General features: G+C 42.1%; 4 protein-coding genes, 2 long non-coding RNA genes and 1 pseudogene across 17 annotated transcripts; 3 read left to right on the top strand and 4 right to left on the bottom strand.

Moving 5' to 3' along the window:
* The first annotated feature begins 51,705 nt into the window (after positions 1-51,705).
* On the top strand, positions 51,706-243,760 carry ARHGAP28 (Rho GTPase activating protein 28). 9 transcript variants are annotated; one of them, XM_067699665.1, is made up of 20 exons: positions 51,706-51,995; positions 132,335-132,537; positions 136,746-136,963; positions 142,371-142,463; positions 147,545-147,637; positions 154,516-154,605; positions 162,464-162,548; positions 164,578-164,720; positions 166,991-167,156; positions 167,284-167,375; positions 169,672-169,749; positions 174,598-174,760; positions 179,519-179,601; positions 182,348-182,545; positions 182,869-182,982; positions 190,145-190,201; positions 192,598-192,722; positions 195,717-195,781; positions 228,045-228,079; positions 240,608-243,760. In XM_067699665.1, exons 1-20 carry the CDS (start codon positions 51,820-51,822, stop codon positions 240,656-240,658), a joined length of 2,328 nt encoding a protein of 775 aa, XP_067555766.1. In that variant the 5' UTR covers positions 51,706-51,819; the 3' UTR covers positions 240,659-243,760. The 9 variants fall into 9 exon arrangements, 8 of the variants coding, with proteins under 8 accessions (XP_067555766.1, XP_067555767.1, XP_067555768.1 ...); XM_067699666.1 differs by lacking the exon at positions 240,608-243,760 and adding an exon at positions 228,185-230,787; XR_010933132.1 differs by lacking the exons at positions 228,045-228,079; positions 240,608-243,760 and adding exons at positions 197,861-198,011; positions 198,990-201,737 and having other exon boundaries at positions 51,708-51,995.
* On the bottom strand, positions 237,677-398,906 carry LAMA1 (laminin subunit alpha 1). 2 transcript variants are annotated; one of them, XM_067699663.1, is made up of 64 exons: positions 398,724-398,906; positions 375,263-375,433; positions 374,959-375,071; positions 344,865-345,107; positions 343,694-343,873; positions 340,762-340,851; positions 331,666-331,783; positions 330,593-330,771; positions 329,827-329,932; positions 327,516-327,676; positions 326,433-326,573; positions 325,242-325,415; positions 323,491-323,592; positions 322,496-322,707; positions 321,632-321,743; positions 319,117-319,227; positions 314,856-314,983; positions 313,287-313,373; positions 312,407-312,618; positions 307,462-307,568; positions 306,966-307,146; positions 306,196-306,332; positions 305,260-305,496; positions 304,117-304,260; positions 303,437-303,616; positions 302,337-302,522; positions 301,664-301,791; positions 300,892-301,012; positions 299,367-299,504; positions 297,176-297,297; positions 294,606-294,692; positions 294,109-294,302; positions 293,050-293,192; positions 291,044-291,133; positions 289,395-289,506; positions 287,563-287,725; positions 282,906-283,116; positions 282,391-282,507; positions 282,111-282,274; positions 280,035-280,170; positions 279,437-279,530; positions 277,506-277,622; positions 275,834-276,016; positions 275,374-275,528; positions 273,886-274,029; positions 272,767-272,900; positions 271,797-271,947; positions 270,916-271,040; positions 267,662-267,812; positions 266,873-267,017; positions 266,245-266,386; positions 263,769-263,883; positions 263,403-263,573; positions 260,315-260,466; positions 259,433-259,618; positions 251,259-251,394; positions 249,858-249,970; positions 246,439-246,628; positions 244,423-244,581; positions 243,750-243,903; positions 242,345-242,478; positions 239,726-239,948; positions 238,392-239,100; positions 237,677-238,111 (listed from the first exon to the last, which is right to left on the bottom strand). In XM_067699663.1, exons 1-63 carry the CDS (start codon positions 398,794-398,796, stop codon positions 238,940-238,942), a joined length of 9,246 nt encoding a protein of 3,081 aa, XP_067555764.1. In that variant the 5' UTR covers positions 398,797-398,906; the 3' UTR covers positions 237,677-238,111; positions 238,392-238,939. The 2 variants fall into 2 exon arrangements, with proteins under 2 accessions (XP_067555764.1, XP_067555763.1); XM_067699662.1 differs by lacking the exons at positions 375,263-375,433; positions 398,724-398,906 and having other exon boundaries at positions 237,679-238,111; positions 374,959-375,067.
* On the bottom strand, positions 362,173-363,100 carry LOC137204139 (syntaxin-17 pseudogene; annotated as a pseudogene).
* A 5,781-nt stretch (positions 398,907-404,687) lies between the features above and the next one.
* On the bottom strand, positions 404,688-406,963 carry LOC137204140 (uncharacterized). The gene is made up of 2 exons (XR_010933436.1): positions 405,459-406,963; positions 404,688-405,250 (listed from the first exon to the last, which is right to left on the bottom strand). It is a non-coding gene; the product is annotated as an uncharacterized lncRNA (long non-coding RNA).
* A 5,962-nt stretch (positions 406,964-412,925) lies between these two features.
* On the bottom strand, positions 412,926-421,264 carry LOC137204141 (uncharacterized). Of its 3 annotated transcripts, none has more exons than XR_010933437.1 (7): positions 420,153-421,264; positions 419,741-419,790; positions 418,645-418,773; positions 414,072-414,248; positions 413,762-413,889; positions 413,468-413,589; positions 412,926-413,161 (listed from the first exon to the last, which is right to left on the bottom strand). It is a non-coding gene; the product is annotated as an uncharacterized lncRNA (long non-coding RNA). The 3 variants fall into 3 exon arrangements; XR_010933438.1 differs by having other exon boundaries at positions 413,464-413,589; XR_010933439.1 differs by having other exon boundaries at positions 414,072-414,267.
* Positions 421,265-452,079: 30,815 nt separating this feature from the next.
* LRRC30 (leucine rich repeat containing 30) lies at positions 452,080-453,963 on the top strand. Its single transcript, XM_067701423.1, has one exon. The coding sequence runs from the start codon at positions 452,391-452,393 to the stop codon at positions 453,294-453,296; it is 906 nt and encodes a 301-aa protein (XP_067557524.1). The 5' UTR covers positions 452,080-452,390; the 3' UTR covers positions 453,297-453,963.
* Positions 453,964-475,361: 21,398 nt separating this feature from the next.
* Positions 475,362-476,579, top strand: LOC137203468 (tetraspanin-13). Its single transcript, XM_067699673.1, has one exon. It carries the CDS (start codon positions 475,542-475,544, stop codon positions 476,154-476,156), a length of 615 nt encoding a protein of 204 aa, XP_067555774.1. The 5' UTR covers positions 475,362-475,541; the 3' UTR covers positions 476,157-476,579.
* The last annotated feature ends 100,137 nt before the right edge of the window (positions 476,580-576,716 follow it).

The following is a 576,716-nucleotide window of genomic DNA, read 5'->3' on the forward strand; positions in this document are numbered from 1 at the left end:
ATAGATGCTAATTATTGGATCTGGAATTAGCTTTTGCATCAAGAACTTTAGAAGTACTTTTGATAACCTTTGATTGATATTCAGCACCATTAATATCTGTGTAACAGAATGCACAGAAAGGTCAACTGTCTCACTCTTTGCCTGTTGCCTACTAGTCTTTTTTTGTCCTTCCCTGTCTGTCCTCTCTGGTCCCCCATAGAATTCCCCAGTGACAATATTCACATCAGGTCTAAGTGCCTGCTACAAACCTCTGTGTCCTCTCAGTGTGCTCATAGCCCCAGTGGTCCCCGGCTGGGGAGAGAAGACAGCCTAAATGACGGAAAGAAAGAGGGAAGCAGGTATGTTCAGGGAACACGTGGCCACCTACCTTCTATCTAGCATGCTCTGAGGATGTAAGACTTTCTCAGCACTCCCGCCTGCCTGCTCTGTATGAGGGAGGATGCTCTTTGTCTCATCAATATCTTACCTTCTATAAGAACGTCTCAGTGTCCAAAATGTAGTACTTTCACTCCAAAACAAAATTAATAATATAATATGATTTCAATCAAGGCTATTATGAGGTGCAGCCTAATCCTAGATACAAAAACCCAGGCACGTGAAACCCATGTTTCTTCACCTCTTAGCAAGAGAGGGCATTGCACTTAATCACTTAATCCAGGGTTATGCAATCCATACAAAAGCAAAGTGAGAAAGATTGCTTTCATTAGCCCTTGCTATAAATTCCCAACTACTTTAAGAAGAAAAATGCAGCATCCCCTCCCCTGCAGCAGAAGAAAAGCAAGTGCTAAACGTTTCCATTATAAAATTTCAACCCCACAAAATGAATTTTTAACTAAAATTTTTTTTTGGTTAAAAAAAAAAATTGTGTTTTTTAAAAAAAAGTCTCTCAAGAAAAGACTGTCCCTTGTGAATGCTGCCTAACTTTTTATAAGCATTACTTTGCCAGCTCGAAGTTACCCCTGTTTCATTTTCTGTGGCTAATGCAGTGAGGGCTGAGGTGTAGAGTCACATCCCCCTGTCTGTGGGGTTTAAGGTGTGGCGCTGGTTATAATAGTCTTTATCTCTACTTTTCTGTGATTGCAAAGAAAAAACCCTTGTTTGCCAAGTCCAGACAGGATCCCTGATTCTTTTTGTTGATCTTTCTATGCTTTTGCTCATTAGAAAACAAACTCATCCAAATCATCTTTCTTTTAGTGGAACCTAATAGCACACTTGCAAAATCACCGTATAATTTTGTGAGCTATATTTAAAAGCTGATTACATCCTACTTGAGCAATTTTTTTCCACAAGAAACCTAGAAATGTCTCCCAGTATAAATACGAAAATGCTCCAGGCCAAAATATATCATTGTTTTAGCCATATTTTCACTTGTAAGGCACTGTGCACTGAAATTGTGTTCTTTATTTCCATCCTATTAACTCATATAAATACAAGCAATGAGAATAAAACCGGGATAACCGAGGAGGGTAGATAAATGGATGAACCTTCTCTCCTCTGAATACCTAGAATTGCTGCCCATACACTTCACAAGTGGCAACTCACAGCCAATCCACAAAAGCACTGAGAGCCGTAGGTGGCCCCAATACACAAAGCACAGCTGGAAGATGTGGATTTGGGGAGCAAATAATAAATGTCATTAAGACATCCATTACTGTACTTTGCCATCAGCGCTACTCCCCTTAGAAAGTACACTGATCCAATGGGAATTGGCCCCAGACTTCAGTTTTCTGATCATGCTTGCTTTATAGCTTTGCTGTTTCCTCTTGGGCTATCATAATGTCAACAATCGCTACTTCATATTTCTTTCAGTTGGAGTTTTAAAGGTCTTTCTGAATTTGAGGTTCTTAATCTTTTGTAGAGCTCTAAGTGAGGACCATTTCTATTTTAATGCTCAGGAGCATTTTTCTTTTTCGCCTTCGATTCTCATTGGTGATTTGGACAGTTGAGGTTTTTGGATACATGATGGATCTGCTGTATGAGGCTACAGTGTTTGAAACGAAAACTCTGTGCCTAAGAGTAAGCAATTCTGAATGTGAAAATATGTTTACTATTAAGGTAATCTGGTTGTCCATATCTTAGTCATACCAAGGCTAAAATTAATTCTAATTCTTCTTTGACATGAGTTTGACCAAAATCAAATGTTCTTCCTATGAAAACATATCCCGTTATAGTTTTCTTTTCACTTGATGCCAAGCGATTATTAACTTATTTCTAAGATCTTTTACAGAGCTCATGTTACAAGAATATGGCTATGGAAATACACAGCTTTTATTTCTCAGCACATGAACCTGATTTTAGCTAAAAACAAAGCACATATTTCAAACAAATGAACAAAACATTGAAGCATGTGAACAAAAGAACACAAATTATCATGGTTATTCCATCCGTTTGTGATTAGGGCAAAACATTTCTAGTATAAAACATGTGTTGAACACATGCGTGGCAGTCTTCCAAAATATTTTCATAGAAAAATCAAGAAGGCAAAAACTCAAAGTGCTTTTCACATTTTTAATACTCAGTTTCTGCTAAAGGCTACAACAGAGAAATATTATAGAAATACCAAGTAATAATTAGCTATTTCATTATCATTTGATTTTTACATGTAGGGTAAATTTGAAAATGCCCCAGATTAAAATCTGCTATAAAATATTCCTGGGAAAACTGGAGTATAGGAATATCTCTGAGATATTGTACGTAGTCCACACTGAAGGTGATTCTTTCACTAAATCTCTATGCCTCATTTTCTAGCCAATTGCTACTTTTGAAACAGAATGAAGAACTAAATCAATTAGCCAGATAATTCTTTTCCAAAATAAAGGTAATTTCACTTTTCTTCTGATTTTAATTATAATATATACTCCTGGCTTTTTATTTTGGTGAAATCCATGTCACGGAAAAATCAGGTAATTTTAACCTTGAGCAAGTTCAAAACACTCTGAAGAAAGTAAACATTACTCCTAATCACACCACTCAGAGTTAGGCATTCTAAACCTTTAGGGGACCGTCTCTCTATACACGTACATACATATACATGAGTATGCAATTTCAAATAAAGTGAATTATATGTATTGTTTCATAATCTGCTTTTAAATCAAGGTGTCATATAGATCTTTCCCTGTCTATGAATGTAGATATACATCATCTGTCAAAGGGTTACATAGTATTCTAATATATAGCCAGACCACAGTTTATTTAACCAATTCTGTATTAATGAAGTTTTAGATTGCTTCCAGGATTTATTATTTTAAAAATGAAATGTTGTGGTGAACATCCTTGTACCCTTGTAAATCTGGCTACTTATCTTATGGGAAACACTCAGAAAATTCCTTGTATGGGCTGGAAACCCTTGGTTATACCTGAGCAGTGATTTTTCTTTTTTCATGGAAAGTGGAACTGACATTGATCATCGTCTATCACCTTAAGCAACTACTGCAAAGATCCATGTGGCCCTTTCCAGAGTAGAGAATACATATTTACAGTGAGAAACAGAGCATCTAATGTTTCAAGTTTCCCTCTGAAAAGCCCTTTTTTTGTGTACATGGATATAATTTTCCTTTTGTATGTGGTATTATATTGACCTTGGAGAGAAGTAAAAAGATGCATTTCATCTGACACAGTTCAGCTGAATAATGATGGCTTTGAGTGTGCTTGTCTCCTAAGAAAGAGTCTTATATTTTAAGGAATTATGTTTGAAGAGTAATGTTGTGGTCAGATAGACTTTTACCTCTCAGGAAGAAAGGGTTTTCTTTTCTCTGGGTCTTCTTGTCAATAAAAATAAATCAAATATTTGGATTGCTTGCTTTTACTTGCTTTAAAAATAAAGAGTGAACAAAAATGTGAAGAAAACTTTTCTGAGACCATTGAGTGGTTTTAAATACTAGAATGAAGGCTTTATACTAAAGGGGTAAGTAGACACAATTATGCTGATTTGTTTTAAGAAGCTCCAAAGGGAAAAGAAAGTGATTACTCTGAGACTGATGTAGAGAAGCCAAGAATCATTTAGAGCTTCCAGAAAACTGGGACAAAATCAATAGGAAAAGGGGTCTTTGTTTATAAGGGAATTTGAAATTTAAAAGTAAAAGTCACTAAAGTCTCTGGAGCTCCCCAAAGAATTGCTAAGTGAGTGAGTGGGTGAGATCTGGTGAGGCAAAGGAGAGGAGATGAGAGGGAAGGAGATGCAATAAATATTGCGCAGTTTCAGTGAAAGAGGAAGCCACCAGTAATTCCTTTACGTGACTAGACTTTATCATGGGAGATACTCATGAGTGTTATATAAGAATTTTTCTAGTTTTTTTCCATTCCTTCAGGTCAGCTGAGTTTTGCCTAATGCCCAGTGGAGGTCCTTGACCTCCAACTTACAGTAGCCCCCTGCTATGACATTAGAGACCTATACAGGACATGCTGACCTCATGTTGACCTCTACTTTTGAGCTGATTATTGAAAGGTAAGATGAAAAGAAGTCTCTAAAAGTCACCCAGACCTTCCGTTTCTGCAAACGGCCAGCTAGATTATTTCAATCAACCCTCTTGCTGGAAACAATGAAAATGAGGCTAGTAGTTTTGGCTTCTGGGGTTCTGACAATGTTGTCTTTCTTGATCTGAGGTTTCCTTGGTAGTAATTACATCTCTTGACCTGGGTGGTGATTACTTGTTTTTGCATTGTTCTGTATGTAAGTTATATGTCACAGTTAAAAAAAAAAAATGTAATTACCTAATTTGGCCTTCAACCTTCAGGCAGGTAGGTTTTGCCCACTCAAGATATATTTTCACTCTCCATGAATAGAAGTATTATCTTTCTTTAGAATCCAGAAAACCCTTTGTCAAATCCCACCTCCTAGTGGCATTAGTCATCTTATATATCAAATTGAAAGCTGCAGGTCCCAAACTGAAAATAGTGAAAAGACTTCCCTGAAAATTTTTGTCTAGAACATTAAAATTTATGAGGTTGCCAGTTAGAATCATTTATAGTGGGAATAGTCTTCAATGTTTCTACTACAACAATTTTGTTTTAGCAAAGAGTTCTTATTCCTCTCATTCAATTTCTTTAAATCCTGCATTAGGAAGTTCTGGTCTCTGAACATTTCTCACAAATCAAAAAGTAATGATGTGGCTTTTAATAATTGCATCAAAAGTTTGATTCTCTGCATCTAGCCAAAAATATTTGGAGTAGGAACTCTTTTTTTTTTTAACATCTTTATTGGAGTATAATTGCTTTACAATGGTGTGTTACTTTCTGCTTTATAAGTGTGTTAGTTTCTGCTTTATAACAAAGTGAATCAGCTATACATATACATATATCCCCAAATCCCCTCCCTATCCCACCCCTCTAGGTGGTCACAAAGCGCTGAGCTGATCTCCCTGTGCGATGCGGCTGCTTCCCACTAGCTATCTATTTTACATTTGGTAGTGTATATATGTCCATGCCACTCTCTTACTTCATCCCAGCTTACCCTTCCCCCTCCCTGTGCCCTCAAGTCCATTCTCTACATCTGCGTCTTTATTCCTGTCCTGCCCATAGGTTCTTCAGAACCTTTTTTTTTTTTTGATTCCATATATATGTGTTAGCATACAGTATTTCTTTTTCTCCTTCTGACTTACTTCACTCTGTATGACAGACTCTAGGTCCATCCACCTCACTACAAATAACTCAGTTTCGTTTGTTTTTATGGCTGAGTAATATTCCATTGTATATATGTGCCACATCTTCTTTATCCACTCATCTGTCGATGGACACTTAAGCTGCTTCCATGTCCTGGCTATTGTACATAAAGCTGCAATGAACACTGTGGTACATGACTCTTTTTGAATTATGCTTTTCTCAGGGTATATGCCCAGTAGTGGGATTGCTGGGTCATATGGTAGTTCTATTTTTAGTTTTTTAAGGAACTGGAGTAGGAACTCTTAAGCTCATTATGGACAATCATTGTCATCAGAATAATTTCATCAACCGCAGCTAAACTTTATTGAACACTGACTATGTACAGACATTCTGCTAAGTATATACAAGCATTATTTCATTTAGCACACACACAAATCCTGTGAGACAGGGAGTGGAATTAGTCAGTTCCAATTTTTAGACTGGAAACCTGAGAACCATAAAATTTAAGTATCTTTCCCAATATAAGACAGCTACTAAGTAGTAAAGCTGAGATTCAAATTCAGGTCTGTCTGACCCCAAAGTCATAGCTCATAATCATTGTTCTATGTCCTACGGAAGTCATAAGCAAATTGATGTAGAATCATTGGTGATTGTATTATATCCTTAATAAGGATTTTTTCCCCAAAAGATAAAATTGAAAGTAAGAAAAAAAAATGATTAAAGTCTGATGGGCCATTTTCTCTTCTCTGTATTTCTTATACCCCTGCATTTTTTAAGTCCACATTTTTCTTGAATATTCCATTACTCCTACTATTTTCCTTTCCATAATTATGATATTATCTGGTTAGTCAGTCTTTCCTAGGATATAAATGAATATTTCATTTCCAAGTTAAATTGGAAATAACTACTTTGAAGAAATGAGAAATATCTTTTGTTTAAGTATGAAAGTGGAGTAGATTACAGTAAAGTTATCTAACTCTTATTTTCCTAGGTGATATGATGGTATCATGTCAAATTTGATTCCATTGAGACTAAGTTATTCAGTTTCCGTCTAGTCTTAAATTCAGTGGTACATCAACCAGAATTTAGTTAACAATAATTTATGTAGAGAATATGTGATAGTGATTGGCATATAAAAATTAACCAATATTTAGAGGAGGTAAAGTCAACGTTGGATAAACCGAAGTGTTGCACCATTTTATAGGTGTAACCTCAAAACAAAGCAGCTACCAAGAGGGTGAATGCGGCTGAGCCTGGAGGGAATGATCTTGGGCACCCCACCCTCAGGGACCTTATCATCCCCCGCTCAAGCTCAACACACAGGATAAACTATGCATGAATGAGAAGCAATTCCTTTCAGACTGTGATCAATGCTGTGTGTCACACCATGCACACCAGTTTGCTGAAATACACAGAGAAAATTATTGGCTCAGACTGAGAGAGAACATTGCAGTGGGAAACGATAAGCCAAGACATACAAAAGGTCCCAACTTCTCTCTGGAAGTTCCTGGATAGTCATATCAAATTCATTTCATCCTCTGTGTGCTGAAACATTTCATGTTTGAGAAAACGAGTCAAATTGCATGCAAATAAAAGCTGAGAAAGAAAAACTACCGTTTCCTTATTTGGAATAAAAATCCAAACAACTCTGAGAAGTGACTTAGAAATATCTGAGATTGGCTTTAAATTCTCTCTCCGTAGTAAGATAAAAAGCTACATAAAAGTATTTTCACTAATGAAGGGGAAAAGTAAGATAATTTTTTTAAACCCGTGAAATAAAATACTCAGTAACCAATCTCTATGGAGTACTGTATCCTATAAATAAATGTATGTGTGTTTGGGTAATTTTCCTTTAATAAGCGGTTGCAAAAAATTATATAAAGTAGGTGCTTTCTAGCTTAGGCAAACTTCTCTCCCTGCAGAATCAGCAACACTAAACTTTAGCATTAGACCACATTATCAATTATAATAATGGACATGATAGGTCTTGTGAAAAATGGCTTTTCTTTGAGGATAGTGACGGACACACCAAATCATTGCAGTTTCTCTCGGCACAGCTAAATTGAGAGACTATTATTAATCACGTGGAATTTGTTGAAATGCTTTTTGTGTCAAGTAGGTACAGCACTGGCCTATTATAGTTACTGTCACGCTCTTCATTTTTTTTTTTAATAAACCAGATGTTCTCAGAAGAAAGCAGAATAGAATTTGATGTGAAAGGAATGAGTTTATCATGCTAGTTGTGATAAATGAACCACATAGAAAGATAATACACATTGGTAGAGATTGAAGCTTAAAATATCTCCAGAAGGAAGACCAAGAATTACAAATAATGAGCACCCAAAAGAAGGAACATTATTCATGTTAATATCCTATAGAGGAATATTATTCAGCCTTAAAAAGGAAGGAAATTCTAACAGGCTACGACATGAATGAAACTCGAGGACATTATGCTAAGTGAAATAAACCAGTCATGAAAAGACAAATATTGTATGATTCCACTTATAAGTACTTAGAGTAGTCAGTTCATAAAGACAGAAAGTATTGGTTTGGCCAAAAAATTCATTTGTGTTTAAACTTTTTGGCCAACCTGATAGAATGGTGGTTGCCAGGAACTGGGTGGGGAGTTGTTATTTAAGGGGTATAGAGCCTCGATTTTGCAAGGTGAAAAAGTTCTAGAAATTGGTTGTACCGTAGTGTGAATGTACATAACACTACAACTGTATATATACATTTAGAAATGGTGAAGATGGTGAATTTTATGTTATGTGTATTTTACCACAATTGAAAATTTAAAATGTCTTATTGATCCCAATTACAAACATTGTATTTTTCAGAGGAAATCGTAAACTCTTCATTCAAGTGTGTTTGATTCTCAAAATAATGCTGTTGGGAATTTATTATCTGTGTTCTTCATCTGGAGAAAACAAAAGAGAAGAAGGGTTAACTAACTTGTTTAAAGTTACAGAGCTAGTTAGTGTCAGAACTGGGACTGAATCCCAGGTCACCTGTTTGTAAATACAGAGCTCAGGTTGCATATTTATGTACATTCTATTCATATATGTGTATGTTATGCATAGCCATCAATTGTGACCACAGTGAACCATTCAGTTCAATTCAAAGAATATATATTTTTTAATTTTATAAAAATTTTATTGAGGTATAGTTGATTTACAACATTGTGTTAATTTCTTCTGTACAGCAAAGTGACTCAGTTATACGTATACATATTCTTTTTCATATTCTTTTCCATTATGGTTTATCACAAGATATTGAATATAGTTCCCTGTGCTATACAGGAGGACCTTGCTGTTTATCCATCCTATATATAATAGTTTGCCTCTGCTAATCCTAAATTCCCAATCCATCCCTCCCCTATCCTCCCCTTCCCCTTGGCAACCGCAAGTCTGTTCTTCATGTCTATGAGTCTGTTTCTGTTTCGTAGATATGTTGATTTGTGTTATAGATTAGATTCCACAAATAAGAGATATCATATGGTATTTGTCTTTCTCCTTTTTTTCTTTTTTGCTGTGTTGGGTCTTCGTTGCAGTGAGCGGAGCTACTCTTTGTTGCGGTGCATGGGCTTCTCACTGCAGTGGCTTCTCCTGTTGCAGAGCACGGGCTCTAGGCACACGGCCTTCAGTAGTTGTGGCACGTGGGCTCAGTAGCTGTGGCTCGTGGGCTCTAGAGCACAGGCTCAGTAGTTGTGGCGCACGGGCTTAGTTGCTCCGCAACATGTGGGATCTTCCCGGACGAGGGATCGAACCTGTGTCCCCTACATTGGCAGGCAGATTCTCAACCAGGGAAGCCCTGTCTTTCTTCTGACTTACTTCACTTAGTATGATAATCTCTAGGTCCATCCATGTTGCTGCAAATGGCATTATTTCATTCTTTTTGATGGCTGAGTAACATTCCATTGCATATATGTACCACATCTTCTTTATCCACAAAGAAAATTTAATGATCTCATACTAAACTTTAGAATTATAGCCCCTTTCCTATATCTTAAATTTGTTTTTTCCCCTGAAAATGCTTGCAAATCATTCTCTCTATATTCTTAACAAAACGTGTTAGGCAAGCAGTCAAAAATCTATTACCTTCACATATTGGCTGAGAAGCAGAGAGGGTCAACGCAGTGCTTAAAATCAAATGAGCTAAAGACCTGGGGAGCTGAGAAGAGTTTAGGGCTCCTGACTCGGTGCCAGGTTCTGTGCACTATGCCCTGGGAAATCTGTGTGGTGAAGACTGTAATAATCATGTAAAGTCAGCATTCTTTCCCTCGTGGAGTCCAAATAACCTATGACAACTTGAACTGTGTTTGGGTCTGTGTTCGAGTGAATCTTCCAGAAGTCTCTCATGCTCACCTGCCGGTGGTCACGTCGCTTCTGCTTCATTACAACCACAGTCTGTGTTGCAACAGTGTCCCTTTCATGTCTGGCCCATCACAGGGCTGAGATGAGAGCATAGTTCAATACTTGTCGACGGGCTTAGCCTAGAGCTTCACTCCTGCTGGCCTTCTCCTGCCACTCCATGCCAAAGACCCTCTTGACCATGCATCTCCTTATTTTAATTCTTTTTTTAAAATTGAAGTACAGCTGATTTACAAAGTTGTGTTAATTTCTGCTGTACAGCAAAGTGATTCAGTTATACATATATATACATTCTTTTTTATATTCTTTTCCACTATGGTTTATCATAGGATATTGAATATAGTTCCTTGTGCTATACAGTAGGACCTTGTTGTTTACCCATTCTATATATTCCTTAATTCTTTATGATACCATCATTATCATCCCCATTAAATAGGTTTGAAATTCACTTGCCCAATTTGTAAAGTTGTGACTTGACAAAGCCAGGATTCAAACCCAGTACTCCCGAGCCCTGATACTTAACCATCATGTTACTTGCCTTAAGTTTCTACCTGGGAGCCATGTGATTGTCACTTCTGTCAATCTCTACATAATAAGAATGCTTCTTTTTCTTCTGGTGCACACACTTCTCACCTTTCTCCCTCTCAATTCAGTTCTCTCCTTCTGCATCAATCATTACTGGATAATGTTTAACCTAAGAGGCAGAACCCAGTGACAGTTCTCATTTTCTAAGAAGACTCATGGACTTGGTACAATATTTCCCTTGTGTAAACTGGTATTTGATCTCAGGCTCCTCAAGGCTCACTGCCAGCCCCTGTGCTTTGCTGACTCTGCAAAGCAGCAAGTGATAAATTGCTTGCTTCTTTGGCTTCTGTGCTTTAGAACACAGTCATCCGTCCACGTCCTACAATTTCTGTGTCCTTGTCAATGATACATGATAATGTTTGTAATCTGGTAAGGTGAACGAGTCTCCCAGATGTCAAAATATATATTGTGACACAGCTTTCTACATCCCTTATTACATTCTCAAATACAACAGCGCAGAAAATGTTGAACAGAACTGAACATAATACACAGTCTGACTTCACTCAATTGTTGTTGGACATTGAGTATTGGTCAACTTTTCAGGCTTGCCAAGCTTCTGAAGAGTAGTTGCCAGGATGCAGTTCTTCTAATGGTTGCCAAATCCTTTGTAGTTTTAGGAATGCATTTCAGAGATTCTTATGCTATTTTCTTCACATTTCCCGTGCATTAAAACTATGTGTATTGTAATTTGCCTTGATCTTAAACACATACATAAAGCTTTACATTAGCTGGCTCAGGGGTTTCTAACTAGGGTTTGCATTTTCAGTGTGAAGGTCATTGTTTGAAATGGGTAACGTTTTTCAATGTAAAATATCCAGCAATGATTAGCACTACAAGTGACCACGAACATTTGGTACATGAAAATTTGAATTTCTACCAAGGCACCTGCTTCTAAATCTGTAGCTCTGTTACCTATCCAATGATAGACAGATAGACAGACAGACAGATAGACAGATAGACAGACAGACAGACAGATAGACAGACAGATAGATAGACAGATAGATAGATAGATAGATAGATAGATAGATAGATAGATAGATGGATCTCACTCTGGGGAGCCAGAAATTGAATGTATTTTAAGGTATATACATCTATCAAATAGTCCTGTTTACACAAAAATCATTAGATTTAGCAATAGAAGGATCAGACCTGTAATTTGTTAATCTGCTTATTGTTCTTCTGAATTTAGTCAGCATGGTTTGTTGAGCTTACCCTACTTTGGCATCACAAATTATGTAAAAAAATTATAATGGTTAGACAGTCTAGACTGGATATTGGAAAGCTAAGTTGCAAGAAGAAAGACTTCTTTTTTAATTGGAAGACTCAGATATACATAGAAAATACCTAGTAGTCAGTGTCAAGAGTGGAGATAGAGAGGCTATTATAGCCTAGTGTTTGGAGTTTGTGAGACAGAGCACCTTTTGCTCTGAGAGTTAGTGAAGGTTTCCACTCCCTTTTAAGCTCAAGTTCTCAGAACCTGCTACTCAGCCCGACCCTGACTAGCTCCTTTGAACTTAAAAGTCATTCCTTGGCCTGTGATCAAGTCCTCTTGGTCATGACCTTCTGGATTCAAACCCCCTCCCCCCCCCACCAAGAAGGAGGGGGTTTTACCACTATTGGACTTGGGGATGGAGAGGGGTGTAAATCTTGAGCTGGTCCTTTAACTCTCAACCATGTCCAGGTGGTCAGGACTTTCCCTTTCACACCACCACTGCCACTGGGGTGTTCAGTGTTCCACCCATGGTGGTCCAAGGATGGAGAAAAGTCTCTAAGTACAGACAGGAATCTTTCCTGCTGGGCCACACACTGCTCTGTGGTATCTCAGGACAGGAGAAGGTGGGTGCTCACTCAGATGTTGACAGACAGTGGGCACCAGAATGGCCTCTGACAATTGTCAGGGTTTGCTGGCAGAGGCTGAGCTAAGTACAGTTGTGCCTCGGTACACGGATGGGGGGTTGGTTCCAGGACCCCCTCAGATACCAAACTCCCCAGATGCTCAAGTCCCTTATGTTACATGGCATAGTATGTGCACATAACCTACATAACCTATGCATGTCCTTCCTCCCATATATTTAAAATCTCTCTAGATTACTTATAATACTAATACAATGTAAATGTTATGCAAATAGTTGTAAGTACTATGTAAGTAGTTACCGGTGCTCCACAAATTCAAATTTTGCTTTTTGGAACTTTCTGGAATTTTTTTCCCAAATATTTTAAATCAAAGGTTGGTTGACTCCTCGAATGCAAAACTGGTCAATATGATCTTAATTTCTCTCTGCATCAGTGCTCCCTCTGCACAGTCCTCCTTAGGTGGGGTAGGCTGGCTCTACTCTTTCAAACTATTATTTATATATACTCCTTAGAGTGTTTTTAATTCTTAAAACACATTTCCACCCTCTATAAACAGAAGCAAAAGAAAAATATACTCCCAGTTCTTATCAACCAAAGCTTACCAATGCTAGGCAAAACCTAACCTGCTGACCCCGCCTTCTTTCGAGGCTGCCCCGCCCCCCGAAGACGCCCCGCCCCTGCTCCCAGACGCAAGAACGGGCGTGTGTTGGAGGGAGTTCGCTTGGCCTCTACTGCGCAGACTCGAGAGTCTGAGGCCCTGAGGGGCAACGCTAACAGCGCCTCGGGGTGTCGCGTACTCCTCACCACGTTGACCCAGACGACGACGAAGACGACGACGATGACGACGGACGAGGATGTGAAGGACTTTGCCCCGAGTTTCCCGGTCTAAGGAGAGGAAAGGGCCCCAGAGAACCATGAAACTGCCCAAGCCGGTGGGGCCGAATATTCCATCAGGAGTCCAAGGCGGGCGAGCGCCGGGCCTCTGACGAAGAACGGCGGCTCCTGGGACTCCCGAGACCCGAGGCCGGGAGCGGCCCGTCCGAGGGGGCGGCCCGGCCGCGGAGGCGGCCCAGGCCCCGGCCACTCCGGCCCGGTCCCCGCGCGGCCTCCGGCCGGTCCCCCACGTATTTCCTCCTCCCTGTTATTTGCACCGTCCCTTCCGCGGGTAAATGACACCCACGGCCCCGTGACAGTGACCGGGAGGCGTGCACGCGCTGGACCCGGGCTGGGCCGGGGCTCGAGGCGGCGAGGCTTCCAGGTGAGACCCGGGGTCAGGGAGCCAAACCCGTGGCTTTGGGAGAGAGCGTCCTGAAGTTCCCGCACAGATGAGGCTTTGCGGGTCAGAGGGAGGGGATGGGGAGCCTGCTGTCCTTTGTCCCTGTTTTCAGAACCATTCTGGTGGCCTTTTAGGACAGTGCCTCTCAAACTTTGGTTCAGGATTTCTTCACACAGCTAACATTTACTGAGGACCCCGAAGAGGTTCTGTTCATCTGGGTTTTTATCTGTTAATATTTACTGTCAGAAATTAAAATGGGGAAGTTTTTAAATTTCAATTTATTTAAAACACAGTAATGAAACCCTTACACGTTAACATGTTCGTGTAAAGTAACTGTCTACAAAACAAAGAAAGCATGGCATTGTGTTACATTTTTGTGAATCTCTTTAATGTATTCTGTCTCTTTCAACATTCAGTCTCTTGTGATATCACATGTCATCTAGTCTGTAAATAACATCTTGGTATTATTGTGAAAATAGTTTTGGCTTTGCAGCCTGCCTGAAGGGGTCTTGGGAACCCCGGGGTCCCCACTTTGAGAACCTCTGGATTACAGAATTGGGAGGTGCCATCTGACCTCCACGGTGAAATGGATCAGGGTGCTTGAGTTTGGCTGCCGCCTGTAACACACACCCGGAGAGACAGATCCTTTGACAAATCACCCTTTTGATAATATTGTTATAGGAAAACTAGTTGCATCTGGCATTGTGTGTCCCTGAGACACATACTCCCTAAATTTCCATCCAGTGTGAGAATTTAGGTAAGATGGGAGGCTTTGGTTTCATAATGCTCTGCTAAGGAAGGAGTCGTTTATCCCACGCAAATCACTGTTTTCCTCTGTTCTTTTAACTTGGGGTATCATTATAGATCGTATGAAATGAAGTTCTCCAGGTTTCCCTCAATCTCCTTAACTGCCCTTTGTCAGTCTCCTTTGCCTGCTCCTTCTTTACCTAAATCTGCAACGAGGAGTGGAAAAGAGGGAATCCCACCCATGGTAGTTTGAATGGACTGAGTGAATTTTCAAAGTACAAACAGGCATCTTCCCAGCCTGACTGTGGTCAGCTTTCTGGTTGCAATGAGGAACACTGGTAAGGCTTCTCAGAACAGGAGAACTTGCAGTGCTCTGAATGCTCTTTCTTTATGCTTTCTCCCTAGATTATTATTTCATCCAGTCCCATGGCTTTGACTGTTTCTAGCTTCAAAACACATTGCTTCTAATCTGAATTCCTGGCTCAACATTTAGCTGTACATATGATGTCACCACTTTAATGCCTTGAGGACAACTCAAATATAACACAGACGAAACTGAGCTTCCAATCTTCTCCCCCACAGTATACACACTCAGGCCTGATCCTTCTTCAGTTTTCCCATCTTAGAAATTGGCACTGTAGTCTTCTAAGTTGCTTAGAATATAAATCTGAAAGTCATTCTTGAGCTCTATTCATTTGGACTCCTTATGTCCCAATCTGTCACCTAGTCTTGTTCATTTAAATTCCAAATTATATCTCTAATACATTCTAATACATTAGCTTTTTCACTGCTACTACCCTAGTCCAAGTTTACCATCATTTTTCGCCTAGTCTACCCAATAGCATTCTTCATATCTCTTCTCCTTACATTCACATAAACCATTGCTCTCATTCCAGTCTGTCACCAAATAATCTTTTAAAATCAGAAATATAAATACATTACTCCCCTGCCTACAGTTTTTCCATGGCTTCTTAGTGTTCTTAAGGTAAAGCTCAGCGTTCTTAACAAGGACTCTGAGATACCATGTGATCTGCCTCTGTCCACTTCTCCAGCCTTTTCTCACACCCTTCTCTCCAGTACCCTTTATTCTTCACCTGTAGTGGGTATCATTTATTCAGTGGTTAACATTTATGACTAAGCATGTACCTTGTGCCAGATACTGCTCAGGGACCAAGGATACAGTGGTGAACAAGGGCAGGGGTCCTCTGCTCACAAAAAATATAGTCTACAGTAGGGAATTAGGCTACAATAACTTTCAGAGATAATTTCAGATGGTAAAAATGCTACAAAGAAAATGAAACATAATGTGATAGAAAGAAAGTGATGACTAGCTACTTAGAAGTGGTCAAGGAAGACCACTCTGTGAAGTTGAGTTCAAAATGACAAGAAGGAGCCAGGTCAGCCGTGTTAATATGGGGGGACATAGCATTCCACGTAGTGATGACCATAAAAATAAAAGCTCTGAGGCAGAAACAAGTTTGTTCATGGAATAGGCTAGTATGTCTGGTTCATTGTGAGGTAGTATATTAGTTTTCTATTACTGTGTAAAAATTACCACAAATTTAGCGGCTTAAAACAAAACAAATTTACATTCTTCACAGTCCTGGAAGTCAGAAGTGTGAAATGGGTCTCTTTGGGCTAAAATGAAGGTATCAACAGGACTGTAGTCCTTTCTAGAGGCTCTAGGGGAGAATACATTTCTTTGCATTTTCCAGCCTCTAGAAGCTGCCCACACCCCTTGGCCCATGACCCTCTGCCTCCATCTTCAAAGCAACGTGGATTGAGTCTTTCCCATGCTGCATCATGTTGATGACCTTGCTGCTGTAGTCATATCTTATTCTCTGACTCTGAGTCTTCTGCCTCCCTATTCTACTTTTAAGAACCCTTCTGATTACATTGGACCTCCCAGATAATCAAGGATAATCCTCCCATTTCAAGGTCAGTTGATTAGCAACCTTAATTTCATCTGCAGTCGCAGTTCCCTTTAGCCATTTAAGGTAACATATTCACAGGTTCCAGGGGTTAGGATGTGGATATCTTGGGGAGGGAGGCATTATTCTGCCTACCACAGTGTGGAAGAAAGATAAAAAGTGTGGAAGGAGATGAGGTTAAAGAGGTGGGCTTGGGCCAGATTATGAAAGGCTTGTAGGCTAGCTTAAGGAGTTTGGATTTTATTCCAAGTGAAAGGGAGAGCCCCTGGAGGATTTCAAGAAAGGCAGTGAAGTGATCTGAATTGCATTTTAAAAGGAACGTTCTGTTTGCCATGGTGGACTTGGATTTAAAGAGGGAAGGAGTGGCTGTAGGGAGACTAGTTAGGGAATATGTGAACTTGTCTGGGCTTGGTTAGTCAGATTAGGGTGATGGTAATAAAGGTGGAGAGAAGTGAATGATTATAGGATGTATTTTGGAGATAGAGACTTGTTAATATATTTACATGGGGGTAGAGTAAGGGGAAGAGAAAAATGAGGGGTGAACCACTCATTTACTAAGATGGAGAAGACTAGAAGATGAGCAGGTTGGAGGGAATGGGAATCCGCTTTTTTTCCGTAAGTTTGAGAGGCCGATTTGGTATACAAGTGGAGACATAAGGCAATTACATATGAATCTGAATCTCAGTAGAAAGGCCAGGTCTAGAGGTATGTATTTGAGATTGACAACATAGTGGGATTAAGGCCATGGGACTGGGTGACAATGTCTTAAAGATGTAGATAGAGAAAAGGAAGGTGCTTAGGATCCAACCCTATGGCTCCAATATTGAAAAGTCAAGCAGAAGAAGAAAAGCCAGCAAAGAAGACTGAGACGGTGAACCCAGAGATTGTTACCAGCTTTTTAAAGAGGGAGGGGGTATGATTAGCAATTTGAATGCTAGTGAGAGATTGAATGAGATGACAGAGAAGTGCCTGTTGGATTTATAATATGGTGATCTTTGCTGACCTTAAGAATAGTGTGAGTGGAGTGGTGGAGATGGGAACCTGGCTGAAGAGTGTTAAAGAGAGAAACAGGTGAGAAAGTAGAGGTGGCTATTATAGACAATTCTTCCATATTCTAAGATGTGCTATGCTCTATCCCAGTTCGAGTCCATTGCTGCACACTCTCTTTCTTCTGCTTGCTATCTCTTTGCTCTTTACTATACCCTCCTCCACCACACCATTTGTCCTTCTTAACTCATCTGCATACTTTGAATCTCAGCTCATACATCACTTCCTCAGAAAGGGCTTTCCTGATTATTCCAGTCTATCTGCTTAAAAGAGATCTTTCTGCCACAATTTTCTTTCGTAGTACACTTCACATTTTATAATTGTGTAGTTATGTGTACTTCCCCCCCCTACACACACACACGCACATTAGACACATGACAAACAGTAAGCTCCACGAAGGTGGGAGGATTTCACTTTGGCTCATATTGTAGCCCAATGTATAGCACATAGTAGTTGCTCAACATTCAACTCGTTTGTTGAATCAATGAATAAATTAAATTATCTTTTAATACCTTGGACGAATGATACGGTCTTGTGTTTATGTTTTCTGTAGCTCATTGTTCGCATGTGATGTTTGGCAGCCATTAATGAAATAATACATAGCTCTATCAGGAACACTCTGATTAACAGCTAATGAACATTTTGGCCTGAAACAGCTAATAAACATTTGGCCTGAACATCTTTTGCAGCAGATTCTTGGTGAAGAGCTTCATAAGTCAATTCAGTTTTGACGTTGAGAAGCTGCATGCTGTTCCCAAAGGGTAGTGTTCCCAAAAGCTAACAAAAAGCTGTTCTGAAGGTTTGGAAACATTCTTTGTGTTTCTTATTATTTATTAGCTGGGTCACAATGGGAGACCCCTTAAACTCTCTCAATGTCTTTATCTGTAAAATGGAGGTCATGCCCTTATTTTGCCCACCAAACAGGGTTGTTGTAGTCAAATGAAATAGAATGAAATAGAATATGTGAGAACACTTTGAAAATTCTAAAGCACTATGAAAATCTAAAGTATTATTACCAGTATGACTCCTTTTCAATACAACTCCTGTTACCAAAATGGAAAGATGAAAATACCCTCTCTTGCTTTCCTCCTTTTTAAACTGAGTATCCTCTTAACGGAACTTACAGTAAGAGTAGATGGCATTAAACCTTTTATCGCTTGTTCAAGAGCCAAGCTCTCTAATATTTTTATTTGGATCCTGTTTTTACTGTAATGCATTATCTGTTCCTTTTGTTCATTTACCTCTCATGGGAAGAAAACAAGTCATTTGTGACTTGAAATCTGTAGGCATAAAATGTGCCTTTCTTGTCTGTTCAGATACAGAGAATCTAAAAACATGAAACTTGAGATGTTTCTTCAAGGTGCTGTGAGATTTGAGGTGAAGAATTTACAAAAGACCAATATTCCACCAAACAAAAATCTGTAAATATGAAAATACCTTTGTGCTACAAGAAATCTTTCTAATTTATCCACACAGTATGCATAGTAAATATAGAGTGATTTTCACAAACAATACAGAAGAATCCATTTCATTACGTTATAGCTGTCCATTTCTAAATGTGTATATATATTAATACCATACTTAGTGCAGTGACTGGTGTCTTTATAAAAAGGGGAAATTTGAAGAATGACAAATACACAGAGAAAAATAAAACATGTGAAGATGAAGGTAGAGATCAGGGTAGTGATTCTGTAAGCCAAAGAATGACAAGTTGGCTACCAAACCACCAGAACCTAGGCAAGAGGCATGAACAGATTCTCCCTCACAGCCCTCAGGGGGAACCAACACTGCTAAGAACCTTGACCTAGGACTTCTGGCCTCCAGAACCTTGAGACAATAAATTTCTGTTGTTTAAGTCACTCGGTTTGTCATACTTTGTTTCAGCAGCCTTATCAAAGTAATACATTTCCCCACTGGAAAATGAGTGAGAGCAGCCAGATAGAGTCTAGGAGGCAACAGCATAGGCAGGCACACCAAGGACATTCTCGTGTCCTTTCTCTCACTGCCCACTACTGAAAACCTACTTACCCTTCCAGGCTAGTCTAAAAGCCGTTTTCACCACAAAGACTTTCCCAGTCTTCGGGTCAGAAACAATTGCTTGCCTTTTGTGCTCACAACCGAGAGAGGCAAGCATATTTCCCTAGTTCATCCTTTCCCTCCAAAATTCATTATGCTGATGAAGCTAGATTATCTCACTTAAGAATCACCCTTATTATCCTAGATATGTTTTCACCCCTGTCCCTTACGCATTCAATTCTAAGGATTTTGAGAACAAAGGAGGTCTTATTCATTGGGGTATGTCACTTCCATCCCCTACCAGCTAATGAAGAATGCAATGCTAGCCTGGCACATACAGTGGATGCTCAGTAAATATTTGAGAACTCGAGCTGATTTTCCCATCACTATTTCTTCATCTTAACGGCACTGTGAGAGAACCTTTCAGAGGGAGGAACTAAACTTAGTCGGAGGACCAAAAGTAAATACCTAAAGGTAAGTACCTAAAATACGTTTTTTTTTGTTGAGGTTTGTGGAAAGGGACCTTGTGGCCAAAAAGCTGCCAGAGGATATTAGGGAGTTCAAGGCACAGAGGCAAGCAAACTAATTTTGTTCATTTGAGGTGGAGGTTGGGATTGGATTGATAGCCTGGAGAGCAGTTCAGGGCTGGAAGTCTGAAGGCTGGTCAGGGTGGGAATCCTGGCTATCACAGCGAGAAGGAAGGTAAGGTTATGGAGCCCAAACAGATTGGAGCTGGGGGTTGTCTGAGTGTGGTGGTGGTTGAGAGGAAAATGATAGGGGAGCCAAAGGGTGTCCAGCTACTGGTCGATGGGGAGAGGAACTGGGACCACAGCAGGAGTGAACCTGAGGACTGGGTACGAGTAGGCTTGATGACGACATTTTTCAAACCAAGAGTCAGAACATGCGTTAAATACGAATGAATGTATCCGAACAATAGTTCAGAATATTTGAAACTGGAATGATTCAAGAAAATTACCACATATGGTTGCTATCATAATAGAAATGATAATTAGAGTAAGTCTGAGGTGTTGATCTTTTCTTGCTCCTAGGTTTTGTCATCTTTTCCCCTTGTCTAGCCTGAATACTGAACTGAAGTACGTTTTTATTATGTTTTTGTCTTAAGAGCAGGAGAATTGATTTTCTACTTCTCTTTCTTAAAATGTTGATTAAATTGTTGGTTGTCTATAGCCCTCAATGGATTTTTTTCCCTCCACTGCTTAAAATTTCCCCTCTTGCTCTAAGGTCTCCTTATAAGAAAATTTAAATTCCCTTTTTTCATTTCCCAAGATCAAGAGAATTTCTCCTTCGCTTTGGGATACTCTATATCTGTCTTAATGGCTTATGGAATTTTGTTCACCTCTTCCATTATTCTTATAACATCTACATGAATAGGACTTGCAAAGACATTTTTTCATTGGATACTTCCATCCAGCACAAGAATACTCATATCACTAATGCCTTAAGTTTAAATTAACTTTAATATATTTTTATTTTTAGGCAGTGCTAGTTATCAAGGGTAGGGAGTGCAGTTGATAGAACAAGTATAGTTCAGCTACAAAGTACAAGATATTGTCCCTGTCATTGGGCCATTTTCTCAAAATAATTGTAAAATAGGCTAACCACAGGAATAAATTATATAGCAATATAACTTTGTCTCTCACATTATGTCTTCAAGTGTGTAGACCATAGGTTACATTTTACAAAATTTCTGCTATGGCGTGTTCCCTGGCTTTCACGTGTCTCCTATGGGCATCTACTGGAAGTGGGCTTATGTTTCCATCTGTGTACCTCCAAAATTCTGTCCACAAGCAGTGCTCCTATAATCTTCCAGGAGCCAGCTTGTGTGCTATATTGTGAATAGGTAAGCTTCCAGCACATAAAATGAGATGAACTTACCTTATTGAAAGAAAAAAGCCAATAAACTTGCAACATTTTTTTTTAGTTGATGAATCTTTGCCATTATAATATGTAGCAGATTGAGAAAATTTTCTTTTACCCCCTGTATTTTTTCAGTAAATGAACAGTTAAGGGTCCATCCATGAACCATTAGGAATTGTATATTTAGTTCAGTTTACTTATTCTTAACTTTCTCTTGACCCTTACTCTGAAGACTGTCTTTTATGTAGATTTTAAGAACATGTTCAAAGATACTTTTTAAACTGACATAAGCTTAAGTTGATTGATATGTTTAAAATATGGCATTTAGCTATATAGAGAAAGGGAGTTTATATTGTGAGCTGTAGCATAGCTGAAGCATCAGAGGTGTTTAATAGAGAGGTGGCAGAGTATAATAGTTAAGCAGCCCCAACCTGGGTTCAAATCCCACCTCTGCTACGTACTAGCTGTGTGACCTAGGATAAACTATTTACTATCTCTGTACCTTAGTTTCTTTTTTAATAAAACTGTGGTGTTTCATTACGTGGTAGCCTATAGTAGCTACTTTATAGGTTTATGATGTTAAATTAGTATTTATAAAATAATGAGAAGAGTGCCTAGCTTATAGTAGGTTAAAATAAGTGTTAAGTAAGATTCTTCTCATAATTTAACAATAAAAGTATTTTTGGTGGCATTTCAGCGGTACATTTCTTTGGATAAGTATTAAATAACTACATTCATGTGAGTCCTTTTGAAGAACTCTGAATCTTGTTTTGGGGTCTGGTCAGTGAGAGATTATGAAAATACCTAAGCCCATTTATTCTGAAGAGCTCTTTACATTCCCTAGATCAGGTCTCAGACAAGGGCCAAATGCTACTGACCCTTGTTGCTTGAGGTTTCTGAATATTGCTTGGAATGAGGGGGAAACTCTGAATGAGAGGCAGTAGTAGGAGAACATTTCATTTCTGCTTTTGTGACTCAAAGTGAATTGAGGCATCAAGCAGTACTTCCCCTGAAGTCCTGTGATGTTATTGGTATGTGTGGATATGTGGTAGGAAGGTGGATGTGAGAAAAACAACTATTCCTGAAAAATAGCTGACAGCACAATACAGTACTACAGTATTATAAGGAAAATCAATCAGCAAGTTAGAGAAGTATGGTAGGTTAAACAAAGGATTAATATTAGTTTTGACATTAAATTGGTGGTTCTAATCTGGTATAATATTAGCAAAATCCCTCACTCTGCTGAATTTAATGGGGTAATAGGGCTGACTGGGAATATGCAGCTCCAGAATCCATGATGATCAAGAAGGATGAAGATTGCATCAGCTACCCATGACAGTAAGATAGACCTGATTCCTTAGGTTGGGTTTCAAATGCCTGTGTTAATTCACTTCAGTTTATTTCCCTTAGCAAAACTCAGTTTAATATACTCATTCTAGAACATATTCTTGTAACAGTGGAGCACCTCATAAGAACACAATAATACTTACTAGACTCAGCTTTGATATTTTGCCTCACTTGTAACTGCAACCTGATCAGTGCTTTCTTTTCTACAATATTGTAAGAAAATAAGGCTTATTTTGGAAATAGCAAGATTAATGACTGGCTTTTAAAAAAGTTGTTTGGTATCTTTCTAAGTTTTTAATGTTTCTATTTTCAAGTTAAAAATCTAATTTCATTCTACATGTCATCTTAGTTTCATAAACAATTGTGATCTGTCATTTAAATATTATTCTTCAAATACCTGAATCTGAAAGTCTGATTTGCTACTTATGACTACTATTTAAAGAATAGTAGTCTATTCTTATGACTACTACTATTTAAAGAATTTATTCTATAAATACCAGGTATAAGATGGCTTCCAAAAAGCATTTAAAAATCATTCAGTTATCTTCTTCGTATTTAACTGTTAGTCTACTATATTATGATAGCAAGTATCTTTTAGCTTTTTTTTTTATTATGGGAAGTCTCAAAGATGCACTAAATAGAATAGTATAATGAAGAATTTCATCTACCTTTCAACAATTATCAATCCGTAACTAATTTTGCTTCCTCTACAACTTACCTATATCCCTTTCACCTCCATATTATTTTGATGCAAATCCCAGACACCATATAAATTGGTCTATAAATATTTCTTCATGTATCTCTAAAACAAACACTATTTCTTAAGTGTTATCACAATACCATACCCCTTCAAATCAATGGTAATTCCTTATATTATCATTTCCCCACTATTTCCTTTTTTTAAAATTTCTTACTTATTAAAGAAATCAGGTTTGTCCCATAGAATTTCCCTTGGTCAGTGTATCATTGATTGCATCTCCATGGTGTCATTTAACATATTCTTCTATCCATTGCATTGATAGTTAGGTCTAGATTGATCAGGTATAGGTTAGTTTTTTGTTTGTTTGTTTTTATTTTTGGCAAGAATATTTCATAGGTGGTATTGTTTACCTTTACCTAAAAATATAATGTCTAGTTTTTCTCTTTGTTGGATGTTAGTAGCCACTGATGATCAATGTCTTAGATTCATTATATCACTATATGTCATAAAGAGGTGGAATTTTAATTATATTATTTCCTCCTTAATTATTAGTTGGAGTACTCCTATAAGAAAAGATTCCCTTATTGACTTTTTTTATTTCCCTCAGGTAGAGTTCCTATAATAAAAGGCAGAATAAATATTAATTTTTTAAAATATACTATAAACACTTGTGAAATTTTTGCAATTCATTGATTTAAAGATATTTGATGTGTTTCAGTGCTCTGCAGTTTTTATCCTTATTGATAACAAAATAATATTGATATTGTTTCATCTTTGGCAAGTGAGGGGTTATCAGGTTGACTCCTGAGTCCATTTTTGGTAAGGCTCAGTAGTTACAGATAGCTTCTAGTGTGATAACACTGCCATCAACAATATGATTACTAAAAATAAATTTTTTTTTTGTCCTGCTAGCATATCCCACTAGGAGTGTATAGTCAAATCACTGTGTTATAGGGTCACATGGAATAGTTCCCCAAAGAGAATTATGCTTTTGAGTGAATGCAGATTAGGTTAGCTTGTTTTATTGTACATTAAATTTTTAGGGATTGCTTGTATAATTTTCTTTTGTAATTATGTGAAATAGGTATATATACCAAATAAGGTATATGCAATGAATCTAGCTTCCATCTCTGTACCTTCTGTTTCCTCTTTCTTCCTATATATAACTACATTTTAAAATAATTTTTCTTTCTTTTAAAAATAGCTTTCATGGTAAACAAAATTAGCTAATTTTATTTTTATCACTTGATGCCTTCCAAAGAATGTAACACCGCTACACACTGAATCACATGTAAACACCAGTATGCACAAGATATAGACTATTTTCCTTCACCTCAAAAAGTTTCTTTGTTCCTCTTTGCAGTTATTCCCTTTTTCCTCCCTCTGGTCCGTGACAACCATTGATGTGCTTTCTGTCACTATAATTTGTCTTTTCTAGAATTTTATATAAATGGAATCCTATGAAACAAACAACACAATTTAAAAATGGGTAGAAGAGCTGAATAGACACTTTTCCAAAGAGGAAATGCAGATGGCCAACAGGCATATGAAAATATGCTCAACATTGCTAATCATCAGGGAAATGCAAATCAAAACCACAATGAGATATCACCTCATACCTGTCAGAATGGCTATCATCAAAAAGAACACAAATAACAAATGTTGGCGAGAATGTGGAGAAAAGGGAACCCTTTTACACGGTTGGGAATGTAAATTGGTGCAGCCACTGTGGAAAACAGTATGGAGGTTTCTCAAAAAACTAAAAATAGAACTACCATATGACCCAGCAATTCTATTCGTGGTTATATATCTGAAAAAAACCAAACACACTAATTCTAAAAGATACATGCACCCCAATGTTCATAGCAGCATTATTTACAATTGCCAAGATATGGAAACAACCTAAGTATCCAACAACAGATGAATCGATAAAGAAGATGTGGTATATATATATACAATGGAATACCACTCAGGATAGAAAAAAATGAAGTTTTGCTATTTGCAGCAACATGGATGGAGTTGGAGGGTGTTATGCTAAGTGAAATAAGTCAGAGAGAAAGATAAATACTGTATGATATCACTTATATGTGGAATCTAAAAATATGACAAACTAGTGAATATAACAGAAAAAAGTAGACTCACATATAGAGAACAAACTAGTGGTTAACAGTGTAGGTGGGGGGCAATATACAGGTTGGGGAGTGGGAGTTACAAACTGTTGGGTGTAAGGTAGGCTCAAGGATGTATTGTACAACATAGGGAATATAGCCAATATTTTGTAATAACTGTAAATGGAAAGTAACCTTTAAAAATTGTATAAAAAATTAAAATTTAAAAATGGAATCATACAATATATAGTCTTTCATGTCTGGCTTCTTTCACTCACCATAAGCAGGTTGCATAAGTCCTTCAACTTCATTATTTTTTAGAAATGTTTGACTATTCTAGGCCTTACCTTTGCCATATAAATTGTAAAATCAGCATGTCTATTCTGCAAAAGCTTACTTGACTTGTGATTGGAATTGCATTGACTCTATAAGTCATTTTGGGGAGAATTGACATTTACCAATACTGAGTCTTCATGAATATAGTATATTTCTACATTTATATATGTATTTTAAAATTTCTCTCAGCAGTAATTTTAAGTTTTCAGTTTACATGCCTAACACATATTTTGTTAAATTTATCCCTAAATAAATAATATTTTTGATGCTATTATAAAAGATAATTCTTTTTAAAACTCTTTTTCCAAATGTTACTTATATATAAACACAGTAGATACTATATATTGACCTTGTATCCTGCAACCTTGCTATAGTCGCTTATTAATTCTAGTAACTTTTTTTGCTAGATTCATTAGAATTTTCTATTTGACAGTCATGTTGTCTATAAATAAAGATACTTTTATTTCTTCCTTTCCAGTCTATGCCTTTAATTTCTTTTTCTTCTCTTATTCCACTGTCTAGGAACTCTAATATAATGTTGAATAGAAGTTGTGAGAGCAGGCATCCCTGTCTCATTTCTGATTTTAGGGGTAAAGCAATTAGTCTTTCACCATTAATTAATGAAGGTACCTGTAGGTTTTTCATAAATGCCCTTTATAGGGTTGAGGGGTTTTCCCTCTGTTTCTATTTTACTGAGAATCTTTGTCATGAATGGGAGTTGAATATTGTCAACTACTTTATATGTGTCTACTGAGACGATCATATGATTTTTCTTTTTCAGTATATTGAGTTACACTGAATTTTTTTTTTTTTTTTTTTGCGGTACGCGGGCCTCTCACTGCTGTGGCCTCTCCCGTTGTGGAGCACAGGCTCCGGACGCACAGGCTCAGTGGCCATGGCTCACGGGCCCAGCCGCTCTGCAGCATGTGGGATCCTCCCGGACCGGGGCATGAACCCATGTCCCCTGCACCAGCAGGCGGACTCTCAACCACTGCGCCACCAGGGAAGCCCTACACTGAATTATTTTTAAATGTTAAGCCAACTTTACATTCCTGGAATGAACTTCATGTAGTAGGGATGTGTTATCCTTTTTATAAATTGCTGGATTTAATTTGTTAAGGATTTTTATTTCTATGTTCATGAGGGAAATCAGTATATAATTGTCTTGTAATGTCTTTTTCTGGTTTTGCTTTTATGGGAAAGCAGACCTCATAAAAAAATACTGAGAAGTTTTTCCTCTTCTTTCATTTTATGAATAAGTTTGTTTTAAGTTAGCAGTATTTTTCCTTAAATGTTTGGTAGAACTTATTTATGAAAATATCTGGGTCTGAGGTTTTCTATGTAAAGGAGTTTTTAACTATGAATTTAATATCTTTAATTGATATATGGTTAATTAGGTTATCTACTGCTTCTTGAATGAGCTTTCATAGTTTTTTATCTTACAAGGAATGTGTCCATTTTGTTATAAATTATCAAGTTTATTTACATGAAATCATTCCTGATATTCTTTTATTATCATTTCCATACTTGTAGGATCTGTAATGGTATTCCATTCCCTCATTTGTTCCTTATATGGGTATTTTTATTTGCTCTTTTTTATTCTGGTGAATCTGGCTACAAGGTCAACTTTGTTGACCTTTTCCAAAAGAACCAGCTTTTGTTTTCATTTATTTGTCACTATTTTTTGCCTCGTTTTTATTTTTATTTATTTCTACTCTTTTATTATTTTCTGTCTTCTGCTTATTTTGTATTTAATTTTCTTTTTCTAATTTTATGAGGTGAAAGTTTAGATCATTGATTCAAGATTTTTTTTTCTTTTCATTATAAGCATTTAATGCTCTAAATTTCCCTATAATTACAACTTTATATGTATACCACAAATTTGATATGTTGTGTTTTTCATTTCATTCAGTTTAAAATGTTTTCCAGTAAATTTTAAGGCTTTTGATGTATTTAATATATTGGTTTATTGTATTCATATGTAAGGATATGTAAATATACACATACTTGTTTTCAGAAATGTATTATCAATTTATACTCCCACTAGTAGCATATGAGGATGCTAGTTCCTCTAGTTTTGATAATATCAGTATTATAAATTTTGTAATATTACTTGCTAATTCAATAGATGAAAATGGTAAAAAAAAATGTTTTCCATTTTCCCTTGTGATTTCTTCTTAGCCCTTTGGGTTATTTGAAAGTGTTTAATTTATAAACATCTGGTGATTTGACAGATACCTTTCTGTTACTGAGTCAATTTAATTCAGTGTGGTCAGAGGACATGTTTTGTATGAGTTTAGTCCTTTCACATACATTGTTACTTGTTTTATAGGTCAGCATATGTTTTGTGTTGGTGACTGTTCCATGTACACTTTCAGAAAAATGTGTTTCCTCCTGTTGTTGAGGGCAGTATTCTACAAATGTCAGGTTGGTTGGCAATGTTATTAAAGTGTTTTCCCTCCTTATTGATTTCTGTATTCTTGTTCTATCAGTTACTGAGAGAAAAGTGATTCATTCCCCAACTATAATTGTGGACTTGTCTATTTCTCCTTTCAGTTCTTTAAGTTTGGCTTTGTGTATTTTGAAACTCTTATTGGGTGCATACACATTTAAAATTATGTGCTGTTGATGAATTCATCTTTATATCGTTGTGAACTATTCCTTTTTATTCCTAGGAAATATTCCTTGCCCTACAGCATACTCTGTCTGACAGCCACTCTAGTTTTCTTTTGATTTGTGCTTGAACATTATGCTCTTTCCATCTTGTAAGCTTTAAACTATCTGTGTCTTTATATTTAAAATGTGGCAACATATGTTTGCCAATCTGATAATCTCTACCTTTTAATTGTCTGTTTAGTTCATTTACATTTAATGTAATTATCTGTACGGATAGGGTTAAGTCTACTATCATACTACTTAATCACTATTTGTCTCTTCTGCTCTGTTATTTTTTTTCTCCTTTCTTGCCTTCCTTTGTATTAACTAAGTTTTCTTTTTCTTAATGATTTCAATTTGTTTCTGTTATTGATTTATTAACCATGCCTCTTTTAATTTTATTTTTTAGAGATTTTACTGAGGTTCACAATAAATCATTTTTAACTTATAGTCTATCTTCAAGCAGTATTATAACTACTGAAATAGAAGAATTATACTACTATTTCATCTTTCAATACGTTATTATTTTTTTGCTTTAAAGAGTCAGTTATTTATTAAAGAGTTTAAAAATGAGAAAAATACATTTTATGACTTCCTGCATATTTTGGTACTCTTCATTTTGTTGTTGTTGATTTAATTTTTTTATCTGTTGTCATTTTTCTCTTCTGCCTGAGAAAATTTATTAACATTTCATGGTATAGGTCTATTAGAGATAAATATTTTAAACTTTTATTTTTCTGGAAAAGAACTTGTTATCCTTCCATTTTTATAGATATTTTGGTAAAGAAATCTAGGTTGACAAGTTTTCTTTTTTCTTTAAATACTGTAGAGATGTCTAACTATGGTCTCATTGCTTGAATAGTGTCTCATGAAAAGTATACCATTATTATTATACTTGTTCCTCATGATGTAATGTGCCCTTTTTCTCTGGCTGATTTTGAGATTTTTCTCCTTATTACTGGTTTTCAGAAGCTTGATTAAGATGGGTGTGGATGTGGCTTTCTTTGTGTTTCTTTTGCCTTTGAGTTTCCTTGAACATATTGGATCTATAGATTCATAGTTTTCAGTAAATGTGGAATATTTTTTTCTGTCCTCCAGGCCCCTTTTCTTGAACACCAATTGCACATAATATTACTCCCAAGGTCACTGATGCTGTATTAATTTTCAGTATTTTTTCTGAGTTTCATTTTGGATGAATCCTATAATTAATCACTGGTCTTTTCTTCCGCAGTGTCTAATCTGCTTTTATTCTCATTCAATGTATTTTAAATTTCAGCCTTTGTAATTTTCATCTTCAGAAGTTTTATTTGGGTCATTTTTATATCTTCAAATTTCTCTTCTTTGTTGTCATGTTATCCACTATCTTCTTGAACATCGGGAATATATTTATAATGGTTGTTTTAATGGATTCATCTACTGATTCCATTATCTCTGTCGTCTCTGGCTCTGTTTGCATTGATTTACTTTTATCCTGGTTATTTTTCGTATTTTGCTGCTGTTTTTTTGTGTTTCATAATTATTGATTATATGCCAGAAATTGTGTATTTTATGCTGTTGGTTGCTGGATTTTGTTATATTCCTTTCAAGATGTTTATATTTTGCTCTGATGATTAGCTAATTTACTTAGAACCAATTAGTCCTCTTTCGTATTTACTATTTTTTTTTTTTTTGTGGTCCGCGGGCCTCTCACTGTTGTGGCTTCTCCTGTTGCGGACCACAGGCTCTGGATGCACAGGCTCAGTGGCCATGGCTCACAGGCCTAGCTGCTCCGCGGCATGTGGGATCTTCACGGACCAGGGCACGAACCCATGTCCCCTGCATCGGCAGGCGGACTCTCAACCACTGTGCCACCAGGGAAGCCCTCGTATTTACTTTTAAGGTTTTTTTTAGGGTAGGTGTAAACAACCCTTAGTTTAGGACTAATTTTGTCCCTCTAATAAAGCAATACCCTCTGTAGATTCTACCTGATTCTCAACATACTGTAAGGTTTTCCAGTTTGGCTAGTGTAAACATGAACTTTTCCTGGTCCTCTGTGAACTGCTAGGGACATTTCCTTGTTCCTTTCCAGTAATTTTTTTTTTTTTGCGGGGGCACTTTGGGTAAATTCTTCTTATGTATTTGCACATCAATACTCAGCCAAGGATAGGGGTGAACCCCTCTGAAAGTCTTTGGGCTGCTTCTCTATGAAGCTACTTCTCTGGTATTCTGGCTCACAAATTCTAGCTGCCTTTGCCTCTCTAAACTCCAATCTCTATTTCTTCAATTCATAAAAATCACCAGGCTATGTTTGGATTCCCTTTCCCTGAACTGTGACCTGGAAGCTGCCTCCAGTGTTTGCCTTGTTTCCTTTCTCTTAGGGATAAAACTCCTGAGCTGCCAGTTCTCCAGTGTCTGAAAAGTATCACTTCATATTGACATATTTGCTCAGTTTTCTAGATATGAGATTAAATTTGGTCTCCCTTACTCTGTCTTCACTAAAAATGGCTATCTGCCTTTTAAAAAAAAGTATACGCAAATGTATATATTCATACCCTGTCCACATTTCTTAAAGAATGCTATACACACATGCCATATGTACTTTTCTCTACTTTGCTGTTTTCAGTTAACAGTATATCATGGAAATCTCTCCATAGTAGTATATACAGGTATCCCTCCTTCCTTATTAAAACTGTGTAGTTCTCCATTGTGGTCTCAATCAGTCTGCTATTGATGAACATTCAGGTTGCTCCTGTCTTTTCTGTTACAAACAGTGGCATAAACAATAGACTTCTACATATGTCTTTCAGTATTTTTGCCAGTGTTTCTTTGGTTAGATCTTTATACATGAAACTGGTGAGTTAGAAAATAAATGCCTGTGTAGTGTTGCTGGGAATTGCCAAATTCTCCTCCATAAGGGTTGTACCATTTTCAGTTCCTACCAGCAATATCCGAATCCCTTTTCCCCAAGGTTTTATGAACGTATTTCAGATTTTGTATTGTTGTCAATTTATTAGGTGAGAAATATCTGACTCTAGCTTAATTTGCATTTTCTCTTATGAATGAGGTTGAGCATTTTTTATATAAGAATTATTTGCATTTTTTGTAATTTGTTAATATCTTTAGCTCATTTTTCAATAGGGCGTTGGATTATTTCTTCTCTATGTTTAGAAAATCTTTTTATATTCATAATACCCCTTTTCCTGTGATAGAAATTGCAAATATTTCTCTCTCAGTTTTTCATTTTGGTTTACTTATGGTACCTTTCCTATCTATAAAGTCTTTAATTTTAAGATTTTATGTAATCACGTTTACCAATGTTTTCTCTTATTCCTTCTAAATTTTGAGTTATAGTTATGGAGTTTTTTATCACTAGCAAATTATAAAGGAATTCACCCAATTTTTTAAGTACTTGTGTAATTTCATTTTTTACATTTGATCTCTGATCCTTTTAGAATTTATCTTACACTGTAAGCCAGGCACTGTGCTTTGGGCCAGCTGGGAAGTGGTGGGATGTCTTGGATTGGGGATTTGGAGGCAATTAAATGCAAAGTTTAATGAGAGACTCTCTCTGCATCAAAGTGCTATTACTAGAAGAAGAATCAAAACAACTCTTAAGAAGAATTGAATAAATGGATACTATGAATGTGTATGGTAAGATAATATGGTAAAGAAATCGGTTCTCTCCAAATGAATTTATTGATTTACTTGTGGACACAAAAGTATTCTTAAAAGATAAGGTCTGACAAATGCATTTACAGAATAAGATGATACAAAATAGTTTATTTCATGGGATAGTCAAGAAAAGAATTGCAAGTGAAGTGACACCAGAGATGGGGTTTTTAAGGATAAGCAGGAACACAACAAAGTTAAGGTGAAGAAGGAAGGTATTCCTAGAAAACAGAACATTTGCATGACATGAAAGTACATGCCATGTTTATGAAAAAGTGGAATAGTTCCCTTGACTTGTTCATCCACATATGTGTTGTGAGGAAAAAGGTATGAGAGGACTGACTCAGTGATCCTGCCGGAACAAAGGTCAAGAAATGTTTTCTTAAAGGGCCAGATTGTAATACTTTAGGCTTGCCGAGACCGTATGATCTGTGTCACAATTACTCAGTTCTCCTGTTTTAGCAAGAGAGCAGCCATAGACAATATGGAAACAAATGAGCATGGCTGTGTTCCAAAGAATTTTATCCACAAAAACAGGTGGCGATCTGGATTTGGCCCATGTGCCATGGTTTGCCTTTCCCTGAATTAAGATTGGGATTGGAGAGCAGATGGGGAGATGGGATGTTAGAAACACAGAAGAGTTTAGGAAGTATAGGAAAAAATTCAAAGCAACACAGTCTCTTTATTTTAGCATCCTCAAAGAGCTGAGACTTCTAGTGTGGCAATCACCACTATGTAATTTTACAAAAATAGTTTGTAAATTTTAGATCAGAATCCTTTTGACCTTTTATATTGAAAAACATGAATTGTAAAAATCAGAAAAGAATGCTGATCTCATTTTGCCTTGCCCAAGTGGGAGCAGGACAAGCAAAGTCTTCCAGAAACTTGGGTAATCTTAATCCAGTTACAAGCGAGCACCACCCTGTGCTGGAATTCTCTGAAAGTGGGGAATTTTGACATTGGAAATCAGCCTCTTAGTGTGGTAATTAGTCAGCCTTGTCATTTTGGTAGTTGAACTTACAGAAAGCTTAAAGGCTTCTCAAGCATTATATAAAAGTCTGATGGGGCTTCCCTGGTGGCACAGTGGTTGAGAGTCCGCCTGCCGATGGCAGGGGATGCGGGTTTGTGCCCCGGTCCGGGAAGATCCCACATGCCTCTCCGCAATGGGAGAGGCCACAACAGTGAGAGGCCTGTGTACCGCAAAAAAAAAAAAAAAAAAAACAAGTCTGAAGAATTAGATCTGAGAGCAAAAGGGAAAACCTCTTGATGATTGGGATTCCTAAATTGGGTCTGAAGGTGGATTAGACAGATTCTAAATATTCTTCAGACTTGCAGATTCTATACAAATAAAGGCAACTTCACAACAGAACCTATCAGAATGTTTGTTTTTGACCAACTGCTAAATAATAAATAATAGAGAAGTTCAATTGTGTGGATGCATCTTCATTTTGGTAACAGTACAAATAAATATTAATTATGTATTTCAAATAATCCAACAGTCTGAATACAAATATATATATATATATATATATATTTTTGCGGTACGCGGGCCTCTCACTGTTGCGGCCTCTCCCATTGCGGAGCACAGGCTCTGGATGCGCAGGCCCAGCGGCCATGGCCCACGGGCCCAGCCGCTCCGCAGCACGCGGGATCCTCCCGGACCAGGGCACGAACCCGTGTCCCCTGCATCGGCAGGCGGATTCTCAACCGCTGCGCCACCAGGGAAGCCCTGAATACAGATATTTTTAAGTCACAAGGGTAATGACTATAAAAAAATTCTTATAATCTTAAAAAAAGTGACTCTACATCTCCAAAGAAAAAAGTCTAAGAATTATTAAAGTAAAGATGGTAACTTTCATCATGGAGCCAATGATGTTTCCATAATTATTGGTTTACATAAGTGTTTAAGTCATTTATATAATTACTTTTTAATTTTTAGAATTCACTAGACAGAACGAAGATAGTTATTGAGCAGGATACTTATTGAGAATGTTAGCCTGAAGCAAATCACCTATCAACAAGATGAAAGTTTCAGGTTAATGCTAACTGAGATTCTCTAAGGTAGCTCCATACATTATGGTATATGCTTTTTGAAATATAGAGATAAATAACTTGGTCCTTCACATTATTTCTTTTTTCTTGTTTGTTTAATTTTTCAGTAAAGAAGCAGGCATGAAACATGTTTTCCCTTTTTTCCCAATTATTTCTCACTTTGCTTGCTGGGCTCTTTTTTTTCTCTCTTCACTATCCTCAACAAATAAGGTTGTTCTATGTGATAACATACGTTTAAGTTCCTCAGTAATTAGTGGTTTTGTGACCTGGAAAGTGATCCTTGCTTAAACTATGTATATTTTTGGAAGCTTGTATTTCACCTCCTGGGCTTTTACCTAATGACTTAATGATGATTCGGGGGGAGGTATGCTTGGTAGATGTGAGATTTGAGCAAAGGGATAGAAAGTGCTTATGAATACTATGTCCCAGTCACTATATTAAACTCTTTTCATACATGATTTCATTTAAGGAGGTCACAGTCCTGAGGAAATGGGAGGAATTATCATTAAGATGTGTCTGATAAAACCGTATAGATTGCTCTCCCCTCTTGTTTTAACGCATTGACCAGGACATCCAGTTAGATGTTGAATCTGTGTTTTATATTTCATTCAAAAAATTAATGTTTATAAATATAAGTGATCATTTCATACCATTGCCCAGATCTTCCTCTCCCTTCTCCTCTACTCCCCACACACCCACCACAACCCAATACCTAACAAAATGTACATACTTAAGAATTTCTTCATATCAATTCTAATATAGCATGTAAAAGGAGATGAGACAGGTAAGCAGTGTCCAGGCCACGGGGCAGAGGGCAGGGGGTGATGGTGGTGGTGGATGTGCCATTAGTGAACACGATAATAGGGACCAATAGAAGGACCATGCTCAGGAGAGTGGCGTGATCTGACAATGTAGGAGGTGGGCTTTGGGGAGCCAAGACTGGTGGTCAGGGAGAGTGGTGTGAAGACTATTGCAATGTCCATATAAGGAATAGTGAGGACTGCACTGGTAGAAGGAATGGTGACATTGGCATAGATTTGAGAATGATTCAACCATTACTATGTATGGGGTAGAGGAAGAGGGAAGAATCAACAATACTCCTTAGATTTCTGGCTTGGATGACTGGGTGGATAATAATGTGCTGAACTAAGGTAGAGAACACTTCCTGGTTTATTAAACAAAGCAATATTTTCAGCTTTCAAGTTCAGACATGAAGAGTAATCTTATATAGGACTGTCCAATATAAATCTAATACAAGCCACACTTGAGAGACATATATATAATTTTAAGTTTTCTAGAAGCCACATTAAGTAAAACGAAACAGGTGAAATTATTTTTAATAATATACTTTATTTTTCCCAATGTATTCAAATATTGTAATTTAAACTTTTAACCCGTGTAAAAATTATTAATGATCATTTTACATTTTATTTTCATATGAAGTCTTCAAAATCCGGTGTGTGCTTTATACTTACAGCACTTCTCAAACACCCTAGTCACAAATCAAATGCTTAGTGATCACATGTGGCTACCATATTGGACAGTGCAGCTGTAAAGCATCCTAATACACTTAGATAAAAGCATTCTTTTTCATAAAGAACCATATAGCTCTTCAAAATTGACTAGTTAGGGCTTCCCTGGTGGCGCAATGGTTGAGAGTCCACCTGCCGTTGCAGGGGACACGGGTTCATGCCCCAGTCCGGGAATATCCCACATGCCGCGGAGCAGCTGGGCCTGTGAGCCATGGCCGCTGAGCCTGCACATCCAGAGCCTGTGCTCCACAACGGGAGAGGCCACAGCAGTGAGAGACCCGCGTACCGCAAAAAAAAAAAAAAAAAAAAAAAAAATTGACTAGTTAACGAGTTAAGATAAATCCTCAAGTATAGCTCGTAAAGAAACCATTTAGCTTAACAAGAGAACAGATTATCAGGAGATGTGGCACCTGCTTTGGGTTCTAACACTAAAAGTTGTGTGATCATTGGTAAGTCAATTTTTCTGCACCAGAGTGAATCTAAGATCAGGTACTCTTTGTACAGTTTACTTTAGTATCTGTAAGTCAATGATTTGACTACTTTGTGTTGCAGCCACAATTGTAGTAATAGTAGTGGTAATGAAAATGGCAAACCTTCTACTGTGTGCCAGGCACTGTGAAGTGCTTTACACATATCAATTCATCTAATTATCACAACAACCCTATGCAGTAGATTCTGTTCTAATGTTTATTGAATAGATGGGGAAACTAAAGTACAGAGAGGCTATCTAAACAGATAGCAGAGTTGGCAGTTTGCAAATTTGGGTTTAAAATGCATGTATTCTGATTCTCAGGTCCATGCCTTTAACCACTGCACATACCATTTTCTTAAAAAGTAATAACTAAATAAGCTGTTATTTTCTTTCAAACACCACAAACTTAAATCCTTTTCAAACTCATAAAAATAATTTCAAAGCCACACTAATACTTTTTGGACTACGTTTGAATAGCACAGATAATGTGGTGTGTACATATTCATCCTTAAACTGTAATAAAATTTTAATTGTAAAGAAAATAGAAAGGTAATTATTGCCTTCTCTTTCCTTGTAGTAGCCCTTAAGCCAAGCTCCTTGTGACACTGTAGAAAACAACAAAGGGCCAAAAGGTAGAGATATAAAATTGGACATTTCTCACTAAAGAGAGATAACTGTCCTCTCTAAGAGTAAAAACAAAACTAACAAAAAAAAAAAAATTGAACGAATCGCTCACTTTTCCTAGATGAGAGAGAGGCACATGTAATGGTATGCTGATAAGTGACAATTGTCTCTCTGGAAAAGAATGTACTGATTCTTATAAAATGCTTTTATTGTTTTTTTTTTTTTTTTTTTGCTTAACCCATGTATCTCTTGGTAACCTTTGGTAACAACTGATGAATGAGTGTAGTTTGGACATGAATGTTGACTGATATTTGCATTTATGTTAACCAACAAGACAACAGAGAAACAATCAAGACATAGGTTGGAATGTCACTCTTTTGTAGATGACATGAGTCATTTTGCTGAATCAGAAAATAGTTTTTGAATACTGGAAGGATATTTCTTCATTTATTTGTGTTATTTACAATGGAATGGCTATGGATACTGCATAATTTTAGGATTAATCTATATCATAAACACTTCCACCTTCATTTTTTTACATTCTAGGCAATCAACAAACAATCAAGCCCTCATTTATAGTAGTTTGCTAATTCCCTTGGTGTAAATACCCCTCACCAAGGCCACTTTCACACAGCAGACATAATGTCACTGAAAGGAGAACTGGGAAGAGATTCTCAGTATCTCAAATACAAATGGTGTATCAAATACACCATTATATTTTATTTCCACTATACAGGAACAGTACATGTAAGTAGCCTCAAAGGCATAAAAAATAGTAAAGTGTAATAAAATAATTAGAAAGTATTTCTTACCTTTGTTTTAAATATGATTTATTTAACTGTAAGTTTATGTAATAACAGCTGTGTCTAAAAACTGGCTCACAGAATTCCTAAAATCTTAATAATCATCTTTTATGAGCCAGTACAAATCAACTGCAGCACATCACTGACACAAGTATGGGGACTTTATATGCTGACTTAGAAAGGAGTGCATGGAGAGAATCACATCTCCCAGCTGAGATACGCAAGAGATTCAAAACCACCACGAGATTGTACAGCTTGGAAAGATCTTAGAGCATAGGAGCTGTAAAAGCATAAGTAAGCATAGCCCATTTAGCATGCTCATCAAAAAAATAAAAGTCCTTGCCACTCCTTACCAGAATCTTGACTTTAATAACCAGTCAGGATCCATGCAGACGGGCATATTTAACTTAGATTTTTATGGAAACATCAAAAGCATTTGTTGAGAATGACTATACCCATACTCTGTAATAAGACCTCTTACAATTTAGAACATGTAAAAGTAACTATAAAGGAAGCGGAATGTGTTTTTATACAAGTGTCTGTTTCTTCCTTGCCAAGAAATTGATGACAGTGCTTTATCTATTGTGATTAAATGGCCTTGCTGGCTCCAGCCACCTCTTCTGCTACATGCCCCCAGTTGTTGCCATAATTCAAAATCCGTTCTGTCATAAGATGTCTGCTGCTTCCTTCAAAATCTTGGGTACAAAGTAAAGCCATTTTTTTACCTTTTTGACAAACCCTACCCTAAATTGTAAGATTTCTCTTGTCTGACCTAGGAGTGCAGGCAAGGCTGCAGCTCTTTGAGCCTTTCCCAAGCCTCCTCCATGTGGACGGTGTCTCTGTGCCTGGGATTTCACTGGGGAATAAGCATTCTTCTACATCGCATCTGGGTTTTCTCAGTGTCTAATTTTAAGGTGCTTTGGAGGAAAATCCCTTCTTGACTGGGGTCTGTTCTGAAAACAGATCCTCCATAGCTGGGACATTTCCTGGGCAACACCAGTAAACATACTGTATGAACTTTGCCCACCTCCCTAGCACATAAAATACAAAGTACCTGGAATCTTGTCACTTCTGATATCATGTGGGGTTTATTGGGTCAAGAAAATTGCCAGTATAAATCAGACCTTCCTTGGAGCTATCTACCTCATTTTTAAAATTTTTTTTGGAGTGAGATTGAATAATGGTTTATGATGATTTCAATATTTTTTAAAAAACTGATAGACTTCATTTCTGTTCCTTCTCAGCGTTTGCATTTCCTGACTAGTTTATCATATTAATATTTCTTTCCATAGAGCATCTTCCTCAACCTAGTGATCACTTAGATTGTCCTTTAGCGGGCTTTCATCCAATTGTTTTTCTCAATTGGCATCATATTTCTGCAGTAGAACGTTAGCTCTTCTGGCCCTATAGCCTTTTTCTATTCTCACTTTAGCCACCCCCCCAGGCCCAATTTATAAGCATGAAATGTATTTATTCATAAAATGTCAACATCAATCATATGCAAAATTAAGGCATGAAATGTATTTATTCATAAAATGTCAACATCAATCATATGCAAAATTATAGGGCAGAAAACTCCTGGGTTCAATACCTCACCTTATAACACACCCCTAGATTATAAAGTTCTTGAGGCAGGAATTTTATCTCATTCATCTTCATACAGTGGGTTTTACATTTCAAATACAGTCACGAGTCAGAGGTACAAAAAGTCTACCTTTACTCAACTTAGTTCTATTCTGTCACTTCAAAGACATTCAGTATCTTCCGACTGAAAGAAGTCTTTATTAGGAAATTACTAAATTCAGAATTTAAGCTCAGTCAATTCACGCCACAGCTTCCCATCACGGTTCTTCTCTGTGGTGATGGAACCCTGGTTCTCCTTCTCCTTCTGCTTGATCCTGAGATTGTGTCTGGGTACAGGAGGCTTTATGTAACATTGTAGGGGTTTTGTGCTGTCCTCTAGACTTTGATCATCTGCTTTACTCTTCGGTTAAGGGGCTGGCGTGGCTGTCCATATTGCCCCCACTGCTGGAGGAACTCCTTATTCACTCTGTCCACAAAGGCAATGCTTGTCGGGAGCTCTGACATTTCCCCCATGCTCCTTAGGACCCCACCTTAGATCTCGCTGGCCCTGCAGACCTCCTGTGGCCTGGCTAGACCTACTCTTTGTTCCCCAGATTGGGCCGTCAACCCTGAGGCCCTCTGCCATAAGGTCTTTTCATCTCAGCTATAATGATTCCTCTGAGAGCTTGCTAGTCAATACTTACTGGGGAACATGGGAGATTACTGATCTCCCCCATGCCCTCCGTGATAGCTTCTGGGAGGCGTGGGTCATCTCAGGTTCTCTGCAGGACTGCCTCATCCCAGACTTTCAGGTGGGGATGGCACGTAATCTTCTCCATCCTCTAGTACTCAAGCCTATCTCTCATGATACCCTGCATCCCAGAGATTTAACCCAGGAAAGGGCAGACTGGATAGTTCCTCTTGAGTATAATTCTCTTCTCTCTTTGACATCTCTCCCAAGCCATGGAGTTTTCAAGTCCCCTCTGTGTGGAAGCAGTGCTGCCCTTCTCTTGACATCACAGTCTGTAGCTTTAAAAATCTCCACATTCAGTCTCCCAAACTTTGGTTTTTCAGATTAATGGGGAGTTTTTAGAATTTAGGAAACTCAAGTGCCAAGCTCTAGTCATGGAAGCCTAGTTCTCTTGACTAATACATCTAGAACATCCTTCAAGAGCCAGTCTTGAAAGTCAAAGTAAAGCGTTAGCCATTTCTCTCTTCCAGCTATAACAACCTCTATCAGTCTCTACATCTGCAAATGTAAAATGGAATTACAGGACTGTTATTTCACTGTGACTTCTTCTAAAAAATAGGAGAACTCAAAAGCATAGGAGAGCAGTGCCATTGGGCCTCAAAAGTAGAGAATAAGATGCTGTGTAACTCATACCCCTAGAGTTGTGTGATGCAGCCCAGTTACAATAGCTTTGAAGACAGGAGCGTAAGGCTAAATTAAACAATAGTTGTAGTAATAAAACTTGTGTTGAAGGGAGAGGACAATTCTGACCTCTGTGTGTCATCCACTCGCCTTGAGACCATGTCGCACTTTTGTCTATTCCAGATTCACCTGTGGAGAATCCACACTAAAGCATTTGAAACCTCTGGCTGTATAGGAAGAACATCATATTAGGAAATACAAAAAAGAAAACATATGAATAAATTTCATAGTGTTATTTTACTATATTTGTATCCTCAGAACCCAGAATGGTGTCTGGCATATAGCAGAAAGGTATATATTTATAAACATGTTTAATTTATATTTAGTGAGATAAATCGGGGTGATTTTTCCCTTCAAAACCCACAGCCAAGTGACAGTACCCAGAAATGAGCACAGTTCTCTTCTCCAGGGGGACCTGGGGGAGCAAACCAGCCAAGAAGAGGGAAGTGGCTAGTTTGTCCTTTGTCTGCAGAAAACAGATTCAAATAAGAATGGGGAAGCTGCAGGGAGGGAAAATCATAAAAGAAGCAGACTCTAAATGACTGCAGTTACCTGAAGGTAAATTGCTACTAATCAAATTACCTTTAGAATTATATTTCATTTGGATCAGATTTGTGATCTGTAGATAACAGGACTTCATCTACTTTAGGAAATATACCCCTTTCCACCATTAGCACGTTGAAATGAATTCAGAACAAAGGGATTCTAAACCTTTGAAGCACTGTGGTTAAGTGTATAATAATTCTTTCTCAAGTATCTCATCATCTTCAGCCTCTTTTCAGTCACTTTGAGAGGATTTTTAAAAAATAGCCAGGCCTCAAGTGACCATTTATTCCTACATGTGATGGCAACAGGGACAGATACAATCAAGTCATCAGGTCCAAACTGATGGTCCATTCTTTCGCTGTGGAAATGAACAAAACTGTTACTTGCTTTTAGGGAACAGACTATCATGATTCTTAGAACCCAACTTTTCCCCCAAATCCTCAAAGCTGTTTTGTAATAAACTCGTTTATTCCCACCCACCAAGCACCACTCAGAATGAAGGAAATGGAATGAAGTAGTGAATAATTGCAAGCACTACAATCACTACTATTTACTGAGAGCCCACTCTGATAAAATGTTGTTTATTTGCTCCTTATGTTGGAGGCTTAGAGATGGTGAATTCCTTGCCCAAGTTCACAATATTTGTTTGGGCAGTTAAGAGGCAGCATGGTGATGTTGCTAAGTTTCTAGACCCTGGTGCCAGATTACCTGGGTTGAATCCCAACTGTATCTCTTTCTAGATCTGTGACCTTGGATGAGTTAACCTCTCTGGGCTCCCATTTCCCCTCTCAAAATGGAGAGGATGATAATAATAGTGCTACCACATGAAACTGAGAGTCAAGTGCCTAACGTAACACGTGGCATTTACTAAATGCCACGTGAATGCTGGCTGTTCTTATTCTGTGGTTGCAAGTGATAAGAACCCAACTCACACTAGCTTAAGCTGCACAAGAAAAGGCAGTAGTATTTGCTTCAGACGTGCCTAGGAAAGAGGTTCAAAATCACCCCAGCATCTCTGCTTCTCCTTGGCTTCAAGATATATCAGAGAAGCTTTGTGGTAGTAAGATGGCTATTTGCAACTGCAGGGCTGCACTATCCTTACAGAGAATGAAAAAATTCTTGTTATGAAGATCTGGCAGAGGTCCCAGGGGAGTGAGGAAGGAGGGCTAGGTATGCTCAATCCAAACCACAAGGCCTGAGGAGAGTTCCTTGTATGAAGGCACTTAGGGTGATTCCTGAAAGGAAGGGCTCAGGAAGAAATATGAATAAGTATTGTGTATGCATATCATCTCATGGCTGGCAGGTGACAGAGCAGAGATCAGAACTGTCCTCTCCCTTCAACACAAGTTTTATTACTACAACTATTATTTAATTTAGCCTGACCCGCCTGTCTTAAAGCCATTCTAACAGGGCTGCATCCCACAACTGCAGGGGATAAGTTACACAGCATCCCATTCTCTACTTTTGTGGTCCATTGCACTGCTGTCCTAAGACTTTCGAGTCCTCCCACTCTTTTGAGAAAGGCACAGTAAGGTAGCAGTCCTGTAATTTCACCTTATATTTGCAGATGTAGAGAGCAAGGATTGAGTAGACCAGGGCTTCTTATTCATTAAGTAGTTATATAAGCCTACTTTGTACCAGATGCTATACTAAGTCTGCTAGCAGCCTTCTGAGAGCCCAACCAGAAATGACTGATCTGGAATGCCAGTGCTGTGAGTCAAGACTTCCTCTTCAGAGGCCATGCCAGTATTCTGGCCTAGTGATGCCAAGGCAGTCAGGCTTTCTGTGAATTTTTTGAACTGGATGATAATAATAACTAGGTACATCACTGAATAATGTTTCAACTGATAAACAAACATCAAGTTCTCACTATCTGCCTATGCCTGCTCAGTTTCAAAGGATGGCTCTGTTACAGTCATGACCCTTTCTGAAGAAATATTTATAGTCTTTGGAGTATATTGAAATGTCTTTGCCATAAGACTAGCAATGGTGGCTAGAGTTTATTGAATTCCCTTGGAAGCTCAAATAGGTACTGCTAACAAAGTAGAAGGAAAAATAACAGTGTCTTGGAAGCATAGCATAATAAAAGGAACCTATGTTTATTGAACATTATGTATGCAGTGATCCTACAAGTTATCCTTTCTAAATTCTGGCCAACAATGCTGTATGTTAAATGCTATCTCATTTTACAGATGAGAAAAATCAGATACCAAAGAGATTAAATAAAGGCTTATAGTCTTATGGCACTAAATGGAAGAAATAGGGTGTACTGGCATGTCTATCCTGCTTCAAACACTGCCTTCTTTCTACCATCCTTTAACCATCCATGATTAACTTACTTTAAAATTATACTTTCAATTATTCTTCTATGGATTCAGGTGACTCAGTTCAGGTCATGTAAATCTTAATGAATGATGTAATTTGGGACCTATTTGAGGACTGACTTGTCAATATGGATTTGAACCTTGCTATTCTCATCACAAAATCACAGGTCCATTTGATTGTAAACTTCAGGAAATAAGACCCCCCTCCCAACCTTTGCCACATCTAGACAAAACTGCACAGTGGGCAGGTGTGTTCTTTCTTTATCTCACTCTGTGAAACCCCTTCCTTTCTCAGCTATTGGATATTTTTACCACCCATGACCCTTACAGAAGGCAACGGGGTCCCTGAAGGCCATGTCACCAGACCATTACTTTTAACACCCAAGGACTGCCAAGTGGAAGGTAAGCATGCAGCTGAAGCACAGACAATCTGATGCAATGTTCTGGAAGTCTGTATCCTGAGAAGAATGAAGCAAGGATAGGAGAAAAGTTAAAATTGGTTAATTTTATAAGAAGCACCGAGGCAAGACTGTATTCTGGCAAGATTATGTTCTCATTCCTGCCCCAAGTCTTGTTTTCAGCTTGACCTTCACAATCCTGTGATATTCCCATGACCCTTCTAAAACATTCTTCCTTGTTTCAGAATCAGAAATGTTTTTGTGGTTTGCAACCAAAGAACTCTCATAATAAATCTTCCCTCCCTGTTGGTAGCCCTACATGCCACATCTCTCCCTAAGCATCTCACTGTTGTGTTCTTTCTTCGCCAACTCAGTGGAAACCTAGTATCCTTATTCCATCACTTTCCAGGTCAGGTGATCTGTACTGCCCAGGGTGACTGAATGAATCAGGTAGCTTATCTCTAAGATTGAGCTAGTAACATAGAGAGGGGGTTGATAGATCCCTTTCCTCAGCTTCCCCTCTGAGGCACTTACATAATTTATTAAAGTTCTTCTCAACAACTGTTTGAAATCCATCTGGACTTTGTCTTAGGATTCTATCTGGAGCTTAGCATCTGGACATTTATAATTGGCTTTCTTCTTTCCCAGGCTTCAGTGTATACTCTTCTCTAAAGGAGGCTGGGAAGCACAGGAGATGTAACTCAGAAGAGTTAAGACCACACTGCGCAGAACCCAGGAAGGACCATCTACAAGCACAAGTAGACCTTGGTTCTGTGCTGTTGGGAACCTACAGTGGATTTCCCATTTGAACTTCTCACTCAGCATTCAGATCCCCCCAGTGCCTGGCCTCTGTAATTTAGCTTCATCTCTAGCCTTCTCTCCTTTACACTTTATTCTCCAGCAAAGCTAAACTAAAGTTGCTTTCCTGTATGTGCCAAATTGTTTCTTTTCTTTGGGCCTCTTATTCAGTCTATTATCTCTCTGGAATTGCTCTTTTTCTCATCCCCTGCAACTGCACTCACCTACTCCTGAGCTGGCCGATTGTTATTTATCTTTTAAGACCTATCTCTAGCATTACCTCCTCTGGGTTCTGTGATGACCTACTCTCCATCCCCCGCCTCTACCCCTTGCAGGGACTGTGCTTTCAAACTCTTAATCATTTTTATATTCTTAGTGCTTAGCATTATAGGTGCTAATGATGATTGTAGGTTCTTAGGGTGGATGGATGGATGGATGGATATAGCCTTTGTATAACTGCAAAGCATGGCACTATAGAAAGTATTCCATAATGCAGATCTTTTTGGACAGTAACTTCATGTCTGTTCCCTTCCACCAGTCTGCCTGGCTCTATTAGTAGTGATTCATTTCCAATCAATAATGATTCCGTTTATTTGTAAAAGTCACCTAAGTCACTCAGTTATGTCACTTAGTGGCTCAGTTATGTCCATCACATAAAAAACACAAGTCTTGACCTGGCTGACAGGCTCTCATGGTGACATAGTCTGCTTAACCTGATTACCAAACTGATCATAGAACTCAGAACAATTACTGAAGGAAAATAGGCCCTAAAATCTTTTTAAAGATCTTTTAATCTTTATGCTAAGAGAACAATAGGAAAATCAGAGTAGTCTAAAAATTCTGTGTCCTCTTGAGAGCACTCAGAAAATAAATTTGTATAATTTAATTAGTGCCAGTAAGTTTTAAAAACTATTTCAGGGTAGAAATTCAAGATTTATCAGCTGACTCAATGATGAAGAATTTACTCATTACTTTCTAAATACTTTTAAAATAGTTGTTTCATTAAAGTATTTTCTCTTTACATAAATGAAATTTTGCATTAATTCCCCCTAATTTTACCCAGTCTTTCTAGAGCATTTGGGGGAAGTGGTGAATGTATGTAAGGTGGAGTTTGACAGAATGCACATGTTTCTCTAGGTAGGTAAGAACTGTGCCTTCATTTCCTGCAAGATAGGGCCGGTAACTATGAAACTTCAAACCCTCTTGCTGAGAGGATGGCAGGCAGCGGCTACAAAGACTCCTGCAGCTACAGCTGTTTTCCTTTTCTGGTCCTAAACCATTATCCTAGCAGATAAGCAGCCAAAGCCACAAGAGACACTTTTCTTTTGTCCATGTTAAGCTTTTGCATAAATGCCCTGTTTTCTTGCCTTTCCTGGTGGGGTTGAATATGCTGGAATATCTACATACTACATAATACTTACTGCCGTGTCACTTACACTTGGGTCCCAGAGTTTGTTAGGCTTTCTCAGGTAAACTTCATTATGTGAATTAAGTCTGACTCATCCCTCAGTATAGGTTCTGAAACACCTTTGGAATTCTGAAGATCAGGTTGTTTAGTCTTGAAGGTAGAACTCAAATGATGCTTCTGTAAAGGCTGAGGTAGAGGACAGGGGACAGGGGATAGTGAACAAGAGAGAAGGGAACCCACATGTGCTGAGCATCTATGATATGTTTAGCACCATGACTGGTGTTCTCAAGATGCTATTCAACTCTTGGAGGAGATACCCCACTTTTCAAATTAAGAAATTAAAACAGGGAAAAATTAACACAGAGTAGGTAGCAAATTCAGAATTCAAACTCAAACTCAACTCTGTCTGACCCTCTTTGGTCTACCACTCTGCCTCCTCTGTTTATTTGGAAAGTGCAGAGTCTTTGTGCACCTGTAGATCACGTATGTCACTACCCTTTAATACCTTATATATGTGATTCCACTGACAAATTTACAAGGCAGAATGAAATACTGAATTAACCTTCAACACATTCTTAGAGCAGTTAGTGAACTGCATATACCTATATGTGTGTATATATATATATATATATATATATATATATATATATACACACACACATATATATATAAAAATAAAACATAAACTTTGAACTCCTTATTATTGTGCATTGAAAATACTTGTAATTCCTTCTTCATTTATTACATTTTCATTGTCATTATTATATGCTAGTGATATCTATCCTCCAATGTTTTAAACAGGTTTATGGAAAGTTGCCACAAAGAAGCATAAATCCTACCCATCTCATTATATTATAAAGGAGGAATGGGCTTTGAATCTCAACAAACGTTTTATGAAAGAGAACTATAATACTTACGAGACTGGATTCAGGGAGCCAGACTCCTTGGGTTTGAACCCTAGCTTTGGTATGTCCTAGCCTGGGTGACCTTGGGCAAGTTACTAAAGCCAGTTTCTTCAACTGTAAAATGAAGATGCTAACAATATTTATCTCAGTAGGCTGCTGTGAGTGTTTCATGATTGGTGTTCTGATGCCTAGAACAGAACCAGGCACATGGTAAGTACTCAGTAAATGTGGGCTGTTTTGTTTCTCTTACATGTGAGGAAACAGGTCTGCAGTTCAAGCTTGCTCAGGTCCGGGTGTTCTGTTGTGGCAGAGTTGGGGCTGACACCCAGGTCTCCTGTTCTCAGTCCACTGCTGGGCACTGCAGTGACCACCAGAGCGGTGCAGTGCAGCAAACGAGAATTTTCCCTCTACTGTTGCCCCTAGTCTAAGTAAACTGAAAATGCTATTTCTGTGCACTGAATGTCTACTGTCTACCATAAGGGCAATCTATCAGCCCAGTTCCCAGATGGAGAATCTTTCCCAGGGTCCCTGTTCACCGCCGAGTCAGCGGTCACAGTCTTGGGCTGTCATCCCCCAGCCCAGTGGTTCCCAGCAAGCCACAAAATGTAAGCAAATGCTACCAGGTCCACAATCCCATATCTGTAATTCCGAAATCCAAAAAGCTCTCAAATCTGGAAGCTTTTTCTTTTTTTTTTACATCTTTATCGGAGTATAATTGCCTTACAATGGTGTGTTAGTTTCTGCTTCACAACAAAGCGAGCCAGTTATACATATACATATGTTCCATATCTCTTCCCTTTTGTGTCTCCCTCCCTCCCACCCTCCCCATCCCACCCCTCCAGGCGGTCACAAAGCACCGAGCTGATCTCCCTGTGCTATGTGGCTGTGGAAGCCTTTTCTTAACTCATTTGACTGTAAAACTCTTTCAGACCTGAACTTATTTGGCGACACAGCACCTGAACTGACATGAGTTTATTTATCGTGTGTACCTATCCCTCATAGTGTGAGTCCTCGCACAGTTGACTGCAGATGTGCTAATGCTTTTGCTCACAGGGTACTGCCCAGATCTCAAGGGGCTACCTATCAGCCAGGGTCTTGGCAGGAAGGGATGGGGTACTCAGCCCAGGTGAATGAGCAGAGTTTATTAAAAGGACTGTCTGTAAAGGTGTGGGTGGGGTGAAGGAACAACAGGGATGTTGCAGGAGGGCAGAAGGAGGGATTACGTGATGAAGCAGAAGCTGTTACCACCCCTAGGCATGAAGGGCCAGATGGAGGTAGAGTTACGGGAATCCAGAGAGAGCAGCATGGGAGAAGGCTGCAGTTAGGAGCTCTGGCCTTGGGTAGAAGGAACCAGCTGGCAGCAAAATAGAGAAGAAGCCTGGGAAATAAATACCCAACCTGGTTTTTCCGTCTCCCTCTAGATCTTCTGCTGGAGCCTCTCTTTGATCGCACCCTATCTGAAGCCAGAGGCAAGAGAGCTCACAGATGCAGACCATAAAGTGAGCCACTGGCACCAAGCCGGGGCATGAGGGTGGCAAGTGGATCTGAAGGGCAGAAGGTGAATATCTTGTACAGTGTATTCTATAAAATCTAATACATGCTCTCTACCACATTTATGAAACTTGAAAACTCACGAATGCTTAAAGAGTTGTCGTTTATTAAGTCAACAGCGTATATCCACACTCAAAAAATATTAATACATACATGTGAAACTTTTTATTAGTTTGCAGTGCCATAGAGAATTATTATAAATGAATCATTTATAATAATTCCTTGGCTACCCTGAAAATTGCAACTATCGCACTCAAGAGGGCTATCTCATTCACTGTTTCATTCATTGACTCATATATTCACTCAACAAGATTCCTTACTGAGTGCCAACTCTGCAAAACATGGGCTCTGGGATGTAAAGATAAAAATGTGACACTAGCACTTTCAATAGCTTACAACTTAGGAAAAGACACTAATGTTTTGGAAAATAGTAATACAATCCTAGCATAGTTTCATCTCAAATCTACCTTGCTGCTGTGGGCTCCATTCTGAGATTTTGTGGCCACATCTGGGCTTGGTGGGAAACACCACTCTGCCCTGTTAGCCCCGTGTGATGAGTGCACAGGAGCCAGGCGTGAGCTCAGCGCACACAGGGCTCTGGCTGACTGTGCTTTCACTGTAGGGCAGAGTGGGGTGGTCCCCACTGCAGGAGAAAGAGCAGTTTCCTCAGGAGGGCAGAAGGAGGGGTTCCTTTGGTTTGGAACACCTGAGAAGGCTTCGTGGGGGTAGGTAGGGGGTTTTGAGGATTTCCAGACAGGAAAGGACAGAGAAGAGCAAAGGCAAAGGTAAGAATGCAAGACAGGCTGGTGTAAGTGGGCCATGGAGACTTGGGAGTAAAAAAGTAGTAGGTGACCAAAACAGATTAATGAGAACCTATTCTAAGGAACTTGGACTTAATTTTGTAGCAAGTGGGTTACAACTGAGGGTTTTTGAAAAGGGGAGGTCCTATGTTTTAGGAAAATCACTTTCCCAGCACTTTGAATGTCGGGGAGGGTTGAAGAGGAAGGTGATTGAAGGTAACCTGTGTCCAGGGAAGCTCACTGTCACCCAGGAAAGAGACGGTGACGCTAGAACAAGGACAGTGGTGGTGGGAATAGAATTGAAAGAATGAGAAAAAAATGACAGATGTGATCACTGTTTGGAGCGAGGACCCCAAGGGACTCCAGGGTGTCTAAAATATGAACACTCAAGAGAAAGCGGAGAGCCGCTGCAGCTGGCATGAGGGAGAGCTCTGCAACATCGCACATGAGTTATGGAAAAAATATTTTCAAGGAAGTACCCTGCAGGTGTTTAAAATTGTGAGTCTGTAGTTCAGAAACAAACAAACAGAAAATGCCAAGGAGAAATTCCATGCCCAGAAAAGGTTCCACTACTATAATTCCTTATGGTGATTCCAAAATTCAAAAAGCTGTAAAATTACACGTTTTTAAAAGTTTAGTGTCAAAACTTGTGTGGTGACAAACCTGACCTTCATAAATGTAAGGGTATTAACAGACTTTATTTATCCCACTTAGGGTCCATTTATTTGCTGAAGGAATAATATATTTGAATACAGGGTTCTGTCCCAAATCGCACTGGACAGGAGGTGTTCTATGTTAAATGGTGCATGCACCAAATTACCTTTTAAAAGTAAAAAATATTTATAAATTCTAAAACATATCCCATTCCAAGGCTTTAGATGAGGCATTCTGGACGTGTATCAATACTTATACTATTTCTTTATTTCATATTTTAAGAAAGTATTCTCTTAGTTTCAATGTATTTGGCATTGAACACAGTCGGTAAACAGATGCCTCTTTGTAGCTGCAATTTTTGGAGAATGAAGCATTCTTTGTGCCCAATCCATACACTGATGCTTCCCAAGTTTGTTTATTCAGAAAATTGAGATAATAATACTACCTACCTTACAGAGTTGTTTAAAGAGCTAATGTATAGGATCCAACACACAGCGAGTAAGTATTTTAGTAAATGTTATTATTATCCCACCCTTTTAGTCAACAAAACATTTTCTAAAAAGCATTTTGGATGAATTTTTTTTTTTTTTTTTTTTGTTGCTTTCCCAATCTCTGGAAGTGCAGTGAAAACAAATGTCTCCTTTCTTGATGAATGTGAAGGAAGCAGCAGAGGGAATCAACATTTCTTGAGAGCTAGCATGTACTTGATGCTTTTGACCCCACGAGAAGAATATTATTCTCCCCGTTTCACAGATACAAAAACAGATTCTGAGATGTTAATAGCAGGATCCAGGTCACTCCTCAGCGAGGGGTGAACTCAGTTCTCCTTCCAGTCCGCCTGCTCCCAGCTGAGCGTAAGAGGCAGAAGGTAGAATGCCTTGTCGGGGTGGGCCTCTATGTAGCATTCTACTGCTTCTCTTTTTCATTGGCTAAAAGAATGTTCTTTCCATATGTGCTGTTAGTCTGATGGAGGTAAAGACGTACTTCAGACCCCAGATGTCTGACTATGCCCCCTTTTATCCACCTCCCTGCCAGACCCCAGATCCTCCCTCAATAAAGCCCTCTGGGAATAACAGGCTCTCTTCCCAGAGCGATCAAGTCTAATTTGCAGGCCAGCTGAAAGCAGGATGTGAATTTGAGCGGCATGGGGAGGACGAAAGGGATGTGGGAGTGAGGTAAGACCCTGATGGTTGGGGCACCGAGGGTGAGGGAGGGAAGTGTCCTGCTTGTCGTAAGAGGGCATTACCTGCCCGCCAGGAAATCACGTTGACTGGAACTGGACTAAGTAAACAGCAACGTGACCCGGTTCTTCAGTTTTTGATGTGGAGGCTTTCAATGAGACGGCGTCGCCTCTTCTTCCTTTCCTCGCCAGCCCGCGCACGTTGGAGCCGGCCCCTCTGCTTCTCAGCCGGGGCTCCCCAGGCGCCCTTTCTTTCTCTGACTTCGGGCTGCCCAGCAGGAAATGTTCCTAGCCATGGGACAAGCCTCCCGTTTGAAGGGGTGGGGCTGGGGGTTGAGAAAAGGAACAGGAAAAGAAACAAAGCAAGCAAAACTTTACTAGAGCAGCCAGCCCGAGCCCCTAAGCATCGCGGCGGGTTTCCAGTTTTCTAGACGCAGGGATCCCACACCCCACTTCCCCCGTCCTCGGCCGCCTGCACCCCGACGCCCCGCCTCGCCCTCCCCGCCCCACCCCACCCCAGGGGGCCTGGTGGGCGTGTATTTGAATCCGGGCTAATCGGCGGCCGGCGGGCGGGGCGGCCTGCCCGCGCCCCTGACAGCCCAGCGGCGGGAGGAGCCCCTCTGCCCTGGGAGCCGGACGGGCCGCGCCTCCCCGCCGGTGACCGGTCCGGTGCGCTGGCCCATGCTGGTCCCCGCCTTTGTTCTCGGGCCGGAGCGGAGACATGCGCGGCTGACGATGGAAGTAGAGGACTCGGGCGGCGTGGTGCTGACCGCCTACCACTCGTACGCGCGCCCCCAGCCGCCCAGCTCCGAGCCGCGCTGCGCGCCCCGGGCCGCCGCCAGCCACCCAGGCAGCAGGTAACCCACCGCGCCGAAGGGGCAGAGGTCTCCTGGGCTGGGGTGGGGGTGGGGGGTTCATATGCAGCTGGGTTTTCCGACGGAGCGTAGGACCACCGTCGCTTGATTGTTGTTTCAAGTTTTGGAGGACTGGATGAGTGAGCCTCCCGTTCTTTGTATTTGTCCTTGATGGGAAGTCTCAGCCGGCAATGGCTAAAGACGATGGCTAGGAGAGGTCAGCAGCGGAGTTGCATTCTTGGTACAACTTGCTGATAATAGGCATATGCCTGATGTCTGCCAAATTCACCTACTGAGCTATTGGAGAATTAAAAAAAAATTTTAAAATGAAACAGAAGGGGAAAATTAAAAAAAAGTAAAATATATTATCTTAATTCTCAGACACTATCGAGAATGTATTTAGTAACTGCATTTCACAGGAGCTAAAGCGCAGCTGGAGAGTCTCCAAAAAGGAAATCTCAGTAGACTTTTAAAAACAATTTTATTTCTAGATTTAAAAAAACCTTCCAATTGTATACATTGGTGTCACTATTATTGCTAATGTTGACTCTGTCTATAAATGCAATTATAATTTTCCTTTGGATCAAAAGAGGTTTGAAGGCTTCTCACTATGTGCATTTTAGATTTAATATCTATGTTAATTAATTAATGTTAGTCAATCTATCAGTGTTCATCTATTTGATGCAAGATCAAGGCCAATGAGACTTCTATTAACTAAACGAAAATGTTAGACCGTTAGGAAGTTTCCTTCTGTGGACAAAAATATTCCACTAAGTGAGATGATTTGATATCTGACACATATTTAGGAGAAGTATTATTTGTTTAAATGTGACTATCTGCAATGGATCCATTGACAAATGGTTTTCTTTACGAGTGGGGAGATTTGAGTAGTGTGCTTTTTGCATGTTTATTTTCAGTCATTTTTTCCTCATACTTTTATCTTTAGTTATGTGATAAAGATTACTTGTTTCCTAATTTAATTGACTTGCAAGGCTTTCAACAGATTGTGACTTTATTTCAAGAAATATCCTCTTGGCTAGCATCCATGCGAAGAGCAAACTGCATTGGCATGAGATCTGTGTTGGGCTTGGCTAACAAAGAAAATATTGTTTCTTCCTAAAAGAGCAGCATGAGTGATAATCTAATTTTTATATACAGACAATGAGAAAATAGCATTTTTCTTCCAGTTTTAAGAGCTGTGCACATTATTTTAAAGGCTACTTGAAGGTACAAACTTGCATTTGTCTTTGGAGTGTTTTCTTTTCTAAACATGATCCTTGACTATAGTTACTCCTATTATGAGTAACTAAATAGATATACGTGATTTGGTGAGAAGTGGGGGCCAGGTTTGTGCATTTTTAGATGGTCCTGGTGTAGCTGTCCTGTCTGTAGCTCCCTGCAGCTGTCTGGGAGCAAGAGCCAGATTGTGCCATTTGGGCAATCCGAAATTATATCCCTTTCCATAGCAAACTGGAGAAGTTCCATTAACTCAGCATGTGGTCTCGTGGAATAATAATATACGAGAGCAAAAGAGTTGCGTATCATAGTGTTTTACCATACATTACCAATTAGATTTATGTTGCTCCAAGTTTGCATTTTTGGTGACTGCCCTGTACCCTCTGTATGGGAGCCTTCGTGCTACTCACCCTCTGATGCAGGAGATAGACGACCCCCGCCCCCTACAACTAAATTGTGAGAGAAGAGCTTAATTCCTTGGTTCTCAGTAACAGCGATCAAAAAGAGGTTCCTGTATTTACAGGGAGCCTGAGGACACTATCAATCATGCGTCTGGTAACAGAAGTAATCAGGCCTGAGTTATTAACCTTTGACTCACTAACTACTGATCAATACTCCCTTTCAAGCCAAGGAGCAAGATTGTATTGTTCCACTTATGAAGAGAGCACTCTCTCTTTCAAGAATACCCTTTCCTTTAAATTGCTTACGTATGTGTAATGTATTTGTGGAGTAGTGACCAGTATGGCACTAGGAAGCATGGGCTGTTGTATCTGACTTTCTAAGTATCATCTTTCTTTAGCTCTGAGTAGCATAGTTTCATTTCAAAGCAAGCCATCTCCTTATTTTCCAAGCCCACATACTTCATCTAACTTTATGTGCTTTTGATTTTTTTTTTTTGGCCTATTTTTTCCACTAAAATATAGTCTCTCTCTCTCTCTCTTTACTATTCTCTTTTCTTCACTATTGTATCCCAAGTGCCCAGAGTAGTGTCTGCCCACTGTAGTAGCTCAATAAATTAATGAATTCCTACCAAATGGCCAAGATAAAATGGAAGGATTTTTAACAGTATGTCAACGTATTTGTACCTACTATGTGCCAGAAACGCAATAGGCATTAGTGATACAAAGAGAAATGAGATGAAGAGCCTGCCTTGAGAATGTAGCCCTTGACCTTTCAGACCAATAGGATTTTTAGAAAAAAGCTTGAAATAAGTGGCAACATTTCAAAATCAAGAAGCTTCAGATATAAATCTGGACGTCAGCTTCCCATTAAAAACAAACAAACAAACAAACAAAACCCCCAAAGGATCCAGCAACTGAGGCTTCCATGGGCTCCATTACACACCTGTCCCTGTTACTCTTCAACACTGAAGCTGGGTGTCCATTGTAATTTCTTTTGGGGCCTGCCCATTTTATTTTATTAAAGTGAGTAGCCAGTATAAAGTGTACTTGCCAGTTACTCAGGCTTGGGGTCAGACTGCCAGACGCTGTTCATCACTTACACCGTTTCCTACCATGTGACCTTGGGCAGCCTGCTTCAGCTGCTTAGACTAGCATCCAACACCAAGGAAGCACCTGATAATTGTTAGCTGCATTATTACTGTTACCGCTTTTAATCACAGCTGTTGACGTAAAGAGGAATAGAACATTTTTGGTACCTATCCCCCAAACTTACTCATTCAGGGAAGAGACTCAGGAGTACTAAGCATTTGTTGCGAGGAGGGAAAGCAATTCCTTATTTCACAAACATTCTATATTTGCATTCTGTTGTAAGGATAAAAGAGAACGAAGGATTACAAATTCTCAGTTCTGTTGAAACAAATGGTTGGAATTATCTTTAGAATCATGTGATTTTTAGAGAAGCTAAGCTCCTAGACCCTTATTCAGAATCGAGAGTGAAATGTTAACATATGTTCAAAATGATTTCACTTACAAAATGAAAGGTAGCTGAAGATGAAGCTAGAAATCTTGTTTTTCAAAGATTTCCTAAGTTATATACAAGTAACATATACAACATTTTTTAGTGAAGGTATAGTATAAAATGGCTATGAGTATTTCTGATGTTTATCTCAATATACCATAAACTTCCTGAAAGAGGACAAAAATAGAGGAGGAAAAGAGCCAACTGTTCCTGAAAAACAAATATAGAAGCTCCCGAGGTTATCCTAGGAATTCTAATTCTATAGCAATGTTAAAACTTTTGTCAAGGGCATATTGTTTCCTAATAGCATAACTGTTCATTATAATGGGAATGATTTGATTAAAATGGAATTAGTGATGAATAGAAAGTAAATATTTTGTTTGTGGAAAAGACTAGAGTTGGCAACTTCCCCCCTCCTTTAAAAAATGTTTGGAACCGTGGTCTCTATATTCTGCAGCCAGCAGAGGTGGGACCGAGCCATACCTGCCCTTGAACTCCAACCCTGTATGGCCTTCCCTCTCCAGTAAGTGGGTTTCTTTTTTTTAACCTTGGCAGTGTGCAGAGAAAGAGAGGTAACACCCCCTATTCCTCTGCACCAGAGCTCAGTATTTCTACCATGTAAGCAGGGATCTTGCTGGGGCTGGGGGAGCCAGAAATGGCAATAAAAGTTTGTTGACCTGGGCTAAAAAAAAAAAAATCCAGGAATGTACCACATATTTAGTGGTACATTCCTAGATTGAAATTAATTAATTAGAAAGACGTTTATTTCAAGGTGCCAACTCTTGTTCAGTTAAGCATTAATGTAGGTCTGTGTGAGCTTACAAACATATACACAGGTACACCAAATTCTGGGACATAGTAGGTATACTTTTCTAGAGGATTCAAAAAGAGTAATGGAAATAGGATTCTTAGGAGAGAATGAGGTATTTATAGGTCGTTCTTTATGTGATAGCTGAAACCAGAGTTGGTGGCTCTGGTTTCTTTTTACAGTGGGGTCCCTGCTGATTGTAGGTGCCTCCATATGTAGAGCTGTTGGAAAACATCTGGCACATTTCCTTTGATCATGTCATTTGGCTTAACATTTGGCCAGTTGCTCTGTCCATTTTTAACCTGCTCATTTCCCCCTGATCATTAATCCTTAATGTATCCGAAAAAATTCAGGGAACTTAGAGTGTTGTAGAATCATTTTCATGTGGTTGAAAATGATAACTTGCCCTTAACTTTTTATTTTGATGTAATTTTAGGCTTCCGAAAATTTGCAGAAGTGGTGCAGTAAGTTCCCATGTAACCTTCTCCAGCTTCCCTAACCTTCCCTAAGATTAATATCTTGCAGAACTGTGTTCTATTATCAAAACCAAAAAATTAACACTGCTACAGTGCTATTAACTAAACTATAGACTTTATTCTGATTTCACCAGTTTTTCCATTAGAATTGGAATTTTTCTGTTGTAGAATTGAATCCGGGATCCCACATTTGATTTAGTCATGACTCCCAAACCTCCTACAATCCATGACAGTCTGTTGTCTTTTGTGACTTGGCACTTTTGGAGTACCAGTTGGTTGTTTTGTAGGAAACCCCTCAGTTTGGATGGGTCTTGTGTCTTCTCATGACTGGATTGAAGTTATGTGTTTTGGGTGAGAATTCCACAGAATGATGTCAGGCCTTTCAGTGCATCATTTGGGGGGTTCACGAAGTCGCTGTCTCGTTAATATTGATGTTAGCTCTGAACACCTGGTTAAGGTGTTGTCTGCCAGGTTTCCCTATGTAATTAATAAACATCTTGGGAGAGATACGTTTTGACTGTGCTAACATCCTGTTTCTCCTCAAACTTTCCTCCTCTGATTTTCACATCCATCTACAGATCTTGCCAGTAATATTTATTACAGTGATGTTCTTAATAGTGATTTTCAGTTTTTCTCAGTCCTCCTACATTTGACTTATTTTACATACTATAAAATCCACATTCAGTATTCTCTCTAATTTTATTATTTGTGGCTTTTTCTGCCTTTAAAAAGTCAACCAAATGTAATCTAACCTACTGGTTTTTTCACAGTTTTGCCACAAAATACAATAAAATGGCTTAGTTTTATCTGGTCTGAGTTCATGAAACCTATAAAGATAAATTCCCTAATTTTAAAAATCTATGATTTTTTGAAAGCAAAATTTTATTACAGGCTTAATAGAAAAAATAATCAGAAAGTTGCTAAATTAAATGCTGTGTTCAGAGAGGGTGGTTATTAGGTCCCACTTTGCCTGGCACTTGTTACTGAGGCTGTCCTTCTGTTTTCTTGGTACTATGCTTGCATCTGATGGGAAACATTTTCCCCTTACCAGTGTTCCAGAGATGTTACTTAAACATTTACAAATGTATCATAACTAAAGCAAACATTCTAATTTGCATATAATCAAAATTTCTTCTTACTGCATCCTAAAACCAAACTATTTCACTTTTGAAGTCATATCCGTTCTCTGTTTTCTCAATCTGTGGTCTCTAGATATCAGTTCTAGCAAAGATTAGAAGTAGAATGTTATATACAAAAGCACATGAAGGGAGTAAAATGTTCCTCAGAAGAAAATTTTGGAAATAAAGTTTATCCACTTAAACAGTAGACTTCATTTTGTTTTTAAGTCTCTTTGGATGAATATATGAAGTCAAATCTATCTTTAGTGCAGAAAAGAACCTTTTCTAAACGACTATCATCAAGTCAGTAAGAATTACAGTGCGGTGTAGTACAGGCACTGATTGAGATGTGGATGTTTTGCTTTACTAGTAAATAGCCTGAGAGTGGCATGGACATATATACACTACCAAATGTAAAATAGCTAGCTAGTGGGAAGCCACCGCACAGCACAGGGAGATCAGCTCCGTGCTTTGTGACCACCTAGGGGGGTGAGATAGGGAGGGTGGGAGGGAGGGAGACGCAAGAGGGAGGGGATATGGGGATATATGTATACTCGTATAGCTGATTCACTTTGTTATACAGCAGAAACTAACACACCACTGTAAAGCAATTATACTCCAATAAAGATGTTAAAAAAAAAGTAAATAACCTATATTGGTGTATTGTTTTATTGATTATATAATTTAAATATTATTTATTATCATTGTTGTTGTTTTCCTTCTTTTCAGGCAGACCTTAAAGCCTTTAGCAGTACTTTTGTTCTTTCTAATATTGCTATTTTTAACATGCTTTGTAATTTACTTTTTTTTTTTTTTTTTTTTTTTTGCGGTACGTGGGCCTCTAAATGTTGTGGCCTCTCCCGTTGCGGAGCACAGGCTCCGGACGCGCAGGCTCAGCGGCCATGGCTCACGGGCCCAGCCGCTCCGCGGCATGTGGGATCTTCCCAGACCGGGGCACGAACCCATGTCCCCTGCATCGGCAGGCGGACTCTCAACCACTGTGCCACCAGGGAAGCCCCTGTAATTTACTTTTGATTAGATAATCAAGCTTGTTGGAACTGTTGTAAAGAAAATGCTGCTCAAAGAACTAAAATGTATAATCTAACAAAAGGTTTTGATAGCATTTATTTCAGTTTCCTTGAGAATTTTTTGGTTTGCTTGTTTGCTTTCAGTTTCTTGCTATGTTCTGGTTACTTGAGTTAATGAGTTTTGTATAATGTGTTGTTCTTTGTAATGGGGAATTTCACGTATCCATTGCTTTGTGATTATTAGAGGATGTGCATCAAAATATTAATATTGTGTCCAAAAGTGCCTAAAGTGGGAACTAAAGAAAATAGTAGATTGTTTTACTATATATCATCTTCCTAAATATCTGTGGTTTATGACACATTCTTTGAGTATCAAATGTGTTATATCAGTCTTCAATAAATGAATATTATAGGTAAAACTATCCATTTGACAGGCATTAAGTGCCAAGTAATTCCAAGTGTGGGAGGACATATGCTAATATCAAGTTGAGAACCAGCTGTGGTGTCTCATGTTACTCTTAAAAACTAATTAAACCTATGCATTCCATTTCTGATCCCTTCGATGAATAGATGATGACTGCACACAAACACACAATACCAAAGACAGGAAGGAGAAGGAGAAACTGGAAACCAAAGACAGAGTAGTATGTAGTAGTTTTAAATTGTGAAACACTTGAGATACCTTTGTACTATTTTAATAATTCTAAGTTGTGGTGCTGATTATCTTTTACGTATAAGAGATAAATCTTTATTCCTATGTTAAATTTTGTGGTCAGACACAAAATTTGCTTTTGTACATCTGTAATGTATAGGGACAAGAATTCCTTTGAAGTTTCCTGTTCAGTATTCATTTATGAAAATCAGTTTAGAAAACACTGGACAGTGCCTTTGGCTTTATACAAAGGCCCATCAATGGATTTATATTTTTATAGAGCTGTAGAGAAACCTGACAGGTGTTTAGAAAAAATGTTAAACATACTAAAATGACATTATAACTGATAATATGATATTTGATCTCTTTCCTCCCCACTTTTCCCTGCCTTCATTACCATACTGAAAAATTCACATAGTAGCCAAAGTTAACAGGTCAGTGGTTGGGACTAAACCCATATTTAAGTGGCTGCGCTGTAAAGGGAAAACACAAGAGGATAAATGTAGCTAAAGAAGTAAGGACTAGACCTCCTTTCTGAAGACTTCCTTCACAATAGTAGCCAGAAGGGTTTTTACCTACCATAACAATAATGATCCGTTGGTAATTCATCACGCACAGTCCTGTGGTGTCAATTCTTTAAAAAAAAAAGGTGCCAGGTTTTATTGATAGCTTACTGAGCCTGACATGCACTATCTCATTTAATCCTCACCACAATCCAGTGACATGGGAGGAATCTGAGGCACAGAGAAATAACCCAAGATCACACAGCAGGGTAATGACAGCCCTTCTAAAACTGGTGCTTTTAACCCGTTATTTAAATCTTGAAACATTATTTAGTATATCGTGGATTTAGTCTTTTTCTGCCGCAATTTGGTTATAAGTTTATTGAGAGCAGGGACAGTATTATCATATCCCTGCCTAGCAACCAGCAATACTAACTTTCACATAGTAGATATTATACTCAGTTTTGATTTAGTCTTTCCTTTTGCAGTCATGTCTATTCTGTGTTAATGGAATGAGCATGGAGCGAGTTAAATATGAATGGATATAAATAGTTTGAGAAATTTTGTTGTCACTTGAAGTAAAATAATAGGATTTTTTAAAATTTAAAAGCTATATACTTGACCATCTTGCAGTCTTATTTAGGTAACTATATTTTAAAATAGACAGGGCTTCCCTGGTGGCACAGTGGTTGAGAGTCCGCCTGCCGATGCAGGAGATGCGGGTTCGTGCCCCGGTCCGGGAAGATCCCACATGCCGCGGAGCGGCTGGGCCCGTGAGCCATGGCCGCTGAGCCTGCGTGTCCAGAGCCTGTGCTCTGCAACGGGAGAGACCACAGCAGTGAGAGGCCCGCGTACCGCAAAAAAAAAAAAAAAAAAAGACAAAATGTGCTACAGAAGTCATTCAACTTGACCAGAAAAGTGAGATCCAAGCAATAAGTTATAGGAAATCTTCCTTAGGGCTCTTTTTTAGGCAGAAGGAAGGGAGGGCAATTTTTAATCCTCTAACCCTTAGGTTCATGTTCTTAGAATTTTTCATGTTAGTTTTATTAATCATTTTCTTTAACTACTAAGATAGATTTCTATGGTTAAAAACATTTTTCACTTTGTTCCTTCCATGTGATTTATAACATAACAGTTCTTAATGCAGGTTGAGAAGCAATGCTCCATGAGAATTAATGGAGTTTTCCTCTCCTGTCTCCTAATATTCAATCATTTTCACCTTATCTTGATTTTGAAGCCAACCAAGGGACAAGCAGGTCCTGGACCATGCCTTTGTGAGGAACAGTTCTGTTCAAAATGTTACTCAGAAACTTAGGATAAGTTAAGATAGGTTGTGCAATCCAGTCCGGACCCCGAGCCATCCCTGGTCTCCCATCAGCCTGAGCACAGTCCCTATCCCTCAGTGACCTTGGAGCCATGGATAATGCTGAACCTAAATTGGGCTTCAAGGATTTCTGTTTAGGAAACAAACTCAGGGCCCATTGTAGTCTGGACTTGAATCTTCCGGAGAGGTCAGAATCAGAGTGGCCTCCAGGCACTTGTGTTCATTTTCCGAGGTATTCATTTTGATAGCTTTGTTTTTTAGAACACTAACTACAGAGGCTGGACAGTTATTTTAGTTATACCTAAACAGTGTGGTCTGGACTTCTCTGCCAACTGCCATGTCATTAGAAGTCTTCTCTAACTATTTTTAACTAGCCAACTTGTTCAGAGTGTATTACTAATAGGAACTAAACATCATGAAAGACCAGTAATGAGTGAGGACTAATCTCTGTCGTACAGCTGGGAAGCAAAGTATGGAAAAGTGTCTTGTCGAAAACCTCACAAGGAATAACCAACTTGTTGAGCCAGGCTCTGAATTTGTTCTGCTGACCCCTCATCACCTGCTTGCATTACCACGGCACCTACTGAGGCCCACAGCATGGACCAATGTGTTCTGGGAGTAGTCAGGCCACCAGCAAGGAAAACATGGAGGAGGGGAAAACTGGCTTGCAGATGGGAGAACATTAAAGGTCTAGGACTGGAGAAAAGGTGGTGACTGTTAATGAGAACGACATTTCCTTAGCTTCCTTTCAAACACTATTACAACTCCCCTTGCACGTTATCTCACCAAACGTAACTTGGAGAGTCTCGAAAACACACTTGCTGTGACTTTTCATTGGCATCTTAAAGAAAAACATTTGCTGACCTCAATAGAGTAAGCAATTAAATGGGAAAAGAGCTGACTGTAAGTTTCCGTAGATTCTGTTTTGAAAAAACAGAGGATGCCTGGCCCCTGTGATTTTTAACATACCACAACTTAACTTCTCTCCTCCTCATTTACAAAGCTCAGTGATTACAAGGTCGACTTGGCAACTGTTTTTGTAAAGTCAAAATTGTGCTTAGTTGCAGAAGGCTCCACTCCAGAGGACTCCCACCTCTTCAGTTGCTGGAAGCATGTAATTGGAAAAAGCAGGCCCTGCTCTGCTTGTTTAGAGCTGTGTCATCCTTTGTGGGGCAGTGAGTCAACACCAGCTAAAACAACATGAGTCATTGCTTAGAAGAAGCCCAAGTGAAGCTGATTTCAATTATACTTATCCTAAACAAACATGATACTTCTCTTATCCAGACTCTTAAAAAAGTTCTTATTGTGGGAGTTAAAAAAATTAGCACCAGTTCTCTTTAGTATTCATGGAAGTACTTTGCACTCAGAGGGCTTTTTAATGGGTCTTAAGGAGGAACTCTCTTCAGTTAATCAAATTTTACACTGATTTATTCTCTCTTCTGTCTCTTCCACTCTCCAACCCCACCCTGCTCATACCCGATTTAGATCATTACTATTTTAATCTGGTTTCAGAGCTATTGGATTAAAGTCCACAAAATCAAAATTGTGATCTTGTAACTGTTTGCTCCTTCTGTTCCAGGATCCCCCAGTGTCTTTTTTTCTCTGGAGTAAAACAGGTGGCTTTAAGGCGCATCGTGACTATCTGGAAGGCTAATGCCCTTGTCCAAGTAAAGATGATGAGAGCCTAGACTAGGGTCGTTCGAATATGGATGGAAGGAAGTAATGGAGTCTTTGGGACAACAAGCAATGGAGTTAGTATGATTTGGTAATTAAATGCATACCGGGGACCAGGAAAAAAATCTTGAGTTTTTGTTTTAGTGTTATTAACTGAAATTGAGAATTCTGGTGGATGAGCAGATTGTGGATGGGAGAAGTTTAGCCTGTGAAATTTTGAGCTCAGTGTATATACCCAGCTGATAGCTGGCTATACAAGTTGGAAGCTTGGGAAGGAGATCAAGGCCAAGACTTCTAAGCTATTTATTCGTGGGAATCTTCAGCATTTGAGAGGTAGTGAAAACTGGGACTGGATGAGATCTGGCAGGAGAGAATAGAGAATAGAGTCTCTATAGAGACAGCAGTGGAGCACAGATGGAAACCCGAGGAGCAGTGCCAGTTAGGGAAAAGCAGAGCTTTGGGAGCCTCTGATGAAGACCCAGAACGGGGCATTCTGGAAGCCAAGGCATTAGGTTCAGAATGAGTGGACAACCATATCAAGATAGCTAAGTGACCAATAAGGTCAAGACTAAAAATTGTCCCCCGGATTTGTAGTGTGGATAACAATGAAGATCTTTGTGAGCATGGGTTTAATGGAAGTGAGAGGTGGAAGCCTGTTTGCTGCAGGTTGAAGAGTGAGTGTAAGGTAAGGAAATAGAGGCAGCAAGTGGAACCTGTTGTAGAAGCTTAGCTTATGGGAAGGTGAAGAGACCAAAGGGGGGAGCTTTTAAAACTTAGCACAAAGAGCTGAAAATTAGCTAAACGTCAAGAAGGAAACCTAGCATTTCTAAAATGCAAGATTTAAACACATTTAGTCTCCTATTTATAATCCTTTGATAACATTTTTGCATTTAGGATGAATCTTTATCACTAGCCCCACAGTAGTGCTTAAGCACTTCTGGAACAGGAGCATTGTCTGTCTTCTTCATTGCTGAATCCTTCACTACCTTCCCCCCCCCCGCCCCCCCCATTAAAGGGCCTGGCACTCAGCAGAGTCTTAACAAACTGTTGCTGAGTAAACACAGTGGGGGCTGATTTGTGGAAATGTGGCCTCTTCTTGGGTTGAGAAGCATCACTTCCTTTGTGAGGTCTTCCCTGACTGCTTCCTCCTCAAGCCGTGTTGGTCACTTCCACCTTTGTGCCTCCTCTACCTCTACATTCTTCTAGTATTGCACTTACCCACTACTTATGGTAGTACTTACATAGCTGACCTGGAGTTTGTTGATGCCCTGGACCATGTCTCATTCATCTCCGTGTCCCTGGCCTAATTCAGTGACAGGTACATATATGCTTTTTGAGTAAATTAACAATTTATTCATTAAATAATGGTGAAGGTAATATTCCTTTTAAATATATGATGATAGTTTCATAATTGCTATTATTTTTGACCCTGGAAGTATTAGAAATCTTGGATTGGTGTTGTGTTGGAGAATATACTGTTCTGACCTTGCATACTACCTGCTTTCCCAGAATCTGATAAATTAAACTTTAGTCATAGGATAACATAAATTCTTGGTAATATGCTTTGAAGTAAAGAATGATTAATAAAAATCAAAACTGGCAACAATTGTAAATGAACATGCCATGACACATAAAACTGAGAGCAGTATGGATAATTAATAGAAGGTAAATATACCCTCCATTGTTTTAAAGATTAAATTTTGCTCGAGGGTAATTTTATTCATTAAAAGAAGAAGAACTTGAACTCCTGATTTTTACAATAAAAGTGAAATTGAACAGCCATCTATTGAGCCTCTGTATGCCATACACTCTGTCAGGTTCTGGGGCTGCAAAAATGGTTTAATAGTCCTTCAGTGAGAATGGATGGACTGTTAACAGGCGTTTCAGCTGCATCTGAAGTGCAGCTCCTTGAGGGTACAAAGGAAGTGTCTCTCTCTCTCTCTCTCTGTCTCCCCAGCGTTAGCCCACTGGCCCAGAGCAGGCACTCAGTATTTGAATGGTTGAAAGAATGATTGAGGAAAAATGCATGAGGTGCTCTGGGAAAACAGAGAAGGTATAACTAACACTCGGGGCTCAAATTGATGTGGGCGAGAAAGGGGTCAAGGGAAGCATCTGGGAGGAGTCATAACTAGATTAAGCCTTAAAGAATGAGCATGACTTAGTAGGAAGAATAAGAGTGGGAAGAGTTTTTGGCAGAAGAACCAGTCTGAGGAAAAGGGACAGAGATTGTAGCCACAGTTGCTGGTGTCCTGAGGCCACGTAATATGAGACCAGCCAGCGAGGGGAGAGACCACTTACTGTGCATTTTGGGTAAAACGATGAAGGTCAGACTGAACTCAGTTACATGCCCAGTTTCTTCATTAGAATAATGAAGGGCTTCCATTAGCTGACCTCTAGATCCCTTCTAACACGTAAATTCTCTTTTTCTCAATTGTTAAGTTGGAAATGAAGGTAATTAGATAATTCTAGATTTTTTAACCAAAACATGGGTTCAGACCTGTACTAATTTTGTAATAACACTTTTTCCCTTCTCATTTAACTCTGCCAATTTAAATGATCTCTTGGGTACTTATGCTGTCTGTGCAGTAAGCATGTATTGTTGCCTAATTTAGTACTTTGATTACTCTTAAGTAGAGTTTGGTACATTTCAAACAAGCTACCAAAGTCAGATTAATATATCAGTAAGGTATTTATTTGTCTTTCAGCTTTTCTTTGAAAAATATAGCCTGTCCAATAAGCAGAACTGATTTTTATTTCTCAGATGATTGTAGACTGTGGTAGCCCAGTTAATAGGAATGCTAGATACTGTTGAAGAATGCCATGGCACTTCCTTGTTTTTTGTTCAGATTTAAAAGAGCATTTATTAATAACAATGTTTTGAAAGATACATTTTTATTTATTTACATATTCATTTATTTACATATCTATTTATTATATGCAGTATTTACATATTCATTATATGTAAATATTTACATTTTTATTCATATTCAATATCATATGTGCTAGATTTAATACTTCTATTTGGCACAATATTATAATAAATTTAATGCAAATTAAGTAAAGCAGAGACTTCCAAGAAACATGTGAGTGTGTTGTTGTATATTTTCTCTGTGTTTTTTAATAGTCCAACAACACATACATACAATTTAAGGAGACAAATCTGTTTCAACTATTTCCTCATTTTCTGCTTTTGAGTTTCTGTGAAAGACTAGGTTCCCAAACTGAGATATCCGATGACATATTGCAAGAATGTGCCTGTGAGGGAAATGGGCACAGAGGCCAAGAACCACCTTCCCTTCCGCTCACCCTCTTCACCATTCCTATGGGGGGAAATTTATATAATGACAATGATCCTAAAGATCTTCAAGATTTCTGAAGACATATCCCCAAACAAAAAAAGCCTTTATTTAGTGACAATAGTCACTTAATACATTTTAAAGTTGAGATATACTTATTATAGAGTAAAATGCACAGTTAAGGATTCAGCTAGTTGATTTTTAACCCGTGTAACTGCCATCCAAAATAAGATGCAGAACATTTCCTTCACTCTGAAAATGTCCTTCATGCCCCTTTTACTTCCTGCCAGTTTCTGACTTCTATCACCATACCTTAGTATTGCCTATTCTTGGAAGTCATATGAACAGAACATTACAGTATATATTGTTTTGTGTCTGCCTTCATTTCCTCAGAGTAATGGCTTTTGAGATTCAAACACATCATTTCCTCAGAGCCTGAAAGTGGGAAAAATGTATGTAGACCCTTTGGTGGTTTTATTTTATTGTCGTACCTGATTGTCATCCAGCTGTCCCATAGGCATTTGCTGTTACATAAAAGAGGGGCTAGGTGAGGGAGCAGGTTTAGATGAAAACCCATCACAGTATCAAAATCTAGAGACTCATCTCTCCATGGTGGACCCAGGCAAAATTGGGAAGTAAGCAAATTTGTCTTTGGTGCCTGCTCAATTTGCTTTGGCTTGCCTGGGCCCTTCCATTTTCCTTTGCTGTCTCAGATAGGGATCATTTGATTACTACTAGGGGACTATCTGCTTAACACTTGAGGCATTTTGCCTTTCCAAAGCATATATACGTTTTGTAACTTCTAATGGTGAAATTCCAGGTCTTATTCAAGGAAGAGAGGCAAGATCTTTTGGTAGGAAGTCACAATCCTCAATGCACATCTTGTAGAACTGAGATTGGCTATGTTTTCCTACAAAAGACCAGTATTTTGGGCTTTGCTGGCCATACAGTCTCTGTTGTAACTCCACCATCATTAGCATGAAAGCAGCAATTGAGAAACCGATAGACATGACTGTACTATAATAAAACTTTATTTACAAAAATGGGCAGTGGGCTGGATGTGGCCTGTGGGCCCTAGAACTCAGTCCCCTAATGTAGACAGCTTCCTGATCTGCCTACTCATGAAACTTGTAAGCCTATAATAGCAAGATACAGAGAATTTATTCTCTAGAATACATAAAGCTGAAAGGAACTGGGGGTTGTATTAGTAACAACCTCTCACCTTTCAGCTAGGACATTGAGTCTCAGAGTGGTGACTTTTCAAGGTCACAAGGAGTCAGTGGAAGAAGATCCCAGACTATTCAGAACCCCAGGTCTTTAGCTAGTGTTCTCTGCCCTGTTCAGTTTGTAATGGATATGAGTCACATTACCTCAAATATACTATCAGACTGACATTTGGGGAAACTGTCTTAGCTCACATATTTTAAAGGAATGAAAGACTGAGAGAGAGAGAGAAAAAAAAAATTAGGAATTCAGTGGTAGTATTCCGGAAACCAAACCAAGGGTTGGCTAAGAAAGAATGAGGGTTATACATTTAGCAAACAGGTTAACTGATTTAAAAAACCAGTATATTGAATGCTTTGTCCAAATAATAGTTCTAACATTGTAAGTTTGTGAAAAAAATAAAAATTTAACTGAGAAAATAGAGACCTCTAGATTCTCTGTCATTCAGTTCATTCATCCATTTATTCTTTCTTTGAATTTCTTTCTTAGCACATATCTTTTGAGTATCTTCCCTGAGGGCACTGTGAATGATCACAGCTAAACAGGATGGAGTTTCCGTGGTTGAGGGGCTGTTAAGGGAGCCTGAGACCATTGGGAACCATGTCTTATTTAGCTTCATGCCTCTGGAGAGAACACAGACTTTGCTTCCTAGAGGAGTGGTGTTTTAGTTGGGCACGTGGACATACTGGGTGATGTGGGTATCCTGGTGTATGGGTAGGGTGTGCAGCAAAGAGAGGGTATACAAGGGGGCTCAATTCAGCTTGGATGTACTGAGAAATGTGTGAGGGAAGTAGTGGTAACGTCTATACAAATATTTGCAAGATTTTATTTGTGGGATGGGATTGGCTCAATGAGTGAATTGTCAAAGAGATATTAACTGTCACAGCCAAACCAATGAAAATAAATTAATGAGAGTACCTCACCTTGGGAGGATGTCTTAAACTCTTTGTACATTTCTTTAAAAATTAATGAGAATTTGTTTTGAAAGAATCAGACTGAAGCATAAAAGTAATTCTTTTAGAACTTTATTACCCACCCCCCTACTCTACTCCCCCAGTCAAATAACCAATACAAAGTAGCTTATATCTTGGGAGTAAGTGGCTTAATGATAATCGCAAACATATGCTGGAATCCTAGTGGTTCAGCCAAAGTCCCATCTTCAGACTTCACATTTAGCATAGCTTTTATTCCCATTAACTTGGCTTGCAGTGGGGTGACACAGCTGGGTATTGTGGATGACAGAATTTTCCTAGTGTTGTGCCCCAGAGGGATACAGGGCAGATGGGGGAGAAGACTAATTCAACACTAATGAAACCCTGACCCCCACATGCATTTTGGTAATTCCATGAAGGCAGGAATGTTACTAATAACAGAGCAGATTTTGTAGGTCATCTCAAACTTGGTCAGCTGCAGTTAAGCCTGTGGCTGCTGGTGTTTGGAATGCACCCCTATTTGTTTTTGGAAAGTGGTGAAGGAGATTCAGTTACAGGTTTTCCATCTTCCTGGAATTATGCTACTCCTAGAATAGAATTCTCCACATACCCAAGTGTGATTGGACCTCAAATTTAGCAAGTATTCAATTAAACGAACCATTTACTGTATCAATACCTACTTTGGGGAACTATTTTACATCCAGAATATCTTTTTTTTCTGGTGTTAGGGTGAATTTTTTTAAAGCCAAATTACAAAATGTATTGTCAAAATTATTTGATGAACTATTGAAGCAAGGTAACTTTTCACAGACAGCATGTGTAGCAAATACTATCTTTTAATTTGGTATTCATTGCTCAAAGATATACAAATGAAGGCAAAAAGTGATATATTTTATGTTTCCTTGATACTTCTAGCTTGTGCACCTGAGTTGTATTTTTACATACTGAAATGGGAAGAGTTACTTACTTTTTATCATGTAGTTCTTAGCTTTTTCAAGTCATAGAATGCTTCGAGAATCTACTAAAAGCCTTAGACCTTTATGAAAAGTACACATATGTATGCTGTACAAGTTTGCATGCATTTTCAGGTGATTCGTGGACCGCAGGTTGAGAAGATATTGGTCAAGAGATATTTCCTCTCTTTTTTTTCTATCCAGGGTATCTTTACATTTACAGTTATCAGGACCATTTCATTTACCTGGAGAGTATACTTAATAGTATTCAGAGTGTTTCCCTAGGAGTTGAGTTGAGCTTTGAATGACTGCTGGACAAATTCAATATAAAAACGGATAGAATGCCTGCTGTTCTGTGTGTCTCCCCACAATTAGGACACTTCTGGGTGGCATTGCTGTGATGGCCAGCGTCTGGGCTTGGGCATTTCTGGCTGATGTGAGAAAGCCAATAGGGCAGAAGCAGGGGTGCCTTGGGCTTATGCGATAATACCTGTATGAATAGGATGTTTCTGTTCTCAGAAGTGAAAAATGTTGGCAGTCAACATTTAACGAGATCAGGGCACAAGAAGGTACTGAGTTTTAACCATTCTCGAAGAAGGTGTAGAGGAAACAAAAGCCTTTCAGTATTTCACACATGAGGGGTGGGAAATTGTATAATTGTTTTCTAATAGGAAGACAAGGTAAATTAATCCACCCCGCTTTTTTTTTTACCCTCATACCCACAGTCCAAGTTCAGTGTCCTGAATGGGAGTTTGCTTGGTGTTTCTAGTGCTTTCCTTGGATCCCTGTGCAGGTGTGTGATCTGCACATGAGACCACCAGTCCCTAGTCTTGTGTGCCAAGACAGAGAGGAAAGTGTTTGCTTTTGTAAGTGAAGCATTTCTGCGATTGGAGTTAAAGCTTCTGGTACATCTCTGACCAATATAATCGTAACACGAGGAAAAAAATGTTTGAGCTGAAAGTTAATCAGAGCAAACAACTGATCTGGTCTGTTTGCACATTATCTATTCAGTAGCCGTACCACACTGAAAATAGATTCAAGAAAGGTGAGCTGAAGTCATGAGTTGCAAATTTGTAGCATATCTTCATAGGAAAGTTAAAAAGGTAGCAGCCAAACAAATACTGCTGTTGCCTACAAACATTCCCTGCCTGGCAGCATTGTCCAACAGATTTCTGGACTGGACAGATATTTCTCCTTATACAGCGTTTTATATCCTGCCTTGATTACATATATAGCCTGTTCATCAGGCAGTTTATAGCATATTTGAGGTCCCAAGAGCCCTTTCTGCACATCCTCCTTCCTTTGCTGGGAGAGCCTTCTCCCCAGTCCTCACCTGGTTAAGTCCTGTCATCCCTGGGGATTGGACCACAGCTTCTGTTGTCTAGAAAACCTGCCCTAATACCTTTTCCTCTTCTCTTCCAGTCTATGTCCAGTTTCTCTCCTTTGTGCTCCCAGTGAACCCTGGGCCTACTGCTGCCCTCAAGTTATTATTCTTGATGATAATGCTGATGTGACTTCTCTGTAGCTGCCCCCTGTACTCCACTGCTCGCAGCCCCTAAGAGCTGGAGCCACGGCGTGTCTTTATGATCTCAGTGTCCAGCAACATGCTCCATAAATGTCTGTGAAATGGAGGGAAGGGGGCCATGTATGATTTTTTTTTCCAAAACTAGAAAACAAACTAATCAACTCTGGTTAAAATTTATTGTAGAAGACAGTTTCTTACAATAAGAAAGAGAAAATGAAACACTGAAGAAACACAGGGAAATGCTAATCAGGGTCAGGTTCCACATGGTCAGTTGCTTATGCTTTCACTTTGTCAGATTTTCTCTCTTGTAAAGAAAAAAATCCCTGGCAGGTAACAGAAAAGGGAAATGCTTTTGTTTTTCAGACTGTAAAACTAGAGTGTCCATGACCTCATTTGAGACAGTCGTTCTCAGAGATAATGTGTCTCCTGTTAAAATGCAGCATCTAATTTAGGACTCAGTAGCCAGGGATGATTCAGAGGATATTAGAGGATATAATTTTAAAGACTGGAAAATAATGGCCATGAGGAATATACATAGAAATTGAGATTGTTGGGACTGGGGCATAGAAAGGCAAAATGAGCCGTGCCAACTGGGTCAACAAGAAGCCTCAAACCGGTGGGCACACACATACTTTACTGGGGTGTCTGAAGTATCTACTGGTTCTCTACTGGGGTGTCAAATCTGGAGGTGGCACTGCCAGGCCCAGTAAGAGCAGCGGCAGCAGCTTCATAGATCACAGAATACAGCAGTGCTGTCTCTGTGATGGTGTAAACTATGGTATTTGCTATGTAATTTTCCTTTCTGATTTTAGTTTGATTTCCTTTCCTTGAAATTCTCTAGGGTTATGAAGTTAATTGACAATTGCTAAGACAAGAAACCAATTTTTCTATTATAAGAAGTAGCAAAGTCCCTCTCGTTTTGAAGACATGCCTACAAATCTTTTTAAAAAATTCCAGGTGTCTGGGAAGTCCAACTTCATAAAGTAGTGTTTAATTAGAAAGGAAGGAGAGCTATGTTTGTAGAACAGACCAATTTGATTATACTTTAACTATTAAATAGATTAATTTTCAGGGTGGCCATTCTCATTACATGCATTTAATTGACGTTAAATTGTATTAAGAATTTAATTTTAGCTCCCTTTACGAATCCGCCAATGCCCATTCACCCTTGGTAGACTAATAAGATTTCTACTCAGACATGCTTTTATTAATCCTCATGTCTACTCTGGGAGGAAAGCATGAGTGGAGCCAAATGGAATTCTTTCCCCTACTGAATTTAACAACCACAGTTTCTGGAACTGTTGCAAAAGAATGTGAACATTATCATAACTTATTGGGTCCTGAGACCCAAATTCAAACAATGAAGCAAAACAGACCTCCTTATCTATTCTGATTGTATCACTGGCATCACAAGTAAACCAAGGACTTAGAGCTTAACTTTCAAATTCGAGCTTTTGTTTGATCTTGTCTCTAACTCCGTCTCTCACAGTCTTTTCTGTCTACATCTGAGACCATTTGTGTCTTCAGTTAACACAGACCTCGTGCGGCGTAGCATAGGTTCCAGGCTCGACAAAACCAGTTGCTGAATTCACTCCAGCCTCTGTACAACGAGAACCATGTCTAAACAGAAGGGACTCTGTGAGCTGGGCTCGGGATGCTTCTCATCTGGTGCAAGGTCAGTTCTTAGCTGGAATTGCTGTGTGGTAATTGCCGTGTGATACACAGGCTCTGCCTCCTCAGCTAAAGAGCACGGACAGGTGACAATGAGGTCACTTGTTCCTCTCCACACTTCGTTATCATCTTGGTCACAATTCAGGAATGCAGAGAGTAGTCTTCTAAGAAATGCCTCAGTATCATCCCACCAAGGTATGCGTTTATTTTTCCCACTTTATATGCTCATAATCATTCTATGTGATTTAGTCTTTGACTCACTGATTGAGGATGATTTTTTTCTATTGTTGCTATAAACACTATACATAGGAGTGTGATGAAGTAAAAATAGAGCCTCAAGCGTCTCAATAAATCAGTAGCTTTTGTGTCTTACAGAAGTATCACTTAGTCAAGTGATTGTGAGTCTAGGCTATAATTTGGGAGGGCACAGTGAAATAAGAGCCTTGGGATACCTAGGTGCCAGTGTGAAATGGTACCTGAGGGCTGATTTTGTAGTGTTTTTAAAATTTTTTTTAAGGAAAGTGTCCTTGAAAGAGACTATTAAATATTTCTTCTTACTTTCAGTACAATATTGCAATTGTAAAAGGTTAAAGTAAAAAAAATAATTCGACATGAGAGCCACTGCTTGTATCTAATTAAAAACAAATCTTCAAATTAGCCTTTCAAAAAATTTTTTAGACATTCCTATTCTCTCTAATGTAAAGGGACAGTAAGAACAAGTATCGTGTTTTCAGTGAGACCAAACTGAAATCAACTATATTTTTTTCCTCTCTGTCCCCTATCTGTATTTGTGATTCATGGGGATAATGCAATCATATGATTTAGTCTGTATCACACAGTAAAGTTCCAGCTCATTCAATAAGTGCAGTCCATAGTTGGAAGGAATAATATATAAAACCTCACACAGTATGAGGTTTAGTTAGAGACTGACCTTTAAAAATTATTCTTAGTAATATGGGTATTGTTAAGATAATTGAAAGGATGACATTTAGAGAAATGGAATTGAATGCTTTGAGGTGTCTTCTTTTTGCTGTTGTTTTAAAGTTTGAATTCTGATGGTCTTCCCAGAGCTGTGGCTTCTGCGTGTGTCTGACTCTAGTTGAGTTTCATCTTGAAACATTTCACCCCAAGCATACCGATTTTTGTCTTAGTAAATATTGTCCCTGTCCATAAAAGACAAAGAGATTACCGAAATTCCTATAGGAGTGTAATTGTAAAGCTGACATACAGAGACATGCTCGTTTTTCATGATTAAGATTTGGTCAAATTTTGGTCTATGTGTTGGCGAACATGTGCTTAAGTGTCACCTCATCGCTCTAAAATATGTGATACAATTGATTCTCTGTTTGCAATGACTCCACCTTTGTTCACGATATCTACTTATCGCAAATAAGACCACTTTCATGAAGGAACAAGGTAACAGGTAACTAGGAAGTAATGTCTATTTAAAACATTATTATAGAATGGAATGTATAATTTGCCTTTGGCCATGTGACTCTGAAGCTGTAATTACTTTCCTTACATCTTTAATGAAATTCACTTCTTTCTATTAAATGTGATTTTCAAACCTTATAGCAGTTTCTCCCCAAAAGGTACCACACATCCAAAGCAACTCTTATAGAGAACCCTTTAATGATATGTCATTATCATAGTGAGATTAAACCTCTTTGGATAGCTGAGGCCATTTAGTGGAAATTAAAGATGAATACAGTTCTATGTTGGGTATCAAAATCAAGATAAGTTTAAATACTAAGATCTGCAGAACATGGTCAAAACTTTGAAGTCACTAAGCAGGACATTGTAGGCTATTGTCTCCCTCATGCCGATTTACACTGGCGTGGAGCACTTTCCAGAACTAGTGGTCAACTATACCCTCGAACATCTGTAGTTATGTGGACCAAGATAAGAGTAAAACAATGCAGTCCAGTGCTTCAGGGCACGTTAACTGATCTCCTGTGGATGGAGGGCAGGAATTTCCTCCCTTCTCTCTGTAGGTCAGTTTTCCAAGGATCTTCATAAGCAATAAGGTGAATGAAGCCTAGGAGCTGGGAAGCTTTATTAGTCAGCTGAGTTTCCCAAGTAGACTGTACGTCTGAGTGGATAATTTGATCCAAGGGTAGGGTGGTCAGGGGTTTTGTGTAAGGAGACCAAGAGTAAATAATTTTCCAGAAGAATTATAAAGCGCTATGGAGAGAGCATAGGCCTACTAAGGCAATTGCTGAGTTGGGGGCATTACTGGAAGTGTAATGTGAGAGAGTGAATAATGAACAGTGGCTTGTTTCCAAAAAGTGACAATGGAATCCTTAAGGACAGAAGTGTCACTAGAGTGGTTATTATAGAAAAGAAAGTATTGGAGGAGGAAAGGGAGTAATTTGGCAAAAGGACTAGAGGGAAATGAAGTCTTTGAAGGTAGGAAGAGGCAGAAAAAAGGGAAATGGGGAAAAGCACCACTGAGCTCATTATGGTAAAAACAACTGATTTTAGGATGAGGAAATTAAAGAATCAGAATTATTAAAGCCAAATGCAGCACTTACCAGTTTTTATGCAGATGTTGATTCTCAGAAGATGAATAAGAGATCATTTGAAATTCACATGGTGATGTACAAAATCCTGTAAAGTGTTTGAGAAGAAAAAGATCAATAGAACTCTCCCTTTTATGAGCATATATGATTTTAAACTAACATTTATTGAGATAACTTTATGTGGCTTTAGTTGCACAGAAAGTTTTTAAATTATATATGTCTTGAAGTAGGGAAGGAGGGTGTTTGTTTTGTATTGATTTTGCCTTTTAGAAGTTTTAGAGTTAATCAGTAATCCTAATTAATTTTACAGGTAGAAAAAACTGAGTGAAAGATTCTTGTTGAATAGAAAGCTTGGGGATGGGACCATGAAACAAGAAAAAATGTGCATAAAGATAACGGAATCAATGCTGACAATGAACAGCCATTGGTTGTTGTTGGCATAGACCAATAGCTTCTGGAGCTGCTAAAAGGAATGACCTGAAAATAATACAGTAAAGAGATTGGATGTGAATTTTGTGCAATTTGACTTGTGCCAATTACACTGGTTGTGCATAAGTAAGATGACTGTATACTTTCTTGTCCGAAATGGGACACTTTTAAAAGTGAAAGTAGGTGCTATACAATCATGCCTGGACAGCAGGTATAAACTGAGATTTTCCTAAACCAGCACATGTGGTCACCCTGTGCCTGAGCCCAAATACTTTAAAATGTATTCAGCGTTTTCTAAAATGAATATCATTCCGGGACAACATTTAAGCAATTTTTCTGTATTATCAATAAGCACCAAAAAAATCAGTTTAAGTTAGTGTATGTCTCAACTATTAGGGTTCATATATTGGTCACAAAGAAACTGGACCATTTTGGTCATAAGTCAGTTTCACTTTCACCCTCTCCAGTATTGAAATAATCAACTCTGTTACCTTTTTTTTTTCCTTTTAGTGGGCTTGTTTTGTTTTATTTTATTTCATTTTATTTATTTTTGGCCCCACCGTGTGGCTTGCGGGATCTTAGTTCCCCGACCAGGGGTCAAACCCAGGGCCCTGGCAGTGAGAGTGCAGAGTCCTAACCACTGGACCGCCAGGGAGGAACTCCCCTCTGTTAGCTTTAAAAGAAGCAAATCTATGTTGAAGAGCAAGATTTCTGGCTCTTCTGCTGACTTGGGCAAGTTATTTAGCCCTTCAGCCCCTCATTTTCCTCACTGGGGATAATAACAGAATTAATCTCCTAGACTTATTGTGAGGATTAAAGACATCAATATAAGTAAAGACCTTAGAACAATGAGTGCCACATAGTAAGATCTGTGTAAGAATTAACTTGTTATTCTTAATCTTACTCTTATTCATATTCTTATGTCCCCACGAAGCACCGTTCTTTTTTTGCACAGTCCTTTGAATCATCATTTCCTGCCCTCCTTCCCTTCCCCCTCTCCCTGTTCCACCTCTACCACCGTAATGTATTGAAAACCTAAACACAGGAGCACCTAGCATAAAACATCCTTTCTGACCCTTTGCAGAGAATATGACCTGTTTGATAGTCATCACTTATGGGAAATAGCACTTTGGGGAACATGAAACTGATTAGTAGAGTAAGCCACTCTTCTTTAACGTGGTGAAGTTTGGGAAACAGGAGAAAGCTCTGTTGTGTACTTTGTGGAGATAGAGAGGGGAGAATGGGGAGTGGAGCAGGATGGAAGGACGGGAAGAGAAACAAATGGAGCAAAACCTAAGAAGTAAAATGGGTCTAGAGAGATGGGTCAGAGTCAGAGATAAACGAGAAGACAAACCTGGCCAGCATTGCATATCAGGAGGAGTGTATCTGAATTAGGCATTATAGGGACATACTGATGATTAATGCAAAGTTTGGATTGACAACTATCATGATGTTACTACCCTCGGGAAATAAAATTCATACAGATTTGGTAAAGGAACAATTTAAGTAGTGTTTGATGTTCTACCTACCTATCCTATTGGATTAAGAATTAAGCCATGACAGGGTACATATAATTTTCCAAAATTGCGTGATCTCTCACTCTTTATGTCCTTCTCTCCATCATTCCAGTTAATGGGACCTGTGACATCAGAGATACAGGACCAGACTGAATAGCCAATGTTTTTAGCAACTTTGGTAAATTCTTTAGAAACTGATGTCAAGGGAGTTTCCAGAGTTCAGTAGAATAAAGCATTAAACACAGAGTTGTTCACCCCACACAAGCAGGACTGGATATCAGGCTTTCACACTGCACTGCCCCAGAAGAAAATTAATGAGTTCTGCTCCTTGGATTACCTGTCAGGAGGCTTTGAGGATGGTTTCCCCAGGGGTAGACCTCAGAAGTTCCATGCCAGAGCTATATAATTTTGACTCCGAGGGCCATTTTCCAAGTGCTGTGAAGTCCATTCGTTGTGCTATGTTAAATAGCTATTTCTCAAGTTTATTTAGGAAACTGAAGCTTGAGGAATGATTATTTTTACATGTCACTGTATGGGATTGTAGGTCTGCTATGAATATTATTTAGAAGATTCAAAATAAGAAATTTCTGTGGCAAACATACTATAATTGTATCAGATGAGAAGTGGGGATGGGGGAGGTGTTAAAATCCCTAGAGCATATATAAGATGCTGTATAATAGAGCATATATAAGATACTCTATTTTTCTTTGGTTTAGGGCATAGAATTTGCTTTAGAGTCTGTTGCTTGCTTATCCTTTAATATTGCTCCAGGAAGCAGGAAAGGATAGAAAGGGAAATGTAAATTATCCGATTTTCCTTCTGGATGGTTGGGCTAGTTAAAGATTTGTAGGTAGACAGACCTGAAAGTGAGGTATTAATGGTATTTGTGGCTTTTTCGCTCTATTATCTGTCCTTTTATCATCTTAGATAAATGAGAGTTGTGGTTTTTAATCAGAGAAGATGAAAGGCAAGACAGGAAATGATGATTTATTGTGAGCAAGAGTCAGGTAAGGACATAGGACTGCTTTAGATTTGTTTTAAAATAATATGGATCTTGTTGCTTTATTAAATGGGTTTTTATTGAGACTTTTTAATACTCATTTTACATGTAACATTGTAAATGTAAGTTTTAATAAAATGCTGGCTAAAATCAATGAAAATTTAATACTTAGCAAGCATGGAGTGGGCTTTTCCTTTTAAATGCTTACTGTTTTCTCCTAATCTTTATTTCACCACAGATACCTTATGTATAATTTGAAAGGAGGCAAATTCAGATATCCTGGCAGATGGGGATTTAGTTCTTACTCTAATCCTTTTAGACACAATTTCTAAAGTTTCAGAAAGTTTCATTAAAGAGTTGGTAGGCAAATTTGGAACAAATCAGATTTTTCAAAAAGAAAAGCTTAGAAATGAATAAGGAAATTCTAGTTCTCATTTAGAATATCTTATTGGTGATCAATAAAATCCCCACTTTGGGTATACTCTTTTTTGTTTTATACCTTTGCAATGACTTGTCTTCATTCCTGTGATTGCCTAATTTATTATTAAAATGTTACTAATTTTCACCCAGTTATCCCTGCATGGTTGGTTAGTTAAAATACATATACATGTATATTTAGAGCTTGTGCTCTGCACCTAACAAGTTTAAGTAATTTAAATAAGCCAGAGATGCTTATGGGACATCAGACTTAAATGAGTGAAGGAACTGAAATCTACAACTCATCTATGACAGGAAATGAATATGGAAAATTATAAGAGCAGAAACGAAAAGTAAAAAGTAACTAAAGTTTGAATACTTTCACAGATCCTTATCTATCTGACCTTGAGAAAATTAAAGATATGACAGAGAAACTAGGCTTTCACACCCAGCTGCAGAGTTTCTCAGCTAAAAACAACTTGACTCACAATTCACCTGGAAGTTGCTGCTTCCCACCGAGTTTAAAGGCAGAGTATCCTGCAGTCAAAATATTGGTCATAGGCGGTTGATTCTTTTCTCAAAAGGAGGTTCATTAAGATTGTAATCAGAACCTTGTTTGGCTCAACAAGAAGGTTAGGCTAAATGTTGACTCTTTTGTAGGAGAGGGACATCCAGATATAATCGGGAATTTCAGGGAGTTAAGAAAAACGTGATCAAAAGATGTGCAGTGGGAGTTCAAAGAATTCACTATGCTAAAAAATGATGGGACTCTTCTCTGAAATGGGCTTATATCCTAACTGTGCACACCTATGTAGGTACAAACAAACAAACAAACAGACCTGTTGTGGAGAACAGTTAGGTGAACAGATAAGTTTTTTCTCCCTTTACAAACATTGGGTAACTTTAAAAGTTTGATGGCAGTAAATTTGCAAATATGATTGTTTTCACCTTCCAAGTCAAATTTTTTTTTACAGTTTTTTTAATACTGTGATTGAAAGCAAAAGTAGTATAATTCATAAGAGAACTATCAAAGCCAAGATCCTCTTACCTTAAAAATAAGACTGTAGGGCTTCCCTGGTGGCACAGTGCTTGAGAATCTGCCTGCCAATGCAGGGGACATGGGTTCGAGCCCTGGTCCGGGTAGATCCCACGTGCTGTGGAGCAACTAAGCCTGTGCGCCACAACTACTGAGTCTGCATTCTAGAGCCCGCGAGCCACAACTACTGAGCCCGCGTGCTGCAACTACTGAAGCCTGCACGCCTAGAGCCCGTGCTCCGCAACAAGAGAAGCCACCGCAATGAGAAGCCCGTGCACCGCAACAAAGAGTAGCCCCCACTTGCCGCAACTAGATAAAGACTGCATGCAGCAACAAAGACTCAACGCAGCCAAAAATAAAATAAATAAATTTATTAAAAAAAAAAAAAGACTGTAGTCCCTGCCCCACCAAGAAATTCCTAGGTCCAGGGGAGAAACAAACTCAGAATTCAGCAAGTACAATGTAGTGTTATATAGTATAATGAGCAGAGAGTAAAATATTAAGTTAAATGTACAGCTTCTATGAAATTGTTTTAGAAAAGAATTTTTAAAACTAATGAAAAAGTTAATTGTCATTTCTGTTGTTTTTAAAACACATTCAAAATACTATCTAAAGTCACTTTCAATTCCTTAGCAGTATGAAAGATTCCTAACTAGAAAAAGGGATTACTTTGATAAAGCAACAACTGGAGTTGATTTCACATTTATTATCATCTAAATTTACTTTAAGCTATTACAATAGAACTTTCCCTTTAAAACCTCTCTTACCATTACTATTACTTTACATCCTAATCTTTAATTCATCTGAAGGGATTTGTTACAGTTAGTCTGGGTCTGCGGCTCAATCTCTTCTAAAGGATGCAACACTGCAATGGGCCTTGTCCTTCTCTGGATTCATTTCACATTACTGATCTTACCTGGGAATATGAATGTTGTAGGTACTATGTATCCATCCATGCGGGAGTCCTTAGAAGATAAGAAAATGAGTTCATAAGATTATACTTATGTCTCCATCTGTAACAACCTCTTTTTTTTCCTCAAGTTAAATTGCAGACTTTAAAAATGCATGTGGACAGATACAAAAGAGTGCATACACTGTACAATTGCCTTCATATGCTGTACAGAAGTGGCCAGAACTAATCTGTGGCATCAGAGGTTAAGATAGTGGTGCCCCAGGGGTGGTGAGGGTGTGGGAAGGATGTGGCATCATGGCCAAGTTACGCATCTCACTAAGGCCCAGCTTCCTTGTCTGTATTCTAGAAAGGTGCGTGATAATCTACATAATTTCTTGGCACACTCTGTGGTGTATAGTCAGAGTTTAGTAAGCATAGATATTATCAACAGCCAGTGGTGTAATGGCAGTCCCATAGGTTTCTCAAATTCAAAAGGTCCATTTCAACTTTGTCATCTTCCTTCACCATTATCTGCCCATTTGCTGGTTACGTGGAAATTGTTCTCCTTTCCCCTCCTGCCCCATCAATCACAGAGTCCATTGATTAGCTCTCTGGAGTTTATCAGCTTCTTGTACCCCATGGCCTGACTCAAGGCATCAGCCTTTCTCACTTGTCTTATTTCACACACCTTGCCTCAAACTCACTCTGCCTCCAAAAACCTTCTTATAATGCAGGCAGAGTGATTTTTCTCTCTCAGATGGAGTTCAACTGTGCCACATATACGTCCTGCTTGAAATTCTACAATGGTTTCCCATTCCCTTAGGGTAAACTCCAACTGCTTTATATTTAAACTCTCTTAGAGGCCTTACATGGCCTGATTTGTCTCCACCTTCTAGCTTCAACTCTTGCTATTCCTCTTTTGCAGTCTATACTACAAAAGGGTTTAATTTCATTCAGTTTCTCGTCAACATGCTACACTATCCTGTTTCAGTTCACACATTATTAGAAATAGTGACATTCCTAATATTAATATTTAATATTTATTGAATAGTGATATTTCTGTTAGAAATAGTCCTCTTCTCTGTGCTGCTTCCTGTGTCTCCCATTGTTATGGGCTGAATTGCAACCCCCCAATTCATATGTTGAAACCCTGACCCCCAGTACCCCTGAATATGACTGTTTGGAGACAGGGCCTTTAAAAAAGAGGTAATTAAGTTAAAATGGGGTTATTAGGGTGGGCCCTAATCCAACCTGATCTTATAAGAAGAGGCAATTAGGACACACACTGGCACAGGAGGAAGAACATGTGAAGACACAAGGAGAAGATGGCCATCTCCAAGCCAAGGAGAGAAGCCTCAGCATGAAACCAACCTTGCTGACACATTGATCTTGGCCTTCAAGATTCCAGAACTGGGAGAAAAATTCCTTTGTTTAAAGCACCCAACCTGTAGTACATTGTTATGGCAGCTCTAGCAAACTGATACATCCACAATGAATTCCCTCCCATTCTTCAGACTGAGCTTAGAAGTCACTTCAATTAGGACACGCTGGGTTAGACCAGGTGCCCTTCTATGTGACATAACCACAGCAAAGATGCACTGTCCATTCATTGTGGGCCCGGCCCTGTTCACAGCATTTTGCCTTGTGTCATTCCATTTACTTGTCACTCACTTTATGAGGGAGGTACTTTTAAATCCTAAATTTACTGATCAGAAAATGGGGGAAAAAGCGTTGCCAGACATGCAGTCATGTACAAAAGACCCAGTCTCTTTTCCTCAGTTCTTATTTGTCAAGGTAGAATATTCTTAGAGTTTGAAAAGTATTAGAGTTTGACACCGAACGATCTGTATTTACCTTATCATGACATCCATCCAATGTTATTGCAAATACTTGTTCAGTTTTCTTCTCTGCTAGTCTCTAAACTCCAGGAGCACAGAGTCTATCTGGATTTCCCTACCACTCCCTGATTCTGTTGGCTGGTGTCCAGCGCAGTGTGTGCCCCACAGATATTTGGTGGGTGCTCCCAGCAGCTCTGGTGCTGAGGCAGGTGAGTGGCCAGAAGCTGTCCTGCCTGGCCTGCAGCTGCGGAGGGAGACCAGCACCGGTGCCCTGAGTAGAGCACATAAGAGCAGGGGTGCACCTGAGGGCACTCAGTGAGCATGGCACCCTCCCGGCTTCTCCCTCTTCTTTCCCCACAGTGTTCGCAGTTCTGTTGATTGGGGTCAGAGAGGGAAAGCACTAAAGCAGACAAGTAATTATCAAGAACTATTATATATCGAATCAGTATCCCTACATCTGGTTGGCCCTCTCTTGGCTGTTTTGTTCTATTGAAATTCTTTGAATAAAGACAGTTTCCTTCAGAAATTTGGGATATGGATGATAAAATCTAATTCTACACAATTAAATTTGTCCATGGAAAAAGTCCTCATAGACGTAAAAGAATAAGACTGAATAATTCTAGTGAAATGAAGGGCAAAAAGCTCTATTGTCGAATTGTTTGATGTTAGAAAAAAAAAATAATGCAAGTTGGCATGTTTTCTAGAATTTCACAGGCACTTTCTACAATGCAGGGTCCATTAACATTGGCACACAGGCTCATGTCCAGATTCCAGGACCCCAATAAGAGCTGGCTAGGCTTGTTCAGAATTAAAAGAAGCTTTTAATTCATTTAATTTTTTTGTGAATTTTTATTCAGTACTTCATGTGTACCAGATATCAGCAATATGAAGATAGTAAGACAGTCTCTGCCCTCAAAAGGTTTTCTGTCCAGTGGAAGAGGCAGATATGAGAGTAAATAAATGTAACGAAGGAGGCGGGGCTGGGGTAGGAATGTTACTCCCTGGGGAGACAGGAGAGCTGTCCAGGGACAGTGGCCTTTGGGCTGAGTTCTGAGAAACCCTTGAAACAAATAGAGCTCCAGTTAGAAATAAAAACAGTGATTTCAGACAATTCTTTTGGCATGTTGCATATAACTTTTCTAAGGGGATCATCATCAAAAGTGACTTTCACACAAATTCTCTCCCTTTTGCTTCTCTTAGGACAGATGAAGATGCTTGCAAATTATCCCATCACCTTCAAATATTTTCCAAGTCACTTCAAAACAAAGTGACTTTCAAAAAATTGATACAGCCGTCATCCAAGTACACGGACTCTCTAACTCTAGTGTTCATTTTTTTTTAATACTCAGTTGTGACTTTGTTTTATTGACTACATTTATCTTGAATCTATATCCAGTAATTCAGTTCAACATTTATTGAATACTTACTTTGTGCCAGGTATTGTTCTAGGCTCCGGCATACACGGATAAATGTCTTGACCTCCGGTTTACGGTCTTGTAGGGAGACACATATGCTAATAAGTAATTTAGTATATAGGTGTTAACAGCACCCAAAAATAGGTATTTAAATCTGAGTAGTGAGGGAAACTGGTTAAGATTTCTTGGAGGTGGTAACATCTGGGTAGGGTTTTGAAAGCTAAATGAGATTTGTAATTTTAAAAGAAGCTGAAGGACTTCCCTGGCGGTCCAGTGGTTAAGACTGCGCTCCCAGTGCAGGGGACCTGGGTTCTATCCCTGCTGGGGGAGCTAGATCCCGCATGCTGCATCCTGTAGGTGGCAACAAGATCCTGCATGCCACAACTAAGACCCTGTGCAGACAAATAAATAAATAAATATTATTTATTTATTTATCTATTTTTTAGAAACAAAAAATTAAAACTGAGCATTAACTTTTAAATGCAGTGTTTATGGAGGATTCTCTATATATCATATTGAATGTAATAATTAATAAGTGCATGGACTGACCTGCTGTACTTATGTGTACTGTAACACATGTGACAGAGGACATGCATGTTTAGGGCTACCTGTATTTATAAGGAATCTTCAAAAAAGCGTAGTTTATGAATATTATTTGTATCATCTTAATTTTTAAATATCCTGATTAATAAAATAATCTAAGAAAGAGAAGTAAGATTTTTAAAATTTCCTGAGAGAGTGGGAGTGGGTGACATCTCTGCTCAAAGCATTTTTGTGTCCTCATTGCTACACTGAATGTTGGTAAGACCTGGTTAAGGAAAGGAAAGTTTTCTTCCCATTTGGAATTTAGGATTAGAAAGCCAATCATTGGCTTTTGCTGATTAAAAAAAAAAAAAAAAGACTTTTAGGTTAAATGAAGAGTCAACCCCTAAGTTTCAGGCAAAGAGAAAGCTAGAAAGACCAGGTATCTTTTCATTTCCCAATAAACAGAGATAACTTCCTCTGCTTTCCATGAATATAGATGCAATACAGGAACTGAAATTCCAGTTTGACATACAAAATTAGTAAACTTCTAGAAAAGGGGCATTCGTGTTTTACTGGTATCTCATCCTCATCATCACCCATATGTCGACCCTTTTATTTTATTCCTAGCATGTATCACCATGTATTTCTATGCTCAGACTCATACAAAAATGAAATACTGATCTTTACTAAATTAATGGCTTATACTTGTCCACCACTCAACAAATATTTATTGAACCTAGTGAGTTTCAGGCCCTCATCTCAGTACTGAGGATACAGAATTGTACAGAACAAAATAGATAATAATTTCTGCCCTCATGAAGCTTACATTCTAGGGGGTAGAAAAGTGAAATAAATAAATTGAATTTTTGGTTAATATATAGTGTATTGTGATAAATGCTATGGGGAAATATACAGGAGGGCTTATATATATTAAGTCCTTTAATAATCACTGCATCACTATGATATAGGTACTGTCACCCATGGCTGGAAAATTGAGGCACAGCAAGGTCAGGTAACTTGTCAATGGTTAGTCATCAGCATAACTGGGCTTCAGACCCAGGAGTCTTACCCTAGAGCTCAACCTTTGACATGATACAGTCTAGCCCCCCAGAAGAAGTAGAACACCTCTTACAAAGATGCCCCTCTGGGGTGGGCAGGCACAGGGGTCAGTGTGTGGTATGGGTGTGGTGTGAGCTTCGGAATCTGACAGATCAGAGGCGGACTTCTGACCTCCCCGCATATTTACTTGGGCACTTTACATAATCTCTTTTGTCCTCAGTTTTTCTAGACCTTAGAAATGGGAATAATACCTTATAGGTACATTGTCAAGATTTAATCAGATGAAGTGGAAACAACATAACACAGTTTTTGGCCCAAGCTGGGGACTCAATAAATGTTTAGTTTTTCCCCTTTCCCTTTCCACAAGTCATGTAAACATCACCCAGTGATTGCATTTTCCTTCCAGGTCTTCTGCACAAAGAAGATACTAGAGCAAGTATGATTTTTCTTGTCTTGCAGAACGGGTTTCCAAGACAAGGTTCTATAAATCAATGTCACATCCTTTTCTCATTTCAAGATGTGGAAGTTCGTTAAGTTTTGATTTTAGGACTGAATTGATTTCTTTTTCCTCTGGGTCAGCTGTGCTGGTCTCCGTTCTACCTTGCTTACCTTTCAACATAACACCTTCTCACAGGCTGTTACTATGCTGTTTGCAAATGTGCTTGTAGTCTTGGAGTGTGCTACTGGATTATTGAAAAGGTTCTTCATCCCAGCAAGTTGACCTGCTGCTGGGAAGCTCACAGAACCAAATTAATGTTTCCTCACACTGTATTTTTCCTGATTCAGCTTATTAAAACCATAGAGACAAAAAGTGTCATTTCCAGAAGTAAAAAAACTTGTAAAAATGTTAATTCCTGCAATGTGAAAGCAGAGGTAGTAACTGGTGCACTGGGGAATTACTCTTCAGTTTTTACAGCATCAGAGCCTAGCTGTGCAATCCTGGGCAAATTCCTTAACCTCTCTGTGCCCCATACAGCATCAGAAGCCAATCTGTGGAATCCCGGGCAAATTACTTAACCTTTCTGTGCCTCCATTTCTTGATCTGTAAAATGATGGAAGTAATAGTACAATCTCATTGGGTGGTATGGAGGATGAGATTGGTTAGTATATGTAAAGCACTTAAAATACTAACCAGAACCTAGTAAATGCCTAAAGTGTTTTATTACTATCATTAAGCCTGGCATGACATCTTGATTGTGCACATCTCCCTATGAAAGTCTAGACTGTTGTTTGGCTTCTTAATATAAGAAACATAAACACTTGAGAAAAATAAAAATTGTTTCATTTACTAATGACCACTAATGATTAGAATTAAAGACATAACTTCTTAGGTAAGGCACATAACTTGATAGACTTGTAAATGGAGAATCGTGTTATTTTGTTATTTGTTCTTACTTGTTGTATACATATATGATTAAATTTTACTCACCGGCTGCATCCTTTGCAGAAGAATTACCAAAAGGCTGTTGTTTACAACCCAAGCCCAAGAGCTGTTGAAAATGGACAATAAAATCAAGTTTTAGTAGAAGTACAGCATAAAAGCAACAGTCTTCCTGTGACTTAATGCCCTCACTATGCAGTTGAGTTACTAATCATTGGCACATAACTGCTAATAGTCAAAGCTGGCTGTTCACAGCTTATTGTAAAACAAGAACTGTTTGCTATCCTGGATTCAAAGCACACTTCCTCCTGACAATCATCTTGCTTCTTTTGTTCCTAGGAATCATTCTGGGACCGTTTGTGTTGTCAAGGAAGCTATAGTTTCACTTCCAGACTTTTTAATTCCAAAAAAGAGATGGGTTGAGATCCAGACTCATATTAAAACCTCCTTGTAATTAAGGGTATTAGCTAATAATAATTTTGCCCTAATTATGCAAGTACTGTTGTAACCGAAAGTGGGGTCCAGCTGCTTGCCGCTCAAAAGCCAGTAAAGAGGCAAGGTTGGTGGAAAGGAAAGTTTGCTTTAGTTTGGATGCCGGCAACGGGGGGCGGGGAGGCGACTCCCCCTCCCTCCCCACTGTCAACCAGTGGGCAAGAGCTTTTATAGACAGAGGGAGGGGGCTACATGCAGAAACAGCACAGTCAGCTCTGACCGTCATCTTGAAATTGGTCATCGGTGGTCTGACCAGCGTCGTCTTGATTGTTTTAAGTACAGTTAGTCTTCAGTTCCAGGGTCGGTTTGTTCCCACTTCCTTGAGGCCAGTTCTCGGAATTGTGGCAGCTTATGCCATGGCTACAATCTGGTCATCATGTAGTTAACTTCCAGGAGATGGCTCGGAATATATCTATCTATAGCCCTTGAGAAGGAACTGAAGGTCCTTGACTGTGCTTAATGACTAAACTATTATTATTTTGTCTTGTTGGACTGTTTTCCTTTGTTTCTGCATTTTCTCACTTCTCTGATTAAACCTATTCTTTGGCTAAAGTTTTTCCACAGACAACAGGCAGGTGGAAGACATGCTGGGGGGGAAGGACCACAGCGTCCTGCTCCATTTCACTATTACTTTAGTTATATTCATTCACCCTTTATTTCCCCTTCCTGCTTTATCTGTTACTGTGAGGTATCTTTCAGGATTTTAATTTTTACTGGCGTAAGGACTTTTGAAGCTAAAGTTATCACACTGGTGAGGCTGGTTTTCTTTTGTCCATGAATAAATTACTGCTACATGGAAAGTATAAAATCATCAGTCAATATTCAAAATAAATATAGGTAGGTTCCATTTCTTCTGCTGTCAGTTTTAGTAGTTTATATCTTTCAAGGAGGTTGTCCATTGCATGTAAGTTGTTTAATTTCTTGGAGTATAGTTTTTTATTTTATGCCATTACTATCCATTAGCTATCTTCAGGATTTTTAGGGGCAATCCTCTTTGTCCTTCCTGATACTGGTAATTTTTGTCTTCTCTTTTCTTGATAAAAGAGCTACAAATTTATCAATTTTATTCCTCTTTTCCAAAACCTAACTTTTAAATAATTTTTCTCTGTTCACCTGTTTACTCTTTCTTTCATTGATTTTTGTTCACTCTTACCTTAATTATTTCTTTGCTTTGATTTATTTCGGCCTTAATTTGTTCTTCTTTTACTAGCTTCCTAAGGTAGAAGCTTAGATCATTGATTATGGACCTCTATTCTATTTCAATAAGCATTTAATGCTATAAAATTCCCTCTAAGGATTGCTTCAGCAGTATCCTACAAATAGTGATATGTTGTAGTTTTCTTATTATTCAGTTAAAAATATTTTCTACTTTCCCTTGGAAGATTTCTTCTTATCTGTGGGTTTTTTAAAAGTGTGTCCTTTAACTTTCAATATTTAGGGATTTTCTAGATATCTTTCTTTTCTGATTTCTAAATGAATTCCTTTGTGGTCAAAGAACATACTTTGTATGAGTTAAATCCTTTAAAATTTATCAAGATTTGTTTTATGACCTGGCATATGATTTATCTTGGTGATATTTCCTGTGAACTTACAAAGAATATATATTCTGCTCTTTTGGGTGGGAGTATTCTAAAAATATCCATTAAGTTAATTTGGTTGATGCTATTGTTTAAGTTTTCCGTATTTTTCTTGATTTTCTGTCTACTTATTCAATGTATTGCTGAGAGAGGAGTGCTGAAATATTCAACTGTAACTGGGCTTTGTCTGTTTATCCTTTCAGTTCTAAGAGGTTTTTTTTTTTTTTTTTGCAGTACGCGGGCCTCTCACCGCTGCGGCCTCTCCCGTCGCGGAGCACAGGCTCCGGACGTGCAGGCTCAGTGGCCATGGCTCACGGGCCCAGCCGCTCCGCGGCATGTGGGATCTTCCCGGACCGGGGCATGAACCCTGCATTGGCAGGCGGACTCTCAACCACTGCGCCACCAGGGAAGCCCCAGTTCTAAGAGTTTTTACTTCAAATATTTTGAAGCCTTGTGTTTCAGTGTATGTGCATGTAGGATTGTTAGGGTCTCTTTATGAATTTTGCTTCTTATCATTAAGAAATATCCCTCCTTGTCCTTGGTCATACCCCTGGTTCTAAAGGTGTGGAAGCCATCGAGCTGTGCTCTTCAGACCTCCTTTCCCCAAAGTAGTACACTTAGCCCACAGCCTCAGCTTCAACAGTTTGGGGATCTGCCACATATCCCCACTGTGGTTATGTTCTCCCCATGGTGCTGCCAGCTCATGACTGACCCCAACTGTTTCTGCCCAAAGCCAGCTCTTCCGATGGGCAGTCTCAGCTGGGGACTCCCCATCAGCCTGGCTAAGACTTTCACAGAGCCTGCAGTCTCAGGCTCCTCTGACCCAAACCTTCTTTCTCCTTTTCTCCTTTCACAGGTGTCAGATCTGCATTCAAGTCTGAAGACCTTACCCTGCTCAATCCTATTCCCTCTTACCTTTATCTTTCACAAGTGTTTCCCCCAATAAATCTCTTGAACTTCTGATTCAGTCTTGACATCTTCTTTCCCAGGACGCAAATTTACACAGAAGTCTACTTTGTCTGAATTAACATGGCCATCCAAACTTTCTTTTAATTATTGTTTGCATGGCATATCTTAGTCCATCCTTTTGCTTTTACTCTGTGTCTTTATAATTAAAGTGTGTTTCTTGTATGGCTGTGCTTAGTCTACTGTCTTGCGGTATGTTTTCTATTTTTTTAAATTAATTTTTATTGGATTATTGTTGCTTTACAATGTTGTGTTAGCCTCTGTTGCACAACAAAATGGATCAGCCATACACATACAGATAACCCCTCCCTTTTGGACTTCCCTCCCATTTAGTTTACCACTGTGTATTAGGTAGAGTTCCCTGTGCTATGCAGTATGTTCCCATCAGTTGTCTCATCTGTTCTCCTTCCCTTTTCTCTTTTTTTTCTTGCCTTTTTTGGGATGACTTAAGTATTTTTTTAGTATTCCATTTTATCTCCTCTCTTTCTTATAGTTCTTTGATCATTATTTTTGGTCATTACTCTAGAGTTTACAGTATGCCACTCTATCTTATCATATCCCACCTTCAAATAATATTGCTTCATGTGTCATGTAAGAGCTTCATGACTTTATGCTTTCATTTTCTCCTTCCTTTCCTTTGTGATATTGTTGTCATACATTATATTTATTACGTATGTCAAAAACCTAACAATACATTATCTTGTTTTAAATGGTCAATTTCATTTTAAAGAAATAAAAAAATAAGGAAATAGTTTATTTTGTATGTACCCACATATTTACAAATTCCCACACTTTTTGTGTAAGTCCAAGTTTCCACCTGGTGTTTTCTTTCTTCTTGAAAAACTTGCTCAAACATTTCTTGTAGTGCAAATCTGTTGGCCATGAATTCTCTGTGCTTTTGTTTGTGTAATGTAGTATTTATTTAGTCTTCCTTTTTTGAAGGATATTTTCACTGGATATAGAATTCTAGGTTGACCTTTCTTTTTCTTTTTCCAGTCAGGTCTTTAAAGATGTCATTCTACTGATTTTTGCTTGTGTGGTTTCTAATGAGAAGTTTGCAGTTGTTCTTCTTGTTGATCTTTCGTACATAATGTCTTTTTTTCCCACTCTGCTGCCTTTGATATTTTCTCTTTATCTCTGGTTTTCAGCAATTGCCTCATGATATGCTTGGTTCTGGTTTTCTTTGTATGTCTTTGTTGGGGTTCATTCAGTTCCATGGATTTCTGGTCTGTAGTTTTCATCAAATTTGGAAAAATTTTATCCATCATTTGTTTTTATCATTTTTATTCCCACCTGCATCCCAGGACTGTGACAACACATGTGTTAGACCACTTTGTTGTCTCACAAGTCACTGAGGCTCTGTTCATTTTTTCAGGCTTTTCTTCCTCTTTCTATTTACATTTGGGTATTCTCTACATTGTTTTGTCTTTGAATTTACTAGTTTCTTCTGCAGTTCATTAATGTCCTGATAATCCCATCTGGTATATTGTTTATTTCAAATATTTCTTTCACTTCCATAACATCTCATTGTCTTTTAATCTTCCTTTTATCTCTTCATATCTTTCTTTTAAATCCTTAAGTATATTGAGCATATTTATAATTGTACTTGTGTGCTAATTCCTCAGCTCTGTCATTTCCAAGTCAATGTCCCATTTTCCTTCTTTGCATGTGCAGTAAATTTTTTACTGAATGCTAGATTTGGTGGGGGGGTGGTTGGTGTTTTGTTTTTAGTTTTTTGTTTTTGTTTTTGTATTATTTTGATTCAGTGCCAAGTTTTGTTGTCTTTCTCTTAAAAGGTTTGTTAGGGCAGGTCTGTAGTAACCTTTACTCTAGGCTTCATTTAACCATACTACTAAACAAATACTTTAAAGAACCTCCTGGGGTTGTGACCTAAAGCCCCAGTTGCTCAGCAAAGACTGTCTATTCTGGCTGGTAAAAACTCACATGGCTCCCAGCCCTTTGCCAGATCTGGGGATCTTTTATCTTGTAGATCCTCATTTGTTTTTGCCCAGTGTTATGAAGTTGACCCGGCCCGCGTGCAACTTAATATTCAGCAACAAACTCAAGGATACCCCGTGTGGATTTCTTGAGCTCTTTGTCAGTATAGATGCTTCCTGTCTAGTACTTTTCCTATAAAATTCCATCTGCCTTTGCCTCTGTGAACTCTGTTCTGTGTCCCCTTTACTTAGTGAGACCCAGGTTCTTGGGTTTCCTCTCACTGCTCTGCAAGCTGGGTTAACCATCAGACTCACCTAAGTTGTTCCCTTTCTCTCAGGGATCACATCTTGGGCTTCTTTTTGTCTAGTATCTGTAAATAGTTTTCCCTGTATTTTATCCAGTTTCCAGCTGTTTAGGCACGAAGGCTGATCCAGTCCCAGTTAATGCATCATGGCCAGAAACAGAAGTTTCGGTTTTTATGAATATTCTAGATGTCTTCTCCTAGACATTAAGGTAGTCTTTGAGAGTATCTGTTGTTGAGAGAGAAGCAATTTTGGGGGGAGAGAGAAGAGGCTCCAAGACCATTTACTGTGCCCTGGATGGCACAGGCTGAGACTGCACACAGGACCATGGGTAGGCATTCCAGAAAAGAGGGCGGCATGGCATCTGGGAGATAAGGGGGCTGTGGCCCCTTTTCTTTCCAGGTACTTTTCCTCAATCATCTTTCACACTGAAGGGATATAAGTCAAGGACAGCCTGTACATTCAACCTATTCCTAGAGCAGTTTCTCAGCTGCAAAATCCTCTGTCTCTTATTTTATTTATGGATGGAATTTTCTTTCTCCTTTGAATGTCCAGGGTAATTTAAGTATTTCTTCTAATTTTTTTCTTCTGCATCAGTGCTATTTATTGATAACTTCCAAAATCCAGTCATTCTGTTAAGGGCATTCATAAATTCATTTAATTTTCATCAGGACCCTAGGAGGCAGTACTAGTATGATCTCTATCTTATCCATGAGAAAAGCAGGGCTTAGAGGGATTAACAAGTTTCTCGAAGATCAGACAGCTTGGAAGTGGCAAAGCCATTGAACTTGTGTCCTCGCTTCATGCCCTGCACTCTTTTCTTTCTTTTTTTTTTTAAATTTATTTATTTTTGGCTGCATTGGGTCTTCGTTGCTGCGTATGGGCTTTCTGTAGTTGCGGTGAGCGGGGGCTGCCCTTCGTTGCGGTGCATGGGCTTCTCATCGCTGTGACTTCTCTTGTTGCGGAGCACAGGCTCTAGGCGTGCAGGCTTCAGTAGTTGTGGCTCGCAGCCTCAGTAGTTGTGGCTCTCGGGCTCTAGAGTGCAGGCTCAGTAGTTGTGGTGCAAGTGCTTAGTTGCTCCGCGGCATCTTCCCGGACCAGGGCTTGAACTGGTGTGCCCTGCATTGGCAGGCGGATTCTTAACCACTGCGCGACCAGGGAAGTCCCCATGCCCTGCACTCTTGACCTGAGTGATCTGAGGTTTTCCTTTCTCTTTTACTACACACTACCTTGTACTAGATATTTCTGTACCTCTCTTACCAGTTCATGAATTGATTGAGGATGGGAACCCTGTGCTTACGCATTGTATGTTCTTAAAGCATTTAGCAGAGCCCTTGCCCACATCCAGTTGAGAGGGAGGAAAGGAGGAAAAGATATTATCTTCTTTGTTTCTCATTTTGGAAAAGAAATAGCCCTAACCTCTTAGAACTAGCTTGCCATCAAAATACATCCTTATCAATAAGATTAATCTTTCGATGTGACTTTGTTTTACTTATTTGAGTCAGCTGACAGGAAATCTGCTGTCCTATAAAACAACAGATGGCAGAAAGGAAATATTCATTATTGTTCTGTCTTCCGGTGTACATACCTCGTAATGATAGACTCTGGGATAGTGTATTCTATGATATTTGCTCCTTTTACTCATGCCTATAAATTATTGTCCCTTACAAGATTGATTTTTATGTTTTCTGTAGCATTAGATAAATGTTTATTAAAATAAGATATGTGATCTCAAATAATGATAGAAATAACATAACAGGACCCTGTAATCAGTAATTTGAACTTATCTTTTTATTTGTTAACCAAATACACAGTGATATCTTGACTAAGTCTGTTAGTTACTAGGGCAATAAAACTATTTTATAGCAAATAGCTAGTGGGGTGCACCAGCAGCCCCAGGGGAGGATGTCAGAGCTTCTTGAAGAACTCTTCTTAAAGAAGTTCTTTATTGGATGAAGAAGCAGCTTGACTACAGGATGGTGGTTTCCACAATTCAGCCCCTCCCCCAGTGTCAGCTGTACCTGTTCCGGAGGCATTTAAGCGCATCTGATAACCCTCATGGTTGAACTCACAAGCCCCAGGCAGACTGGTATTTGTCAGGCTGGAGGCTACCGGCAAGGTGAGAAAGGCTTGCTGCTGGAAGCTATCAAAAATCGGTTTCGAACCTTCTTTAAAATCTTAAATTGCTCAGTTAAAAATGCCTCTAGCGCTGGGGGAGCTGTGTGAGAGAAGGAGGAGGAGGGATGTAGCGAACAATATCGTCAGTGTCTGAAATTCTGAACTTAGAAAAACAGAATAGATACTTGTTAAAGGTAATAAATTCTGATTTTATTTGATCATCACTCTGTTCTTCAGAGATGCTTTTTCGTTGGCCAAAAGCTGTAGAACTTTCAGGTTCAATGTTTATGAGATGCTTCCTCATATTTTGGAACTAAAATGACTTCATTCAGAGCGAGCAACTTAAAATCTTTATATGGCACTTTTAACGCTTGTGAAAAGATCTGTATGTAGTGGAATAGCTCTTGTCCTATCTATAAAGCAGGAGCCGAGAGAGGGCAGAGAGGAAAGGAGAAGAGACGCGGAAGGAGGGTCCTATTTCTCAAGCAAAGCAAGAGAAATCCTTAGAAGAGGGAATTATGTTTCACATGATCTTTTAAGATTCAGGATCTTTCCTCTCTTCGTAATTTTATAAAGTGAACAAATATCCACTATAGTTGCTTTCTTCTTTACACATAATAGATATTAATGAGCAGCCGTCAGAGGATTGATTTTTAGTCTCTAGTGGCCTGAACTGGATTCAGGCAATGATGTGAAGGCTCAAAACTAAATCTGTTGTTTCAGATCCCTGAGACTCTCCTGTCTCCCAGCATGTTGTTATGTTATATTAAACATTGGTAGTTGGATCATAAGAGCCACAAGGAACCACACATCTTTATCCTTCTTGTCTGGGTAATGCTCGTAAAAAAAAAATAAATGAATCCTTATCAATCCCATTGCCACCAAGCTAGGACTTAAAGGGCAACAGCGAAAAGAGAGTTTCCACTTTGAACAAAGACAGGCCTGAGGAAGGATTTTAGGTACAAACTAAGGTAAACTTTTTCAGCGAATTAATTCATATTGGATAGCGTACCTAATATCCATGAGATGAGAAGTTTGTACATTAACCATCTTAATAATATATTTGAACAAGGTGATCTAACAAAACATACAGTCATATTTATCTCAAATGTTTTTCAGGGTTCCAATGTGTCTTAAAATTCTGTCACGTTGCATTTTTACTGGGATGTTTTTCTATTAAAAAAAAGTGGTGGTACATTCACTAATAAGTATTTGTTACAGGCTTACTGTTTGTAGAGCATTGTGCTTGATTTTGCCTCAAATTATGCATTTATCTATTCATTTTCTTCACAAATATTTATTGCATGTTAATAAATGTGAAGACTTGTTCTTGGTACTGGGGATATTGTTAAATCAGCATTACCAATGAGGTCTTTGGCCCTCTGGCAACCTGCGTGCCAGTGGGGAAGTCAGCTAATACACAAGCAAACAAATACATATGTAGTATAATTTTGGAGAGAAGTGAGGAGATGTATTAGCTCTTCGTTTGCCAGCTACCAATTTCTCATATTATGTAATGGCCACAGGGAAATTGGATACCTTGATGTAATGACAGCGTGCTCTGACCTTCTGGGGCAAAGTATGGGGTCTCTTCCAGTCATCTTATGCAGTTCTCACAAATAGACATGTAAAGCACACATTATTAGTCTCATTTATTCGGACAAAGAAACTGAGGCCCAGAGGGATTGAGTGCATTTCTTTATTTAAAGCTAGTAAATGGTAAAGGTTTTTTCGACTCAGACCCTTGCTTTCTGACCAAAAGTTGCATGGTTTTCCTCTGCATTATTAATTACTTGATACATATTGGATTAATCAGCGACAAATTTTTTCCTTTCTACATTTCAGGTGAAAAATCTTTCAGGAGTAGAAATACTTTTACCAGATCACAACATATACAGCTTTTGCTTTTGACTTTAAAAGTACTTTTAATAAAGCCTCATATCTACTTAGTGGAGGAAAGAAGGAAAGGGGAAAAGTGTTTCTAAAAATTGCCCTTGCACCCCGCATGGGTTTTCATAAACCTCAGCCTTCTCAGCGCTGATTACTCTTTGCAGTCTTCCTTAGGAAATGGATGAAAATTTGAGCTGGGACACAAACAGGAAGGCTCTGAGGCAGCCTTTGTCCTGCAGACACCACCTCTTTAAATGGCTGCCATGCGGTGGGAATTGTTCTCCACTCAGATGAGAAGCTCCCCTGCCCTTTGTTTCTCTGGCCCTGCAGGGCTGGAGGCAGCTGGTGAGGTCCTGCTCCGAGGTGGAGGTGGAGCTCTGCAGGTGTGAGGGTGCAAGTGGACTGGAGGGTGGCATCCCCACCTCTGGGCCATGAGGACACCGGGCCACAGAGAGGTCTTGTGCTTCTCCCTTAAGAATATCATCCATGAGACTTTCAACCTGCTGAAAGGTAAGTTTCCTAAACCAATAATTTGGGCCACAGACTTCTTTCTGCAGACTGGTTCTTCCTTTTACTTAAAAGAGGAAAGGAGAAAGCAAAGCTTGCCGGTAGCATTTTTTTGTTTGTTTTAAATCCATTTTTAGGTGAATGCATGGGTGGGGCTCACAGTTTTATTAGTAGGTTATTGGTACATAACGTTAAGTGCCAGTAAACTGTTACTTTTTAACCTTTCAAAAGTTTTGTTGTGGTATGAATGTAAGTTTCTAAAGCTCAAATATAGAAGGCAAGTAGATAAGCCTTGTTACTAATTTGGGAAGGCTAGTTAAAATGGGATCTTAATAGATGCATAAAAAGGAATGGCTTAGAGATGTTTTGATTCCAGTTCCTGTTTTTGAGCAGGAGCCTTTCAACTATCTCATCTAATCTTTCCAGATGATTATCTAATTTTAGAAACATCAACTGAGGTAGACTCCATTACTCAAGCAAGCTCTTCCACTCTTTAATGGCATTAAAATATTTCTTTGGTGGGGCTACCAGCCTTTCCTCTTGTGTTCAGTGCTGGGACAAAGGGCACCAACCAGAAATGGCTGTGTTCCTTGCCCTGGTCCGAGAGAAGACATGTGGGTAGGAAGGCGTTCTCATCATGTGCCTGCCCTCATTTGGCCTGGGGATTTGTGTGATCTGCCGCCGTCCATTTCTTCTGATCTTTTCCTGGCCTCTGCCTGCTCCTCTCTTATGCACCTTCTTCGAGACATTGGTGCCTGAGTTATAGAGTGTACACTCGAAGCCAAAAATTCCTCTGATTAATCGCAAGCAGAGGGTCTACTTCAGTAAACACAAGTGCATGCTCTTCCCAGAAAGACTTCCATAATATCTGTTCACCTTGTTTCATGTTTAATTGTTAGATCATTGTTATCCGTACAGCCACTTTGTCAAGGGTCCTTGCTGGTCTTTTATTTTCTTTTTATTCCTTTTCTTGTCCTTTGTATTGTCTTTTAGAGGGAAGTGCAAGTATCAGGAAGGATAGTTTTGTTGCTTATTTGAAATTCATTTCCTTTAAATTGGATTAGAATCATTTGCTTTACTGTGTTCTTTTTTTTTTAGTTAAGTAGCATCATTTTTATATTTTGCAAGTGTGTTTATAGTTTCTTTGTTGTTTTTAAATTGTTTTACTAGTGTATTTTGTAATCAAAGGTAAAGTCTACTTTGGCCTCAGTGAGCCTTCTTTTTAGATGAGAGTGTAGTAAGAAAGCCTACCGAAATGCAACATTGTTTTTTTGGGTATAGTGTGGGGAAATTTTTTTTTTTTTAATCACAGATTTCAGGGGGTGGTAAGAAAAACCAAGGTTCATGATAGGGGATAAATGTCTGGCACGATGTCTAGGATTGTGGCAATAGCTTGATGTACTCATTTGTTTGTGAAAATAATTTCACACTTACTGCTAAATAAGAAGTCTTTAACTTTAAATCTTGCAAGTAATAAGGAATTTGCATATTTAGAAATTGTTTTCAGTTTCACATTCTACAGTTTCATTGTGATAGCCCCTGTAGTTCTGCAAATAATCACAAACCCCCTGCCCTGACCCCTCTGTACACGTCCCATCTTTTACAAGTTTTGTAAGGCCCTTGTTAAACTCTAAGCCCAGGGATTAATTGCAGAGCAGCTGTGCTAATCAAAGGCAAATTTAACAAGATATGACTCTGAAGGACTTCATTTTATGATCCTAAAGTTAAAAAAAAAACAAAACAGATGGAAAACAGAACAACAACACTTAGCTTACCCAAACAGGCAGAATCTCTACAGATAAGGAATTCTGAAGACAGTGGGCATAATAATGCAAGGCTCTAATAGCCAAGGTTCTGGCAGAAATTTTATGAAAAATAACAAAATAGCTTATAAGATGAGCTAAAAGGAAATCAGTGCCCCTCTGCAATAAGTAGAATGATAAAGTGAAATAACAGATTTACTGGAAGGCCTCCTACTGACCCCAGATGAGTGTAGGACTGTGTTTCAAAGCCTGTTTAAAACCCCAGAGATGTTGTTTTGAATCAGTCTTGCTGACGTAAACACAGACCCTGCCTGGAAATTTTCCAGAAGCAGAGATTGAAGGCAGCTTAGTCAAGATGTGCAGTATTGTTACATGAAAGACAGGGGCGAAGGCAATTTACCGCCTTCTTGCCAGAGTGCAAAAGCCTTTCAGCTCTCTCTGAAGGCCTCGTGGGACGTGGCAGTAAGACCACTGACAGAGAGAAGATTGCACCAACAATTGCCCCCAAGTGCTTGTCTAAACAGAAGGAAGGAGGCTTTGAGAAAAAGGGAATTGTTTCATAGTGATAGAGAAGCCTGTGGATTATTTAAGGGGAAAAAACTATTGAGAGGAGTATTTGACCAATGTGAGCACTGATGAGATGGACATTCATTGCTAGGAGTCTTGAGTGATGAATAAATGATAGGCTTACAGAGCTCAGGTCCCAAACAAACTCAGGGTTTGTAAGTGAGCAGAGTAAACAGGTCTTGTCTCTGTTAGCTTTGAAGGTCTGTGTTACTTTCTGTTTGTTAGATGTAGTTAAGCAAATGAACATGAAGACTTCAACTTTTTTCTTTCTCTTATGAAAATACGTAGTAAAATTGGGGCCAGATATGTAAAGGATATCTCCTGCTAAAAATGCAGATCTCTGTTTTAGACTTTCCAAGAATCCAGCTTGGTACGTCACAAAAATCACTAGTTGGGACGTGAAACGTCCATTATTTTGCTTAAAAAGACAGAAGGCACAGTACTTCAGTTATTTGTGTACTGAAGTGGTGTTTGACTATCTGAAACTCCTGGAATAAGTAGGTGATAATATAGATGTTTTCACCCTGTTTTTCTTCCTGTTCCATGAGTTGTGGTGCTAATTCCAAACAGTGCTTCCATAAACTTCAAAAGGAGTCCTGGAGATAAGGAGACAGGAACCACATGTCAGTGCCGCCTGCTGAGGCAGTTTCGGGAGCCTGGTGGTTGACCAGGCACCTTCAGCGCTGGTGTTGGGCATCCACAGGCGCAGTAGGACTAGTCCAGACAGAGTGCTTTGTATTATAGCAATATAATTATCATGGAGGCCAGCAGAGCCTACATGTACTTCAAAAGATTCTTTTATATAATAGCATAGTATGCATCAGTCGTCTTTCATTCTTTTGACAGCCTCAAATTATTCAGTAGCTATGAATGTTCAGTATCGTTCAGTTAAAATATTACAGGATTTACCACTTGATCCATCTCTGGTTTCTGCTGCTGTTGCTTCTGCTTCTGCTCTTCCTCCTTCTCCTTCTGACAAAACAAAAACCCTAAAGCATAGTCTCCTTTTGAATTAGGCAAGTCTGTGGAGATCCCTTACCAGTAAGAAGTTACAGTCCCTTCAAAAACTGCTTTCAGGGCTTCCCTGGTGGCGCAGTGGTTGAGAGTCCGCCTGCCGATGCAGGGGACACGGGTTCGTGCCCCGGTCCGGGAAGATCCCACATGCCGCGGAGCGGCTGGGCCCGTGAGCCTTGGCCGCTGAGCTTGCGTGTCCGGAGCCTGTGCTCTGCAATGGGAGAGGCCACAACAGTGAGAGGCCCACGTACCGCAAAAAACAAAAAAAAAAAACAAAAAAAACTGCTTTCTAATCTGTGAAACAGAAGAAATCAGACATCAACATGAGACAAACCCATCTCAAACTTTTTCAAGAAGTAGTGTAATTTCCAAAGCATCGAAGTGCCTGAACTATCAAAACATCTACCGCTACAATTCCGTAGGTTTTGGTGACCATGGTAGGAGTGGAATTAGAGTGTGTGCAGGCATTTTACAAATGCGGCTTCATTCATCTTCACGAAGACTCCATGCAGAGGTGGTTATCCTCAGTTTACAGATATGGAAACTGAGGCACGAGGAGGCCAGGCGTCTTCCCCACGTTTGTACAGCTGGTACGTGGCAGGGTGGGAATGTGAACCAAACGTTGTTTGCCTGAGAGGCCTGGGAACTCCCTCCCACACAGTGCTGAGTGAGCGGCACAATTTGTTACCTGTCTGTGTTTTTCAGTCTGGAGGTCGTAGAAGAACTCTGAGGTTTTGCTGGAAGTAGCTGCAGGACTTTGAACAATGCAGGCAGGCCACTTCTCCTCGGGGCTCCCAGGCTACTCTGACCATTTTTACGTCCTTTCTGACTGACTCTCTTGAAGGAAGAGATAGTATCTATCCCTCTTCCCCAGTAATATGTAAATTTTGTTGCTTGCATGGGTGCGAACTTGTTGTGTGTGTGTGTGTGTGTGTGTGTGTGTTTAGGGGCGCTGTTGTGAGAGAAGAAGGGAAACATCATCTTCCTCCTTATCAGGAAAGATGTTTAGTTAATGATGAAAATCCATTTGTCAAGACTCGAGCAGGCCTCGGACATTTCTTTATTGCTTCACAGTTACTCTGGCCAATGTGTGTCTTTCTAACAACCCTCTGGCAGAAATGCAACCATCCCACTACAAAAGTAAATAGAAGAGAACCCAAAATGTCACTGTCAGGGAACTCCAGAGCCCCTAGCTTACGTAAAAGAGATCCTTAGGAACTGGGATAGTTTGGGAAACTGCAGGGGGAATACAAGGCTGCAGTAAGACGTTGGGAAGGAGAGGCAAGCAGAAGAGTCAGACCCTGCCTGTGATCAGGGGAGCTGGCAGCCACGTGACGTGTGTTAGCGGGACTTGGCTGTGCATGTCACCCCTCAGGCAGGACCAGGTACCTGGAGAGACAGGTGCTTCCAGGCAGGGCTGCCACTTACAGAGCATGGACTGGACCTATGAGACCATCCCAGCTCTAAATCAGAGTTAATCTCAGGTGAGATTAAGATGAAGGCCAGATGGCCAACAAGAATCTGCTTCTCCATTGTTGGCCCAAGTGAGACCATGGGGGTGCTTTTTCTGGATAGAATTTGACCTTGACTGAATATTCACATACAACATTTAAGCAGTGAGGCTGAGAAAAATCAGTCACTTGTAATGCACATCAATTTCACAGTCACAGAATATAATTTTCTTTATTTTGGCAACAAAATTTGTATTCTAACTCGAATCCCCTATTTTTGACAGATAGCAGGAAAAATTAATCTAGTCACAGCCACAGCCAGTCAGCCACATCCAATTTTGGAGTAACTTGCTTCCGGTTAAGATTCAGGAATATTCAGGATCTTTCCCCTCCATCCTCCTCGTTCCCCTCCCTACTGGTGCTATAAGGAGTGCCTCTATAGAGGCCGTCAGGGACTTGGGTTCTGGACTCAGCCTCCCCTCCCCTGACTTCTTGGAGCCCAGAGCTGACCCCTTGACCCTAGTGGAGTTGGGGGCAGTGCTTCTGGGATGCAGACATGGATCCGTGGGCACAGGCGTGGCTCCCACCTGGCTATCTGCTAGGCAGCCCCTGCTATCAGGACTCTTACCTCAAGCCAGGAGTGTCTGTTAGACATAGAATCAATCAATCTCCTTCTCTTTCTGTCTCTCAGCTAAAATCAGTACCCATAGGCAAGGCAGGGAACTCCTGACCCCATGTGACTTAGCCCACCAGGATCCTCTATCCCAATTCTTCTTGCCCTTGTCCCAGGGGATGTCTCTGCCGCTGCCTTTAATGGTAGGAAGCATGTGTCCTCCCAGAGCCTCCCCAAATTTGGAGAGAAAACTGTGATGACCCCAACTCCCACCTGGTACATCGGGGCTTTATTCTGGGGATGGGATACTGAATGCACAGCGGCTAATTGCTTATCATGCTCTTTTTCCTCTCTAAATTTTCCCTTCTTCCCAGTTTGGAGTGGGGTGGTTTAAAAAATAAAGAAAAAACAAAAGAACAACAACAAACAAAAAACTTCTCCTGCCAGTTCATATCTCTTTTCAAAATTATTTTTGTCTCTCATTTGAACTAGAGCCAAGAACTTGGAATCTTTGTTCATTGCGTTTTCTTTTCTTTCTTTTTCCTCCTGACAATTCCCTCTGGGGCAAGTGGTGAATGAGCCCTGCCCCAGCCAAATCTCTTGGAATATGGGTTTAGGGAAGGGGGCGGAGGTGGTGAAGAGGGAACACATCAGTCAAAAGTATATCATATCATCAGGCTTCCCTGGTGGCGCAGTGGTTAAGAATCCACCTGCCAATGCAGGGGACACGGGTTTGAGCCCTGGTCTGGGAGGATCCCACATGCTGCGGAGCAACTAAGTCCGTGTGCCACAACTACTGAGCCTGTGCGCTAGAGCCTGCGAGCCACAACTACTGAAGCCTGCGTGCCTAGAGCCCGTGCTCCGCAACCAGAGAAGCCACTGCAGTGAGAAGCCTGTGCACCACAATGAAGAGTAGCCCCTGCTCACCGCAACTGGAGAAAGCCTGCGTGCAGTGATGAAGACCCAACGCAGCCAAAAAATAATAAATAAATTAAAAAAAAAAAGTGTATCATATCATCCTGGCAAAAGGCAACCAAATCTCCCTCAGTCAAGGTCCAGACTGTGTTCTCACTTCATTGGGAGTGCAGCCATTTCTGAATGCCCTGCAGACTTGGGAAGGACTGCTCTGCTTAGCACTGACCAGGAGCATGGCACATCCCTCAGGGGTGATGAGGTGACACTATCTTTTAGGGTGAAAGATGCTGGCTTTTAGCATGTTGAAAGTCTAAATATGAGGATGTTGATTTTCCCACTTTTTTTTAGTGTTTTCCTAAGAGCCTTGATTAAAGCTCTAATGAGGAAGCCTGTGTGTGTCTCTCTGTGTGTGAGAATACATGTATATATACATACACATACAATTTTAATCATATGTCTCTAACAGACTTCTGGTTGGAATTTTTTAGGAGCTAGCATTTATGATGCTTACTCTTTCCAGCTTTCCTTGGGTCTGCTTTCTTCTCCAAATCTTGGAATTCAACCAATGATATTGCATCTACATTTTAAAAAGGAGTTGGAAATTTTTAGGCAAAGTGCCTCTGAGAGCTAAGCGAAGGCTCTCTGCTTTCCTGCCCCCAGCGCCAACCTGCTGGTCCTGTTTCTCTAAGAGATCCTGGGGCCACTCTATTCTTCACTTCCTGGGCTGGTCTTTTAATGGCTTCCCAGCACTTCCTTTCTGCCCTTGCCTCAGGCAGTCAGCTTGTTTTTCTTTTATCTCTAAAGCTGCCCCTACTTAACAAGCCCCTTGAGAGTCTTCTCCTCCTAAAGATTGCCTACGGAATCAACACAGACTGGTGCAGTCTTTTTTCATGTAGCTCCCTTAGACAAGTCCAGACTCTTTGTGTTTTAAGAGTATTTACTTTTAACCACAGGAAATAGTAAATTGCTAAATTGGTTGGAGTTCCTATGCTGGCTAGCTCCCTGTGCTGTCCAGTCCACTCTCCTTTCTGTGCTCTGGGTTGCTCTAGGGGGCTTATCAACAAGGCCTCCTTGTCCCCTAGGTCCCAATTGCATCTGGCCAATGGGAGGCATGGGAGGGGATCAGAAGCTGCGAAGGGAGGGAGACAGATATTTATTCTCCCTCTTCCGCCCTAGGAAATGCCTTTGCTCCTCTACCCAAGATACCCAAGAACACAGCTCTTTTCATGACCCTGTCCTACAGTTCCTGTTCCAGCTTCAAAGTTCTTTGATTCTGGTAACCTCTCCCTCCCTTTGCACCTTTTGGTTTGGGGCTAGTGATGGCTCATCCTCCCAGTTGCAAGTCTTAAGGTCCTTAATTTTCTCTTGCTGGTGTCCCCTAATGCTACTCACATCTTAGTCAAGGCTCCTCAATTAAGCTGTTTGCGTTTCCTGTCTACTTCTTCCCAGGACCCCAACTGAACCCGTGAGTTACAGACACTTAGAGCGCAGGTCCTGAGGCTGCCTTGTTACTTGAGGTGTGTCTAAACTGAACCAGCAGCATTTGGAACCCTTGGGAGCCTTGTTAGAAAATCAGACTGTAGGGTTCTGACTCAGACTTCCTGAGTCAGAAGCTTCATTTTAACAAGATTCCTAGGTGATTTATCTGCACCTTAAGGATTGGGAAGCCTTGCTATAAAGGTAAGCTTCCTTCTCAGGAAGTAAGTGGCCGGGAGCCCTGTTGGGTTGAAGCTTGCTACTCTGAATGTCATCTCCTTCGTTTCCTGGGATGGCCTGCAATTCCTCTGGCTTCTCCTGCCCTGCTTCCGCCGTCCCCACTACCCCCCATCCTAGAGCAAAGCTCACATCCCTCTTACCCTCTTCTTATTTGCTTATGTACTGGGTATTGGACACATTCTCAACTCCAGGTACCGTCTAGGTTTTAGGAATACAAAGAAGAATAAGGTGACAGACACATCCTTGCTCTGAACTGGATTTAGTGAAAGAGTGAAGACTTGTTCATAGTCAGTGTGAAGACAACAAGAGTACATGCTATAACAGAGACAGGAACAAAAGGTGGTGGAAACAAAGGCCAAAGTATCAAAATTCAAGTTACTTTACTTGATGAATGTGAGGAAGTCCCTCTGTAAAATCCTATGAAAGGCCTTGTGTTTTCTAATTGTAGTCACATTTGAAAGTCTTGAGTAAAGATACCTGATTGTAATCCCCTGTCCTCAAACTTCACCCTAATGTCACACTTGACGAATAGCAGCATCTCTCCCAGGACCAGCCAGCAATCTGCGGAGTCAGAGTTGTTTGTATCGAGGCAGCTGCTGTGCAGCAAATGCCGATGGGCACCCAGAGCTCTAAAGGCATTAAGGAGCTGATTTTTTTCTGAAAGGAAATTCAGGGAGGAAAAACCAACTGATTACCTCATAAGTTGTCTTTGGAATTAATTTCAGTGCTTGTTAACGAATCTAAGTCTCCCTTTCGTAAGGTTCTCATAGGAGTTCCTAATTAGGCCCCCAAGTTTGTCACCTGTAAGCAGCTCTTCCATTCAAGACTCTGCATAATTCATGTACACAAAATAACACAGATTCCAAATGATCCAAGCAAAATGGGGGGGGGCAATTTTTATACCAGTATGAATTTTTAAAAAAGAAATACTGGCTTAGGGCTATGAATATTGATTTAACCGTTCATTCATTTGTTCATTCAAGAGAACCAGGTGTGTCACTCAAAACATACACATTACCTGCCGTTTTGCTACCTCTTCCTGGCGCTAGAAGTGAGCGATAGAGGAAAGGTATCTTCTTCGTTCCGGATTCTTGAGCCTCAACTCCCCCTCCTCTGGCCCCAGACCAGCAGGTACTGCTCCCTTCTCTCTGCTTCCCCGGCTTGTAAGCAGCTGGAACTTGGATTAACTTCTGTCAGTACTTACGGGAGTTGATGCGGTGACTGTGACTCTGTTATTCTCACACACCTCCCACCCCCGGTATGTCATAGTCCTTACTGTATCAGAGCCAACCAGCAGGTTCTAAGAATTCTCCCAAAGTGGGCGGAGTTGAGAAACTGGGAAAGGAGCATTATTGTGTCTGATGTGGAAACAAGCTTCTGTGTCTGTACGAGCACTATTTAAATAGACTGCGCTGGGACTCTGCAGGCTTTGCTTAGCTTTCCAGCCGCTCGCACCACCCAGTAGAGGGTTATGAAGCCAGTTTGGTAGGTCACTATCAGCATGTGAAAGAATGGAATAGAAAATACATCAGAGCATGTCACGCATAATGAGACTTTCATGAAATTTGTTTTTGTTGCATATATGATTTATGTGTGTGTTGGGTGGAGATATAAATTGTATTTCTTGATATGAGTGGAAGTTAAAAAATTTTTGAAAAACACTCCACTAAGAGATAGTATAGTGTTTGAAATAAGGACAAGTTTTAAGAGGGGGGCAGAATTGAGAATAAGGTGCTTGTCTTTAAATGGAGAGAAAAGTCAGTTAAATAAAAGAGTGTTTTGAGATCAAGTGAACAAGATAACGATTTCTAGCATTGTTAATTTATGCCAGTTAAACTGCATTATGAAGTCACTATTGGTCACATACTTATGCATTACAAATTTCCTGTTTTTGTTTTTTTCTTTAATCATTTCATTTTCTTTCCCCCTCCTTTCTTCAGTTTTTAGTAAATAAATTTTGAAAAACTATCCTGTCATAGATTCTTAAAGAAAAATTTCAGGGAATTTTTCTAACCATGCCAGAGTCTAATAAGGGGTAAGTATACCCAAGTCAGGATGAATTGGTGACAACGAGGGTAAAGATATGGGAACCCAAAGGAGGAAAGCAGCCCTCAGGAAGGAGAGTTGGAATCAGCTTACCTCTCCAGTCTCCTTTCCCAACTCCGGGTCCCAGCTGCTGTCCCACTGCGACCCTCCCTCCAAAGCTGGCAGAGCTTCCGTGTCCATACGAGCTCAGTTTCTTACCATAAAATTTTTTGTTCCCCAGTTTTTCTTCCTTTGGCCTTTCTTCCTTTGATATTTGATAAAAATATCAAAATATGGTATTGGAGTATGGTATTCCAATATGATCATTTATGCAGATTTGAATTTTATATTGAAAATGTATTTTGAGAATAGAAAAAAAATCAACTAAAGTAAAAATCGGCACCCCTTGAGTGAAGAAGTTTATTTAAGCTAATTGTTGTTATTTACCTTTCTTTGATACTGAGTGTATCATTTGCTGTCACTTTTTAGGAACAAAGTTAACAATGAAAATAATCATGAAGTATTAATTTCCTTCTGGGGAGATGATCTGCTGTTGGGGAAAACTGTTTTCATGTAAATGAGTGATTCTCAACAGTGGGAGCTTTTAAAAAATACTGACATCTGGGCCCCGGCCCTTAGATTCTGATTCAGTTGATCTGGAATGTGGCCCAGGCTTTAAGATTTTAAAAGTTAGGATGTGCAGACAAAGTGATGGTACCTTGAGTATTAATCTGGTGTCTCGGCTTCCCGTAGGTGTTCCCATGGTGGCTTTATTTTACTACTCAAAAACACAGTTTTAACCAAAGTGTTAAAGACTTCTCTATTATAAATACATAGGCACAAGGTATTGTTTTAATGTAAAAGCTTAATTCATCTTTTCTAACAGTCTCCACCATTATCAATTACTGATTAATCCAGCTGCCATTTCCTCCTAACTAACTTGACTTAACTTAGTGTTCTTCTTTTGGCACATTCTGGTTCCTTCTGCCTTTTGTCTTGTCAGAAACTCGGCTTCAGCTCCTCCAAGCCATCTGAGTATGTGAGGTGCTTGAAGATTTTCTTCCTGCAGCTTTTGGCTACATACATTAATTTGATCATCGATCAAATGCTTTCTGAGTGCAGACCTTGTATCAGGGCTCAGAATACAAAGGTGACTAAGACACAGTATTTTCCCAGGAAGAGGAACTCCTGTGGCCATTCCTCTCTTATACCAAGAGATAAATGCTAACAGAAGAGTATCCACAACAATATTTGGGAGGAGCGTGTGAGAGGCTCTATCTCTGTCAGCAAAAGCTTCAGGCTGTAATGGCATTTGAATAGAGTCTTAAAGGATGAATGTGTTATTTGACCTGGCAGCAAAAGAGAAAAAGGACATTTTTGTCGAAGAAAACAGACTTGCAAAAAATGTCACAGTCCATGGCTTGTTCAAGCAAAGGTGGAAGGTCTGTTTGTTGGTGAGGAATTGCAGAGGAAGAGGCTGAAAAAAGAGACTTGGGAGACAGGTTCTCCCATCTTTTTATGACATGTGTATGTGTTTGCTCCTCGACCTTTGCACAGGTGGGGAGCCAGCAGAAAGGGAACTCCAGGGACAAATCTACATTTTGAAAACATTCATCTCAAAGCAGTGTGAAAGATGGACAGAAGGGAAAAGATACAGGAAGCAAGGAAAGTGTATGCAAAGGCTGTTATAAGTGATGAAACTATGGTCCAGGCACTATTGACAAGACTTGAAAAGGACTTAAAATAATTACTTATAGGAAAAACACGCATGGTGGAAAATCACAAAGATAGCAGAAGAAAACATTAAGGGGAAAATACAGATCATCTATAATCCTTTCACCAGGGATAAATCACCATTAGTGATTCATTCCAGTCATTTTTCCCTGCATAATTTATATGGTTGAGATAATTTTAGATCCTTATTTTTCATAGAACACTATGAAAAACATTTCTTATTATAATAAAGACATTCCATTAGCATAATTTTAATGGGTACAAAATCACTTTTGTATGGATGTATAATAAAAATACCAAACCATTCCTTTAGCTGTTTTTTTCCAAATTTTCATAAATAACCTTATATTTAACATCTTTGTGCATAAAGTTGTGTAAAATTATATTTTTAAAGGCTATATAACTTAAGTAAAAATGAGTTAAACCATACGTAATGTTAAGGCTGTAATGCTACTTATTGTATTTCAGAAAAAGTGCAAAAACTTGTGCTCCAGATTTTAGAAATATTCAAGATATAAAATAGTTTGTTTGGATTTGGTGAGCAATTACTTTCGGGAAGTGTAAAAATGATGTATTATTCTAAAATGATTCCAGTTTTCTATAATTTGGCAGACTTGGTAAATTATATCATCCTTAACCAAGAAAAACAGGAATACAGGAGGTGCAGACTTTGCACGGGAAGATAATGCGTTCTGTTTTGGACTTGCTGCATTTGAGATACTGCACTGGTAGAAAATACAAGTGGTACACAGTGGGCAAGTGAAAATATGGTGTGAAATTCAGCAAAAGAAGTGGGAAACTCAGGGTCTAGCCATTTGGCAAGTAAGTGTTACTCAAAGCTGTCAAAGTAAGCAAGAGAGATAAATCAGTAAAAATAGAGGGATGGGAATGAAACTCAGGAACACTGCAGCTTTTATGAGTTGGGTATAATAGGAGCCAGTAAAGTAGACTAAGGAAGGAGGGGTTCAGGAAAACCAGGAGATAGCATTGTCCCAGAAGCCGGGAATGAGAGATTTTCCAGAAAAGAAAGAATGGCTAGGGCCGTGACTTTCAACCATATCAGATACATTGTTCCATTTATCAATCCCAAGATGAAATTTACAGATAATATACTCCCCTTGTGCACGTAATTTTAAAAATCAACATAATGCCCCAACTGTAATATATAAAAAAAAGGAAAGTGCATTTTATATAATAAGTGTTTCAATATGTAAACATTGGGACACAGCTCAGGCAGAGAACACTGTGAAGGAGTCAGATGGTCGCTCTGACGCGCAGAATTGGCATGGATGGGGGCCCTGCACGTGGAAACTGGGCCGGATGAGCTTGTTCTGTGTTGCTGCACAGGACCTGAACTTCCAGGAGGGTGAATATTCGAACAAAACAAAGTACAGTTTTCCCTCAACTTACACAATAATTGTGTTCCTGGAAAATTCCGTACATAAAAAATACTTTGTCTTAAGTCTAAAACTGAATCGGGCTCTAGGTTGCAGTGATTACAAACAAGCCTTTCACCTGTGGTCAGTGTCCAGAACGGTATTTGAAAGTCACGTATGACACAGGACGATTCTTTCTCCGTGCAGGACTGTTCACTGCATCGTAGGACTCCTAGCATTCTGGCCCTGCCGATTAAATACCAGAAGGCCCCTAGTTGTTTCGACAGTTTAAAAGCTCTCCCACAGCATTCCAGAGCACTCCCTATGGAGTGGCGCAGTCCAAGAGAGAAGCATGGGTTCACAGTGTCAAATGCCCCTCCTTAGTCTTTAGATTTCTTTAGTTTTTAGAGTTCTGGCTAAGCAAGAAATGGAGGGGAAGTAACGTGATGGTGCAGCAATTGTGACCTCTGTAGAATTCTGTGGTTCTCCCTCCGTAAACCAATTATAGAGTTTTTCCATTGTTTCTATGTAAATTTTTCCAATCCCTTCCTTCCTCTCTCAGCTATAGGTTCTTAGGTTAATTCATTAGTTATACAAATATTGCAGTTCCCCTTAGCAATGGCTCTGATCGAGCAGTTTCCAGCCCACTTACAAACTAAATTTGTTCCTTAAATCTGCTTCCAGACCAATGCTTATAATTACCTGGTTCAAATTTGTATTTTAAACACTAAGCAGAACTTAATGAGGATCCTGAAAGAAACACCTCAGTTATTCTAGGTGATTTGTGTGGCCTTTATACTGATCATTTGGGTGTAAAAGCTTTCCTCATTTCTTCCCAAAAGACTATTCTGCTTTGTCCTGTGACCTTGGGCAAGTCACTTAACATCTGCATGTTCCGTTTCTTTGTAATTAGAATACTTATGAGACATGATAAATGTGAAACTCTAAAATGCTATAAAGTATAAGGTCCATAATTGGTATGGACCATGGCTGACTATAGAAGCCTTTGGCGTGTGAGAGTAGGTAAGGTCTTCTTATGCTTAAAATAAGGACAAATGAAGAAACTTGCTCCTTCAATATTTCTTTGAAGTATTATTTTAAATATTCAGACCATGAATGTTCCTCTTACATATACCTCTATTTCATTTCATGTTCAGTTTTTCCTCTTCTTTCTATCTTTTCATGCCCAAAGGGGACTGGCAAATTTGGGGTGGGTAGAAACAGTATGGAAGAAAAAAATTGAATTTAGGGCTCTGGTGGTTATGTTCTGAGTGGCAGAGAATAAAGAATTACAGTCTATTTTTAGGGAACTGTTTAAACATCTTCCCCTACTCTCCTTCCTTGTCCCACCTCAATTGCACATGAAGCCATGCTGTGAATTGTGAAACACTGCAGTGTGTTTCTGGGCAGTGACATTGAAAAGATGGTAAGTTACCCTCTGTTTGCTTTCATCAGGAGAGGTTCTAAACTGGCTTCCAGTTTGTCCAGGGAGATCCATGAAGGTTATGAGTAATCAGGAAGGGCATCAGAAAATATAATTCACAATACAAATACAAAATTTGACACCCAAATGCATTCGTCAATATGAGATTATCCTGGATTACTTGCCCAAGTCTCTATTAGATCATTCCTACAATGGGTATAAAGGGGAGAGAGGGGTTATACATTGTAAATTCTGTACAATGATGAAATTAATTATATTAATTCTTTATTCATTTTCAGTTAAAAATAAAAATATTAAATAACGAACACTGATCAGCTGTTTTCTTACTTCAATTCAACAATATTTCTCTTTAAGAGAATGTGTATACTGTGCAATCCTAGGCTTAAGGTGCTGCAAAATAGATACACAGAAAATTGATCTTGCTTCTGATAGCTGCCTGGTTGGTCCTGTATTTTCTATGGTATATCTCACTGCACATGATGAATACTCCTCTCCCAGCCCCTTGGAACCTCCCCACAAACTAACTTTCATAATAGACTAGCAAGTTTTGTTAGAAGCCACCTTTTTTCCTTCATAACGTGGTAAGTAAACTGCAGTGGTTTTTGCTTGATGTTTTTGCCTGACTTCAAACACTAGAAAAATTGTCACTTTTAAAAACTGGCTCATTGGCCTTCGGCATGTAATAGGAAAATGAGGCCATGGTCCTGTGAATTGCAGAAGGGTCTTGGAACCAACCAGTCCTTCCAGGAGGAGCTTGACCCTCCACTGGTCAGTGACATTGTGTTGCTGTTCTATCTGTCAAAGGTCATACCTTCGCGCCAATAATTTTGTTCTGGAGTCATTGTCTAACTTGTGATATTAAAAATTCATGGTTTTCAGTTTTCTTATACATTCTTTAGATTCACTTTAAGGGCCTGAAGTCTTTATTTCCAGATCTTGCTGTTTGTTCATTCAACAGAATAATTCAAGCCTCTGAATTCTAATATCACATGACCGATTGAATTTTTCAGTTATGGTTCTTCCTAGATGTACCAAGGAAGATTAAACAGGTTTAAACAGGCTTTCTGGAGAAATCAACTGAAGCATTGAAATTTTATTTTCTCAGATTGCCATTAGAGTATTTTTCTGCACATTTGGATTATTAAAAACTAACTTTCTAAATCCAAGAGTGGAATTTAGAGCACTTTTCTCTCTAGATAAGCGGACCTTTATACAAAGATTCCGACTCAGAGTATGAAAAGAGCACAAGCGAGTTTTAGTTGAGCCTCCCATTCTTCCTGAAGTCCAGGGAGGAGAGTCATGTGTTAAGAGTTTGTCAGTGTGCCCGGAGGACACAGCCTGTGCTCCTGGGGAAGAAGTGGGGCAGTATGCTAAGCGCCATGGCTCCTCAGCATACAGTCTGCTCTCTTAATCTGGAGGAGGGGACGGATGTCTCTAGACCTGTCTGAGGTGGCACACAGCGGCAGCCTGCACCAGCAAAAGCACATTTTCTTTTGCTCTGAGCCAGGAGTCAGCACACTTCCTATAAAAAGTCAGATATAAATATTTTCAGCTTTGTGGTCCTTAGCACCTCTATGGCAACTGTTCAACTCTGCCACTGCAGCACGAATGCAACCAAGGGCTACTTCGACAGTGGGAGAGGCTGGATGTCAATAAAGCTATCTTTTGTCCACGTGTGGTTTACTGAGCCTTCTTTTCATTGGGTGACCTGGGTGTAGTCCGACCTTTAAGGTGAGAGGAGACATTTAGGTGTCTGGTTCCCATCCACATAAAGGGTGACCAGACATTTAGAGGTTGGGCCTCCCAAAGCACTTGTGGTATCCAGGCCACTGCTTGGAGCATCCCAAGGAAATTTTTAAACAATAGCCAAGTAACATTTACACCCTTACATTTTCATGTGTAACACTGGAGTCTGAATTCAAACTATAACGTGCGGCACAAGGCAGACTGTCATATCTAAGGCCTGCAGACTTTTCCTGTGTTTGGGGATAGTATGGTAAGTGGATGGATAGAAGTGCTTAACAAAATGTATGGAATATGTGAGGGTGAGATTCCAAGTACTAACTCTCAAGCCCAGGTACCAAGAGCAGCATGCCCTAGTGGTAGCCAGCAAGGATCTACTGGCAAGAACTAACTGGAAGGAAGTTCTCAATAAATAGAAACAGTCTGAACACGTGCATGTGCACACACCCATGCACATATCTACGTACACATAGAGATACACACACATACTTTATCCATTACAGCTCTTCATCTCCCTTCCCTCTATACCTGATGGAGAAAAATAGGATTTTGCTAAGCTTGAACCCTGCCTTCCTGCCTCCTTGGCAGCCTTGCTCAGTCCCCTCGGGCCCCTCCCTTACAGATCAATCTCTCCTTTTCTTTCTTTGTTTCTTTTTTTTCTTTAATTGAAGTATAGTTGGTTTACAATGTGTTAGTTTCTGGTGTACAGCAAAGTGATTCAGTTATATATGTATATACATATTCTTTTCCATTATGGTTTATTGCAGGATATTGAATATAGTTCCCTGTGCTATACAGTAGGACCATGTTATTTATCTATTTTATATTTAGTAGTTTGTATCTGCTAATCTCAAACTCCCAATTTATCCCCTCCTCATCCCTTTTCCCCTTCAGTAACCATGTTTGTTTTCCATGTTGGTGAGTCTGTTTTCTAGGTTCATTTGTGTCATATTTTAGATTCCACATATAAGTGATATCATACGATATTTGTCTTTCTTTGTCTTACTTCACTTAGTATGATAGTCTCTAGATCCATCCATGTTGCTGAAAATGACATTATTTCATTCTTTTTTTATGGCTAAATCTCTCCTTTTCTAAAAGCTTCCTGTTCCTGCCTTTAAAGATGCTCAGATCGTTTTCATTCTAAATCAATAACCACTTATTTGAATACAACATTTTCTATCCGACATGTTAGTCATTTTCTTCAGAAAAGTTAGGTGGTCACACAGGCTCTAAGAAATTCAGTAGCAACCAATTCACTGCCCTCTTTTTAATCTCTCTCTCTTTTTCCCCTCTGAATTCTATGAAATTCAGCTTTGTTGTCATTTTTCAAAAACACCTAATTATAACATCCTATAGGTCTTATAAATGAGACTGGCGAAGTAACCTATTTAACGAAGTCCCATCAGACCTTTGGGGAATTAAAGGAGCAAAATCCCGGGTTAGTCTAAAACTGCCAATTTGCGCTTCTCCTTTTCATATATATATACACACACACACACACACACACACACACACACACTTCTGTGATTTTATGTTTCATTCAAAATTAATTTAAAAGTTAAATTTAACAAATAACAAATGGAAAATGAGAAACAAACATGAGCCAGGGTGGCTGGTTGGTACAGAGCTCTGGAAACTGATGGTGGCAATAAAATAAGGTTTATCTAGGCAGGCTTCAGAGCTTACCAGAAGGGGGACAAGTTTGTATGTCTATGTCTGATAAATATTTATTGAAAGTAAATAGACTCGGGGGGCCTACTTGGTCCCCGCCTGTTTGTTTCTGTTCAGGCATTATGTGAGGCTGGCTTTCTGTGGTTAGCTGTATACACTTTCAAAATCTGTCCTGCTCTGTGGCAGATGGCCTTTATTTTATCTTTGACATCAGTGTGCCCCACCTGAAGCGAGACTTTAGAAATGGAAAAACCTAGATCACTTTGATGCCTTTTGGAGTTTGTCTCTGTGAGACTGGGAGAGAAAAGATGGCTGTCAACTCACAGATCCCTGCTCTCCCGGAGCTCTCATAGCTGAGGCATCTGCCTTTCTTCAGAATGTCATTTGAGGCCAGAAGCATCCTGGCAGTTGTCTCTGGGACAATACCTGCAACTTAAGGACACTGGATTTCCATGAAAGTTTGTGTGGTATTTCTTCCCCTCCCTCTCCCCAGTCTTCTGTTTCCTCTTTGCTTCCATAATAGCATAGCTTTGTTATCTTTTAGGAGCTGGCACTGCCTGGAACCGATTTCTACAACTTGGAGGTCTGTGAGAGAAAGGAAATTAGAGAATAGTGATTAACTTCAGATAATGGTTTTTAAAAACAAGTTGGTTTTTTTTTTTTCTTAATGCAACCTTGAGTTTAAAGGAAAAGCCTTAAATTTGGAAGGAGGAAGAAAATAGGTACTTATTTTCCTTAATGAAATTCAAAATTTTCTAGAACACATAAAAAAGAAATTATAAAATTATTAAACTTATAAAATAATTTTCTGCAACGTGTTTCTTCAATAAAACAGTCACTTACAAAAGGATTTCCATATATACCTACAATTCATCTATCTTTATGCACTTAACACTTGCATCAATGAAGCAGGCATCATGCCAGGACCTGTGATAGACGGAGAGATGTCAAAATCAATCTGATACAATTTCTAATTTCAAGTTTAAAATCTAATAGTTGAGGTGAGTCCTATCTTCAAGTCAGTGTAATACAAGATTGTAAGTGGCATATGCTGGCAGATAATTTTCCTCTGGTAAGATCAGGGATAATATCAGAGACAGTGGTACTTCAATTCTTAGTCTGTAAAACATCTCATTTTTCTCTCAATGATGTGTACAATTTTCTTCTTTGGTAAAGTGTTCAAATCTTCTTTTTGTGACCTATCTATGAAATCTTCACCTAACCCAAAGTCACAAGGATTTTCTCTTTATGTTTTCTACTAGAAACGTAAAGGTTTCTAAAGGTTTTAAAAGGTTTTAGGTTTTACATTTTAGCTCTATGACCCATTTTAAGTCAATTTTTGTATATAGAATAGAGGTAAAGATGGAAGTTGTTTCTGTTTTTGTTTTGATTATGGTTCTTTATTTTTTCCAGCACAACTTATTGAAAAGATTATTCTTTCCCCGCTGAATCCCTTTGCACCTTTGTTGAAAATCAATTGATAACATGTTTGTGGGTATATTTTTGGACTCTGTTCTGTTTCATTGATCTGTGTATCTATTTGATGGCACTACTATATTGCTTCCTACTGTAGCTTTGTAAGTCTTGAATTTAGGTAACATGAGTATTCTGATTTCCTTTTCCCACAGTTGTTTTGGCTATTCTAGGTTTTCTATATTTCCATATGAACTTTAGAAAGCTTGTCAATTTCTACAAAGAAATCCGACTGGAATTTTGATTGAGATTGCATTTACTCTATAGATCAATTTGGGGAGAATGACATCTTAAAGTATTTAATCTTCAAATCCATTTACAAGTCACGTCTCTCCCTTTATTAAGGACTTTAATTTCTCTCAGCAGTATTTGTAGTTTTCAGTGTACAGGGCTTGCCCATTGTTTCTCAGATTTATTCTCCTAAGTAGTTCATATTTTTAATGCAATTATAAAAGATATTGTTTTAAAATATTGATTTTTAATTGCTCACTGTTAGTACATAGAAATACAACTGCTTTTTGTGTATTGATATTGATTTTTACCTTGTGACCTTGCTAAACTTACTTGTTAGTTTTAGTAGCTTTTTTTTCTGTATTCTATAGGATTTTCTACATAGACAATTATATCTGTATTTAAATATAGTCTACTTCTTTCTGCACTGGTTGAATCTCCAGTACAATCTTGAATAAAAGTGGTGAGAGCAGTCATCCAGATCTTCTTGATCTCAGAGGGAAAGCATTCAGTCTTTCATCGTTAAATATGCTATTAGCTGTTTTTCCTATCTCTGGATATATGCCTGGGAGTGGGATTGCTGGATCACATGGTAGCTCTATTTTCAGTTTTTAAGGAACCTCCATACTGTTCTCCATAGTGGCTGTACCAATTTACATTCCCACCAACAGTGCAGGAGGGTTCCCTTTTCTCCACACCCTCTTCAGCATTTATTGTTTGTAGATTTTGTGATGATGACCGTTCTGACCAGTGTGAGGTGATACCTCATTGTAGTTTTGATTTATATTTCTCTAATAATTAGTGATGTTGAGCATCTTTTCATGTGCTTTTTAGCCATCTGTATGTCTTCTTTGGAGAAATGTCTTTTACATCTTCCCCCATTGTTTTGATTAGGTTGTTTGTTTTTTTGATATTGAGCTGCATGAGCTGTTTGTATATTTTTGAGTCTTACTTCTTCTTGATTGACTTTTCTGATATTAGAAAATGATTCCATTAACTTCTAGTGGTATTTTTTGCTCTGTAATCAAATTTTCCGATGTTAATATAGCCACTCAGCTCTCATTTGATTTTTTTTTCAGCATGGTGTTTTTTCTGTCTGTTTGCTTTTAACCTATTTGTGTCTTTGCATATAAAGTGGACTCCTTGGCAACACTGGGTTTTGTGTGTGTGTGTGTGTGTGTGTGTGTGTGTGTGTGTGTCTTATTAATCTAATCTGACAATCTGCATTTAATTGGGAGGTTTAAACCATGTACACTTTAATGTGATATGATTGGGTGTAAATCTACTATTCTTATATATTTTTTGTGCTTTTGTTTTTTATCCTTTTTTTCCTTTTTGGGGGGCTTTTGGGTAAATCAAGTATTTTTTACTTAATTCTTCGTGTATTTTGGCAATTGCTTTAACTACATATTTTAATCTTTAACTTATCATAATCTACCTTCAATTAATGTATATTATCATTTGATTATATATTATATTATATATTAATATTATTAACCTGAAATGTTATTTTTGTTTCAAACAATCAATTAACCTTTAAGGAGATTTAAGTAATAAGTTAAAAAGTTTTGTGTTTATCCCTATAGGTACCATTTCTTATGCTCCTTATTCCTTTGCATAGATCCATATTTCCATCTGGTATTATTTTCCTTCTGCTTAAAGGATTTTCATTAACATTTCTTGCAGGAAAGTTCTACTGCTAATGAATCTTTATGTCTGAAATAAAAACTTAGTTTCCCTTGAATTTTTGAAGATATTTTCACTGAGTATGTAATTCTAGATTGATAGTTTTTTCTTCAAGTATTTTAAAGCTACTGCTCTGCTGTCTTTTGGATTGTATTGTTTTTAACATGAAATTTGCTGATATCCTTTTCTTTGTTCCTCTTTACACTGATTTTTTTCAGTGTCTAATCTGTCATTTATTCCACACAGTGAATGTTTTATTTCACATATTATATGATTTATGTATAGAAATTTCATCTTTTATATTTTCTACTTCTTTCTGCATTATGTTCATCTTTTATTTTAGGTCCTTAAGTATTTTGAGTATTTTTATTATAGCTGTTTTAACATTTTTTTCTGCTAATTATATTATTTCTGTCTTCCTACTGACTGATTTTCTTCCGGTTATGAGTCACTTTTTCTTCCTTCTTCATATATCTTAATTTTCCTTAGATACTTGAACTTGTTAATTTTAGGTTGTATATTGGTATATTTTGTTCTATTTCTTTAAAGAGTGTACAGTTTTATTTTGGCAGACAGTTATTTGTTGATTTTGCAGAGGGGTGGTGAGTGCATTCTAGAGTAGCCTCTAGCTAGGGCAAACTTTACTATTACGACATGAGACTTCTAAGGTTTCTACTGTATGTCCTGCGGATTCTATCATATCCCTACTCTGCCTGGTGTGAAGTCTGAAACTTTGTCATGGTTGAAAGCAGAAGTTCACTTGATAAATTTTGATACAGTATCAAAGTGATAAAGTGATAAAGTATACACACCAATGTACATACACACATTCCTGGCTTTGTTTGAACTCTGGAAATTTTTTGGGTTATAGCTCCCTGGTTCTTTCCTCAGGAGTCAATTTTTACCAGTTCTTGCAAAGTTTTAACTTATGCAGCCCTGATAGGTGTTTAACCAGAGTCAAGGCAACCTCTATGCCAATTCCTGGAGCATTTTCACTTTGTAGATCCTGCCATTCTGGATTTGCTGTCAGAGGTCAGATACTGAACTAGTAAAGCCATTCATCTCCAGTGCGGGGAGATCTTCAGAGCCCCACCACATGAAGTGTCAGCCAGTGTGAAACTAGTTATTTGATTCTCTTTTGGTGAAACTTACAGCTCATTTCTTTGTCATGCTGTGAGAAGGACTTTGAGGACCCTAGTCCCGAAAGTTGTTTTTATGGCATTTAGAGAGTGTGAAGTGCTCTGACTGCTGGCTCTTTGATTTGCTCAAGGGATTTATCTGGTGATGAACAGTGTTTTGAGTAAATTGGAGAGGGTGAGGTAGAGTACTAATTTAAAATGACTTCAATTGGATGATGGTGATGATGATGATTACCAATAGCAACAGTAACAAAAATGTGAATTTAGGGCTATGACACCTGGGAATTGTCTCTATATGCCACAAGGAAAGCTGAGTAAAATGGGAGTCTTAGCTTCTACTACCTTGAATGGTTTTAAAATAGAATGAATTATTGACACTATTTCAATAAATTTTAATATATTCTAATATACCAAGCAATGGATAAATTAAAAATGTGATTTATGTTTAATAGTGCTAATATATTACTTTTATATTGGATATATAGCAGTTGTTTTTTTTTTTTGCGGTACGCGGGCCTCTCACTGCTGTGGCCTCTCCTGTTGCAGAGCACAGGCTCCAGACGCGCAGGCTCAGTGGCCATGGCTCACGGGCCCAGCCGCTCCGCAGCATGTGGGATCTTCCCGGACCGGGGCACGAACCCGCGTCCCCTGCATCAGCAGGCGGACTCTCAACCACTGCGCCACCAGGGAAGTCCAGCAGTTGTTTTTTTAATGTGTGTTTTCTGTCTATATTTTATATACAGCTTAGATAATTGGTGTATTTGGTCTGCTATACTTGCCGATCTTATTAGTTCACTTTCAGATTTTCAGAGAACTTTGCTTTTTAAAAAATCTTTATTTTGTGGGACACTTTTGCATGTAGCGCTCTTGTTCTTTAATGAAAACTGACTGGGGACATAATTTCCAACATATTTTACGATAAAAATATCATCCACTTGATTTTTTTTATCATGTGCTCTTTAAGAAATACATTAAGGGGACAAAGAGGATAATTTCTAATGTGAAAACGTGAATCTTTATTTATTTATTTATTTTGGTGAGTGGGTGAAGAATAAAGCATAAATGAATTAGGAGACTGGTGGTCAGGGGAGAAAGAGCATGGAATAAGGCATCAGGAGGCCAAGTTTGCAGTTCTAGTGCTCAGTAATTAGCTGTGTGATTTTGGGTGAATTGCTTGACCTCTCTGAGCTTCAGTTTTCTTATCTTTAATAACGTGGTGTTTTATTTGGCATTTCTCAGATTCCCTCTTAGCTCTCCAATTCTAGGATCCTCTGTTTCATTGGAAATCCTAGTTATGGCTCTCCAATTCAAAGCTGTTTGTAGGGAAGTTAGGAAACAGCTGTCTTAAAGTTAGACAGTGAAAACAAATGGAATACAATATGGTTATTGCTCAAATGGACCCTGTGGAATTAAAGCCATCATGGAGTGAGTCTCAGTGTGGAAAAGTATATTGTGAAAGAAGAGAAATCAATTTGGATAATTATTCATCCAAATGGCCAGCTCCTGTCAGAATATGATAAATTGGATTTATATTCTACTTTGGATTCTATACCAAATAGTTTAAAGCTGAGCTGATTCCAGTGCCCCGTGAGGAAGAAGGTCAGTCCCACTTCAGGGAAAGCCTTGTCGGGATGGACCGCAGAGCTCTTTAAGGCCACATGAAAGGTTCAGTCCACATGAGAATGACCATGTGGGACTGCCTGAGACTCCCAGAGATCCTATTTGTGCTTCTGTCCTGCTATTATTGAATTTTTGGAGCTGGAGAGAGGCAACAGACAAAGGCAATTGAAAAACAGTACAAGGATGCAGTAGAAGAACATTTTCACATTGCGTGGCTGAGCATTAATGGCTGGGTGATAATGATAATAAATACAGACCAGAGATGTGAAGGAAACAGAGGTTGAGTGGTTGCATTCCAGCAAATCATCACAGCACCAGAGAGGCACACAGGTAGCTGGAAAACAAAGGCAGACCCTCAGTAGACATCAGAATGGGGGACTCATCTGTTTAATTACTTTGAAAGTCAGACATAGCAATACCAGCCACAGCAGACTCCTCAAAACTACGTAATAAAAATATATACTGGGGCTTCCCTGGTGGCGCAGTGGTTGAGGGTCCGCCGGCCGATGCGGGGGACGCGGGTTCGTGCCCCAGTCCAGGAGGATCCCACATGCTGCGGAGCGGCTGGGCCCATGAGCCATGGCCGTTGAGCCTGTGCTCCGCAACGGGAGAGGCCACAGCAGTGAGAGGCCCACGTACCGCAAAAAAAAAAAAAAAAAAAAAAAAAAAAAAAAAAATATATATATATATATATATATATATATACTGCTATTTGGTACTGAAAAATAGAGGGAATATGTAGCTTACATTTGATATTAAAAGACATCCTTTAAAAATTACTTATCCAGGTTACGTGGAGAAGAGTAATCTCAGAAGCACAAAACATAGATCACCAAGACTCTTATAGTGACATGTATCGCTGAATGGATAAAGGATAGAATTCTATTAAAGAGTAAGGGAAAGCTGCTTTTTGCTCGTATTCTGTTTTATAGATTCTTTCCTGGGCATCTCCTAATTTAAATAAAAATATGAGCCTCTGAGCAATAATTAGGTGTCACCAAACTAGTCTTCCACTCATAATTTTAACTTATCCTTAAGGATAATGTGACAAGAGTCACTTGTGGGATTGACTGAGCTTCACCAAAATCAATATATACTTCAAGCTCATAAACTGCATACTAGTTTTAAAACAGAACATAAAACATTCACACTCGGTGATTTCCTTTGCCTACATAGCAGGCATTTCATCCTGTCTCTTGTTTAGATGATTATTATTTGAGCAGATAGGACCATTTCCCATCTGTGATTGTTATTCTTTGCTCAAAGCAGCCAGTAGCTTTTCATAGAAGTATCTTTCCTTTCTTTCTAACCCCCTGGGTATTTTTGCAAATTTGATTCTTTTTTGCATTTTCCTAAGTTTGCCTTTACTTTGAAATTCCAAAGTACTTTTCTTTGAAAAAAAAAAAAAAAAGACTTTATCTTTTTAAAGAAGTTTTGGGTTCACAGCAAAATTGAGGGGAAGGACCAGAGATTTCCCATATGCCCCCAGCCCCACACATGCACAGCCTCTTCCATTAACAACACCCCTCTACCAGAGTGGTACATTTGTTACAATTGATAAACCTATATTGACACATCATAATCACCCAAAGTCCATAGTTTACATTCTGGGGGTTTGGACAAACGTGTGGTATCATACAGAAAAGTTTCACTGCCCTAAAAATCCTCTATGTTCCACGTGTTCATCCTTCCTTTCCCCCTCCCACTTACCCTGCTGCCCCCAAGCCCTGGTAACCACTGATCTTTTTACTGTCTTCATAGTTTTGCCTTTTCCAGAATGTCATGTAGCTGGAATCATACAGTATGTATGTAGTCTTCACAGATTATCTTCTTTCACTTAGTAATATGCATTTAAGATTCTCTCATGTCTTTACATGGCTTGACAGCTCATTTCTTTTTAGCATTGAATAATATTCCATTATCTGGATATACCACTGTTTATCCATTTGCTTACTAAAGGACATCTTGGTGGCTTCCACATTTTGTCAGTTATGAACATAGAACTCCTATGAATATCCATGTGCAGCTTTTTGTGTAAACATAAGTTTTCAACTCCTTTGGGTAAATACTGAGGAGAGAGCGATTGCTGGATTTACAGTAAGAGTGTGCTTAGTTTTAAGAAACCACCAAGCTGTCTTCCAAAGTGGCTGCACCGTTTTGCATTCCCACCCGCAGTGAATGAGAATTCTTCCTGCTCCACATCCTCGCCAGGGTTTTGTATTGTCAGTTTCAAAGCACTTGTAATTATCAAAATTAAAAAAAAGAAAGGTGGGGCTTCCCTGGTGGCGCAGTGGTTGAGAGTCTGCCTGCTGATGCAGGGGACACGCATTTGTGCCCCGGTCTGGGAAGATCCCACATGCCGCGGAGCGGCTGGGCCCGTGAGCCATGGCCGCTGAGCCTGCGCGTCCAGAGCCTGTGCTCCACAACGGGAGAGGCCACAGCACTGAGAGGCCTGCGTACCACAAAAAAAAATAAAATAAAATAAAAAAAAAAGAAAGGTGATCTTTTTCTCATACAATTAAAAAATTGAGATATAATTTATATAACATAAAATTCACCCTTCTAAAGTGTACAGTTCAGTGGTTTTTAGTATATTCACAAGTTGTGATACCATCACCACTAATTCCAGAACATGTTCATCATTCCAAAAAGAAACCCCACACGCATTAGCAATCACTCTCTACTCCTCCCTCCCCTCAGCCAAAGTAGGGGAAATTTGAGAACCATTCTCTTTTGGTTTTGTCATGTGTATGTTTGCATGTATCCATATAAGTGATGTATTATACTTAAGTGGTAACTGTTACAAGCATTGATTTTAGTTAGTGGCTTTTCTTGGTAGAGCAGTAGACAGAACATAACAGGTTACTTTCCTTCAAAGTCAAGCATGTGGAGTTGCTTTGCAGGAGAAGTAGAAGTACAGAAAAACCTGCTGTCCTCCTCCCACCTCCAGGAAGAGGTTCTGTCATTCTCTCTTACAGAAGAGCTTGTGGCCCCATTTGAGCCCCCTCCTTTGTAAATACTGGAGTTCAGTGTATAATAGTTGGAAGTTATTATTTCCTCATTCTCACTTTTCCCATTTCTAGCCCAGTGCCTGTACTCAGAGGTGATACACGGCTGCATAAGGATTTAATTGCTGCTGTGAACCTCAATTGGTTAAAAAGAATTCTAGCTTTCAAAACCATTTCAGATATTCCCTGCTGAGTGACTGAGGTTTGTTTGCTGTTTTAAGCCTCCCCTTAATCTACAAACACATTTTTCTGTATCTTTTTCTGCCAACAGAGAGGTTCAGGCAGACCTGTTTACCTTTTGAAGGAAAAGCTTCATCAGCTTTCTCCTCATTCCCCTAGGAGGGCTGAGGAAGGCCAGGAACAGAAGAGAAAACTGGGCTGGCAGGATGCGAAGGAGAGGATGCCAGAATGATAGTGAAAGACTGAGTCAGGGAGCCTGAGAAAGAGCGGGAACCTCCTCTGTGTTCTTGCGTCTATTAATCTGAAACCATAGCTTCTTTTTTTTATCACCATTGCCTTTCAAGTGCTTTTTCCAAGACATCCAAGTTGAGCTTGTTTATAAGCATGTTAGAATCCAAAGATATTGAGAAGCCAGAGCCTGAAAACAAGGGATTTGTCCTCTTTCTTTCTCATGCTGAATGGCCTCCCCAGGAAGCGAAGAGGGCAGACAGCAGCATTACTGGGACTGTACCCAGCGTCTGTCCCAGAGAGCCGGAGGTTTCTCTTGCAAGAACCCTGCTGCACAGGCCCACTGCGGTCAGGGTCCAAGATGATTTCTCTAGATGGTCATGCTGTGCCTCATTCAGTGATAATGACAGTGGGGAATGCAGTCTTATTCTTTCAGAAAGAGAAGGGGAAATCTTTGATTTTGATATATTCTTCCTAAAATGTTTGGAATATGTTTGATTTGAGAGCAGTGTGAATATATTCCCTGCATATTCAGGCAGGGAGATCTTTAGCAGGAATGAAGTTTAACTCCATAGTGTACTGATCAAGACCATACCAAGACTGGGGTTAGGCGAATAATTTGGTCACCTTTAAAATGGAAAATCATTACATTAGATCCCACCTTCCTTTAAGAGGCAGGTTACTGACTGTCTAATCTTACTTGAATAGTCTCCTTAGTGGGGTGGAGATGGTGTCTCATCTTACCCCACCCCAAATGACTTATTAAAGTATTTCTTCTAGGTATATCACTTAGGAATCGTTTAGACTGCAAGTAGCAATAACAACAGCAACAGAGATTACTGTAGTTTTTAAAAATAGGAGTTTATTTTTCTCACGTTTCTGGAAGTCCAGAGAATAGGCAGCATCTGATGTTATTTCTGAGACTCCATAATATCAAGGCTGATCACTACAATTTTCATGGCTTTTTTCTCATAGTTGCAAGATGACTGCTGAGGCACCAGTCATCTTGTCTACATTCCAGTAAGGGAGAGGTAGGAAGAGAAAGGGGTAGCACCTATATGAGGAAAATAAAAGATTACACTGAAACTATGGAGAGGGGTTTTTCTTATGTGACTTGGCCAGAATTGTGTCAGATGGTCACTTCTGGCCTAAGGGAGTTGGAGAAACAAGGCTTGGGAATGGGGTTGGATCAGAGATGAGTTCTGATAAATGCAGTTTTATTTATCTCATTATATTCCTAGTAAATTTTAGTGCTGCTGTGATATTTTACCACCCGTTTTAGTCTGACCCTAAACCTAGCCATAGGCATGCCAACAAATTAGTTAAATTATAGTAATAACAGATGGGATTACTATGTGCCATGCATTTTACATATATTTACTCAGTTAATCCTCATAATAACCCAGGGCATGTATGTGATTAATGTTCCCATTTTACAGATTAGGAAATGGAGGCCCAAGGGTTCAATTCCTTTCTCAAGGTTGTAGATCTAGGAAGTGGCAGAGCCCACATTCAAATCTGGACCAGCTGTCTTCAGAGTTTTTCTCTAAATCACGATACTATATTCCTGGTATAAAAATATATAGAGCTATACACAGATACGCAAATACCTGAGGAGACATTTGAAATTAAGAAGAATTACTGTAGGGAAAGCATTTGGAAAGAATTGAAAACGTGTAAATTCATATCCTGGCTTCACTGTCCCTAGTCATTCTTTCAGCAAATATTTCTGAGTTCCTGCTATTGGCCAGATACTGTGTAAATAAGACAGACACGGTTCCTCTATATTCTAGTGGGGAAAATAGTTCCCCAAAATGAAGTAGGTGAATAGATAAAGTTATGTTGTTGATGAGTGAGAAGAAGGAAATGCAGAAAGCTGAGATGGTGGGTAATTGGAGGAATGCTATGTTAGGGTGGCAGGGAAAAGATCCCCTGAGGAGGCGACATTTACATTAGGAGCTGAATGATGAGAAGCATCTTGCCATGGAAATAGACAGAATGTTCCAGGCAGAAAAAAACGGTAAGAGAAAGGGAAGGAAGAGCTTGACTTTTTAGATAAACTGAGAAAAGATTAGCAGGCCTGGTGCTAGTGCTAGGGGAGAGTGATATAAGGTGAGACTGGATAAGACGTTTGAGGACAGAACATGCTGGGCTATGAGGTCATAGAAAAGAATATGCATTTTATTGTAATTGTGGTGGGAAGTTAATGTGTCTTCACTTTACTTTCTGTAACTGTTTCCCTTACTGTATACTGAGATGTATAATACTTGCTTTGACTACTTCAGGAGGTTAAGGTAAGAATCAAATGATGGAATGTGTATGATAGTAAATTGTTTCATGTGAAATTCTTTATAAAATAAGAAATAATAAAGGCCACAGAATATTTCATAGCAAGAAGTATGTTTTTTTGAAATATTCTGTGGAATATACTCAGAACAATTGAACTTGTGGTTAGACAGAGCAAGCAGTTCATTAGTAGATGCAGCATTTTAAAAATATCTGATGTGTATACAGTGTTCTGTGGGAGTTCCATTTCCAGTTAGAACACAGACTAGGTTGCAGCCGATTATCTTTCTCACTGTTGCAACTAGAGAAGAGACGATGCATGTAAAATCATATGTTTTAAAGCTGTTTATAATGGAGAGCTGTGGACACAAAGAAGTCTAAAGGAACTCAGTTCCAGGGAGGGAAGAGCTCTTTCTAGGTGGCCAGAGCCCAGCAGTCACTTCAGTGTGTGTCTCTCCCTGAGTCTGTGTACTGCTGGGCAGAAGATCACACCTCCCTTGGCAGAAGGACTGTATGGGGAGAGGAGACACCCATGGGGCTGCCTGCACTGGCACAAAAGGTTGGAATCTGTCGAAGCCCCAAATGCAGAGCTAGTTCTCCAAGTCTGACAACTCTACCCCTTGGGATTTTGCTGAGAGCCCAACAACACAGGAGGCTCGCAGCTAGGCTCTAAAGTAGAGAGCAATTTCTGTAGTCCTGTGGTGTTTATCCGAAAGCCCTGTTGAGGGAGGGACCTATAATACACACAGGACAGATCAACCCCCTCAAAACATTTGGAATCAGAGGTAACCTAAAACTGATCAAAGTTGCAACTCAGCCCAGACCCACCTCAGCTCCTTAAATGGGTTGAAGTGATCTGTACCTCATTTCAACTACCAGACAGAAAGCTTACCCTTCTTGGGGAAATTACTATTTACTCCAGTTTTCTAGAGTTCTTTTAAAAACAAAGTCAACAAAAAATTGTGAGATTTGTAAAAGAAAAGGAAAATATGATCCATAGACAATTGGCTGTTTTTTTTAATCAATATTAGCAGATGCACTGACAGCACAGATGTTGGCACTGAGACAAGAACTTTTAAATAACAATAATAAGTATGTTAAAAAGACAGAGAAAAGGGATAAAAGATGAGTAATGTCAACAGAGAGATAGAATCTTTAAAAAGAACTAATAGGACATTCTTGATTTGAAAAAACATGGTATCAGAATTGAAGCATTCATTGGATGGTCTTAACTAGCACTGGGCACATAGAAGAAAAGAAAAGTGAACCTGAAGACAGGGTAGTAGAAATTCCCTAAACTGAAGTACAAGGGGTGAGGGTTGGAGGGGAAACAAACATATCGTGAAGGACATTTGGGACAATATTGGTTGTGTTATTGGAGTTCCAGAAGAAGAGGAGAGAGAGAGTTGGACAGAAGAAATACTTGAAGAGAAAATGAATGACTACCCTAAAGGTGATGAAATACATCTACCTACAGATTCAAGAAGCTCAGTAAACCTTAAGTAGAATAAATACAAATAAAACAATCTAGGCATTTTATAATTAAGCTTCTAAAATCAAAAGATAAGGGGAAAAAATCTATTAAAAGCAGTTAGAGAGGAAGAACATTATATTTAGAAGCATGTCAGTAAGAGTTATAATTGAGTTTTCATCAGAATCAAGAATACAAAAGACAATGGAATGCTGTCTTTAAAAGGATTATAAAAACAACAATAAATCTGCCAGCCTAGAGTCCTATGCCCAGGAAATATATTCATCAAAGATGAAGGTGAATTAAAGACATATTCAGAAAGAAATATGAGGGGATTTGTTGCCAGCACATCCATAGTACAAGAAATGCTAAAGAAAAAGAGAGGAAATACCAAAGGAGGTTCTCAAAACCGATTAGAATGATCTGTTATGGATACATGGACATGCAGGAAGGATGAAGAGCACCAGAAAGGATAAACATAAAAGACTACTTATTTAATTTTTAAAAAGATTATTGACTTTTTAAAAGAAACAAAAATAATAACCATTGTGGGGTGTAAACATGTGAAGAAGCAACATGTATGACAATAGTAATATAATAAGGGGTGGAGGGAGCATTAAACTCTTATACGTTATTTGCATTGTTCTGAAGTTGTAGCATCTCCAGTAATCATTAAAATATAAGGTATTTCTAAAAACGTTATGGAGGGGAAAATGGAATAGTAAAATCTTTTTAAAAAATTTTTGTATTAATGCCACTTTGAATTTATGGTAATTATCATCCACTTAAATCTAATTTTAAACCTAATGGTGTTTTGGAACTTCCCTGGAGGTCCAGTGGTTAAGACTCCGTGCCTCCACTGCAGGGGACCCGGGTTCAATCCCTGGTCTCGGGAACTAAGATCCTGCATGCCGCATGGTGTGGCTAAAAAAACCCCACAAACCTAATGGTGTTTTCCCAACAAAAGTTGCTATATAATGCTGTGTAACAGTTGCATTCTGTTTTTCATGTAGTGTTTTCCTGGTATTGTTTTGGAATAAAAAATAACAAACAGCTGATGAAGCTGAAGCTCTGTTTATCCTAATATGGTGAGGTTTGAAGCTGTGAGGCTCATCAAAGTGGTGGATGAGCCCAAGCATCACAATTATGTAATACTTTAAGACTGGAAGGTCACGGTCCCTACTCTACCCTGGGGTGAAGGGGGAAATATTTGGATCCCTAACTAAAGAAGTGAGAACTCTTCCAAATGCGCTTATCCCAAAAATGCTGTTTGACTTACTTGCCAAAAAAAATAGTTGACCATTGCAATTAAAGGATTCTTTGGGTGGATTGTCTCAGATGAAACCAGTGTGTTACGCAGATGTTCATGACCTGTATTTCACCTCCAATCCTCCCGTTTCCAGCAGAAGTTTATGAAGATCTCTTCTCTGAGATTCTACCAGTATTCCCTTTGCATGAGTAAGAAACCGTGCTGTAACTAAAAGGATCATTATTAGCCCTAAATATATATGCCCCTCATCTTCTAAGATTCACTTACTATTTCCCAAATTTCTCACTTTTTCAAACATTTTCAGTGCTTAGGTATATCTGCATGTTTTCTTAATTTCTAAGAGAAATGGTGCTTTTCCATGCAGCCATTGAGGTGTTATCTCTGTATTGGCATGGAAGAGATACCTATGACATGTTTTTGTTTTTGTTTTTGTTTTTTGCGGTATGCGGGCCTCTCACTGTTGTGGCCTCTCCCGTTGCAGAGCAGAGCACAGGCTCCGGACGCACAAGCTCAGCGGCCATGGCTCATGGGCCCAGCCGCTCCGCGGCATGTGGGATCTTCCCGGACTGGGGCACGAACCCGTGTCCCCTGCATCGTTAGGCGGACTCTCAACCACTGTGCTACCAGGGAAGCCCTATGACATGTTTTTGAGTGGGGAAAGCAAAGCAGCTTATCGAACAATATGATATGATACAGATAGGAAGAAACCTTCAGCTTCTGCTTTATAAATTGTGTATTACTTAAACTTTTATGCTTATAATATACCGCCTTATAATTTTTAAAAACTTAGTCCATGTCTTCTGTTAAGACTGTTAATTTTTTATAAGTTACATTCATTTTCAAAGAATAAACCTAAAAAAAAAACCCCAAACTGGAACTAGAGAAAGTTTTGGGCATCTATATACTTTTTCCTGAATATGGTACACGGAGGGCAGTAGGCTGTGTGAGCAGTGGTAATTGATTACAGTTTCACAGAAGTAGATGTTTATATACTATAATTCTATGAATTCATTAGTGGTTTTCGAAAGAGAAAAGACTGAAGAGCCTAAAAATAGTAAAGTGAGCAGTAACTGCCTTCATGACCTGTGTTGATTTCCTATGTATTTCAACCACTAGAATGTGTCTGTCTTGTCAAACTGTAAAGAATTCAGTGAAGAACTCTCATCACCCAATTATCAAAGCGTCATAAAATTATTTTTATCAGCAAAGAATAAAAAAAATAAAAGTGGATATCTAATATTTTCCTGAAATGCTCTGAGTTTTAAAAATAAGTTGGCTAACTCACTGCAAAACTAGAACTACTTACAGTCTGGTACAGTCTCAGGATCAGTGATCAAATTCTAGAAATTTATACTAAAGATGATTGAGAAATCTAGGATTCCTAGAGGTATAGACCATATGAGCACATGGAACTTTTTTCTTATTCCCCTTTCTTTTTGTACTGTTATACATATCAGTGTGCTTTACATATGCTCTAGGACACGGCTAAGTTTGGTAGTAATCCACTGCTGCTCTGAATGTCAAAATTGAATTGTCCTAAGCGAGTCAGAATGCCACGGTTGGACATTACTATGTCCTTGCTCTTTCTATCTGGATTTCTTGTTTTGGATAAAACAGCTCTGACCACACATTGGTTAAGTAGTCTCAACTTTTTGGTTCAATTCCACCTGGACCCAAGGAGAAGAAAGCAAGTGTGGAGGAGTTCTTTGACAGGAGTTGCATATACACTCCAACTGGAAAATTAAAAAGAAAAAAAAATCATGTAAGAATAAGAACAGAAGATCATACTGCATAGAGTAATTCAGTCATTCTTCCTGGTTGAGGACTGAAGTGTTGTATGTAATCAAACATTCTGTTCCGAAGAAGTGTAATATTTGTCAATCATATATCATAGAGTCAAACATTAAAAAATTTTTCCAGCTTTATTGAGATAGAATTGACATATAACATGGGGTAAATTTCAGGAGTACGACCTGAAGATTTGATATATGTATATATTGCTAAATGATTACCACAATAAGGTTAGTTAATGCATCCACCACCTCACATAAAATATTTTATTTTTATGTAAATCTCCAAACTCTCTCAGAATTCCAGCATTTTGGCATCTGTCTCCCCTACTGTGTCTCTTGTTTTTTAGACTAACATCTGTTGGATGTTTTATGTCCTAAATGCTTTACGTGTGCTAACTCACTTAGTCCTCGCAGCAATCCCACGAGGAAAGCACCCCATGGAGCTGCTCTGTGCCTTGTTCAGCTGTTGTCTGCTAGGCTAGCAGTGGTCCTGCTGGGTGGCGATACCTGGAGCTTCGCTGCCCCCCTAAGCATTTGGGCCTTTCCCTTGGTGGTGATCTGGTTCTCCCTGAACTGAGTCAGTGCCCCACTTCCCCATCCTAATACAGAGTTTTTCCGTTTAATGTCATGGATTATTTCCTCTCATTAGCTCATTTTCTCAACAGCCAACTTTTAAAAAATGTATCTTTAAATTTAAAAATATTTGTTTTTAAATTCTGGTGCAATGTGCGACATAAAATTGACCATATTAACCCCTTTAAGCCTACAGCTCAGTGGCATGAAGCACATTCACACTGTTGTGCAACCGACTCCACCTTCCAGCTCCAGAACTCGTTCATCTTGTAAAACTGAAACTCTCTACCTGTTAAACAATAACTCGCCATGCCTCCTTCCCCGCAGACCCTTACAACCACCATTCTACTTTCTGTCTCTAGGCGTTTGACTCCTTTAGGTCCCTCACATAAGTGGAATCATACAGCATTTGTTTTTCTGTGACTGGCTTATTTCACTTAGCCTGATGTCCTCAAGGCTCATCCATGTTGTAGCATGTGTCAGAATTTCCTTTCTTTTTAAGGTTCAATAATATTTCGTTGTATGAATAGACCACATTTTGCTTATCCATTGGTCTGTCAGTGGATGTTTAAGTTGCTTCTGCCTTGTGGCTATCGTGAATCACTGTTATGAACGTGGATGTACATGTACCTCTTCAAGACTCTGCTTTCAGTTCTTTTGTACGTAGAGTCAGTGGAATTGCTGGATATCACAGTAGTTCTGTTAGAGTTTTTGAGGGATTGCCATGCTGTTTTCCACAGAGGCTGTACCATTTTACATTTCCACCAACAATGAACAAGGGTTCCAGTTTCTCTGCATCCTCGCCAATGCTTATTTTGTTTGCTTAATAGTACCCACCCCACTGGATGTGAGCAGCCAGCTTTTTTCACTCTTCTCTGACATCACCTTAGATACTTTACAGGGGCTAACTTTTACTATATATGTTTTGACTAACATGAACAGCTTCCCACTTTATGAGTGTGTGAAAGGTATAAAAAGTATTTTTGTGGTAATTTCCGCATGGCCACAAAGTCATTATGAATTATAGAGAATGAAAAGGACGGGGCCACCGCAGACTGGAGGTTATTCCCTCAAACCCCTCTCTTTCACACTAACTCCATCTCTCCATTGATATCACACCTAAATTTAATTTTGTGATTTGTAACATGAGACACTGATTTTCGTTAACAGATACTATTCTTTTCTCAGAAAATCCATTTCTCGCTGCCGAAGAATTAGCAGGATGCTCTCCAATGAATCCTTACAATCCCCGGCATTCAGCCGCTCCAACTCTCAAGCCTCCATAGACAGCGCCTCCATGGAGGATTTCTGGCGGGAAATAGAAAGTATCAAAGAGAACAGCCTGGGAGTTCAGGAAGAGCAGACGCCAGCTGAGGCCAAGTCCCTGGATGGTGAGGTGCTAGATTGGTCTTCCCCTGTGCTGTCTTTCTTTGTATGCTCTCTTATTCTGTTGGCAGGTAGAAATCATTCCACTAGTAGTTTAACAAGTGAACCAGTAGAATTTGGCAAATCAGCTGCCTGCTCCCACCAATTTATATCTGCTGGTCTGGCTCAGGGTGGCTTCTGTGTAAGGTGACATGACCTGAAGGAGGGCTGTCAACACAATGCAAATTGATCCTTTACGTATCACCACTTAGGGATGCTGTACCCGTCTGTTGACTTGATTCATAATCATCTAGCAGATTGAGTATTCTCATTTTGATGGCTTTTATATTTGTATACTTGACCATTAATTACCAAAAGAGAGAGACAGACAGAAAAAAAATTTACCAACATAACTCTGGATTAAAAATATTTAGCTATGAAGCATGTACTAGCATTAATGTATTTAGAGAACGGATAATCTAGTACTTCACCAAATAAGAGCCGTGTCAGATATGTCAATTATACTAGTTTCCAGTGAAATTAGACAAGAAGGTTGAGGACCCAAAAAGTATAATTGTCTGTAATTGTCAAAAAGTACAAAATTACTCACCTGAGATTAAAAGCATAGGTTATCTTCTCCAGGTACTACCTATGGACAAGTAAATGCATAAGAAAGACTGAAGGTAGTTTAGCAAGTATCTAAGAATGTTTTCATTAGCCAGTGATTAACCTCAAGACAACTATCAAGATAAACTGAAACTTTAAAAAACTTTTTTTTCTTTATTCCCTTTCTACAAGCCTATCCTTCTTAGATCTGAAAAACAATAGTTCAGATGTACCACAATTAGTATATTTCACTTAGCATTAGAAATAAAAAGTCCCACCACAGATTTAATGAAAATCCATTCAAGGGAACTGTCCTCCATCAGAGAAGGATATTTTTATTCCTTTTCCTTACATACTTACATTTTGCCTTTTCAGATCCAGAAAGACACATAAAGGAAAATACCTCTTATTCTCCACTTCTTTTTTCTTACTAGGTAGCTAGCTATCTATATTAAAAATCATAAGTTCGTACTGATAACCTCCAATTCCAATCCAACACCACAAAGTTTGTTGTCTTCCATTTTTCTGTATTTATAACCCCCTTCTCCAATAATGACAAACCTGTTCCTCAATGTACTTTTTCATTTGCTCAAGCCTAGAGTATACAGAAAACATTCTCAGGCGTGCTAACATAAACTTCTACAAAAAGCATACCTACTAACTGGAGTTCAAAATTTATTTGACTGATATTATTTTCCTTGAAGCATATGCCTAGATCTTAAGTGTGCAATTCAGTGACGTTTGACAAATACTAACCCTGTAACCTCACACAAATCAACATAACATTTCAGTCAACTCAGAATTTCCTCATGGTTTTTCCCAATCTCATCATCCCCGTGACTTGCTGTCCCTAGCCAGAGACAACCAAGGTTCTGATGTTTTTGCAGCATATAGTTTTGGGTTTGGCTTCTTTCACTGAACATAATATTTTTGAGATTCATTTGGTGTATTACTATTTCATTGCTTTTTATTATGGGATAGTTTGTATTAGTTTCCTAGCGGTGCTGTAACAAAGTACCACAGAACTAGGTGGCTTAAAACAACAGAAATCTGTTCTCTTGTGGTTCTGGAGACTAGAAGTCCAAAATCAAGGGGTCAGCAGGGCCCTCCTCTCTCTGAAGATGGTAGGGAAGAATCTGTTCCATGTCTTTCTCTTAGCTTCTGGTGTTGCCAGCAATCCTAGCTGTTCCTTGGCTTGTAGACAACACTTGCCATTCTCTACCTCTGTAGTCACGTAGCCTACTCCCTGTGTTGTTGTCTGTGTCTCACCTCCTCTTCTTATAAGGACACTAGCTATATCGGATCAAGGGCCCTCTCTACTCCAGTATGACCTCACCTCAACTTAAATCCTAATTATACCTGCCAAGACCCTGTTTCCAAATAAGGTTACGTTCACCTGTATTGGTGGTTAGAACTTCAGTGTATCTTTTTGGGGACCCAATTCAACCCATGACAGCAGTATTCTGTTGTATGAATATGCCATAATTTGTCTATACATTTAACTGTTAATGGTTGTTTGCAGTTTTGGCCATTATGAATAAGGCTGCTGTGAACAATCTTGTAGAAGTCTTTCGGTGGAGATATATTTTTATTTCTCTTGGATATATGTATTTTTCATAGAATATGTGTAATTACATAAGAAACTGCCAGCATTTTTCCAAAGTAGTTGTACCACTTCACACTCCTCCCAGCGGTATCTGACAGACAAGTCTAGCTGCTTCACATCCTTGCAACATTTGATGTTTTAAGACTTATTAACATGAATGATTCTAGGGATGTGTGGAGGTATCTCATTGTGGTTGTAATTATACTTCACCGATGACTAATGATGTCAAACGCTTTTTCCTGTGCTTATTGTCCATTCATATATCTTGCTTTGTGAAATCTTTTGACTATTTCTTTTAATTGGGTGTCTCTCTCTTGTTCTCTCACCTCTCTCATTTTTTAATTGTTTGCAACTGGTGTGCAGTACAATTGATTTTTGTACTTGACCTTATATTTCATTACCTTTCTAAACTGACTTACCAGGAGTTGTCTACTACTAGATTTCTTAGAATTTTCTACATAAACAAAGAGATCATTTGTGAATAGAGACAGTTTTACTTTTTCCTTTGTGACTTCACTCCGTCCCACAAATTTTGATATTTCATATTTTCATTATTATTCAGTTTAAAAAGTTTTCTCATTTTCTTGTAAAGCGTGTGGGAAGGCTTTTGTTCATGTACCAGTGATAGAATAACATAAGCAGAGTCCAACGCCTCTGGACTGATGATTTGATAGTGTACTTGCAAACCAGTCAATTCTGCTCTTTGAAAGAAACCTTATTCAGGTAATGCCTGTTTAGCATAGTTCCCAGAATGTTATAGTGTGTACAGTGGATTTTCTGTTACATGATGTTGTTATTCTGAATTCTTTAGTATTTCTGCACATCTAATTTATAATAGTGATTGATCTTCATCATGATGAATTTTAAGTTTTTTAGCTGCCTTCTGAGAAAAGGAAAGATTACCTAATGTTCAAAATAAGGAGAAAAGTAAGAGAACGAATATCTATTGAACACATACTCTGTTCTAGATTTTTTCCATCTGTCACAAATTCATTGATAAAATAATCCTCATAGCCACCTAATACTTTGGTGATTATTACCTCCGTTTTGCCAAGAGGACACGAGATCTAGAGATACTTAAAACTCTCCAAAGTCATTCAGTTAGTAAATGGTGGTTGGGATTTGAACCTGAATTTGTGTGATTAAAAAATTCTTTTGTGTGCCATTAAACCACATTTTTTCTGTCATGGTTTTAGTTTAGATATTAATATTTTATCATTTTTTGAAATTGGCTGTTCAGATATGGCTTATATTTAACTCTCTGGTAAGGAAAATTACCTTCCCAAATCTGCCAAATAACCTTACTCTACTAGAAGATACTTTAAAAATTTGACTTACTTAAAAAAATACAATACAGACCTTTTATTCATTCCTATAGGCCGTTCCCACAATTACTATGGGAAAAAGAATGGTCTTTTAAAGTTTTTTGAGGTTTAATTTACATACAATATTATATTAGTTTCAGGTATAAACATAATGATTAGATATTTGAATACATTGTGAAACAGTCACCAAAATAAGTGTAGTTAATGCCCATCGTCACACATAGTTACAAAATGTTTTTTCTTGTGGTAAGAACTTTGAAGATCCTACTCTCTTAACAATTTTCAAATATGCAATAGAGCATTATCAACTATAGTTACCATGCTGTACATGACATCCCCATGACTTATTTATTTTATTTTATAACTGGAAGTTTGTACCTTTTGACCACCTTTACCCATTTCGCGCACCCTCCACCCCTGGCCTCTGGTAAGCACCAATCCGTTCCCTATATTTATGAACTTGGACATTTTGCTTTGTTTTGTTTTTAAACTCCACATATAATGAGATCATATGGTGTTTGGTGTTTTTCTTTCTGTCTGACTTATTTCATTTGGCATAATGTCCTCAACGTCCAGGATGGTCTTAATATATTGTCTAGTGATTATTTATTACTTGCTGATGTGTACAGACTTACAGATATGCATGGCTTCCAATCTCAGAGTATTCTAACCTTCTCTTGGTAACTTCATCTTACAGAAGGAGAACTTGAAGCAGAGTGGTTGCAAGATGTAGGTTTATCAACCCTGATCTCGGGTGATGAAGAGGAGGGTGGCAAAGCCTTGCTCTCGACTTTGACTCGAACCCAAGCAGCTGCAGTGAAGAAGAGATATAATACTTACACTCAAACCATGAGAAAAAAGAACAAGCAATCCATCAGGGATGTCAGAGACATCTTTGGAGTCAGCGAATCTCCTGTAAGTAGTGAACAGGGCTCAAAAGGTTTGGTTTGCTTGAGGGGAGGGAAGGGGAATGTGGAAAAATTATCAGAAAAGGTCAATCATCTTCTAGCTTTAAGAGAAAAGTAAAGCAGACAGCAAACTGCAAAATTTTGCAAATTTGAAACTTAAGTGATTATTTCTTATTCCCCATACAGCAGTCTCCCCGCACACAAAATTTATTCCCTTCTTTTGAAGTTGATCACTTCTTTGGTAATGGAGCAAGTCTTTGTGGATGAGATACACGGAGCCTTTACTTAAACCTCAGCACTGAATGGAAACTCTGTGGACAGGCAAAGGAGTCCCAGAGAAGTGGGCCCAAGTATTATGTGCAAGTCTGTGTAGTTTGTTTTAATTGGGGGTGGGGATGGGAGAGTGGTTAGGGTACCCTTTATGTTCAAAGAAATTAAAATGATGAAAAGTGAAAGATGCAGCATTAATCAAATGGGCCAGAGAATGATTCAAAAAACCATGAGGGAAGCATCACATGTTTTCTGAGAAATGGCTGGTTGAAATGCCAGCGTACCCTTGGCTATTCCACGGCCACAGTTTTACTTCTGAGGCTGAGTCACGTCCTCCTATTTCTGTGGTTGTTTTACTGGTAGCTCTGCTTTACAGTTCACTCATTCATCCATTTATTGCATCATTGCAGTGTTGCATTGAAATAATTGCGTCATTGATGCAACAGATAATTACTGGATACATTCTCTGTGCAATTCTTATATCAGGTTCTATGCGGATAGGATTCTTGGAACTTTGGGGTAATTCATATATAGGAAAAGGGGAACTTGATATTCTGCTGCAGTCACAGGTAAAGTTGCCTGGGGCAAGTTGGTTAATCACTTTGATTTAGGTTTCTCATCTGTTTAATTGTAATATCAATAGTGACATAAATTAAAACTTCAAGGATCTTGGGTAGCTGGCATAACTGAAGACAGTCTCTAATTTGAGTTAGTTTAGGTTGTCTGTAAGTCAAATCTTCTCTTAGATACATTAATCACAGCGGGGTGTTGCCAGGGCAGCTCACATATACAAAGTTAAGCTTTGTATTTGTGTTTACAATGTCCTAGAAGAGCGCTGTCCTTTAGAACTTTCTATGGCGATGGAAATGATCTATGTCTGTGCTGTCCAATATGGAAGCCCCCATCACATGTGGCATTAGCACTTGAAACGTAGCTAGTGTAAGTAAGGAACTAAAATTTTAATTGTATTTAATTGTAATTGATTAGAATCTAAAATGTCACATGTGGCTTGTAGCCAGTATAATGAACACAGTTGTAGAATCCTCTGCTGTATATAATGATATATACTCAAGGTAAGCCATTTTGAGTTCTACGCTGTTTGAACTTTCAGCCTAGTTGAAACCTGGGTCTTCTTGGAAGGTGAGATTGTCTCAAGCTGTAACTGAGTAAAGGTGATGCCCACAGCTTGAGGCTAGGGCTCCAGCCACATGAGTCCTGGACAAGATGCCTATCAAAGAAAAGGTTTACCCTGCAGGTTTAAATTCCCTGGGTCATTTTCCAGTTATCTCCCAGATCATCTTGAGAGAATCCTGAGAACTTGGCCTACATGCGTCCTTTCCCCATTTCTGTTTCCAGCTACTTCAGACTAATATTTTTCCTCTTCCCTAGCAAACTGCAAAATATGGGTCTATAGCTTCTCCTGAATCCTCCAGTTACTCAAGAAAATGCATAACTAGCCTCTCTAGGTTTCCCAAAACATTGCGCTATAGTCACATAGAAGCAGTGCTTCTCCCATTTCTTTCACTTGGACCCCGAAGGGAATTGTAAGGTGGGCACTTAACACATTAGGGCTTAAGTATAAAATGAAATGAAGAGTCTTACTTTTCCGTAACATGTAAGTGCAATAAACTGTTTGGTGTTTAACTCCAGCAAAGGCAGAGAGAGGGCCGCATTCTTGGTGGGGAAGGGGAGTAGCCCCGGGGGCTCTTCCTCCAGTCTGCCTTCCTCTTCTCCCACATACCCCCCCAGTCTTGCTGCGGAAGCCCCAGTTCTAGAGAGAATGGGGAATGAGGCAGGGGAAGTGGTCACAGGTAAAAGAATGACCATATATTCCAGGGAGTAGAGGTCTTGTGCTGTCCTGAGAAGTGGGGCACCTGGAAGTCAGGGAAAGCCTGGCATTGTATTATGCTGCTGAAAAATTCACATTGTTCTTTGTCAAAAATGTAAAAAGCTATATAAAGGCAGCCTTTTAAAAATATGATATATTTACAATGTGTAAGTCCTAATAAACATTCCCACAAGATTAATTTTTCCTAAAAACTTCAGCATCTGCTTCTGCAGGTAAATAGACTTGGAGGTTCTTAGAAATGTACCTAAACTTTTAAGTTAAGTTAAACTTTTAAGTTTCCGATTTGAATTTGACGTCATGAATACCAGTTCCTCCCTCCTCCTCCTTCTTCTTTTCCCCACTCTCCCTTCCTTATTCTCTTCTATTCTTTATTTCTGTCTTTGTCATCATTTACCTACATTAATAGAACAATTACATAAAGTTTCCATTCCATTTTCTTGAAGTTTTAACATTACAAGTTGCATTAGGTAATTTTGCATTAATCTTAGAATTATGAATCTGACCCACTATACTCACCAAATGAAGATATAAATAATTTTAAAAATAAATGTTTTTTTCTTAATTTTTTGCATATAGAATCCCAGGTTCAAAATCATTTTTCTTCAGAATTTTGAAAATATTTGTCCGTTATCTTCTCTCACGCACCATTGCTGTGGGGAAGCACAATATCTACGTCAACTTCATTCCTTTATATACAAATGTGGAAGCTTTGTGAATTTCACTTTTTATTGTTGGAACCTTGAAATTTTAGCAGTTTTCCTTTTTAAAAAAATTCATCCTGGTCACTACCAAGTGAGCTCTTTCATTCTTCATCTTGTTCATTCTGCATATTTTCTTCTAATGTTTAAAACAAGTATTTATTCCCTTCATTTTCTCACTGTCTCCTTCTGGATATTAGATGATTGTTGTTAGATGATTGTTTCATTGTTTGGATTGAATCTCAATATCTCTTAAATGTCCTATTTTCCAAGCTTTGTTTTTGTGTATGTTTGCTCTACATTCTTGGCTGTCCCTTCAACTTCATCTTTTATATCATTAATTTGGCCTTGGTTGTATTAACACTTTTACCTTTCATTAATTTTTAAAACTTTAATAGTCCTCTTATGAACTTACTGAAGCCCCTCCTTTCCCCTAATGTTTCCTTTATTTTGTGATCTGTTCCTGTTTCTCAGCCGCAGTAGCCTCTCAGCACTCTGAAGGTACTAAATTAACCCTTAAATTCCAAGGTTCTCTTTTTTCCTTGAATTATCTCTTTCCTTCAGGGTCATCTGTTTATTTTTGGCATCATTACATTGCTATTGTTCATTTAACTTTAATCTTTGGATATTGATTTATATTCATTAATGGAGAACTAGATTGACTGATTGATTAGTATAGGTAGTGATCATATATTTCTTATGCAGTTATGTAGACCCATTTTCTCCCAAAAACTCTCCCCCAGAACAGGAGTCTGGGCCTGTGTGAGTGGTGAAGTGTGGCAACGTCAACTGTCACACTTCACTTTAAGAAATAAATATGGTATCAATGCCAAAGTAACAAGATCCTGCAGAATCATAATTGGTTTCCTTTTCAGGCAAACCCAACTTTCCTTTTTATACTCCTGTCTATATCCTTTTAGAAGGCCCCAATAAAGTGCAATTCAACATTCTTTCTATCCGGGACCACCGCACCCATACTAGGACAGCCACTACCACTCCCAAGGCAGGTGGTCACTCTGTCACCAAGGGGACACTTGGGTTTTATCCTGGAATTACATTTAGCTGCTGCCTGCTGTTCTTCTAAACAGCTGTTGCCTTCTGAATTGGGTGATGCCTTCCTGCTGTTTTTATTTTCACTCTGGATATGTGCTTTTTCTGGATCAGCATTTACCGTCCACACATTTTTCTCTTATACCTTTTTTCAGGCCGAAGTTTTTCTCTACCCTTATCAAACCACTCTTGCTTGCTTTTTATCTTCCAGAAGCATCCAACAATTTCTGTTCTGCTAATGGAAATGTTTAGTGGTTTCTAGATCTACTCTTTGAGAAAGGTATCTCTTTGACATTTTGAGTGATTTGCAGGGGGAGGAGAATGTGGTATGTGCATTGTGATATCTTGATCCAATTTTCCTACGTTGATTTTTCAGTAGTATTGGTTCCTTTCAAAAAATGTGTTTTTTTCCTTATTATAAAAGTAATACAGCGTCTTTAATGGAAATTTAGAAAATATGGACAAGCGAGGTAAAAAATGAGTATTTCTGTGGGCCCAAATAAAATTTTATGATTTAATTAAATATCCAATGAATGTAATTTTCAGTGAAATTCTAACCATAAAAGAATAGAATATTTAACCCTTGTTTTGGTAGAGCTCTTATACACTAAATCACAGATATTAAATCACCCTTTGGATACATAATGCAAGGTCTACAATCCATTTCATCATGAGCAGAAGTTCAGTGCTCAAACAGATTTTTTCTAATATTCAGAAGATGTGAATCAATTATTACCTTCAGTAACACATTTAATTGAGCAAAATAGTCAGTCTAATTTCATAATTGATAAACAGTTAAAGGTGGGACTAACTCATAATTAACTGTATAAATATAGGCATACAGTCCTTAAAAAAAATGTTATATCACACATATACATTTGACTGCATGGCCCAGAAAACCCAAGAAATCATGAGTTTATACAAATATGAATTTGTTTTTTCTCTCTTTCAGAGGAAACTGATCTTTGCTTTAGCGTAGATCCAGCTTCCTTCCATCTTTCTATTTTATCTTTCACATGTGGCCTCCATTCTTTTGCTTGCCAAGGGGGCTGGGCCACTCCTGCCAGCATGCCCGTGTTCCTGGTGGTTCCTGGAGCTTGTACCAACTGACTCTATCTCTCTGACTTCAGTTTCCCAGAAATCTTACTTGGTAGAATTCCAGTTACCTCTCATTGCCTAGAAATGTTATACAATCATCCTTAGCTGCAAGAGAGCCTGGGAAGTTGATATTTTTTCATTGTACACAGAAGTTCCTGAAAAAAAAAATCAGGATCCTGTTAAGGAAGACAGGTGACTGGGTTTGGGGCAGGCGGTTGACAGGATCTTCCACACGTACCAGTGTCTGTCACTGGGCCTGGTGTGTGGTGAGCTCCCAGGACTGGCTGCTAAGTGGCCAAATGCAGTGATCAGTGCATAGGCAGTCATATCTGTGGGTGTCTCAACATGTCTGTATGAATGTGCACATCGTATGCGTAACACGTGATTAAATGCAGTTACCCTTGGGAGAACATGCCTGAATAAAAATGCACTTTCATTTTTCTCAATAGCCAGATGATTTTTGTTGTATCCCAGCTCCTCTTTTGGATGTGAACCCAGATGAAGAAGGGATGCCAGCAGTTCCCTGCAGAAATGGTCAACTGGTAAGACAGAGCAAGGGGATCAGGAGAAGTGGTTAATTCAAGGCAGCCTGGAAAGTTTTAAAAAAAAGCCTACTTACCTTGTAACAATGAAGAAAAAAGGGGACTCAGACTCAGGAATGAATAATTAAATAGTTAAATCCACAAATTCTATGGGGCCTGCTTGTACGTACAATAACAAAAACAATCACAGCTGCAGCTGCAGCCACAGCCAGAAGTCAGTACATGTGGGAGGTCATCAGCTAAACTATTGTTCTCTTTGCTGAGTGCATAGTGGAAAATTTTATGCTACCTTCTATAAATCTTTCAAAATTAATTTAATTGTCACTGTAAGAAATATTTTGACATTTAAGTTACTTTCTAAATGTAAATATATTATGGGACGCAGCACTATAGCATCTTGAACCTGTAACAATAAGTGGAAAAAGTGCACAATCTTGCACAGGAGGTAAACACGTTTTATTTAGAGCCCACCTCACCCAGTTTAGTGCAAATTTCAAAGAGTGATGATCTGAGTTCCAAACTGTCAGTGAAGCTATTTCAGTGAAAGAGATGAATCTCATGCTGTGATCTATATATACCTCCTGGCATGAGGCCTGGGTCCTCTTACTGAAGTGGTGACCCTTCACCCTGAGAAGGACATGGGTTCCTGACATCTTCCTCCACCTGGACTCATGGCAGCAGAAAATTTAAGAGACCTTCCTCTATCATGCTTCTATGTGTTTCCTTCTCTTTAGCTCTTTATTTTCTTTCCTAGCAGAGGAAGAGGGATTCTTTGTTGTTCTAAGAGTAACCCCTGTACCATTCTTGATCTGATTGATGATGATGATGATGATGATGATGTTTAGATTCTCTACAGTTTACTTTCATCTTGCATATATTTTATGTGGGGCACTCTGTCCACATCTTGCAATTGTCTCGATACAGGCTAGCCCCTGGTCCCTTCCAAAATTCTGCTCAAGGGTTTGGATGTGGCCAGTTTGTGTTCTGGCTGCTCTTCTGTTGCCTGAGGGTAGGTCAAGGTCTGGAGGTGGAGGGTGGTCAGCTGGGGCTGTGAGCAATCCTGTATTCAGATATTTGTCTCAATTTTTTTCTAATTTCATTGCATTTCTCATAAGAGTGTGAACTCTGTCTAGTCAGAGGTCTTTACATTTTCTGTTGAGTTGGAAGATTTTTCCCTCGGTTCAGGGAGTCTTCTATACCATCCTTCCAGCCAGGACACTTGATCCAGGCATTTGTTCCTCTCTGCCCGCCTGCTCCCCTTCACAGCAGCCACTACCTCTTCTCTCAGCTAGAGGAGGGGCAAGTCAGAGTAGACACGGGGTGTTTTCAAAGAACGATTTCTATGAGCTTTTCACCCCACCTACCTCTACCTACTGTTTTGATTGCCTCCTCTTCACCCTGGGGTTATAGGGATGGCTCAGCACATGACCCCTGACACTGGAAAGATGAGACAACAGCAATTTATTACATGTTCTCACAGCCCAGGGAGGGAGGACCCCGCACACCATACAGAGCCACATGTGGGGTGCACTTGGGAACAGAGTGAACAAGCTTTGTAGTATCAAGAGGGGGAGTGCCCCCTTGGTTCTCACAGAGGATGGATTGGCTTGTTTGAATAATTCCATGGGTGGACAGGAAACTGAAACCCACTACTCAGGGATAAGCAAGAACTGTGTCTGGCCCCCTGGGTAAGAAGTGTTGTCTTACTAGGGGACCTTATCTGAGGGAGCAAAGTGGGAGGGGAACTTGGGCTTAGACCACTTAGGGCCCTCCCACTTTTACCGGATGTCAAGGCAACGTGTAAGAGTGAGTCTTATTTTAGATCTTGTTGCCTCATTGACACTCCACATCCAGCCGTGGACTCTCATGATGAGTCTGTGCTTATTTTGTTTCTTTTCTCTTTTAGCACTATCCCTTTTATTTCAATTCTTTGGTGGTCTTGTCATCTTTTAAAGGTTAAAGGCAAGTGTGGTGACGAAACACATGAAGAAATCTCCCACTGAGGTGAACAAGAATGATTAAGTTTTATTCCAGACACACCCCTGAACTACTCACTAGTTTATAGAATGAGAAAGCAGTACTGCTCTTATCCCTGGAGGAGGATGAGGGCTAGCCCGCCAGAATGACCACAGAGAAGAGTAGAAATACTAATTTCCATAATCACATATATTACAAACTGTTACATCTTCTTAGCAGATTGCATCTTTTATCCTTTGAGCAAATCTGGCAAGAAATATCTCTGAATACTAAATTTTAATAACTAAAAGGCTTAAATCCTAAACTGGTTAGTATCAGTGTGCTAGGCTGTTGATCATTTTCTTTCAGAAATTTGTAAATATTAATCTATTTGCTTTTCATATAGTGTTAATGTTGAGAAGCCTGATGCCTCTCTAAATCATTCCTTTATTTGCATCCTACTCTCATTTTTATATTTCTGGAAGCTTTTAGGTTTATCTTTGTTGTGAGAGGCCTGAACTGCCATCAGGATATGAAATCTTTTTTTTTTTTTTTTATCATGATCCAGCACTCAGCTTTTTGTTTCTGAAACATGTTTCCTTTCAGTTCTGAACATTCTTTTCCCATTATTTCTTTTACTTCATTATCTCCATTTTCTCTCTTCTTCTTTTCATTTCTTACATTAAACTCACACAGCTCTTAAGTTGTCTCTTATATTTCCAATGTCTTTGTTTTCCGTTTGTTCTGTATGCTAGCAGGTTTTGTCTACATCATTTTGTGGGAACCTAATTCTCATTTTTGTCATGAGTGGTTATAATTGGGTCCCTGTTGATTTTTAAATTCAGCAATCATACTGTTAATTCATAAGAACTCCTCCTTTTTTCACTGATTTACCCTTTATTGTTATAGTTAGTCCTGATTTATGATTGCAATAGTCTCTCAGATCTCTCTGAAATTATTAAATCATTATAAGCCTTTTTCTCTTCCCTCACTTATCTCTTTCTCCCAGAATGTATACCAATATACTTTTTTTTCAGAATGTTGATTTTCTCCACAGCTGACTTCTTTATAGTGTTGATTTTTCTCCAGTGGCTGATGATCCTTAGTGATGGTCTGGATTGACTAGTTAACAACTTTTAGGATATGTCATTGCTGTATGATTTCTTTGCCATTATATAGATATTTTCCCAAAGGGCTCTTTATTGAATAAGAGGGCTGACTTTGGGTCCTGTGTAAGCAGTAAGGTATGTGAGCAGTCTGTGAATGGACGTTATTTTAACAGCACACATGGGTGAGTCCGTGCATGTGTGCATATGTAGACACACGTACATACACACGTACACACACAAATACACGCATGCACATACCTTCAATGCCAAAGGGAGAGTGGCAAATGACATCATTCCCAGACAAAACTCATGTTCTCCTTTTATTCTGCCATCCATGTCTTTCATGAAGGTCCAGAGTGACCTGATATTGAGGTCTGTTTTGGTCCCAACCCTGGGCATCTTCCCAAGGCAGGTAGTTCACTTCATTCAGAGTGCTTTCCTTGGGTCCATACGTGGCTGCCGTCTGCTGTTCAATGTAAAGGGAACTGTTGGGAGTTCGGTCGGGCCCTTCCATTAAGGAAACACTTTACAATAAATTATCCTAGCCATTGCCCTGGGACCCCTTCTTGTCCTGTGTGGTTTTCACTCTAAGCTTGGTTGTTTGTCTGTTTGCTTTTTTGTGGATTTGCCCTTTCTTTGTCTTATGCTATCCTTAGGCTGAGAATTTCTTTACAATTATGAAATAAATTACTTATTTTTTATTTTCCAGGAATTTCTAACAATTTTTAATCTGTTATTAGAACACTTTGTTGGTTTTCAGTGCCCTTGGAGCTATACTTAAAAATACGCCCTTTCTCTAATTCTGAGTGATTGAGAGTGGTACACTCTCTGACCTCCATCCTGACCTAAGTTTTCTTGTACTGCCTTTTCAGCATTGTTTCCCCTTCCAAAGAGATGTGTGTTCTTCATAGCAATATAATACATACACATTGGGGGAAAGTTAGAAAATATGGAAAAGTCAAATGAAAAATGTTTCTAAGTTCTCGTGTAAAAGTTTATTTCATTAATATCCAGTATGCTTAATTTTGCAAAAAGTTGCTTTAATCATGGAGTAGAATATTTACATCTTATTTTGGGAAATGCCATTATATGACAAATGCTGCTAAAAATCTTAGAGCATATGCACAAGGCCTACCGTGCAGCACATCGCAATTAGAATAGTCTCAAATCCATTTGCTGCATAGTGAAAATCAGAGCTTTTCCAATACTCAGTGATGGGAATGAAATATTTGGTTCAGTCATATGTGTTTGTGAGATAATCAGTCTAATGTTTTTCCAGTTTCAAAATGAAAAAAAAACCTGAATACTCTTGCTTTTGATTTGTAAATCACTCCAAAATACAGTCATAAAGTCTGATTTTTAAGTAGCATAGTTTAATCAGTAAGCTTCCTGACTTAGACAATTAGAGGTTTATTTTCCTTACAAAATAAGAAGTCTGCGGCTGGTTTGACTAATATCCCTCTCATGGACCTACCAAATTTTTATCTTTCCATTCTGTTCCACTCAGCATACAGGCTAGTATTTAATGCTTACAGGATGTCTGGGCATCACAGGTACCATGCCCATGTTCTGGGAGAAGCATCAGCCAGCTGATTCCATGCACTTCAACAAGAAAACATTAGCCTTCCTGGGTGCTCTACCAAGTAGGGTTTCACTCGAATCTCTTTGGACGGAGCCATCACATGATCACACTTAGTCCTTTTAGATAGACACGCAGCATCTTAGAGCAAGATCATGATATTCATATGTTAAAGAAGAAAAGAAAAGTGGGTTTTGGCAGGCAGGCAGCAGTGTCTGCTTTTGAGACTCATTTCTATTGCAGTGCATGACGTTTAGGAGGCTCAACATCCTTTTGGAGGAATTGGTGAATGCTACCAATTGCACTGTAGTCATTAACTCTGTGTATGTCCACATGGCTGTGCATTTATACAGATTCTAGTGTGATGTATAATTGAATAAACAATCACATAGTGAAAGATATGCCTGGATAAAAATGACTTTCGTTTCTTTCATTAGCCAGGCGATACCTGTGACAACCATCCTAGTCAGTTGGACGACACCCAGGAGGAAAAAGAGCTGCCGGGAGTTATCAAAACAAGTGGTTCCTTGGTAAGTGATAGCAGGAGAACTGGGGTTAGGGATGAAAAAAGAAGCCGTTCCTTCAAGACAATCATGCAAAACTTCAAAACAACGCAACATAATTCAGGTGGCTGGACAACTCCAGCTGTCAACATGCCTATCTACTTTTATTTGATTTGTAGGAAGCCATTCAGCAGTAAATGAACCCGAGTTTAATAGTTAAAGCCACAAACAACTACATGCTCTATTAAAACAGATACAAACCCAGAAAACCAACGATGGTAGGCATTTCTTTATGACAGATTTAGTTCCTTTCCATTTTTCGTTTATTTTGAAAAATTCTCCTAAGAGTGTTGGTTCCATTGAGTCACAGCTCCACCAGCTATGGACGTCAGGTCACAGGACAGCAGTAGGTGTCCTCAGGTTGTCCACTGCTTCCCTGGTGCAGGGCGAACACCAGGCATCTTAGTTCTGACCACACTCTTCACCCTAGGTGTCTAGTGCCCTCCCCTTCCCCATCCCCCTGCTTTTCCCCAGAGCCACTTCCACTCCCCACTTACCCAGAGGAGGGCAAAGTCAGGCAAACGTTGGGAGAAAGATCCAGCTTCTGTCAGTTTACAAACGGGAAAGATTGCTTTATTTATGGTTTAGCCAGAGCCTGTTCTCACGTCTGTTTTTACTTGCACTTCTATCCTAAGCTATCTTTTCTCTCCCTTGGTGGAGCTTATGTACTCTACCTTTCCTTTAATTTTTCCATCTTCATATTCCCTCACCTAACTTCCTCCCAGGTAGAAAAGAGCAAAATGGTGAATCCAATAGGTTCCCTCCTCCCTACTGAGATGGTGTTGCGGAGAGACTGAGTTTCAAGGGCTCTGCTCATGTTGACCCCAGATGTGGTTACTCACACCTTCAGTTGTTTTCCCTCATGATTTGGAGGAGATAGTAGTTGTCTATTTCAAAAGTGTCTCCGTTTGATTAGGAGGGAGGTGGATTTTGGAAAAGAATTTACATTATTCCTGGAATATTTCTCTCTGACCACCACTCGTGTGAATGTTGCTGGGATTCTTTTTTCTTTTTTTCATTATGTTTTGTTGACTCTACTAGGTTTTAGGAGAGAAAGCCTTGGTCATTGACTTAACTCTCCCATTTTATTCCAGAATATAATCCCTATTGTTTACAGAAATAATACATAACTCTTTTTTTAAAATTAATTTATTTTATTTATTTATTTTTGTCTGTGTTGGGTCTTTGTTACTGCGCGCAGGCTTTCTCTAGTTGTGGCGAGCGGGGGCTACTCTTCATTGCGTTGCGCGGGTTTCTCATTGCAGTGGCTCCTCTTGTTGTGGAGCACAGGATCTAGGCACGCAGGCTTCAGTAGTTGTGGCTCATGGGCTCAGTAGTTGTGGCTCACAGGCTCAGTAGTTGTGGCTCGTGGGCTCTAGAGCGCAGGCTTAGTAGTTGTGGCGCACGGGCTTAGTTGCTCCCTGGCATGTGGGATCTTCCCAGACCACGGCTCGAACCCATGTTCCCTGCATTGGCAGGTGGATTCCTAACCACTACGCCACCAGGGAAGCCCCAACTCTTTCTTTTTATATTAAAATTATCCACAGTTTTTTCTCTCCTGGTATTTCCAAGCTTTAGTTCCCTCGCCTTTTTTTTTTTAATAACATTTATTTATTTGTTTGTATATTTATTTATTTGGCTGTGCCGGGTCTTACTTGTGGCACGTGGGATCTTCTTTGCGGCATGCAGGATCTTTTAGTTGCAGCATGCGAACTCTTAGTTGCGGCATGTATGTGGGATCCAGTTCCCTGAACAGGGATTGAACCCAGGCCCCCTGCATTGGGAGTGCAGAGTCTTAGCCACTGGGCCACCAGGGAAGTCCTAGTTCCTTCGACTTTATCACACAAATCCTCTACTTTTGAAAACAAATCAACTTTCTGTTTCAGGAACATAGTTGGAGCTTTCCAGTGATAAAATTTTGTTTGGTCTTTTCTCATCTTTTCAAATGGGCAAAAGATTTGAATAGACACCTCTCCAAGAAAGAGATTTGGATGGTGAATCATCTTATGAAAAATGCTCAGTATCATTAGTGATTATGGAAATGCACATAAAGCCATGATGAGATAGCTCTACATACCCTGTAGAATGGCTGAAATTTAAAAAGCTGACCGTATCGACTGGTGCTAAGGATGCAGAGCAACTGGAACTCTCATACATTACTGGTAGGAATGTAAAATGGTCCATCCACTTTGGAAAATAATTTGGTAGTTTCTTAAAATATTAAGCACATGCCTTCCATATAGACCCAGCCGTTCTACTCATAGGTAATATATATTCATACGAAGACTTATCCACAGAAGTTTATAGCTTAATAGCCCCAAACTGGAAAGAACCCAGTTTTACCTGCAGCTAAATACATGAACAAATTGTGATATATCCATACAATAGAATATTTCTCAGCAATAAAAAGCAATGAACATTTGATATACAAAGCATGGATGGATCTTAAAATAATTATGCCATGTGAAAGAAGCCAGACAAAAAAGATTCAATTTATATGAAATTACAGAAAATGTAAATAACCTATAGTGAGGGAAAGAAGATCAGTGATTGCCTAGGGGTTGGTGAGGAGGAGAGGGAAGGAGGGATGACAAAGGGGCGTGAGGACATTTGGGGAGTGCTGGTTTTGTTCATTGTCTTGACTGTGGTGATGGTTTCATAGGTCTATATATTTGTCAGAACTCATCAAATTGTATACTTAATAATCTATCTCAAGAAACCTTTACAAAAGAGTCCATATAATATTTTATGATTTCTTTAATATCCAACACATTTATTTTGCAATAAGCTACTTACAATAAAGGAATTGTCTATTATAATACAGATGATTGTCTATTGTCTATATATTATACATGGTTGAATCTTGACTCTGGATCACAAATGCCACTAAATCTGGGCATTTACAAAAGATTTACAGAAGATTTACAACCTGTACAGAAGGCTTACAACCCAGTCTACAGTCCTTACAAACTAGTCTACAAATCACTTGTATAGATAAAAGAAACATTTTCCTTATGTGTAGTCAACATAAATGAATTAGTCATTAGAGGTGTTAGTTAACTCAAAGGCGAAGTAGTCGATCTAGTTTTTTTCCATCTAGTTTATTTGCAATGTCTTAAGTCAAACTCAAATAGCTACATTTGCTATTGATTTATAATTCACTGCAAAATACAATCATACCTTCTGTTAAAAATGATCAATTGCATCTGTGTTTGCTTTGTAGTAAAGAAAATCTAAGGAACCTTGGTTTAAACAAGTAGGAGTTTGTTTTAATCACAAAATGAGCAAGTAATGGTGGATAAACCAAGGCTAGTACAACTGCAGTGCAATGCACTGCCAACCTTAGCCCGAAACTTCTAACTTTTTCCTTTCATGCTGCCACCATAACATGTGGATTTAATCCTTAAACTTACAAGATGGTTAGCAAACTCTGGATCCCATTAGGAACATGTGCCAACTGAGTGTTCATTGTTAACAGAAAACCTTAGCTCTCCTGGAGAACCCGCACAGTGACATTTCTCATATTGCTCATTGACCTACTCTTGCACTCTTACATGACAATCTGGGTTTCTTTTCTCTTCTTTGGTTGCCTGAACCTTATTCCTTTATAAATAAGCTTTTTGTGTTTGCCCTCTCTACAACTTTTTTGAATTTTGAATTTATTGCTGGAATTCTGAACTTTCACAAGAATCAGCCCCTTATTTCATTCATCTTGGTGACTGCTCAGTGAGTTCTTTCTGAGAACTGATTTCTTTCTTCAGTTTCTGGACATTGTCTTCTATTATGTCTTAAGTTATTTTTTTCTCTGCATTTTCTATGTTCCCCCCTTCTAGAACACATATTAGATGGTTCCTGCTTTGCTTGAATTGAATTTCAGTATCTCCTAAATTTTCTCTCCTGTTAGTCTGTTTGCTCTGATTTCTTCATCTTTATCTTCCAGATTAGTAATTTTTTTCTTGGTCATGATTCTGTTTTTTTTTTTTTAAGCTTGTCTTACTCCTTGTACATTTCAGCAAACATATTCTTATTTCCCAAGAACAACTTTTTTCTTTCTGATTTACCCATTATGGTAGCTGTAGGTTCTTGATTCATAGCAGCAATAGCCCCTTGAAGATAAGAATTATATTATTTGTAAGGAATGAGATTATTTCTGTCTTTTTTATTGATATATGTATATTTTTTAAAGTGCATGCATTTTAGGTATATAATTCAGTTTGAAGAAGTGTTTTCACTCATATAACTACAGTCAGTCAAAATAGAAAACATTTCCATCACCAAAGAAATTTCTCTCAGGCCTTTTCCAGTCAGTTGTCCTCCTTTTCCTGCAGCGGCAAACCCTATTGAGATTAATATGCACTCTTGTGTCTGGCTTCTTTCACTCAGAATAATTTTTAGATTTATCCATTTGTTGCGTGTATTAGAAATTTAGTCCTTTTATTACTAACAATAATCCATTGTGTAAATATACTATTATTGGTGTAGCTATTCACCTGATGATGGACATGTGGACTGTTTCCAGTTTTGCGCTATTATGAATAATGCCGCCAATACATTCATTTAGTATAAAGGATGTATATTCTCATTTCTCTTCCGTAAAGATGCAACATAATTCAGATTGTTGGCAAACAAGCCACCCTCAGCCCCATCACCCATAACCCTTAAACTCAGCTAGGAATAATTCAATAAATCAAAAATAACTAAATTCTATCCTTTAAAGAAAGCATCTACAGGCAGAAACAACAACAACAGAAACTAATTTTTTAAACTTATATCCTAAGTGGAGGATGTTGTCAACTAAAGCTTGGTCCTTGTGGGTGAGCTCATATGGAAAAATAACAGATTACCATGTAAATTGTTTTTCATTATTTTCAGTATCAACTAAGAAACAAAAATTTAGTTTTTCCCAGTTATTTTCCAAACGTAAACATCTTGTGTGGAGAACATGCTAGCTTTTGGAATGCATAGCAGTAAGTGATACAAGCAGTGGAGTCCTGCCCATGTGCAAGCACCATCTGATTAGGGAAGTGCACATCTCCTGTCGGGTGACAGCAAGTGTCCCCAAGCTTACAGTGCAGGGAGAGCTTCTCACCAAGACTATGGATCCTGAATGTTTTTTCAAGTCCAGCTCCGCAGTCCCTCCACTGTACCCCTGTCTATCAGAATCCTGTCACAGCAAGAGGGTGGGATGACCCACCAAAGCCTCCATCAGGGCTGAAAGTGTTCAACAAGGCAGAAGACACCAGCACATTTTCAGGTGGAACTACCATCCCTGGGCCCCTAAAGTCTGCAATCATAATGCAAGTCTTTATTAATTTTGATTGATTACTGGATTTCCTACTCTTTGTACATTCTGTTATTTTTCTCTTCCCTCTCTAAAAAATTTTCTTTTATGCTGTTTTCAAGTAGAGGTTTTTATTTTACCAAATCAATTCTATTAGCTTTTCTTCTAGAAATTTCTATCAGCTATGGAATTCTTTGCTGGTTTCCATTGCTGTTAACAATCTGTTTCTTTAAAATATATATATATATATATATATATATATATATATATATATGTTTTCTGCCATTTTTAGTGATTTGGGGTGAGGGGAGTTAGGTGATTGTCAGCTTGCCATCTTGACTTAAATTTCTTGAGCTAGATCTTTTGTTCTATTTGTTCCTTTAAAGAAAAAAGAGTCCTATGGTTTTTTTTGCGGTACGCGGGCCTCTCACTGTTGTGGCCTCTCCCGTTGCGGAGCACAGGCTCCAGACGCGCAGGCTCAGCGGCCATGGTTCACGGGCCCAGCCGCTCTGCGGCATGTGGGATCTTCCTGGACTGGGGCATGAACCCGTGTCCCCTGCATCGGCAGGCGGACTCTCAACCATTGCGCCACCAGGGAAGCCCAAGAGTCCTATGTTTATTTTATAAAGTAACACATACCATCTATAGAAAATTTAGAAAATGTGGTCAAGAAAGATGAGTGACAGTTTTTTAAAAAACAAAATATCGTATGTTTTTATAAGTATCGAATATATTCGATTTTGCCATAAGTTTCCTTCAGTAAAGAAAAGAATATTCATTTCTTAAATTTCAGTAATGCCCTTGTACACTAAAGCAAAAATCTACTTCAATCTTTATAAATGAAAAAACAATTTGGTACTATTGCTATTGAATTCTAATCACTGTGAAAGATAGTCCTAGGGTCTGTTTAAAATAAATAAGATTAGACAAGTTTGTGTTTGGCTGCATGTAATAGGAAAGTCGGAGTTGCTTTGCTCCACGTGGAGATGCTTAAGAGGGGATGGTCCAAGTGTGACAGGGCAGCCATGTGATGCCCCTTAGCACAGACCCAGCCATCTCTGCCATCCATCATCCTCATTGGAGCAAGATGCCTGGCAACTCCAGGCTGTCACCTAGAGTGCTGTCATGAGCATGTAGCAGCTGACCCTACTCTTTTTGGTCAGGAAAGCCTTAACTTTTCTGGAGGCACTCTTCTTAATATTACACTTACACCTCATTGACCACACTTGTCACATGATCACTTTTAGCTGCAAAGAAGCCTGGAAATCAAGTTCTCTGGTTTCACACCTCACTCCCTGGAACAAAACCAAGATATTGTTAAGGAAAATGGAATTTGTGGCAGACAAGAGCAGTGTCTGCCACAGGGCCAGGGTCTGTCAGAGGGCCAGGCATTTAGCTGGTTCGCAGTGATGAGCCCTGAAGGGCTGGTGCAATTGCCCATGCCCTGGCAGTCATAACTCTGTGTATTGCCACACATATCTAAATACGTACGCATAGTGGAATACACAAACATGTTAGAAAGTATTTGCCTGAATAAGAATGGTGCTTTCATTTCTCCATTTAGCCAGATGATGCGTCTTTCAACATTACTACCCTGTCAGATGGGTCCCAAGATGAAGAAGGGAGTTTTGCAGTTCCCAGGAGTGGCTCCATGGTAAGTCATCACATGCTCAGATGATTGCATGTCAGGGCAAAATTGCAAATTCAAGGCAAGAAGAAGAATTTTTTTCAAACAGATGAGAAAAACTTGAACTAACACTGTGAGGAAACCACAGCTGCCAATAGACCCATCAACCTTATAACAATTAGGAAGAAAGAGACTCAAAACTGAGGAATGAATAGATCAGTTTGAAAGAGGACTCCATAAATTAATACTGATGCAGTGTTCTTTAGGAGCATCAAGCATGGAGCGATTTGTTAACTTTTGTCCCCTTGTCTGAGTTCATACAGATGATCTGTCCTAACTCTGCCATCTTAACTCAGAAGTCCTTTTACCTGCAGGATAAATTAAAATTTCCTCCTCCTGATATTGAAGGCTCCCCACTGTTGCCTTTGTATCCAGCGTTGGATCTCAGGACTCATCCAAACAAACTTACGACAGATTCACTCACGTGGCCTTGAGTAGTAGAACTTCTACTTTTCTTTGTCTCAAACTCTCGTCATTCCTCCCCCCGCCCCACCTCCACTGGGAACCCCCAGTTGGTGTTTCTGTGCAGGAGCCCTGGCAGGATGTGGCATAATGGACCAGAAGTGAGAGACCCTGTTAGATAGGGTAGTGGTTCTCCACTGGCAAGTTGATGGAAGGCAAAAGAGCATGACAAGATGGGCAGATGGAGGGGGCACATTCAGCGTCCTCCTGGGCAGTAGTTTCTTGTCTGTCGTCGAGTTTGATATACCGGGTAGTTGATATGCACAACGCACTCCCAGGGCACCCCCATTGTTCAGGGAGATAATGCTGTTAGCCCCATGTGAATGAGTTTTTCTGTTGTGTTTTTAGATTTTTGGTTATGAGGTTGTTTTGTTTTGTTTCATAGTGATCATTTAAGAAGCATAAAGTAACGTGAGTGATTTTTATCAGTAGCACTCACTACAGGTTATAGCACCGATAGGCTAAGGGTTACCCACAGTTTCTGACCTACTGGCTTTAAATTCAGCTGTTACTTTCCCATTTAAGACCATGCATTGGAATGCAAATAAGTGAGAATATCTCTACTTCAGAGATAATCTCCAGTTCACCCCACTTAGCGATGAAAACAAAGTAAGTCATTTGCAAACTGGTAACTCCTAGAAATGAGGAGTTTCCTACAGTAGACCTTACATGGTGTGCTGTCCACCCCCACCCCACCCCGTGACCGAGGATTCCTCTTCTAAGTAAGGCCTTGCCCAGGATATTTCATTTTCAGTCTCAGCTGGAGATACCCATGTGCCCAAGACTCAGCCCCAAGTCTTAGCCTCACCTCTACTTGTCTTCTCTGACACCTGTTGATTTTATCTTGTACACAGTTCTAGAATATGTCTACTCCCCTCTTTTCCTACAACTACTTCCTTAGTACAGAAACTCATCATCTTTCTGTGTTACTGAAGCAGCCGCCTAAGTGATCTCCCGGACTTTAGCTTATACCCTCCATCTCATCCTCGCCGTGGCTGCAAGTCATCGGTCTAAAATGCAAGTCTTGCTCCATGCCTGCAGCAGTTCTCCCCACTTTCTAGTTAGTGTTAGTGTTAGGTAGTTAGAAAGCTTCTGTCTCTGACCTCTCGTCTGTCCGCTAGCTGACTTCACCTGTTCTATAAGCCAACAAGAAAGTACTGTGTGTAGTTCTGTGCACACACCAAGCAGAACTTGAAGCATGGTGTTTGCACCGTTGAGTTGCTAAAGAAGAGGAGGTTGGGTAGGCCTGTTTTCTAGGCTTTTCCATGGCAGCTCTGTGACCACAATGCTTGTGACGTTTTTCTATTTCTTCATTCTTTGCTGATTCATTGATTTATTCATTCACCAAATCTTTATTGAACACGTGTTGTCTACAGATAGGATCCTTGAAAGTTTGACAGTGTAAGAGAAAGAAAATGATCTTGCATGGCAGTTATAGATAGAGCTTCCTGGGGTAAGTTAGTCACTCAGATTTCGTTTTTGTTTTCATTTTGTTTTTCTGAAAACTGATTGAATGTCAATAATGACATAAGTAAAAGTTTCAGCAGTAATGACACTCAAAAAAATTTCATTGGAACCTGTCTCTAGTGTGACTTACTTTGGATTGTTTGTTACTCATAATATCTTTACTTTGAAATGTTAAACAAATTGGTTAGTTGCTAAAGTAGCCCACAGATGCCAACTTCACTCTTTCTGCATCTGTACTGAAAATCATTCTAGAACTTCTCACCGTGACATAAACACATTTTTGACTTCCCTGCTTCTTGATTATAAGGAGCCATGGGCACCCCGGTTTGGTTCCCCAGTTTCTTCTACATGGTGGGATTTCCAGTGATTCAGTGCAGTGGAGGCAAGGGCTTCAGGGGTCCTGGCCATGATGCCTATAAGGCCTGTCAGGGAAAATCTCACTGACTGTTTACTGTTATCTCCAAGACTCCAGAGGCTCTTGACAACTTTCACTATTGGCATTTATGTTGTGGAATGGGATAAAGTAGGTAACCTAACTTTATCTTTTCCAAGGGGATAACCTTGGCTTGACCAACATCTTGTTTTTTCATTCTTTCATCTTTTTTACTTGTTTGATTTGCACCTTTATGATAAGTGAATTCTCTGCGTATACAGGATCTATCCTAATTACTGTGACTCTATGTTTTGTTTATTTAAATTTGTTACAAGTTTGCCATCATTGTTTAGAATCAAAATTTTCTTTCCTCTTCTCAGAAGTTTTTTTCTTTCAGATGAACTTACATTGAGGCTATCACTACCCATTAAATAAAAATCTTGTTAGTACTCCACTAAGAATTTCATTGAATTTAAAGATTGTTGGAGAGAATTCACATCTTAAAATATTGAATCTTCCCACTGAGAAAAAATTGTGTCTTTCCATTCATTTGTATCTTCTATCCTTCAGTAAAATTTCATGATTTCCTCTCATATTTTTTCCTACACATTTTTTCATTTGTTAGTTACTAGGAACTTAATGGCTTTCATTGGTATTTTAAATGATAGGGGTTTTTCATGGTATCTTCTTGTCTGTTTTTGTGGATATACAAGGAAAGTATTTTTGTTACTCACAAAAGTCTCTCTTATAGTTTCCTTTCTGAAAATTCTTTTTTATTTCTTAGAATTTTTCATTTGATTTTATAATTTGTGCAGACATCGTCTGAAATACTGAAAGTTTTATTTGCCCAATCTTTAAAATACAGTTAGCCCTCTTTATTTTTAGGTTCTGCATTCTAGGATTCAACCAACTGCAGGTTGAAAATATTCAGAAAAAAAAAAATCCCAGAAAGTTCCAAAAAGCAAAACTTGAATTTGCTGTGCACCAGCACCTATTTACATAGCATTTACATTGTATTAGGTGTTATAAGTAATCTAGAAATGATTTAAAGTATATGGAAGGATATGCATAGGTTATATGCAAACGCCACAACGTTTTGTATAAGGGACTTGAGCATTTGAGGATTTTGGTGTCCTTGGGGGTCCTGGAACCAATCCCCCATAAATACCAAGGGACGATTGTAGTTATTCATCTTATTTACTTTTCTTATCTTATTGAACCAACCTCAAGCACTTATAACATTGAATAATAATTATGGAGATCTTTTGATACATTTTTGATTTTCTCATGAATTCTTCTAAGTTTCACTATTAAGAAGAATATTTGTTCTGGGTTTCTGAGCCTTGTAGTTACTTTTATCAGGAGTAGAGATTGAGTTATATCAAATGATTGTATCATCTATTAAAATGAATGTATTGTTTTTCTTCTTTAAAAGGCAATTACTTTAGGAAATTACATTGATAGGTTTTTCTAATGTTGAACTATAATTTCATTGCTTAGTTAAACCCTACTTGTGTTATATTATTCTTTTCTTATGCTACTGAATATGATTTGCTACCATTTTAGCATTTTTAACCACTATTCTAGTAAGTGGGGTTAGCCTATGATATATCATTTCTTTTTGTTATTACCAGAGTTATGCTAATCTTGGTACAAACATGTTGAGAACTTTGAATCTTTTTGAGTATTTTGGAGCTATTTATTAAACTTTGGTGTAAACACATATAATCTGTAAAAACTATTATATACAGTTTTATGCCAAGGTCTGGCATCACTGTAGACCTAATGCTTTGATTAATTTTTCAATGGATATGGTTTAGGGATTATATTCCTTTCAATCCCAACTTGTATGAATTTGGTAATGTGTATTTGTTCTAGCAAAACATCAAGTTCATTTAAAATTTCAATATATGTTGGGGGGTGTGTGTGTGTAAACACATATGTACACAAATATATATATGTACATACACACATTTGTTTAGGTGCATAATTTTAAAATTTTCTGTGAAGGTAGCTGTTACTCCTTTTTTCTTCCTAAAATTTATGTCTGTCAGAATGTAAATACTTGCCTGTGTTGGCAGTATTTTTTTTTAAAGTCACTACCTTTAATTAATTAAGCCTACTTTTTCTATCATATTAATTTATTTAATCCTTATTAATTTTTTTCATTCATTCTTGGGTATACTTGGATAATTTTTCCTAGTCTCTTGGATTATAAACATTTTTCTTCTTTTTTTTGAAATATATACTCATTTTAATGTCAGATACAAAAATTTCAGAATATCCCTTTTTAGAAGAATTTGCTCGGAACTTATCCATTACATCAGCAACTTTTTTTTTTTCCTGAATTTTATTTTATTTATTTTTTTATACAGCAGGTTCTTATTAGTCATCAATTTTATACACATCAGTGTATACATGTCAATCCCAATCACCCAGTTCATCACACCACCACCCCCAGCCTCCTGCCGCTTTCCCCCCTTGGTGTCCATTTATTTTTAAACTTTATTATTTGTGTTTAAGGTTAAGAAGTAATCTGAATAATACTTCGGCTATTCACATGGATTTTTGGAATTTATTACTCTCATTGTCTTTAATATTTAATTTATAATTTCAGATGTCATAGATGGCATCGGAATGCCTTTAAATTCACATTTGGATAGATTTTGTAATTTTTATTTTATTTTTTATTTCAAAATTGGTTACGTATTTGTCAGTGAATGTGGCTTATTTACGTTCATCTCTGGGGAATTTGGCACAGTGGATTCAAGAGGTGGATTTATCAGTTCTGATCTCAGATGCAGAAGAGGAATATGGGGAGCCTTATTGTCTGTAATGACTGAAGCACAGGCAGATTTAGTGTATAGAGTTATAGCACATAGATTGAAACCATGAGAAAAAACCAAGCAACCAGTCAGGAAGGTCAGAAACATCTTTTGAGTCGGTGAGTTTCTCCTGTAAGTAATGAACACGGAAAATATTTGGTATGGTGTTTCTTTAATGTGAAGGAAATATCAGATAGTCGAAGTCTAGTTTTAAGAGAACTCAAGCAGATAGTGCTAACCTTCTAAATGTTGGAATTTAAAATAATAATCCTTCAACCCTTACTCTCCAATCCCAGTGCAGTAGGATTTGGGCAGCAGAGCAAGCGTTGGTAGCTAGGAAGCTTTGCCTCTCCTAAAGCAGCTGAGGCCCCAGTGGGGAACTCTAGTGGTTGGGCATGTAGGGAAATGGTAGGATCCATTATGGACAAGCTAGGGAAGTTTGTTTTAAAGGGGAGTGTCATTTATGTTTGAAATACATTAAAATCACTAGTGAAAATATTTTAAAGATTCTAATATTAATATGTTTAATGAGTAAGTGGATGTTTTAAAATTATGAATACCAAGCACTGAGCCTTTTCATTCAACCTGTTTCAAAACTCATGGTCCCTTTATTGGCAGAGCGATCTTCCTTTTCATTTTCACCAAGTCATCCCCCTGCTTTAACACATGAATGTTCTTTTGTTTGTTCTGTTGTGTTTTAACCGTTATGAGTCTAAGTCTGAGAACCTCTACCTGGCTTTCAAAACCTTCTTGACTAACATATTTCTCATATTTTTCTAATACCTTGTCTCAACTCCTGACAAATCAGGCTCTCCTTGATCCTCTCATGAAGCCAAAATGCTTCAGATTTCCATACCTGAAATTTATGATTCCACGTCTGGCCTGAATGCTTTGCCCTCCTCCCTGCCTTTGTAAGTCCTTTTCATCATTCCTTGAGTTTCAGTGCAAGGTCAGCCGCCTCTTCAGTGAAACCTTTTGGGTGGCACCTCCTTCCTCTCCTTTACTCTCCAGTAAACACTAGTAGTGTAGAAATTAGCTCTTAAGAGTGGATTGTCTTTTAATAATGTTCCATAAATGTTACTCTCTTCTCCTCATTATAAATAACTAAAGAGCAAGGGTAACGATTTAAATTTCTGCTTCCCCCAGGAAAGTCCCAGAATAATTTATATTACAAAAAGTGGGACCTCATTCAATACTATAGACTGGCTGGAGGCCAGTTAAACCAGACAGCAGATGGCACTTCTCCACTTTACGGATTACGAAATTGACATTTAGTCCATTCAAGGATCCCAAGCCATCAGCTTCAAGCCTTACATGAGTGTTTCTCAATTTTCAGGAGTGTTCTCTTCTATAGATGAGTTATTACAAAGTTTAATAAAACATTTCTTTCTAGAAAAACTTAAGGAAACCACTGAAAAGTGTTCCACATCTTTTTAAGGATTTCAGTGTATAGGTAATCTTTAATCTGTAGTGTTAGTTTTTAGAGCCACCAATTACATAATTGAGCATCTGTGTTTTAATAGTTGGCAATATATTCACATTCTGTTTACACAATAAGATATGTTATCTCCTTTGGAGTAAAATAGGAAAGAGAGAACGCAAAGCTCAGCATTCGAGATTCCCTTGTGCAATTTGTAGTACATAATAAAGGATCTTTCATGAAGCAGGTGTTCAGTTCATATTGCTAAATAAATATGAGCGACATCAGGCTCTGGGGGAAAAAGAACAGATTTATGTGTGAAGAGCATAAAAAAGGTTCTTGATGGAATAGCAGATTTTCACCCTCACACATACAGCTGATAACTTCCACGTTAAAATTTATATTGGTAGAAATGGTAGAATTTGTGTGTAAGTTTTTACTAGTACCCATCCAACCTGAGTTAGAGTTCTACAAAGCTCTACAGAGCTCTACAGAGTTAATTACTCAACTTCTGATAACATTGCAGGGGAGTGCAGTGCTTTGGCAGGATTGCAGTGAAGAAAGTAGGAAATTAATTAAGAGAGGACACTGAACTAGAAAACGTACTTAAATTGTTGGTAGTTATTATCACTCTGTATTTCCTAGCAAAGAAGTTAATGTATGAGTATATTAATAGTAGCTAGCCCTCGTGCAGTACTCACTATGTGCCAGATATTGTTCCATGTGATTTATAGTCATTTAAAATTCATAATAACTTGTTGAAATATGTTCTATTATCATCTTCATTTTACAGATCAGGAGATTAAGCAATAGAGAGTCCTGTAACTTGCTTGAAGTCACACGAAGTGGAAGAACCAGGATTAGAATCCAAGCAATCTGGCTCCAGCATCCCTGTTACTAACCATCTAGCTATGTCATGACTTAGAGTTTACGACCAAAATGTGTGACCAGCTGCATCAAGAATAACAAATATAATAATCATCAAACTATGTGACATCAAGCATTGTAATTTTTACGTTAGGAACTGTATGACAACAAACATTTAAGAAGATGTGGTTATTTTGACCTTGACTTAGTTCTCTTTTGAGAAAACTGTGTGAGCTGTACAGGTCTGAACTGAGTGAGAAAAAGGAAATCAGATGCAAGCCCTTCATGGAATCAAGAATTGCTTTTTGTGAAAAGAATTCAAATATACAGCAGAACATAAATCAGGTTGAAACGTAGGGTAGACTGTATTTATGATAAGCTGTTTTGTGTTCGTCTTCCCTTGTTTCACAGTCTATCCTGGAGACTATTCCAGATGTGCCAGCTCATTCCAATGGCTCAGCAGACCCTGGACAGTCGGTGCAGAACGCAGTGAGTGGTGAGTGACACAAACTCCTACTTAACTCAAGCTGTGTCTTTTTGCTTTTGTGCTGGCACTCAATTCAGTGAGAAGTGAATTTCTGAAAGCAAAATGTAAGTGTGTTTTCTCCCCTTTTTGATTCTGTCACCCGGGCCTCTCCTCCCATCACCTCCAAACAGCCCATCTATTATACCAGACGAAACTAATTGAACCACATGGGAAGCAGAATCTTTTCCACCTTTACTCCCATGGCATCATTTAGAAACTACTCACTTAGGCAGTGTCTTTGATTTGGGGCCTCTCTCACAGGTAATCTGGATCTGCTTAACAGTATCAAGCAGACCAGGAAGCAGACCACTTCCAAGAACCTCTAATTATGCTCAAGTAAATGCAGCAGCAGAGCAGCTTGTGATGTACAGAGTAGCAGGGTTAGCTTTTAAATGGGCCTCTTCCACTTGAGCATTGGATACTCTGCATGGACTCAGTATGGAATCTCAAATCCTCCTTGTTAGAAATAGGCCCCTTTAGGCCACACTTTAGTGATTCCTCAAAATTTTCCCTAAGTAATGCACCGTCTTCTCAGATACAGCAGAACCCTATACTTGCAGCATTAGCTTCAAAACTCAAATAAGTTGGGGTGATGAAAATGTTCTAAAATTGATCGATGGTTGTACAACTCTGCAAATATCCTAAAAACCGTTGACTATACACTTCAAATAAGTGAATTCTAGGCATGTGGATTACATTTTAATACAGCTGTTTCCAAAAAAAAAAAGAAAAATCGAAGAGAATGGATTTGCTGTAAATTATTCCACATCATTCTATTTGCTGCCATATTGTTATTCAGTTCAACTCATACCACTAAAAGATAAAAGTCTACCTGGAGTAGTCTGGTGATTTGGAGTATCGGCCTGTATAATCAACACTGTCCAAAGAATCTGTCCATAGGTCCTTAAGAAATTAGCATTTTATTTAACAATCTTACTCTGATTTGCATGCAAGCCTCTGTATGATGAGTGAAAATCTTAACTGTGCCCTCATTATTTTCTAAGTTTTTACTGTATCCATTTATTGTGTTTTAATTCAGTATAACTGTTTAGAATTTTAAATTTGTTGATTTACAAATTTCTCTGTTAAACTTTTAATTGAGATTAACTAGGTCTTCTGTCATTTCTATCTTTTGTTCCTTTTGTTCTGTTTGGTTTTCATTTAGTCACTGTCTATAGAAGAGGGTAAAAGAGATGAGCTCTTTTTTTTGTAATCAAATAATTCTTTTCATGACATATGAACAGTTTTGCCAGGCAATGAAACAAGATGGCAAGCCAAACTCTTAGTCAAAAATCAGATTTAGATTTACTCAAATGATTTCACTTGTTTTTGGTAAGGAATCTATTGTCTTAATTTCAGACTTGAGAGAAACATGGATACGGGACAGTACTTGTCACCCATTTAGCTTTGTAATGTGCATCATACGAGGTCAGGTAACGATACAAAATCACAAGAATTAGAATTAATTCACCTGAACAAATCTAGTAGTGAAGGGCAAACTGAATTTGAACAAATCTTAAGAGGCACAGTTCCACAGTTTGGGAAAAACCCAAGAGGAATGAAAGTAGGCAGGAATTTCCTGTGGGGCCTCCACCCTTTCTCCCTCTGCTTTAAGCTTTTGCTTCCCCAATAGCAGCAACGTTGGGTCTGGATGGACTTAATTTTAATATCATGAGAATATATAGAAATATTTCATTTTTGTCTTTCTAATTAATCTTCAATGCTTTTCATGAGACATAAACATCTAAAATTAAAAACATCAGATTAAATAGAAAGTTTGCTTGGATAATGATTATAGAAGTTTGTTCATGTGGAAATCTGATGACACTACATTAATTGCTTAACTGAAATCATTCTGGGTGAGTCTAATGCTTTTCCTGGATGTAAACATTCTAATGTGATTATGGATTAACTTGTAAACATTTTGTGCTTACTTTACAGTAAATGGTATTGATTGATTAAATGGCATATTAAATATTCCACATCCTCTGTTCTTTAGATGATGAATATCTGGAAAAGGACATTCCACTACAAGCTGAAGAGCTGTCCTTTGAAGAATCTTATTCAGAAATGGTTACAGAGGCTCCAAAAAGAAATAAATTGAAGAAGTCAGATTTTAAGAAAGAAGACTATGTTTTACCTGTAAGTAAAAACCTTTCATGATTATTCCACTAGCTTCCTGTGACTTCTCTGTGGGACAGACTAGGATTTTTAAAAAAATTTCTTTGTGTGTGCACAAGGGCATGGGGAGAGGCCAGGCATCAGTGTTGCATCACACCAGGGACATTATTTGTTGTGCAGTACACAGCCTGCCTGGCTGTACCTGGCAGCCCTGGGTTGAGGAAGAGTTGCTAGGGTATATGCTTGAGTACTGCTTTATAGATGAAATAGGTTTTCCACTTGGCTTGTGTGCTTTCATGCACTTTCTATCCTTACTTTACTTATAGGTTGATGCCAGTTCTAACTGTAACTGTATACCTACTTGTGCATTAGAAGCCACATGTCAGAAAGTCACAGTCATTAACAATAAGAAGTGAGAGCTTATAGGGCAGACACTAAAAACTCATCAAAAATAACTTCAAGAATTTGTAATATTATTATGGGATGGGAAAGTAGAGCGACATACTTCATTAGCCTGAAAGCCTCATTATATATATCCAGGATAATTATATTCTGAAAGCCCAATACAGGAAATATGCTACGCTGATCTATTTGCTACTCATTCAATGCATTTGTGAAGAGTTCAAGATGTGGAGTCCTGAATATTCTGTGCTGATCAGGGCTGGCGGCATGATGAGCAGGGCTCAGGCAGTTTCAGGGCTAGAGGAATGAGTCATCTAGAATCAGGCAGAGGCTTTGCCCCAGGTGGCCTGGACCATTCCTGTGAAGGAGGGGAAGAGGACAGGGCAAGGACTGTAAGACCCACCAGGCGCCTTCTATAGGCCAGACACTGCAGTAGGTATTCTAGTTCTCATCATCCTAGTGATTGCTCCCATTTTACAGTTGAGGAAACTGAGGCCCAAACAAGCTAAGTAACATATCCAAATCTTCACAGCTAATAGGAGGCAGAAACAGAATTTAAACCTACACGTGTCCATCTTCAGAACCCCTCCTGGACCCTATGCAGCCTCTATGTCGGAGGGCACAGTGGCATTCTGGGACAAAAGAGGGAACCCAGCTCTGGGACTCTGGTTGCAGGGGAAGTCCCTCTGAATCTTTGGAGAGAATTGTCCAAGAGAGGATGCTGACCCCCAGTCTCCTCATCATGTCTGTCTCCTCCTGAGTTTGGGCTCACCTGGGGTGCAGGGCAGCCTCCCATGAAGAGCTCTGCATAGGGTATAGCACGTAGTGTCAATAATTGCTCAGTAATGATGGCAGTTCTTGTTGTGTTGCTGTTCTTGTTATGTATTGTTGTCATGTGGGGCCTTGGTCTCAGAAAGAAGGTAAAATAACCAAGTGTTTAATAGCACAAGGTATACCTCAGACCACACCCTATGTTTTGTTGTTTAGCTTTTAAATACTTGGAATTTCAAAGAACAGTTGTTGAATGAATGAATGAATGAATGAATGAATGAATGAATGAATTGGAAGATGCTTTAAAAATCCCAAGGAAGCTCTAGTTTAGGGAACTCCTATGGAGAATGTATACTTACAACTTTGTAATTTAAATAACTATTGTATATTTCTACTTTAGCCATTTTCTTTCAATACCAGGTTTTCTGAGAGCAAAGTATTTGTTATAGATTTTATATATATACTTAAATATAAAATTTATATTTTACTTATTATGTAATTATATATTAACTTGTATAATACTTATATTTTATTATTATTACTTATATGTAATATTTCTGTTATTTATTACAAGAACAATCTCTTGTTTTTTTAAAGGTCTTACTTCTTACAGTCTTCACAATATTTCTGGACTGTTGAAGAGTTTTTTATTGTTCTTTTAGTGTATTTTGTTTCCTAGTGTGGAAATGGAGAATATAACAATATAATTGGCTTCAAAATGATAGTAGAATTATTTGGCAATTTCTGTGCATTTTTCCTTTTTAAGAATATTCTGAATTACCTAAATTTGATTTTTAAGGTAGAATAACTATTGTCTCAGCAAGCAGGCGCAATCAGTTTCAGTTGAGAAATTACCTACATTCTTTACATCACAGTTGTGATGATGACGTTATGGTATACTTCAGATCACTGTTTTGTTTCAATTTAGTGTAGTAGTGATCTGCAGATGTTCTAAAAATCATATTCATAATCTTTCTGTGATGCAGCATGCTCCTCAGATTTTTTTTATGAATAGCATGTCTTGCTGTACAGATTTAGAATGTCCAGGTGGCATTTGAATGAAGGTATAATAATTTTCCTTTGCCATAAAAAATAAATATCCTCAATATGTATTTTAGAAATTTATTGTTCAGAAAACCAGATTTGGCCTAACTGAAGCAGGAGATCTGTCTGCTGACGACATGAAGAAAATCCGCCATCTCTCTCTGATTGAATTGACGGCCTTTTTTGACGCCTTTCGTATTCAACTAAAAAGAAACAAAACGGAGAAAGTAAAAGGACGAGGTATTAAGACTTATTCTGAAAACAAAACAAAACAAAAAGACTTTTTCTGGCTTTAACACTTTGATACATGGGAATAAGACGGTGCTTTTCTGATTCTTTTTTCTTTCTCGCCTATTTTATAATGAAGACAGTGGGATTTTTGGAGTTCCTCTTACAGTCCTGCTGGAAAATGACCGAAGGAAAGATGCTGGAGTGAAAGTTCCCCTTGTGTTACAAAAAGTGAGTTCAATATAAATAAAGGGGGAGTTAATAGAGCCCTGTGCTTGCAATGTGCTATTTGTAAACCCACTAATGAATTTTCCTCTAGATTTAAAGACACTAAAGCCCTATTAGGACTTGGGCCTTGGTGATTTCCAGGTTTCCTCCATACATCCACATGACATCCACAAACACTTGGGCATGTCTGCCTTGCTGAGAACTTCTGGAGCCTGTTTCATTGTCTGATCATAAAGCATCAGGTGATGAGTACAGATGCTCTGTCACATGGCTTCCTTCAGTTATATTTCTTTGAATATTTAAAAAATGTTATTTGTGTGTATGTTTGTGTTTGTGTGTGTGTGTGTATTTGATTATTCTGTCCTGTATAAGAGATGACTAGCAGTCCATTTACTAATCATACAAGTATTTGCTGAGGTATATCACAGGTCGGGTGTTTTTAAATGTGTATGTATAATTGTTTAGAATTTTCCAGACAAAGCTAAATAAAGTCTAAAAATCAGCTTATTCTGGTGGTGTTTGAGGCATGACTGAGAAGATATGATCCATTTAGACAAAGAAGAATTTTGGTTTGGGAGGTTTTGAAACTGATATTACCTGAACTATCATATGTGGTTGTCTCTGTGACCATCACTGGTTAATGGCTCATTTGCTTTTGTGTCACGTTTTTTTATAGCCAACAATTTACACTGGTTTAATTATGCATTTATTCAACAGTGACATCCGGTGGCACAAGTAAAATTCCAAGCCCTAAACACAAATCTTGTTGAATTTTCAATTCAGTTTTTAAATGATATGTGAAAATACTGAGTGAGGAAACATACTTACTTTATTCACAATAACAATTCTATGTCTCTTTACTATCTTCCTTAATTTTGCTACCAATACCTCAAATTGAGCTGCTCCTCAAATCAGGTGATTGATTGGCTGCCAATAGGAGCAGGGAGTATGGCAACCAGGGGGCCACAGGATGCGGGCGACACCCAGTGTGCTTGTCTGTAGGGCACCTCCCCTGCACCCGGCCGTCTGTACTTGTCATGTCTGGACAGCACCGAGCAGCCCCAGGAGGTCGGTGTTATCATCTCCCTTCTACTGGTGAGGCAACGGAGGCATCGTAGGGTGAGGTAACTTGCCCAAGAACACATAAGAGGTAGATGCAAAAAGGAACACAGTATGTATATCCAAGGCCAAGTCCATGGTGACTCTAAGATTTCCTTTCGTTCCTTGAATTAGAACCAGAATAATGCCCTTTGTCCTCTAGTGAAAGGACAGAGTCTGAAGAAAATGCATAAAAATCTAAGACTGAGAAGATTCAACACAAGAATTTATATTGTTAAGTAGGTGCAAAATCCTAGCACATGGAAGGTGCACAGTAAATGCTAGTTAAAACTAAATCTGGGTTTATCTCGCATTAGCATCTCAGCAGGTGCTAGCTCTAGTTAGCTCCTCATTTAAGACAGCTTGAGGCATTGCTCTTCTCCTCCTGTGGGAGAGTCTTTTCTTATGAACGTGTTTCTTCTTCCTAAATATCTACTTCTCTTCATACCTACAGGAGCTACCTTAGCTCCAGGCACCATCATTTCAAGAAGGGAAAATGGCAGAGACTCTGGATCCTGCTCTTGCTGTGTGAACGTGGGCAGATCCTTTCTCCTTTCCATGCCTCAGTCTCCTCAGCAGTAGAATGGGGATTCCACTAGTACCCGCCTCATAGGATTATTGTGAGGGTTAAGTAAGTTAATGTACGTAAAGTGCTGAGAATATTATCTGACACACAGTAAGTGCACAATCAGTGTTAGTGTTTATTATTATTTAATAATAAACCATCATCATTACCATGAGAGCTCATGAGACCTATAAGCCTTTACAGTATGTAATCCCTTGGTCAGATTTCGAGAATCCCTATAGTTTCTTAGCCAGAATAGTGCAACTAATGATAGTAAATTTAGGATCTTTTCTTATTGGTCAATCTGCAGAAAGAGATACAGTAATCAGATCTTAAAATAGTTAAGTGGCAGTGTAGTTTCTTGGTTAAGAGCACAAGCTTGAGAGAGTTGGTGCCATTACTTTTGAGGTTGACCCTGGGGAAAGTGGAAAACAGCTCTAAGTCTCCATTTCCTCATTTGCAAATTGGAGGCTAATGTTGACCTCCTGGGAGAGTGTGAACATTTAACTAGGCATTCAAGTACCAGGCATGTATATATGCTTGGTAATGTATCGATTGTTTTCATCATCATTATTATTTCAAATGTTTGTAATCATATGGAGGTATTTATTTTTGTAATGTATCATTGCTTTCCAGTTCTTTCAGAAAGTTGAAGAATCGGGTCTGGAATCTGAAGGGATTTTTCGACTTTCAGGATGTACTGCCAAAGTCAAGGTACCAAACATTTTCTCTCTTCCTCGTTAGAGATCTCAGCTAGCTAGACCCAAGTTCACACAGGCATCAGGTGTGTCTAGTTGTTTGTTGTTTTTTTGATACTACCACTTGGCCCTATAGAGCTTTCCTCAATACCTGTGTTCCATGATCCTGAGTTGTGTATTCCTTCAGACTAAAACAACAACAATAAAAAGCCAACAACAGTGAAAGAACACATCAATTCACTATCAAAAACTGCTGCTTGTCTTTAATTTGGTAAAGTTGAAATGTCCCATCATTGTTTTTTGTGTTAAACACTTTAGCTTTTTTGTGTTCCTCTCAGTCATGGAATTCATTAAGCCAGTATTAGATGATCCCTGATTTCCATTGTCAATTGCTTCAAACTTAGAAACATTCTTTGGCTTTCCTTTTAATGGAAGTCCTTATAAGAATTTGTAGGAATGGCTGTAACCACTAGAACACTCACTCAGCAGTTCTAAAACCCAATTCCATTTAAGGTAATGTTAGTTTCTACATATAAAACCACCCATGCAATGTGAATTCCTTTACATTCCTACTTCTGTATGGTGGGAAACTCTTCAAGTACAGCAAAAAAAAAAAAAAAAGAATTGTTAGAAAAGAAAAGCTTTTCTCATAAATTTCCAGTAAGATATCCCACTTTGTGTGCCGGTGCGCATCCACAATGAAGCGTCCCTCCCTGCCTTGTACATTCCCCTGGTGGGTGGGCGTGGAAACATGAGCAGTTCTCAATAATGAATCCTTGAGAAAAAAAATCTCAGGGAGAGGGAAAAGTGAACTTGGTTCTGTTTGAACTAGTAAAAGGAATTGTGTAGGGGCAGGAAAGCATCTCTTTACTAATTCATTTGGGCACATGTTTTGGGAAATTCTAGTTGTATCAGAAGTCTCAGAGTTTTTATATAGACATATGACGAGATATTTTTCAAAGGGGAAACTGAGAGTAAATAGGCTGTGTCTATTGGAAGCTCCAGAAAGCAGGTGCTGGGACAGAGTTAGGAGTAGAAGACGGTTATCGGGGGACCGTGCTTCTCAAGGATCAAGGGGGAGGAGGTGGGCTTGGGCGGGCTGAGCGTCAGACCGGGTGCAGTTGGGACTCTCTCCCTGTGCCCTGTCAGCCCCACGCTGCACTGTCACTGCTGGGGCTGCCTGCAGGGAAGGGCCTGAGGCCAGTCAGAAGGTGCCAGCACCTGGGGAGTCAGCTACCTGCATTTTTGCCGATGAACAGCCAGTTCTTTTTTGAAGGGAGACCTGAGCAGTGCTCTGCACTTTGCCAGTGACAGAGGGATCAGCACATTTGGGGGGGCTGTGACTTCCCTGGGAGTAGAAATTACTAAATACTGGCACAAGTTCGTTTGGAAGGCAGGAAAATTCCTAGTGGATCCTTAAGGTTTGTCCTCTCTGAATGGGATCTACTTTTTGTTTCAGGTTCTCACAGGTATGGTTTTTATATATACTTCTAAATAAATGTATCCTAAATCTGAGGACAAAAGCTGTTACTAGTTTTGGTTAAGTCTTTGTGGTTATATCTGTAGAGTCAGAGAACCAAAATGAAGTCAGGAAAATGAATTTCCTAAACAGAATTAGACTCCATCCCTCTAAACCTCCCTCTATAATAGGAAAGTTGTATTCGCACATATTCTTACTGACTCTGTGTGTGTGTGTGTGTGTGTGTGTGTGTGTGTGTGTGTGTGTGTGTGTGTAGGGGGAACATAATGGATATGACTTAAAATTCTATTTTTGAAAATAATCAAAAGGAGACAACATTACACAACATTTCTTGTGTGTATGAATTTTAACATCATAGCACAAGTTGCTTTTCTTTAGCTAATCTTTGACTGAAAAATACTTATCAAAGGCCAATAATTCATTTAACGTGTTCTAATAGGCACATGCATTCCTGAACCACATTTAGGTAAAAGTCCCTTTTGGCCCTTAATAGGTTTTATGTAGTTTTAGCCTATTTATTCCATCTCTTATTAGTCCGAAAAATGTAATCCAGATGTTTTCGTGGTTTGAGCTCCAAGAAAGCCAATGTGAAAGAACTCCGGGCCAGTGAACAGAAACGGGGGTATTGCCGTTAGAAAGGCATTGTAACGTGATATAGTAAAGGGGCCTTTATTTCTCTTCTTTGTTCAAACTTTAAACTTTAAAAAAATTTTTCGTCTATGAATGTGCTTGGGGAAAGAAAGTTAAAAAAAAAAAACACATTGTAATTATCCTCAAATTGTGCCAAGTGGATGACGCTAACACTAAGGTATCATTATGAAGAAGCCAGCCTGGGTTGTGCTTTCAAGTCCCGGTTAGACTCACAGGGGAGTAGCCCTGGGGGACGCTGCTGGTTTTAGCTGCACGGGGCACATAACTGCCCAGCCCATTCCTGGATGTGAGGCCTCAGATCATTTGGAACCAATTTAATGCTTTGGTGTTTGCAGTGATTTTCTTTTCCAAAAATGACAGAAATTTGAGCCAAACACCGGGGAATATATTTCATGGAAGAAGGCAGACTGGTTTGACATGCACGGTTTTCTTTTTTGACTCGTGTCAGTTATTCGGAGGCTGCTCTAAATGTTTTATAGTGATGTTACCTGGTCTGCTGGTTTCCCTTCCTGAACTGGTTTTTGAAGCTGAAAGCAGGTTATTTGCATTTTTATAAAGTTACCTCAAAATTGGAAGCAGGTTATATATTTGCTCAGAGGAGATTGAAGGACATGGCTCCTGACCCTTGCCTGGTGTTCTCATTAACAGTGGACAGAAAGCATGACTTTTTTTTAACATGTACACGTCTCTGGCAAGGAAGACTCAGCCCCTGGTTCATAGGGCTTCATGTTTAGGACCACTGTGAACATGTCAGCTCTGCTCCTACTTCCACTGTGCTCTGGTCCAAACTTCTCCGTTTGTCTCATGCTGGCCGTCTAGACAAGACGAGGTGCTGTTATTACCAGAATATCCACACCACATACACATGGGTTTCCTGTAGTAATAATACTAGAGGTTGTAGCAGACCCAGACGAGGGGAGGGTAAGTGCAGCCAGCATTTCCTGAGCGCTCTCTGCATGCAGGCCCTGCCCCCTGAGCTCTACATTGTAGTATCCAATTTAATCTCTATGAGGTTGTTCTAATATCCATCTTTTTAAAAAAATATGATTGCTCTTGACTTTATTTTATTTATTTATTTTTTAAAATTTTGGCTGCACCACACGACATGTGGGATCTTAGGTCCCCGACCAGGGATCGAACCCACGCCCCCTGCATTGGAAGCTTGGAGTCTTAACCACTGGATCGCTGGGGAAATCCCTAATATCCCTCTTATGGAGCGAGAAACCTCACAGGCGTACAACTAGGCAGTTGTGGAATTAGGATAAACACCTAAAGAATGTGGTTATAGAGCCTGCCCTTGACCCTGGTGCCATGTTGCCTCTTAGGTGGCAGGGAAGTAGTGAGAGGTTAGAATCACCTTAGTGTTTCAGGTAGCTTCCTGTGGCACAGGTCTGTGGGCAGTGGATTTGAATTATTCTGCTCTTGCCAATACTTCCTGCCCACTTGCAAAACAGTTTCCCCTTTGCCTTATGGCAGTGGTACCAGGCAGTGGACGGAAAACATTTACTCCTCCCCCTCTATTTCCTGTTAACAACACCTCCATCTGCCCATTACTCCAGCTAGCGATCTGAGAGTCATCCTGGACTGTTATTTCTCCCTCTGAGTCTCATGTTCAATCCATTACTGATTCTTGAGAATTTTCCCTCCTAGGCGTTTCTTAAATGCCACCTCTTCTTTCTATCCTACAACTGCTTATCCAGGTTAAGTCCTCGATGATCCATCACCAGAAATGGTGCCCTAGCCCGATAACTGCTTTCTGCATCTCTGGCCTGCTTCCCAGCCAGTGCCGATCTCTGAGCTCCCCCAAATCACTTTTCCGCCTACCTGTCAGGAAAGATAGATCTCACCTTGTCGTTCTCTAGCTTCTCTTACATGTTCAAGGCTGGAAGACTTAGGTGTCTCATGAGAATAAAGCAAAGGCCTTAAGGATTTTCAGAGTTTTCCCTTTTTTTTTAAGAATCCTTTTTGAAGCAGTTATTGTCAGTTGGGAAACTGACTATAACTGCCTGGTATTACTGGTAAACTCTAATTCAAGGGAGCAGTAGAATGGGGGGCACTGGTCATCAAATGAATTAATAATGTAAAATGTATAACTCAAGTAAAACTTAAGGACGATTAGTGATTGTTTTAAAAAGTATTTACACAGTGTTCCCAACCTTACGAAAGATTGGGCAAACATGCAGACATGTGGAAGACGTGTACGTCTTGGCATAAAACTTTGCTGTAACTGCTCCAGGAAGATATCATTGGTGTGCATGTTGCAGTGAGGTCAAAGTTCCTTTGCTGGGATATTTCTCATTCTGTATGTGAACTAGCCAAGAGGCATACATTCTTGATCTAATTTAGAAGCAGAAGACGGGGTGGCAGAAGTAAGGCATCATTGAAGAAAAGGGGGAAGTGGAGGCTTTGTCAAAATGTAGCAGTGCATTTATGATGTGGGCATAGGCAGTGTTCTGCCAAAACCATATAAATGAAACTATGATCTGAGTAAAGAACTTCTGTATTTGTATAGATGGCAAATTATTTTAAGATTAACATTATTCTAAAAGGATTTTAGAAAACTTTAAAAAGATATATTCAGAAATAGCCATTTCAGTTCTTTAATCATGTTGAAAAAAGATAAGCTTAGTAGATATTAGCTTTTCAATCTAATTACAAAAATAGTTTATGTAATGACAGTTTTTAAAGGGGGAGGATCAGGTGGTAAAACTCACTATTTTCCTTGATTTTCAGCAATACCGTGAAGAACTGGATGCCAAGTTTAATGCTGATAAGTTTAAATGGGAGAAAATGTGCCACAGAGAAGCTGCAGTAATGTTGAAAGCATTTTTCAGAGAACTACCCACCTCTCTCTTCCCTGTGGAATATATACCTGCTTTCATCACTCTAATGGAAAGTAGGTGGAAGAAGTTAAGTGTGAATGGACTAAGTTACAAGGTCAATAAAGTGGCACAGAGCAGAAGAAATATGCATAATCAGATGTGATCATAAATGTATAGATTTGCTATTTCCTGGTACTGCTTGATGAGCTATTGAGTTTGATGGTAAACTGTCATCTCTTCACATGTTTATATTTCTGAGTCTGGTTGATATGATTTAGAGGGTTTTATAATCATTAAAAGGCAGCGAGGGTTACAGAAAGACCTGGCTCTTGAGATTTGAATTCTTGCTCAACCATCTGTTAACTATGCAGTCAACCTTTCTAAGCTTCACTGCTGCACCTGTAAATTACAGATAATAATTACTTGTCAGGGTTGTTGTGGGTATTGAATGAAGACATCTAGGATAGTGCCTGGTGTATAATAGTCCTTCAAAAAATATAAGATCTCTCCCTTCTTTAAATCCGAGGTCCTGGGTCTGACGATGTAGCATGCAGTAAGAAGGTGTTTTATCTCTGAAAATTACAGTATCACAGTGTTTCTGAAACTTAAAAAGTCACATAGATGAGACCTTAACTGAGGTACTTGGATAAAAAGTATAGAAACTAGACTGTGTGTTGTATTTGGCAGTCAGAAAGTAATTTCATCCTAAAGGTTGAATATTGAAGAAGGTGTGATGAGAGAAATTTAGAAAAGTAGGATGAGGCTACATAGTGTGGGCTTTGACTACCAACCTGAAGAATTCAGGAGTCACAAGTCTAAATATGTATAAGCATGCCAAGTAAGTGATTCTATATGGACAGAAAGGGACTGTGGCCAGATTGAGAGGACATATCCCATATAGAGAGGTTGGCCACTGCTCAGCTCTGGATGATGGTTACCATGCAGGAGTGAAAGCCAAAATCCAGGCTTTAATGACGAAACTCTTCATTTGAAAATGTCAGCCACAAATTCAAATTTTAAAACACTACATGAGCGTAGCAAGTATTACCCGTATCTGCCAGTTTACAACCTTCTGCAGGTTGACCAGAAGTATAAAATCCTTAAAATCACAATCAGAGAAAATAATAGTCACATCCTAAGTTGTATGACAAAATTTGTCCTAAAAATTAGTTGGTTCTAAATCTTTAAAATTTTTAACTAAACCAGATTCATAAAATAATCCACTGTGTCTTCAGAGAAAAGAATATAAGACAAGGCAGTCCTTTTCTAAGCTTTAATTGACATGCTGTGACCAGTATCTCTTTTCTTTGTATGATGTAGTATTTTTGTTTTATGAAAGAAAGAACTAGTTCTCTTCATTCTTTATTTTATTTAATTTATTTATTTATTTATTTTTTTTAAAGAAGATGTTGGGGGTAGGAGTTTATTTATTTATTTATTTATTTTTGCTGTGTTGGGTCTTCGTTTCTGTGCAAGGGCTTTCTCTAGTTGTGGCAAGCAGGGGCCACTCTTCATCGCAGTGTGCGGGCCTCTCACTATCACGGCCTCTCTTGTTGTGGAGCACAAGCTCCAGACGTGCAGGCTCAGTAGTTGTGGCTCATGGGCCCAGTTGCTCTGTGGCATGTGGGATCTTCCCAGACCAGGACTCGAATCTTCATTCTTTTTTATTTCAGATATTGTATATTTTCAGTTCTAGAATCTCCAGTTGCTACTTTAAAACTATTTTCTATTTATCTGCTGACATTCCCTATCTTTTCATTCATTGTAAGCATATTTACCTTCATATCATTGAGCATAGTTATGATAGCTGCTTCATAACTAGTTCCAACATCTGGGTCATCTGAGGGTTGGTCTCTGTTGACTATCTCTTCCCTTGAAAATGGGTCACTGTTTATGTCAAGTAAGTTTAAACTGTATCCAGAACCTTGTGAATATTTTTTTGGAAACTCTGTGTTCTGTAATATTTCTCCAAGGAGTGGGGTTTTTTTGGTTAGTTTTGTGTTTTGTTTGTATTTAAGCAGACAATTTGCTATTTAATACTTACCTGTGCTACTCCACATATGCATGGTTTATGGGGTGAGCCATCATTTGGGTGGATTTTACACCAGAATTAGGGCCTTCTATATCTTGACCTTGCCTTTCTGGGATTCCCCATAACTTCCCAGTGTCTGTGGTCCTCCTGAACCCTGCCCTCTCTTTGTTCAGGCCAGAAAGATTGGGATTTTCTTTTGGAATTTCAGCCACCTCATGCCATTACTGTCTATGGCCTGACCTCAAACTAAAAGCCAGGAAATTGGACACTCTCCCTGTGCCATTCCCTAATGCCAAGTGTCCAATGCCCTCCTAAATCTGCCTGCTTTTGCTCATTCTCCACTGCCTCAGGTAGTTGTTTTTTGTACATTGTCCAGAGTGTACAGTTGTCTTAAGGAGGGTTGATTGGGTAGGAGCTTACTCAGCCATACCAGAAACAGAACTCCCTCCCTCTGTTTCTAAGTCAGAGAAACACAGGATCTTCTGTAAAGTTTGCTGTCCTGGAAAACAGGCTGCAGAAGTCTTAACTTCACTTTGATCTGCAGTTTATATACTGAACAATTCATCAAAACAAATGGTGCCACAGGGGATTTTTTTGTTTTAGTTTTTCTTTTTTTGGTCTTATGGAATTATACAAGGAAGAGTCAATCACCATGTAAAACCTGTTTGGAGAATCATATTTAAGAAGGAAATCATATTAATTAAATCATATTAAGTTTTTCTTAATATCATTATTCAGATGTTGAAGCCAGTACACTTCAATGAAGGGAGAGAATCTGGAAAATATCCTGAAAAGTTTCACAGGACGATCCGCATTTATTTGTATGACTTTGAAAGTGAAAAATAGTATATTGTCGTGATTGATTTGATAACTAGCCAACCCCACAGGAAGCCCAGCGTTCTGGGCTGCTGCCATCGGGAAGAATGGCCTTTTTGCCACCTGGAGTAAGCTCTCGTTGTAATGAGATTTTCTGAAGGGAAGAACTGTGGACATCTGTGTGTTTAAGCTGCCCCTGTATTTACTCTAAAACGGAGGTCAGAGAATGTAGTCTTTTCCACTAGTGTAATTACTTTCTCTTTTCTCTTTTCAAACTTGGTCCAAAAATTGCCCATAAAATTAAAAGACTAATAGTTCATCAATCAAACCTTAGATACTTTCATGAAAAGTTGAATAACTTTCTGAGAAAATAATGACCTCAGGAGTGAAAAAAATGACTCTTAACCAGGGCGCAATAAATGAATTAACTACAAAACTATTAACCACAAAACAGTGTAGGGCTGGGTTTTCTAAGCAAAATGAAAATGGATTATTTGCCAGTTTAGATTTTTAATCTTAAAGGGAACTTTGTAATTTATCTGGAATTAATGGAAATAGAGAGCCTGCATCTGCATCTATTGTTTCCCCCCAGAGGTTTTTTTGGGTTGCATTGGAAAATTATAGACAGCCCTTAGCCTGCAATTTATGCACTAAAATAATGTCTTATCTGTCCCCAAATGCTTTGTACTGAGATATACTCCTGCTAGTGCCTGTTATTCAGGCAAACTCACATCAGTGTGCATTAGCCATTTTCAAAAACAACCTGGACCTGTGTCATTTTTGTTTACAAATTTGACATAAATTTTTAAAAATCCACATGGGGATTGTGCTGAGACAATATGATATGAGCCTATAAATACTCCTCCCAACTGTTCCTTCATTACGTGGTTACACACAATAATCATGTACTCCTAACTCGGATGCACACGACCTCCTGTGACCTAGTAGTTTGTCACGAGAGTGTTTCCACTACTGTAAAGCTAAGTAACTCTATAGGCAGCTGACTGCCTTTATCCACTGAGTCATAAATGGATAGATTTTCCTTCAACTTGAGAGCTCCCCGGGGGTTACAGAACGTCATGCTTCCCTGCAGGACCTCCCTACCAAGAGACCATTTTGGGGAGAATACAGAAAGAACAGGCAAAGCCTGGATGCTCTGGAATACCCTACGTTTTCAGCACAGCTGGCTGTGAATTATCCAGTTGTGGATAGATTTCCTAAAATCCTTTCCCTAAAATGGGAAAAGAGCCAATATTGAGAACACACAGTAGTAGAATGCCAACTCTCTGGTGCCATCTTCTGGATCTCCAAAGATCCAACTGTGGTTACCTTCCCTTTCATGTCCATTTAAGAGCTAAAATAAACGTCACTGATCATAACAAGAGCAAACACCTATGGAGGTAGCTATGTACAGGTACTGGTGTAAACACTCTGTACATTAGCTCATTTAACCTTCATAATGGCCCAGTGAGGTAGGTATGATGACGATTCCCATTTTATGGATGATAAAATAGAAGCAACAGGGGTTAGATAGCCTGCCCAAGGTCACTCAGTGACTAAATAGTACGTGCAGAATTTGAATCTGGTTCTAGAATCTCTGCTCCTAATTATTATGCTTGGCTGCCTCATTGTACGGAAATAAAATTTATTTTCTCTTGAATTGAACTTCAAGCCAACTGTTTATAGCATAAAAGTAAAGATCTATGAAAGTACTTTGAAAAGAGAAATGTTATACAGATCCAGAATAATTTTGAGGATCTCGTTGGCCACCTGCCCCTACAGTGGCATCCTAGGATGCTAAAAAGGAGTTGATAGACTGAGGCTCCTGTCCAAGTGAACAGACTTACATTGTCAGTCACAAAACCTGAGTCTTTACCACTGAAAGCTGTCAGGGTCCTCGTATGCCACCAGATGTTAGCAAGAAATGCTGTCAGAATGCATGAGCGTTGTTCAAAATGTGTGGTTATTTCTGTTTTCTTGTTAGGAGGGCCTCACATCAAAGTACAGTTTCAAGCCTTACACCTCATGATCATGGCACTGCCTGAGGCCAACAGGGACACAGCCCAGGTATGTTGTATCGACCTCATGGTCTGTCATTGACTCTTATTGGTCAGAGGAAATGGCTCAGGTGGAAAAATGAAAACTGAGAGGACAACTTACCAACCAGCTGAGCCTGCAGCAAACCCGCTGCCTTTCCTTGTTCCCACCGCTGTTCTCCTGAGGAAGCCAGGAAAGAATGTGAATCCTGGAATCTTCTTTGAACATTTGTTTCGTTCATTCAACCTGTTAAGAGATGTTGAGCATCTACAGTGTGCCAGGCACTGGGTGAGGGTTAGGAGTAGGAAGAAGAAGCAAAGATGGAAGACTTAAATGGAATAATGTCAGAAGTGAATGAAACCCCTGCTTTAAATAAAATTTCTAGAATGTTCATGTCTTACCATAATCCAATTTAAAGAATTATAGAATCCCAGAAGTTTACAGATCACCTGATAGGACCTTGCCATTTTCCAGATTAAGAAAATTAAGCTCAGAAAAGTGATTTCTCCATTAATATAAAATAGAACATTTGATAGAATTGTATTCCATAGTTCTCCATCCCAAATATCCCTCCTTTTATTTCAAATTCATTTCTCTGCTTTATGTTTGTAAAAATCAAAGTTTCTGTTGCTGTTTTGATAATGATTCTGTATACAATAGGAAATCTGTTATAAGTACAACAAGTGCTTGGAATCTTTTTTTTTTTTTTTTTTTTGCGGTATGCGGGCCTCTCACTGTTGCGGCCTCTCCCGTTGCGGAGCACAGGCTCCGGACGCGCAGGCTCAGCAGCCCCAGATCACGGGCCCAGCCGCTCCGCGGCATGTGGGATCTTCCCGGACCGGGGCATGAACCCACATCCCCTGCATCGGCAGGCGGACTCTCAGCCACCGCGCCACCAGGGAAGCCCCAGGTGCTTGGAATCTTTAAAATGAAATTGAGGTGAGGATGAGTTGGAAAGAGTTATAATTTTGAGGCCAGTAAACATGATGCTGAAAACAAAGATGAGTCTTCGTGCTACCTCTTGTCAGACATTTCAGTTTGGTGAGGACCTTTCCTCCTACCAAGTGAAACCATCTATGTCAATTATATTATATCCTCCACCCAAGAATGGGGACTGGCAAAGGCATAAGAATGTCTGTTTTAATACAATTTGGTATTTTTCAAAAGCTGGAAATTTACTAGCTTTTTTTTGTTTGTTTGTTTGGCTTTGTCTGAACAATGCTTTTTTTTTTTTTTATCCAAAGGAATGAATCTAGTATCAGATATCTGAGTCAAAGTGTCATTTCCCCTTTCATATAACTAAGAATGTAGCAATTATCAAAGAATTTAGTACATTCCTAACAGAAGATCCTCTCTGTCTCTCTCTCTCTCCCTCCCTCTTCCATTCTGAATTGTGACTGGAATGAAGATTGAAGCTAGTGTGTTGTAGAGATCAAGATGTCTGGCTCAAGAATTAGGCTTCCTTGGATCAGATCCTGGCTCTGCCACTTAATTAAGTGACGCTGGGCACAGCTACTTAATCCCTCCCCATCTTAGTTTCCTCTCTGTAAAACAATAATAGTACCTACCTCACAGGGTTTGGAATGATGATAAAATGAGTAGAAGTATATAAAGTACTAAGAATAATGCCTGGCTCACAGTAAACCCTCAAATAAATGTTAGCTGTTATCACTAGTATGTGCTGTCCATTTTCTCATTACACATACTATAGCAGAATTCAAACTTGGAAAACCAAAGAGCATCTCCTTTTAGGATTTCAGCCCTCTTGGTGAATTTTAGAAAGTTCTGATAGGCATTTATACTTTGGTGGCTCAGCCAAACTTTTATTAAGCTTTCTCAATTTTTTTTAATGCTGAGCACAGGTGCATGTAATCATTTCCCTTTGGTCTGCTGAAGATTCCAAAATTGAAAAGCAGTACAAAAATGACACCCAAAAAGTGAAAGTTTTCAGCTTTTTGACTGAGATATTTTTGAAGTGAGGAATGAGATACTTATTTTGTTGTTTTTATTCTTTAATTTTTTTCTTTACTTTATTTTTAAATTTTTTATTGAGGTGTCATTGACATATAACATATTAATTTCAAGTAAGCAACATAATGTTCTGATATTTGTATACGCTGCAACATGATCACCATAGGAAATCTTGTTATCCTCCATCACCATTACAAAAATTTTTTTCTTGAGAGAACTTTTAAGATTTACTCTTTGTAACTTTCAAATATGCAATACCGTAGTATTGACTATAGTCACCATGCTGTATGTTATATCCCCGTGACATTTATTTCATAACTTATTTATTTTAAAACTCATTTTTTCAATGGACTTTCCATTCCCAAGGAAACAAAATAATTTTTAACAGTAATGCCTTAAATTAAGAGTGAATTACTTTTCTACCTTCACGACAAAACTGCATTTCATGTTTATTTGAGCTGTAGTGCTTTCTCTCCCTTGTTTACTGTTTAATTTTAATATTTGTCAAGCTTGTTTAAGATAAAAGAAAATAAGAAAATGCAAACTATTATTTATAGAGATCCCAACATAACAAATTCCATAAAAATGGAGCTACTTTTATGAAGCAGAGAAATGAAAAAACTCTTCACATTTCTCATTAATACTTTTAAGCAGTTAGAGGGGACACATGACACATTCAGCCATTCTGTAGCTCCGACAATTTTCCAGAGGCCCAGTGAACGGGTATGGAAATGAGTGATAGTAATCAGTGATGCCTCTTCCTAATTTACAATGACTAGAGTGACACTGTGCTGTTTCCTATCAGGCCCTCATGACATTCTTCAATAAAGTCATTGCCAACGAATCAAAAAACCGGATGAGTATATGGAACATTTCTACTATAATGGCACCAAATCTTTTCTTCAGTAGAAGCAAACATTCTGACTGTGAAGAATTACTCTTAGCAAACACCGCTGCCCACATCATCCGCTTGATGCTAAAGTACCAGGAGATGTTGTGGAAGGTGAGTGACAATGTGACGACTAGGATGTTCTCATGTCTGCTAGCGCCCAGGAGATGTAAAGACTCATGAGCAAGCACTGCCCTCAGGCACAGGGAGAGGTGGGAGACAGTAATCCCAGGTTGCTGGTGGCATCTTTATCATTCCTTAAGGCTGCTCCCGAACACATTTTCCTTTAAACAGGAATCCTCATAGATTTTCCTAATCTTTATGAGGACAGAACCACAGTTCCTGGTTCCTGGATACTGAGTGGCCAGAAGACAGACTCTACCAGGGAGGTTTAACTCAAGTGTTTTCCTTCTAGTCAAGCTCTGTTTCTTCTCCAGGTTCCATCTTTCTTAATCGCTCAAGTCAGAAGAATGAATGAAGCCACGATGTTGTTAAAGAAACAGCTTCCAAGTGTCAAAAAGCTGCTAAGGAGGAAGACCATAGAACGAGGGGTAATAACTAAATAAATGCACAAATATCATGGCCACCCAGGCTCTTATTTCTCACAGTGATGCACAAAGTAGCTTGTAATTTAGAACCAAAATTGTTATATTCTCATAAAGTGTCAGTCTTATAACTATAAACACTGTGGAAATTGTGTTCATGACAGAGTACTGTGGTCTTTACATTTTGTTGAATTATGTGATTTGCAGTTGAAGTTTTTGAATTATCTCTGTCATGAAGATTACTTAAGGGCAAAATGATTCTTACAAATGCTGAAAGTCAACATTTCAGTCCCTGTGAACTGGATTTAAGGGCAATCCAGTAGTCAATATATCTAATAAGTAGAGATAGAGATTTCTGTAGTGATTGGATACTAAAAGAATATGTAATCCTCAAGTTGTTTTGTGTAAATTCATTACATTTCAAAGAATGTTTGCCTTAGCGCAGTTGTCTGTGTGGAGATGGATAATGGAAACAGGCTTTAGAATTATCTTTATTGCTTTAATTTGAGGATGATCGTGAGGCATAGCATTTGGCCTTGAGGAGGATGTAGAGATACAGGAAACTCACTTTGTCCTTAAAGGAACGTATATCTAGTAGAGAAATATCTGGTAGAGAAATGTACACAAGAGCCATGAATATGCATTCAGTGTGAAACGTGTCGTACAGACAGTGTGCTGGGAATCATGCAGAGGAGAAAGAAATGTGCTCCAACGTGGAAAGTGTGCAGACTTCACGGAGGAAGTGGCATTTGAGCTGCATCTTCAAGGATGGGTAGTAGCATTTGGAAGGGAGAAAGGAGGGGAAAGTTCATTCAGGGAAAGGAGTAGTAAATCCCAAGGCAGTAAGGTAGGAGTATTGCTAATTGATTTATCACAAACAGGCTGAATGGCTGTGTTCCCTCATTGATTATAGGCAAAGTGACTTCAGATCAACTAGAACCAGCACATTAAATTTGGGAAAAAAATTTTGTTTTGAGAAAAAATTCACATAATATAAAAGTTACCATTTTAACTATTTCAAAATGTATAAAATTTAGTATATACTTTTAGTATATTCACAAAGTTGTGCAACCATCACCACTATCTAATTCCAGACTATCTTTACCACCCCCCAAGAGAAACCCCATACCAATTAAGCATTCACTCCCCATTACCCCCTCCCCACAATCCCTGACACATTCTTATCTACTTTCTAGCTCTATGAATTTACCTATCTGGACATTTCATATAAATGGAAGCATGTAGTATGTGGCCTGTTATGTCTGACATCTTTCACTTAGCATAATGTTTTCAAGGTTCATCCATGTTGTAGCATGTATCAGTATTTCACTTCTTATTTTTCATTTGTGTTGCATTTCTCTTGGGCATATGTTGGGTCATATGGCAACTCTATGTTGACTTTCTAGTGTTTTGTTGAGAATTTTTGCATCAACTTTTATAAGGGACACTGGTCTGTAGTTTTTCATTTCTTGCTATGTCTTTGTCTGGCTTTGGTATCAGGGTAATACTGGCCTTATAGAATGAGTTGGGAAGTGCTCCTTCCTCTTCAATTTTTTGGAAGAGTTTAAGAAAGATTAGTGTTACTTCTTCTTTAAATGTGTGGTAAAATTCACCAGTGAAACCATCTGGTCCTGGACTTTTCTCTGTAGGAATTTTTTTTTTTTTTTTGGGATTACTGACTTAAGTTCTTTACTTGTTATAGCTCTATTCAGATTTTCTATTTCTTCTTGAGTTAGTATTGACAGTTTGTGTGTTTCTAGGATTTTATCTGTTTTAGCTAATTATCTAATTTGTTGAAATACAAATTGTTCATAGTATTCTCTTATAATCCTTTTTATTTGTATAAGGTTTGTAGTAATGTCCCCAGTTATACTCTTGATGAATAATTTGAATCCTCTCTCTTTTCTTGGTCAGTCTAACCAAGGGTTTGTCCATTTCATTGGTCTTTTTGAAGAGCCAACTTTTGTTTCATTATTTTCTCTAGTTTTTTGTTATTCTTTAGTCCTTATTAAAACTCAGATCTGTATTGTTTCCTTCCTTATGCTTGTTTTGAGTTTAGCTGGCTTTTTTAGTTTCTTAAGGCGGAAGGTTAGGCTATTAATTTGAGATCTTTCTTTTTAACATAGGCATTTACATCTATAAATTTTCCTCTGAGGACTACTTTTCCTCCATCCAGTAAGTTTTGGTGTGTTGTGTTTCATTTTTGTTCATTTCAAGGTCTTTTCTAATTTCCCTTAGGTCCATTGGTTATTTAGGTATGTGTTGTTTGATTTCCATATTTGTAAATTTTCTAAATTTCCTTTTGTTACTGATTTCTAATTTTATTCCATTGTGGTTATGTAACATACTTTGTATTATTTTGATATTTTAAACTTCACTGAGACTTGTTTTGTGGTCCAACATATGTCTATCCTGGACAGTGTTTTATGTGTACTTCAGAATGGATTCTGCTGTCATTGTCCTATATATGTCTGTTAGATCTAGTTGGTTGATAGTGTTGTCTAAGTCTTCTGTTTTCTTTCTGATCTTCTACCTACTTCTTCTATCCATTATTGAAAGTGAAGTATTGAAGTCTCCGACTATTGTAGAACTTTCTATTTTTCCCTTCAGTTATTTAATTTTGGACTATATGTCTTACATGTTTTAATCCTCAGTTTCTCCATTACTGCCTTCATTTGTGTAAAATAGATATTTTCTTGTGTACCACTTTAATTCTTTTGTTGTTGTTTTTTACTATATATTTTTGAATCATCTTTTTAGTGGTTGCCCTGGGGATTATAAGTAACATCTTAATTTATAACAATCTAGTTCATATTAATATACCTTAAGTATATAAAAACTTTCTACCTATATTCTTCTGTCCCCCCACATTATGCTGTTATTGCTGCATATTACAGCTTTATAAATTGTGTGCCCATCGACATAAATTTATAATTGTCATGTACTTGTCTTTTACATTAGATAAGGGAAAAGTGAGGTTATAAACAAAAAATACATTATATTGCCTTTTATATTCTCCTAAGTAATTTCCTTTACTGATATTCTTTATTTCTTCATGTGGATTCGAGTTACTGTCTAGTGTCCTTTCATTTCAGTTTGAAGGACTCTCTTTAGCATTTCTCTTAAGGTAGGTCTGCTAGCAGTGAACTCTCTCAGCTTTTGCTTATCAAGGGAGTGTCTAAATATTATAGTTTGCATCTACCAACCCCAAACTCCCAGTCTTCATTTTTTAAGGACTGTTTTGCCAGATGGAATTTTGCTTGTCAATATTTTTTTTTTTTTTCACAATTTTAATATGTCACCCCAGTGTCTTCTGGCTTCCATGGTTTCTGCTGGGAGATCAGCTATTATTATTGAGGAGCTCTTGTACTTGAATTGATTTTTCTCTTAATGCTTTCAAGGCATTGACATAATGCTCTCTTTATGTCTGTCTTTTGACAGTGTGATCATGATGTTTCTTGGTGTGGATCTCTTTGATTTTATCCTATTTGGAGTTTGTTGAGCTATTTGGATACATAGATCATTGTCTTTCAGCAAATTTGGGGAGTTTTCAGCCATTGTTCCTTCAAACGTTCTTTCTGTTCCTTTCTCTCTACTCCTTCTGGAACTCTAACTGTGTGTACGTTGGTGTGCTGGTGTTGTTCCACAGTGCCTCTAGGTTCTGTTCATTTTTCTTCATTTTTTTTTCTTCCTGTTTCAAGACTGGATAACCTCAAATGACCTATCTTCAGATTTGCTGATTTTTTCCTTCTGCTTTTTTTTTGACCACATCGTGCAGCTTGTGGGATCTTAGTTCCTGACCAGGGATTGAACCCAGATCCTCAACAGTGAAAGCGCAGAGTCCTAACCACTGGACCACCAGGGAATTCCCTCTTCTGCTTTCTTAAATCTGCTGTTGAACCTCTGTAGTAGGCTTTTCATTTCAATTGGACTTTTTTTAGCTCCATAATTTCTTTTTGGTTTCTTTTTATGATGTATTCTCTTTATTTGATATTCTCTATTTGGTGAGATATCAGTCTCATGGTTTTCTTTAGTTCTTTAGACACAGTTTCCATTAGTTCTTTTAAAGTATTTAAAATAGCTTTTTCAAGTACGTCCAATGTCTAGGCTTCCTTAAGGAGTTTCTTTTGAAACTATTGACACTAACTTTTTTTTTCCTGTGTATGGGCTATATTTTCTTTTTTTTAAAATTAATTTATTTAATTTATTTATTTTTGGCTGCGTTGGGTCTTCGTTGCTGCACGAGGGCTTTCTCTAGTTGCGGCGAGCGGGGGCTACTCTTTGTCGCACTGTGCGGGCTTCTCATTGCAGTGGCTTCTCTTGTTGCGGAGCACAGGCTCTAGGCTTCAGTAGTTGTGGCATGCAGGCTCAGTAGTTGTGGCGCACGGGCTTAGTTGCTCTGTGACATGTGGGATCATCCTGGACCAGGGCTCAAACCTGTGTCCCCTGCATTGGCGGGCGGATTCTGAACCACTGTACCACCAGGGAAGTCCGGGCCATATTTTCTTGCCATTTTTTTTGCCTGTCTCATAATTTTTATTGAAGAATGGATATTTTGAATGTTAAAATGTGGCAGCTTTGGATTCTTCCCCCTCCCCCTGGTTGCTGCTTGTTATAGCTGTTATTTATTTGTTCATGACTTTTCTGCTGAACTAATTTTGTTATGTCTATATTCTTTGTTTAGTGTGGCTACTGAAGTCTCTGTTCCATTAGCCTAGTGGTTAGCTGATGTTTACACAGAGATTGTCTTAAATATCTGAAACCAAAAAAATCTCCCAGTCTTTGCAGACGAGCTCTGTGTGTTTGTGTGCTTGACACACCTTCAGTATTCAGCCAGGCAGTTTACAACTTGACCTGAACCTTCAGTTCCTGTTTGGACAGAGCTTAAAGGTCAGCCAGAGGTGAGAGCTTAAGTTCTTTTCAGGTCTTTCCTGAATATGTGTACAGCCCTGGGCATGCCCATGTCCTTCTAGATTCTCAGGTATATGTTGGAGCTGTTCAAAGACCTTATTCCCCAAAGCATCTCATTCTCTAGGCTTGCCTCCCAAGATTTTTAGTTAGTTATTTTTTCCCCCAACTCTTACCCACTACATCAGGCAGCAGTGATTAAAACATTTGCCTGTAAATGTTTTCAACATTACACCGCTTTAGCACTGGTCAAGTTCCAAGTTAGGCAAGTTAAAGGCAAGCCAGTCTTCCAGGGAACAAATAATTAGAATTTTTTGTGAATGAGGTCCATTCTGCTCCCTTCAGTACCTATACCAGGAATGCAGGCTGTTATTTTATTTTATTTTATTTTATTTTTGCGGTATGCGGGCCTCTCACCATTGTGGCCTCTCCCGTTGCGGAGCACAGGCTCCGGACGCGCAGGCTCAGTGGCCATGGCTCACGGGCCCAGCCGCTCCGCGGCATGTGGGATCTTTCCGGACCGGGGCACGAGCCCGTGTCCCCTGCATCGGCAGGCGGACTCTCAACCACTGCGCCACCAGGGAAGCCACAGGCTGTTATTTTTAAGGCTGTCACTGAACTGTGGAGCTGAGATGGGAAAGTGCAAGTTAAAATGCCGCAAAGTTCACTCTTATCAAGATTCAGCTGTTTTTCTTAAGTAAGCACTCCCCAGGCTGCAACTTTTGGGTTAGTTTCCAGAGCTCTGAAGAAGTTGACAATGACAGTTTTTGGCAGTTTGTTCATTACTTTTATGGAGGGACAGACTTTTGGAGTCCTTACTCTGCCATTTTCATTCTGGAAAGCTTCAACGGCCTAAGTATGATGTGTGTGGAGCTGAAGCTGGGGTCAGGTCAGTCTTTGTGAGCCAGGGCAAATTAAAGTCTTTTTCAGAGCCTCAATATTCTGTCATGCAGAGTGAAGTAAGTCAGAAAGAGAGAAACAAATATCGTATATTTACGCATATATGTGGAATATGAAAAAATTGGTATAGAAGATCTTATTTACAAAACAGAAGTAGAGACACAGATGCAGAGAACAAACGTATGGATACCAAGGGGGATGGGGGGTTGTGATGAATTGGAAGATTGGGATTGACATATATACACTATTGATACTATGTGTAAAATAGATAACTAGTGAGAACCTACTGTATAGCACAGGGAAGCTCAATGCTCTGTGGTGACCTAAATGGGGAAGAAATAAAAAAAAAGGGGATATGGGTATACATATAGCTGATTCACTTTGCTGTACAGTAGAAACTAACACAACATTGTAAAGTAACTATACTCCAACAAAATTTTTAAAAAACATTTTCAATTTGGGGAAAAAAGTAATGATATCTATTTCACAGAGTTGTCATTAGCATCAACTCACATAATGTGGGTGTAAAGCACTGGGTCAACTGTATAATGCTATATGAATGTCAGTTGCTTTAATGTTTTAATTATAAATAGAACTAAGTAAAATTTTAAAAGGCTATAAGTACCATGAAAGCAAGCGCTTACAGATGAAGAAATAGTCTTTCTTCAGTTCTGTTGTACTATACTATGTTTTTACTTCCTGACTTTGATTGGAATAGACAATTCATTGACAGTTTACAAAATTCAAAATATTGGAAGGGGAAAAACTCTAGAATAAAAGTTGACCATCTCTGACTTCCCCTCCTGAAGACAAATAATGTCGACAACCAATGACAGCATGTGTGTGCACAGGAACACACAGGTACATATATGTCCAGAGAGGCACTATGACATACAAGCAAATATGAATATATGGTCTTCCCCCTTTTTTTTACATGAATGATAACATACTTGAAACACTGTCCTGCATCTTCTTTAATGACTTATGAAATCATGATGATTATTCCACATCAGTCCACAGCCTTCTTCTTTGCTTCTTTTGCATGGTATTCCATAGACACACTGAAACTTATTTAAGTATTCCCGTATCATTGAACAGCTAGATTGTGTCCAATATTTTGCTATTAAAGTTTATGCATTGGTGAATAAACATGTTCATATGTCATTTCTCACAAATGAAGTCTATTTGAAGGATAAAGTTATAGATGTGGAATTGTTGGGTCAGAGTGCATATGCATTTTATAATTTGATAAATATTGCCAAAATGTTATCCATAAAGATTGTACCAGTTTATACTTCCAACAGCAGCATATGCTTGTTTTCTCAACGTTAATCCTAAAGACTAAATGTTTTTTATTTAGGTTATAAGCCCCAAGACTTCAAAGGTACTACAAAAATCACCCTCTACAAGAAGAATGGTAAGAAAACAAATCATTTCCTTTCCTCCCTAATTATTAACTCCTTACACAGTATTCTTTGGCTATATCCACCTTATCTGTGTATAATTTTGCTCATGATACACCTTCAAACTTGACATTTTCAGTGTAGCACATGAAGGAATGTATAAGGACTCAACTAACTGATGACTCAGAATTTGTGGTTAGACATTCTGTTCACAAGAGTGAATAATCTAGAAAGTTAGAGGGAAAATGTGATCATTATAACTGGCTCAATGATATCAGGAGTGTGAAATTTATCTTAAGAGGCTTCTGTGGAGCTGGCAGGGGAGGGACGTGAGATGCTCACAGGAGTGTTTTGGGAGGGTGCTTTTGACTGCAGTGAACCAGGGGCTCCCTGCCCCCTCCCAGCTCTAAACCACTCACTGCCATTCCCTGGCATGCCCTCCTGCTTCTCGCAGGTAATAGTAGAAAAGTACTGTTAGAACTGACCCTTAAAAAGTAGTTTCCTAGTGCTGCAGTAACAATACCAGGGTGGATTAAAACAATAGAAATTTACTCTCTCACAGTTCTGGAGGCTAAAACTCCAAAATCAAGGTGTTGATTCAGTTGGTTCCTTCTGAAGGTCGTGAAAGGAGGACGTGTTTCTGATATCATTCTTAACTTTGGGTGATGCCAGGAGTCCTTGGCCTTCCTTAGCCTACAGATGATGTATCACTCCAATCTCTGCCTCCATCTTTGTATGGCATTCACCCTGTTTTTGTATGTGTGTGTGTCCTGTTATATGGACACCAATCACATTGGATTAAGGGCCCGCCGTGCTCCAATTTGAACCTTGTCTTAGCTAATTACATTTGCAATGACCCTATTTCCAAAAAAGGTTATATTCTGAGGTCCTGGGCTTAGGACTTCAACATATTTGGTGGGGGGCGGGAGGGAGGACACAATTCAATCCATAACACATTTTTTCTAGGGGATATACTGAGTCAATTCACATAAAACAACACCAACAGTATTGTCCCTTGAGAACACAGATTTAAAACAATTACCTGAAGAGTAGCCAGATCCTCAAATAGAAATTTATTTGTGCTTATCTTCAAATAGAGAATTAATTTTTAAAACATTCAAGATTTTGAAACAAAAGGAATTTTCCATTCAATTCTAACAAAAGAGACTTTATTGTTAATTAGACAGCACCATTCTTTGAATATTTCATTTAGAGGAGAGCTCTGAGGTCCCCAAGCCAATCAGAGCACCTGAAAGCAGGGACACTCTTCCCCAACAGCTGCCCACACTCCATTCTTCACAGTGTTAATAGGACACTTTGAAGGATCAAGTTTGGTGCCCATCTGGAATTCAATTTGGAGTGACCATTCATTGCTACTGACTAAAGAAAAAGGATATTTGAAAAGCCACATTTTTCAATTAGATCCTTAAATTTTTCAGAAGGTTGATCTTCTTAAAATAAATTGAAATACAGAATTCTGCTTCAAGTAGGCTTATTTAGGACATTGTTCAAGAAAATGCACTGATAAAAACATTAGATTTTTGTTGCGACCCAGATTTTTTTTTTAACATCTTTATTGGAGTATAATTTTTTTTACAATGGTGTGTTAGTTTCTGCTGTGTAACAAAATGAATCAGCTGTATGCATACATATATCCCCATACCCCCTCCCTCTTGCGTCTCCCTCCCACCCTCCCTATCCCACCCCTCTAGGTGGTCACAAAGTACTGAGCTGATCTCCCTATGCTATGCAGCTGCTTCCCACTAGCTATCTATTTTACATTTGGTAGTGTATATATGTCCATGCCACTCTCTCACTTCGTCCCAGCTTACCCTTCCCTATCCCCATGTCAAGTCCATTCTCTACGTCTGTGACTTTATTCCTGTCCTGCCCCTAGGTTCATCAGAACCATTTTTTTTTTTTAGATTCCATATATTTGTGTTAGCATACGGTATTTGTTTTTCTCCTTCTGACTTACTTCACCCTGTATGACAGACTCTAGGTCCATCCACCTCACTACAAATAACTCAATTTCGTTTCTTTTTATGGCTGAATAATATTCCATTGTATATATGTGCCACATCTTGTTTATCCATTCATCTGTCGATGGACACTTAGGTTGTTTCCATGTCCTGGCTATTGTAAATAGTGCTGCAATGAACACAACCCAGTTTTCTTCCCTCATGATTTTAAGGCATTATAGTGAGACCTAAGCCTGTAACAAAAGTAAAATCACAGATTAAGTTTAGTCATTAGTAAATCTCCTGTTAGGAAGAAAGCAATGTTTCATTCTGGTTAAATCCTGGTCATGTTTACATGTTTCCCTAATTTGGAATGCCACTGATTTTCATGTCTCTTAAGTGTAATCATTGAGTTTAACAGAATGTACCGCATGTTTCCTCCTTGGCAGTCTGACGTGCCGGAGGGAGTCATAAGGATCCACGCGCCCCTTCTCTCCAAGGTGTCCATGGCCATTCAACTCAACAGTCAAACCAAAGCCAAAGACATATTGGCGAAATTTCAATATGAGAACAGGTGAGTAGAAGTGAATATGAGTCTCTGTACAGGAAGATGAACTTTTATCTGATGAGAAACTCCAGGCATTTGAAAATTTGACCTTTTTGAAAACTTAGAACCTGTTACTTTAAGGACTTCACCAGTAAATGAAGAATCAGAAGTAGAGAAAGAAGTAGACCATAGAATTATCAGTAACAAAAGTTTTTTTTCAAGGAATTTCTACAATTGGGATTCTAAAATAGGTATCTTCTGTCCCGGTGTCTTCATTTACTCAATTGGTTTTACTTTTTATTTGAATAAAAAAATTAGCAAGTTAGTTTTGTAGATATCTTGATAGATTTCTAGGAATATCATTATTCCAGGCTCCACTGGGCTTTAACATGACTATATCAAGTAGAGTTTATGTAGTTGAGTGAACATCATAGCTGTTGGTCTCCCTAAAACCTACTACCAATAAACCTTAGGATCAGAGTGATGTTGACAAAATATTTTTTGCATATCTGCCTTAAGTCACGTTAAAGAGCATAAATCATGATAATTTTTGTACAGGCATACTTATTCAGGGATAAACATTTGCCCTCAGGTTTTTTTAAAAGACGAGAAGCACTAGTTTAAATCTAACCATGATAAAGCAGGTACAGTTTGATGGTCTCTAGTACAACTGATGGATATCCTTTAAAAGCAACTTTCCAATCATATTGAAAAGGAGTAGCCATGTTGAGCAAAAAAAGGTTACATATTGCAAGACTTCATTTATATAACATTTTTGAAATGACAAAATTTTAGAAATGCAGGGTAGGTGAGTGATTGCCAGAGGTTGAGGAGAGTGATCATGGAAACTGGTATTGCCCCGATACCAAAACCAGACCAAAATAATACAAAACAAACACTACAGACTAATATCTGTCATGAACTTAGATACAAAAGCCCTCAACAAATCTAATCCAAAGTATATTAAAAGAATTATACCTAGAACAAGTGGGATTTAGTTCAGGTATGCAAGATTAGTTTAACATTCAAAAATCAATTACTGTAATCCATCATATCAATTGGAGAAAAATCATGTGATCATGTTAAATGATACAGAAAAAGCATTTGACAAAATCCATCACCAATTCATGATAAAAACTCAGCAAATTTAGGAAGAGGAGATCTTCTGCAACTGGATAAAACTTTTAGAAAATAACATAGGAGAAAACCTTTGTGGTAGAGGACTAGTGAAGAATTTCTTAAACTTGACATTGTATGACTCATATGAAACAAAAATTGGTAAATTGGACTTCATCAAGATTGAAAACTTGTACACTGAAAGACCCTGTTTAAAAGATGAAAAGACAAGCTAAAGACTTGGAGAAAATATTTATAAAGTACATATCAAATGAAGGACTAGTATCTAGAATGTATAAAGGACACTCAAATCTCAACAGTGCAGAAACAAACAATCCAATTTGAAAATGGGCAAAAGACATGAACAGAAGAAGATATACAAATGACAAATATGCACATGGAAAGATGTTCAGTATTTTTAACCATTAGGGAAATACAAAACCACAATGACATATTAAACACCTATGAAAATGGCTAAAAAGTAATAATAATGACAACACCAAGTACAGGTGAAGATACAAAAAAACTGAATTACTCATACATCGGTGGTGGGAATGTAAAATGGTCTAGTCACTCTGTAGAACAGTTTGACAGTTTCTTATAAAATTGAATATGCAACTGTCGTGTGATGTGGCATTCACACTCCTGGGCATTTATCCCAAAGAAATGAAGATTATGTTTACACAGAAACCTGTACACAAATTCTTATAGCAGCTTTATTTATAATAGTCAAAAACTGGAAAAGAAAAAACCCATGTCCTTCAACAGGTAAATGACTAAACAGGCCGTGGTCCATCCATATCACATGTGCTACGCAGCAGTAAAAATGCAGCAGCCTGGGTGAATCTCCCGGGATCTATGCTGACTGAAAAAAAAAAAAGCCACTACAAAAATGTTCCATACTATGTGTTTCCATTTATATAACGTTTCTATAAATGACAAGTTTATAGAAATGTAGAATCCAGGGATAAGGGGTGGAGGATGGGGACAGGGGGAGGGAGGTGGGTGTGGCTATAAGGAGAACAAGAAGAGTCTTGTGGGGAAGGAAATGTTCTGTACCTTGACAGAATCCATGTGGCGCTTCTGGTTGTGACATCACACTAGGGTATTGGAAGATTTTACTATTGGGGAAACTAGGTAAAGAGTACACAAGGATGTGTCTGTATATTTTCTTATAACCACATGCAAATCTACAGCTATCTCAAATAAAATGTTTAATTAAACAAAGAGGGTGCACGTCCTTCTCCCTCACAGCAGAGAGCCAAAGACCATCTTTTTGAGTAACCAAGCTGACAGTTCTAGTGGGCAGGACAGGAGCTCAGCGATGGTCTTTCCAGACTCTTCTGCCCCGGCAGCCTAGTCTGGGATGGAAGATTAAAATTGGACAATTATTTTCTCTGACTTGCAGAGACATGCAACAAAGGGCAGAGACATGCAACAAAGTCAACGTTAGTTTACAAAGCACTGGGCAAGCTTAGAAATGTGCCATGGGCTGAGGAAAGAATCTCATTCAATTTTTGGCAAATACAGAAATGGAACCTGATGGCTTTTGAACTGACAGTAATGTGGCCCATGACAAGGCAATATTAAACATCCAGCTGCTCCTTGGCCAGCCTTGATGTGTCAGTAAGGTGTCCTCTCTTAAGAGGAGCTGACAGTGGTGGATGGAAGGGCTGGGGTGGCCGTGAAGCCTGGCGGCGTCCAGCTTCCTCTCTGCCTCAGATGCTTGTCTGTGTCAAGCAAAAAAAAAAAAAGATTTTATCATCACTTCAGTCATAATAATGATTTGTATGGTGTATTTCACCCAAGGCAGAATGATTGTTTGTTGCCATGATTATTTAATCCACAGGTTTACCCCAGATCACAGAGGAGGGTTTAAATTATATTGCTTTCTTCTTTTCTCAGTCATGGTTCATCGGAAGGCATTAAGATCCAGAACCAAAGATTATATGAAATTGGAGGTAATATAGGTAAGCATTCTTTAATGTTTTTACTCCTACATTCTCTGATGACTCTAAAAGAAATATGCTGCTCTTATTGTAAAAGTGTACTTTACAAATTTCTTTAGATAGAAAATCAAAATCACTGTGTCAGATTTTTTAAATCTCACATAAGAACAGTATGACTTTCCGAAAATATTTTCAGAATTTAAATGTAAATAGTTTAGTCGATGTGGAGTAGATTTTTGCGTCTTTTAAATGTGACTCTGAAAGTTGGAGAGTCTGGAGATTCATGCAAACGAAAGGAGAAATTGTGGCACTTTCATCATCTCGACATCCTTTGTGTTGAACTTCCTGCTCAACTCTCAGTCCAGATTCATTCTTCCTATTCCCCTGAAGGGGGACAGAAAGGAGTAAAAAGAAAATTCCGTCCACGTGCCTCTGTGTCCTTACCTTCCTCTTGCCCCCCTTCACAGTTGGGACGAAATACCCGTGCTCCTGTTTAGGGCGGCGCCTCCCTCCTGTGGACGAGGGCTTGGTCAGTCTCCCATCCTCTCCTCTGTCATCAGCTTTTCCCTCCCAACCACACCATTTCTCTCTGCATAAACAGTTTTGTAATTTTTCTCATCTCCACAAAACTCTCTCTTGACCCCCTTCAAGCCTACTCCCATTTCTCTGCTCCACTTATAGCAAAAACTCCTTGGATCATTTGTGTATATACTCCAGTTTCTTCCTCTCCTTCTCTCTTGAAGGCACTCCAGTCAAGCTTTACCCCTCAACACTTCAGAATTGCTCTTTGGTCGAGGTCACCGGAGGACTCTTCTGTTGTGAAATCCAGTGCTTCATTTTGTCTTTACAACTGCCTGGGTTGATCTTTCCCTTCTTTAAGAAAACACTCTCTTCACCTGGTTTCAAGGACCCCCTAAGCTCCTGGCTTTCCCCCCACTTCACAGGCTGCTCCTTCTGAGTCTCTTCGGCCTGTTACTTCTCACCCTCTCAACCTCGGAGCACTGGAAGTTCTGTCTGCACTTACCTGCCATGGTGAACTTAGTGCACCTCATTGCTCTGAAGGCACCTGGATGCTGCCATCTCTCAACATCATGTGCAGACTCCCCTGGACACCAGCTTTCATATCCAGTCCCCAGCACATCTTGCCCTGGGCCTTCACATCCGCTTTGACTTTTGCCCTGGATGCTTTCCATTGGATGGTTCCCTCCTCACTCCCTTACCTCTGTCAGGTGTTGGCCGCTGTATCAGCTTCTCAGTGAGACCTTCCTGGATTGGACCCTCTTTCTGCGCCTTCTCCAATTTCTTGTTCTCTCATGTTCTTATCACCATCAGACTTACTTTCTATCATACTTGCTTATTTGCTAGTTGCCTTTTACCACTTTTAGAACGTAAGCACCCCGAGGGCAAGTATTTTTGACTGTCTGATGCATTGCTGTAGCCTCAGCCCGTACAATAGTGCCTGGCACGTAATAACTCAAGAAATATTTGAGAAATGAATGAATGAATCAGGCAAGCAATTAAATATTGCTACTTTTGTTTGAGACTTTAGTATACATTTCGAACACACTGTACATAAGAATTTTCAAATGTATTTGCCCCCATGGAATGATCTTTTTGTTGTTATCAATTCCAGATCTCCTGCCCACAGGAAAAATGAAATGACCTTCCCTAAAATGAACTTGATATTAGTGTCTAGTCCTGGTCAAGTTTCTATCAATAAAACCGTTAGAGGATATGTATTGTCATCTAAATGATCATTAGTGCTCATTATCATATAAATGAATTGATACCTGAAACAGGTTCTTGTCATATTTTTCTAATTGATGTAGTGAGTCTAGGGAACAATTTGCTTGTGATTAGCGTGTCTGTTTGCTCCCCAGTGTCACATGGGATTTATTTGAAGTACTTCATAGTCAGAAGCAAAGAAAAGAGGGGAGGAAGGCTGGCTTTGCAAGGAAACTTTAAAATGTATTCATTTTTGGCTGAGGGAACTATACTGGCCTTATTTGAGCCTTGCAAACACACATACATGCACACATGCACACACACGCACGGAAGTGTGCACTTTTGAAAACATACTTTGATTTTTCTTTCTTTTAGGACAGCACTGCTTGGATCCAGAGGCTTATATATTGGATGTATATCATGTAAATCCCCAGGCAGAATGGGTGATTAAACCCCAATCAAGTGTTTGAAATACCCCCCAAGATGGCAGCTATCGTGCATTACCTGCCAAGAAGTCCTACATTTGGTAGGGAAAAAACAAGACTGCTTTTGACATGTTTGTTCCTAGAACCCTCTTGGTGTTTCTCAGCCCAACTGGTGTCTCCCACTGGTGTCAACACGAATTGTGGAAGAGGAACTGGTTGACCATTTGAGCTGAAGCTTTCTCATGATGGTTCTTTGATAAGAGTGAAGTAAAGAGGATGTGATCCTTCCAGAAGAAAGGCCAATATAGAATATGGAACTCTAATCGTTTCTAATACTTTGACTTCACAGCAGAAATGAATTTGGTCCTCTACCTGGGGATAAGAAGCACTTCTTGATGTAGCAAATGCTACCAAACACAAGAGGTGGAAAAGACTTTTTTTTATATACTTATGTTATATATATATAGACATTTTTGAACAAGGATGCCAGAAATAACAAAAATTTCTGCTCTGAAAAATAATTTAGATCTACTTACCAAAGAGAATCAGTTTCCAGAGTCACACAAACAATGTTTATGCTCTGACTTGCTTCTGAATTGGAGGAGGAGAACCTTCTATTTAAAAACCACTGTGTTGTTATGTATGCTGTACTGTATTGTGGCTGTCTGCATTCTGGTGCAAATGAACGTTTCCCTATCTTGGGCTGTTGAAAACTGACATTCTTAAAGCTTGTTCTCTTATGAGCACAGGTCCCCATAGTTAAGGTTAGGTTGAAAAGGGCTGTTCCTGTGCGTCCATAACCTTTGGTGTAGTCAACGGTCACAGGGCCCCTATTTCCTCATCGTGAATATGGTGCTCAGTGAATAGCTTTCCATGTGCCAGGCACAGATTTCCTTTCCTCATCAAACATATCATTTTTTATATTTCACAGCTGTAGAGAATCACTTCTGCAGCCCCAGTTTTAAACTGCAGAACTGCCTTTGTCCAACTGCTCTTTCTTCAAGAGTGCTGAAAAATACTGTTATATCCAGATTTTGTATGCTGTAAAAACAGGTTTTGTTTCTGTTCATCAATCATAGACTTGGCCAAGCACTGTGGATTAGCATCAGGCTTTAAAATCAGATGAATGTTTGGTGAGCTGAAAACTGCCTCGCTATCAAGATCCCACGGAGCCATTTTCCAGACCTGCAGTTGGTGAGAAAGCACAATTCATGATTCTAATTGAGAGCAAATCTGAAATTTGCTGGGGGGTTGGACAGCCCTGCCTTTCATTTGGAGACTGCAGTATAGTCATTCTAGAGTTGGTTAGAAATGGGGACAGAGGTCTCATTTATCCCATGTATGTGCTTTGGATTAGAATCTACTAATTAGATTGAGATTTTGATGAATTTACACCAGTTTTAATGAGATTTAACGCCCAAATGACTCTCTCTTGCAAATCAAACAATAGACAAAGTTGCTCACCAATGCAGAATACATTTAATCTACTTACCAAGTCTCAAAACAAAATGTGATAATAATTTAAGCCTATAGTATAGAAGAAATCTTTTACATGCTCATTATGCCTTGATATCTATAAAAACATAATTTATATTCAACATGTAGATAATTGCATTTCTGGCCATTAGAATTTTGTTATATTTTTATAGAAAACTCAAATATCCATTCATTTTATTTGCTTATTTGAGAATTTTTTATTTCCTTTGCCTGAAAACCCATTAGAAGATAAACATGTGTTCTGTTGGTTCATATTTATTCCTACATTTCATCAGTTTTCAATGTATGGCTAATTGACGGCATGTGAGTTTACATAATGAACTTTGAGGGTCTGAGAAAATGCCGTTATCATTTTTGCAATTCAAACAACAGGAGTAAACATTTTACTTCATGTAGTTGCTAAGGTCCAAGACATAAGATGGCTGTAATTTATGCCCACATACATGGAAGAAATTCTTCAAATTAGCTGCCTTACACTTCTGTGTATATATTAAAACAATGACTGATTTTTCTCACTGAATTTCCTATCATTTAGAATATATTCTGTTGTGTTTAGAAAATTCACAGATCTATCCATTTAATTTTTTATTTGGGAATTTTTTTTTATTTCTTTTGACTGAAAACACATTAGGATAGATGCATAAGTTCTAAAGGTTTTAAGATTTACTTCATTAGTCATTAGTTTTAAATAAATGGCTAACAGATGACAGATTAAAAAAAACTAAGTTTCTGAATTTCTTATCCACTTTTATGTGGTTTTAGATGTCAAAGGCTTAGCCCAGTCAATAATTTTAATCACTTCAGTGCATCCAAGGTTGTGTGACAACTTTCAAATAACTATATGATATGGAAGCCCACGTCAATACCAATATCATTGGATATAACCTGAATTTTTAGTCATCAAGTTAACAAACTGATTAGAGAAGAATTTCCAGTAGACACACAAACTAATTTTTGTGTGGTTAAAGAAGTTCTTTTTACTAATTTTTACTTTTCTTTTTTTTACTAATCTTATTCTTAATGAATAATTTTATTCTTAATGAATAAACAAACCCCTACAATTAAAACTCAAAATTGCTGGTCACCTAAGTGTTGAAAAAACTGTCTTTGCCTTATGAAGAGTTGTTTTTTAAAATAGTTACAGTAATCTGTAACAGTGAATAGTGTAAAAGCAAACATGAATAGTATATCTGCAAACAAAAGAAGAGTCAGATACTGGGCTTCTAAATTCTTTTCTTGATAGCTTCCCACCTCATCTCTTCCCAAGCGCTCTTGGTGTACAGTTAGGAAAATTATATCTACGAAAACATTAGAGAAAGTTAACGTTTTAGGAACAATTATTCAGAAAAAAAACCCCTAGAACAGGCTCATTCTTTCCTCCATTCTACGAAAGAAGATCCCTTTGCTAAACAGCTCACTTGGGGATATGATTCTTGGAGTCATTGAACAATGAGTTTAGTGAGTTCAAGGAGTGACCTTTGAACAAACTGGAATATTAATCTCTTTACAATGTATATAGAATATAAACTACCTCACTTGTCTTTCTTGGGAGAAAAAAATAACAGACGTTAACAATTTTTGTTACAAACTGTTCCTGAATCTTATTATTTAAGTCACTTCAGTTAGCTTTCAGTGTACATTTAATAATATACATTTAATGATGTAAAATATTGTTAGCAAAAGCTTTAAAACCAAATACTCTGTAACTATGATGTGTGGTGTAGACGCTGAGAGAATCCGTGTCCCTTAGTCATTGTCTTGTGTGTTTAACTGTGCTGAATCACAGGTTTTCAAATGTAGGAATTCACTTCATCTTCTTTCATGCATTTTCAACCGCTTTCCCCACATTGCACTTGACTAAAAGTAGTGTGAGATTAAACTTCTTTCTATCAAGCATATTTCAACTGTTTTTCATAAATGTATCACATGTCTGAAAGGAATATATATTACGGGATTGAATAGTTTGTTTTCTGACAGGCACTTTCAACGGTTTTTTTTTTTTCCATAAATATGTCACTTAATAAAAAATAATATGACATGGATTAAAATGTTTCTTTCAAACATTTTCAACAGTTGTACACACACACACACACACACACACACACACACACACCCCTTAATTTAAAAATAACATCTTTTCTTTTAGGCATTTTCCAACTTTTCTAAAACTATGTGCTTTGATTGAAAAATCATGTTGTCACTAGGTTGCCAATTTTTTATGTTGTCTCCCATCTCAAAAGTTAATGTTCTTTCATCCCATCAGTTTCATTGTTAAGTATAATATGTATGTTGCATTTTATCCATAAAAATAAAGAGGAAAAAACTAAAAACATTATCATGAGAATTCTTATATTCAACTAGTCTGAGGTTACCATGGTGCTGGTGAAAGAAAAGGAGCTTTAAATTCAAAAGGTTTGTGTCTGAGCCCAGTCTCTGTCACCTACTAGCCAGATGGTGGCCTTGTGCAAAAATCACGAGGCACTAAGGTAATGGTGGATGTTTGTGCAAAAACTATTTACTAAACTTGTTTGAGTGCTTTTTAATCTGCACTTAAAAAAAAAAAAAAGAATCTTTTCAATTGATACAGAAAAGACATTTGGCAAATTCAGTACTCATTCATGATTTTTTTACACTCAACATTTTACTGTATACCAAAGCAAGGAAAAGAAATAATAAAAGGCATAAAGGTTAGAAAAGAAGAAATAAAATAGTCTCCATTTGCAAATAATATGATTATTTATGTATAAAAGCCTAAGGTATCTTCAACTATTAGAACTAATAAGATAATTTAGCAAGGTCATGGAATACAAGATTATTATATAAAAATCAGTAGTATTTTTTATGCTAGCAGCAAGCCATTGGAAAATAAATTTTTAAAGCTTCCATTTAGAATAGCATCAAAAAACAAATACTTGTGAGTGCATTTAACAAAATATATGCAAAACATGTATACTGAAAACTACTACTATACTAAAAGCAAAATATTTGTGGTAGAAATGAAAGTAGCTGAGTAAATATATAGATACAGTATGTTTCTAGATGGGAAGAGGTGGGTGGAAGAGAATTGGCAAGATGTCAGTTCTCCACAAATATATCTGTAGATTCAGTGCGATCCCACTGAACCTGGGCCCCCTGTATTGGGAGTGTGGAGTCTTATCCACTGCACCACCAGGGAAGTCCCTCTCCCCCTGGCTCTTGACTGTGGAGTGGGTGCTCTCCTCTGCTGGCCATCCTGGAAGCTTTTCACCCTGCTTGAGCCCAGTTGCAACCTCTTCCACTACATCAATTTGGAATCCTGTTGGCTGTAACAAGTGATGAAGTACATTAGCTCAATTCCAAAGATCTCTGCAAAATGGGGTTTGACAGCAAAGCATATGAGCAGATGGAAAAGACTCAGGAATTCCCAGGGATGCTGGGGGCTTCCACATACCTGCTTCTCTTATCATCCCAGCAGTAAATGACACCTTTCCTGACAGGCCAGACAGAAGTTGGGAGCAGGTGGAGGGCAGTCACCAAAGGTTCATCTGAGTTTTATCAACTAACAATCACATGCTGACTCCTACAGAGTGTCATCTTGTTTGTGAACTTTTATACTCTAACACTTCATTCTCAACTGTTGCTCTGCATTTGTGTAACATTTTTATTACTGCACAGCAGCGCAGCCCTTAGCTCCATGTCTTTAGATGACAGATTGGGAACAGGCTTTTCTACCATGTGGCCCTCACTATGTCACACTGCAATGGGGCAGCAAAAAGTTAGCCATAGAAGGAAATAATTGATAAATTGGATCCATAAAATTTTAAGAAACTGAAAACATAGATTTAGTGAAAAATATATAACACACTGGAGAATAAAAAAGGGAGTCTGGGGTGCAATTGTAATTGGTCATATTTTTTCTATAATCGAGGAATTCAACTAACCAGCATTTTATTGAGGATTTTCACATCTAGGTCCAAAAGTAAAATTGATCTATAATTGTCTTACAATTCCCTTACCTTGTTTTGGAGCCAGGGTTGTACCAGACTTGTTGAATGGGTAGAGTAGCTTTCCTGTTTTTGTCCTCGGCTTTGCAACAGTGTGTGAGGGGTTTCAAGGAGGACTGGGAGGGAGGGGTTGCAAAAGGGCAGGAGGAAACTCGGGGGTGATGGGTATGTTCATTATGCTGAATGTGGTGATGGTCGCAGGGATGGATACATACACTCAAAGTCATCAAACTGTACACCTTTAAGTATGTGCTGTCAAGTTTATTGTATGTCAGTTATTCCTCAGTAAAGCTGTAAAAGAAACCAACTGCACACACTTAGGCCTGGGCTTTGCGCTTGGGCCCCCAAACATGGTGCCCTGGATTCCCCTGTGACCGGACCCTGGAAAACGGCCAGGCTTCGCCCACCACCATTGCCTGGAAAACAGCACCAGGCAGGACACCAGGGACAACATTTAGATTGTGAGACTGTCCAGAAGGACAGTCAAGAATATCTCCTGTGCAAACTGATGATTTCCATTGGAACAACTTCTGGAAAGAGACCGAATCTTCGCGTGCTCCTTTCCAGGAGTCGGGGGAGTCTGCAGTTCCTCCCGCCAGTGACCTCAAGGTTGGTTTGGAGGGGAGCACGAAGCCTCCACGTTTCTTCAGCAGGTTTGACTGCCGTTGTTGGGCTTCCAGGGGCCATGTCACAGCCAACACTGGACAGTAGTGACAACAGAAATGACTTACAAAGGCTTCCGGATTCCTTGGACACACAGCCTGTTGGGACATGCGGGGGGAAACCAAGATGTTTTACTTCAGCCTTCCCCGGGGTTCCAGATGGATGTGTCGCTGGGCCAGTGTTCCTCTCAGGAGCACTAAGGATCTGAAGTCACAAACCCCACGTTCTTTAAGAAGGAATTACCAAAGCAGCCTTCACTAATTTACAGCGGGAATGAAGCAACACACAGGAGGACCCCTTATCTGATCTGCCTGCAATGGTGGAGGCATTAAAGGGGATAAACTGTGTTACATTTAATGCCTAGAGAGGGGCTGTTGGTCATTGCTATAATTCTTGAGATATTTCTTAGTCGGATAGTATCACTTGACAGATGTCTTACAACCATCAGGAAATAAAGGCAAAAACACAGTCTCCTTTCAGAATGACTTAGTGGTCAACGTGGTCTCCAGAGAAAACGGCCCCCAACCGCCAGGATAGCAGGCAGGAGATCAGGAGAGCTTGGGCCGCCTGGACAGACCTCAGGCCCCAAGAAGGCTAATTTCTCAAAAATGTTTCCCGGACAAAAATCAGCATTCATACATTGAGGCCTTTGAAAAGGCCTAAAGGTAGGAATAAAGGGAGTTTTCCCAGTTTGTGTTCTCCTACATCTCGACATGGGTAGAGTTGCTAGACAGAGCCTTGGCTTTCCACTCGGCGGAGGAGGACATTGCTGAGCCCAGCACGGCAGGGACCTCTGCAGCCCGTGTCTCTGAAACCAACAGGGAAGGTCCAGTGCTCACCCGGGCAGAGCAGGGCCTGCAGCTGCCCACACACATCGTGTGGATCATGCCCTCCAAATTGGACAGTTCATGGATTCCTCCACTGAGGGGACGTGGTTGCTGCTTCCTCGGGTGGGGAAGGAACCCTGTCCACCTTCCTTCAGTGAATCACAGCTCCTCAAGATGAAATGACAAAAGGCAATCATCCAAATAAGATATATCAGGGAACCAATGTGCCAAATGACATTCCCAGAAGCCTCCATCCTAGGCTAGCCCTCTCTCCCCTAACGCCCACCGCAATAGAGCTCTACCCGCCAGATGCATTAATATCGTTTCGTGAGGAAATGACACGCCTGCCTGCAAAAGAGCAAAGGCTTTCCGGAAAACCCATGGATTCAGCAAACTAACTCTCCGAACCCCACCTGGAGAAATCCCATCAACTCTTACCTTTACTGCAGGAATCCTTTCCAGCCTGTGTCAGCTACATCAAGCTCATCACCAGTTCTGAATAAACCGTCACTGATGGCGACCAAGGACAGTTATCTGAGGTCTGTCAAATCCACAGAGAACTGAAGTCCCTGGTCACCACCTGAACCTGACCTCACAGCAAGGGGACAAGCTGCTACCAGGCCCTGCATGGTGGTCTGTGCATGAAGTGAGGGAACTTATGAAGGAGGCCGCTCCTCAGACTGTGGCACTCCTGGAAGAGCTCTGCAGTGGACATGGAACTGTCGAAGGTTCCTGAGGGACTGATGTGATGATGCAATTCATGAGACTGAGGCTAGGGTAGCACCAATGCTGGTCCCCACATAAAGAGACATGACAGTCGACAAACTGTGAGTCCATCCAGACTGTATGTACTTCTCAGGTGCATGGATGCCTTCTTAATGTTCAAGTGTGTGTGCTGCCCCAAGCTGTCTTCCTTTAGCAGAAGACCACCCCCCCTAAAAATTGTAAGACTGACATTTAAAATCTACTTCTCTAAAAGCTTCTCAAGGTATTAGTATACACAAATTTGAGTTCTATATATCTTAATTTTTAAAAATTGTACAGTTTACAGATATACTTTGTTCAGGAAAATGGAAAAGTTTTCTTGATTTAGGTAAATACATTTAGAACAGCTAAATCCCAAAGAGTAAAATATCAGGGATGAACATTTTCCATACGTAAGTCCACAAAAAAGTTTCCTTAGAAGAAAACTTGAAGAGGGAACTACATCGTGCTTTCTCAACCTGGCACTGTTGGTGTTTGGGTCCAGATCATTCTTGGCTGTGCAGGCTGTCCTGGGCATGGTAGGGTGTTAGCAGCACCCCTGGCCTCTCCCCACTAGATGCCAGAAGCCCCTCCCCTTTCTACTCAGTTGTGACAAGTAAAAATATTTCCAGACCAATGTCCCCTAGGGGGCAAAACTGCCTCTGGTTGAGAACCACTCAATTAGATGTACCTTCTCTTTCGTGAACATTCTCTCTGTGTGGTGCTATAATGCTCCATTCATGTACTATTTGTTTCCAGAAAGGGAAGAGCCATATAAAGTACTTCCTTTGCTGTTATTAGTTTATATCCTTTCTTTTTAAAAAAAGAAAAAGCTTGTAAGCTTTGGGGAAAAAAAAAAAAGAAAAAAACTTAGGTTTGCCTGAGTTCAGAGCCTCTGCCATGAGGCTGGAAAATCTAAAGACAGGTCATTGTACCCTAGTTTCTGGAAAGGCTGTAGGGGAGAAACATTTGCAAAGTATTTTTCATAAGAGGCTTTGTGAGCAGCTATAACAATGAAAGCCCCAGATGCTATCAGATGAAGGGCTGGTCTTACAGATCAATCTGTGAAACTCAAAAAGAGAGATGCAATTTCTATTTCAGAAAAAAAAAAAAGTAATTTCGGTGTCTGGATATCTCATGGGTTTAATGACTGACTTTCAGGGCACTCAGGAACTTCAAGTACCAAACATGGGCTGCGGTCACACATGTCTGCCTTGAGTGTCCCACCCTCCTCCTCTGAGAACAGATGTGTGTTCCTGACATGCATTTGACATGTAACTTGAGATTCTGCTTCCACGTCTGCCAAGTTGGGGTCTGGGCTGGGAGCAGGGGAAGGACACCGGCTCTGAACTGTCAGACTCATGAAAAGGCATTGCATTATCAGCTCTGTAACAGTGAGGAGACCTCTCCACTCCATCAGCGAATACCTGGCAGTTGGTGATAGGTGTTTCTACTGTTTCTCAACTGCTCTGACACTGGGGTGAGGCGGGGGGACCCCATCCAGATTCAGCACCCACCTTGCCATTTACAATCTCTAATCCCATGGCATCCACTTTGGTGCTGCTGATGCCCAGGAGGACACCTCTGAGGAGGTACGAAACTCCACCATTCTCTGAGGAGGTACGAAACTCCAATGTAATGTTCACATCTGATTGCACTTTGTAGCCTTTTTTTTTTTTTTTTTTGTGGTACGCAGGCCTCTCACTGCTGTGGCCTCTCCCGTTGCGGAGCACAGGCTCCGGATGCACAGGCTCAGGGCCATGGCTCACGGGCCCAGCCGCTCCGCGGCATGTGGGATCCTCCCAGACCAGGGCACGAACCCGTGTCCTCCACATCGGCAGGCGGACTCTCAACCACTGCGCCACCAGGGAAGCGCTGTAGCCTCTTTGACTGAAAAACACAAGGAAGACCCCCAGTTGGGGGGAACAGTAGCATGTTCTTTTCTTAAGGAAAGAGGAAATACAGGCTTGGAGAATTAAATGATCAATTTAGAACCTTAAGCAGGGAGACGTCTCATTGCCAAAGCCATGCTCTTTTCACTGTCAAGCTCTGCCTACCTGGCAAATGGTTGCTAGGAATGGGGATGACCATTGTTCTGGTGGCTGCATCCTTACCTTCAATCAAGTTTAAACTGGCCTCCCTGTAGCTTCCATCTGTTGGGGCTGGCCTTGCTGTCTGAAGCAAGAGAATTAAAAAGGTAGATGACACCTCGAGTTTAGAGGAGACCGTGCCTACCCCCAAATCCACATTAATCGGGAGAGCTTCCCCAGGAGCGGCGGCAGCCCCGGGGCCCCATTTTCAACTTGCCCTCAACTGAAGATCACAAACGGCCTCCTTTTGCTGCTCGCAACCTGTCCCCGCATTCCTGAGCCTTAGAGAATTCTCCTGTTAGAAGGTGCCCATCACGCCTCTAGCAACTGTCCCAGGTGAGCCTGGCCCGTTCCAGGGCTGCTTCACTAACGGCACACGCTCGCCTCCCCTCCTGAGTGGCTTAAGAGCCCCAAGTCCACTGTGGATAAACAGAGTAATTTTACTCCGCTTTCTAATTTACGAAAAGAGATCATGAAATCACGATGTCCAGCTTCTCTGCAAATACCCTCTGGCTTTTGAGCAATCAATCACTGAGCATGACTAGGACAACGCACCGTTCCCAGCTTCTTTCCCCACCTCTCAGGCCTCGCAGGGTCCTTGCTTCTCGGAGCAGATGCTCTTTGCAGCGTGGGGTGGCCGCGGGTTTCTGCTTTCTACCGAGCTGGACAGCCTGGGTATGACTGACCCCGCCCCCGGGGCTGAGACCACACCACCAACCGTCCTACCAAAGTCACAAAAGGCCGGGCAGTCACCTCTGGGCCCTCTAGCAACTTCCCTACTCCGCCCTCCGCCCCGGCTGCAGGTCGACTCCGCCCACTCTGCCAACCACCACGCCCACCGCCAGGCTGGTCCCATCCCTCTGTGCACCTTCCCGCTTCCCCGACCCCGCCCCTCTGAAGAAGGCCAACCCCGCCCATCCCACCCCATCGCCACGCCCACTACCAGGTCGGCCTCACTCCCCTCAAGCCCTGCTTGGAGCTCAGGCCACACCCTCTGACGTGGTAGCTGCGCGCGGCCTTCAGTTCCGGGGCGCACATCCTTTCCCGCCACGTCTAGCGCCCGCGGGCCTGACTGGCGTGATAGACGACGCTTTCCGCACTTCAGGGCGTAGCGCGCGCCTCACAACGCTAACCTGAAAGGTGAAGCTCTGAAGAACTTTGCCCCGGGTTTCCCGGTCTAAGGAGAGAAAAGGGCCCCAGAGAACCATGAAACTGCCCAAGCCGGCGGGGCCGAATATTCCATCAGGAGTCCAAGGCGGGCGAGGGCCGGGCCTCCGACGGAGAACGGCGGCTCCTGGGACTCCCGAGACCCGAGGCCGGGAGTGGCCCGTCCGAGGGGGCGGCTCGGCCGCGGAGGGGCCCAGGCCCCGGCCACTCCGGCCCGGTCCCCGCGCGGCCTCCGGCCGGTCCCCCCGCGTTTTCTCCTCCCGGTTGTTTGCACCGTCCCTTCCGCGAGTAAATGACACCCACGGCCCCGTGACAGTGACCGGGAGGCGTGCACGCGCTGGACCCGGGCTGGGCCGGAGCTGCGGACCCGAGAGGCCGCCGGGGCTCGAGGCGGCGAGGCTTCCAGGTGAGACCCGGGGTCAGGGAACCAAACCCGGGCCGAGGCGGCGCTGCTCCGTGGGTGAGCGGGGGCCGCGCCCGGTAAGAGTCCGGTGCTGGTGGTGGGAGCTCAGGTTCGGCGTGGTCTAGCCGATGCGCCGGGGGACACGGTAGGGCGTCACCGGCGCTGCCCCGGGTGGACGCTCATGGCTGCTGAGCAGAGAAGTGGTCCCGGAGAGGTGACCTTTAGAGTCACCCTGGCCTTCGCTGGTGACCTCAGTGCAGACCGTGTCAGGGGACCTTGGGGTGGACGCTGCATTGAGGAAAGAGGGAAAAAGGGAGGCGGGGGTGGAGACAGCCCTCTAAGAAGCTCAGACTTCTTAGGACGTGCTCCTCCACTCCCATATCTCAGCACCTCTGCGCCAGCTGTCCCTCCTGCCTAACAGCCTTCCAGTGCCACTCTAACCTCCTGCCCCGCAGCAGCAGACCCGTGCTTCATGCTCAGCCGTCAGACCTCAGCGTCTCCATCACGTCCTCAGAGAAGCTTTCTCTGGCCCCCCAGAGGACCAGGTTAGATCAGTCCTCCGAAGCCCCTTCAGGCTGCTAGGACAAAAATGCCATAGCCCGGCTGGCTTATAAACGACATCAGTTTACTTCTCCTAGTTCTGGAGGTGGAAGTCAGATCGGGGTGCCAGCATGGTTTGTAATCATATAGTTTTGTTCTTTTAAAAACTTGATATATATCTCATTCATCCTACACCCTACACACTGGATTGTAAACTCTGTGAGGATGGGAGCAAATACCTGTTTTGCTTACCGTTGGATTCCTAACATCTAACATGGCGGCTGGCGCGCGGTAGTTGCTCAATATATATTTATCGAGGAAGGAATGTTGTCTTTAACACCTTGGAAGTATAAGATTTTGTGGCTCCTTTCTTTTTTTCTGTTGTTCATTATCTACATTTGATCCCTGAGATCCATTTCTGTAATAAACAAAACTCCATCAGCATGACCTTGATTAATAATTTGGCCTAAAAATCCTCCCCTATAGATTACTTTTGGTCTAAGTCATCCAGGGAAAACTTCGTTTGTCAGGTCAGTGCTGCCATTCAGGAAGTAGGTAGCTGTTTCCAAAGGTTTTTAAAACAACATTCGGATTACTTGTGCCTCCTTGTTATTTATTAGGTGTGAAAAGTTTCATAAAGGATTTTGACACTGAGCCTCAGCTTCCTCCTCTGTAAGGTGAAGAACCTTACACTTACTCTGCCTGCTGCCGGGCATCAGTATGGTAACATGAGGTCATATACGTAAGAGCACTTTGAAAATTCTAGAACTCTTTCTAGAACCCTAAAACTCTAGAAACTTGAAGAAATATTTTTGTTATTCTTCCTTTTCAGTAATTGATCCAGGCCCCACTTCTCCAACCTTATGCGTTGTTTACAGCTCACATTACCCATATGGAAGAATGAAAACACACTTTTTTGCTATCCTCCCTTTAAAACTTTGGTTTCTTCTTAAAGACACTTGGTGTCTTCTGAAAGGTTTCTTAAAGGTACTTAGAGTTGCAAGTAATCCTTTTATCATCTGTGCAGGAGCTAAGCTCTCTAATGTTTTATCTGCATCTTACAGTAAATGTAATGCAAAGCACATTTTCTAGTTGCTGCTCAATGGCAAGAAAACAATTCATTTGTGGATTGGAATCTTTAGATATAAAATGTGCCATTCTTGACTATAGTATCTAAAAGCACATTAAACTTGAAGTATTTCTACAGAATGCAGACCAGTGCTCACCTAAGACAACCCATGAGAAGTCTTTCTAATCAGGCATAAATATTGCATAGATGGTCTCATTTACATGATATATGCAGTACCTATAAATTTGTCACAAGCCATACAGAAAAATCCATTTCATTACTTTATAATCTCCCTTAATCACTATAATCATACTTAGTATGGTAATTAAGAGCGAGGGAATAGGGAGAGGTATACAGGTATAAGCACCTCTATTCAGGTTTCACTCTGCTACCTACCAGTTGTATAAGTAAGTGCAAATTATTTAACTTCTGTAAATGTCTTAACCCAAGGCTGGGAGGATGAAGGTGGCCAGGTGGAAAGCGCTGCTGTCCTAGAGGAAATGGGGATAGGGGTATGGGATGGAAATCACCTGAGCAAGTTAGGAGGGGAGTTTGCTTGCACTAGTGTGGCACAGGGTGAATGGGGTAAGGGAAAAGGGAAAAGAAGGATCACTTTTTGGCTAAGCATTCAGCAGCAGGGAGAGACTGGAAGCAATAGGGATTAGACTGAGGCCTAGGCAAAACAGGTGACAGTATTTTCCTAACAAAAACATGAGAACTTGTGGACAAGTACAAAGGAACTTATGCGGATAGCGTTACTAAATATCTAATTTGAATAGTTGAAGAAAGTATGGTGTTTATGGTAGCCATACAATAGGAATGATCATTGGGGTGGGCTTGAAGAGATGGCCTTTCCTATCCCTTGGTGTCTGTCATCTTTTCCCCATTCCTGGAAATCAACAAATCTTATTTTCTTCCTTTCTCCATCTTTTCTCTTTCTAAACAAGCCTTAATAAGGAAATTAAGAATGTTTTTATTATTAGCTTTTATATCTTAAAGAGTGGGAGAATTGAATATTTTACATTTTTCTTCAAATGTCAACTAAGCTATTATTGTATAGACTCTCAAATGATATTTTCCCCTTTGATTGAAGTCCCCTCACTTCTTTCTAACAAAATGTAAACATCCTTTGTTACTGAGCAAGGGCTTACTGCCCAGTGTGAATGGAAGCCAATACTATTGCACCAGGCTTGAGGAAATAAGAGCTTTATTACTAGGTCCACCAGCAAGGAGAACAGGAGTCAGGGCTCAACTCTGTCTTCCTGATCTTGGGTTTGGTCAAACTTTTATGAGTTCGGGAGGACAAACTGGTATGCAATTTCTTGCAGTCAGATATATTGCATCAACTATTGTTTAACTTAACTACTTAAGATTGGTGAAAAGACAAACATTTAAAGATAAATAACAATGCAGTTAATAAGGAGTCCTTTGCAATGCAATAGATGCCCCAAGGTAAACCATGATTAATTGCCAGGTATATGTGATAAAATAATTCAGAAGTGGGCAAGAAAGGTTGAAGTGGGCTGGGAAGAATTCACATAAGAGGGGGAATTTAAGAATGTCACATGTAGAGAGATGAGAAGAATAAATTTTAGATGGAGAAGTATAACAGGCAAGAGTAATGAAGTGGGAATGAGCCAAAAGCAAAGATCCAATTTTGGCTGGGACAGAGGGCCCGGGAGGTAAGGAGTTTGGGATGGTCCTCTATAGACTGTAGGGGATGGAACTCTAAGAGAGTGGAATTTATCTTACAGAGCCCTTGAGAGGCAAGAGGGGGCATAGTGATATAGCAAAGGAGCCCTTTAGCAGTGCAAGCAGGCTGCATTGAGTAGACAGCCCCCTCAAGCTGGAAGAGACTGACACCAAGGTGGTAGGATAGATGAAGTCAGGAGGGCGTGACTTGGTCTGTTTTGTTCGTACCCCAGGACCAAGAATAGTGCCTCTCATATAGTTATTGCTGTATATGTATTTATTGAATGAGTGGAAAAAGACAAAAACTAGCAAATGGAAATAAAGTTGGGAATGCAAAACACATTTTGAAGGGAAAAGCAGTAACACTGGCTGACTCGTTGGATATGAGTATTAGCATTATCCTGACATTTCTAACAATGGGATAATTTATAACCTATTGAAAGAATAGTAGCACCAATAAAAATAGGGAAATCCAGAGATGAAATTAATTGTGTGGGCTAGAGGTGGGGAGGAAATAGGCATGTTTGGACAAGGTGAGTCTGAGGTGCTGGGTGACACATCCAAGTGGAAATGCCTCGTAGCAGCAGGAACTGGATTTTGAAGGACAAGTCAGGACTGTGAATATTGATTTTTTGAATCTTTTGGAATACTTTGCACCTCGGATATGTTTGAAACCTTATATGTAGATGAGGTCAAAGTTAAAGACAGGAGAAACAGAAAGACAAAGTCAATATTGGAAATTTGGGGAGCATCCACATTTAGGGGATTGGAAGTGAAATTTATTAACTTTATCTGAGAAAAACACACACTGAATGTCTGCAGAGTGTGAAGTCAAGCAAAATGGAATTTTAGTATTTAAAGACTATTTTGTACATGATTAAAAACATAATATTAAGAGTGATAGTGATCGATGACCTGAAATGACTGAAATGAGTTCTCAATGATTTAAGATCAGACTGGTAAGAGAAAAAAATATATAACAAAAATCAAGAACCATGTTTTATTTTTTGTGGGGAAAGCATAGCATAGCAATAAATATTCTCTTAGCCAGCCTTATATTCACCTCCCCCGCTTCTAAGCCCACCCCTTCCCAAGCCCTCAATATTCATTCCCTGGCATATTCTCCTGTTTTCTGCATGGGCGTGTTAGACAGGTCTGAGAATTGTATTTAATTTTAAAAATTTCCTTCCAGAGTGTTTTGGGTCAGATCATATAAGCCTTCTGTCTTTTCTTACCTGCTATTTGTACAGGTTTAAAATGACTACCCTGAGGCCTAGCCAGATCCTCAATCAATTAAAAATTCATTTCTCATCATTTCATAGACAGTAAGTTAATTGGAGAAATCTGAAACACATGGAAATTTGTAGTTAATACTGACATAAGCAGAGATTTCAATTACCTTGAATATTTCACTTAATGAAGAACTGCAAACCCCCCAGGTCCCTGGTCAGTCATGTAAAGTGATTGCAGGAACAGTGTCTTCCCTGCAAGAATGTTCAGTGTTATAAGCATGCTTTGATGTATCACATTCAAATGCCCTTGTGGAATTTAAATTGAGCCTGTTAATAGCCATAGGACTAAAGAGAGAGGATTTGTGTTGTCAACATTTTTTGTTTGTTTGTTTTTTGTTTTGTTTTTGTTTTGTTTTTATTTTAAATTAACTAATTTTTTTTTGCTTTACAATGGTGTGTTAGTTTCTGCTTTATAACAAAGTGAATCAGTTATACATATGTTCCCATATCTCTTCCCTCTTGTGTCTCCCTCCCTCCTACCCTCCCTATCCCACCCCTGCAGGCAGTCGCAAAGCACCAAGCTGATCTCCCTGTGCTATGCGGCTGCTTCCCACCAGCTATCTACCTTACCTTTGGTAGTGTATATATGTCCATGCCTCTCTCTCGCTTTGTCACAGCTTACCCTTCCCCCTCCCCATAGCCTCAAGTCCATTCTCTAGTAGGTCTCTGTCTTTATTCCTGTTTTAACCCTAGGTTCTTCATGACATTTTTTTTCTTAAATTCCATATATATGTGTTAGCATATGGTATTTGTCTTTCTCTTTCTGACTTACTTCACTCTGTATGACAGACTCTAGGTCTATCCACCTCATTACAAATAGCTCAATTTCGTTTCTTTTTATGGATGAGTAATAGTCCATTGTATATATGTGCCATCTTTATCCATTCATCCGATGATGGGCACTTAGGTTGTTTCCATCTGCGGGCTATTGTAAATAGAGCTGAAGTGAACATTTTGGTACATGACTCTTTTTGAATTATGGTTTTCTCAGGGTATATGCCCAGTGGTGGGATTGCTGGGTCATATGGTAGTTCTATTTGTAGTTTTTTAAGGAACCTCCATACTATTCTCCATAGTGGCTGTATCAATTTACATTCCCACCAACTGTGCAGGAGGGTTCCATTTTCTCCACACCCTCTCCAGCATTTATTGTTTCTAGATTTTTTGATGATGGCCATTCTGACTGGTGTGAGATGATATCTCATTGTAGTTTTGACTTGCATTTCTCTAATGATTAGTGATGTTGAGCATTCTTTCATGTGTTTGTTGGCAGTCTGTATATCTTCTTTGGAGAAATGTCTATTTAGGTCTTCTGCCTATTTTTTGATTGGGTTGTTTGTTTTTTTGTTTTTAAGCTGCATGAGCTGCTTATAAATTTTGGAGATTAATCCTTTATCAGTTGCTTCATTTGCAAATATTTTCTCCCATTCTGAGGGTTGTCTTTTGGTCTTGTTTATGGTTTCCTTTGCTGTGCAAAAGCTTTGAAGTTTCACTAGGTCCCATTTGTTTATTTTTGTTTTTATTTCCGTTTCTCTAGGAGGTGGGTCAAAAAGGATCTTGCTGTGATTTATGTCATAGAGTGTTTTGCCTGTGTTTTCCTCTAAGAGTTTGATAGTTTCTGGCCTTACATTAAGGTCTTTAATCCATTTTGAGCTTATTTTTGTGTATGGTGTTAGGGAGTGATCTAATCTCATACTTTTACATGTACCTGTCCAGTTTTCCCAGCACCACTTATTGAAGAGGCTGTCCTTTCTCCACTTTACATTCCTGCCTCCTTTATCAAAGATAAGGTGACCATATGTGCGTGGGTTTATCTCTGGGCTTTCTATCCTGTTCCATTGATCTGTCTTTCTGTTTTTGTGCCAGTACCATACTGTCCTGATTACTGTGGCTTTGTAGTATAGTCTTAAGTCAGGGAGCCTGATTCCTCCAGCTCCGTTTTTTGTTCTCAAGATTGCTTTGGCTATTAGGGGTCTTTTTGTGTTTCCATACAAATTGTGAAATTTTTTGTTCTAGTTCTGTGAAAAATGCCATTGGTAGTTTGATAGGGATTGCATTGAATCTGTAGATTGCTTTGGGTAGTAGAGTCATTTTCACAATGTTGATTCTTCCAATCCAAGAACATGGTATATCTCTCCATCTATTTGTATCGTCTTTAATTTCTTTCAGCAGTGTCTTTGTTTTTTTTTAACATCTTTATTGGGGTATAATTGCTTTACAATGGTGTGTTAGTTTCTGCTTTATAACAAAGTGAATCAGTCATACATAAACATATGTTCCCATATGTCTTCCCTCTTGCATCTCCCTCCCTCCCATCCTCCCTATCCCACCCCTCCAGGCTGTCACAAAGCACCGAGCCAATATCCCTGTACCATGTGGCTGCTTCCCACTAGCTATCTACCTTACTACGTTTGTTAGTGTGTATATGCCCATGACTCTCTCTCGCCCTGTCACAGCTCACCCTTCCCCCTCCCCATAACCTCAAGTCCGTTCTCTAGGAGGTCTGCGTCTTTATTCCTGCCTTACCCCTAGGTTCTTCATGACATTTTTTTTTCTTAAATTCCATATATATGTGTTAGCATACGGTGTTTGTCTTTTTCTTTCTGACTTACTTCACTCTGTATGACAGACTCTAGGTCTATCCACCTCATTACAAATAGCTCAATTTCGTTTCTTTTTATGGCTGCGTAATATTCCATTTTATATATATGCCACATCTTCTTTATCCATTCATCCGATGATGGGCACTTAGGTTGTTTCCATCTCCGGGCTATTGTAAATAGAGCTCCAATGAACATTTTGGTACATGACTCTTTTTGAATTTTGGTTTTCTCAGGGTATATGCCCAGTAGTGGGATTGCTGGGTCATATGGTAGTTCTATTTGTAGTTTTTTAAGGAACCTCCATACTGTTCTCCATAGTGGCTGAAGCAATTCACATTCCCACCAGCAGTGCAAGAGTGTTCCCTTTTCTCCACACCCTCTCCAGCATTTATTGTTTCTAGATTTTTTGATGATGGCCATTCTGACTGGTGTGAGATGATATCTCATTGTAGTTTTGATTTGCATTTCTCTAATGATTAATGATGTTTAGCATTCTTTCATGTGTTTGTTGGCAGTCTGAATATCTTATTTGGAGAAATGTCTATTTAGGTCTTCTGCCCATTTTTGGATTGGGTTGTTTGTTTTTTTGTTATTGAGCTGCATAGCTGCTTGTAAATTTTGGAGATTAATCCTTTGTCGGTTGCTTCATTTGCAAATATTTTCTCCCATTCTGAGGGTTGTCTTTTGGTCTTGTTTATGGTTTCCTTTGCTGTGCAAAAGCTTTGAAGTTTCATTAGGTCCCATTTGTTTTTTTTGTTTTTATTTCCATTACTCTAGGAGGTGGGTCGGAAAGGATCTTGCTGTGATTTATGTCATAGAGTGTTTTGCCTGTGTTTTCCTCTAAGAGTTTGATAGTTTCTGGCCTTACATTTAGGTCTTTAATACATTTTGAGCTTATTTTTGTGTATGGTGTTAGGGAGTGATCTAATCTCATACTTTTACATATACCTGTCCAGTTTTCACAGCACCACTTATTGAAGAGGCTGTCCTTTCTCCACTGTACATTACTGCCACCTTTATCAAAGATAAGGTGTCCATATGTGCATGGGTTTATCTCTGGGCTTTCTATCCTGTTCCATTGATCTATCTTTCTGTTTTTGTGCCAGTACCATACCGTCTTGATAACTGTAGCTTTGTAGTATAGTCTGAAGTCAGGGAGCCTGATTCCTCCAGTTCCTTCTTTCGTTCTCAAGATTGCTTTGGCTATTTGGGGTCTTTTGTGTTTCCATACAAATTGCAAAATTTTTTGTTCTAGTTCTGTGAAAAATGCCATTGGTAGTTTCATAGGGATTGCATTGAATCTGTAGATTGCTTTGGGTAGTAGAGTCATTTTCACAATGTTGATTCTTCCAATCCAAGAACATGGTATATCTCTCCATCTATTTGTATCATCTTTAATTTCTTTCATCAGTGTCTTATAATTTTCTGCATACAGGTCTTTTGTCTCCTTAGGTAGGTTTATTCCTAGATATTTTATTCTTTTTGTTGCAATGGTAAATGGGAGTGTTTTCTTGATTTCACTTTCAGATTTTTCATCATTATTATATAGGAATGCCAGAGATTTCTGTGCATTAATTTTGTATCCTGCCACTTTACCAAATTCATTGATTAGCTCTAGTAGTTTCCTGGTAGCATCTTTAGGATTCTCTATGTATAGTATCGTGTCATCTGCAAACAGTGACAGCTTTACTTCTTTTCCGATTTGGATTCCTTTTATTTCCCTTTCTTCTCTGATTGCTGTGGCTAAAACTTCCAAAACTATGTTGAATACGAGTGGTGAGAGTGGGCAACCTTGTCTTGTTCCTGATCTTAGTGGAAATGCTTTCAGTTTTTCACCATTGAGGATGATGTTGGCTCTGGGTTTGTCATATATGGCCTTTATTATGTTGAGGAAAGTTCCCTCTATGCCTACTTTCGGCAGGGTTTTTATCATAAATGGGTGTTGAATTTTGTCGAAAGCTTTCTCTGCATCTATTGAGATGATCATATGGTTTTTCTCCTTCAATTTGTTAATATGGTGTATCACGTTGATTGATTTGCGTATATTGAAGAATCCTTGCGTTCCTGGAATAAACCCCACTTGATCATAGTGTATGATTCATTTAATGTGCTGTTGGATTCTGTTTGCTAGTATTTTGTTGAGGATTTTTGCATCTATGTTCATCAGTGATATTGGCCTGTAGTTTTCTTCCTTTGTGACATCCTTGTCTGGTTTTGGTATCAGGGTGATGGTGGCCTTGTAGAATGAGTCTGGGAGTGTTCCTTCCTCTGCTATATTTTGGAAGAGTTTGAGAAGGATAGGTGTTAGCTCTTCTCTAAATGTTTGATAGAATTCGCCTGTGAAGCCATCTGGTCCTGGGCTTTTGTTTGTTGGAAGATTTTTAATCACCGTTTCAATTTCAGTGCTTGTGATTGGTCTGTTCATATATTCTATTTCTTCCTGATTCAGTCTTGGCAGGTTGTGCATTTCTAAGAATTTGTCCATTTCTTCCAGGTTGTCCATTTTATTGGCATATAGTTGCTTGTAGTAATCTCTCATGATCTTTTGTATTTCTGCAGTGTCTGTTGTTACTTCTCCTTTTTCATTTCTAAATCTATTGATTTGAGTCTTCTTCTTTTCTTGATGAGTCTGGCCAATGGCTTATCAATTTTGTTTATCTTCTCAAAGAACCAGCTTTCAGTTTTATTGATCTTTGCTATCGTTTCCTTCATTTCTTTTCCATTTATTTCTGATCTGATTTTTATGATTTCTTTCCTTCTGCTAACTTTGGGGTTTTTTTGTTCTTCTTTCTCTAATTGCTTTAGGTGCAAGGTTAGGTTTTTTATTTGAGATGTTTCCTGTTACTTAAGGTAGGATTGTATTGCTGTAAACTTCCCCCTTAGAACTGCTTTAGCTGCATCCCATAGGTTTTGGGTCGTTGTGTCTCCATTGTCATGTGTTTCTGGGTATTTTTTGATTTCCTCTTTGATTTCTTCAGTGATCACTTCGTTATTAAGTAGTGTATTGTTACACTCCATGTGGTTGTGTTTTTTACAGATCCTTTCCTGTAATTGATATCTAGTCTCATAGCGTTGTGGTTGGAAAAGATACTTGATACAATTTCAATTTTCTTAAATTTACCAAGGCTTGATTTGTGACCCAAGATATGATCTATCCTGGAGAGTGTTCCATGAGCACTTGAGAAAAATGTGTATTCTGTTGTTTTTGGATGGAGTGTCCTATGAATATCAATTAAGTCCATCTTGTTTAATGTATCATTTAAACCTTGTGTTTCCTTATTGATTTTCGTTTTGGATGATCTGTCCATTGGTGAAAGTGGGGTGTTAAAGTCCCCTACTATGAATGTGTTACTGTCGATTTCCCCTTTTATGGCTGTTAGTATTTGCCTTATGTATTGAGTTGCTCCTATGTTGGGTGCATAAATATTTACAATTGTTATATCTTCTTCTTGGATCGATCCCTTTATCATTATGTAGTGTCCTTCTTTGTCTCTTCTAATAGTCTTTATTTTAAAGTCTATTTTGTCTGATACGAGAATTGCTACTCCAGCTTTCTTTTGGTTTCCATTGCATGGAATATCTTTTTCCATCCCCTTACTTTCAGGCTGTATGTGTCTCTAGGCCTGAAGTGGGTCTCTTGTAGACAGCAAATATATGGGTCTTGTTTTTGTATATGTTCATTTAATCTGTGTCTTTTGGTGGGAGCATTTAGTCCATTTATATTAAGGTAATTATTGATATGTATGTTGCTATTCCCATCTTCTTAATTGTTTTGGGTTCGTTATTGTAGGTCTTTTCCTTCTCTTGTGTTTCTTGCCTAGAGAAGTTCCTTTAGCAGTTGTTGTAGAGCTGGTTTGGTGGTGCTGAACTCTCTCAGCTTTTGCTTGTCTGTAAAGGTTTTAATTTCTCCATCAAATCTGAATGAGATCCTTGCTGGGTAGAGTAATCTTGGTTGCAGGTTTTTCTCCTTCATCACTTTAAATATGTCCTGGCAGTCCCTTCTGGCTTGCAGAGTTTCTGCTGAGAGATCAGCTGTTAACCTTATGAGGATTCCCTTGTGTGTTATTTTTCCCTTGCTGCTTTTAATATGCTTTCTTTGTATTTAATTTTTGACAGTTTGATTAATATGTGTCTTGGCATGTATCTCCTTGGATTTATCTTGTATGGGACTCTCTGTGCTTCCTGGACTTGATTAACTATTTCCTGTCCCATATTAGGGAAGTTTTCAAGTATAATCTCTTCAAATATTTTCTCAGTCCCTTTCTTTTTCTCTTCTTCTTCTGGAACCCCTATAATTCGAATGTTGGTGCGTTTAATGTTGTCCCAGAGGTCTCTGAGACTGTCCTCAGTTCTTTTCATTCTTTTTTCTTTATTCTGCTCTGCAGTAGTTATTTCCACTATTTTATCTTTCAGGTCACTTATCTGTTCTTCTGCCTCAGTTATTCTGCTATTTATCCCATCTAGAGTATTTTTCATTTCATTTATTGTGCTGTTCATCGTTGTTTGTTTCATCTTTAGTTCTTCTAGGTCCTTGTTAAATGTTTCTTGCATTTTGTCTATTTTATTTCCAAGATTTTGGATCATCTTTACTACCATTCTGAATTATTTTTCAGGTAGACTGCCTATTTCCTCTTCATTTGTTAGGTCTGGTGGGTTTTTATCTTTCTCCTTCATCTGCTCTGTGATTTTCTGTCTTCTCATTTTGCTTATCTTACTGTGTTTGGGGTCTCCTTTTTGCAGGCTGCAGGTTCATAGTTCCTGTTGTTTTTGGTGTGTGTCTCCAGTGGCTAAGCTTGGTTCAGTGGGTTGTGTAGGCTTCCTGGTGGAGGGGACTGGTGCCTGTGTTCTGGTGGATGAGGCTGGATCTTGTCTTTCTGGTGGGCAGATCCATGTCTGGTGGTGTGTTTTGGGGTGTCAGTGGACTTATTATGATTTTGGGCAGTCTCTCTGCTAATGGGTGGGGCTGTGTTCCTGTCTTGCTAGTTGTTTGGCATAGGATGTCCAGCACTGTAGCTTGCTGGTCGTTGAGTGAAGCTGGGTGCTGGTGTTGAGATGGAGATCTCTGGAAGATTTTCGCCATTTATTATTATGTGGAGCTGGGAGGTCTCTTGTTGACCAGTGTCCTGAAGTTGGCTCTCCCACCTCAGAGGCACAGCACTGACTCCTGGCTGCAGCACTAAGAGCCTTTCATCCACACGGCTCAGAAGAAAAGGGAGAAAAAGTAGAAAGAAAGAATTAGTAGAAGTAGAAAGAAAGAAAAAGAAAGAAAGAAAGGAGGGAGGAAGGGAGGAAGGAAGGAAGGATAAAAAGAGAGAAAGAAGATAAAGTAAAATAAAGTAACATAAAATATAATAAAGTTATTTAAAAAATTATTAAGAGAAAAAAAACCAAAAACAAAAAAACGGACGGATAGAACCCTAGGACAAATGGTGGAAGCAAAGATATACAGACAAAATCTCACACAGAAACATACACACTCACAAAAAGAGGAAAAGGGGAAAAAATCATAAATCTTGCTCTCAAAGTCCACCTCCTGAATTTGGGATGATTCGTTGTCTAAAGGAGGGAAGGAAGGAAAGAAAGAACGATGATAAAGTAAAATAAAATAAAGTTATTAAAATTAAAAGTAATTATTAAGAAAAAAATTAAAACAAAACAAAACAAAAACGGATGGATAGAACCCTAGGACAAATGGTGGAAGCAAAGCTATACAGACAAAATGTCACATAGAAGCATACACATACACACTCATAAAAAGAGGAAAAGGGGAAAAAATCATAAATCTTGCTCCCAAAGTCCACCTCCTCAATTTGGGATGAGTCCTTGTCGATTCATGTATTCCACAGCTGCAGGGTATATCAAGTTGATTGTGGAGCTTTAATCCGCTACTTCTGAAGCTGCTGGGAGAGATTTCCCTTTCTCTTGTTTGTTCTCACAGCTCCCAGGGGCTCAGCTTTGGATTTGGCCCTGCCTCTACGTGTAGGTCGCTGGAGGGCGTCTGTGTTTTCGCTCAGACCGGACGGGGTTAAAGGAGCCGCTGATTCGGGGGCTCTGGCTCACTGAGGCCGGGGGAGGGAGGGGCACGGAGTGCAGGGTGAGCCTGTGGCGGCAGAGGCCGGCGTGATGTTGCACCAGCCTGAGGCGCGCCGTGCGTTCTCTCGGGGGACTTGTCCCTGGATCCCGGCACCCTGGCAGTGGCAGGCTGCACAGGCTCCCCTGAAGGAGGTGTGGATAGTGACCTGTGCTCGCACACAGGCTTCTTGGTGGCGGCAGCAGCAGCCTTAGCGTCTCATGCCTGTCTCTGGGGTCCGCGGTTTTAGCCGTGGCTCGTGCCCGTCTCTGGAGCTCCTTTAAGCAGCGTTCTTAATCCCCTCTCCTCGTGCACCAGGCTGTGTTGTCAACATTTTTAAATTATTTTTTTTTTACAACTCTCTTGAGGTATATTAAGTACAGTTAAACAGCAGATATGTAAAATGACTGGTTTCGATATATGTATAGACCCATGAAACCATCACCACTAACAAAATAGTCAGCAGTTCCATCACCCCAAAAAGGCTCCTCATGCCAATTTGTAAATCTATTCCTCTCTCCTTGACCTCATTTTCTAGATTTTTATATAAGTGATCTCATACAATATGTATTTTTGTGTAAGGCTTTTTTCATTCAGCATAATACTGATATTTCTAAGATTCATCCATGTTGTTGATATATCAATTGTTTATTCCTTGTTATTTCTATGTAATATTCCAGTATGTGAATATACCACACTTTATCAATTCTTATATTGATGGACATCTGGGATGTTTCTAGTTTTTAGCTACTACAAATAAATCTCCTAAGGATGTGTATCTACAAGTCTTTGTGTAGATATATGTTTTTATTTCTCTTTGATAAAAACCAAGAATAGAATAGAATGGACATGTGGTGGGTGTATATTTCACTTTTTAAAGAAATTACCAAACTGTTTTCCAAGGTGGTTGAACCATTGTACATTCCCACCAGCAGTGTGCAAGAGTTACAGTTGCTCAGCATCCTTGTGAACACTTCGCCATTCTAGATGGTATATAGTCGAATCTTTTTGTGGTTTTAATTTACATTTTCCTAATGACTAATGATGATGAGTATCTTTTCTTCTGCATTTGGTCATTCATATTTCTTCTTTTGTGAAGTATCCGTATCTTTTTCTCCTTTGTAATTGGGTTGTTTGTATTACTGTTGAGTTATAAGAGTTCTGTATATATTCTGGATACAAGAGCAGGACTGCTCCTGATGAATTATCTTTGTTTTCTTTCATCTGAGAATGTCCTTATTTCGCTTTTGTCTCTGAAAGATACTTTTATATTTTCACCGGATGTAGAATTCTGGGTTGATAAACCCGTTTCTTTTTGTACATTAAAGATGTAGTTCTGCTATCTTCTGGCCTTTGGGATTTCTCCTGAGAAATTCATAGATATTTGAATCATTGTTCCTCGGTATGTAATGTGTACTTTTTTTCTCTAGCTGATTTCAATAATTCTTTAATTATTTTTGGATTTTAGAAGTTTGATTATTGTTGTTGAGGCATTGTTTTCTTTGAAATTTTTCTGTATGGAGTTTGCTGAGTGTCTTGAATCTGTAAATTTATGTATTTCACTAAATTTGGGGGACTTTTTGCCATTCTTGATGAAAAAATTTTTTTGTTCCAAACACTCTCTCTTCTGCCTATAGGACTCCAGTTATGCTATGTTAGATCTGTAGAAGTTATCTACCTGACACTCTGGGGTTTTTTTCAATCTTTTATCTCTCTGTTATGTTGGATAATTTTCATTGTTCTATTTTCAAGTTTGCTGACCCTTTCCTTTATCATCTACATTCTGATACTGAGTCCATCCAGTGATTTTTTTCACTTCAGATATTGTATTTTTCAGTTCAGTAATTTTCAGTTGGTTCCTTTTTCTATTTTCCATTTCTCTGTTGAGAATTTGTATCATTTCATTCATTTCAGATGTGTTTACCCTGACCTTTATGTAGCATAGATATAATCACTGCTTTAAGATTTTTGTCTGATAGTTCCATTTTGAGGTTGGCATTTTTTTCCCCTTGAGAATTCGCCCTATTTTCCTGGTTGTATATATCAATATGTTGAAAGATTTTGAGTTGTATCCTGGACATAACAAATGTGAATGTTATGTATTGTAGACCCTGGGTCCTATTATACGTCACTGAAGAATTGTTGATGTTTTGTGTTTTAGTAAGAAATCGACTAGATTATGTTCAGACCATAAGTTCTGTCACACTTTCTGTTGGTTATATATCAACTAACACACACACACACACACAAATGCATACCTTTCACTTGACTTCGGGAATTGCTATGAGTCCCCAATAATTCACTGATTTGTCTAGTCACTTTATCAGTTTAGGATTCCTCTCCTTTTTCTCCCCAACTTTACTCAATTCCATTATAACAACGAGAGGAGGAAAAAGTGTTCTCTTTTAGGTTAGCCTATTAAGAAGTGCTTTCTTCAGTTCATTTCTGATCTCACCTAGAAGATTGAAAGATTTTCACAGAGTCTTCTGAGTTTGAACATTTTTTTCCAGCCAGACTTAGTGAGTTTAGCCTGCCAGCTGGTTTTCCACATTTTGCCTTTCTCACTCGTATTTTTTTCTTAAACTCCATGATCAATTTAATCAAACTTCAAAGGTACAGAATTACATTTTTAAAATTTTTTATAAATTTGTTTATTTATTTAGGGCTGCATTGGGTCTTCATTGCTGCGCACGGGCTTTCTCTAGTTGCGGTGAGCGGGGGCTACTCTTCTCTAGTTGCGGCGAGCAGGGGCTACTCTTTGTTGTGGTGCACGGGCTTCTCATTGCAGTGGCTTCTCTTGTTGTGGAGCACGGGCTCTAGGCACGTGGGCTTCAGTAGTTGTGGCTCGTGGGCTCAGTAGTTGTGGCTTGCAGGCTCTAGAGTGCAGGCTCAGTAGTTGTGGTGCACAGGCTTAGTTGCTCTGCGGCATGTGGGATCTTCCTGGACCAGGGCTCGAACCCGTGTCCCCTGCATTGGCTGGCGGTTTCTTAACCACTGCGCCACCAGGGAAGTCCCAGAATTACATTTAAATCAAACAGTATTAATCAGGCTCATTAATTTCCTAACCACACCTAAATGCTGCTTACCTTTCTAGTCTGGTTGCAAATGGTTACACACCATTTTGGTTACATACCACATGTAACCTCTGGTGTGTCTGTTCCTCACAAGCTCCCATCTGCTCCCTTGACTGATGTTCTTTCCCTAATTGTTCTCTTCTGAGCACCTAATAGCGACACAACTCAGTGCTTTCCAATTTTTATTAAAGCTTTTTACTGTGTTTTTATTCATAACAGACAGTCACATTTGGACTTTGAACACATGCTAAAAATTAAATTGTTGATGAAATGCTTGATGTTTATAATGGTTCTGACTAAAACAAACTGCCATAAACTTTACTCTTTCATGTCAATGAAATTCCTCTAATTATGTAAACAGAGACCACCACAGCTTTACAATATTCAAGATAGGAGTTTGTGTTTTAATAGTTTATAATTAAATATTACCCACTACATATACTCTGAGAAGAAAATATCATTTCTAAATTGTGTTACTCAGAAAAAAATGATTTCCATTATGTTTTCACCCAAGTCCTTGCTTCAGACAACTGTGATGGGTCCCATTGCTGGACCCTGAGAGAGTTTGAAAGGAACATGAGCTATGTCTTTGTCACAGTTTGAAAAAATCGTGATAGTTTTGACACTTCAGAATATTAAGCTGAAAATTTCACTACATATTGATATTATGAAAACTGTTCAGCCTATAGAATTTCTTTTGGGAATATCTTGCAAAAGAGGCTTATTCTGCTTATTTGCTCTGTGCTTTTTAGATGGCTCAGAGGAATTACATTTGCAAAGAACTTTTGAAATTTATAGGAAGAACTACACTGCTGAGGTATTTTTGGAAAAAAATGATAAACTAATATTCAACTCAACAATTATCTACTAATAATCTCCCATAGGTCCTAATTATTTTAGCTCCGGGAGAAATGCCCAAGAAATATCCAACACAATATAGACCTTCCAGGAGCTATGAACCAATTAACAGATTGTTGAGGAGCACATACAATCTGAGGGGGAAAATGAGCATAAATAAGAACCATTAAAAAACAAAAATACTAATTTGAAAAGATACATGCATTCTACTGTAGCACTGCAATATAGCAATGTAGTAGCATTATTTACAGTATCCAAGTTATGGAAGCAACACAAGTGTCCATCAACAGACAAATGGATAAAGAAGATGTGGTACATGTACGTACAGTAGAATACTATTCAGCCATTAAAAATTTAAAAAGAATGAAATTTGCTCTTTTGCAACAATATGGGTGGAATTGGAGGGTATTATGCATAGTGAAATAAATTATACAGAGAAAGATAAATACTGTTTGATATATAAATGACAAAGCTTGCAGTAGTGAGAAGAGTCCTGGGCCAGTCCTTGATCCAGCCAGCTGGCTGAGACACCTCCATTCAGACGTTCTCACCATTCTCTCAAATTCAATACATTCAAAGCTTAAGTTCATAATTTTTCTCAATTTACCTCCTGTCTGTGGAACCACCGTTCTCATTGTCCAGGCTCCCGATCTTTTACTGCCTAAAGCTAATGTACTGCTGGAGCCTCTAACATTCCTATACACCTCTCTTGTCCTTTATCACTGCCCTGGTATCAGCCACCACTCAATTAGTGTTGCTCAACTGGCTGACTCAGGCTGCACTCTCCAGCTAGTTTATGATTTCAAATGCACCATTTCATCACACCACTCTCCTAATGGAAAACCCTGACACTTCATAAGGCATTGCATCCAGTCTCCTTCCTACCTCCTTAACTTTTGGGCTCTCCATGATTAGGCCCCATCCACTCTGTTCTCTCTCCACCTACCCGTTCTCCCACCTGCCCCCCATTATTCCTAACAGTCCCCTTTCTTTCAGCTGGGCAGCTTAGACCCATGTGTCATGGTTCCACACCTCCTCTCTAGACCCAAACAACACCATGCATAAGAAAGCACTTTGTAAATTGTCTGTGGCCCACAAAAGCCACTGTTGTGCATTCTGCAAAGCCTAGTTACAGCTGCCTCTTTAAACCTTCCCAGACCTGTCTTTCTCATGGTACCACAACTTAGCCCTTGATTTATAGTGTTCTAAGGTGAGAATACACGTGTCTTCTGGCCCATCAATTCTAACAGAGCATTTTATCTATTTTCATCTCAATTTCTGGTTTGGATACTAAATTGGCACTTAATTCATAAGCCTGTGTTGAATATGGTTGTTCCATATCCAGCCACATGTACATCATCCCTAATTATGATGCATCCTTTTAGAGATGGTCGTACAGACAGACAATATAGGAAAATCAATAAGGTATTATATAAATCAGGCTTCATAAAGGTTATACCAGCTGTGTTAAATGCATTGGTTAGTTTTCTTTTTCTTGTTGCTGCTGTTTAATAAAGCTTGTCTTTAAACCAACTGATCCTTGCACTTTTTTTTGCCAGCAGGTGTGACTGAGGATTACATTTCACTGAGGATTAAGGTCAGTGTTATTGGCTTATCCAGATGTTCTCCTTTTTGAGTCAATTTTAGTAATATTTCCAAATATATGCCTTTCCATGGTTGGTATCATAACCACACCTTACAGGTAGAAGATTGAGGCTTAAAAACAGCATTGGAGGGCTTCCCTGGTGGCGCAGTGGTTGAGAGTCCGCCTGCCGATGCAGGGGACACGGGTTCGTGCCCCGGTCCAGGAAGATCCCACGTGCCGTGGAGCGGCTGGGCCCGTGAACCATGGCTGCTGAGCCTGTGCGTCCGGAGCCTGTGCTCCGCAACGGGAGAGGCCACAACGGTGAGAGGCGCGTGTACCGCAAAAAAAAAAAAAAAAAAAAAAGCACTGGATACTATGGGAAAAAAGTATGGTTGTTCCTCAAAAAATTAAAAATAGACTTAGACTTACCGTATGATCCAGTAATTCCACTTCTAGGTATATACCCAAAAACATCAAAAGTAGGAACTCAAAGAAATATTTGTTTACCCATATTCAAAGCATTATTCACAATAGCCAAAAGGTGGAAGCAACCCCAGTGCACACTGATGAATGGATAAACAAAATATGGTATATACACATGATGGAATATTACTCAGCCTTAAAAAGGAAGGAAACTAACACATACTACATCATGGATGATCCTGTAGGACATTATGCCAAATGAAATAAGCCAGTCACAGACAGACAAATGCTGAATGACTCCACTTATATGCGGTGACTAGAGTAGTCAAACTCCTACAGACAGAAAGTAAAATGGTGGTTGCCAGGAGCTGGGGAGAGAGGGGAGCTGGGAATTAGTGTTTAATGGGTACACAGTTTGTTTTGCAAGATGAAATGAGTCTTGGAGCTGGATGGTGGTGATGGTTGCATAAGTGTTAAAGTACCTAAAACCAGAGAACTATACACTTAAAAATGTTAAAATAATGGTTAAATAACTTAAAAATGGTTAAGATAGTGGTAAAAATGTTTTAAAAATATATTTATTTTTGACTGTGTTGGGTCTTCGTTGCTGCTTGCGGGCTTTCTCTAGTTGCAGCAAGCGGGGGTTACTCTTGGTTGTGGTGCACGAGCTTCTCATTACGGTGCCTTCTTTTGTTGTGGAGCACAGGCTCTAGGCGTGTGGGCTCAGTAGTTGTGACACATGGGCTCAGTAGTTGTGGCACACGGGCTCTAGAGCGCAGGCTCAGTAGTTGTGGCGCACGGGCTTAGTTGCTCCGCGGCATGTGGGATCTTCCCAGACCAGGGCTTGAACCCGTGTGCCCTGCATTGGCAGGTGGATTCTTAACTACTGCACCACCAGGGAAGCCCCAGTAAAAATGGTTTTATGCTATCTATATTTTACCACAATTTTAAAAAACAGTGATGGATTAACAAACTAAGCAAATGCTTGGGCCACCAAAAATAGGTTTTGAAAATAATCTGATGTTTCAATAAAAGCATCATGGGAAAAATATGATCTTCAGCAAATTATGTTACATGTCTTTTAAGACGTAGATTTAAATTTTTTTTTGAATTATTTGGTAGGGAGGGAAGGGGTATCAATCTTTCTAGGCCCTTGGAGCCTGTAGAGTGGGATTGCCAGATTTAGCAAATAAAAAATATATGATATCATGGAATAGTTAAAAACATGTTCATTGTTTATCTGAAATTCAAATTTAACTGGGTGTCCTGTAGTTTATCTGGCAACCTTACACTAAAGACCTGAATCCTGCCTTGCTGAGAGAGGTTAAGGAACCAGCAGAAGGCCCTGCAGTGAGAGTCAGAGCCAGGTGTCTTAGCTGCAGCCCAGGTTCTTTACCATCACGGGGAGACAGCCAAACCAAGGGTGGCTCTACGCATGCTCTGTAAAGGCCAAAGCGGACAGAGCTGGGTGCTCCCTTGAGGGGGTCTTCTAAGAGAGGCCTTGGGAATAGTTATAACCACAAAAGGCCCAAACTCTGTTTTAGCTTTATTAATAAGTTGGGAGGGGGAGAGAGGGGCAAAAGCCCATGGCAACTCTATAACCTGCTGTCTGTCCTGGTTTGGATCTTTTCCTCACCCAGTGTGATGAACCAAGGTCTAGAATGTCTGAGCCGTCATCTCCCGCTGTAGATGGTTTCCATAGAAACATGAACAGAAAGGCCACCCACGGCACAGTGAGGAGGCCCCTTGTGCATTTTCACTGCTGACATGGCAAATGCCCTTTTCCTAATCCAGCTGTCAAGTGAGCTGCCTTAAGTCTGCAGTTGTCTGAATTCCTTAAATTGCCAGATGCTATAGAACAGACGGCACTCCCGCAGTTGGCTGCTACCTTTCCTAATATCTTCATGCAGTTGTTTACTGGGAAGGAATTGCATCAGCCAGGAGGTGCAGATGGCCACAAGTGTTCAGAAACATGAGCAAGGCGCAGAAGGACAGGGCCCAGGACCACATTTGTCTTCCTTGTTTATGAAATTATTATCTCTCACAGAAATAGAAATTGAACCTATCACCTTCCATATTATAAAAGCAGGTCATTTCTAAGAGTGGTAGAGACCTCTCTTCAAGTAATCATTTGCAAAGTGCAATCATTTTTCTGAAGCAAATGGAATAGTAGCCATTTTTTTTTAACATCTTTATTGGGGTATAATTGCTTTACAATGGTGTGTTAGTTTCTGCTTTATAACAAAGTGAATCAGTTAAACATATACATATGTTCCCATATCTCTTCCCTCTTGCGTCTCCCTCCCTCCCAGCCTCCCTATCCCACCCCTCCAGGCTGTCACAAAGCACTGAGCTGATCTCCCTGTGCCATGCGGCTGCTTCTCACTAGCTATCTACCTTACGTTTGGTAGTGTGTATATGTCCATGCTTCTCTCTCGCTTTGTCACAGCTCACCCTTCCCCCTCCCCATATCCTCAAGTCCGTTCTCCAGTAGGTCTGTGTCTTTATTCCTGTCTTACCCCTAGGTTCTTCATGACATTTTTTTCCCTTAAATTCCATATATATGTGTTAGTATACGGTATTTGTCTTTCTCTGTCTGACTTACTTCACTCTGTATGACAGACTCTAGGTCTATCCACCTCATTAAAAATAGCTCAATTTCATTTCTTTTTATGGCTGAGTAATATTCCATTGTATATATGTGCCACATCTTCTTTATCCATTCATCTGATGATGGGCACTTAGGTTGTTTCCATCTCTGGGCTATTGTAAATAGAGCTGCAATGAACATTTTGGTACATGACTCTTTTTGAATTTTGGTTTTCTCAGGGTATTTGCCCAGTAGTGGGATTGCTGGGTCATATGGTAGTTCTATTTGTAGTTTTTTAAGGAACCTGCATAGTGGCTGAAGCAATTCACATTCCCACCAGCAGTGCAAGAGTGTTCCCTTCTCTCCACACCCTCTCCAGCATTTTGTTTCTAGATTTTTTGATGATGGCCATTCTGACTGGTGTGAGATGATATCTCATTGTAGTTTTGATTTGCATTTCTCTAATGATTAGTGATGTTGAGCATTCTTTAATGTGTTTGTTGGCAGTCTGTATATCTTCTTTGGAGAAATGTCTACTTAGGTCTTCTGTCCATCTTTGGATTGGGTTGTTTGTTTCTTTGTTATTGAGCTGCACGAGCTGCTTGTAAATTTTGGAAATTAATCCTTTGTCAGTTGCTTCATTTGCAAATATTTTCTCCCATTCTGAGGGTTGTCTTTTGGTCTTGTTTATGGTTTCCTTTGCTGTGCAAAAGCTTTGAAGTTTCATTAGGTCCCATTTGTTTTTTTTGTTTTTATTTCCATTTCTCTAAGGAGGTGGGTCAAAAAGGATCTTGCTGTGATTTATGTCATAGAGTGTTCTGCCTATGTTTTCCTCTAAGAGTTTGATAGTTTCTGGCCTTACGTTTAGGTCTTTAATACATTTTGACCTTATTTTTGTGTATGGTGTTACGGAGTGATCTAATCTCATACTTTTACATGTACCTGTCCAGTTTTCCCAGCACCACTTATTGAAGAGGCTGTCCTTTCTCCACTGTACATTACTGCCACCTTTATCAAAGATAAGGTATCCATATGTGTGTGGGTTTATCTCTGGACATTCTATCCTGTTCCATTGATCTATCTTTCTGTTTTTGTGCCAGTACCATACTTTCTTGATTACTGTCGCTTTGTAGTATAGTCTGAAGTCAGGGAGCCTGATTCCTTCAGCTCCGTTTTTCATTCTCAAGATTGCTTTGGCTATTCGGGGTCTTTTGTGTTTCCATACAAATTGTGAAATTTTTTGTTCTAGTTCTGTGAAAAATGCCAGTGGTAGTTTGATAGGGATTGCACTGAATCTGTAGATTGCTTTGGGTAGTAGAGTCATTTTCACAACGTTGATTCTTCCAATCCAAGAACATCGTATATCCCTCCATTTATTTTTTATTATCTTTAATTTCTTTCAGCAGTGTCTTATAATTTTCTGCATACAGGCCTTTTGTCTCCTTAGGTAGGTTTATTCCTAGATATTTTATTCTTTTTGTTGCATTGGTAAATGGGAGTGTTTTCTTATTTTCACTTTCAGATTTTTCATCATTAGTATATAGGAATGCCAGAGATTTCTGTGCATTAATTCTGTATCCTGCTACTTTACCAAATTCATTGATTAGCTCTAGTAGTTTTCTGGTAGCATCTTTAGGATTCTCTATGTATAGTATCGTGTAATCTGCAAACAGTGACAGCTTTACTTCTTCTTTTCCAATTTGGATTCCTTTTATTTCCTTTTCTTCTCTGATTGCTGTGGCTAAAACTTCCAAAACTATGTTGAATAAGAGTGGTGAGAGTGGGCAACCTTGTCTTGTTCCTGATCTTAGTGGAAATGCTTTCAGTTTTTCACCATTGAGGATGATGTTGGCTGTGGGCTTGCCATATATGGCCTTTATTATGTTGAGGAAAGTTCCCTCTATGCCTACTTTCGGCAGGGTTTTTATCATAAATGGGTGTTGAATTTTGTCGAAAGCTTTCTCTGCATCTATTGAGATGATCATATGGTTTTTCTCCTTCAATTTGTTAATATGGTGTATTGATAAATTGCATTGATAAATTGATAAATTTGCATATGTTGAAGAATCCTTGCATTCCTGGAATAAACCCCACTTGATCATGGTGTATGATCCTTTTAATGTGCTGTTGGATTCTGTTTGCTAGTATTTTGTTGAGGATTTTTGCGTCTATGTTCATCAGTGATATTGGCCTGTAGTTTTCTTTCTTTGTGACATCCTTGCCTGGTTTTGGTATCAAGGTGATGGTGGCCTTGTAGAATGAATTTGGGAGTGTTCCTCCCTCTGCTAAATTTTGGAAGAGTTTGAGAAGGATAGGTGTTAGCTCTTCTCTAAATGTTTGATAGAATTCGCCTGTGAAGCCATGTGGTCCTGGTCTTTTGTTTGTTGGAAATTTTTTTTTTTTTTTTTTGCAGTACGCGGGCCTCTCACTGTTGTGGCCTCTCCCATTGCGGAGCACAGGCTGTGGACACGCAGGCCCAGCGGCCATGGCTCACGGGCCCAGCTGCTCCGCGGCATGTGGGATCTTCCCGGACCGGGGCACGAACCCGTGTCCCCTGCATCGGCAGGCAGACTCTCAACCACTGCGCCACCAGGGAAGCCCTGTTGGAAGATTTTTAATCACCGTTTCAATTTCAGTGCTTGTGATTGGTCTGTTCATATTTTTTTATTTCTTCCTGATCCAGTCTTGGCAGGTTGTGCATTTCTAAGATTTTTGTCCATTTCTTCCAGGTTGTCCATTTTATTGGCATAGAGCTGCTTGTAGTAATCTCTCATGATCTTTTGTATTTCTGCAGTGTCTGTTGTTACTTCTCCTTTTTCATTTCTAAATCTATTGATTTGAGTCTTCTTCTTTTCTTGATGAGTCTGGCCAATGGCTTATCAATTTTGTTTATCTTCTCAAAGAACCAGCTTTCAGTTTTATTGATCTTTGCTATCGTTTCCTTCATTTCTTTTCCATTTATTTCTGATCTGATTTTTATGATTTCTTTCCTTCTGCTAACTTTGGGGTTTTTTTGTTCTTCTTTCTCTAATTGCTTTAGGTGCAAGGTTAGGTTTTTTATTTGAGATGTTTCCTGTTACTTAAGGTAGGATTGTATTGCTGTAAACTTCCCCCTTAGAACTGCTTTAGCTGCATCCCATAGGTTTTGGGTCGTTGTGTCTCCATTGTCATGTGTTTCTGGGTATTTTTTGATTTCCTCTTTGATTTCTTCAGTGATCACTTCGTTATTAAGTAGTGTATTGTTACACTCCATGTGGTTGTGTTTTTTACAGATCCTTTCCTGTAATTGATATCTAGTCTCATAGCGTTGTGGTTGGAAAAGATACTTGATACAATTTCAATTTTCTTAAATTTACCAAGGCTTGATTTGTGACCCAAGATATGATCTATCCTGGAGAGTGTTCCATGAGCACTTGAGAAAAATGTGTATTCTGTTGTTTTTGGATGGAGTGTCCTATGAATATCAATTAAGTCCATCTTGTTTAATGTATCATTTAAACCTTGTGTTTCCTTATTGATTTTCGTTTTGGATGATCTGTCCATTGGTGAAAGTGGGGTGTTAAAGTCCCCTACTATGAATGTGTTACTGTCGATTTCCCCTTTTATGGCTGTTAGTATTTGCCTTATGTATTGAGTTGCTCCTATGTTGGGTGCATAAATATTTACAATTGTTATATCTTCTTCTTGGATCGATCCCTTTATCATTATGTAGTGTCCTTCTTTGTCTCTTCTAATAGTCTTTATTTTAAAGTCTATTTTGTCTGATATGAGAATTGCTACTCCAGCTTTCTTTTGGTTTCCATTGCATGGAATATCTTTTTCCATCCCCTTACTTTCAGGCTGTATGTGTCTCTAGGCCTGAAGTGGGTCTCTTGTAGACAGCAAATATATGGGTCTTGTTTTTGTATATGTTCATTTAATCTGTGTCTTTTGGTGGGAGCATTTAGTCCATTTATATTAAGGTAATTATTGATATGTATGTTGCTATTCCCATCTTCTTAATTGTTTTGGGTTCGTTATTGTAGGTCTTTTCCTTCTCTTGTGTTTCTTGCCTAGAGAAGTTCCTTTAGCAGTTGTTGTAGAGCTGGTTTGGTGGTGAACTCTCTCAGCTTTTGCTTGTCTGTAAAGGTTTTAATTTCTCCATCAAATCTGAATGAGATCCTTGCTGGGTAGAGTAATCTTGGTTGCAGGTTTTTCTCCTTCATCACTTTAAATATGTCCTGGCAGTCCCTTCTGGCTTGCAGAGTTTCTGCTGAGAGATCAGCTGTTAACCTGATGGGGATTCCCTTGTGTGTTATTTGTTGTTTTTCCCTTGCTGCTTTTAATATGCTTTCTTTGTATTTAATTTTTGCGTTTGATTAATATGTGTCTTGGCGTATTTCTCCTTGGATTTATCTTTGTATGGGACTCTCTGTGCTTCCTGGACTTGATTAACTATTTCCTGTCCCATATTAGGGAAGTTTTCAAGTATAATCTCTTCAAATATTTTCTCAGTCCCTTTCTTTTTCTCTTCTTCTTCTGGAACCCCTATAATTCGAATGTTGGTGCGTTTAATGTTGTCCCAGAGGTCTCTGAGACTGTCTTCAGTTCTTTTCATTCTTTTTTCTTTATTCTGCTCTGCAGTAGTTATTTCCACTACTTTATCTTCGAGGTCACTTATCCTTTCTTCTGCCTCAGTTATTCTGCTATTATTGATCCCGTCTAGAGGATTTTTAATTTCATTTATTGTGTTGTTCATCGTTGCTTGTTTCATCTTTATTTCTTCTAGGTCCTTGTTAAATGTTTATTGCATTTTGTCCATTCTATTTCCTTGGATCATCTTTACTATCATTATTCTGAATTCTATTTCAGGTAGACTACCTATTTCCTCTTCATTTGTTAGGTCTGGTGGGTTTTTATCTTGCTCCTTCATCTGCTGTGTGTTTTTCTGTCTTCTCATTTTGCTTATCTTACTGTGTTTGGAGTCTCCTTTTTGCAGGCTGAAGGTTCGTAGTTCCTGTTGTTTTTAGTGTCTGTCCCCAGTGGCTAAGGTTGGTTCAGTGGGTTGTGCAGGCTTCCTGGTGGAGGGGACTGGTGCCTGTGTTCTGGTGGATGAGGCTGGATCTTGTCTTTCTGGTGGGCAGGTCCACGTCTGGTGGTGTGTTTTGGGGTGTCTGTGGACTTACTATGATTTTAGGCAGCCTCTCTGCTAATGGGTGGGGTTGTGTTCGTTTTGCTAGTTGTTTGGCATAGGTTGTCCAGCTCTGTAGCTTGCTGGTCGTTGAGTGAAGCTGGGTGCTGGTGTTAAGATGGAGGTCTCTGGGAGATTTTCACCGTTTTATCTTATGTGGAGCTGGGAGGTCTCTTGTTGACCAGTGTCCTGAGTTGACTCTCCCACCTCAGAGGCAGAGCCCTGACTCCTGGCTGCAGCACCAAAAGCCTTTCATTCACACGGCTCAGAATAAAAGGGAGAAAAAGTAGAGAGAGTTAGGGGAGGGAGGGAGCGAGGGAGGAAGGAAGGAAGAAAGGAGGGAGGGAGCAAGGAAGGAAAAAGAAAGAAAGAAGATACAGTAAAATAAAATATAATAAAGTTACTGAATTAAAAAATAATTATTTAGAAAAAAAAAAGGGACACATAGAACCTTAGGACAAATGGTGGAAGCAAAGCTATACAGACAAAATCTTACACAGAAGCATACACATACACCCTCACTAAAAGAGGTAAAGGAAAAAATCATAAATCTTGCTCTCAAAGCCCACCTCCTCAATTGGGATGATTCGTTGTCTATTCATGTATTCCACAGATGCAGGGTACATCAAGTTGATTGTGGAGCTTTAATCCGCTGCTTCTGAGGCTGCTGGGAGAGATTTCCCTTTCTCTTTGTTCTCACAGCTCACAGAGGCTCAGCTTTGGATTTGGCCCTGCCTCTGCGTGTAGGTCGCTGGAGGGCGTGTTTTTTGCTCAGACAGGACGGGGTTAAAGGAGCCGTTGATTCGGGGGCTTTGGCACACTCAGCCGGGGGGTAGGGAGGGGCATGGCGTGCGGGGCGGGCCTGCGGCAGCAGAGGCCGGCGTGACGTTGCAGCAGCCTGAGGCCCGCTGTGCGTTCTCCCGGGGAAGTTGTCCTTGGATCCTGGGAACCTGGCCGTGGCGGGCTGCACAGGCTCCCCGGAAGAGGGGTGTGGAGAGTGACCTGTGCTTGCACACAGGCCCCTTGGTGGCGGCAGCAGCAGCCTTAGCGTCTCTCGCCTGTCTCTGGGGGTCCGTTCTTTTAGCCGCGGCTTGCACCCGTCTCTGGGATCCGTGCTTTTAGCCGCGGCTCACGTCCGTCTCTGGTCCATGCTTTTAGCCGCGGCTCGCGCCCGTCTCTGGAGTTCCTTTAAGCAGCGCTCTTAAGCCCCTCTCCTTGCACACCAGGAAACAAAGAGGGAAGAAGAAGTCTCTTGCCTCTTCTGCAGCTCCACACTTTTCCCCGGACTCCCTCCCGGCTAGCCGTGGTGCACTAACCCCTTCAGGCTGTGTTCACGCCGCCAACCCCAGTCCTCTCCCTGCGCTCCGACCGAAACCCAAGCCTCAGCTCCCAGCCCCGCCCGCCCCGGCGGTTGAGCAGACAAGCCTCTCAGGCTGGTGAGTGCCGGTCAGCACCGATCCTCTGTGTGGGAATCTCCCCGCTTTGCCCTCCGCACCCCTGTTGCTGTGCTCTCCTCCGCGCCTTCGAAGCTTCCCCCTCTGCCTCCTGCAGTCTCCGCCCGCGAAGGGGCTTCCTAGTGTGTGGAAACCTTTCCTCCTTCACAGCTCCCTCCCACTGGTGCAGGTGCCGTCCCTATTCTTTTGTCTCTGTTTTTTTTTCTTTTGCCCTACCCAGGTACGTGGGGAGTTTCTTGCCTTTTGGAAGGTCTGAGGTCTTCTTCCAGCATTCAGTAGGTGTTGTTCTGTAGGAGTTGTTCCACGTGTAGATGTATTTCTGGTGTATCTGTGGGGAGGAAGGTGATCTCCGCGTCTTACTCTTCCGCCATCTTCCCAGCCAGTAGCCGTTTTGACTCCAGCCACAGCTGCAGAGCAAAACTAAATTATATTTGCAGGGAATTAAATGATCCTTCAGAGATCTTAGTTTAAAACTGCTTAGTTCGTTAAAATGTATTTATGGCTTTAAAATTTTCCTTCTTCTGGAATTTACACACATTTTCCCAGAAAAAGTAGCTGATCAAGGAAAACTGTTTCATCCCAAGGAGTGAAAATAAAATTAACAGTAAAGGAAGAGCTAACTAGTTATGATGCCACTTTTTTTTCTTTTGTCTTGCAAAATACTCCTCTGTTAGGTTAGGTCCTTACCAAACAAGGATATATCTAGAGGAGGCTCTGCCTTCTTCCTGTGTTCCCTTTGCCTGTGACTTGCTGGAGTCTGGTCAAAGTGCTTTTGGGGCAAACAGCTGGTGCCCTCAGCTGGAACGTACCCAGTAGTATTATTGAATACATGTTCTTTGTAGGAACTGGAGCTTAAAATATTGATAAAGAAATGAAAGTATTCATACTCTCCTCTAATCTAATCTATTATCGTCTATAGTGATATTTTATTTTTTAAAAGCTCAAAATGCAAAACATGAAATACTGTCAAGTAATCAATAGAATATTCAACATTTTAAGTTTCATTTAAAAAACTTTCAAGAAAGAGCCAGTGAATTCAATTTACATTTTAAACTATTTAATAGAGGTATTTGTTGTACATGTGGTTTTAGTTTTAGATTTTTTAGAGAAAAAAATTTCTCTCTGGAAACATTTAACCTGAGTTGGAAATGAAATCTGAACTAAAGGTTTTAATCCACCAAATAATTTTCCTCAAAATATAAATGATGATTCCCAACTGAGGAGTTCCCCAAAGTTCAGGACTCAGTCCCAGGACAGGAATGAGGGAAAACTCCTTGTAGGTCAAAAGCTGTGCTGAAGTCATAGGATTGCACTTGTGGGCCCTTAATTAGAGTGAGTTTTCTCAAACAGCCCCGGAAGGAGGTCTGGCTGCTCAGGCAGTTTTGCTTTACATCAGCTGTTTAGGAAAGAAGAGAAGATAGTGTTAAATTTTGCTAAATGACATAGGTAGCACAATAGGAACAAAAATAACTTCTTGTGGTTTCCAGATCAAAATCAGAAGAATATTTTTCTACATAAGTGGCTTCAGTGATAGCAGAATTCATAGAAAACTATTAATAAACAATGTTAAGGTATAGTGACTTAAAAAGTCATAAAAGGGATTTTTATTTTATTAACATTTGTATCAATTACTTGGAACATTTAGAATGCATAATTTAAATCCAAAAAGCGATGTGAGAGGATAAGACACATTTTTATCCTCTAAAATGATTACTGACCCCTAAAATGATTCCCAACTTGGGGGTCATCTGAGAAGATGTTTCTCAGTGAAGTCATCCAGCTTCCTGTACATCACATCTGATGTTCTCGGAGTCTTACCTAGTGATTACCTTATATGCGTAGATTATTTTAATTTTTCCAAGAATTCCTAGGAATTTGAAATAGACTTTCTAAAATGGTAAAGGATTATCACCCAAGCCATGTATTTTTCTTCATCCCTATTCTATATCCACATGAACTAAGACTTTCCCCAGTGGCAATGCCCCTCAAAAGTGAATGAGCAGAGCAGACGACATACGCACCAGGATAGCCACCAACATAAATGGGATTGTTGGTGTCAGCAGAGGTAGACTGGGTGTGTAGACTTTCAGCTCGAACTGCATTCCCATCGACAATCAGAACCACATGATGTTTGCTTTTGTTTGCCTGAAGTGTGTGCCATCTTCCATCACAGAGAGTATTGGGAGCACTGGGTTCGTATGTGGCTGTTATCCTACCAGCACCATTGTTAACGTGAAACAAGAGCTAAACAAACAATAGACACAAGCAAATATCTTGGTGAATTTTTCCCTATTTAAGGAAACCAGTCCATTCACATAATGTTCTTGGAGTGGAAAACATCAGAGCATTCTTCTAAAAAGGAGGGCTAACTATGAAAAACAAACAATGGTTTTGAAAAATAGCCTCTTAAGGATTCTGATGCTATCCTATGCCCGAGGTTTCAGAATGGAAAATGCCCACCTCCATGGGAACAAGCCTGAGCCACGATCTTAGCATTGCATCCTCAGATCAGTGCCTCATTTTCAGCACAAGAGTGCATGGGTTTACTGAGGGTGTCAGTTCCTAGAAGTTGCTATAGCACCTGTGAAGGAACATTTACTAACTCCCTTCTGACAAACCATAGATGCTCTACTACAGCAAGTGGTAGCACGAAAAACTGGAGACCTGCAGAAGGTGAGAGGGAAGAATTGTGACTATCCTGTTGTAAGGTTCTTATGCTATATGTGAAGCTACTCATTTCAAGGTAGACTGTGACAAATTAAAGAGATATACTGTAAAGACTTGGGCAACCACCAGAAATATTTTTAAAAGAACAATAAATAATAAGCTAATAATAGAAGTAAAATATACAGTACGTCAGAAATTACATTTTTGCAACTTACACTTATGATAACATTTTTCAGATGTCACATAAAAATGTGCAAATGGGGCTTCCCTGGTGGCACAGTGGTTAAGAATCTGCCTGCCAAGGCGGGGGATGCGGATTTGAGCTCTGGTCTGGAAAGATCCCACATGCCACGGAGTAACTAAGCCCATGAGATGCAACTACTGAGCCTGTGCTCTAGAGCCTGTGAGCCACAGCTACTGAAGCCCGCGCGCCTGGAGCCCGTGCTCCACAACAAGAGAAGCCACTGCAATGAGAAGCCCGCACACAGCAGCAAGGAGTAGCCCCCGCTCGCCAGAACTAGAGAAAGCCCACACGCAGCAACAAAGACCCAATGCAGCCAAAAATAAATAAATAAATAAAATAAAAAATTTTTAAATGTACAAATGGATAAAAAAATTTTCAAAATTCTTTTGAAGTACAGCTAAGAAAAGATGTTGGCTATAAGCCACAGTGCAGAGCATCAGCAATAGGATGTAAAGGCACTTTTGTTTCAACATGAAGATGACATAAAGGGGGAGAAGAGGTGAAGGACTTGTGACTTTATTATATCCTCCCCACCCCCATTCTAGGATATCCTAGGGGCCAAAGTCCCAGTGGGGAGTAAGTAGGGAAATGCAAGAAACAAGCTAATAAGTTTGGGAGAATCAAGAGACTTGTTCCTTGCCTTCTAGGAGGCAGTAAGTAGCTCAGGAAGAGTCAAGCATCATAGTCCCACAACATGAGTTGACCACAGTGCAGTAAAAGTGCATTAGGGGGAGAGAGGACCCGAGAGACCACCACCTTGACTCCCCATGTCTGATGAGTGGTATAGCAGACCTTCCCAAGTTCTCATCTGGCCCTCTGGGGATAAGGAAGTTACAGAAAACAATTATGTTTTTGTATTAAAAAAATTAGACTGTTATGCATCCATCTTATGGAATACTCTGCAATAAAAAGAAATGAACTGTCTTCGACATTCACAACAAACCTGGATGAACTGCCAGGAAATGAGACAGTGTAAAAAGCCAATCTCAAGAGAATACATACTACATGACTTACTTTATGTAACAGTTGTGAAATAACAATCAGAGCGACAGAAAGCAGATCAGTGGTTGCCAGGGGTGAGGGAAGCAGGGAGAGAGTCGGCATGGATATGAAGGTGGTGGCTTGAGGGAGCCTTGTGGTAATGGTACCACTGTCCTGATTGTGGTGGTTACATGAAGCTACACATGTGATAAAACTGTGAAGAGCTACACACACTCTGGTAAACACGTATAACTAGCGTAACTGAATAACCTCTGTGGATTGAGCCAATGTCAGTTTCATAGATTTGATATACTAGTTATGCAGGATGCTAACCCTGGAGAAACCTAGGTGAAGGGCGCACAAGGACCTCCCTGTACATTACATTGCAGCTTCTATCATCTATAATGATTTCCAAATAAAAAGTTAACCAATATTAGGGAGAGTGGGGCATTAGGTTGGTAACTTACTTTCAGATGGTTTTCAGGGCAAAAAAAAGTTTTTTGTATTGTAGTTGCAGTTTTGCTTTACATTTTAATTTCAAAAATATAAAAGAAATTATTTTTAAAAAGCTTTTTTAGGATTATCTATTTTTAAATATTAATCAGCCTTTTTCTCCATTCCACTAAAGTGAATAATTGGAAATTTGGTTCTAGATATGTCTACTGTTTCTTAACTGCTCTGTTTCTTAACTGCTCTGTCTCTGACACTGGGGTGAGGCGGGGGGACCCCATCCAGATTAAGCACCCACCTTGCCATTTACAATCTCTAATCCGATGGCATCCACTTTGGCACTGCTGATCCCCAGGAGGACACCATTCTCTGAGGAGGTACGAAACTCCAGCGTAATGTTCACATCTGATCGTACTTTGTAGCCTTCTTTGACTGAAAAACCAAGGAAGACCCCCAGTTGGTGGTGAGGCCTGCCCTGCCCAGGAAGGCCCAGGCTCAGAATGGCCTCAGGCTGGGCTGGCTGGCTGTGCATTTGGGCTCCTGATGAGGGTCAGGAGAGCTGGCTCCACCTCTTTCTCTGAATCCGGCTCCACCCCCACCAGCAAGTCATTTCCAACCCCCGAGCCTCAGCTTGCACCCCTGTAGGATGAAGCTGACTAGAGCTGAGGTAGGCACATCCTCCCAGCTACAGCCATACAGCCATGTGGGTAAAAAAAATCACAAGGGATTTGATCCGTGTAACTCCATCATCATCTATCCAGGAAGAATGCACTTTATTTTCCCAATATCTACTTACTGGGTATGTCATTATTTGCTGAGTATATTAGTCGGAGTCCACACTAGGCTTTTTTTTAATTGAATGAATTTTTCATTCAGGTGATAAAAAAGCTGAGATAGGTTAGGGATATTAGCAATAGCAGGCAGTTGTTACCGTGCCCAGGGCTGAAGGAAAAATGGGAGAAGGTGGTGCTACTAGATCTTGGAAGCACAGAGTGAAGGAAGGAAGCCTGCTGGCTTTCCCCTCCTCCCTCCCAACCTCAGTCTTCCACTAGAGCCTTCCTGGAAGCCAGGGCAAAGGAGCCCAGAAATTAGTTCTCTGTGATAGAAAAAAGAACAGGGCCAGAGAAGCACGGTTCTGAGTGCGAACAGGAAGTTAATCAGCAAATCAAACATCTAAAATGGGGAGAGAACGTAAGATATATTACAAGGGCTAGTTCTAAGCCTTGAGGACTTTACATTCTAAGGCATTTTAGAGATTTACATTCCTCTACTTATAACTGATTAATATTTCAACAACCTAAATGGGGTTAATTTCTTCATCAAATCTGACTCACATTTGGCTGGCTGGTCCAGACATTTTATGCTACTGATTTTGAATTCAAAGGTCCTAATTAACTTGGACAGGGAAAGTATGCCTTATGTAAATTTGGGGCAAGTACAGATGAAACCAGCACCACATGTTGCACTCCGTCTGGAGTGGCACCACCCCTGGTGGGAGGAAGCCACCTGGATAGCATAAGAGGTGAGAAGGCTTTTACGCCAGAAGCTGAGAAACCAGAATACACTAGAACATTTCACGAAACATGGTCTTGCTGCAGCTTGTGCAGTGGGTCCTGTCCTATCATATAGTTCTTGGACCCATAACATCTTAGGAGTGCAGGTACGTCCCAGAGATTTCTTTCGAGATTGTTGATTATACATACCAAGGGCTGCATATCCACTTCCTTCAAAGAAAGTTCCTTCCTGGGCTGCTGCATAGCACCTGTTTACTGCAAATGCAGACACTGGGCTGTCCTTGTCCAGCTGTTTGCTGTTCACTGTCACCTCCCCAATGCAAGCAGGGATGCTGTGGGTGATCTAAGCCAAATGATGCAGGAGTAGATGATGGTGAGGACAGTGAGAAGGGCAAGCACAAATTTTCCCTACACGTCAACAAAACACATTAAAATACTGCCTTTCGGTTTTAAAAATCTAATTGCCACAGTACTTCACATGAATGTCTAACTTAAAGCTACTATAATGTAGTAAAAGGGTTTTATATTATTTTGAGTAAATATTGTGGAAATTAAGAATGTGGGGTAATTAAGAATGTGGGGTTTTCTAATCTGCAAATACAAATTTGCCAGACTTTCCTGCACTGTACTGGGGCTAAGTGGCTGTAGAAAGGGAACTGTTTGTTAACTAACCAGCAGGAAGGCTGGTTGGGCTTCAAGGAGGAGCTCCAACACACAATCTAGGAATGTGGATTGAAAGGCTTGCATCTTGCAGCCAAGCCCTGGACGCAAACAAGATAATTTAAACATAAATATATTCCTCCACAAAACAAACACAACCACAGTAAAGGCAAAATGGGCCCAGAGAGAAAATGCTGCTTACATTTCCAATGTTCCTGGCCCTGTACTCGGAGGGAAGGCCTCCTAGGTACAACTTTCCTTCCACATCCAACGTGGTAGCATCTCCCGCCGTGGTCACCATGGGCGATTCCTGGCCGTCAACTGTCATGAAGCCCTTCCTTTTAAAGTACTCTGTCTTGACCTAGAGCGATGTGAAAACATGCATAATTTCTAAGGAATCTGAGAAATAGCAGTAATAACCTGAATGAAATCCTAAAGGTATGGCTCAGGTTTTCACACAGTTGGTGTTGAGAGGAGGCTGAGCCTGGAGCCGGTTAGAACACAGCATGCTCCAAAAACAGAAATATAGATCAATGGAACAGGATAGAAAGCCCAGAGATAAACCCACGCACCTATGGGCAACTAATCTATGACAATGGAGGCAAGGATATACAATGGAGAAAAGACAGCTTCTTCAATAAGTGGTGCTGGGAAAGCTGGACAGCTACAGGTAAAAGAATGAAATTAGAACACTCCCTAACACCATACAGAAAAGTAAACTCAAAATCGATTAGAGACCTAAATGTAAGACCAGACACTATAAAACTCTTAGAGGAACACATAGGAAGCACACTCTGACATAAATCACAGCAAGATCTTTTTTGATCCACCTCCTAGAGTAATGGAAATAAAAACAAAAATAAACAAACGGGACCTAATGAAACTTAAAAGCTTTTACAAAGCAAAGGAAACTACAAACAAGACAAAAAGACAACCCTCAGAATGGAAGAAAATATTTGCAAATGAATCAACAAAGGATTAATCTCCAAAATATATAAACAGCTCATGCAGCTCAGTATTAAAAAAACAAACAACCCAATCCAAAAATGGGCAGAAGACCTAAATAGACATTTTTCCAAAGAAGACATACAGATGGCCAAGAGGCACATGAAAAGCTGCTCCACATCACTAGTTATTAGAGAAATGCAAATCAAAACTACAATGAGGTATCACCCCACACCAGTTAGAATGGGCATCATCAAAATCTACAAACAACAAATGCTGGAGAGGGTGTGGAGAAAAGGGAACCCTCTTGCACTGTTGGTGGGAATGTAAACTGATACAGCCACTATGGAGGTTCCTTAAAAAACTAAAAATAGAATTACCATATGACTCAGCAATCCCACTACTGGGCATATATCCTGAGAAAACCATAATTCAGAAAGACACATGCACCCCAATGTTCACTGCAGCACTGTTTTCAATAGCCAGGTCATGGAAGCAATCTAAATGCCCATCGACAGACGAATGGATAAAGAAGATGTGGTATATGTATACAACGGAATATTACTCAGCCATAAAAAGGAACAAAATTGGGTCATTTGTAGAAACATGGATGAATCTAGGGACTGTCATACAGAGTGAAGTAAGTCAGAAAGAGAAAAACAAATATTGTATACTAACGCATATATGTGGAACCTAGAGAAATGGTATAGATGAACAGGTTTGCAGGGCAGAAATTGAGACACAGATGTAGAGAACAAAGGTATGGACACCAAGGGGGGAAAGTGGTGGGGATCGGGGGGTGGTGGTGTGATGAATTGGGCGATAGGGATTGACGTGTATACACTGATATGTATAAAATGGATAACTAATAACCTGCTGTATAGAAAAAAAACAAATTAAAAAAAAAAAAAAAGAATACGGCATGCTCCAGAGTCCTAGTCACAAGAACACAAATGCCATGATGTCAGGTTTGGCCCATTCATGCCACCCTGGGCTTGATTTACTTCTCGTCAAGCCAAGGACATTTCTGGTGCCTTTTTTTCATTTACCAGAGTGCCTACTAAGTGTCAGGCACTGAGTGAGGCCCTGGGGATATTTCCAGAAGCAGAAAAGGTCCCTGCCCGCAAGGAGTTTACATTCTATGGGGCAGATGTTAGACACAAAGCAAGCTGGAAATCAAAGGGGATGATCCCAGTACCGTGAAATGGAGTGGACACTAGGGACACGTGGAGCAAAACTCAGAACGAGTGATCACAGCTTCCTGAGAGCGTACCGTGTGCCACTGGCCATCACTGAGCAGCGCAGGGTGCGAGACTTTTGTTCTGCCCTTCCCAAGATCGAACATGAAGTGGAGGCGGCCCCCGTGCAGCTGCAGTGTGGCGTAGTCAACCTGGTTTTGATGAGCCATGTAGTAAACCAGGCCACTGGAGGCGAATGTTCGGATACTTAGCTGGACCAAGAGCCTGGAGAGAAGCAAGAGCTCAGCTCTCAGGGATATGCTTTCACTTTTACTCTTTAACCTCAAAGAGAGACCCCAATAAGTGTTTCAACATTTATATTTAACATCTCAGGTCATTCATCCCTTCATTTACTTGTTATCCATTCATTCAACTCATGGTTACTGCGTACCTCCACCTGCCAGGAATGGTTGTAGGAGCAGAGGATCAAGCAGTGGACCGAGGAAGGTCCCTTCCCCGCTGAAACTAATACCAGAAATATATCAGGGTTAAAACTGGGGCATGTGAAGGCCCAAGTGGTGGCTACATTAAGTAGTCAGAGCAGGCGACTCTGAAAGATGGTTATTTCTGAGATCTGAAGGAAAGACAGGAGGAAGCCCCACAGACCTCTGCAGGAAAGGCCTGCATTTCGTTTTCAGACAGTGCAGAGTATGTGAAAACCACCGGTTGATTCTGGTGGTCAGCCAGGAATCCCCAAGGGGGCCACGTGGGAGACGGCCCCACATAGGGGTGGAGGAAGGTTTCGTATGGGTGTCTTCCCACAGAAGGGAGCACAGGGTCACCGAGGCACACGGGGACAGGGGAAGGAGAGCGTGGCGGATTTCAGTGTAAGTGCAGTGGGAAGTCACGGGGGGGGTTTTAAGAAGGGGGATGGGCATGGCTGGATTTGTATCTTAAAAAGAACCTGTGATGTGAAAAGCAAATCAGATGGGGCCAGGGTGACAGCAGGTGTCAGGCTGGCAGCTGTTACAAGAGTCCACAGAGGCCAGGTTGGGGCTCAGACCAGGGTGGTTGGGGGGCGGGAATGCAGAGGAGGTGAATTAACACATGAAATGTTCTGGATGAAGAAGCCTCAGGACTTGCTATGGGACTGAATTTGAAGAGCAAGGGAAGGAACAAGCTCTAGATGTGGGCCTTGGGCAGCCAGGTGAATGGTGGTGACGCCTACAGAAATGCAGGTTTCGGGGAGATGGTGAATTCTCTCTGGGTGCACTGAGGCTGAGAGGCCTGTCCCCATCCACGTGGAGATGTCCAGGCGGTTGGGTGTACAGCCCGAGTTCTAGGTGGAGCTCAGAGCTAGTGATGTGGATGCTGGTGCGAATAGATGGCATTTCACAGCCACTGGAACACAGAAGGCGCCGTGGAGGGGAGGTGGGAGGGGCGCTGCCCCCTCTGATAGCAGAGGAGCCGGAGGAGGAGACTGAGCAGCGGGCGGGGCAGGGGTGAGGGGAGCGTGGCGCCTCAGCCGTGAAGGATGCAGAGGGGCCCAGGGCGCTGATGCCGCTGAGCGCCTGGAGGGGGCGGCACCACCACGCACAGACGTGGCCGCAGCAGGGCTCCGACGACCTGGCGAGGAGCGAGGCGAGGCTGACCGGGTGGGGAGAGGAGGGAATGGGAGGTGGGGAAAGACAGACAGCCACGTACGGCAACTCTTCCAAAATGTTCCACTGTGAAGCAGAGCCGGGATATTGAGTGGGGTGGGCTGGGATGTGCAGTGTACCAGAGCATTTCTGTTTTAAAAGTTAGGAACTCCTAGAGAGGAAGTCGGCGCAGTGGTCACAAGCACCTGGGTGGAAGTCTGAGCAGGTGCCTCAATTTCCTGGTCTATAAAATGAAGATAATACCCTCCTCACAGGATAATTATGAGGACTAAGTTGGGGTTTGTGTGTAAAATACCGAGACGGTCTCTGGTACAAGTGTTTGCTCCTTGGTCTCCCTGATGACGGGGTGATGGAGGTGATTCTGTGTGCTGACAGGATCAGGTACGAAAGAGGGAGAAATGGATGCTGCCCGTGTCCTGGGAGGAGGGGTGACGGCTCCAGTGGGCAAGACGAGGACTCTTCCTCCATGTGGCAAGGGAGGGGCGGGGGGACAGAGGCAGGATGCTCTTTCTGATGGTGGACAGAACGGGCTCTTTCTTCTCAGTGACGCAAGACAGCAGCTGGGGCATGAAAGGAGCTGTGGGGATGCATAGAGTTTTGAAAGAAGAGAAAAAGCTGCGAAAAATAAAAAATGTGAAGGTATTAGAGACGTATACTGGCTCCCCATACGTTTGGAGTTTGGAGGCTCCATCTAAGATCTGTGGCCACAGCTTTAAAGTCAAACCAGGTAGAAAAAAGAGATGCATCTCTGCAGCCCTGACCACCAGCTCGGGTTCTGGCATGGATTAGGCCCTGTATGGGCTTTACCTGGGGTCACAGTGAAGAGGAGAGGGTTAAGGGAGTTTGCAGAGGAATACCTGTAATAAAGGCATCAAACCTATCTGGGTAAGGGGGTAAACTGTGCTGTGGGAGATAGAAAAAGGGTGATGATGCTGAGAAAGCATGAGGGCTCAGGGGTCTTGATGCGGTTGAGGGACTGCTGGAGCTGGAAGTAAGGAGGAGGAAGAGGGTTTAGTAGGACGCTTAAGGTAGAGGTTGTGGAGGTGGGGTGGGTGCTTATGTAGTACTCAAGGGTGTGAGCATGGGAGAAGGTGGCTCAGAGGGAAGGACGAAAAGACAGATCTAAGCCGGAGGACCTCAAAGATGAGGTGCTGGGCGGCTGCTGAACTCATGGGGAACGATGGCAGGGGCTGCAGAGAGAAGACGCTGAGCCGAGATGTGTACTGGGGCGGTGAGCTCAGATGACACGGCAGAGGCACAAGAGCATGGCAGGCCTGAAGGTGCGGACCTCAGGGCTGAGCCACAGGAAGAGCAGGGAGGACTGTGGGTCCTCGGCCATGAGATCCCCGGGATGTGAGCTGGCTTCACTGAACGGAGAAGGGTACCTGGGACAGGCATGTGTGAGGGCCAGGGGAACGTGCAGACTGGTGTGGGTGTGGCACCAGGAATTTGGGGGCACAGTGAAAGTCTGGGTAGGCAGTTTCATCAGATTAGTGAATGCTTACTGTAGAATGGGGTTCAAAGGCCAGATGACAGATCCAGAGAACCTGGGATTCCAGAAGGAAGGGGGATTTAGATACCTACATGCTTTCCTACATACACACAGACAGGCAGCAACCAGCCATCATCAAGATGGGGTAAAGACAAACCACAGCACCCCACTTAATCCCGTTTAAGCATCTGAGGTCCACAGAGGCTGCCTTCCCCTCTTTGCCTTCTCACTGCTGCCCTGTGGTGGCAAGTTGAACACTCCATGGTGAAACACAAGAAGCTTCAAGACCCATTGCTGAAGAATACGCCCTGGACTCATCTAGCAGTGAGATACCTCATGAGGACATTAGAGCAACGCCTACCTCTTTCTGACAGCCAGCTGATTAAAGGGCAGCACCAAGTGGCTGCCTCCTGCGAGGCCGAACTGGCGGGCGTTGGGGACGTACTCCGGGGCTCTGTCCACGGCACACAATTCCTGTAAGACATGCACATGGTTCTCAGCCACACACGACCAGGACCCCCACTAACACTGACGCGTTTTTGCACGAGGGAAACATCTCAGAAGCAACTGTGTCAGAGCACCAGCAACACAAACACACAGCACCGATTTTACCTTCTTTGCTTCGAACAGTTTACTATACATCCCTTTATCTCTCTGAGAAGGCAATTAGAGTTTTTGTTTTTCACCTCAGCCCCACTCAAGTTCACCTAAATTCCCATGAATTTTCATCAGGCCTAAGGGGCAAAGGCCTTGCTCTGCACCCCTGTGCCCCTGAAACCCCTGCTCTGGGGAGGGCCTGAGGATGTCAGCAGTTACAGGAGCACCTGCCTCACAAGCACCGGGCAGCTGTAAGTGCCCACAGGTGACAGGCCGAGCCAGTTCCACCCAGACAGGAGCGGGTGCAGCCAGGAGGAGCTGGCCTGAGGGGCAGGTGCCCTGACTCCGGACCAAGTGAGGCCTTAGACTCAGTTTTCCAGGTTGGTGGACGGATGCTACCAAGACAACTGTCCTGAACTCAAAGATGGGCCCTGCTTGCAAGGTACTGCTTTTGTGTGATTGTGCCATCTAAATCAGAGGGTAAACTTTCAACCAAGGAAGTAGAGAAATCAGAAAAGGGAAAGAATAGTGAAAACTGACAATGGCTGCTGTTAAAAATACTTGGTCAAACTGGCTTTTCCTAGATGAATCAAATCTTTTTTTTTAAAGCAACAATGATACGTACGATGGCCTGTATAAATACTTATTTTCATGTTTCTGACTAAATCCAAAGTGATACTGAGTCCTTATAAAGCCTCTGCCTCAGAGCTGGCTGTGTGGCAACCAAAAGACGCACCCGAGCATTAGAGCTTGCAGCTCGGGACACTCTGCCATGTCTGATACGCTGTTTTCTCAGAGAGCCATCCCGCTTGCCCTGCTGCTTCTCATCACAGACTGGGGGTGACCCTGTAACTCTCCCAGATTCCTTTGGAAAGTGGCTTCCAGCTGGTTCATCCAGCCAATGGAAGGCAGTGCTGGGAGGCTGGAGAGTGAATGGGAGAAGCCGCGTGTCTCTCCCTCCTTCCTGTCTCCCTGGCAGGGCCTGTCTTCTTGTGCTCCAGAACCCACTGGGAGACGCTCTGCTCAGACTCGCTCCCTGGGCAGCCCCGGCTCTTCCCTCTGCTCCTGCGGCTTTATCATGAGGTCCCCATTTTAACGTCCTCTGGGTGGTGCTCTTTTTTTCTGACTGGACCTGAACCATAGAATTAAAGAAAGCCCTTCTTACTGGACTTGGTAAAGGCTGGGGCTCTGGCAGGAGTTCGCCGTCCTCTCCGTGGAGAGCCAGCTTTGGCCGTTCTGAGAGCAAGCAGGAGTCCAAGTCCACGTGTTCATAGCCAGTGGCACTAGTGAAATCCAAAAGTCTAGATACAAACAAAGTGTTTTCAAAATTAATGGAGATAATACAAACCAACCCATGAACCAAGGTCATGTGATTATTGAACACTTAAAATCCATTAAAAAACATTAATATACGCGTGCCACAACTACTGAAGCCCGAACGCTTAGAGCCCATGCTCCGCAACAAGAGAAGCCACTGCAAGGAGAAGCCCACGCACCACACAGAAGAGTAGCCCCCACTTGCCGCAACTAGAGAAAGCCCGCATGCAGCAACAAAGACCCAATGCAGCCAAAAATAAATTAATTTTTAAAAAATCTACACACTACAATTCTGAAAGGCAAAACTATAGAGACAGAAATGAGATTAGCAGCTGTCAGGGACTAGGCATGTGGGAGATGACTGACTATAAAGGGGCACAAGGAAACTTTCTGGGGGTGATGGCAATCAAATGTGTAGTAGTTAGGTAACTATGTATTTGTCAAAGCTCATCAAACTGTACACCTAGAAGAGTTAATTTTGCTGTATTTAAATTATACCTCAATAAACCTGACTTTTTAAAAAACAAACATTAATATAATACTCTTAGAGTAACCAAATTGACCGTCTCCCACACTGACTAGAAGTCCACATAACCTCCCTTATCTATTGTCTTGTTTGATTCTTCTGCCTGAAATGGCAGCCCCCTGTCCGCCCGCCCCGCAGCCCATCCCCCCGTGTCCACCTGGCCATTCCTGAGTGTCCCTCAGGAGTCGGCTCAAATGCTGTCACCTGCTCCTGCAGCCTTGGCTGGGCTGCCTCAGGGCAAGAAGCTGGCTGTGGCTCCCACAGCGCTGCACAGCAGCCTCCATGAAACACTGGCTTCTTTCTCACAGTTTCCCTTTGCCAGGAAGTCGTGAACTACCCTGGTCATATGTCCCTTTACTCTACAACATGTCCCCTGTCTGCACGTCCTTTGTTGGCACTTTCTGAGGACATGGCTGTGAACAGTAGTACATAGATGTTTCTGCCCTTTCAGGTCCCCGGTCTCACGGCTTTCAGGAACAAGAAGGTCACTCTCCACACCTCCCCTCCCAGGAGCCTGTGCGGCCCACCACTATCAGGGTCCCGTAATCCAGGGACAACTTCCACGGGAGAACACACGGTGTACCTCAGGCTGTTGCAATGTTACGCTGGCCTCTGCTGCTGCAGGCTCGCCCCGCATCCGTACCCCTCCCTACTCCCCCCAGCCGAGTGAGCCAGAGCCCCCACATCAGCTGCTCCTTTAACCCCGTCCTGTCTGGGCAGGGAACTGACACCCTCAGGCGACCTACACGCAGAGGCGGGGCCAAATCCAAAGCTGAACCCCAGGAGCTGTGTGAACAAAGAAGAGAAAGGGAAATCTCTCCCAGCAGTCTCAGGAGCAGTGGATTAAATCTCCACAATCAACTTGATGTACCTTGCATCTCGGGAATACCTGAATAGACAATGAATCATCCCAAAATTGAGGTGGTGGACTTTGGGAGCAACTGTAGACTTGGGGTTTGCTTCCTGCATCTAATTTGTTTCCGGTTTTATGTTTATCTTACTTTAGTAATTAGAGTTTATTATTGTTGGTATATTTGTTAATTGATTTGGTTGCTCTCTTCTTTTTTTTATGTATAGATATATTTTTTTTCCTTTTCCTCTACTTTTTTCTTTTTTTCGTGGCACGTGGGCCTCTCACTGTTGTGGCCTCTCCCGTTGCGGAGCACAGGCTCCGGACGCGCAGGCTCAGCGGCCATGGCTCACGCATGGGCCTAGCCGCTCTGTGGCATGTGGGATCTTCCCGGACCGGGGCACGAACCCATGTCCCCTGCATCAGCAGGCGGACTCTCAACCACTGCGCCACCAGGGAAGCCCTCCTTTTTCTCTTTTTGTGAGTGTGTATGTGTATGCTTCTTTGTGTGATTTTGTCTGTACAGCTTTGCTTTTACCATTTGTCCTAAGGTTCTGTCTGCACATTTTGTTCTTTTTTTTTTTTTTTTTTTTTTTTAGTTTTTAGCAATTGCTATCATTGGTGGATTTGTTTCTTGGTTTGGTTGCTCTCTTGTTTCTTTTCTTTTACTACTTTTAAATTTTTTTATTTTTAATAATTTAAAAAATTTTTATTTTAAGAACTTTATTTTATTCTTTCTTTTTTTCTCCCTTTTCTTCTGAGCCATGGGGCTAACAGCATCTTGGTGCTCTGGCCACATGTCAGGCCTGTGCCTCTGTGGAGGGGGAGCCGAGTTCAGGACATTGGTCCAGCAGAGACCTCCCGGCTCCACGTAATATCAAACGGCAAAACCTCTCCCAGAGATCTCCATCTCAACGCTAAAACCCAGCTCCACTCAACGACCAGCAAGCTACTGTGCTGGACACACTATGCCAAACAACTAGCAAGACAGGAACACAACCTCACCCATTAGCAGACAGGCTGCCTAAAATCATAATAAGGTCACAGACACCCCAAAACACACCACTGGACGCAGTCCTGCCCACCAGAAAGACAAAATCCAGCCTCATCCACCAGAACACAGGCACCACTCGCCTCCACCAGGAAGTCTACACAACCCACTGAACCAACCTTAGCCACTGTGGGCAGACACCAAAAACAGTGGGAACTACAAACCTGCAGCCTGCAAAAAGGAGACCCCAAACACAGTAAGTTAAGCAAAATGAGAAGACAGAGAAACACACACAGATGAAGGAGCGAGGTAAAAACCCACCAGACCAAACAAATGAAGAGGAAATAGACAGTCGACCTGAAATAGAATTCAGAGTAACAATAGTAAAGATGATCCAAAATCTTGGAAACAGAATAGAGAAAATACAAGAAACGTTCAACAAGGACCTAGAAGAACTAAAGAGCAAACAAAAATGATGACCAATGCAATAAATGAAATTAAAAATTCTCCAGAAGGAATCAATTGCAGAATAACTGAGGCAGAAAAATAGATAAGTGACCTGGAAGATAAATAGTGGAAATAACTACTGCAGAGCAGAATAAGGAAACAATGAAAAGAATTGAGGACAGTCTCAGAGACCTCTGGGACAACATTAAACGCACCAACATTCGAATTATAGGGGTTCCAGAAGAAGAAGAGAAAAAGAAAGGGACTGAGAAAATATTTGAAGAGATTATAGCTGAAAACTTCCCTAATATGGGACAGGAAATAGTTAATCAAGTCCAGGAAGCACAGAGAGTCCCATACAAAGATAAATCCAAGGAGAAAGATGCCAAGACACATATTAATCAAACTATCAAAACTTAAATACAAAGAAAAAATATTAAAAGCAGCAAGGGAAAAGCAATAAAATAACATACAAGGGAATCCCTATAAGGTTAACAGCTGATCTTTCAGCAGAAAGTCTGCAAGCGAGAAGGGAGTGGCAGGACATATTTAAAGTGATGATGGAGAAAAATCTACAACCAAGATCACTCTACCCAGCAAGGATCTCATTCAGATTTGACAGAGAAATTAAAACCTTTACAGACAAGCAAAAGCTAAGAGAAATCAGCACCACCAAACCAGCTTTACAACAAATGCTAAAGGAACTTCTCTAGGCAGGAAACACAAGAGAAGGGAAAGGCTTACAATAACAAACCCAAAACAATTAAGAAAATGGGAATAGGAACATAAATATCGATAATTACCTTAAATGTAAATGGATTAAATGCTCCAGCCAAAAGACAAAGACTGGCTGAATAGATACAAAAACAAGACCTGTATATATGCTGTCTACAAGAGACCCACTTCAGACCTAGGGACACATACAGACTGAAAAGTAAGGGGATGGAAAAGATATTCCATGCAAAAGGAAATCAAAAGTAAGCTGGAGTAGCAATTCTCATATCAGACAAAATGGACTTTAAAATAAAGACTATTATAAGAAACAAAGAAGGACACTACATAATGATCAAGGGATCAATCCAAGAAGAAGATGTAACAATTGTAAATATTTATGCACCCAACATAGGAGCACCTCAATACATACGGCAAATACTAACAGCCATAAAAGGGGAAATCGACAGTAACACATTCATAGTAGGGGACTTTAACACCCCACTTTCACCAATGGACAGATGATCCAAAATGAAAATAAATAAGGAAACACAAGCTTTAAATGATACATTAAACAAGATGGACTTAACTGATATTTATAGGACATTCCATCCAAAAGCAACAGAATACACATTTTTTTCTAGCGCTCATGGAACATTCTCCAGGATAGATCATATCTTGGGTCACAAATCAAGCCTTGGTAAATTTAAGAAAATTGAAATCGTATCAAGTATCTTTTCTGACTACAATGCTATGAGACTAGATATCAATTACAGGAAAAAATCTGTAAAAAATACAGACACATGGAGACTAAACAATACACTACTAAATAACCAAGAGATCACTGAAGAGATCAAAGAGGAAATCAAAAAATACCTAGAAATAAATGACAGTGAAAACATGACAACCCAAAACCTATGGCATGCAGCAAAAGCAGTTCTAAGGGGGAAGTTTACAGTAATACAATCCTACCTCAAGAAACAAGAAACATCTCAAATAAACAACCTAACCTAACACCTAAAGCAATTAGAGAAAGAAGAACAAAAAACCCCCAAAGTTAGCAGAAGGAAAGAAATCATAAAGATCAGAAATAAATGAGAAAGGAATGAAGGAAACAATTGCAAAGATCAATAAAACTAAAAGCTGGTTCTTTGAGAAGATAAAAAAAATTGATAAACCATTAGTGAGATTCATCAAGAAAAAAAGGGAGAAGATTCAAATCAATAGAATTAGAAATGAAAAAGGAGAAGTAACAACTGACACTGCAGAAATACAAAATATCATGAGAGATTACTACAAGCAACTCTATGCTGATACAATGGACAACCTGGAAGAAATGGACAAATTGTTAGAAAAGCACAAACTTCTGAGACTGAATCAGGAAGAAATAGAAAATATAAACAGACCAATCACAAGCACTGAAATTGAGACTGTGATTAAAAATCTTCCAACAAACAAAAGCCCAGCACCAGATGGCTTCACAGGCGAATTCTATCAAACATTTAGAGAAGAGCTAACACCTATCCTTCTCAAACTCTTCCAAAATATACCAGAGGAAGGAACACTCACAGACTCATTCTCCAAGGCCACCATCACCCTGATACCAAAACCAGACAAAGATGTCACAAAAAAAGAAAACTACAGGCCAATATCACTGATGAACAAAGATGCAAAAATCCTCAACAAAATACTAGCAAACAGAATCCAACAGAGCACATTAAAAGGATCATACACCATGATTAAGTGGGGTTTATCCCAGGAAGGCAGGGATTCTTCAATATATGCAAATCAATGTGATAAACCATATTAACAAATTGAAGGAGAAAAACCATATGATCTCAATAGATGCAGAGAAAGCTTTCGACAAAATTCAACACCCATTTATGATAAAAACCCTCCAGAAAGTAGGCATTGAGGGAACTTACCTCAACATAATAAAGGCCATATATGACAAACCCACAGCCAACATTGTGCTCAATGGTGAGAAACTGAAAGCATTTCCTTTAAGATCGGGAACAAGACAAGGATGTCCACTCTATTATTATTCAACATAGTTTTGGCAGTTTTAGCCACAGAAATCAGAAAAGAAAAAGAAATAAAAGGAGTCCAAATCAGAAAAGAAGAAGTAAAACTGTCACTATTTGCAGATGACATGAAACTATGCGTAGAGAATCCTAAAGATGCTACCAGAAAACTACTAGAGCTAATCAATGAATTTGCTAAAGTACTAGGATACAAAATTAATGCACAGAACTAGCATTCCTATACACTATTGATGAAAAATCTGAAAGAGAAATTAAGGAAACACTCCCATTTACCACTGCAACAAAAAGAATAAAATACCTAGGAATAAACCTACCTAAGGAGACGAAAGACCTGTATGCAGAAAACTATAAGACACTGATGAAGAAATTAAAGATGATACAAACAGATGGAGAGATACACCATGTTCTTGGATTGGTAGAATCAACATTGTGAAAATGACTCTACTACCCAAAGCAATCTACAGATTCAATGCAATCCCCATCAAACTACCAATGGCATTTTTCACAGAACTAGAACAAAAAATTTCACAATTTGTATGGAAACACAAAAGACCCCGAATAGCCAAAGCAATCTTGAGAAAGAAAAATGGAGCTGGAGGAATCAGGCTCCCTGACTTCAGAGTATACTACAAAGCTACAGTAATCAAGACAGTATGGTACTGGCACAAAAACAGAAATATAGATCAATGGAACAGGATAGAAAGCACAGAGATAAACCCATGCACCTATGGTCACTTTATCTTTGATAAAGGAGGCAAGAATATACAATGGAGAAAAGACAGCCTCTTCAATAAGTGGTGCTGGGAAAACTGGACAGCTACATGTAAAAGAATGAAATTAGAACACTCCCTAACACCATACACAAAAATAAACTCAAAATCGATTATAGACCTAAATGTAAGGCCAGACACTATAAAACTCTTAGAGGAAAACATAGGCATAACACTCTATGACATAAATCACAGCAAGATCCTTTTTGACCCACCTCCTAGAGAAATGGAAATAAAAACAAAAATAAACAAATGGGACCTAGTGAAACTTAAGAGCTTTTGCACAGCAGAGGCAAACATAAACAAGATGAAAAGACAACTCTCAGAATGGGTGAAAATATTTGCAAATGAAGCAACTGACAAAGGATTAATCTCCAAAATTTACAAGCAGTACATGCAGCTCAATATCAAAAAAACAAACAACCCAATCCAAAAATGGGCAGAAGACCTAAGTAGACATTTTTCCAAAGAAGATATACAGATTGCCAACAAACACATGAAAGGATGCTCAACATCACTAATCATTAGAGAAATGCAAATCAAAACTACAATGAGGTCACACAAGTCAGAATGGCCATCATCAAAAAATGTACAAACAGTAAATGTTGGAGAGGGTGTGGAGAAAAGGGAACCCTCTTGCACTGTTGGTGGGAATGTAAATTGATACAGCCACTATGGAGAATAGTATGGAGGTTCCTTAAAAAACTAAAAATAAAACTACCATATGACCCAGCAATCCCACTACTGGGCATATATCCTGAGAAAACCGTAATTCAAAAAGAGTCATGTACCCCAATGTTCATTGCAGCACTATTTACAATAGCCAGGACATGGAAGCAACCTAAGTGTCCACTGACAGGTGAATGGATAAAGAAGATGTGGCACATATATACAATGGAATATTACTCAGCCATAAAAAGATACGAAATTGAGCTATTTGTAGTGAGGTGGATGGACCCAGAGTCTGTCATACAGCGTGAAGTCAGAAAGAGAAAAACAAATATCATATGCTAACACATAATATGGAATCTTAAAAAAAAATTGGTTCTGAAGAACCTAGGGGCAGGACAGCAATAAACACACAGACGTAGAGAATGGACTTGAGGACATGGGGAGGGGGAAGGGTAAGCTGTGACAAAGTGAGAGAGTGGCATGGACATATATACACTACCAAATGTAAAACAGATAGCTAGTGGGAAGCAGCCACATAGCACAGGGAGATCAGCTTCGTGCTTTGTGACCACCTAGAGGGGTGGGATAGGGAGGATGGGAGGGGGATGCAAGAGGGTGGAGATATGGGGATATATGTATATGTATAGCTGATTCACTTTGTTATAAAGCAGAAACTAACAAACCATTGTAAAGCAATTATACTCCAATAAAGATATCAAAAAAAAGCGCATGCCAAAATGTATTTGACCTCTGCTGTGTGTTGACAGTACTATGGAACTAATGTTTAATGGTTCTTTTTTTCTCATGCATGATGACCAGATTTTTCCATCATTCTAGTCTAATAAAGCCATTTGGCGGAGTTTATAGAACACGGGATTCACTTGTTATTCGGGAACTTGTAGAATTTGGGGCCATCTCAAACAGCAAAATTACGTTGTAGGTTAGTGTCAGTGCTGGGCATTAAAAGATCAGGAAGTGCAAAATCATGCTGAGAGCACAGTCACACTTACTCCATGTTAAAGATCAGGTTTTGGATACAGCCATGGAATGAGCTTCTCATCTTGAGCATGGGTGTCCCCTCGCCCTCTGGAACACCACCTATGTACAGGTTGGACACACTTATTGTCCTGCTTTCTGCTGATGGGCCCAGCTTCATTTCCACAGGAGCTGTCTCATCCAGTTGGACAGTGATAATTCTAAAAGGTTAAAGGAGAAAATAAAGGTTTTCAAATATAATGAAACATAACTGTCCATTTTAATATCTAATTCCAGCAAGTTCTTACTGAATTATAAAAGTGCCTTGAAGATACATTTTAACATGACATTTAACATGTGTGTGAATAAAAAAGTGAATCTTGAATAATAAAACTTACAGGTAAACGTTCTCCAAAAATGAATGGAATGTGATTAAATATTATTCAGTTCAATTGCTTTTTGGAGAGAATCTTTTACTTCTTTACCTGTGACAAAATGTGCAGTGTTTTTTTTAAAACTTTTGGTCTACAGTTCTGGAGAGAAATTATATAGAAATGTTGATATGACACTGTTTACTATTTCACTGTTTACATTTTACTATTTACTATTTGCTATTTTACCATTCACTATTAGAATTTACTAATACTGTAACACTATTTGACACAGAATTATTCCAGTGTAAAGAAACTTTATGCTGGGTCCCAGAAAAGGGCAGGTTTAAGGATGTTCAATTATGAAAATTCTGCAAATATCTTATTACAAAGCAGATCAAATTGTTTTCCAAAGAGATATTCTATCAAGCTTCTAGAATTATTTTGGAATTATAAAGACTCTGAATGACATCATACTAATTATCCCAATCATTTCACTGCATACAGGCCTCCTACTGGGGAGCCTTCGTAAGGTGACGCAAATACCTCCCGGTCCTTATCAAGGAGATGGAATGCTCTTGACCGTCACCATATGTGCCCGTGGGAGCATGCAGGAGAGCTCTTCTCAGGCTGGTTCCATCCCCAGGATTAACATGCACTTCGATGTGGCCTTCAATTAGCATGATGGAAAAGAAGGGCTGGGAAGGTCACACAGAGAATGCCCAAAGAAAAGACATTACTATAGGATTTAAAGAATTATCATCTTATGAAGGTAATGTGGGAGTATTGGCACCAAGGAAGCAGTTCCTTAAGAATATCACCATCTAACAACTATTTTATACTTTGTATATTGCTTTCTAACCTCTGCTGACATAATTTACATTCTGTATTATGCTATTATCACTAACCATATCAAAGATTTCCATTTCTACAGTCTTCATACTTATTATTTATTGCTACATTATGTACTAACAAACAGTTACGTTGTAAGTCATTGATCTGTTTCTCCCTTTCCCATTTTATTGAGATATAATTGACATATACCATTGTGTTAGTCTTAGGTATACAACAGAACCATTGGATATTTGAATATACTGTAAATGATCACCTCATATAGTTACAAAATTTGTTCTTGTAGTGAGAACTTTTTAAGATCTACTCTCTTAGCAACTTTCAAATATGCAATATGATATTGTCACTATAGTCACCATGCTGTACATCACATCCCCAGAACTTATCTTACAACTTGAAGTTTGTACCTTTGACCCCCTTCACCCACTTCTCTCCTGCCCCTACCTCTGGTAACCACTAATCTGTTCTGTCTCTGAGTTTTTTTTAAGATTCCACATGTAAGTGAGATCATACAGTATTTGTCTTTCTCTCTTTGACCTATTTCATTTAACGTAATGCCCTCAAGGTTCATGCATGTTGTTTTCAATGGCAGGATTTCCTCCTATTTTATGGCTGAATAATATTCCACTGTATAAATAAATAAATAGATATTGATAATATGTATACATATACACACACCACGTCTTTATCCATTCGTCTGATAGACACTCAGTTTGTTTCCATGTCTTGACTACAGTAAATAATGTTGCAATGAACAAGAGGATATAGATATCTCTTCAAGGTAGTGATTTCATTTCCTTCAAATATATACCCAGAAGTGGAATTGCTGGATCATATGGGAGTTTGATTTTTAATTTTTTGAGAAAGCCCCATACTGTTTTCCATAGTGGCTGTACCAATATATTATACATTCCCACTAGCAGTGCACAAGGGTTCCCTTTTTTCCACATCCTCACCAGCACTTGTTATCTCTTATCTTTTCTTTTTTTTGTTTTTGCGGTACGCGGGCCTCTCACTGTTGTGGCCTCTCCCGTTGCGGAGCACAGGCTCCGGACATGCAGGCTCAGTGGCCATGGCTCACGGGCCCAGCCGCTCCGTGGCATGTGGGATCTTCCCGGACCGGGGCACAAACCCGTGTCCCCTGCACTGGCAGGCGGACTCTCAACCACTGCGCCACCAGGGAAGCCCATCTCTTATCTTTTTTGATGGTTGCCATTCTCAGAGGTGTGAGATGAAATCTCACTGTGGGATCTATTCCTTTTTTAAAAATGTAGGTAGTTTCTAACTTTTTATTACCATACGTAATGAACATTTAACTGTTTGTTTTTTTTTTTGCCTGTGAAATTTTTCTAAGATTTCTAAAGGTGGGATTAAAGAGTTGAAGGTTTGAAAATGTTTAAAGCTCTTAACACTCTTTTGCCACAATGAGAGAGGTCCACCAGCAGAACTGGAATGGGAGTGTTTCACAAGGTCTTGCCAGCACTGGATGACACCATTCCTTTTTGCTGACTTAGTAGCAAACTTTGATTTATAAGAGGTCCTATTAAGATTGGTGGAGAAAAACAGTTTGATAGTTCCTCAAGAAGTTAAACATAGAATTCCCATATGACCCAGCAATTCCACCCATAGGTATATACCCAAAAGAATTGAAAACAGGTACTCTAACAAATACTTGTATGCAGATGTTCGTAGCAGCATTATTCACAATAGTCAAAAGGTAGAAACAACCCCAAACGTCCATCAATGAACTAATAAATTATGCTCTGTATACAGTGGGATACCATTCAGCCATGAAAAAGAAGGACGTGCTGATACATGCTACAATGTGGATGGACCTCGAAAGCATGCTAAGTAAAAGACAGAATATCACTCATATGAGTCCACTTATATGAAATATACAGAATAGGTAAATTCATTCCTAGATACAGAAAGAAGACTGGTGGTTACCAGGGTTCGGGGAGGGGGTGAATGGGGAGTGACTGCTTAACAGGCATAGGCTTCTCTTTTGGGTGATGAAGATGTTTTGGAACTTGATAGAGAAAGTGGCCTCACAACATTATGAAAGCACTAAGTGCCACTGACTGTTTCACCTAAAAATGGTTACTTTTATTTTATGTAAATTTCATCTCAACTTAAAAAAAGGAAAAAAGATTGGTGGAGCCCATAAACCAATCTGTCCTTGTCAGACCTTCACTCAGTGTCTTGTGAGGTATCTGGGGTCTACAGACTGGTGTTCCAGGTCAGGCTCTGAAATAACGGGTGTGTGATCTTGTGCAGGTTAGCCAGGCTCTCTGAATCCATTTCTCCCTCAGCAAAATACAGGAAGCAGCATTCACCCTGAAGTGTGGCTGTAATAATTATACAGCAATGTCTATAAAATACCTTGCACAGTAGAGAACAGTACTCTGAATTGTAGCTGCATGGCTTCTACTTCATTACTACATCAGTATTCTGTGAATCTCTTCAAATTACATAATATATAAAGTTCAAGCAGAGGAAATGTAAATATCACCTATCCTATAAGAATCCTAGGTAGACAGCAAGGATCTTTCTTCTCAATGGCTAAACAAGGAAGATGGATTATGCAACACGAAGAGACCGCTGATTCGTAAGGGAAAGACATTCAGCAATAATCACTTTTGCTTATTAAAAACGCACACCCATTAACAACCAGGCACACATGTTGTAGAATACATGTTATGACTAAGTCATCTTCCATCCAGTGTTTCCTGAAGTCATTTCCTTCCTGAGCTCCTGGCTTGAGAGCCTTTGAGCCACTCACCCTGTGGGCCTGCCGGTGACCTTGCTTCTCCCCATGCTGGCCCAGGGCAGCCAGGATGATGCCGCTGCTGTTCCTGGTGGCAAATGTTGCCAACAATTCCGAATCTGGTGACAAGGACTTGGGTGGCAATTCAACGTAGCCGCCTCTCAAGAAGCTAACGCTTCGGACAGGCTGGTCACAAAGGAGAGGAGAAAGCACCGTGAGGCCCACCCGCATGCTGAACCTCCCACCCTGGAGGCTGCTGCCGTTTTCCCCACCACCTCTTTTCTGTTCACACCCCTGGTTTAGATCCTGTTGCCTTATTATGTTAGTAAATCAGTGGGCATTTATAGAAACTCATCCCAATATTAATAAAACACTTCCCACCTCCAGTATACAGCCTTTTCTCACTCCGTAGGAATTTCTGAGTAAATCAAAGGTCGATCTAGATATTTCCAGGTTTTTGATACAGCCCACGTAGCTTTTGCTGGTGACACCTTTCCTGTAGGGAAGGGCAAGAGAACAACAGCAACAAAATTGGATTTTATAACTCCAGTTTTGAAAGAAGAAATAAAAATGGACCTACAAATAAGAAAGATCTCTTTCCTTGTGTCATTCTCATAAATGTCTAGGTCTCCCTCTAACAAGACTACTGATGGTGAGAATTCAGGTCAAACATGTACTCTCCTTAGGACTAAAGAAAGGGATTGAATTTATGAGGCTGATTACCTAGATGGCTACCTAGATAAAAGCATGCTTAATATTTTAAGGGAAACTATTATAGTCAGTACCATTTAGATATACTCACTAAAACAGAGGCTAATTATAAGAGAGACAGTGCACTGCCATAAGGAAATTATAGCATTTAGATTTCAATTCAGTCTCCGTGTAGAGCAAACATTCACCTCCCACGGGGGCAAGCGTGGGCAATGTGATTTCCCAGGATCTCGGTTAGAGACAGCATCGGCTCTTGTCCATACCACATATTCATGAACTTCCTCCTGAAGGAAATAACTGCATTTGGTGAAGTCTGGGATTATCCAGAACCCTTATTTCTTTGATACTAAGCCAATTCCATATTTTTATTAACAGAAATCGCCACTCTGCTGGGTGAGGTGAGCTTCAGTGTACTCAGGCTAACATTTCCAAATGATGGAGACTACTGAACATCTCCCAGTTATGCCCTGAAGCATCAGCTAGTGACAGGAGAACTGTGCAGGAACATGGCTTCTTGCTACATGTCATATCTCACTTTTTCTCTGTGCTATGCAATGAGCTGTCGGCCATTAAGAAACCACATGATTTAGGGCAAATTTCAACCTTTCCAAATCTCAGTTTCTTCCATTGTAAATGAGGAGACTGGCCCCGATGATACCCAAGACCCATCTATCATGAAAGTCTGTGATTTGAGATGTTTTCCTAGTAAAGGGACTCTGTCCTTTTCTCCAGGGTCTATGCTGTGTACCATTTAGGTAAAGAACAAATGAATTACAACACAGCTTGTAACCTCAGAAACATCCCCAATGCCACTGTGTTAGGAATGACATCTGTAATCAGGGATTAAGGGAGAGGCTTCCAGTCCTGGCTCTGCCTTGGCAGAGGGGTAAGACCTGGGACAAGCGACCAACTCCACTGAAGTTTTGGGACATTTATTTCCAAGACCCTGAAGGTGGGTGACTGTGGTTGTAAACTATGTTCCTTGGAACTTTCATACATTTCTGGCAGAGAAGGGGGTGTGTCAGGAAGTGGATTCTGGGCTGCTCAACCCATAGCAACTGGAGTGGCTGCACTTCTGTATAAGAACCTGGCTTGAAGATGAGGTACTGCTACAAATATACATTTGAAAACCACGGGGCTGAGTGACTCGGTTTGGACATTTGGTGATTCCACTCCCTGGAAGCTAGGCTGCCTTGACTGTTGGCCGTATATGCCTTTTTTATAATGGTGTGAAACTTAGAGCTTACTTTGTCCCCAGTCCAAAATTACAAAACTGAGGACAGTAAACTACAGAAAGTTTATGAAATTATTAAAGTCACAAAGCTAAACAAGAACAAGAATCAGTGCATCTCTCCTCTGCTACCTTTAATCCAACTTGCTGATGCTGGTCTTTAAACTTTCACATACATTATTCATTCTAATCACCAAAAGGGGAATCCAGATAAGTCTGCAGAAAGCATGATTCCTTTCTTTTTGTCACCAAAAAGATTCTACCACTCTAGAATGTCTGGACAGGAGAGTGACGTGTGATGGAAAGTGGGTCTCCAAATATTGCACAGTAACAATTTTTAGATGTTTTATAGGCAATAAACAGAAAATCATAAGTTCTATTGCAGAAGGCTTTCTTTACTTCCCAATTATATGGCATACTAATCAAAACAGAACGTTATAGGTTAAATGGTGTTTCCCCACCCCGACCAAAAGATTTTGAAATCCTAACCCCCAGTACCTGTGAATGTGACCTTATTTGAAAATAGGGTCTTTACAGTTGTAATCAAGTTAAGGTGAGGTCAGTACGGTAGGTCCTAATCCAGTATGACTGGTATCTTTATAAAAAGGGGAAATTTGGACACTGAGAGACACACACAGAGGGAAGACAGCGTGTCCACACAGATAAAGAATGCCACCTACAAGCTGAGCAATGCCTGAAGCTACCAGAAGCTCAGAGAGAAGCATGGAACAGATTCTTTCTCACAATCCTCAGAAGGAAGTGGCCCTGCTGACACCTGATTTTGGAACTGTAGCCTCCAGAACTGTGAGAGAACACATTTCTGTTGTTTAGGCTGCCCAGTCTGTGGAACTTTGTTACGGAAACTAAGGCAGTTGGTAATTAGGGACATGAAAATTCTGCAATGTGATATCATACCTTACAACTCTTGACCTAGGTAATCCACCCACATAAATTGGATCCTTATCTAGACGATTGAGGTCAGAAGATGCTCCTGGAGTTTCCCCTTGCTTGGTTTCTTTGTAGCTGGTGTTATATGCATCAATAACTGCTAGGAGTCCTAGAGAAGATCAAGAGGAATAGACAAGAAAATGAGTCATTTTCTACAATAAAGTAAACACAGACGTCTAACAAAGGTCATTTACAAAGACATATTCTTTTACATTCTGCAAATTTGACCAGGGGATGTTCTTGACTGTTAAAAGACAAATGAAAACCCTCTTTACAAAAGTCAATAAATCCAGAATATACATGCTAAATGGTAGCAGTATGTGTGTCAAAGAAAACAGAATCAATTTTATCCTTGACTCCACTTCAGCATTTAACGTTAAATAATGCATTTGGAAACCATAGACAGAGAATTAGAATATTCCTCCAGCAAAATGTGAATCCTGGTGCTCAGTATTCCAAAGAAAACAATGGCTTTTGATTAGAATATCATTTAAGCATACCTAGAAAGCTAAAGTAAAAAAAGACTGCTGACCTTGGAAAGATTTCTATTCCTATGAGGGCGACCGGCATTCCGTGCGTCTACCTGTGCATTTACCTTGCTTTCTGTTTCGCTGGAAGGCAATTTTGTACCAGGTTCCATTATTATAGCGTCTGTCAGTAGTAAGAGCAAGAGGCCCAGAACCCAGGTCAACTGTAACTCTAACTCTGCCGTTGACCAAGTCGATGGATAAAAAGTCTTTCTGTAATAAAGAAAAGTTACCCAAGGCTCCATTATTATCACAATATTTCCTTTCTCTTCAAGTCAGGGATGGCGGAAACCTCCTAGTCAAACTGAGAAAACAGGATCTGGCCCAACAGTCCAAAATTAAAAGTGTCCACAAAGGCTTTCTAGAATAATATACAGACATATGTCAGATAAACTCATGGTCATCAAAATCTACAATGCAGGAAGAGAAGTGGAATCTCTATTTTTTTCATTTAGATTGACAACTGGGCCAATCCTAAAAATAAAACTAGAAGATTGAGAAAAATCAGCAGCACTTCAGATAAAAATAAGAACATGAACTTCCTGCAATGGAATTCAAATAAGGTGGTCAGAGTGAGTAAAACAAGACGTCTTATTCAAGCTCAAAATTTAATAATAAATGTTCAACTGATATTTATAATGATAGGAAGCTATTTTCTACTTGATATGCTTCTATATTTTCCAAACATTCTTCAGTAATTTTGTACTGACAAATCATTTAAAAAGGGGGACTGATATGGCATATATACGTATATATTATCCTAGCATGTGCTCATAAAACAATCATCAAACATAAATATCCTCATAGCAATCCAACTGTATACACACAGTAGGGTGCAGGGCCCCACAGACTCTTACGGTGCCATTTGAAGCCAGGTAGAGAAGCAGCCCATTAGGTGAAAAGGTACTAAAAAGCATAATTATCTGCGTCACAGTAGCCCGGAGCATCTTCTCCACGACAGAATACCCACTCCCATCAAAATGGAAGGAAGCACCTTCATTTTGGGGGCTGCAAGGACAGAAGGTGAAATACAATCCGTTCTTAGGAAGGCAGTTAAATAGAATACATGATAGTTCTACTGAGTTCTTCCTCACAAAAGTCGTGATAGAGCATTTATTTCCATAATTTGATAACAAGTGTAAGTCATAATATCTTAAAATACGCTCCCCATGAGATCATGCGAGACAAGCACCCAGTTGCCTTGTAAGGAAATGAAAGTTAACATGGGCAGTGTTCACTGTAGTAAAAAGAAATTCCCTCAAAGGATGGATTACTGCTATAAATAGTTCTACTTAGTGACTAGATTTTCATTTGTTCTAATTCTCTTAATGTGACTTTGATGTCCCTTAATGTCTAGTTTCCTTTAATGTCCTTTCTTAATTCCAGCACTTTCAGAGTAAATTTTTTACTGGCATGTATCACCTTATGCTCGTTTTTAACTAATTCAACTAAACTGGACTAATGATGGAAAACAAATATGTACCAATGTGCCAAAAGGATCAGTTTGCAAAAATATCATTGACAAAAAAGAATCTCAAAAATCTGCAGGATAAGCTTACAGCAGTTACATACCATGGACCCCAGCACTTCTTAGATAAGTGTTTTCCAGTTTTCCCAACGTCTCAAAAAGCTGACTTGATTCACTCTTCAGGTACCAAGTACTTAGAACATATTCTTATGTTCAAAAAGTACTTTTCTGGAACGTCATAGGGCTCGAAAGTGAATTAGATTAGGGTGTTTTGGGGTAAGAATTTGCATTTTTCCCAGCTGAAGGTGCAATAACCACTCTGTGTCACATCTCCAAGCAGGAACAGAATAACCCAACAGTGAAATTGTTTCCATTAACAAAACAAAATGTAGCAGTGCTTTGTAAAACCTGAGGTTTCAAATTTATAGCTTTCTACAGTCCTGCTTTTTCTAAAAATTTCCGTCTTGAGATGTCTTATAAGGAAGTATAACTTTAAGGAAATGCACTCTGCATAAACAAACTGTGGCCTAATTCTCAATTATTTAATCCTTAAAACTTTGGCCTCCTAGAAGCATGTCCCATTGCTTTATCTTTTGGCAACCGGTTTCATGTAGCTAAGGACACACACTCCAGAACCAGATTGCTAGGGTTCAAATCCCAGCTCCCCAACTTACTAGCTGTGTAACCTCAGAGAAGTTACCTAACCCCTCTGTGTCTCATTTCCTTCATTTGTAAAATAGGGGTAACACTAGAACCTCTCTGGAAGAGCTATACATGATTTAATACATGTAAAGTTCTTTAAACGGTGCCTGGTACATAGCAAATGTTCACTCTGGTTTAGCTCTGAGAATTGTACTGTGTTCAGAGGTCCTAGTGGGGTCCCATTTTGCCTATTAAAAGCTGAGCCTCAAAGATTAAGTTCTTGCCCAAGAACACACACAAGAAAATGCAAAGCCAGGTTTCAAACGAAATTCCAGAAATCCGTCTGCCCTCTCCCTCCCCAGAACTCAGGAGTTCTCTGTTCTCAGGAAGGTTGAGTCTTTGCTTCCGGCTTCTGTCCTTCAGCAGGGCCTGCCCCAGTCAGGTGGCCACCAAGAGGGATGAATGCAAAGGAAATGATGACTGAATGCGATTCTCCTGAGAAGGCTCACATCCCTCGGGTCAGCGGCACATTTCTGGGGCTTGTCCCCTGTGGGTCAGACTTCCGTTCTATAACCATGAGGCCCATATGCCTTTCCCCAGCTGGGCCTCAGGAAGGCAGCTCCAGGCCCCTGCCTGGGTAAGAGGCCGGGACAAATGACAAAGGGTCTGCCACAGCACTTCATGGCTGGCTCTCCTCCAGCGCCCAGCATTTATGGGAGGCCGGGGGGAGCGCTGCGGTCGGGAGGACCGGGCAGACGCCCTCCCTCCCAGCTCTCAGCCCCGTGACCCTGGAAGAATGACTAGACTGCTCTGATCCAAGCTGGCACCCATGAGATGGGGACCTGTCAGACTCCGTGCAGCTGTCCCGTGAGTGAGAAGGCATCACTCGGGCCCCACGCCCAGGATGCTCTACCTACCATCGCCCCTACAGCGCAGAGCTCTTTTTTATGTTACCACAAAAAAGTATTTTAGGTAATTTTCCGTAGACCATGAGACATTGAAGGAGATAAGCTTGGGTGACTGATGTTGCCATCACCAGTACCAAGCAGAGGGCCCAGAAACAGATGACTGTCCGGTCAAGGTCAGCCATGCAGCCAATGCTCTATTGCAACAGCCTCTCAAAACTAACACAAGAATAAAGGCCTGGGCTTCCTTGGTGGCGCAGTGGTTGAGAGTCCGCCTGCCGATGCAGGGGACACGGGTTCGTGCCCCGGTCTGGGAGGATCCCACATGCCGCAGAGCGGCTGTGCCCGTGAGCCATGGCCGCTGAGCCTGCGTGTCCAGAGCCTGTGCTCTGCAACGGGAGAGGCCACAACAGTGAGAGGCCCGCGTACCGCAAAAAAAAAAAAAAGAATAAAGGCCTGTTGACTAAATGGAAGTTTTTTTCCCATATTTAGATGTGAACTGTTAGAATCAATGGTTTATTTTATACTATCCTTGAAGGATCTGAGAGATTGTTCATAATTATAAACATATGCTGACACCATGTTAAGAGAAGTGTAAGTATATTCAAAGAAGAATAAAAAAAATCAGCTTACTTGGTAATATAAATCAAAGTTAAAGATAAATGATTATATTAAGAAAAAAAGTTTTTAAATCTAAAGGACATCAATGGACCATGCTAATGATTTAATAATGGAAAATTACACACAAAGGTAAAAAGCGCAATGAATTCTAATTACTGGCCCGCTCAAATGGATTCCGTTGCTAGAAGTAGTTTATTAACTCACTGAGCTAAAGTTTTTGGCTAGTAGGTAGGGGCACTTATCTAAAATGAAGACAGTTTTAATCCATTTACAAATGTAGACATAAAGCACCTGTTTGTGTCTACTTCAGCACTTGCGAAGTATGTTCTATGGAACATAAACAGCTCTGGAATGCTCCTTTTTAAAAAGAGATCAGGGTCAAATGAGTTTGGGAAATGCTGCAACTCTAACCTCCTCCCGGGACACTGTTACCGTGCATGTTAGCATCTTATGTGTTACTAATGGGGCACGTTACCTTCCAAAGCAGCCGTGGCACTTTCCCTCCCTTTCAATATAGTTCCATAGGCCAATCGACTGTCCATTCAAGAAGGCCTCTCCCATGCAGCCTTTAAAATGAGTAACCTTCACAGCAGGAGACTTCTAATGTAAACAAACAAACAAACATAATCCAAGTATATTTGTTGAAAAGAAATATATTCTCTAAGTGCACAAAACTCCTCCTTGGGAGCTCAAATCTAACAGATCCAAATTTTGAGAAAAAAACATCCAGGAAAATGACCAGTCTGTAATCACTGAACTTCCTTCCAATTATGAATTGGAATCCTAGAATCAACACAGCAGGACAAGATCTCAAAGGTCAGGTCAGTTACTAGGGTCACTGGAGAGAAGGCCCTTTAACTAATGAGGAAAGAGACCCAGAGAATGTGGTCAGTGGTGAGGGCCTGCCGGGAACTGGGACCCTTACTCTCATTTCAGAGCACTGAACCAAGTCCAGGTGAGTGAACTTTATTGGGTGAGAGGGTAACTGATGTAATAAAATATACGATGGGCTCCTTTGCTAACTGCTAATTAGTATTAGTCCACCACTAGAGTCAGAATAGAGATAAAGGGAGTTTACAGAAATTCATGTGGAATATTGAGTTTCCTCTTTTATTATTGGGGAAAAAAACCAAATAATAAAATGAACCACTGGCTTCTTTTCCATTATGCTATCTATTAAGCATGATCCTTTACAAAACCAACCCAACTCTGCAGATGAACTGTCCTTAAACAAAATAACAGAAGCAGGAAAATCTTCATCTGCCTAGAATATTTTCAAAAATTTAAACATATTCATTTTCTACGTTGGTAAAATCAGCCAATCAGCACTGTTAAGATGAACGTTCAGAAGGTTACCTTGATCTGTCCTCCAAGCCCTCCAACAAACATTAGTGTTGAATTGTTTACATCCAGAACATTAGCTGTTCCAGGGGATTTACTTGTTTTTGGTGGTGGCTTTTGAGATGCGCTCATTTCCTTTACACTCACCGAACCAATGTTTCCAAACCTAAGGGTCACAGAATTGCAAAAAGAGCACCTGCAGAATTGCAAGTTGGTCCACATACACACACATCTGTTTCACACACAGCCTCCACCTGCTTCTGCCCATGTCTCCAACTGGTCTCCCTGCTTCCAGTCTTGCCCATCCTGCCCCTAGTTTGCACTCCAAAATCTTGTGGAGTATTTCTTCTTAAAACATAAATTCCATCATGTTACCTCCTTGCTTAAAATAGTTTCAGATAATGAACTAAATATATTTGGAACGGTCTACTGCTTTTATCATTACCCTATTTTTTCAAATAACAAAGTAAAAATCAGAAATTTCCAATAACACACCATCACCAACCAACTGTGATATTACAGAAAAGTGAAAAGAAAGCTATACCTACAGCCACTTAACAGCAGTTGCCTCTGGAGAGGGGCTTTAAAAGGAAGAATTTTGCTTCGTGCCTGAATTTTGAGAAAACGCATCCCCCACTTGTACCCTCATCTTCTGTCCCACTTGTACCACTGCCAGCCACGTGGCATCTCCACCACGCTGCACTTTACTCCCCTCTGCTGGGGCGCAAACATTTTACTGGGTTGGCTGCCTCAGACTTGGACCTAACATTCTAAAGGCAACATAAACTTTTAACTTTTTTCTTCTGATTGTTGGTTTTGCTAACAAACTTTATTTCTTCTGTAATAATGAAAAAAATTATTTCTATAATCTAAACCAAGTATCCTTTCACTGACTTCCCAGAAATTTCGAAGACAGTTATATGATGTTACAAACATGTAATTACTTATAAGATGCGAGATGCTCAGAGAGAACTTTCTCTGCTACCTGGTTACATAGATACTGTGCCATTTGCTGTCATCAATCGGGAAGTCTGGAAATTCCAAACGTGTGGACCCGGAGCCCAAATCCCAGAGGAAGGCCACTTTCCCTCGCCGCATCTCCACTGCCAGGAAGTCAGCCTGGGGTGCAGGGCATGAGTTGGGATGAGTTCACACGCCAGACTGTGTGCATGACCACCAAAACACTTTAAAAGATGATTCTTACAGCATTTTCTCTACTTTAAAAATTTTTTTTAAGTAGAAAACAAAAAAGATCGTCTTTTGTCTTTAAATGCTCCCCTCCCTGGAGCTGGAGCATGACCTGGAGTATTGGTACTGGAGATGGTGGCCACCGTTGGCCATCAGTGCCCACCACCCTTGCCCAGCACAGCCCTCCATGAAGCCTCCCATGAAGTTCTCCAAGAAAACTTGCTGGGGGTTACCAGCCTCTACCGGGGTCATGAGGGGAGGCATTGCACTTGTTTGTTTGCCTGGTCTGAGAAGGCAATGCACGAACGTGAGATGTACAGCGAGACAGGAGCCATGAAATCGTACATCACGGACTGACCTGTGCTTTGCACCTTGTATCTTAAGAAGACATCTCGATGGCATTTGCGCTTGCTAATATTTTCTGCCCTAACATACCCAAGGGCTCTGACCTGTTCCCAATGACACAGTCAAATGAATCAGTAGTCTTCCATAGGGGACATGCCCTCTGGGAACCCTGGGAGTCTCGCTGGGTGGAATAGCCTGGGGGGAAGCTTGGCAATTCTGATATGCCCCTTGTGGTGCACACCTCCACTCCTGGTAACAGCGGCCAATGTCCACAGACCCAAAGCATAACTCCGTGGCTTCGGAGGTCACAGGAGACATTAAGAAAAGCTCTGTCCCACAGCTCACAGTTAAGATGGCAGAGGGAGGTACTTTTCATAAATGCCATTCTTCTCCTCACGGGCATTCAGTTCTGTAGTTTGATTATTTTTAATCTAATGTTACCAGTTTAGCAAAAGATTAGTTCTCATAGAAGAATTAGTGATTTCACAAAGGCCCTATTTTTTTTTAACCGATTCAGAAAATATACTCTGTCCCTAAGAGACTCAGCGTTGCTTTTGCGGGTCATACTCACACTGATGCTACTCCCCAGGTAGAAGAGAAGGTTGTCAGGTTCGCTTGTCTTCACATTTAGTGTTAAGCTGTTATAGTTGGTAGAAGAAATCTGAGGCTGGTAGGCCCGGATACAGTCTCTGTCTGCAGACACAGCAACTTTGATCTGTAGAAGGAAAACGGAAGTGTCCCTAAGTGCCTAAAAATCATGTAGGGCCACACGGTGGCAGCACGCCTGGCGCTGAACGGTGCTATTCTGTTCCAGATCGTCACTGCTAGCAGGTTTCCTCTCTGGATGATGCACAATGCTTCGTGTCTCACAAGGTGAAAGTCAGATGATGCTGAAACTTATTTTATTTGGTAAAATATTTTAATGTGGAAAAGTCAGTCAGGTTTTAAAAGGGAATTTTATGTTGGGAACTCTATCATGTGAGATTTAATTCCTTAAAGACAAGGAGCTTATCCAAATCACCTTGGAATCTTATACCTGACACAGGACATTTGATGATCATGTATGGAATAAATGGAGGGTTGATCTACTTACTCAGCAAATATTTATAGAGCAATTATTTCACTTACATATTTCTCTGATAAGTAATTACTTGCATATAATCCTTGTATTAACCTTCAAGATTATAAGTTTACATTAACCAGAGCACTTGGAACCATCCATCGGGTTTACATTTATTTGGTGACTGGAACTAAAACAGATGGAAACCAGAGCTCTTGTAAACCTACAGCCCTTTTCCCAAAGTGAAGTCACTCAGGGATCAAAGAATCCAGAACTCCTTTTTCTTGGCTAGAAACTTCAGGAAGATACTCTTTAGACCAGAGGTCACATCTATTGTCTACAGGTCCCCAGGATCAAGACAAATGATATTCTCTCAAGTTTTATTTCCCTGAAACGCCTCTCCTTTGGCGCACAGCCAATGCCATGTGCCGAGGATGACCAGGAAGCAGTCTCTCAAATTGTGTGTTTTATGCAGTTAGTGACCTGGATTTGTGCAGCATTCATGCAGTTCAAGTTGTTTTGTCAGAATCACAGAGAGGAGGCCCACACTGTATGAACCTTCTGAAGAGTACTTGGATTATGAACACAAAGTTGGTAAAATGATGGAAATAGCACCATACGCAACCAGTGAGACTTACAGGGATGCCGACGCTCAGGCCTAATGTGTTCTGCACCATCTAGCTAATTGGTACAGATCTATAAATCTAGGCCACGATGATAAATGTCCATAAGGACACAGAGATCTCTTTGCTAACAACATTCTGAAACACATCGAAAAAAGCAAGACTCAAAGAAAATGAGACTAATTAAATAGACTTAAATATACTTAGGTAAATATATATAAAACACGGCTTTAAATATACTTGGAGACAAGGCTGTGAGGAATCAGGGGTTACTGAGAGCTGGTTAGTAGAAAGTGTGGCCGAAGGCCCTTTGCACAGGAGGCCTCTGGGACTTGCAGTTCCAGGAGCCTCAGCTGCAGGGGTGCTGGGCACTCACAGACGCTGCTTGCTTCCGGGCCTGGCTGATCAGCAGTTTGATTTCTGATAGGTTTCTGCTCAGGTTCTCTTCTAACATCTTCAAAGGCTTCAGCCGATCAAATAAAAGGTTCGCTTGTGTTTCCACATCTTTGACTTTTCTTCCAGCCAACAAAGCTAAAACATGAGGTGGCGAGAAAGTTGGCAGGAGGGAGGAAACGAGAGAAATGAATTGGTCATTATTAATGCACTGGATAAACCAGAATATCTTAATAATCAAATCCTTGGCATTTTGGTAAATATATGAAAAATGCACCAGCACAAGGCATCAAGGCCCCTCTCTTTTTGTAAGTGCAAATCCAGATGTTGGTGCATTTTTATTTTTTAGGACTGCTGTTTGTGAACAAGGCACCACTGTGCCCTTGGCAAACTCAAACGGCTCGACGCAGACTTTCCTAATGGGAGGGGAGACCACGACCTACTGGTCACTGAGGAGTCACGGAGGAGTTCTTCTGTTTCTCGTAACGTGGCATTAACCCTGGACAGGTCAGTGGACGTATTCAACAGCTTCTGGCCCAATCCCACGACATTCTTTAGAGTGCTCGTAGCGCTCTGATTTGCAGATGTGGCCAGCTCTTTGATTTTGGCGCCTTTGTCTCTGACACCTGAAATAAATTTATACGCAAGCATGCACTCTGGTGGTTATACACAGAGAAAACCAAAAACCCACAACAAATGTAATTTCACATAGACACATGTTACAGAATTTTTTGCTGGTTGTTGAACACAAAAGGGGGCTTCTGTTTTTAATGGCAATATTAAGGCTGCATATCATACGCTCTACTGCTTCCTTTTATGGATGAACGAAATATTTTTGATGACAACCCTCTGTATTGAAATATGATTTCAATACACAATGAGATGCCATGTGCTCAGCGTCTTACATGTTAATAATCTAAACTTCTTTCTTTGGTCCCTTTCCTATCACTCCCTTCTCATGGTCATTAACGCCATCTCCAAATCATTCTGCGTCTAGATAAGAAGGTTTGGGAATTTAAATCTGTAAGTGACATGAAGTATCCTAGGCTAGAGGAAGTGTACCTGCCCACAACATCAACTGGCTGCTGGAAATAACAGTGCAGTAAAAACTAAACGGTCACTAAAGATAAAGTGGAATTCAGTTATTCTAGAAAATCTGGGGGATGGGTTTTTTTAAAGGCACTCGTATTCATTTTTAAAGTGTTTAATCACAAACGGGGCAAAGATTAACACTAGAAGAAGCTGGATGAAGGGTATGCAGGTGTTCTGTTTTTACTCTTCTTGCAACTTTTTGGCAAGTTGGAAATTGCTTCCAAATAAAAAGTTATTTTTGAGTGCTTGATCAACATACACCATGTATCCTTAAAAACAGATAAATAAGAGCAAAAGAAATTTCCATATCAGAAAATGTTCCATTGATTTAAGTCAGTCCAAAGCGCCGCAAGTCCAGCTCCCCACGGTAACTTTCATGCTTATAAGATGAACCAGCAGACGGAAGAACTTTGGAGATGTTTGGCTATCTTATGAGACTTTTAAAATAATCTTATAAAAAAAAGAAAAGGTTGAAGGAGTGTAAAATAAATCACTGCAGCACAACTCGCCTGTTATACTTTTAAAAAGTTAACCTATTAAAAATTTTAATGAACACTGCATTTCCAAACCATCAGTATTCAAGTGATCTATTTTAGAATGCTTATCGCCTCACAAAGGAAGATTTCTTTAATTTCCAAGCAAGAATTCTCTAATTTCCCACATTTGTAATGAATCTAGCATTTCCCCCTAAAGCAGGAACATTCCAGCTTCTTTACCTCCTTGCTTCTTTGAATGGCCCTTCTTTCATCTCAGGCCCATTTTAAAAGTAAGCAATTAATACGGTAGCATAAAGAATCTAAGGCTTTTGTTTTTCAGGTATAATTCTACTACTTCAATGCAGGTGTTCTGATGTTATAAAAAACATAATGATCTTCACTTCCAAACCATATTCCTCTACCAATCTTGGCCTCAATTCGGGTGAGGGGTCTCCATCAGACTTGAGGCAGGTCTTCCTCACACTCATGTGTAAGGGTTTTGCAATGAGAAGATATTAATTAAATCAAGAACCCCCCTTCCACTTACCTTCAGGAATTGCTCTAAGTATCAAAAGTGATTCATTGGTCTGCTTAGTAATTTTATCAGCATTCTCTTGAAATCTCTTTGCAGTATTTTTCAATTCACTCAGTTCCAACGTGATACCTATTCAAAGGGGAAAAAGTGTTCCCTTTTAGGCTAGTCCTAAAAAGTTGCCTAGATGAGAGCTTTATCATTCCTGACCCATCGATAAAACCAGTAGCTTTCTACAGAGACCCCAAATATTGAAAGTTTTTCCAGCAAGACTTACCACCACTCATTATAAAAATTGTGTGTTTTGGGGCTTACTTGATCATCTTTTCTACTTTGTTTCCCTTCGCACTAACATTTCTTCCTAAATTCGTGTCCAATTTAATTAGAGCTCTAGGGTGAAAAGCCGTGTTTAAGTCACTCAGTCTTAATCAGACTTACTAACTTCCTATCCACACCCAAGTCCTGGCCACCTTTGTCCCCTAGGTTGTAAGACCCCAAACATGGGCTCCTGCTCTGGAATCTTCTTCTCAGTCCCCCACCTGCTTCTCAGCCAGGGTCCCTCCCCTACTTTCCTGCTCCCTTCTGACCACCCAATAGGCACTCAACTCGTCCTCCTTCATGTTTGATCAAAGCTGTTGGATCAAAGCTTTTACTTTTAAAATTGCTGTTCATAATACACAATCACATTTGGATTCTGAACACCTGGTTAAAAAATAAATTATTGATAAAATCCACGATGAACATGATGGTTCTGCATAAAATTTTAATTGCCAGAAAGTTCACTATTTTGTGGCCTACAAAACACCTTTAGTTATGTAAACTAAAGCTACCGCCCATCAGCAGCGATGCTAGAGTTTGTGTTTAAAGCTTTATGATTGAGAATTAGGGACTTTTTATATTTTGAGATGAACATAAATTCTAAATTGTGCCACTCAAAAAGAAACAAAAAATATGCACCTATCCAAGCCCTTGGCTGTGGAAGGGTCCAGGACTGGACATGGAAGTAGTCTAAGGGGTATGAGCCTTGTTTATGGCCCACCATTTACTCCCATAGGAAAAGACAATATTTTTGTTGTATTAGAGTATATTAAGGTGACAGGTACACTATACGTTATAAAACTTGTATGTTTCTCTTACACAACAGATTCCTCTGCCATTTTGTGTTATGCTTATTGGATAACTCTTACATATGCCAAAACTGCTTACTGAAACTCTTGGGAAAAATGAAACTGCATAGGTATTTTTTTAAATAGATAAATCAATAATGATTTAATTCAGTAATTATTTAATAAGAACCTATCACGAGTCTAACATTACATTAGCCCTATGAAGAAGACACAAGAGGAATCAAACATAATACATCTTGGGCTTCCGTGGTGGCGCAGTGGTTGAGAGTCCACCTGCTGATGCAGGGGACACGGGTTCGTGCCCTGGTCCGGGAAGATCCCGCATGCCACGGAGCGGCTGGGCCCATGAGCCATGGCCGCTAAGCCTGCGCGTCCGGAGTCTATGCTCCGCGGCGGGAGAGGCCACAGCAGTGAGAGGCCCACGTACCGCAAAAAAAAAAAAAAAAACAAACCATAATACATCTCTTCAAGAAACTGTGAAACCCTGAGAGATGAATAGAGAAGCACATGAAATCACAGATAACCTGACAAACGCTATGAAGAACAGCCAGGGCTCAGGCACTAAAGCAGCGAGTAAAGATTTTGGTTCTCACGGAAGGATTATCGAGTCTATGGAAGATTGGAGGGGACTGCACATTAAATGAGATATCACTAAAATAAAAATTATATGATGTGTCTATGATAGGAAACTGGAATATTATTGTGACAAAGAAATGTTAAGCTTCAAATTGCTCCAGGAAAGATGAATGTTCTGGAAGTATGTTCAGAGATGTGTCCACAATCACTCCGATATCAACACAGTCCAAGCTGGAAACTGACCTCCATGCTTTCTGCTCAGGCTATTGCCTTCTTTTAGAAATTCAGCACTGCGCTGGAGAGCCGCTTTCCCATTAGAAACAAGAGATTCTGAGGCCTGTAAAACAGAACAATTTAAACATAGCAACTGGAGGGCAGGGCGGAGGTGGAGAAAGCAATTCCATTCTATCAGAATAGCCTCCAGTGTAGTTCCAAACAAGGAAGTCAGCGAGATAACAGGCAGGGACAATTTAAACTGTCCTATCTTATGTTTAATATATGTTCCAGTTTGTGGCTGAAGAGAAGGAACACAGCCATTTTTAAATCTATAAACACAAAAACAGCCATTATATGCAGATCTTCACCACAGGTAAGAAAAGCTGTCTCAAGTGGATATCAAGTAGCATTATCATTTTTGTTCTAAGAATTATTTATGACTTAGGAAATGAAAACTTACATCACATGATGACAGAAGCCTTAAACAGATCCCACCAGAAAAAGAATGTTGACAAGCATAGATTTAAGCCACTGCATGTCTGCTCAAGCACCTCATGGCAGGATCGCTGCCCCACAGTGCCCAGAAAAGGAAGGCGCACACGGAAGCCCCCAGGGCATTTCTTACCACGCTCGCCTTTCTTTCAGTCCTGAGAGTATCTTTCACCAACTTCTCTGATTCTTCAATCAGGCTCCGGATGTTGGAATGGACATGGGTTGCACTGGTCGCATTTAGGGACACGTGACTAACATTTCCAAGGCCACTGTGAAATCAACATATTTAGAGATGTTATGATCAACTAAATTGAACTACCCCACTATTCTTAAAAGCCTTCCAGTTTCTTCCCCCTTAGAGAATTATCATCAACAAGGAAGACAGGATTTCATGTCAACATGTGGATTCCCCTCGAACTCCAAAAGTAATCTTAAGAAGTGATAACACTAAGAACTGCTGTTTAATTAACACCCAAAGAAGAGATGACTGCTGTGTCCCATCTTTTAAACCATCCATTCTTTGATCTCTGTTCAAACCCCCTGCGTGTGTCTGGGGTGCCGCTGCATGTTTGCATTGGCTGTAATCTCTCCTGCTACGGCATGTGTTAATTTAAAAAAAAACAAAAAAGGCTTTCCTAAGCATATATGAGGATGCTGAATCTTATTCCTCAAATAGTATAGACCGATTTGAGGAAATTCACTAGGGGTTTTGGAGGAGCATCAGATAATATTTCAATCATCTGAACTTTCCTCTTGTAAGTGGGCAAATCACTCAAGAAGTTGCCAGCTGGTAATGGTGCAATTTCATCCAGCTCACTCTAGCTTCAAAATGAAATCTGACAATTGACACATCTTTGCCTGCTGAGTAACCTACTTCATTTTCTTCCCGAGGTTATTGAGTTGCGTGATTCCCAAACCAGACACCAGCAGTTATTACTTGTTACTACTTCACTGGCAAAATTCAGTGACTTATAAATAAAAGATAATAATGTTATTTAACTTTACGTATCATACCAAATTACTTTTACTACTCATACTAAGTAATAAAGATTTTGTTGTAGCTATGCCTGTAATCAGAACATTCTTTTGTCTTTTGGGAAACGATGAAAGATGAAGAAAGGAGAAGAAATGAGTATGTAATTCCATTTTCTGATTCCGATGGCAGACACAGGCGGTAGTGCTCAATGCAGCACATAATTTAAGCAATAGTCTATGTTATTCAATACATCGTTTTCAATTGCTTTCATTGTGTGGGCTAATCTTTTATGGCAGCATTCCTCAAACTGGAAAAATATTTATTTTTCTCCTTCCACAAAACACACCCGACACACAGAAACACACATATTCTAGTGTGTCCAGACTTTTTCCACTCATAATTTATAACAGATTCTAAAAGAAATAAATGTACCAACTAACAATATTGTGTAAATCACTGATAAGGCCTAAAACCCCGATTCCCTCATTTGCTGCACATTAGGTCACCTGAGTATCTTAAAAAAAAGGAAAAGTACAGCTCACACCCCACAGTCTTCGGGGGATGGGAGAGAGGCAAGTGGACACAGGCATCAGTATTTTGAAGTTCCCCAGGGTATTGCTGCAACAATTTGGGAACCATTGGCCTAAAGCTGTGCTTCTCATTTAAAGGTATTTCTAACAAGCTGAGGATATATTTGACAAATATCCAAAAATATATGTTAAAATTATGATAGTACAATGGTAGACCTTCAGGTAGTAGAAAGTAATGGAGATGGTATCTTTCAGTAGTTGGAAAATAGATTCCCAACACTTCTAATAGCCCGAGACGGGCAACCACTACCTGCATCCACGCATAAAGCCCGCGGGATCACAAGGTCCAAGAAGACAAGATGTATAAAAATAAATCAATATCTGGTTCTGTCCATAGGCAACCTAACAATAAAGTCCTGAGCACCAGGTAGATACTTAAGGCCTCGATGGCTTGATATCAGAGCATAATATTTGTTTTCATTCCTATCTGGTTCAGTTTGCATTTTTCCATCATACGGTCCTGCTGATGGTCAACCACGTTACCAGACATGGGAGAAAATCCTCCTTGCCATGGAAATAAAAGAGAAGTCTTCATTTTTAGACAAAAAAAGAATTTCACTCAACACTGTGATCAAAATAGCCATGCTTTTTCTCTCTGATCCACAGATCACAACCTGAGAACTCCTGCAAGGTGTGGTCTCACCTGTCCAGAGCACCTGCCAGTCTCTGGAGCTCAGTGGCATGATCCTCCGCTCTGTAGACAAGGTCCAGTGCTCTTCTTTTGGACATCTGCATGACCAGGTCATCTACGTGGTGCCTGATTTTGGCAGTCCATAGAAGCAGCTCATCCCGGTGATGCTCTAACTGCTACATAGAGAAATTAACATTGTGACTACATGTGCAACTATTTAACAATGTATCTGAGACGTGGGAAGATTCTTTGGAAACTTTGGGTACTGCAGCTGTGCTGAGTTGGGACTTACTGCTAGAGCCTTTCCTGAAGCATTTGCAGGTGCAGTGGCAGCATCAAGCAGTCCTCTTCCTTCTGCGATTAGCACTGACGTCAAGTTTTGTTCTTCTTGAACACGCAGCTTTTTATCCTGTAGCAAAAATCACCTCTAAGGATGCTTCATAAAAGCAAGTCGGTTTCTGAACCGCGGTGCCTGACACTATGTGCTGAAGTTAGCCTTCGGGGCTCTTTTTTTTTTTTTGTGCGGTACACGGGCCTCTCACTGTTGTGGCCTCTCCCGTTGCAGAGCACAGGCTCCAGACACGCAGGCTCAGCGGCCATGGCTCATGGGCCCAGCCGCTCCGCAGCATGTGGGATCTTCCCGGACCGGGGCACGAACCCGTGGTCCCCTGCATCGGCAGGTGGACTCTCAACCACTGCGCCACCAGGGAAGCCCCGGGGCTCAGTTTTTAAGAAGCTAAGACTGGTATCATTTACATGGGAGAATGTGGTACCAGCTCTAATGGGGAGAGAGCTGGTAAGACTCACGCTGAACTCTCGCAGGTTGGCCCTGACAATGAACAGCAGGCGCCTGCTTTCCTGGGTCTTCCTCTCTGCCTCCCTCAGGAGCTCTTCTGCGGCCTGCACTTTACTGCTGTGTCTTGAAAGGAGGCTGCTTGCTGCTTCTTTTAACACCTCCAACTCTTGCTGTGGTTTCTGGTAATTTTTCTGAATTTGTGACAATAAATCTTCAGCAGCCCTGGGAAAATAATAGACGGTTCACATGGTAAGAAATGAACAACAAAGCTCGTATCATTGAAATGATAGTGGAAGAAACTTTTTGTTTTATACAGGAGGTTCTTATTAGTTATCCATTTTATACATATTAGTGTATATCTGTCGATCCCAATCTCCCAATTCATCCCACCACCACTCCCCCGACCCCGATAGTGGAAGAGACTTTTACATAATCGTTCTGAGTTTCTTTGTGACGTCCTAAGTGGTACCTTGTAATCTCTTACAAAGGGAAACAATTTTTCTAAGACAGCTATTAGTATGGCAGATTTACATTTTATCCTTAATAAACTCTCCTTATTCACAAACTTACTAACGTATTTTAGTAATGGAATTAAAAGAAACCATCTCAGTGAATCTTGATTCAGAAAATTGGGACCATAGTCTGTGAGTGACGGCAACTGAAATCTTTCATTATAATATGGCCAGAAATTGAAAAAAGGAGACTCTTCAGTGATTTGCTCTCAAGTTACCAGTGTATTTATACAACATAAAAGTTTTTCTGCAGCTAGTTAAAAAACAGATTTTATAAAAACTTTCAAATCCAAATTGCCAATAAAGATATAATTTGTACCACTGATAAAAGCAAGCTTTAGGAAATCGAAAGACATTTTCCTCTATTCTTTTGTAAATTGCTATTTCAATCAAACTTAAAGCTCTATAGAATGATACAGTTTTCATACTACAGAACTTTGCAGTGGTTGAATATATCCCATTAACTTCTTGCTTCAATTTGTCAGAAGAACTTTGAACAATTTCATGGAAAATGCCTTGTAAATCACCCTTAGCTTTCACACATCATCAGATCGCTGGGCTAAACACCACAAAAAAACATTTTCCAAAGATACATATTTGAACTCTGACATCATTGAGCATTATCAGGAATTATTTGAACATTCTTATGATTTTTAATGATTATAAAAATGATAGCAAGATGTTGCATTATGATACAGGCAACAAGAACCAAAAAGAGCACATGGGAAACACACAAATAAATCCAATATATTCCTAACATGTGGCCATGAATCTGTCAATTCACATTGTTAAAGAAGGTATCTCTCAAAGAAATTTAAATATAGAGGTCAAGTTTTCATCTATGAAATGAATTTACCACCTAAACTGTGATCAGATGAAATGATATAGTCAGCAGTGACTTGAAAGACTAAAAAGAAAAAACACAAAACCCCTCAGCACTCTTAGCTTCTTCTTGTAAAATTTATTTAGTTAACACAGTAAAACAGTGTTTTTCAAACTGCGTTTCTCCACAACACTAGTGCCGTGAACAGGTAAGCAAGTTCCATGAGAAAGGGTTGCGTGCTGCAGTACATTTAGCTGTGTTCTCCAGGCTCCTTTTGGAGATCCTGAAACATCAGCCTGAAGACTTGTAGTAAAGACCTTGTCTCTCCTTAAGACACTGCATTTACCAAATTATCTAGGCACAGGACACATTTCTTTACTGAAATATCTTTTGAATGGTGTGGGGACACCTGCGTGGAAAACAGTTGGGAAACACAGCTACAAAGGATAATTTACAGGGTGCGGTAAAGGGAAAGATAGCAGGCCGGAGTTGGCTACCCTTAGAAAGGCCTGCTTGCCAGGCTGGCCCTCGGCTGGCGTCTGCAAGTGCTCCCGCTGTCCCCTGACTGATAAGGGTGGCTCACTGCCTCGACTGTTTGTGCAAACAATGTGGTTTAGGCTGAACACCTGCTTCCCTCCTGGGAGTCTGGAATGTGGGTATGTGCCGGGCAGAGGGAGCCTATGGGACCAGCCCCCACTGAAAACCTCAGATGCTGAACTCTACGGGCTTCCCTGGGCATCACACACAAGCTGCTGCATTTTCATTGCTGGGGGGAGAGTGTGCTCCGTGGTCCCTCCTGGGATGGAGAGAGTGCAGGGAGCCTGCATGGGCTCCTCCCAGCTCCCCTGCATCTTCCTCATGATCCAGCGGTGCATCCTTAATACGCCACTCTAGGAAATCTCAGCCCTGAGTCACAGGAGTCCTGGTGAAACTCTGAATGTGGAGGTGGCCTTGGGGACCCTGACACATGCACAATAAGCAACTAGGTTGTGTGCTAAGTACTCTCACTTACAGGATTGCCTTACTTCAGCATAAATTATCAATCTTCTAAGAATTATAATAAAAAGGCTGAGAAATAAGTCCTAAAATAATCCATGAAATTTGAAATGACTTAAGTACACGGATTATCTATGGAAGAAAGTGGAGGCCTAAGAATGCATTTAAAAATCTTTTTAAAATAAAAGTCTCAGTAGTAATAATTTAACTTACAAATTAAAGAGAGAGTTTAAGAATCTTATTAATAACTTAATTCCAAATAGAAATAGAAGAGCTACAATGACAGAGAAAGGGTGACAGAAGGAGGGCCTAGTGGGGACGAGGGTCAGGGGGCACAGGTGGGGAGAGGGCCCCCTGCCTTCTCCCATTCCTCTCAACTGCTACTCAGTAAGTCAACTTTTCCCAGTTGGACTGTGAGCTCCTAGTGGGCAAAAGGCTTTATTGTTCTCTTTTGTGTCCCCAAGTCCTAGCACAATGCGGGACACCTGTGGGCTCAATCCACTTTATTGACCGAATGACATGACCGTGGAAGGTACTGGTGGGGGGAGGACCCCTGCAAAATGACTCCTGGGATCTGCAGGGATTCCCCGTCTGAGGGAGAGACGTGCAGCCGAGGGAGAGAATGAATGAGATGACCGACCACGTGTGGTGCTGGGAGGACCTTGAGTCTAGGATGAGCTGGAGCCGGGTGGATGGGGGGAGATGGTGAGTGAAGAGGGAGGCTGGAATGAATACGTGATGTTTACATGTTGTCCAGGAGGCAGTGGGGAGCTGAGGAAGGTGGGGAGAGAGCAGGGTGCCCTGGGGTGGCTGCCTCAACTGCAGGCGGGTCCTGGGACCACCTGCATGGAGGTATGAGCCTTTCCCTGTGGGGGTCCCCACACCATGCATCCAGTGAAGGGAGGATGCAGGGGAGGGGCTGGGTCAGGGAGAGGTGATTACAATCTAGTGTAGGTACACAGCCATGGTCTCTGAGCTGACCATGGAAATTCCACCCACCCATCTTCTATGGACTGGGTCTAAAGTGTACTTCCTGTTGTTTAGGGCTGGAAAATAACGGTTTAATGTCAGACAGATTTAGGTGTGTAGCCAGATTTCATATTGTCCTGCACGTGGGGCAAGCTACTAATATTCTCTGGGCCTCAGTTTCTCCAGCTGGATATTTCCCACCTAACAAGGTGGCGGGGATGAGCCCCTGCAGTCCATGAGGGGTGCAGTCTACACCACCCAGCACAGAAGAGGTGCTCTGTAGATGGCGGCCCCTTCCCCATCCCCTGGGTCCTCGCCCACTTCTGAGCCCCCCTCGACCAGTCCATAGTCCTCTCAGGGCCCTTCTTGGGCCCTAACAAATGTTCTAGTAATTAGATTATGAGTCCCCTCTCCAAATCCCATGCAACATAAGTTCCTCCTTTTGTTTCTCACAGAACAAATTAACAACGTCAAAAATCCCATTCAATGATGAAAAAAGATGTCTAAGCTCAGCTCTCCCGTGTGTGCCGGTAGAAGTGGATGTCGTTTTTAAAAACGTTTTAGAAAATAATTTGGCAATGCAAGTCGGGAATCCTCAAAATGCAAACTCTTTGGCTAAATGATTTCACTCCTTAACATGTACCCTGATAAAATAATAATGTGAAATACAGAAAAAGATTCTTATCTAAGTTGTTCATTACAACATTATTTAAAATAATAAAATATATTAAAAATAGTTTAAACATCTCACTATAGAGACTGGAGTTTTGATGGAGTATTATGTGACTAAACCAGTACTTAAGACATTTATCACAACCTGGCAGAGAGATAGCTTTGCTATTACATCAAGTAATTACTGTGTGAAAATACTACGAAAAAAGCCTGAAAGCAAATTACAAGCTCCTAGTGACCATGTCTAACAATTCTTTGTGATCTGTCATTTCACATCATGGGTTTTGATGACAGTGTGCATGACTGAGCTAAATTAATCTGGCATGATGCCAAACTGTCCTAGAGTTCACAGCCTCAGTGGTAGCCACTGCCTGTGTCTGCTTCCATGAGAGTTTACAGCATTACACTTAATCTTCAAGAAAGACAGTATCATGAGGTTTTTTTTTTGTTCACACAAAGTAGAAATGCTGTTGTTAGGGTCGCGGAGAAAAACCGAACCTATGACATAATAGCAAAGATAGAAATTCTACTGATCACACTTTTCTCTTGTGGAGGGGCCAGCACCCAGCTCTTCTCCTATGACCTTCTGCCCCACTGAGAGCTTTCTTTCCTTCTCCTCCACTTGCCTCCTTCCCCCTCAGCTTTCAAGTTCCTACCTCTAATTGGTTGTGTCATGAATGGTATTCAGGCACTTACTTGAGTCCAAGAGTGGCATTTTGGTGCAACTGCAGGAAATTCCTTTTCTGAATGATTTCCAGCAACGAAGTAATGTTCTTTTGCATATTCTGAAGAGTAGAACTGGGTAACTGGACATCTTCATCCAAGGTCTGATTTAGAGTTGCTGCCCTTTCGATGATTTCTACGGAGAAAATATATCAATCATTGAATAAGTTTCTCAAAAATGGACAGTACTAAAATGGAAAAACTTAGAACCTTCTCCAGTAAGGCCTGCTCTGCTCACCTAAACTGGATTGAACCTCTAGCCAGGCCAGGTCAGCCCATATATCCCAATGCACTCTGGACATCCTCTGTCAAAACACTCATGGACTTGGGATTACTGGTTTATTTCATGTCTGCTTCCCCAGTACCCATAAACTGTAAGGGCAGGGGCTGTGCCTACCATGCTCACGGCAGCATTCCCTGCCCCTGGCACGAACATCTGCATGTAGAAGCACTCAGTAATATTTACTGCAGAAACAAACCACCAGTACTTGATACTACTCTTTTTTTCTTTTTTTTTTTTTGCGGTACATGGGCCTCCCACTGCCGCGGCCTCTCCCGTTGCAGAGCACAGGCTCCAGACGCGCAGGCCCAGCGGCCACAGCTCACAGGCCCAGCCGCTTCGCGGCATGCGGGATCTTCCCGGACCAGGGCACGAACCCGTGTCCCCTGCATCGGCAGGCGGGCTCAACCACTGCACCACCAGGGAAGCCCGATACTACTCTTTTCTAAAAAACATGTCATTTGTTCTAATAATACCCTTACCTTTTGCCCTATAAAGTCTGATTCGTATTGGAGTCTACGTGTTTTATGCCCTTACACCATAACCCAAAAAGAAAAGCCAGAATTTCTGGTAGCCAAAAAACTGACAGTAGCATTCTAAAAGCCAGATCAGATGGGACATCCCAGTTGAGTAGAGAGTAAATTACTCTGATATTAGGACATACTTTGGGACCACACTGAAGCTCCAAATCCCATCAGCTCCTATTCTGGGCAGAGATGGTGCTGAGAGTTTAGCTAAGCTACTCTGTGGCATTGCTGCCTCTGTGTCCATTTCATTCAGCTAAGTGGCCTTCAGGGACCTGAAACTAACACTGGCCCCTCATGCAAGCATATGCCCTAGACGCAGCCGCAGAGGCAAAGCAAATGTAAGTTCTAGATATGACTTCCCCAATGGCCCTAGTGATCGACAGTCTTCCCGTCTCCCAGCACCTTCCCCTTCCATGCCCCGTAGATAAGGTCCCTGGGGACTTACCAAAACCCTGCTCTTTTGCTTTGGATTGGCCAATCTGGCCTTAGCCCAGGAACCCCAAAGCTCTCCACGCACAGACCCTAATAAAGGCCTGCGCTCCAGGTACCGTCTCCCACTTTCTGCCTGCACCCTGCCTTGACCACGTCGTGTGGCCCCTTGAGATGGGCTGGCTACTTCCTCAGGCTGGACCCCCCCGAGCAATCAACTGCTCTATCTCATCTTCTCTAGTGGTCTGTTGTTGGACCTCGGCTCACCACTCGGCAAATGTGCTCCGTTTAATAAGTGTTCATTTGACAAATTCATAATGGATGGGGAGGCACCATATCTATTTGATACTAAGGACCGAAGTGTACGGCATGACGTGGAAAAGAAAAAAGGAAACATCCATTTTTTAAAAGATAAAACTCTCAATGAAAGACAACGATGTGGACACTGGGAAGGCTCCAGGTGTCCAGTCTAGGAGTCTAGGACATGGTTACTCATGTGCTGAGTGAAGCGAATAAGCTTTTCCTACCGAGGAAGCCAGACCCGCCAGACAAGGCTCCGAGGACACTACCTTGGATGTCTGCCTGCAGCTTCTCCGTAAACGTCAGGAGGTCACGACTCTTGTTGAGGATCCTTTCAGTGGCCCTGGTCACGTGCTGGCTCCGTGTTAACACTCTGTCCAGCTGATGGAAAATAAAGGCCTCAGTTTAGTTTGACTTTGAATACAACGTGAACTTCGGCACTCCAGATGTTGTCTCTTTTAAGCAACAAACATATTCCAGAACACAGAGTGAAGATGTACACCATCACCTATGCTAAGGTCAACAGTTGGGTTGGAAGTGGACGAGGTCGTTCATGAAATGATTTACTGCTCACTCTGTGTGAGAAAAGGTGGTCTATTTTTTTAAAGGCAACCTAATTGGCCATGAAGCCACAGACTCCCCCAATGTCTCCATTGTGAAGACCTCATGTTCACTTTAGGACCCAAATATGCAGAACCTAGAAAGTAAAATCTTATTAATTTCTACTGACCGTGAGAACTTAGTCAAGGAGTTAAGACATAGAGTTAGGCAAATGGGCCTGCTTCTGCCAGGCTGGAGACCTGGTACTCAATACCTCCCAGTTTCATCAGTAACCTGCAGTAATAATGACACTGCCTCACAGGACTTCATGATGATTATATGGGATGATGTCTGTTAGGCCGGCAGTCCAGGGGCTGAGAGCTGCTCTCAGCTGTTATTTTTATTAGGAATGCTCTAATTTGTGAAAAGAAAGGTTTCATAAATTACAAACGTAATTTCCAGGAATGTAAAGTAACTCAGAATGGTTCTAAAAGTGTTTTCGAGTCAAAATCCAAAGAGAATCTTCTTTAATGGATACAAGAATTTATTTTCATCAGCTTATCACTTCCTACCAAATGTTTGCTTGCAGAGGTACTTTAAAGCCCACATATAAACCCTTAAACTCTTCCCAAATCATCATTAATTCCAGGCTAATACATTTTAGGGTGCACGATTGTATACGTGTGTGGATGTTGAGAGACAGAGACAAGATACATATATACACAGATACACTATCATACACATATCAATGTGCATACATGCATATCTATGTGTGTGTGTGTGTGCGCGCGCGCACACACACACACACAAAATCCATGAGTGAAAATTATAAATTTAGCAATAGGCCTCCCTCGCCATCTGCAAATGAGCAGATTCTTTTTTGGTCACTAGAAACCATTTATCTGGCATGGGCTAAACAGAATAAATAACCCCCTGCTGACATCAAAGTCCACAAATCAGAAGCACAGGGCTGAAGCCTGAGTGTTGCCGACACCACACAAGGAGCTGCGCTGGTGTTGGGGGCAGGGGTGGGGACCTCCGTTCTCACCTTGTGCAGTGAATCCAGGACAGGGAAGAAGCCCCATCTTTTCATGCCGCCCACCCCTGGTTCCCAGGAGGAAATGAGAGGTGATGGTAAAGTGGCAGCCCGACTCCTCCCTCAGTGGACAGGACAGCAGAAATTAAATCAGGAGCCTCTTCCCACTAAAGCACAGAAGCTGGCAGCATCAGAACCGATTTGAACACAAAGCACCTGGAGCACAGCTCCTGGGAGGAAGAGGCTGCCCTGGTCTGATCAGAACCTTCCAGGCAGCCACCGGCAAGGGATCACAAGGGCTGGAGTGGGTGGGGGAGCGGGCCCTTTACGTGAAGAACTTACCTTCCTTTGCAGGTCCTCTGTTTGTTCTGAGACACCTTCAAGCTGTATTTTTGCCAGTTCTTTCTGTATATTTTCTTTTAAAAAAGAGTCCTAAAAGAATGAAGAAAACAAATTATAATGCTTCAAAATAAATCTTCTGGTTCTTAACTAACAATCACCTGTTATTACCTTTTTTGTTCACAGAAAGAAATTCTCCTTTCCTTGAAATTGCATTAAAAAATAAAATGAATCCCATTCACTGAAGTTCTGACTTCAGCAACATGGTTCCATACTGCCATCTTTTGCACTGAACTTCCTATGTAGATATGAATTGAAAGTCTGGTGGGTTATGCAGAACTGAACTGCTGCAATTCCTGGGTGAGTCGGGCCGAACTTAACAGTAGAGTCACATAAATTTTAACTATAATTGCTAACACCTCAAAAAATGCTTACTAAGCTAAAATACAAATGTATTAAGTAAAGAAAAGCCTTTATAATTACTAACAACGAGGTGCTTAATTTATGCCAACACTCTTCTAATTTCTTTACTTGTATGACTTTACTCAAACCTTACAACAACACTTGAAGGGGCTAGATTATTGTTTATGGTCAAGACAGTTATCAACTTGCCCAAGTCGCAGTGTAGGTCAACAGTGAAAACAAGAAAAAGTGAAGGGTTCACAACTTTAAACTCCTGAGAACTTTACATAAACATAAAAAGTCATTTAAGGGAATTAACAAGGTGGTTTAAATGAGGGAAGATCACTCAAAAAGAGTTAAAGTTGAAATCAAGTGTTTATTTCACGTGGTAAAAAGAAATATAGTTGTACTGCTGGAGCCCAAACTGACAGAGTAGTACTTACTGACTGTGTCTATAGTGAGTGGAAAAAAAACTTAAACATTTCTTTCCTTCCTTTTTTTTCTTATCTTTCAAAACATTTCGTTCTATTTGAGGAAAAATAATATAGAAACATCTCTTAGAGTTTCCTAACCTTTCTTAACTCCATTATATCTAAAGAGAAAAGACCGGGATTAACAAGAGTGGATCACTGAAGCAGCTGGATTCCACTGTGCGCGCACGCACACACACACGCACTACTGCATAGCACAGTGAATTAAATATCTCAAATTCTAATGCATAGGCTTTAAGCCAAATTAAGAATCACATGTTTTCCCAATTAGAATGAAAAAACACTGTCTAGTAAGTCAATTTCTTACCTTCCCACCTTCTTTTGGACCCAGATCAAAACACAGATTTTAACTAAACATAAAACTATGATTTACCCTCAGAGATTTTCATATAGTCTTCCAGGGAGGAGGAATTTTTGTGCCCTGCAACTCCAGTTAAGAATAATACACTGGGCTTCCCTGGTGGCGCAGTGGTTGAGAGTCCGCCTGCCGATGCAGGGGACACGGGTTCGTGCCCCGGTCCGGGAAGATCCCACATGCCGCGGAGCGGCTGGGCCTGTGAGCCATGGCCGCGGGGCCTGCGCGTCCGGAGCCTGTGCTCCGCAACGGGAGAGGCCACAACAGAGAGAGGCCCACGTACTGCGCAAAAAAAAAAAACAAAACAAACAAAAAAAAAAAGAATAATACACTGACAGAAAATAGTTCATCTTCATTCAGCACATTAAAGAAGATGCCATCCTGATTCCTTTTCTGTGTTTGTATTAGGTCTGCTGTTTTCAACTATCCAAAGACCTGTTATAAACAGGGGTGAGTGGACTTTGTCTTATTCCAAAAGGCAGGAGAAAGAGGAACACAGAGGAAGAATCTACAAGGAGGCATCTATGGATCAATTCTTGACCAATTAGAGCTGCCCCACAGTGAAACGAGTTATCATGTGGATGATGCAGTCCCCGGTCAGGTTCAGGGGAAGGCCTGGCGCCTACCAGCGCTGGACACTGGGACTGAGGCTCCTGCACCTATGCGGAGCATGGACAGAAAAAATGACCCCTACTGTCAGGCCAAGTCTTCACCTCCCCATGACACATGTTTCTATCCATCTCTGTATTCCTAGTACCTACCCGGAGATATTTCGTTGTATTTTCCAGGTTTGACAAAATCCCATACGGGACAGGGATGATGCCGGAGAGGTTCACAGAGACGATGGCATCACCCACATGGTCCATGTCATTCAGCAGCACGCCTCCACATTCATCGTCACAGGCTACAGGGTAGAGGAAGTTCAAGTTAAAGCAAAGTGGCCAGCACGTTTTCCCGTGTGTGCGCATGGCATCCTGTAATAACAACATCTACAGTGCTTCCGAGGACTCATCCCATCTCATCCTCATGCCAACTGTGCCTCGGGAAGTAAGCAGGTCCCAAGCCCCTGTTCTCAGATGACGACGCCCAGACGCAGGTCACATTAGTGACTCCCCAGGGCCACACAGAAACGCTGCTCCAACTTTTACAGCACGTTTGCCCATCTTTGACTTGGACCTACGGCCATGAATTCCAAGTGCAAGTCCTGTCAGGGCCTGGCCTGTGATTTCCTCAGATAGTTTGCAGACACCTTCAGCAAGTACAAATGAAGGGGAGTGGAGAAAGTAACGGATGTGTCTTGCTAATGACAAACACACAAAGAAAAGCAAAAGAGCTCTGGACTGCCATGATCCTGACCTTGCTTCTTCCCTACCTTCCCCGCGAACCACTGAGGAGACATCCCAAGGTCACTACCTCACGTACTTGCTATTCAAATAAATCAGAACTGGCGAAAAAAAATTCCACAACAGCCAAGAGCTGAGGCCACACGTGAAATCTGGTGACACAAATGAGCAGCCACAGGTGTCCTCTCTGCTCTGACTGACCCTTGGCTCCACTAGAGGGGACATTAACCAGCTGAACCATGAAGCTGGCATTGCTGTGCTGCTGATAGTGATGGAGAGATAAATGCTGTTATCCTAGAACCTTCTCCTCGGCTCCAAACGCACTTCACAGAGTTCAGTTCGGCAGATGCAAAGGAATCTATGATTCGTTAAAATAAAGTAGGACTTTCTCTATCCTGCCAACGCCACTGGGCGCCGTACCAGGAAACCATCTGGGAGGAGAAACCACCTTTCATCCTTGAGAGGAGTGATACCCACACACACAGTCGCTCTCCACCAGAATGTGCCTTGGTTCACAGTCCTCACAGCGGAGCCCCGTGGCCCCCGGCCTGCAGACGCACTGCCCGGACCCGCGGTCACAGTCACTGTGGACAGAGCCATGCGGGCTGCAGTCACACCTCTGGCAGGTGCCGCCCGGCATCTGAGGGTTCCCACGGTAGCCCAAGGAGCACCTGCAGAAGGAGACACGCAGGACAGACAGGAGGGTCAACACCAGTGAGTAAATACACAGAGCAGCTTCCCAAGGACAGTAATCACTTCTGCCACATGAAGTGCAGAGAACACAGGCCACTCACCTTATTCTGCATTTTATTTCCTGAAAGGAGGATGAGATGGTCACAAGGAAGTGCATTTACCTATTTTGATGCCCGGGGGGTTTCATTTTGCATTATCAATCGCGCACATCCAAACTGATAAGGGCTCCCGATCACGTTCATAAATATGTCCTATGTGTATAAAAGGGGCAGGTGACATACCTTTCACAATATCGTCCTTCGTAGCCTGGAAAACAGGCATCACAGCGAAAATCGTGATCACCTTCCAAGACACAAGTGGGACTAAAACTGGAAGAAAAGAATTTTTTTGAATTTTCAGATACACAACTTCAAATCTTTCTTAGGGTACTTATTCGTTACTCTTAGGGTACATGATACTGTCCTAAAAAACAACTGATGACACTGGACAATTGGAAAAGTTTTTTAGAGCTTATACTCTTTGGGGCAAAAAAAAGGAAAATAAACACATAATCGATACAAGCGGTTGCATCTCTTGTATCTAGAAGATACTCACAGATGCCTGTCCAGTGACAACCATGTGAGTGCTGAGGGGATGCAGCCCGATTTACAGAAGACAACTACTTAGTCACCAAACAAGAAAGCTTCCCAGGTGAAAAGGGGCTTGTTCTGAGATGTACGTGAATTATCTGACTTATCAGATGAAAAGGTGGCTGGAGAGAGCTGCACGTGCGCAAACGTGCGGAACAGCAGGGAGAAGGGAGCTGGACCAGCGCTGGGGATACACCTGACTGCAGTGAAAGGCAAGAGGGAAAAGCAGGGGAAAGAAGCAGAGTGAGGGCGGGATCTCAGGGTAACTGGACCTAAAGGTGGGGAGTCGGGCGATGGGCTACAGCAGCAAAAGGACAGAGCACCAAAAACTGGATGATCCACTCAGATTGTGACCCCTCACTCGGGGACTGCAGCTTCTGGCGTGTTCCTTTTTCTCAATAGCCTCTGCCTCCACATTTTAAATCACCAACTAGAGGCTCAGCTGGGTACCTGCAAACCACTAAAGAAACAGCTGGGGTATCTGGCCGGTAAGAGAAGTTCCCAGCATGAGTTACAGGGTTGCTATGAGCCCTGCTTCACTTCTGACTTTTTTCTCTCCTTAAACACTAAAGGGACAGACTTCAGTGAAAACACAAAATATGTAGAAAACAAAGCACGTCTTTCGAGGCCTCTCAGATGCACAGCACACACGGAACGTTCACACTCTCACCGTCTCTTCCTAACAGTGTACTAATTTATTAGCGTGTGTGTGTGTGTGTGTGTGTGTGTGTGTGTGTGTGTGTAGGGGGTGTGCTGTGGGGATGGTGTGGACTTTCTGTAACTGAAGAAGTAAAATACACAAACAGTATAGAACTGTGCAAAGCAGAAGTGTAAAACACCCGTCCAGACATTTCTCTGGGCATGTACAGCTATGGAGCTGTGGACATGGACATACATACAGATATGAATGTTTTCCAAAATGGCATCACACCGTATGTTCAGTTTCATAATTCCATTGGCCATTCCTCCAATTCTGTACATACAGATAATGCCTTATTCTTTTCTCAGTGTTGGTACAATATTTCACTCTAGGTACGTACCACAATACACTCTAGGTATTTAATCAGTCCCGTGTAGGGAGATATTTTAGTGCCCTCCTCCAATTTCTTGTGAGTACAAGCAATGCCCATCTTTATACACATATGCAAGTATTCATATAGCTTAGATTACATGAGTGAAATTGATGATTCAAACTTTATATACAGGTTTTATACAAAAAATAGCAGCAGCAATACATTTTAGGATGCTTGATAGTTTACAGCAGTTTACACAGTGCCTCTCATTAGGTATTCGTTGTCAAGCAACACTTACTTGGAGACAATAAAAGACAGAAGATTAGAACAAATATTAAAAAGAAAACTTCATTTTAGTATACCGAAAGTTGGTATTTGATCTATACATGTTCAATGCCTTGTCAAATAGTCTAAGCAATAATGAAATGTTATTTATGAATTACAGTTTTTGTTGCAACCAAAGAGGACCCACGGATATTCCAATTCCTGCCTAAAATCTCTTGTTTCTTTTATGTGTTCAGATAACTCTATACAAGTATCATGAGTATGAGGTAGAACCTGGCCCCAATTTCCTTACCATGCAGCATTTCTGCACTTCAACAGACATCAGCATGTATAAATTCTAACCCCATTCCCTTGCATTGAACAGGAACTGAATTCTTCGTATCATTATTCATAAAATTAATAACAATTCATCTCTAGGCACACTGGTTCCACAGGTTGGAGGCTAAAATTAGTCTTCAAAAAAACAAAACCTGGGGCTTCCCTGGTGGCACAGTGGTTGAGAGTCCGCCTGCCGATGCAGGGGACACAGGTTCGTGCCCCGGTCCGGGAGGATCCCACATGTGGAGCGGCTGGGCTGCTGAGCCTGCACATCTGGAGCCTGTGCTCCGCAATGGGAGAGGCCACAACAGTGAGAGGCCCGCATAACGCAAAAAAAAAAAAAAAAAAAAAAAACCTGAAAGTCCTTTCTTTAATGGGTTCCATTCTAACACTCAAAACTAACACACAGATACTTTGCTTTTGAAAAGATTCTCCTCAAATGCTGGAAGAATGAACACTTTTTCTTAAAATTAGCCTTTCTCGACACACACAGAGTATTCATTAAGACAGATCACGTGGAGACCCTGGAAAGTGAAGCTGAGAGTGGAAGCAGCCCGCCTTCAGCAGTGGGTGGTGCAGGCGTGCCAGTGCACCTGCAAGGCTCACCTGGCAGGGAGGCCGTGAGGACAGGTGCAGAGAGAGCAGTCGCTGGCCGAGCCGGTCACCTTCCCGTAGTAGCCGGGGGCACACACATCGCAGTGGTCTCCGGCGGTGTTGTGGCTGCAGTTCTGGGGCCCCATGTTTCAAAAGGAGAGGAAAACAATGGGAAACTGTTAGAACTCATTCTCATCTGGCAATAGCCCAGCACTACCACGTTTCATATCAGTTGACTTTTTTTAATTCTCAAGGAAGGGTGAGCATTTTTCTTCATATTTTTAAAATCCTGGACACACTGGCAGCTCTGTGGCCTTCGTTCATTATAAGATTGCATTCATCTGACACAACCTAGAAGTTACTGATACATTCTTCTTATAGAAAATATACCCAGTGCGGCCAGCTTTCAGAGCCTTAAAATATGGATCTAAAATGTATAGGGACCCAAACAGCGATGTGAAGCGCACTGATTTGTGCATAGTTGGGGTTCAGTGATCACACTGGAGGGTTGAGAGGGCAGAAGAGAACGGATAGATGATTCAAGAAATCGACGGTGGGTTAAGTGGGCTGTGTTCTTTCCTGAGTATAAGTTGACAGGTCAGCCGCTGACCTGAGAACTTTGTTCTGGTAGGTCAGGAAAGGGAGGGGAATCATTTAATGTCCTAGGAGTACCTAATCTTGTCAAAGTGCTTAGCTGCACCAAGGAAAGATGCAGCATGAAAGAACCAATTAACTTCTCAAACTATCCGTGTGACTTTTGTCCCCGTGATTGGCCAAGGGACCTTCTTAGCTAATTACATCTCACCTGAAGTTGCCTGAAATCAATTCTCCTTAAATTCTTAAATGAGATTTTCTCATTTTCTGTATTAGGACTTTACTTCTGCCCGGAGCATGAGCTGATTAGAATGAATAACTTTTTTAACAGTGTTGCAGCTATCTGCATCTTCATTAAGTCCACTTTACCTTGAATGACTTGGAATAATTCTTTAATTCCAGATATATAATGAAGTCAGCCAAGGTGAACACACATCTTTTTAACTGAGGAGAACCAAGCAGTGCTTCAGCTTCTAAATTCACCTGGGCACTGCTATGGTTTAACAGTTTTCCCAGTGGAGACTGCCTTTAAATTCCACATATGAAAGATGCTTCCAAACAGAAGATGGATCTGGTGTGGGAACCCTGGTTCCTGTGTTTGGGCCACAGCCAAGATCTCTAAGGCTTTGGTGTGTCTTTCTTGGTGGAGAGCTCATTTTCCTTCAGTGAGTTATTTTACCTGAAGCAGGTTAGTCTTGGCACAATTTAGACAAGGAACCAATGTTCCCACATGAGTTATCAGAAAGAATGAGGTTTCACGAGTAGGGAAAGAATATCGGGTTATTCTATGTTATCAATAAGGTCTCGTCGGCTTAAGGAAAATCCTGGATGCAAGAGTTTGTCCTCAGGAACACAAGACTTCTGTCTGGGTCACTTGGTCCTTTGCAGTGGTCAGAACTCTCCTTGTGTCCCTGACGGCCTAGGGGTAGGTGGCCAGGAAACAAATGCACACTAAGACCTCTAGGACAACATGCAGTTTTTAACAAATGCAAGGAGAGGGCATCACTTTACACAGAGAAACACATTTTCAACTTTGACATTAACTCGTTTTGAAACCTCCAGGTGACCCTTCAAATTCTATGACAGAAAGTTCTCACGTACTTTGACTACAACCACCAGTACTGCAAGTAAAAACAAGAGACAGGCTTCCCTGGTGGCGCAGTGGTTGGGAGTCCGCCTGTCGATGCAGGGGATGTGGGTTTGTGTCCTGGTCCAGGAAGATCCCACATGCCGCGGAGCGGCTGGGCCCGTGAGCCATGGCCGCTGAGCCTGCGCGTCCGGAGCCTGTGCTCCGCAACAGGAGAGGCCATAGCAGTGAGAGGCCCGTGTACCGCAAAAAAAAAAAAAAAAAAAAACAAGAGACACTTGACTAATTCCCAAATTGATGTCCATAAACAGATTCAAGGAAGTAAAATTTATAAGAGAATTTCCACCAACATTATCAGACCACTTAGCTAGACCTTTCTGAAGGAAATATATGTATATCTTACATTTAGCTAAATCTAAACTCTAAATCAAGAAGCTTGTATGACCTCGAACTGGAAATGTAGATGCTCAGGGCCTGCTCTAATTCTAAGCGTCAGGCAAGTACCCAAACAAACCAGCGTACCAGACACTTCCCCGTTTCAGGGTCACAGGTGTCACTGTGTTTGTTGCAATTGCAAGGCACACAGGGAGCCAGTAGAGGGCGCGGTCTCCTGCCATCACCTTCTGGAAGCTTCCCTCTGTGGTAACCAGGTGCGCAGTCCTGAGGGAATGCAAAAGCAAAGGAAATGAACAAGAAACCTGATTAACAAATGCGCAAAGGACTTGAATACACACTTCTCCAAAAAAGAAACACAAATGACTAAACAAGCACATGAAAAGATGCTCATTAACACTAATCATCATGGAAATGCAAATCAAATACCAGCTCACACGCATTAGGATGGCTAGTATCAAAAAAAAAAAAAAAAAAAAAACCCGAAACAAAAAACCCCCAGAAGATAACATGTTGGCAAGGGTATGGATAGACTGGAAGCCTTGTGCTTTGCTGGAGGGAATTAGAAAGGTGTGGCACTGTGGAGCAGTATGGTGTTTCATCAAAAAGTTAAAAACAGAGTTACCGCATGATCCAGCAATTCTACTTCTGGGTATAAACCCCAAGAACTGAAAGCAGGATCTTGGAGAGATACTGGTACACCCATGTTTGTAGCAGCATTATTCACAATAGCACAGGTGACAGCAACCCATGTGTCCACTGATGAATGGATGGATGAACACAATGTGGTCCATCCATCCAATGGACTATTATTCAGCTTTAAGAAGGAAGCAAGGAACTTCCCTGGTGGCGCAGTGGTTAAGAATCCACCTGCTGATGCAGGGGACATGGGGTTTGAGTCCTGGTCCGGGAAGATCCCACATGCCACTGAGCAACTAAGCCCGTGCGCCACAGCTACTGACGCTGCGCTCTAGAGCCACTCTGCGCTCTAGCGCTACCGAGGCTGTGCTCTAGAGCCGTGTGCCACAACTACTGAAGCCCGCGTGCCTAGAGCCCGTGCTCCACAAAAGAAGCCACCGCAATGAGAAGCCCGCGCACTGCAACGAAGAGTAGCCCCCACTCGCCACAGCTAGAGAAAGCCCACAACAAAGACCCAACGCAGCCAAAAATAAATAAATAAATTTATAAAAAAAAGAAGGAAGCAAATTCTGACACGTGCTACAACATGGATCCATCTTTAGGGCATCGTGCTAAGTGAAATAAGCCAGTCACAAAAAGACAAACACTGCATGATTCCACTTACATGAGGGGCCTACAGTAGTAGATTCATAGGGATAGAAAGTACAAGGGTGAGACTGGGGGAGGGCCCAGGGGGGTTAGTGTTTACTGGGTACAGAGTTTCAGTTTTACCAGATGAAGAATTCTGGAGATTGGTTGTACAGCAGTGTGAGTGTACTTAACGCTACTGAGCTGTACACCTTAGAAATGGTCAAGATGGTGAAGTTTATGTTTATGCCTATTCTACCACAAGTAATTTTTAAAAGGCAAAAATGACGTAATAGAGACACACAGTTCTCTTCATCACTCGGAGCTGCTGTAACAAGCATACTTCAACCCCAAACCAGGAAACGGATGTTAACCACAGTCTCCCTACCTGACATGAGAATCCAGCTGTGCCAGGAGGACAGAGACACTTCTCTAAAAGGGATGCCACCTCCCTCTTGGGGTGCGACTCTTCAGCCTTTCTGCCAACCTCCATAGAAATATTTGAGATTCTGTGAAACCGTTGGGTTAAGAAATGTGAGAGGAGACACTAATATTTAAAAAGACACTTTCTTGAAACAGCACATTACTGAATAATGTTGGCACATATATGAAACCAGAGCTTTCCTGCCAGTTTGAGAGTAGTTCCTACTCACAGCTATAAAGGAAATGGGTAAAAACACACTAAAAGCACACTAGTCATTATACAGGGAAGGTCCACAGCCACAAGTTTAGAACTTCAATATAATGTTAGAGAAAGCACACCTAAAAGAATCTGAAGTACGAGCTTGGCCATAACCTAGGCGGCTTTCTTTATGGGAGTAGTACTACATGAGCAGGGGACAGCATTCTTGATGCCCTGTGACAGAGAAATGGGCACTGCAGTTTAAGGGCAGAAAATAGCAGAACTGTTTTGTTGTTTACATAGAAGATATCACCATTATGTACTTACATGTTATATCCACATTAATACAGGAGATGGATAATCTATGTCACTTTTCACATACTTCATAATAATATTAACATTTACTAAAGTTTTGGTGAGGGGCAGAAATATATATGATATTAAAGATAGGAGATAAAGGGGGTAAAGTGAATCAAATCCCTTCAGTTTGCTTTCAAATAAGGAATATATTTGGAAACTTCTAGAAGTTTCCAAGTACCTGCTTTGCTGTAATCCTTGGCCATAAGATGCTTTGATGAGGATGTACTCAATGTTGCTAAGAACAGACATAAAATCTGAGCGTGTGACAGGTTCTTCAGAAACAGAGTTAAAGTATTTCCAAAAATTCTGTGGATGAGAAGCACATTCAATTAAATTCAGGGCACAGATCCTCAGAGGCATATGAACTTAATTCCTTTAGAAATTTCTCCAGCAGTGAGCCCAGTTCTAAGTGACACTGAGTTTAAGTGAGGAAGCTCTCATGTCACCTCCCAGGGGTGGCAGCCGCACCATCTCATTTATCAACGGCCTCACATCACCTCTGGCAGCGCTAGCCACGCAGACAGTCAGTAAACATCCGCTGGAGGAAGGAATCCACACTTTCCAAATTCAAGGGCAGCCAAAGACTCCAGACCATCATATCCAAACAGGTTGAGATTCGTGTGCCACGATAAAGGATTTAAGATGCAATTTGCACTAAATTAACATAAGCCTAATATACATTTCTTGAGAATGTGAACTTTGAATTCTCTGTAGAAGTTCTGCTAAACCCACTGGAATTTTGACCCAAAGCCGCCTTCTTCACTCTCTTATTACAGCAGCTTCATGATTTCATTGCATGCAGAGCAGAGTTCCCAGCCCGAGGGGCCTGCATGAAAAGAGTGCTAGGTCACCTCTTTCATCCCCACTTCCTGCTCTTGTCTCAGTCCGTTCTTGGGGGCGGGCGCGTCCACATAGATGACTTGCTTTCTGGTCCGGCCTCCTCTGATGAGCACCTGAGGCTCCAGGTTGGAGGTGCCGATCCCACTGGAAGAATAGAAGGCCACGCTGTACCGTAGTTTGCTGCCGTAGGCCATGAGCTGTCGAAGAGTACAGTGTTGTTTACTTCTCTGGCATAGCACTGGTTTAAAATTATTTTATCATAAGCCTGCTGCCATTTGAAAGAAATCTTGTGTCTTAAAAATACATCACGTGGGTGGAATACGTTGTCTGATATGAGTTTCCTTCTAATTCTACTTAATTATAATTATGGATCGTTAAATTGACCTAGGCTATCGTTCCTAAGTAAGCGATCCTTCAAAAGTTTTAAAAACCGCATCATGAAGGTGTGATCGGTTGTAAAAAGCTGTACTTATGTATTGTATACAGGTTGATGGATTTGGGGATAAGTATACACCCATCGGACCACCATCACCAAAGCCACAGCCACAGCCATCACCTCCCAATGTCTCCTCTTGATGATACTAACAAAGGTAAGCTCCAAAGTAACAAAACTGTCATTCTAATTACTTTCAAGCTCCTTTGAATTAAAAATTATGTATAGCCATCAGAGCACATGTTTTCAAGTTTTAAAAATCAGGCTGAATTCATATACAGACTGCTATATTTATATAAACAAAGATGCATATGATGACTTCAAGTCTCTGTCCCCCCCCCCCCCCAAAATGAATGCCCATTTCTTGAGAAGACCCTCTCGGGCCATAGCACCCAAGTTTGCACTGAGCCTCTATTAGTAAAAACAATAAATGTTTGTCGAATGACTGCTTTAAGAAGAAAAAAAATATGTTTTGAACTTTAAAAGACTTTCAAAATTGATGGAGAAATTTAAAGTGCCATTCATCTGGGGGATTTTTACAAGTGTTAACCTTTTCCATCCCCACTTAGAAGAGGAAATTAATAACTACTCCAGTTAGCAATAGGCCAACCCAGGCCACTGTGATTTCAAAGTGCACCCAGGAAATGTGGATGGCTGGAGGCTGGGTGCACGTCTCACCTGGTCTCCCTGAAATTGCCCGGGCAGCCGCCAGTAAAACGGCTCTGTGTGGACATGCCGCCTGACGGTCACGGCATCCAGGAGGACATCAGGGGCCTGGTAATACACTCCCTCGGTCGTACCCTTGAGGTTACTCTGAGAAACCACACGCAGAAGAGGCTGATCTGAGCCCAGCGTTACCTAGTCACGGAGGGGAGGACAAAGCCACTTTAGAATGTGAATTAACGCCGCACCTTTGACCGTCAGATTCTTCCACTGTTTCAGACGAGACAGTTTCATTATTAAAACAGGAATAAGAAAGACTTTTCTTTTCAATTTAAACACCTGGATTAAAATGAACTGAAAATGTCTTTAAACCACTGCATTTAGGGTCAAACTCTTCCTATACTGGGCCAGGTCCAATTACATGAAGGAGACTGCTGAGAGTTTTCTCTTCACTCCGACTAAAGCTGCAGGCAGATTAGCACAGAACGACACTGACGCCCTGGTTCCTGCTCCATTTACTTCCTGGACAGCAGAAGCAGACCTCTGACTCTGGACTAACCCAAATCAGCTTCCTAGAATTTCTGATGCAGTAAGGGCAAAATTTAATGTAAGTACTTGGCTGCCTCTCCCACCCTCACCCAACTCCCAAGGGTAGAGGCTTGCAAACAGAACATTTATCTGCGTGTGTAACCCACCGGCATTCTCACGTAGCCCTCGGCCTCGGAGCAGAGCTGTGACAGCCCAAAGCAGAAGCATGGGGTGCACCCCTGAGGGTCCGCCTCGTCCAGAGCAAAGGTGCCAGCTCGACACTCACTGCATTGAGGGCCAATGACATTTTCCTAAAGGGGACAAAGTGACAGACTCATTTTTACCTGAAAAAAAGAGACACGGTTTATGAACAAACAGAAATGGGAAAAAACACAAAAATAACTTTGGATGAACAAATATGGCTAACTAGCTGCTCCTTAGGCTGGTTCCTTAACCTCTCTGAGCATCAGTTCTCTCAGACTCAGTGATTCCCCAACTCAGCTGATCATCAGAATTGTCTTGGAAGCTTTTGGAAAATGCAGATTCCCTGGTGAGTCTCCAGGAGCGGGCCTGGATCCTCTTGGAGGTCCCAGGTGACCAGTCAGGTGGAGAGCCACGGGCCAGATAATTATTAGGGCAGGTCCTCCTGTGCTGACCATCCGTGGTGAGAACTGCTACCACAGATGTGGTGAACCAAGCACACGTCCACTGATGTTCCCGTTACCCCGCAGCCACATGAGTTTCCCCTTCCTCCTCCCCCACCGCTAATCAACCAGGATTCCATCTCTCAGACCCTGGGAAAGGAACAGAGAAGATGGCCAAGGACCTTCTAATAACAAAGCACAACGGGAAAATGAAAGGAAATACACGGAGTTAAGTATGATGTTGAAATCTAACCTCCTGGGAAAATAATAAACACGAATGTCCTCCAGTCTGGCCAGCACGCACAAGAGAATAATTACTTACCAGGTATAGAATCACAAATCTTCCTGAAGCCCTGTGTTATCTATTTTACCTGTATATTCAAGATAGATAGGCTACTCAGCCAACTGAAACACATGATAGAAAACTCAGCGTGTTTTTCAAATCAGTCCCATCATCTGACACTTGTGATTAACAGTACAAATTCCTTCTAAAGAATCATCCATCATTCTAGAAGAGCATACACAGAATTTAAACCCAGACCCAGAAGGTGGTGCAAACTCATTATGAGAAGCGTCTAAAACCCAAGTGCTTATTTAAATAGTTAAAGCCCCGAAGTCAGAATGGCGAGTGGGAGGGAGGGAGGAAGTGGAACCGGGCGCTAGTACCTTGCAAGAGCAGGTTCCGGTCTCCGGGGCACAGCTGCAGAGACCCTGCTCCTGGCCACAGGTGTCGGCCAGTGTCCCTCTCAGGTCGCAGTCACAGGCCACACAGTCCGGAAAGTCTCTGTACCCCAGGGAGCACTGATGGCAGGTCTGTCCACCAAATGCAGGCTTACATTGGCAATGGCCAGTGAGCACATCGCAGTGATGACTGGCTGACCCCGCGCTACTGCAATTGCAGGCCTGCAAGAAAAATACTGAATAAATAAAAAGGCAGCTTTTATATTTTCATTATGTACACATATGGGGATTACAGGAAAACACTAAACGTGGGGAGATTATACACACAAATGGATCGCTCTCACTATTGCCATATGGACTCACTTTGCCACAAGCCATCAAGAGGCCAGGACTTACGCTGCTGGACGTTAGTGAACCTTTGTGACACATGCAGGCTGGGCCACAACCGTGGCCTGAAATTCAATCTACTTAATAGGACAAAGCAGTCCAGCAAAATTATTTTAGAAGTCCAGTAACACTCCCTCTGTTTCCAAAATGCAAAGTCTAAGTTTAACTGACAAAAGTAACACAGAAATACAGAACCATTGAAGATCGGACATACCTCCCCCACCCCCAATAAAGTGATTTATGTCTTTCTCCCGGAAGATAGCATATATTGCAGAATATATTTAAAGGGCACCAAAATAAATTTTTGATCTTCTAACCATCAATTCCACAGCTAACTCTTGAAGAAAATTTAGAATACTGTATTTTAAGGATGCTGCTTCTTCCACTTTGATTCCTACAATCGGTACTGAGTTCTGAATAGAAACCATCAAGCTACTCAACAGGTTAAAATCAAGCGAACAGATAAAAGAAGAATGAAACCTGACACAGCAAAGTAATTCTCAGTTGAGAAAATGTGCAGGTGACAGTGCACACCTGGCATCCGAGCTCCGGGTCGTGGCCCCAGTATCCGTCTACACACCCCTCGCACGCTGCACCCCGAGTATGAGGCGGGCAGACACACTCCCCTGACTCCGGGTCACAGGTGTTCTGAGTGTGAGCACAGTCACAGGCTACAACAGAGACACAAGGTGTTGTTACAGATCAGGACCGTCGGGTCAAGCGAAGGGGTCAGAGATGATGCTGCAAGTTATTTCCCTTGTGTTAAATAATCTCAATCACTCTTCTAGTTCCTGAAAGAAAACTCGTGATCCCCAACACCCCGCCGTGTCTCACGGGAGGTGAATGCTCCTCCTTGTGGAGAGTTGCTCCTGGATGAGAGAGAATAGGGCACAGTGGGAGAAATAGAGAAAAGACCAGGAAAGGCCTCCACAGGTGGGGAGAACAGAGAGTTAACACTTACCGAGCACTTGTTTGCCAATCGCCATGCTAAGGACTTTAAGCACAACCTTGACGGTAACTCCTGGATGGAGAGAATAATCGACTCCTCCATTTTATAGATGAGGAGACCAAAGCTAAGTAAAGTTAAGTAATTAGCCTAAGCTCACACAGTTAGTACAGCCTGACCAAGGCTTGTGGACTTACCCAGAATAGGGATCAGGAAATAGAAAAAAGGTATGAAATCTTACACGTTCAGAAAAAAGAATGTAAAGGAACTTCACAGAATTAGACAGAAGTCAAAGGAGAGCTCAAAGAAAAGTCTGGGAATTACAATGACGTCTCAAACACTGAATTCAGGAGCTTACGTGTACAGCCACCGTCCTGGTAGGCATGGAAGCCGCGGGCACACCTGTCACACCTCTCCCCAGCTACACCTGGGCCACAGCGACACTGGCCTTCCTCCGTGCAGTCGTTCGACAGGGAGCCCGATGCACTGCAGTTACAGGGCAGGCACCCGAGCCCCGTGTCCAACCCGTAGTAGCCGTGCTGTTTCACAGGGGCAGAGCCACGGAAGACAAAATACATTTTAGTAAGTGGCTAGTATCTACTAGAACACTTCCCAAATCAACAACTGCATGTGTCACAGATTCCTAAAGTGTTCTTGACATCATTCCACTGGTCTCTGTAAACCGAATACATACTCTCCAGGTAGGGCCGCATAGCACTCACCAGCCATGTTGCAGGAACCTGCTCTTTCTGGTGGTCGGGATTCCATTTCATTTGAACCAGTTAAGGCATCATTTATAGACATTAACACTGACACACACGTTAATTGTATGTAATGACCAGGAGGCGTCTTACCAGGCACTGGTTACACTGCTGTCCGGTCACGTGTGGTTTGCAGTCACAGAGTCCAGTCTCAGGATGGCAGGCAGCAGAAAGGGAGCCTTGGCCATGGCATTCACAGGCTAACACACACAGAAGGCATATTTGTGCCCATTTCTGGGTACGGCTGTTATAAAATCCCTTAATCCCCAAAGGAGAATTTTTTTTTTTCCCCCAAAGGAGAAATTTTAACATTCATGTTTCAAATCATGAAACAAAATTATTGCTTTGCAGTAACTTGAAAATTTTAGTATTTTTCTGAAGAGTAAGCCAAAATAAGGTTGGTGAAAGGAACCATCACAGAGAAAAAAAATTACTTGAAGCTGTTAAGATAATAATTGGCAAACGAACTTAACCAATTTCATGAATTCTTTGAAATTTTTAAAATGAGCCACCAATGTATATCAACCAATCTTCATTAAAAAACATGCAAAGAAAATTTCAAAATCAATTTAGCCACTTGCTCATTCCAATCATACATATTTAATATTTTAAAGCTCAGTTATAACGACCTAGATAACTAATACCGTACATCATAACTTAATGAACTATTTCCGTGTTCTGAGTCATGACTCCTTTGAGGTTCTTACCTTCTGGCCAGATGCTTCCGTTTTATCTACAGCCAGAATATTGATGTTTAAAGCCACAAAGTCGCCCCCCCCCCTTCTCAAAGTGATTCAATTTAACGGGTCCAAGAACCGTTTACTTCGTACCACAGCTGTCAATATGTGCTTCATTTAAAATTTGTAATATGTTCACTGACAAGATATCCCAGGACGTGTACCATTTATGAATGCCTGGGCTCGGAAAATGCACACTCTCCGTCCTATGGTATAACCACGTTAAGAAAAACGTCACGAATTATCTCAAGCCCTAGCACACTTTGTGTGGCAGCCTTTGTGGGGCAGAGCAGGGGTGGGCACTGGAAATTAGAAGGCTGATGGCCAGAGGAAAGGAGGTGGGATTCTGCTTCCTTGGTTGACTATGGCCATGTCACTGGGCCTCTCTCCCCTAGTTTTTCCCTTGTGTGCATGGATCGATGTTCACAGCTCTTGTAGGAGGCTGGTCAAGTGTCATGGGCACCACACAGTGCTGCCCATTCTTGTAGTTTAACTTTTATTTTCTGTTTTTCTGATACTTTGACTTCTGGAGCCTTGCTGACCCTGGAGAGACAGCCACGCCCAGGGCTAGTCAATTTCCAGAGACTGTAAACAGCTCACCTGCTGGAATGCCTTTCATATGCAAACCATCCAATCCAGAGCCCGCACCCCACGCCTTCCTCACTGGCTCTCAGGTTCCTTTGGGCCCTGACATTCCATTGTCCACCAGTCCTAGTCACCCCAGGGCCTGGCATCAGACAAGAGGCACAGTCCCTAGGCCCCCGGACCGGTTGAAATGATTCAGACTAGCCAGTCCCAGACCTGCTTACCCTGCCGGCCCTTGTCTTCCTGCAGATAAACGCTCCTGTCCACACTTCCCCTCGTGACCAGCCCAGGTGCTTCCCCGTGTAGCCACCCCCATGCTGTGGGGTGTCCCCTGCGCCCCCGACTCCCCCCTGACCTGGCCTCCAGAGTAACAAACTGCCTTTGTGATGGCGGTCCTCTCCTCATCTGCTGGCCTTGCTGTACCGAAATAATAACAAAGCCTGTATTTAAAACCGTCCTCAGCCTCCCACCACTCTTAACTGTCTCCCAGGGAAAACATCACACACTCACAGACATTCACTCACACCCCGCCATCCCCCCCCCCCACCGCAAACCCTTAACTCTCTCTAAGTTTCCACCCCCGGCTCTCCCTCCCGTCTCCCTCCCTCCCTCCCTTCCCCTTCACACCACCCAATCTTCCAGCCCAATTCTTGGCCCCTGGGCTGCTACAACTGCTCCTCCTAAAATGTCCAGGGCTCCCGGGTGCAGATCCAGCGAGCAGATCCTGCCTCCGTCCTGATGCATCTTTCGGTGGGACGGGCCATGCACCCCTCTCTCCCTTTTGAACCTCTCTCTTACCAAGGTTTGGGGACCCCTTCCAAACTCTTTGGTTTCCTTCCTCTTTCTCTTGTATTTCCCTCTGATCCTCCCTTTCTGTGCCTTACTCAAACCCCACCCTTCCTCTGGGGAATATTCCAAGTTCACTTCGAGTATGATCATCACCAAATATTGATGATAATAACAAATCACATTTATCACACACCCGTCAGCTCGTGTCTCCATGTTACAGTCAATATATGAAATGAATGAATGAACCTTCATAGCAAACATACGAGGGAAGTACTATAATTTTCTCTATTTTTGGGTGAGAAGTCTAACACTTAGAAAGGTGATGTAGCTAGCCAGAGATCACACTGTTATTTGCAGTTATCCCTCTATAACAACAATTATAATAGCAATTATTAATAAAAATTGTTCATGTTATAAATAATACTAATTTAAAATACCTGGCAATTACCTTCTGCCAGGTTCTTTACAGGTATTTTAATTCTCAGAAGAACCCCACAATATAAAAATTATACCTACTTAAGTTATTTCGCACAAGGTTTCTTTAATATTAGCGCCCAGGAGGCTTCCCACCAACCTTTTCTCCCTCCACACCACTCTCTGCCCTGGACAACTGTGTCCACAGCCACTACTGCATCTATCACACCAAAGCTGATGTCAGTAATACTGAACACTGGCATTTTTACCAGGTTCACCTAATAAAATACGGTATTATGTTATCGTGTGGAGGCTTCTGAGAAGTTCGTAAGAAGGACCCTTATTATAGACCTGGAAAGATTTCTAGTGAAACATTCAGAAACAGTTGTAGGAATTCATCTCGTCAAAGCTAGGAATGGGGGGGAAAAGGAGATAGGAAAAGAATAAAAAGTGTAAATGCTCAGAAACTAGAGAAAGCCAGGCGGGGTCAGCCCATAACCAGTCCAGCTCCCTGGGCCAATAACGAGGACCTAGACCCAAATCCCACCTGTTCTGACCCCCCCACTCCCCCGCACTCTCCACTCATCCCTGAGACCTTCTATTTTATATTTTCCCTTTTATCCCCATGGCAAAATGCTGACGCAGTTTGTCAGCGTGGATGCACATAAAGGAAAACACGATGGAAAACTTTTAAATATGTTTGAACAACATGGGTGTCTGAATCCATTTCTTCAACATTGAATTTTATGTAATCTAAATACAGATCAAATATTTCTGATGAAAACTTAGCATCCTAATCGAGATGGGCTATAAAACACACACTGAATTTTGAAGACAGTATTAAAAGAAAGAAAACAGTTATTAATACTTTGAAAACTTGATTACATGATAAAATAATACTTCTATATATTGAGTTAAATAAAATGTATTATTAAAATGTATTTCACCTGTTTCTACTTTTTAAAAGGTGGTTACTAGAAAAATTTAAATTACATGTGTGACTTACATTTCTGTTGGACAGCACTGTACAGAAAAATAATAAAAATGACTGGTCTTATTACCAGCAATTGTAATAGCTACCATTTACTGTCTAGAACTTTATTATTATTTTTTTTTTTTGCGGTATGCGGGCCTCTCACTGTTGTGGCCTCTCCCGTTGCGGAGCACAGGCTCCAGACGCGCAGGCTCAGCAGCCATGGCCCACGGGCCCAGCCGCTCCACGGCATGTAGGATCTTCCCGGACCGGGGCACAAACCCGTGTCCCCTGCATCGGCAGGCGGACTCTCAACCACTGCGCCACCAGGGAAGCCCCTGTCTAGAACTTTAAATTTGTCATCCCATTGACTTTTCAGAAAGGCTTTAGTGTATACGTATAATTATGTCCATTTTATGTATGAAGAAATAGTTGCTAGGAGAGGTTAATAAAATTTGCCTAATGTCACAGGGCTGGTTGGTGACCAATCCTGGACTCTAAACTAGTCAGACTCCAAAGCCCTGAATCCACACACGTGCCTCTCTCCTACACCATCGTGTGTAGCTCCCAAATAGACTTGGGATTTTCAAGTCTGATTAAATAAATTTCCAACTCCAATCACAGTATTTGGCATAGTGCCTGGGAAGTAACAGACACTTAATAAATGACAAATGAACTAAGAAATTAATCATCAAGGTTTGCAGTAAGGATGAAAAGAAATGCCATGAGAATTGTGAAAGCATTCCATAAACTTTGAAGCTTTATACAATTACCGGTTATCATAATTATCTACCTATGATAACCAGTCAAGGTGCTGAAGATCGGGTTCATAGGCCCAGAGCAACAGAAGCTTGTCAATCTCTTGACGTGATCCTAGGAAAACATCTTTTCTGGATCTCTTGCTCCCTCTTGTGTCTCCACGTTGTAACAGCACAGTAGGACCAGCATTTATAAGAAATTATCAAAATAATTTATAATTGTCACTTTTACTCTTTCATTCCTTTTTCAAGAACTGTGTGAAAAAATCTGAGAGCTGTTATCAGCCCTAAGGCTATAAGTTTGTCATTCTAGGAGTCTGAAAATCTGCTTTTCTAAGTAACTGGTTTTACATGGTCTGTAATTTCAAGGGTCTGAGCAGAGAGCCCTGCCGAGCGACGTGGGGATTGGTGACTCAGGCGCAGACCACTGAGACGCACCAGTTTTGGGGGCTAGGGTCTCCCCATTTCCCATTCCACGTCCTGAAATCCCATCTGCCTCACGAAGCCCGTAGCATCTCCCTGACAAACGGGACAGGCTTCCTTTGCCTCCCTGGTCACTGGGAGCAGTGCCAACACTGTGAAGGACCACTTTCTCCTGAAATGGAAGGGCGCGTGCTTTCTAGGCCACCTGACCTTCATTTGGAGTAACGGATCAAGCTAACCCAGCACAGACCGGATCAACTGACCTCCTGGGCCGAGCGCTTTCTGATGCACGTAAGTAAATGGATGGAGACTTCACAGGGTGATAAGTAATGGACCCGACCGCCAGGTCACACACTCACCGCGGCAGTTTTTCGCAGTCACGGCATCCCCATAGAACCCGTAGGCACACCTCTCACAGTGGGGGCCGTCAGTGTTCCCAAGGCATCTCAGGCATTCTCCGGTGACGGAATCACAGCTCCTGGCCTCCAAGGGGTCCACATTGCCACTGCAGTTACAAGGGACACAGGAATCTCCGGGCACTGTTGGGTTTCCAAAGTAACCGTCTGCACATCTATATAGAAGATTGAGAGAGGGATGCAAACAAATGCGATTACTGTAGACACTACCCCACCATCCAGGGACTCTCTGAGTAGTTAATCAACCACACTGACTCTTTACCGAAGATTTACCGTGAGAGGAATGCTGCTCGAGTTCAGGCATTCACAGATTCCCGTCACTCATTGTGTGGCGGGGGAGGGCGTCCAAAAGGAGCCACACATCCCGGGGACATGCTCCGGCCCCAGACAATTCGACCCGCATCCCACCACTCAGCGATGTCACCTCCCACGGAGTCCAGCCAGACTTGGCACCGGGACGTACACGTGGGACAGATAACCCTGGCTTCCAGGCGCCAGAAGACAACTATTACATCAAACCACCCCTTGCTTATGGAATCACCCAGAGTAATGGGACATTCAAACGTATGAACAGAAGTACTGACTCCTGGCAGTTTCCTATTGATACTGATGAAAACTGAGATTAGCTCAAAGAGATCAAAAAGTCCCCAGGGACTTCCAACATTAATTTTTTAATCGATCGACTGGTTTTTCTCTGTGATCCGATGGAATAATAATGACATACCAAAGGCTCTAAAGCCACACTTAACCACACATTTAAGAATAAACACATAGAATTTATAGTAAAAAAATGTTTGGAAACAGGTCGAGCGAAGCAGAGTACCTCTCGCACCAATCCCCCGCGTATCCTGGGGCACACTGGTCACAGAACACTTCATCTCCATCGTCGAGGTGGCAGGTGGGGCTGAAACTGACAAAGCAGTAGAAATGAATGCAGTTCTCCAGTGGATGGTGCAGAATTCCTAAATATTAAAATGCTTAGTTTCTACTACTCCTGTCCTTACAAACTTTCACCGCGTGCTCACTCCTTAGCCCAGAACCCAAGGCCCCAGGCCACGCAGCCCGCCCATGGGCACTGGACACTCCCTGCTCGACCCTCGGCCCGGACTGCGCTTCTCCCCATCTGCCCAGGTTCACCGGCTCACCCCCAAGGCCCAGCTCAGCGGTCCCCTCCTCCAGGAGGCCGGCTCTGATGCTCAGGCAGAGTTCCTGTCCTCGAGTTCCCAGGACTGGGCTGCCTGCCTTAGAGCTGCCCACACTGGCCAAGAGTGAGCCCGCTTACAGGACAGAGCCAAGGGGCTCCACACTTCAGTGAGTGTAACCAGCATCCCCCGAGGCCCCCATGCAGCCCGAGGTCCCTTCATACTCCATTCCTGGTCTTGGGAGGACCGCGAAGGGAGGCCTGGGGGCCATAGCGAGGTCCCCACGATTTCACCAGAGCAGCCCTGATTGCTGTTTTGTACACTGGAGTTCCAAATAAAACTCCCCATGGGAGAATCCTCTAGGCGTGGATGGGGGGAGAGTTCTAAAGGGTAAACAGTGAGAGAGACTTTCAGACCGCTGGCCTGGGGCACACAAGCCCCAGCATGTTGGTCGAGGCCGTGACTGTAACCATCCTCCGCCTCCCCTCGTGCTCTGTGCCCCGGGACCACCTGCAGCTCCGCAAACCGACCTGCCCCTCACGCTGCCAGACCGCGGCACCACTTCTTCCCGCCTAGCAGGCCCTTCTCCTCCACTGCCTTCAAACTCCCTCTCATCCTTCAAGTCTCAGATGGAGAGCTTCCACAGGGAATCGCCCCACACAGATTCCCTCTGCACAGTGGACCCACTTCCTCTGCCCTCGTGACCGCACTGTGGATTCCACGGCGTCGGCAGCCACAGAGGAACAGTTTGACACTCAGGACACCTACCATGATGCCCAGCATATACCAGGCGCTCAGTAAAGATTCGTTAAATTAAACTAAATGAATTCAGCCCATTCTCAATGAGCCTCGTATTTACATATTTTGGTCATTCGCTCATATACTCCTGAAGCCCAGGAACATGTTTTATTCATCTCTGCATCTCCTCTGCCTCTTAGCACAGTGGTAGGCACACAACATATACGTGTGAAGGAACTGACGGCCAACATTAGACCAAGGGCAAAAAAGGCCATGCAAATGTCCTTGCCTTCACACAACTTGCCTTACGCAATTTAAAACATCAAAGTTTTTGTTTGTTTTTTTTAAGGAAGAGAGAATCTGTTCCTCCATCTCTAATCCCAATTAATTGCCCCAGGGCAAAATTAACACTCTCATCACACACAGGTCTTGCTCTGAAGGTATCAGTGCACGTCTGGATGGAGACCCAGGCCACGCGGGGCAGGACCGGCTAGTGGAGGAGCCCGGCTTACTTGTTGGAGGCCGTGGAGAGCGGGCAGGCACACGGCTGGCAGTCCCCAGGGGTTCCTCGGGAAGGCAGCCCGTAGAAGCCGGGCAGGCAGCGCTCGCAGCGGTCCCCGGTGGTGTTGTGCTGGCATGCCTAGGACACACGCATGGAAAGAAGACTCGGCTCAGGCCTCCTTAAAGGAATCTCAGGTTCACCTTCAAACAACCTGAAGTCCAAGTGAAGAAAAAAGGCAAAACGCTAAAGCAAGTCACCAAACTCTCTTATATGAGGAGGGGTTGCCTGTTTCCAGATCCGCTAATAAAAATTTTTAATTTATGTAAACGGGAAGCATAAGACCTTTCATTTCCAACCGTGTCAGAGTAACTGGCAGCAGACTTGCCCTCTGTAGGGACGGAATACAATACATCAAAGAGCTGCTCTCAGACCCCAGACAGCGGAGGTGCAGGATGTGCAGGGAAGGGAGACAGCGGGATGGGTCCTGCAACTGCATGTCTTTCCCCCTGGAGACAGTCCAGGAAATCCTGAATTTATACTACGGCATGGAGAACGTCGGAAATGGTAAATACATGAATAAGTACGAAAGATTTCTTTTCCTCATTTAAAACACCTCTTTAGAGAGTGAAATTACCCTGCGTCAGGTGTAGGAGGTGTGCGAGAGACGGGCCCCCGGGCGGCTCCTCTCCTGCCCGTTCCTTCCAGGCCCCTCTTCTCCCCTGGCTTGGTCTCCCTATTGCCCCCACCTGGTGCTGATGCCACCCAGAGCTCTCCCCTACAACCTCTGCCCTCCCCTGCCCGTACTCCCAGCCCCAGCCCCAACTGTGGGCCCTCTCCTCTCACTTCCTCTCCCTTGGGGTCTTCCATGTCCTTTTATACCCCTTCTCTTAAAGCCACTCATTTTACACACATTTACTGGACATTTTTCACCTGACTATTCAAATAATATTTCCAGTTGTTAACTACATACTTTTCTATCATTCCTGAGGTTGATAAAAGTTTTCCCATCTGTTCCATTTAATTGTGTTGCATCCTCTATATCACGGTTTCACCAGTTTTTTTTAGGGTCATCCCAGACCAGAGCTTCCAAATTTGAATGTGTATACAGATCATGTGGGTTAAATGTTGACTCTGATGCTGCAGGTCTGCGATTTTGAGTTTCTAAAAAAGCTTCCAGATGACGCCCATGCGCTTTTCTTTTTCTTTTCATCCCTCATATGACCTTGGTTTTGATCATTAACCCAAATCTACGCAAAATGCAACCGGCCTTGGTAAAGAGCTACATGGTTGTGCTAAAAGAATTATGCAAAATAATTAGTTTCGTTAAAATCTATTTGATTAAGCTCAACTGCAAATGTCTCTGATTTGCTTTCTTTCCTCAAAGGGCCAGACTGGGTCTTCTTTCTCTTTGGGAAAACTACAATGTAGTTCTGTTGAAAAACCTGCTGAAGGTCTGTTTCAATGCTATCTCAGGCAGGCGCCAACACCCCTTTAAGTGATGATCCCTGTTGGTGGATCTGGAACGTGAAGGGATAGGAATGCTCATCTCCTTGGGGAGCGAGCACATCTTCTCTTGATTGGAAAAGGAAAAACCAGGAGGGCCCAAGACATGCACAACTGCATTTTATGCCCCTGTCTTTCCAAAGAAAAGAAATTGATTCCTCCTTGGAGTAAGAGCAGAGAGAGCTCAGAGAAAATAGTGAGGACACAGGTAAACTGTGGACTCTGGGTGGCTGTGATGTGTCAGCGTGGGGTCACTAATTGTAACAAATGCACGACTCTGGGGCGGGGGGGATGTTGATAATGGAGGCGTATGAGCATGGGTGCCCACAGGGGGTAGATTGGAAATCTCTATACCTTCTTCTCAATTTCACTGTAAACCTAAAACTACTCTAAAAATAGTCTTTAAAAAAAGACAAGAATAGGAGCACTAAGAACAACTGGAAACTTCTCTCTAATAAAATGTATATAAGGAGTCAACCCCTAGAATCTAGATAACTATATACAAGGCCAGGGGCTAGTTACAGCTATGCTAAAGGAAGAATTAAAGGTTTCTTTTTAAAATAGAATTTAAAAAGCAAAGCAGATTAAACAGATAAGTGATCTTACAAGTTTTTATATTTCCCTGTATTCCAATCTAAATTTTATTACTTTTCTCCTTTAATTACTTAAAAAAGGAAAAAAAATAATTTTACAGCAGAAAAACCTGGCAGAGACTCCCTTATCCGAGTGACCCAGGCTAATTAACATCCCCCAGAAGCAGCCAGTGGCATCACGGACCCTGACAGCACACACTGGGAGGGCACGTCACCTCAAGGTCCTCTCACCAAAAATGGATAACCTCAACCTCACCACGAGAAAGTGGACCAGCTCCAGCGGAGGGACAGTCCACAGAAGGTCCGAAGATCTCAAATGTGCCCTAGTCCTGAAAACCAGGAACTGTCACAGCCTGAAGGAGGCAAAGCCTCCTCATACTAAATGCAGTATGGGACGGTAGGTTTGATGCTGGAAAGGAAAAGGATGAAACCTGAATGGAAACTGACATTTAGTTGATGGGACTGTGCCATGTTAATTTCTGAGTTTTGATAACCATACAGATTGTGTAAGATGAGCATCCGGGGAAACAGGGCGATGCTCACACGGGAACCCTCTATCCTATTTTTCTAACCTTTCTGTAAATCTAAAATTATTCCTTAAAAAATTTTACACTATAAAAATTATTATCTTCTATACTTAGAGCTTTAAGGCTATTTAGCATCTTCACTTTCACAGGAGAATATATTTTTGGAAATATATATTAACAGAAGCACGTGCAAATCTTCCAGCCTGCCTGTCACTAAAGCCATAGGTGGTACAATCACGACCTGCTGACCACCCCCAAGTGCTGGCAGAGGCCTCCAAACCCAAATGGCAGGGGGAGAGAGGTTTTAAAAAAGCAGCGACCAGGACTTCCCTGGTGGTGCAGTGGTTAAGAATCTGCCTGCCAATGCAGGGTACACGGGTTCGATCCCTGGTCCAGGAAGATCCTACGTGCCGCAGAGCAACTAAGTCCGTGAGCCACAACTACTGAGCCCACACGTCACAACTACTGAAGCCCAAGCACGTAGAGTCCGTGCTCTGCAATAAGAGAAGCCACCACAATGAGAGGCCCATGCACCGCAACTAAGAGTAGCCACTGCTCGCCGCAACTAGAGAAAGCCCGCGCACAGCAACGAAGACCCAACACAGCCAAATAAATAAATTAAAAAAAAAAAAAAAAGCAGCGACCTCCCTTCCTTGTGGGAAGTTACACCTGAGGAACTTATTCTGGAGGGACCGAGTAGGCGTGCAAACATCATTCCACGCCATCCTACAGACGCTTCACTTACAGAACAAAGACACTGACAAAGAACAAAACAAAACAAAAGCTGTACTTGCAGAGAAAAAGAAAAATTAGGCTCTAGAGAGAAAAAGCAATCAGCGGCATCATGCCGATATCTTCCCCGTGGGTCTGATCGTTAATTTTTCCTAACCCTGTGACTCAATCAAGCTCTTTTGGAAAAAGCATGATCCTTTCCCTGTGCAGTGAATAGGGTTCAGCTGATTACCATATGCATTCACTCCATCTCTGAGCAGTGAATCCACTAGAACCCAGGAGTGTGGCCTGGCTCCCAGGCATAAGAGCCTAAAAGAATTCCTGACTGAAGTTAAAAAACAAGTCTTGCCCTGTATCTGCCCCAAAGTTCATTCTCAAGATTAACTACATATTTGCTAAGCCTTATTTCAACTCCAACTGCATGAAAGAGGTACTTGTTTGCAGAGTTTATCTGAACTAACATCTATGAAGCATTATATATTATACAAAAGAGTGAGATTATTAGAAATTTTTTTTATTCCTCTTACGATATACTATGTAACATAATGTTAAAATCTACTAGCACTTGCGTTTAAAAGATCTGATGATCCTTTTTATTTAATCAGTGGTCGTTTTCTCCCTTTATATTGCTTTTTAATCTTGCAAAGTAAATCATTACTTATTGTTCTAATAAAAAACCTGCAATGAAATCATACATCTTTTTTCTGCTATCACCAAAGCAACTTTTCTTCACAAAAAAAAGAAGGAAAAAAGCAGGAAACATTTTATGACTTAAACTTAAACCTGCAGATTTCCTCTAGGGTCCACAAGGGCAGGGATATTCCCTGTGGAGGAAGCTTCCTTTTTAATCACTTCTGTACAGTGAGGGCTTCAGGGTGGGAGGAGGGCGTGCACTCAAGGTCTCAGCCAGACTCACAAAGCAAACGCCATGAACGTCACACTCAGCTGCATGGCCGTGGCATTCACAGGGCTGACAGATTCCTCCAAAGAGTATTCCATCCACGCGGTAATAGCCAGGGAGACAGGACTGCAAAAGAAGGACGGGTGACTGTCCAGGTTAAGGCAAATTTACAAAAAACGCAAATCATCTTCTTCCCAGTACGTTAGAATCATAAACCGCTCAATTTTCCATGAATGGAAACTTATTTTTTTTGCCCAAACGTGCCATAAAATGCACCCATATTAAGCATACGATTCAATGGGTTTTTTTTAGTAAGTTTACTGAGTTGTGCAACCATCACCATAATCCAGTTCCTTATATATTTTAAAGGTAGAAACATGCACACAAAAATGTAATGGCTATGCAATGAGTCAGCGTACATCATAGCAGTTTTCCTCTGCAATATTCTTAGAAATCATGTAACAGCCTTTTAATCAAGGCTGTTTCAATCAAGGGGATTTATTTCTCTCAACACTTTTTCTGTTGCTTAAAATTTAGTAAATGTTGCCATCAAAGTGTTAAATGCAGGTCTGCGTCAAACGGCATCAGTTTAAGAGAGCAAACGTTGCAGGTGAGCTTCCCTCTGGCTATGCGCTGGACAGGCAACATGGGCGTTCAGGGGCAGGGAGCCACCTCGGACACTGTACTTCATGTCGCCCTTGTGACGACCCTGAGAAATCGGCTCTCTATCTGATAGACTCGGAATCCGGAACACGGCGCGTTAGCTACGGTCCATGGCACCCGTGCAGTGATTCCACACCAGGTGTGCACACCTCCAAGATCCATGTCCACGGGCTGCCCGGGGCCACAGCAGACAAGAAACACATCCAGAGTGCAGACCAGGGAGTAATTAATTTGGAGGTTGGCACACTCCCTTGGGGGCATGGGAGGAGGGGGTGTGGATGTGCCTTTTATTGTCCTAAGAATTCTTAAAGAGCATTTCATTATAGTAATAATATATAATGCCTTCATTCACACTGACCTTGGGAAAGTCCCCTGCCACCTCCCCCACGACCCCGCTCCGCAGCCAGACTCCCCCAGGGACAGCGGACTTGTCTACAGACAGGCACTGAGCAGGCAGCTGCCTGGGGGTCCGTGTTGCGGCTACAGGGCTCCCCCAAATTCCATTCCCAACCAGTAGCTGCCTGATTCTTTAAGTCACCTTCTGAGTAACAGCTGGATAAAAGAATGAGTTCTTCTGCTTAACACAAACTCTTGCAAAGGCGTCTTGACCTGCCTGTGTGATGCTTGAGCCATCAACCCAAGCACACCAGCACTTCTGGGAACAAAGCCCCCCGCGCACTTGTTCTCTAGCAGCAGCTGCTTCCTGCTGTCCCCTCCCAATCCAGCTGGCTGCGCTCCCACTTCCATGGTTGTCCTTGCTCTACCTGTCGCTCCCCTAAGCCCACATCCACATACTATGAGGTGGTCTGAGGGTCATTTATCCATTAAGCACTAGGCCCGCAGGGATTAGGACTTATGGACATTTGCTGGTCCTAAAAATAAATGAGATGTAAAAATAAGTTCATTGGTCCCAACCCTGTGGCCAAAAAAAATCTTGCAAAATATTTAAAATAGAAATAAAAATATTTAATTAAATATGTACACCACGAAGCTTTAGGCCAACTTTATTACCTACAAACCTAATATTATAGGTTAAATGCTCTCACTTTGTAAAAATGCTTGCCAAGAAATCACAGCCAATGACAAATGTTCACAATCACAGTCATGGGCTCATGAGGCGCAGGACCTCATGGCAATTAGCAGGGATGAAGTTCAATGACCACTTCCTAGCTGTGTGACCTTGGTCAAGTTACTTAACCTCTCTGTGTCTCCGTTTCCTAATCTACGGAACAGAAAGTATATGAAGGGCCTACCTCATAGGATTGTTGTAAGGATTAAATGAGGTAACATATGGAAGGGGCTCAGAATAGTGCCAAATGCATAGAAAGTTCTCAGTAAGAGAGAGTTACTATCAATATGTATGTCCAAATAATTCCAAAAAATATTTCAAAATTTTTAAGCGACAGATTACTTTCATCCATGACTGCAAGTATGGTTTCATATACTGCATATGTGAGGTAGAGCCCACCTAAGTAACATAGCCTGGGGCCATCAAAGGTCTCCAAAAAGGCCTGGCTTGTCTGAAGCTTTCCAGGGTCGCATGTTGGTAATTGGTAAATGTTCAAATACAATCAAATTCAATCCTCCTTAGAAATGCAAAATATGGCATGGGTGTCTCAACTTTCCTGTTGACTAAGCAGGACGGTGACACTTACTTAGAGTATTCCCATATGCCCCAGAGGAATTAGATTTCCTTAAACAATGTATTTCCAATGTTCCAATAACCTCCAAAAGTCTGATGTTTAGAAACACTGGGTTTCCAAAGTTAAAATTCAAACACGCATTACGACATCACCTTCAATATGCTTTTCCCCCAACCCCGCAGGAAGGAGAAAAGGAAGACGACGGGAAGGAGGAGGAGTGTTACCTCACAAGAGATGCCCGCATAGCCTTGGGGGCACTCGCAATGCTCCACCTCTGTGGCCAGGGACAGGTCTATAACGTTAGGGCTGGCTGTGTCCAGAGAGACAGAATCCAACCTGCAAACAAACAGGCAGGGCCGTTACAGGACTTACACACTCGCACACGGCATCTAACACCTCAAAGAAGACGAATTCCTAAGAAAGATTTAATTCAAACAAAATGGTGATGTGATTTTTGTAAGTAAGTAAAGATTTTCACAACAGGACACTTTCTGGGAGCTGTTCATTAGTCCCTGGAAATGCCTTGGACATTTGGTACAAGACGAGCTGCTGTCCATACACAGCCGTGGGAAGGCTCTGAGAAGCCCGTTCCGAAGAGTGAACTCCAGAACGAACCCATGCAGCTGAACTCTCTCTAGTGCAGAGAGACTGTCCTGAATGTGCAGTTCTGTTTGCTTTAGCTGCATCCAACATGTATGCTTAGCCTGGCATTGCCAGAAACTGACCTCAGAGTAACGAAACGACTAAGGATGGACTCATGAGCTTAAATAGTTTGTGAAAACCTAAGACCATTAACATCAGGAGGGTGAAAACCAGATGCAACACAGTTAACAACTGTCACCTCATTGGGCATTTCTCAAAAATCCACCCTGAAAGTTTCTGATCCCAATGCCAAGTCTATCTCCTACTAGATACATTTGTCATGGACAACAACTGTTATGCCTTTGATAAAATTATAGTGATAAAAAATAATTCCAAGACAGTTGTTAGCTGTGTCCTTAAAATAATCAAGTAAAGTATATTCAGCTTAAAATTGTATGATAATAAAGACAAGATCACCTACGTTTTCCCTCCTTTTCAGTACACACCTGTAAAGAGCCATCTTTGCAGAACTGTAGTCGGCTCTGATCAAGAGATGTGTCACGTTGGCAAGCACGGTCATCAGCTGGTCGCGATCTACCTCCCTCCTGCTATGAAAATCTCGGAAGTGCTCAGGCACGAGTCTAACCACGTTCAAGTGCTCTTCATAGGGCTGCAATAACAGGCCCTCTGCCTGGGTCCTTAAAGTGAGCCCATTCCCCTAACATTTAAAAACAAGAGGAAATATATTCATAATTCAATTTCATGATCAAACACTAAAAGCAGATTTTGTATTCAGCCACGTGGCTTTTCAGTTGTGTGCAGGTTTTTGGCAAACGTGTAATGATGTCCATAGCCCTTGGTCCAGAACGACCAGAGAAAACGTATCACTATCTTCCTCTCAGAGGGATTCGGATAAGTCTAAAGACTGTGCCTGTGCTGGGATCTCAGAAAAGAGACAGTCATGCACTAGCCCACAGTTTCCCTCAAAGCAACCAATCTGACACCTCTAATCTTTTTTTTAATTGAAGCATAGTTGATTTACAGTGTTTCAGGGGTACAGCAAAGGCCAAGGCCTTGCTGGGTCTTTTTGTGATGGGAGTGTGGAAACAGGGACAGAGGTGGAGGACAAAAATGACAATGCATCTCCAGTCCCCACACAGCCAGGCACTGCTGCCTAGTCATTCACATGGGGAGGATGCTACAGGAGGGGAGGAGGGACCCAAAGGGCCTAAAAGGAAGTCCCAACATCGAGGAAAAACTCCTCTCCCTCTAAATTGTGAATAGACAGGTCAGCTACAGGAGCAAGCGAAGAGCTACAGGTGCTGCCCTGAGGCAATTCTGGAAATTCCCAGTCTCAGCGGAGTCCAGACGGGCAAAGCACCACTGAATGGCCACCTGGCCCTGAGCTCCTGCCACTACGGCCTCGCTTAGCCACCTTCAGTCATAAAACTGCTGCCCCACGAAGCCCTCGGCTCTAGCGAACTGATGCGAAAGCAATTACCTTAATGATGACGTCGGCGTGAGACATGGGGTCACCGTCCGCCATCTCCACTGGGACCTCGTAAGACACCGTGTACTTCAGGAATCCACCAAACGCCGTCAGCTGGAATGTTTAAGTGACAATGAGCACGGAGGGGAAGGATCATAGCCCTTGGCAAGGGGACACGGTCACTAGGATCTACCTGGCAACAACTAGGCTGCGAGGTGTCCCAGAGGCCACAATATGTAAGGATTTCACATTAAAGGCAGTGGAAAGGAAGCACGTTATACGAATGTTCTGTTTAACTGATACCATGAAATGTAGGATACTGTCTAAATGCACAGAAAAAAATGTACTCCTCCTTAGAGATCCCGAGGTAAATTACTCTGAACTTGTGCTAGTCCCACGATAGACCTTTATTTCACTTAAGGACTTTAGGGGGCAGGGAGTGTGATCCAGGACTACAACCTCAACACTGGGGCTCACCGCCCTGCTTATAGGACGGCAACAGCAACACGTGTGATCAGCTAAAGGAAGGACTAAGGATTTCCTTCCTGATCAGACATCCTTTAATGTAAAAGAGAGATTTTCTTTCTGCCAGCTATGGTACAACGTTCAGAATCCAATCTTTGCACCATAAAATTGGAGAGGTGCTCCCCAGACATGAAAACAAAACTATTGAATTTTGGTGATAAGATCCCTTTCTAAATAGAAAATGTCTTCTAAGATTATAATTTGATGGGAAAAGTAATCATTTTCAAAAATAAACACTACTGGGCTTCCCTGGTGGCGCAGTGGTTGAGAGTCTGCCTGCCGATGCAGGGGACACAGGTTCGTGCCCTGGTCCAGGAAGATCCCACATGCCGCGGAGCGGCTGGGCCCGTGAGCCATGGCCACTGAGCCTGCGCGTCTGGAGCCTGTGCTCCGCAACGGGAGAGGCCACAAGAGTGAGAGGCCCGTGTACCGAAAAAAATAAAAAAATAAAAAAAAAATAAACACTACTTAAATATACACAAAACAGCTATAAAATTAAAATATAACCAACAAATTAACTGGAAACGTACCATGGTACGAGACCTACACTACATATACCATGACTTCAAACAAACCAAAGGCCTGGATAAGGTGAGCAGGGAGCTGTAGGTATTGAGAGAGATTCCATTGGATATATTTTCAGATCGATCAGAGTCTGGAGGGAAGCTGCCTAATTGGTGAGGAGGGACAGGACCATGTCATTGAAGGGAGAGGTTAAATCGTAGCCACCAACTTCCCACTTTGTGGAATCACCTTTGAGCGTTTTCTTACAGTGGAAAGTATTCTACCTGTTCTTAAACACGCACTTCACGTGAGCAACAAGCATAATAAAGAAGAAGGGGGCAGTGCAAGGGTTCCTGCACACCTTTCCCAGGGGTGTTCTATACGCCAGGTAAGACAGGTACACGGCTGGCTCCACAGCGCAGGGATGCGAGGGACCTTCACAAAGGCCCAGGTGACCCAGGAACCCAGAGCAAAACAGAAGGTCTGTCAGGGAGGGGACAAGATTTCATACAACAGACCACCTTCGACGGGGCCAAGAAAGACATAGGTTCATATTTTAAAGATGCAGTAAAGTCTAACAAGGATAAAAAGACCGTGTGAGTCAGGTGTCAGTAAACGCTGTGTGATATTCTGCTAAACTCAAAAAAGACCAACGACAGTACTTGAAAAGCCAACACAAGGTCTTCCTTAATGTGCTCTGAGATCTCTGCCCCAGACACCGGCCCTGGAAGTACCTTGTTTCCCAGGTAGGCCTCCGGGGCCGACCAGTAATACTGGGAGGTCAGCCTCTGCACCACCGCCGAGCTGTTGATGCTGATCTGGTGACGCCCGCCCAGCATGTCCTGCTGGGACCGGAGCTGGCTGGAACTGACCAAGTCGGTGACCAGCCAGCCGGACATATCTTTCACCTTAAAAAAGATCCAAGAATTTTAGAACATGAAATTGAAGTCACCTTAGGTTTCACCCAGCCCAGTGTTAGTATCTTCACCGTGAAGGGACAGACCCAGAAAGCACGGCGAGGACGGAGCTAACACACGGTGGCCCTTGCACTCGTCAAAGGACCCGGAAAACCTGAGAACGAGTCACACGTCCCCCAAACCCAGGTCAATTAGAAGCAAATAATGAGCAAAACCATAAAGGCCACGGGTATGTAACTTAGATTAAAAAACAGCAAAGAACTCAATAAACGCATTGAACACAGTGTCTCTGGCTAACTCTGACTTCGTTGTTGCCCCCTGCTTCTTAGCCAAATGCCAAAAACCGTATAAAACGACCTCCAGATCCTATCCTCCCAATTTGTCATCTACATAGAGATGACAGGAGATCACCCACAGGAACGCACCCCATTCTCAAGTACTGATCCGAATCCCTCCTCCCCATACGCTGGTGAGGAGGGAGGAGGGAGGGGAGGAGGGGGGGTCAGGGACTAGCCCTAACCTCCAGCCATCACCCTGTCCTCCCTAGAACCCACTCAGCACTCACCCAGAACTCGTTCCCCCAGAATTCTCGATTCCCCAAACAAAGGGAGTACCCTGCCTCTCCTCATAAACTGTGCCACCTGCTGCGTTCCCACCTCGCCTGCTTCTTCGAGCTAGAAAATTCTGCATGTCCCCAGGTCCTGCTATGCTTCCCGGCCTGAGACCGGGGTGGGGCTGGTGGGGTAAGATCTGACCCCACAACTCCATGCATTTCCCCACAGAAGAAATTTACATACGATGCATTCTGCAATGCCGCAGCATCCTATTGCTTCCATAGGAAAATGTATGAGGGAACAAACACATGATCTAGGAATTTTAGTGACACTTTGGTAAGTGGGCAGCCTTTGATCCACGTCGACGTCGGTCCAAAGGATGAGAGTGGTGTTACAGAAAAGACAGCCTCATCGCTTTCTGACACAGTTCCTGGCTCTCAAAGGATTCCCTCACCTGACTGATTGGCCAGGAGAGGCTGTCGCAAACGTCAGAGACACCAAAGCAGAAGCATTCCGAGCAGCCCTGGGGGTTCCTTTCCTCCAAGTTATAGAATCCTGGTTTGCATCGATCACAATGTTTCCCCTCAACATTCTCCTGCAAATTGGAGTAAAAAATTAGCTTTTGAAACCAATAGGTAGGCAGACTACAATGACATTAACATGACATTAGCAAGAAAGATGTCTGGCGATCCAGAGACACAGGTAAACAAAAAGACACTCAAAGTCAATGCGAAGCCTCATGATGTCACGATTTCCAGATAGTCTGAAATACGTATCATTTGATTTTGTAGTCAAGACTGAGGCTAGGGATCTTAGAGCTTGGTCCTTATATTTAAATGGCTTTTTCGTATTGCTTTGTTCTAAATCTTTTATGTCTGCAGATCTTTCAAGCATTTTAAAATCTGAAGAGGACTATGTAATTGTCTTAATAAATGCTCAAGATAATTTTCCATCATATGTAACGTACCTAAGACTCTGCTTACATGGGAAGGAACACAAGACACAGCTGGAAGTCCGCTGAATTACGGGGAGATGGTTATTAGTGTCAGATAGCCAGAAAACGCCTCCCTGGTATCAGATTCATGCATTTCTTATCATTGTTCAATTCCTTTTTAAGAGAAGTCCAAAAGAATCTATCTGCCTTTAATTAATGTTCTTAGAAATGTAGTGTTTACTTGCTTCTCCTCTAAACATAAAGCTTAAAAAGGATGTCACAGAAGAGGCATTAGGCCAAGGCCTAAGAAAAGCAGTATTTGGTTTCAACCAGGAAGTCACAGAAATACTTCTGGAGTATCTGGCCATCACCCAGAAGGCACCAAAAAAGAAAATCAGGTGCCCATCTAAGTCCAAGGATATATTCTCTGGCCAGTTCACTGTGACATAATGTCATGCTTCTCAGGAAGGCTCAGGGGAAGGGAGAGTTCCACTTTCACCTCGATGCTTTGCTTAGGACCTGATCATCTGAGCCAATGAAATGCATCCCATTTTCAGGACATCTCAAAGGAAACTCTGGGGCAGCTTTAACCTCCACACATACCTTACAGAGACAAGCCTCGGAGCAGGGTTCCTCATTCACGCTGCCGGCTGGGTTACAGTCACAGGGCACACACGCAGGGTAACCCTTGTAACCAAACTGGCAGCGATCACATTTTTCTCCTGCGTAACCTTCCTTGCACGGACACTGACCCGGCCACTTCCCTGCGAAGAAAAATGGCAAAATGACCCAACAGGAAGGTAAAAGAGGTTTAAAGCAGGGGTTGGCCAACTATTTCTATAAAGGGTCAGCGAGTAAATATTTTAGGCTTTCTGGCCAGAGACTCTGTTGCAACTATTCAACTTTGCCCGTATTGCTTGAAAGCAGCCACAGATGATACATAAATAGATGGGTACAGCTTTATTTATAAAAAACAGTGGTGCCAGATATGGCCCATAGACCATAGTTTGACAACTCCTGGTTTAAAGAAAGAACAAGACAGATGGAAAGCACAGAGGCTGGTGGGAATGTAAAATGGTGCAGAAGCTTTGCAAAAACATTTAGTACTTCTTCAAAATGCTAAGCATAGTGTGACCATAAGATCCAGCAATACCATACCTAAGTATTTAGCCAAGAAAAATGGAAACATACATCCTCCCAAAAACTTGTACATAAATGTTTGTAGCAGCATTATTCACAATAGACAAAAAGTCAAAACCACCCAAATATTCATCAACCGATGAGTGGATAAGTTAAACATGCATGCAATGGAGTATTATTCAGCAATCAAAAGCACTGAAGTACTGACACGTGCTACATGGATGAACCCTGAAAACATTATGCTCCGTGAAAGAAGCCAGTCACTAAAGACCACATAGTGTATGGTTCTATTTATACAAAATGGCCAGAATAAGCAAATCTCTAGAGAAAAATTACATCCGTGGCTGCCTAGAGCTTGGAGCTGGGGCAAAGGGATGGAGGAAAACAGGCAACAACTGCCAGTGGGGAAGGGGTTTCTTTATGGGGAGATGAAAATGTACCAATATTGGATTGTGGTGATGGCTGCACCCATGAATATGCCGAAACACAATGAATTGTACACTTTAAATGGGTGTACTGTATGGTAGTCAATCATATCATAAAATCAAGCTTTCTTTTTTTTTTAAAGCACATAAGCCAGTGGTGGAGGGCAATAAGCACTGTCTTTGCTTCTAATGCCAGCTTTGAAAGTTGTGTACTCTTGGCCAAGGTTCTTAAGTACTCTGAGCTACAGTTTCCTTGCCTATAAATTGGGTAAAATAATTTTTATTGGCCATGATTTAAAGTCGAAATGAGGGATTCCCTGGTGGCGCAGTGGTTGAGAGTCCGCCTGCTGATGCAGGGGACATGGGTTCGTGCCCCGGTCCGGGAAGATCCCACATGCCGCAGAGCGGCTGGGCCCGTGAGCCATGGCCGCTGAGCCTGCGCATCCGGAGCCTGTGCTTCGCAACGGGAGAGGCCACAGTAGTGAGAGGCCCGCGTACCCCCCCCACAAAAAAAAAGTTGAAATGATATATATTTGAAAATGAACCCAATCAAGGGTGATTGTCATCAGCCCCAGCATCTCATCAAGCGTTGCGGGTAAGAATCAACTCCCTCCTGTAATTTACCCTCCCCCTTGTCAGCAGGGCCCACAGACAGCACATCCCTCCCTGCTGAGCAATATCCATCCTCACTGCTAGTGATGGGGCACTGGAGGGGGTCACAGGGGTCTCTGGACAGATGCCACCTCCTCAGGAGACTCTGGTATTTGCAAGTCCATTTGCCAGTTTTTGAAATGGAAAGAACACTGACATTTACAAAGTTAACTGGGGGATCTGATTGCTTTGTGGGAGGATGTATGCTAAAGGCTCTGCATGTCTTCTGAGCGCTAAGTAGAGTGATTGCTATTTACTGTTTCACGTATGACTTGAAACCGAGCCTTATTTCCTCTTTCGTCAAAAGCTAATTAACCTCTCAAATGTCATTTCATTGTCCCAACATTGCCATTTCCACCCTCTACCTCCCTCCCATCACGATTCCTAATTTTGCTTTATGCCCAGGGCACTGATTCCTACCTGGCTTTATATTATTTATGTACTTGTTCGTTTATTGTCTGCTTGTGAGCAGGGACCTTGGTCATCTTGTTTGAGGATATATATGTTCCTAGGTCCTAGAAAACTGCCTGACACGTAGTAGGTGCTTAGTAAATATTTGGTGAGTGAAAGAATCAATAGAGAATCACACCACTAAATTATTACACAATGGTAACAGTCTCACTAGGTACAAATCTTACACACATACACACACACACACACAAATCAATTACAAGCACAAAAATGAATCAAGTACTCACCTCTGTGTAAGTCAGAATGAAGGTCATTCTTAATACAGACAGAACTGAGGGACCCCAGAGGGTCACAGTCACAGGGATGACAAGGGTTGTCATCATAAGGTGACACCTGAAAGGCAGAGGTTGCCCTAGATTATCTTGCTAGAAATAACAGCAATATTAGTATTAACATTGAGAATAATACCAATGACAAGGTATTGACTTTTTATCCAAGATGTGACTATCACAATGATTCTGTGTACCCAGTGGGTGTAGGTCAAGCCAGAAAAAAAGTGCAAACATCTTTTTGACAGTGACAGCAGCTGGCATCATTAGCAAAGTGTCATCCTTCTTCATTATCACTGCTACCCGTCCCCTCACTCTGCCATCTCTTGGAGACATGTAGAAGCCTCTCCTATGACTTAGCCACCATGGGATTCCCGTGACAGCTACATATGGTGTCAACTGAGGAGTGAGCACTTCCTACTGGCAAGATACAGCTGCTTTAGTTATTGGCTGACTCTCCACAGGGACACTTACTATCACAAAACTCTGAGATGACGCAGCCAGTAGACCCACAATTCAAGTTAAGTAATGGTGAACATCCTACCCTGAGCAAGAAAACAGGATGGATAGAGCAGGAAACTGATATCTGAAGAACACTACCAGCATATTGTAAGAATACAGATGAAATGTTGCAAAAGGAAATGTCCTCAATACAGAGACTGATGCGTGGCGCCCTGAATGTCTTTTCTACTGCAAAGCTGGGCGACAGTTGAGGCGCTCTTACCCTGTGTGGTCTGTAATATCCATCCACGCAGGTTTCACAGTTGATGCCCATGGTTTTCTGCAGGCAATCAATACAAACCCCTCCTCCTCTGAATTGTCCGGCAGTATTCAGACTTCTCTTCTGATTCGCCACATTTTCATCATAGTAACAGTCTTTGGCTTTATTGTGGCAATTGCATTCTAGGAAAATATTTTAACATCTCAATTAATACAGATACCGTGGCCTAGATAAAGAAAAGCCTTCCCTCCTTTAGTAAATTTTGATGACTATAAATTAAATTAAAATTATAGAAGTCATTTTAGTAGCAATCTTTCAGAGGCATTGGGGAGTAGCTATCTGAATTATACGTATGCATATCCACTTGATTCATCAACCTGTCTTCTGGGATCATATCTTGCAGAAGCACTTGCTCACTTGTCAATGACAAAGGTGAATTACTGCACCATTGCTTGTGTTAACAAAGGACTTGTAACAAGCAAAATACCACGGGTAGGTAGCTGTTTTGATTATGTTACATCCATATAATGGAGTTCAGTGCAACTGCTTTTAAAACAGCATTTCATAGTGTTAATATGGAGATGTTTTATTTAAGATATATTGTTAAATATAAAAGTAATGCATAGAATGGCACGCATAGCACATCAGGTTCTGTGTACAAACAGTGTGATGTGTTGGAATATACTAACTTATGCTTTACTTGTAAAAACATTTCAGGAAGAACCTACCAGGAAACAATAAAAAGTAGGAAGGATGGAAACAGAAATATATAAATATGCTTTTATATACTGTAGATATTGGAACCTTGTGAATATATTGCCTATTTAAAATTTAAATCCAAATTTATAAAGAATAAATTAATATATGGGAAGTGGAATCTTAGAGAAATAGCAAATTGATAATCAATGCATTCGGGTCTCAATCCTTTAAATTTTATTAAGGTAGTCTGCCTCTTTGTGAACTACTTGAATAACTAAGAAAACCAGTTATTTACTACTTACAGATGTTAAGTCACCATAAACTGAAGCATATGAAGGGGGAAAACTTCACATCCTTGCAATTCTCAGTGAACTTACCTTCACACGTGTTACCAGAGGAAACAGTGCCGGGCCTCCAGGGCTGCTGACGGTACCCAGGACAACACCGATTGCAGCTGTCACCACACGTATTATGTTCACACTGACACTGGAATTTCTAGGCAGTAAAGAATATAAAATTGCATCTGAAAATTTACCTGTATGTTTTTCTTAATTTTATTTAGGAAGAACGCATCACAGTCAAATACACAGCAAGAGTTTACAATCAAGCAAACTAGCATTTAATTTTTAGAGAAAAAAAAAAACATATGACCTGGTTACAAACAGAAATGAGAAGGAATAAACCAAAACTAACATATGGCTTAACAAAAAAGAACTTTTCAAAAGAGACACATTGACCTGAAAGGTTTGGAAGCTCCTACTAGTAACTTTCTTGATACTCATCTCTGTTTTTTCAGCAATAATAAAAGTCCTAGGCTTCCCTGGTGGTGCAGTGGTTAAGAATCCGCCTGCCAATGCAGAGGACACAGGTTCGATCCCTGGTCCAGGAAGATCTCACATGCCACGGAGGAACTAAGCCTGTGCACCACAACTACTGAGGCTGTGCTCTAGAGCCCGTAAGCCACAACTACTGAGACCGCAAGCCACAGCAACTGAGCCCAGGTACCCCAACTACTGAAGCCCGCGCGCCGAGAGCCTGTGCTTCGCAACAAGAGAAGCCACCGCAATGAGAAGCCCACGCACCAAAAGGAAGAGTAGCCCCTGCTTGCCGCAACGAGAGAAAGCCCATGTGCAGCAACAAAGACCCAACGCAGCCAAAAATAAATAAACAAAAATTAAAAAAAAAAAATCCGATTCAGGAGTTAAATTATTACGAAGATTGGGTAAAAATAAGTAGCTTCGTGTAAGTTTTAAAAGAAGAAAAGAGGATGCCTTCTTCTTCACTTAATACTACGTTAAAAGAGGGAAACTTCATTTTACCTTGATTTAGCACCACAAAAAAAGAAAGAGGGTGAAGTCAGAAGGAGGGGAATCCTTCTTTTAAAAAGTATAGGAGACGAGGGAAAGATGGCGGAAAGACGAGGGGAAGATGGCGGAGAGACGAGGGGAAGATGGCGGAGAGACGAGGGGAAGATGGCGGAGAGACGAGGGGAAGATGGCGGAGAGACGAGGGGAAGATGGCGGAGAGACGAGGGGAAGATGGCGGAAGAGTAAGACGCGGAGATCACCTTCCTCCCCACAGATACACCAGAAATACATCTACACGTGGAAAAACTCCTACAGAACACCTTCTGAACGCTGGCAGAAGACCTCAGACCTCCCAAAAGGCAAGAAACTCCCCACGTACCTGGGTAGGGCAAAAGAAAAAACCGAGACAAAAGAATAGGGACGGGACCTGCACCAGTGGGAGGGAGCTGTGAAGGAGGAAAAGTTTCCACACACTAGGAAGCCCCTTCGTGGGCGGAGACTGCGGGTGGCGGAGGGCGGGGGAGCTTCGCAGCCGCGGAGGAGAGCGCAGCAACAGGGGTGCGGAGGGCAAAGCGGAGACATTCCCGCACAGAGGATCAGGGCCGACTGGCACGCACCAGCCCGAGGCTTGTCTGCTCACCTGCCAGGGCAGGCGGGGCTGCGAGCTGAGGCTCGGGCTTTGGTCGGAGCGCAGGGAGAGGACTGGGGTTGGCGGCGTGAACACAGCCTGCAGGGGATTAGTGCACCACAGCTAGCCGGGAGGGAGTCCGGGAAAAGTCTGGACCTGCCGAAGAGGCAAGAGACTTCTTCTTCCCTCTTTGTTTCCTGGTGCGCGAGGAAAGGGGATTAAGAACGCTACTTAAAGGAGCTCCAGAGGCTGCGCGAGCCGCGGCTAAAAGCGCGGACCCCAGAGACGGGCATGAGACGCTAAGGCTGCTGCTGCCGCCACCAAGAAGCCTGTGTGCGAGCACAGGTCACTCTCCACACCCCCCTTCCGGGGAGCCTGTGCAGGCCCCCACTGCCAGGTTCCCAGGATCCAGGGACAACTTCCTCGGAAGAACGCACGGCGCCTCAGGCTGCTGCAACGTCACGCCGTCCTCTGCCGCAACGTCATGCCCTCCTCTGCCGCAACGTCATGCCGTCCTCTGCCGCAACGTCACGCCGTCCTCTGCCGCAACGTCATGCCGTCCTCTGCCGCCGCAGGCCCGCCCTGCACTCCGCGCCCCTCCCTCCTCCCGGCCTGAGTGAGCCAGAGCCCCCGAATCAGCGGCTCATTTAACCCCGTCCTGTCTGAGCGGAAAAACAGAAGCCCTCCAGCAACCTACATGCAGAGGCGGGGCCAAATCCAAAGCTGAGCCCCTGGGAGCTGTGAGAACAAAGAAGAGAAAGGGAAATCTCTCCCAGCAGCTTCAGAAGCAGCGGATTAAAGCTCCACAATCAACTTGATGTACCCTGCATCTGTGGAATAAATGAATAGACTAACGCATCATCCCAAATTGAGGAGGTGGACTTTGAGAGCAAGATTTATGATTTTTTCCCCTTTTCCTCTTTTTGTGAGTGTGTATGTGTATGCTTCTGTGTGAGATTTTGTCTGTATAGCTTTGCTTCCACCATTTGTACTAGGGTTCTATCCGTCCCTTTTTTTTTCTTAATAATTAATTCTAATAACTTTTATTTTACTTTATCTTCTTTCTTTCTTTCTTTCTTACTTTCTTTCCTTCCTTCCTTCTTTCCTTCCTTCCTTCCCTCCTTTAGAAAACAAATATTCCCAAATTGAGGAGGTGGACTTTGAGAGCAAGATTTATGATCTTTTCCCCTTTTCCTCTTTTTGTGAGTGTGTATGTGTATGATTCTGTGTGAGATTTTGTCTATATAGCTTTGCTTCCACCATTTGTCCTAAGGTTCTATCCATCCGTTTTTGTTTTTCTTTACATTTTTTCTTAATAATTATATTTTAATTTAATAACTTTATATTTTACTTTATTTTACTTTATCTTCTTTCTTTCTTTTTTTCCTTCCTTCCTTCCTCCCACTGTCCCTCCCTCCCTCCCTCCTTTCTTTCTTTCTTTCCTTCTTTCCTTCTTTCTTTTTCTTCCTTCCTTCCTTCCTTCCCTCCTTTCTTTCTTTCTTTATTGCTACTTCTACTAATTCGTTCTCTCTACTTTTTCTCCCTTTTATTCTGAGCCGTGTGGATGAAAGGCTCTTGGTGGTGCAGCCAGGAGTCAGTGCTGTGCCTCTGAGGTGGGAGAGCCAACTTCAGTACATTGGTCAGCAAGAGACCTCCCAGCTCCACATAATGCCAAATGGCGAAAATCTCCCAGATCTCCATCTCAACACCAGCACCCAGCTTCACTCAACGACCAGCAAGCTACAGTGCTGGACAACCTATGCCAAACAACTAGCAAAACAGGAACACAACCCCACCCATTAGCAGAGAGGCTGCCTAAAATCATAATAAGTCCACAGACACCCCAAAACACACCACCAGACGTGAACCTGCCCACCAGAGAGACAAGATCCAGCCTCATCCACCAGAACACAGGCACTAGTCCCCTCCACCAGGAAGCATACACAACCCACTGAACCAATCTTAGCCACTGGGGACAGACACCAAAAACAATGGGAACTACGAACCTGCAGCCTGCAAAAAAGAGACCCCAAACACAGTAAGATAAGCAAAATGAGAAGACAGAAAAACACACCGCAGATGAAGGAGCAATATAAAAACCCACCAGAACTAACAAATGAAGAGTAAATAGGCAGTCTACCTGAAAAAGAATTCAGAATAATGATAGTAAAGATGATCCAAAATCTTGGAAATAGAATAGACAAAATGCAAGAAACACTTAACAAGGACCTAGAAGAACTAAAGATGAAACAAACAATGATGAACAACACAATAAATGAAATGGAAAATACTCTAGACGGGATCAATAGCAGAATAACTGAAGCAGAAGAACGGATAAGTGACCTGGAAGATAAAATAGTGGAAATAACTACTGCAGAACAGAATAAAGAAAAAAGAATGAAAAGAACTGAGGACAGTCTTAGAGACCTCTGGGACAACATTAAATGCACCGACATTCGAATTATAGGGGTTCCAGAAGAAGCAGAGAAAAAGAAGGGGACTGAGAAAATATTTGAAAAGATTATAATTGAAAACTTCCCTAATATGGGAAAGGAAATAGTTAATCAAGTCCAGGAAGCACAGAGAGTCCCATACAGGATAAATCCAAGGAGAAATATGCCAAGACACATATTAATCAAACTATCAAAAATTAAATACAAAGAAAAAATATTAAAAGCAGCAAGGGAAAAACAACAAATAACACACAAGGGAATCCCCATCAGGTTAACAGCTGATCTCTCAGCAGAAACTCTTAAAGCCAGAAGGGAGTGGCAGGACATATTTAAAGTGATGAAGGAGAAAAACCTGCAACCAAGATTACTCTACCCAGCAAGGATCTCATTCAGATTTGATGGAGAAATTAAAATCTTTACAGACAAGCAAAAGCTGAGAGAGTTCAGCACCACCAAACCAGCTGTACAACAAATGCTAAAGGAACTTCTCTAGGCAGGAAACACAAGAGAACGAAAAGACCTACAATAATGAACCCAAAGCAATTTAGAAAATGGGAATAGGAACATACATATCGATAACTGCCTTAAATGTAAATGGACTAAATGCTCCCACCAAAAGACACAGATTGGCTGAATGGATACAAAAACAAGACCTATATATATGCCGTCTACAAGAGACCCACTTCAGACATAGAGACACATACAGACTGAAAGTAAGGGGATGGAAAAAGACATTCCATGCAAATGGAAACCAAAAGAAAGCTGGAGTAGCAATTCTCATATCAGACAAAATAGACATTAAATAGACTCTATTACAAGAAACAAAGAAGGACACTACATAATGATAAAGGGATCGATCCAAGAAGAAGATATAACAATTGTAAATATTTATGCACCCAACATAGGAGCACCTCAATACATAAGGCAAATACTAACAGCCATAAAAGGGGAAATCGACAGTAACACATTCATAGTAGGGGACTTTAACAGCCCATTTTCACCCATGGACAGATCATCCAAAATGAAAATCAATAAGGAAACACAAGCTTTAAATGATACATTAAACAAGATGGACTTAATTGATATTTATAGGACACTCCATCCAAATACAACAGAATACACATTTTTCTCAAGTGCTCATGGAACATTCTCCAGGATAGATCATATCTTGGGTCACAAATCAAGCCTTAGTAAATTTAAGAAAATTGAAATTGTATCAGGTACCTTTTCCGACCACAACGCCATGAGACTAGATATCAATTACAGGAAAAGATCTGTAAAAAATACAAACACATGGAGGCTACACAATACACTACTTAATAACAAAGTGATCACTGAAGAAATCAAAGAGGAAATCAAAAAATACCTAGAAACAAATGACAATGAAGACACGACGACCCAAAATCTATGGGATGCAGCAAAAGCAGTTCTAAGAGGGAATTTTATAGCAATACAAGCCCACCTTAAGAAACAGGAAACATCTCGAATAAACAACCTAACCTTGCACCTAAAGCAATTAGAGAAAGGAGAACAAAAAAACCCAAAGTTAGGAGAAGGAAAGAAATCATAAAAATCAGATCAGAAATAAATGAAGGAAACAATAGCAAAGATCAATAAAACTAAAAGCTGGTTCTTTGAGAAGATAAAATAGATAAACCATTAGCCAGACTAATCAAGAAAAAGAGGGAGAGGACTCAAATCAATAAATGAAAAAGGAGAAGTTACAACAGACACCGCAGAAATACAAAGCATCCTAAGAGACTACTACAAGCAACACTATGCCAATAAAATGGACAGCCTGAAAGAAATGGACAGATTCTTATAAATGTATAAACTTCGAAGACTGAACCAGGAAGAAATAGAAAATATGAACCGACCAATCGCAAGTAATGAAATTGAAACTGTGATTAAAAACCTTCCAACAAACAAAAGCCCAGGACCAGATGGCTTCACAGGCGAATTTTATGAAACATTTAGAGAAGAGCTAACACCTAACCTTCTCAAACTCTTCCAAAATATAGCAGAGGGAGGAACACTCCCAAATTCATTCTACAAGGCCACCATCACCTTGATACCAAAACCAGACAAGGATGTCACAAAGGAAGAAAACTACAGGCCAATATCACTGATGAACATAGATGCAAAAATCCTCAACAAAATACTAGCAAACTGAATCCAACAGCACATTAAAAGGATCATACACCATGATCAAGTGGGGTTTATTCCAGGAATGCAAGGATTCTTCAATATACGCAAATCAATCAATGTGATAAACCATATTAACAAATTGAAGGAGAAAAACCATATGATCATCTCAATAGATGCAGAGAAAGCTTTTGACAAAATTCAACACCCATTTATGATAAAAACCCTGAAGAAAGTAGACACAGAGGGAACTTTCCTCAACATAATAAAGACCATATATGATAAACCCACAGCCAACATCATCCTCAATGGTGAAAAACTGAAAGCATTTCCACTAAGATCAGGAACAAGACAAGGTTGCCCACTCTCACCACTCTTATTCAACATAGTTTTGGAAGTTTAAGCCACAGCAATCAGAGGAGAAAAGGAAATAAAAGGAATCCAAATCGGAAAAGAAGAAGTAAAGCTGTCACTGTTTGCAGATGACATGATACTATACATAGAGGATCCTAAAGATGCTACCAGAAAACTACTAGAGCTAATCAATGAATTTGGTAAAGTTGAAGGATACAAAATTAATGCACAGAAATCTCTTGCATTCCTATACACTAATGATGAAAAATCTGAAAGTGAAATCAAGAAAACACTCCCATTTACCATTGCAACAAAAAGAATAAAATATCTAGGAATAAACCTACCTAAGGAGACAAAAGACCTGTATGCAGAAAATTATAAGACACTGATGAAAGAAGTTAAAGATGATACAAATAGATGGAGAGATATACCATGTTCTTGGATTGGAAGAATCAACATTTTGAAAATGATTCTACTACCCAAAGCAATCTACAGATTCAATGCAATCCCTATCAAACTACCAATGGCATTTTTCACAGAACTAGAACAAAAAATTTCACAATTTGTATGGAAACACAAATGACCCCGAATAGCCAAAGCAATCTTGAGAAAGAAAAACAGAGCTGAAGGAATCAGGCTCCCTGACTTCAGACTATACTACAAAGCTACAGTAACCAAGACAGTATAGTACTGGCACATAAACAGAAAGATAGATCAATGGAACAGGATAGAAAGCCCAGAGATAAACCCACGCACATATGGTCACCTTATCTTTGATAAAGGAGGCAGGAATATACAGTGGAGAAAGGACAGCCTCTTCAATAAGTGGTGCTGGGAAAACTGGACAGGTATATGTAAAAGTATGAGATTAGATCACTCCGTAACACCATACACAAAAATAAGGTCAAAATGGATTAAAGACCTAAATGTAAGGCCAGAAACTATCAAACTCTTAGAGGAAAACATAGGCAGAACACTCTATGACATAAATCACAGCAAGATCCTTTTTGACCCACCTCCTAGAGAAATGGGAAAAAAAACAAAAAAACAAATGGGACCTCATGAAACTTCAAAGCTTTTGCACAGCAAAGGAAACCATAAACAAGACCAAAAGACAACCCTCAGAATGGGAGAAAATATTTGCAAATGAAGCAACTGACAAAGGATTAATTTCCAAAATTTACAAGCAGCTCATGCAGCTCAATAACAAAAAACCAAACAACCCAATCCAAAAATGGGCAGAAGACCTAAATAGACATTTCTCCAAAGAAGATATACAGACTGCCAACAAACACATGAAAGAATGCTCAACATCATTAATCATTAGAGAAATGCAAATCCAAACTACAATGAGATATCATCTCACACCAGTCAGAATGGCCATCATCAAAAAATCTAGAAACAATAAGTGCTGGAGAGGGTGTGGAGAAAAGGAAACACTCTTGCACTGTTGGTGCCAATGTAAATTGGTACAGCCACTATGGAGAACAGTATGGAGGTTCCTTAAAAAACTACAAATAGAACTACCATATGACCCAGCAATCCCACTACTGGGCATAGACCCTGAGAAAACCATAATTCAAAAAGACTCATGTACCAAAATGTTCATTGCAGCTCTATTTACAATAGCCCGGAGATGGAAACAACCTAAGTGCCCATCATCGGATGAATGGATAAAGAAGATGTGGCACATACATACAATGGAATATTACTCAGCCATAAAAAGAAACAAAATTGAGCTATTTGTAATGAGGTGGATAGACCTAGAGTCTGTCATACAGAGTGAAGTAAGTCAGAAAGAGAAAGACAAATACCGTATACTAACACATATATATGGAATTTAAGAAAAAAAAATGTCATGAAGAACCTAGGGGTAAGACAGGAATAAAGACACAGACCTACTGGAGAACGGACTTGAGGATATGGGGAGGGGGAAGGGTGAGCTGTGACAAAGCGAGAGAGAAGCATGGACATATATACACTACCAAACGTAAGGTAGATAGCTAGTGGGAAGCAGCCTCATAGCACAGGGAGATCAGCTCGGTGCTTTGTGACCGCCTGAAGGGGTGGGATAGGGAGGGTGGGAGGGAGGGAGACGCAAGAGGGAAGAGATATGGGAACATATGTATATGTATAACTGATTCACTTTGTTATAAAGCAGAAAGTAACACACCATTGTAAATCAATTATACCCCAATATAGATGTTAAAAAAAAAAGTATAAACATGATTTCTAACTGCACGTGATTTTCACTTGACTATCTTATAGAGAAGAGCTTCAAAATTCAAAAGGTTACTGAATTGCACACTTAAAAACGATTAAAATGGTAAATTTTACGTTACCTTTTTTTTAAACACCTCCAAAAAAAAAATTTATGGAAAGAATTTAATTAGAAACATATTCTCCTACCAACACAAAATTAAATTGTTTAAAAAAATTAAACCAGTTAAATTATCTGAAAATCTTTTTTTGTGGCTTGATTTTATAACTTTCAACACATGCCTTGAATAAAAAAGTGCAATGCAAATATTATAGCTACAAGTGCTATTTTGAATTTTTAGTAAAATGTGAAATACTATAACTCACCTTTATAGTTTCATCCCATGGGCAGCTACTAGCATGGCCATAACAAATACACATTCCTCCAACAGAAATGTCTTTTATTGAATAGTAATACTAAGGAAAAAGAAAGTAACAAGCAAAAATTAAAACCTCTTCTATTTCAGTGAGAAGAAAATGTTGGCACTCCAACAAATATCTCAGTTGTTATTGGTAATCAAAAACACAGATATGCATTTTAAACTATATTTCATGCACAAGTAAATATAAATAAAATATTTATGTTCAATTAATGTAAACAATGTTCAGGGCTTCCCTGGTGGCGCAGTGGTTGAGAGTCCGCCTGCCGATGCAGGGGACACGGGTTTGAGCCCTGGTCTGGGAAGATCCCACATGCCACGGAGCAACTGGGCCCATGAGCCACAATTACTGAGCCTGTGCGTCTGGAGCCTGTGCTCTGCAACAAGAGAGGCCAGAACAGTGAGAGGCCCAGGCACTGCGATGAAGAGTGGCCCCTGCTTGCCACAACTAGAGAAAGCCCTCGCACAGAAACGAAGACCCAACACAGCCATAAATAAATAAATTATTCATTAAAAAAAAATGTTCAAATTAGCTCATCAACAGAAACCAAAGGAGTTTAAAAAGAATTTCTCAACTGGGCTGCATCTTAAACCGAGGCAGTCATATTCAAAGGCCATGTTACTGAAAACCCTAAAAATATTCCTAAATTGAACACAGCCCTATATAAAAAGGAATAACTCATGACCAATTAGGATTTATCCCATCGGTGCAGAGTTAATTTAACACACAAAAAAATCAATAAATGTAAATCACCACATTAACAGAATAAAGGAGAAAAATCATATGATCATTTCATTAGATGCACAAAAAGCATTTTACAGAAGGCAACACCATCAATTAAAAAACAACTCAGCAAACCAGAAGTAGAAGAGAACTTCTTCAGTCTAATGCAGGCGTGTCTATGGAAAACCTAGAGCTAACAGTGAAAGATTAAGTGCTTTCCTCTTGAAATCTGCTCTTACCATTTCTATTCAACATTCTATGGGAGGTGCCAGCCAGTTCAATAATGCAAGAAAAAAGAAGTCAAAAGCAAACAGAGTGCACAGTAAGACTAAACTGTCATTATCTGTAGATGACATGATTGTGTACATAGAAAATCTATCAAAAACTACTAGAATATGTGAATTTGGCAATGTCTCAATCAACAAAAATTAATTGTACTTCTATACACTAGCAATGAACAAATGGAAAATAAATGTTAGAAAGCAAACCATTAACACTAATATTCAAAAACATGAAATACTTAAAAATAAACTGAACAAAAGATTGACAAATAAACAAATAATAGATCATTGCCAAGAGGAACTTAAGAAGACAGAGATAAGTGGGGAGGTATAGCACATTCATGGACTAGATGATCCAATATTGTCAAAATGTCTTCCAAAATTCCTCCTAACTCGATCTATGGAATCAATGGAATCCCAATGAAAGTCTTAGCAGGATTTCTTTCTTCCCTTCTTTCTTTATTTCTTTCCTACTTTCTTTCCTTCTTTCTTTCCTTCTTTTTGGTATTAATTGACAAACTGATTCTAAAATTTATAAGGAAACACAATGAACTTGGAACAGCCTAACCAATCTTGAAAAAGGACTGAGTTGGACTATCATGGTACCTGACTTCAAGATTTACTGCAGTAATCAAGAAAGACTGTTATTGGCATAAGGATAGACAAATAGATCATTGGGACAGTATAGAGTCCAGAAACGCACCCACAATGATACGGTCAAGTAATTTTCAACAGGGCACCAAAACAATTTAAAGGGAGAAAGGAAAGTATTTTCAACACATGGTGCTGGAACAATTGTATATACACATGGGGAAAAAACAACCTTCGCCTCTACCTCACACCAAATACAAAAATTAACAAGAAAAGGATAATAAACGTGAAAGCTGAAACTATAAAGCTATTATAAGAAAGCATCGGAAAATATTTGTGTAAACTTGCGATAAGCAAATATTTTTCAGAAAGGAATAGAAAGCACTAACTATAAAAGAAAAACGATAAACTGGACTTTATCAAAATTAAACCATCTACTCCTCAGAAGTCATAGTTAGGAAAAGCAGATAAGCAAGAGACAAACCAGGGCAGGAGAAGGGATTTGCAGTATAGACACAACTGACAAAGGATTTCTACACAGCATACATAGAGATCTTTTATAACTCAGGAATAAGGAGATGGATAACCCAGTTTAAAAATGGATAGAAATGTCATCAGATACAAATAAGGACACGCTCAACATCAGTCATCAGGGAAATACGAATTAATACCCCGAGGAGATGCCACCGCATGCACATCAGCACGGCTGAGGTGACAGTGACCGACGCCCCAATGTGTGAAAGTGTGCGGTGCACCCAGAGCCCTCACACACTGCTGGTCTGTAAAATGACACAGCTGCTTCCGATAAGGCTTAGAAAATTCCTAAAAATTAAACACATAGCTATCCTGTAACTAAGTAATCCCACTCCTACTTTATCCAAGGGATTTGGAAATGTTTGTCGCCACAAGCCTTATACGTTTACTATACACTGAAAATATGTACGTTTTCCTGGATGTAGCTTATATCTCAAACTTTAAAATTTTCTTCTAAGTGGGAAAAAACTCCAGCCATTCTCACTTGCTTGATCAGATGTAGAGCCAGATTAGAAGGTGAAGAAATGACCACTACATCTGCTGCATGATGGCGTTATGGGATGGGTGGGGACAGGGGGACCTGAGGGCACCACGTCAGAACCATAACCTCGTTTAAAGGTGGCATTTTTAACAAAGCATAACTAACGTTCTTCAACAAAAATAAGAAAAAAAGGCCAACCTGGGAGGAAAAGTCTATTTCCCTGAAACAACATAAACTTTTCAGCAGTCAGGAGCCCTGCCACACTCACTCGTCTTGTGACAATAGGGTCGAGGTCTTTAGGGTCCAGGTGGCTGAGGGTCATAAGATCGGCATTGAGGGTTCGAATGCGCTGTAAGCGCAGGCGGATGTATCGTGCAGAAGTAAATTCCAACAACTTGGGTGAAAGATCATCAGAGCTTGGTCTGCCATTGATTAGCGATGTATGAATCTAGAGATAAAGACATCAAAATAAACAAATATCAATTTTAAGCATGCAAAAAATAACCCTGATTGTTTACATTCACGACATAATCTTTACAGATACTATCTAAAATCAAACCAAACAATGGGGTTCTTATAGAAATCTGTCTAATATTCATTGACACTTGTGAACAGCATGATCACAGCCCAAGTTTAGTTTATTGAAGTTATTCGTTGCAGTGTCTCAGAGATTGCGGGAAACTTTTAAACAGGACCACTTCTCCCAGTGAGGTGAGGGCATTTTGACGTGTATCCACAGGCTTCTCTGAAACAGATTCTAAATGTCATGAATAGACTGGGGAGAGTGGGGTAAAGTGCCAGAAAGCTTTATAACTCCCATTTTCTCATCTCTGCTCTTGAGACAATGCAGGGCTTGCTGCAGAGTTCCTGCTGTGAAAAGCACTTGCAGGGTTTTTGTAGTTTTAGCTCATCAAGGTATGCTACCAAGGCATGACTTGTTTTTGATTACACTCTGACCTAAGGATGTGTGTGCAGTCCAGGCATGGAGAGCACGGAGCTGGAATATTTCATGAACCATCTCCAACCCTGAACACCTCCAGGGACAGGGAGAACTTCCCAGAGAAAACTGGGAGCTCTATATTTGAGAAGCATTTTCACTCTCTTTAATATTTTAACAAATCTTGTTGCCTTGGTGTCATGAGAAAGATGCTCTGAGAATGATCTGATGGAGTTATTAAATCACAGCACAGTGAAGGTTGAGGGATCTCCCTGAAGGGAAGAAATCAATAAAGTAAAATGTGTCAGTGGTGACATTAATCATCAGTAGACACCAGTCAATGGCACCTTAACTACAGCAGCTAGATAGTTAAAGATCTCTGTGATCTGTACCAGGAGAGCTCTATTTTGAGTGTTTCCTGTTGGCTCTGTGATGGCTAGGTTGTCCCTGGAGGTGACACTGATGAAAAAACAGACCTCCTGGCCAGCAGGGGGCGCCATACCTCTCCGTGCTCAAGCGGCACCAGCCTGGAGTAATAGGAGGTGCAGATCACTTCGTCATCTGCCCTGTAAGTGGGCGGCCCCCGTCTTGGAGTGATATTGTAATGAGTCAAACATTCCGTGTCACTAACTGCATAGTACTGCCAGGGGCTGAACTCCATGCCGTCCAGAGAATGCTCCAAGATCCAGTTTCCAGGCCGAGGGGCATTAGCAGCTTTGATGATGACATAAGCGACTTGAAAGACCTGGAACAAAGATATTGAAAACTGTCCATCGAAAATCGGTAACAAGTGCTCAAAAACCAAAGTGCCTCTTGAGAGCGTTGCCACCCGATGAGGGCCAGTGTCTCTCACTGCTCTTGAGGCTAACTGCTCATAAGTGTTAATCAGAAATGTATCTTGTAAATGTTTTCCTGGTGGCATTTGTCTTCAAAATAAACTCAAAAAATACTCACAAATAAATTTGTATTATTATTATTGTTGTTGTTATTAACAGTATTAATATTGACATAAGTGCTTGTTTTCTTGTTTCCAATGTCTTTTTCCATCAGGATTCTGAATGATAATAGTTGTATTATATTTCATTAGTAGTCGTGTTAAATGTATTTCTCATATAGTGATTTGGAGATAACACAGCTGAATATGAGAAAAAAAGTCAGCCCATTACACACTTATCACGATGGTTAAAATCCACAACACTGACAACACCAGATGTTGGTGAAGATGTGGAGCAACAGGAACTCTCATTTGTTGCTGGTGGGAATGCAAAATGGTACAGCCACTTGGGAAGACAGTTTGGTGATCTCTTAAAAAATTAAACACAGTCTTACCATATAATCCAGCAATCATACTCCTTGGTATTTACCCAAAGGAGTTGAAAACTTCCATAGGTGAATGGATAAAGGAAGTGTGACACATCCATACAACAGAATATTATTGTGATTAAAAAAATGAACTCTTAATACACAAAAAGACATAGAGTAAACTTAAATGCATATTGCTAAGTGAAAGAAGCCAATCTGAAAAGGCTATTTACAGGATGATTCCAACTATATTGCCTCTAGGCTTGTTGTTTTTTTATTTTTGGTTTTAAGCTTCTCCCCATCTTAGCCCTCACCAATTCTAGCAACACAAGAGCCCCTTAAAATTAACCCAGCTGGGGCTTCCCTGGTGGCGCAGTGGTTGAGAGTCCGCCTGCAGATGCAGGGGACACGGGTTCGTGCCCCGGTTCGGGAGGATCCCACATGCCGCGGAGCAGCTGGGCCCGTGAGCCATGGCCGCTGAGCCTGCGCGTCCAGAGCCTGTGCTCCGCAATGGAAGAGGCCACAACAGTGAGAGGCCCGCATACCACCAAAAAAAAAAAAAAATTAACCCAGCTGAAGCCACAATATTTCACATTTATCTACTGAATTATTCCCTGCAAAGGACGGTTTTATCTCATTATAATAACTCTGTTCACCTACAAGAAATGTCTCCCAATAAAATTTAGTCTATAAATGGTGTAAGTGTGAAATGTTGAGTACCCATGTTCATGTGCAATTTTCCTCTAGAACACAATCACTGTTTCTAAAGCACATTAAAAGCAAAATGATGTTCTCAGATTTCAATAATCAGGAAAATCAGGAACTGTGTATCTGTTATGAAAGTTTATATCTGGAGCTGAATGTCCAATGTTTAAAAATCTAGAACCGTCTTCATCGATTTAAACCATTTTTTTTTTTTTTTTTTTTTTGTGGTACGTGGGCCTCTCACTGTTGTGGCCTCTCCCGTTGCGGAGCACAGACTCCGGACGCACAGGCTCAGCGGCCATGGCTCACGGGCCCAGCCGCTCCGCGGCATGTGGGATCTTCCCGGACCGGGGTACGAACCCATGTCCCCTGCATCAGCAGGCGGACTCTCAACCACTGCGCCACCAGGGAAGCCCTAAACCACTTTTTTAAAAATTAAAATAATGCAAAGGCCATTTTGTCCTAGCATAAATATCTCCAGAACATTCTCCTATGAACATAATTACATTTTTTTCTGATTGGAAGTTTATTTTTAAAAAAAACCCTTTTCCGCAATTTTGTAATTCATATATTCCATAATTTATATTTTTAAAGTCTACTATTTTTTAATATTACTGGAAAACCAAACACTGCTCAGAAATACCTGGCAATTAATCTTACTGTCTCCTCTACAGCTAGTCCTGAAGAACATCAGGGTTTTTTTTAATGCAGCTTGGGGGAGGTTAGTTTCACCTTTGCAAAGTTCCAGCACTGTCCCAGAACACCATGATGGAAACCGGCCTAAGTAGCTTTCCATTTGGTTTTCATACTGATGCCCAAGCTAACTGGAGGGAGGACACCCTCTTCTTTACTCATCACTGTCCAATTGCCTTGCAACTATTTTCACCATAAAAGGAGAAGTCTATGAGCATGTGGACCACTGTGGAATATGTTAAAATAGACTTCACAAATTGCAGGTGCCAAGTGAGATGGCATGATCAGGCAGCCCATTTGAGAGGGACGGAAATCAAGGTCATTTACAAATGGACTGACTGCATTTACCTTCTGTTTTCCAATTTCACATTTGAAAATGGACAGAACCAACAGGTTCACCTCCTGTGTGCTAAGAACTTCATGTATATCATCCCATTTAACTCCAAACAACCTCATGAGTTTCAAGTCATTGTGGTTCCCATTTTACATATTTGGAAACTGATACTTAGAGAGGTTAAAAGACAAACTACTGAGAGTTGCAGGTCCCAATGAGAAACCAGGGGTCTCACTCCAGAGTCATTAGCATCCACTAGACACCCCCCAAATGTCCACACACACTAAGGTCATTGAATTTTCTTTTTGTAACCCCAGAAAAAGACTCCTACATTCACTTGGGCGCTGGGTTCATGTCTAAACAGGCACCGTGGCAATTGTTTCTGTTAACCCTGCAGTTTCTGTTGTGACGGCCCAGGATGTGTGGCGGGGAGGGGATGGAGAGTGTGCAAGGAACAAAAACGAATGCTATGTAGCGCCCGCTATGGCCAAGGACAATGCTAAGTCCTTTATTAGAATGACTAGTCTTCAGACCCTTCCAACTACGTTCTTCTTATGAAATATGTACTGTCACTTCCCCTACTTTACAGATGAGGAAACCGAGGCACAGAAAGGTTACATAATCTTCCCAGGATCTCACATGTACTAATATGTAAACCACACTTCTACAGATTGCAAGGAAAAAGAATGAAACTCCCAGCTGAGCAGCTGGTGGGTACCAATCTGGTTTTCCAAACCACTGACCTCAACCAGTAGCAATTATTTCAATACCATGTTCTTGTACTTTCATCAAACCCTTGTCAGCTTTTAGACGGACAGCTTAGTCACATGTAACAAAACGTAACCCAGTGGAAGAACCACCATAACGGGAAAACTTCAGGACCATCCCTCCAAGGATCAAGGTCTTCAGCTATGAAGCTGGGCGTTGTTCTCACAGTGTCTCACTAGTTCTCTAGGTCCCCAAATTGGAGACTAGGAAACAAGCCAAGAAAGGGACTATGAAATATAAATCTGCAAAAGAGGAAGAGGAAGCTATGAAATATCTAAACGCTATTTGTTTTCACTTAAGTCACGTTATTGGCTGACTTATGTCTCCCCAAAATTCACAGGCTGAAGTCCTAACCCTTAGTACCTCAGAATGTGACTGTATCTGGAGAGAGGGTCTTTAAAGAGATAATCAAGGTCAAATGAGGTCAAATGGGTGAGCCCTAATCTCATCTGACTGGTGTCCTTTTAAGAAGAGAAGATTAGGACCCAGACGTAGGGGCAACCCTGTGAGGATACAGTGAGAAAATGGCCATCTGCAAGCCAACGGCAAGGTCTCAGAAGGAATCAACCCTGCCAACACCTTGCTCTTGGACTTCCAGCTTCCAGAACTGTTTGCTAATAAATTTCTGTTGTTTAAGCCCCCAGGTTTTGGTATGTGCTACGGCGGCCCTAAGCAAATGAACACAAGCTAGTCTAAGTCACCAATTGTGTGTTGACAGACCAGTCTTAACACCCCCTACAGAAAAAGTAAGGAATTCTCTGTTAATATATAGAATTTTAAACCTTTGCCCAAATGAAATCCGTGATATTTCTGTTGCTGCTTTTTAGCATGGTTGACTAAAGTGCCTTTTCTCTCCATATAAGGTTGGCTGAACACAAAGTGATGATGCAGGGCTTTCACTAAATGCAGAGTCACTGAGGTCTTGCCAAACCTGCAGCTGATACAGCCACTTTCAAATCCACTTTCATCAGGGTTTTCTACCAAGAGGCCTTTGTTAATGATCACTGGAATGCACATAAACAGTGCCACATAAATAAAGCACACATACACCAAACACCGCTTTCTACACAGGAATCCAGACAGGAATTTCCATGTGGGCCTCAACCTTAAATATATTAAAACCCCCTCAGGCACAGAGATAAGAAAAATACACAGAGCGTAATTCTCCAATATCAGGGGCCAGCTTCAGACGTGCTCAGGGAAGCAAAGTGCTTCTTCTCCACAGAAAGCTCAGCTGCCTAAGCTGCAGGGGCCCAGATACCACACGGGACCCCCGGCTGGAAATTCTCCACACAAGCACTTACCTGCCTCCAAGGCCATAATGAAACAGTGAATGGAGAATTGTTTTCTCTTACCCGATGGGAAAAACCTTTTCACAGGCAAAAGAGGTTTAGTTTTAACAGTTAAATTAAACTTTTAAAAAAGAGTTCGGTCTATTTGGTAAGTAACATTGCTCAGTTATCCCTATAAAAGTGGTGAATCTGTGCTCTGTCAGCGTTATTTCTTAGGACCTTATTAGACAATAAGATTCAAAATGATCGTTTGAGCTAACGTTTATTACTCAAGAATAAAGAAATAACTATTTATTAGAAGTCTAATTACTAATGCAGCTATGACTCCCTTGTGGTTTTACAGAGTATGGATCACGGAACTAACTAATCAATTGATAATCATGTGAAGTAGCAACAAACACTTGGCAGAACAAGAGAAGTTTGGGGCTTGGACGTTCACTTGGCACGTAGGATCCGTGGGATACACATTTTAGGTAAATCTCTTACGGGCAATGATCTTGAAATGTCATTTCTATTTGATTTTAGTGGCTGTTTTACCATTATTGCCTCGGTTTAGGACCAGTATACAAAATTAACAGACAAAAGGAAATAGCTTCATGAGTGAGAAGAGAAGTGTGGAATAAAATAGATTTGTTTCTCTTTAAATTTGCTGCTGTCAATAGAAGTGCGGGATAAACACGTCAGAATCCAGTCTCTCTCCCCCCCTTTCTTTTCTTCTTGCTTTTTCCTTTTATTGAGGGCAGGAGGGACTGGCTACTTGTAATGGCAAATTTAGATCAAGTAGGTTTTTTTCCTTAAAATTCTTAAGCTTCGTGTCTCAGGAAATCAAGGAAGGCTCACTTCGGAAGCAAGCTCAGATTCTTCAGGTGGACCCTGAGGAAAAGCCAGGGTGAGAAAGATGATGAACAAGGAAGGAAGCGCAGAGAGACGGGCCCATCACAGAAGTACAGGGGAACCAGGACCAGTTACCTGAAGGTGGGAAAGGGGTATTTAAAGCTCCTTCAGAAGGAGTTCTGTTTCTCAACAACTAGAAAAGTTACCTCAAAAAGAGCCCACGGGGCTGCCCTGGTGGCGCAGTGGTTGAGAGTCCGCCTGCCGATGCAGGGGACATGGGTTCGTGCCCCGGTCCGGGAGGATCCCACATGCCGCCGAGCAGCTGGGCCCGTGAGCCATGGCCCGTGAGCCTGCGCGTCCGGAGCCGGTGCTCCGCAGCGGGAGAGGCCACAACAGTGAGAGGCCCGCGTACCGCCAAAAAAAAAAGAGCCCACGATAAGCTGTCCCATGGTCCATGAGCCACTAGTTCCGTCTCAGGATGCTAGGGGGATTATCTCAAAGGATACGTGTTGCGCTACATTAAGAATCAAAACTGGCAAGTAAGAGGCTGGTTTCCGTCCTTAATCTCCATGGATCTCCCTGTAGAATTGCTCCCAAAGTTCAATTTCACCAAGGGTTCTGGGAAGATTTTGCTAGGTTTTGTGGGAGGTGAGTTGGAACGACCTCAAAAGCACAGCCAGGCAGGTCACCAAATGTCCTTTGTGGGGATCTTCACTGCTTTCCCCCACCTGTAAGTGCCGGGTGACAGCTGAGCCCCAAGAATGAGATAAACCCGCTGCAAAATGCAGTTACCGGCCATTCTAGGACCTGGGAAATGCAAAGAGCGGCTTTCCCATCCCCCGACTCCTGACCACCGGTCAGCCGGAGCCATCGGTTTTCACCCAGGAACATCTCAGTCTTTGAAGTTACATTGGGCTTTTCCCCCAAATGCAGTGCAGTTTGTTCACAGGGGAACAGAGGGGGCAGTAAATACCATTCCTTCCTTTCCCTCCCGAATGTGAAGGGGGCTTGGGAGTCCATCATGGAGATGGAAGGAAGTCAGCAACGTTCCAGGAAAAAGCAAAGCTGGAGGCGGCGGCCTCGACGGTGGCTGCAGAGGTCAGCCTGACACTCTGCCTCTGGTGGCACAGGCTGAGTGGACACACGCTCGGTGGCCTTGTCCTGTGGGTCAGGGACCTGGGCCTCCTGAGAACAGCCTGCCCGGAAGAGAAACAGATGGAGCCCCGGAGTGATGTGGTCAGCTCGTCTCCCAGTTAGAAAAATGACTGCCCCTCTCCTGGGGGGAGGGCAGGCAGCAGAGATGTTACTGTCAGAGAAGCTCGCCTTCCTCCGCCAACCAGGACACAGGACACTGGGACCAAGGACGCCCCTAACACCTTTTCACTGGATATCCATTCAGTGAACACTGATTGAGCATCTGCTTTGGAACAGGACCGTGGCGGGTGCCACAAAGACAGCGGTGAAGTGGGGGACACGGTCACGGTGGCCTGGATGCCCCGATGGGGAGACAGAGGTGGGCCAAGTCCCCTGGGAGAAGGACGGAAGGCGGCCAGGGTGTCTGGCGGGGGCCAGCCTAGTCTGGAGAAGGGGTGGTCAGGGAAGGCTTGCCTGGAAAGTGGGGGAGACTGAGTAGGAGATGTCTAGGTAAAGAGAGGGAGGTCAGAGGGATGGAGAGTGGGACCCTGCGGGGCCAGAGCATGGAGTGTGGGACATAGCAGGAGGCCCGGCTGGCTTGAGTGTCGAGACGGGAGGGGACTGGACAGGGCAGGGCTCTCTGCGAAACGTTAAAACTTCTAGACCATTCGAAGACCCTAAACCAGGGAGTTACCAGGTCACCAGGGATGAAAAGATTGGGTGCCGGAACTGGATGCTGGTGCCAGGAAATCGTGAGAGCTGGTGGTGTTGACACAGTGAAGACCAAGACTAAAGTAGAGAAAAAAGCCAGCGGGTCTTAAAGAGTTTGCCAGAAGGTCCAGTGTGAGTGAGAAAGAAAACACGGAGGCCCAGCGGGGCTTTCCAGCTTTGGCCAGACCCCCTCTCCACCTCAGGAAGATGGGACAGGTCTCCCCGACATGGCCCCAAAGCCCACACTTTGCCCTTCTTCCCTCAGTCCCAGAGAATGTCTGGCTGAAAACATGTGAAAGCTTCTTTTCACTTCCTCTCTTGGTCCTCACGTTGACCTATGGTGCCCGGCAGGTCCAGCAATGGTTAGCAGCAAACCGCCTGACAGCTCTCTTTTCATCCCTCATCGTGAGAAAACAGTTCAATTGCACCTCAGAAAGTAAAAGGGGCCCCAATCATTAAGCCTCACAAATCCAACTGGCGACACCGTCTAGAAAAGCTGTGCAAATCTGCACTTGACTAACTCCATTAAACATTAACCTGTGAGTTACACATTTACAGCCTCTAGACACAATAATTATGTGTTTCTTTCACTAAATCTAGCTGAATCGCTTATAGTTTTAGCCCTAGAGAGATTAGAAAGCATTTTTTGTTTATGCAAGATTTCACTCAGTGCATGGAATCTTGGTCTACATGCTATTTGAAGATTCTCATCTTTCTTTAGGTACCTCTAACCTCACTGAGCATCTATCATTCGTCAGGCATCAAGCTGACACTTCATCACATTTAAAGCTTTTTTAAAAAAGGAATATCTAAACAAAGGTCTTATACAGGAAGGCTTTTGTTTATTTAAAAAAGTGCGGTGGGAAGCTAAGTGGCACAGCTGCATGGAAAACAAGATGGCGGTTCCTCAAGAAAGAAACTTAGAATTACCATGTGATCCAGCAATTCCACTCTGGATATATACCTACAAGAACTGAAAGCAGGGACTCAACAACAGATATCTGGACAACAATGTCTATTGAAGCACTATTCACAGTAGCCAAAAGATGGAAACAAACCAGATGTCTACCACGGATAAATGGCTAAACAAACTCTGGGATACAGGGGAATATTATTCAGGTGTGAAAGTTTGATACCTGCTACAACATAGATAAAGCTGGAGGACATTATGCTAAATGAAGTAAGCAAGACACAAAAGGACAAATACTGCATGATTCCACTTACATGAGTTACCTAGAATAGTCGAATTCATCGAGACCCAAATCAGAATTGCGGAAAATGGGGGCAGGGGAGGGGAGGATGAGAAGGTACTGTCTAATGGGGACAGAGTTTCAGTATGAGATGATGGGAAAGTTCTAGAGAGGGATGGTGGCGATGGCTGCACAACAATGTAAATGCACTTAGTGCCAGTGAACTGTACACCTAGAAATGGTTTAAATGGTAAATTTTATGTTACGTATATTTTACCACAAGAAAAAAAAAGATGTGAAAATAAGGAGAGAAAAGTGAATGATACAAAGACTCAACTTTTTGTGGAAGATGGAGATTTCTAAATTGAAAATGACGAGGGACCAACCCTGGAGAAGCCAACCGAGCCATCTGGAGGGCAAGCTAGCAGCTCAGAAGGGATGCGTGAAACCCTGTCTTTCCCATGACCCCATTTCTGTCAGTTTCTTACTAAGCTCTAGTGGGGCCTGATGACACGTCACAAAATACAAAACTGGAGCCCAAACTGTTAGGGTTTGAGAGTGAAAGGAGACCCCTGAGTGACGTGGCTGGAGACTCTCAGCTCAGAGGGCGGCATCTCCTCCTGGTGACGTTGACTAAGTGCCCGGCTGACCTCTGGGCAGCCCTATTCTTGGCCTGGCCCTGGAGTCTGGTACAGCATTGTAAATGATCCTAAATGGTGAGCATCTCAATGGAGGCCTAAGAAACAGTTATTTCACGGGCTTTCTTGTGCTTCTAGCACCTCAAGAACAAAGATAAATATCTTCTGATTGTATGCCATAAAATAGAGAAAACAAAATTTTAAATTATAAGACTGACAATTCTCATGGTCACCTAATAGCGGGGAAAAGGTATTGGACACTATTAAAACAACACTAGATAGGTCACTTTATGATGTTACTTTTAGAAAGATGATTAAGAATAACTCAAATTTGATTAAAAAAACTATTATAGAGGGGGTATATGGAAACTCAATTTTTCTGTAAATCTAAAACGTCGCTATAAAATAAAGTCTATTAATTTAAAAAGACACACAAAACAAAGGAACAGGACTATTTACACATGTTATAATAGTTATCAGCTATTCTAAGAAAGCTTAAACCCCTCCGGTTGGCTGCACAGAAGCTAATAAGTGGTTTTCAGGCTTCACCAAACTTCTCAGGTATGTGGGCTTCGATAGCTGTGGCATCCCAGCTAATTATCTGCAGGTTTTAAATTGATCTCACAGTTTTCCCAGCCTTCATTTCCGGACCTTATGGGGCATGGAGGCCACCAAGCCAGGGCGAGCCAGTGCTCTCCAAGTATCTGTGCAGAAATGTCAAAGGAGAACAGAGCTGAATGCACTGGCACAAGTAGGCCCAGTCCCTGAAGAGTTTCCACCTTTGTCACTACTTCGGCAGCCTCCTCACCTCACCAAGGCCAATGCTTGCAGAGTCAGACTTCCAGAATTACTCTCCACCCTCCTCCCAAAAAGGTAGTGATGAACAGATCTTAAATTTCTTACAATCCAGAGAATTACAGAAGGAAATGTAATGTTTCCCAGGATTCAGGCTTAAAGTGATAAATCCAGCTGTGTTCTCTACACCCCACTGCATTATTCACAATGAATATTGTATATCACATTGTATATCACATTGTAAGTGTGAAATAACAAATAGAAAAACACTTTATAAAATGCACGATACAGATGTAAGGTATCACTATCAGATTTGTAATCACTTTCCCTAAGCGCCATAGTTATTCTGCTGACCACTGGCACCTCTCAAGATGATGATATTTGCAGTTCATTCAATTTTTTTATCATTTGTTATGACTTGAAAATTCTGTCCTGCCTCTTACACTGATTTTCAAATATCTAAAACTGTCACCACCATTTGACAAAGCATTTGCCTCATCAGAGGTAAATAATCATGGCATAATTTACACATGTGAAGGTGATAAACAAGACCAAACAAATATTGTCTAAGCATCTGAAGTCAGCCCAGCGCTCCCAAATATATGTTCAATACAGTGACCAAATGTAAATAAATGAATATATGCTATATCTGAATGAATGAGTGAATGAATGAATAAGTAAATTCCTTGCTATTCAATTAACAGAGAACAAAGAAAGAACCTTTTAGTCTCCATGCTGCTGAGAGGTTGTGAGACACACTCTTTTATTCACTGTTAGTGAGTATATAAATCGAGCAATATTTTTGAAAAAAAAAATAAAACAATAAAAATTAATTTTCAAAAATGTTTAAGCTCTTTTGGTTTTGTTTTTTTTGTTGTTGTTGAATGAGTGAATTTATTGCATGTTTCCTTATATAAGCACCACTTAGCAACATCATAAGCAAATTCAGTAAGCTTTACAGAATTTGTAGACATTCTCACCATTGGGCCATTTTTTTGTGCTGACCCTTGCTAACACCAAGGGTTTTAACAATAAAATGGAAAACATCTTTAGGGGGTTAATTAATGAAACCTTGGTAAACATCTTTTTTAGTGATTAACCTTAATAAAAGACAATCTCAAGTACTTGAGAAATGTATGGATAACATGTACATACTCTTGAGTAATTTCCTCAAATATTTATTAGTCAAGTTTCTCACAGGAGCTGGACGATGGTCCGTTCAAGTCTGGAGTATCTATGCTGCTAAATTAAAATCTTCATGCTTTGGCTATCCAATGCACAGGTGACAAGACTGACGTTGTTTTGGAGGTTAAGAAATTGTATGTAATTTCCTCTGAGGGGACAAAAGATTTCTTCTCCTTAGGAAACAACTTTTAGACTTATTCAAGAGCTGAAACAAAACTCAGCTGACTAGTTTTGTAAAATGTAGTATTACAGAAATTGCTTTAGTCTGGAAAAAATGTAAACATAGTTTATTACCAGTTTGTACCTTCACCATAGAAAAACCTTAAAATCATTCTTGTGGAATGTCTGATTTTCAGTGGCATTGTCAGATGGTTGAGTAGCGAGTCTGAAGAGACAAAGCTGGGGCCAGTATATGGAAGGCTGAACTTTATAAGGTATTCAACAGGATCTGCTGAAAATATTTCAGCAGAAAAATGAAAGACAGTTCTTGTGGCAGTGATGTGAGGAATGGCCTAAAGTTGGGGAAGATGAGGTAGCGGATGGGAGGTAATAAAGTCTTTTACTGGAGTGATGGCTACGAATATATTTAAGAAATGAATGCGACTAATATTCAAACAATTAACAAGACCCAGTAAGAGGCTAGATAGAAAGAATGGAGAATCCCTGACTAGAATGGGAGAAAGCAGCAACCCCTGAGTAAAAGCTTACTATCAGAGACAAAGTCAAAGGTAGAGCTCTGATCTCCTGATTCCCCATCCAATTCTCTTTCCACTGTAGCTGTTGACTGATTCGGAATGTTAAAGCTGGTCTGAAAGACCACAAGCTTCAGTAGGCAACCTGATATGGCATAACAAAAACTCAGTTAAATTACTTTGAGGATTATTTTTTCTTAGACCATGGTTATAATTCTAGTTTTTGTGCTAACTAGCTTTAATCTTGGGCAAATCATTTGCCTTTGACACCTCTTACGTTTTTATATGAATTTATTTCCTTTGTTAATATTGCAGAGACGTTTTTCTTGTCTCCCACAATAAATAATTTCTTTGAGGGCAGTAATATGGACTATAGGTGAATCTTCTACCGTTGACTGTTTATCATACCTAAGCAGTGGCTCTGTGAAATGGTGTCAAATTAATGAATATAAATAGTTGAGAACATCTTGTTAGAAACAACACGAAATGTTAACAGAAACACAAACAGGGCTTCCCTGGTGGCGCAGTGGTTGAGAGTCCGCCTGCCGATGCAGGGGACATGGGTTCATGCCCCGGTCCGGGAAGATCCCACGTGCCGCGGAGCGGCTGGGCCCGTGAGCCATGGCCGCTGAGTCTGTGCGTCCGTAGCCTGTGCTCCGCGATGGGAGAGGCCACAACAGTGAGAGGCCTGTGTACCGCAAACAAAACAAAACAAAAGAACCCCACACAAACAGAACCTGAACTGTTCACATTAATTTCGGCTAGTGGGGAAGCTTCCCTTCCTTTTATTAGACCTCTGGCTACTTAAAATGAGTTTCTAGCATTCATAAGTACCTGATAGCCACCGCCATGTTATACTTTATCAGGAGAAGAAAATGTCCCATTTCACAGGAGAACCATTTCCCCATACTCTTCTTCATCCTTCCTCCCAAAGATTTCATGTGGCAACAACGAAGGGCAAGGGGCACCCTGAAGACGACCTTTCCATTTTTAAGTTAACACAAAGAATGGCTTGGTTTGGCTTCTGTGACCTTCACTGGAGAAAAATGTTGTACAGTATATATGTAAGTTTCCTCAGCTTCTTGTGATTGATAGATAACGCCAGTATTCAGTCCTTACTCCTGTGCAAACTACTTTGGGGCACAGGAGGCAGGAGGCCCACAGAGGAAGGCTTTTGGATTCGCAGAACTCTCCCTATACAGCACTCGGCGTCAGTATAACCTGAAAGTTCTTGCCCCAGGAACTCTGGCCAGCACACCCTTTTCTGGGGCTTCTTAGGTTATTGGCTCCAGCATAGGTGGGTAGGAGAGCTAAATCAGCAGAAGAAAAGCAAAACTGAGGAAGGAAGAGAGGAGAGGTCATAAGAACAAGGGAGCAGAGTCTGCGACTAATAAACACTGAGATGGCTTTTTTATGTGATTTGTAAAATGTCTTTAGAGGCAATTCCAAAAGAAAAGTTTCAAAAATATTCTAAGTAATATCAGCATCACTACAATAAGTGCATGGCCTCCCAAGGGTACCATTTTAAAGGATAATCATTTGATTCTATGAGTTATATGATTGTTTTAAAAAAATATTAGAGTTTATTTTAAAATTCAATATAAAAAGCACTGCTTAAGTGATGGCTGTGACCCACAAATATAAGGAAATTTGTAGGATGTGTGGGTGGGATGGAAACGCTATTAATTTTATAGTCTAAGGACTAAATTCAGCGCTATGTACTTCTGCACTGGCCACCATTAAAAACTGAGGCTGCTGGACATTTGATGAGGAAACACAAGATTTTAAGAAAAGTGAAAATGAACGGCATGTGTAATTTCAAAGCAAGCCTGCTTTACAGAATATATGGGTGTTTGGGTGAAGCAGAGCGAATAGTCCATCTCAATTTTAATATACAGAAGCAACACAGTATGAGAGTAACAGAAGTTTTTGTAGCTCAACAGACCTAGTTTACATCCTGGCTTCACCCTTTTGTAGTTGAATAACCCTCTGCAAATTATTTAGCTTCTCTGAGACCCAGTGTCCTTACCTGTAAAATGTCTAGTGAAGGGCCTGGCAAACAGAAAATATTCCATAAATAACAGTTCCTCTGTAAGGGTGGGGTTTTTTTTTCAAACTAAGGGTCAAAACCCTTTGGTAGATTATGAAATCAATTTAGTAGGTTACAACTAGCATCTTTTAAAAACTAAAACAATAAAAAACATCAGAGTGCACTGCACATAATGGTTAAGTATTGTTCCATAATGCATATGCTGAGTTTTGATATAAATGTTTTACTGTGGATTACAACCAAAAAGTTTCAAAGTCTCTGTTCTACAGAGAAATTATCAGATTATTATATTAAAAAGGCTTTAAGAGTGCTGCCTTTATCCAAATGAGACTCTGTAAATTTTAAGAACTTAATCAAAGTGTTCCTTACCTTCTAACTTGTTGCAGTAAAAATAAGACATGAATCATAGAGAAGATAAATTTAATCTGCTACTGTAGGGCATTAAATTCCATTTTAAGATTGGTTTCTGTGTTATATTGACTAATTTATACTTCTAAACACTTTATAGTTTATACGTATATCATTTATAGTTGACTAAACACATCTAGAAATTTCTACAAAAGGTTGGCTATTAGCTTCTATTATGGGGAAATTAGATACAATTTCTAAATAATTTTAAATTATAAAACTTTTAAAAAGGATTGCAACTTGCCTAAGCATGAAGACTGCTAGAGTAATAATATTCCCATCCTGATGAGTAGTAAAACTCAAAGGCCTCTATGAGCACATACAGTGATGTCCCACACTGGCTCAGTAAAAAGGAGAGCTCCCAAAACAAACTGTGAGGGTCAATAACAGGCCTCTTTTCTCCTTCAGGTCTTGATGTAGAACCAGCCTGACAGTAGAATGAGTCCCTAGTGCTGTTAAGATGGTGAGCTAGCCAATTTTGGGTTGGCAGAATAGGAATTTTAGGTTGGCTGAAGGGTAGAATACTAGAAATTACAGGATTCAATGATACAGCTGAATCTTGATATAACTGTAACTTAAATTTATAATTTTAGCTGACCAGGCCAGATTGGCTATTATTAGAACCTATGGGACTGAAGTTTAGGAATCTTGTTTTAAATTAGCGCCCTGGGCAATTCTGATCCTCATTCTGGTTTGAACGCCCTGTGTTAAAGGGACAGCAAGGATCCAAAAATACAAAAAGATGGAGTTCAAAAGTATTTATCCCAACCTTACAGGTATCCAATGTCAAATACTGGATCAGACTCTGACACTCAAAGTACTTCCTTCTTGGTATTATATTAAAGATATGAGTCAGCAGGTAGAAATACTTGATGTTTTCCAGTTATTTAAGAACAATAAGAAATGGTATGCTGCTTCATTGGAATTCACTGGTGAGAAGCAAAAAGTATGAATGAGAAAGGTCTCTTTAGATTAGACATAGAAGTAAAAGGTAGCAATCAATAAAAGTTATTAAGAGTAAACTCAGCAAGAGAGAAGTGATAAATCATTCAACAGCTTGATGAATCCATTTGGCGCCTGAGCAGAGATCTCATACCTTTTGTGGTGTAGGTGCCCTTTCCTCTGTCCTCAGAAAAGAATAAGGCAAACGGTGGTTCCTTCCTATTTCAAATGAGGTGAGAGTACAGGATAAGTCTGCCTATAATCTTAAGTTCTTTTTTCCTAAATTTAAAACTTTTCTGCTATTTGAGATAGACATTGGGTTGGGCTGAGCCATGCTTGCTGTCAATGTCAAGTGTTGAGATTAGCACCACAAATCCTCCACCAGGACTGAGTCTTGGCATCAGGCTTTGTCCACCATCAACCTTGAATGTGAGAAAAGGCAAGCATGAATGCCATTCTTGGGAAGAAACAGCAGCTGTGCAAGGTGAAAGAAATCACAGGAGACAGCAAAGCCTGGGGAAAAGGATGGTAGTAACAGCAGTGAGGTAGAAAGCTAGTCCTTAGCTCCTCCAACTGCCAGCTGAAGAGACTTAGGGTCAAACACTCCCTGCACGGCAAGTACATGAGTCCCCTGAAATTGTAAGATGCCCCAAGAAATGATCTGCTGTTCCCCCCTTGCTTATTTTTTAGCTCAAACTCTAACAACGTTGAAAGTATTTGGAGACTGACACCTCTCTCTCACTTTCTTTTTTACCTAGAGGTTACAGTAGAGGATGAACAGAGATGGCAGCCAATACCAAAAAGAACCAAAACAACAGCAACAAAAAACAAACAAAAAAACCAAAACAGATTATGAGAAAAGTCTGCATTACACATGGGTAGAATTCACCCCATAAGTCAAAGAACTTTTCAAAATTACAAGGCAGGGAAGGCAGAGGGGACTAGATATTTGAGGTGTTAAGAGACAGGCTGTTAAAGTCCCCCACTATTATTGTGTCACTGTCGATTTCCTCTTTTATAGCTGTTAGCAGTTGCCTTATGCATTGAGGCGCTCCTATGTTGGATGCATATATATTTATAATTGTTGTATCTTCTTCTTGGATTGATTCCTTGATCATTATGTAGTGTCCTTCCTTGTCTCTTGTAACATTCTTTACTTTAAAGTCTATTTTATCTGATATGAGTATTGCTACTCCAGCTTTCTTTTGATTTCCATTTGCATGGAATATCTTTTTCCATCCCCTCACTTTCAGTCTCTATGTGTCCCTAGGTCTGAAGTGGGTCTCTTGTAGACAGCATATATATGGGTCTTGTTTTTGTATTCATTCAGCGAGCCTGTGTCCTTTGGTTGGAGCTGTATAAAAAAATAAATAAAATAAAATTCAAAAATTAAAAAAAGGGGCTGACAGAGCAAGCTTAGTGACTGGCCTTACAAGTCTACCACTTGAGACTGTGTTCTTTATTTACAGAGAGGCAGAAAAAAGAGTTCAGAGAAGAGGCCAGTGTCACAAATTAAGATATCTGAAAGAGAAGTCGGGCCTTTCTTTCCATTTTCTTACACTATTTGTTTCCTTCACTTGAAACTATGGTTAGAACAAACTGCAATAGGGTTCACCAAATGGACTCCATTAATGCAATTCAATTGTGCCCCTTGCTAGCTCCTGATTTCCCTATTTGATACAAAAAGCTACTGAACTTCCATTTTTTCCTCTGCTAAAATGCCTAACTAATCTATATTTAGGAGATAAAGAAGCATATTTACAATAGGCTTAGCCTTGGAGTCTCCATGTCAGAGTTATGGAAGAAACTGTTCTGAAAACTGTCCTTCTGTAACCCAACATGTTCACACATCGCAAGTCCTTATCAAAGTGATGGGTTGGGTTTCCACATTTCCAGGTAAAAAGTCTGCTCCCTGGCAGTCCTTAAAGTTTACCTGCCAAACACTGTACACCCTCAGTCCAGGCTTCTCAGTATCTAACATCCCCATTAACACCCCAGCAAACAACAAAATATATGCACTTATCACAGTTCAATCCCACTTGAGCATCGATAGCCACTATTTTGATATAATCATGTTCATGTTCCAAAAGCTGATGAGTATCCAACGCAGCAAAGGATAGACATGTTGGCACCAATAATACTGAAGTTTGGTTTTTAACTGCATTTTTTGTCAGTTTGGCTGGAAAGATTTGGACAGCTGGAAGTGAGCTTCTGCATCACTTTCTGTTTCTTTCTTTGTAACAATTTTCCACCTGTGAAGCCCACCACCCCACCACCAAGCGCAGCTGCAATTCCTGCCACTCTGAAGCCTGCAAGGAGGCCAGTCGGGCCCCCACCATTCCTCTGATGAGAGCACCTGCCACAGGCAGAGCTGCCAGCTTGTACTTTGCAGCCTTCCCCAAGTTTTTGGTTCCCTCTTCAACACTCACAGCAGCACTGTTGATATGGTCTTCAACGCTGTCAATCTTCTCCTGCTGAGAATTCACTAGGAGAGAGAAATCAGTGACCAGTTGGCTAAGTTCAGTTAAGTTCGCCTCTAAGGTTTCCCATGATTCTGCAGCATTTTGATCTCGAGGAATTTCAGGCAACACATATATCTGAGTCATACTCTGAGGACTAGCTTCATCTTTAGGAGCGTGAAATGTTCCACCAACAGCCATGGATCTGGTCAAAGAAGGCTGTAATAAGGTTTCTTCATCATTAAATTGTTTCTTAAGTTCTTCCACAGATTCTAGATGGAGTTGAAGAAATTCTGCTGTGGCTGCTGATGCTTCTTCTTTAACAGGATCTATCATTCTCTTCAGAAGTCCTAGGCCATCCCTTTGGACTTTCAAACAAAGCTTCTCCATTTCTCGGATACTGGAGTGGAGTTGCTGAACTGTACGTCCTGCATTGATATGCTCTTCATGCAACTTGTCCCAGACTCTGCACCTCTGATACTTCTCAATATTTAGCTGGTGCATTCTTAACCTCTCCAGGTCTGTTGGGATTACTATCTTAGTAAATTTCTGAAGAGCTGGTTCAAGACGGCATAAAAATTTCACTTTTTATTCATCTTCAGACATCCTAAAAAAAAGTTGTGTCTCTTCTACTTGCAACAACTACCTCCTCCACTCATGTAGAATAACCTGGTGCCCTGCTTCCTGCGGGGCGACCCTCCCGCGCGCGGGGCTGGCACCCAGCCCACATTGCGGCCAGGGCCCGACGCCCCCAAGGCGGCCTCTCGCGATCCTGTTTAAGCTCTTTGACCCAGAAATCCCATTTCCTGGAATCTACGCTAAAACATAATCAGCACTGCAGCCGCAAAACTATTCAGATGTTTGTTGCGGTGTAATTTATAAAATTACAATCACCTTAAATGTTCAACAGTGTGAGCAGGTTAAACAAATCTCTGTATACCCAGATGATGACATTATTCTGCCATTAAAAATTGTTACAGAAATTCAGATACCAGCCATGAAGAAGAAATTGGTACTGCCTAGCCCTCTGGCAATAAACAACTAGAAACTGGACAAAGGGTTTTCTACTGAAGCCACTTTCTAGGCTGGTGTGTCCATGTCTTACAAAGTTAAATGGGCACACGTCCACTGGCCAAGCAATTTCACTCCTTAAGAAATAAAAACGTATGTCCAGAAAGACTTTTATAGAATGTTCACTGCAGCTTTATTTACAATAGACAAAACTGTAGCAACTAGTAGACTAAAAAGTTCTGGAGAGCTAATGCACAATATTGTGATTATAGTCAACAATACTGGATTATAAACGTCAGAGTTGGAATTATTTACAATACAGAAAAAGAAATGATAATTATGTGGTGTGATAAAGGTGTTAGCTAACACTGCTGTAGTAATCATATTGCAATATATAAACCTATCAAACCAACGTGTTTTGTACCTCAAACCTACACAACGTTATTTTCAATTATATCTAAATAGATGAATAAAACAGAATAAAATAAAATAGGCACTGACAGAAGAAATTATAATAACCCAAACACCCTAACAAGAGGATGGATAAACAAAGTGTGGTGTATTCACGGAGTGAAATATTGCTCAGAAATAAAGGAACAAACCACTAAAAGCAACAATGGGGGAATCTCGCAGACATAATGCCAAGAGAAAGAAGACAGACACAAGAAAGACAGGTTGTGTGATTGCATTTATATGACGTTATGTAACAGGCAAAGCCAATCTAAGTGAAAAAATATTCAGAACAGTGGTTCCTCTGGCCAGCGGGTGTCGGGGAGGGGAGCTGGTGAACGGAACGGGATGGACACAGGGGAACATTCTGGGTGATGGAAATGCTCTGCATCTTGATGGCGGTGAGGCTTATACATGTGACTGTATTTGTCAAAGTGCATCCAACTATACCCTTAAGATGTGCGCACATCAGTGCATGTAAATTGTATCTCAATAGAAAGAAGAAATGAAAGACAACTGTTATGATCACACTGGATGAACTATTTTGGCTCCACAAACAGGCCTTTTCTATGATGCTCTCTCCCAGGTACCTTTCCTCCACCTGGTCCTACATTCGGGTCGTTTCTCTGATGCTCTGAGCTGCCCTTCCTATATGTGCCCCATACCTGCTCAGCTCCCCTGACCCCCATATCAGCCAGCAGAAGTGATCGGCTTACCTGCCTCTTTCCCCAGCTAGCCCAGAAGCCCCTGAGGACCACGGTCAGCCTTAAGCAACAACTGAAGTACAGTGATGATACCAACATTTATATGGAACCTACGGTTTGTTGAATACTTTCCCTGGGTGTCGCTACTGTCTTGTTCATCAAGGAATCCTGAGACCCCTGCCGTCAATAAGCAGACGTTATGAATTATTAAATACAGGCAATGCTCTCAGATATGCTGGAACGGATCAGAAGATAATTCCTGGTTGTTAGGATCACAAGGGAGTTTTTTTAACAATTCTTTTCTTATGTTAAAAAATTTCTGCTTCTGTATCATAATAAAGGAAGTTCTATATAGAGAAAAGTTCCACTGAAGACACAAGAAGCACATGAGTTATTCTGAGGTATAGCAGAGGTATTCAGGAGCTACTTTGTTTTTTTACTTTGTTACAGCTTTCTTTTTAAAGATGAAGATGTTAGATGTTTCAATTTGAATACACTGCTAAGTAAAAAGCAGAAAGAAAAAAAAAAAGCAAACACTAGAATGGATTCCAAAACGTATTTTTCAAAGAAAAATTTTTTCAGAAACTAAAACATCTTTTTTTTAGCTTTACTATAACAGGAAGAAATAATTCCAGAACAGACCTCCCTTTCTTTCCATAAATATACAAAAAGCTTTATTTTGAAGCCAAAACAGTTGGAGATATGAAAAGTATATTTTGACAGAGTCCTGCAAAACTCTCTTCGCTCATTTCCCAGAACCCTCCCAAGGCCGATCTAAGAAGCCCTGTAGAGCAAGCAACACTGTAACAGTATGGCCAACCCTCTGCCATTCAAAACAGAAAAAGAAAAAAGGGGGAAGGTTTGGTAAACTAAGTTGTGCTAACTGGAAAAATGGTTATGCTTGACTGTTTGGCAGACCACCGTTCATGACAGACAAAGGATAAAGCTTAAAAATAAATCTTGCCAGGAAAGGAAGCTCCACATATGGCCTCAATTATTTTCATGTATTCAGCTCACTAGTCATTAACATTGAACAATTTAAGGTACAATATCTGTATTGCCACTTGGCTCTATAGCTCTTTACATCACCTAAAGATAAAGGTATAGCCCCTAAAAGGTAAGCTATGGAAGACCAGCAGAGAGAAGCCTCTTTTCAGAAGTGTGAGGAGGCAATGGGGGGTTCAGACGTGTCTCAAAGTCTTTACCCCTCGTCCTGTGGCAGGCTGGGGTTGCCTCATGTTTTCTCCACTTGAATCTTTGCCCACTTCAGAGACTGGGAGGTCCAAAGAGCACAGAGGAAGATGCTGTGTGACACTGAGGCCAGGTCTTAAAGGGATGCAACTTCCGCCTCTTTCTCTGGAACACTTGTGCTGGAGCCCTGAACTGCCCTATTCACAATGCTGCCTTAGGGCTGCCATGCTGTGAGGAAGCCCCTAGCCCACAAGGAGAGTCCACACAGACAAGCCCAGAGACCACATGAAGGGAGAGCCTTGGCCAGCCCTCAGCTGCCCCAGCGCCCCCTCCCCCAGCAGCTCCATCCCAAGGACTGCAGCCTGAGATACAACCACTCACAGTCAAGCCCTTCCTGAAACCTTGACCCCCAGAAACAAACCCATAAAGATATAAGATGAATGTTGCTTTAAGCCATAAAGTTTGGCAGTGGTCTCTTACAAAGCAGTAGATAATTGGAAAAGCCGCTGTGTAGGAGAAAACAAAATGAGATAACAAAAATGTGAAAACAAAAGACAGACATATCTCTGAGACAAGCAGCTTCATGGAGAATAGGACGGAAAAGATAAAAATGAAGGAGAAGAATTTCATGTGGCTTACTTCCAAATAGTAATGAAGGGCTTGATTTCTTCCAATCTATTCATTTTGCCAAACAAATTCAAGAAAAATTTGAAATTGGTTGAGCCCAGTATGAAGTAATATAAAATTGAAATAAAATCATTTTGAATAAATACAAGTACACAGTCATGGTCATTTCTACCAGGGTTTCCAGGAACAATTTCTGCCTGAACTCTTTTAACAAACACCCAAGACTCATTTGTAATGAGAAGCTCCAATTTACATGCAACTCTTGTTCTAAAAGTCTTTCAAGATTTTCTGCCTTAAGAATGTGGAAGTTGCCTGTTCTTTTTTTATTTACTGTGCCAATGTGCTTAGCAAACACTCTACTTATGGACGATACAATAATAAACCTCAATCCAGCTCTGGCCAATTTTTCAGAAATTTTTTGGGGAAAAAAGACAACAGCAGACGTCCAGATTAATGAGGTTTTATAAAACCCAGCAAACAAGCAGCTCTTGTCTAAAGGTTTGCATAAAACAAAGGCCCTTCTGTGATTATGTGCCCACAACAAAGTGTTACTTCCTAATTAAACCTACACAGAGTATAGAGCACTGCTTCAAAAAAGCAGCCTTTATTTTCAATGCCATAGGAAACGTTTTCTTTTTTATGAAACACACTTTGTCTTCTAAAGGGACATTACACATTTTTACTCACAAGTCTGACCACTCCCAGCGAACATTTTGCCCAGGTTTAAACATTTTGAAAGGAGATTACTAAACATTGATTCATTTTCCTGCTTCTTGGCCAAAAATCACGTTAGACAGCACCCAGATTTACCATGAGAGAAGCGTTGATACTCTGCCCCATTCCCAGGTGAGAGGACCCCATTGAGTGACAAAAAAAACAGGGGTTTAGGAAGAACCCAGACACTCCCAAATCAGAAGGAAATTGTCAGAACTCCTGCCAGCATCCCCAGGAAATCGTAACAGAAAGTGAAACAATGATGGGAGACTGGGAACAAATGAGGTGAGACTGTGTGGGTGGTGTGGAAGGAACCAGAAGTCGTGGTGTCCGGCCCCAGTTGCAGCAGGTGCAGCCATGTGACACTGGGCAAGCCAGTGGACCACTCTGCACTGCCACTTCTTCACCTGCAAAGAGGGGGCCATCTCCTCTCCAGGATTGTTGGAGATGAAGTAACATGGATGAGAAAAAAAATGCTGTAGAGTCTATAACCTATACCTATATAGATACCTATATATATGTATATAGACACACATATGCATAGTATATGAATATATAATATATAGGTTGAGTGTTCATATACATATGTAGATTCTATATGCTGCGTAGATAATATACTGTATATATTCTATATACTATATTACTAAATTCTATATTATTCTAAATTCTATAATACTAAATTCTATATATTACATATAGATTCCTATACATATACACGATATATATGAATATATGTATAGATTCCTATACACAACAGGCAATGAACATTTCTTTTGAAAGGGATACTCAAAACTAAACAGAAACTTGCCATATGAGCCTTGAAACTGATTTGTATGCACTGCACTCCTTCACTGGCATGCAATCCTTTTTCACTGAAACCTCAAGTTATTATCCATAACAGAAAAGCAACCAACATGTCAGGCATGGGAGCTATTATGCAAATCATGGGTAAGCCATAGAGTAGGATGTTAACGCAGCTTTAAAATTATTAATAATGATTTTAGTTATATTGGGAAATGATCATACTATCAAGTTAACTAAAACATCAGGACACAAACGTATTTGTCACAAACCTCAGCCGGAAGGATGATATCGTCCAAGAATGCAGACAGGGATGAGTTCTACCCTTGAATTACTTCAACTAAGGCTCAGTTCTGCCATTTGTCAAAAGGAGATAATGCAGAACCAAACTCATAGTGTGATTACGAGGGTTCCATGCGCTAGTCCAGAGCAAGGGTTCCACAGAAAGCCTGGCCTGCAGGAGTATGGAATAAACGGCAGCCCTATGACTGCATTGTTAATTTAAATACATAGACATGCATGCAAAAGTCTAAAAGCAAGTACACTGATGTCATTGGTGATTGTGTCAGCGTGAAGGGATGACAGGTTTTTCTGTCTCTTTACACTTATCTGTACTTTCCAGTTTTTCTACAGTGAGCCTATATTACTTCCCTAATTAAGAAAAAAATAAGAATTATTGACTTATGAGTTTATTTTCTGGAAATCTGCATAATTGCACTTCTTAGCTAACCCTATTAGCTAACTCTAATTAGATTGTATCTTGCTTAATGTTTCCCATGTGATACCTGAAGATTTTTAGGACTCCTAAGTCATTTGTGGACTACCAGTGTGACGGGGGAAAGGAAACATATTTTTTATAAGGAATTTGTCAGGTGCTCAACCAGGAACCCGCCTTCATTTTTTTTTTTAAATTGAAGTACAGTTGATTTACAATGTTGTATCAGTTTCAGGTATAGAGCAACGTGGTTCAGTTTCATATGTTTATTCTTTTTCAGATTCTTTTCCATTAAGTTATTATAAGACCTTGAATATAGTTTCCTGTGCTATACATATACAGTAGGTCTCTGTTGCTTATCCATTTTATATACAGTAGTGTTGCATTTTACTTTGTAAGCTGTCCGAAAGCATAGCACCCAACCACCCTTGATGCATCTCTGCCACGATGCCACACGATCAAAAAGGAATAATAAATAAATACATACAGAAATAAATAGAACTGCTTCCACTTCCCCCACCACTGTCCTTAAAGTCACAGTGTCACCTACGGCAGCCTCTCAGCTGAGATCCCAGGACGCCTAGTCTGTCCACGTATTAGAAGGCAGTCCATGATTTCGCCATGAGGATTATGAATTTTGCATTTTCATTCCAAAGTTAATCTAAAAACTTATAAAAGCATATTCAGAATCTGGCTGACCACTGTATAACAAAATTCTGACCCAGGATTTCAAGGCTGCCGATCTGTGTTCATGTCACTGCCCTGGCACAGTGATCACCTACTGAGATGACAGTATTACTGCCGGTTGCAAAGTGACTGCAAATCCACCTGCTGTACTCTGCTTCTCGGGGTTTGAAGGCACTAGTGGGAGGCAGGGAGGCCAGAGGAGGGAGGCAGGGAGGCCGGAGGAGGGAGGCTGGAGGAGGGAGACTGGGAGGCTGGAGGCAGGGAGGCTGGAGGAGGGAGGGAGGATATTTCCCCTCTGTCTACTTGCTGTTCCGGTCAATGTCTTTCACCCAGCAGCAGTTGGCCCCAGTCTTTGGCTTTCCAGAGCTCCCCACATGAGCCTCCTCACCCCGGCTCAGAGGTGGGGTACTCTCCTGCAAGCCTCCAGCTGTGAGTAACCCCAATCGCCTCCCTTAGTTCCTCCTCAGTGGTTAACTCTCAGTTAGCTAGGGACTCTCTTTCCCAGTTCTCTCCCACCCATTAACCAGTTCCTCCTACTAGACCTGTCCTTTTAAATAACTGCTGTGGTTTCTGTTTTTCTGATTGGACCCTGGCTGATAGAAAACAGCATGTATTTCACAATATTTTAACATTTTTTAATTGTGGTAAAATATATATAACATTAAAATGACCATTCCAGCCATTTTAAGTGCACAGTTCAGTGGCATCAGGTGCATTCACATAGTTGTGCAACCATCACCACCATCCGTTTCCAGAACCTCATCATCTTCCCAAACTGAAACTCTGCACCCATTACCACTCACTCCCCATCCCCCTCCGCTCAGCACCTGGTGCCTTCTGCCTCCATAGACATGACTATTCTAGGAACTGCATGTACGTGGAATCATACAGTGTTTGTCCTTTTGTGTCTGGCTCATTTCACTTAACACACTTTCAAGGTTCATCCACGTTGTTCATATATCACAATCTGCTTCCTTTTTAAGGCAAAATAATCCATGCTACGTACAGACCACATTTTATCGATTCACTGTTGATGGACACTTGGTTCCTTCCACCTTTCAGCTACTGTGAATAGGCTGCCATAACACATGGGTGTGCAAATATCATTTTGAATTCCTGCTTTCAATTCCTTTGGGGATATAGCTAGAAGCGGAACTGCTGGATCATATGGAAATTCTGTTTAACTTTTTGAGAAGCCACCACACTGTTTTCCATAGTGTTGCACCATTTTACGTTCCCAACCAGCAATGCACAAGGGTTCCAATCTCTCCACACCCTCACCAACCTTTATTTTCTGTTTTTGGATAATAGCCATGTTAATGGGTGAAAAGTGGTATCTCATTGTGGATTTTCTTTTCTCTAATGATGAAAGATGTTGAACATCTTTTTATCTGCCCAGTGTCTTAACTTAGAGTATCTCAAACTGGAAATCCTTGAGTTCTTAAGTTGAGAAACTCTACCATAGGAATACATTTTAATATATTTAATAGAATATATACAGTTTAATATAATTAACAACTAAAATAATGCTGACAATCACAAAATTCACGATCTATCAAATGGGTATGCTCCCTCTCTCAGAATGATTTCTTTAAAATTTTAAGTTATCACAGGAGATCCTGGGCTCATGTCCATGGTATCATGCTAGGTCATTGGACAGCGAGCAATAGTTTACGACTGGACACCACCCATGTATATGTTAGTTTTACATTTGTTAAAGTGACTCGTCAGTTTTATTTTTTTTCTTAAAACTACCGCACTCATTCAATTCCCACAGACTGTTTTCTTTTTAAGTAAGACATTGCTAGATATCAGTGTAAATTCTAAAATATGGTGAATCGATGCAAGAAATGAATAGCAGGCATTACTTTAAAGAAGTAAAGAAATAAATCTAATCGTTCCTCTTGTAATGTGTTACTAAAGCAAACACTCTGTAGTTAAATCTTATTGCAAACCACACAACATTTATGGATTTTCTGATAACACCACTTTTTATCTTTTCTTTAGTTTATCTTTCAGGTAACCAAACATTATATACAGAGGCTAAAATGTCATAATTTCTACAGCTGTCATCAACTAGAGAATGAAGAATGGTATCAATGTCTTTGGCATTTGCCAAAACAGAACGAAACTGACTGATTTGGTCATAAAACCTCAGGGGCTGACATATTTATTAAGTTACATGAACACATTTACAACATGAAATTGTTGATTCCTGATAACACTGAGGTCTGCCTAATTTTACTTTAGAGACCTGTACTTCAGAGTTTATATTTTTTTTTTTTTTTTTTTTTTGCGGTACGCAGACCTCTCACCGTTCTGGCCTCTCCCGTTGCGGAGCACAGGCTCCGGACGCGCAGGCTCAGCGGCCATGGCTCACGGGCCCAGCCGCTCCACGGCATGTGGGATCTTCCCGGACCGGGGCACGAACCCGTGTCCCCTGCATCGGCAGGCGGACTCTCAACCACTGCGCCACCAGGGAAGCCCCCAGAGTTTACGTTTTTAAAGGACTGAAACAAAGCAGTCAATGGGTTATTAGTTGATGGTCATCTTTTAATCAGGCTGTGAACCAAAAAAAGGAGGGGAGTGTGAAAATAAAGCACTGATTCACAGTGTGATTACACACTCACTGCCTCACCTCTGCCGACGTCAGGCTGTGAAGTCAAGCCTCCATAAACGTTAACAGGGAAGGAAAAGGGAAGAGGAAGAAGAAAGGAGGAAGCAGACAGCTGTGGTCCCTGCCCTCATGGGGTGTATAATCTAGAAATTAACTAGCAGCTGGTGAATTGTTGGCCTGACAGGGAAATACACAGACTTTGACGACAGAAAAGTCATCAGAAGGTATAACCACATTCTAGAGCTGAGTGTCAATGAGGCCCAGGAAACAAGGATGAGATGAGGCGGAAGGGAGCCATCCAGCTGTCAATACCTAAGCAGGACCCAAATATAGCCTCACTCCTCATGGGACAACCAGCTCTGGATGCAACAGAGCAGCCAGGATCGCCAACGGTGGGTTCTGGCCAAAAATATTTAACTGGAAAGTAATCAAGACTTTAGAGCTGAGTTTAGTTCATAAGAAATAGAGGGCATAAAGGAACATGGTAACAAAATCACAATGAAACCACCAGACAAATCCAGAATGTAGGATATTCTACAAGACAACTGGCCTCATCTATTCAAAAATTGAATATCATTTTTAAAAACATAAGAGAGGACAATTCAGATTAGAAGAGATTTAACAAGCACATAACAGGCATCAAATGCAATGAGTGTTCCTTACTGATCCTGGTTTGAAAGAGAAAAATAAAAGCTATAAAAGACATCGGTGGCTAAAGTGGGACAACTGGATATGGGTGGAGAAATAGTTACTAGGAAATTACTGTTAGTTTTGTTAGCTAATGGCCTGGTGCCTATTCAGAACAAATGTCCTATTTTCTGAAGATACAAAAAATCTTGTATTGGTCCAATGTCACCATGACTGCAATTCACTTGCAAAGTGTTCCCAAGATGAAACAAATGTGACAAACTGCTTAAAAATTCCTGAATCTCGGCGGTGGGTATGTGTGTGTCACAATAATACTGTTTTCTACATATTCAAACATTTTCACAATAAAAAGACTCAATAAATAAATATCTGAGAAAGGTTTGCTCAGCGATAATCATATTGCACTTTTTTAAAACTGAAAGCACAGTAGAAACTTTACGTTGTGTAAAAGGTAAAGAAAATTCTGAGTATTTTGTTATTTTAAATAATCTCAATTTAGAAGCTTATGTAAAAACACTAGAAAGTACTTAGAAGCCTATAATTCTGTGTGTATGCTTGTGTTTGAATATGCCTTAAAGACCTAAAAGTGAGGCCCCCGAATTCCTCAAGCTGATTCAGTCCAGCTTACAGCAAAAAGATCTCCTGTTAGGAGAAGTCAAAATTGACAAATTGCATGACAAATAGCAAGATAAACAACAGTTGAACATGGATTTGAAGTCTATTCGTAAAATGTCCAGCTGTTAATTTGGCCAAACTCACGTAGTATTGCATTTGTAATGATGAAAATGTTGTAGTTTTTCCCTTAAAGAAGGAAAATACATTGAAAAGATGATGAGAAAACCAACATTTCCTGCAGAAGCATCCTTACCACTGAAACAAAAACAAAAACCAGGGCAAAAAGGGGTTTTTTTCTCTCTTCCTTCAGGCAGATTTGAAAATACAAAGGCATGACATATTAATTCAGGATTCGTGGCTGGAAACACCCAGAAGTATTATTTCACTTACGTTGATACTATGAACCTGAACTTTAAAAATGTCTTCTGAACTTCACATTTTACTACCTCATTTACTGTTACGATTAGAGCTCAAAAGTTCCTTGTGCACGAACAGACACAGTATTGTCTTGTTTTCTACTTAAAATCCTACTTTTTTTTTTTTGCGATATGCGGGCCTCTCACTGTTGTGGCCTCTCCCGTTGCGGAGCACAGGCTCCGGACACGCAGGCCCAGCGGCCATGGCTCACGGGCCCAGCCGCTCCGCAGCATGTGGGATCTTCCCGGACCGGGGCATGAACCTGCGACCCCTGCTTCGGCAGGCGGACTCTCAACCACTGCGCCACCAGGGAAGCCCCCTACGTATTTTTTAATGATCACTTATTCAAAGAATTATGACTTTTCATCATAAGATCTCCAAAATTCCTATTTCCATCCTACAGTGCACATTTCAACTAGTTGTCTCTTTCAAGGATATTTCACACAACAGTGATGAGTTCTAACCCAAGAGAAACGGAATGGACATAAACAAGAAGGCTATGCCATCACTTTTCTGGAGAACTGAAATCAGAAATTTGACAATAGCTGCCACCTTTCTTTTTCATCCTTTCCACTCAGATTTCTTTCCTTCTCCTTCCCTTCCCCAGAAATATATGGAGCAGCCAGAGCCCGTACCATGTTTCTCTCCATTCTCCTATGTGGTCTTAAAGCAAAGCAAGGGGATGCAAGTGGGGTCTGAGCCATTTAAACGCTGCCTGTCCCAGCTCGTGCTGAAGGCTTGCTCACAGCAGTAATGGACAACCCCAGGTACTCACAGCCCTCGCAGACGGTGTGACGGGGTGAGGCTGTGTCCAGAGGTTTAAGACTATCCTCTTTTGTTTCCAAGCTTTGTTTTCTATGTAGAACCCTCTTACAACAGCTGCATAGCGATAACAGCAAGATAACAAGCCCAAAAGGCCGGAAATGCATGCGTTTTGTGACGTCACCTGCAGTGTGTGTGGACACCTGGGTACCGCCTGGCGTGGCATCCTGGGCGGACGGACGATCAGCGTCCCGTCCCGACATGGCTTCTAAGAATATCAGACCACGGGAAACACTCCACTCACCTCCCCAAGGATACCTGGGCACGATAAACGTGACAAGAAACGGTACCAAGGACAACTTCTGTGTCTCACTTAAATTCACCGGGTGGAAAAGCAGTGAGACCAGAATGTAAATGTATTAAGAAACAAGTGGACTTTCCGGAGCTCATGAGATTACAACCCAGCCACCCACAGGCCTCCTGCAGGGGCTCTGGCCTTACCCACCTGTCTCAAGTCCAGAGTGATTGTGACCCAGTGGTACTCTCTCCCGTTTTGGATGCTAGGACTCTGCCACCAGCTATTCGTGCCATCGATGGCATTTGATATGGGATGGCGTTCTGTTGAAAGAAAACAAGAACACGCAATGCTCTCAGCTTCTGGTTTCAGTTTTTTAACTTCTAAACTGTAAAATCAGTGGAAATGGACAGGTGAGGAGAACGCAGGTCTGTGGCTCCCTAACACAAGTCTCCAGTAGTCGGCTCGGAAGGTGTACATTTCCACGGGTCCTCCCAAAGGGGGCGCCACTTGCCTTTGGGGTTGGCACTGCTGCCGTCGCAGAGCCGGCACTGGGCGTTGCGCATGGCCCTCCTGGGCACGTGCTCCACCAGCTTGCAGTATGTCTCCGGCCCCTTCTCCCCGCAGGTCGCGTTGGTGCTGATGTGGGCATTGCTGGCAAGGTTGAGAATGGCAGGGAACAGCCCTGAAAGTCAAAAGGCACCAGATCAGCTCCGCCACTTGAAACCAAAAGGTCAGATCACTTCATCTCACTTTGCAAGTAAATCAGAAAGAGATGGCAAACTTACAGTTACCAAAGGGGAAAGGAGGGGAGAGGGATGAATTAAGAATTTGGGATTAACAGATACACACTACTGTATATAAAACAGAGAGACAATCAGGACCTACTGTATAGCACAGGGAACTCTACTCAATATCACAGAATAACCTATAATGGAAAAGAATCTGAAAAAGAATATATCTATATATATAAATGAATCATTTCACACCTGAAACATTGTAAATCAACTATACTTCAATTAAAAAAAAAAAAAGGAGGGGAGTTCCATGGTGGCCTAGTAGTTAGGACTTGGCACTTTTACTGCCGTGGCCCGGGTACAATCCCTGGTTGGGGAACTGAGATCCCACAAGCCGCGCAGTGTGGCCAAAAAAAAAATAATAATAAAATAATTTTAAAAAATAAAATAATAAACAGAAAGAAAAAAAAGAAAAAGATGGTAAGTTCACATGCTGAGCGGAGGGAGCCCTATAGGAAAGCAGTATATACGTCAATTTCATTTACATGAAATTCTAGGACAAGCAAAGCTCATCTATAGGAAAAACCGAAGAGCAGTTGCAAAGGATGCGGACTAACCATGAAGGGACTGGAGGGAATTTTGTGGGGTTGGGCTCCATTCTCTACCTGATAAAGGTTTGCGTTGCACAGGCACACGCAGGTGTGAAAAATCACAGAATGCACAAGGTTTGGGTAGATTTGTGTATTCCGCTATAGGTTGATGTGACCTCAAAAAATAAAAGTCATAAAAAAATTTTTTTAAAAAAGAGTCATAAAAATATTGATGCAAATGCTGAACAGTTTAGGAGCAAAGTATACTTAGGTCTTTAACTCACTTGGAAATGCATCAAAAAATTAACCTGGATTGAAGGGTAGAGATGGATACATGGACGGACAGGTGAGGAAGAGAGTAGGTAAATGTTCATTGCAGAATCTAGGTAGGAGCACAGATGTTCACTGTACAGTTCTTTCCACTTTTCTGATTGAAAATGTTCATAATAAAATGTTGGGAAAGTAGGTTTTAAGACAAGGTTCAAATGACCCAAAACCCGTATTTGCCACTGAAATTCAAGCAACTTTCACTTAGGACATCCATCCTGTGTTCACTTTGTTCCAGGTGCCTCTGCTAATACTTACGAGGTCTTTCCTATGATTAACTAGGATTTCTCTCTCTTTGCTTTCTTTACTGCCTGTCTGTTTTGGTGAAGAAAACATCAGAACACAAAGATCCAGTTTTCAAAATTCTCTTCAAGTCAGTATGAATCTGTCTTTGTATAATCTCTTTGTCTCCAGAGATTTTTATCTTTAAGCAGCTGATCCAAACTCTTCAGAAAACAGCCTTTGGATGACTGTGAGAAAAATAACTCCATTGGGTTCTTTAGAGATTTGACTTTATCTTGGTAAAGAGGATCATAGCAGTGAAGATTCTATAAACTTCTAGAAAGGATGGGGCAGGTGATACAGAAGAGGTGTTCTTCACGAATGGATGTTGTGAACTCAGGTAGTGTGAGAAGGAGGGGTTTCAGTTAAGCGAGCTTCCTCTAATTTACCAGAACTTGACTCAAGGTCACAGAAGATAAACTTTTCTTTATAAAGGGCATAGAATCAATATTATCTCTAAAATATTTCTTTTCCAGTGAAATTTGAAAAAGCACAATATAATTTTAGTAATCTAGAAGGAATTCATGTATTTAATTTTTATTTTTTAGGTACTGCTTAATATTTTCAATGACCTTTATTTTTTTTTTTTTTCCTTTGGCCACACCTCATGGCTTGTGGGATGTGGGATCTTAGTTCCCCCAACCAGCAGTTGAATCCAGGCCCTCAGCAGTGAGAACGCGGAGTCCTAACCACTGAACCGCAAGGGAGTTCCCAACCTTTTCTATTACAAATATTTTAATAATTTAAATTATAAAATAAAAATGGTTATTTTTATGAGTTTCTATATTTAAAAAAACTCACCATGCAACTATTAAAAAAAATAACTTATGGTTCAGTCAAAATAAAAAGAAATATAAATAGAAAAAAAATAACTTATTAGGTAGTCTTCCAAAGACTTTCCACATAAAACAGAGCTATCTATTAGCAGTTCTATCCTAGGAGAATGGCCCTACTCAAATCAATAGACCCTTAGCCTCTCAATAGAAAATAGTTATGGAATATTGTATTCTAGAGCATTACTCTTAATTTTGAAACATAACACGGACTTACATCATATAAAGTTTTAATATGTTGTGTATTTTTTTGTTTTTAAAGTTGGTCATTTTTATCATATTCTTTTAAAGGGATTTCTTTGTCAATTAAAAAGGCTTTATGAAAAAATAGATGCACCTTTACATTTAATTATGCAGGTCCCCAAATTATTATTTTTCTCAACCGGTAGTTAGACACTTACATTTTAGGCAATGATCTAGTTCCTAAAGTGACATGTAATTCTTGGGAGTCGTACTTACATGGGGGGAGGAGCTGATATTTATTCTGTTTGGTACCGAGGTAAATATTAATTTTAATAACTGTGGTATTACATCCAAATAGCTGCAGTGGTGTTTTCCAGGCTCTGGATCATGTCTATGCATTTCGATTTGCAGTGCAATCAACTCTACCCCTTCCCTTCTCACAGACTAGCCAAGCAAGGAGAAGAAAAAAGGTCACAGGAACTAATTTAACAATGCATTTCTCTATCAACAAATCCTTTACCAGTTAACTAAAAAAATGTTCCCACTTTCTCTTTTTTTCTCCCCCTCCAGTTGCTGGACATCAAGAGAACAGCCCACTTCCTGCCCGGAGCTCCCCCCACCCCGACCTGCAAGGGCCTTGAGTTATTGGGGAGGTGGAGGGTGAAGGGGGCGGGGGTCAGGAGGGCACCTGCCTCTTTACTCAGGAGCCTGTGCTCTGAGTCACTGAGAAAAAGAAGTTTAAACCTTGTGAACACAACATAACTTTGGTGAATAATATCTCAATTGTAGGAATCAGGTAGGTCTTACACTAGACAGGTTTTAAAGCACTTCCACACCTCCTTACCTGGCTGGTATTCTAAAAACACTTTTAATAAAAAGAAAGATAAGTCCCTTCGTTAGCATGGTTGTGTAGAAACACCTTGAACTGACTAATTTCTAAAATCTATAGGGTTGCCGTTCACTAAAACTAAATCTTTCTTCTCAGATAAGCTCATATTTGGGAAAAAAAATTCACTAAAAATTATTCCTTACCTATTACATTTGCTCTCACTTCATAGTTCTAGAATAATTATTATTCCTTGTTGCATATGACCACAGCTGCTAGAATATGAAAGAAAGTTGGAAATTTGTACTGGAGGAAGCATGTTTGAAGAAGAATTTTTAAAAATTCCTCAGGTTGCTGAACCTTTTCAAAGACTACTGAAATATTTCAATAAAGGGCAACTAACGTGAGCTTCAGGTTGGGGGAGAAATAGGAAATCAAACGGTCAGAAAGGGCACTGGGATCAAGAACCTGCCAAGAACAAAAGTTCGGCTTTACACATAAAAATCAAAGGCAGAACGAGGTCTGCAGCAGGCACATGTGACACAGTTTCCCATCACTTGGCCGTGCACTTAATATATTAGACGACTATACATTTTTGTTGAGAGACATTATTTACTTTAGTTAGTGTTAACTGTGATTTGTACTTTTGCCCCCATTCGGGACACACAATGGAATCATTTTTCCACCCCTATACTTAACCAGTAGCTAAAGACTTCATGACACCAAACTCCATCGAGCATGAAATAAATTCCTTCTCACTCACCAGTAGTTCCTTTTCTTTTTTAAAACCCTTTATTCACAGTCTGGGTCCACTTGGCCTTCTTAAATGCATTTTAGGACCACTTTCATCTACTGGAAACTCCCTCATTAATAGTAGGTGAAAACTACCATGAAACTGAGGGCAAAAAAATGCTACTGCACATGATTAGCGCAGTTTTTAGCTGAGATACTTTCCACATTGAATAATTTGTTTTTAAAAGTTTCTGGGCTTTTTCCCAGTAAAAAATATTTTTGCTATCTTAAAAATAGGGTATCTAAAACACTGACTAGCGCCAAGGTGCAAGGCTCACTGCAGCAATTTCTTTATCAATATTTCTCAAATTATTCGGGGCCAACCATTCGTGGCTTTAATGCATTTGGGGTGTAAGAGAAGCATGAGTTTTTTCTAATGAGTTTTTTTTTCTTTTTTGGAAAAAAAAAATTTGGGGGTTCTACCAAATGTTATATTTGTCTAATCCATACTCAGAGTCATTGTGATATTCTGAAAAGGAAACGATTTGCAATTCTAAGGTAAAGTATCCGGGAAAATATGTTCAGATCGTTTTTAATGGCATATTTAATATCTAACCTGGAGGTGTCCAGGCTTAAAATGGACTGTCCATTCTAATCATGGGTTTACTATCACCTCTATTAGAATCACTAGTGCCTGTAACAGCAGCTTTGGGTAAGAAGTGAGCATGTGGGATTTTGAGTCAGAAAGCCCTTGGCTTGAATTCCGGGTCTACCAGTTGCCTGCTGAGGGCTTCCCCTCTTGAGTCTCCTTGTCTGTGTAATGAGAAGCACTATGCCTGGGAATATTTATGAGCATTAAATGAGACTGTGTCATAAAGGGCCTAATACAATGTATGAAGGGCTCAATAAATAATTGCTATGATTATTTTCATATTATCATTGGATATCACTAATACAAATATAATTAGACTTTCATGGTTATATTTCATCTATTGGAGTCTCTGTATCTCTGATTAAGTTTTAGATGAAGTAGTTGGTTTGCATTTAAGGGTCACCAAGTACGAAAAGGATCTACCTTTAAAGAGAAGAACCATGCAGCCCAGAAAGCTGTGCATCACGAAAGAGGCGTGGAGGAAACTCAGACCCTCGGGTCACCCCACCCTCCTCCAAGGCAGGGGGTCCCTGCACAGAAGGCTGAGCAGGAGTGTTCGCCCGACTCACTCATCCCACCTCACCCTCTGGCCCTCCCTCTCCTCTTTTCCTTCTTATTATTCTTTCTGTTGTTGCCTTTGCAACACTGTATAGCTGGATCCAAGTTAAACGTACATTTGTAAACAGCAATCCCCTCCTCTCATTTTTCTGTAAGCTGACAGGGAAGGCATCTCTGGGGTGACATTTGAGAAGCTGCCTCAAAAATAAGAAGGGACTAGCCATGCAGGGGTAGCACTATCATTTAACACATCTGGCTTTCTTTGTATTCTCCTTGCATTAAAAACATGCTGAGAATAGGTCTGTGAGCTTTGTCAAAGGGGTCCACTGGCGCCAAAAGGTCAAGCACCCAGGCAGGGAAAGCACTTCGGCTACAGTGCTGGGGGCCAGGAGTTCATGGCGTAGGTGACTCTGTAAGTCTGCTTTCCCACCTCCTCTGCCAGGAACCTAGCTCATCCCTGGACAAGGGCAGCCAGGAGGATCCAGGTGGATTGTGAAGGTGAGAGGGGCTTGGACCAAGGCAGGAGTTAATGTCCTGCTCAGGTGAAGTCCTCAGCCACCTGACCAGGTGGCCTGGAGAAGCAGCTGCCTCCAGCTCAGGGGCCCCAAGTGGAAAATGAGTCCTTAATGCCAGCTAGGTTGCAGGACCAGAAGACGAGATGCCTTGAGGAAACTAATGAAAACTTTCCCTCTCTCCCAGGGAATATAATCACCCTCATGAGATGTAGGTTATCATCTGATTTCCCACATTTGGCACACGAGCGTATTTTCAGGGCATGCTCTCTGTGGATGCTAAGGACCACACATGAAAGGAGAGAGGGGTAGAGACAGAGGAACGTTTAAACTGAAATTACGTAACAGTAATGCATCCCAACCCCTAAGATATGTTCAGGAGGCTCTTGACAAGCTGTGGCACAATTCATCTTAACTCAAACTTTTTTTCCCAGAAAATAATACAAATATACCTGTATATTATGAAGTAGGTATTTGAAAAATATTATAAATTAAACTGTTTTCCCACTTTTACTTCTAATTCATCAGCCATTGACAGCGGCTTCTGACAATAAGGGATTCCTTATTCCTGTTTCTTTCCCACAAGAAACCTACAACCAACATTTTGCCAAACAGAACTACACCATTTAAAGACATTCTATTTCAAGTTATTTATTATAAATTAAAATCACTTTAATCATTACTTGTTTTGTTTATCAAATACCAATAGTTTCAGAATGTTGAAACAATAAAACATCGACACTAAAGTTGAAATAGATGAAAGTTTTGCTTGCTTTGTGTCAAACAGGGCTTCTGTTTCCGATGAGAATTCTGCAAACTTACCAGTTATTTTATTTATCAAAAAACTACCACTTGGGAGCACTTGTGAAGGAAAGTGACTTGAGTCCCCTGTGGGCTGTAGTGGACCCCTTTCAGCCGAGACAGAGAATGAATGGCCCCTCCCTCCATTCCCAAAAAGCAAATACTTGGTTTTTGGACGAAACCTATTTAATCATTGGTGGCTGTTAGTAAAAGAAAAAGCTTTAAAATATTCTAGGGATTCCAAGGCCCTTTCCAGCACAGTGGGAAAAAAAAAAAAAAAAGATGGGAAAGAGAGAGAGAAAGACCCCACAGGAACTTGAGGGAGAAGTCAAATCCCAGCTCCTGGGAGTATGGCATTTAACACCCTTGACTTTTTTTCTCACGTGGGAAGATGAAAAGAAATTTAATCTCAGAAAACCCAGATGGGGTGGTGGGCAAAAGGCCTTGGAAGGGTTTTGCCAGAGTCCATTTCCATAGCAATGGGCTCGAGGTGTCCTTGACAAAGACAGAGGTTTTCACTGTAAGATAAACAAGCTATGAGGACCTAGGCCTGAACACTGTCTGTAGAAACTAACACCTTATCAAGACCGCCTCCTCCTGCCACAAAGGTTCCTTAATGCTCATATTTGATGACACTGCGGGTTTTGACTCAATACCCGAGTTTAGTTGCAGAGACCATAACTACAATTCATCCATCAAGAGGTTTTCTCTTTTGTTGCCACAAAACTGAAATTTAAGGGCAACAATTAAAAAGCTCTACAGGATCGAAATCACTATAGCACACAGGCAAAGTGCAAAAGCACCTCAACATCCATAAGTATTTTGATATTTCATATTATTCCCATTACCCTGGGAAGCCACTGCCCCTCCTCCCTCCTCTAATTTCTTACAGGAGGGAACTCAGCTTAAAGGGAAATCAAAAAGCAAGTGCAGCCTTTAGGTGGAATATTGACAGCTCTGTTGAATGAAAATGCAGTTATATTCTGCTTGTATCAATATCATTTATCATGTCTACAATGTTGATATCATTTGCTTAAATACCTAAAAGCATCAATTAATTCAACATTTCCTAACCAGCTAAACGCTTCCAAAAACCACCAACTCTTCTACGAACGCTTCAAGGTCTTAGTTATTTCTTCCCCCTTCTTCTGCCACTTCTGTGCTCCATTATATAAATTTTACTTGCTTATGCTTTAAAGCTTTGGCATGCTCTTTAGGGACGTACCCAAGGCCACTTCATGGGTGTGCAGGTGCCCTTGGTTTACAGCCCTGTTGACACTGTCTTGAAATTTCTCATAATGTAAACAAGGGGGCCCACATTTTCACTTTGCACCAGCTCTTAAAATTACGTAGTTGGTTCTGGATATGCCTTGTGAAAGCGTCAGTCAGGGACTGTCCTCGCGAGCATCCGTGGACCTCTGATTGGATCACCTGGCATTCGAGATGCCCGATGCGTTACCGCCTCTAACACCAGGACAATGACCCCGAGGAGGCTGGATCCACCGGATTACAGCTCCATTTATTCCAGAACATACTGAGAGGGACAGCTTACAAACCACGAAAGCATTTGCAATATCTTCCACCTCAGAGTCCAACAGCAGACAAACACATCTGACAGCTAGAGTAAACACCCCAATCAAAAGTCCAGAGTCACATTATCTTGGTATCATTCTCACTGGGGCTGATAACACTGTACTTTCTGAGTTCTGGTACCATTGTTTTTTCTGAGATTGGGCTGCTTCTTTATCTAGATACATACGCTTAATGGGATAATCTATTTTTTTAGAGCTATTACTAAGTCAAGGATGTATATGAGAATCGTGATCACTCTCTTCAGTTCCTGGCCTCACGCTGGCTCTTCACTCAACTTCAGTTCGGATTCTTCTCCTTTAAATCACTCAAAATGCCCTCGTCAAGGTCTCCATCCCCAGCGTGCAGTTCACCTGCAGTTTACTGGACCTCACGGTAGCTTTTGTAAACAAGGACCCTTCTCTCTGGTTTAAACCCCTCTTCTTTTGGCCCTGTCATAACTGCAGACACCTAGTTCTTCCCTCTGTCACAGCAGCTTGCTGGCTGTCTCTGCCAGTGATCCAGACTCTCCCCATGACCCGATGTCCCAAGGAAAGCAGAAGAGGTCCATCCCCCATACAGGCACATTCTCAGGGGGAAAGCGGGAGCCGTATACTTTCCCCCAAAACTATGTACAAACACTATTTCGGTTTTCCACCCCACGTGCCCAGCACTCCCTTGTTCGATATGATTAGTCCCCATGTGGATAACAACAGAACAAGGCATCACACGCATGGGAAGTGAACACACTGTGTCCTGGAATGAGTGGAATCTCAACAGTGGCTAAAATAAATCCAGTATAAGTTTCACAGGGATAGATGCAGGACCTTCCACGTTTCCCCAAACCCACCTGCAAGCACAGCGCAATCTGGGTGAAGACGGAAAAGATGCTCTAGTTCCTGGTGACAGGGACACACAACATGAAAACAGTGCTATGAGAAAAGTGAACATGACCTAAGGTTGAATTAATAGAAAATGACCCTTGGCATCCACAGATTTGATCTTTATAATTGAACTATGCACAAGATTTACGAAAGTCATTCTGTGCTCAACTGGGCAAAGAGAGGGTTGGAGCAGAGCTTCTCAAACTTTTATCAAATCAGCTGGAGATCTTGTTACAAATGCAGATTCTGATTCTGCAGGGCAGGGCTGGAGCTGAGCTACTTCCTGGTTAAGTATCTCCCTGGGGCTGCTACTCTGACTTCAGCAGATGAAATGGTCTCTTGGGGTTTTTCCAGCTCTAACTCTCTGGGGTTGGCCTATTCAGCCGCGCCCTGGAACAAAGTTCATCAGACTGATGAGTAAGATCACACTTCCTCCAGAGTCTTCTGTCACTATTTAACCAGAACTCCAGATTCCCCGCACTGCATTTATGTTTTGGAAACCTTTGGCAATTATTTTTAGAGGGAATTCGGGACTTTGGTTAAAACAAAGTGTTTTGGCTTATTGTAAAGAGGGAAAAAAGGTGAAGGCCTCCAAAATTAAAGATGTAACATACAAACAAGGTCACCTGAGCATCAACCAGGACAATCTATTAATCCAGTGTTTTGATTCCTCAGTCCTGTTCGACCCCGAGTGATGCTGCCACTGGCTGGTTCATCCATGTTGAAAATGATGCTATTGAAGACATGGTGAAATGCTTCGATGATGTTAAGTTTTAAAGAAGGCTATATACCTGCGCTGCCTATTGCTGACAGAGACCCAGCCCTTGCAGCCTGTCCTGTCCTGATGGTGCTGGTATTCTGACCTGATGTCTTTTCACAGAGGCCTGGAGAGGGCTTTACACACGGGGGTGGGGTGGGCCAGAGGGGACAGCATGGCATCCATCCCCTGGCTGCCCTGGGACCTTGCCTTTGAGCTTCCGGGACATGGTCCAGGTCTAGGTGATAGAGGAGAGGAAGCATTTTCGAAAGAGCCTCTGAGCAAAAAAAGGGCCATCCTCAGAAGGTGGGGCCGTCTCCCCATCCTAGCGAGGAAGACAGCTGGAGAGACTTGGGAAAGGTCAAGGACACAGCAGTGCCCTTGAGCCCTCCGCCCCCATCATGTTAAAGTAAGATTTCTAATATTATTTTTCTTTCATTTTCTGAATTTTTCCCTCTATTTTCATTATGATAATAGGGAAAATTTAGTCTATTTCCACACATTAGTAGTGAGTCAGAAGCCAGCCTGGACTGCATGAATAGGTGACTCTCAAACAGGCCACATTTATGTACAACTTCTCTTCTTATATTTTAAATTGAAGTATAGTTGATTTACAACGTTTCAGGCATACAGCAAAGTGATTCAGTTTTATATATATATGTACGTGTATGTGTGTGTGTGTGTGTGTGTGTGTGTGTATTCTTTTTCAGATTCTTTTCCATTATAGGTTATTATAAGATATTGAATATAGTTCCCTGTGCTATATAGTAGGTCCTCGTTTCATATTCATCTTCTTTAATACATTTTCTTTTCAAACAAACCAGTAAAAACCAAATAGCCTGTCTTTCCTGCACACTGCAGTAGGATTCACATATAGATCCCCCACTTTGAGCAAAGTACACATCTTCAACCAATGGACTGTGGACGGTGAGTTCTCTGTTTTAGTCCTAAGTGGCACTTTCCATACTTGCCCCTCCCCCTCGGGTCAGCACCTCAGCACAGACCTCCCCCTGCTGACTCTCCAATCCTCTGCCCTTTACACTGGACAAGCTGGCATGGTTAGAAGCCTAATTTGTTTACAGGAGGATGTCAGCCCTTCTTTCAACCTCTGAGATTGGTTCCCCACTGGCCAGTCCAGAACTTCTGTGAGTGCGGCAATTGTTCCCTCCTGGGGGTTGCAATTTCCAGAGCCCTGCCCGACTTGAATGTCTTGAAATCGAGGATGTAAACTGATTGACTCAAGATGAGCATCCTCTAAACATAAACGGTAACTAGTACAGTGTCTGAAATTAAGAAACTTCAATATAAAGACAGTGACTTGATGCATGTGATATCGTGTGTGTGTGTGTGTGTGTGTGTGTATGTGTGTGTGTGTGTGTGTGTTACTTAGGTTAAACTACCCATTTGCAGCTGGTATTAAAATCAATGATGCATCTCTTGGGGTGGTCAGGGCGTATTCCAATAAGGAAGACTGTCCAGGGTCGGGGCACTCACCATAATGTTCTCTGTCTCCATCAACACCAATACTTTGCTAATCAGCGAGGAAAATATGTAAAATGGGCTATTAGTAAAATTAGTGGATTGTTAACAGAATCAAAACAACAGAAATAGAATCTCATAAAGAGAATTTCATGGTAGTCAAGATATTTATATAAATTAAAATATTTTAGTGGGACTTCTGGCTATGGTAAGTAAAGAGATTGAAAAAAACAGTTATATAACTGAACAAAATTTTCAGAAACAACCATTTCAGGATTCTGAAACTAACCAACAACAAACAAGCTGGGAAGCTTTTCTTTATGAAAAGCTACTCTCTCTCTCAGACTATGAGAGAGAGAGTAGCTTTCTGCCTGGGTCTACTCCATACTCACCCCCGCTCCCAGGGCAGGGTGAGCCCTGAAAACCAGCAGCTTTAGTGCTGGAGATGGACAGCTGACTTGATTTGGAGCAGAGAGTGGAAACAGATGCTCCGTGATGCTGACAAAGTTGTAAACTCAGTAGAAAACAAATGGGAACACCCTGTAGTTCGGCTAGCTGAGGTTGCCATCCTAGTAGGAGAAGATACAGATGGCTAGACCAGTCAAACACTTAACAGGGGATCCTGGGCACACGGGCATCAAAGAAGGACCAGATCAGCTCTCCATACTTCCCAGGCTTTTTTAATTGAAAAAGAATAAAATAGTTAAGAAAAGATTTAACGAAGGAAATTCAAGACCAATACACTGAAAACTGAAACATTTCTAAGAGAAATTAAATAATATCTAAATGAATGAAGACAGGTTTCTTATTCATAGACAGGAAGAGTCAATATTATTAGACAGCACTTCTCCCCAAACTGATCTACAGATTCAATCTAATTCCTATCAAAATCCCAGCTGGCTCTTTTGTAAAAACTGACAAGCTGATACTAATGGAAATGCAAAGGACCTAGAACTATCAAAGCAATTTAGCAAAAGTGAATTGTGGAATGGCTTAAATCACCGAGTTCAAAACTTATTACAAAGCCAAAGGAATCCAGACAGTGTGATGTTAGCACAGGGACAGACACGTGGATCAAAAGAACAAAAGAGGGTCCAGGAATATACGCTGAAAATCTATCTGATTCCTTCAAATATTATTTCAGAATTATTTGAATACTGAATTTGAAATTACTTCATTTACAGAAAACTGTCTTATGCACAAATTTTCGGGGAATGTTTGACCACAGAAAACAAGGCACATCTTAACTTAGTCAATTTTAATAATTAAAACTAAACCAACCAGGTTGGAAACTACTAAAGGCACACTAGATGTTATGCTCATATTTCTAAAGAGAATAGGCCATTCTTCCATTCAGTAATAAGTGATGTTTATCACACAAAAATCCATCTGTGACATAAATTCTGTATGCCTTTGTTCTGTTCCTGAGAAGACCAGGCTGGCTTAGCCCAAAATGCCTGGAGGAGAACAGCTGTTCCCCACTTAAACGAGGTCCTCCAAAGGCAGGCAGGTAGAGTTCCTTTAAACAAAAACTCTATATAAAAATGTAACTCCAAGAGCTAGTCAACAAATGCCAAAAAAACCGAAGTCAAGACAAAATAGAGTGTTCTACAGTCACAGTCTTCAAACTAAAAGGAAACACATTGCAGTAGAAATGCAGTGTTTACTCAGAGCTCTCTCTCTGTTTGCAGTGACACTATTTTACAGCAATAAGTGGGGTGATAATGGTGGTCCAGGCATTCAGAAACAAAAATCCCTCCAAATTTGAACTGATGGACACACGTAGCCTCGGATTCCTTGGGCGCTTCTTGTGCCTGCTTGACTACAGCTCTAGGGGTTCAAGGACCAGGGTGCAGAACTCTAGAAACTCAACAAATACCTATTGAATATGTGAGTTAATGAGTTGTGGGCTTGAGATGCCTAGAAGTCAGTGGCCCCAAATCTAGAAATAAGATTTTGTTAAATATAATCTGGGCTTCAAGCCTTATTCGTCATTCAGTATTATTTCAATTACAAAAACGTAATCCTTTTTTTTCTCCTTTGTACTGAATTGGTATATGGGGAAAAAAAGGTGAATGATCTCTTCAAGCTGCCAAGCCCCTCCTGATTTCCAGATTCTGTAGCTCTTCTCTCTCTGTATTGGACCCTGTCTGCGAGCAGGGAAAGTATCTGGATTCAGTGTTTCTGCTACTAGGTTGTCCCTGGTCATGTGTTTTGGTTCAGAATGTGAGCTTTGGTCCCCAGAATGTCTGACCATCTCCTACCGTAGCTTGGCTACCTGCATTCTTGTTCCCCATCCCTGCATCCTGTCTGGGTACCTGCTAAGGCCTCCCAGCCTTCTCGAGCTGGCATCTGCCCTTTCCCAGCCCATCTGTGCCCAGGAATCATCACTCTGCCTCTTCATTAGGGACTTTTCCAAATCCCAACCGCCTGTCTGTCTGAACCTCTCAATACTATCCATCCACTGGGTTCCCTCACAATCCCTGGTGCTTGTCTGAATTGGGACTTTCATTCATTCATCCAACCAATATTTACAGAATCAACACAACGCCAGACGCTGAGTAGGTATTAGAAATAAGAACAAAAATCTCTGCCCTCCAGGAGAGACAGGCAAGGTAACAAACCATTACAAAATGACGTGCTGGCCAGAGGTATGCACAGATTGCTATGGCAGGAGCAGGAGGCACACCTGGATGACTGGGTGGACCAGAATAAGGCAGTGTCACAGGTGAACCACCATGTCACATTATGGGAACCACGGATGCGTCAGAATGGCCCGAAGAGGGTACGCAGTGGGAGAAGCAGCTGTGGAGAGGCTGCAGCAGGGCCAGACCACAGAGGGCCGAGTAAGTCCTGCTCAGTAGAGTGAGAAGCCACTGTAACAGTTCCACAGGGACAGGATGACCCCATTAGCTTCACGGCCCGCTAACCCCTGGGAGGCTTCGGATGCCAATGGCTTTCTGGGCCCTGGGGAAACTTTTATTGGCCACATTAGACTCATCCCAGCATCTGCAGCCTGGCTATCCATTCCTGCAGAACCTGCCTCAACCCAGCAGATGGGCCGGATCCAGATTCCAGCTCCATCAGTCTGGGGTTAGTCCAATACAGCACCCTCCAGTACCGTTAAGCCTTTAGGTGGGCGCTGGTCTGCAGGTCAGTGTAGGTGGGTTGTGGGTGTGTGTGGTGTGCGTGTGGTATGTCTGGTGTGTGTGTCTGTGGTGTGTCTGGTGTGTGTGGTGTGTGTGTGGTGTGTGTGATATGTGTCTGTTGTGTGTCTGTTGTGTCTGGTGTGTGTGTGGTGTGTATTTGTGGTGTGTGTGGTGTGTGTGGTGTGTGGTGTGTGTCTGTGGTATGTGTGGTGTGTGGTATGTGTGTGGGGTGTGTCTGTTGTGTGGTGTGTGTGGTGTGTGGTGTGCGTGTGGTGTGTGTTGTGTGGTGTGTGGGTGTGGTGTGTGTGGTGTGTGTGGTGTGTGGTGTGTGTGTGGTGTGTGTCTGTTGTGTGGTGTGTGTCTGTGGTGTGTGTGGTGTGTCTGTGGTGTGTGTGGTGTGTGTGGTGTGTCTGTGGTGTATGTGGTGTGTGCAGTGTGGGGTGTGGTGTGTGTTAGGGACGTAGAAGGTAGAAAGGCTCTTATTTTGCTGTTGGAGCTTGAAGGGAAGTCATAAGCCAAACACTGAAAAACCCTTCTAACATGCAAATGACCAGGCCCCACCCCACCCCACATAAATGGTAGTCCCTGGCGGGGGGGCGGGGGGCGGCCAGGGGCATTCATGGGATTAAAATCTAACGCGCAGCCCAGACGGAGAATTTCTCAATTAATTGTACCTGCTCTCCAGGCGCAAAGAGCTGGCCAAGCAGGAGAGCTGTGAGGCCCCCTGAGACAAAGGAAGTCTGGAGGAGTAGATGTCACCCAGCAGGGGGTTTGGCGAGGAAGCTAAGGCAGGGCACTCGCTGCCCCTCCCCTCTCCCCACCCCCCCACCCCCACCCCAGCCCCACGGGGCCTGCTTGCTGCAACCTGAACTTATGTGACGCGGAGCAAGCAAAATACAGATGCTAACTTCCACCTGTGCTACTTGAATCCCCTCAACCATGGTTGCTCATGGAGAACGTTTCTTTCTAGCTATGCACTGGGACTTCCTCAAAAACAATTCCATCAAGAATGTCCAGGGCTGCCCTGTTGGCGCAGTGGTTGAGAGTCCGCCTGCAGATGCAGGGGACACGGGTTCGTGCCCCGGTCCGGGAAGATCCCACATGCCGCGGAGCAGCTGGGCCCGTGAGCCATGGCCGCTGAGCCTGCGCGTCAGGAGCCTGTGCTCTGCAACGGGAGAGGCCACAACAGTGAGAGGCCCGCGTACCGCAAAAAAAAAGAAAAAAAAAAAAAGAATGTCCATAGTGGAATCATAATGAGGAAAGCAGCTGAGAAGGACCTCAGTACACACCCCGACTTGGGGCCTGGAAGGTTGAGGGTCCACCACACGTTTGGTGCATGAAACTGAGCAAGTAAGTGAATGAGCAAACACAGGGGAAAATCTATAAACACTGACTAGAAATGACAACAATCCCACAAGAAAACATTATTCCCTACCCCAAGAAGGTGTCAAGGACTTAAAATGCCAACTCCCTTACAAGGAAAGCAGTGGGAGCTCCCAAAGACACTTCACAACGTTCATGAGTATCTCAAACTCTCCCCACCCCAAACTTCTAGAATGAACAAAAGTGCAGCCATGAAGCCAGGGCAGAGTTGTAAAGAGCTCGGAAAACTAGATCACGTACAAAAACAAAGACAGAAATGCCTGAATTGGAGATTCAGAAGGAAGGGGCTGAAGGATGGACAGTGGGAATTTTGAGGATGGGGAAAGAGGACTAGCCCACCACAGGACAGAGCAACAGGTACAGAAACTACACCAAGTGGCAAAGATAGTTCTGGAAACAACTATGTAAACTAGAAACCCAACAGGCTCAGCTTGAAGGCCAGTTGGAAAATTCCTTCCGCCTCTGGTATCCAGATAGGAATAAGGTTTCCTAAAACAGATTCTAGATCCTACTCAGACCTGTGGAATCCTAATTCCCTCCAGTGGTACGAAATCTAGGAAGCTGGAGGACCTTCTGCCCCGAGAGGAGCTGGGCTCAGGGCTGGGTTTGCAATCCAGGGGCTGGGTAAGTGTTTCATCGTTGTTAAGGCAACCCCGTTGCCTCTGCGGGGGGCTGGAGGGACGGTGTGTTGGCGTTACTGCCTTCTCACTGCCTAGGGCTCAGGTCCCAGCACTAGAACCTGTGCCCCCAAGTTATCTGTGTGTGGAAAGAAATGTGGGGAGCTAAGGTTTTGCTCTTTGAAAGAACAATGTCCCCTCTTTTTGACCTTGATCGATGGCATTCTGGGCAAGCCATCCACAAGAGGACCAGATGGCAAATCTGGCTGGATGGGAACCCCGACTGATCACAAAATACAATGCAAGTTCAAAAACGGCCATAGAGGCCATAAAAACAAGTCTGCCCTGGGGCGGGGACCAACTGGCCATGGGGGGTCGGCTGAGGTTTCAGGTAGAGAGTGGGGATGCCACTCAAGTGAGGGAGTCATGGGAACAAATCACACAGCCCAGAGTCAATACCTGACTTTGTGAATCTGGGGGGATGACGGACAGCTGTGGCCAGCGGGTGAAGCCAGGGGGTGCATTATGAAGACAGTGGTTAAGGAGCACCAGTCTCACCGCCATGTGGGACTAGACTAGATGAGCGGATGCTGCCATCAGAGACTTATTCCAAGTGGCTGGCTATAGTCTTCTGGACAGACAGTGATCATCTGCAGTGTAACAAAGAGGAACAAAGGCAAAAAAAACCAAAAAAAAATCAGGGACCTTTTTAAAGGAAGAAACAAAAATGCAGAGGGATGATTTAGATAGGGGGAATACCAAAAAAAGAAAAGAAAGAAAAGGAAGATGAAACCAAGGCGACCGAAAGAATGCCATAAACTGGGAGAAACAGGGAAAGAAGTCATTGGAGCAGGAAAGAATTCCTGTGCTGGGCCTGAGATAACAAGAGAATCGCTTTTAGTGAGTAAAATCCTGCCATTACAAAGAGGTTGGAAGACATTTAAAAGTGGGGTGTACAATAATCAGCATCGTGGAGCGAGGTTTTTCTCCTTTCTGAATGTCCCCTCTTAAGTAAAAATGATCTGCTAAACTTAAGCATCTTTTATATTGTTGTAAAGAGTTTCCTGAGGTTCTGGCAGGAAATTATGGAGCAATGCCACAAAATGCAGGAAATCCTTCAGGGAATGGGAAAAGACGGCACTTTCCATAAATACTCATGGAGCTAAATCTGACGTTCCCATCAGCAAGGCAGGAGGTTCTCTGGCACAAGAACTGGAGTCATACTGCCTGCTGGGCCAGCAGATCTGACTTCAAAGATAAGTTCAGGAATGAAGAGATTCGGACTTCAAATGGTTGAATCAAAAAAGGGAAAAAATGCACACACACGCTGAAATCAGGATCTGATGTGTTTCCACAGCATCGTTTCTGGATTAACCTCTGAGGTAAATGCTTACCTAGGCAAGAATGTTATCCACCACGCTGGTGTGGAATCTCAGTGTTTCCATTGTCTGTCTCCTGCCCCTAAGCAAGACAGAAAATCACTGGGAACGAGTTACCCCAAAGAAAGCTCTCCCGATCCAGCCCTGAGAAAACAAAGACGCTGGTGGCAAGCATCTGTGCCGTGAAATGGTTACTCTGAGCGCTGTCACCTCAGTACAAAGGACATGAAGATGCAATGAACCCAGCTGGAGTGCAGCATTTTACACTGAAATAGCTCCCTGGCGGGCATGTCCCAACAGAACCCAAGTTCACGAACTTACCTAAATTACTTCTATAAAGGAGTTTCTTCTCCTCATTAATTTTGAAATGCATTTATTTACTCAATTGTCCATGGATACACGCTAGGATTTTAGAAATAAGACGAGTAAAATCATTATTTGCAAGCATGTAAATAAGCTACATACATCCTTCTTAGGAGACTATAGTTTATCTTGTTCATCCAAACATTTCTGAGGAATATCAGTAACAGGTTCAGCTAAGGTCTCAGAGCACGAGTTCTCTCTGGTTATCTCCACTTAACTTTGTATTCAAGGTACAGGTACAGGCTTAACTTTATTCATCAGGAATTATTACTTGTTGATGTTGTTTTTGTTGTTTTGCGGTACGCGGGCCTCTCACCGCCGCGGCCTCTCCCGCTGTGGAGCACAGGCTCCGGACGCGCAGGCTCAGCGGCCATGGCTCACGGGCCTAGCCGCTCCGCGGCATGTGGGATCCTCCCGGACCGGGGCACGAACCCGTGTCCCCTGCATCGGCAGGCGGATGCTCAACCACTGCGCCACCAGGGAAGCCCAGGAATTATTTTTAAAATTTAAGTTTTTCTGTGTCTGCCATTGTCGTTCCAGTAATAAATCATACTTTTTAGAAAAATAAATAACACACTATCCTTAACTTCTGATAGAGTTATTCTTAAACTTAACCTCTCTACATCATAAATCGTCTAAATATATATTTTTTTAATTATTTACAGCTTCAGGAATAGCTTATTAATGCTACAGTAAGCAATACTTTCAGAAGGAGTACAGGGTCATGAAAGCAATCAATGAGCTAGTTTTTAAATTCCAAAAGATCTAGGAAACAAGGCTCTAATACCGTCTGTCAAAGGCCACGTTGAAAGGGACAAGTTGGAAAGTGAAAAGTCGGTAAGTGTAGACATTGATTAAGTGATGCATTTAACATCCGGCAGCAGGGATATTAAAGAAATAGCATGAAGGAAGGGCAGTGGAGATAGGAAGAGTGTTTCCTGTTTTATCAGGAAATAACTAGTACCTTTCTTATACTATTAGGAAGTGCTAGGGAGGAAGCAGGTTTTAGGAAGTAGCTTGCTTTTAGGAGTTACATGAAGAAACATGTAAGGAAAGATACTCAAGAAACTCAAAACCGTAGTTGCCTCAGAAGTAGGTGACTTAACCTTTTCTATATACCCTTTGGTATCTTTTGAACTTTGTACCATGGGCATGGATTACCTATTCAAAAATAGTTTTTAAAGTTACTTGATTCGTGAATAAAGATAATTAATCTCAATGTGGCTCAACCAAGACAGGTGGTTAGTAACCACCAGGAACATGGCACAGCGATGGACATCCAGTTGGGAATAAAACAGCCCCTGCCCTCAGGAAGCCCAGGTCAGTGGGTGAGACAGATCAGTGAGCCACTTGCTTAGGCCACCAGGAGAAGGACAACAATAGTGCTAAGGGACCAGAGCACCAGGAGTCCAGGGAAGGGCACATCATAAATACTTCAGCAATGACGGTACCGGGGAGGTTTCTGGGGGTTTTAGACTGCAAATGGGAGGCTTGTCCAGCACTGAATAGCCCATGTGCCCGGCATCACTGGTCAGCTATGAACAGGGGCACGTTTGTCCCCAGGTAACACCCTGAGCTCTGGGCCAGCAGGCCAGCTGGGTCCCAGCCTCCTCCTTTAGCCCCATGGGATTCTCCAATGTCATTTTGTGTGTCTGTGTTATGAAATCAGGAGTTTGAGAGGCGTTAGTCCAAGCCTATAGGGTGGTACTTCTAGAAAAATCACGGTGATGGTGGTGCCGAAGATGGAGAGGAGAGGAAGAGGGAGGCCCAATGAGAGAATCGTCACAATATTTCATGGGAAAGACAAACAGTTCCTGAGCCTAGTCAGCAGTGGGGACAAAAATGGGAGATGGATTGCACAGATTTTCAAGAGATAAAATCAACAAGTCTTAATGCCCAAATGAATGTGGGTCCAGGATGGTGAGGACGCACCACAGGCGGGACAGTTAAGACCATCACCATGGACTGCGTGCCTATGATGCTGACATGCCCAACGCTGGCCAATTTTCTCCCTGTGTTACTGAATCACATCAGTTCTCTGCATTTCACAGATCCAGAGATGCTGAGAAACTTAACCAACATCACGGCTCGTCAAAGTGACAGGTCTGGCATTTGAGCCCAAGACTACTTGATTCCAAACCCAGACTCCAAATTCCAGAGAATACAGCTGGCAAGAGGGCCTCCCAATAGTTCTGTGCAAAACAGTAATAATGATGCTTATTGAGGGCTGATCCTGGGTTAGGCACTGTTCTAAGAACTTATCTTGCATTCTTTCATTTCATCATGAACAGCCTCTCCAAGGAGGCACCATTACTGCTCCCACTTACAGATGGTGAAACCAAAGCACAGAGAGGTTAAGTAACTTGCCCAATTTCCCACAGCTTGTAAAGCCAAAAAGTAAAACACCTAAAGCTTAAAGGCAAATCTTGTCCTTTCTCCATAAAAACCTACTGTAGGGCTTCCCTGGTGGCGCACTGGTTGAGAGTCTGCCTGCCGATGCAGAGGACACGGGTTCATGCCCCGGTCCGGGAGGATCCCACATGCCGTGGAGCGGCTGGGCCCGTGAGGCATGGCTGCTGAGCCTGTGCGTCCGGAGCCTGTGCTCTGCAACGGGAGAGGCCACAACAGTGAGAGGCCCACGTACCGCAAAAAAACAAAACAAAACAAAACAAAAAAACCTACTGTAGATGATAATGAATATCTGTAGAAACTTATGAATTATTCTAAAATTGTAGGGTGTCTCAAGGAAGATTACCTTGAAATAAGTGGTCATATAAACATTTTACAATACTCGCGATTCTAAGAGTGGCACGAGACACTAGGGAACAGCATGTGTTTATTTCACATCCTTGTTGCATTTGAATTCTCGATCGTGCTATATTAACTACAGATGTAGGCTTTATATTAATGTCTGGAAAAGTGGAAGAGAAAAAAGGAATGGGCCAAAGTCTGGGATACATAGGAAGTGGGCAGTGATGTTTTTATTACACAATCCTTGTTTCCAACTGCTAAAATAAGTATTTTTTCTTGGCCCTTACTTGGGGAATACAGCTACAGGAAAGAAAAATGCACCTTTGAAAGCCATTCAGGTACACACTTCACTGGAGAGCACATACACGCTAAATTTGAATGCTATATCATTTATGAGAATGAAGTAAATTTCTTCTAGTCATAGTACAGATTTTTTCCCCTATCCTTGGAATTGTCTATTTTTACTAAGAAAAAAAAAAAAAACCAGTTCAAAACAAGAGTTGCTGAGCTGACCTGTGAAGCAACTATAAACCATGTAATTGCCAGCTGTGGACGTAACACAACATCATTGTTAGAAATATACCACCTAGTATTTTATACTTAGGAATAGCTCACTTTCCACAGGTTACATCTCAAAGGAACTGAGCTATTGGGTCACATACCATGAGATGTAAAGTAATCCAGAGAGGCTGTGAAATGATAGAGAATTCCTAATAATCTGAACGCTATGATTGCTTTAAAAAATATAAGCACCACATAACTAACTCACTGATGATGCTAGTCAGAATTATTTTATTATTATATTATGACCAGATTACACCATTTCACTAGTCATTCATGCTATATACATGGGGTCCCAACTTATATTTTAAAAAGTCAAAACTCCCTTAAAGGCGCCTGTTAGGAAGGGTGATGGTTGTGGGGTAAGGACTGAAAATCTGGAAGGTAGTGTGAAGGATTCAAAGGCTCCCACGCAGTGGGTGGTTTTCCGCAGCATCTTAAAGCAGGAAAGCCCCACACGGTCCCACTTTCTCCAAACACGATTCACAGCCGCCCAGGCCAAGTGCTGAGCCCAGAGGGGGGCGGAAAACACTCAGGGCATCTCCCCAGTCCAGGACTTTCAATTTCTTAGAACAAGGAAGCTGAGTCCAGCTGCTCTCCCTCCACCCTGTGGGAAACCAGGCTTTTCACTGTCAGCAAAACGAGAGAAAGGCGCTCAGCTCGAAGAGTCCAAGCCCGCTCTCCCGCAAGGCCGGCCCCTTTCTTCCCGGGATAACTATGTAAATTCCCTGCATCCCAGCCCCCGCCTCGCGCAGAACGGACGCCCAGCCATTCAAAGCGTGTCGCTCGCTCCGGTCCAGCGCTTCCACCACGAATGCGCCAATGAATGGGACGGGCTGCAGAGTTCACAGCTCAGCACGATGCCAAACACCCATCTTTCCCACGGGGTATTTCGTGTTCTGCTTGCCTACTTTTTTTTTTTTAATTGGAGTTTAGTTGCTTTACAATGTTGTGTTAGTTTCTACTGTACAGCAAAGTAAATCAGCTATACGTATACATATATCCCTTCTTTTTTGGATTTCCTTCCCTTTTAGGTCACCACAGAGCCTTGAGTAGAGTTCCCTGTGCTATACAGTCGGTTCTCATTAGTTATGTGTTTTATACATAGTAGTGTATTGGCATATATACACCGCCTACCTACTTTTGGCCTGTACTTTCCTCCGTTTTTAATGGCACGTGTATTTGTAGGAGCATGCCCGCGGTCACGTATTGCATACATTAAGACGTTTTCAACAAATATTTGTGACCGCCTAGCCAACAGCCGGCGCCGAGAAGCCTTAGCCTCTGGGGAAAGCGGGCACGGTGTTGTCCACAGAAACCGGAGGGGGGTTTCCCTTGCTCTGGGGCACTGACAGAAGCTTTGAAAGTTCGCTTCGGGTTTCTGTTCTTCACCAACGTTGCTCCGCGAGTCAGCGTGTCCGCGAAGCCAGCCAGCGTCCAAGTTCCCGCTCCCACACCCCGAAGTGACCACCGTCTATGCTGCGAGGGAACGGCCGGTTCGGTCACTTCGGGGCCTGCACCCAGCGCGCCCGGGAGGCGCGTCCGGGCCCTGTACGCCGCCCGCGGCCGGTTCCCACGTCCTCTCCTCCCCGCGCACTACCCGCGCGCCGGCCCGCCCCGAGTGGCCATGGGACCGCCCCCTTTCCCGGCCGCGGACCACCAGCTTTCCGCCGCCGGTCAGTGGCGGGGACTCTGTGGGCGCCTTTCCCATTCACTCTCCGCCCACCCGCCGCAGCCCAGACCGAGAGCCGGGCCAGCGCGGCTCTCCATAGGGGCTCCCGGGTCGCCAAGCCAGACCCGGGGACCCAGAGCCCGAGGAGGGGAAGCCCGAGGCGCGGATGAGGAGGCTGCGTCCGTCAGGGGTGCTCCCCCAGCCCTCTCCCCACCCCGGCCGGGCGACCTTTCCAGGGGCCGCGCGGGAGACCCACGTGTCTGGTCCCCGCTCAGGGGTGAACGCGGATGCGCGCACCGACCTCAGGCGCGGCCAGGCGTGGGGCTTTGTCCCGTAGCCTCCCGCCCGCCAGGGGACCGGGACGCGACCCGGGCTCACCTCTCTGCTGGCCCTGCACGGCGACCCAGAGCAGCGAGGCCAGGAGCGCCAGCCCCGCGCCGCCGCCACGCATCTCGTCTCTGCCGTTCGGGTGGCTCCGGGGAAAAAGCGGCGACCGCGCGCCGGGACTCGGCGGAGCGCGAGTCTGCGCTCCTGCGGGCCCCTCGGACACACCCCCGCCGACCTCCGCCGCGCCCGGCCCCGCCCCGCGGCCTTCATCGGAGACCCCTCCCCCTGGAGACCTCCTCCCCCAGCCCGGAGACCCCTCTCCAAGGAGACCTCCCACCCACTCCGAGAGCCCTCCCCATGGAGGCTCCTCCCCCCGGAGACCTCCCCCCGCCCCGAGAGCTTTCCTCCGCCTCTCCAGAGACCCCTCCCCACAGAGACTCCCTTCCCCCAAGGCCCCTCACTCCCGAGGCTCCCGCGCTCGGCCCGCGGGGACCGCCAGAGCCATCCCACAACTCGGAGGTGGCGTGGGGGTCGACCCGCTGCAGCCGCGGGCTCGGAGTTGGGGGGTGGGCGGAGAAAGTGGGATGGAGGGGGTGCGGGGGAGATCTGCCGAAGTTGGCCGAGGCGGATGGATCCGAGAAAGTATTTGCCCTGTTGACCTTTCCCGCTCCAGCGCGGCCCTGCAGCCGAGCCCCCGCCGACGCCGCCGCTGCCCCTGCCGCCGCCGTCGCCGCCGCCGGGACCGCCGCTCTTCTAGTCCGCGCCCGAGGGGCCCCGGCCTCGCCCCGAGGATGGGACCCCGGGCCTACTGACCGGCGCCCCTGTCCCCCAGGGGGTGGTGGCTCGGGCCTGGCCGAGAGCCTCCCCTCCCAGGAAGGGACTCTCTGGGGCTTTTAGCTGCCAGCCTCCCCGCTCTGCCGTTGGCAAAGGATTTTGTAAAGATTTTTCTGAAAATGAGTTGTAATTTGTTTCCCACTTTGCCTAAGAAAAGCAAGAAGGATTGCTTGGATTTAATTATTATCATTAGCATACCCTTACTGTTCAAGAAAGAGGGCTTATGGAGGGGAGCGGAGTTCAGTCTTAACAGGAGATTTCAACAGCTTTGTTCTTTTTTTAAAACTACATCTGGTCCCCGTTAAAGAATTTTTAATTTCCTCTGATTTTTTTCCTATTGAAAGTATTCATAACACTTTGCAGATCTCACTTTCTCACAATATAAACATGCAAGATAACGTAAGTCACTTATTACGGCCCACGCTCTCATTTTTGTCTTTTTTTTTCTTTTTTGCCTCATAGGGAGATAATTTTATTTCAGTTGTGTCAATCAATTTGACAACCTCACCAATTACATTTTTCTCAAGACATATCCTTCCCCACTTAATAAAATATCATTATAATATTAGCAATTATTATTACTTTTAATCATAGAAGTACAGAACAAAAAGGTAGAATTTGGCCCTTTAAAAAGGATGCAATATGGCTGGGTAAGAAGGTACTCATCACAGTACTGAATTTAAAATGCAGACGTTCTTAACTATTAAAATATTTAAGTATTAAAGTATTAAGTATTTAACAAATCAATGATGACATTCAGTCATCATTTAATAAGTAATCAAGGATTGAGCATTTAATATTAAAAGAATTACAAGTGTTTCTGCACTGAAATAACTTTGTATTTACATTATACACATACAGATATATCTTTTTGAGTGTCTTAAGAGCATTCATGTAGATTAGCTCATGGGATCTTCCCAATTCTAAAAGATGCAATTACCCTTGTATGAGAGATTAGGAAGTGAGTTCAGGGGGTTTAGGTCCCAATGTCAGTGAATGTCCCGTCCAGAGCTAGTCCCTAGATCCGATTTCTGGTCCTGCGTTCTCTCCCTAGCTGCACTGAGACCGTGGAGGATGAGCTGAAAGGCAACAGGGGAATCACGAGGGGTCACCTGTCCCCCCCATATCCTGGGTTCCTAGAAAGTCCCTCTGGACTTCAATCAGACCTTGTCTTTGAACTGCAGACAGGGAACTCAGGCTCCTGATTTAGGGAAACGAAGGGTCAGCACATCTGAGGAGTGAATAAGAAGCATCAAAAGTTGCCAAGTTGGCCTGTTCTGTCACTGCTCAAAATTAAGCAGAAAGATTTCAGCGAAAGAAGAATTTCAGAAGCCACTTTAATGACTTGGATAAGATAATGACTTTAATGACTTGGATAAGATAAATCTTGGATAAGATGGAACAGTAAAAATGTCACAATTCTACGTGTCTTATGAAACCCTGCAGTGCAAATGTTCCCATTCTTTAGCAGGCTTGGAAATATCTAAATTAGCTACAGCACCATGGAAGGTCAGAGGTGGCCTGTTCAAGGTGAAAACGATATAAGAATGTTCATGTTTTGTGAGAAAGTAGAAATTCAGCTCAACCAGGCACCCAAAGATGCTGGCTTCAATGTCACCTGTAAATAAAGAACAAGGACAATGCCTAAATGCTAGGCAAGGGTTAAATGGTTAATAATTTATAGTAATCAAGTGATAAGCTAATATGTACCCATTTTTAAAGTATGAAAACTTTAAAAACTTACAAAAAACATTAAGTAAGAAAAGCAAAATTCCAGTTAACGTGGGCATCCTGGTTATAATTATATAAAATAGCACATGTGTAAACAAGACACTAGAAGGCAGGTTACAGAAGAAAACTGTTGTGTTCAGCTGATAAGAGGGCAAATGGTGGGGTAGGTGCTTCTAACAATGATAAAGAACTTGAGCCAGGCTCAGAGACGGCTCTCATTCCCCCTCACTTACTAGAAATGACATTGTGGGCAAGTTTCCTCATCCGTAACATAGGAATAATAATAGTGCCAACTTCCTTCATTCAACAAATACTTTTTGAGTGCCTGTTAAGTATCAGGTGCGATGGATTCACCATTAAACTAGACAGGGTCTCACCTCTGTGGAGTATTCAGTCTGACAGTTAAGACAGAAAGAAAAGTATACTAAAATTATAAACGTAATAAGTTCTGTAAAGGAAACAACAGTTCACTGAGATAGAGAATTTGAGACCAAGCATTGATCGGGCAGTTTGGGAAGGTTTTGCTGAGAAACTTCGTCGTAAGGATTCAACGATCCAATGTCTATAAATCACCCACACTCTGCCTAACATACACTAAATGCTCAAGAAAGATGAATTATTATTTCAATTTTTTTCTAATACTACTATATTTTTCAATTAAAAGAAAAAAAAAACCCTGCTCGATTATGAACATGTTTCAGAACAAGAGTTCAGACAGAGTGAGACAGGCTAGATCAGAGCTTTCAGAACCACTTGGGGGATCTTGTTAAAATGCAGACTCCAGTGCAGTAGGGCTGGGATTGGAGGCCTGAGTTTCTGCATCTCTAACAAGCTCCTGGGTGATGCTGATGCTGTTGGTAGGCAGAGCTCACCTTGAACAGAAGTCCCTGGCTTGCCTGTCCTTGATCTTGCCTGCAGATTGGAATCAATGGAGGAGTTTGAAAAGATACTGATGTTCATTTCTACTCCCAGAGATTCAGGTTCAGTTGGTAAGGGGTGCAGTCTAGACATTAAAATATTTTAAGGCTCTCCAGGTGCTAACGTGCAACAAAATTGGAGAAACCCTGGGCTAGACTGGCCAGCTCCTGCAGGGAAGTTAATCCAGGTCTAGTCATTGGTGGCTGGGCAGGCTGGAGGAGCCAGTCTCAGAGAAGTATGGTCACAGGCAAGAGGAGGAAGCACGGCCTGACAGATGTTTTCCCTCGAGGACAGACAGCCACGTAGCAGGAACCCAGCCAGTGATGCCCAGAGCATGAGGCAGGACCGTTTCTCTGGAGGCTTGGAATAAGCAAGGCTGCCCTTTAGTTCTAAAGGAATTTAGATTCCAGGCAGGGACATCATACTAGGATCTAGGCACCAAGCCTGGAGTATACAGCTGGGGGGGTTAATTACCAGGAAAGAGGTAAGAGGTCAGTCACTAAAATTGGGTTATGGTGTCAGAATCTGATCCAAGGCAAAGCTAAAGAGGCTGAGTGTAAGCTAAGCTTCTTAACGTCCCGCGGCAATAAATAAGGTGATTAGGAGACTAAGCCTTAGGCAGGCGTGAGGGGTGCTGGTCCAGTAGACAGAGTAAGCAAATTAGGGATGGAGGCCGAATAGTGCACCCCAAAGATGTGCACGTCCTAATGGCTGGAACCTGGGAGGATGTTATGCTACGTGACAAAATGCATGAAAAGTTGCAGCATGATTCAATAGGAATTTTTACAATAACTTTATCTATTGATATTTATTCATTCATAACCCCAAACTGGAACCAAGCCACGTGTCCATCTCCAGGAGAATGGATTTTAAAATGTTGGATGTTTTGCAATGGAATGTTACTTGATAGTAAAGCAGAATGAACTACTGGCTCACACACCACATGAATGCATTTAAAAAAGAATTTTGCTGGGCTTCCCTGGTAGCTCAGTGGTTAACAATCTGCCTGCCAATGCAGGGGACGCAGGTTCGAGTCCTCATCTGGGAAGATCCCACATGCCGCAGAGCAACTAAGCCCGTGCACCACAACTACTGAGCCTGCGCTCTAGAGCCCACGAGACACAACTACTGAGCCTGCACGCCACAGCTACTGAAGCCTGTGAGCTACAACTACTGAGCCCATGCACCTAGAGCCCGTGCTCTGCCACAAGAGAAGCCACCACAATGAGAAGCCCACACACTGCAATGAAGAGTAGCTTCTGCTCGCCTCAACTAGAGAAAGCCCACGTGCAGCAACGAAGATCCAACGCAGCCAAAAATTTAAAAATAAATAAAAAATTAAAAAAACATTATGGTAAGAGAAAGAAGCCAGACCCAAAAGAGTCTATTAAGGGAAGTTTAGCAACAGGCAAAACTAATCAAAAGAGTGCTTGCCTATGGAGAGAGTGAAGATTGACTGGAAAAAAACAAAAGGGAACCTGGGGTCATGGAAATGTTCTGTATCCTGGTTGGGGTGTTGGTTTTATGCATACAAACATTCACCAAAATTCATTCAATTATATAGATTTAGGGTCCATGCATTTCTCTGAATAAATAAGGATCTTGAGATGAAGTGATTTTCCTGGGTTTTCTGGGTGGGCCCAATGTAATCCCAGAGGTCCCTGTAAGTGAAACGGGAGGTGGGAGGGGAGGGGAGGAGAATCAGGGAGATTTAGGGTGACACAACCGAACCTGCCATTGATGGCTTTGAAGACAGGGGAAGGGGACCGTGTTCCAGAAATTCGGCAGCTTCTAGAGGCTGGAAAGGCAGGGAAACACATTCTCCCCCAGAGGCTCCGGAAAGAACCAGCTCTGAGGACACATTGACTTCAGCCAAGTGAAAGTCCATTTCGGACTTCAGACTTCCAGAACTGTAAGACAATAAATTCCAGTTGTTTTAAGGCACTAAATTTATGGTGATTTGTGATAGCTGCAATGGGGAACCAAGATACTAGGTAAAGACTGTGGCCCAGAAATCAGATATAGATGCTATTAGGGGGGAAAAATAATAAGTAGCTAAAATCTAAGCAGATAAAAATTGAGATCTAAGCAGATACTGAAGATTCCATTCGTGTCCATGATAAAGAAAGATCAGGAAAAGGGAATAATTTGAAGAAATTACATGAATTATTAAGGAGAAGGGAAAAAAAGAATAGAAGGTCTCAGAGCTCAGCAGTAGAGGAGGGCCTGGGGCCTGGGGAGGGACAGGACTGCTTTTCTGAGGGACTGTGAGGTTTATAAGCTTTGGTCTTCGGGTAAGAACTGATGTTCTATAAACTCTGTAAACGAGTGGGCAAAGCAGGTATAAAGTGACAGGCAGGACTCTGCTTGTAGCCCAAGGGGACAGATAGCTACTTGCCTCCTGAGATCCAGGCTTCTCTTCTGAACACATGGTCACCCAGGTGGGACTACATTTCCAGCCTCCCTTGCAGCTAGGCAGAAATAGTATTAGTCTGCCCAGGCTGCTGTAACAGAATACCACGGACTGGAGGCTTAAGCAACATGAATTTATTTTCTCGCAGATCTGAAGTCCAAGATCAGGATTCCAGCTTATTCTGTTCCTGGTGAGACCTCTCCCAGCCTAGTAAATGGCCAGTCTTCTTGCTGTGTTTCCATATGGCCTTTCCTGTGTGTGCAGATAGAAAGCTCTTTGCTATCTCTTCCTACAAGGACATAGTCCTATTGGATCAGGGTCCCACCCTATTAACTTCATTTAACCTTAATTACTTCCTGAGAGGCCCCATCTGCAAGTACAGCCACACTTAGGGGTTAGGGCTTCAATAAGGAATTTGAAGAGGACACAAACATTCAGTCCATAACAGACTCTGATCAGGTTCAAGCCAACAGGATATGAGCAGAGGTGAAGTGTATGACTTCAGTCCACCTTCAACTGAAGACCTCCTTGCCCTGCATTGCTGGGTCGGCCCCTGTTCCACCGGCTTAAACTCACATGTTGTTTTGCCATGAAGCTTCTACCCCACAACAGGGGGCCAGTCCAGGAGGATGGCAAAGGAACATAAATAACTTCATGAAAGAGAGCTGCCTTGCTGCCAGGACTGCATTTTGGAAGAAAGAAATAAAATGTTGTTAAGCTAAGCCACTGTATTTTGAAGTCCTTTATAAAGTCAACATAGTCTTACCCTAATACATCCTATAACCCCCCAAAACAGGCTCTCTATGTAGTTAACAGAAGTAACTCATCATGACTTTCCACCAGATTATTTTAAAATTAAAATAGAAAATTTTTAAGATAGCTAAGCTTACTTAATGAACTAGCCACTCCACAAGAGTCAGCTTCAAAAGAAGTTAAGAGGGCTTCCCTGGTGGCACAGTGGTTGAGAGTCCGCCTGCCAATGCAGGGGACACGGGTTCGTGCCCCGGTCCGGGAAGATCCCACATGCCTCGGAGCGGCTGGGCCCGTGAGCCATGGCCGCTGAGCCTGTGCGTCCGGAGCCTGTGCTCTGCAATGGGAGAGGCCACAACAGTGAGAGGCCCGCGTACCGCAAAAAAATGTTAAGATAAATACCATCTCAAAGCCGAAACTTACCCTCAGTGTGCTCCAGGCCTGAGTAGAAAGCTACTTTCTCCCTCACCCTGAATTTCTTAACTTTGAATTAATTTTGATTCAAATAGTATGTCCTCATTACTTCTTACAAGATTTTTCTCTCTTGTTTTGGCTAGTCATAGCTTTTTCTTTTGCCTCAAACATTGTGTCTTATATCTGCTTCAATGTCAGGGAAAGTTTTACTTTTCAAAACTCTGTTATTAATATTTGTTTGCAAGAGTACAGAACCACATGAGTAGAATTATAATTAATGTCAGGAGCCTATCATGCCTTGCCTGGTCTAGAACTGCCTTATCAAATGAGAACATTTCTCACCGTTCAATTTAGGCCTGTACTTTTGACAACATTTCTTAGAAAACATTTCTTAAGGAAATTTCCTAGCTTCTCCACTGTCTTTGTAGACATGGATGGGATAGTTTAACCACACTCCCACACACTCTCTGAGAACTACCTTCCCATGGTTCTGTTGTTACCGCAAGAAGACCCAGTTTGCACCACATGACCTTATTCTACCCACCCATATCCAGGCCACCACTCCCCACCTCACCCCCCGTGGCTTGGCCAATCACAGTCACTGTCTGAGACCCCACCTAGGTGGTGTACCTGAATCTTGGCACCATCTTGGTTTTTCAGCCTTCCTTACATCCACCTGCCAATAAACTCTCCTCTTTCTTTAACTATTTTGAGTTGGGTTTTTGTCACTTGAAACTGAGTCTTAATGCACTTTTTAAATATTTATATACCTTCCATTACTGATCATAGAGAATGTCAGGTAGCATCTGCTTTCTGACCCTTAACGGTTTCTTAAAGTGCTTGTATCATTTTACATTTGCAAATCTAAGTTTTCAGAGCATACTTAAAAAATACATTTAATTAGACTTTCACAAGAATTTCATACACAAAACAAGCCATGGCAAAAAATACAGGAATCAGACAGCCTAAGACCAAATACCAGTTCCCACATTTACTTAATTGGGTGATCACTGGGAAATTATTTGGCTTTCTTGTCCTTAGTTTCCTCATCTGTACACATAGAAGACCTATATCAAAAGATGAGAATTGGGCTTCCTTGGTGGCGCAGTGGTTGAGAGTCTGCCTGCTGACGCAGGGGACGCAGGTTCGTGCCCCGGTCTGGGAAGATCCCACATGCCGCGGAGCGTCTGGGCCCGTGAGCCATGGTCTCTGAGCCTGCGCGTCCAGAGCCTGTGCTCTGCAGCGGGAGAGGCCACAACAGTGAGAGGCCCGCGTACAGCAAAAAACAAACAGACAAACAAACAAAAAAAGATGAGAAGGTTCTTAGCATAGTGCCCAGTATCAAGTCAAGTAAGTGTCCAATAATTATTTTCTTCGATTATTGTCATCATCATCAGAGGATTAGAAAGCAATGTTGTTACAGCCACTGTCATGAAGATGGGCAGATTTGTCAGCACAGGCTTATAAAAGGCAGTTGGACACACGTGAAGAGATAAACCATTTTTCATCTTCTTATTTATATGGAAGAAGCACAAGAGACCCTAAGGGGAAAGGCAAACTAGAAACGAACATCTTCCTGAAAGCCAAGTAGTAGATAGCGATTAATGTAAAAGAGCGACCAGCTACAGCAAAACCCAAAAAGATTTTTTAAAAATTTTGGCAGGGAATTGGTCATTAGGGAACTTGGTAAGTGTGTTTTTTCTTTCATGAAGGAAGAGGAAGCCAAATTGGGAGGTGGGGGGTGGTCTGGAAGACAGCTGTTCATAAGGACATGTAAACAACATTTGTCCCCCAGACCCTGCAGGACATCCCTGCCTGCTGGGTATTTGTAACAATGAAAACCTTCAACAGGAAAGTTAGATTTTGAAATCAAGGTTTGCAGCACACAAGAAATTTAAAGCTGGACACAAATTATCTGAAAATTAGGAAATGGATGTTTATTTTAAAATTTATTTTATTGAAGTATTTACAATGTTGTGGTAATTTCTGCTGTACAGCAAAGTGATTCGGTTATACATATATATACATTCTTTTTCATATTCTTTTCCATTATGGTTTATCACAGGATTCTGAATATAGTTCCCTGTGCTATACAGTAGGACCTTGTTGTTTATCCATTCTGTACATAATAGTTTGCATCAGGAAATAGATGTTTATAAAGATACTTGCCGTGTCATTTTCATCCGCCCTGGTTTGGGAGAAGATGCCTACAAACCATCACTGCTTCTGTTTTTTATTAAGGTCGCCTTCTATTCACTCCTTGTGGAGGCAGATATTCTACAATATTCTGCACTTTCAGTTCTCAGAGCATTTCCTTTCTCCATGTTTACCTCCAGATTCCCGTCTTTCCTCTCTTTATAACACCTTCTACATACGTTTCATCAGGAAGTCAATTTACAGTCAAATAACCTAGAAACCTGGTAGTGATCTAGTGGCAGAGACAATATTCAAATTTTAGGAAGAAGACGTTACTAAGAAATAGGATTTGCGGTAGGAATAGACAGCATTCTTCCATCAAAAGGTCCTTTACAGGATTCAGGAAGTAGTTAACTCTGGAAGGCAACGTTGTATATTGGAAATTCAGAAGATCTAAGATTAAAATTGTGTTTCTGGAAAATGTGAGCTATTTGACTCTTGGACAGGTCAATTACCTTCTCTGAGCCTCAGTATTTCTCCTCTGTAAAATCTGGAAAACAACAGATGTTGTAATTACTGCCTCTAATGACAGCAATAATAATAACAGCTACCAGGTACTGAATGTTGAAAGGGTACTTTACACCTGTGATCTCCTGTATTCTGCTTCAGTCTCTGTCCCAGGACTGCATCATGTCCGCTGGACTGCATCATGTCTGCGGAATGAGGCTAGAGAACTACACTGACCAGTGTCTCTTCAACACATGCCCACAGTCGTTAAAGTCGACCTTTAGAATTGCCTGGAGATCTCAGGACCTGCTCTAAACTGTTCACATGTCACTGATTGACCCCATCCTTTCAGAGCTCAGCCGCATTTTCCTCCGGCTAGGATGCCCATCTCTTCCTTTTCCTCCTGTTGAATTGCTGGCCATCCTTCAAGACCCACCTCAAACATCCCAACCCCTAGGCAGCCTTCTGTGATTGGTCCAGTGCTCAAGGACTGCTTTCTCCTTTTTGTCACCAGCGTACCTTGTAATGCAGTCTCCTTCATAACCAACCTGTGGATTTTATTAACCTCTTTTTCACATTAAGCAACGAATGCCTGCCCCTTTCTATTTTATTTTGTCTTACACTTCCCACAGTGTCTGAAACTAGACAAATTCTTGTTGAAAATGATAATAATGTTGCTGCATTCAACACTATGTAATAATGTTGGTGCAGTTCCTGCGTTATGCTAACACGTCACATAAGCTATCTCCAAGTATTCTAAACATCCCAAGGTGGCAGAAGGCAATGTAAGCTACTAAGTATAAACAGAGTTCTCAGTTACAAGCAACACAAGCTGACCCTGGTCACCTTAAAAAGGGCAAGTTAATTCCGGAGATATTTGTGGAGTGGGGAGAATGGGGGTCACAGAATCCACAGGAACCTGGAGGATGGGGCTTGGAGAACGGGTAGGAACCGAGAGAGTTCCAGACGCTCGGCAACAGGCCCAAGGGCAAGGTCTCCCATCCAAACAGAACAGCTGACGCGGACTACAGCCCAAGAGCCATCTGACCTTCAAATGCCCGCTTCATCTTTGTTTTTCTAGCTCAACTTCCAAAACCTGGGGAACCAGTCACTGGCAGAGCTTAAATCCTGTGCCCATGTAGTTTTTTTTTTTGCGGTACGCGGGCCTCTCACTGCTGTGGCCTCTCCCGTTGCAGAGCACAGGCTCCAGACGGGCAGGCTCAGCGGCCATGGCTCACGGGCCCAGCTGCTCCGCAGCCATGTGGGATCTTCCCGGACCGGGGCACGAACCCGTGTCCCCTGCATCGGCAGGCGGACTCTCAACCACTGCGCCACCAGGGAAGTCCTCCAGTAGTTTTGACCAATGGGAAATAGAAGACAAATGAGCCAGACTGAGACGCCCTCTTGCTTCTCTCTACCAGGCACTGCGGGAAGGCCCGGGGCCTCCTTCTCCGCCCAGAGAAGCCGGCAGGCAGACGGGCCTGCTGAGCGCCCGTGAGCTGCTCTGGCTCATGCAGAAGCAGAATCAGCCCTGGCCTCACTCTGCTGCCTCCCCCTCTCCCACCTCTCTTCATTCTCCTCTTCTCCGTTGCCATGGATTTCACCTCCCAGCTAGAGTATCAGCATTTTAATCTTTGCCTCTGCATCTGTGTCTGAGATGCTGGGCTCGGAACAGAGCAACTAGGGACAAGTGGGAAGTTGGTTTGGCTACAGCAGTGAGACCACGGTGTGTAGGGAGAAACTGGGGCGAGGAATTTGAGCTTGAAACAGAAGTGATGGGAAGGGATTATAGATTCTTAAGCAGAGAAACAAGAGTGAAGTCTTTCTTAGAGAAGTCTGTCTGCTGGCAGTGAACAGAAAGTGGAATCAAGCGAAATGGAAGGTGGGTGACTAGGGAGGTGATGGAGGTGAGGTGGGGAGAACGGAGAAGAGAGGGAATGGGGAAAAGTAGGATAAAACGAGATTTCAAAAGAAGAAACACGACTTAGTAACTAATTGGATACAGATGATCAAGGAAATAGGGGATTTACATTTTTCTTTCCAAAACCACAAAAAACTGGTTACATGGGCAGGTGAGCCACTGACAGAGGAAATCACGAGTCCAGTTGTTTGTTGTAGTTTTGATGTTACAAGAGAGTCCAAGGGAGATGTTAGAAAAACAGCTGGAAATTCGAGACAGATGGAGAGTTCCATTCTCTGCATGATCGTGAAGCCACAGACAGAAGTGAGCTCACAAAGTGGGATGCTCAGAGAGAGAGGTAGTGAGGACTCAAGTGAGAACAAGGCGAGGAGGGGCTCCTGGCAGATGGCCGAAGCCTTCTGTGGAAAGGAGGTGCAGAATCATCCACGGAAGGCGAGAGCTAGAGGAAGGAGATTCGAGGAAGGAATAAGACAGAGGGTGAACTAATGGCTATGGTGAGCACTCCAGGAAGCTGTAGGGAAGATGAGTGACACCCACTTTACTGAGCAGTCATGACGCCAGCTGCTTAATCCTCACGTGCAGAATCCACATTTCATTTGTTGAAATGATTGTTCACTTCAATCATCCATTTCAAGGGTAAAACAATAAGAGGCTCCGAGAGGTTAACCAACTTGCTCGAAGTCACACACCTAACATGTATATCAGTTCGTTTCTGCTATGGTCACAAACCACCCCCAAACGTAATGGCTTAGAGCAATCATCATTTCTTTTCCTCCAGACGATTCTGTGGGTGGGCAGGTGGTCCAGTTCAGCGGGGAGCTTTTCCTGCTGGTCTTCCCTGGGCACGTTCACAAGGAACTAGTGATTTAGGGGGTGCCACGGTCGGGATGCCTGGAGCTAAACCACAGGAGAGCAGCATGGTCCGAGGATGCTAATAGATTCCGTGACTTAGAAATTAATAAATTTAGAAGAGATGAAATTAAAATGAGAACAAAATATCCAAAGTAACAGGAACGGAGAGCGAATCTAATGTGTGGTAGAGAGCAGCTGCGTACAGCACATGGTAATAACAACAATGATTAGAGCTAATGGCTGTTGAGCATTTGCAGTGGGCCAGGCACTGCTCTGAGGGCTTTTATGCATGATCTCATTTAATCCCCACCGCAATCCGATCCGGCACGGTCGTTAGCTTTATCTTTCAGTGAGGAAACAGGCTCAACATGCCTGGTAGCTTAACCAAGATGAATCCAGGCAGAGGGGTCAGGAGTTTGGAATTTGGAAGAAAGGTTTGATTGAGTGATTACAGTCTTGGTGTAGATGTCTTAGAATAATGAATTCCAGGACGTGAGCCTGTTGGATGCTGACTAATACAAAGAAAAGTTTTAAAGGTAATGAGGATACAACTATGAGCCGAAGATATTGAAGGTCATGAACTTGGCTGTGGAAGTCAAAAAGAATAACGATGGGGCTTCCCTGGTGGCGCGGTGGTTGAGAGTCCGCCTGCCGATGCAGGGGACACGGGTTCGTGCCCCGGTCCGGGAGGATCCCACATGCCACCGAGCGGCTGGGCCCGTGAGCCATGGCCGCTGAGCCTGCGCGTCCGGAGCCTGGGCTCCGCAATGGGAGAGGCCACAACACTGAGAGGCCCGCGTACCGCAAAAAACAAAACAAAACAAAAAACAAAAATAATAACGATGGATAGATAATAAGGCAAAAAATTTAAAAAAGAATGCAAACCAAGTCCTGAAGGCTCCAGTAAAATACAGGATGTGAAAAGTTTATACAATACTGTGAAACAAAAATAATAGACAAACACAGGAGAGGACGTATTGTCTGGACATGCCAGCTGTACTGTAGTAACAAACAACTCCCGAACCTCAGAAGAGAAAATAACCAAGGTATCTTTCCTGACCAACCATGGTGAGTTAGCTGTGGGTTCTGTTCACCCTTGTAACTCAGGTATCCAAGGTGACGGAGGCTTCATTCAATGCCTGCTTCCACAGGGAGATCAGCTGGGTGCTTTGTGACCACCTAGAGGGGTGGGATAGGGAGGGTGGGAGGGAGGGAGACGCAAGAGGGAGGGGATAGGGGGATGTATGTATATGTATAGCTGATTCACTTTGTGATACAGCAGCAACTAACACAACATGGTAAAGCGATTATACTCCAATAAAGATGTTAAAAAAAAACAAAACCAAAAAACACGTGCTTCCATAATCACTGTGTCCGCAAAAGAGGTACATCGCAGGCCAGCTCTTAAAGTTTCCATTTGCATGTTTTGGGCCAAGGCAAGTCACTGGGCCATACTAGCCTCAGGGGAATCTTATTGTGTGCCTGTAAGTGGAGAAGACCCAGAAATACTTGGAGAAAGGCTGCTAATGACAACCGCGGATACATTCTTGAGGATTCTGCTACGACATGAGACACATAACTAGAACACAGGTGTGGTATAGTCTAGGGATAGCACAGGGACACCAGCTGAGTATGCAGAATGAAATGGGGTGCAAGGGAGACAGAGCCGGGTGGTGAGGCCAGGTGAGGGGCAGCGGGATCAAAGCACAGTCAGGGTCACTCTCCAAACGGCAGCTGTGCGGATGGAAGATGCTGCAAACAGGGAAGCTTACTGTTAGAGCAGCTTGGAGTTCTCCTGAGCTCTCTCCTATTCAGGAAACTCTATTCCGTATTAGGATGAGAAGGTTCTTTTCCTTTTGGTCCAGCCATTCTCCAAGTCTGCCCTGGGATAAAGTATTAGCAATTCAAGGGTGGGGTGAGAACTTCACTGGGGACAAGAAAGGCCTTAAGTAGAAGTGGCCAGAATCATGTTATCCCCAGGGCCCAGGGCTCCATAGCTGGGCATGTGCCAGACTGTTAGAAAAACAAACATATCAGCTGTTAATAGGTGTCTAAGCTGGGCTCATCGTTACAATTCTTCAGAAGGTTTTAACTTTATGTTTCCTAACAACCAACACAAAAATGAAAAGGCCCCGAGCTACATAGTTTTCATTTTCTAATAAAAGAAAACATGGCTATTTATCTGCAAAGACAAACATTTAAGTGTACATACATTCCAGGATGAATTTACTATTTGTGAATTACTGGCATAACGGACAATATTTTTCGTTACAGGTTTCCAAGTGACAGTGCTATTCAGAGATTGTTATATTCACCTACTTGAGTGTCCAGGGCACAGCTTCACATCTGTCACTCTGGGAGGGCTTTTAAGGAAGGAAAGGGACTTTTGAGATAACGTTTGTTTGTTTTTTGATTACCTACATTCCTAAGGTATTTAGGACCTAAAGAAAGTAGAAGAATGCATTGATTATTTTTCTACTAGATTGTCTTTCTTACATATCAGATGTTTCAGCTAAGCTTGTACTAGATCTCAGTCAATTTATGCGTGAATTCTTTGACAGCTACCAGGAACGCATCATGAGTAGAGAAGTTATGCACAGTCCTGTAACTCACCCATAAAGAGCTTTGTTCCTGAAATCTAGATAGCAGCAGGGACCAGCCTAGGCCTATTTTAATGAGAACTGTTGGTGCAAGGCAGACTTCTTAAATTGCAGCACAGACATCAGAAATGGAAGCAAAACCTATGTAGTGGGGAAAAATAAACAGATTTTAAGAGCAAAGCGGCATATTCTTTCCTCTCTGAGAGTTTGGCCAGAAATGTCCTCCCTTCAAAGCCAGCAGGACAAGCAAAGTAGCCAAGGATTGAAAACAAAACAACCCAGATGAAGGGAATGAAAAGAGACGTTTAAAGAAGGTCACTCACCACATGTGCCGGTCACAATATCACAGCTCGTTCAAGGGGAGCTTCATCTTCTCTTCCCTGAAGTGCCAGCTCATGGAGCTGCAGGATTCGCTTGACACATGTCTTTTCATTGAAGAGCTGTTATTCAGTAACATCTACACACTTTGGGTCCTCGGGAAGGGTTCAACACGTAATTACCTATTCATGAAAGGCTGCGCTGTAATTATGAGATGATCATGTATAGTTAATTCGAATAAGGATGTTAGTGTTCTCTGAAGCCTGTAGATCTGACCTTGGGTAGAAGACACACCTGGTTGTAACCCCACCTTCCTTCTTGCTAACAAACCCCCAGTTAATCCAGGTTTCAGATGGTCTGTGTTTGAGGGAAGGTGAGCTCTTTCCCCACCCCAGGGCGTGAATCTCGATAAACCCAGATCCATCAGAGAATTCTATTCTGTTCACCAGGGATTGGCTTAGATAAGGCTCCTGACTCAGTTCTTTTCTTAATCAGCATTAGTGAGGTATCTACTTCTACACATAATAAAATCCAGCAATTTTAAGTGCACAATTTGAAAAGATCGACAAACGTAAACAGCCCTGTAACCACTGCCAGGTTCACGACATACATTTTCCTCACCCCCAGAAGTTTCCTGTTGTCTTTGTGCAGTCGGCTCCTTCCCCCACCTTCTAGAAACAACTGCTCTGCTTTATGTCACTATGGATTGGCCTTCGCTAAGTCATCACGTGTATGGAATCGTACAGTATGAGGTCTGTGTACCTCCTTTCACTTAACCTAACGCCCTGAGACTCTTCCATGATGCTCGGTGATTCAGTGGCCTCTTCGACACGTGGCTGAGCGGCTCTCCCCTGGACACCTCTAGTACCATAATTTACTCGTCAGTTTGGATGGCTGGCAGACTTTGGGCTCATACTTGCAAAGTTGTTGTGAACATCCAAGGACAAATTTTTGCGTGGATCTGTGTCGCCATTTCTCAGTAAACACCTAGGAGTGAGATTGCTGAGTCATAGGCAGGTATATGAGAACTCTGTAAGAGGCTGCAAAAGTGTTTCCAAAGCGGCGTTGCCATCAACAATTCTTGATTTCCAAGATTTTCGGTTGTTACACATCCTCGCTTACATTCGGTATTGTTCCTCTTTTTTTTTTTTTTTTTTTTTGCAGTACGCGGGCCTCTCACTGTTGTGGCCTCTCCCGTTGCGGAGCACAGGCTCCGGACGCGCAGACTCAGCGGCCATGGCTCACGGGCCCAGCCGCTCCGCGGCATGTGGGATCTTCCTGGACCGGGGCACGAACCCGTGTCCCCTGCATCGGCAGGAGGACTCTCAACCACTGCGCCACCAGGGAAGCCCCTGTTCCTCTTTTAAATAGCAATGATTCCAGCGGTGGGAATTCAGCGTAGTTTAATTTGCATTTACCAGTGACAACAGATGATATGATAATCATTTTTTCACGTGCTTATTTGTCATTTGTACCTCTTCTTTGGTGACATGTCTGTTCAAATCATTTGTCTTTTTTTAAAAAAAAAACTCAGTTTATCTTCTTAATATTGAATTGTCAAAGTTCTTTATGTATTCTGGATATCAATCCTTTAGCAGATATGCTTCAAAAACATTTTCTACCAGCATATGGTTGTCTTTTCATTTTCTGAATAGTTTACTTTTTAAATGAAAAGATTTTCATTTTTAGAACACTTTTAGATTTACAGGAAAAGTGAGCACCTCTCATTTCCTCACCCCACAAAGCTCCTTGAACACTGGTGGGCATGGAGCAGTCTTTTTCTGAAGAAACTATAGGAGAATTAACATTAATAAGGGTAAGTATCCTAGTCCACGAAACACCCTACATCTCTCTAGGAATGTCTGCAGGGGACAAAACGCCAGGTGACATAAGTGAGCTGACTCCTGACAAGCCCCCTACTGCATTATCTGGTACATTCTATTAAATATTGTGCAAATTTAAATTAAATGAGGGAGCAAAATGAAACAAAAGAGCAAAACCCTCCCAAATAATAAGTTTACTCATAATTGTCATAATTATATTTTCACTTCTAACATAGGCCTAACAATAGATTTTAAATATATATATAATATTATATATATATATATATATATATAAAATATATATCCTTCTGCTGGTATTGCTTATTTATTTCAATTGACGGAAAAATCCTAAAGAGATTCCCTCACATTTTGAAAGCAAGCGTCAAAGATTTTATTAGGGAAGTTATTACTGTTATCCTCTTGTTTTCTAAATTAGGGATGGTCAAGAATATAATTGAGTCCTTTTGTGCAAAAAATCACGCCTGGCAAACTATGAAGGAGCTGGACTTCGCTTGTCCTAAGAACCTAATCTAACAAAGCGACTTCTTTTCCCCTTATGTGTGGAACTGGTTGAAACACGTCTACAGACCTGCTTGAGATGATGTGGAAAATGTGACAGAAAAATCACCAGAGTCGTACGTTAAAGGGGACTATTTCTCAATACCCGAGGGAAAAGAGAAAGAGTAACTACAGCCAGGAAATCCAGGAGCGCCTTGGAAAGGGATCCAGAAAGGCCTGGTGATGGCAGACAGGGGAGATTTTGGCAGGAGTGCCAACTGGACACGAGGAAGTAGATGGCTGTGGAGGATCGCCTCTGGCACACAGACAGTTAAAATGCAGGGGGCAGGGGCTTCCCTGGTGGCGCAGTGGTTGAGAGTCTACCTGCCAAAGCGGGGGACGCGGGTTCGAGCCCTGGTCTGGGAAGATCCCACATGCCGCGGAGCAACTGGGCCCGTGAGCCACAACTACTGAGCCTGTGCGTCTGGAGCCTGTGCTCCGCAACAATAGAGGCCGCGACAGTGAGAGGCCAGCGCACCGCGACGAAGAGGGGCCCCCGCTTGCCGCAACTAGAGAAAGCGCTTGCCGCAACTAGAGAAAGCCCTCGCACAGAAACGAAGACCCAACACAGCCAAAAAAATAAATAAATAAATTTTAAAAAGAATTTACAGAAATACAAAAAAAAAAAAAATTCAGGGAGCAGGACAATCTCCCTATTACCTATTTTCGGGGGAGAAGACAAACATTCAAGAAGCGTGTACGTCCCAATGATGCTCTTGGCAGGAAGAGTGGGATCCAAGCAAAATGGTGGCAGGTGGGGCCACGGGGGAATGAGCATGGGGTGAGGGTCTCTCCGTAACTGTGGAGAAACTGAACAACGGTGATGTGTTCCGGTAACTTGTTTAAAAACCCTAAGACGGACTTTTCTTCAGAAAAAGACTGTTCCATGCCAGTCTTAGAGGAGTTTTGTGGAGTGAGGAGAGAGGGACGGTGTCCGGGGTTAGGAGGAGGATGGAGATGGAGGGAGGACGTGATGGTGTGTGTGTGGGGGGGTGACACAGAGGATGATGGAGAATTCCTCGGAGCAGAGAGTCTGAACAGGAAGTGACCCAGGGGCCGTGAGGGAATCCTTCAGAGAAGCTCCAGAAGAGGTGGCAGGGCCCAGACTTGCTACCCTAGATGGGGTGGGGACTGCTTCATTTCAATGTGCTCCTAAAGAAGAAACAGTCCTCAAAGGAAGGGGGATTTGAGGACATCGGTGGGACAGACACGTAGTGAAACAGAGGTAAAAAACAGCCCCTCCTTATGGTTTGTCTATTAACCTGATCAGGCCTTCACCGCTTTGCCCTTTGTGCAGTGCACAGAACTACCTTCCAGACTTTCTCTTCTGTACATCATTTACCGCGTTTGATCTTACATCTGTTTACATCAAATTCAACTGCATATAACAGAAAAAGCAAAATAATTGTATTTTCTCACAAAGAATTTTGGAGGAGCCAGTTCAGGACTGGTTTGGAGATTCCAGAAAGTCTTCAGAATGTTTCTGCTCCATCGTTCTCTCTCTGAGGCTTCTTTCTTGAAGGTTACCTCATGGCCCAATAATGACACTGGAGTTTTGGGTGCCTGCAGGTCATCTCTGGGGAGATGACTGATGGGTGTTAGGAAATGTGGAGGGAGACTGGGAAGGGCTGTAGTGTATGAGTCACCAGCATAGACGCTGCAGCTAAAGTCGAGGGTCTAGGGGAACATGGGCTGAGGACAGCTCCCAGGGGGGCACCTGTAGTCAAGGAGAGTAGGGAGTAGCAGAAATGAGCCTACCATTGGGATGGCACCGATAATACTAATACTCAAAACTAAAAAATTTTAAATTAGGACGTTCCTTGTATATCAAAAAATGCAGACCTTTGAGTGTTCTAGAAAATTGTAGACACTCAAGATTGTCTCTCTATAATTTCCTAGGATGCAAATGTGTGAAGCAGATTCTCTGAAATATGAGGGGGTGCCCACACAAGACTATGCATTTCTCACGAAGGCAGGGTTTTGTGGTACCCCCACTGCAGCCCAGGGAGGGTCTGGTACACATTCAATATCTGTCAAATGATAAAATGTTGTTCCAGCCAAAGATCCCTGTTTCCTCCCTTCACTCCTCCCAAAAGTCTTTTCTCTTCAAAGCTATACCCTAATCTGGAATAAATTAAGTTGAACACATGCATACGGAGTCGAAGAGTTGGAAGGGAAAGAGGACGTGGGTCCTTACCTGTTCCGGACCACGGGCAGTTTGTTCGGGGAGCCACTAGATGGCGGTGCGTATCCACTCATCAGGAGAAACCCGCACTCTCTGAGCCAGTTTCCAAACGTCTAATTCAAATGTAACAGGTGTAAATTCCTGGATGAGATCACAAAGCGAGTCTACCATTTCATTTGTCTTTAGTAACAGTCTGATTCACTAAACAAAAAAACACTACCTCCTGATAATGGGTAGCACGCCGAACACAATCAACTATCAAACCCTATCCCCCAAGCCCGGGTCCTTTTCCTGAGGTTTCCCAAACAACAGCAGAAGGCTACCTTCCCTTCAGTTAAGTAGACGCCTAGAATTTCCTCCTTTTCCTTCTTTCCCATCTACCTCTCTCTTCCTCAAAACCCTACTGCTGTCCTAAAAGAGCCAGAGCCCTTGACCTCTCATCCTAGGGACCCACGCCCTTCGTCAGCCATCTGCCAGGACCACCTGCAAACACCTGGCCTGACTCTGGAAGCCACCAGAGGTGATGCTGAGCTTGAACCAGAAGAGTTCACTCAGCGGAGGGTTGGGGATGGGTGGGGAGGCCCACAGCGACCATCCCATGCAGCCCGACTAAGAAGTTCCCCAAGCTTGAGTGTAGAGTCAGTGGGAGGGTGGCTGATTGTAAGATGGGAGGGACTCCTGAGGATGGACCGTGTGTGCCCCTCTGACATCGAAACCTAAACACTCTGAGCTATGAGGAGCCAGCAAAGGCTTTCCAGGTCTGTTACGGGTTGAACTGTGTCTCCCCCTCAAAAGATATGAAGTCTGGACCCCAGTCCCTTTGAGTGTGAGCTTGTTTGGAAGAAGGACGTTGCAGATGTAATTGGTTAAGGTAAGATGAGGTCCAACATGGCTGGCGTCCTCGTGAGAGAAGAGACACATGCACGTGACGAGGGAGACAGAGACTGGAGCCCCGTGGCTGCGAGCCAAGAGAGGGACACCAAAGATGGTCCCCAAACACCGGAGGCTGCAGGAGGCAAGGAAGGCCCCCCCCTGCAGATCAGAGGGAGTACGGCCCCGCTGACCCCTTGGCTTTGGACTTCTGGCCTCCAGACCCGTGGGGAAGTACCTTTCTGTTGCTGTAAGCCCCCCAGTCTGTGGTGCTTCGTGACAGCAGCCCTAGGAAATGAATACAAGGTCATTGGAATGTCTGCTGGCCACTGGAGCCTGGCCTGGAAGGCTCACCCTGGCCTCACTCCTTCCCCGCTCTCCTATCTGTGCTTCAGGGATGGACTCGAAGCCCACCTGTCCCTTCAGGGAGCAGCAGCCTTAGACGTCCGTCCCAGGTGTGTATGTCTGAGCCCCGCAAGAGCAGCCATGGGACTAGCCCTCATCCTGGGACTCCTGCCACAGGCAGGGAGGGAGGACTTCACCCAGCAGCTCCTTCCTCCTCCCTGACTCCATCCTGCCCCTGCCCTGTGAGTTCCCAAACCCCGCCAGGCCTGAGCTGTGGAAAGCTTTGACTTGAAGGACAGACTTACATTTTGAGTCACAAGGGTCTTGACTTCTCAAGGTCTGAAAATGAGACGGTTCTAATCCTTGAAAGCGACAGGAAAAGCTTAGGGACATCCTCAGGCCTTGGAAATAGGGATCAGATCCTACAGGTGTGAAGACAGTGGGGTGGGAGGGGAAAAAGTTCCCCTTTCCTTGCTCTGAACAAGGTCAGTTCATTCAATAAATGAGTTAAACACACCGAACATTTTCTCCCTACTGACTTTATTAGTTTTTGAAGAGTTGGCATCTTAAGTGATCCTAATGACACCAAATCTATCTTAATTATAACCCTTCCTCTCAGGGCACAGAGATGTCTATTGGAGAATTTTCTAAATTTCTTAATGAACCTGCCCTGACTTTATGTTGCCAAAGATTGTGCTCTGAAACCATTATGAGATATTCTATATAGGCTACCCCAGAGTAGTTAAAAAAAATTTTTTTTAACACCATAAAGCAAACAAAGTATAGCAATAACCTGCTCAGTGACTAAAGGTCAGAAAGACTAAAGAAAACAGGCAACGATCAGAATTTAAAGGTCAAGGGTTATAGAGATTCATATTCTGCAACATCATTTCCAAGGGAATGTTTGAAGATAGATTTTTTTTTTAACCTGCCCCAGATCTAATGTTTGATGGTGAGGGTTTTATAAGCAAGCTTGAATTCATTAATATGTGGCTGTTTACTCTCTACTTTATCTTTCAAAGAAAGCACTTAATCCTTCATCTAAACAGAGACCAGACCTGGAGTTTAATGAGCAGAGGTTTAACTGGGAGGAAAACTCATCTTTTTCCCTGTTTCTCTTTAAGCTCTGGTCCCTCTCAGCAAGAGGAGGACTTACCTGCAGACGTAATGAACCTGCAGCTCCTTCCTCCGGTCCCTTGTGAGGCCTGAGAGGGACCCACGCTAGTGTCACATGGCCTTAATGGCATATCCGACTAACAAAATTAAGATGATTTAACTGCGGTGGGTCAAGAGCATCCTAACTTTTCACTCCAGCTTGTCCTTTCCGAAAGTTTCTTTAAGGTCAGGTGGCATTGGGGAGGCCGTGGACCCAACTAAGGCAAAGTCGAGCTAGTGTGGGTTCAGGGGGCAGGGCTCTGAGGTGTTACTGGGGGAACCTCTGGCCTCTGGCTGGTTCTTGGTGGCTGCTGCCCTGGGGAGGGTCCCTGGGCCGCCAGGGCCGTCTGAGGCCCACACAGGTTGCCTCTCTGACCCCTCCGAGGGCCCTGGGGTCTTCTGCCTCCCCCCACTGTGGGCCCGGGCCCCTCTTCACCTGCATGACTCCTGGGTACCTTCTCCTCCAGACCCTCCTGGGTGTCTCCTTGCTCTGTCCCTGGGGCCACACAGGCCACTCAGCACTCCCCCTGGGGAGAGCACCCCAAATTCCTGTCTGGAGCTACCACCAAGGCCATGCCAACCTGGAGATTATACCACTGAAACCACTGTCATTGCTTTTCTAGAACTCTGCCCCAGGGGGATAGTAGTGGGTGGAGAGCAACAGTTCCTTTCTTTGCTTCCTGAGCTTCCCTGAGAGAGGAAATGAGGAGCCTTAGTTGCACCAGACCCTCATCAGGCCTCCCGGGCAGGAGCCTGCCCCAGTGGGGATGAGGGTTCATAACCGCTGCACTAAAGGATGCTGGAAATCCACCCGGAAACAATTTCCTACTGGAGGAGACTGCTGACCACCTCCTGCCAGCCCTTCCCCTTAGTCCAGAGACTCAGAGAAGAAGGCAGCCTACCCCAGCCCCCCGAATGCACACACACACGCATGTACATATATATATACAACACAACACAGACCACACGCACACAGTGCGCATAAAACAGGTACAGACATGCGTGCACAACACGCACACCAAAAACTCTTAGTAAACAACACCTTAATACGATATTTTCAAAAATCAAAATTAACATAAAAATTCCTGATGAACAACATATTAAAATTCTAAAGATCGGGTTCGACCCTGTGTTTGCACAACCTCACTTGCCTCGTGCTCATCCCAGCTCTGAAATAAAACGTTATTTATGAAAAGAGGGGGCCAGCCTGGGAGCCGTGGTTTGCTAACGTGACTTCTTTTTATAAATTTATTTATTTTATTTATTTATTTTTGGCCGCGTTGGGTCTTCGTTGCTGCGCGCGGGCTTTCTCTACTTGCAGCGAACGGGGGCTACTCTTCGTTATGGTGCGCGTGCTTCTCGCTGCAGTATCTTCTCTCGTTGCAAAGCATGGGCTCTAGGCGCGCGGGCTTCAGTAGTGCTAACACGACTTTTTAAAATACTGCATTAAGATGGTATCTGTCCTGATTAATGAGTTGTCTGGAAGCCTCTTAAATTCTGTGCCCAAGGCCAGGGCCTCCGTCTCCTTACCCTGGTCCTGCCCTGGGTAGTGGAGTCAGGATCTGAACACAGAAAGCCTGGCCCTGAGCCTGTGCTCTCAAACACTGGGCTCACCTTCCCTTAAAAGGTCTGGAGGGGAAGGAGCATTGGACCATCCTTGAGGTCAGAGACCTGGGGATGTGAGGAAGCCATTCCTTCATTTACCCGTCCTGGTCCTGGCTAACTTGAGAAAACATCTCTACATGGCCTACACTATGGTCTTAAAATTTTTTTTTTAAACTGGCTCATTTTTAAGATATGGAAACAGATTCAGTGATATCTGAAGCAATTTGCCTAAGTTTACTCAGCTGGTAAGGGGAGGGGCCAGGGTTCACCCTAGGACTCTGCTTCCAAAGCCAAGCTCTTTGACCAGGACCGCCTGGAGTGCTTGTAATCTATGATACATGTATTTAGTGAAATTAGACAAATGTAGGCCTGGAATAGAGATTTTACCCTGAAATGAAGCCCAAGACACACAAAGAGATAAATAGAGACACAGGAAGAGATGGGTGGGGGATGGGTGGGGAGGGGAGGAAAGGTGGAGGAGGGATGTAAGGGCGATGGGGGAGGAGAGGTGGGGAAAGTGCAGGGCAGGCCCCAGAAGGATGCGCTCATTAAAAGAGGACGTTTGACGGACAGGACGGTTTGTCCTTCCATCTCAGGGACAGCCCTGTGAGGTACACAGAAGAGATGGCACAGGTGGGAAGTGAGAGATGAGACGCTGGGTGACTCGTCCAAGGTCAGGCACTCAGTTGTGATGTCAGGACCCACCGGGAGGCGAGCCTGGCGCCCTCAGCTCCAGGCCTGCTGCTCTTTCTATTTTATCAGACGACTGTGTTTGGGAAAGAGACAGGGCTGGAAATGCGTGGCCATCAGAGCCTCCATCTGAGCTTGGAGTGGGGACCGTCGAGGGAGGAGTCGTGGAGGCTGACACCAATGATTTCCCAAATCCCCTCAATGAAGAGATGCCTCTCCCTCAGCCCACCAACCCCACTTCCTTTAAAGCTCAGCTCACTGGCCTGTTGATTCCTGGAGCTCCTAGAAACCCCTGCTTCCCACCCCGGCCTCTCCTATGTGACCTTCAACTCCAGGAATGCTGGAGGTCTTTGAGGGCTCAGGAGAGAGTCTGATAACATTAGAGCGAGGACGCATTATCTCCCAGGCACTGAGGTTGGGTAACTTGCCCAAACCCCTTGCAGAATAAGTGCAGAGCCAGCGCCCGCTCTCTCCAAGCCAGGCTCTCCCCGGACTGAGACCTGGAAGGAAGTGTCTCCAGTTGCCAGCTCGCTGTCTGCATTACCATGACTCCAAGGTCCTCCCCAAAGTGTTTCCTATTCCAGGAAGCTCTCACCCAGGAAGCTACCGATTACTTTGGCTTCCCAAATCTTCTTCAGAGACCCATCAGCTTTTCAATCGAGAGCATCAGAAATAGCTCACAGCCCAAGACGCTTTCAACCTCTGCCTCTCTAATCCTTGCCTTGCGGTGCCCAGCTGTCCTAAGGGGTGGGGTTAGTGAGCTCACCCTACCTTAATCCAGGCTCCTTCCCATGAAAACCTACCTCAACCAGCCTTCAGAATCTCGGTGAGGATCCTGGCTTTGGCCTCCTTCCTGTGACTCTCCTCCCTGCTTCCCCCGCACAGTAAGAATAAACACAGCTGGGTCTGCTAATCAGCAGATTGTTTGGGTGATATTTTTTGCGGAGCTGGAATTTGATAACAGGAAGAAAAGAGGAAAAGAGAAGTAAGAGTTCTCTGTGCTATACAGTAAGTGCTTATTATCAATAGTTATTTTATATATGGTAGTGTATGGGACAAGAATCTAAAAAAAAGTGGATCTATGTGTATGTATAACTGATTCACTTTGCTGTACACCTGAAACTAACACAACACTGTAAATCAACTATATTGCAATAACAAAAATAGCAATATAAAAAAAAGAGAAATAAGACAAAGAAGGGTGAATAGGGACATTTCACTGGGGACCAGGGACCAGCTCATGCAGCAGCAGGACATCCTGGGGCCCCGGGCCCACAGGGAACTCGGGCCTTGATGGACAGCAGAAGTGGAGGCAGCTACGTGGAATCCCAGGGTTAAATCTGCGGCCCTCCTGTGGCCTGTGTAGGCAGATCGCAAACTTGGTTCCCCATCCGCCAGGTGGAAGGGAAAGCTGCGTCTGCTAAAGAACCATCTTTCAGTCTCCTTTCCGGGAAAGGTTCAGGGTTTCAGGTTCCACAGCCCACGTCTCCCTCCCCAGGATGCTGTCTGTCTGGCCAAGGGGAGCCTGCTGAGCCCCAGGGCCTCGACGGTCCTCAGCCGTGGCCACTACTCACTCTGTGGGCATTTGCTGCCAGTGGTCCAACCCCGACTCAGCTGGGCCTGGTGTGCTCCCTGCTAGCCTGGCCTCACCGCCCTCTCCCAGGAACAAGGTCTGAACTTGACTCCCATTTGCCCCCTGCAGGGAGTCCAATCTGCCGTCTTCCTAGAGTCCGACCTCCTCTGCCCGCCCAGGTGACTGTCCTCCGGCGTGGGTGCTGCCTGCCCCGCCCTCCGCGGGGCCCACACAGCGGAAGCCACTCTCCAGCCCAGCTCTGGACTCATGGCACGCAGGCGGAACCCCTACACTAGATCGAGGTCTTGTGGAGGTTTTCTGCCCAGAACCCCAGAATGTCCAGACAACAAATGACCTGCCGTCAGCCTCCCCTCAGCCTGTTCACACATCATCCCTTCTCCAGACATCAGCCAGGAGAGGGAGGCCGGGGCCTGTGTTACCACCAACTGGGCGCTCAGCCAGCAGAAGCCTATTGTCTCCCGGTGCGGGTGCTCGAAGTTGAAGAGCAGGGTGTGGGCAGGGCTGGCTTCCTCTGAGGCCCCTCTCCTGGGCTCGCAGATGGCCGTCTCCCCGCTGTGTCCTCACTGGTCGTCCCTCTGTGCCTGTCGGTGTCATAAATGCCTCTTTTTAAATTTTTTTTCCTTTTTGAATTCCATTTTACTTTTTTTTTTTTAAATACAGCAGGTTCCCATCAGTCATCCATTCCACACATACTAGTGTATACATGCCAATCCCAATCTCCCAATCCACCCCCCGCCCCTGCTTTTCCCCCCTTGGTGCCTCTCTTATAACGACACCAGCCATACAGGATCAGGGCCCACCCATAGGGCCTCATTTTACCCCAGTCACCTCTTTAAAGGCCCTGTCTCCAAATGCAATCACACCCTGAGGTGCTGGGGGTTAGGACGTCGATATATGAAATTGGGGTGTGGGACACAATTCAGCCCCAAGAACACGGCTCTCCTCTGCTGTTTCCCTCACGTTCCATTCTGTTCTCTTCCAATCCCCAGGGGCCAGAATCCCCGCCTGCCCATTTCTTTTTTCTTTCCAGATGGGAGTTTTCTCATCACGTCCTCTTTCTAATCTGCCGTCTCCCCTTCCATAATGGGGAAAAGGTGACCATGGGACATGACTTTGAGGGGCAAGATGAGAAGTCCTTTGACTTCACATTGTCAAAGTCTTCTCTTCCTTAGCTTTATGTGGAGGTCGAGGATCCCTGTGGATAAGCCTGGCAAGATGGTGAGGAAAGGAGGTTGATAGAACTGAGGAGCAAGAGGAAGGGCAGGGTGAGCAAAGGAGGGTGAGCTCGCCTGGGCTCCAGGATGCCTGGTGCTCTGCTCCCTCAGCCTTTCCTGCCCGGGCCCCTGCAGCACGTTTACATCCTGGGAGGAAAGGCTCTGTGCCAGTGGGGAGAGTTTGCTCCCTGCTTCCGTAACCATTTGGACCCCAGGAGAAGTTAGAACCGTAAAGGAGGGAGCCTTTTCCCCACCTGGAGAGACTGCTGGGGCTCTCAGATTCTAGAACAGCGGGAGCACTTCCCAATGGGGCCAAGATTCCACAGTGACAAAATGGGTCGAGCAAGCCACTGAAAATCTCAGTGATCATGTGAACTCTTTTGCACCCTCAAGCTGTGAGGGTTAGGAAGATCCAGATTCTTTGAAGTGGATTGGAAAGAAAAAAAGTAAAAAAAAAAAAAAAAAAAAAAAAAAAAAGGAAGCTAATGGACAACATTTTCGTGGTAGTTTGTTCTTTAATAGGCAGTATTGAGACCACTTACCATGTCCCTTTTGACCTACCATTCCTTTCGACTGTAATGAAATGAGTTTGTTGTATGGAATTTTTATAATTCTATTTTCTATGTTAGAGTGGTTAGTATTTGATGATGGGCCTGAAGCCAGCTGAACATCCTTTAGAAGTTTTCAAGGTATCTGACTGAGTTTATCAGCTTCTCTTTTGAAGCTTCTTTACTGCCTCTCTGAATGATTAGAGAGTTTTTTTATAATTGTGCAGAGCTTGACGTGATAATGAGACAATCAGAAAGTAGCTGCACAGACAGGGCAGAGCCACTGCTGCTTTACTGAGCAATGAAGGACCAACAGCTCTCCCTAGTGAAGTAACAGAGGTACTAAACGTTTCTATGAGCCACCTTAAAAACCCCATTCAATCGGCACAAAGTCGGGATCAAACCTCTTTCTACTGCAGATCTTCACAAGGAGAATCGAAACGTATCAGTAAAACTTCTGATTATCAGTTAGGAATAAGTTAAACAATATATCAATTATTATATTTGTGACTGAAAGACTTTATAATATGCCCTTATTTAAAGAGTCTTAAATCTGAAAAAAACAGATAAAAGTGAATTTAATTGTCTCAGAACAATCATTCATCTTAACTTATCAAAACATAATTATAAGGGCTTATTAAAAGAATAGCAAATATTGATAGACTACTGGTAAGACCAAAAATATTTTGACTGGATTTTCATGAGAAATTGATAAATATGGTTAAGAAACTGCCACTAATACATTTGGGGAAAATTATAAAATGCCAAGAAAGAAACCCATATTCAATTTTTCTTTTCTCCAGGTGTGAACAATGCTTAGTAGAGACTGGGATATTCATGAAGATCTTCCCTACTTGCTTCATTCATGCAAATGGAAAGTTATTCTGCATAATTCTCAGTTAATGCACCACGGGAGAGGAGAGATTCCCAGAAGACTTTGAAAATTAAATGGAAAGAGACCCAAAGGCCAATATTACATGGAGCCACAAATTGCAGACAGAAGTCAAGTCAGTAAGATTTGATAATCTAATGGAAAAGGCTTGATAGAGAAGAAATTACTTCTTTCAGATTCTACTAATTGTTGAATAGAACACGTATTCATGGGATTCATTCACAATCTAAGTGCATTCACTTGATGGGTTAGAGGAAAGCTCTTAACAAATTAAATTTTTAAATGTAAGCTGTATATGGTTGGTTAACATTTAATATTAACCCACCATTTTGAGGCATTCGGTGAAAAGAACAAAGAGAAGTTCAAGCTTTGAACCAGGAAGTGAAAAGTTCAGAGTTGTTTGGATTTTTCAGGCAGAAATATATGTGGTGACCCAGATGGGTGGGGTGGGGGAGTGGGGTGGGAAGGAGGTCCAAGAGGGAGGGGATATATGTATACATATGGCTGATTCGCTTCGTTGTACAGCAGAAACTAACACAGCACTGTAAAGCAACTATACTCCAATTTTTAAAAAATTGAAGAATCCATGGTTAAGCATAGAGTTTCTGATATAGAGACCTAGAAAAATGAGTTTCAAAGCAATTGGTTTTCATTAACAGAATGTGATGGGTCATAAAAACCCCATCTAAATGGGTATAATGTCTGGAATGGGATCTAAATTTGGATCCCCGCTAATGTGCAGCAGTGGTTATTTGGGCCTCTTTATCCTCCCAAGCCTCTTCAAATGCACCTGTCCTGACCACGGAAATGCCTGGAAGTGAGGAGAGCTTGCTGTTTCCAGCTCAGGAGTTAATATCCTGTCTCCCACTTGCCTGCTTTTAATCCTTTGTGTCTCCCTGGTGACCTTGGTTCTTTGATTCTGTTGTTGTTTTTTCTCCCCTCTCTCTACAATATTTGCTCTCAAAAACTTAGCTATGGGGACAAGAAAAGGAAGCATATTTTCCCAAAGTAGCATCTTTTCAATCATTGTGAATGAGACTATGTTGACACAATATAATCACTGTTAAGATAACAATGAAAAGACAGTAGAAGTCTTGTGATTCCAACACTCAGGGGTGCGAGAGACCCTGACCAGTTCTTCCACTTACATAAACTAAGTCTGCTGGGCTACACAATAATTAAATGTATTGACAAACTAATAAGAATCTTCAGAAAATGATGCAAATGAACTTACTTACAAAACAGAAATTGACTCACAGACATAGAAAAAACTTATGGTTACCAAAGGGGAAGGGTGGGGGAGGGATAAATTAGAACTTTGGGATTAACATACACACAATACTATATATACAACACATAAACAACAAAGACGTGCTGTATAGCGCATGGAACTCTACTCAATATCTTGTAATAACCTATAAGGGAAAAGAATATATATATTAAAAAAATGTATATATATATTTAAAAAAGAGAAAAACAAGTCTTAAAAAAAAAGAAATTAAGGCCAAAAACTAAGTGAAAGTGGAATGTGAAATAGAAAGTACATTGCAAGCAGGTTTTAGCCCTGGGTTCATTTGCCAAACCTGGTGCCTTGGTCTTTGGCTTTTATGGCTGGTCCAAGAAGGAGAATGTAATAGGAGACCCCCTTGGTTTTTTTAATTGATGTGTAGTTGATTTATAATGTCATGCTAGTTTCAGGTGAATAGCAAAGTGATTCGGATGTATATATATATATATATATATAGAGAGAGAGAGAGAGAGAGAGAGAGGCTCTACTACCATAGGAATGGGTCAAAGGGAACGTTTGAAGAAATAATTGTGGTGGATTTTTCAGAACTAATAAAAAATTTCAATTCAAAGTTTAAACCCAACAATTTCCAAACACAATTAAAGAGAAAAGAAATCAACGTTTAGTTGCATCCCAATGAGACAAAGCGATCTTCTCAAAGCTAGAGAGAAAACGCATATTATCAACAATGGCATGAGATTTATTCTGATGATTTTTATTCTGATATTTATTCTGAGATCTGATTTTTCACAGCCCAGGAGAGTGAAACTCTATTTTTAGTACACTTAGAGAAAACAGATGTAAACTTAAATAATTTTCAGATCAATAAAAAAGCCAATAGGGCTTCCCTGGTAACACAGTAGTAAAGAATCTGCCTGCCAATGCAGGGGACATGGGTTTGAGCCCTGGTCTGGGAGGATCCCACATGCCACAGAGCAACTAAGCCCGTGCACCACAACTACTGAGCCCACGCGCCACAACTTCTGAAGCCCGCAGCCTAGAGCCCATGCTCCGCAACAAGAGAAGCCACTGCAATGAGAAGCCTGTGCACTGCAACGAAGACCCAACACAGCCAAAAATAAAAAAATAAAATACATAAAACAAAAAAATATGTAAAAAAATTAAAAAGCCAATAGCTTTTGTTAAGGAAATTCTGAAGGAAGTGTTTCATGAAAAGGAAAAGGACCCCAAATATAGAGATGTAAGATGGGAACATTGAGAAAGCATACATTTATGCAAACACTGGCTGTATAAAATAATATCAATCAACCCTGTTGGATGAAATAAAAACAAGACAGAAAAAGGCACTACAAAAAAAGGAATAATCAAAGTTATGGTGTTCCAAGTTTCTCGTATAATTTAGCAAAACTATGGAGCCATTGCTTGGCTTTAAACTTGGTTAAGTTAAACAATATGTCAACCGTGGAGTTGGTGAGAGACACGGGTGGGATTCCCAAGGTCGTGGTAATTAGTCATTTCTTAATCTAAGCTGTGGGCACACAGTTGTGCATTGTATCCCTATTCTTTTCTCTTACACATCTTGGTATCTGCTCAGTGCTATGAATTAGCCAGGAGAGAGGTTCATGTGATTAGAAAGTTGAGTGAAATGCAATACTGCCTTCAAGGTGCTTTCTCTGCAGTGAAGGAAATACACATGTAGGAACTGAAAAGCCACTAGGAATGTGCACATCAAATATAAAGTGATAAGAGAGGGCAGAGAGCAAAATGGGGCTCATTAAGTGGCCAGAGAAGATTTGTAAAAGGGGTGGCCCTGGAAATGAGGCTTAGAGGAAGAGTGCCTGCAATGGGGTGGCTGATTCTAGGAAGGACCTGGTGAGGAGAGGCCCTGGAGTCACATGGAGCAGACAGGGAAGAGAGTTGTCATTGTAGATGGGAATACAGCTGAAAACACATAAAAGGGATGAATATTCTGTCTAGTTCTCAAATTGCATAGACCAGTTTGGGGTAGGTAATTGAAAATAAAAGCACTGATTGTTAGTGATGCTTTACCCACTTTTCTTCATTTCCTAGAGAGACTCTGATTGGAAGGCCAACACCGTTCCATTCTCAGACATCCCTATTTAGCAAGGAATCTGCCCTTTGATACAACTTGAAAATTTCTTCATACCCCTTGGTAATTTTTGCTCCTCTCTGCTTTCCTTCTTCCTTTCTCATCTAGAAGAATTTTCTTCCTTTTCCCTCTCTTATTGCATTGGCAAGGACCTTTAGTAAATGTTGAATAGAAGTGGTGAAGTGGGCATCCTTTCCTTGTTTCTGATCTTAGGGGGAAAGACTTTAATCTTTAGCCATTGAGTGTGATGTTATCTGTAGGTGTTTTCTAGATGCTCTTTATCAGGTCAAGGAAGTTTCCTTCTATTAGTTTGTAGACATTTTTTTTATTTTTATTTTTATTTTAAATCAGGAATGGTTGTTGAACTTTGCCAAATGATTTATCTGCATTTATTGAGATGATCATGTAGTTTTCTTTTTTAGCTTGTTAATATGTGAACTATATTGATTTTCAAATGTTAAATCGACCTTGCATTTCTAGAATAAACCCCACTTGGACATGATATATTACCCTTTTAATATATTGCTTGATTAAATTTGCTACAGTTTTGTTAAGGATTTTTACATCTATGTTCTTGAGGGTTATCGGTCTGTAGTTTTCTTTCCTGTAATACTTTTGTCTGGTTTTGGTATCTGAGTAATGCTGGCCTCATAGAATGAGTTGTTAAGTATTCCCTCCTCTGCAATTTCACTGAGGAGTTTGTATAGAATTAGTATTATTTCTTCCGTAAGTGCTAGATCTGCAAAGGGGTCCCCTCCAGTCTGCAGCTGAGTCATATTTTCTTACTTCTTTGCCTACCTAGCATTTTCTGATTGGATAACAATAAAGTTGTGATTTTTACCTTGTTAGAGTCTGGATATTGTGTTACTATAAATATCTTTGAGCTTTGTTCTGGAATGCCGTTCATTTCCTTGAAAAGGATTCTATCCTTTTGTGACTTGCTTGTAGGTTTGTTGACTGGGTACAAGCACATCTGCTTTTGAAGTTTGTCCACTACTGAGGCAATACTACATGAGTCCTTTAACTGATGTAGTATATATTTTTAAAATTTATGTTGTTGAAGTATAGTTGATTTATAATGTTGGGTTAATTTCTGCTGTACAGCAAAGTGATTCAATTTTATATATATATATATATATATATATATATATATATATTCTTTTTCATATTCTTTTCCATTATGGTTTATCACAGGATATTGAATATAGTTCCCTGTGCTGTACAGTAAAACCTTGTTATTTACCCATTCTATATATAATAGTTTGCATCTGCTAATCTCAAACTCCCAATCCATCCCTCCCCCACCCCCCTCCCCCAACTGACGTGTATAAATGGCAAGGGTTCCACTCTGGAGCAAAAACGATGGCTGGTCCTGTGTGAGTTGAAGCAGCTGTTCTCTGTAATCCTTTCCGGTGGTTCTTTTCCTGGCCTCGGGTCATTTCATGACGTGCCTATGATGACTGGTGCTCTGCAGACAGAGGGGAAGGGGCCGTTTGTAGATTTCTAGAGCTCTCTCTGTGGAGCTCTTGCCTCTCTGGTTCTCTGCCCTGAAAACTCCATCCCTTTGACCTCCTCTTCCTCCCAACATCTTCTCCTGAACTCAAGGAGGCTGCCCAGCTCTTCCTGGCTGCCCTCCCCTCCAGGTGATGGTGGGACTCACCTTGTTTGTTTCTCCTATCTCAGGAATCTCTGTCCTTTGCTTTTGTCCAATGTCTAAAGATCATTGTTTCATGGATTTTGTCCTCTTTTTTAGACATCCCATCTTGACTAGACGTGAAAGTCTCAAATTTACTATCTACACTAATTTCGATTTACATGATTCTGTCTTTTCTGCTTGCCTTTCCACTTCCAATCAGATGCTAGGATTTCATGAAACCAAAGTCATGTCAAATGAGAATCCAGGGTTTGGAGGAAAGAAGGAACAGAGAATTAATCAAGTTAAAGATAAAACTAGTTCAATACCTTCACTGGGTTCCTCCTACCTGTGAAGCATCATGCTTGGTGTCAAGCAGGTATTAGACGTTTGCAAAAGCCATAGTCCCCTATGGATTTAGAGTTGAATGCAGTTAAGAAACAGGATTTCTGAGATTTCAGGATTACTCTTTGAAACAGAGAATACCCCTACCCATTTCTTTTTTTCCTCTGCTTCTCCCTCCATTCATTTCCTAAGCCTCCTAGAAAACTATTTCCCCAGCAAGACGGCCTGTGTTTGCCACTTGGAAGCTCTGCAAGCGTCCTTCCCTGGTTGCTAGGGGCTTCCTAAGGCTTCCTACTCAACTGTTCAGCCCTGATCTGAGAAGAAACGAGGAAGCCATTAGCCGCATCCACTCAGGGATGATCTTACAAAACCTGGCTCTTGTCTGCATCTCAGTTCATTTACGCGTTCTGTTTGTCCTGTAGTTGCTGATGCTTTATTTATGTTGGGCATTCAGGCAGCTGTGCTGGCCTTGTTAGAGAGGCTGGTGCCCTTGCGGGAGCATTCCATTCTGCTACATTTGTGTCATACTTTTGCAACACACTGGAAGGCTGAATCTGGGAGGTTCAAGGAAATGTCAGCCCGTGATGTGTGTGAGGCTCAGCTGTGCTTCTCCATCTACCAGAAGAAACATTACTAATTGATTTGTCATTTGCAAAACCACAATCCTAATAAAAGTTTCATGAGAGGGTGCTACCACCTTTGACTGCAACACTGGTGGTCTCTGCAGGCTCCAAATCTGACATGAGCTGATTTTTAAACTTTTGCTTATTTTTTGAGCTGCCCATCGAATCATAGAGTAACTTCTCCTTAATAGAAGCTTAGCCAAAGAAAGGGCTATATCTTCCTGGTGGGGGTAGTCACGATGCTCAACTGTGCCCTCCCACATGAAAGAGAAGCCTAGGAAGATGTTTAGAAGGAGTAGAGACAAGTGAGAACCTACTAAGTGCTCGGACCCAGGTACCGAGAAGCAAACTCCTCCCTCCCCCATCTCTTCACACAGGGCTACAGTTAGGATGCAATCTCTGATTGTGTTCCTTGTGTTTATGTACCTTGTCTGGCTCCTCCGTGAGGCTGAGACCTGAATGTGTGGCTTTAGGTGACAGGTGAGGTGCAGAGCAGTGGTTCCCCCAGATGGTACCCCTCACCTGCCAGGTCTGTCTGTACACAGCATCTCCATCCCTGGAACCAGCCCGGATGCTCACCTCAGCTCTGTGAGTTCAGGTGAAAGCCCTCGTGAGCACTGTCAGCTTTAGTGAACGTTGTGGGGTGGGGGGGTGGGGGGGGCTAGATCACGTGCTCCTCAGCAAAGAACTCGAAAGTCCTACCTTGACATTGACACTGATGTTCTCCAAAGTGATTTCTCAGCCATATGGCTGGCCGCAAAAACCCTCTTCTTCCCGTTACCCTATATCAGCCTCTCTGGCATCTTTCCCCTCAAATGCCTTTCCTTTCTGTCATGGAAAGAACTTGGCTCTGTGCCGGCAACTGCCCTCCAAACTTGCATCCCTGAACTAGTCACCGTTCTTCAGCAGAGCTATGAGCTGTCCAGGGAGCAGCTCCATCCTCTTCAGAAGGCAGCTGGTGGCCAGCTCTTGTTACTGATTCATTCTTTTCAATCTCACTTTTAATCCAAGAAGATTTTCAAGTGATTTTCCCAAAGGGGGTTCTGGTGGAGTAAATCTGCTCCATCGCTTTCCATCAGAGTTCAAAGTATGACTAGGACATGGAAGGACCAGAGAAGGTGTTAAAGAGAAGGTGGGAATGGAGTTGGACCTTGACACAAAAGTAGACTTAATGGGTGGGGATGAAAACAGAGGACCACTTCAAGCTATTTTCTGAACTTCCAAGCTATTCACATGTTAACTCTTCCCAAATAGAAACATGACAAAAAGAGCTGATATTCTCTTCACATTCTCCGTAGAAGTTGACTAGGAAGGGTTCTAAATCTTTCGTCTGGCTTTTTTAGGTCCCTTATATAGGTGATATCATACAGTATTTGTCTTTCTCCGACTTATTTCATTTAGCATGTCCTCAAGCATATCCATGTTGTCACAAACAGCAGGATGTCTTTCTTTCTAATGGCTGAATAATATTCCATTGTATGAATACATACTACATCTTCTTTATCCATGTATTCATTGACAGACATTTAGATGATTTCCATATTTTGGCTATTGTAAAAAATGCTGCAATGAACATGGGAGCGCAGATAACTGTTTAAGATCCTGTTTCCATTTTTCTTTGGATAAATACCCAGAAGTAGAACTGCTGGGTAGTTCTATTTTTAATTTTTTTGAGGAACCTCCAAACTGTTTTCCATAGTGGCTGCACCAGTTTACATTCCCACCAGCAGTACACATGGGTTCTCTTTCCTCCACACCCTGGCCAACATGTCATTTCTTGTCTTATTGATAACAGCCACTCTAACAGATGTGAGTTTTGATTTGCATTTCCCTGATGGTTTGTGATGTTTGTCTGAGGAAATCTAGCTTCCATTGTTTCATTCACAGCCGACACTCCAGTGAATTCACCTGAATTAAGTTACTGAATATGCACAGATCCTTCTTTTCCTTGGTTAGGACTGCTTTGTCCTTTTCTCCATCATTCTCATTTCTAGCCTTTCACCATCTGCCACTGTTGATTTATGCTCTTCCTCATTTCCATTTCATAATTTTTAAAAATACTGACTTCTGACCACAGTTTCATACCTCCAAAGCCCTTAACTGTTTTTTTTAAGCTAGTAAGGAATACTAAAAAATAACATTACCAAATAACAACATAAAATAAAAACCAAATACCAAGAGCTGTTGGGTAAACTAATAAAACATTACAACTTTTCATCCAAACCAGAATGGATCATGGTGGGTGATTTCTCAAATCCAGATCACCTTTCCTTGGCGGCTGGGTCTCTAAAAAGATCACAAAGTCAGGGAAACCCAACTGAAAACGCAAACATCCTTGTGCACAGGGAGAGCTGCAGGGTTAGTGACAGTTATCCAAACAGAGGGGGTCCTTGCGGGTGGGTGGGACTGGGAGGGGCAAGCTCACTTGAAGACCCGGAGGAGAAAGGAAATATGAGAAAGCCTAGAGAAAAGGTTTGAAAAGCGATTTAACAAAGGCCAGAAAAGAAGAAGGAGAAGAAGAAGGAGAAGAATGAGGAGGAGGGGGAGAGAGGAAGGGGGAGGGGGAGGGGGAAGGAAATAAGGAAGTACATTAGGAAAATTAGGTAGTCAACATCAAAGGAATTGAGTCTGCTTCACCTTTTCTAATTCTTCCCTTTCCAATCTGCCTGTGTGTATTTACTACACTACATACCTAGTGTTTCTAGTCCTCTGTCTCTTATTCAATCCAGCATCACTGCTGAGTATCAGACACTTTGGCATCTGCTAGGGCAGCGGCACCAGGATGTGGACCCTGCCCTGAGCAGCAGCCAGAAGGAGGAGGCGGTGATGGGGGAGGGCAGGTGGGACATTGAAGATGTCATTGCAGGGCCGAATAGACTTTTGACAGGGTAATGGTTTTTATTAACTAATTACAAGGCTTAACATAATCCCAAGAATGACATTTTACAGGTTTAACAGATTCAGCAGTTCTATCAACTAGCTAGATTAGCCCCAATGTCACAATAAAACTCTTCTGTTTACTGAAAGTCTGTAAGACATTGAGCCCTAGGCGTTTTCCCAAAGAGTAGAATAGACAGTGAAACTAAATGGAATAGAAAATAAATGGAGAAAAGCAGGGGGTGGGGAGGGAACAGGAGGGAAAGAATGAAACAGAGAAAGTGCATGGAGTAAATATGAAAAGGACGCAGGGTTTGATGACTACTGAGAATAAGAGCTAGAGGGCTTTGGGAAGGTTATCGTCTTTGAAAGTCATTGTAGGAGCACGTTTGCACTCAGAATCAAGTTGACACAGCAACCTCTTTTCCTACAAGAGTATTCAAGAAAGATTTTGTCTTCAGCACCATCAACAAGCTTCATTTGAAATGGCCTAACCACAGTCAAGTCCTTCCATACAACATCCTGCCAAAAAGTTTCACAACTATCGTTTTGGAGCCAAGTAAATTATTTTTAACCAGCAGACACCAAAGACTCTTTCAAGTAGGTCATCAAACAGAAGTCTGTGTTCTTCCGCTGCTGATTCTAACCTCATAATTCAAAACAGTTGAAAGGTCTAAACATCAACAATGAACATACAAAATGCTTAACAAAAACCTAGCTCCTAAAGTGGGGAGGACTCCCGGGTCTCTGGTTTACCGCCTCTGGATTTATAGACAGTTGAACTGAGATGTGGTGCCCTTGAGTGATGCTCTCAGAGCTACACAGCTGATAGCAAAGCGGGGGCTGAACTTGAATCCCAGCATCCAGACTCCTGACAGCAGCATCTCCCCCCCACCACACCGCCCTCTCCTCGTGAAGAAATAGTTTCAATCTCCTCTTTTTCTGCAGCCCCTCTGCTTTCAGGATTCTCCCGAGATTCCATATAAGGTCATAAGAGTAAGACTCCTGCATTGAACAGTCTGAGCTCGGGCACAAAAGTGAAATGTTTTTATTTTCTCCAACTGCTGCCTTTAACTATGCTTTCCTCTTCTTATCGCTTAAACACATCTTGGGTAAATTCCTCAGTTCTTTTGTTCATTTTATGTATTAAAAAATGTCCACTACCATTTAAAACTTCAATTTCTTGTCTTCTTGCCAACCCACGATTGAATGATTCTTACAATTTACTTCACACGGAGAGAATAATTGCAACTTATTTAATTGTTCATCTTTACCATTTTTGTTGCATGTTCCATTACTTAAAAAAAAATTTAAACACTTTAATTTGAAATAATTTTGGACAGAGACAAGTTTCAAAATGGTACAAACAATTCCTACATATTCTTAGCCCATAATCCCCCAGTGATAATATTTTACTTCTTTGGCTTTATTATTCGGTTTTTTATATATTTTAAAAATACACTTATATGCACATTTTCCTAACCATTTGAGAGTAAGTTGTAGACGTTATGCTTCTTTGCTCCTAAATACTTCAGTGTGTATTTCTTTTTTAAAAATGACATTCTCCTATATAACCATGCAATGATTTTCAAAGCATAAAATTGACATTGATGCAACACTACAATCTAATCTACAGGCCTTATTCAAATTTCAGAATTATCTCACTAATGTCCTTAAAATAAAATGAGAAAATTAATTTCTTTCTGGTTCAAGATCCAATCAAGCATCACTCATTGCATTTAGTTGTCGTTTCTCTTTTGGCTTCTCTTATCTGGAACAATTCCTTAGTCAGGTGTGGGTGTGTCCGGGCGGAAGAGTGGGACGTAAGACTGCGGTTGTGCCATGGCCCGGGGGTGGGGGGATGGGGGGTGGGGGGGGAGTGGATGGACCACAGAGGGTTCCGGGAGGGTAGCACCAGGTGCCCTGCTACTCACTTTGCTAGTGTCATCCCATCCAGCCTCACTACAGGTCAGTGAGGAGGAAGCATAATCACCATCTACAGACGGGGACATGGAGGGGCTGCACCTCAGCTGCCCAATGCCCTGCGGCTCGCAGGAGGGTGGGACCAGGACCTTCCTGAGACAGCACCGAGGCCTCCTCTGAGAGAGAGACTAGACTCGGCTTGTGGGACAAAGCTTTGTTCAAGGAACTGCTGCCATGGCGGTTAGATCGGGGATTCTGAAAAAGCAAAACACGAAAGACTGAGCTCATAGACACAGAGAACAGAGTGGTGGTTGCCAGAGGTGAGGGTGGGCGAAATGGGTGGAGGGGGTCAAAAGGTACAAACCTCCAGTGATGAAATAAATGTCCTGGGGATAAAATGTACACCCTGGTGACTAGAGTTAACTTTGCGTTGCATGTTTGAAAGCTGCTAAAAGAGTAGATCTTATAAGTTCTCACCACAAGAAAACAAAACTGTAACTATGTGTGGTGATGGGTGTTAACGAGACTCAGTATGGTTATCACATCACAGTATGTACGGATGTTGAATCATGTGGTACACCTGAAAGTAATAGAATGTTATATGTCAATTATAGGTCAATAAAAACAATTCTGGATTATGTGATGAGCCCATGCACACAGGACGCGGGTAAATGGAGGGGTGCATTAAACAGACAAAGGTCAAAATATAGTAACAGAGAAGCGATTAAAGGCAAACGGGATAATACTACTCAGACATAAAAAAGAATGAAAGTTTGCCATTTGCAGCAACATGGATGGCCTTGGAGGGCATTATGCTAAGTGAAATAAGTCAGACAGAAAGACAAATACTGGATGATATCACTTCTATGTGGAATTTTAAAAATTACAACAAACTAGGGAATATAACAAAAAAAGAAACAGACTCACAGATGCAGAGAACAAACTGTGGTTACCTGTGGGGAGAGGGAAGGGGGAGGGGCAGTGTAGGGGGAGGGGAGTAAGAGGTACAAACTATTACATATAAAATAAGCTACAGGGCTTCCCTGGTGGTGCAGTGGTTAAGAATCTGCCTGCCAATGCAGGGGACACGGGTTCATTCCCTGGTCTGGGAAGATCCCACATGCCATGGGTCAACTAAGCCCGTGAGCCACAACTATTGAGCCTGCGCTCTAGAACAAGCGAGCCACAACTACTGAGCCCGCAAGCCACACTACTGAGCCTGTGCACATAGAGCCTGTGCTCCGCAACAATAGAAGCCACCGCAATGAGAAGCCTGCACAATGCAACAAAGAGTATCCCTTGCTCGCCACAGCTAGAGAAACCCCACACACAGCAATGAAGACCCAACACAGCCAAAAATACATTTAAAAAATTAAATAAATAAAATTTTTTAAAAAGTGAAAATAAAATAAAATAAGCTACAGGGATATATTGTACAACATGGGGAATATAGCCAGTATTTTATAACAACTATAAATGGAGTATAACATTTTAAAATTATGAATCACTATGTCGTACACCTGTAACTTACATAATATTGTATATCAACTATACATCAATCAATAAAAACAATACACAAATAAACAAACAGGAAAGTCAGGTGCCTTCTCTGTTGTTTTTTTTCCTCACATCAGATTTCCATCAGCACCCAGATGTTTGTTCCTTTCAGTGAGCATTTATTGAGCACCTACTGTGTCCTCAGAATTGTTTCAGGGATCCGGGGAGATAAGGAGCTTGAAATCTACCTGAGCTGAAGGAACAGACTGAGACAGTGAAGAAATCTGCGGATAAGCGGGTTTGGAAGAGGAGCCTGACTTTGAGGGAAAGCAGTTGCGCTTGGATCTGCCCCAGGACCCCCCTGCTCACCAGGAGAACATGCTGTGACCTGGAAAGAGCTGACTGTTGGCACAGCTTGGCTAAGAGGAAGGTCCAGGAGAGGAAAGGACCAGGTTCGCCCTGCACGGATGAAGTTCCTGGCACTCGAGCCCCGGGGCAGCCGTGGAATTGGCCGTCTTTCCTGTGCTCTGTCTAGTATCCATTCATGGGCTACCTATGGAGATGGGTCCTATGCGTTTTATGTGTATTAAGCCATTTAATTCTCACAGCACCCTTATAAAATACTGTGATTATCTCCACTTGACATATGAAGAAATGGAAATACATACAAGCTAAGTACCTTGCCCCGGTTCACATGGCCTTTCAGTAATAAATCTAGGATGACAACCCAAGATGCTCAGCCCTGGCAACCAGGGCTCACAACACTGACCACCAGGCTAGGCTGCCTCTCACTGCGGTGGCTCTGAGCTGGCAGGCGGGGGCATGCTCTAATCAGAGTAGTAATAAGCCACTTTACTAAGAAGAAAAGCTGTGCAGAGGGATGCTGGCTAGTCACTTAGCAGAAAGAGAACAGGATTTAGATCAGAAGACCAGGTGTTGATTGAACTCTGATACTAACTAGTTATGCATCAGTTAACCCCACTGACTCTCAACTTCCTCATATTTAACCTAAGGTTAACAATATCTACCTCACGAGTCTTCTGAATATCAGATAGACTGTATAACTGTGTCTAAAACAGCTCCTGGCACTAAGTAAATACGCGGTAAACAGAAGGTGAGTGAAAGATCAGGGAGAGATGCTTCATAGACACAGGTCTGATTGCCCTTGACGAGAGTGTGAAGTTCATGAACAAGGACAAAATAAGCGTCAAACGTGTGGGGATGTTCAGTGAATGAATCTAGGGGTGTCTGGGGGGGGGGCGGGTGGTCTATATGATAATAGCTGCCATTCATGGGGAAACTGTCATTTACTGAGGTCACCATGAACCTTCAATGTACCATTAATAACCATGAATTAAGGCATTTTGTTATGTACTTTGGGTTTCACCGTTACATGCATTTTACAGATGCTTAAGCAGGGACTGTTCTGAGACATGGTGGTCCAGCCACCGTACACATGTCTATGAAACCTAGCAACAGGCAGGCCTTGCTGCAAAGATGTGGCCAACTTAGCCCCAGAGCTCCTGCCTCCAGCTATGCTACTGAGGAAACCTGGGCTAAAACAGATGAAAAGAAATTTTTTTTTGGTACAAGAAAATACATTGAAGTAGATATGTATAGGAAAAAGCTCGAAATTTACATATGCAAAACATTAACTGGATTGTCTCCATACTTTTCTATACTTTCTATTTTAAAAACTTTAAATCAATAAAATGGTTATTTTAGCAAACGGTTGAAACAGGCACATTTCTTTCTTCCAAAATTAACAGACATGATCTGTAGACATAAGCTGAAAAGCCATAGTGACAATAAAGAGATTTTCAATGGATGTCCCATTAGTGTAAATTCAGGAGAAACTCTGGGTGTTTTCATAACCTACTATTTTATACTCTCCTCGTTTCAGTTGTATTTTATTGAGGGTTAAGGAAATAAGAAATGTTGATTTTCATATGTTGAACAAGAATCACTTGGAATATATAACAATGTAGTTAACATGGCAGGCTTATTAAATATGTTTCTATAATTCTATAACTTCTTTAGGTTTTAAAGACAGTCAAATTACTTACATGCCCTGGAATTTCAAAAACTTGTCAACAATGATGCCCTCTGAGACTTACGCCAAACTAAAATCCACTCAGCCTCAAAGAGTCTCTTTTGGCAAAAATTGGATGTGTAGGCTTGATAGTAAGTCCCAAAGCCCCACAGCATTTCCTGTTACTGTTTATTCCCCAGGGACCACACTTAATGTGAGGAAAATAAAAGCTGCCTTGCATTTTTCCAGCTTTCACCAGAACGCGTTAAGTCTGACTTTCATTTCCCTACAACGGTCTCACTTGTAGTGAGAATCTTGCCTCGCAGGGTAGGAAGGGGCTCCGGGAAATCACCGCCTACAAACGGCCCACATCATAGACAAGGACACGACCCAGAGACTATGACCATCCCCTCTGTGAACCTGCTCTGACTGGAGCTTGGACTGGATCACCATGGTTAATAAGAGGCATCATCCATGTTTCAAAAACTTAGAAGAAACAGTCAGCTATCCACACAACTCATCCATTTGATATATGAGAATCTCGCTAAAGAACTGAACTATTGATAGCTGGGGAAGATGGCGGAAGAGTAAAACGCGAAGATCACCTTCCTCCCCACAGATACACCAGAAATACATCTACACGTGGAACAACTCCTACAGAACACCTACTGAACGCTGGCAGAAGACCTCAGACCTCCCAAAAGGCAAGAAACTCCCCCACGTACCTGGGTAGGGCAAAAGAAAAGAAGAATAAACAGAGACAAAAGAATAGGGACGGGACCTGCACCAGTGGGAGGGAGCTGTGAAGGAGGAAAAGTTTCCACACTCTAGGAAGCCCCTTCGCGGGCGGAGACTGCGGGTGGTGGAGGGGAAAGCTTCGAAGCCGCGGAGGAGAGCGCAGCAACAGGGGTGCGGAGAGCAAAGCGGGGAGATTCCTGCACAGAGGATCGGGGCCGACCGGCACTCACCAGGCCGAGAGGCTTGTCTGCTCACCTGCCAGGGCGGGCGGGGCTGGGAGCTGAGGCTCAGGCTTTGGTCGGAGCGCAGGGAGAGGACTGGGGTTGGCGGCGTGAACACAGCCTGCAGGGGGTTAGCGCGCCACGGCTAGCCGGGAGGGAGTCCGGGGAAAAGTCTGGAGCTGCCGAAGAGGCAAGAGACTTCTTCCCTCTTTGTTTCCTGGTGCGCGAGGAGAGTGGATTAAGAGCGCTGCTTAAAGGAGCTCAAGAGACGGGCGCGAGCCGCGGCTAAAAGCGCGGACCCCAGAGACGGGCCTGAGACGCTAAGGCTGCTGCTGCCGCCACCAAGAAGCCTGTGTGTGAGCACAGGTCACTATCCACACCTCCTTTCCGGGGAGCCTGTGCAGGCCCCCACTGCCAGGTTCCCGGGATCCAGGGACAACTTCCTCAGGAGAACGCACGGCGCCTCAGGCTGCTGCAACGTCACGCCGTCCTCTGCCGCAACGTCACGCCGTCCTCTGCCGCAACGTCACGCCGTCCTCTGCCGCAATGTCACGCCGTCCTCTGCCGCCGCAGGCCCGCCCCGCACTCTGCGCCCCTCCCTCCCCCCGGCCTGAGTGCGCCAGAGACCCCGAATCAGCGGCTCCTTTAACCCCGTCCTGTCTGAGCGGAAAAACAGACGCCCTCCAGCGACCTACATACAGAGGCGGGGCCAAATCCAAAGCTGAGCCCCTGGGAGCTGTGAGAACAAAGAAGAGAAAGGGAAATCTCTCCCAGCAGCTTCAGAAGCAGCGGATTAAAGCTCCACAATCAACTTGATGTACCCTGCATCTGTGGAATAAATGAATAGACTAACGCATCATCCCAAATTGAGGAGGTGGACTTTGAGAGCAAGATTTATGATTTTTTCCCCTTTTCCTCTTTTTGTGAGTGTGTATGTGTATGCTTCTGTGTGAGATTTTGTCTGTATAGCTTTGCTTCCACCATTTGTACTAGGGTTCTATCCGTCCGTTTTTTTTTTTTTCTTTTTTTCTCTTATAAATTATTTTTTTATTTTAATAACTTTATTATATTTTATCTTACTTTATGTTATTTCACTTTATCTTCTTTCTTTCTTTTTTTCCTTCCCTCCTTCCTTCCTTCCTCCCTCCCTCCCTTCTTTCTTTCTTTCTTTCTACTTCTACTAATTCTTTCTTTCTACTTTACCTCCCTTTTATTCTGAGCCGAGTGGATGAAAGGCTCTTGGTGCTGCAGCCAGGAGTCAGGGCTCTGCCTCTGAGGTGGAAGAGCCAACTTCAGGACACTGGTCAACAAGAGACCTCCCAGCTCCACATAATATCAAACAGTGAAAATCTCCAAGAGACCTCCATCTCAACACCAGCACCCAACTTCACTCAACGACCAGCAAGCTACAGTGCTGGACATCCTATGCCAAACAACTAAAAAGCCAGGAATACCACCCCACCCATTAGCAGAAAGGCTGCCTAAAATCATAAAAAGTCCACAGACACCCCAAAACACACCACCAGACGTGGACCTGCCCACCAGAAAGACAAGATCCAGCCTCATCCACCAGAACACAGGCACTAGTCCCCTCCACCAGGAAGCCTACACAACCCACTGAACCAACCTTAGCCACTGGGGACAGACACCAAAAACAATGGGAACTATGAACCTGCAGCCTACAAAAAGGAGACCCCAAACACAGTAAGATAACCAAAATGAGAAGTTAGAAAAATACACAGCGGATGAAGGAGCAAGATAAAAGCCCACCAGACCTAACAAATGAAGAGGAAATAGGCAGTCTACCTGAAAAATAATTCAGAATAATGATAGTAAAGATGATCCAGAATCCTGGAAATAGAATAGACAAAATGCAAGAAACCTTTAACAAGGACCTAGAAGAACTAAAGATGAAACAAACAACAATGAACAACACAATAAATGACATTAAAAATACCCTAGATGGGATCAATAGCAGAATAACTGAGGCAGAAGAACGGATAAGGGACCTGGAAGATAAAATAGTGGAAATAACTACTGCAGAGCAGAATAAAGAAAAAAGAATGAAAAGAACTGAGGACAGTCTCAGAGACCTCTGGGACAACATTAAACGCACCAACTTTCAAATTATAGGGGTTCCAGAAGAAAAAGAGAAAAAGAAAGGGACTGAGAAAATATTTGAAGAGATTATAGTTGAAAACTTCCCTAATATGGGAAAGGAAATAGTTAATCAAGTCCAGGAAGCACAGAGAGTCCCATACAGGATAAATACAAGGAGAAATATGCCAAGACACATATTAATCAAACTGTCAAAAATTAAATACAAAGAAAGCATATTAAAAGCAGCAAGGGAAAAACAACAAATAACACACAAGGGAATCCCCATCAGGTTAACAGCTGATCTTTCAGCTGAAACTCTGCAAGCCAGAAGGGACTGGCAGGACATATTTAAAGTGATGAAGGAGAAAAACCTGCAACCAAGATTACTCTACCCAGTAAGGATCTCATTCAGATTTGATGGAGAAATTAAATCCTTTACAGACAAGCAAAGCTGAGAGAGTTCAGCAACACCAAACCAGCTTTACAACAAATGCTAAAGGAACTTCTCTAGGCAGGAAACACAAAAGAAGGAAAAGACCTACAATAATGAACCCAAAACAATTAAGAAAATGGGAATAGGAACATACACATCGATAATTACCTTAAATGTAAATGGACTAAATGCTCCCACCAAAAGACACAGATTGGCTGAATGGATACAAAAACAAGACCCATATATTTGCTGTCTACAAGAGACCCACTTCACACCTAGAGACACATACAGACTGAAAGTTAGGGGATGGAAAAAGATATTTCATGCAAATGGAAACCAAAAGAAAGCTGGAGTAGCAGTACTCATATCAGACAAAATAGACTTTAAAATAAAGACTATTAGAAGAGAAAAGAAGGACACTACATAATGATCAAGGGATAAATCCAAGAAGAAGATATAACAATTGTAAATATTTATGCACCCAACATAGGAGCACCTCAATACATAAGGCAAATACTAACAGCCATAAAAGGGGAAATCGACAGTAACACATTCATAGTAGGGGACTTTAACACCCCACTTTCACCAATGGACAGATCATCCAAAATGAAAATCAATAAGGAAACACAAGCTTTAAATGATACATTAAACGAGATGGACTTAATTTATATTTATAGGACATTCCATCCAAAAACAACAGAATACACATTCTTCTCAAGTGCTCATGGAACACTCTCCAGGATAGATCATATCTTGGGTCACAAATCAAGCCTTGGTAAATTTAAGAAAATTGAAATTGTATCAAGTATCTTTTCTGACCATAACTCTATGAGACTAGATGTCAATTACAGGAGAAGATCTGTAAAAATTACAAGCACATGGAGGCTACACAATACACTACTTAATAACGAAGTGATCACTGAAGAAATCAAAGAGGAAATCAAAAAATACCTAGAAACAAATGACAATGGAGACACGACCACCCAAAATCTATGGGATGCAGCAAAAGCAGTTCTAAGAGGGAAGTTTATAGCAATACAATCCTACCTTGTGAAACAGGAAACATCTCGAATAAACAACCTAACCTTACACCTAAAGCAATTAGAGAAAGAAGAACAAAAAAACCCCAAAGTTAGCAGAAGGAAAGAAATCATAAAAATCAGATCAGAAATAAATGAAAAAGAAATGAAGGAAATGATAGCAAAGATCAATAAAATTAAAAGCTGGTTCTTTGAGAAGATAAACCAAATTGATAAATCATTAACCAGATCATCAAGAAAAAAAGGGAGAAGACTCAAATCAATAGAATTAGAAATGAAAAAGAAGAAGTAACGACTGACACTGCAGAAATACAAAAGATCATGAGAGATTACTACAAGCAATTCTATGCCAATAAAATGGACAACCTGGAAGAAATGGACAAATTCTTAGAAATGCACAACCTGCCAAGACTGAATCAGGAAGAAATAGAAAATATGAACAGACAAATCACAAGCTCTGAAATTGAAACTGTGATTAAAAATCTTCCAACAAACAAAAGCCCAGGACCAGATGTCTTCACAGGCGAATTCTATCAAACATTTAGAGAAGAGCTAACACCTAACCTTCTCAAACTCTTCCAGAATATAGCAGAGGGAGGAACACTCCCAAACTCATTCTACGAGGCCACCATCACCCTGATACCAAAGCCAGACAAGGATGTCACAAAGAAAGAAAACTACAGACCAATATCACTGATGAACATAGATGCAAAAATCCTCAACAAAATACTAGCAAACAGAATCCAACAGCACATTAAACGGATCATACAACATGATCAAGTGGGGTTTAGCCCAGGAATGCAAGGATTCTTCAATATACGCAAAACAATTAATGTGATACACCATATTAACAAATTGAAGGAGAAATACCGTAAGATCATCTCAATAGATGCAGAGAAAGCCTTCGACAAAATTCAACACCCATTTATGATAAAAAACCCTGCAGAAAGTAGGCATAGAGGGAAGTCTCCTCAGCATAATAAAGGCCATATATGACAAACCCACAGCCAACATCATCCTCAATGGTGAAAAACTGAAAGCATTTCCACTAAGATCAGGAACAAGACAAGGTTGCCCACTCCCACCACTCTTATTCAACATAGTTTTGGAAGTTTTAGCCACAGCAATCAGAGAAGAAAAGGAAATAAAAGGAATCCAAATCAGAAAAGAAGAAGTAAAGCTGTCATTGTTTGCAGATGACATGATACTATACATAGAGGATCCTAAAGATGCTACCAGAAAACTACTAGAGCTAATCAATGAATTTGGTAAAATAGCAGGATACAAAATTAATGCGCAGAAATCTCTTGCATTCCTATACACTAATGATGAAAAATCTGAAAGTGAAATCAAGAAAACACTCCCATTTACCACTGCAACAAAAAGAATAAAATATCTAGGAATAAACCTACCTAAGGAGACAAAAGACCTGTATGCAGAAAATTATAAGACACTGATGAAAGAAATTAAAGATGATACAAATAGATGGAGAGATATACCATGTTCTTGGATTGGAAGAATCAACATTGTGAAAATGACTCTACTACCCAAAGCAATCTATAGATTCAATGCAATCCCTATCAAACTACCACTGCCATTTTTTACAGAACTAGAACAAAAAATTTCACAGTTTGTATGGAAACACAAAAGGCCCCAAATAGCCAAAGCAATCTTGAGAACGAAAAACGGAGCTGGAGGAATCAGGCTCCCTGACTTCAGACTATACTACAAAGCTACAGTAATCAAGACAGTATGGTACTGGCACAGAAACAGAAAGATAGATCAATGGAACAGGATAGAAAGCCCAGAGATAAACCCATGCACATATGGTCACCTTATCTTTGATAAAGGAGGCAGGAATATACAGTGGAGAAAGGACAGCCTCTTCAATAAGTGGTGCTGGGAAACTGGACAGGTATATGTAAAAGTATGAGATTAGATCACTCCCTAACACCATACACAAAAATAAGGTCAAAATGGATTAAAGACCTAAATGTAAGGCCAGAAACTATCAAACTCTTAGAGGAAAACATAGGCAGAACACGCTATGACATAAATCACAGCAAGATCCTTTTTGACCCACCTCCTAGGGAAATGGAAATAAAAACAAAAATAAACAAATGGACTTAATGAAACTTCAAAGCTTTTGCACAGCAAAGGAAACCATAAACAAGACCAAAAGACAACCCTCAGAATGGGAGAAAATATTTGCAAATGAAGCAACTGACAAAGGATTAATCTCCAAACTTTATAAGCAGCTCATGCAGATCAATAACAAAAAACCAAACAACCCAATCCAAAAATGGGCAGAAGACCTAAATAGACATTTCTCCAAAGAAGATATACAGACTGCCAACAAACACATGAAAGAATGCTCAACATCATTAATCATTAGAGAAATGCAAATCAAAACTACAATGAGATATCATGTCACACCAGTCAGAATGGCCATCATCAAAAAATCTAGAAACAATAAATGCTGGAGAGGGTGTGGAGAAAAGGGAACCCTCTTGCACTGTTGGTGGGAATGTAAATTGATACAGCCACTGTAGAGAACAGTATGGAGGTTCCTTTAAAAACTACAAATAGAACCCAGCAATCCCAATATGACCCAGCAATCCCATTACTGGGCATAGACCCTGAGAAAACCATAATTCAAAAAGAGTCATGTACCAAAATTTTCATTGCAGCTCTATTTACAATAGCCCGGAGATGGAAACAACCTAAGTGCCCATCATCGGATGAATGGATAAAGAAGATGTGGGACATATATACAATGGAATATTACTCAGCCATAAAAAGAAACAAAATTGAGCTATTTGTAATGAGGTGGATAGACCTAGAGTCTGTCATACAGAGTGAAGTAAGTCAGAAAGCGAAAGACAAATACCGTATGCTAACACATATATATGGAATTTAAGAAAAAAATAATGTCATGAAGAACCTAGGGGTAAGACAGGAATAAAGACACAGACCTACTAGAGAATGGACTTGAGGATATGGGGAGGGTGAAAGGTAAGCTGTGACAAAGCGAGAGAGAGGCATGGACATATATACACTACCAAATGTAAGGTAGATAGCTAGTGGGAAGCAGCCGCATAGCACAGGGAGATCAGCTAGGTGCTTTGTGACTGCCTGGAGGGGTGGGATAGGGAGGGTGGGAGGGAGGGCGATGCAAGAGGGAAGAGATATGGGGACATATGTATATGTATAACTGATTTACTTTGTTATAAAGCAGAAACTAACACACCATTGTAAAGCAATTATACTCCAATAAAGATTAAAAAAAAAAAAAAACTGAACTATTTTGGGGAGGGGATTAAATCCATTATGCGAAAGTCTTTGGGAATGGTATTTTAACTTTGGCTTCTCCTAGTTGTGTTGGGGGAGAGAAAGTAGGGTTAATGCCTAATTATGTAGTTATTTCTATTATGTGGTTACAGAGTCATTTCTTTACCTATGTTCTCTCCAGACCTACTCCATAGAAGCTTGAAAACAGAAAACCATATCCTAGCCACAGTTATTCCAGCTCTGTATACGTTTAAGCCCAGAGTTTTCTTATGGTTCCAGCCAGGGCTGTTGAGTCAGACTAACTGGGGTTGAATTCTGGTCCTGCCATTGAGTAGATACTTGAAGTTGGGCAAGCAACTTGATCTTGCATTAGCAACTTGACCTCTCTCTGGCTTCCTTTTCCTCATATTAAAATGGAGTTAATTTTAATATTCATCTTCTATGTAAAGTGCCTAGTGCAGTGCATTTCACATAGTAAATATTCGATCAATATTGGCTATTGATAAGTGCTCAAAAAGTATTTATTGGAAAGAATGTATTAAGGGGAAAGAGAGAGAATTGTCACAAAGAAGAAAGCCATGACTCTCTCTCAAACCACTCCAGCTCCTGCTGGTCTCAACGTTTCAGATATTCTAGCATAATTTATCAGGCTCATGGAAGCAGAAGAATTCTATTGTCACATGAAATTTACATATATAAGGTGTGATCTGCTCCAAAAACCTAGGATACAAATTTAGTCACGTTACTCCCCCACCCCCTTCCCCAATTAATACCTATGGTATACTCAGATATACCATAAAAAAGTCTAGAGTGGGCTTCCCTGGTGGCGCAGTGGTTGAGAGTCCTCCTGCCGATGCAGGGGACACGGGTTTGTGCCCCGGTCTGGGAGAATCCCACATGCCGCGGAGCGGCTGGGCCTGTGAGCCGTGGCCGCTGAGCCTGCGCGTCCGGAGCCTGTGCTCCGCAACGGGAGAGGCCACAACAGTGAGAGGCCCGCATACAGAAAGAAAAAAAAAGTCTAGAGTGTCCACCTTTGTCCAGGAATGCCTGGGGCTTAATCAGTTGAAAGGGGTCAGAGTGCTCTCAAATGCCAAGTGGGGCAGAGATGGCCTGGCACTGTCTTACACTTCCTGCCGCTCCACCTCAGTGGATGGGCCTGCAGCTTCCCCGGGGCGGCACCCAGCCAGAGCCCAGCTCAAGGTCCTGGCTTGGTGATGACTGTTCTGAGACCACAGTCAGAGGACCGGCACTGCTGTCCAGGAGGCCCAACTGCTATGCCACGGCTGTGTCAGCAAAAGCCGCAGGCCTGCGGGCCACGCCAGCCGTTGCAAAGCCCATACACCCTTTTCTCAGAAACTGGGCCATCAACCTCGATATCTCTTCTCCCCTTAACCACAACTTATTTTTAGGATTATTTCACCTATGCAGATGTGTCCGCCTGTGCCCCCGCCTGTGAGTTTGCCAGGGCCGTCACACAGAGCTCCACAGACTTGGCCGGTGGGGGAGCTTAAACAGCAGAAATTTATTTTCCACAATTCTGGAGGCCGCAAATCTAAGAGAAGGTGTTGGCAGGTAGGTTGCTTCTGAGGCCTCTCTCCTTGGCTTGCAGATGGCCGTCTTCTTCCTGTGTCCTCATGTGGCCTTGTCTCCAAACACGGTCACGTTCTGAGTTACTGGAAGTTAGGATTTCATTGTTGGGTATTTGGGAGCGGGGGCACAGTTCAGCCCACGACACCAACAACTGACTACCTACTTAGGATGTAAGTTAACTTGTTCAGTGAGAGAGATGGAGAGAGAGAGATGGAGAGAGGTGTGTACCCAGGGAGGCCTCTCCAGGCTACTTTCCAGGACAATAGGTACCATGCTTTCCTTACTAAGTGGACAGTCAAGGGCTGTCCAAACATTTACAGAGCACCCTACCAAACCCAGGAGCTCTCTGTAGAACAGAGGACCCCAGAGCTTCTCTGGGAGAAAATGGGAGTGTGGTCAAGACCCCTTCACCCTCTCCTCAAGGAATCACCTCTGGCCAGTACCGTGTAAAACCCCATCCTGGAGGATTCCAGGTGTCCCGGCTCCTTCTGTTACTTTTTCACAACGACATGCTTCACTGCGGTTTGCATCGGTATGTATGTTATGTCTGCCGATCCTTAACTTTGGGAGCATAACTCTGCGACTCACATTCAGCCTGGCTTCGCTCCACGGTCCGGATAAGCCTGAGACCTGCAGACACCCTGGCTTTATTTTTCCCCTTGGCTTCTTTTCGGAGACGGGCTGGTTAATCGCCCTGCTCAGCTGTGACACCCAGAAAAGCAGAGACAGGAAAGTCAGACACGGCCTCCCCTTGACCTGTTTGCACACACCAGACCAATAAAGTGCGGGCAGAATGACAGTGACAGCTGCCCCGTGGTGTTCAGAGGGACCCGAGAGGTTCAGTTCTGCAGCCTCAGGGACAAGGGTATCATTACAGCCCGGCTGCTCCGAGAGAAGCCACTTCAACCCAGCCTGGAAGACGGGCGGCTCTCGGCGGCGCAGCTAGACATCTGGGACCCCGAGGACCAGGCATCTGGGACCCTGAGAGCCGGGGATCTGGGACCTCCCCCCAAGTCCTACTCACCCTGCGGCACCACCGGCCACGGCTCCCATCACCCGATCGGCTCCCTGCCGGGCTTCAGCAGCTGGGCTGGGAGCCCATCCCCACCTGCGGCGACAGAGGGGCACGAGGAAGGCAGGTAAATGGGGGCCAGGCAGTCTGGTGCCCGCTGCAAGGACAAGGGCCTCCCGGGGCGGGGCGTCCTGCGGGGGAGGCAGAAGTTCTCCCCGTGGGACGATGCTCTGCTCTCGGGGAGGGACCCGCGGTGTCTGCTGAAGCGGGGCCTGCGGCACGTCAGTTTCAGCCTGGTCACCAAGGGTATGACAGATGCTCCCGACTTCCTGTGGAGCCTGTCAGAGGTGCAGAAGCTCAACCTGTCCCACAACCAGCTCCGGGCCCTCCCACCCGAGGTGGGGAAGCTGACACGGCTGGTGGTCTTGAACTTGTGCGGGAACCGCCTGAAGACCCTGCCCCGGGAGGTCAGCCTCCTCCAGAGCCTCAAGGTCCTGTTTGTGCACATGAACTGCCTGACGGAGCTGCCGGCAGAGCTGAGCGCCTGCCGGAACCTGGAGGTCCTGAGCCTGTCGCACAACTTCCTGTCCCAGCTCCCCGCCAGCCTCGCCGACCTCTCCCGGCTGCGCAAGCTGAACCTCAGCCACAACAGCTTTGCGCACATCCCTGTCTGCGTGTTCTCGCTCAGGGAGCTGGACTTCCTGCACGTGGGCTCCAACCGCCTGGAGAACATTGCCGAGAGCATCCAGTGCCTGGCCAGCCTGCAGATCTTCATTGCCGAGAGTAACAACATCCACACCTTCCCCCGCTCCCTCTGCCTGCTCACGAGCCTGGAGCTGCTGAACTTGAACAACAATGACATCCAGACCCTCCCCGAGGAGCTCTACCTGCTGTGCAGACTGGCCAGGATCGCTTGGAACCCCATGGACAAAGGGCTTCACATTTCCCACAACCCTTTATCCAAACCTCTGCCCGAGCTGCTGGAGGGGGGTCTGGAGATGCTCTTTAGCTACCTGAAGGACAAAAAACACACCTGACGTGGGCGCCGGAGACACCAACAGACTTAGCCGGGTACTTTCCTGGTCTAAACCTTCTCCTCTTCCTGTTTCTGTGGGTCGATGCTTGTGCTATTATTTGCTAAATCACACTGAACGCCCCTTCTAAGGAGGCGTTTGCTTTTAGCTCTGTATGTTCTTAATAACCCGCATAATACTATGTTCATCTCCTTCTAAACATTAATTGAAAGAGGACTTGGGTTTTCCCCAAAGAGAAATAATTCTGATTCTTCTGGGGAGCGGTGGGATTCAGCCTTTGGAAGGGAGGACAGCAGGTCTGATTCAAAGTCAATCAAAAGTGAAATATTTGCTAAGTATGTGCAGTGGGCCAGGTACGATATAGGAGGCATTGACACCATCTGGTTTCAGCCCCTGAATTGGCAACGTGGGTAGCAATGGCAAGACATGCTCCCACCTCAGCCGCCATCAAGCATCACTTGGGACCAAAGAGCAAGCTGGGGCCCTGCCCTCCCGGTAATGACCAAATCAGCCAGAGCTTCCCCACGAGTCCCTGGGGGAAACAGCCACAGGAACTTTGCCTCCAGAATGACTGTTGGGTAACAATCCAGCCGCTCATGCTGACGTCTGGTGGTGAGTGACGGGGGTACAGAGTGATGGCTTTCAGAGAATAAATACAAACGAAAGCTAACATTCAGTGTCCACCTTCTTTCCCAATCCTCCTCTTGCACTCACGGTCACATCCTTGAGCTTTTCTAGAGACACTTGCCAGTGGTTACATTATCCTTTAATAATTTCATTATTCCTCCCGTATACATTTGCCTTCTCAGAGATGAGCTAATAATAGGGGAAAAAATGGCCAAAAGGCAGGAAGGAGGAGGTAAGGCAAAGACAGGCCACCCAAAAAAGTCATTACCTTTTTCACATTCAGAGAAGGGGGATATTTGCCACTTGGCTTTCCCATATGGACATTTAAAGATGAGTTTGCAACACGCAAAACTCTTTAGACAAAAGGATCTGTAAAAATATGGTTTGTTTTGTTTTTAATTCTGAGAGTACACAGCTGTCAGTTAAATGCAGAATCAGGACGAGGAATTACAGAGCTCCTGCCACGAGAGTCCCTGAACCTCACTGTTGTCACAGCAGCCAAGAGCCCCTGAGACATCACTATGTGGTGACAGTTCAAGAATTAGAATGAAAAGGTGGCAGTGAACCTACAGTACCTTCAGATCAGTGGAAGTCCAAGCATTCGGGTTTCCTGGCACGTTTGTTTACAGGACACAACGAATAATAGCAAGACAGGAATGGGGGTTGCTGCTAGGATTTATCTAACTTCCTACTACCCTTAGTTTAATTCAGTTAAATTTATATTGATTAGCACCTTCCCTGGGCAAGGACCTCGAGAGGAATGACGCTCAGCTCCTTCTACCAAGGAGCTCAAAGTCTGGTGAAAGAGACAGACCCACGTGGGTTTCCACAATGTGGCAAGTTGTGATCCCCACTAAAGAGAAAGGACTGAAGCAAAGATAACACACTAGATGGCGTAGAGCAGACTGAGTCCCGGGTTTCAGAAACCAAAGGACACGATCAGGATGAATCAGTCAAACCCCCATTCTAGCAGTCGTCTCACCCTAATTCCCCCTTCTGCCTTCACCCCATGTGGGGAAGGGCCACAAAGCCTGGGGCAGTGGGTGGCTCTTTCTCAGGTTGACTCAGGCAGCTTTAGTATGGGGGACTGCGGTCTTACGTCTTTTAAGGGCTGCTCAAGGCGGGGGCGGGGGGGCGGGGGCTGGTGGTGGTCCATGTAACTTATTCACAGGACAAGTGATTTTTCCAGCAGACCCCAACATCAATTTCCCATCCAGCAAAGAAGGCAGCCAATTCCTGCCTTTACCATCAGACACCATCGTTCCATGAGCACCTTAGTGCATGAGCTCTTGTGTTGAACCACTGCAAACAGATCTTACCAGTGTCACTGGGAGGCAACTGCAGTCCCCTCCAGAGCTCCCTCCACAGCCCCCTCCAGCAGCAACCGGAGACCTGCTTATCCCCGCCAGGCACACACAGGCACACTCAGTAACCACACCCACGTTTGCTTGCTGGAGCCAAGACTATTTAAAGACATCAGAGGAATTCTTACTTGATCTCATGACTCAGTGGGAAATTGTGGGACGCACCTTCCTCTGCAGAGCAGGACTGAGGCTGGAGCTGGAGCCCATATATGCAGCTGTCACACAAACACCACTTGTGCCAGGATCGCGCTCGTGGTGTCTGCTGCTGAAGACCCACTTGGGCTCACGCTGAATTTCCAATGACCTTTGCTCTGGCGGAGAGGCAGGCTGGAACACCACCATCACGCTTTTCCTGCTGAGCAATCATTTTATTTCTTCTCCTTGCTTTTTCAGTCACTTGATACCTCACAGTAACTCTATTCCAGGGAAAGAACGTAAGCATATTTTGAAGGTGACCCAAGAGCTTATTATACTTCTTGAGGAAAAAGTGCTCTCAATGTGGTTGCCAGCATCTGTTGGTGCCTTTCAGAGTATAGAAGCGAGGTTTTCTTTGTTAAAGCTCGGCATTGAGGACATCATAAAAGTAATTGCAGCTGCCTGATGAACTTTAGATATTGATTCTTTGTGAATGCTCCTTTTTATCGATAAAGGGAAGTGCTGAGCAAAAACCTGGCTAACGAGCTTGGTTATTCAAAACATTAACGTGGAGGGAATTTGACACAATCCTGGGTGTCTGCTCTCAAATCCTGCAGTTTGCTGACGGGCTGTGAAATGCTTTCTGCTTATCTTTTGTAGTTCTGATACTGCCACATTCAAATAACTCCCAGGTATTTCTAAGGCTTCCAAATCAAAGCATTGAGGCTCACTGCATTGGCTGAGGAGTACATTTAGCAAAAGAATACGAGCTAATTGGGTGCTTGATGTGGGGAGCTGGCTGTTCACATCCTGATGATGGGTTGGTTTGCATATCACTGGGCCCTCTGTAAGGAAGGATCTCAGTGGTGTGTTCAGAGACACCTTTTGAAGCAGCTTACAAGCATACAATTAAGAAATCCTCTGTTCCTAGGAAAGGAAGACAGCTTTGAAAAGACACATCTGTTCAAAGAATAATACCGCTAAATGCATAAAACTGCTGCACATTAGAAAGAAGAGTGTCGTCATTAGTTACTTGTTGACTTAATAAATGGTTAATAGTAGAAATGGGCTCCATTCTCAGGCTTTAGTTAATGCACTGCGTCTCTATATTAACCAGAGAGACAATCAGGGTGCACGTGTACTTCACAGCCAGGCATGCCTGCAAAGAGATGGAGAGGGAAAGCTGTCATTATTGGCAGGGATACTTTAAACCCTTTTCTTGTGGGAATGGATTATTGCATTTTAAAATTCCATTTCCTATGCCTCAAAGCACAGACTGAGTATGCATGTGGATGGCTATGCATTACACACAGAGGAAGATGAAAGCACTGTGGGCTTGGTCACTGGAAGACGATGCAGGTATCAACACCCTGAGATGACCAGGGTGAGTGAGGCTCAAAGCTGGGCTGGGGTGCCTCTCATCAGTAACATACATTGGTGAGGGAGAGTCTGGACAAAGTCCAGACTTTCACTACAAACAGTGAAAAACAGAAGATGAGTTCAGGAAATGGTCTTTTTTAAAAAAGCAAACATTAAATCTGTTAGATTTTAGCTAATAGGAAGATACTACTCCATGACTCCATCAATACCTCCTTAAGTATCCACATGTATTCTATCTTCTTATCCCACCAAAGAATTATTTTCAGCACTGTGTGAGATATAGAGAAACACAAAACCCCCAGCCTAGATTAAATGCGCAACTAAGTACTGGTACCCGTGATGTAATTATAATTAATCCAAGAGCATAAAAATACAACTTTTCATAGATTTTAAGAAAATGAAACAAAATTCAGAGGAACATGAAAGCTATTATAAACAATAATGGGAACAGTCTTGACCTTGTTGAGAAAAGAACTTTTGACGAGTGTTCCTTTGATGGTACCCATCAAGTTATATGTTGAATCCAAAGCATTACTAATTAAAAAAAAAATGACAGCATAGTAATAAAAGGGAAGCAGAGAGGGCTCATAATGAATCTGTAAGAGCTTGGGCATCATTAGGCGAGCATAACTGAAAGCTATTAGCATCAAGCTTGCTATGCAGATTTTTTTTTAAACATCTTTATTAGAGTATAATTGCTTTACCAGATTTTTTTTAGTAGTGTCGTAGGCATCTATTTGCAAGGAGAGAGCTTATCTCCCATTGCTTAAACTTACTTCTCTTTTTTTTTTAACTCTTTATTTTATATTGGAGTATAGCCGATTAACAATGCTGTGATAGTTTCAGGTACACAGCAGAGACTCAGCCATACATATACATGTATCCATTCTCCCCCAAACTCCTACTGTCTAGGACAGGGAACTCTGCTCAATGTTATGTGGCAGCCTGGATGGGAGGGGAGTTTAAACTTACTTCTTATTTCAGCACAGGACAGAAAATGAAAGGGAACTTGAGTCCATCAGGAAAGTGTCAAAGTATTTCTGGACACTCTGGAGAGAAGCGTACATTATGAAATTCACAGGACTACTAGCTTCTGCAGAATGAGCTAGAGCAGCCTATGGAACATCATAGAGTCCCCCATATTCTTTGGTCTTCAGCGACTTGAGTTCCCCAGAAGAGCCAGGACATGCCACTGGGGGCAAATCCACACTCCAGCCTCAGTGGCTTCTTTGGTGTTGCTGGTTCTCTGATTGCAAAGCCACTGGAATTTGTCTTCTTGGCTGACTTAGATCTTCGCATCCAGCTTAGGGAAGAGATTCAATCATAATGCATTCATTGAATAGATGAGAAAGTGAACGAGTATGTACAGGTGACTTCACCTGTCCAGGCCTCAGTTTTCTATAAAGTGAGGCGACTGAATTCACTTTAAAGTAAACTCACTTTAAGCCTTTTTTAGCTTTGAAATTCAGACTGTATTTTTTTTGTCTTTCCCTTGTCTAATGCCTCAGTAAATAGCTACCTGAGATAAGAATTGTTGTGATGACTCAAGAGAAGCCAAAAACATGGATGAAATGCGTCAAGATCACTACCTCCTTGCAGTACCATAAAAAAATATCATTTAATTTTCGTTGACTTTCAAAAATATGAAAAGAGCTAAGCCTTTATTCAGGGTGAGTCTAGGAGTTTGCAGACCTGTAGATTGTCTGGATTCCATCTCTAACTTTTTATTGGATTGGAGGCTCAGAGGGAGTATTTCTCTTTGGCTTTGTTTGAAAGATTTGAAGCTCTTCTTACGTTTCTGGAAGAGAAGGAATTCCTAATTATCTGTTTCCCAGTAAAAAAAAGAACGAATTGGATTTGATGAAATAACATCATTTGGGTACGCAGAGCTGACATCTTTTCTCTTATAAAAGAGGAAGCATAATGTGTTTCAAAGCTTGAGTTGAACTCTTGTCATGAGTCATGCCTTCTCTACATCCCAGTCCACATACATATGTGAGTCAAACTTGAATTTTGCTATAAATTTTCCAAAGCAACTCCTGCAGGTGGACACGCAGAAAGCTACAAAACAGCTCTTCCTTTGGTTTCTTTGATTCTTAATAGAATTGCTCCTCTCTCTGCCTCTACTGTTTTAATCAAATCCACAAATGGGTGATATTTACAGTGTGGAAATTAGAAATTAATGACTATAATTTGGTTTTTGACTACCTCTCCTTCTAGAAAGTCAAATTACAATTGTGTTGGGTAAGAAGTCCTGAATAATTTTGTTGCCATAAGTACTTTGAAAATTCAATGGATGGTTCTGGTATTATCCTCCTCAGCCTAGGATTATGAGTGAAAGTTCAGGAACATTTTCACTCTGGAAACCACAGGAGTAGTGTAAGTTAAGAATCTAGCAAGAAGGATAAATGTCTACTTTATGTTTTATTGTTTTATACTTTCTTCTTATCATGATTAAGTGTCTATGGTAAATAATCAAGAAATCTGTTTATTCTCTCAGAAATGTATATGTTTGTTATAGAAAATTTTAATTGTTCAACTAACCACGTAATATGTTGGTTATAGAATAATTGAGTTGACCCACTTTATTTGTACATGAACTTGCCAGGTCTCACGGATTCATCCACTACTGTCATTTTGGCTGGCTTTCTTCTGTGGCTGAAGAGGGAATGTAATCCTTTCTGATCAGAATGAACAGGTTCCTTTTCTTCTGCCACTGAGGTTGTGTCCTTCATGGTCATCATCTATTGTGCAAAGGCCAAGGATGCATTTGACAAAACCACACGGCATGTGTGCAGTAAAGGTCTGACTCAGCAGTTCTTGGGTGTTGAAACTCTGTACATTTCAAAGAAAGGTCTGGCCTTTGACCAACTCCTGGGAAATAACCTCTAAGCTTTTAGGATACCCTGTCTGATAAGGGCATCTTTGTTTACCGGGGGCCATGGGTCACACCAGACAGTCTGGGCTCACCGTGTGATTTATGGTGAGGTCTTGGGCTATACAACAGCTGTGTAACCTCTGGAGAGGCTGAGAACTGAGGTACTAAGTTCAGCCACGGGGAGCTCCATGCCTCCAAGACACACTCCCAACAAAAACCCTGGACACCAAGGCTCAGGTGAGCTTCCCTGGTTGGCAGTACTCCATGCACGTCAAATATCATTGTTGGGAGAATTAAGCAATGATCATCAAATTACTCCATTAGGAGAGGACAGGGGGAAGCTGTGCCTGATCTCTCCTGGACTCTGCCTGGAGGCACTCCTTTTATCTTTGCTGATTTTGACTTGTGTCCTTTCGCTGTAATAAACCATAATCATGAATATGAGAGATTGTCTGAATTTTATGAGTCCTTCTAGCAAATTGTTGAAGCTGAGGGTGCTCCTGTGGACTCCAAAAAGCATGAGCTGAAAAGTAGACTTTATTAAGAAAGCAAGAGAATGAATAAAGAAGATATGTGGTACATATACATATATACAACAGAATATGACTCAGCCATAAAAAGGAATGAAATTGGGTCATTTGTAGAGATGTGGATGGACCTAGAGTCTGTCATACAGAGTGAAGTGAGTCAGAAAGAGAAAAACAAATATCATGCATTAATGCATATATGTGGAATCTAGAAAAATGGTCCAGATGAACATATTTTCAGGGCAAGAATAGAGACGCAGACATAGAGAACGGACGTGTGGACACAGCAGGGGAAGGGGAGGGTGGGATGAATTGGGAGATTAGGTTTGACAAATACACTACCATGTGTAAAATAGAAAGCTAGTGGAAACCTGCTGTATAGCACAGGAAGCTCAGCTCGGTGCTCTATGATGACCTAGATGGGTGGGATGGGGGGGCGAGGGAAGTCCAAGAGAGAGGGGATATATATATATATATATATATATATATATATATATATATACACACACATATAGCTGATTCACTTCATTGTACAGCAGAAACTAACACAACATTGTAAAGCAATTATATTCTAAAAAAAAAAAAGAATACTTGCTGGAAAAAAAAGCAAGAAAAGGGAAGCGAGAGGTCCTCACATTCCTCCTCCATGTCAGCCGCATGTGGGGTCTGCCCTCCTGGGAGTTAACTCACCTGCTGTATAGTTCCTTCTTTTTATAGGGAAATCCTGAGCACAGTATCCAGACACCTTTGGTGTCTGCCTGTCTGGTTTTGATTCTGGGAGTTGTCTAAGAAAGCCAGCTGCAGAGCATCCCAATTTTGGGGGCATGATGGATTTGCCACAAGCAATGGATGTCGTGAGTCCCAGAGAAGACAGCCTGGGGTACCATTCCCTCCTCTGCTCCCACTCACTCCAAGCAGCCCGGTGGGAGCTGCCACATCATTTTGGACATTCTTGTTCCTCACACAAACTTCTGAGAATCTATTAGGCATATCACAATTTCCCCCCAGGTGGAATAATTCTACTCTATTCGGAAGTCATTTATAGGTCCATCTCAGTTATTCAGGATATAGCTAAGATCCCAGAGTTAACATCATACATTTTACACATTTATTCATAGGTAAGAGCTTTAAGCCATAAGAATAATGAATGAATGAATGAATCCATCCATCCGTCCACCCATATTATGTTATATAATGATACATGTATGGAAGAAAAATAAAGCAGTGAGAGGGAATATGGCGGGAAAGGTATTTGTTATAAGGTGGTTGGGAAAGTTGCCAACAGCATCCTGTTGCAACAGAGAGACCTGTAGAAAGTGAGGACATTGTCACGTAGGTATTGTAGGATAAAATATTCCAAACAGAAGAGAAAGCATATGGAAAGATAGAGTGTGTTTGGCATGTCCATGGACTGAGGTGGATGCAGGGGAGGGCACTGAGGTCACTTTGGTGTCAGGATGGCTCATGGACAGCTTTGGGCCATTGGAAGGACTTCGGATTTCGCTCTGAGTGAGGTGGGACGCCATTGGAGGTTTTAAGTAGAGAAGAAACACATACTGACTTACATTTCAGAGGTGTTACTTTGACTACTGTTGAGAATAGACTGTAGGGGCAAGAATAAAGCATGGAGACTAGTTAGGAATCTGTTGCAGTATTTCAAGGGACAGGTGATGGTGGCTTGAACCAGGGCAGAAGTGGTAGAGGTGATCTCATTGTGGAGATATTTTGATAATAGCAGTAACAGAAATTGCTGATGAATTGGATATGAGGGGAGAGAGAGAGAGAGAGAGAGAGAGAGAGAGGTACAGAATAACCTCAATGGGTTTGACTTTAGCAACTGGAATAGTAGAATTGTCATTTACTGAGAGAAGAAGGGTTTAAGAGAGATCAACATGTTAATTTTGAGATGATTAATAGATTTTCAAATGGGTCTGCTAAGTAGGTACTTAGATAAAGAACATAGGGTTCAGGGAGAAGTGTCCATTGGAGATTTAGGAATCACCAGCAAAACACACAGGAAGAAGTAAGGAAAAAATGTATCTCTTGTGAAGGGCTTCAATCAAAATTGGTGATTCTTTTTCCTTAAGTTTTGGTACTCAACGTGCTACGCAAAGTGCTATGAAAATTCCATGTTTGGTGATGCTTGTTTTTTCCAGGTGCTGGATAAATAGGATGTTACTATATCTAGATCTCAGAGCTGTATTTGTGAAAACCCTTGAAATCATCGGTTAACAGGAAGAGATGCTTTCTCTAGTCACATAGAAATCAGAGCACAGAAAGGCAAGTTCTGAGTGGACACCTGATGCCCCATTTGCCTTCCTTCTGCTAAATTACCATCCACAGTCCTACCTGGCAGGTGATTTTAATCAATCATCAAGTAGACAAATATGTCGGTATTGCTCAAGATTCACCGAAATACAGTTGGAAAAGCCTCAATTTGTCTTCCTTCACCCTTTTTCCTTCTCTGTGTGTTTTAATTTGTTTAGATCTTAAGGAACATGATTAAGATTGTTTAAAACAAGGGTGAGGGGGAGCACTTGCATTTGATTTCCTCTCCAAACTTTGGAAATGAAATTTTTACTCCAATCTATTGTTCTAATAAAAACATTTTAGAGTGCACAATGTGACAAATATAATTGATGAGCTGGCCCTGCATTTTCTTTTACCTGTGTACTGCACATACCTGCTTCACCTCATGGCATCTGGGTGGGTCCACAGACAAGGACCCCAGAAGGCTTCTCTGTTACTCTCTGGTGTCCTATGTATTCTACTGTTTTTCTTGATCTGAATTACTAATGCCCCTCCTATTTAAGCAGAACCAAAGAGCTTTCTTTTGGAACTCTAACTAAATCTGATCTTTTATTTTGGCCTCGTTTCATATTCTCTCCACAGGCATGGAAACACCATGAAGTCAGGTACAAGGAGAAACTATGGTACTTTAGATGATGATTCTTACATGTAAAACAGAGAAACTGCCCCATACATTCTGATCCGGTTTTACGTAAGTCATAGAGAGAAAGGATGCCTCTTCTGAGATCAATGCAGGGTGTGATCCATTGCCCCCCCCCCCCCAACCCCTTTTCTTTTTGCACAGGGTATTTGAAAGAAAATAAAACAAAATGCTGAACAGTTTTGAAAAACAAAGAAAAAGTCCTACTGGCATGTACGTGCTCTCATTTTACCCACATATTGGTCCATAACCTCATTGTCCTCTGCATCTTGCAAACACAAGTCTTTTTGAACATGTTGTATGCTCCGAGCTCAAACCGCTCCCAACTCAAACCAGATAGCCCACAGAATTTTATCTTCTCTCTGGGAAATTATTTTTTCCACATATGTTTTGATGATGACAGCCCTTTTAACGTCTTGCTTTTCCTCCTCCTTGGGGGAACAGAAATGTAAGGAATAATTTCCTATTTGATACTTGCTTTCTACCCATGTACCACTGCAGTTTGAAGACTGTCTACATACCTGCTAATAACTTATTTTAAATCTATACTTTGGGAAGATGAGAGACAAAGGGGAAGAGAAGAAGGAACTTAAAATAACACGTTTGAGAAAATATGTGTAATATTTGGAAGAAAGGATGATTCACTAATTCTACTGGCTGTATCACATTCTATAAAGTTACATCCATGGGGGCTGGGCAAGCTCATTTCTAAGCTAAATTCTGTAATTCTGCTACATAGGAAGAATGATAGAATCTCACTCTAAGTGAGGATGTTTTCCTGTATACATCACCTAATTCAAAACTGTCGTAGTTCATCATTCATTTGAGAAAAGAATGATCAGTATTTCAGTTTACCTGCTAAAATGACACAGCCATAGGAAAGTAACAGACACACAATTCAAAATTCACAGGATTAGTCACCTTCGAAATTAAAATTCCTGATTTTTCTTTTATTAAACTATAGTTGATTTACAATATTGTGTTAGTTTCAGGGGTACAGCAAAGTGAATTCTTTTCAGATTCTTTTCCATCATAGGTTATTACTGGATATTGAATATAGTTCCTGGTGTTATACAGTAAATCATTGTTGTTTATCTATTTTATATATAGTAGTGTGTATCTGTTCATCCCTCCCCACCCTTTGCCTTTTGGGAACCATAAGTTTGTTTTCTATGTCTGTGAGTCTGTTTCTGTTTTGTAAGTAAGTCCACTTGTATTATCTTTTAGATTACACAGATAAGTGATATAGTATAATATCTGTCTCTGTCTGACTTACTTCACTTAGTATGATCTCTAGGTCCATCCACGTTGCTGCAAAATGCATTATTTCATTCCTTTTTATGGCTAATATTCCATTTGGGGGGGGTGTGTGTATACATATCACATCTTCTTTATCCATTCATCTGTTGATGCAAAATTCTTAATGTTTTTTAACGTAGAGGATTGACATTATTTTGAATTTTGTGCAAGAAATGAGGCATTGTTATTAATGTCACCACATTATTTCATATCTATAAAACTCAAATTTTCATATAATATAACAATATTGTATAACTCAGAGACGTGTCAATTATTTTGGTATTGAAGGTAATAGAAAACTGTACCTTGTACCCAATTCCATAGGTCAAGAGATGGCCAAGCATTTGTGTTTTTTCTCTTAATACTACCAGGCTGCCATCTAACCAATACTTGCAAACTCTAGAATTAGAACAAATGAATCTTAAAATTCATCTCATCTAAATTTCTCCCCCATATGTAAAAAACCACTTTAAAAAAACCACTTATGCTCAAACACTCTTCAGCGACAGGGGGCTCACCCATGTGCAAATGGTCCAGTCCATGGATTTCTTGATATGTCTTCTCCTTGTTCTCCATCTCAATAAATGGAACCTCGGGCTTCCCTGGTGGCGCAGTGGTTGAGAGTCCGCCTGCCGATGCAGGGGACGCGCGTTCGAGTCCTGGTCCAGGAAGATCCCACATGCCGCGGAGCGGCTGGGCCCGTGAGTCATGGCCGCTGAGCCTGCGCGTCCGGAGCCTGTGCTCCGCAACGGGAGAGGCCACAGCTATGAGAGGCCCGCGTACCGGAAAAAAAAAAAAAAAAAAAAGGAACCTCCACCCACCCAGAAACCTGAGATGCATTTTAGCCTTCTCCCCGTCTTAGTCCTTCATCTAATCTCTCACCCAATCCTGAGATTCTGCCTCCAAAATCCTCTTTCCACATCCTCCTATTGTCCTATTCAAGCCACCACTGGGCCTCATTCTGGCCTCCATATTCATTCCTTTGGCCCCTTTTTCATCCATACTTCACACAGGCACCAAGAGGGACTTTTTATTTTATTTTATTTTTTTTGCCGTACGCGGGCCTCTCACTGTTGTGGCCTCTCCCGCAACAGTGAGGATGTGTGCCCATCCTGGCCCTCTTCAGTTCCTGAAGATTCTGAACACTGTCCTGTCTTAGGACTTTCAAGCACACTCTCTCCTCTCCTTGGGATGACCTTGATGGCTAACACCTGCTTGCCCTCCGGGTTTCAGATCAAAAGCACTTTCTCAGAGAAGCTTTCCCTGGCCTTTCACTTTTTTTCCTTCCTAGCGCCTACCACAGTTGAAATTACATGCATGTGTGTGTAACTCTGCGTACATACAATTAAATGCATGTCGTCACACATATACACACGTACAACTAGTAAGGATCTATCTCCCACCCCCCATGACAGCACGCAGTATATTTTCCTTATTTCACGGCTGCATTGCCCCACATGTAACTTTCTTTCTGGGCCACATTAAGTACTTAATGCATTGTACAGAATGCATTCATATCTAATTATTCAAAATCATTAATTTGAAAATCGTGCCTTAGTTGAAATTTGTTTTATCAACCAGATGAAATAAAATGATGTATGTGTATCCATCATGAAAAAGTGCTTTTCGGTACAAAACAAAGTTACATTCATTTAAAAATATCGTACTTGAGAAGCAAAGAATAAACAGAGGAGAGTGGTCATCACTTATTTAGGTTAACGCTAACATTAACGGTGCATAATTAATCACGCAGTCATGAGTTAAATGAATAAATGATGACCTTGGGGACCGAATGGCCACCGCGCACAGTATCATCTCATTCACTGTGTGTCTGGTGGATGACATTACCTAGTTGCTGCAGTTTAGTTACATATGTTTCTTAGTTGGTAGTATGTGGAATAAATAATAATTATTTAATGTGATATTGTAAAAAATATAGATAACATTCCTTGAGTACTTACTCTGAGTCAGATTTATTTAATTCTTATAAGATCTCTATTACATAGATATCATCTTCCCACTTTACAGGTTGGAAAACTGAGACTTGGAGAGCTTAAATTACTTGTCAGTCTAGCAATGGAAGAGGCAGGGCATCAACCCCAGGTCTGTCTGACTCCACTGTTCTGTCTTCTCTTGGGTATGTTTCCCTGACCTGCCCAGGGAGGGCACAGGGGACCACCTTCCTTTCTGTTTAGATATCTCCCCTTAATAGCACACAGAAGATTTCTTAACTCAGCTTGATGAGAAAAGACTGAAGTAAAGAGAGCTATGTAGTTTACTGATGATTAAATCCTGTTTGTGCACTTGAACGTGTATTTAAGAAAGAGATTAATATTCAAGCTTGTGCACGGTAGTTCCTGGCATTACTACCAAATTCCCCAATATTGGTATTGGTGAGGCCTCATCTAGGAACTGATCCCCACTGGGTAACACTATAGTGACTTATATCTCTTAATTAATCTCTACAACAACTCTATGAATTAGGTATTTTCCATAAGTAAGGAAAGTGGGGCAAACACTGTGTCCAAGTCATGGAGCAGCCAGCCTGGAGCGAGTGGATGCCTCCTCCCCACCTCCCGGGGATGCTGGGCGCATCCCTGCTTCCTTAGGGAAACGTCAAGAGTCAGGACCGTCATGAACAGGGGGCGCCACCGAGGCAGGGACTGTTGTGGGGTTGATCAGAAGTCAGTGTGAGTCCAAGCTGCAACCAATAAGAGAAAGGAGGGGTGGGCTGTGCGAGTGAAACCAGAGGGGGCTGGATGTCCAAGCTTCCGGCACAGGTGCTGAGCAGGTAAATGGGTCCGAGGGCGCTGGCCAGGGGGGCAGACCCCTGCCCATCCTCGTGCCTCCGGCCACCAGCCAGGAGCCTTGGGGGCAGTCTCGTCTGCTTCTGGGAAGGCCTCCCCCTCACCTCCCTGCTCGCCGGCACTGTCCCTGCTGTCACCGTTAGAGTGGACCCTCCTGAACCAAAACCAGCTCCTCTAAGGAAGCTGTTCATTTTGAGCTGTGATGGCCTGCGGTCACATCCTCCAAGGACAGACTTTGCACTTTAGCTGCACGGAGTGTGTATCACCACCCTCCCTCACCGTCACGTTTCTCCCACAGATGATCTTTGAGTTCCTAGTGGTTGATGCTCCAACTCGCAGCCCTGGGGAGTCAAGGTGCCTCTGATGTGGGCCTCCCACCCCAGGCTCCAGAGCAACCTTGGCTCCTGTGGGCATCTTGTTCCCAGAGTTCCCTGGTGTTTTCCGGTGAAGAAATTCTCACGTGGGTTGCGTGCTTGCAGAAAGGGCTCTGTCCTTGCCCCGGTGGCCCATCCTCTCTCTCCCCACAAGCATCCTCTGTCTGACTCTGGGCTGAGGCTGACAGCCGTGGTCTCCCAGGTGGAACGCAATCTGTGACACACTTCCAAACCACAGTCAAAGCTGGCCAGTGCTAAGCCCCCTGCATCCCGGGCTCCAGAGCAACTTTATCGTTCAGGGCTTCAAATGTCAATGTGTCCGCCTAGAAAGTCTATCATTTCTGACTCAAACATTGTAGTAAGCTCCACAAGACATTGTAGTAAGGCTTTACTGATTATTTTTTTCCAATAAACGAATGCAAACATTTTTACACCCTGGTTTCAGTTCCAGTAACTGTGTTAAAATATTTGGCTGAGAAAATCGAAGACAGTTGAAAGAGTATTGTAGACATCAACTCAGCCCTTCAACAATGCGTTCAATACCTCGAAAAGCAAGAGGAAATCAAGGATGAAATGGAATAGTAAACAGAGCGAAGGCAGATTTCACATATGGTGGCAGCTCTGTCATTTCAAGCCTCAGATGGAACAGTGGATCAAAATGCCGAACGTGATGGATGAGGCTTGCGTGTCCCAGATGAGTTGCTTTGGCTGCTGACGCAGAGCATGCTTTTTGCACAATGTATTCTAAGTCGGAAGGAAAAGAAATTTAATGTCTGGCAAAGTTTAGTCTCATCCCACGGGAACTTCCATGCCCTGGGATATCCTTGCAAGAGATGGGAGTCCAGGCACGCTATTCAGTGTTTAGCCCCTCAATGGGAGAGACAAACAACAAAGAGATCAACAGCTCTGCCAGGCACCCCGGGTTGGTCCCTTGCAGGATCCTCCCGGGCCATGCCCACCTCTCAGATACTGATTCTGCCCTGTCTCACCAGCAGAGTCCTCTCAAGCCCAAGGCCCAGGCGTCCCTCATGTGTCCTAAAGTCTCCATATGGTAGAGCTTCATTTCCTACCCACTGCAGTGGTTCCTAGTTCCATTTCTGGCTCTGGTTTCCATGCAGAGTCCTCTGAAGCTATCTCCCTCTGCTGGACGAAACATTATTTGTGGAGGAACAGGGTCCGCCACTGGCTTCTCTGATCCCAGGACTGTGTGGGAGCCCCCTCTCCACTTCCCAAGACGTGGTCATGGGATCATCTATCCCCCACGAGCTGCAGGTGAGACGTGGTCCAGGCCATCCTTGTTAAGTGGCTGAAGGGGATTAGTGTCACTCGCCTCTCAGGCTCTTTGAAATGTGCCTCTAATTTCAAAAGTCATGAAGTAGAGCCGCCTGTCCTGCACTATATTTATCATGTATTTCAACAAGGCTAATCCCTGTACTGTACAAGGAAACACCTGTGTCCACAGCCTCTGGCTCTGGTGTCCCAGCAGCGCCCAAGCACAGTCGTAGGTATGTGCCCGTGAGGGACACTTGTCCAAAGATGCCATCTGATTGAGTGACCAGAACCTTTTGTGCCTTCTGTGGGTGACAGGAGATTTGTGGTCTCGTGGACGCTGTCCAGCGATGTGTGAATTACCTGGCATAGCCCACTTCTGCCTGAAACCATTCCTGACATGCCATCCGTTGCCACAGAGACCATGTCGCAGTGTTTGTTATATCTTTCTCTCTCTATCATGGGTCTTAACCTCCTTTCATCACTTTTTCTCTCTGGACTGAATTCTAAAACATCTCTTCAGGTCTATCTTTTCGTTTGTTAATTTCTCTTCCTCTGAGTCTGGGTCAGTTAAATAGCATTCACTGAATTTTAAATTTCAGTGCTTATATTTTTCACTTCTAGACATTCTACATGGCTCTTAATCCAATCTCCTAGGTCTTTCTTTCTAATCTCTTCTTCATTACTATTTTTGATCCCTTTTCTTTCCATGTCATTGAACTTATCCAATGTATTTGTTTTAATGTCTGTTGTCTGATAATCCAACATCTAATATCTTATTCCAGTTCTGCTGAATTTTGTTTCTGCCTCATGCTCATAGGCCTAGCTTCCCTGTACATTTCACGATTTTTAACCATGAAGCTTTATCTGAAGGAACTGAAAGTATCCTTTGAAAACTAGGTTAAAGGTGGGAAGGAGATTCTTTCAGAGAGGATCTGCATTTGCTTCTGTTGGTTCCCGGGTGCCTTACCTACCAGGGATGGCTTTCAGCTAATGTATAGGGTTAAAGTTTTGGACTACCCATATAAGACTCACCTGCTTGAGGCCTGGCTTGTCCTTACGAATACTAGGTGGAAATTTTCTTTCTCTACCCAGCTCAAATCTTTAAAATTGGACATTTCTCTAGCTGTCCCCTGGGGAGAGGAATGTGGGTTTATTTCCAGTTCACCTTTATGTTGAGGGCTGGCAATCTGGTTGAAGTTGCGCTCTTGTGGGGCAGGGGGAGACTTCTCACCTTGGACAGACCCCTGGTTTTGTTTCCTTCTCCTTATGCCCTAAAAAGCTATGGACATGTAAGCTCAGGTTCATCTAGGTTTGGCAAATACTTTAGTTTGGCAAATACCTGCTTTGGTAATTCCTGTCTTTCTCTAAATCCCCACTTTCCAGGTCTCTGCAGCATCGAAAACATTTTTAAAAATACAACACCTTAGGGCTTCCCTGGTGGCGCAGTGGGTGAGAGTCTGCCTGCCGATGCAGGGGACACGGGTTTGTGCCCTGGTCTGGGAAAATCCCACATGCCGTGGAGCAGCTGGGCCCGTGAGCCATGGCTGCTGAGCCTGTGCGTCCAGAGCCTGTGCTCCACAATGGGAGAGGCCACAACAGTGAGAGGCCTGCGTACCGCAAAAAAAATAAAATAAAATAAAGTAAAATAAAATACAACACCCAGGAGTTCCATGGTGGTGCAGTGGTTAAGAATCCGCCTGCCAATTCAGGGGACACTGGTTTGAGCCCTGGTCTGGGAAGATCCCATATGCCTAGGAACAGATAAGCCCGTGCGCCACAACTACTGAGCCTGCGCTCTTGAGTCCACAAGCCACAACTCCTGAGCCCTCGTGCCACAACTCCTGAAGCCCATGCGCCTAGAGCCCCTACTGCACAACAAGAGAAACCACTGCAATGAGAAGCCTGCGCACCAACGAAGAGTAGCCTCCGCTTGCCGCAACTAGAGAAAGACTGTGTGCAGCAACAAAGACCCAACACAGCTAAAAATAAATAAATAAATAATATAAATAAATAAAAAAAAAAACAATACCCAGAATTTGTACCTGTTTTATATGGAATCAGTTGGGTTTGGCCATGTGCTAGAGACAAAAACCTGGAATTCAGACTTTATGGAAACGTCAGTTTACATCTCTAGCATTCAAGTAACTCTATGAGTGTATAACATACAGTTTTAATGTGAGTGTTTTGGGTAACATTTCAGAAATTAAGATTGAACAAAATGTTTATTGCCTTTGTTCTGATTATAACAACATTATATGCTCACAGCAGACACTAAATGAAATGGAAAAGTATCGATAAGGAGGTTAATATCACGACTAATCCCACCATCCAGAAGTAGCTGCTATTCATATTTTGTTATATCTATTTTTATTCAGCTTCGATAGGCTATTCTATTTTTAAATAGTTGAAAATTGTTTTCAAATAGATTTATTTAACTGGAAGATGATCATTCTTTTTTGAGATGTAAGTCACAGGACAGCTTTATTTCTCTCCTTTCTATTCTGAGGTCGCAGCAGATCAGTTAACTGGCTTGTAAGATACACTACATTCCTCAATGTAATCTAGCCTGGTGCATCTAATCAAAAGAATCCACTTAGAAAACCACGGGGGAGTAGTAACTGAAGAAACAATGCCACTCGGTGAGGGGTGTAAAGTGTCCAGCTGTAAAGGACTGAGGCAGAAATGACCTTATCATCATTTAAATACTGCTGTAGGCTGTGTTTGAGCTCCGAGGAATGGAAAGGGGGATATGGTGGAACAGGGCCAGGATTGAAAGTGTCATTTGTATTTTACAAATAAAAATGCTTCGATATAATAATCTAATTATAATTACAGAAGTTTCACATTAGCTCAGACCTCCAGGGCCTGTCTCTGAGACAGGGAAAGAGGTGTACCCACCTCACACCCCAGGCATCTTGAATGTGACCATCTGGACTCCCTGGGTAGATAGGGGCTCTTTATCCAAGATGCTAAAGTCTCTGAAAAATGACAAAGATTTCCAGTTGAGCTGAAATACTTTGGTCTGTAACCATGCTTTCCTGTCCACTAAAACCTGGAAGGGAGCCTCCCTGAGTGAACATGGACCCAATTTCCCGGTGCGGGGAGGTGTAAGGAGTGCAGAACATGGGAGAGGATTCCAACGAAAGAACCCAAGGCCACAGGTGTCAGCAAGGCCAAGGAAATACAAGTACCTCTCGTTAGATCCCAGGAGCACAGAAGGTGGAGGGTCATTTTTTTACTCATTTAGAAGTCCTAGCTGGGTGTACGCTACCTTTTGACTCAGAGTCAGACGAAGGATAATACATTGAGCTTTATTTAGGGTGAGTTGGACCCCTTTCCATGACAAAAAGCACAGGCTCTGGTGTCAGAGATGATCAGAGTCTAGGTGCTAAGTCAGCAGCTCCGTGGCTGTGTGAACTCACAAGAGATACTTACCGTGTCCTCTATAACATGGTGATGATAATCCCTATCGTTGCTGGGGTGCTGGCAGGATTGAAGGTGATCTCTCTACCTGGCACAGGTAACCAGCAGTGATTTCACCTGACTGTGTAGGTCCATGTGTTCTGGAGTCATACTTTGATCATGATTGCTCCTAAAATAGCTAGCACATAGTAATTTTTTATGTTCCAGTAAAACTTTATTAAAAAAAAAAAGCAGGTGGCAGCTGGATTTGGCTTACTTGTCAGTTTTTTTAATTTTTAATTTTATATTGGAGTATAGTTGATTTACAATGTTGTGTTAGTTTCAGGTGTACAGCAAATTGATTTTTTTTTTTCCGGTACGTGGGCCTCTCACTGTTGTGGCCTCTCCCGTTGCGGAGCACAGGCTCCAGAAGCGCAGGCTCAGTGGCTGTGGCTCACGGGTCCAGCCCCTCCGCAGCATGTGGGATCCTCCCAGACCGGGGCACGAACCCGTGTCTCCTGCATCGGCAGGCAGACTCTCAACCACTGTGCCACCAGGGAAGCCCTAGATTCCTTGTATTTTGAGGAGAGGTGTGTCCAGGTGCAAGCACTGCAGCAAAAGCTCCCAGGTCCCAGCTGGTCTCATTCCCCCCGAGAGACTACATCCTTATTCTTAAGGGGTAAGGGGCCGAAGGTCTCTGCTTCTGAAACTTCTTCCTGCTGGATAGGGGCCGCAGACCGTAGCCTACCCTAGAGGTGTAGAAGTCCCTCACTGACTGTTCCAAGGACCTGGAGGGACCTGGGCTGCTTTCCACTGGAATGCGCTGACTGGGACGTTCCAACAGCTCCAAGCTTCTGAGTTGTGCGCTCAGTGTCTGCTCAGGCATCTGGACCTGGGGGTGGCCCCTTATCTCCAAGCCTTTTGCCTGAGTCCTGATTCTGTCCACGAGACTGACCAGATGTCCGTCCATACCGGCTTTTGATGCACCCCTCCTCCCCTTGACACCTCAGCCTGTCCATCTGCTCCGCTCACGTAGCCGGGATTCCTCACAAACACGTGCACCTGCGGGGAATTGGAAACGGAAGCAGAAAGGAAGACACAAGTTTGCAGGTGTGGCAGAAAGAGGGCGTTGGAAGTTGAGTCCCCCTGTGAAAAACGATCAAGTCGTTTTACCTGGAGGCTGATTTAATAAATGATAGCCGTGGGCTTCCCTGGTGGCGCAGTGGTTGAGAGTCCGCCTGCCGATGTAGGGGACACGGGTTCGTGCCCCGGTCCGGGAAGATCCCAAATGCCTCGGAGCGGCTGGGCCTGTGAGCCATGGCCGCTGAGCCTGCGCGTCCGGAGCCTGTGCTCCGCAACGGGAGAGGCCACAACAGTGAGAGGCCGGCGTACTGCAAAAAATTAAATAAATAAAATAAATACGTAAATAAATAAATGATAGCTGTGAGTCAGTAGGGTGGTGTCAGATAAATGAAATATTTAACACGATGTAATAATCCCTCCACTAATGTTAGAATGCTCGCATTTGTTAATCCAAGCACCCCCTGATGAGATTGGCTGAGTGGCTGAACATTCTGGAAAGCTGCTCACTAAATCATGGGACCCCCTTGAGTCAGGGGAGGGAGGTCCTTCTTTCCTGGTCCTCTCAGGGAACCCGGTGTGCTTTCTTCCAATTAACAAACCATGGATTTAAGGACACCTAGAAAATTACTCTCTCTCTCTCTCTCTCTCTCTCACCCCATTGTGGACAGAATTTGCACAGGCCTCCTGCAAACTCCCTTCTCGGGTGGAGGATGCTGGTAAAAGTACCTCCTCTTATCTCCCACCTTGTATTTTGATATCTGCTGTGAACAGAGGGACAGACAATAGACCTTCCCCAGCACAGCGGTTGGTTTGCTTGTTCACAAAACTGGGGTCAGCTGAGGCTTTGTCAACTTTTGGCTTTCTGATGAGCAGCATAAAAGAAAAAAAAAAAAGAAAAAAAAAGAGAAAGAAGAACTTTTATTCAGAATTCCCAGGCTCACAATAGAGTTGTTAATTCAAGACCAAACTGCTTAGATAAATCGACTCATGGCACCCTATTAATTTATATGTTAAGTACTCAGTATCCATTTCTGGATTATTTTCATTCGATGATCAAACAGTACTACCTCTAAGGGAGACAAAACTGTTGTATTGTTCCTGTGTCCCAGAGGCCCCCTTCACTGGCTAAGCCTTCTTCAGCACCACTGCAAACTCACCGAGGACCAGACTGGCTGCACGTGACACGGACGGGTCTTTGCTCCGGCCACCTGTCAATCACTCTGGGAAATATATGTGAAGTCATATTTTTAAAGCTTCAAAGAAAGCTCTTGTTCGATTTCAAATAGGATGACTTCCAAATCTTTGGGAAAGATATGAGCAGGAAGAACCTCGTGCACTAACAGAAAACTTGAAACACAAACCTTAGCAAAGAGCCACGAAAAACAGTCAGTTTTTAAGGACGGGGGAAAATATGCAGAACTTTATATATACAGTGCGATTCAAATTTTAATACGTGCACAGGCATGCATGTGGGTAGATGTTAGAAAAAAGACCAAGGAGAAATGGGCCAGAATGTGTTGGTTTCTATATGAACATATGTTGCTTTCATATTTAGAGAAAACAATGTAACAGCAACAACTACAAAATAAGAAGGTGGGACCAGATGTGTAGACAGATGTGCAGGACATCCCCAGACCAAACCGCTGGTCAGCCTTAGGGGCTGATGGGCATGACGTCTTCCCAAGGGGCTGGGTTAGCAGACCTGCCCAGCCCACCTCTGCTCCCAGCACCCCGTCTCTTTGTCAGGGATGTGTTTCACCATACGAGACACATCATTTGGTAGGAGATGAATGAGTTGAGAAGATATATAGGGCTTAGAAAATGTTTCATTTTTAGAAATGTATCATGCATAGCAATTAAAGGCACCTCATACCTTTCAACAATCATTTTGCATCAACGGGAAACAACCAGGTTTAACCTAAAATGGAAAAAAATAAGCCAGTATAAAAAAACTCCCAAATATTAGAGCGGGTAGGAACCGCCGCGGGCGCGCCGCGCGCTGCAGCCCCTTCCCAAGCCCCGGGCTCCCCACCGCGTCCCCGCTGCTGCGTCGCCTCGGCCAGGCCCCGAAGGCAAGGACAAAGAGGCTGCCTGGAGGCTCCGCCGGAGCCAGACTTTACCTGCAGTTGCCGGGAACCTCAGGCTCCAAGATGGTTTGCGGGGGCTTCGCGTGTTCCAAGAACTGCCTGTGCGCGCTCAACCTACTCTACACCTTGGTTAGTCTGCTGCTCATTGGAATTGCAGCGTGGGGCATCGGCTTCGGGCTGATTTCCAGTCTCCGGGTGGTCGGTGTGGTCATCGCAGTGGGCATCTTCTTGTTCCTGATTGCATTAGTGGGGCTGATCGGAGCCGTGAAACACCATCAGGTGTTGCTTTTTTTTTACATGATTATTCTCTTACTTGTATTTATTGTCCAGTTTTCCGTATCATGTGCTTGTTTAGCCCTGAACCAGGAGCAACAGGGTCAGCTTTTGGAAGTTGGTTGGAACAATACAGCAAGTGCTCGAAATGACATCCAGAGAAATTTAAACTGCTGTGGGTTCCGAAGTTTTAACCCAAATGACACCTGTCTGGCTAGCTGTGTGAAGAGCAGCCACCAGTGCTCACCCTGTGCTCCAATAATAGGAAAATACGCAGGAGAAGTTTTGAGATTTGTTGGCGGCATTGGCCTCTTCTTCAGTTTTACAGAGATCCTGGGTGTTTGGCTGACCTACAGATACAGGAACCAGAAAGATCCTCGTGCTAATCCTAGTGCATTCCTTTGATGAGAAAACAAGAAAAATCTTTCATATTCTGATCTTGTACATTTCCTCTAAGTTAAGCTAATTTGCCTGTTTAAGGAAACAGTATATGAAAAATTACATAATTGACAGTGAATGATATATTTTTATGTTTCTCTAAATGTTTTTCTTTTTCCATTGCTGAAAAAGTCTGAAACTTGTGGTCTCCTCTGAACCTCAGTGGTACCTTGTAATCTACTGTTTTTCACAGTGTCTGGCACTGTCCACTGTGGCCTTTCTTAGCGTTTTTACCTGCAGAAAAACTTTGTATGGCACTATTGTGTTGATCATATTGTGAATCTAAATGTACATCTCACTGGAATAATTAATTGTATGTGGCACTGTGCTGTGTAGATAGTTCCCACTGGAAAAAAGAGTTGAAGTTTATTAAAGCCAGAAAGTATGAGATTCTATTCTGTTAAGTTCAATAAGGGAAATCTAAATTCCCCAATTTTTTTGTCCTTTTATTAGGAAAGATGTTGTGGTGAAAATTGTTAACATAAAAGTGATAATTTAGTTCTAGTAGTCCTTCTGATTACACTAATGTACTCTAGAAATAGCTAGGTCTTTAGGAAATTGTGGTTTAGTTTTTGATTTTTACAGGTAAGTGCAAAGGAGAAATGGTTTCATGAATGTTCTAATATGTAACATTTGCCTTCAGCCTTCAAAATGAAATGAGTTTGAGAAATTCAGAAAGTATATCTGTATAATCTTGATATTCTTTTATAATAATTTGAAGTCCAAAAGACTGCCTTTTTAATCAAGTTACTATTAATGCATTGGCCCACATAGCAAAAAGATATTTGACTATCTTACAAATTCTAAATACCTTTTCCGTGAAATTTCTCTGTATTGTCACAGCAAGTCATCAAATCCAAGCGTATTTGAATGTGATCTCCCATTATTTGGAATTTAAATAGTACCGTGGTTCTGTATATTATGTTAAAAAATTAAGTATGGAAACCTTTCTTCGTCTATGAATGTTTGAATTAAAAGAAAGTAATGGAAGGATTGATAAATGAAAAAAAAAAACAAAAAAAAAACTCCCAAATATTGACATAGATTTTTTTCAGCCATCATTCCTGGGTCAACATATAATTATTGAAGACCTCCTTTGTGCTTCTAGTCACTGACTGAGGTTTCAGAAGAGAATAAGAAGTCTCTCCCCTCATGGACCTTACCTTCTTCTGGGAGGAGACAGGAAACCAACGAGGAAGGAAAGCATGACGGGGGTGTGTTCATGGTTGTCCAATATTTTAGTTTGCTTTATAACCGCTATATATGATTTCAGAGAGTGTTAACTGCTATAGAGTAAAATTAATCCAGGCTAACGGTGTAGATGGTAATATGGGGGGAAGCAGCTGCAGAAGGAGGCAGGTTTGGACCAAGAATGCAGAGAAGGTAAGACCCCATCTTATTCACTCTTCTTCCCCCAGACGGCTGAGCACGGTCTGAGGAACTACAGACTAATAGTTTTCTTAGTCAATGTTATCAACATCATAAAAATATCTATTACGACTGACATGCTTTAATAATTTTTTGAGATTTACCTTAAGGAACATTTCTCTGGCCCAGAAAGCCTCAGATTATCACTGAAATGAAAATGTCACATCAGCATGAAATGAAAATGTCATATCAGAAATTAATTTGCCTTTCTAGGCTCCTATTGCAAACGATGTGTGAACACACTTAGGAGAGAAATTCTGGTCAGCTGATACTCGGGTTAACAGGGAACCACCAGATGTCACACTTAGCAAGGCTGATATGCAATGTTAGGAAATTGGGTCACGGGAAAATAGACTTGATACTAGAATCTCATAGAGTGTAACCCAACCATTGATGGTTCAGAGCACCTTGGGGTCTTGTGGTGTCTGCTGTGACGACCCCTTGATTCTGCCCGTGTGCCAGTGAATCACGATGGATTATTTGGTCCACTGCAGAGAGAGATGGCATGAATACACGGGGACAAGAATGGGGACTCTTATTGGTGGTAGGACAGGGGATAAGTCACGTTTCCCCCGCCCCAGTTGTGAAATAAGTCCCACACGAAGTAAAAACAAAGCAGTAAAAAGTTGAAAGATGAAACTTGACAGAAAAAAACCCTCTTACGTTGGAGACCATAGTGTTAAGTTATCAGAGGTTATACATGTCCTTGTCTTTGTAAGCAGGGCTGTGGCTCCCACGGCCCCTCTTCACTTTCCCGGGCTGCCAGACAGAGAGGCTGAGCTGGCAGGAAAAGGATGAGGCTTGTCCCCCTCCCAACTTAGCAGGTCTGAGAGCACCTGTCCTGATCACGTGTCCTTGGTCTGATACCACCCTAGTCTTTTGTGCTTCCTTCTGCCCCCTTGATATGATCGCCGTGGTCAACCCTTTTTTTTTTTTTAAATTTTTAGCTCACCCATGCTAGATAACCCCTGCCCTCACATCTCTCCAAAACTTATTTCAGGAAAGAACTTAACTTAAAACCCTTTGCTGTTTGGAGAAACACATGTGAGTCTGTGTTTTCTTGTTTTCTGTGGTATTTGCATTTTAGTACTCACCTTGAATTTTTTCTAAAAGAGCTATGTCTCTTTTTTAGGGTTTTCAGAAACTAAGAATGGTGGTCTTGTATATACACTACCAAAAGTAAAATGGATGGCTAGTGGGAAGCAGCCGCATAGCACAGGGACATCAGTTCGATGCTTTGTGACCACTTAGAGGGGTGGGATAGGGAGGGTGGGAGGGAGGCCCAAGAGGGAGGGGACATGGGGATATATGTATACATATAGCTGATTCACTTTGTTTTGTTTTGCTTTGTTTTTAAAATTTATTTATTTATTTTTGGCTGCATTGGGTCTTCGTTGATGTGCGCGTGCTTTCTCTAGCTGCGGCGAGCAGGGGCTACTCTTCATTGTGGTGTGTGGGCTTCTCCTTGCGGTGGCTTCTCTTGTTGTGGAGCACGGGGTCTAGGTGTGAGGGCTTCAGTAGTTGTGGCACATGGGCTCAGTAGTTGTGGCACACAGGCTTAGTTGCTCGGCGTCATGTGAAATCTCCCCAGACCAGGGATCGAACCCATGTTCCCTGCATTGGCAGGTGGATTCTTAACCACTGTGCCACCAGGGAAGTCCCTGATTCACTTTGTTGTACAGCAGAAACTAACACAGCATTGTAAAGGAATTATACTCCAGTAAAGATATAAAAAAAATAAAATAAAAGGGAAAATAAATAAATAAATAAGTAAATAAAATGTGTTAAGAAGCAAAAAAAAAAAAAAAAAAAAGGTGGTCTTTTTGTCCCTCATCTAGGGAGTGAGTTAACAAAAAATATTTATTATTATCATCATCATAATGACCACTATAGACTTTCAAAACTCTTCCATAGGCACCATTCTTTCCAGGACCCTACAATGGCATCTATAAGTTGTCAATCATGTCACCTACCCTTGAGGCTTGCTACGGTTCTTGAAAAAAAATATTCGAAGATCCTTCCTAGTTCTAACATCCTGCAGTTGACCTGTTCCATGGAACAGGCTCCTGCAACCTTCTTTTTCTGTCTAATCCACAGACATAACTATTTATTTCGATACAATAACTGTTCATTTTCAGTTGCATCTGCCAGGAGTGTTGCCATAAAGTGTGGCATACTTCCAATCTTCGGGCGATGCGCCTCTTTAAAGACCCAGATGCTGGAGAACATGCATCCCTTGGAATCACTGTGGACGTGTGGTACGTTTACCTGCTCTGAGCTGGGCCAAGCCTGTTGTGGGAACTACGTGATGTAGGCATCATGCATGTATGGCTTCGTGCAACGTTAACATAGAATGTTTGTCCACATCTGGCCGTGTGCTTTGAAATACACACTACTTGCAGGTTCTGACCATGGACAGCAGATGGCGCGCTCGTTTTAGGATTCCAGCTCCTAAGTGCGGCAGTAACCACGGAAAATTTCAGGTGCATATAAAAATTTATGCATTTTTTTCCCTCTGCCAAGCCAGAAATGTACTCCATTTTCTTTAATCGGGTTCATTTGCTTCCTACTGTGTTACTTCAATTGGGTAATAGTCAACCCGGCTTCTCCTCTGGCTATCTTCTTTCCTAGAGTAGGGTATGAGGTTTGAGATTTGCCGGAGTTGAGGGTTAGTGGTCAGTGCAGGTCTGGCAGAGACATTAAGTGCTGTATTTTCCTGCAGGGCTAGGCTGGGTGTCCTCCCTGACAGTTGCAAGTGGCCTCGTGCAGACACCGTCTTGACGGGAGCATGTTTGCCCTGAGTGTCTGCTCCCCGGTCTGAGGCAAGGGAGCCTGGAGCCGGGAAAAGGCTTCCCCAGAAAGCTGGGAGGGCGTCTGTGCCAGGCAAGGAGTGTGCTGGGGGCAATTCCCAGGGGCACCCAGCTGACCTCCCGGGAGGCACCTGTGCTCATTCCCAGTGATGGAGCGTGAGCACGCCTTTGGTCAGCTACCGGGGAATGGTTCATTCACTCATTCCTGCAATCATTCATTCAGTAAACACAAGGCCTCCTGTATGCCCAAAGTGCTGTTTGCCCATGTATTAGTCATAGGGTCCAATCAGGAGACAAAAACCACATCAGCTATCTTAAGAGAGAGAATTTAATCTAAAGAACTGTAAACTCTGCATAAACTGTTAACCAGGCAACCAAATAGACAAAAGAAGAGCAAGGTATCCTCCGGCGGTGGTGATGGGAGGAGTGGCTGTCCCCTGGGGGTGGGGATGGGGGTGGGTACCATTTCTGGAAGCCCCGGCCAGTCCTGCTGGGTCTTAGCTCTGAGAAGGCTCCGCTCAGCTGGTGCGGGTCTCTGAGCCTGTGTGATGAGAGCGGTTCTGTGAGTGTTAGAAAAACTGCAAACTTGAGTCGGCCGCTGCTGTGGACAGGAAATGCCACCATCGGGGTGAAGAAACGCAGCCAGCAGGGATGCTCAGAGGAATGGGGAGCTCTGGGAGGATCAAGTCCCAGCTTCGTGCTCCCTCCTTGCCGTCTCCCTCTAGCGGCCCCCACTGGCAGGTCGGGGCCAGCGCACAACAGTGATGGGCAGTCAGGGCCCCTGCCTCTGGGGCAAGGTGTAGAGACACTGCCGAGTCACGCGTAGAACTTTATTCCCACCCCCATGGGCTGAACTTAGACGGCGAGCAGGGCCCATTTCCTCTTGTTGCTCCAATGGGACATAAAATTTCACTAAACGTAACATAACTTATTTCCTATCTTTTGCTTGAAGATTCAGATGAAATTTCCTCACTCCCATCTTTTCACCTCCCTCCCATCATTACATACTCCTGTTTCCTTAGCCTGGTCTTACTCTTCACAAAAATCAGATATAAGAGCAAGAAAAGTATGTCACAATGTCATCGTGGGTCTTTTGTTGAATGTAAATGGATGTGTTGGATTGAATTAATGCACTTTGAAACTAGACAGAGCGACTACACTTTCAACAGCTTCCATTATGACGGTAACGTCTTGTTATCAGATCTAATCCATTTGACATATATTGGCGTTCCCGTTCTTTGTTAGAATGTTGACTTATGCATTTTTTTTTAAATCAAGCAAAGTAGAAGTGGAAGGTATTGTGGAGGTTTGGGTCCAAAGGAGAGGAAATAGAATTGAATGGAGAATTATTTTGAAGACCACCTGGTCATTGCTTTTCATCCAGAAAATGCATTTATCAAGGACAATAAGTATCAGAGGACAAGCCCCAGTCCAAACTGTACAGAGACTGAAAGCTAGGAAGGCAGGTGGTTGGTGAAGGAAGGGTACCAAACTAGAAGTACTGAAGATAGAGGTTGGGCTAGGAATTATCTGTTGGCAGTACATCTCCTGCTGTTGTTTCTCATGGTTGACAGGCCAGAAATTTGCAAACTGCATTTCCCCTCCTCCCTGGCCAGGAGTGCTTGGCATACATTTAACATTCCATCAGTGAGATGAGCTCAGTTGATATTTGGAAAGCGGGAGGAGGATGTTTCTCCCTCTGGAAGCCATGGTTGTGCTTCCAGCAGATGAGTTATCAGCAATTTCAACCCTGACATTTGTATCAGCCTGCAGAGGTTCATCTAGGGGACCCACAGCAATTCTCTGTAGGTTCCTGACCTGGGGCGACAGCACCTCTTTGGTCTCTAACAGCAAATCTGAAAGTTATGGTGGTGCCTGATTCCCCCTCTTTCAGGCTTCCAGTGGTTTTATAAGCACCTAATTTCCTCTCTTCAATCCTTTCCTGCTTGATCTACTAAAGTGGTCTCTACTTTCCTGAGCAAACTCATACTTAATTCAGAGGTGTGAGGGGAGCACAGTCCAAAAGGCACATTCCTTTATAAAGTCATTTTCTCTGATGAGTAAGTCTTATGCCACCATGTTTACCATCTGGACAAGTTTCAAGGAGCTCAGAGATTATATTCGCTATATTTTTTGATGACCAAACTTACGTTGGGACAAATCTTGATAGCTTCAGAAACCTCTTCTTCCTGATCCAGAATTAAATATCCTTCCAGTACCTGTAATGTACAAGGGACAGCTGAGGTGACTATTATGAGGAAATGTCTGCCTTTTTTGCTGGTATGAACCAGACAATCCAAATTAGGAACAAGCAAACAGTGCCCTCTTTCCTGTGGACGAAGGTAAATGAGAATCACTTTTCACACAGTAAATCTGACTCAAGTCTTTTATGAAAGGTGAAATTTAATATTCATCCCTGGAATGAAGATTCATCTCTTTAAAAGCTGTTCACTGTCTCAGGGTGTTAGTACTCATGTGGGATGGATTGAGATGGTTCCATCAATTCTGTCTTCCCAGGGGTCCTTGATCTGCAGGAAAAGAATTTAGTCCCTGAAACGGAATTATTTTGAACAGTCCTTGTCACAAATAGATTCTTTCTCTTTGCTCTGTCTCCCACTATTTATACTTTTTTCTAGTTTTAATTTGTCTTAAATCTGCATTATATTATGAGTTTATAAATGTAAAATTTTATAAATTGCAGAGGGTTCAATAAATGCTTTGTTATCATTTCCCATTCTCAATTTCTTGAATAAGTTCTTTCCTTGTAAATACTGAAAAGTGGAAGGATCTGTAGCATTGTTGGTCAGAATAACAGTCTAAATGGAGACGACTCGGTCCATCTGGTCGTGGCATTTCTGAGCAAGGACTGTGCTGACCCATGCAGACAAAATCTACAAGTCTATTGTCCTTTCATTTGAGTGATGTGTTTGGTATTTGAGTGAGAGACATTGATTGATAATGCTTAGTATTTGCTGTTCTTTAGTGCTACTACACAGATGATCTTATTGGTTGGTCACAAAGATACGGGGAGGTAAGGAGAACAAGTAGGAACATGCCTCCATTTGACCACTTTGGAAAGACACACACTTTTCCCTGCAGCTGTGACAGCCAAGCACCCCAGTTTGGCCCAGACCAGAATTAGTGCAGAGTCTGCCCTGCTCTCTTGGCCTGGCCCTGATAATCCTTAGGGCAAAAAAAGGGTAAGACAGAAAGAAATACCAAAAAAGACAAAAAGACATTTCTCCAAAGAAGACATACAGATGGCCAAGAGGCACAAAAAAAGATGCTCAACATCATTAATCATTAGAGAAATGCAAATCAAAACAACAATGAGGTATCACCTCACACCGGTCAGAATGGCCATCATCAAAAAAAATCTACAAACAATAAATGCTGGAGAGGGTGTGGAGAAAAGGGAACCCTCTTGCACTGTTGGTGGGAATGTAAATTGGTGCAGCCACTATGGAAAACAGTATGGAGTTTCCTTAAAAAACTAAAAATAGAATTACCATATGACCCAGCAATCCCACTACTGGGCATATACCCAGAGAAAACCATAATTCAAAAAGACACATGCACCCCAATGTTCATTGCAGCACTATTTGCAATAGCCAGGTCACAGAAGCAACTTAAATGCCCATCAACAGATGAATGGATAAAGAAGATGTGGTACATATATACAATGGAATATTACTCAGCCATTAAAAAGGAACGAAATTGGGTCATTTGTAGAGATGTGGATGGACTTAGAGACTGTCATACAGAGTGAAGTAAGTCAGAAAGAGAAAAACAAATATCGTATATTAATGCATATATGTGGAATGTAGAAAAATGGTGCAGAGGAACCTGTTTGCAAGGCAGAAATAGAGACACAGACATAGAGAACAAACGTATGAACACCAAGGGGGTAGAGCAGGGGCTGAGAAGTGGGGGGTGGGATGAACTGGGAGATTGGGATTGACGTATATACACTAATATGTATAAAATAGATAACAAATGAGAACCTGCTGTATAGCACAGGGAACTCTACTTCACTTCGCTGTACAGTAGAAACTAACACAACATTGTAAAACAACTATACTCCAATTTAAAAAAAAGACTAATTTACAATGAGTTGAATCAATTGGTTATCAATATGAAAAAAAAAACAAGAAAGTTGACCAACCACTGTTTTAGAGGCTTTAAAGTTTTAGATTTTATGTTCCTGTCTATGAGCTAATTCACATTACTTTTTGTGTGTGATATGAGTAGGAATGAAGATCCATTTGTTTACCAGTTGTCTCAACACATTTAACATGACTTTATTTTCCACACTGAATGGGTAGGTCATTACCTGAACTTCAGTTTCATTGATCTATTTGTTTATCCTGACATCAGCATCAAACTCTGCTCGATTACTGTAGCTTTGTATAAGTCTTGCAATCAGGGGCTGTTAGTTCTCCAAAACTGCTCACCTATTTCAGGATCTTTTTTGCTCTTCTAGATTCATTGCATTTTCACATAACTTTAAGAATCTGTGTGTCAGTGTTATAAAAATTTCCATTGTGATTTTGAATGGGATGGCATTAAATCGATAAATCAGTTCAGGGAGAATAAGACCTTTCATACTTCCATTCATTGAACATGGTATGTATAGATCTTCATTTAGGTCTTTATTTCTGTCAGTCGTATTTTGTAGTTTTCAGTGTAGAGGTCTTAAATATCTTCCATTAATTTTTTTCTGTGTATTTTGTTATCCAATGATACTATAAATATAATTGTATTTAAATTTTGGTTCTGCAAATTTGAAGACAAAATAAGAGTCTATTACAATGAGTCAAAAAAATAAAGACATGTTTTTGGTGTAGAAGTTATTATTACAAATTACCTTATAATTCTATGATTTCTACCAAGTGGACATATTTGCTTATGTTGCCACCTCACCTGTATTTTGTTGCTGTTGTTCTTAATAGATGGCAATATTTGCATGTGATTCTGGTATACTAAAAATAAAATTTTCCTTTTAAAGAAAAAAAAAAAGAAACCTTCAAGAAAAGTAGAAATAAAGCTTGTCCAGCTATTCTAAAAGTCTAAGAGGTGGAGAGAATAAATTTATCCTGTCACTTAAAGAGTTGGGATTCTATAGAGTTGCCACATGATCCAGAAATCCCACTTCTGAGCATATATCTGGACAAAACTATAATTCGAAAGGGTACATGCACCCCTATGTTCGTAGCAGCACTATTTATAATACCCAAGACATGGAACCAGCCTAAATGTCCAGTGACAGATGAAAGGCTAAAGAAAATGTGATGTACATACATACATATATATATGAATATTACTCAGCCATAAAAAAGAATGAAATAATGCCATTTGCAGCTACATGGAGGGACCCAGATATTATCATACTAAGTGAAGTGAGTCAGAAAGAGAAAGACAAATACCAAATGATATCATTTATATGTAGGATCTAAAATAAGACACAAATGAACTTATCTATGAAACAGAAACAGACTCACAGACATAGACAACAGACTTGTGGTTGCCAAGGGGGAGGAGGGGTACAGGAGGGATGATTTGGGAGTTGGGGATTAGCAGATGCAAACTATGATATATAGGATGGATAAACAACAAGGTCCTACTGCATAGCACAGGGAACTGTATTCAGTATCCTGTAATAAAAACCATAATGGAAACAAATTTTAGAAAAAGAGCCGGGATTCTATTTGACTAAAACTCTAGCCGGCCTTCCAAGCCGCTGATCAAGAACCACGACCACCAAGCGCCGTCAACACAACGAGCCTGCCCCGCATGTTGGTCGGCTGACGCAGGTGCCCTAGAAGGTTCTCCGTATCTCTGAGTGTCTTGTCCCATCTCCTTGACTAGATTGGAAGAGTCTTGGACAGAAACTAGGAACCAGAGAGCCACACACAGCCACCGTGCCTCTCCTGCCTGGCAGCCCAGCTCCCGTGAGGCTGACCAAAACACCACGTGGTCACTTCTGACCCTCCAGCCAGCGTTCCCTGGCAGATCCAAGCACGACTCCTGTGTGGGGAGGGAAAGAGGCAGCCCTCCGGTGAGAGAGTGTCCCCGCTTTCCACACCCACACCCGCACCCTCTTCCCCAGGAGCTTCTCTTCATCCTAATACAGATCAGTACATGGGATCAATTGTGTGACTGTGCACTTGTGGGACTGCGAAGACAGTGGGAGCAATGGCCTTAGGGAATGCTAGATGCAGTGATGCAAATAATGTCATCATTCTCTCTCTCTCTGTCTCCCGCTCTCTTTCTCTCTCTCTCCAGCTTGTCTTTGCTTATTTTGGTAGGTTGGCTTGTTCTTTCCCTTCTAATCCAAACAATTTATATTCACTTGGCATGGGGCACTGCCGAAACCAGGCTTACGTCGTGTCAGTGCAGCAACCTCAGAGGAGAGGAGCATCTTCCTCCTCCTGAAGCTCTCTCGTGGGCCTCACGTGGGGGACACGCTCACTGCAGTGACCAGCCCCTGGGACGGGGCCGGTGCTATGTGTCCCCAGGCAGGCTCCCAGGAACCACGATTGGTAGCCCCACTGGAAACAAGAGCTGTGGACAGGCAGCTCTCCAGAGGGAGGTACCCACCCCGAGTGTCTATGATGGTGATTCCCCTGAAGAATCAACACATCATCTGTGCAGCAAATTCCTCCTCCTATGGATAAAGGGAACAATGAGAGTGAGTATTTGATCCCATAGCCATACATCTCTGCACAACCACCCACGGGCGAGTTCTCCTGGGGTGAGCAGTGGAATTCAGGCCAGAAGTCATCCTCTTTGGCAGAAGCCGACAGGGAGGCATCCCCCGTGGCCATTTCAGCCGTTGGTATTATGTCTGGCTCAAGCCAACATTATCTGTCATTCAGTTTCAGGAACATCTGACACACCTTTCCATGCTGAGAGCTAATTGCCCTATTTTCAAACCTGGAACTGTCCCTCTTGTGATGTTTTTCCAATTGCAGTGATCTATTTGTCTAGCCAGCAAGCACAGCCAAAGCCAGAGCTATTCTCGAGCGTAGTCGGAGTAGTGAGCAGGGGAATTATTCAGCCACACGGTAAACAAAGGGAAATTCTCTCTGAATCAAAAGTTCCAAAGCAATAGCATCCTTTCCATAACCACACATATATGATGATAAAAATGATTTGCTATCCATTCTTAATCTTCATGAAATGAATGCACTCCATCATGAAAGTTGTGCAGGAGCTCCTTACTTCAAATAAGGCCATGAATACATTACCAAAGTAATTAAGTGAGAACCCAAGTGAAATAGAGCGGTGTTCCCTACCAACAGTTCTCTGTAACCAGATAAAAAAACAAAACAATCCACAGGTTAGACACAGGAGATAGAGAAATAAAAACCAAGGCAATAGACATGTAAAAATAAATAAGATCCACTGCAGAACATTGAGCTGGATCTCACGTTTCTAAAACCCCTCGTCATATTATTTTTATTACCTAGGAAAGAAGAAACAATAGGGACTCACTTTAACCTGAACTTTGAGTTACTACTTTAATATTAATAGTTATTGATCACTTGCTATGTATAAAGCCTTCTGGCAAGAAGTATAGAGAATACAAAAAAAGGGGCATAAACTATTGATCCTGTCCTCCAGGAGATCAGAGTCTAGCTGAGGAATTAAGTTATATCCAGTGCACACAAAACTATGAAACTAGATGACGAGGGTTCTGTGTCCTATAAGTAGAATATATGCAATTTTCCTCTGGATTTTAGAAGAAAAGAGAAATTAAGGCAAGGCTTCTTGGAGGTGCCATTTGGCCTTGGCCTCGGCATGTGCACCAAGGTGTCATAAAAGGGGATGTTAAGTGGAGGGAGGGAAGGGGTGTGCTCCGGAAAAACATGGTGAGGTCTGGAAAAGAGTGGCGTATGCAAGGAGCAGAAATGCAGATAGGAAGAGCAGGAAGATGCAGCTGGAAATGGAGGTGGTAACAAACCAGTGCAAGCCTTCAACGCTAGGATGAAGCTCTCCAGACCTTCTGCACAGGGACGAAGAGGCTGTCAGAACCTTTTGAGAAGGGGTGTGCTGTAGTCAATGGGGTGATGTAGGAAAATCATTCTTGGTCGTGCAGAAGGACATTGGCATTGGAAGAGGATAAACTGGGGGCATGGAAAGTGGTCAGTAAGCTAATTAGAGCTTGGGTGTTGTGTTCGTTTGCTAGGGCTGCGGTAACCAAGTATCCCAGGCTGGGGAGCTTAAACAACAGACGTGGATTTTCACAGTCCCGGAGGCTAGAAATCTGAGATCAAGGTGTCGGCATGGTTGGTTTCCTCTGAGGCTTCTCTCCTTGGCTTGTAGGTGGTTGTCTTCTCCCTCTGTCTTCGCACGGTCTTTCGTGTGTGTGTGTGTGTGTGTGTGTGTGTGTGTGTGTGTGTGTATCTTAATCTCTTCATATAAAGACATGGTCGTATTAGATGAGGGCCCACCATAATGACCTCATTTCATCTTAATTACCCCTTAGATGCCCTATGTCCAAATACAGTCACATTGTGTGGTACTTGGAATTAGGACTTCAAGCTGTGAGTTTGGGGGGTGGGCACACTTCAGTCCGTAACAGGCATAATAAGGGCTTGAATGAAGATGGTTTCCTTGGGTGTGAAGAAGAAGAAAAAAATCTGGAGGCATCATGAAGGCAGAACTAAAACTCTTAGTGAAATGCTGGAAGTGTGGGGAAGGGAGAAGATGCCGTGGAGACCACGTTTCCTAAAAGGTAAGGGATGGAGGGGAAGGAAGAAGAAGGATGAACAAGGTAACCACAGATAAAAGTTGTTTTTCGTATAGAGGAGAGTTTAACACAAAAGGTAAACAAAGGGAAAGGAGGCAGGAGACAAAGAAACCAAAGGTGGTCTCGGGCAGGTGGAAGAGGGAGAAACGCGAGCCACTGAATTCAGTCTACCTATGGGAGGGGTCATCGTTTCCTTTTAGTTAAGACAAGAGAAAATTTAGAGAGTACAGAAGATTGTGAAGACACGTCAAAATGCAGAAGATGGAAAACAAGGGAATTCCCACCAGGTGGTCTCAATTTTCTTGGTAAAACTCAAGGCAAGATATAGTGGAAACATCTAGATAAGTTAATGAACTGAAGTTTTTTGTTTGGGAATCAAAAAAAGGTGTTGGGGTCCCAGCTCTGCTGTGAGACCCTGAGCTCCTCCTTCCCTGTTTGCTGCTTTTCTAGAACAGGAAGTCTACCTCCCTGAGTGCACCTGAAATATGAATGTAAAAGCGTCTTACAAGTTGGAAAGTCCTCTGAAGCCATGGGCTGTTAATCATTGTTTTGTTTATTTATTATGTGGGCGGGAAGATCACCCATCAAGCAGACCCTTTAGGACCATACTGGGTCCAAATGGACCTCAACCTTCATATGCCCTGGGGCCCCGTCCTCAGACCAGATTGAGCTGAAATAGACCTATTCTCCAATATGCTGGACAGACTCCCCTTCCCCAGAGCTTCCCACCTTCGACCATTGGACCCTGAACTTGGTACTTTCCTAAAAAGTTACTGATGTGTCTCACCACGGTGTCCAAAATAATTCACTGCCCACCCAGTAGAGTGAATGTGAAGTTAGCTGGCCCTTCATAAATCACTTCCGTTCTTGCATTTTTTATATCAGGATGTCATATTCCCTTCTAATCTCATATATCACTTCAGGACACAATGTCACTCGCAGATTTTTGAAAAATTGTAGAAAAGATCTTCACTTCTTTGATACGTATCAACGATTCTCATTATTCAGAAATTGTCACTATTACTCTTTGATTGATGAACAGCTTGGTTTCCAAAAGTTTGTTTGAAGTCCACTGTTTTCCCCAAGATGAATATTTTCTATTATAAAAATGATATACGTCAGTTAGGTTTATAGGTCGACCTACAAGAATCTATATAACCGTAAAAGAGAATGGACACCATAGCCTCACATCACTCTGTCCAAGCTACGGGAAAGCGTTTCGTCTCCCAGCTTCCTCAGAAGCAGAGAGAAGATTCTTTCTCAGAAACACACATCTCAGGACCCCGAATTGGGTCATGTGTCCGTTTTTAAACACTTTCTCTGGGACAGGGTATGTTCATTGACTTCAGCCAATCAGGAGGTGGGGGTGATGTAAGACCTCCCTGAAACTCCTGGACTGATGGGGGAAGGACCAATCAATACCGGAATAAAGGAAAAAAGAGGAAGGGAGTCTGGATTCTGGACAGCCAGGTACATCACCCCCATTCACCACACATGTGCTACAGAAAGAAGCAAGAGCAAGAAGTGTTTTCTCTCTGTTCTTTGTATGATGCCAGCTTGGAAACCTCCAACTTCACCTTTCCTCCCTAAATCCCAGCTGCCAGCATACCCAGGCTTCCACTGAGGCCAAAGTGGTCCATAGCAGACCTCATGTTTGGAAGCCTAGTGCAGAATAACCCGTTCAATCCCCCCAGTTCTTCATGCCAACCATTCCCCTATCCCACGCCCTCCCCCTACACCAACATTGGTGTTGCTGATCTCAGTTGACTAGTAAGAAGTTGCTAGATACACTAAGACACACTGAGGTCGACGAGTCACTAACTCAGGTATTTGTGTCGTTAAAGTAGGTGATTATTTCTAACCCCAACATTCCAGTAAATCACGGATTGGTGAAATTTCAGGCTGCATAAACAGAGAGAGATAATAAAAAGAGGAGGAAATGGAAGTAGGTAAGTAAGCCAGCTGTGCCTGGGTCCAACTGTGTCTAGGTGTCTTCCTTTGGTTGCACTTTTCTTACTATTCCTTCTATTTCATCTATGAACATACATGGCAGTAGCAGCAGGAGGAAGGAACATGGTGGGGACTGTCGCATTTTCATATGTTACGGACGCCTTCCACATTCATTTGCTAAGTGAAGGCCGCTGCATGGAGTCATAGATGAGTTACTAGACAGGCAGGTGACGAATGATAGAGACCAACACACTGTATTCCGTCATCGTCCATTATAGGAAGCACTATTATTACGTAACACTAAGAAAGGGAAGAAATACTGCCAATTATAAGAGTCATCAGTGTTAAAAATGAAAAAAAAAAGTGCATTTCGAATTGATGGAATACAGTATGCACCTGCTTTCCCAAACTAGGTTATTTTCTAACTCATTTAAGTGCAGTTTGGAATAAGGAGGTAGAAGCATCAGAGATCTGAAGATGAAGATTTGAGGAATTCATTTTCCTTTCTACCAAAAATACAGGCAGGGTATCCCATTCCTGGGTCTTTTAGACCATCCATTCAAAAACCCATTAATAGTATATGAGCAGAGGCCGTGCACAAGGCACTCTGCTCGGCGCCGTGGGGCACAGAGAGATGTAAACCATGGCAACAAGCCTCAAGACGTCGTCTTTATGACTTAGTCGAGAAGAGGAATCACAGAGAATAGAAAAGAAAACCTTAAACAGAAGAAGCCATCATATTGTGTTCCAGATAATTCTGGAAGGATCACTGGGGTCTGGCGCCATAGGGAAGACTTTGGACTTGAACTGGATCTTGTGGAATGGATACAGTCTAGACAGCAGTGGCAGTGTTCTGTGCTCCGCTACCGGGCAAGAGCAGAGTGCTCTGATGTAAAAAGGTCCTGAAGAACCTAGGGGTAAGACGGGAATAAACACGCAGACCTACTAGAGAATGGACTTGAGCATAAGAGGAGGGGGAAGGGTAAGCTGTGACAAAGTGAGAGAGTGGCATGGACATATATACACTACCAAATGTGAAATAGATAGCTAGTGGGAAGCAGCCGCATAGCACAGGGAGATCAGCTCGGCGCTTTGTGACCACCTAGAGGGGTGGGATAGGGAGGGTGGGATAGGGAGGGTGGGAGGGAGACGCAAGAGGGAGGGGATATGGGGACATGTGTATGTGTATAACTGATTCACTTTGTTATAAAGCAGAAACTAATACACCATTGTAAAGCAATTATACTCCAATAAAGATGTTTAAAAAAAAAAAAGCTGAAAAAAAAAATTCATCGGAGACCTCCCTGGAGCCAGCCACATGCTAATGCCCTCCCTCCAGCCTCGTTAGGGAACAGTACACTGATTTAGTTTCCTCTGCCTTCACTGCATTGATTCTCTCTGTGATCTTCCAGCCAGTGAATCTAAACCAGGTTCTTCTCATTCAGTTCTTAGCCATGCATCTTGGTGGACTGAATTCTCTTTATGCCCCAACTATCAATATCCTGGGACCGATTGGTAGAGTTGTTATACGGGGAATGGTATTCTGAGAGCACTTACTCAGGGAGCCAGGACTACTAAAACCCAACCCATCATCACAACTCTCTCCTAAGTCTCTGAGGTTCAAGGACGATGATAATTATATTAAGGGCTAAGGATGTTGGCACTGCCTTTGGTTTTGACCCAAATCCCAGTGTAGAACTCCAATAGGCTGGGCTGGATCTTGACAAAGACTCAGTTGTCCAGGACTGATGCCCGAGTAGTCACATTTCTCTCTTTCCAAACCTAAATTTCAGATTATACTGTTGCACAAAGAAAAGCCATATATTTATATCCCTGACAGATAAGAACTAGAACAGAGAGTCCTCATTTCCTTGTAAGAATTTATGCTCATCTCCAAGTTCAACCCGCCCGAGAATGGGGCCTGATCCGCTGGCTTTGATCATTTCTTCCTTGACCGTGGAGTCAGGCAGGGAGACATCTCTCCCCTGGAAAGTCTCAGGAGTTACCCTCGTTTCTGATCTGTAAAGTAGAATACATCGGACGGCAAAGGAATGAAAACAAAATCACATAGGATTCCCTTTCCAATGAATATCATTTACTGAAAAGAATAAATGATGTGAAACTCTAGGCACTGCAAAGCCCAGGGAAGAGGTGAAATATTCAGAGAATTTTTATATACGTAAAGCAAACAGAATGTTTCACATTAAGATAAAAGAAAGGATTTTTTTTTTCAAAAGCAAGTTGGGGAGGGGAATCATGGAGACATGCTTCAATATCAGAATTACTGCAGCAGCTCTGGACTTGTCTTTGTCCTTTGGGCCATCTGAACACAGACAACGGGGTCAGCTCCCAGCTTGAAAGGCCCGCTCTCTCCTCTCCGTCCCCTCCTCATTGGCCTCTATCGTGACTCAGCATCTCTGACTTTTCCTGCAATGTTAAATAGTAAAAGGCCCCAGAAAGTTCTTGATTTACTCTTTGTCTTAGACCCATCAACCAGTTCTAGAAAATAACGCTACACGTCATGTCGTTCTATGGTAACAACAAACGATGGGTCGTTAGTCTCAAAGACCAAAAAAAAAAGGTTCTAGCCAAAGTTTTGACTTCCTGCTACATTAAAAAAATGGAGCCAGGGAGACTCCCGTTATTCCGCATGCAGTCCTGCACAGTCCCAAGCTCCACCCACTAGAAACTGAACCAAATCTCCAGCCCAGAATGTGATTAGCTGATCAGCAGAGGGTTGAGTGATGGGTGGGGACTTGAGACCAGGTGGCTTTCTTCCTTCTCAAAGCCAATTGCTGATCTCAAAGGGAGACGCTTGGCAAGCCAAGGCCAAACTCACATCCCTCTGAGGCCCCATTTCCCATCACACACACTCTCACTTCCACTCCCACTCCCCCATTGCCCACCACTTTTCATTCCCTGCTTCTCTCAGCCCCTTCAGCCTGAGGGTTCCTGCCTCGGCTGGGGGCTCCTTGCCACGTCCATGGCCACCACGGTCGGGTCAGAGGGTCATGGGAAAACTACATAGAATTAGTCTTAAACACACAGGCACACGCATGCACACACACACACCCCATACGTAAGCACACACGCATGCACACACATACACACACAAGCACACATGCACATACAAGTGTACACACACACAAATTCTTTTTTAAAAATTCATTAGAATGCTTTTTTTTCAGACCCACCCAGATTCCTCACTCTCCCTCCCAGCATTTCCTGTTTGAGTTTACAGTTGACAGTGTTACAGTCAAACGCTGTAAATAATAGTCTCCCACTAAATGACACTTGTTAGAAAGTTCCTTCTTTATGGGTTTCAGAACACAGGGTTGGGGTAGCGAGAGGATGAGAGATGGATTCAAGCTCTTCAAACATCACTGTATTGATCTATGTACCAAAAAATATGGAATCTGTCAAGCAAACAGCACTCTGTTCAATGTAAAATGTAATACCAGCTGTGGTAGCCACTGCTGCCAGTACATATATTTCAGGAAGTCAATTTACTTTTAAATGGAATTTTAACATTGGCGAAAGGAGTCACACTGGAACCTTTTTTTTTTTTTAATTTTGTGGTACGCGGGCCTCTCACTGTTGTGGCCTCTCCCGTTGCGGAGCACAGGCTCCGGACGCGCAGGCTCAGCGGCCGTGGCTCACGGGCCCAGCCGCTCCGTGGCATGTGGGATCTTCTCAGACCGGGGCACGAACCCGTGTCCCCTGCACTGGCAGGCAGACTCTCAACCACTGCGCCACCATGGAAGCCCCACACTGGAACCTTTATTTATGTGAAAACTTCTTCAGCAGTGAGGAACAATGCACACGCTCACAGTCTGCAGAGACGGAAACTACACAAACCTCAGGAGACATGTTTGTTTTCTCAATCATCTATTTACCTGCGGATGCAGTGGGCAAAGACGGAGAAGGAGGCGGGGGGCAGGGAGGTTCCATGGTGCAGGCCTGCCAGCTTACCAGCTCCTGGAGGTCCGTGATCAGTGTGAGTGATCCCCTCTTTGGGGCTTGGGGAGCTACCTTCCTTGGGAGAAAGGGGGAAAGGTGACAATGGCAGGGCCACATCATCCTGCTGAAGGTCTACATGGAAGGGAGGTCCATTCTCTACATCACCTCTGAATTAGAGCTATGTGATCATGGGCCTTTTGCTTAACCTCTCTGGGCTCAGTTTCTTCATCTGTAAAGTAGAGATGGCAACCCTTACCTGTCGGGATTTCGTGAGAGTTAAATAAGAGGACATATGTACAAGTGGCGTCGGGGTAGCTAGTCAACAATGAAAAGGTAGTATTTCCCTTTTCTCTTCTTTTTTTCCCTGCAGTGAAGACTTGTGTCTTGTTCAGGGTCCAAGGGTAAGGTGGATGGGCCAACCCACCTTTCTGATTCACGGCACGGCCAAGGAAGCCTCTCCCTTCCTTACAGGCAGGAGCTGAGGAGGGTCTGAGACTGGTTCGTGCTAACGAGTGGGGTAAACTTACTGGTTAAGGCTTCTTGCTCAGTTAGCAGAGGTGCTGATCTGTCTTGGCACAGGGGGACTTGTTCTAAGAGCTTAAAAACTGTATGAATAGTAAGCCAAGAAATGCCTGTGGCTGGGCTGGAGACTATCTAAGTAAACAGCAATTCTGCTGATGGCGCATTTTCGGCACCTAGAGGGGGTCCTCTTCTCAGGCAGGACAGCAAGTCCTGTCTCTCCCCACCTTGCGGAGCAGGGAGTTGCCCGTGGGGGAAAGTCACAGAATAACCTCTTCAGGAACAATAGTTTCCGACCGTCACGGAGCCATGAGGGAATTTAAGGTCATCTGTCCAGCTCCCATCAGATGTCTGATCCCCCGCGTCCTGTGGGCATCTCGGGTGACCTGCCCGTTGGTGAGGCTTCTGGAGCTGTGTGTGCGTCACGCACAGGCCTGTCCTCGGGGCCCGCGGACGGGGGACTCACTGGAGAAACCCTGTTCTCTCGGATCGCCCACTTTGGCTCCCTGACTCCTTCGGACGTGACACGAGAAAAGAGTTTTATTAATATTATAATGTACCAGATAATACATGTTAGTTAACAAGAATCCACACAGCTCATTTGGGTTCTAATTAAAATCTGAAAATACATTCTCCACTGTAAAATCCGTATCATTTAATCACCGAATTACATATCCCGTCCATGTTCGTAGTTCCCAGATTGTGGTGCCTTTGATACAAATATCGTTATAGAATGGATTACATGCTTTTAGTTTGATGTCATGAACACTGATATGTGCTTGGGGAAAGATTATAAAGAAATCACTTGAGCACCACGACACCCCTACCCCCCGGCCCTGCCACATAAGCTCTGGGGAGATCCACACAAGGGCACAAGAAAAATGGACCCCTGACTCTCCTCAACGCCAGAACAGCTTTTAACACATTTATGATTACAGTTTCCCCTTCCCTCTCCCTCTCCCTCTATTTGTCTTTTAAGGCGAAATAGAATCCCCCTTCAAATAACTTTTTTTTTTCAAAAAACTCACATCCATTTGTGTCCTAGGAAATTTAGGGTCAATTCTTCCTGTGTTTTTTTTTTTCCCCTTCCTTTTTACGCTGCAGGTGCCTTAGTATATATTGTATTATATAAGTGGATTAATTTTCTCCCTTTTGGCTCTAAAACATTTCATTCAACTTGTTTTGGATTTCAAAGCTCAGTCTTTCTGGGTAGGCAGCACTCTGAGTTTTCAAAACAGACTTCTCACAGGATATTATTTTTGGTCTTTAATCACAGGGAAACAAAACGTGGATTTGGGGCCACGCCCTCCATCCCTCTTTCCGCTCTTCCCCTACCAACCTTGCACCTGGAAAATGCAAGACAAATACAAAATCTAACCTAGCAAAGACCCAGAAATATGCCCGGTGCCGTCTTTGTTTTAAGTGAGACCTTCATCTGCACCCACGCCCCTGGAGTCAGGAGAGGGACCCGTCTGCTGTAGGCTTCCCTCCCGGAGTAGCCCTCGCCTGTATCTCCCAGCTGTACCCCTATTGGCTGAGTGATGAACAGGGTAACTTAACCTTTCTCAGCCTCAATTTTCTCATGTCTTAAATGATGATATGGTACCTGAGTCATAGGGTTCTTATGAGAATTAAATGAGGGGCCCATGGAACATGGCAGGCACATGGTAAGCATCCTTAGGGCACCATCATCACCCCTCTGAAGGTTCCTTCCCCAACATGTTACAGAGCGCTCCCCACCCCAGTCTCCTCCCAGCCCTGACAGCCAACACAGCCACTCTCATCCCTTCACTCTCTATTCCTACTTCCTACCGGGGCAGGGAGGCCATTACTTGAAGACAACCTCTCCTGTAACCGACCAGGGCCCTTGGACTCTTTAATCAATAGAAACTGATAAGAGGCCAGAGGAGAATTTCAGGTGGGCAGGATAGGAACTTGGACCTGGCGTTTGTTTCAAGTCACCTGTGACAGGTGTGACAAAGCCAGGAAGGATGGAGAAGAGACAGAGGTCACGGGGAAGCCAGGGGGGCCAGAACCTCTCCTTGCAGGGCTCACAGTGGGTGACTTTCTCAGGGACGCCTGAGACGGTTCAGTCAAGGTCAAATCCATCCTGCCCCTCCTTTCATAACGTGGTGGTTTGGGGACAACTTCATCTCACCCCCAAGAGCAGCGTGTGGCTCTGTCCTTAGCGTGTGGTCACTCTTCTCATCTCTCCTTCTTCAAAATCATTCCTGTAGCAAAGGTGCTCGTGGATACTTTTTAGAAACCAGTAAGGCTCTGTCAGTAATGTTTCCTGGAGGACTGCAAATTTGAGCCAGTGTCCAAAATGCAGTAACCTGGTAATAAATCATTATATCTTCTTTTCCGAAGAAAAGTCACTTCCAGGACAGATCTCTGCTTTTGCTTCTCCACAAAATGATGAATGGCTCCGTACAAAGACAGACATTATATTAACCAAGCCAGATCTGGGTGCGCAGCCGGGGCAGAGCTTAGGGGACTGCATGAATGCAACGTCCAGCCTCGACACAGCTCCACTCACCGCATCTCCCCCAAGACCCCCTCATCCCCCCACCCTGTGCCCCCCTTGGACTGGAGGCCCCCTTCCCTACAAGCCCTCCCATTGTTCGTCCTCGCCCCGGTGTTTCAGGGAATAATGAAAGAAGCTGGCTTGTAACCCATACGATTTTGTCCTGACAGCACCTCCCTGTGTTCCCTCTGGCTGCAGGCTGTCTACGGCAGTCTGGAGAAACTTCTGAAATCTCTCTTCAGACCCATTAACTGGAGAATGATACAGCTCTGAACCAGAATGCTGGATGATTTGTTATCCCAGAAATATTTCATTTTAATTTTTAAGAAATTGCTCTGGGTGATTCTTGGGGAAAAAGAAAAAAAAAACCCTGAAAAACTATAGTTAAATGCTTTCACAGTCAAAACCACTTGCTGTTAAAATCATTGACTACATTTTTTTTGGAATGCTTGACTGATTACATGCTCTCTTCTTTAGATATATTGACAGATTCTCAGGCTGGGTTGGTTCCCCAAGCACACATAATGCATAATCCTTGGCAAAATTACTAAAGGAATCATTTATATGGGCTGGAAGACTGCAGTTCTACCTGGAGAATTGCATTATTTCTTATCTCAACTACCCCGCTGTCATTCTCAAAGTGAGCTCGCTGCATGGCTCCCCAGGGACCTGCCACCGGGAGGCTGGGACGCTGGCGGCAGCAGCCACCTCCCGAGATGCTGAGCCCGGGGTGTGGGATAGAGAGCGGATGCCAGGTCACTCCTTCCCTCCAGAGAGCTTCTGCTCTGTCCTGTGGACACCGAGGCCCCCTGGGCCCCAAAGTGACACTTGAGTGACAGAGAAATGGCTCAGAGGGTGGGTTCAGGACCGGTGCAGGCCTGGCCTTGGCCGAGTTAGGTAGCATCTGGCTAAGCCTGGCATCCGCATCTAGAGTATGGTACCCACCTTGTTTGATTCTATGAGGATGAAATCAGATCAAGCAGCCGAAGAGGCAAGCATGAGGCCCTCAAGTCGCCCTCAAGTCGTAAGCCATCCAGAAACATGAGCCATCCAGCAACGGTCCTGTTCATTCCGCTGCTTCATGACCACATTCTCTGCGAGGCTAACACACTTGTGCTCCCGAACCAAACTGGAAACTCATATTGTTTCATCCCAAGCCTGCTTTTCTGCAAGACTGGAAAGATGGCTGAGATATCCACACCCACCTCCCCCTCGTCTCCCTTAGGAGTGAGGACGTCCTTCCCCGATGCCCCCCTGCTGAATCCCCCTCCCTCCTCATTAGCCCAAGTAGGTGTAGGCTTGTCTGTTCTGAGCCACTTCCTGACAAGGGGAATGGAGCCAATAGAAGGGTCTAGTATAATCCCCGGGCGGGCGGATGTTGGAGGCTCCTGGGATCTCACTCTTAGAAGAGCACTGCACAAGTTCAAGGAGCCAAAAGAAGCCCAGTGAACAAGGGGGCAGGCGTAGGAGGTGAGTTTAGAGAAGGAATCACAGAGGGACTTGTATGGGAGCTACCCCGGGAGTTAAGTAGGGGAATGATAGAATCCAACTTGTATTTTAAAAAGAGCGTCCTCAACACTCACGCGCCAAATGGCACAGAACCAGAGCAGCCTGGAAGGGAGGAGAAGGCAGGGACCTGGATGAGGTGATGTTTCCCTGTCAGGTGTGAGGAAAAGAGTGAGTTTAACACATGCCACAAAGAGGAGAAATCCTTCTGACTTCTCCGAAGAAAGTAGAACTACTGAGTTAAAGGATGATAATATAATTTCCTAAATTAGGTAAACTTAATGATGCAGGGTAATGCAACGTCTACTTTAATAACAAAGTCACATAGTCAGGATTATTCTTGGTAGACAGCTGGCCCACGACATCCTTCTAGAAAAAACCAACAGTCAAACCAAAGAATGTTGGATGGTGACACGAAGCATACAAGAGCGTGGACCAAAATGCCCTCAGTTTGGACCAGGAAAAGATGCTAAGATATAAAAACAGGTGGATTAGAGGAGCAGAAGCACATTGGCGGGATGAGGGGGAAAGATGGGGAATGATTATGGGAAACAGGAGCTGCCAGGACCCAGGATCTCAGAAGACGTGGTTTATAGGAGGGAGGCCAGACACGAGCTGTTCTTTCAAAGTTCCTGCAAAGCCGCTCTCTAAGCAGAGCACATGGGGGCCTCTCCATGGGTTGAGAGGTGCCGATGGTGGCCCCAGTGTGGGTCATTTCTGTACACACTGAGCACTTTCCCCCCAGGATGGCAGGCCGGGCTCAGCTGTCTGCAGTGATCACCTGCGTAGTCTGCAGTGATCACCTGCGTATCAGATCCTGGGAACACGAAGTGAAGACACGTAACGAAAAGAAGCTGGGTTTCAGACCTAAGAGCCCATGAAAGGAAAACAAATAGACTTAGGTTGTTTTCATTTTTCTCAAAAAAAAAAAAAAAGTCACCACTTGTCTGAACCGGCACACAAAGTGGTTTCCCAATCAATCCATCAGCAGCTCTAAACATCCATGCTGATCCACTCCAGAAAATCTGAAGAAGAAAGCCTCTTGAGAGAAGGAATGATTTGCTTGCTCTCTAAATAGACTGTTTGCTATGTCTTTTAACACCAGCTAATGTTTGCAGAACATCACTGAGGTCAAATTGGATAAAACATATTTAGACACAATCAGATCGTTCTGTATTCAAAACAACTTCGAGGAGAAAGGCAGCCTGCTGTCCTGGGATTGGAACCTTCTAGGGAAACGCGACTGAGGATTTGCAGGGTTACTTGGCCTGTAGGCTGAATGTTTATGCTGTCGCTGTGTGTTTATGCAGTCCTGACTTCCGGGTGATGTGCAGAGACTCCAGGAAGATCTGCACAAAGGCTGTTTAAGCAGATGGCAAAGCTGGACTTGGGCAGAAAGGGAACTTATTTGTCTCTTTTGTTCTATGTTCTTCACTCCTTTCCAGAATTCTCTATTCCCCACCATCGTAGAGTCTTAGAAGCCCATAGTCTCCTCATATTTGCTTCTGTTTTCTCCAACCTGACTCCCTCCCATGCAAATAGGAGGTTGATATGACGGGCAGGGTCTGGGAGCCAGTGTTGAGTGATCTGCCCTACGTTAGTGTCTCCTTATTCATCCTCTGTGCCTCAGTTTCCCCATCTATAAAGCAGTGGAAATGAAAGTACCCACCTAGCAAGGCTGCAGCTAAGATCAACTGAGCTGATCAGGATGAAGCAATCAGGCAGTGCTGGGGTCTGGTAAACACCCAATAGAGGCAGGTGAGACTATTACCATTCTTATCCTTCTCCCAAGAGATTTTCATGGTTTCCCCCTTCCCTTCAAAAACTTTTCATCATTTCAGGTCCTCGCTGCTGAGGGAGGGCTTCACTCAGCAGTATAGCATTCCAAGCTCTGTCAGTGTCTCTTGATGTCCCCAACCTAATTTTTCACTTCTGTCCTTAAAGCTCATTTGCATCCCGCAGACTCTCTGCCTCATTCAACGTTTGTAGAAATTGCATTTTGTGCCAGGCTCTGTGCTGGGGGAGGTGAAATAAAATGAATGACATTTCCCTAATCTCCCAGGAGATAACAGAGCTTCTCCCATGCTGCTCTGCCTTATCACGAGTCACCGGTGGTCTCTGTTTCGCATTTTTGGGGATGGATGCATTGGTACAGAGCCGCCGCCATCCATCCGCTGCGGGAAGAGGTGGACTGTTGGTCACAGCACTGATCACGATGACAAAGTAAGTGAGTGGATAGCAGATTTGTAGCGAGACAGCTGAGTGGCTATGCCCTTCTGGGTGTATGTTTGTTCTTCTCTCAAGGAGCTCTGGTGTTGAAGTCTAATGTGTGATTTCACTGAGGTTTACAAAGAAGCAACGGTTCACGGAGGCACATTAACTGCACATCTGGATTTGACCTTGGATCTTGCCAGCGATCTTAGGGGAGGAGAGTGGTGGCAAGTCTACAGCCCCTTCCTCTGTGCCCCCAGCACACAGCACTTGGCACGCTGCCCTAGTGACCCCTAGAGTCCACTAGTGGACTCTCAACCACTGCGCCACCAGGGAAGTCCCCCAGCTGCAGATTTTTAAGCAGGGAAGAAGGGAAAGGATTGTGACAGTAGGAAGAGGGTGAAAATCATTATAGAACTGTTTTTTCCTCTTTGCCTTGGATGTAGTTCCATCCTAAATCAGAGGTTGTAATGTTTAGTCCAATCTGCGTTTCTTTAGCATTTAGACATTTACTGATGTTACTTAACTTTGGAAACCTTGTCAGAAGGGGATGGGCTTCAATTTATTTATTCAGTGTAACAGACATAGTCTCAGGCCTCGCAGAGTTTCTCTCTCAAAATAGGCTGCTGGGCTTCCCTGGTGGCGCAGTGGTTGAGAGTCCGCCTGCGATGCAGGGGACAGGGTTCGTGCCCCGGTCCGGGAAGATCCCACATGCCGCGGAGTGGCTGCGCCCATGAGCTATGGCCGCTGAGCCTGCGCGTCCGGAGCCTGTTGCTCCGCAATGGGAGAGGCCACAACAGTGGGAGGCCCGCGTACCGCAAAAATAAATAAATAAATAAATAAACAAAATAGGCTGCTGAGAAAGATTTGTCCCCTGGAATGCCTCCCTTCCCCGAGCTCAAGGTCCACTTGGGTACCGAGCATCTAGAGGGCAGGCGTGATCTTTATTCCCTGGTACCTGTGTGGGTCAAGGGGCCAGGACATCTCCTCCTCAGTCCCAAATGTCTTGTCTTCCTCTCTGTTAAAATTTGAGCAGCATTAAAACCCCACATGCCATGATAAAGCCATCATGATGATGAACAGTGGCCTTAACTGCGTATTAAAGGATATTTATGTTGGGATGACGAAGTTAAAACCCCTAATTGATTGGAGACACTTGAGTAACGGGATCCACGGAGCCCCATTAGTATCACATTGACATACTCGCTTATCTTGGTAGCTGATGGCTAAAGGATGCAGATGAGAACCTTGCCCCGCATCACATCGAGGGTAAGCTTTCTGACCTTAGATTTATGTTTGCTAAAGCAGCAAACCCAGCTGCTGACTTCATGGTCTGAATTACAGATTTTTCATTTAGCTGGACGACATGAATCTGTGGCTCCGATTATGTCTGCACTTACAGCCCCCCCAAGTGCCCACCACATTCTAATGCACTTGTTTACCTCCCCCCACCCTTGGAGTAAAAGTACATCTGCAGCGTCCGTCCCCTTGTCCCTCATCCCTCTGCAGAGCTGTCACTAGACAGATGCCTGGACCCCTCTCAGCAGCGCCTTCCCCTGTTGTTCTGCTCCTTGCTGCCTTTGTCTCTTCCAAGGAGGCTTCCTTCCATCAGAACTTTCCAATCTAAGAAATAATGAACTCGATCCTCCCCCCCTGTTCAGGGAATGCGCAGAGCAGAGCAGAGCAGAGAAGAGCTTTTTAAATTTAACAAGCTTTGACTGAGCCCTGCCTTGCACTGGGCACTAGAGCCCCCTTCCCAGTTTTGGGGTGGAGGGTTGCTCATGTTCTGTGCAACCAGCGATGTATCTGGTCCCAGCTTTTTCTCCCAAACTTTCCTTCCAGCTGATTGGCTTTGGTCCTGGAATTTTGAGACCTAGTCTGCATCCTACATCCAGGCTCTGGTCTTTCCTTTTTCCTTCCTTTTTTTTCTTAAATGAAAATATAATCATCCTATACATGCTGTTTTATAATCTGCTTAAAAATTTTTTTTTAATTAATTGCAGTGGCGATACATACTTTGTTTGAGAGTTCATATGTTACCTAAATATGTAAAGTTAAGTCTTCAAAGAATATTTCCAGACTTTTTCAATGCAGAGAGAAACACAAGCATTAAACTATAAATGTACAATTAAAATGAAATTTTAATATACATCTTTTCTTGAAAATTATTTTTTATTTTTATTTAGCACATGGTGGATATTTTCCACATCAACAAATTACATCTATATTATTCTAGATGCACAGGTCAGATGTAACATCATTTATTTAATGTACCCATTATTGTTAGATATTTAGAATATTTTCTATATTTTGCGATCATAAACAATTATTGGATGAACATTCTTTTAGCTGAATCATTTTTCCTTTTTTTCTTTTTATTATGGAAAATTTCATCCATACACAAACTAAAGTGAATAATATAATAAACCCCAAACCCAGTACCTAAGTTCAAAATTATCAACATTGTGTCCCTCTTGTTTCATCTGTTTCCCTCCCCAACACACACACACACACACACACACACACACACACTTTTTGTTTCCCTAGAGTACTTTAAAACAAATATGACACTTTCTAAATTCTTTCTAAAAGACAGGAAGAGAAGTATAAAAAAGGATCACCAGATAAGACCTCCTTCCTTCCTTTCCTGTCTCACCCCCACCGCTCTGAGGGCCCTAGTTTCTGGGAGGTTAAGCCCTGTCTCCTGCTTTTCCTACGAGGTTAGAATGGCAGGCGTGTTGCACACCTATTTTATAAGGTACGTCATGTCTCACTCATCATCTTTCTGAATTGAATCGAGTTACTTGGCCTTTCTAAGCTCGAGGGTTGAAATAATAATAATAAGCAGATTGTACGGTTGTCCTGGGCGGTGAATGGGATCATGAAGGTGGGTAGGGAGGCAAGCACAGTGCTGGCATGGAGGAAAAGACACATGGTCCACGCTAAGCCCTTGCCCTTAGGAAAGCAGGTCAAGCAGAGCCTCTGAGCACCTGAGACCAACAGCCTGGCCTTGACCTTGAGGAAGGTGGCTCTACAGCACCAGTATGTGTCCTGACTCGTCTCCACGAAAATAGGCACCCCAGTGCATGTCTCTGCATCGAGACTATGCCGGACCGTCCATGTGACTGTGGCATCATCAATCCTCTAAAAGCCAAATGTCTGACCAGACTGTAGTGGGTTAAACCAAGTCCTCTGTGACCCGCATTTCCTTGGTGGTTCTCATATGGGTTCCAGTCCCTGCTCTGGGACCTGCGACACCAGGTAAGTCATGGTACATTTCTGGGTCATTGTCTCACCTGGGGGACCAGAGCGCTGGATCCCAACATCCCTGAAGGCTATTCCAGCACAGAGGGCACACTTAGAACCTGGAAACACCTTCTCTCCGGATAGGCTGGAGGCTGGTTGTAGGATGGAGGGTGCACCCGGCGTGCGTGGTGGGGCTGCAGGGCTGGGAGGGCCCAGGGTTTACAGTCACAGACCTGCACCCAAGGCTCCTTCTTCACCAGCTCCATGAGTCACGGAAAGTCTCACCCTCACTAGGTTTCTGCGTCCCCAGCTGGGACGCAGACATCATAACGCTGCCTCACAGGGTTAGTCGTTCACTCACTAGCTCCTTCACTCATTCACTCTCCAAACTCCATTGAGTGCCTACAAGGCACAATGTCCCCGCCTGGTCGCTGAGAAGACATCAGTGAACAGAACAACGGAACTCCCTGCCTGCTTTCTTGTGGGGATGCATAGAACAGAGGCAACATCCTTTATTTAGCTTACCCATCACTGATAGATATTTAGAATATTTCCTATTTTAAGGTCACAAATGATTATAGGATGTGGTTGGGAGTAGAGGAGAAGTGAACAAAAATGAATTGTAAAATAAGTCGTAAGTTGGATGGAGATAAACGCTAAGGAGAAAATGAAGTGGAGGCAGGGATAAGGGTGATCGATGGACCAGTGAGAGAGGCGACAGGATGGCAGTTTTAGAGAGGTAGCCAGGCAAGACCATGGAGAAGGTGACACTGAGGGATGTGAAGGAGTGAGCCGTGAAGACACCAGGGGGAAGAGCTTCTGGGCTGAGGAAACAGAAAGGGCAAAGGTCCTGAGGCAGGACCATAGTTTAGAGCTGGAAAGGAAGCTACTACGGCAGGAACAGAGGAAGGAGAGGGCCAGGCCAGACAGGGAACGGGACAGATCATACTGGTCCCCGATAAGATAGATGGATCCTGCCTTTTATTCTTCCTGTGTCTGGGAGTCACTGAGGGGTCCGGGAGGAGGCATGGTATCATCTAACTTAGCACTTTTCGAAGCATAGTCTCCTATCTCCTGGGAGTCCCTGAGACCTTTTCAGGGACCCTCATGAAGTCAAAATATTTTCATAGTTGTGTAAGGCTTAATTTTCCCTCTCCATTCCCATCTTCTCATGAGTATACAGTGGAGTTTTGCAGAGGCTACACGACATATAACCTTTAATTGCTTGAAAGCAGAGGCAAATCAGAGAATCCAACTAAATTCTATTAAGCCAGACCTTAAGGAGATCTGCAAAACATACTTTTCAAACTGTATACTGTTACGTTTCTCACTGCATTGTTTTTGTTTTAGAAAATGTTATTTTTCATAAAATTATTTGTGTTAATGTGCAATGGGTGTGTTATTTTTTTACTGAATTATTTTAAAATTTTCAGTTTTAAATCACGATACGGTAAATATCAACGGGTATACCTGAGGTAGCAAAGCTTTTGGAGGTCGTCAATTATTTCTAAGGACATAAAGTGTTCTGAGACCAAACATGTGAGCCCCACTGGTCTAAGAAAGGTTTGCACGGACCTCGTGTGTGGTGTCGAGACGGAGAAAGTGATTTCAATAACAGGACGGAGGGTGACTAGGATGGTGGCGCTGGGGCCGTTGAGGAGCGTGTAGATTCTGGATGTATTTTGAAGGTAAAACTGACAGAAATTGCTGATTGGACCATACGTAGATTTGAGAGAAAGAGTCAAGAATTCCTCCTTGGTTGGGACCTGATCAACCAGAAGGATAGCGCTGCTGTTGATGAAGTGAGGGGGGCAGTGGGGTGGGGGGGCAGGATCGAGGCGGGGGAGGGGAGGGATGGGAGGTCAGGAGCTCGGCCATGGACATGACAGCTGTTAGATGTCTGCAGGTATCCAGCCAGAAATTTCAAGCCGGTCAATGTACATACAAGTCTGACATCCAAGAGAGGCATCCAGGCTGGAGATATAAATTTGGGGTGTCATCAGAATATACGTGGACTTAAAGTCATGCACTGGCTGAACTCTCCCAGGGTATGAGTGTAGATAGAAGAAAGCACCCAAAGATGCTGCAACATCCAGGGGGATGAGAAGAGGAAATAGCAAAGGAGACTGAGCAGGAAGGGGAGAACGAGAGAAGCTGTGGGGTTCTGGGTTCCAAGTGAAGAAAGTGTATGAAGAAGGAAAAGTGGTCGACAACCTCGAGCAGTGAGCGGTACTGACTACTGAGTTCACACCTGGAGTTCACAGTGCCTTGGATCCGGGCAGTTTCTGTGATGGCGTGGACGAATGTGGACTGGAGTGAGTGGGTGAAAGGTGAGGATGGACAGCTCTGCTGAGGAGTTTGCCGTAACGGGATGGAGAGAAATCAGGTGGTAGAGGAGGAGAAGCAAGGTCCAGAGAGAGTTTTTATTTCTTTTCCTTTGATATTGAAGCGGAAAGATAGTATATTCCCTCTTTTGATGAGGACACAAGAGTAGAAAGGCAGGCTTTGACAGGAGAGGAAAGAGCGGGGAAGATGAAGGAATGAAGGAATTCTAGGAAGGAGAGGGGGTGGGATCCTGTGAAAAGAGGGGAGCTGGTCCTGACCACAGTGATGGGACAGAGGCAGGGAATGTGGGCGCAAGTGCAGAGGATGCAGTGTGTGTCCACTCTCTCTGTTTCTACTTTCTCAGTGAGAGTGGAAGCAAGTGCATCACGGGGTAGTGTTAGTGTAGGAGGAGATGGAGGCTTAAAGAAAGAGAGGGTGTGAGATAGTAATCTTGGTAACGGTAAGACCACATGAGCTATTCTCCACTGCGGGATAGACGCTTGACGCTCTTTCTTGTTTACTATAGATGCAGGAAGACACAGCTATTTTTCACTGGGTCTCATGTGTCCCCAGCATAGAGAGGATTATTGCTCTCTATAGGTCGAATGCACACATTTAATAATATTTGCGTTCATGTCGTCACCCTCCCAAATCTCCCATGAGAATCCTCAGGTCTGCAGGGACACTTTATGTAGTCACTTTACTGTAGTGTTGATGACTGATGATGAGAAATGGATTCTCTTAGGTTCCGTACCTCCTGCGGCCCATACTCACCCATCAAAGAGCCTGATGGAATTAGGTAAAGTAAGTAATCCAGTGCAATGTCTCTTGGATTATGGAGGACGTGCCTGGAAAATGCTGCCTGATCTGTACATCCAGAGCCGCGGTACCCGCAGACAGAGGAGGGGAGGGGTGCCAAGTGGGGGGTGGGAAGGGCATTAGGCCATGTGTTCTCTTTCCAGTCAATTTCTCCACGAGGCCCCGAGGGCTTTCTTCCAGCCCAGGCAACTAGCAGCGATTCATCACTGTCTAAGGGGGAAGTTGCCTTTGCAGAACCAAACAAAGGCATTAAATTCTTAACTTTTAAGTTCAAAAGGCTTCTTTTTCCCTCTCCCTCCTCTAAGCTGGGGGAGAGGAAAAGCAAGATAGGTGGGCACTGGCTGCCTCCCCCTCTACCTGTATTGGGGGTGGTGGTAAGGGGGAGAGCCCAGCTGGGCACAAGGACCCAGTGACCGAGGGAAATGACACCAGCTTGCGTCACCAGCAGTGGACAGGAACAGAGCAGGGTGCGTCCGGGCCAGGAGAGTCTGTCTCCATCTCAGAGAAGACAGGGAGCAAGTTCTCAAGTTTCCTACGTCCCAGAGGAGTCTGTGGTCAGGACAAGGAAAATGCAGAGTGGCGAAAGCCCTTTTGAAGTGACGGTAGAACCCAGCGGACGCGTCAGGGAGAAGTCCACAGGAGAAGCAAAGAGCATGCTCACATGACACCGCGGGTACCAGCACAAGGAGTACCAAGTCCCAACGACCACTGCTGCTCCCTCCTGAAAGGCATCACAGCGCTGTGTACACGTCCCAGGACTGAGCGAGGAATCCTGAATTGAACTGAGTGTATCCAATCCCCAAGATGACCAAGTCTATCCATTAGGTAGATTGTATTTCTGCCATCAGGAAGCATGAATGAGAGATTAATTGGGTCACAGAAGAAAAGAGAAATGGACATTTCTGCCTGTCTGCATAGCTCTTCCTTGGTTCCACTTACAACATGGAAATATTCATCAAAGAAATACATTTAAGTCACTAACATCTTAGTCTGAATGATCTAATCACTGTGGTTCCCAAATGTGGAAGATTGCGCTCCCAGGGGACTTTGGTAATGTCTGGAGGCATTTTTGATTGTCACAGCTTGGGGAGAGGGGTTGGTTGTTGCTGGTATCTAGTGGGATGAGGGCAGGGAGGCGGTTGGACATCCTATAACACAAGGGTCAGACTCCACAAGAAAGACCGATCCAGTACTGAATGTCGATAGCACTGAGGTTGAGAAGCCCTCCATTTCTCTCCTGAATCAAAAGATAGTTTCATCATTAAAGGACTGAATTCCTCAAGGAGGAAGGTCGTGCAGATGGGGAAGAATAGAAATTGAAACTGAGACAGAAAATGAATCCTAGCCTACTCCAGATTTGGAAGGGCCCATAGTTTCAGCACAGTCATTGATTATATGTACCACCAAGAGAAGCAGGAACGTCAGGTTAATTGCATGCTACTTTCAAAAGTACACAAGACAAAGATTCCAAATACTAATAGTATGAGGGGAGAAATAAATTAGGATTTGGGGATTAGCAGATACACACTATTATATATAAAATAGGTAAACAGGGCTTCCCTGGTGGCGCAGTGGTTGAGAGTCCGCCTGCCGATGCAGGGTACGCGGGTTCGTGCCCCGGTCCGGGAAGATCCCACATGCCGCGTAGCGGCTGGGCCCGTGAGCCATGGCCGCTGAGCCTGCGCGTCCGGAGCCTGTGCTTTGCAACGGGAGAGGCCACAGCAGTGAGAGGCCCGCGTACCGCAAAAAAAAAAAAAAAGGTAAACAACAAGGACCTACTTTATAGCACAGGGAACTCTGCTCAGTATCTTATATTAAACTATAATGGAAAAGAATCTGAAAAAGAATATATATGTATATACATATATATATATAATATGTATATGTATAACTGAATCACTTCGCTGTACACCAGGAACTAACACAACATTGTAATTCAACTAAACTTCAATGAAAATAAAAAATAGTAATAGACACACGATATGACAACCACACTGAGATTTCATTTCATCCCCACCTGGCACGCACAGCCTACACTGAATCTGGGTGAGATTCAGGCCAAGTTAGGCTTACAGATTAGCAAAATCCTACCCTTGGAGGTCAGCGAGTCGCCTTCAATAGTCAAAGGTGAGATAAGCCTTACAGTTCTTATCTACTCCCATTCTGAGGGAGTTGCTTGATCACTTTTCTTTTAAAAAACCTAGTTCAGTGGAAGCTCCAGGCAGAAGTGACCCCTGGCACACACACATAGCCTTTCTCACTCCTGTGTCAGCCGGTCCACCTCCAGAGCCACCAGCGGCCTTCAGGTGGGCTGCTACCCCCAGAGCAGGAGCCTGGGATGCAATTCCCACACCATGCAGAACACTACCAGGAACTTGATATCTGTCCTTATCAAACAAATGGCACCATTTGTGCTTGGGTTGGTGAGCTGGTACAAGGGAAACCTTTCTGACGATGGAGAAATTCACAGGCATGCAGTTGGGTCAGAAGCCACCAATCCAGCATTGGTGACTGTCCCCCTCTAGCCCCATTTCTCCAGAGTGTCCTGCGCTCAAAAGCCGGTCATTCTCTTGTCTCTTGCCTGGTTTTCGCGATGCTGTCATTTGGTTTCTTCCTAACCCAATGTTCCTCTTGGGGCTGTCTGACCTCCCCTTCCTCCTGCTATGTCCTTATTTGTTCTTTAACTCTCATCCTCTGCTTCGCTCTCTGTTTGGCAACCTGCCTGAACCTCTCAGCCTCTGCTACCTCTTCTTGGTGGATAATTTCTGGATTCTTGTCTCCCTTCTGAATTCCCTCCTGAGGTCAAGGCCTGAATTTTCAACTATTTACTACTCATATGACTCTCTGCCCAGTTTCATCCTCCATAAAATGAGGATAATAATAGTGTCGGCCTCATGGTGTCATTGTGAAGAATAAATGGGTAATAACTTGCCACAGGGGAAGTACTCAGGGACTGTTGGCTATTGTTATTATTACTGTTATTATTGTTATCTATTCCTACTTAGAAGCCCAAACACTACCTCAAACTTAGTATGTCCACAACCAGACTCATTTTCCTCCTAAACCTGATTCTTTTTCTCTATCCCACCTTTCCAGCTACTCCGCTTTAACTAGAGTGATTCTATCATTTATTGTGCAAACTGGTACACTTGTAAAGAGAGAGGTCTTCATAATCACACCAGAACAGCAGGCTGAGGGCACGAGAGTCCCAGGCAGCCTGGAGGCTGTGTGATCCTTCTGTCCTGAAACCGCTTCTCTGGACCACCATCCCCTCTAGTTTGCATGAGTAACAGGCTCTCCTCACTGAGCCCTCTCCCCTCCAGCTCTCCTCCTATTTTCCCCTACGTATCTTTCCCTCCTGCAAAACTTGCAATGTTTTCTAAGAACTTAAGGAATAGGGCAGGAATTATGTAACCCAGAGTTCAAGGCTTTCTGAGATCTCAGCCAGCGTTTATAACCTCATGACTCAGAACCAAGTCAAACAAATGGGCCACCCACTGCCCGGGGACCTACCCGCCACCTTCCCCTCCCCGCTCCTGCCTTTGCTCTGGAATGTTCCTCCAGGCTCCCACCCCCAGCCCATCTTCATAGATCCACGTCCTACTTACTCACCACGCAGACTCCTCCACAAAGCCTTCCTACAACAAACGTTGAGAGCGTAAGGGCGTCTGATTTCCTAGCCACCAGTAACTTTCTCTCCTTTGAACTAATATGATACTTTTGTATCCCTTTTGTGGCATTTATCCCCTCTGACCTTGAATTGGAATTGGAGCTACTCGGATTCATGCATTTATCTTCCCATAATATACTGCAAATTCCTTCAGAACAAGGACGTGAATTCAATTTATCCAAGGAACTTAGCACTCGGTAGGAGCTCAGCAGGTATCTGTGATCCTTCCACAGGATCTCTCGAATACTTTTTTACCGACTGCATGTAAAAGTACGTTGACTGAACTTCCTTCCTGGTTTTGTCATCAAATAGTTTCAGCCTATGTACAGTCCCCAGAAGCTGGTTAAAGCTCTCGTTTCCCTTTTTTCCCTGGGGGGAGGGCAGTATGACATGAGGGATGCTTCAAGAGAGCTGGAAAGAGAATGCGAAGGTCATTAATGTTCATACGAAGTCAGTTGCCATCAGGCAGTGACAGTGGGGTTTGCAGACAGGCAAACTGAGAATTGGGAAGTATAATACAGCTTCGCTGACCGACACCCAGGAGAGGTGCCGAAGGGGCTCCGAAGGGCTGTCTCAAGCACCCCCTTCACTTTACCCAGAAGAAACAGCGACACAGAGGGGTGAGCAAGGTGGCTGCGGGGTCACAGACCACGTGTGACATTCAGAACCCCTATCTCCCACCCTTGATGTTTGTATCTTTAGACCCATATTCACGTAAAAGAGATGAGTCACTGGGTTGTATCCCTGGGAAGCAGAAGGGAAACATTCGAACTTGTGTTATCTCTGCAAGTGGAGAACGGTTCCTCACTGACGGGCAGGGTTGGCTTGAGGAGACAGGGTGGCCTGGCACCTGCCCGGCTGGCCGGTCACTGCCTGGGGGTCCACCCCGTAGCCCGCAGCCCGAGGGGAGATGTGCTGGGTCACGTGGCAGCCCCCTTGCTGAGGTGCGCTGAGGGCCAGGCAGGCTCCTTCCAGAGGCTTCTTACCTGTCCTCACAACGTGTAACTTATCTGCACACAGATGAAAATGAGCAGGGTCAGCCGGGTACAAACGGAGACACACCCCAAATTGTTGCCGGCCTCTTTTTTCTTTCAAGAGCATCTTCTAACCCCTGCCAGGCGACCATTGCTCTTCTACATGTCAAAGGTCCTCTAGCACAGCTGTTGATATCATCTTATACTGTTTGCATGGAATTTCTTCACACTTCTGTGAAACCTCTCCTGGGCATTAGCAGGGTAGAGCTTTCTAGAGATCCCAGCAGAATGAATGGCCGAACTCCCCTGAAATGAGTTTCAGGTGACATCCAGGCCTTAAGGGAGATACTTGGAGGGGGGTCATGGAGACTTCTAGTTGTCCTTTAAATCATTCTCTGCCTAAGGTTGGCCTTGAAGGTAAACCTGCTTTCCTTACTGATGCACCTGGGAGTGGGGCCTGAGAAATCTGGATCCTGGACCACCCCCCAGCACGCTAGAGCAGGGCAGCCCTGGGTTCCTCCAGCAGAGGAGAGAATTCTGAGCAAAAGCCAAGTCTGCATTTTCACCTCCCGTGTTGCCTTTTGCTCCCTGAACAGTAGCAGCAATAATAATAATAGACTAATGAGTCTACTTATTAAGAACCTGCTATGTGCCAGGCACTGTCCTCAGTCCTTTACATGCTTTATCTTTGAAGCCGTAATGAGTAAGTGTTTGGATTTGGGTATCAGGTTATCATAGTATATAACTTTGAAGATTTGCTGTAAGAATAAGTGAAAAAATCTCTAAATAGTTCGTACAGGGACTAGTGTATAAGGAGTGTTCTGTCAGTGTTAGGCTTTCAAGATTGGTTTTATTATCCCCATTTTACAGATTTGGAGACTGAGACTCAGAGAGGTCAAGTATCCTGGATTGTATAGCCAGGAAGCAGAGAAGTTAGGATTTGACCCCGCTCTATCTGATTTTGTCCACTGCTGATACTTTCCACTGCTATTAAATATCAGGTATGTTACACGGAGTGTCCCATAGGTTTCTGGAAGAATAATACTCCTGATTCAGGGCACCAGATTTGTTCCCATTCATTTGACCCAATGGAGCCCGTGTACCAGCTCCATAGATCATAATAGAAGGTAAGGGATTTTCACTTCTACTACGATATGGTAAATATGGTAGCTGTATGGCAATAAGCAACTTCTCTTTCCAGATTAGCAATTTTACTTTTTAAAATCTGGAGCTCACAGTTCACACATCAGAACCAAACCATAAGCCTTCTTCATGCCCATGTCAGAGCTGTTGTTCATGGTAGAAGTTCAAGGAATGGGAAGTAGCGAATGGATTTGTGGGGAGTCATCCCCTGGGGTGTATGTGTTCATATATGATACTTGTAAATCACAAGGCAGGCCCACCTGGAATCCCATCCCAGAGGCTACAGAAACTATTACAGCTGTTTTAGCACCAAAAAAGCCTCTAGATAAACTTGCTAGAAGATGGTCCCATGACAACGACCCCAGGACAGCTTGAATCAGATCCAACAAGTGTCCATTTCAGTCTGAGTAAGTGGCTGTACTCCCTCCATTTTACTAGGAAAGCCTGGGCATGACTAACTCGCTCTGTTCTAACACGTTCACCAACATCCTACTATCACAAAGGATGACTTTCGGGCTTCTTTTCTGCTATTTCACTGCTAAGAGCCCTGAGCTATAGGTCCTCAGCCCCTGCCACTCTTATTATGGGACTTAGGACCATTCATTCACAGTGGTGGAATGGGCTCTAACGCACAGCTGTGGCTGGTCATTGTACCGTAATCTTACTTTTCACTTAACTCATGACCCTCTCTGTGAGCACATGTTCAAAATGAGCATCAGTGCAGCTGTATTATGTACAGCATACACGGCTTTGATAGGTCCTTGTTCCCCTTGTTGTCTGGATGGCATTGGGTCTGCAGAGCACAGGAGCGTCTCCAGAGAGACAGATGCAAGGCAGCACCAATCCTGTTTTCCACCTCAGCTGCAAAGGAATATTAGAGCTCTTAGTACGTCCTCTAGAACATGTTCAGGCCAGACAGTGTTTTGCAAGGTTTGAATTTAAAGATTTCTGGAATGATCCAAACCAGTGGTTCTAGAAATATCTTGGTAAAGGACCAGTTTGTTTTTGTTTTGCTTTTTTTTTTTTTACTATTTATAATTCATTGCACGCTGATACATATTTTAAATGTGATAAAAATGAATTACTAGAAAAATTAAATGAAAAAGTACATAAAAATATAAGCCCTAAGTTTAAATTAGATTCAGCAAGCATAAAATGACTCTGTCAAGTTCCTATAAAAGTTTCTAAATGCTTATTCTCAGTCTGTACTCATCTCATGGACCTGAAACAAATTATTGAGGGCCACCTTCCTGGGATGACGATTTGAGGATGTGTATGTTTCCATGGACCAGGACGTGCTCTCAGGACCTTCACCCTCCCCTCTCTGACTGCCGGAGTTCTGTGTCTATCTTAAGACCCTGAGCCTGGAGTATCACCTTTGGCTCTTATATTATTACCCTGATTGTATCAGTATCTGGTCCAAGAGCACACCTGACTGTTATCGACTCCATTCACGAACACACAAATCACAGCTTTCCTCTCTGGTTCCTTAAGAAGGGATGCCTTGCTGCTCTGATTAATTATACATCAGTTAATTAATTTGTTGGCTTTAGTGAATTGAATCAATTATTTTAAATGGCTTTTAATTGTTCATATATGCATTATAACAAAAGACAAAAGCGGTTAATAGAATTCAACATGAAAACCTCCCAGGACAGGGGATGGCCTTGTAAAATAAATTATTTAAAGTTTCCCAAAGTGTCTTTGTGACTTCCAAAAAGCCAGTGGTATCTGAAGCAAGACAGGATTCTGTGTAAGCATCCTTTCAGAAGTAATCCTAAATGTGGTGTGAGAATATATTGAAAGATCACTGCGACTCATACAACTGCCTCTAAGCTCCTGCGTGCAGGTCTTTCAGGAAAACTCAATGGCTCCTTGGGGACAGGATCGCCTCCGTCCACCAGTGTGATCGGTGAGGCGGGCATTGAACGTCTGTTAACAAGAATGGGTGGCTGGGAGGGTTCTAGATTCTCTCTTGTTTCAGGGAAGAAGTGAGAAGGTAGAGTCTGGACAGCACTGGCTGGGGGTGGGGACAGGAGGGATGCTTCAAGGGTCACTTCCTCATCTCAGCCAGTCTAGAAACCTGAAACCCAGAAACCAGTGCAGGAAAGACATCCACACAGCTTGCAGCCCCCTGGGAGGGGCAGGGATACACTCAGCCACTCCCTTCCCTCTAGCGCCTTCCTCAGCCGCCACAAGGAAGATCTTCCATAATGAGCCGAAGTAGCTCTTGGGCTCAACTTCAATATTTTTACTAGGAAGTCCAGCTCATCCATAAATAAGCCTCATTTCACAGGCTGATTCCTGCTTTTGAAAACTGTCTGTCCGATGTTCAAAAGGGGTGGCTGGTAACCAGTAGAATAAAATTGGGTTGGGGTATTTTTTAAACCATTATTTTTTTTAAGAGTTTTTAAAAAAGATATTTATTTATTTATTTGGCTGCACTGGGTCTTAGTTGCGGCATGCAGGATCTTTAGTTGAAGCATGCGGGATCTAGTTGCCTGACCAGGGATCGAACCAAGCCCTGCATTGGGAGCACAGAGTCTTAACCACTGGACCACCAGGGAAGTCTGAAACCATTTGATTAATTCATTTACTGTCCAAACGTTTGAGAGCCCCCTATATGCCAAGCTGTATGCTAGGTGCTGGGGAAAGAGAGAAAGCTGTCTGTCTATACTCTCAACAGGATAAGTCTCTGGTCACAGACATTTACAGCACTGTGTAATGAATGTTACAAAAGGCAAATACTGAGGGCTATAATAATATACTGAAATGCCACTTAACCCAGGCTAGCAGAGTCCTGGAGCTTTCATAAAGGAGGTGAATCTGGAAGGACAGGGCAGGAAGCATCAGCGAAGCAAAAACTCAGGTCAGAGAGGAAAGGCATGTGGCAGAGAAAGAACCAGAAGACCTGTGAAAAGCGGCACCATTTCTGAGGAGTTTGTCAGGGCCAGGGTGTAGGGTACTGGAGGTCCAGACTGAACCACACAGGTGATGAGAAGCCATCGTGTGGTTTTAAAATGAAGAATGGCACGACTGGGTCTGTGTTTAGAAAGTGCATCATGGCAGCTGTGTGGAAAATGGATTGGAAATGGGTGAAGAAGGTGAGCAGAAAAACTAGGACCCTGCTGCAGTGATTCAGGAGAAAAGTGATGAGAACCCCAAATAACGAACCCACGTGGCTGGTGATGGAGATGAGGGGTGGCAGTGATGTGGACTCTGTGCTGTGTCACCCAAATGCCCTGTCGGAGAAGGACTTGTTGCCCTGTTACTGGGAACACTGTGGCTGGGCCCTCAGGGATTGTACCTGGAGCGGCACAGAGCCCCTCCCCGAGGTCACTCCCCGTCCCACTGTGGACTGATGGCTGGGTGATGGGAGCGGGTGCAGGCTTGGCCAAAGTGGTTTAATTCAGGGCCACCCTGGAGGGCTGTTCCAGCCCATTTATTCTGATTTCACTTAAGAAAGCATGGTGAGCTCCTGCTCTAAATCTGGCATCACTGCAGGATGGATAACAAATGGTCTCTTCCTTCCGCAAATTCTCAATTTAGTGGAGACTAGCACTTAAATAATAGTGAAGCAGTGTGATGAAATCTCAATGCAGACAGAGGTGTTTACAGAGTACAGAGTAGAAAGGTTATTTTTGTCAACTCTTTCTGAGGTACTACCATCTGGCCCCAACCTGCCCATCCAATCTAGTTTTCCCACTCCCCACATTTGTGTGCTCACTGCCTGTGGGAGGTAATGAGCCTCCAGAGACCCTTGACTTCAGAAATTCATGCCCCCCTCCCCAAAACACACCCATTGGTGAGGGCTGCTTTCTCTAACCAGCAGGATTTTGTGGACATGATGAGGTGTAACTTCTGAGGCCAGGTCATAAGACAGCATACTTTTTGTGAAAATACACCATGTGCTGGTTTTCAGGACACTGGACATCAGTCATGAAGGACAGTGATTGCCATGAGATGGGGAGCAAGTGATGGGGGCCCTGCAACCACCTGAGTTTACTGCCTTGAGAGAGTCCCCAGGGCACATCACAGGAAGGGGGCGACCAGGAGGCTCACTGACTTGAGGAGACAGAGCTGAGAATCTAGGAGAAGAAGGTGGCCAGAGTTTACAGGACAGACTTTGGGAGGACAGAGTGGCATTGAAGGAGAACTCCAGAGATCTGCAGGTCACCCCTGCATGTTCAGCTGAGTACTGAACAGTGCGTGTGGGTGAGGAAAACAACCCAGAGACAGGGAAAGAACCACCCTTTCTTCTCTTAAAGGATGACAAGGACTCGTAATTGACATTCAGAGAGAGCCAGGAATGGTGCCTGTTCCCACCAGTAAGAATGGAAAATCTCATAATTCACAGAGCACTGGGTAAAACATTCAGAAGAGTCTTCCTCAGTGGGGGATGGCACTACTCTTGTCCCACATAACAAATCGTACATGCAAGACCTGAAACAACCAAACTATTTCTAAACAACTTAATTATATCCCAAAACAAAGCTCAAGAAAAAACTGATAGGAATGCAAAATATCAAGTACCCCAAAAGGAAAAATTCATAATTTCTGGCATCCCATTAAAAAAATTACCAGGCATGCAGAGAGCAGGATAATATGATTCATAATGAAGAGAAATCTCAGTCGATCAAAACTGACCTAGAACTGACACAGGTGTTAGAATTAGCAGACAAGGACAAGCAGTTGTTAAAAGTGTATTTTATATGTTCAAAAAGTTAAGCAGAGACATACAAGGTATAAAAACAACCAAACCCGACTTCTAGAGATGAAAACTAACCTGTCTGTGTTGAAAATACATTGAATGGGATTAGTGGCAGGTTAGCTATCACAGAAGAAAAGATCAATACACTTGAAGGCAGAAACTATCCACACGACCATAGAAACAGTATTTTTTAAAAACAAAAGGAGCATCACTGAGCTGTGAGACAACTTAAAACACCTTAATATACACGGCATTGGAATCTCCAAGGGAGAGCAGGGGAGAAAAATTATTTAAAGAAACAAAGGCCAGGGCTTCCCTGGTGGCGCAGTGGTTGAGAATCCGCCTGCCGATGCAGGGGACACGGGTTCGTGCCCTGGTCCGGGAGGATCCCACATGCCGTGGAGCGGCTGGGCCCGTGAGCCATGGCTGCTGAGCCTGCGCGTCCGGAGCCTGTGCTCCACAACGAGAGAGGCCACGACAGTGAGAGGCCCGCGTAACGCAAAAAAAAAAAAAAAAGAAGCAATGGCCAACAATTTTTCAAAATTGAAGAAAACTGTAAACTTAGTGTCCCAAGAAGTTCAATGAACTCAAAGTACAGTGAATATGAATTAAACTACACTGACAAATCAAGACAAAATTGCTCAAAAATAGTGATAAAGAAAATTTTAAAATCATCCAGAGAAAAATGATATGTATGTACATGTACAGAGGCACATGCTTAAGAATGACAGCAGATTTCTTGTCAGAGCCAATGTCAGCGATAAGACAATGGAGAAACATCTCTAAAGGCAATGAGTCAACCTAAAATCTATGCCCAAAAAAATATCTTTCAAAAATGAAAACAAAATAAATATATTTTTAGACATACAAAAGCTGAATGTGTTCATCACCCCAGGAGACTCATCCTGCAAGAAATGCTATTAAAAGAAGTCCTTCAGACCAAAGGAAAAGGATGCCAAATGAAAATCTGGATCTGCACAAAGAAATGAGGAGCCTCAGAAAATAGTAACTAATGGTTAAATAGATGATGGTTTTTTTCCTGTTGTTTAATTATCTTTAAAGATAAATGATTGTTTAAACAAATCTAACCTGGCTATGCAGCCAGCCTCCCTAAGGACTGCGTAAGTGACTGTTGCAGTCCTTCTCTGCCAGAGTGTGTTCGGGTAGAGGGTCCAGAGAATCCCTCTTCTGCCTACCCTGCAGACAGAGAGTAGTTCTCTTTTATTACTATGTTCAACCCTATGGCCTGCAGCCTCCACTCTGTTGTGCTAAAGACAACGAGCCCCATATTGGACCATTTGAGGTGCTGCAAGCTCCTCCTTAAGGAAGGGTTACGAGCTGTGGCCTACCCCTTCTGTCCTGGCACCCTAGTTCTTGCCTCAAGTTCAGCAGTGAATACACGTCTATTTTATGAGTGAATGAACAAATGAATGCTTAATGTAAAAAACACAAATTTCCAGGTGATTCTACTATATAATAATATGCACAGTATGAACAGGCTGTAATCTAAATCTTGATTCTAAGAAAGTTATTTAGAATTAGCAACATATTTGCCTACATAAAAAATGAGAGCTAACATTTATCATACATCTGCTATGCTAGACACTTTTCTAACTTTTTTAAAAGCATTTTTTAAATGGAAGTATAGTTAATTTACAATGTTGTGTTAGTTTCAGGTGTACGGCAAAGTGATTCAGATATAGTTCCCTGTGCTCTACAGTAGGTCTTTGTTGTTTATCTCTTTTATATATGGTAGTGCATATATGTTAATGCGAACCTCCTAATCTATCCCTCACAGCCCCACACGCTATCCCTTCTGGTAACCATAAGTTTGTTTTCTATGTCTGTGAGTCTACTTCTCTTTTGTAAATAAGTTCATTTTTATCATTTTTTAAGGTTTCATATATAAGCAATATCATATATTTGTCTTTCTCTGACTTACTTCACTTAATATGATCATCTCCAGGTCCATCCATGTTGCTGCAAATAGCATTATTTCATTATTTTTATGGCTGAGTAATATTCCATTGTATATATATACCACATCTTTATCCATTTCGTCTGTTGATGGACACTTAGATTTCTTTCATGTCTTGGCTATTGTGCATAGTGCTGCTATGAACATTGGGGTGCATGTATCTTTTCAGATTAGAGTTTTCTCCAGATATATGCCCAAGAGTGGGATTGCAGAATCATATGGCAACACTGTTTTCAGTTTTTTAAGGGACCTCCATACTGTTCTCCATAGTGGCTGTATCAATTTACATTCCCACCGACAGTGCAAGAGGGTTCCCTTCTCTCCACACCATATTCAGTGTTTATTATTTGTAGACTTTTTGATGATGGCCATTCTGACTGCTGTGAGGTGATACCTCATTGTGGTTTTGATTTGCATTTCTCTAATAATTAGTGAGGTTGAGCATCTTTTGACTCACGCTTCATCTCATGGAATCCCCCAAAAGCACCCATATTAGTTTGCTAGGGCTACCTTAATAAAATACCACAGATCGGGGAGCTTAAAGAATAGACATTTATTTTCTCACACTTCTGGAGTCTAGGAGTCCAAGATCAAGGTGTCAGCAGGGTTAATTTCTTCTGAGGCCTCTCTCCTTGGCTTGTAGATGGCCATCTTCTCCCTGTGTCTTTACATGGACCTTCATTTTGTGTGTGTCTTTGTCCTAATTTCCTCTTCTTATAAGGAAACTAGTCGTATTGGATTAGGGCCCACCCATAGGACCTCATTTGATTCAACTATCCCATTAAAGGCATATCTCCAAATACATCACATTCTGAGGTCCTGGGGGTTACGATCTCAACATATGAATTTTAAGGGGACACAATTCAGCCCATAATAGTACCTATAAGATCAGTTATAACTATTGTTTTCATTTTACAGAGAAGAAAACTGAGGCAAAGTGTCGCTGAACTGTCCAAGCTCACACCTTTAACCAATGTCAGAGCCTGGAAGTTAACACAGGTGGTCTGAGGCCTCCAGAACCACATTCTTACTAAACACGCTGCCCTGAGTCACAACTGATCCAACTGTTCTCAGGGTGGGCACATGCTCAGGCTCACCGTCAAAGCCTGATTCGTCAGTTGGAATGGTCCAAAGACCTGAGTGCCGGAGGTATTCAGGCATAAAGGGGAGACACTGAGATTGGAAATTAGCAAAGGGGGCTCCACAAGCAGCAGCTCTGGAGTGTTGGTAGGGTGAGTGGCAACCGGAATATTTGGTGGCCGCAGCCCTTGTGACATTGTGACGGGTCAGAGGACCAATGGCTGTTTCTATGTATTCATCAAGTGGTTTACTTCTGAAGCTGCCTGTATTTACAAAAGAGACCAATGAATAGAGCAGAAGACATAATTAATATGCCACTGGGATCTCAAAATAATATGTGGATTGTTTTAGGGCTTTTAATTTACTTTAACTTTCTTAATGTACTGTAATATACTACACAGATATATGCAATATAATTTAAAATCACTGGAGGCTTTCTTTTCTGATAGTAATTAATTTCACAGCGCAGCAGTATTTGACTAAATCTCTCAGGCAGCCAACGGCACGGATTCCTCTTTTCCTCCACTTAAAATGCTCTCAGGAACCTGTCTATTTCTCTAGGCCATTTTTTTTTCCTGGCCTGTTTGTATCCTGTGCAATATTTAGATGTGCCAACTCCAGCTTTTGTTTTGTCTTTATTATGAAGTAATGCACACTCTGAAAGGTTTTTATGAAAGAGCCTATGTGAAACCTAGGGCATTGAGGGATACCCCCCATCCATGTGGTTTCATTCAACAAATATTTAGGCACGATTCTAGGCATTGGAAATGCAGCTGTGAAAAAGTTGTCTCGATGACCAGTGATGTATGACAGGTAAGGACAGGCCTCCAACCTAATCATGACTCTTCTCTTGGCCACTGGAGAAGATGATCCCTGCAGAGGAAACGCCCAGGTACAGGAAAGCCGAACTGGGTCTGCTGGGGAGAAAGTCCAGAATATGAAATTTGCCTGGCCCTGGAAACGCTCTCTGCCCAGGGCTGACCCAGCACCTGGCCCTCCAAGCCCAGTGGTCCCTGCATGGTGGCTTTCAGCCTGTGTGCGTGGGTAGAGAACACATCTGGCTAATTTCTCCTCCACCAGAGGCATGGGAGTTACATTTTATGCGTGTAACCCAAAGAAATCTAAACCTTCAAGTTCTCAGTACAGCATCACATGCCGAAGAAACACCAGTCAGACATCAAAAGGAGCAATTCAAAGCAATTAAAAAATCTGAACACATTTTCAAAAAAGACCAAGAAGGGATTTCATTCATAAATGTGAGCAAAGCTGTTAAAAATCCATTTTTACCATCTGTCTCCCCAAAGCCCCACTCATCGCACAGCAGCTGCCTCCGTCGGCTTCTCAAGGTTCTAAAGGAGACGGGGTGGAGACAAAGAGCTGCATCTGAACTTTTCACCAAGCCTGGCTCGGGACAGAACAGGAGCCTCTGACTTCTGTGCCAATCTCCTGCTCTGGGAGATCACTGCCTGACTCCCGACCCGGTCCCGTAGAGGATGGGTCCTGCCCGTGCTGCGGGCTGCCCTCCCCTTGGAGGCCTGCTATGCTGTCCTTTTCTCCCGGTGGAGTTTTGGCGAGGGGAATGCAATCACTGGAGGCTTCTTTCCTGAGAGCAGTTGACTTCATAGCACGGCGCTATTTCTTGAGCTGAATCTCTCAGGCAGCAGATGGCATGGATTCCCTCGTGATTCTCTTCACTCGGCTTTGCCTACACCTAAAGGAAAACTGGCTCATGGCGGGGAGACAGGCATAGTATGGGGACGGCAGGACTAGGCTTTGTCCTGTCTGGTACCAAGTGACATCTTAGCTCAGGCTGGAGTGTAAACGTGTCCTGGGCTTTCCAGGATGCCTTCCAGCACTGGGTCAGCAGGAACAGGGGGACGCTTCTGTTGGTCCATCTTCTTCTCCCCATTCTTATTCTGTCCCTTCCCATCATTCATGACTATTAAGATACGTTACTTTGGAGGACTCAGCCTCTCTTCTCCCTGCAATCCTTCTCTCCCTCCGTGCCATCAACTCTTAATTAGATCTTCCCTCCCGCCCTTAAGTCTACAGTCCATAAATTTGTAAGCCAAGAGTACCTTTGCATCAAGCTCCTCTACACCCAAGACACCTGATCATGTTTGGTATCTGCTTCTAGGCCATCGTCAAAAGCCAAGGAACAGGAGGGTTTGGGAAGCCTCATTGAAAACCTTTATTTCTTAACAAGAATGAGTGATATTATGTATAAGAAGTTTAAATATTTTATATTAATTGTATTAAGAATGTTAATTTGATACTGATTATAGATTTTTTAATTTTGATTTTTTATTGAAATATAGTTGATTTACAATGTTGTGTTAGTTTCAGGTATACAGCAAAGTGATTCAGATATGTATATATATATATATATTTTAGATTCTTTTCCCTTATAGGTTACTGCAAAATATTGAGTATAGTTCCATTTGCTATACTGTAGGTCCCTGTTTTTATATATAGATATATTTATATATTAAATATAGATATATTTATATATGTATTTATATATTTAATATCTATATTAAATATAGATATATTTATATATGTATACAAATAGATATATTTATCTATTTTATATAGAGTAGTGTGTATCTGTTAATCCCAAATTCCTAATTTATCCCTCCCCCCACTTCCCCTTTGGTAACCATAAGTTTGTTTCCTATGTCTGTGGGTGTATTTCTGTTTTGTAAATAAGTTCATTTGTATCTTTTTTTTTTTTTAGATCCCACATATAAGTGATGTCATATGATATTTGTCTTTGTCTGTCTTACTTCACTTAGTATGATAATCTCTAGGTCCATCCATGTTGCTGCAAATGGCATTATTTCATTATTTTTATGGCTGAGTAATATTCCATTGTATATATATACCACATCTTCTTTATCCATTCCTCTGTCAATGGACATTTAGGTTGCTTCCATGTCTTGGCTATTGTAAATAGAGCTGCTATGAACATTGGGGTCCATGTATCACTGTTGGTGAGAATGTAAATTGGTACAGCCACTATGGAGAACAGTATAGAGGTTCCTGATTATAGACTTTTTGATACTGATTATAGATTTTTTTTTTAAACTAACAGAACAAGAAAGGAGAAAAATTTTCAAAATTGTATGGGGTTCCCACCACTTTTGCATAGTACAAAAATAACCATGTATCTCATTGAGTATGCCAAATTAACTTTGTTATAAGTTTCATTTTACTACAAAAGAAAATAAAGGCGTATTTATTATGGAGAGAGACCTAAAGTTGATACATTTCTACAGTGTTTCATTATATATGTATAATATAAATCTATATGTGTATATTTGTCATAGTTTGGTGTATATCTATCATGAGTTCTGCTATTGCAGTTGTATTTTCTGCTCAAAATTATAAAAAAATTAGAGGAGAGACTACCCTGGTGACACAGTTGTTAAGAATCCACCTACCAGTTCAATATCAAAAAAACAAACAACCCAATCCAAAAATGGGCAGAAGACCTAAATAGACATTTCTCCAAAGAAGACATACAGATGGCCAACAAACATATGAAAGGCTGCTCAACATCACTAGTCATTAGAGAAATGCAAATCAAAACTACAGTGAGGTATCACCTCACACCAGTCAGAATGGCCATCATCAAAAAATCTACAAACAATAAATGCTGGAGAGGGTGTGGAGAAAAGGGAACCCTCTTGCACTATTGATGGGAATGTAAATTGATACAGCCACTATGGAGAACAGTATGGAGGTACCTTAAAAAACTAAAAGTAGAACCACCATATGATCCAGCAATCCCACTACTGGGCATATACCCTGAGAAAACCATAATTCAAAAAGAGTCATGTACCACAATGTTCATTGCAGCACTATTTACAATAGCCTGGAGATGGAAACAACCTAAGTGTCCATCATCGGATGAATGGATAAAGAAGATGTGGCACATATATACAATGGAATATTACTCAGCCATAAAAAGAAATGAAATTGAGTTATTTGTAGTGAGGTGGATGGACCTAGAGACTGTCATACAGAGTGAAGTAAGTCAGAAAGAGAAAAACAAATACCATATGTTAACACATATATATGGAATCTAAGAAAAAAAAAAGGTTCTGAAGAACCTATGGGCAGAAGAGAAATAAAGATGCAGATACAGAGAATGGACTTGAGGACACAGGGAGGGGGAAGGGTAAGCCGGGACAAAGTGAGAGAGTGGCATGGAATTATATACACTACCAAATGTAAAACAGATAGCTAGTGGGAAGCAGCTGCATAGCACTGGGAGATCAGCTCAGTGCTTTATGACCACTTGGAGGGGTGGGATAGGGAGGGTGGGAGGCAGATGCAAGAGGGAGGGGATATGGGGTATACATATGCATATACCTGATTCACTTTGTTATACAGCAGGAACTAACACAACATTGTAAAGCAATTATACTCCAATAAAGATGTTATATATAAAAAAAAACCTAGCAGTGGGTTAAAAAAATAATAATAATAAAATAAATAAATAAATAAAAGAATCTGACTGCTAATTCAGGGGACATGTGTTTGAGCCCTGGTCCGGGAAGATCCCACATGCCGCGGAGCAGCTAAGCCTGTGCGCCACAACTACTGAAGCCCGTGCGCCTAGAGCCCGTGCTCCGCAACAAGAGAAGCCATCACAATGAGAAGCCCATGCACCACAACAAAGAGTAGCCCCCGCTCGCCACAACTAGAGAAAGCCTGCGTGCAGCAACGAAGACCCAACGCAGCCAAAAATAAATAAATATAAATAAATAAATTTATTTAAAAAAATTTAGAGGAAAAAGAGTTTGTTAGTTGCTAATTAGCAGCTAATTGGATAAACTAATTTTAGCAGTGGATTTAATAGCTGATAATGGCTAAGGGCTTGCCACACCCAGATAATATGCTGCATTTTAATAAATGCCCTCAACATCTTATCTAATGACTGAACAGGATAAGAAACTTAATTATCTATATTAGGCTAATTTGGAGATATTTTGTAGGATTTTCCAGTACACTGCCAGTCCTACTACAAAGACAACTCAGAAGCATATTTCAGAAGACATATTTCCCTATCCATATGGAACTGGTCTTGTCCTAAGAAAAACAATGTATCACAGCATGCCAGGGAACCTTCTGATAAGATGATCTTTTCAGTTTTTCTAATCTCTTGCAATTTGACAAGTGAAAACTTGAAATGAGACCTCAGTATTTAATCTTGCATATCTTTGACCATTAATGGAATTCAACATTTTAATATATCTTTGGTCATCTATGTTTCTTTTTGTAAGGTGTCTTTTCATAGTCCTTGCTCAGTTTTTAAAGAGTATTTGCCTTCTTTTGGATTTATACAAGTTCTTTATATGGTAAAGGTTATTATGATATTTTAGTCAATATAAAGCCCAATATAAAGTTACTACTTATGTAGTAACATAAGTTTCTGCTTTTGTAAATTTGCAGGGATGGGGATTGACTGCAACTGAATGCAATACTTCTGTTCATCTTGAATTCTGCCTTCTATTGTTGGATTACCTGTCTCCCCAAAGGACTGCACATGACATTGTTCTTCCTGGTCTTTGACATTTAAAATATTTATAATTTGGCCAAGATAAAAAGACTAGAAAAGAAAACATATCAGTTTCTCATAATGAATCACCCACAAGAGATTTTTCCACTGTGTGACTGGCATTGTATTTGCATAAAGTGAGAGGTAAGACGTACGAAGTGTATGATTCATCAGCAAAAAGAATTTCCAAATGTCACATTTAAGCTGCCTTTTACTGATAGCCGAATATGTAATACGGCAGGACCTCATACTTTGGACAAACCATTCTAAGGGGATCTTAGGATCCTTCCCCAGCTCCGTGGCCCCCTTGCCTTTTGCTTTCCTATGCTAAATTCATCTTTGTCACCTACCTCTCTCTCTTACTTGTTAGGAAACATTTTAGACATCAAAAACACGCAGAGACTAAGTAGCAAATATCAGTTTGTCCCTACTCAGCTTAACCAACGACTATCAAAAGCAGTGGAAACCCCCTGTATTGTTCTTCATCCAAAATATCCTGTTTCCTCCCCACCCAGAAGTCACTGCAATCCTGGATGGGGTATTTATTCATCCAATGCGTGACTATACTTACGTTACGTGGTCATGAACCTTTAAACAATATATAGAACTAACTGGTTTCCATGGTTTTCTAAAGTTTATGTAAACAATATAATGCAACATGTAACTTTTATTCAACGTTGTTTCTGCGATTTATCCATGTGGTTACTTGTAGCTCTAGTTATTTTCACTGAGCATGGTATTCCATTGTAAGACTTTTATTTGACTTTTTCTCCTTGAAATTCATCTCCCACCTTCATTTTCCTTTATAAAGCCAGGAAGTGTTCAGTGTCCCCCATCCATTTTCACCCCCATAATTCCAGAGCATTCAAAAGAGGAAACGCTTTCTCCACCATTAACTTTTCAAAATATTTTTCAGTGTGTGCTGCCTTTGTGCTACTATATTACCCTTTTGCATTATCTGCTATTATCTCTTCTTCATTCTCTATCACTTTATACACAGAGGGAGAAATGAAATGGAAACTTTTCTTTTTTTTTTTAGAAGTCCTGACTCTTATCACCGCTCCCTCATTTGGGTACAGTTCAGTATTTACTGACAAGCAGGGCCTCGAAGTTCCCAGGCAGATTCATACTTTACTCCTACTCCAGCCATACTGATATCCCGCCCTTGACCTCTGACTCACTGCCACCAGGCACAAAGTTATGAAATGGATGAAGTTTGTCTCCAGGAACATAAGCTTTCCTGATTTGGGGGGGCTCTTTCTCTCATTCAAAGTCTTAAAAAGTTTTGCTTTTGATCACAAATGAAAGCCTATAGTGTTTTCGGTTCTATCAGAACTTCTGGCCTCTACAAACAGGAGTGGGGGGGGGGGTCCAGGGAGCTGTCTTTGGCCTGGCATCATTGTTCCCTGGATAGTTCATGGGTGTTGGGATCAGAGAAAGCCATCTCCCATCCCAGCCTTGTTACTTGCCAGCTCTAAGGCAGTGGCAAGTGACTTACCCTCCCTCTCTCAGCCTACATCTCCTCATTAAAAAAAATAAGTAAACTTCCTCCCAGGATTGAATAGAATTAAACATACTGGATATGCAGAAGCAGGCACCTAGAGCAAATACTAAATAACTTAGTTTTCTCATTTTCTTTCTTCCTTGATGGTTCTCCCCAAAGTTCCATTCACACCCAGGTGGATCTGATTACCTCCCCACCCCAGCATCCACAGGGCTGGGAGCAGAATTTGACTGCATCCCGATCTTCAGAAAGGTCCTCCCTGGTTTCTTAAAACTTGGCTAGAAAAAAATCATAGAAAAAACTAAATGAAAGGGAATGTGCTATATGGACTCAATTTCATTGGAAATAGCCTACATACATCACGGCTCTTGCCGGAGACGACACAGGAAATAACCATCCCAATGCTGAGCTCCTGGAGTCATGTGGGATGGCTCAGACTTGGGACTTCAGGGCGCACCCCTCAGTCCCCTCTCCCTAAATGGTTTCCGACACCCTGGAGAACCATGCTCCTAATCTTATCTTGGCTCTTAGCCAAAGATCCAGACATCTGTCCATTTCCTCGACGCCTCCCTGGTCTGGATCCACGGATCAACTTCTCTCACATGTTTATAACAGTGCACCTGCTTGCTTCTCCATCCGGGTGCCAGAGTTGCATTTCTCCAGAAGACTATTTGAGAAAAAAAAAAGAAAACAAATATATAAGAATTGTTTCATTCATAAGTGAAGTAAAGTCAACTCAAATCAGCCCAGGGCAAAACAGTATGAGTTGGGGCTTTATGGGGTCCTGCAACTTTGAAGGCCAAGGGTAGGCTGGATTAGATGTGGTTGCATCCAAGGGGCACCCCCCCACACACACACACACCTGCAACTAGAGAAAGCCCGAAGCAGCCAAAAATAAAATAAAAAATAAATAAATGTAAACACAAAACAAAGCTGCTGAAAGAGGACTGGAAAGCAGTTTGTTCCATGGAGCATAAGGGGTGATTTGAGTGCAAGCATTAAAGCAGTTACCCTGGAGCAATTATGGATGTAAGTGACCTCAGACAGGCTCTGAATTAGCAAGGGATCTCGCCCAGGAAGCCTGAGGTTGGAAGGCGTGCCATCTATTCTTTATGGCGGCAACGCCTCTTTTGCCCTTTTACACACAAACAGAGAAGGAAATACTTCCAGGGCTACTTCTCACAACTGCGGGGGAAATGTGTCTGCATTCCTGCGCTGGCCATTGTGGCCGTTATGATAATAGACAATAGAGGATGCCCTGCAGCTGGAGCGTGGGCTGGGGAAGCAGTGTTCAGACTCCCATCGGGAGAAAGACAGTCCGTGAAAGAGCCAACAACGGTGACAGCTGACGAGTACTCATCTCAGCGTCCGGGCTGCGCCCTGTGCAAAGCGATTTCCAGCGAGATTTCACGGGAGCTTCATGACCACCTCCGGGGCGAACGATTTGATTATCCCCGTCCTACAGATGAGGAAACGGGCTGTAGCTGATGTAAGCTCTCTCAGTAGCTAAGTGGCAAAGCCAGCGTTTGAGCCCGTGTGCTGCTGGCTGCGGACTACACCCGGGTCTCAGGCCAGACCAAGGCCCTGCTGCTGCTCCTCTGCTGTCCAAGTAGCACGTCCACACCCGGCTTGGCCTCAGGCTTTCACTCCTGGGAAGATTTGGGTGGCCCTGCGAAGGGGATAGCAGCAACCCAATTTAGGGGCAGAATTAACAGGCTGTGGTGACCCCAGGGCCCCCTTCTACCCCCTTGGCCACCTCTCATTTTGGCTGCTGCTGCAGGAGATGGTCCTTGCAATGCTGCCCGTGGGACCACTCCAGGTGCCCACGGCACCTTCAGCTTTTCCAGCCTCAGGTCTTTCTCCAAGGCCCCCAGAGCTCACTCAGCCCAGAGACAAGGGAAACCAGACATGGGAGAAGGATTTGGAAGAGGGAGGCAGCCCTCAGCCATCAGGACTGCAAGTGGGTGAGGAGAAGGGAATGGAAGGAGAATCCTGCGTGTTCCTTAGCAGGTCCCTGGAGGACTGAGCCCAGCCGCCCCGGGTAGGACCCCTCAACAGTGCCCGCAGGTGGCTTTTCCTCGTCCCCCACCTTTGTCTTCCCATTTCTTACTCCCATTCCCTGGCATCACCTAAGAAAGCCCTGCACCCAATGCTTGACTCAGGCTCTGCTTTGGGGGAAACCAAACTAAGACAGGAAGTATTTGGGGTGCAGCCCTTCCCTGGCAAGGACAGCAGTGGAGAAACAACAGGAGCGGCTGCAGGCCTCTCCCTGGGCCTCCCCTCCCCACACTCCCCTGGGACCCTTCTCTGTGTACTGCCCTCGGCTCTCTGGAGCAGACGCTGAGATGAAGAACAAGGCGTGGAGTGGAGATGGGCCCCTGTGAAAGGAAAGCGCTCGGCTGGACTAGAAACCAGGAGGCAGCTGCAGTCCAGGCCCCCGGAGCCTTGACCAACCCTGCGGGCTCCTCTCTGAGTCACTGGATGCTACTGCCCAGGAAGGGCGTGACCTTGGACCCAGCTCTCTGATCTGGACAGCAAGCTCTTCCCTGCACGGAGAGCTGGGCGAACGGCCCTGCGTCTGCCGCGCTGCGGGATGGTACCGTTTGCTCGTGGGCCCATCTGTACCCCCGTGTGCAGGGCACACCCCTCAAAGGCAATGGCCTGAGCTGTTTGGTTCAACAGCCAGCATGTCACCTGACACAAATAGGCAACCCAGAGCTGTTAAATGATTGAATATCTAATAATGATTAGAAAAGCTCCTAGTGTGTCCTCCATTTTACAGGAAGAACGAGCTGGAGCCCAGAGGAATTCAGTGACCTGCCCAAGGTCATAGCCAGGGAGAGGGAGGGGTGGAGCGGCTTTAAATGCAGGATCTTGACCCTGAGTCCACTGGTCCTTCTATCTGCTCTCAGAAATCTGGACGGGTAGTGTTAGGTTTTCTCATTTTGATTCTCTGCAGGATACATACAGCTGGGCAGATTTCCAGCCATATTAAAAATAATAATGAAGAAAAAATCCAGAACCGTTAACCACCTAGGAGCTTCGGGGCTAGAAGGACACAGTGACAGTGCTCTGTCCCCAACACGGAGGGGAGAGGCTGAGTTGTTGCCTCGTGCGCTGGGCGGAGCCAATAGGCATATTTCCTGAAAGGTGATCCCAAGCTCTACTTTTAGAAAAGACTGTTCTAGATCACGCCCACCTGCCCATTTCTAATCCTGCCTCTGGGTGGATGAAATGACCCACTTTGTACACTACCCTCCGACTCTGGGGAGTCACACTTACAGGAGGACAGGTCCTTTGGGACAAAACTATAGCTGAGCTAGGGATGCCCAAGGATCAGGCAGGGTGGCGTTTTATCCACCTGGAGCGAGCCAGGGAGCAAGATGTGCTCTTGTGTCTTCCTGATCACCTAGGCAGAACCTCAGCGTGATAGAGATGCCGTCTCTCACAGCCCAAACCCCAAATGCCGCCTTATCAAGCCACCAGCTGCCGTTCCAGAGGAATCTGGTAATTAGTTCCTAAGTTTGGCCAGCTGCAGGATGTAAGAAGAATAGAAGGAAGCTGGGGCCTTGGCGGCCACATTTATAATTAGCAATGTGCTGATTCTCAGGGTGCTCTCAGGATGGAACTCGAATCTCCGTGCTGCACTACTATATTGTGATCCGGGGCTTGGTAGTTACAGCCCTTTGCAGAGAGCCAAGCACCTATTCCTGTTAAGGAAGCGACACAGGGGGCCCGTGCGGCTTCCCCATCCAGGTTAGCAGAATTACCGGGACAGGCAGGCAGGAGGGCCCATAAGTCACAGCCTGAAAGGGCACTTGGTGTATTTATTACACGTACATCTTGGGTCCCTTGTCATTTATGCACTCGTTACTTTGTACTCAACCTCACCTCTCTGAAATATTTCTGAATCTGGGCAAAAAAAAAGAAGCTAGAACACAGCTGGATACCTCTACCTCTCTGGTAGCAACCATCAGAAAAGTTTGCCAGCTGCTCACCTCCCAGTGTCGGCCAGTGAGGCATACGTGTCACAACTCTTCACGCACCTGCTGTCAAGGTGGCTCTTGCCCTGGGCTGCTCTCCAGCCCCCATCTGTGCGTCAGCTCTGCCCTCCTCCCTGCTTCCCCTTCTAGAACTTTCTGCTTGGATCCCTCATTGGCCTCATTAATGACATGTAAATATCACTGATGACTTTCTTCTTGTAATTTGTTCCCTGGCATCTTCTGCAAAGTATTCAATTAAAACCGAATTGGAGATCAGAAAGGCCTGGGCAGACAGACTTGCTAGATTTTCCTGCCTGGGGGAGAAGCAGCATTCTCACCGTGTTCAACCCCAGAAACGCAGGCTGGGAACGCCAGCCCCGCCGGGAACTGGTGCCAGGGCTACCTTGAGCCACTGCCCTCAGAAAACCAAGCCGGCGCTGACTCTGGTGGGAGTGCAGCCCAAGAAGAGAAGAAAGTAATCTCCTTTCAGGAAAAGACGTCATTTTCTCCCTGCAGCTGATGGGAGGCGGGGTGGCGTGGAATTCATCAACACAGCACAGCCAGATCTGACCGGGGTTTTGAACAAACATCTTGGGGGTTGTTTAAATTGGAGACAGTCACAGATAAAGACGTATTTGGTCCAGCTGTTTGCTCAGGACTCAGCCCTACTAGCTCAAACGCTGCTCATTGTTTTGAAGGCTTTATATTCCGAAGTTGCTCCCAAGCATATCTGCAGGGGAAGAAGCAGAGCGCTGATCGCATGGGTGAGCTGTGAGGGCCTGGCTGGACTCAGGAAAGAGACGGAGATAAACGCCAGAGTAGGGGACCGCTTATAGTGACCGGATTTTGTGCAGAGGGCGAGACCTCAGGGGACACAGCCACTCCCAGCGGCCCCCAGTTCTCGCTGAGTGGAGGGGCCGGAGCATCTGGGATCACCGAGGCCTTTTCCGGAGCCGGGCTTTGGCATTGAGGTCAGATGGAGGGAGAGGAAGGGGAGTGGCTTCCTGTCTGCCTGTGTGTCTCCCAGAGTGGGGCTCCCTGGCCCTGGGCAGGAAAAAGATGGCCTTCTCTGATAGGAATGCTGTTGAATTGTTTGGAACAATAGATTAGGGTCTTGGTAAAGGCATTATTTGAACTCAACTGTTTTGTCGCGTTCTGAAAAAAGGTTATGATGTGATTTCCATCTGATTAGCGTGGGATGGGGCTAAGCAATCGTTTTTCTGAAACACCAAAGTCACAACAAGCCTGGCTGTCGTCTTGGCAGCCGCGCCCTGGGATGTCTGAGACTGCCAAGGGCGAAGGGCAAAGCAATATATTCAGAAGAGAGGGATGAGATATATTTTGTGGTCGAACCCCATCCCTACACATCCACGCAAAGGCTCCTGACGGTCCAAGAGCCCAAGAGGGTGTGAGAGAGAAACGCATCGCCTGCTGAGGAAGAGGAAAGTGGGCGTGAGAACGCGGAGTCAGAAGCAGCCCAGGATTCGGGCCACTCTTTCCTTTTCCCTGAAGGGGAGAGACAGAATTGAGGTGTCCTTCTGGGAAGCCACCTGGATTCTCTGGGCACCAGTGGGTCCCAGACCCAGTTCTCCTTATCCCAGAACAGTGCTCATGGCAAAGTAGGCCAAGCAACCAGGGCTCCTGGGAGCTGGCTGGAGGGTGGAGCCTGGTGGATGAGGGTGAGCTTGTTGAGAGAAAGAGAGACAAACTGGATTGGGTTCCGGTTGCAAAGGGCAGATTGGAGATGAAGACAGGAACATACCTACAGAATGAGGAGCTAAGCCAGGAGGAGGGGTCAGCAGGGGTAGGGATGGAGAAGGGCTGTCAGCGGGATAGTTCTTTTTTTAAAAAAATTTTATGGAAGTCTAGTTGATTTACAGTGTTGTGTTAATTTCTGCTATACAGCAGAATGATTCAGTTATACATATATATACATTCTTTTTCATATTCTTTTCCATTATGGTTTATCACAGGATATTAAATATAGTTCCCTTTGCTGTACAGTAGGACCTTGTTTATCCATCCTATATATACTAGTTTGCATCTGCTAATCCCACACTCAATCCTTCCCTCCCCCACTTCCCCTCCCCCCACTTGGCAGCCACAAGTCTGTTCTCTATGTCTGTGAGTCTGTTTCTGTTTCGTAGATAAGTATTTGTGTCAGATTTTAGATTCCACATGTAAGTGATATCACATGGTATTTGCCTTTCTCTGTCTGGCTTCCTTCACTTAGCATGATCATCTCTAGGTCCATCCTTGTTGCTGCAAATGGGAAGCGGGATGGTTCTTAGCAGGTCACCAGAGGTTACGGTGAAAAGGCCTGGGTTCTACCCCACCATGGTGTGGCCAAGGAGGGACCACAGTACCCCACTGTGAAACAGCTTCATTTAACCTCTTTTGAGAAGTCTTTTGAAGAAGTGTGAAGCAAACCTAGTTGTTAAAGTGAAAAACAATTTAACTACTATTCCTAAGACCTGTTTGAAGGGGCATCTATAGGGCCCAGGAACCCATCTCTGTGGTAGGGAATGATTAGCGAAGGGCTGGAAATTTTTCTTCTTTCCCCAGGAAGAAAACATTTGTTCCATGGACGCCAACTGTATGTGTGTGTGTGCACCATGGATATTCATGATGGATAAATGCCTGTTGAGACAGGTGCTTGACAGCAAGTACCCAACAAGGACAAAACTCCAAAATGGGAAGTCCCCAACTCACATGCCTGCCTACTGGGGCCGGGCAGAAGTCAGTAGAAAGGGGATTATAATCCTCATAAGGACTCGATTTTGGCCTTCTTTTGCTGTATAACAAACCACGCCCGGACTTAAAGGCTTCAAACAGCAGCTTATTATTTTCTCTCAAGTCTCTATGGGTTGACTTGACTCAAAGGAGACCTGGCCCCAGGAGTCCCAGAATGTTCCTTCTACATTTTATTAGCCAAGCAAATCCCTCAGATCAGCCCGGATTCAAGTCTCCTTGTTACTTTCTACATTCTTGCATCTGAACAGCTTGCCTTTATCTCCAACGTCCCTTTTGAATTTGACCACCGGTTGGATTCCCAATCTCTCTCTCAAGCTTGCATTCCCCCATGAGGCATCACTCTAGAAGAAGCCTGCTTCCACTGTAACTTGGCTCCCTTTTACTTTGACATGAGCACTGTGCTGGGATCAGAGGAACCGGGCCTGGGATCTGGTCGTACTGCAGGTTACCTGAGTGGCTTCAGAGCAAGCCCCTCCACCTGTGTCTCCTCAACTGTAAACGCCCCATGTTGTTGAGGGGTGACCAGTCACATTACAGGAGAGCCTATGGGGTGGAGACAACGCCACAGCCATCTTTGGAATAACCATTCCCCACAGCGTCTTAAACTGTCCTCTTTCCAAATGGACTGTCTTTGCTTTGCACATTGATTGTATAGGCACCATATGCAAATAAATGATCACTATACTCTCTCCTAGTTTTCTTGAAACATACAACCCTCCCAGGTCTAGTTTTCATTTTCCTTCTTTGGGTGGAGACCTAGTACAATCAAGATTCCACTTTCCTTTGAAGACATCTGTGAAAGAAATAACAGAGCAAACACGGTGACAAAGGGCAGCCGACGCTCTGGCAGGGAGACTCTAGGGAGCGGTGGGGACTATGGTGAAATGGGCCCGTGGGCCCGTCCCTCAGAGTGGCTGAGTATCATCACGTGAGAAAGACTGTTGATTCTATCGCCTCTAATTTCCTTCAAAATACTTCAGTGCATTCGGTAGGATTCATATGTATGTACGGTTTCATTTTAATCAACGCCCTAGGTGCAGTTAACATGAAAGGACCCTTCAAATTAGAAATCCATACTCCAGGTGTGGTTAGTTAGCATTTGAAAGACCCCAGTCAAAAGTCAACATTCCAGACACAAACACTTCAGATATTGCATCTGGATCTGGGCCAAAGGCTTCAGTAATCACCCTGAAAGTGGTGACTCTGCCTCCTGGGGTCTTGCGTGTATACCTGCTGTTTGGGGACCATCATACATGAGGTGTGTGCCCATCTGGTCTCTGCAACTGCAGGATTCCCTCAGCTTCACTGAAATCAAGGAGCCCATTTGAACGACCAGATTCCCTGCGTTCACACCTGGCCTACAAAAAGGGGCAACCCTAGAGCTTTTCATGGACGTGGGCGTTTCCCCTCGTTGATACAAGTCTCTATGTCTTAGTGCAGAGTGTCTTCCAGAACTTCCTGAGGCAGCTGGGGGGGGGGAAGGGGGGGGACGGATGCGCAGGTCACACATGATTAGTCCAGATCCAAGCTCCTACCTCCCTGAGTCTCGGATTCCCTCCTCTACATTGTGCCCCAAATCTCCCAATTTGTAAGTATTGGCAAGTGAATTTGGTCCATGATGTTGGCCAAATAAATCCACATCGTGTGACTATGGGCAGTTACTTCACCGCTCTGTGCCTTTGTTTCCTTATCCGTCAAAGGGGGATCATAATAATAATACTCACAAGGCTGTGTCATGGGCTAAGATGAGTATATATTGAACATTTCGCAGGGACTGACCACACGATAAGCACTATGTGTGTGGACAATTTAAAAATAACTGAGTGCATTTCCGCCAGTCAGATGTCCAGGAGCTGCCTACTCTTGACCTCCCCTCAGTTTTCCTGTTGCCCATTTGCACTGTCCTCTTAGCCTCATGGAGGGGGGCAGAAGTATGACCTGTAATAAAAAGTGCACTAAAGGAAGCCACTTTACAAATGAGCTGGACAAATATACACCCTGGAAGAGATGTTCAGAGCTCACGACATCACTGCCTTCTCTTCCGCCATCTCCAGGCTAAAGGCAAACGTGGCTATTGCCGCCACCAGACACTCAGAGTTGATCCAGTCCAGATCCGGGCACAGGGTAGGTGCTTAACAAAAGTGTTGACTTATCTGGACACAGTTAATGCCAGCTGCCTCATCTGGAAGCCAACTTTCCCTGGCAGAAATGTTGGCCCAACAGTCTGGCATGAAAGCACCAGAAATCAGCCTAGTAATTTCTCTTCAAGCCTGGCCCACTGGTTAAAATCTTGAAGTTCAAATCGAAGCTTCTAATCTTTCCCCCATCACAGTTGGAGTTGCTACCTTAGGAGCAGATGTGTCTGAACTTGAGCACAGGTAGAGGACCGTGGCTTCTTTAGGAAACCCTATTGCTTTTCCTTTTCCTCAAGCCTTCTGTCTCTGAGAACTGAAGAAAGATCAGAGGTGAAGGGAAGAGAGAAAAGGAGCTTGTTGCCTACTAGGTGGCTTGGTACCAGTGACAGAAGGGATTTTTAGAGGAGGCAGGATGTCTCTGAGCAAGGCTTAGGCTCATGGGGAGATGGGAGACAGCAGGGCCCCCGTAGGCCCCAGGGGGAGGTCATCCACGGGGTGTCTCCTTCCTGGAGTGACCGTCCCAAAGCCTCATACCCTCAAGTGGGTGCCGTCGTGATGTGGCAATTTACCCAGAAGCCTGGACTAACTGCTATGCCTTCTCCATCTTCCCATGGGGTCAGCCTGTCCGTCCTCTCTGTACTCTCTGTAAATATGGTCCCTGCACATTTCAGACACTTTTCCTCTGGGCGCTGTCTCAGCCCCCAACTTACGCTTAACATTTTGAGCTAATGCCTTTTTCTGCCACCGTGTTTGGGGGTAAACAGGAAAGAAGTTCTCATTTCCAATCCTCACATCCATACCCTACGCTGAATGCTTACACAGCATTCCAGAACCAGAGACAAAGCCCATTAAAAGGGTTATGGCTAGAAAGAGAGAGGGACCTCCTACAAGGGAGGGCTTTTCCTAAAACCCTTCCCACCACAGCTGACCCCCCATCTTGAAAAGACCCGAGACGCCTTTGTTCACAAGATGCAGTTGGCTCTCTGGGTCCAGGTCCTCAGAAGAAAGTGAAAATTTCCCTGAAGGGAAAAATTCTCTGAAATTCACTCCCTCCTATGCAGAGTTAATGACACAAATCTGGCAGGACTATGTGATTCTCACTGGAAGAAAATTTCAGGCGAAAACAGTCACAATACCATATTTTAGCTCAATTTCAACTCTACAAAGAGTAGCTTATTGATTCAAAGGCTGGATTTGAAAGTTGGTCTGTCCAGGTTTGCACCCTCACTCTACCACTTCCTAATTATGGGATAGACTTCACTCCTCTACACCTTGGTTGCCTTATCTTTGGAGTGAGCACATTAATCGTTCCTCCTCCATCGGGTTCTGGCGATAATTAAGGGAAATAAGAAATATAGGCTTAGGACAGCGCCTGGCACACAGCAAGTGCTCAGTAAGTGTTGGCCATCGCTGTTCTTGTGGTTGCTACAGCTCCAGCTTCACTGGTAACTATTTTCTAGTTGGGTAAGATGAACCACAGTTCTGTGTAGGGAAAAAACCTGTGGGTCTATGTGTGGATGTGCAGACTTGAACATCCAGGCACAGAGTTTAAAATAAAATAGGAGAAATAGAGGAAAGGAAACCATAAATAGTTGAAAACCATTGAACTGGATGTAAAAAGACTCGTGGATGTTTTTTTAATAGAACAGATATGTACGAGCTGACTAGATGCTCGGAATGCGCTCTATGCTGGGAATTAAAAAATGAACAAAATATAGAGTCAGCCTCCTTCAGGGAGCCTGTGGTCTTGTACGGGGGACTCAGGGGTAAACGGGCCGTTACAGCAGAGCCCCATGTGTGGGGAGGGTCTGAGGTGCTGGCTTGGGAGCCAAGGCTTCTGAGGTCCTTTCAGGATGGGAGGTCAGCTGCGGTGGGGGGCGGGCATTTAGGAAAAGTCCTTACTTGTAGGAGGTCCCCCCCCCATCGTGATCCTTCTCATTGGCCTGATCTCTGGGGTCAGGAGTGCTCAGTGAGCATTATATGAGGGGTCTATCGGAAGGGTATTTGGCCCACCTGGAGGGTTTTTGAGCAGAAAGAGCTTCTTCAAAGAAGTAGCATCTAAGTCAGAAATTGCAGGTTGAATTAGAATTAGGTGTAGAGCGAGGAAGATAGGTGCTGGTAGGAAGAAAAACGCAAGCAAAGACCACTTAACGGACAGGGATGGTTTGAGGAAGTGCGGAGAATTCACGACAGCCAGGACATTGGAGCTGCCGGGGACGTGAGAGGAATCAGACCGCAAAGCCTTCCAGGTCACGTGACAGGCCTGCCCCTCATCTGAAGGTGGTGTGACTCTCAATGTCACTCTTCGTTGCACGGGCAGATTGGGTCAGAGGGTCAGACTGGGGGTTGCTTGCAGGAATCCTGGTTAGAAGGGCAGCCTGAGTCGAGCTGATGGCAAGAGGAATAGAGAACAGTGCAAGGATGGAGAGGGTGTTGATAAGTCAGAATCCAAGTGACCGGTGATTCAGTGGATGTGGACTGACAGCCAAGGAAACAGGGTGGGAGGAGGGGTATCAGTATTTCAGGTTTGGGCACCTGAGCACATGATTTTCCTGTTTTAAAAAAAGTTTTGGGGCTTCCCTGGTGGCGCAGTGGTTGAGAGTCTGCCTACCGAGGAAGGGGACACGGGTTCGTGCCCTGGTCCGGGAAGAGCCCACATGCCGTGGAGCAGCTGGGCCCGTGAGCCATGGCCGCTGAGCCTGCGCGTCTGGAGCCTGTGCTCCGCAACGGGAGGGGTCGCAGCAGTAAGAGGCCCGTGTGCTGCAAAAACAAACAAACAAACAAAAACAAAACAAAACAAAAAGTTTTATTGAAGTAGAGTTGATTTACACTGTTGTGTTAATTTCTGCTGTACAGAAAAGTGTCTCGGTTACACACATATATATCCTTTTTCATATTCTTCCCTCTGCTATACAGTAGGACCTTGTTGTTAATCCATCCTATATATAATAGTTTGCATCTGCTAATCCCAAATAGCACATGATTTTCTCAAATAAGGAGAAAGAAAGAAGGAATTTGGAAAGGATATGGGGTGGGTTTTGAGGATGCTGTGTTAAAGGTGCTTTGGGACATCAGTAGAGTGAGATGTAGGCCATCAGATATAGGGCTCTGAAGGGCAGGATGGAGTGCTGGCTGAGAAATCACACACACACACACACACACACACACACACCCCCACACACGCACGCATGTCTTGGCTCTGTTCCCAAGACTCTATGGAAGGCTGTCATCAAGGGCGTTGGGATTTTGATTGCTGAATGAGTACCGCTTCCTTCCAGAACCCACCCCTCTGGGACAGGATGGGAACACAGCTGGTGCCCAGCAGCTCACATGCCCTGACTCTGGGCACGCCCCCCGGGGGATGGGCTCCCATCGGTTTCGGCTGTGTTGCGCCTTCCTTGTTCGTAGGGGATGAAGATGCAGACTCAGCCTGTCTGCTCCAGAGTGGGGGGCTCCCTGCACTCTCCTCCGTAACTGCAGACGGAGATGAGTATCTTCCTCCGCCAACATGAAAGCATGTTCAATGTTGGGGGGGATGCTCGCTTTGGTGCTTATAACTCACTCCCACCAAACACTCACCAGGGCATCCAGGGGAAAAATAACCCCCTTGCCATCCACCAGGTGCGTTTATTTCAGGGAAAGAAAAGCCTAAGCAAACCTCACCAAGTGGTCAGAATCTTAACAAGGACGCAATTCCCTTAACATTCAGGTACAGCATTTACCGCATCCATAAGCCAAATTGAAAAACAGCAGAAATAATAATAAAAAGGAGATATTTACGGCGGCAATGTAGGAGAGGGGATAGTAAAGAGAGTCCCCTCCCCCATCCTCAGCCCCTGAGTTCCGGGGTCCTGAAGGACTGGAGACCTTCCATCCTCCTAAACCCCAAACACTCACCTTCCCAGCGCAAAGCCTTGGGATCCTTACGGAAAGATGCCATGACCAGCCTGCGTACATTGGGACAGAAGATGAAAGTCGCCTCTATAAAAGTCAGCTTTTATTCTAAAGCAGAAATTTTCCCCGTGTTTATGGAAAATCACCATCTCTGTATGTGTTTTAAAGTTTTCGTTTAATGAATGAGCAAAAATGTCAGGTCGGCTCAAGGGGCAGTCCCTGTGCTGTCAGGGCAACCGGCCACCCTCTGAAGGACACGGGAAGCCGGAGGCTTGGTGGCGTGGATGTTGCCGGATGAGCTGCAACAGTTTCTGAACAAAAACCTGGATAAGGGTGTACAGTGAGGAACAACGGGGCTGGGACAGAAGTGTGAGAGAAATAACAACAATGCTTTGTGTTCAGATCACAGCTTTTGGTCTCGATTTCAAAGCCCTGCATGCATACGTTAAATCTCCAACATTCACCCGAGGTCAACATCCTTACCCCATTTCACAGATGGGGAGAGCCGTCCAGCGAGGGCCGAGAGCAGCCACACCCACAGGACAGCAACGAATACAGCCTCTTTCTTTCCCACCCAGGCTGCATCCTTCCTTCTGCGTCGGAGTCACAGCCAAAAGCTGAGACTGGAACAGAAGCAAAATCAGCTCAGCCTTTCCTCCTTCAGAGGGAATCCAGGCTCATCCCTGGCCGCTGCACATGGAGGTGTCCCTGGAAGAAGACCTTGCAGAAGCAGGGCTCCCATCTGCTCTCTGTGGACATTTAGTATCCTGGGGACATTTCCGCAAAGTTTATCCCAGGCCCTGGGCTGGATGCTCCTTTCATGACACGCAGGGGCTTTGCGCTGTTTGTGTTCCTGGCCGTGGCTCTCCCAGCCCTGATGACCCTGGATGAGAAGCCCATCAGGTGGTTTCTGTGTGCTGGTGGCTTAGACATGGAGAGGGGCGGCAGACACAGAGATGGAACCCCCATCTTTAATCCTGTACCAGCGCCAGCACAGTTGGTAACTTGCCTCTCTGGAACTTTGGTTTCTGAGGGGACGATTCCATTTAAAAAGGACACAGTGTTTTCCCATCAGGCTGATGAAATGGACTTCCCTCAATGGTAGGAGGCCCCGCAAATCTGAAAACAGGAAAGCATTTTGCTTTGCTGCAATTCATTTTTTGGTTAAAGAGTATTCAAAGAGGTAGGGAGATAAAACTCATTTTGTCATTTACCAGCCCTGAGGGGAAAAAAAGGAGGGGGGTAGGGTGGGAGCAAAATATGGAAAATAATGCAGTTGTCAAATAGAGCCCCAATGCTGGTCTTGGCTCCCTCTCATTTCCTAAGAAATCTTTAAGCCTCCACTTCATAAACCCAGAGTCTGAAACAGACTCTGATTTTGACACTGTCGGTTGGTGTGGCGTGTGACGAGAAACGAAAATCATAGTGCAACTCTTTGGCAGTAATCGTCCGAACACTTGAAGTGCTGCAGGAATGATTTGCCAGGCCCTGTGAGGAGTATTGGGCTGCTCTCCACCAGGACGTTGGAGGCTGTTTGATTGTCTGTGTTTTTTCCTCTTTCCTGTTTGTTTTCCAAGCAGAGGGGTCAAATGCAGAGCAGCGAAGCAGACAGAAAACACATTTGGATTTTTTGGGTCCCACTTCCTGCTTGTTTCTCTCCTCCCTTCTGTGAGTTTCCCTCTTAAACTCTGTAAACATCGCCTCCCCAATAACATGTCCATCATTTCTATCTTCAGATGCTTGCCTTCTTCCCTGCTTTACCAACACAGTATATCTCCCTCCGTTCCTCTCTAAATGGAAGCCATTCTAGCTTAAAAAAATAAGGAAGGTTTTGGAAGGTCAGGATGGCGCTCCCCACACTCAGCAGAATTTTCTCCCGTCATAGAAGACATAGGGGCAACTAGGAAGAAATGCTTCCCCAGACCGCTGGCACCTCCAGGAAAGTAGCTTCAAGCACAGATTTCACCCGTGGTAAAAATTATAAAACAATGACACCGTGAACGGCCTTGCCACCCGAGCTGTTATAACCTGCAGACCAGAGGCACTGAAGCAAACCTGCTGGGTCCTGCTTGAGCAGTACACACTGGACTTTCAAAACAATGCATCCAGATGGAATGAGTAAACGGACATAGGAAGGCCAAGTAGTGGAGGGAGTAATGAAAGCTTCTCAAGGGCAAATCTGTACCTACCTGAGATTCTTGGTCTCTGCTTGAAGGAAGACAAGATGTTTTTTGCATGAAGATCTGTCGTGGAACAGCTGTGCTTGGGATGCACGTGTGGATGAGACGGGCCTGCTGGAAACAGTACCAGGACCCTGCTGAGCAACTGGGGTGGAGTTCTCAGACATGCCCTGTCTTAGGTTGGGCATCCCAGATGTAATCCCCTGGACGGACAAAGGTTCAAGTGCAATTAACCCTTGAGAGGGCACCCGGGAAGCAGCTTTAGGACAGAAAGTGAACAGAGAAGAAAAGGTAGCTAAGAAAGAGCAAGGTAGTTCCCGTGGCAGGTGCCTGGAGCTCCATCCTGCTGTAGAAACCAGGAGCCAGTGTAGAAGACACACTTCCAGACATCCACCAGCTGTTATTGGCTGAGGGCTGCTCCTGGACTCACGGTCCCTCGGCACTTTGGCTTTTACCATGGGTGGATGAAGTTCACTCTGGAGGCCAGTGAATGCTTCCAGAAAGGAAATCTGGGTGCTGAGAGCTGTAAACCCAGTGTACTGAAGTGGAGAGGGCCATGGATACAGGTGGGGTGCTGCAATGGCCCCTCATGCCTTCTCATTTCTATATCACAAGAACATATATACATATTTTTTCTACCAAGCCTCATGGCTTGCAGGATCTTAAGTCCCCTGACCAGGGATCGAACCCAGTCCCCCTGCAGGGGAAGCTCAGAGTCCTATCCGCTAGACTACCAGGGAATTCCACAATAGTATATTAAGTGGAACTTAGAGAGTCACGTGGCTCTTTGGTGAGTGATGCTCCTAAGTGGTGGCCCAGGGTTATGTAGATGAAGAATACTAAGGATTTAGAAGATTAGTCGCTGAGTGGCCCGTGGAAGGGAAAGCCTTGTCCGAGAGGGGCTTGGGTCAAAGTATCCCTATAGATCCTACAGAATAACAGGTCGTATAACAATTGCATATCTATTCCTAAGCAGGCAGATGAACAGAGGAGGATGAAGGGCCTTTTCCAGAAAGGAAGCCTCCTCCTAATTCAACAGCTGGAGTGTTCACTATGCTCTCCAAATACCTGAGCCTTCTTTTTTATAAAAGCCAGTCCTTAGCGCATGGGCACATTCTTTGCATCCTTGTTTCCACAACATACTTTGACCCAGCACTGGGCACATAGTAAGGGTATCCAAGAGATGTTTGATAAGTCAGTCAGTGAGTGAATGAAGAGTCATATCTCTCTAACAAAAAGCCTGGTCTTTGACAGTTTGTCAGTGACCTTCCCTGCAGGTTTAATATAATTTGGTGTAACCAGAGTGACATAGGACAGCAACAACCATAAGCTTTTGGCTAGTACGTCCATCAGACATGAGGTTAAGCCTGTGAGGGCAGGGACAGTGCTATGTCACACACCAGTGAATTTCCAGGGCCTTGCAACTGGATTTCTTGGATGAACGAATGAATGAACAACCAATGTAAAGGCACAGGGTGGAATAGCTGCTAAGAGCATAGACTTGGGAATTATGTGGCTTGTGTTCAACTATCAGCTTTGTCCTTTACTGGCTCTGTGACTTTGAGCAAGTTATTTAAACTCCTTGTGCCTTGGTTCCCTCAACTGTAAAATGAGGTTAATAATAGTATCTAGACCATAAGGCTGTTGTGAGGATTAAATGACTTAATGCATTTAAATCATTTACGATAGTGCCTATAGCAAATAGTAAACCTTATTTAGAGTTTTACTGTTGTTCTGGAATCTCAGAGCCCCCTAAACATTAAGAATTATTTTCCTAAAAAATGAAAATATGGCCAATGTGGCCATTGCCTTTTAAGAAAATTCTAAGTCCCGCTTTCATTGTCTGCAGAACTTTGGAGATTTCACAGCGTACCAGGCAAATGAGTTTCTTCAACCTCAAAAACTTTCAAATATGCAATCCCTATCAAAATCTCAGTGACTTTTTTACAGTCATAGAAAAAAAAATTCTAAAATTCGTATGGAATTTCAAGGGACTCTGAATAGCCAAAACAATCTTGAAGAAAGAACAAAGTTGGAGATCTTGCATTTCCTGATTTTAAAACTTATTATCAAAAGAGTATGGTACAGGAATAGAATAGAGAGCCCAGAAATAAACCCTCACATATATGATCAAATGATTTTTGAGGAAGGTGCCATTCAACAGGGAAAGGACAGTATTTTCTACAATGGTTTTGGGAAGCTAGATATTCACATGTAAAGGAATGAAAGTGGACCCTTACCTTATGCCACATATGAAAATTAACTCAAGTGGATAAAGAGCTAAACATAAGAGACAAAACTATAGAACTGTTAGAAGAAAATGTAGGAAGAAAGCTTCATGACATTGGATTTCACAATGACTTATTGGATATGACACCAAAACACAGTCAACAAAAGTAAAAAAAGATAAGTTGGACTGTAACATAATTAAAAACTTGTGTCAAAGGAAACAACCAACAGAGTGAAAAGGCAACCCATGGAATGGGGGGAAATATTTGCAAATCTTATATCTGATAAGGGATTAAGATCCAGCATATATAAAGAACTCCTACACCCAACAGCAATAACAAAACCTGATCAAAAAATGGTCAAAGAACTTGAAGAGACATTTCTCCAAAGAACATATACATATGGCTAATATATATATGAAAATAAGCTCAACCATGAATTATTAGAGAAGTGCAAATCAAAACCACCGTAAGACGCCACTTCATACTCATTAGAATGGCTGCCATCAAAATACACAAAATAACAAGCGTTTAAGAGGATGTGTGCACAGTCCCTTGTGCACCGTGGGTGGGAATGTAAAATGGTGCAGCCACTATGGAAAACAGTGTGGAGGTTCCTCCAAAAATTAAACAGAATTATCACATGTTTCAGCAATTCTGGTTCTGAATACCTACCCCAAAGAATTGAAAACAGACTGTTGAAGACATATTTGTACACCTTTGTTCATAGCATTTTTCACAATAGTGAAAAGGTGGAAGCAACTCAAATGTCCAGTGACTAGTGAATGGATAAACAAAGGTGGTCTATCCATACAATTCAGCCTCAGAAAGGAAGGAAATTCTAACAAATGTTACCACATGGATGAACTTGGAGAACCTTATGCTAAGTTAAATAAGCCAGTCGCAAAAAGATGAATACTGTATGGTTCCACTTAGAGGAGGTCCCTAGAGTACTCAGATTCATAGAGACAGAAAGCACAGCGGTGATGGCCAGGTGCTGGGTGGGGGGATGCCGAGGGATGGAGAGGTGTCATTTAATGTGAGTTAGATTTCAATTTGGGAAGATGAAAATGTTATAGACATTGTTTGTACAACAATGTGAATGAACTTAACACTATTGAACTGGAAACTTAAAAATAGCTTAAGATGGTAAATTTTATGTTACGTTAAATGTTATGTTATTTACCACAGTTAAAAAGCTTAAAAACACACACACAGAATTGAAAAATACAGTTGAATGAATGGAAAGCTAGACCAGGGATCAGGAGATTTGGATTCCTATTCTGAGTTTGGTTCATGCATATCTTAGCTCGACTTAGCTAAAAGATAAGTGAGAAGCAGTACTGAAAAAGCACTTTGAGCATTTTTATTTATTTATTCATTTATTAAAATAAATTTATTTATTTTTGGCTGCTTTGGGTCTTTGTTGCTGTGCGCGGGCTTTCTCTAGTTGCGGCGAGCGGGGGCTACTCTTTGTTGTGGTGCGCGGACTTCTCATTGCGGTGGCTTCTCTTGTTGCGGAGCACGGGCTCTAGGTGCGTGGGCTTCAGTAGTTGTGGTGCACGGGCTCAGTAGCTCCGCGGCACATGGGATTCTCCTGGACAAGGGCTCGAACCCGTGTCCCCTGCATTGGCAGGCGGATTCTTAACCACTGCACCACCAGGGAAGTCCCTGAGCACTTTTAAAAAGGATGGTATTGTTATTGAGGACCATTGGCTAATTACGTTATTAAAACACCACACTAGCAAAACAAACGTTTTTGCCCTGACAAATTGTAGGCAAAAAACAGATGACTGAGAAGTTATCTTGTCGGCTCATATTAACACTCTAATAGTAGAAAGAGGGCAAACCTGAAAAAAGGCAGTCATTTACTTAAAAGCAATTTTAAAAGGAAAAAAATAATAACAGTAAATCTGTGACCCAGACTTCATTTGCTATTAGGAATGAATTTGGATGGGTCTTGCACTGTTGCATCACGAAACAAAACTAATTTGAGTTTGGATGATTTTCTGTTTCATATGGTGTATTTAACTCTTATCAGATGGATATATGGACAAATAAGTATTGACATGTGCACAGTAAATTAAGCTAAAGCCATTTTCTTCCGTTAGGAATTTAATGCAGGGAAAGCATTACGCAGGGATGGTTTCTTCAGACACTCGCCCTTGTCAGAGAAAGCTATAGACCTGAGTTATCAACATAGTAGAAAAGGAGAAATGTGGTCCTCACACCCGCGTGCTCGCCCTGAGCCGTGTTGACTGGACTCCGGTATGCCCTGTGTAATGGGCTTGTTGCTAGGTAACAGACACAGGGACCCTGGAAAGCCTTTCCTCGGGGCTGCACATATTTTCTACTAAAGCGCCGGCTTCTGTGGTCTGGAAACTGTTTCCATTAGTCATTGTCTCTGTTGCTCTTCCTCCAATTTGTTTTTGTTCACAGATTCTAATTTAACAAATGAGTTCATACATCTTATGCCATTAAACAGCCGTGTAAAATAGAGACACCGCTTTAATGGTCCTGGTTTACTCCAACAGGTAATTTAATAAAGAACATTTGGCTACTTGTATTTGTCCCTACTTCGTACAAGGAGAGGTGCTGGGAAAAGCATGCAACCAAATGAAAATGTTTCCTAACAATAGAACGCTGTCTTAACTGTGGGTTCAACCAAGCAAATAAATAAATCAATAAAATTGCTCTTTGACAACGGTTTGGGGGAAAGTGGAGAAATTTGAACATGAACTAGGCATTCGATGCTTTTAAGGAATCTTGTTAATACGTTAGAGGCGGAAGTTGCTTTGTGGTTATGTACAAGAACGTCCTCACTTGTTGAACATGATGCTCAAGGTATAAGTGCCATAATACCTGTGAATTACTTTCAAATGGTCCAGACAAAACTATAGATGAAGCAAATATGACAAAATATTAACAATGATTAGATCTGGATGGTGTAATGTATGGATGTTCATTGTCTGTTCTTTTTTTATTTTTCTGAAATTTTTCATAATGAAAAGTAATTTATAGTAGAAACAAACAGACAAAGAAACCCACAACTACTACCTTAGGAGGAAGGTTTTACTTATAACATGGAAGGTCCATGTTTTCTGCTCCTGCAAAGAATGAGAAGAATTTTAAAGTTAGGGGTGGAGTAGCAAAGTAGGAGGAAAGAGATGGGGGACACAGGGAGGAAAAAGTGTGATGCTGAGGACCCTGTGACGTGAACTGCCATTAAAAAACCCACTGTTGAGTGAACAAGGACTTGTGGTGTTCGGTCTGAAACCGTCATGCTTCTGAAATATTATTCACTCCTCTTGAATCACAATCATTCAGTAAATTGAGCTGCACTCAGAATGGGTTGTGAGAGTGAAAAATGAGTCAGGTGTCAACTTCTATGTTGCAGAAAGATCCGACTCACCCATTTCCATGGAAGCTGGGGTCAGAGGTGAGCATGAGAATCTGGTTCCCTGGGAACTCATGGAAATCTTTGGAAAGGGTTTGAACCCTACAAAGAATGGAATTGGATTGGAAGCAATCTCATCTCGATCTCAGGGCTCAGCTGACATTGGGCCAAGAAATTTTAATCTTTTGTCAAGTCTAAGAAGACTGAAATAAAGTGTTATGTTACCCCATTTGTAACAACGTAGGACATACATTAGTTGATCAGTTAATCAGATCATAGAATAAGTAGAATACATTTACTGTGACAGTCATTCAATACCTATTTATGGAACATATACTGCATTCTAGGTATATGTTTAGGAGCTGAAGACCATGCAGCAGTAGGGGGTTTTATTTTGGCATGGCATTATAAAAGAAGGCTCTAGACATCCCTTGAAGACAGAGCAAAAGAATTTGCTGATGGACTAGATGTGAGATAGCAGAGAAAGAGGGGAGTAAATGGTGACAGTAAATGATACAGGGAGATTGGGGGAGGGGCAGGTTGGGGGCAATAGTAGGAGATCAGGGCCTGGATATAAGCATTGACATCTGCTATCTGACTTCTAGTGAAGATGGTCAGAAGGCAGGTGTTCACGGTCTGGGTAGAGACGAAGAGTTTGGGGTGAGTGTGTGTGTATGAATGTGTGTGTGTGTGTGTGTGTGTGTGTGTGTGTGTGTGGTTATTGCTGTTTTAAGGGTATCTGGGATTTGTTTTAATCAGGTATGGTAAGACACACAGACACAGAAATAATTATCATGAAGGAAGAGTTTATTATACTCACAGTTCTGTAGAAGCAGGAATCATGGTATGTAGGGCCACGGGGGAAGCACCAAGGTGAGATGGGTGGGCAGACAGAAAGAGAAGGAAGTTGTGGGAAAGAGCCTTTATTGTGGTTTCCATGAGAAAGAAAGGGCAAAGCAGGGTAAGCAGGTTCAGGGCTGGCTGGTTGGAATAACTTCAATGGGCGCTGGGGCAGAGGCTGTGTCTATATGTCTGGTACCTGGCCCCAGGATGATTAGGGCAGGTGGATAGTGGCTCTAGATCGGTTGGTTTGCATTTGAAAGGTGGACTCTGAGGCAGGAGAGCTGTTTACTACAACTCGGAATCTGCCAGCCCCGGGAGGGGCAGTCCCTCCAGGGTCAGCAAAGCCCCAGATGTCAAGGCATCCACATGCAGGAACTAAAAAACATGGTTATTACAATAATATTTAAGGCCATGAGCATGGATGAGATCACAAAGGGTTGGGACCCCGTGCACTTCAAGCAAGAGGTCAGCAAGATGAAAAGGATCTTGCAAAGAGAACTGGTAAAAGGAAAAGAAAGCCAGCAGAGAATTTCATGGGAACCAGCAGAACATGGTAGCCCCGAAGTCAAGTGGATGGAGTGAGAAACTGGGCCAGTGCTACTGATAAAACAAGAAAATGACATGGGGGCCATTGGTAACCTTTGCAAGAACAGTTTTGGTGCAGAAGTGGGGACAAAAACTCAAATGAATCAGATTCAAGAGAGAATAGGAAGGAGGATGTGAGACAGAGTGTCCTCTTCTGGGGTCTTTTGCTGTAAAGGGAGTGCAGAGATGAAGCAGGAACTGGAGTGGGGCCAGTTTTAAGATGGGAAGAAAACCTGTTTGCGTCTGATCAAAGGAACAGGAAGAGGCAGAAGCTTCACGGGAGAGATGCCCAGGGGTAGACGAGAGGGGCCTGAGAGGAGAGTCCAGCTTCGGAGAGGAGCAGGGCCAACTCTGCCAGAGCCTCGGGGGCAGGCTGAGGACCCGGGCACAGGTGCTGGCCGTCGTGAAGATGCGGTGATGGGAGCGGGTGGAAGCGCGTCCACTGGCTTCTTCTTCCTCAGTGGTGATTAGCTTGAAGCTTGTTCTTTTTTCTGATGCTGATTTGATGCTCTTGACTAGATGGGAGACACCATCTGATTCATAGGGAGTGCAGGAGCCTGGCCCACCTCCTTTTTATTTTGGCATGGCACTGTGTACGAAGGAAATTGCAAGAAAGAAATGTAAATCTCTAAATACAGTGACATAAACCAGAAGAATGTGATCCTGATTAAATGGCTCATCCCATGTTGTGAACAAATGTTCGGGAGAAGAAAAAGGCCCGCATGTGATAACAGTACACATTTTAACCCTCCTTCCAGTAAGCAAAAAGTTACTGACTTACCAGAGTATTCTAGAGGTACAAGAGAGAGGGGAAAAGAGTGGATTCAGCATTTGACATTACATCAGCAAGGGCTTAACAGCCTCCAAGGGAGTCCTTAAGAAAGTGGTTTAGGAGGAAGACATGTGCGTGCACACGCAAACCCCGTACACTCAACACGCTGACCCTCCCCCGCCCCGGCAGAGCACAGTCTTGGGAGTTACGCTCCAGGCACTGGGACGCCTTTATTCCAACAGCTTATTTTTTTGACCTGGCAGTTGTTTTGTGCCGGTCACAATGACACGTCCCCTGCTCCTCTATTATAAATAAAGGCAATTCACAGTGCTCAAAGACACCTATTTTTTCTTTTTTTCCCACGTTCGTAATTTAATCCTCTAAGTGGGCACAGTAGACTTCATGGAGATCACGGGATTCTGAGCCCGATAAGAAATCATCACTGCTCCCGCCGCAGGTGAAGAGCATCCCTGAGAGTCCCTGGTCCAGGGTGCAGGTGCAGTGACAGAACGCCCTGGGCGCCCTAGGCTACGCCGTTGCCCACTGATTCTCCCGGAGACCTTCCCAGGGGTTGGGCCTCACCGGGTCTGGGCTGCCACTCCCCGTCAAGGGTCTACAAGGAGTTTCATGAGCAACGGCTGTTCTTGCCTCATTTAGTGAACTCCCCACCACCTCCCAGCACCTACAAGCTTTTCAGATGCCCTGTGAGCATTTATTCACCTCCGTTGGGGGAACGCTTGGCATTCAAATTCAAGGCGACTCACTCGGGCCCTGAAAGTCATGCAACCTTGATTTCTTCCATTTGCTGCTGAGGAGACAGCCACCGTCAAAATTTCTGGCCTGGGTCGTGCCTGGCTCTCGGAGAGACAAATTGTAGTTAGCTCCATCATCAGAAGAGATCTGGCAGGCAGAAGGTTGTTATTTGTACAGAAGGCCCCTGTGTTATCTGTTATGCTGGTCACAACTCTTTTTTCTTTTTTTCCAGGCCTCCTTCTCTATCATGAAAATGTATCATAGTTAAGAAAGCTCCCGCATCTGGGGTCCTCTGAGGCCCTAACTGATTTAAACCCTGCGCCGACTTTGCTGTTTGCTCTTTCTTCCCACGGAAACAGAATCCACACTGTATGGCCAGGGTTCAGGGGAGGGAGTTATTGGTGTTTACCACAGGGATAGCCAGCACTGCTTCCCAGCTCTCCTCTTCCAGGTCTAGATTACGGATGAATCTTGATCCAGGCGCAGAAACCCTTGATTTATGTCACTAATAAGTATGTGCTTTGTGTTGCAGTCACTGTGAACCGCTCAGAATACGTGATGTGCTGGTCTTAAATTGATAACCATCTGTTGTAGATCATGGGCAGCTCAGAAAAAGGAGACAAGGATGGGAATCAAATACATACGATATGACCGGAACTCAAGATGCAAATCCCAGCCTCTGGGTCAGGGCGTCTCAGCCGAGTCCAAATTACCCAGCACATCATCAACATCGACTTCTTGAGGTCACCAAGAACACACAGACCCTCTTTCGCTTTGTCAATGTCTTGCTTATGCATCCAACTATACACAAAGAACCCTGATCGCACAAATGAAAAATTGCTCCATTATCTGCCTGCCTTATGGGGAAAGGAAGGTCCCACTGCATTAAGAAACAGGTACATTTCAAACACGACATGAGTAAACTTTGACTCCATACTGAAGGGTGCAATGCCTTTTCCCTGCATCTGCACAGAAAAATACATCCTTTCCACGTGAGAAGCTGCAAGGTCCATGGGGAGTCCAGCAGAGCCCAGCACGTGGCCCTTACTCTCTTCCTTCAGTCCCTCGTCCTAGTTCACTTGCTTTCACTAATCAAGATCTCGAAGAAATGTGTCCTCTTAAAGCTTCAGTTTGGTTAATCACTTCATTGGGTTACTTTTCAGAAAGCATTCTTGATAGTCCTTGAAATGGAACATGATTAATGGAAGTTCACCGGAAATATTAATGAGGTTGAAATGCCTTTACATCCATCTTGGAATTCTGGTACCTCCCCAACCCCCGGCAACTGCATTTTAGTCTAGGCGGCAAGGTAATTGAGCTTTGCACAGTGAATGGCATGAGATGGGTGCTTGTGGGCTCTGATAAGTTCATGGAGGAAGGGTGATCCTTGACGTGATGACACTCTAAAATTTGCCTAATTTTTAGAATCTTCTGGGAGCGATTTTTACAGTTTGTATCAGTAACTGTTTTCCCCAGAAAACGGGGGGGGGGTCATCAAATATCTGGCTGTCCTTTTACATTCTGCACCAGGTAGAGACAATCCCACTTCCCCTAAAGTTCTGAATCGTGACATTAAATAGCGCAAGGAAGTAAAAGCATGGCACTCCACCAGGACTGTCAGCTGAGATAGAAAACCCAATTAGCAGCAGCTTTGGCACCTGAGACACCTGCAAATGGAATGAATTGCCGAAGGCGTGTCTCGCTGAGAGAACACTGCCTTTTCATTCAGTTATAGCAGGAGTATGTGCTACTTGATATGGTGCATTAACTGTTTTCTTAGGAAGCGGCAGTCTAAATATAATTTTTAGTACGTGCTTTGGTAAGAGGCATTTTATGTAGCTGGATCTATATATCATCGTTGACTATTTTATTAAATGCTAAAACTTTTCAAGCGATTGTGCCATATTTACAAATTATCTAGACTAGCAAAAACCATATAGGGGCGTGCTCAGGTTAATTACTGCCTGGGAGATTTGGGGGGTCTTGACATATTTTCAATTTCAGTAGGAAAAACTCAGCATTGCTAAGAGCGTTATGCCAGTAACTAATTCCCATAGACGCGGACATGTTGTATGAAACTCAGCTGTCAAGATGGATGGTCTGGATCCACGGCCACGCAACTTAGGAAAGGAGGAATTTTAAATGAAAACTTCTGGAAGACAAGGAAAATTCAGCTAGTCTATTCCTCTCACTGTCACCACAGCGACTACATCCCAAACATTTGTTTCTTGTTTCCTTATAAAGTTAAATTTGAGGCCCAGGTGACTACCACCTCTGGTAAAGGGTAGGGAGGGGGTGAGTACAATTAAAAATCTAGCATCGGATATATTTGATACGGCATTTTTGTCTTTGTTTTGTGAAATGACGTCATTTTCCACCTGCCCTCCCAGAGCACTAAGGTCTGCTAGAGATGTGTTAGGGACCATTATAGGAACCAATTGGGGAGACCACACAAAGTTTGGGATTAGCAGATGCCAACTAGTATGTATAGGATGGACAAACAAGGTCCTACTGTACAGCACAGGGAACTATGTTCAATATCCTGTGATAAACCATCATGGAAAAGCATATGAAAAAGTAGATATGTATCTATAACGGAGTCACTTTGCCGTACAGGAGAAATGAACGAAACATTCTAAATCAACTCTACTTCAATAAAATTTCAAATATTTCTCATTATGCCCCCCGCTCCCTGCTCTGAAAAGATCAGCTCCACGTGAATCTCCCTGTAATACCAAGGTTTAAGAAAGAAGTATTGGGCTTCCCTGGTGGCGTGTGATTGAGAGTCCGCCTGCCGATGCAGGGGACACGGGTTCGTGCCCCGGTCCGGGAGGATCCCACATGCCGCGGAGCAGCTGGGCCCGTGAGCCATGGCCGCTGAGCCTGCGCGTCCGGAGCCTGTGCTCCGCAACGGGAGAGGCCACAACAGTGAGAGGCCCGCGTACCGCAAAAAAAAAAAAAACCAAAAAACAAAAACTTTTTACAGGGAATTCCCTGGCAGTCCAGTGGTTAGGGCCGGGCGCTTTCACTGCCGGGGTCCAGGTTCGATCCCTGGTCGGGGAACTAAGATCCAGCAAGCTGCACAGCATAGCCTGAAAACAAAACAAAACAAAACAAAATGTTACACAAATCAGAATAGAATACTAAAAGATGTTCAAATAAACCCCAGGAAGGCAGAAAAGTGGAATAGAAGAAAGGAAAATGAACAGAACATAATTATAAAAAATGTTCAAATAAACCCCAGGAAGGCAGAAAAAGTGCAATAAAGGAAAAGAGGACAAACAGTAAAGTGGTAGAATTAAGCCTTAACATACTAATAATTAAATTAAGCATAAATTCAGTTCATCTTAAAACACCAATTAAAAGACAGAGATGGGCAGACTGAATTTATTTAACAACCCAGCTATATACTGTTTAAAATAAACATCAAATATATTTGTGTGTAGGTAGGTTGAAAGAAAAAAATGGGAAGAGACGTATCATGTCAACATGAATCGAAAGAAAGCAGAAATTAACCTCCGATCGGGCAGATTTTAGAGAAAGGTGCAAGTTCCCCAGGCTGCCTTCCACCTTCCAGAATCTTCCTGTGCTGTCCATGGATTTGTAGTTAAGAGCAAGGAAGGCTGGTGGGAGTAGGAAACAACAGGACCACTGCATCTTGGCCAGAATTGAAGTCCTCAGTACTTTTCTTATTTCTAAAATAAACTAAGCTAGATATTTAAGTAGTTTATTTAAAGAATATTTAAATTATTAAAATAAATTCTCTATGAGAGAACTTAGAACTTACACTGAATTGCAAATCAAAGTGATTTTTACTTTTGTGAATTTCAATTTTGAAAATTTTATTGATTCATTCTCCAAAAATATTCTTGATCGAGGATATTCTTGAATATTCATTCATTCTCCAAAAATATTCTTGAATAAAGCTAATGTGTGTGCCCACGGTCACCCAATAGGTACGTAGCAGAGTCTGATTGCTTTCCAGGGAAGTCTGGCTTCAAAGCCCACGTCCTTCCCTTGGCTGGCCCCATTCCACCTCTCCTACACACCAGCATAAAACAAGAATGCGGGCTTATGACATTTGCCATGATTTGTATGTTTATCCCTCCCTCCCCCCTTTTTTTTTCCCGGTACGCGGGCCTCTCACTGTTGTGGCCTCTGCCGTTGCGGAGCACAGGCTCCGGACGCGCAGGCTCAGCGACCATGGCTCACGGGCCCAGCTGCTCCGTGGCATGTGGGATCCTCCCGGACCGGGGCACGAACCCGTGTCCCCTGCATTGGCAGGTGGACTCTCAACCACTGCGCCACCAGGGAAGCCCTGCTTATCCCCTTTTTGATCTCCATTCCACCCTCAGGCACATCCCTCCTTATGTCCATCCTTTATGTTCATAGATGAAATATATATCAGTAGAGAAAAAAATTGCATAAAACATGGCAGCCTTTTATGAAAATACACCAGATCAAAGGGAAAAATAAACCACTACACAAAGAATCATTGATAACACTAGGGAAAGGGCTTCAGAGAGAGAAAAATCTAGCTTGTTTACCTAATTTCTGATCATTAAACTGCTTATGGTCCTGAATTCTCATGAGTCACACTTATAAACAGGTGAGCTTCTACAGGAAAAGAAAAGAAGTGAGCCAGGGCAGAAGGAAAGGTGTCCTGGACTGGCCGGCAGAAGAGATGAGGAAGCCAGGGGCAGGTCCTCCTGTCCCCAAGTGTGGGTGGGCAAGACCCTATTTCTTGCCCTCTGTGTCCGGCTTCTGCAAGGGGACAGCATCTTCCCCAGAGGGTGTTCTGCTCTGTTACGGAGAGACCCAACCGCATTGGCAAAGGGCCTAACTGGTCTTACTTGCTCTTAGCTGTGCGAAGTTCCACCCATTTAATGTAGGAAACCTGTAATTCTCCCATTTTGTATCACATACTCTCCATGGTCTTACAGGAGAAGTATAGAGGCCTTTTCAGCTGCCTTGACTCTGTGCCTTTCACACCAAACCTCATCCAAGATCGAAGAGATAGGCTCAAGTTTAAGAGCATTAAGTTGCACAAAAATAGGGCACTGCATTTAGACGCTCTCCCCAGAGACTCTGGCAGAGGCAATGGGAAATGGCGAGCTGAAATGTAGAAGTGAACTGGTGGATTTAAGATAGTTGACCAGACTGTGGGTTCATTACCTGCCGTGATGGACAAAGGGAGACTAGAGCACTGCTATATATTTTTAGATATCAGGTCAAGTGGAAAATAAGTAAAGTAGTAAGCTTTTAAAAGGTATTTCTTTTTTTGCCTGTGGACTGAGTGGACATTCCAGTCAGTAAAGAAGTAAAAAGATAGGGCTTCTTCCTTCTCACAACCGTGAAGATCAGTTTTCAGTCCCTTCCTGTGTAGGAAACGGACGAATCCTGAAGTGAATGACACAGCCTTATATGTTAGGACATGCTGATGATCAGAAATCTTTCATTTCCCATATCGTATAAAGAGGCGATGCTGTTTTCTTAAAATTACCTTCTGACAATCTTGTTAAACCTACATCAAACAATAATAGAGCCTATTTTATTCATTCGATAACAAGAGAAACATTCATTCAGAAGCTTTTATCGTAGGATTCCTACGATAGGAATTTAAGTAGTTTTCTTAAACTCTACTTTATGGAGAAATTATGTTCAAAAACCCAATCCATGGAAAGTGCCTCATGCCCTGAGTTTAACAGTTACGTCACCCTCAGGAGATTCCTTCTGCCCCTCTACAGCCCATCCCTCCGTCTACCCACAGACACAGCCAGCCATTCACCTTTTTCCCACAATTTTTTTTTAAGCCACAAATGTGTGTTTCCACTTATGGTGAGGAGTGAAAGAGGGCCACAGGGGTATAAAGAACTTTCGGGGTTATTTTGAAAGATCGTCCAGGGTCTATGTCATGCACAAGTACTATCCATGAAAGGTTAGTATGAGCTCCTTTATTTGCCTAATGCCAGGGAGGGGCAGATAGGGCTGGGGTTAAGCTTAGCTCTGAGTCTTTGAGAAAAGAGGCACAGTGGGGAGACCAGATACGCCCTCTCCTTTTCTCCAGAACCTCGGACAATGCAAATTTGATAGAAGTGTTAGCGCATGTGTATGTGCTGGGGGCGGGGCAGAGCGCTGGGCTAAGCCCTGTGGTTTCCACCTGTGTGGTTTCAGGTAAGTGATTCTGCTCCCAATTTCCCTCACTTCTCCAGTAAAGTGAGAAGGCAGGACTGAATGATCTCTAAAGACTCTTCCGGGTCTACAAATCCGTGTTCAATCATAAACAAGGTCTTTAAAACACCACTGACTGTGAGTTGTTTTAATCAGTTGGACTAAAAACAGAGAACGAAAAATTTGTAAAAGAAATAACTTTACAGTTCTCTGCATCTCTTGCAGCCATTTTCCTACACCTGGGTGGTCTGGCACAAGCATTAGTTCAATTGTCTCTTTCAGCTCTTTGTAACCATTATTTTAATGATTCTGTCACTGTGATCTTTGAAAATTAAGAGGAAAATGCATAAAAAGTAAACAACACCAATGTCTCTGTATCATGTTGAAAAATACGGTTTTCCTGGAGGAGGTATTAGGTTTACTTTTTAAAGACTGTGGTGTTTTAAGTTCTGGGTCACTTTCATTTAAAGAGGCTTTTGAAACTAATTAATACAAAAATTATAATTTTCTAACACTGATTTTAGCAATTAGAAGAAAAACAGAAAAATACTTGAGGTCTTTCAGAATATTCCAAACAGATTACCGATAGAGGCAACCGTAATACTATTTCAAGTTGAGTTATAACAAAAGTTATAACACCTACTTTCTTTTAATAAGAAAAATATTCAGGGAAGGGGCAAGTCAAGAAAGATATTCAGGGAAGGGGCAAGTCAATTTTCTTCTAATTCTTACACAGTGGATACATGAATCTTGCAAATGTTAAACACCATTATTTTGGGGTTTCTGATCCAGTTTGTAGATTATATCACTTTTTCCCTTCTTTGCAATTACCCTCTGATACCACAAATAAAAGCTCAAATAAGTCCATTTTACTACTTATTATTGTAGAATATTTAATGGAAGAAACTAGAATCTTTAAATTATAATGAAATTCATGGGTTTTTGGCAGCAACTTTTATGGAACCAAAAGAAGTCCTGTGCACCTTTTAGAGTCTCCATCTAAACCAACTGAAAATGTCATAACTTTTTTAAAATTTAACTCAATTCAGCAAACTGAAAACAATGAGAAAACACATTTCAAACAGCAAGTAAACTTGAAACTTTTCTAACATAATTGTGGAACCTGAAAATAATTTCTGAACTTGAACCAAGCTGATAGTTATTTGATTTGCATCTCAGCTCTATAGATCTATAATTTTGTTTATTCATTATCTCATTTAAAAGTTATCATGGATATATCATCTTCAAAAGCTAACCATAAATGGACTTCCCTGGTGGCGCAGTGGTTAAGAATCTGCCTGCCAATGCAGGGGACACGGGTTTGAGCCCTGGTCCGGGAAGATCCCACATGCCGCGGAGCAACTAAGCCCGTGTACCACAACTACTGAGCCTGCGCTCTAGGGCCCTTGAGCCACAACTACTGAAGCCCGTGCGCCTAGAGCCTGTGCTCCGCAACAAGAGAAGCGACCGCAATGAGAAGCCCGCACACTGCAACGAAGAGTAGCACCCGCTGGCCACAACTAGAGAAAGCCCGCGCACAACAACGAAGATCCAAAGCAACCAAAATTTAATTAATTAATTAAGTTTTTAGAAAGTTAACCGTGTAGATTTTGTTTTAAATGATACATATTAGTGTAGATTGTGCTTATATAGCAAAGTTGTATATCGTTTCAGTAACTTATACATACATGGTTATATGTGTATATATAGATACATGTATAATGTAGATGTCTATACAGATATAATGTAATATATACCATAATGTAATACTGCTATACCTCACAGGTAGCTTAAAAACTATCAAATATTTTAACCATTATATATTTATAATATTTCATATATATATATAACATTTTTTTCTTTTTTTAAACCTTTCTTTCCCTGGTGGCAGGCTGTGGAGTGTGTTTTAAATTTTTAGTTAAATCCTTACTTGTCCATTAGTTCATTTTAGATCAGCTCAATTTCTTTCAAATCCTGAGCATATAAACCTCTGCTAATTTGCATAGCTGTGCATGCAACCTTAAATGTGAAGGAAATTAACGGTAGGAAATTGGAACGTACTGGAGGAGGGGTCAGCAACTTTGGTTGGCCCATTACCCCTGGGACAGGGGACGGCAGTGTCTCAGGTGTCGGGTGTCACCTCTGTGACTGGTTGGAGACAGACAGCGGCTGAACCCTCAGCCACCAGCTACTCCAAGTCCAAGAAGCAGAGGCCCCAACAATACCTTCATTCACAGCTTCCACATACTAACTGGGGACAAAGTCCCACTGAAGGTCAAGAGGGGCTGTAGCTATCAAGACAGGCGGGCTCAAGTGTCACATCGAAGCCAAAAACTTGTACCTGCTGCAATTACAGAGATCAGGGCAGGTCCCCATCCTGGCAGGGCCTCTGTCCTGAGAGGGGCCTTGTGGGCTGGGAGGTTCTGTGTGTGGTCCCCAGTCTCTGGTTCACTGGCCACTGGTGAAGCCATAGTTTAAGCTGTATTTAAACTGTCAAGGAAGAGAAAGCATTCATTAGAAAACTAGGAACATTCTCCCAAGGTGGTCACATCCTCTGTGCAATGTGCCTGGAGAGACAGGATTTAGGCTTCCTGGAATGCTTGTGACATTCGTGATGAAAAAAGTCCATTAGATTTTTCATAGAACTATTTGAGTGTTTGCTATAAAATGAGAACATTTATTGAGTATTGGCTATAAAATGTGAAGTCCACGAGCTTTTGAGATGTGTGTGCGTGTGTGTGCGTGACTTCTGTCTCTGGTCCACTGTTGTTTCCCATAATGCTAAGCCCTGGCCCATAGGCACTAAGTAAGTATTTGCTGAATGAGGGATTGTTTCAAGCACTATCCGTAGGATCTCATAGTTTACATATAACACGTCACTTAAATGTCAACAACCCAAATAACACAGATGGTGCTCACACCCCAGCTGGCAGATGAGAAAACCTGTCGCAGGGAGTTAAGTGACTTGTCCTCCATCACACACACAGAGGTGACAGGCTCACATTCGAACCCTGGTGCTGTCTTTGCAGAGTCTGTTCTCTTCATCACATCTCACGATCTCAAAGAGTCAGTGCTTCACGCTTACTCTATACTAAAACATAACCAACCTTACCCCAGATATTTCATGGCCAGACTGGTTTCCCTGCTTCTAGCATGTTCTGACACTCGGGAAATAATTTCCTTTCAGATGTGCCATTCTTGTCTGTCTGCTCCTTTAACTGGCCGTGTCTGAGTCTGCCGGAATTGATCAATCTGATGTCACAAGCCTGTAAAAGGCTAACGATAGATTTCAGGATATGGCCGTACTCTCCTTACCTGGGGAGCCCTGACTTGCACCTGCATTACCTACTTGTACGAGGGGATGATGGGTTACTTTTCTTTCAGTGCCACTGAATGAGTTTAGCTCCGAAGGTAGATGTTGTATGGAAATCCCTGGAGAAACAGTTTCTTCATTTCATGCTTACAAGGGACTGTGGGGCAGAGGTACAGTCTGTTACAACCAATGAGCCCACACCTACCCTGAAGGGCGAGCACCTCAGCTTCCACGACTGCTCCCTCCTAAGCCAATGGAGGCTGCCAATGGCTTTGGTCGCACGGGCGCTTGAATTAGGAGCTGGGCTGAGACCAGACGGGCAGCAGATTGGCTATAAAACAATGTGATTACTTTCAGCTATGATAGGATTGGACCATGGGAGCTGCCGGTGAGCCTCTCGATTTTATCCATTTTCCATATGAAGGTCTGGCTAGCTTTTAAAATTTTTTCCTTAAAGTATTACCTTCGCATTAATATTGTCTTTTTGAAAAAGTTTTATAACTTGTCTCATTTGCAGTAAACTTCATTTATGTTCTGGGGATGACCATAATAATGCAGAATCAAATGGAAGGTAAGGATTATAATCTACCTCCAGGGCTCTTTTAAGTAACAGTCAAGATATATAGAGGAATAGGCTATTTTCACCCACAGAATTCATGCCCTGCTGGAAACAATATGAACTGGGCAATAACGTTCGCAATAACTATTTGTATTTTGGACATGTTCAATGCATAGAGATTAGAGAAGAAAAATATATTCCAATTGAGCAGCCCACAGCCATTAAAATAAAGTATTCTGTCTGAAAGTTGGCCTGAACTATTCTCCTCTATCTTATTTCCCCCAACGGCCCAAAAATCTAAGAGGGCAATTTAGAAAGTTAAGCTGGAGAGGGGCTAAAGTGAATTCAAGATCTTATGAAATAAATATTACAGGATACAGGGACAAAGAAGCATGGGTGTGCTCTCATCAAGATGTAATTGTTTGTGTCCCAGAGAGAACATGACACTTGCCATCTTGAAAAGACAGCATTGGGTGTTGGGGGTCCATGAGCAGTTTTCTGAGGAAAGGATTCACAACTTCATCAGGCTCCCATCCGTGGATATAGTTTATTAGGTTATGAAGCATTGTTTTAGCAAAGTATTGAATTTTTCACACTATGACAACATCTGCCTTTTGGTCCTTTAACTAGGATGTCTGAAGGTTTAGATTCCCCAGGGCTCCCAATTGCTTCTAGGAAGAGAGTCAGACCTGGATCTGGGGCAAACAAACTATACCATGGGAGTAAAATGATCTCAAATGAGGCAACATATGTAAACTTCTCAGGCTGCTGTTGAACACACAGAAGAAAATGCATTGGATGGTAGCTGGTTGCCCTAAAAAAAAGTTTATCTCCTCATCTGATGAGCAGGTCACTCAGAGACACTTCCAAGTCTCATTCTGACTCTCCCTGGACAAAGTGCAAAGAACTCAAGAGTGAAGATGATTTCTCCTCCCAGCACCTCCAGCACTCTCTTGCCCAGCGATGGCAGCCCATCATCTGCTGGATCTTCCAGGGCATCTTTCTTTGTTTCACTCATTACTTGGTCCAGCTTAAATCCCCCCAAAGTAGTTGAAGACATAAAACTTTGTGCAAGGAGCAGTTTCACTGGGTATTAAGACACAGCTAGAGTATGAAGACACAGATCAGCTATAGTTGATCTGAAACTATAGACCTCTCAGAGCATTTATTGACAGTCATGGACAACTGCCACAGAAAAGTGCACACTGGCCTCAACTAGACCTTATAATGTTTAGGTGGGTTACTGGATCCTCACAGCCCGTCTCTGAGTCCATGGTTCTCAGATTAAGAAGCCCTACTCTAAAACACAAATGCCATACGATATCACTTGTATGTGGAATCTAAAATATTATACAAATGAACTTATCTACGAGAAAGAAACAGACTCACAGACGTAGAGAACAGACTTGTGGTTGCCAAGGGGGAGGGGGTGGGGGAGAGAAGGATTGGGAGTTTGGGATTAGCAGATGCAAACTATTATATATAGGGTGGATAAATAACAAGGTCCTACTGTATAGCACAGGGAACTATATTCAATATCCTGTGATAAACCATAATGGAAATGAATATGAAAAAGAATCTATATCTCTGTCTATCCATCTATCTATATAACTGAATCACTTTGCTATACAGCAGAAATGGACACAACCTTGTAAATCAACTATACTTCAATAAAATAAATTTTAAAAAGACAAGCCCTACTCTAGAGCAGGAGTTCTCAACCTCGACACTCACATTTGGGGCTGGAAGAGTTTTTGTTGAGGGCTGTCCTGTGCATTGTGGGATGTTTGGCAGCGTCCCTGGTCTCTACTCACTAGATGCCAGGAGCCCCCTCCCTCCATCTGTGGCAACCAGAAGTGTCTCCAGACATTGTCCCTCCCCAGGTGAGAACCACTAGGGTGGACACATCCCAGTGGGACTCTATGAAATCATAATGTCGCCAGACTGTCTAGATTCACAAGGGGAACAGTAGCCCGCGTTCGTGTGATATTTTTACCTTCATGCACTCACTTAGCTACACAAACACCCAGTGAAATAGTGGCCACCAATGTAATAAGCAGCAAGTTCAGGTTTAAAGCCGAGTCTTCTGTTGCCAAATCCAGTGCTCTTTCCAGATGCACGATAAGGTAATTGGACTATAATTCAAAGTTCTAGTGGGGGGTCTGGCCCTTAATCAGCCACGTAAGCCCTTAAATTGTCTACGACTCAGGCTTGCGTGGCTCAGCTGCGTAACATGAAGGGTACCTCCGCCTGCTTCTCGGCAAAGTTAGAGGAACAGACTGCTGAGTGATAGCAATTAAAGATGACCCACACCAGTTTAAAGGTAAGGTGTTATTAAATTGAAAAGTATCCATTAGTCTATAAGAATTACATGGGCATCGGCGCTCTGAAATCTCCTTTATGAATAAAATCTTGAAAAATGATGATGCTTGTGGAATATTAAAAACTGAAATGGCCCAGGGATTGGCTGTCATACATGGCATTAATTTCCTTTTGTACGGTACTGTAGAGCAGGCATATTCAAAACCGGTTGTTCTGTGTTCCAAAAAGAAGCCACTCTAAGAAGAAATAAAATGAGCTAACAATAACTGACTATTATTTTTTTTTTTGTCGATTTCCAAACCCTTCATTGGATGTGCAGCCCAACAAGGATGCTATTTGAGTAGAATAAAAATATCCTGACTTGAATCTGTAAAGAATTATAAATGAGTTACGTCTTGCTCTTGCTTAAAAGCAGAAAGCCCACATGACTCTGAAAAATGGGTGTAAAGGAAGATGAACTGGTAGTGGTGGGTCTTGGCTACAATCACCTCACTGCTTGTTATGGAGCCGCCAGGGACAGTCACCCCATCATGAAGGTAATTGGTTCTTCCCCACAAAACGTGTGGGAAGGAGGCAGAAGAAATCACATCCCTTGTTAGCTTCTGGGATTCAGTGATGCAGGGCATCAGCAGCCCGTCCGGGCATCAGCAGCTGTCCGGGCATCAGATGTTTGTCCCTCATCCTAGGGCTGCGGCATCTTCACAATGATAATTGGAATAATTCTTATTCAGTTGCTCTTGCGGGCCCATGAGGACAGAAAAATTATGCTTAGCCCCAGAGGTCACTTGCTTGGCTAATTTTTCACTAATTATTTCTTAGTTTCTTCTTTTTTTTCAGGACAGAGGGAAACAAAGCGTTCTCTTCTAGGGTTTTATGAAGAAGAGTTTAGAGCCTTTACAAAAGTGCAGGATTCATAGGACTAGGGCTTTTATTTTATTTTTTAAATTTATTTATTTTATTTACTTATAATTTTTGGCTGCGTTGGGTCTTCGTTGCTGCGCGTGGGCTTCTCATCGCGGTGGCTTCTCTTGTTGTGGAGCCCGGGCTCTAGGCGCGTGGGCTTCACTAGTTGCAGCACACGGGCTCAGTAGTTGTGACTCGCAGGCTCTAGAGCACAGGCTCAGTAGTTGTGGTGTACGGGCTTAGTTGCTCCATGGCATGTGGGATCTTCCCGGACCAGGGATCGAACCTATGTCCCCTGCATTGGTAGGCGGGCTCTTAACTACTGTACCACAAGGGAAGTCCCAGGACTAGGGCTTTAAAAAAGAGGTCAGGACATATACGGTACACTGAAATTGGTCAAGACAGCACCACGCCTACAATATAATTTTTTAAAAGATGAGACTTGGCAGGGTGAGGCACGGCAGGTGAGGGATGATAAGTGATGGGGTGAGAGTAGGCGGACTTGGTCCAGAGATGGCTATGAGGCTAGTTAGGTAATAATAAAAGGACCCTGAGTGAGGCTGGATTCTGAGGTTTATTGAAACACAGATGGAGAAACACTTAGTAGGATCTAGCTAGTCTGAGCATCGCGCAAAGTGGACTGAGCTACTGATAGCTCTCATAAATTGCTATTTAAGACTTAACAACCCGGACTTTGGTACTTGTCCTGTTATCTGATTAGTGTGATTCTGTTGTTGGAAGCACAGGGTCAGAAGGAACCTGTAAGGAGTGAGGGTGAAGAGTTTCCTCCTAAGGGAATTGATGGTCTTGCTGTCACTCACCCCGGACGGGTGCCTATCCCAGGGCAGAAAATGTGGTCGGAAGTAAACATAGGACCAGAGGGCGAAGATGAGCCTCTTCATCTCCCTGGGACCAGGGGTGAGTTTGGCGCTGTGATGGGTGTGCAGCCGCGTGGCACTCAAGGTGGTGGAGACGGGCCGGGGGAGTCAGGGCCGAGGAGATGGGGTGGGTGTAAGTTAACCAGCGTCAGTCTCTTCTGCTGTTTTTGAAACTTCAGTAAAGTCTGATGGAAAGCATGGCAGGATCAAGTTCTGAGAAGATAAGAACTGTTTTTCCCCCACGTCATCTTTTGTGGGATTCACCCTCTATCCATTCCAGCAGTGACACCCACTGCTGCGAGGTGTCAGACACACCAAGAACAAAGACGTCAACGGAATGTTTGAATACGTTTTTTTTTCACTGATAACAGAGATGCCGAAGGCTGAGGATTTCTGTTGCCAAGAGTTAGGTTGTGGGGATGCTGAGAAGGATTTATGAGCCCCCAAGGCTGCGACAAGTCAGAGAGAATGTAGGGTGACATTTTGGCAGTGCTTTTACCCAAAAGATAAAAAAGATCAAGCAACCGATGGGAGGAAAGTTTCTAGAGCAGAGCACGGCCAGAGCGCACGTGGCAGGGGTGCCTCGGGAAGGCCCCTTCTCCCTGACCCTCTGGGCTAAGCACCAGGGGAAGAGAGAATAGCCCCCCAGAGGTTGGGGGCATCTCAGCAGTAGAGCCTGAGAAGCAGCTGGTCTTGAAGTAAAGGAGCAGCCTGCAGACAAGGTGTGGCTTGTAGAAACAGATCAGGGGTTTTCAGCAGAGAGGAGCTGGACGTGTACCTCTTCTTTGCTCCAAGCCTCTCCCAACTCCAGAGCAGTTAGAGAGTAAAGTCGATTGTGTTATTTGCACCCTTGTGCCTGGATCCCAATGATACGAGGACATCAGTCAAAGCCGCAGCTGATAACCTTTATTTTTGCAAGCCAGTGGGGTTTTAGTGGGGAGGTTGCTTGTCACAAGCTAATGCAGAAAGCCCATCCCAAAGCTTTCCAAGCCCACAAGAAGGACAGGGAAGGACTGGTGGGCAGGGGACGCTTGAAGAGGCCTTGTGATTCTGAGCAGGGCTAGGATGACACAGAGAGACATGGGTCGACCTGAAGACCAAAACACAGTAGAACATGGGACCCTCAGCGGTAGACCAAGCACGGGAGAATTCAATGAAGAAATGGATGGGACGTTGGCCATGGATGTAATATTGAACTGAGCCGAATAAAGAAGAAATGAATGCTCCCTGCTGTTGAAGCCACAGTGGTTCTTAGATTATGCATGGGGGAAGGTGCTGAGAAGGGAGAGGAAAACATCCCCAAGGATGTACACAAAATAGAGCGAGGAATCCTTAGAACATACTCTCTATTCATTCGGCAATAGCAAGTTTTCTGCCATCTGCGGAAATGGGGCTCAAGAGCTCCATTTATAGAGAAGTCAAGTCTCCCTTTTACACACTTGACTTGGTGACTATGGAATTCAGACCTGCGTGTGTGTGTGTTTTGCGCTGTGGGGATGAATCCCATTGGTGGCAGAGAGGGTGGGGTTGCAGCTGTGCTCCTGGGGACACCTCTGACCTTGAGGCCACGGAGGCCACGTGCAGGGGTAATGCCTGATCCATGTTCCCGGGACCCCTCACATCCCTGAGGAACGTCTTCAGAGACTAATTTCTAGCAATCAAGCTGCTGGGGCGGGTGCCACAGTTACTCGTTGTAATCCGGTTTGCACAGTGACGGCAGCCATGCTTTATCAGGGGGTCTACTGAGCACCACCCACTTTGAATACAGAGAAGGTTTGCATCTTCTGGCCATTTCCTCAAGGATGCAAGACATTAGAACAGGCTTCGTTGTTCTAGAACTCAAGCTCCGTTTCAAGTCCCATTCTGCCCGATGGCAGAAAATGTAGTCTTAGGCAATGACAGCTTTTCTCCATCCCTTCAGGCGTGAACTTGCCTCTGGGGTGGCAGTGGCCACAAGCATATCCCCACTTTGGAACCCTCTCTGGGTTCCCTCACCACTTTTCTGCACATCATTTCTGTAGCCCTCTGCCCTCTCCACAAATTGTCTTTCTGGGGCAGGAAAATTTTTCAAACAATCCACCTTTCTTAGGGCACAGAAGATTCAGGGGGCTGTCCTGTGTCCTCTGCATCCAGACCCACCCAGCTACAACTTGACCTACATAGCTACCCCACGGGCATGCCCAGACAGGAAAGATGCTGGCAGCGCGGGGCGGGGGGGTGGGGACTGGGGCCTCAATTGCTTCGAGGTAAAAAGGAGTGTGTGTGTGTGTGTGTGTGTGTGTGTGTGTGTGTGTGTGTGTGTGAGAGAGAGAGAGAGAGAGAGAGAGAGAGAAAATTTGGGGGTATACTTCAACTAACACTTCTCAAAATAATCTTGCCATATATCATATCATTTAATCCTCACTGAAATGCCATAAGGAAAATATTATTACCCTAATTTTACAGAAGATAGAACTGAGGTTCAGAGACAGTAAATAGCATGTAAATAAATAGCGTGCGACTAAGTAGCATTTAAATAGCTCGCAAAGGTGGTCGATGGTTTATCCGGAGCCCAAGCGCAGATCTGTCAGATTCCAAAGCCTCTGTGTTTTCCACGTTAGCACATTTCAGTTGTTCCCTTTCCTGGGAACTTTTCTTCCATGTTCCAGACAGGGTGCTGGTGTCTCATCTTCCTCCTCCTATTACCTTAGCTTCACCGGCTAGTAGATCGAACATCCATTGCAGAGTTTACTACAGATGCCGTCAGAATGGCCAACAGGCTGCTCCGGGGAGGAGGACTGAGGATTCTCTCTACGGGGGTCACGTGTATTTTCTGCTTAGAACCTATAGCCCACCCTATAGATATATCCTGCAAGGTCCCATCAGCGACTATAACCGTGCTCCCATTTCGTAGCCCCAAACGTGTCCTAGCTCCCATCGGCGTCTGATGGTACACACAGGGGCATAACCAAACCCGTCAACCTTTCATTCTTTAATTCATCCATTAGGCAATACTTTCTCCTGCAAGAGCAAAAAGACCATCTTAGGTGTGTTTTCGAGTCGCTGACACTGAGAGTAAATTGTCGCCTTGAAAGCTCTGGGGCACCCCAAGATGCCACCCGCCCGTCTGGAGCAAATGCACACATTTACAGATGCCTGTGGTTTGCCTAATTACTTTTTCACAAGCCCTCAGAAACCACTGAGGGCTTCAGCTGCACCATGCGTGTGGTTTAATGAGGTTTCCGGACTCCGTGTTATGAAATTGTCACCAGTTATTTGTCAGGAAACAAGCTGCCTTGTGAATAGAGCAGACTTAAAACTTGGGGTACCCACATTTTAATAACAATTCTTTGTAATTACAAAAACATCACATGACTTCAGTTACACGCAACAGATATTTTCTGGGCATTTGTTTTTCATGCACCTGAGTTTTCCAGGTTTTGTGTTCCTCTGAGCGTCTTTGAGGGATTGAACGTGACAGGCACTGCTACCCTCATCCTTAAATTTGAGAAAGAAATAATGGTTTTCTCATGGAAATAGAGCTCTCCAGTTGATCAATGTTGATTTTCTTTCCTTGAAGATGGATTAACTACTGTACGCTATTATGTTTACCCTCTTCACAACTCATAGTATTTTATCATAGTCATTGCATTCATTTTTTTCTAAAGCGTATTTAATGTAAGTACTATCATCCCTTGGTTATTAAAGGGATTGATTGGTTATTAAGGGGGTGATGATCTGGTGAGTGGATTATTCTTGCCTTTGGCTGGTAGGTTATTTCTCCTTCCTTCTATCTCTTTGGGCTCCTTGCTATGTAACCCCGCTGTTGCTAATTACGAGTTCTCCACACCAGCTGGAGCATCACTACGGCCTCATCCATCCCTGCCCAGGTCTGATAACACCCCTGTGGCCAGGGGAGCCTCCCATCCCCTGGAGCCACCAGGCCTCCTCTCAGAGTCAGGGAGCTTAGTACCGGGGCCTCTTACCCGCTAGCAGGTGGGGTTTGGAAATAAACTTCTACCAGGGTTTGTCCTCAGGTCAAACTGCCTGAGCTTATTCAACTCTCACGATTCACAAAGCCCCCGTGTAGAACTTCTCCAGCCTTTGGGGGAGGGATATCTCGCTGTCCATATTCCTACTCCAGGGATCTCCCGGGTTTCTCTGTTCTGCTCTAGGGAGAACCCAGTCCATACTCCGGAAAGTAATTAAGTTAAATTACTAATACACGTTCACTGTACAACATTTGGAAAATGCAGAAAAATAAGCACACACAAAACAAGGGTAATGTCATGACCCATAGATATCCCCAGTTTTTAATCTCCGTGTATATGTCTATGTCTATTTTATGAAAAGGGATTATATCATAATACTGTTTTGTTAACTGATTTCTTAAATTAACAATATCTTATTATTTTCACATTGCTAAGTAATGCATCATACGACTGCATCATTACTTACTTAACAAATCTTCTAATGCTGCCTATTTAGAGTGATTTCTTTTTTTATGACAGATAAGGGGCAATATAAAAAGATTTCCAAGGATATGGATGTATATCTTATTATTTCCTTATGATCAATTTCTAGAATTGGAATTGCTGTGTCAAAAGGTAAAGTGAGGGCTCTCTTCTTGACCTGGTTCTACCAGTTCTGCTTCCCACTCCTAGGTTTTCCTAGTCCTGTGTTTGTCAGTTCTGATACTCAGACCCCCTTCAGCAGAATTAGATGCAGATTCTTTTTTTAATTTTATCTTTTTTGGGGTATGCGGGCCTCTCACTGTTGTGGCGTCTCCCATTGAGGAGCACAGGCTCCGGATGCGCAGGCTCAGCGGCCATGGCTCACGGGCCCAGCCGCTCTGCGGCATGTGGGATCCTCCCGGACCGGGGCACGAACTCGTGTCCCCTGCATCGGCAGGCGGACTCTCAGCCACTGCGCCACCAGGGAAGCCTTAGGTGCAGATTCTTGATTGCCCCACCCCCGTGACAGGAGCTGCAGATCGAGTCTGCATACCTAACCCACGGCACAGTTTGGGAACAGGAAAATCAGGCTCCTCCAACCCGTCTCATGTGACTAGGAACCCTGTATGTTAAAAATGTACTGGGCTTTGTTTTATTTTTATTTTTTATAAATTTATTTATTTATTTTTGGCTGTGTTGGGTCTCTGTTGCTATGCGTGGGCTTTCTCTAGTTGTGGCGAGCGGGGGCTACTTTTCGTTGCGGTGCGCGGGCTTCTCATCGCGGTGGCTTCTCTCGTTGCGGAGCACAGGCTCTAGGTGCGGGCTTCAGTAGTTGTGGCACGTGGGCTCAGTAGTTGTGGCGCATGGGCTTTGTTGCTCCACAGCACGTGGAATCTTTCTGGACCAGGACTCGAACCAGTGTCCCCTGCATTGGCAGGTGGATTCTTAACCACTGCGCCACCAGGGAAATCCCTGGGCTTTGCTTTAGTCACATATAGTAAGATGGCAGACGTGGAAATGAGTGTCACGAAGAAGTTTATACTCACAGATCCTTAGAAAAGGATGCACACCAAGCCACCAGGGCCACATGGGGAAGCACCAGGACCCATCCAGAGACAGAAGAGGACTGGAGAGAGCATGGCCCAGAGCCTGTATTGGGGTTTCCTTGGGAAGGAATGGCGAGGCGGGGTAGGCACACTGAGTAGACTTAGAATTGGACAGTTGGAACAATTTTGGCAGCCCAGGGGCTATAGGGGTGGTCCCTAGCTGTCTGCTACCTGGTCCTGGACTAATTCAGGGCGAGGGGACTGTATGATGACAACCTCCTTTGGAAATAGGTATTTACTAGAATTGAATTAGAATTTTGCTAACCTCTTCAGACTTAATTACAGCTCCACCCTCCCAGATTTCCTGATGACTAGCCCTAGGATTCAGCTTCTAGTAACGCCCACCAAAGTCTCCTGACGCCCAGAATAGTCCCTAAATGAGCCTGCCTCCAGCTGAAACAAGATCACCAGGACTCTGCTGAATTCTCCTCTGTGTCAGTTCACCCAACATCAGGCACAGCAAAGCTGAAGCACCCGAGCCCAAAACAGGTTAGCTTAGTTCAATGTTCTATGTAGAGAGGTCTGCTTGGGGAGAGGCTGAAACTCTTGGCGAGATAATATTTACGAATTAGCTGTGAATTTCAAATATCCCTGCATCCATCTCACTTCATTAGTATGGAATCAAAAATTATAATTATGGAGTAAATGTTTTTCAAAGAGGAGAGAAAAAGCATTTTTGCCACAATCCTTGTTATTTCTCTTTTGTAGGGAAATCTAAAATTGGACCAGAAAAAACGGGACTATGAGATTTCAAAACTCTCCCTGTGACGGGATTACTACATATTATTATTTCTATTCATAGTTTCATTGCTTCTGATAGAGCTGTTATTACTGGAAACAAAAACACAACAATAACCCTCTGAAATCTTTTCCAGCAAATTCTCTAAATAGGTAGGCATCTTCCTACTTCGTCTCAATTCTTTCCTAGGGGGTCAGCTAATTTTACCTTTTAAAACCATTGATATTCAAATCCACTATTTCTTTAATATCGAGTTGCTTGCCAAGAATTGTCCAACCTCTTCTTGAGCACATAAGTGAAAATGTCCTTATCTATTGTTAAGGAAGCAACTGTTCTCTGTGATACCCACTGAGGAGGTGGGGACGACTTCCCCCCTTCATCAGCATCCTTCTGTTCGTGGGCCGTTTGTTCCTGCCTCACCTGACTCTCCTCAGATGTGTGCAGGAGCTGTAAGTTCCCTGTGGCATCAGCCTGAAGCCTCTGTGCCCTTCCTCAGCGTGACAGCCCTGGGCCAGGGAGAGACATCCTTCGCACAGCTGCAGGGAGGTTTGGTCCTCATTAGCCCTCCGAAAGCTGCCAGCTCATCCTCCTGCCCTTTCATGGACAGGCAACAGGTGACATCCTGCAGCAGCCGTGGCGCTGATAGAACTCCTTGCTCTGGGTCACTGTTGTCACCTGGCGTTTCACGGGTGTTGATCACGTGGGCACAGTTCGCCTTACTAAGACCCTAGGCATCCATTGTGCATTCTGGTCTAGCCCTGCAGGCCAGGCGCTGGGCTGGAGCCATTTTCCACCTCACTGCATGGAAATCAGGGCAGGAAGGAGCAGCAGAGACCCACTTTAAACAGTCTCTCAAAGCTACAATGATGTAGCAACGTCATTGTCAGAGATCAGCTTCTCTGGTCCCTTTATGCACCGATGGAAAGTTCTGGAATGGTCACCGCAAGAAAGCTTTTCTCTCTCCTAGCCCCTGCCAATCATTGTGTGGATCCCTGGTGTTCTTCTAAGGCGGGCCTCCCACCGCTGGCTCCCTCTGTCCCTTTGATGGCCAACCTGGGTGTAGATGCCTGTCTATTCCAGCTGCCCTCCTTCTCAAGACTTTTTCTAAAATGTGAAATGCTGAACTCTAGCCAGCATGATGCCATCTCGTTTTACTTCAGCCAGACCCCAATACTAAAGCTCTGACAAAGACACTCAAACTGTGTTTTAGAAATGAGAGGAAGAAATCCAAGTTTTAGAGCACCGCGCAGGAGTGAACGTTAGCTCTTTGCAAAGTCAGTTTGGACTTGTACTCGGAATGGATTGAAAGACAATACAGACTGGATGCAGCTACAGAAAATGGTATGAAAAGTCCCAGACGCAACTTTATGCAGAATATCTAAAACCTCACAGAGAGGGCTTCTAGTGGCATTTTCCCACTGCTTATAAAATGTGTACACTCATGCCAAGAGAAAGAAAAGACAAGCGGGACCACCTCTTCTGTCCGATGGGATAGCCCATTTCTTCACTCTCTTCTTGATAGTTGGCTCCGCAAACACCAGCATCATGTCAGCTGCTGGTTCTACAACGAGAAACGCTCTCTACGGATTTCAGTGGCAAACAGGTAATCAATCGTCCCGGGGGCAAAAGGGGGTGCTCTCCGAAATCTGCACACGACTTGTTTCTCTGTCTCCTTTGAAAGAATATCCGTGTTCAGAGACATCTCGGGTCTCATCTGCAGCCTATGTGGAAAGGTACACACGTGGAAACAACACATTTTCTCCAAACATGTGACAAAACTAAGTGATGCTCTGGGGACTGTGCTTGGGAGGGAAGGAGGGAGAGAGCTGTTCCCCGGGAGGCAGTTTGCTGAAACATTTCCTTTCCTGTTCTGTGGCTTGGGAGAAAGAGGAAGCAAAAGCCAGATTGCAGGAGGAAGCCTTCTTTTCTGGAGCCTGCTTGTTTGTCAGCCTTGCAATGCAGAATAATGTTTGTGACTTGGGGTAAGAAGCAAAGGCTGGGACATGTGACTTTTGCAGGCGTCTTTGGGTGGGTAGGTGGGGCTCTCCAGGGCTCTTTGCCCCCTGTTAGTGCCTTAAAGTTTGTCATCTTTACCACCCAACTCGCCTGGCCCATCAGTCTTTTTCGATCTGAAGTCCTTATTATTTTATATTTTGTTTGGGTGATGGCTGTCTCCACACTCCTGGGGAAGCCGTGCTAAGGAATTCCGTGTCCTGGACTCCAGGAAATAGGGCAGGAACTTGCATTTTGCACAAAGGGTTTGAAAATGAAGCAAAAACAAAAACCCAAAACACGTATTTCCTAAAACTTTGCGGTCATGATGATTTCCATTACTGTAGCATATGTCAATTTGTTTCTTTTTTCTATAAATAACAATAAATGTGTTGGAGAACCGTGTCATTTCTAGCATTGTTTAAAATTTTTCAAATTCAAAAATGATGGGGGCTTCCTTGGTGGCGCAGTGGTTGAGAGTCCGCCTGCCGATGCAGGGGGCGCGGGTTCATGTCCCAGTCCGGGAAGATCCCACATGCCGCGGAGCGACTGTGCCCGTGAGCCGTGGCCGCTGAGCCTGCGCGTCCAGAGCCTGTGCTCCGCAACGGGAGAGGCCACAACAGTGAGAGGCCCTCGTACCACAAAAAAAAAAAAAAAAAAAAAAAAGATGAATATTTAAGCAATTAGATGGAACTGATGATACATATTTTGTCAGATGAAAGACGTGTGATTGAGTAAATGTGGTTTTCTCTAGGCAGTTGGTAAAGCACAACATTTCTAGCTGGGGAAAGCAGAGTCATTCACATCCCATGGTACCACTGCTGAGCGCAGTTCACTCTCTAGCCCAGGGCACATTACGGGGTCGGGGTGCCCACTTAGTAACTGGGGCTCTCACTCGGAGCTTGCAAATGAACACTCAAGGATGAGCTCCATCAGGTGGCTGGAGGCATGGGCTCAGGTGTGAGTGATGCACAGTTTGCAGCCAGAGTTAAAAAGTTTCATTCTAGGTCAATTACACCTCCATTAAAAAAAATTATAACCCAATATACCGGTAGGATTATGGAAAGAGTGAATGATGTTTGACTTATAAGGATGAATACCTAGAAGCTGGTAAAAATTTTAAGTTCTTAAGTTCACAGAAATCAAACTGAAATCATCCTTTCGTGACTTTGAAGGTGTAATCATAGCAACATAGTCTGTTATATGTTTTTAATGTCCAGGAAATAGTCCTTTGTGTGTTGTCAAAACAATCCAAATAAAAAACGCTACAGTCGAGTTAAGTGTGATACACTTTCTATGTATTTGTATTATTTTGTTTTGTTCCCACACATGGGGCAGAACGTATACCCAGAATAAAAATGACTGATACTTTTTAAGGATTTAGTTTTAAAAAAAAAAGAGTTTCAAAATGTTCAGCAGTGGATAGGAGAGACTCACGTTTACAGCATCTTCACATCACCCTTCTCCCTTTCATGTTTCCTGATTCTCTCTAAATTTGGAATGGTATAAAGACAAAAGACGGAAACAAGCGGGTATGTCTAATAACTGGGCTGTATTTTAACAGGTTAATTCTCCACCAATATCTGGGCTGCCAGTCTAGCTGCTACCTGGCTTCATTTCACAAAACAGCCCCCAGGAAGATCCTTTCTAAAGACAAAGCAGAGTGGCATCTTCCAGCAGAAGAAGGAAAGACCTGTCTCTCAAAGCTGCTTTTTCTATGGACAACGTAGCTACAATCAGAAAAATTGGAAATACCAGGCAGGATTAAGAAATCAATAAATTTTTCCCCTTACAAAAGAGCCTGTGACTGTGAAGAGCTTCACATGGCTTAATTTTTGGTCGTGTAAATGGAATTTAAACTGCAGGCAATAAATCAGGGACACCTTTGATTCATTATAGGTAATC

Source organism: Pseudorca crassidens, chromosome 12 (genome assembly GCF_039906515.1).
Source record: "Pseudorca crassidens isolate mPseCra1 chromosome 12, mPseCra1.hap1, whole genome shotgun sequence".
In the NCBI taxonomy this organism is placed as follows: domain Eukaryota; kingdom Metazoa; phylum Chordata; class Mammalia; order Artiodactyla; family Delphinidae; genus Pseudorca; species Pseudorca crassidens.

Excerpts from the sequence above, each read along its gene's own strand:
- ARHGAP28 (XM_067699664.1), top strand. The coding sequence starts at position 51,820 with ATGCTGGTCCCCGCCTTTGTTCTCGGGCCGGAGCGGAGACATGCGCGG. Across the intron at positions 51,996-132,334 it reads GCCAGCCACCCAGGCAGCAG|AAAATCCATTTCTCGCTGCC; the intron begins GTAACCCACCGC and ends TTCTTTTCTCAG. Across the intron at positions 192,723-195,716 it reads AAATTTCAATATGAGAACAG|TCATGGTTCATCGGAAGGCA; the intron begins GTGAGTAGAAGT and ends TTCTTTTCTCAG.
- LAMA1 (XM_067699663.1), bottom strand. The coding sequence starts at position 398,796 with ATGCGTGGCGGCGGCGCGGGGCTGGCGCTCCTGGCCTCGCTGCTCTGG. Across the intron at positions 375,434-398,723 it reads CGTGCAGGGCCAGCAGAGAG|GGCTGTTCCCTGCCATTCTC; the intron begins GTGAGCCCGGGT and ends TTTGACTTTCAG. Across the intron at positions 304,261-305,259 it reads CCGGAACCTGCTCTTGCAAG|GAAAATGTCATTGGCCCTCA; the intron begins GTACTAGCGCCC and ends TGTCCCCTTTAG.
- LRRC30 (XM_067701423.1), top strand. The coding sequence starts at position 452,391 with ATGGGGGCCAGGCAGTCTGGTGCCCGCTGCAAGGACAAGGGCCTCCCG.
- LOC137203468 (XM_067699673.1), top strand. The coding sequence starts at position 475,542 with ATGGTTTGCGGGGGCTTCGCGTGTTCCAAGAACTGCCTGTGCGCGCTC.